Below are 569,345 nucleotides of genomic sequence, written 5' to 3'. Positions count from 1 at the left end.
AATGAATCTATTAAAGGGACAATAAAAAATGTAAATGTATTGTGTACAATAAATAGATAGTAATATGTACAGTCTATAAAATGGTATATGGGATGTAGTGTAAAGTAAGTTTAAAGTTTAAACTGCACCAGTGGTTAGAAGAGGTGGTTGCAGGTAGTGCAGATGGATGCAGATAGTCCAGATAGTCCAGATAGTGCGTGTTTTAAGTTTAAGGTCCTCATAGTTTTCATGTGGGGGGGTCAGCCTTGGTTGTGGAGCCTGATGGCTACCAGCATGAAGGACTGACCCAGACGTTTTGTGTTTTGCCGAGGGGGGATGAGTCTGTGACTGAAGGTGCTCCTCATCTTGACTAGCTCATCATGGAGGGGGTGGGAGGGGTTAACCAGGATAGCGTCCAGCTTCCTCCTCATCCTCCCCTCTGCCACCACCTCCAGATCGTCCAGTTCAGATCCAACCACAGAGCTAGCCTTCCTCACCAGCATGTTCAGTTTGTTGGCATCCCTTGTGTTGGTGTTACGCCCCCAACATACCACAGCAAAAAACGAGTACACTGGCTACTACAGACTGGTAAAACATCTGCAGCAGCCTATTGCACACGTTGAAGGACCTGAGCCTCCTCAGGAAGAAGAGTTTGCTCTGTCCCTTCCTGTAGAGGGCCTCGGTGTTGTCGGTCCAGTCCAGTTTATTGTTCATGTGTACCCCCAGGAACTTGTAGGTGTCCACCACCTCCACTTCCTCCCCTCGGATGGTGATGGGAGTTGGGGGCCTCTTCTTGCTCCGCCGGAAGTCCTCCACCAGCTCCTTGGTCTTTCCAATGTTGAGCTGGAGGTGATTGTTACCACACCACCCTACGAAGTTCTCCACCAGCGCTCAGTACTCCTCCTCGTTGTCATCCCTGATGCAGCTGACGATGGAGGAGTCATCGGAGAAAATCTGTAGGTGGCACATACCCGAGTTGAAGCGGAAGTTGGAGGTGTAGGTGGTGAACAGGAAGGGTGACAGCACGGTTCCTTGACCACTTATCAATATCATACTAATAAGAGCAATCAGAATAAGAGGCAAATAGTAGTAAATACCTCTGTGTCTAAAGTTAACCTTACCCATGGCAAAATTACTTTAACTATCGCCGTTTAATTTGTGTAACGTTAACTGTTAGTTAATCTCCACAACACGTTAACATCTAAAGTAATTTAAGATAGCGTTAAGTTAATGTACTGTTCAGACATGCCATCAGCTTTATTGTTTAGACTTGTGAAGTTATCGTACATTTCATGTGTTAATCACAATATAATGTTAAACCTTACGTAATATCTAACAATAATGAACGGAAGCTAGCTCTCATCTGATTAGCTAAGTTGTGCAAACATTTTAATAATGTTAAAAAAGGATTAAAGAAAGATGTAATATGACAGTACGACTGTTTAATAATTACCTAATAATTGATGGAATCCCACCAGATCGAAGGACAGACTGATGATCCATGACCCGGAAGCAGTGACGTTAACGTATTTAACAGTTTTTCAACAAAATCTTTGAGAAAAGAAAAAAAAATCGTAACGTTAACTTAACGATTCGTTAAAATCAGTTAAGAAATGTAGACGTTTTAGTGCTTCTTATCCAGAAAAACAGAAGCTCCCCCTTTCACTTGTATGCGATTCAACTCTGTCTTTTGATCAGCACATTAAAGACATCACAAAGATCGCTTTCTTTCACCGACGCAACATCGCTAAAATCCGGTCTTAATTATCCATGGCTGATGCAGAGATTCTAATCCACGCCTTTGTATCTTCCAGACTGGATTATTGTAATGTTTTGCTATCAGGCCTGCCCCGTTCTAGTCTTAGTCTTCAAATGGTCCAGAACTCTGCTGCAAGAATTTAAACTAAAACTAGAAAATTTGACCAAATTGAACCAGTGTTAGCTTTATTACATTTGCTCCCGATCCATGTCAGATCAGACTTTAAAGTGCTCCGGATGACTAACAAAATTGTAAATGGACACACCCCTTCTCACCTTTCTGATCTCCTTAAACCTTATAATCCAATCAGGACTCTCCTCTCTCAGAATACAGGGCTCCTGTCTGTCCCCAGAGTGAAAAAGAAGTCAGCAGGCCAAAGGGCCTTTTCTTATCGAGCCCCTTTCCTCTGGAATAACCTCCCATCAGACAGTCTGATTCTGTTGAGGTCTTTAAATCAAAAATCAAAACCCATCTTTTTGCCCTAACTTTCAATTAGTTATCAAGTCTTTTTTTTTTCTTTTTTTTTACTATTATTCAGCTGGCGGGTTGGTCTCTGTCTCGATGTATAATTTAAGCCTAGTTCAATCAGGAGAGACCCCGTATCGAATTAACAATAATTTATTACATGGTGCATGATAAGAAGAATAGTGCAAAGTCTTTAGCGATTAGACTCCATCATGACGTAATATATTAAAGGGGTTAGTGATGCCGTGATGAGATTAGGTATATTACCCCCGGAGTCTAGACACTGGTTGTGGTGGTGAAGGGAGTAGCTGGAGATCCATTGAAGGGATGTGGAGCAGGACTGGGCTCTGAATATGATGAAGACTGGAGGTGACAGGGTGGAGGCGGGTTGCCTCAGTTAGCACTGAAATGAAACTGAAAACAGCAGAGAGGAAAACTGTTTTAAAATTCAATTGCAATGATATGATTGGCTCATGGAGAGCGTGGCAGAATCTGTTTGGTTATCTAAGAGTGAAACACCCACAGTCAGCTGATTGGTTGTGAATGAATGAGAGTGTAAGGAAGGTCTTCCTGATTTATGGAGTTTATGGATTTTTTTTCTCCCTTCCAGACCACAATGCCAATTTGCCCACTGTGCAAACACACTTACAGTGCTTTATACAAGCATTTAAAAAACATACACCTCGTCACAAATGCTGAGGAACGCCGCATCCTGCTGAATCTGGCAGCAGGGAGAGTAAACATGAGAACCTCTTCCTGCCTCATCAGTGGGTGTGATTATATGCTGACGCGCCTGGACAGGCATATCCGGCAGGCCCATACAGAACTGACCATTCAAGAGAGGGCCTCAATGGTAGTGGAGGCCAAGCGCAGGACCTCCATAAAGCTCCTCGCTGATCTCAGGGCGAGCAACCCAAGGCCATCAATGACCAACACGCTCGACCAACAGGAGGAACTGCTGGAAGAAGAGATACTCGATGAGCCTGTGCCCCTCACCCCAGAGACTGATTGTGACAATGAGGAGTGTAAAGAGGCCAAGAGACAATACCAAAAGCAGCTGGCCCAGTTGACGGAGCAGAGGGACCAGCTGCTTTTGTTGTCTTTCTGTTTCTGTCCCCATCTGTCCTTCTGTCTGTCTTTGTGTGTGTCCATTTTTTTTTAATGATTTTCACTTATTTTGATAGAAACATGTGGAGGAGCAGCAGGGACCAGCCCAGAGCCTGGCAAAGAAAAAAGAGACGCGTCAGGCCAACCCTCCAGGGGAACAGGGGGAAATCCCTTCCAATAAAGAACTTGTCATGGTCTGGCTGTGCCAGAGAACTTTGGACTTTTTCTTTTTGTCATAAGTTAAGACTGACTTATGTTCCTCCTTTTGGGTTATTAGTTCTGTTATTGTGATTTTGGTTTGTTTTGGATTTGGGTTCTTTTATATTCATTCATTCCAGTGTTTCCTGTTTTATTTTGAAATTCACTCCTCCTGTGTCTTGTCTGGTTTTACTTCCTACCTTTGTTTGTTTTCCCGCCTTTTTTGATTATCTGCCCTGCCCTGATTTGTTCCACCTGTGTCTAATCACCCTCTTGTATTTAAGCCTGTGTGTTCCTGTCTGTCTTTGTCAGTTCGTTCGTCGCTCCTGCCTTGTCTGCCTGGTCTGTCTAGTCTGTCTAGTCTGCCTGGTCTGTCTAGTCTGCCTGGTCTAGTCTGTCTAGTCTGCCTTGTCCGTCTAGTCTAATTTGTCTGCCTAGTCTGTCTAGTCTGCCTGGTCTGTCTAGTCTGCCTGGTCTGTCTAGTCGGTCTAGTCTGCCTGGTCTAGTCTTCCTAGTCTATCTAGTCTGCCTTGTCCGTCTAGTCTAATTTGTCTGTCTAGTCTGTCTGGTCCGTCTAGTCTGCCTTGTCTGTCTTGTCTCCTGTATTTTCTCTGCCATCCTGCCTGTGATCCTCGTGTTTTCTGGTTTGTAATTTAGTTTTTGTTCTCAGTTTAGTTTTTGGTGTTTTTCCTTTGTACTTTCTTTTATCTCAGCCTGCCCTCTGTTTTTGGTTTTCCTGTAAGATTTGTTTTTTCCACCAGTTTACACTTACGCTTTTTGTTAAACTTATCTGTCTGCCTGGTCACTCTGCATTTGGGTCCATCCTTTAAACTAATACCTTGACAGAACTTATCCCCGTGGAGCACTGGGCGTGGCCGTGGAAACCGGTTGAGGTAAATCACCCTGCCAGAAAGCATAGGTAAAGGACATATTTATAACATGATAAATGCAGTGTCTGTTCAATGCAAGATGTTTTCCATTATAACATGATAAATTACGTGTCGTTACAGGAGAGTACTTCAAGACGTACAAGTCTTTTCAAGAGGGCCACAATCCCTCCATAAAGATGACTGAGAACGCCACGGCCCAAGCCAGCAGGGTCAAGGCATTCCTCTTCTACATGGGCCACAATCACAGCCGGCTCTCTGACTGGCTGTTCCTAAATGACATGGCGAGGGTTCGGGGGTGAGTAACATTGTTATTTCAGTGTTGGTTGTAAATGAAAGATGTATATTTCACTTTAGGCAGCTATCAGTGTCAATAGTGCAATTGGTAATTAATGTATTGTGTGCATTTTCTCAGTTTAATATTCTATAAACTGATTTACAATGTTTTTCCTTACACTCTTCAAACAGATGGTCACGTAGCATGGTGGTCGGTGGAATGGCGGTCACCACAGCTGACCTCAAAAATGCCCTGAATTTTGTCAAGTACATGCAGCAGACAAAACCCACAACCAGTCGGTTGACCGAGGTTCAGCTGACAGCGATCATTAGGGAGCTGCAGATGGGCTTGAATTGCATGCGGCACTAGGTGGTAGTCCACCAGATGGCTATCAAGAGGTCCAAGGCTGGAACACTGCCACCCAGACAGGACCTCAACAGCTGCCTGTTGGCTGCCGACAAAAAAAATGCCAGAGTTGCTGGGTAAGTTGCTTCCACTTTTACAATGATTCTCCACACAACAGGACACAGGGGTTGTTAACAAAGGTTATTGATTGTGAGTGCTAGTTTTTTTTCTCTTTTTGTCAGACCTCCCGGAACAGAAGTTTACAGGCTTCATGTTCTATGGGTACTAGACCACCTACTGGAGGTGCCTCTTCAGGCACAGACCGGGGGTCTTTACCAACATGATTGACCAGGAGGTGGAGGAAGCAAGGATGCATGGCGGCCAGCATGGGTACCTCATCCATGTAAGCACGATTATTTTTGTTTTCTGGTGATGTTCTGGCAGTATTTGCTTTGACATCCGATTTGACTGTTATCAGGCTATTGAATAGCCATTATCAACACACATCTGTCCTAAATGAGTAGGCTAGTAGGGCCCTACCAAACTAATAATAGGTTCAAGAGGCTGTTATCACCTATTTATTTTTAGTGAGCAGTCAGGTCACGTGACGCCCACTAACAAAAAGGAAAACACAGAAGAAGAAGTATAACCAACCAACCACAGAAGAAGACAACCACAATGATTTGGCGCGGGAAACTAAGTACGTCTTTTATTAGCTATTTTGTGGGAAATAACTTTACCTGTCAGCTGTTTTAATATGAAAAGTTGTATGACGCATGCAAAACACGGCGTATCGTCTAATGTTACACGTTAGACGATACGCCGTGTTTTGTAACGTTGCTGTATGTAACCTAGCTTACCGGGAGGTGTTTTAACATGTTAACTATACATTATTGACATACGCTAACAATTAGGTGCGTCTTTTATTAGCTATTTTGTGGGAAATACCTGTCAGCTGTTTTAATATGAAATGTTGTATGACGCATGCAAAACACGGCAGATCGTCTACGTTAGACTGACGTTAGACGATACGCCGTGTTTTGCATGCGTGATAATGTTCAACACAATGCTGAAGTGGACTGAAATGGCATCTCAATTTCCATTGTTCTTTAGGCTATCATTGACATTGATCATGGCTGCACCTAAGGGTAAGGTATAAATCTAAAAATGAGGCAGTAGTTATTAATTAGAAAGCTACGAGAGAAATTTGAGTTCACCCTTACTAATGAAAGACTGGGATTGCTATCTAGTTCTACCATGACCACTTATGTGTTGTTGTAAACAATCAGTTTTGTCTCAAATGCATGGCTGAGCTTGATATCACTGTCATTCACCTAAATTACTAATAATCATGGCATATGGAGCTATGATCTACACTCCTATGACTAACTCCTTTCCTTTTTTCCCCCTTATAACCACACAGAGCGAAGATTAATTGACCCAGGAAACAGAGACGTCTTGAAGTCGTTTTTTGACAGGGGAATGACTCGGGTTGGGTCATCCCTCATCCACGATGCCTGTGCTGCCACAGGCTTAGATACATATGTCATAGAGGTATGGTTTATTTTCTGTTTTTAGCCGTAAACGGAGACCACGAGTTGCATCACCAAATGTAATATTACTTTTCAATATCACAAGCAATATTACTTTTCTATTGTAGTTGACTTTACTAAATTTATCTTACCTTTTATTGTTAGCTTATTGTATTAAGCACTGGGGTTAGCATTTACTTCTTAGCCTATACACTTTGCATTTATTTCCATCAGGAGAGACCCCGTATAGAATGAGCAATACATTTATTACATGATGCAGAATAGTGCAAAGTCTGGCGATCGTGAAGTAGTATATCGACGGGGGGTAGTGATTCCGTGATGAGATTAGGATATATTCCCCCCTGGAGTCTAGACACTGGTGGTGGTGGTGGTGAAGGGAGTAGCTGAAGATCTAATGAAGGGATGTAGAGCAGGCCTGGTACAGAATTCTGTATCCTGATGAAGCCTGGAGGTGACGCGGTGGAGGCGCGTTGCCTCGAGTCACACTGAAATGAAACTGACGCAGCAGAGAGGAGAACAGTTTTAAAATTTGATTGCAACGATGTGATTGGCTCATGGAGAGCGTGATAGAATCTGGCTGTATTCGAAACCGCATACTGCATACTACTGAGGAACGCAGTTTGATTCAGTTGTTTATGTTCTGCTTGTTTACTTTATAAGATACTGCATGTCATGATAGCACTGCCTGTAGGCTAGTGTTTCCTTTTGTTTCCTCTGTTTCCCTGCCCTTTTGTATCTTGTGTGTTTTCCCTGGTTTGTCTAGTTTGTCAGTGTGTCGGGAGGTGTGGCCTTCCTCCTCCCCCTCCTCCTGGGCAGGCAAGGCAGGAGCAGCTGCAATCATTCATCCCAATCACCAGCAGTATATCTACCCCGGTCTTCCTGCAACTCATCGCCAGATCGTACCGTCACCCACAGTGGTATAGTATTCTAAATCAGGCTCCCTTAGATTTTGGCTCTCGTCTTTGCTGTTGCTCTCGTGTTTTGATTCTTGGACTTATCTCGTGTTTTGTTGTTTGCTCTGTGCTCAGGTCTGTTACCTGCCAGCTGTGGCTGCTACCTACCTGCCTGCTCACGCCTGCACTCTGCTCCTGGATCAACCTGGAACCTTTGCTTGTTGCAAAATAAATATTATTTTGTTCACTTTAAAGACTCTCGTTTTGTGTGCTGCACTTGAGTCCACGTTTTGGGAACTAGAACACAACAGAACGATCTGGTCCTACAAGATGGACTCAGCAGAAACAAGTTCGATGCAGAGTGCTGTTTCCAGCCATGATGATTTGTTGTCACACCATCACCAGTTGCTTCAGGGTTTATTGGAGACCCAACAAGCCTTGGGTAACCAGATGTCTCAAATGGGAAAATGTTTGGAGACAATTTCAGGCCAATTAGCACCATTCCCCGCTCTGCCTTCTCTTCCTCCGCCTCAGCCACTCAGAGAATCACCTGTTCCCCCACCTGAACCATATGCCGGTGATTTAGGGAGATGCAAGGGATTCCAGCTCCAATGTTCTCTGGTTTTTTCCCGACAACCAGTCACCTTCACCACAGACCAAGCCAAGGTAGCGTATGTTACGGGACTATTAAGAGGGAGAGCACTGGACTGGGCTGAAGCAATGTTGGGAGGAGGAGGGATAAATTCTGTGTCCTATGATCGTTTCATCAGTGAGATGAAGAAAGTGTTTGATCACCCTGTGTGTATTGGAGATGCTGCTAAACGTTTGCTGAACCTACGACAGAGTCCAAGAAGTGTGGCGGATTATTCTGTGGAGTTCCGGATTCTAGCTGCGGAGGCTGGATGGAATGACAAGGCATTAAAAGGAGTTTTTCTACACGGTTTGTGTGAACAGTTAAAGGATGAACTTGCTGTCCGTGATGATACTAACTCCCTTGATGCTCTTATTGATCTGTCTATAAGACTGGACAACCGTATGCGGGAGAGACGCCGGGAGAAGAACTACAAATCCCACACTCCCGTGAACCCCTTTGCTGCGACTCCTACTCTCGCGAGAGTTGCCTCCGGCCCGTCAGAGACTCACGGCTCCGGTCCCAGCCCCTCTGCTCACTCTGATGAACCCATGCAGGTGGGTCGGGCTAATCTCACTCCCGCTGAACGTCAGAGACGGATCCGAGCGGGTGAGTGTATCTACTGTGGTCAAGTCGGACATTTCCTTGCTGCATGTCCTCTCCGCCCAAAAGAGCGGGCTCACCAGTAGCTGTGGGGATACTGGTGAGTAAGTCTGATGTCCCCATCAACACTAGACCTCGTACTCAAATACATGCTAAACTGTGTATGAGTAACATGTCCTTGCCCTTGTTAGCGTTGATTGATTCCGGTGCCGAGCAGAGTTTTTTAGATGCTGAGTTAGTCTCTCAGGCTGGCATCAGCATTGAACCCCTTGAGTCTCCTGTCAGAGTCTGTGCTTTAGACGGAAAGTCCTTAGCAGTAGTAACTCACCGCACTGAGCCTCTTTCTCTCATTCTGTCTGGAAACCACCGTGAGCTAATACAATTTTTTGTTTTTTCTGCCCCTATGACTCCTCTTGTTCTCGGACACCCGTGGTTAAAGCTACACAACCCCCAGATCGACTGGTCGACCAGTAGGATTATGGGATGGAGTAGTTTTTGTCATTCCTCGTGCCTGCAGTCTGCATTACCACCTGTAGATATCAGTGTTGCCCCTCCGCCCTGTGTTCCTCCTGACTTGTCTGCTGTGCCCCCTGAATATCATGAGGTCGGTGAGGTGTTCAGTAAGGAGAGAGCATTATCCTTACCACCTCATCGTCCGTATGATTGTGCTATTGAGCTGCTACCTGGTACCACTATGCCTTCGAGTCGCCTGTACAACTTGTCACGTCCTGAGAGAGGTGCTATGGAGACCTACATAAATGACTCTCTAGCTGCAGGTCTCATCAGACCTTCCTCTTCGCCTCTAGGGGCAGGATTCTTTTTTGTGAGCAAGAAAGACAAGACTCTCTGCCCGTGTATTGATTTTCGAGGGTTAAACAATATCACGGTGAAGAACAAATACCCGCTGCCATTAATCAGCTCTGCTTTTGTACCTCTACAGGGAGCTACTGTCTTCAGCAAGCTAGATTTGCGGAACGCGTACCACTTGGTACGGATTCGAGAGGGAGATGAATGGAAGACTGCATTCAACACACCACTGGGTCACTTTGAGTATTTAGTGATGCCTTTTGGACTGACTAATGCTCCTGCAGTGTTTCAAGCACTGGTTAATGATGTTTTGAGAGATTTTTTGGACCGGTTTGTGTTTGTCTACCTGGATGACATTTTGATTTTTTTCCTCTGATCTCGCAGAACACCAGCTTCATGTACGCCAAGTGCTCCAGAGACTACTGGAGAACAAACTGTTTGTGAAAGCGGAGAAGTGCGAGTTTCACGTCAGCTCTGTTGGATTCCTCGGTTACATCATTGAGAGTGGGCAGGTGAGGCCGGATCCGGACAAGATCAAGGCGGTGGCAGAGTGGCCTGAACCTTCCTCCAGGAAGCTCTTGCAGCGCTTTCTTGGATTCGCCAACTTCTACCGTCGATTCATCCGAGATTACAGCAGAATTGCTGCTCCACTGACCAAGCTCACATCTCTTGCTGTTCCTTTTCGCTGGACTCCTGAGGCGGATCAGGCGTTTGCCGTATTAAAGGACCGCTTTACGTCCGCACCCATCCTGGTGCAACCTGAATCTTCTCTTCAGTATGTCGTGGAGGTTGATGCCTCGGACATTGGTGTGGGAGCTGTCCTCTCCCAACGCTCCAAGACCGATAAGAAGCTACATCCCTGTGCGTTCTTCTCTCGACGCCTGTCTCCAGCTGAAAGCAACTACGACGTGGGAAATCGTGAGTTGTTGGCAGTGAAGTTGGCTCTGGAGGAATGGAGACACTGGTTGGAGGGTTCGGAGATTCCGTTTATTGTATGGACTGATCACAAGAATCTTGCCTACATCCAGTCAGCCAAACAACTGAATTCCCGCCAGGCTCGGTGGGCGTTATTTTTTGGTCGATTCGACTTCACCCTTACTTACCGTCCTGGTTCCAAGAACATCAAGCCTGACGCGTTATCCCGGCAGTTTTCATCAGAGGAGTCACCAAGTGTTTCAGACACCATTCTGCCGGCAGCCTTGGTGGTGGGGACGTTAACCTGGGAGGTTGAGTCAGCGGTTCGGGAGGCTCAACGTGAAGAACCGGATCCAGGTACTGGCCCCGCTAATCGAATGTTTGTTCCTGTGTCAGTTCGCTCCCAGGTCCTGCAATGGGGACACGTTTCCCGGTTCGCTTGCCATCCTGGGATGAGTAGGACCTTGTCACTCCTCAGACGACACTTCTGGTGGGCCACAATGGAGAGGGACGTCAAGGAATACGTCCTCGCCTGCACAGACTGTGCCCGGGGAAAGACATCTCATCGGCCGCCTGTGGGGTTGCTCCGCCCATTACCCATACCTGGTCGCCCGTGGTCCCACATCGCCTTGGACTTTGTCACCGGTCTCCCACCTTCTAATGGTAAAACAGTGATACTCACCATTGTTGATCGGTTCTCCAAGGCTGTTCATTTCATTGGTCTTCCTAAACTTCCTTCTGCACATGAGACAGCTGAACTCCTGACTAATCATGTTTTTCGTCTGCATGGTATCCCTGTGGACATCGTCTCGGACCGTGGTCCTCAGTTCATCTCTCAGGTTTGGAAGTCTTTTTGTCAAGCCCTTGGAGCCACTGTCAGCCTGTCCTCTGGTTTCCATCCTCAGACGAATGGACAGTCTGAGAGGGCTAATCAGGATTTGGAATCCGCCATACGTTGTGTTGCTGCTACTAATCCCTCTTCTTGGAGTACACAGTTAGTTTGGATTGAATATGCACATAATTCTCTCTTCTGCTGCCACTGGGGTATCTCCGTTTGAGGCCTCATTAGGTTACCAGCCCCCACTGTTTCCAGCACAAGAAGAGGAGTTGGCTGTGCCATCTGTGCAACACCACCTTCAACGCTGCCGCAAGGTTTGGAAGGAGACTATGGCTGCTTTGGTTCGGACAGCTGAGAGGAACAAAAGGATCGCGGATCGTCACAGGACCCCGGCTCCCGTCTACATCCCAGGTCAGAGAGTGTGGTTATCTTCCAAGGATATACCTTTGAAGACTGACTCCAGAAAACTGTCTCCCCGTTTCATTGGACCTTTTGAAATTGAGAAGATTATTAATCCTACCACTGTCAGACTCATCCTGCCTAAGTCTCTTAGGATCCATCCTTCGTTTCATGTTTCTAAGCTAAAACCGGTCCTCACCAGTCCTCTGGTCCCTCCGACCAATCCCCCTCCTCCCGCCCGGATCATTGACGTATACGTATACGGTCAGACGATTACGGGATGTTAGACGGCGAGGCCGCGGCTTTCAGTATCTGGTGGACTGGGAGGGATACGGCCCAGAGGAGCGCTCCTGGGTTCCTCGTTCCCGCATCCTTGATGCGGGGATGGTTAGGGAGTTTCACCAGGCTAATCCTGGGAAACCTTGTAGATCGCCTAGAGGCTCTCATTAAGGGGGGGGTACTGTCATGATAGCACTGCCTGTAGGCTAGTGTTTCCTTTTGTTTCCTCTGTTTCCCTGCCCTTTTGTATCTTGTGTGTTTTCCCTGGTTTGTCTAGTTTGTCAGTGTGTTGGGAGGTGTGGCCTTCCTCCTCCCCCTCCTCCTGGGCAGGCAAGGCAGGAGCAGCTGCAATCATTCATCCCAATCACCAGCAGTATATCTACCCCGGTCTTCCTGCAACTCATCGCCAGATCGTACCGTCACCCACAGTGGTATAGTATTCTAAATCAGGCTCCCTTAGATTTTGGCTCTCGTCTTTGCTGTTGCTCTCGTGTTTTGATTCTTGGACTTATCTCGTGTTTTGTTGTTTGCTCTGTGCTCAGGTCTGTTACCTGCCAGCTGTGGCTGCTACCTACCTGCCTGCTCACGCCTGCACTCTGCTCCTGGATCAACCTGGAACCTTTGCTTGTTGCAAAATAAATATTATTTTGTTCACTTTAAAGACTCTCGTTTTGTGTGCTGCACTTGAGTCCACGTTTTGGGAACTAGAACACAACACTGCAGGTTTAAACTAGTTATTCTAACAGCTCATAATGAAGTGAGAAAAACAGGATCATCAACGAGGGGAGACGGGAAATATAAAACATTGATCCACAACATTTACGTTAATCAAACTGCTTTTTCAGTTCCAGCAACTAAACAGAGGACTGAACTCCCTCCAGATATTAGAGTAATGTTAAAAAGTGTCATGTTGTCTCAGCAGGTATCTCTCTGACCCATCAGAGGCTGCTTTTTCCCTCGCCACTCTGCTGCTCTGTAGCCGGTCTGTGAGCGACTGGCCGGCTCTCCAGCGAGCTATGCCCGCGGGCGATTGTGGAGCTTTTCAACTCCAAAAAGCCAGATGACCACAGGTTCCTGTTAATTTATAATGGACATCTGTGTTGTGATATTTAAACAAACTAACCGTCAACAAGGAAATAAAAGCCTCTGGTCTACAGACCGGTCTCTAGAGAGCTCCAGCAGTTCACAGCGGGGTCTCTGAGTGTGACTACCCAGCTTGCTGGCAGCGACTCCGGCAGACGCTAGCTGGCCGTCACTTGGCATTTTGTGGAGCTTCTAAACTCCAACAACAGTGGAGCAAATGTTCAATTCGCCATCTAACTTCGTAAAACTGCCGATATTAATAATCTACACAGTTGATTTCTCGCCTCAAAAACTCAGAAGTGAATTTAGTGATGAAATGGCTACAAAAAATGTAAATGTTACGTTTTTGGCTGCTGTTGTTGTAGCCTGTAGTGGTCCAGCGCTTTGCATTGTGGGTTTACAGTAGGCGAGGTAGACTGGTCCGATGCATACTGGAGATTTATTCCAAATCAGTACGACATCCAGGTATTTTTGGCATACTGTAGATTTCACTTTTGTTCGCATACTGCATACTACATTTTGGCCAAATCAGTACGTACTACTAATATAGTATGCGGTTTCGAATACAGCCTCTGTTTGGTCATCTAAGAGTGAACCGCCCACAGTCAGCTGATAGAGTAGGAGCCAGTAGAGAGAGAGAGAGACAGAAAGGTTGTGAATGACAGTGTTTAAGGGTCCTCCTGTCTGTACTTTCGCTTTAAGCTTCAGTTCCACATAAAGTGTGATGCTTTATGAATGATGCAAAGTGATAATTGTAGGCTATGACTTCTTGATGTTATACCTATGCAACCGGGAGTTTGCTATATTTTCACGGACCCTTATGAAACAGAGGGAATATACGGCCCATCTCGAATAATAACACTGCTTCAATCTGTTACCTTGTAGACTAATAGAGGCCCACCGCTATTACAGAATTTATGGTAATGGATCCCCGTGAGCAGTGGATGCGCAGAGAGAATGAAACAGTGTTACAGTGTGGACAAGCACCTCGAAAACTAGTTACAAAGCAGCTAGATGATCTACAAGTACTGGATCCGTTTGAGGAAATGGTTTGGATGAAACACGCTGAACATTTATGGGTGTGGATCGATCAGATGACTTTGAATCACGTCGGTTCTTGCCGTGAGGGATTCGATTGCAACGATATCTGAGAGTGAAACACCCACAGTCAGCTGATAGAGTAGGAGCCAGTGAGAGAGAGAGAGAGAGAGAGAGACAGTAAGGTTGTGAATGAATGAGAGTGTAAGGAGGGTCTTCCTGACTGAACTGCCTCATAAGTTTCATTAGTCCTGCCGACAAGAATAATATTAATTTTAAGCTATTGCCTCTCAATAACCTTCTGTTGTTTATGTCCCACAAGCACTGCTGTGTGCCTCTCTATCTTCTTTTACTCAGGCTTCTCTGTGTTGGACCATCAGCCGACCTGGACCTCCGTCCTCCAGGAGATTTAGTTTTTCCTTACCTGATGAGAGGGTCGCACTGTAAAGGACAGAGGGTGTCGTATCCTGTACAGATTGTAAAGCCCCTTGAGGCAAATTTGTGATTTTGGGCTTTACAAATAAAATTGACTTGACTTGACATCATTCAAAGTGTGTCATGGGGTCAACTTTTCACCTATTGGTTGATCGACATCAGAGTGCATAGATTGACTGTATGTTATAGTTTAGTCTAGTATAGTTATCATGTCTTCATTCCAGGCTCCGTGTCCGTTCTCTCCATCTTTCTACTTTCTAACGACTTGTTGTCAAGGATTGTTCGGCCCAAATATTACTTCCTGTCTCACAACTTGGCTAACTAATCTAATAACTTACCCACTTTCTAACAAGTTAATTCATTTGAACTTCCACCTTGGACAGTATTACAGTTTAGCTCCTAGCTTTTCTAGCAATGTATGCATCATATGAATATATGTATATATAATTATATTATATATTAAGCTCTTGGCTTCTTTAGGTCTTGCAGTTCAGCTTTCAACTCTGCCAGTTTTACAATTCAGATTTTTAGGAGTGCAGTGCAATACACTTTAAGATTTCTGTACTTTAAGCAATGCTTTGCAATTCATTTAAACTGTCAGTGTGACAGACAAGTATGTGACAGACACGAATAATTCATTTTCAGGCTTAATTCATTTATTTGGAGAAAAGCTAATTTCTTTGTTGTCTCAGTTATTATTGTATCATTTTCAGGGCATGTAAATACATTTTTGGATGTAAATGTGCACCAATACTGGTCATTGTTGAGACTATGCAGCACACATGCAGTGAAACAGAAAGAGGAGTAATGCAGATAGGTGACGCAGATTCTTGTCTGTGTGGGTTGATCTGTTGGTAATGCCTCGGGGGGCTCCTCCTCCTCACTCGATATAGAGACGAGTGAAGGCAAGAGCTGCGTATGCAATTTCTTTATCCTTCTCTTTCACTATTTCCCCCGTTTAAGGAAAATAACGTTCACAAAGCACGGTACCGTTGTAAAAGCACGTTAAGAATTTGTATTACGTTGTTGTTCATTATAGAACTGTTTGAAAGTTTCTAGCTAACTCTGTCTATATGTAAGCTAGCTGCCGGAGGCCTCGTGGTCCCGTCGTAGAGTCCGTCTGTTCACCTTGTCGTTGGCATTTAAGCAAGGCACTGTTACATTCATATCTGTCTGCAGTTTTATAACTGTTGGAGGTGAATTCATGTGTCGAGTGAGCTTAAAAAGTTAAAATACATTCCATAAGAGAGACTTATATTGTATTGCTGTATTAGAATTGAGAACATTTTGAAACAGTTAAAGGGACTGTTTGTAAGAATGTTTGAGAGTGAGAGCAGTAAGAGTGCTCTACATAGACATGAACGAGCATCGCTCAAAACAGTGAGGCGACACACGTCAGCTAAAAGCACAATATCACTCTATATTTCAGCTGCTTGGCAGTAATGTTAGCTGACAAGACGAAGGTCTCTCCATGAATCAATGCTGATCCTAGTGTTGGCTTTTCCTGCCTCAGCCTCCCGACCGCGGCCGACGATAACGTTTCTCTATGCGGAGCCCCGTCACTTCACAAGACACGGGAAACCTCTGTTGGTCTGGAGGAGCTGCAGCAGTTATTTCTGCACAAACGTCCACTGTACATTCACTAGATATTCTCAGAGCTAAACTAACTCTTCTGCAGTGTGGAGTGTGCGCGCATGCACGTGAGAGTAGAGCGAGAACGAGCGCGGTGTGTGAGTGAAGGCAAGCAGGCAGAGTACAGCAGAGACTCCGGTCCTGGAGACCAAAGCTACGGTCTCCCCCGCGTCCTCCGACCGCGGCCAACACTGTTTAACAGACGGGCTTCACTAGATACACCCAAGAGGTTTTGGTGCTTCCGTGTAGTTTGTGTTGGAGTCTGAGTCTGAACAGCGTAGACACACTCGAGTGCGCATGGGACACCGACCCGGATTGATTAATAGGTGTAAGAAGTTACAAACAGTACCTTTTTAAAAGTGTAATTTAGTCATGATCACGGTGCTCCTGAAACTGAGTTGTGATGTCCAAATGTGTGAGTTTTGTTTACATTGCATTACATTTCAAATGTAACTCAATACAAAGACAGTGAAGGCGAGAGCTGCGTGTGTGATTTCTTCATCCTTCTCTCTCACTATTTCCTGTTTAAGGGCACAACATCAGCATTCACACATATTTTCTGCAGGAAATGCATTTTCTAGTTTCTTGCTCTGACGGAACATTCCTCTCCTTTGTGTAAAGTCCTTTCAACATTATAACCATACCACAACTTTTGTCATTAGAACAAACCAATTTTTTTTTTTTTACAGCTTTAACCAGAAACATTTACCTCCTATACAAGTATAATAATGACAATATGTCATACAACATGAGAAATATCTTGTTATAATATTAAAAGTGTCTTGTTCAAGAGGATTTATGTAATGGTGGCACCTATAATCTTTCAAAATGAGAACTGTTTCAATGGGAAAAAATTAACTCCAATTGCACTGTTATGATGATGAAATAACAGACGTTATACGTTTGAAGAATTTATTGAATTGCATATATACAGTATATATACTGTATATATATTTTACAATATATTTATTCATTTATTCTTTGTTAACTGGAAATAAAAAGTTCGGAAACTTGTGTTTGTTGTATTTTTTCTCTGTTGTTACAATGCTGATTGGTATTGTATTTTACATCGTTGGAAAGCCTGTTTATTTACCTTCACAATGATGTCCAACTTGTAATGATCATGCATTTGTGGGATGAGCAGCACAGCTGATTATGTGGGTAGCGCCCAAGAAAAATTTGCCAAAATGCTCTGCCAATGGTAAACAGTGTATTGTCCTGTTGGAATTGACTCTCGTTTTGAGTTGTTTTGTGGATTGGATGATTGAACTCTCTATCAGTAACAAGGAACAAACAAGACATATTGGCTAGACTACACTTTATTCATTTAATACACCGTCAGGAGCCTCAGTAGCGGTGGAAGATCCATACGCAGCCACAACAGCCTGGCACCTCCTCCTCATGCTGGTCACCAATCTGGTCACACGTTGCTGTGGGATGGCGTTCCATTCCTCAACCAGGATTCGATGCAGGTCAGCCAGCGTGGTTGTGTTGGTCACTCTAACACGTACAGCACGCCCAAGCTGATCCCACAAGTGTTGAATTGGGTAGAGGTCTGGACTCTTGGCAGGCCGTTCCATTCTCTCTACTCCCACATTGTGGAGGTAGTCTGTGATAACCCTGGCTCTGTGGGGGCGAGCGTTGTCATCTTGGAGGATGAAGTTAGGTCCCAGATTGTGGAGATATGGGATCGCCACTGGCTGCAGAATCTCATCCCGATATCTCCCTGCATTGAGATGGCCTTCAATGATGACAAGCCCTGTTTTGCCAGTGAGGGAGATGCCCCCCCCCCCCCCACACCATGACACTGCCCCCACGAAAAGCTGTTCCTCCATCGGTTCAACAATCAGCATAGCGTTCTCCGCGTCGTCTCCATACTTTGACCCTGCCATCCAACTTTCGCAGACAGAACCTGGACTCATCACTGAACATGACATTCCCCCACATGTTCAGGTTCCATTGTCTGTGTTGTCGACACCAGCCCAAATGGGCCTGACGGTGAAGGGCAGTCATTGCAGGCCTTATGAGAATACACTGTTTACCATTGGCAGAGCATTTTGGCAAATTTTTCTTGGGCGCTACCCATATAATCAGCTATGCTGCTCAACCCACAAATGCATGATCCTTACAAGTTGGACATCATTGTGAAGGTAAATAAACAGGCTTTCCAACGATGTAAAATACAATGCCAATTAGCATTGTAACAACAGAGATATAATCCACCAAACACAAGTTTCCGAACTTTTTTTTCCCAGGTTATATTCTTACATTTATTTTCTAATGTCTTTTTTAGTTACTACTGGCCATTTTGGACTTCTATACCTTTAACATAAAGTGTTACCAGTAACCTTACCCCCAGTGAAAAGCATGTATGTCTAATGAACAGTGTAGGTTTATTGGTGTCGCCACAGCAGGGTTTACTTTACACATGCAGAGCCTACTTAATGCCTGGATTAAAGGGCACTCAAACCAACAGCCCCAAGAATTTGTAGTCATGGTGATTTACAGTTCCTTCCAGGGATCACAGCAGTCTCCGCAGCTCTGCAAACATGGCTCTGAAATAGTATGTGTTCAATATATGAATTTGCTATGTAATTTGTAAGTTCAATGTAGATTCATTATCAGTATGGCGAGAAACTGCAGGAGATAAACCACTTTATTTTCACCCCGCTCTCCTCTTCGCCCTCTCACAGATAAACAGACCAGTAGACGACATTGAAGAAGAGGAAGGTGAAGGGGAAGAGGGCTCTTGCATAGAGGTCAATGCGTTTGGCAGCAGCAGGGATGACAGGTTTGGGTGGTGGTGGTTTCTTATTGGCTTTGTTCTGGGACTTGAGGGCCCCCGACACTTCAACCGGTTTACCATAACAGTCAAAGTTTGAAAGTTCAAAGTCTCGAGGTAAAGATCCCACGATGCTGAAGTCGTTGGAGCGAAGGTCCGACTTCGAGGTGCAAACTTTCTTACAGCGAGTTTCTACCACCTGGTAAAAGAGAGAAACTGACTGCATAAAGTCATTTGATATTGTCACTCATGGCATTAGCTGTATAAAGACAGAATCGTTAAATGGTTTAAGTCTTGTCTTACAGCTTTCTGTCCAGGGTCCCCCAGGGGAGCATGCTGGGGCCATTATTCTTTCTATTATACATTAAAGAGACTGTTTGTAAGAATCAGAAATTGCTTGTTAACAGCGACACCTGTGGCCGTTAAGTCAAGTCAACGTCCTGATGCTCGCGCTTGTGCTCGCTCTACATAGACATGAACAAGCATCGATCAAAACAGTGAGGCGACACACGTCAGCTAAAAGCACAATATCACTCTATATTTCAGCTGCTTGGCAGTAATGTTAGCTGACCAGACCAAGGTCTCTCCATGAATCAATGCTGATACTAGTGTTGGCTTTTCCTGCTTCAGCCTCCCGACCGCGGCCGGAGGGAACAGGGGAGACACCGGAGTTTTGGTCGGAGATGATAACGTTTCTCTCTGCGGAGCCCCGTCACTTCACAAGACACGGGAAACCTCTGTTGGTCTGGAGGAGCTGCAGCAGTTATTTCTGCACAAACATCCACTAGATTCACTAGATATTCTCAGAGCTACGAAGTCTTCTGCAGTGTGGAGTGTGCGCGCATGTACGTGAGAGGTGGAGTGAAAGAGCGAGAACGAGCGCGGTGTGTGAGTGAAGGCAAGCAGGCAGAGGAGCAGAGTACAGCAGAGACCCCGGCCCTGGAGACCAAAGCTACAGTCTCCCCCGCGTCCTCCGACCGCGGCCAACACTGTTTAACAGACAAGCTTCAATAGATACAACTTCGCGGTTTTGGTGCTTCCGTGTAGTTTGTATTGGAGTCTGTGTCTGAACAGCGTAGCCACGCGCGAGTGCGCATGGGACACCGACCCGCAATGATTTATACGTGTAAGAAGTTACAAACAGTCCCTTTAAAAATTCCTGCTGGGGCACTAGTTCAATTTAATCCAAACTCATGTTCCTCATCAACTCTCCCCCATTCCCACAACCCTTACCCACTGGACACTGTGTAATAGGCTAATCTTCCAAGGACTCTGCGGTACTTTCTTTATTTTATTGGCACCTTTTATCTAATATATATATTTATTATCATATTAAGATGACTTTGCTTTTAAGTAATCTATATTTATTTGCTAATGAGCTACTGTACACCTGAATTGGGATGAATAAAGTATCTTCTGCCTATCTTTTATGTGATGCCTACTACAATTAATGTATGCGACAGAAATATATTCATGCATCCGAATATATTTGGTCGAGTTTGGCCAAGTTGTGTTTACCTGCAGAGTGTTGACATGTATGGGTGTTCCACCAGTCCCATTCACTGTGTTGTTAGTTTTATTTGAAGCCATCTTTCCTTCTTTCTCTTGCAAAGCTTTCTCCTTCGCGGCCATTTTGGCTTTCTCCTCCTCAATCAGTTTGGGACTGTTCAGCGCCACCTACAGAGAAAGAGGGGAAAACCGACAGAGAGAGAGGTAGAGAGAAAGAGAGAAAAAAAGAGGGAGAGAGTGAGAAATACAGGGCTTGCCTACAGAGAGACTGATAACAGTAGAAAGTTCAGGACACTTGATGTCCAAAAGCTTTTTCTCAAGTTCAAGACTTCTCTTCATTACTCTAGGCCAAATGCACATTTATGATTTGTCTAAAATTGTTGACCATTTGGCAAACAAAATTGCCCTCTTCACACCTCATCAGTACACACACTCAATGAACAGGTAGCTAACAACGCTAGGCCTGCACGATATGAGAAAAATCTGCGATGTCCGATATCATTGTTCAATATTGTACTGTCTGATCAGCTGTTCACTGACTTCACTGTGTGTGTGTGTGTGTGTGTGTGTGTGTGTGTGTGTGTGTGTGTGTGCGCGCGCGCGCGTGAACCAAGCCACCAGGAAGAGCGCCAGTCGTTGATACCATTTTTTTAGGTGAATCAACTCCCCAGTATGAACACTAGAATAGTCCTTATTTAAATCATTAGGTCCTAAAAGGTGTAAAATGCACTAATAGCTGAATCCAGAGTTATTTCCCTTCATCCGTTCATGTGAATGAGACCCAGACTGGAGCGAGGGCTGGGAGGCGGAGTTAGCAAGCTGTGACGACAGCGTAACGGCTGTGACCAAGCGGACGCTACTGCGCCTGCTCTATGGGCCCAATGGATGCGTAAGATCACCGGAAGATCCGAGAACTTTTCAACCCGGAAGTCGAGCCATTTTGGCATTTTTGGCAGCCCCCTCCCTTAAACTGGCAGCCATCAAAGTTTGAGGTTCTTTCTAACTACCGTCCCATTTCAAACCTGCCTTTTTTAGCAAAAGCCCTGGAAAAGGTTGTCATCCTCCAGCTGCATGATCATCTCCACTCCCACTAGCTTTATGAAACCATCCAGTCTGGTTTCAGACCATCCCACAGTACTGACACTGCTCCGGTGAGGGTAGTAAATTACCTCCTAATGGCTGCAGACTCTGGCTCCCCCAGCTTATTCATTTTGCTGGACTTAAGTTCAGTGTTTGATACGGTGGACCATGGCATCCTGCTTCAGCACCTTCGGGAGCTGGGAATTACAGCCACTGGCATGGATTTTTTCCATTCCTACCTCACAGGAAGACAGGAATATGTTGTTCTTGGAAATTTCACCTCCGATATCAGCTGTGTTACCTCTGGCGTCCTCTGCCTTTCTCATCTATATACTGCCCTTGGGAAAAATACTGAGGAGACATAACATCAAATTCCACTCGCAAATGATACAGAATTCTACCTGCAAACTTCACCTGACGAACACCTAGCACTACCCCGGGCTACCAAATGCCTGGATGACATCCATCACTGGATGAGCAACAACTCCCCGCAGCTAAATGGCGGCAAGTCAGAAGCCATTCATTCTCATTGGTACCCCCCATCAGACAAAAAAGGCTGGTATTACCCACATCACCATCAATGGTCATCCCATCCCTCTCTCCTCACTTGTCACAAACCTGTGTGTCAAGCTGGACTCATCACTGTCATTTGATGCACACATCAAATCTGTCTGCCAAACCTCATTCTTCCACCTGAGGAACATTTCACGACTGATACCATCACTGAGCAAACGTAATGCAGAAACACTGGTTCACACCTTCATCAGTTCACGCATTGACTATGCAACTCTCTGCTAGCAGGCCTCCCAAACAAAACTATCCAGAGACTACAATATGTCCAAAACAGTGCCGCCCGGATCCTCACCAGAACTCGTAAAATCACAACACATCACCCCGGTCCTCTACTCCCTTCACTGGCTACCAATAAACTACCGGATCATCTTCAAGATACTCTTCCTGGTGTTCAAGGCCATAAACTGTACCGGTCCCACCTACCTGCAGGAGCTCCTCACCCCTCAATCCTCACCCCGGACACTCATGTCTGGCAACTCCAACCTCCTCACTGTGCCACGGACAAAGCTGACAACCATGGGGGATCGTGCCTTCTCGTCGCTGGGGCCTTGTTTGTTGAACCAGCTCCCAGGAACAATTAATCCTCGGACACGTCAGGAGCGTGTGGTGGCTGCGTTACGTCTGGTTACGTCCGTGTTAACAGGTTAGAGCAGCCACACTGCCCACGTGAGATGCGCGTCTCAGCTGCGTCTCTTCTAGAGAATAGAGGTCTCGCCTATTTTTGACGCGTGCCGCGCGCGTCTCACAGCAACAACAGGCAGTGAAAGTGATCTATTGACTGTATATTTACAACATATCAGCTACATTACTACAGTTTCGATGTCCATCCGTAGAATATGTTACAGAGATTAAAAAAAGTAAAGACTAATTTTTAAATCAACACTGCCTGCTTTCATTTCAAAATAAAAGCCCTCAAGCATTTTTTCTGTGGACAGAATTCCTTCATTTGTTAACACACGGCTTTTATTCTGAAATATGAGCCGTCAGTGCTGTGGAACATGCAGTGACTTGGAGAGGCTTTAGGGCCTCAGACTCACTTGCGGTTTTTAAATCTAATCTTAAAACTCACCTGTTCCTTTTAGCTTTCCCCTAGGGTTTTACAATTACTGTGATTTTATAGTATTTTTAGTTGCTTTTAACTTACGTCAAGAAGTAATTTGTCTATAATTTTATTCATCCTATTTTGATAGTTTTTAATCATATGTTTGTTGTGTAAATTGTCTTAAAGTTGTCTGTGATTCTTTTGCCTTTGTTGTGAGGAATCTTGAAATTTCGCTGTATTTTAAAGTGTGCTATATAAATTGAATTTATTATTATTATTATTATTATTATCCTATGTCCTGGTTCAGACGCAGAGTTTTAAGCCTGTTTGGCTCTGTTTCATCACAGAGAACAACTGCCACATGTATGTAACACTGCTCCACCTGAGCGTCTCTTTTGCTGTGTGATTGACAGTCATCACTCTTATGAGTGTTGACAGGAGGTAACATGTAGATTTGCTGGATTTTTCACCATAAAACTTATTATTCAAAGAGTTTATTCAAAGTGACAGAAACCAGGATATTTGGAGTGATGCAGAGATGGAAAAGTGGCTAATAGTGTGTTAGTGTGCCACTGTGGTGGATGTGACTGTGGGATCGCCATTTACAGATCCCTCGAGTAGTAAGTTGGTCCCTGGGGTGGTATACCGCTTGTGTTCCTCTGCCATATACCGTTTCCTAAGAGCAGGCGCACCGTGGGCCACGACAAGTACTGCCGTGAATGCACGTTTCTTTCTGTTTTTATTGACAATGTAGCGCGACACAGCACCGTAAATAAAGGAATCTATATCATTTCCCTAGGCCGTTCTGTTGTTGTGATATGTGCGATGCTCTTGAAATGACAGTAAAGCAATTTCAGACTTGCCGATGTACCCTGATGAGAGCTAACGTTAGCCTAAACTGACATGGCTTTTGTTAGCCTTAGCCAGTCTGATTAATCGATAACGGAACTCTTGAGCCAACTAACCAAACAGGGTTCTACTTTCATTATTTCCGTCATGTTTCTGGTAGGCCGGTAACACGATCATACATTATATAAACCTCTATGTCGCAAAATATTTACCAGGCATATGTATGGCATATTATTATTAGGGATGCACCGATACCACTTTTTTTCAGACCGAGTACAAGTACAAGTTCTTACATTTGGGTACTTGCCGATACCAAGTACCGATACGAGTACTTCTCTGTGCCAAAAGACCCTCGTTAATAGCCAGCTGGAGGGTGTGAGCGACACACGGCAGGCTGGGGAGTCCCGCATACGAGGCGGTGCGCCGCCACCGGCTCTAGGTCGGCTTGGAAAGGCTCGGGGTGAAGGTGGCCCGAGGCCGCAGCTTTACAACGCTCCCCGCCCGGACCTCAATGCACCGTAGACAAAGGGCTTGCCTCTCCCTCTCTTCCCGCTGGGGGCGGCCCCCTGCTCCCGGTGCAACTGTCGACCGTGGCGGACTGTCCTCAGTGCGCCCCAACCGTGTCGTGCCGCCAGATCGGGGCTCGGCCCACGTAAAAGGCACCAGGGGTCTGTGGCGTTGTCGGCAACCCACCCGACCCGTCTTGAAAGACAGATCAAGGAGTCTAACGCACGCACAAGTCAGAGGGTGCAAGCAAAACCCTGTGGCGCAATGAAAGTGAGGGCCGGCGCGCGCCGGCTGAGGTGGGATCCCGGCCCAGCGGGATCGGGCGCACCACCTTAAAGTGGTATCGGTGCCGTGGTATCAGAGCCGTTTTGCGAGTACGAGTACCCGAGCAGAGTATCAGACCCGATACCCGATACTGGCATCGGTATCGGTGCATCCCTAGTTATTATTCATCATAAATGCTTTGAATGAGTAAACGGTTGCTATACGGATGCCGCTCTATCGGCATGGATATGATAAACGTGGGGGGTATTTTATCACTATGATCTATCTTCGGATACAGTGAAGTGGCAATATGTGTGTGTGATTACCGGAGGTAGAAAATACACTTACACTCAGTAAAATTTGAACACATTTTTACTTTACTTGAGTATTTCCATTCTACTTCTAGTCCACTTGTTACATCTCAGAGGGAAATATTGTACTTTTTACTGCACTACATTTGATACCTTTGCTTACTTTGCAGATTAATAATACAAATATAAACCAACCTAATAAAGATCTGAGTGCCTTTTGATTACACCACCTCATACAGGCTGCTTTTACTGTAAAGTTTGTCTCAGTCTGCAGTGGCAGGTTCCTATATCTGCCAGAAGGGGGCTCTATAGGACTCTTCATAACTTGTTGTTTTCATTCACCCCATTACCAGACACTAATCCCAGTGAGCTTTTACACAGTCTTAATTATTTCATTCAGGAACTGCTGGAAAGTGTGTTATTCTATTGAATTTTTGCACTTAGATTTCATAAAGAGCCAAGATCGATATGATTAGCATAGACGTTGGGGGTGTTTTCCTATGATCTATCTTTGGATAGTCTAAAATGACAATGTATGTATTATTAGTAATTAGTATGTATGTATATTAATTAGTCAACACACTATATTTTTACTTTAAAGTCCATCGTGGCTTGAATCTATTACACATAGCCTCACTTTTAATGTAAATTCCAATTGGCTGGAGTCTAGAGATGGATACAATACAATCTCATTGAGTTAACAGCTCCAGAGCTGTGTGTCTATGTGTGTAACAGTATGTGTTACGGGTCTGCATTGATCTTTCAATGAATGTGGATGACTCCTACAGTATCTGCTGTCCAGAGCTGCTTTATACTGTATGAAAACCTTCTCCTCCATATGATATTTCTTTTTATTTGGTCTTTTTTATCTTTATATTTTTATTACTATGCAACTTTTCATTTATATGCTGCTTTTTTGACAATATGCTTATTCTTTTTATTTATATGATACTTCTTTTTTTGTTTTTTTATTTTGTATCTTTATTTAGATACGCCAGCATGCCCGCTGTGCCTGGCAAGAGGTTCCCTGGAGCACATCCTAAGCTGCTGCCCAAAAGCCCTGGGAGAGGGGAGGTACAAATGGTGCCATGACCTGGTGTTGAAGGCAGTAGCGGACATCCTCTGCACTGGAATCCAACAGAACCGGAGTTTTGTCTAACTTTAATGTTCTGCATGATGTAATGTATTTTGTCCTAACTATTGTTGCTGTCATGATTCAATGATGTTGTCTTGTTATGTGTTGGATGCTGCTATTTGACCCTGTCTTGGCTAGGTCTCAAATGTAAAAGAGGCTTTAATCTCAATGTGACTTCCTAGTTAAATAAAGGTTATACATATATTATAATGTGTGCCATGTTCGCGTATGGCCAAAGCAACCTACGCCACAGGGCTTTGTTGTTTCCATGGTCGTCTTGATTTAATCAGCATCTTATACTCTTTGTACTGTACTTGTTTCTGTGATTGATATCTTATATCTCTCATTAACATTATTATTACTGAGTAAAGTCAACAATGACTTAGCCCAGTTGCTGGTGTACCACTGCTGTTGCTTTCTCCTTCTTCCATAATCCCAGACTCTCTGACCAGGGAGGGTCTAACCCAGTGATGGATATGCAGATGTACTGTATATGTGCAATTGTATGTGTGTGTGTTTGTGTGTAAGAAATTACCTGCACCAAAGCATATTCCACCAGTGATGAAAACCCATAAAGTAGACAGGTAATGAGCCAGATATCAATGGCCTTTACGTAGGAAACCTTTGGTAACTCTGACGCCAAGAGCATACTCTCACTGGACAGAGAGAGTACTGATAAAATACCTAGAAACACACAGATGTTAACACATTAATGTTACCACATGTGAATGATTATTTCCAGATGAGTGACATTTATGTTAAATTAAATCTACTTGAGAGAAAAAGTGGTTGGTTAGTTGGTTGGTTGGTTGGTTGGTTAGTAGCAATCATGTTTAGTGTGATGATGTCAACATTGGTTGTGGGATGGTAGGATAAAGTAAGGTGGCTTGATGAATGGATTGATTAATGGACTAAAAGCACAATAGGATAACTGATAAGGGCAGAATCAAGATAAGTTAAATATTCACAATCATTTCTCGATATTGGAGAGTCTTATAAGTTCAACATTATAATCTGTTGTGAAGACCAGTATCAACAATTTATGTCTATCCTGAGTACATGTAAGGAATTGCTGTACATTTACTGTGGATTAACAACAATGTCTTACAGTATTTTGTAATAATTGTAAGATACTGTTAAATATTTGTCCTTTGCATGCAAATTAACAGTTAATACCGTTGGTTAACTATAGCCGAAACTAACTGTAATTTATCAGCATAATACGGTATTTTCTGTCAAGCGGTGGAAATATCCGCTATCGTCCCTTTACAAGTTCAGTGAGTCACTATCCATCAGCATTGTGCAGATGATTGTAGGCTAATGTTTCTGTTATGAACATTTTTGAATAATCAAACTGCTCATTTTTGAGTGACTGGCTATTCCTGATAGTGATTTAGACAGCACCGCTTCGGCAGTCTACGTCATCATTCTAATGAGAGCAGTCCATGTAGTAACGTTATACTTCTCTCCTGAAATCTGCAGTGTCCAGTATTGTTTCGTCTGCTTGATTATTGTTGACATCTCAGAGAATGTTTCATTAGGTCTGTTTCATTAAGTCAGGTAGCTAAGCTCTTTAACGTTAGCTAGCTCAAGCTCAATTAGCCGTAGTAACGGAAGATACGAAGATGAAGATGTAACGTTAGTGACCTAACTTGTGTTTACTGTGCTATTATGGAGCCGACTGTAGAACCGCAAACAGGAAGGAACGGGAAGATTTTCAAAAGGGAGGGGGGGACCTAGAATCGCAAAAGTGTCTCCCAGACGGAGGGAGAAGTGAGATGGACTTCCCATCCCCAGATGGACCGATGATTCCTTTTGATATGAGCACTGATCCGTGATTGTTGAATGATTCTTGTGATTACATATGACACATACCTTAACATTATTTTGTTTTACTTCACCTTCAGGTGTCTGTCACATACACTAACGTTGAAAGAAGATTCACTCTACCAGCCATAGTGGAGTGGATAGTGGAAAAATCATGCAAATGGTGATACAAGCACCAAATTTGGCATTATGATTCCAGAGGGGACACTTAACAAATATAAACAGTTGGCCACTTGAAAATCCAATTTAGCCACTTGAAAATCCAATTTTCAACAATTTTTAACCGCAATATGTTGGCCAGGGAATCAAGCATCAAGACCCAGCGGTTTCATTTTCCCGCTGAGAAAGTGTGTGTGAAGCTGAAATATCTTGCACGTCCATTGCGACACAAGGAGACGAAGCCATCAGCAACAATAGGAAGTCCCTGGATGCTGTGACCCCATGCTCTCATGAGGAAGCAGGCACTAAACAGACACAAAATGGCCGCCATATTGCAGTTAAAAATTGTTAAAACTATCAAAATTAGATCCAGCATGCTAGAAAACATATAATTTGACACCAAGATCAATCAAATCGACCAAGTAGATAAATTTCTATGAGAGAAACCATTATCGGCAGGTCAATTTGGCGGCCATCTTGGATTTTCAAGTGGCCACTCGTTTATATTGCTTAGTGACCCCTTGGCAATCATCATGCCGAATTTGTTGCTTGCATCCCTTTTTGCACGATCTGACTGAATAATTGATGTAATCCGCTCCACTACCAGTTCTCAGCTCATTTTGCTCGGTATGTATTTAGTTGTACATTTTAAAATAACTTCATTTTATGTTTTATTTCCTGTTTTTGAGAAATATTGCATAATGGTGGAGATATCACTGGAGAAGATATGAAATACTTCCTCTTCACTTCACCTAAATTTAAACTATATTTCAAAGGAAATGAGCCCACGACAAACAGTCACTGGATGATCAGCATTGAGGAGCGTGTGGTCTTTGGATTGGGACTTTCTGCACTGTTGGCTGTGTCATTTTCAACCTCCAGTATCAAGATGGGGCCTCCAAAAAGACAAAGTCATCTGTACAAATGATTGAGGAGTTTTAATAAACTACAGCAATATTGTATTGAATGTATATTCTTGTGTTTTATACTTTTTTTTAATTTGTGAGGAATTAAATGCAAAAGTAGCACATTATATTACCCTTTGTAAATATACAGTAACACGGTGGTTTATACTGTAAAACTACCGTAAACCCAGTTATCCTACTGTCACATACTGTAATTGTGTATACAGTAATATACTGTTAAAATAAATTACAGTAGCTGCACTGTAAAATAACAGTAACCCAGTGACCCAGCTCTGCAGGGTGGCGGGGATCCCTCATGGGATCAGATTGTTTCCTCTGGAGACCCGAGGAAATAGAAGAAAAATTGTGTATATCCTAATTGGACCATGCTCTGTTTAAGACTGGAGTATTTTGCAGGCAAGATTGAATTAGAAAACTCTTGGACTACATCCAAGTTTGAAGAAAGTTCCCTATGTGAGGTCTACCCAGAGGAGATTACAGCAGCCTCCCTCAATTCTTGGATTAAGAAGCAGCTGTGTTTCATGACAAACATTAAAGGGACTGTTTGTAAGAATCAGAAATTGCTTGTTAACAGCGACACCTGTGGCCGTTAAGTCAAGTCAGCGTCCTGTTGATTGCGCTTGTGCTCGCTCTACATAGACATGAACGAGCATCGCTCAAAACAGTGAGGCGACACATGTCAGCTAAAAGCACAATATCACTCTATATTTCAGCTGCTTGGCAGTAATGTTAGCTGACCAGACCAAGGTCTCTCCATGAATCACTGCTGATCCTAGTGTTGGCTTTTCCTGCTTCAGCCTCCCGACCGCGGCCGGAGGGAACAGGGGAGACACCGGAGTTTTGGTCGGAGACGATAACGTTTCTCTCTGCGGAGCCCCGTCACTTCACAAGACACGGGAAACCTCTGTTGGTCTGGAGGAGCTGCAGCAGTTATTTCTGCACAAACGTCCACTGTACATTCACTAGATATTCTCAGAGCTAAACTAACTCTTCTGCAGTGTGGAGTGTGAGGGCATGCACGTGAGAGGTGGAGCGAGAGAGAGAGAACGAGCACGGTGTGTGAGTGAAGGCAGGCAGGCAGAGGAGCAGAGTACAGCAGAGGCTCCGGCCTTGGAGACCAAAGCTACGGTCTCCCCCGCGTCCTCCGACCGCGGCCAACACTGTTTAACAGATGGGCTTCACTAGATACAACCAAGAGGTTTTGGTGCTTCCGTGTAGTTTGTGTTGGAGTCTTGTCTGAACAGCGTAGACACACGCTAGCGCGCATGGGACACCGACCCGCAATGATTTGTACGTGTAAGAAGTTACAAACAGTCCCTTTAAGTATCAGCCCATGGTTGGAAATATCAGTGAACAAGGATAGTGACACTGATATTTGGCAGTCTTAGGACAAAAAAACAAACAAACAAAAAAAAACGAACAAGAAAAATCATGGCAGAATTGTAGCTACTCTGTGTGGTGCACCAACCTTTGAGCGTTGAAGGATGTACGTAACCTCTGTAAATATTTGAATACTTAATACATGAATGTAAATTGTTGCAAATACAGCATGTAACATGTATCTTTGTGATACTCACCTAATGGCACCCTTGCAGCTGAGGCATCAGGGTTGATCCAGAACGATAACCACGACAAAACAACAATCAATAGAGTTGGAGCATAAACTCCCATCAAGTAGAAACCAACCTGCCGACGCAATGTAAAAATCACTTCAACGCAGGTGTAGTATCCTGGAAACAGACAGAGAAGGAGTAATGCAAACAACGATTTTTATTTGTAAAGAATTTAGCTAACTTTGTTTTCACATTAACAATGAAGGCTATTTTTCTGTTGATCAGTGTGAAAAAACACACATATACAAAAATGATTTAGTCAATTTGAAATTTAGGGTGCTTTCACACCTAACTTGTTGTGTTTGGTTCAAATGAACTCTTCTGTTTTCCCGGTTGGTTTTGTTCTTTCAGGCTGGTGTTGGCTGTGGTAATTTTTGGGGGGTTTTTTTAATAAGGAAAATTCACAATCACTAATCATTCAGTATCACCAGACTTATCCTTTAAGGACTTATTGCTCTGACAGTAACTTAGGGTCATTTTAAGCCATCTCCAAAAGAAGTGAAAAATCCAAGCTTCTGTCAAATCGGTAACACCAAATCGAGCTAAATCAGTAACCAATGAACGAAGGACAGGCTCCTCTAATATAGTGCGGTTGTGCTAAATTGATACAACGGCACACTTGTGTGGTTGGTATAGGTGCAATAAACTTTGGGCTATGAGGTGCACTCTTAGAAATAAAGGTTCCAAAGGGGTTCTTCATGAAGGGCTAAGGTTCTACCCGGAACCATTTGCTTCTGAAGAACCCTTATTTGAAGAAAGGGTTCTTCAATAATCCTTTGTAAGACTAACGGTTCTCCAAAGAACCCTTTTTGTAAGAAATAGTTCTTCAAGGATTGTTGAAAGCATGCATGAGTCGTCCCAGCCCACACCCTCAAAAACTGTGATTGTGAACCATGATTGTTGTGGGTTGAGCTGCACCACATCAGCCTTGCTAGACAAGCTACCTATGAAACTAAAAACAATGTTAGGGTGGACTAAGATCTATGGGTAATGTAGTCAATTGTTATAAAACTAGTTTCAGAAATTATAGTTGAAGACTCTGTGGATCCTCGGCTTAGACTGCAAGGATTCATCTTAATTTTACTATATAATATAACTTAACAGTCTGGCAGAATTGAAATCCACTGCACCAATGAAATAGTAAAGGCTGAAGTAGAACTAGTTTAATGAAATCTCCACTCCAAAAAACGTGATTGGGAACTAGGAGTGTTGTGGGTTGCACTGGACCAAATCAGCCTTTAAGGAGCCTCTCAAAGCCAAAGGCTTGAAGTAAAGCCAGGGTTAGGGTGGATGGTTCTAGTTAACACCTTTATTTTGAAGAGTGTAGAGCCTTTGGTGGATTAGCCAAAAGCTAAACTACTAGACGATGGAGGCTGTACAAAAGTAACCTCATATCGCCGCTCTACTACCCACTGAGCCAGTAGCAATCAATATACAGAGACTATAAAACACTTTGTGAGTATGTTGTCATTTGAATTAATCAAAGCTATCTCTCTCTCTCTCTCTATATATATATATATATATATATATATATATACAGTATATATATACTGTATATATGTATATACAGTATATATATACCAAACAACTGAATATACGTTCACTAACAAAATCCACGCCAATATTGATGGGTTCACAATAGTTTATTACATATTGAAGATGGATGGGAGCAATGATGATGAAGGGATGAAGATTGAGGGATGAAGGAATGAGGGGATGAAGGGTCAGGAATGAAGGGATGAAAGGATGAGGGGTGAAGGATTGAGTGTTGTGGTGAGGGGATGAGGAGAGGAATCAGGGTAGTGTATAAATGGATGGAGAGTGACGTTGGACCGGTGTGAGCTGGAGGCAGTGTGAACCGGTGGAGTCGAGACTCTGAGTGGGAGTCTCTTCACAAGCTCTGACTTTTACAGAGCCCTCAAGAGTAAACCTCAGGAGGAAAGGTGTGTGTGAGTGTTTCTGATGTTCAGATCATTGTGGATGTATGAGAGGTGTGCTGGAGAAAACCAGCAGCCAAGAATTGTATTGATGTGGTCCGATGCCTGGATAAGATTTAGATGGTGACGGTATTTTTGGGATGTTAGTGCCCCCAAAGAATGGCTGCTTTGTCAACTGGGTACATTTTGCAGATCGTGGAGGAAGGAGTGAGAGATAAGTACTCAGGGCAGCCTTGCAGCTGAGAACCACCTGCCACTGTATTAGCCGCCGAAGCCGAAGAAAGGATGCATCTGTGAGAAGCTGGATGTCTTCTGGCTTGGTCGTCATAAGAGAACGAGATGCCATTCCGGAGAGGAGAGGAACTGGTGTACGGATTACAATCTACTGCACATGTCCTGCATCGTTTGAAGAGAACTCAGTTACGGTAGTCCTGATTGACCCGAGCAGCACACGACAAAGGCTTTTTTACAAATTCAGTGTTAAGTTAAAATTAACTGAAGCAATTTTTGTTGGCACCCCACACCAGATCCAGTCATCCTCCATAACCAGCATTACCTTCTCTGGTCACGACATTCCCCTCTCCTCACCAGTCACCAACATTGGTGTAAGATTAGACCCTTAACTCACCTTTGAAGCCCATATCAAACACCTCTGCAAGATCTCCTTTCATCATCTCAGAAATATTGCCAAACTCCACTCTACACTCACCTTCAGTGATGCTGAAAAGCTGGTCCTTCCCTTTGTCTCCTCCAGACTGGATTACTGCAATGCACTTCTCATCAAGATCCCTAATAAGAGTCTTCAGAGACTACAGTATGTACAGAACAGCGCTGCAAGGATCCTGATGAAACATGAAAGGCTGAGTTCAATCAAGGTTGCTGGCGGCGTAGGATGGCTGGAGATGGAGAGGACTCTGGGACTTCAGGAGTTTTCAGATCTCCTCCAAACAGATCGCTATCTGAAGGGTTGAGAAAGAGCTCCTGGTCTGCTTGGAAAGGCCCGGGTTGGGAGTTTCACAGCACCCCTCACCCGGACCTCGACGCTTCCCAGGGCCGTGCAGTGCTCGCTGCGCAGTGCACCCTCTCTCCCAACGGGATTCCCAGTCCCCGATTTCGGGACCGACCCGTCTTTAAACACGGACCCCATCTCGTTTACCATTATTATGCTGTGTGACGTTTTGCCATCAGCATTCATATCCATACAACATTTATGATTAAATTGTTTATTCAAGCACAATGTTCTTCTAAGAAAGGAGTCAGCAACCTGCAGCTCCGGAGCCACATGCATCTCTTTAGCTCCTCTCTAGTGGCTCCCCGTGGGTTTTTAAAAATGGAAATGAATAACTGTTTTTTTGTTTAGATTTTTCATTTTTATTTATCATTGTTGTAGGTCACATTGAGGAAAAAAAATCTGAGATTTCGAGAATAAAGTCATAATATTATAAAATAGTAATTTTACGTGTTATTTTCTTTTTTTTCTCATAAAGTTATGACTTTTTTCTCGTAACGTTACGACTTTTTTTCTCGTAAAGTTATGACTTGATTTCTCATAAAGTTATGACTTTATTCTTACAATGTTACAACTTTTTTTCTCGTTACGTTTTTACATTATTCTCGTAATATTATGACTTTTTTTCTCGTAAAGTTATGACTTTATTCTCTTAGACTATAAAGTGTGCTAACTTCATCACAATGCTCAAATGTTTTGCGGCTCCAGACAGATTTCTTTTTTTTTTCTTTGCCTAAAATGGCTCTTTAGATAGTAAAGGTTGCTGACCCCTGTTCTAAGATCTAGCCTCGTAATTTTGCTCTCAACTCAACTTTAAAATGAAATTGTTTTTTCTTCCTGGAGACCCTCTACCCCCGTAGAGAGTCTAGATTCACCCACGATAGTCTTAAAAAATCGTGTGTGAAACACTGTATTAGTCTACATCATCCAAAGCTGCAGGCCTCCCGAATTCAAAACTCATTCCGGCGCCACTGCTATTGACTGCACGTGTTTTACTAGGGTTGATTACATTCATAGGAAGTTACTATATTAACAAGTATCAAAGTATGTTTGTAAAATATAATGTCAAATTTAAAGCAGTAATAGGGTTAACTGTTTGCTTTGTAGTGGTAGTTGTAACTTGATTATTTGCTACATGCATGCTTATGGTAATGGTAGTGTTAATGTTTTTGTTATAATTCTATAATTGCGAAATACTAACCTGTTCCTTGGTAGAACTTTGTGCAGTTTCCATATTTGATGTCCTCTTGTTTGATGTCGAACTGTGGGAGAGCAATCTCATCCATCTGAACTGGGTCAGACTGCCACATGAACACAAGATCACTGGTGGTATAGCCAACTAAAACATAAAAATGTAAGTTAATAATCTATATGTTCAGCATCAACACACCAGACATTAGTTTAAAAACACACACATTATTAAAGATGTTTATGATTTTTTTTTTTTAATTAAAACACTCTTTGTTTTCCCCCTTTCTCAGTTGTTTTCCCCAGTTTTTTTCCCCATTGCTACATATTGGTGACAGACCTTATAACAGATTATTTGTCTTTAACCACTCCAACTTTCACCCCTCCACAACTGACCATAAACCATAAGAAAACGGGCATGCCAATTCAACTGAGCAATCTACTGGAAGTCCTCCAAAACTATGATTTCATTGTGGATATTTGGAGCGTAATGTTATCTGTCTGTATTAATGTCTTTGGGAAGGAAAGAATGGGAGCCCAAGGATGTCCCAAACAAACATCTGGGGTCAGACCCCACCCAACAGGTCCCTGGCACCAACCTGCTAATACAGTGGTCAACCCTCAATAGATTCAGGTCCGGACATGGCCCCTGCTTGGCCAGCCTTCACAAATGGGGCAGCAGCCCAAGCCCATTGTGTGCTTGTGGAGAGTTGCAAACAATTGAACATATCATTGAAGCTTGCCCGCTCCACGGTCTAAAAGGAGGGTTAGTCACCCTCCATACAGCAGACCAGGAAGGAACCACCTAGCTTGAGGTCTTTGTCAAAAGCCATTTCAAGCTTGGACAAGGCACAAGGTGTGATTTTTAAATAAAACTCTTAAATGCCAACAGTAAATGGGAAAGACAGTTCAACACACCTAACTGAGGCCTAATGGAATCCTGCTGAAAGCACCATGCCATCAGAGGCCAAGACAATGATGTATTTTCAGGGTATACTTTCCATGAAATTTTGTATACAACAGTAAAATATTTTAATAATGAAGTAAGTAATATGAAGTAAATTATATTTACTTCAAATTTTGCTCAAATTGTTTATTATGGAAAACTAAAATAAAATAAATGTGCCTTCAACGTTGCACTAATGATATTTAATTTCTGGAGGAGAGTGACTACACAGAAGTTGATAGGGTCTAAATTCTAAATGTATTTTAAAACAAGAAAACGTAGTCTCATGTTTTTGTTGTTTTTGCTATAACTATTGAGTCACAAGCTCTCCAACTATGTTATTATTATTTTTTAAACGAGGAAAGAAGTTTGCATCATCTAGATACCCCAGCGACCATGCCACATTGTTTCTCATTGATTTTAGCTCTGAATAAAAATCCCTCTGCCACTAATCAACTGGATCCACGATTCCTTCAGTGTGGATCATAGGCATTAAAGCTGCACTAATCAATAATTTATTATACTAACAGTGGATCATATGTCTACATGTGATGTGATGTCAGGCTTGCTTATACTGACAGATGAAGAATTATAACCCAACGCTGCAGTTCCCCTCTGCAGTCTTTCAGATTGTTTTGCTTTGATGGCCTGAAACTTGTGGACCAGTAGCTCTATGGAGCAATGTTTTTATGAGTGGTTCGTTATTTTTGTTTGTATGCACATGCATTTGGTGGCCAACAAAGACAGTGAAGACAAAGACAAACACACATGGCCATATAATTCACAGCACTTATTACATTAGCAGCAGCTATTAGGTTTTGCACTTCAGGGTGACCTAAGTTAGGGTGACCATATTTTCAAACCCCCAAACCGGGACACTTGTACCGCACATTCATGCACGCCCGCACAGGCACGCGCTAATTTACATGCACCATAGGCGTTTTCTCAGGAAGGCTAACTTGGTGCACCTGTGGCGCATTTGAACATGGAGTGGGATCAGAAAGAAGGCATTATTATAGCCGGGGGGGCACATTCACTTCTTTCTCTTTCACATTTAATCACAGGACTATCCCCCTCATGACGCACTGACAGTTTGGGAGTCCTGTAGAGAGTTTCCCTCAGAGGAAGTTGTTGTCTGGGCCTACGTACATTATTTTTCATTTTTCAACTTGTTTCGTCTCAGGCTATTATAATTATAACTGTGGAGCTCAGACAACATTTTGTCCAGGATGGAGACACCGGGTGAAAGACGGAACGGACAGTCCTGAAGGAGTTATGAGAGGAGCGAAATGCCTGTTGATGTACAGAAAGAACTGTGTAGAATAATTAATCAAAACGACACGTTCGATGCGCACATAAGCACGGAGGGTTCTGTGGATCAAAACTACACTTAAAGTAACCAGCGGATATCTGTTGCGTCTGTGCGTAATGTTGGCTTGACCGCGCGCAACATCCCTCTCTATAGAAACTGCAGTGGTGTGCTGTGCTGGCTCTCTGTATAGTTATCTCATGCGCACAAATGAATTAATGAGTGGAACATGATAAACGTCTATGGAAGTATAATATTCTTATTTTAATTGTAGTGAAAACCAGGACAATTTCTTAGTGCCTGTTGGAAACCGGGACATTTGAGTGTTTTACAGATATGTGTCGGGACTCGGGACACGTCAGCTTGAAACCGGGACTTTCCCGGACAAACCGGGGCGTCTGGTCACGGTAGCCTAAGTGCTAGTTGTTTTGGGGGGTGGGGCAATGGGTTCAGCAGCCTGTCCACGGCTCTGGGGAAAAACTGTTTCTGAGCCTGTTTGTCCATGTGCATATGGTTCTAAGCCTGCCTGAGGGGAAGGTGGTAAATACAGGGTGTCTGGGGTGTGAGGGGTTTCTCCATAGACTGTATAAAATATGAACGTAGTCTCCGTGACGTCACCCATAGGTTTGTCGCCATCTTGGCAATGACAATTCAAGCTAATCTAAAAAATTGGGAAAAGATATGGAGCGTGGATGGAGCTGAGGCAGGCCGAATGAAGCCTGGTTGCTGAAACACGTCCACCTAGCTCGAAGCTACCAAGCTAGCTAGCTAAGGCTAAGAAGCTAGTCCAGGGGTCAGCAGCCTTTACTATCAAAAGAGACATTTTAGGCAAAAAAATAAATAAAAACTCTGTCTGTAGCCGCAAAACATTTGAGCATTGTGATGAAGGTAACACAGTTTATAGTCTAAGTATATAGTATATAAGTCTAATGCACTGAGGGCCAAAGAGACAATGTACTACGGAGTATTAGGGCCACATTGAGGGGAAAAAACATCTAATATTTTGAGAATAAAGTCATAACTTTACAAGAAAAAAGTCGTAATATTACGAGAATAAAGTCATAACTTTACGAGAAAAGGAAAATAACACAGAAAATTAGTACTTTATAATATTATGACATTATTCTCATAATACTACGACTTTTTTTCTTGAAATCTCAGATTAATTTTATTTCCTCAATGTGGCCCTAATATTCCATCGTACCATACAACAATGATAAATAAAAATGAAAATATACACAAAAAAACAGTTATTAATTTCCACTTTTTAAATCCACAGGGAGCCACTGGAGAGGGGCTAAAGAGCTGCATGTGGCTCCGGAGCCACAGGTTGCAGACTCCTGAGCTAGGCTATATCATGAAAGAGAACTAGCTACAAACACAAGCTTCATGTTACTCTGTGTAGCCGGCTAAAGTTAACCCTGCACTGCATCAATGACAGTTGCCTCCATGCAGATGAACAACCAGTCTCACTCCATGCCTTAGCACACGGCCAACACACATGTTGTGAGCGGGTTAGTGAGGGAGCTCCGTGCGCTGCGGCATGGAGTGAGATCAGGTCCCGAATTTCACACTGCGAAAACACTGGAGCACTGACTTCTTCAAATCAATCAATCGATTGAGCTTTATTCGTCACATAAAATTGTATCAGGTAACGTTACAACTCCAGTGAAATTCAATCCCGTCAGCTCCTTCAATTTGTGCATTAACGTTAACTGTGATTGAATGTTGTGTTAATGACCTGCGTGTCATGCCAGTGATGACAGACACGGATCATACCATCAAGCAGGGAGGGGCGGAGTGCGCGGCGGGGTGCGCGGCGGGGTGCGCGGCGTGCTGACGGTCTAATGGTACAGAGCAGGAGGGGGAGGAGGAGAGAAAGAGAGAGTGCGGTGCGGTGCGCGACTAGCAGACAAGATGAGTGACAGTCGGAAACGGAGCACCATTTGGATTAATCAACTTAATTTAAGTGATATTTGTGCACACATACTAATCATAGGTCAAAACAGCACTAGATTTGACTGAACTATAAAAGGCAGAAGTGGTAAAATGAAGAGTCGATTGGGAGCCGAAAGAGCCGGCTCTTCTTGGTGAGCTGAGCCAAATGATCTGGCTCACTAAAAAGAGCCGGAGTTCCCATCACTAGTATGAGCAAGATTTTGCCACACGTGCGTGCGCCTGCTGTATGTCATCCCAGGCTGCACAGAGAAGCATGTTGCTCATGAACATGTCAGGTTTTTATGGAGCGAAGGATTTATGTCCAAGGATGGTGAGCCTCTGAGCCCACGATTTGCATGTGAAGATTCCTTGGAGCCTCTACCTACACACTGCTAGTGTGGTAGGATTGACAAACCTTTCTGGTATATTAGACACTACTGATTTGGGTTACTGTGTTTTGATGTAAAAGTGTTTTATTTGATTTAACATTTGATATTGGATACTGTGATTCTATATGCCTTGTAAGTCAAAGTTACTAGAATATAGATACAGATACAGATAAAGATACTAAACCCAGGGTGCAACCAGTTAGAATTCAGCCATTAGATCTTCAAGGTTAAGGTGAAGTCCTGTCAAAGGATTAAAGGTTTGAACTTAGTGTAATTCTTTGTTATAAGGTAATTACTACTGTGATACAATGCGTTTGTTTGTTTGTTTCTATTGACCTCATTGTATGTATGTTTATGGTACCATTTATACTACACATCACAATACACATCAACAGTATGTGAAGACTCTACAACAGCTGTCTGGTCCCATTGTTACCCATCAATAATGCTCTAATGACACTGACCTATCTCAACTAGCCTATTTTGAACATGATATGTTTCACTGTTATGGTTCATCAGATCATCACACATAGTAAGTGTTACACAGAACTTTCAGCCTTAAACCTGCAGTAGGCAGAATATTTTTGGCATCATTGGGCAAAAATTCCATAATAACCTTTCAGCATATTGTAATTCAAGTGTTCTGAGAGAAAACTAGACTTCTGCTCCTCCTCATGGCTCTGTTTTCAGACTTTAAAACATCTATCCCGTGGCGGGAGACTTTGACCAATCACAGGTCATTTCAGAGAGAGAAAGAGTGTTCCTATTGAGTCATAGGATCATATTTATATCATATTTGCTCCAATTCTACCTACTGCTGTTTCAATGTAATTTAAACAAACGAATTATAGAAAAATTCACCCCCCGTACAGTTGTCATGAAAGGGGAAATTAGTTCTAGACACCAAAATGTTTTTTGTACCAGGCTGTAAACATGTCTATTTCTGCTGTGAAGTTGGTCATTTTAACATGGAGGTCTATGGGAATTGACTCCCTTTTAGAGCTTCAAGTGGCTTTTTCAACTTTAATTTTTACATCTGAATTTGGCCAATCAAATATCCTGTCTGCAGAGGTGCAACTGGAGTACCAGTCCATACGGTAATATGTCACATACTCTCAGTAGTGCAGTAGAAGTTGATCAGCAGTTTTTGGGGGAGTCTGTTGCGTCTCAGGATCCTCAGAAAAAAACAGACACCGCTGTTCATTTTTGACCAGACAGGAGGTGTTTAAACTCCAGGTCAGGTTCTCAGATATGTGGACTTCCGGGAACTTGAAGTCGCCAGCCGCTTCACCTCCTCCCCGTTGAACAATGCAAAAAACTGACTTATTTTTATTTTTTTTATTGTCTTAGCCAATGTTTTACTAGGAGGGAAATACATTTCACATGTTTGTTAGGCCTCAAGAATGCACACGATGCAAACACCTTTAACTGTTGTGCTTCAGTTTCCCCGCTCTCATCCACTTTGTTTCCAGCAGCAGCAGATGATGGCTGTTTTTAGTGAAAAAGCTCTGATAAACTCACTGTACACAACCTGCCAGCAGCATATAGCAATCTGACAAAGTTAGCATCTAGGGGGTGAACATAGTGGAACAACTGGCTGAACTGCCAGATATTTTTCTCTTGAGTTCCTAAACGGAGTGTGCATATTGGACTTACATTTGTCAGGTGGGCACAAACACGACTCCAAATAAATGTTAACGTTGCTCTGTGTCTATTGGACATGTAAATATGCAACTGTTTGGTAATAATAAGGTAATAATATGTCAGTGTTGTGATTTCTGTTGGGGCCAAAAGAGTGGCCAAAAAATAAATAAATGTTGCTTTATGAAGTAACAATGAACTCTACAACACCATGGTCAGATTAAGCCGCTTGGGGGACTGGCGTGAAGATGAGCTGCTGGTCCCGTTTAACCCTCAGTTCCTCCCACCCTCTGTTCACCGTGTAGGCTAGTGTCTGTTTACGCTGGAATACCTCCCAATCCCAGATTTAATTTGGTTAAACACGTGGATTTACAACGCATTCTCACTCCCAACTTGTCCAATGCAGACCGACGCACCAGGTACCCCTCTTACGTTACTTTTGGACAAACCAGAGGGCGTGACAATAAACGCTCGTTACGTGCATAGTGTCCTTTCAAAATAAACTTCATTTTTCACAGGAAGTTTGGTTTAGACAACACAACCACTTAGGTAGGGTTAGGAAACGGTCGTGGTTGACGTTAACTTCACGTATGACTCACGTGACTACCGAGTAACTAACCGATTATGTGACTAACGGGTCACGTGACTAGTGATCAGGTGACTCAGGGGACTACGTGACAAAATAAGTCACCGGTTATGTTTAGTTTCACACAGGACACAAAGTGGTCTCCTGGGATTAAAGTCCTGTGTTTGTTTGATCCATCCACCACCACCCATCCTGCCTGCCCTGAGCAGACACTCGCGCTATTAATACTACGCCACTCGCTCCCGTCGAGTAACACTGCAGGTAGGTTTACATTGGCGTTAGTTGAAAGCCTGCTACATCGCTACATGGTACATCAGACGCCGAGGGGCACTTACCGTTATTTGACGAGGTAGGAGTGCGAATGGGTTGAAATTTAGGGATATGCAACATTCAAGCACAAAACTGAAATATTGAACATTATATTATGAACAGCATCGGAACATCAGTGACCAAAGGATGGTGGCGCATGTATAGACGGTGGCCAGTAGCTCAAAGACGCAAATTGTAGGTTGTTATTTCACTTTTAGTTTGCTCCAAACTGTTTCTGTAGTATTTTTCAGTTACTGTCTTGATGGACATTTATTTGACACTCTGCTGTGTCTGTGACCCCACTTCTCTCACAGTTTGCAGCATGGTACAAAATGCCCTGTGGCAGCAAAGTGGCAGAATGAAATGAGTGTCTACTGCAACCCCTGCAAAATAAATTGTCATCACGGATATACTGTATGTGTTTTTTCCTTGTTGTTTTTGCTACAAGGAACCTAGAATTGCCGCCTTGCAGTTGTACGCCTCCGCCAACCAGTCAAGTTGCAGTTTACATCCATGTCTGTCCAAAATGTCAAAATAACATTTGTGTGAAATTGTAATAATTACCATATGAATTCTTGAGTAATGGCCAAGAAAATGTTATGCGACGTCACATATCCAAAATCCATTGAGTTTGTTTTTGTTGCAATTAGTGTGAGGTTGACCAACATTTTGGGGTAAAATGCCTGGACCGTTATCCTGACTTTTAGAATGGCAACAGTTGACTTTAAAGGGACTGTTTGTAAGAATCAGAATTGCTTGTTAACAGCAACACCTGTGGCCGTTAAGTCAATGAAAGTCAGCGTCTGGCTCGCGCTTGTGCTCGCTCTACATAGACATGAACGAGCATCGCTCAAAACAGTGAGGCGACACACGTCAGCTAAAACCACAATATCACTCTATATTTCAGCTGCTTTGCAGTAATGTTAGCTGACCAGACGAAGATCTCTCCATGAATCACTGCTGATCCTAGTGTTGGCTTTTCCTGCCTCAGCCTCCCGACCGCGGCCGGAGGGAACAGGGGAGACGCTGGAGTTTTGGTCGGAGACGATAACGTTTCTCTATGCGGAGCCCCGTCACTTCACAAGACACGGGAAACCTCTGTTGGTCTGGAGGAGCTGCAGCAGTTATTTCTCTACAGACGTCCACTGTACATTCACTAGATATTCTCAGAGCTAAACTAACTCTTCTGCAGTGTGGAGTGTGCGCGCATGCAGTTGAGAGTGGATCGAAATAGCGAGAACGAGCGCGGTGTGTGAGTGAAGGCAGGCAGGCAGAGGAGCAAAGTACAGCAGAGACTTCGGCCCTGGAGACCAAAGCTGTGGTCTCCCCCGCGTCCTCTGACCGCGGCCAACACTGTTTAACAGACGGGCTTCACTAGATACAACCAAGAGGTTTTGGTGCTTCCGTGTAGTTTGTGTTGGAGTCTGAGTCTGAACAGCGTAGACACACGTGAGCGCGCATGGGACACCGACCAGCAATGATTTAAACGTGTAAGAAGTTACAAACAGTCCCTTTAAGACTTGTCAAAAGCTGTTTCACTGCCTGTAATTATCCAACATTGTGTGTGTGTGTGTGAGTGTGTGTGTACTCACAGCTCTCCAGCTGCATCTTACACAGTTGTGTATCCATTGGGAAGAGTGTAAGATCCAACGGACAAGACAACGTCACCGACAGCCTACACACAGAGACACACACACACCGGGTTCATTCAAGGGGACGGCTGTGACTGAGGGGATAGAGCAGGTCCTTGTTTTATCACAAGGTTCGCGGTTCGATCCCCGGATCGTACTGTCTGCATGTCAAAGTGTCCTTGAGCGAGAAACTGAACACCAAGTTGCCCTGGGAGCTTCACCGCAGCCCACTGCTGCTAATGCTTACGATGGGTTAAACGCATGAAAATAAAGTTTTCAGTTTCTTTCTTTTTCATCAGGATAACTGCCACCAGTTTGTTTTTTTAATAATAAATAGTATTGAAAGATACTTTTCCACTCCACCCCTCCTTTTCGTAGACCCATTTTTGTCTTTTAAATGTAAATTTTTTTAGAAAGTCAACAGTAGATGTCACATAGAAGTGGTGTACATCATCTGAAAGCTGGGAACATGAAGATTAATTTGAGATACTGCTCAGCACAGTGTGTCAAGTTGTTTTAGTCATAAATAATAAAAAAATTATGAATTATAAATAATACATTTTTATTATAATATAAATTGTGAAAGTGTATAAAGGCTTAGAACATTATGATAGAAGTATATGGTGGTTGTTCCCATGCTCTATTATGTCTCATACAGTAGTGTAAGTTGCTGCATCAATTTTTGGTTTGATACCATTTGTCACACAGATTTGGTTGGACGCCAAGACCTTGGGGAACACTGTAGAAAAAGGCATGCTATAATCTGGTGTCAAAAACTTTTAGAGATTTCTGCAAGGAATTGGATGGCGATTGGATGGCGAGCACTTCTATTGTGTAAACTGCTCAGAAGCCTACTTATTGTCAATCTACCTAGGAAAGCCATCCATCCTCTGAATGCTCTAGGTCTCTAGTTTGATCCATCCATCCTCTGAATGCTCTAGGTCTTTAATTTGATCCATCCATCCTCTGAATGCTCTAGGTCTCTAGTTTGATCCATCCATCCTCTGAATGCTCTAGGTCTCTAGTTTGATCCATCCATCCTCTGAATGCTCTAGGTCTTTAATTTGATCCATCCATCCTCTGAATGCTCTAGGTCTCTAGTTTGATCCATCCATCCTCTGAATGCTCTAGGTCTCTAGTTTGATCCATCCATCCTCTGAATGCTCTAGGTCTTTAGTTTGATCCATCCATCCTCTGAATGCTCTTGGTCGCTAGTTTGATCCATCCATCCTCTGAATGCTCTAGGTCTCTAGTTTGATCCATCCATCCTCTGAATGCTCTAGGTCTCTAGTTGGTGGTTACAATGAAATGGCTACTATGGGGACAAACATCATCACACATGAATACAATTGTAAACATTGGATCCACAAGGCTCAGCTTTACAGTGATACCCAATGTAAGTCATTCCAAGACTGTTCAGTATGCAGAAATAATCAATACACCATTTTAGTATAGGTGAAAATAACACATTTATACTGCATGTTTTTTCCCCAAACTGCATGTGATTATCATAAAGTGGTCATGACTGTAAAGGGGAAACTCGTGGGTACCCATAGAACCCATTTTCATTGACATATCTTGAAGTCAGAGGTCAAGGGACCCTGTGAAATGCAAGTTTTTCCTCACCAAAATTTAGCGCAACTTCGTAGCATTATTTAGTGTTCCCGACATGCAAGCATGACATGGTTACCAATTCACTCCAGCTGTAAAACTGAGCTAGTGCTACAGCCTCTAAAAAAAGTAAAGTTGGATGAGGCTGCTGGTGCCCTCAAGGAGTGGAAGAGGTTAAATAGTAAACAGTAATGTAGTACTGTGATTAAAATCTTCTCTCTCTATACTGTCTTCCTTTTTGGAATCACCAGGGCCGTCTAGGTTCTCAGAGAGACCCAAAGATAATTCAAAATAAAACTTTGTGAAAAGCATTTCTGCTTATTTTATACATTATATTCATATTATTGAAATCATTTACTGTCTTTCACAAGTCTACAGCCACACTAAGCGACTCTAGGAAGCTTTGAGTTAAATGCTAATGTCAACATGCTAACATGTTTACAAAGGCAATGCTTTCATGCTTTACCTGTTAAGTGGTTAAAATGTTTACCATTTTCATCATTTCAGGTTAGCGTGTCATTTCGCAGGTATTTGGCCAAGTACTGGACAACTTGAATTTTTGACATGATGATGGCGCTAGATGAAAAGTTAGAGAGAATGTGTTTGTCAAATTTCATGGCAATCCATCCAATAGTTGTTGTGATATTTTATTCTGGACCCACTGACCGTCAAACCGACATTGACATGTGGAAATTATGAAAGATAACGGTGGTTGGCTCTGTCACTGGGAGTGATTGCTATTTACGTGGAAAGGAATTGGTCATGGGTACTGGAGATTGATACAGAATATGAAACGTGTGTGCATACCTCATACTGATTAAGACGTCTCCGTTCCTGAAGATAAAGAGCAGAATGTTGTCTTGTGTAACATCGTGGAAGTTTGCGTTTTTCTCATTGGCAAAGAAAAGGTCTGGTTTCCACAAACATTGGAACATGTTGGGGTCAATAGTAAGTGCATCACTCTTAAAGTCAGCAGGAAGTCGTAGGCGAGGGTCATTCCATCTCTGACGAAGAAATATGTTCACTCTGTAGTCCTGTTGAAAGAGATACATTGTATTGATAACTGCCTCCATGTCTACTGCTGCTCCTGCTAATTCCTCTGCTGCTACTCCTACTACAGTACTACTCATACAGCTACTGCTATTACTACACTGCTAATATTACCAACATTTATATTACCATGTTATGCTTTGACCGGTGTAAAAGGGTTGGTTCACTCAAATTATGAAAAGACATTATGTCACATACTTTAGTGGAATCTAGAGACAGAAATTCATAATTGTAAACTAAAGAACATTTAAAAAAAAACAACATTGTGTATTTGTGGTGTGTGCGTATGTGTCACCATAGTGGTCTCCTGGATGGACCCAAAGCTGTTAATGAAGATGTTCACCTTGGACTCAACTGGGATACCTAAAACACACATACACACATAAGACAAACTTGAAGCAATATGACACCAGAACATGTAAAACAGAGACATATATTTTCCGATCAGATGCTGATGAGTTGCTGTATATTTGTAGGAAGACACCTTCCCAAATAGGAATTTCCACATGAATGCAGTGAAACAGTGAAGGAGAAGAGGGAGGAAAACCCGAGAGCGGTTAAAACTCACAGTGATCTCCCCCCTCAAGTCAGAACATGTCTTCTGAAATTAAAGTTCAAGGTTAATTTATTGTCATTGTACAACACAGTTGCGTAACGAAATGCAGTTGTAGTCCCTTTATCTTTATGCTACACAAGAAACAAAACAAAAACAGTAGTGTCTCACTGCCCTCAGTGGTCTGACTGGGTGATCGAAAGATGCCGTAGGCAATGATCATCTCATTGTCCGCTGCACACAATCCAATCCCTGCGCTTCTTTCTCTGATGTTGATGAGTGTATCTCTGTCATAGGCCATATGTGCTCCAGAAACAAAGGCAAAAAGACAACAGACATAAATGTAGCAAAGTTTATGGGAGCTATTTTCTGCATGCGCTGCTGTCACCAAAGGAGCTTAGCTTGATCTAGTCCTAAATCTCATCACAATGGTTTCACCTCGTACAGCGGTATACTTTCTACCGGGCTTGGATCATCAATGTGGTTTATTCTGGTTTTGTTTAGAAATAGAAGGAATAAAGTGTATTCAGTTTATAAAGTAAACCAGTCGAATCTGTCGCCTGTACCAAGACAACCTCAAACTCCCCCAAGTTATCCTATTATTTTCAGATCTTTAGCCAACATCGTGACAACACTATTTCAGACACCATTTCGGACCCATGATGTATTGCGGCAGGCAGTTACACTCTGTCTAATGACAGAACACTAAGTTATGAGTTATTAAGTTATAAGTTATTTATATCGAACTCGCTTGGCCCTTACAACCATCTGCCTGTGCAACCACCAGTCCTAGGCAGCTCTTGACACCCCATGGGGCAGACCAATTCGGGCACCCTCCACCTTCCAAGTTACTCACGGCAGTGTAATTCGCCTTCGTTTTTTTCCCCCCATATCGGTATACCATTTGTTCGATCTTCCCGGACTGCAGGGCTGAGCCAGACAGTTACTTATTCACCATCTTGGATTTGTAGACTTAGATTAGTGGATATGTATACCACTATAGACTGCACAGGGCAGTAAAGGGCATAAGTAAACTATGTGCTTGCCGCAAAGGGACTGTTTTGCTAAGTGTTTGCAGTAAAGGACCACTGAGCTGCTATAAATGGTAAATGGACTTGGACTTATATTGCGCTTTTCTAGTCTTCCGACCACTCAAAGCACTTTACACTACATGTCAGTATTCACCCATTCACACACACATTCATACACTGATGACAGAGGCTACTATGGTGCCAACTTTGCCCATCAGGATCTAATCTAGATACTCATTCACACACCGATGGCTATGCCTTCGGGAGCAATTTGGGGTTAAGTGTCTTGCTCAAGGACACATCGACATGTGGCCCGGAGCAGCCGGGGATCGAACCACCGACCTTCCGATTGGTGGACAACCTGCTCTACCTTCTGAGCCACAGCCGCCCAGATAAGCTTGTCATTCCGGCTAAACCTACCAGACGAACGGCAGCAAGCTTTCTTTGCTTCATCATTTCTCCTGTTTTACAGGCATATTATCTGTCTACACGCCCCGTACAGCGGGGCCTGTTATATCACAACTGTACAACATTTCAGTTTTAAACGTAAACATTCTAAATGTGTCCCAGTTTATTTTCAGGTGCAGTGAATGTGAATGACATTAGCCGACAGGAAGTAAACCTGGACCCAAGCCATCGCCTAGAAAAGCAATTCCGTTGCTTCAGATAGAGGATAAATTCAGGCTTTTTCAGGCAGACAGTTAAAATATAGGGTCTTTCATCGCATCTCCTCGCAAATTTCAAACTAACAAGCGTCAGCTTCTCTCCCCGCTCGGACACCTGAATTTCTCCACCCAAACCATCCCTCAAGGTCGATCCTCCCTCCACTGGTTTCTTATTCTTATCCATTCAGACGTCCGTTCCTCCTTCAACATCATAAGTAAAGGTCGCTAACAATTACTAGACCTCATGAAGTTCATCCACAAACTGACCTTAATCCTAGCCCAACACCTATCCCTCATCTATGCCGCTCACATTCCGGGCTACAAAACTCAAGCCCAGACTTCTGCTGTCATTTCAATAATTCAAATTCTTGGCAGCAGACTACGATCCTCATGCGAATACGGTCCATTCGTTTTCAGCCACCATACTATGTAGGCTATCCTCTTCCATCGACTCAACCCACATTCCGAGCCCACGCTGGCCCAGTCCTGTGACGTCACTCCGAGTCTTGACCCCCCGGGTTCAAGACGCTCTAGCCACACCACGACCCCGTTTGTTCTCGTTCATCCCCACGTATCGACCCCTTTTTTTCTTCATCCCTCTTGTGACGGCCCCAGGGCCTCTTCCAGGGCTGGTGTACTGTTTGGTGCTGTGCGGTGCCTGTGTGTTGCAGTGTTCCTGGTCCCTGGCTGGTTGGAGCTGGAGGTGAAGGTGGATCAAGTGATTGGAGACAGCTGGCCACTGTTGCTCTGGTCTATAAGGCCCGCCCATCCTCACAGTCCTTGGACTTCTTTCCCCTGGCACCACTGGGTGCTATGTCAACCTTTCCTTTGTTCATTTCATTTACCATTTCTTAAATTAGTCTGGAAGCATGGTTTCTGTCGGTTTAATTTGTTACGATTTGTATTTTGTGTAATTTTTGTTAACTTAAAGGGATTATTTGTAACTTTTTAAGCGTATAAATGTAGCGGGTCGCCACACATGCGCACTCGCATATGCGCGTTCGCGTGTGGCCGCTGCCTCTCCTCCTCTGCCTGCCTACCTTCACTCAGAGAGCGCGCGCGTTCTCAGAGAGCTCCACCTCTAGACGTGAACGCGCGCTCACTCCACACTGCAGAAGAGTTAGTTTAGCTCTGAGAATATCTAGTGAATGTACAGTGGACGTTTGTGCAGAAATAAATGCTGCAGCTCCTCCAGACCAACAGAGGTTTCCCGTGTCTTGTGAAGTGTCTAGCTCCTTAGCTAGTAACGTTATCGTCTCGTTACCGACCGGGTGCCTGTGTCTCTCTGCTCTCTCCGGCTCATCCTGCGCTGAGGCAGTAAAAGCCAACACTAAGATCAGATCTAAATCATGTTCATGGAGAGACCTTCGTCTGGTCAGCTAACATTACTGCCAAGCAGCTGAAATATAGAGTGATATTGTGGTTTTAGCTGACGTGTGTCGCCTCACTGTTTTGAGTGATGCTCGTTCAGGTATATTGAGAGCGAGCAAGCGCGAGCTCGACGCTGACTTTCGTTGATTTCACGGCCACAGGTGTAGCTGTTAAGAAGCATTTCTGAAAGTTACAAATAGTCCCTTTAATTCAACTTTTGGTAATCTCTTTGTTTGTAGTTACTCCGTTGCTGGTTTGCTATGGTCTCAGAGCCAGGACATAACACTCCCCTCGACCATCCCACCAAACACAACCCTCACCCAATCATCCCACCAAACTTGATCCTTACCTTGATCTCTCAATCCTCGTACTGCACTAATCACACCTTCCTTCCATTACTTCCTCTGTTCCATCTCTCCGTGACCATGGTACATTTGACGAGGCATGCTTCCAGCAGCTATCTTTAGTCTTCATTGTTCTTATCTTTATCTTTACTTACTTTCTGTCAATAACCACATTTCAAGGACAACATGACAATGTTTTACGCGGTGAGTAGCAAAGCGGTAGCAAAGCCAACGGCAACGGTAAAACGACCGTGTTGCTCCGTCCTTCACTCGTTTATTTATACAACAGAACCTTTCACAATAAAAGTCACTTCACAATAAAATTCACCTCCTGTCCCTTTGTCACATGTACACAGGATGAAACTCAAATTCACAGTGGTCAAAATACAGGAATGAATCACACCATATATATTCACAATATTCTCCATCATTAAACTGAAATATATTCCTCTCTGAACTCCAGCAAATAATATCATCCAAACAATAAACATAAACTTGGCACTAGTAAATGGCGCTTATAATGCTAAACATTGGTGACATTGGTCACTCTCGTTCACCAGCCCCCCCAGAAGCAGCTGATGTCTGGCTCCATCTCCACCTCATCTCCACCATACCAGAACAGTGACTCACAGAGCTGCTGTCTGCTCTCATAGCCTCCATCAGCCTGTGCCGACTGCTTCATCAACACTTTTTATTGGTGACTGTAATCAGAAATGTGAGTCAATGGAGCTCATACTCTCCTTTTCCCAGGTGCCACAATAATGAACTCGTACACTTAAATTTCAACTCACTCACCAAAACAATAGAAGACGATACAGCCAGATGGATGAGTCAACCCATATCACTAATAGGGATAATGGCAATCACCAAAATGACAATACTACCCAAAATAAATGACCTTTCTCAATGATCCTAGTATGCCCACCTCCCACAGTTCAGCTCTTTAAATTAAAAAATAACAAAATTTTACTGAAAAAAGAAAGAAAATAAAAAGAATTAAACTGACCACACTAGAAACACCAAAAAATACAGGAGGACTAGGTGCACCAAACGTTTTTTCAATTATTTCCTGGCAAATCAGTTACAAATAATGACAAAATGGATCCATCCCACAGAACAGTCCCACCCATGGTTAAATATAGAACAACAGCAATGCAATGAAATACACATATCAACCCTGTCATTCATCAGCAATATCATAAAACACCATAACTGCTTCAAGAATCCTTCCATTGCCAAAGCCTTAACAGCCTGGTGGAAAGCTCATAAAACCATGCACTCAAAACACACACACACACACACACACACACACACACACACACACACATAACCTGTAAATACAAACCAATATTGAATAACCTGAATCTTCTTCAAAACAAAATAACACTGAATTTCATCTCTTTGACAGACAGAGGTATCTCACAACTTCAACACATAACTCAAAACTCAGCCTTTATCCCCTTCAAAGACCTAACTCAAAGCACAAAATAAACAAATCTTATTTCTAGTATCCACAACTCCAGTCAGTCATAACACATAAGTTTAACTTAAATCAAGAATTCATAAACTTTAGAATTCAAAATGTTGTTAAATCAATTCAATTCAATTCAATTTATTTTTATATAGCGTCAAATCATAACAGAAGTTATCACGAGACGCTTTTTATATAGAGCAGGTCTTAGACCGTACTCTATAGTTTAGAGACCCAACAAGAGATCCCACCAGGAGCATTGCAACACGCTGTGGCCAGGAAAAACTCCCCGTTTAGCGGGTAGAAACCTAGAGCAGAACCGGGCTCTGGGTGGGCGGCCATCTGCCTCGACCGGTTGGGTTGAGAGAGAGAAAGAGTATTATTATGTATGTTTGACGCATTTCACGATTCACTCTTTAAAAACTGTGTTTTTATGCTGATGTATCCTGCCCTGACATGCTGTAATAAATGAAACTGAAACTAAATGGGACCATAATTTACTAAATGAACATCATAGTGTATTGAAGAAGACTTGAAACTAGTGATTGAGACTATAAACTCATGTCACAATGTTTACTGAGGTAATAAATCAAGTGAGAAGAAGGCTCATTTTCTCATAGACTTCTATACAATCCAACTTCTATTTGCAACCAGAGGAGTCGCCCCCTGCCGGCTGTTAGATAGAATGCAAGTTTGAGGCACTTTAGCATTGGCTTCACTTCTCAGACCCAATTGTGTGTCTATTGTGGTGTGTGTGTGTGTGTGTGTGTGAGAGAGAGAGAGAGAAGGAGAGAGAGAGAGATGGGGGGATGGGGGGGGGGGGGGGGGGGAGAGAGAGAGATGAAGGACATCTGGTTGTAGCTTGAAGCTTCACAGAGCAAATCAACCACACACAATCCTCATGTTTTTTCTGTTCTCATCCTGTTTCCTCTTTTGCCTTGCATCTTTTCTCAATCTCTCTCTCTCTCTCTCTCTCTCTCTCTCTCTCACACACATCATCTCTTCTTTTTGTTCAATGTCTACTGTTGAATATTAGCTTTCTTTTCTGTTTGTGTACAATCAACAGGCATAGGTATTGACATGAGTCACAATGGTGTTTTTAATTAATTGAAAAATTATACTACCACGTTCTTTGTCAAATAGCAAATGCAGTGGATCTGTCACAATGACAAGTCACTGCTCCCTGTTTACTTTAAATCATTTGTTGTTTTATTTGTACATTTTTGTTGAAATGTGTCTGTTCGGAATTTGACTTTTGTTGAAGCTAGGACAGCATTTTCCCCCTACATCCTGCACCTGTTTCAGTACTGGGTGCAAATACATGAAATGGATAGTGGTCCTAGAAAGTCCAACAACAGGAAGAATAAACAGTATATGGAGCAGGAGGCCAATCCATAGGCCTATGTCTTATAGCAGAACAGGAAAAGGAACATCCCGTATATTGGTCAACTTTAAAACAGTAAAACCGTAAAACAGTTAACCACACACGGAGAACACTTCAGTAACATTACTATAAGGTCAGACAAAATAATAGGAGAACTACTCAGTATGGAAGTGTCCACCAAAGATCTCTCATCTATCTGAGAGGGACTTGCCAACAATACTGTAGAATCTGCAAAACTCATAAAAATAGTTAGGCCTCAAGATGTATGTATTTTAATTGCATATACAAATTTCCATCTATTTGGATTACACAGTTTTAACAAACAAAATCAATATATTTTTATCATCAATAAATCCAATTTGTTTGAAAGTCATAAGAACCATGTTTATGTATTTTTTTATTTATAACCACATATGTTAAATGCCATTTCCATTCACCCCACACCTACAACAATAACTAACTACAATACATAAAAAAGAACAGTCAGACCACCGTGTTTCGCATTTTAACCATTTACTGTACATTTATAAGTTATTGAACGCTTCTCAAGGCACGTGGAAAGTTTGGGCATTGCAAAAAAATCCCGGCAGCAACACAACATCACACTATACCACTTTCATTCAACAGCACAAATACACTGACATAACAGCACACAAAAATAGGACCTAGTCTTAGGACATACTTGTATACAGAACCAATGCTCGTATACACATGTTGTGTTGTATGAAAAAAAAATAGAAATTGCCCTCATATTTATGTGCACTGTCATTAAGGTTAAAGTGCTCTATTTTTTCTATTTTCAAACAATGCAATGCACTCTTTGATGCAGATTAATTAATCTAATAAATCCAAACATTTCAGAAGGTTAACAGTTAACTCAACCACAGCCTTATGGCAATGTTTTGAGATTGTTAGGGTGGTGGTAAACACATATTTAAAAAAATGGATGTCAGAGATTCCTTGAAATGTTAGTGTTGGGTAAAGCCACGGTCCTACCCTGCAGGGATCAAATGACAAACAGTAGACACCCTGCACACCACAAAGAGAACGTGAACATGTAGGTCTATCATGCCCAAAGGGGGATCATGTGCAACACAGCTGACACACACACACCTTACCCCTTCTCACCAGTCCTGTGTCGTTCTAGCGAGCACAGACCCTGAAAAGGAGCATGTCCAAGAATTAGAACCGTATGAATAGGCAAGGCGTCCACCAGAGTGCACCTATTGTCCCCGCCCCCTGAAACAGAGCCCCCCAGAACAGGGGGATGGTCCAGGGCTGGGCCACCAACATCTGTGTGTCCTTGTCTGTGCTATTCATACAAATTGTGTTCCCAAATGAGCCTATTTTCTGTACATCTCTGGTCTATGAATCTCACTTGCTACACCTTCAAATATGTTTAAAGTATGAATTAAACTACAGTATGGTATATCTCCTGTTTTAGTGTATTTATTCAATAAAATGTTGTGTTTTTGTTAATAACACTATGGAACATATGGTACAAGTTTGTTTATATTGCATGGGAAAGATAACCCTCCATTTTTATGAAAGGATGTTGTAATACCAAGGGATTAAACATTGCTTTCTTTTGCAGTACAGTTTCACTTATACTTACTCTATTAATTGTATGACTTACTTAGTTACGTTGCAAAACATACATGGCACAAGTTTGTATTGATTGCTTTAGAAAGGGATTAATCTATTACAAAAAATATGTTAAGAACATGGTAACATTATGGAAACAAACAAGGCATCCTTTTACTTTCTACTACACTAGAGGAAAATTGTTCCTGCCGAGGTTGTTACCATGTAAGTATTGATGTAGTCTTTCAAATTAAATAAAAACAATTATATAGTTTCTAAGGTAAATCTAATAAAGCCATTATAAGTGGTTGTAGCCATCAATAACTATTCAAGAAAATTATTATTATTATTGGGCTGTTACCAAAATAAACCTTGGATAACTACAATTGTACCTTGAAGTGAGGGGTATAAGGAGGTGTTTCGAAGAATTGGTTGCCTAGTTTCTTGGAAAGTACGCAATTATATCTAAGTTATTACCAACCTTAACCGGTCACAACTACACAGAATTTATTTGAGTTGATCTGTAATGAAGGTTTTTCAGCTGTAGTTATTTGTATTTACCTACTTATTTACCAGTGGTAATTACAGGTTAATACCCAATAATATACTACTATGTAGCCTACCATTTATTTACCGGGTAAATACTTGGTAATTAGGGTACTGTTAAAGGAAGGGTTGCCGAGGAAGGCTTAGCTGGGTAAAGCCTCGGACACACCAGCAGCGCATGGTGGCTGCGTTAGCTGTTGTTTTTTATTTCGGCGTCTGTGTTAACAAGTTAGAGCAGCCACACTGCCCGCGTGAGACGCGCGTCTCAGCTGTGTCTCTTCTAGAGAATAGAGGTCTCGCCTATTTTGACACGTGCCGCGCGCGTTACACAGCAACAAGACAGTGAAAGTGATCTATTGACAGTATATTAACATCATATCAGCTACATTACTACAGTTTCGATGTCTAGACATCTGTAAAATATGTCACAGACAGTGAAGGTGATCTATTGACAGTATATTGACATCATACCAGCAAGATTCCTACAGTTTATGTTACGGAGATGAAAAAAAAGTAAAGACTTATTTTTAAATCAACACTTCCTGCTTCCATTTCAAAATAAAAGCCCTCAAGTGTTTTTTCTGTGGACAGATTTCCTTCATTTGTTAACACGAGGCTTTTATTCTTAAATATGAGCAGTCAGTGCTGTGGAACATACAGTGATTTAGAGAGCTTCATGAATTGATAAAGTATGGGGTTTAAATCAACGCTTCCTGCTTTCATTTTTAAATAAAAGCCCTCAAGCGTTTTTTCTGTAGAGAGAATTCCTTCATTTGTTAATACAAGGCTTTTATTCTGAAATATGTGCCGGACAGTGTTCTAGAACCTGCAGTGACTTGGAGGGCTCCATGAATGAATATAGTACGGAGTTTTAATTGTGGATTATTACTATTATTGACCGATTACCACACGTTTCTTAACCTTTCTCTGTCTAAAATCAATATTAATTATATTTATAATGAAAAGAAATGGCCAGTAAAAGGCAAACTCTATGTAGAAAGGGCTGACAGCAGTAGCTGCAGCAGCAGAAACACAGCAGACAAGCAAGCTGAAACGCAGCTGGTGTGAACACCCACCGCGTGAATCACGCAGTCACCACGCGCTCCTGACGTTCCTGGTGTGTCCCAGGCTTAAGGGGCAGCCCCACTTGTGCATGAGTAGTGACTGACATTGAGAAGAAGACTCCCCTGGCTCTGATTGATTGTTTTCATTTGGTCAAAGTGGAATTTTGCAAATTGGATTACAGCACGGAGTCAGAGAGACATGACTCTTTCACAGAATAATTTACTAATGGATACCTGCCAGGATATAATGCCATTTCAGAAAATTTATTATTTTTATTATATTAATATGTATTAATTAAAGTGATTTTTATAAATGGAACTTTTACAACTTTAAAGGATAGGTTTACGGTTTTCAAATCTGTCTAAAAAAAAAAATATTAGTCAGGTGCCCTGATTTGAAAAACTATAAACCTTTTAATGGAAACATATGTTATGATTCTGGATGAGTACACAAAAACGTACAAGTTGGTCGTATGCGGCCACCGTCTTTCTAAAAAGAAAATGTTTGTCATCACTTACCTGTACAGTTTGTGGCATTACCTTGAAAGTTAGGCCTTATTCTTGCGTCATAGCTGACCATCAGACGGTTCAAGATGTTGGAGGTGGAGTTAGGTGGAACCTGGGCCAAGTCTTCTGGGGACAACTGGCTGTTAAATAGGAATGAAAATAATTAACATCCAAATCTAAAACACTGGAAATATAGGACTTTTTATTTCATCCCAAAAATACATGTGTGAAATTACTGCAAACAAGTGAAAGTAATGACTATAAAATAGGGTCAAGGGTTCTATCACAGTTTGGCTCTGTGGCCAGAGGCCCTTTTGTTAAGACTTTTGGTTCTCTCGAATTATATATATTTTTAGTGGTCTATAATAAGTTCTGATTTGTCTAGAAGAGGATTTTGGTTTCTAGGTTTGGGGGCTTTCTGTTATATTCCTTGTTTCAGGCATTTGTTTAGTGTTTCATGTTTTATTTTGACAACCGCTCACCTCATGTGTCATGTTGTTTTTTATTTCCTGCCTTTCTGTGTTTCCCCGCCTGTTTTGATTGTCCGCCCCGTCCTGATAAGTTTAAATTTTACGTAGAATCCCCTGAATCAGCCTCGTTAGTTCAGCTCCTTTCCTGTTCCCAGTGTTTTCCCCCTGCCGATCGGCTCCCTGCCCATTCTCCTGCCTAATCACCACATTCCCCTCCACCTATCTCCCCACCTGCACTTCATCCTCTCACCAGACTAGTTTGTATAAAAGTCCTGGGTTTCAGATCAGTCTTTGTTGAATCCTTGATTTTGTTATGAGCGTTCAGTTTTGCCTCTCCTGGACCGAATCTTGTATTAAAATTGTTTCCTCCAAGTAAGTTCCTGTTGTCTGTAGTCTCCTGCATTTTGTTCCACCTGCTCCACTCTTCTCTACAGAAGGATCCAACCAATAATGGACCCAGCAGAGCAACGCCTAATCTCAAAAACGTTTTTTGGAGTTTTAGCTGACTGTGACAAATCTATTTGCTGCTCACTTTCTTCAGCATGCTCCACCACTGGAGAAGAAAATGGTTCAGCAGCAATCCCATCACTCTTAGACTCCATCTCACTGGACAGTTCAAGCCGTGCCGAGCTCCATCTCTGGCTCAATCTTCTCGCCAACTGAACTGGGATCACATTCTTTTACGATGATCATCTGACTCACCCACCCGATATTGACCTGTACACCGATGCTTCTCCTTCTGTCGGTTTTGGGGGTTTCTACGACGGAAGAAGGTGAGCAGCAAAATGGCCCGGAGTTGCAAGGGAATACACAGTCACTTCCTCCACACTCTTTGAAATCAATCCCATAATAGTCGCAGCCATCCTGTGGGGTCATGAATGGTGCAACGGTGGATTTCCTGACGAAGCTCCCACAAAATACTTTCAGATACGCGAATGAACCATGACTGTTCATTCATCACTCATTATTCATGTTTTCTCCAATAAATTGTTAAACGCATCTTGTTGATGACATGTGTGGCAATACTGCTACCGTGGGTTCTCCTGGCACAGTCACAGACAGGACAAATTGCTGCAACAGTTTTAATTTATAACTGATCGCACACTAATTTAACACAGATTTACAACTTGGACGTTACACCTCTGACTGCCCGGTCTCCCCAGTGCACGAGGTCCAGCGGCTTCCAACATACAGTTCAAACACAAATCTTTTTCCGCTCTCCAGTCCTGGAGTCAAATCCAGTGTCGTAAGAAAAACGAGCACTCCCTAACCAATCCAGGAGCTCATCGACCCGGGGCATTGGGTAGGCATCAAACTGTGAAACATCATTCATCTTACAACAGAACCTAATTCCTGAGGTCAAGAATGATGGGGCTACACCAGGCACTGTTGGACTTTTCTATTACTCCCATCTGCCTTTAATTCCCATTGAACTATTTTCACCGTCACGCCCGTGCGAGTTTCAATAAAGTGCTGTATGAGAGTTGTGCATCCTGGCAGGGGGGAGAACATATCAGCGTAATGCTGCTGCAACCTGGCAACATCTGCTCTCTGGGACGGTGTTTGACTGTCATCATAAAGGAGCAAGGCGGGATTAGTGGAATTTGGTACCTCAGCCCCCAACTCATCTCTCTCCTTCACCATGGTTACCAGAGAAACAGGCTCTGCCTCTCTCCATGCTTTGAGGACGTTGAGGGTGGTAAACCTGTGTTGCCCCTCCCCTGTCAGAACGCACCACCTCATAATCAACATCGCCCACCCGCCGAGTGACCACAAAGGGACCTTGCTACTTGGCGAGTAATAAGGAGCTGGAAGAAGGGAGTAATACAAGCACTTTATCTCCCAGTGTAAATTGTCACAATCTAGCTCCTCTGTTGTACAGGCATTGTTGACGCTCCTGGGCCTTGGGCAAATTCTCCCGTGATACCTGCCCCAATGTGTGGAGTCTTGCTCTCAGGTCCAGGACGTTCCGAACTTCATTTTTACTTGGGCTCGGACCTTCCTCTCAGCTTTCTTAAACCAGGTCCAGACAGCAGTTCAAAGGGAGAAAATCCCGTGGAGGCCTGGAGTAAATGGTAAATGGACTTGCATTTATACAGTGCTTTTCTTGTCTTCCGACCACTCAAAGCTCTTTACACTACATGTCAGCATTCACCCATTCACACACATTCATACACTGATGGCAGAGGCTGCTATACAAGGTGTCAACTTTGCCTATCAGGATCTAATCTAAATACTCATTCACACACCGATGGCTCAGGAGCAATTTGGGGTTAAGTGTCTTGCTCAAGGACACATCGAAATGTGACCCCGAGCAGCCGGGGATCGTACCACCGACCTTCCGATTGGTGGAGGACCTGCTTTACCCTCTGAGCCACACTGGTTCGAATTGACTTGGTGCCCAATAATCCATAAAGTTCCCGAAGTGTGTATGACATAAACCTTGGTCTGTTAGGATCTCTTTTGGGATCCCAACTCGGGAGATGTCCTGAAAAAAAACACTCTTTGCAGAGATGGTGCGCAGGGGCACTGCTTCAGGATATTGCGTTGCGTAATCCAACAAGATATCCATGTGCACTCCAGTGAAATGGCCCGAAGAGGTCTATGCCAATACGCTCAAACGGAACCTCAATAAGTGGTAATGGGTGCAAAGGCGCTCTCGGGAAGGCCGAATTGTTAACCAACTGGCCTTCAGGGCAAGATGCACACCAGCGGCGTACATCTCCTCGAATACCGGGCAATAGGATCGGGCCATTATCCGGCCTAGTGTTTTATCATACCCCATGTGCCCAGCCATTGGGTTAAAATGAGCCGCCAAGAAAACTGTTTCCCGGTGGCCTTCTGGAACCAACAACTGGGTAATTTCTTCTCCTGTCTGAGTGTAACGCCTCACTCTGTACAACCTGTCCCTAACTAATGAGAAGTGGGGATATGGCTGCACCGCGTCATTGTGCATCATATGACCATCAGTTTTTATTACTTGGTCAAAGGCAAAGCATCGAGCGTATGGCCAGAAGTGGCCACTTTTGGCCCACGTGAAAATCTCATATGTCTATCATAACTGGCCGCCAGTATAAAGGACGCACACCCAAGCCGCCAGGAAGAGCTGACGTGACTGATACTGCACAGCTGTCAATCTTCATCCGTGGAGTGGACTCCAGTTTATGCATTACAGAGGAACATTTGGGAATTAAATCAATGCATGGCACAACCATGGGATAGACATATTTTTATAAGTATCTAAACGTGTCAATGAAATGAAACTGCCCTGTGACAAACTGACAGGACTGACGACAGATGGAGCGCCTGCGATGTGCGGTAAAAAGAACGGATTAGTGGGGAGGATGCAGGATAAGATGCAGCGATAGAAATATGCAGGTGAGCTGACAGTGTGTGACTGCATCATACACCAGGAAAAGCTGTGTGGTAAAGCTCTCAAAATGGAACATGTAATAAGTACCGTAACACAGACTTTAACTTTATAAGAGCTAGAGGCTTAAATCACCGCCAATTTCACTCTTTTCTTGAGGAGATATATTATGAACATGGTGATGTGCCCTATCAGAGGGGCAATGGCTAAGTCGAGGGAAAGTGATGAATAGATTTTTTGAGTTGCATGAGGAAATATGCCAGTTTTTGGAAAGCAAAGGTAAGACACCACAGAGCTCCGGGACGAAAAGTGGCAATGTGAGCTGACCTTTTTGTGCGACATAACGAAGCATCTCACTGCGCTAAACCTCCAGCTTCAGGGGCGGGAACGTGTGATCACAGACATGTATGATGCAGTGAGAGCTTTCAAAGCCAAGCTGCACCTGTGGGAGACTCAGATACAGGAAGGAAACCTGGGTCACTTTCCGTGTTGCCAAACACTGACAAACCATGTCTCCGCCGCTGTCTTCCCGACTGCACATTTTGCTGATAAACGGCACACTTCGCACAGAGTTCACTCGCCGATTTGCCGACTTTGCAGTCGTCTGCAGTTGACGTGGAAAGACTAAGAGCACCTGTGAACATCCAAATGGAGCTGATAGACCTCCAGTGTAATGACACACTCAAGGCAAAATATGACTGTGGGCGCTGCACAATTTCCAAGCTTCATCCCCGAAACGATGCCTCAACTCCGCCTACATGCTGCTCAAATGCTCATGCACATACAGTTACTGTGTGAGCAGCTTTTCTCTGTGATGAAGATGAACAAAAACCCACACAGTCGTCTCACTGATGCACACCGTCACCCCATCTTGAGCGGTTCCACAGCACAGAACCTAACCCCAAACATTAATGAACCGGCAGCCAGGAAAAATGGAAAATGGCCATTAAAGTTCTTCCTCGCCAAAATTTAGCCTAACTTTCTAGCATTATTTAGCCTCCTCCACGACAAGCTAACATGACATGATAGTAATGGTATCATTGCTCAGGTTTTCTAGTTTCATATGAAAGCTATAGCTTCACTACTGAACCTGCTACAGCCTCTGAAAGACAGTAAAGTCTGTCGGGATCGCGGGTCTCAGAGGATTAAATAAAAGACCATAAACAAATGCTTTCTATGTGAAAATGTTCTGTTGTATATCAGCCGCCATCCACTCGAGAGTAACCAAAAAGTTCAGGCCAAATGCACCCGAAGAGCACCTGAGTGGACACCATCCCTTTATCTCTAGCGCCATCTGCCAAAACCCTCCAACATCGCAGCTCCAGTTACACTGCGCATGTGTCATACCCCATAGCTCAAGACCGTGTCCCAGCTTCCATTCATAGCCTCACTTACAGTGGGAACATCCTCCATGCCGTGCAGTGGTCTGTCACCCATACCGGGATCCAGTCCCAGGTGAACAGAGGACAGAAGCTTGTCGGGCCACTGCACGTCACCGTAGTCCCTCCAAAGATCAGCCCGAAGCAGCGAGGACCAAGGCTGCACCAGCAGAACAGAGCTGTTCATCCCCCCTGTCCATCCCCCTTGAAGATGACACTGCTTGCTGTAATTGTTGTGCATATGATGAATAAAGAAACTTGAACTTTAACTTCTTTGATGCACTCAAGCAGGTCTACGGTCCACAACACTCAGGAGCCTCACTTCTCCTGAATGCAGATGGAACAACACAAGAGAAGGACACAATACATGCAAGGTGGCTGAAAACTTCAATGCAGTCCTCAACCAGCCGTCATGCATAAATGATGAGGCAATTGTGAGACTGCCTCAAGTTGAAATAAACCAGTCTCTTGCTGTTCCACCTTCCACTGAGGAATCCAGGAAAGCCATAAGACTCCTTTCATCATCTCCAGGGTCCAATGCCATCCCAGCGGAAATCTATAAGGCTGGAGGGCCTCATTTATTGAGAAACTGACAGACGTCTTCCAGTCCCTGTAAAAACTAGAAGCTGTTCCCCAGGACTTTAAGGATAACTCTATGACAAAAATGTAAAAAAAAAAACTTGATTATAATCGTTATATACATACATACATGAAATTTGACCTCTGCATTTAACCCATCCTAAGCATTAGGAGCAGTAAGCTCCTGTGAAACGCTCGGGGAGCAACTTAGGGTTCAGTGTCTCCCTCAAGGACTCATGCGGAGAGTAGGAGCAGGGGATCGAACCACCAACCTTGTAATTAAAGGACGACCTGCTCTACCCACTGAGCCATAGTCAGCTCCTTTCTACATATCTACTCTAATCAAATCAAATCAAATCAAATCAATTTATTTTTGTATAGCGTCAAATCACAACAGAAGTTATCTTAAGACGCTTTATATATAGAGCAGGTCTATGACCGTACACCATAGTTTAGAGACCCAACAGGATCCACCAAGCGCACTGTGGGCAGGAAAAACTCCCCGATTACTGGGAAGAAACCTGGAGCAGAACCGGGCGCAGGGCGGGCGGCCATCTGCCGAGACCGGCTGGGGGGATAGATAGATAGAGAGAGAGTGAGAGAGAGAGAGAGAGATAGATAGATAGAGAGAGAGAGAGAGAGATAGAGAAGCAGCCACAATAGTAGCCTAGCAGCTGTAATAGCTAATACAAGTAGGACTGATAACACAAAACCAATAGTGGTGGATGGAAAGAGTGATAATACAACTATCGGAAAGCCAGCACTGTCCAGCATCTCTCCTCAGTACGTCCACGTGTATTGGTGTGGGACGTCCCTGCGATTGATGCCCGTGCGTTGGTTCCTGCAGCATCAGCATGCTTGCTGGGAGCTCTTGATGTCTTTGGCAGTGATTGAGAAGTGTTATTCTCCAGGCTGCCACATTGTCACTAGGTGTTGGAAATCCCTCGTTAGCATTGGTAGTCCCTCGTACAGACGTAGTTAATTAGGGATGGTAGCAGTTGGTGTCAAGCAGGCACCGACGCGGCAGCAGATGCAGCCACAATACCGGAGACCACCAAGATCCAGGTGAAACCCTGCTCCAAGTGTACCCCTGCTCCAGGTATAACCTCGCTCCCGGTGTGATCCCGCTCCAGGTATGACCTCGCTCCAGGTGTGACCCCGCTCCACGGTTAGCTGCGAGACAAGGAGGCACAAGGACTCCCGGGAAGGAATGAAGTTAGTAACAACATGGACATGGGACATGAGTATATACAGAAGGAGAGGGGAGCTCAGTGTGTCATAGGAAGTTCCTTATGATAGTGTGTCATAGGAAGTCCCCCGGCAGTCTATGCCTATAGCAGCTTAAGTATAAGCGTTATCAAAGAGGAAAGTCTTTAGCCTACTCTTAAATGTAGAGACGGTGTCTGCCTCCCGGACTGAAACTGGGAGCTGGTTCCAGAGAAGAGGAGCTTGATAGCTGAAGGCTCTTGCTCCCATTCTACTTTTGGAGACTCTAGGAACCTCAAGTAACCCTGCATTCTGTGAGCGCAGTGCTCTAGTGGGGTAGTAGGGTACTATGAGCTCTTTAAGATATGATGGGGCCTGACCGTTTAGCGCTTTGTAGGTGAGGAGGACGATTTTAAAATCTATTCTGGATTTTACAGGCAGCCAGTGCAGAGAAGCTAATACAGGCGTAATATGATCTCTTTTTCTAGTTCTAGTCAGTACACGTGCTGCAGAATTCTGGATCAACTAGAGAGTCTTAAGAGACTTATTGGAGCAGCCTGATAATAAGGAATTGCAGTAATCGAGTCTAGAGGTAACAAATGCATGGACTAATTTTTCTGCATCATTTTGACACAGGATGTGCCTGATCTTCGCAATGTTACGTAGATGAAAGAAGGCAGTCTGTGAGGTTTGTTTTATGTGAGAGTTAAAGGACATATCCTGGTCGAAGACAACTCCCAGATTCCTTACGGTGGTGCTGGAGGCCAGGGCAATGCCATCTAAAGTAACTATATCATTAGATAATTTGTTTCGGAGGTGCTCAGGGCCTAGTACAATAACTTCAGTTTTGTCTGAGTTTAACATCAGGAAATTGCAGGTCATCCAGGTTTTTATGTCCTTAAGGCATGCTTGAAGTTTAGTTAACTGGTTTGTTTCGTCTGGCTTGATCGATAGATATAATTGGGTATCATCTGCATAACAATGAAAGTTTATGAGTGTTTTCTAATAACATTGCCTAAGGGAAGCATATATAAGGTAAATAGAATTGGTCCAAGTACAGAACCCTGTGGAACTCCGTGACTAACTTTGGCGTGCATGGAGGACTCATCGTTGACATGTACAAACTGAGATCGATCTGATAAATAGGACTTAAACCAACTTAGTGCAGTTCCTTTAATGCCAATTAAATGTTCCAGTCTTTGTAATAGGATGTCATGGTCAATGGTGTCGAAAGCAGCACTGAGATCTAGCAAGACAAGTACAGAGACAAGTCCTTTGTCCGATGCCATTAGAAGGTCATTTGTAATTTTCACTAGTGCTGTCTCTGTGCTATGGTGCACTCTAAATCCTGACTGATAATCTTCAAATAAATGATTGTTCTGTAGAAAGTCACACAGCTGACTGGCAACTACTTTCTCGAGTATTTTGGAGGTAAAGGGAAGGTTAGATATAGGTCTATAGTTGGCTAGGACCTCTGGATCAAGAGTGGGCTTTTTAAGAAGAGGTTTAATTACAGCTACTTTAAAAGGACTGTGGTACATAGCCTGTTAGTAAAGACACATTGATCATATCCAGTAAAGAGGTGCTAACTAGAGGTAAAACTTCTTTAAGCAGTCTAGTTGGAATAGGGTCTAGGAGACAGGTAGATGATTTAGATGAGGAGATCAGTGAAGTTAGTTTGTGGAGATCGATAGGAGAAAAGCAGTCTAAATATATATCAGGTTGTACAGCTGTTTCTAAGGTTCCTAAGTTTGAGGATAAATTGGTACCAGTTGACGGTAGGAGGTGATTAATTTTGTCTCTAATAGTTATGATTTTATCATTAAAGAAACTCATGAAGTCACTACTACTGAGGGTTGTAGGAATACATGGCTCAATAGAGCTGTGACTTTCTGTCAGCCTGGCTACAGTGCTGAATAGAAACCTAGGGTTGTTCTTATTTGTCTCTATTAATGATGAGTAATGGGCTGCTCTGGCATCACAGAGAGCCTTCCTATATGTTTTAAGACTATCTTGCCAGACTAAATGAGATTCTTCCTGTTTGGTGGAACACCATATCCTTTCCAGTTTCCTCGATGCTTGCTTTAATTTGCGTGTTTGAGGGTTATACCATGGAGCTGACTTCCTTTGTTTTATTAACTTCTTTTTTAGAGGGGCAACAGAATCAAGTGTGACTCGCAGTGAGTCTGTAGCACTATCTACAAGATGATCAATTTGGGTGGGGCTAAAATTAACATACGAGTCCTCTGTTATATTGAAACATGGTATTGAATTTAATGCTGATGGAATCGCTTCCTTAAATTTAGCTACAACACTATCGGATAGACATCTAGTGTACACACTTTTGTCTGATGGTGTATAGTCTAGTAATAAGAATTCAAAAGTGATTAAATAATGGTCTGATAAAAGAGAGTTCTGTTAATGCATCTCTACAAGAGGAAAGGCAATCGGCAGGCCTGCGACAACCGCAGAAGCATCTCCCTACTATCAATTTCTAGCAAAATCTTGCTAGAAGAATTGTTTTGAACCGTCTAATTGTCTGAATAGACCAGGGTCTGCTGCCTGAGAAACAGTGTGGTTTCAGAAAAGACAGCGTAACCACTGACATGGTATTTACAGCCCAGCAGCTACAGCAGAAATGCCAAGAACAAAATGCTGACCTATAATGCTTCGTTTATCTATAAAACGCATTTGACACAGCCAGCCGGGAGGGCCTATGGAAGATCATGGCCAAGTACGGGTGTCCAGACAAGTTCATCAGCATAGTGCACAAACTCCACGATGGCATGATGGCCAGCGTCAGAGACCAGCAAGAACTCTCTGATCCGTTCCTTAACACAAAAAGGGTGAAACAAGGCGGCATCCTAGCACCAATGCTTTTCAGCTTGGTATTTTTTGCAAAGCTGCAAGACTCATTCCAGAACAACAACACTAAGATAAGCTTCATCTATGGTTTTGCTGGCAAAAAACAAAATGGAAGCAGTCGCTGTTTGCTAACTTTTGTTTGCTGATGACTGTGCTCTTGTTAATGGCTCAAATTAAGAACTACGGGCAATATAGCTTCTTCTCAGCTTACAACAACTTTGGCCTAACAATAAGCACAAAGAAGACTGAAGTACTGTTCCAACCTGCTCCTGGGAAACCCTACACTGAGCACACCATCTTTGTGAATGACCCAAAGTTTACAGCCGCTGACAAGTTTACTTACCTTGGAAGTTCTCTGTTTTGTGCTGTGCACATAGATGATGAAGTTAACATCAGGATTGTCAAGGCCAGTGCAGCCTTTGGACGTCTACGTGACTCTGTATGGGAAAGGACTGGCACCAGGCTGTCGTATTATCAACTCTTCTGTATGGGTGCGAAGCCTGGACAGTCTACCGGCGCCAAGCCAGGAACTTGAACCACTTCCAACTGAGCTGTCTTTTAATGATCAAGTGACAGGACAGAATCCCTGACACTGTAGTCCTCAGCAAGGCCAATATTCTCAGCATCCCCACCCTTTTAGCGAAGGCACAGCTCAGAGGGACTTGCAATGTGACCAGAATGCCCTGTACGAGACTACCAAAACAAGACCACGGCTCAGCAGTAAATTGTGCACAGTCTGTCAGACACTATTGGCTCTGTTAGTCCGTTTATAAACAAATATTATGTTATTCACATGGTCATATTGCTTATTGCTTGTCTTGCTCTCCGTATCGATGGTATTGCCATTGTCATAGTAATGGTAACGTATTGAGAAAGGATGAATTTGGACAATATAGTATATTTACTTACGATGGACAGACGACTTGCTTGCCTTTCTTTCCCTTGCCGTCTTTGCCTATGGTCAGTTGCCAGCAACACGACAGCAACAGCAGCAAGATCACAGGCCTCAATCCAGCAGCCATGGTGCCTAAAACACAGTTAAATACTGGCCTTAATACAGACTATGTATTACATGTAACACATAATTCAACAATAACCATGACAATGTTGCTGTAGCAACTCATATCGTAATAACTGTGCATAACGTAATAACTGTGTATAATGTAATAATTTTATGTAATAAAAGCTCATAATGTAATAAAACCGTGTGCGCATAACGTAATAACAGTTTTGTTCATAATGTAATAAGTTATTACCTTATGAGAACATTATTACATTATAAACTTAGCAAAAACAAAAGTTGAATAATGTAATAAATTCAGCACATAATGTAATAATAATAATTAAAAAAAAGAGTACTCCCCTTGTCTTCTTAAAGCATAGGAACCCTGTACTTTGACATGACACAAGTGGAGTAGTTTATTTAAAGCAACTGGACTTTGTCTGTTTGGTCAAGAGGACATTTTCATCAATCAGGTCCATATTGATGAAGCATCTTTGATGTGATACTACAAGATATCAGTGACCTGTACAAATGAAAACCTTTACAAAGATGATTCTGAATTTAATACACTGGTGATTCTTAGCATGTGAAATAATTGTTTAATACATAATTATTCCAGTTCAGTACTTTTTTTTTTGAGTATGGGAACCCTTCTTACATACGTGATGCAAGAGGCATATTTATTATTAACCCAATGATTATTTTGTACAACAACATTTTACAATTAGAAACACAACAAGAGTCAGTTCTGGGCTACTCTAGAAACATGGCGGCCGGCTCCGTGAAGAGGACCCTCTCCGTATGTAGATAAACCAGGCTCATTGTAAGGTAACGAAAACACAGCAATTCTTTGTTCCAGGTGATTATACACTATAGAAAGCATACTTATTAATATTATATTCCACTTCTGCCAATAGATCCCCCTAAATGCTACACACTGCTCCTTTAAATAAAGTGAAAAAATACCATTAAATCTATGCAAGAACAACACAAAATATTGCAACATTGAGATCAGTGTGAGGTACAGTATTGAGACCAGTGTGAGGGACTGCATTGAGACCAGTGTGAGGGACTGAATTGAGACCAGCGTGAGGGACTGCATTGAGGCCAGTGTGAGGTACAGCATTGGGATCAGTGTGAGTGTTACGACCCAGCTCGCTAGGGTAAAGGGAAGCAACATAAAACCAGATTTTCTTGGTATATTAAGTTATTTCATTTACAAGGAGTTTGGTTTTATATTAACAACAAAAGGTGGTGAGGCAGACAAAAGGAAAAGGGGATAGCGAGTGCTGTAAGAAATCAAGGAAATAAATAGAACAAAAGGAGGACTCCTAAAAATGGGAGCTATGCACTTAAACTTACTACAAAGAACCTGGATGGAAAATAAAACCTCACCAATTAACTTTGCGTTTGGCAACACCACATTGGAGAAACACTTCTGTAGGGTCGGATCCGCTCTACCGGGAGAGTTATGCCGTCAAGTAAGGGGGGTGGCAGAATGCACCAGCTCAGCAACAGCCTCACAAGGAGATACATCAGCAAGCTCCGTCCCTTTATCCTCCTCAGCTTCCTCTGCAAAAGCAGAAACTAGCACACTATCACATAGGGAAACATAATTTTCAGTTTTACGTGTCTGTGCATGCGCGATTACACACATAGGAAATATGTCTGATTATGGCTGTGTTACCATAGATGATTCCTGGCACTGTGGAGAATCCAACACTTCCAGCGTGGGAGTCACTTTACCACCGGCAACCAGTGGCAACGCGGGGCACACAGCAACAGGGAAGAAGCCAGTGATACATTTTGACCGTATATGAACACGGTGTACGGGCCTGGGGATATAACCCATCTTGATGCCACATAGCACCGAACTATAACCACAGGCAGACTGTGCCGAAAACAGCAACGCAGAGGCGATGACTACCGACTGAGAGCCACCGATGTCTCTCAAAATACGCACCGGACGCTGGTCAGCAGACTCACCTGTAAGCGACACTAACCCGTCAAATACAAACGGTTTGAAACAGTCATCAAAATCGTTATCATCGGAATCAATGTTTGTGAACGGTTCAGCTCTAGTCAACCCGATGCCTTTTGGCTGTGACACCCTCCGAAAGGGCTGTAGTTGCTCTTTACGCTTAAGGGTCAGACAGTTGGCAATGACACGCCCAGGTTTTTGACAGTAGAAACATTCCTGTTCCTCTCTATTTGTACTCGCTAACTTTGGCAAACTAGCTGGCAAAACCGGAGCATAGCGATGCTTCTCAGCGGAGACTGATGGGAAAACAGTCTTGTGAGTCAACCCATATTCATCAGCTAAAACAGCAGCTGCACACAGTGAATTTACTTTTTGCTCATTTAAGTAAATTACAATGCGGTCAGGCAAACATTTCTTAAATTCTTCGAGCAATATCAATTCTCTTAGAGACTTGAAGTAATCTGCTTTACATGTAGTGCTCCACCATCAAACATTGTTCCCTTTTCCCTGGCGAACTCAACATAAGTCTGATTTGGGGTCTTTTTGTGATTCTGTTGGTAAGCTTCAGGAACCATAGTCACAGGAGTCATAATTTAAGCTGTCCTCCAAAGGGAGCGCAGCAACAGCTTCTTGGGCCTTACCGTGAATTTTGCACTGTAATAAAAGTGACCAGACTTCAGGCGGCCACTGCAGAGCAGAGGCGATGCGCTCAAAAGCACTAAAATAACAATCTACCTCAGTCTCACAAAATTCTGGCACCAAACTAATGTGCTTACTGATATCAAATATACTACGAAGTGAGGAGGTGGAAAGGGGAGGCATACTTGTAGCACTGGCAGATGTACGATGCGCGTGCACCTGAGCCTCAAGCTCCAGCTGGCGCAGCCTTAAGCCTGGAACACACCAGGAACTGACTGTATATTGACATCATATCAGCTACATTACTACAATTTCAATGTCTAGACATCTGTAGAATATGTCACGGACAGTGAAGGTGATCTATTGACTGTATTTTGACATCATACCAGCTACATTACTACAGTTTTGATGTCTAACTGTAGAATATGTTACGGAGATGAAAAAAAAGTAAAGACTTATTTTTAAATCAACACTTCCTGCTTTAATTTCAAAATAAAAGCCCTCAAGCGTTTTTTTCTGTAGACAGAATTCCTTCATTTGTTAACACGAGGCTTTTATTCTGAAATATGTGCCGGACAGTGTTCTAGAACATGCAGTGACTTGGCGAGCTCCATGAATGAATATAGTACGGAGTTTTAATTGTGGATTATTACTATTATTTACAAATTACCACACGTTTCTTAACCTTTCTCTGACTAAAATAAATATAAATGATATATATAATCAAATGAAATGGCCATTAAAAGGCAAACTCTATGTAGAAAGAAAGGGCTGACAGCAGCAGCTGCAGCAGCAGAAACGCAGCAGACAAGCAGCTGACACGCAGCTGAAACGCAGCTGGTGTGAACACCCGACGCGTGAATCACGCAGCCGCCACGCAGCTGCCACGCGCTCCTGACGTTCCTGGTGTGTCCCAGGCTTTACGGCTTTGTCAGCCTCTCCAGGATCTTGACCTTGAGCTGGTACTGTAACTGTGCTCGTCTGCTCTGTGCTTTTTCTTGGGTTTCCATTTGGAGACGGGCAAGGTGGACTTTAAGTCGGGCCTCGTCTCTGGACCCAGATGAGGGTGGTTCATAGTGAGGCAGCGTGAAAGGCGTTTTCAGCCGCTCACCCACTTCACTATTCACACCTGATGCAGCAAGCGCACCTTGAGCTTCTCCCTCAATCTTTTGGCTACCCGCTCCCTCAGTCAGGGTGTCATTGTCGAGCGCAGCAGGCTCTGATTGCGCCGGCAACACAATAATCTCCCGCTCCACCAGTTTACTTAGTCCAAAAGTAAACAAATATTGAGAAAAGATAGATGTAATCATTTCCAAAATTCACAACATGTTTTTATTTAACGAAATATTCTGCTTCAATCCATATTTATTGCTGTTTAGCCTTTCAAAAACGAAATTTTCACTGAGGTCAAAAACTATTTGATCTCCTACTTGCTGCCGCAAACACACAGGAAGGCTCGCACCTGTTTTCACATACATTTAACACTTCCTCAATAGAAGCTTTGAATGTGAAAAAAATTACATTCGGTAGGGCAACCCTCATTGCTTGGTCGGATGCGCTTTGCTTGTTTCCTATTTACAGAACCAGGGACAAAATGCGGACCGTGAGGAGATCGCTGAATTTGACAAAAAGTGCATTGGATTAGAATCACATACTCCACCTTTAAATAGGCATATGTCTTATTATCATTTAAGCTGAAGTAGGCAAGATTGGAGCAAATATGATTAAAAAAAGTTGTGTTTTCAAAATATCCTGACAGTATTACATGAAACAGGCAACCTGAAAAAAATGATGTGCCTCTGTGTCCTCCGGTGCTCCTAACAGCATCTGCAAGATTTTACAGACCGGAGAAAAACAAGCAGTAGGAGCTGATCTGAGGTCCGCAGTCCAGCTGCCATCTATGAGACCCGGCTGTCAATCACTCACAAACTCCGACCAAACGGGTCAAACTACGCAGCGCTGATCAAATATGAATCAATATTATGTTACGTTAATGCCTATTTCTCTCCTCAAATGTTTTCAGAATCATCTTGTGGTGCACGGTTTAGCTGTAAAATTTGAAAGTTTGTGACGCCGCCGCCATTGTGAAATCTGGTAAAGGAATGCCAAGTTCCGGTCACATGACCGGAGCACAGCCAATAGAAACGCTCTCTCAATGAAATGACCTGTGATTGGTCAAAGTCTCCCGTCACAGGATAGATGTTCTAAAGCCTGAAAACAGAGCCATGAGGAGGAGCAGAAGTCTAGTTTTCTCTCAGAACACTTGAATTACAATATGCTGAAAGGTTATTATGGAATTTTTGCCCAATGATGCCAAAAATATACCGCCTACTAGTCATTCTGACTAGAAAGTCTAACGCAACCACTGACAATCTTGTTTTGAGTAGGCTTAAAAAAAGGAGGAAAAATGTGTTTGTCACTTGGTGCAATTACAAAATGATATCACCCTTACTCTTTAATTGTTTTCTATACGATATTCAGAGCATAATATAGCAGCAAACCACTATTTGTTGCTGCGTCAAGATACAGTTGTGAAGTAAAGTTGTTGTTTCTGTGCTATTTTATGCTTCCATGCTTTGGGGTGGCTATAGCTCAGTGGGTAGAGCGAGTCGTCCTTGTACCAACCCAGTAGCCAGAATTTTTTTTGGCATTGGACATTTTAGCAAACCACGGAAATGTTGACGACATTTCTGAACCAAAAATATGTTTCATAAATACATTTCATATCAGCCTTGTATCACGCGTACAGCCAGTCAAATCTTTGCATAAAGCAGTAAAGTCACATAACATTCACTCACTAATGGCCAGACAGCAGCCTGCTACACAACAGATGACCCACGTTAGCTTTCCTACAAGTCTTGCACACATGAACACACATCTTGTCCTGCACCTTAGTTTGTTGAAGAAGCGTTCAAATTCAAAAATCAAGCGTGCACTGTTAACATTAGTTTGCAGGCTAGATAGCTAATTAGATACAGCACATTAAACAACACATTAACATACCTGAACATGTCACTTTGGTCACTTTCAGCTTGTAAGCTACAGCACAAGTTCGTTTGCTTTGTCTTTTGTTCCCCAGCCGGAGCTCAGCCTGCCAGCTGCTGTCAATCAAACCCCAATACCACCCCACCCAGCTGAGACTAAAAGGTGCATTAAGTGATATTTCCTGAAGGACTTTTTTTCTTCCTTTAATAAATAAATAAATACTATTAAAAATACGTTTACAAAAAACATGTTAATATTATTTTTCACTGCAAAAAGGGATTGCTAAATGTGATTTCAGCTGGCCTTTAAAAATAACATTTCGCAGTCACCGAAGTCCTCATAAATTTCCCTTAGACATTGGGCAATAATGTATCAGTTATTTGATTATCTTGATTGACAGACAAGGAATTTGTGATGAAAAGGGAAAAATTGGGAAATTTTTTCTTGTGAAATAAAACAGACTTAGGAATAATACATTTTGAAATTTAAAAAAAAGTGCTGAAATGACATAACTGACCTACAATAAAATTTTTATTGTGAACAACAATCTGAGTTTTAAACATTTATTGGCCTACGACAATTTAATTATATTACATTTAGTATTTTGTATGTATTTATTAATAATATGATTGTGCATTTCATGTCTTATTTACTTGTTCAATATTAAACTCTTTAATAGATAGAAACTATACTTAATATTACTCAAGTAGTAATTTTAATGAGTACTTTTACTTCTACTTGAGCACTTGTTATTATAAAGTAACACTACTTTTAATTGATTATTGAAGAGGATATGTGGTACAGTTCTTCCACCGTTCATTCAAAGGAATGATTTAAATTGCACTGGAGAGCTTATGTAACTTTGTAATTACACCAATCTAATCATCGCCAACTAACTGGATCCCCTTTTTGAACTACTCTGACTAGCTGATAATTGTCTAATATAGTGTTGAATGTAGAACTAATGTATAACATGTTGGCCTCATTTCTGAATGAGCTCCCAAGTCACTTTTATTTAAAAATCACAGCAATGTAACTAGGTCAAGCCTAGTAACATTTCAGTAACACTTCCAACACAGCACAAGTCTGAATTGAGAGATAATAAATAGACATCTTGTTCCACCTTATTAAAAATGATTTAATATATGTAGAACTTAATCTCTTATCTGGATCCCCAAAACCGAATCTAGTAGTATAATATTATGACAAGACAAGTAACTTATAGAAATGTTTACATCAATGAATAGTGCTGTTAGTTAAAACATAAAAAAATAAGAATTAAAAGAAATATGAAGTTTTAAACCTTTCCTAAAAACCAATCCAATCAGTTGGTTGATAAAGTCATGATGCAGTCATTGATAAAGAGAAAAGGCTTTTTATTTTTTCCTTTACCACCAATCAATTAATAACACAAAATTAAACTGAATTTCTTTTACTTTTCTATTTATTTTTCACTATCTCATTTTATTTTTCAACTCCCTAGTTTACATTCTTTGGGGTCTCGGCACAGATTTAGAAGAAAATGTTGACGTTAGTTTAATCCATACAAAAAACAAAGTATGTACCAGACTAGTACCCAAACCAAGAAATAATGAATGTTTTTTTTTCTAGAAGATTCTTTTTACATCAGATTAGTCTATAAAAAATGTTTTTCCCCTTGCAGTCCAGAGTCTTTGTGATCACCACATCATCAACACATTTGCTGATGTATGATATCACATCCCTAAAGATTGATGTGGTTCTCCTGGGTAGTGGCATCTCTGATCTTGTGCCAGTCTGTGTACTCGAAACAGTCCTGTAGAGCTGCTGTAACTTTAGCTGTCCACACTTGAACTGTTTTTTAGATGGTTTGACTTGTTTAATCAGCTGGAAGTAACGCTCGGGCCAGACTGCCTGTGTGAACAGTGATTGACGGTTACCTCACTGAATTGCTGCGTGTCCCTCGCGTGGGTTGTCCACACCGGCAGCGTTTCTGCAGCTGCTGGGCTGCTAATGCCACCCCTTTCAGAATGGCCATTTCATATTGTTATAAATGTCATTTATATTTATTTGAGACAGAAAAAGGTTAAGAACCGTGCAAGTCACTGCATGTTCTACAACACTGTCCTGCAAATATTTCAGAATAAAAGCCTTGTGTTAACAAATAACGTGATTCTGTCTATAGAAAATAAAACTCTTGAGGGCTTTTATTTTTAAATTAAAGCAGAAAGTGTTGATTTACAAATAAATCTTAACTTTTTATCATGTCCGTGACATGTTCTACAGATACAGACATTGAAACTGTAGTAATGTTGCTGATATGATGTCAATATACAGTCAAAAGATCACCTTCAGTGTATGTTGTTGCTGTGAATGGCTTGCGTTGAAAATAGGCGAGACATGCAGCCAAGCCGCACTGCTCACACGGGCTGTGTGACTGCTCTAACCTGTTAACATGGGCCATCGAAATAAAAAACTACAGGTTCCGCGGCCGCCACGCACTGCTGACATTCCCTGTGTGGACGGGGCGTTAGTAGGTAGGAGAATCAGGGAAATGTGATATGATTGTCCAAAGTGGGAGTGGGGAGGACTTTGTATCTGAAAATAATGTTTGTGTAAACATGGTCCAGGGTATTGTTTCTCCTGGTGGGGGTGTGGACAGTTCTGAGGTCTGTTTGATTAAAATTGCCAGCTACAATAAAAATACCATTCAGTTGTTCTGTCATGTGACTTCTGGTGACCTCACAATTACTGTAGAGCATTTTTTGAGTTTGCATAAGGAGGAATGTAAACAGAAGCAACAAAAACACTAGTGAATTCTCTGGGCAGAAAGCATGGTCGACATCTTAACATTAAGCATTCACCACCAGGGAAACATTGTCCATCAACTTTGACTATGTTTGAGCACCAAGCATCATTGATGTAAACACAGCGTCCACCTCCCCTCATCTTACCTGAGTCTTGCGTTTTGAGGAACATAGCCCGCCCATCAGGTGCAACAAATGGATTCAGGATGTTATGATGGAGCAAGGTCTTAGCCTGAGTTATTTAATCCATTTTATTTTCCTGTTGAATTAACTACAATGTTAACCCATCCGTATCAATATTAAATACACCACATAGAGTGTGGTGACTTGTTAAAGAGCGAAAAAAACCCACAAAGGGCGGGTGGGACGGTGGTGGATGGGTCCAACAAACACAGGGCTTTCATCCAGGAGACCGCCATAGGCGGTCACTTAACAAACATTTTCGCCCAACCATGATGTTTTTTCCTAAACCTAACTAGAATGGTTTTGTTCTCTAAACCTAAGCAAATGTTTTTGTTTGAATGTACAACATTAACCACATGTTCTAGCTCACACAGGCTCTGCCCTCTACTGGACTCTATGGGTAATACTCTCCTCCAATCACATGCATGCAATCGCCCACTGAGTTCTGCATAGAATTAGCCGGCCAATCAGGATGTGCCTACCGAACACGTGCATTACCACTGTTTATAAGGTGGCGTCCAGTATTGCCTGCTATCCATTCCTCTTCTTCAATCGCCGATTGCCCACTGACCGCTACATCTCCACGGATGGAGTCGCCGTCAAGAGTGGACCACGCAGAGGAGGGCGTTCAGCAGCCTCCAGACTGCCTGGCCCGCCGGTTGATTCCCAAGATTGGACACCACCAGAGATGGGATAATTTTCAACACTGCGGAGTGAGACTCCACTGTGATGACAGTGACCCAGGTTCTGATCTCTACACCACCAAGATTCCCGCTCCAGCCTCCGATGCTATGCTGCTGCGTCCGGTCATTCCTGCCGAGACATCGGCTTTGTCTGCTGATGAAGATGATGATGTTTCCTCGGTGTCCACGGTCCACAGAAGCCCGCCTTCAACTTCGATTCGCCAGGACTTTCCACTGGTGATGGCTGCTGTGGCGGAACACGCTGGGCTACGGCGGGACGCGCTGGGCTACAGCTGTATCCCCCCCCCCGCTCCCACCCAAACCTGCTTGCACAATCAGCTGGCTGGTCAGAAAGCAGGAAGCTCCTGCCACTGCTGGTTCGTGACAGGGAAACCTTGGAATATTTTGACAAGATATCGCAACTGGGAGCTCAGCTGGCTGCAGCTGCTAATAATTTAGGAGTGTTGAGCGTTTCGCTGGCATGGCCCCCGCCGTGCTGCCACAGAGGGACATTTTGAACCAGAGCATCGGCCAAGTGAATAACTTGATTCCGGGCGTTGCCACAGCTGCAGGCCATGTGATGACTCTAGCCACAGTCGAGTCCTATCATGTGTGGCTGGGACTCATGGCTCTTCCGTGGAAGGACTGAGATGATCTCCTGGGAGCCCCCATTGTTGCAGAGGGGCCCTTTGGGTCAATTTCATCTGTTACTCAGTGATTCAAAGCCGTCACTTGTCTCGCACTCATTCATGTAAGAAAACAAGGTGGTAAAGAGAGAACGAGGGTCGTTTCAACTTCACGTTATGTCCTGGCCACAGCAACAGTACAGAAATGATTGTCTACGGGAGGGTATATATCGGAGATGGAAACCGTGTTTCCTAGGCCCACTCATGACATGACGATGAGGTTTTCCGCCCCCTCCCTCATTCCTGCTGATGGTGTTTATAAAGCTGTTGCTAATAATGTTGTGTTTGAAAATGTTTTGATTGAAACAAAATACATTTCTCAAAGAGCACATTCCTCCCCTCTCCCCACATTCTCGGCTTCCCATGGCATCTTGTTGAGTTTGGCCAGAACCGAGCATGGCGCATCATAGAGGCCAAGTGTTAGTGCACTTAAAATGCAAAATGGCCCCGCCACCCCACCTCCAGAAATGGAGGCAGTCACGCCTGGCACAATCACACCAACATTAGCGGACAGAGCTGACGGAATAAGGCTGCGCCATATCCATTATGAGGCTGTCAGAAAACACAGCTCATCCAGTGTAGCACTTCTGAATAACGTTTCTGACAAGCTGTCTGACACAAGGCGTTCAAGGACCTCGAAGTCATTTCAGTGTGTTTTACTTGTTACTCCTTGTTTTGGCCGTCATTGCGGCGATTTCACAGATCGACATGCACAAATCTTTCCCCAGCCTGTCTGTGAGAGGTCTGTCGATATTACCTCGAGGAGGTATACTGTTCAGCCCAGTTTGACCCAGGGGGGAGATAGTACTCCCATGTCTGTTTTCCCCTCATCTACACATACATCGGTGAATAGGGAGATGCAGCAAAATGCCACTGTGTCTACGGCTGAGTGCACAGCTGAGCCAGAGATGAGGCATTCATGGACCTCATCCCAGGCTCAGTCATTTCAGTGTTCTTCCTTCTCAGTATCCAGATGAGAAATGGGTTGAATGGAACACAGCGATGTCTTTCATCACAGGCAAAACAGTGACGCGTTCTGAGGCCCCATTACTAGCTCAGCCCTTTCCATGTCTGCGCCCTTGTGGGCTAGTCTTCCGTTTATGGAGAGCCTGGCGGCTGAGAGGGCCGAAATTGGATATCACAGCTTTCTAATGGCTGCGTCACAGATGGTGGTTCACCCAGAAACAGTCTGTGTCTGTCCTCCCCATGCAAGACAGACAGAAGGGGTTTCACTTCACGTACTTCCTGGTTCCCAAGAAGACGGGTGACTTCAGACCCAGTTTGGATCTCCGTGGCCTAAATCAACATATTGCCTGCAAAATGTTCCATATGCTGACCATCAAACAGATAATGGAACTGGTCTTCTTCCTCTTGTCCAGCCATCTTCTATATCACGTCTTTCCAGTGGTTGGCACAGGCGAGCGCAGCGGCATTTGGTTCGGCCAGGTCATCGTTGGTACATTGTGGAACTTGCCTACATCTCATGATGTGTTCCATGATTTGGGATTTGCCACACACACATGCATCGGAAGTTGTTATTTTCCATTTCTTCATGGACACCTTGCAGCATCCTTCGCTGGCCCGCAGGCGGTTCAGTGTTTTCCAGACAGCCCAAGGTTGATTGGGCTGGTAGCGAGGCATTCAGCTGGGTTGATGCCTCTCTCCATCCATTGGGTTGTCTGGGTGCCAAGGCAGTTCCACTGGTTCTGCTATTCAGTAATCCTGGCATCAGTGAGGGTGGTCTCCAGAACTTCAGTGGTGTCCAGGAAACTGCTCCTGGAGCTGAGCCGTTTCTGGGCAGCGGGATGCTCATGAAGTGAATGCTGGTTGTCATTGGCCTGCTTTGTGCGCTCTGCTTTTGTGATGACTGCTCTGCGAATGTCAGGGGGAGCGATGTCACAGAGGGCATAAAGGCAGTGTACGGGGGTTGTTTTGATGCACCCAGTCACTATCCTGCAGGTCTCGTTGAGGATACGGTCTATTTTACGTGCATGGCACGATCTGCTCCATGCTGGGCAGGCATACTCGGCGGTGGAGAAGCACAAGGCTAGTGCCGATGTACGCAATGTACTTGGGTGAGCCCCCAACTTTGAGTTTGTTAGTTGTCGTAGAAGGCTGTTCCTGGTGGAGACCTTGGCTCTCGTCATGGAACTGGTTCAGCCGGGAGATTGGTTCACCACCATCGACTTCAAGGATGCATACTTTCATGTCAAGGTGGCACTGAAACACAAGAAATTCTTGCGTTTCGCCTTCCAGGGTATAGCCTACGAGTACAACAGACTACACTGGCCCTCCACACCTTCAGCAAAGGAGTGAACGCATGTGAAGACAGTGGCATGAGGGTCTACTTTTATCTAGACAACCTCATTGTCATGGCCAAGTCCAAAGAATGGGCGATGTTGCACATAGCCCAATTGATCTTACACCTCACCAAGTTGGGGTTTGTGATCAATTGGAAGAAGAGCTGACCCCTACCACACCAACAGGTGGAGTATCTAGGGATTGATTGATGCATGCAAACTGCAGGCTACTCTGTTGGAACACAGACAGATGGCCCTGCTGCAGGCAGTTGGCAAACTGCGGCGGGCAGTCATGCAGGCGCTGGGGTTCATGGCAGCTGTTCACTCTGTGGTGCCACTGGGGCTGTTGCACATGTGGCACCTACAGAGGTGGTTTGCCAGCCTTCACTTGCATGCCAAGAAGCAAAAACGATGCTTGTGTAAGTGTAAGCCTAGTTCTATAAGCACAGGCGGAGCCCTTACCAAGGGGGCCCTGCCACTCACTGAAGAAGACATGGGATACCAGGCAGCGCTGGACACCGCCTTATATACTGTGGTAACACACATATTCGGTAAGCACGTCCTGATAGGCTATGTTTATGCGGCCAAACGCGTATGTGATTGGAGGAGAGTATTACCCATAGAGTCCAGTCGAGGGCTTTTATTGCGACCATAAAGTGATGCCAAGGGTACCTGACAAAGCGTGAGTATGTGAAGAGTTATGATGAGAATGTATTGGTGGGGCTGTTGGGGCTGTGCTCCCTAAAGCAAGCTATAGTTTGTATTTCCTACTCACCATCCCAGAACTCAGCTAATTTTTGAGTATTTGAGTGTTTTACGGATCTGTTGCGGATAGAGGTGAAGAGTGTAGGGTCTGAAGCGTGCCAGGATGCTTTAGTTGGTGAAGACTATTTTGTTCAGCACCTCAACCGAAGGCTTCAGACTTTGTTGTGGATATGTGTGATGCAGGGATCTGAGCTATTCTGCTTTTGGTTGGTGAAGATAGTTATGAAAGACCAGTGGCACACTATTCAAAGCAGCTAAACAAGTAAAACATCAACAAGCATATTCAACTATTGACAAAGAGGCTTTAGCGTCAGTGTTGGCTGTTAAGCATTTCAAGGTTATTTATTTTTATTTAACCATTATTTAACTAGGTTAGTCCCATTTAGATTAACAACCTCTTTTCCAAGGGAGACCTGGCCAAGACGGTCAGCAGCAAGAACACAAAGTTGCAGACACAGACACAAATAGAGATAAAATACAATTCACAAACACTAAAAGCACTAAAATTGGCATTAAAAGAGAACTATCTAAATACAAATGGGGGGAAGAAAAGGAACTTTTCTGGAAGTCAGCTGTACAACAAGGGAGCTAAAAACATTGGCATGCCATAGAGTCTGCTTCTAAAGCCCTCATTTTAGATTTAAAAATGTTTAATGATACCAGCTCCTTGATTTTCGGGTCATTTTGGAGCAAATTACAGGCTGAGGGTGCAAAATACGCAAAAGCCCTTTCCCCAATTTTTGTCCAAGCTTTTGGGACAGAGAGCACAAATAAGTCCTGTGAACGCAGTGAATACTGTCAACAATTTTTCTGCGTAATAAAAACACAGTATTGTGGGAGCAGACCCAGAATCACCTTATATATAAGGATGTACCAATGGGAGAGCCTACGGGTTGTCAGTGCAGGCCATCCCACCTGTGAGTACAACTCACAGTGGTGAGTCAGAGCTTTACAATTTGTAATGAACCTCAAGGATGCATGGTAAGCTACATCAACCATATGAAGGCATTGAGCAGAGGCGTGCATGTACAAAACATCTCTATAATCTAAAACCGATGAAAATGTTGTAGAAACAAGACGCATTTTTACATAAAAAGAAAAACACAACTTGTTTCGAAAATAAAAACCCAGTTTTAGCCTTTTACAAGGTACAGCACATGTGGTTTAAAAGTAAGGGAGTCATCAATCAAGATGCCAAGGTATTTGTAGGCCTTGCCAGCGTCAATCTCCTTTCCATCCACAATAAGAACCACAGGAACATTTTGTGACCTACGCTCTTCGTTGGAAAAGAACAGTATCTGTATCTTATCTGCATTTAAAACAAGTTTCAGCTCATGCAGTGTACTTTGCACAACAATAAAAGCATTTTGCAGATATTCAAAAGCCTGTATAAGAGATGCCACCCAGCAGTATACAATAGTGTTGTCAGCATAAAAATGGAAAGAGGCATTGGACACATTTTGACCCACATTTTGACACAGATTATTCACATAAATAGGTTAATGGCATGCCAATGCATGAATGTTCAGATATATAATCTTGAGGTCAAGCACATTCCAGGCAAGAACAATGTAGTAGCCAACATTGCAACCAGGTCTCACAGTAAGACTTATAAATAGCACAATACTACAAGGACATTCCACGTGTCATGAGCATTTTAGGCTTTTTGCGTGTCATTTGTACACCATGCAGCAAAACTACGGTAACATCCGCAGTTGGTTTGAGGCAACAAAACCACTCACTTAGGTTTAATTAAAACGTCATGGTTGGGCTTAAGATAAGTATGTAAACTAAGTAAAATACATAGGTAAACAACGTAACATAAGTATGGAAAATACTTCACAATTGTCTCTAAAAAACACGTGACAACGTTTATCAACTACTACCTTTCAAAACAAAACACTCTAACAACTCTAACAACGGCCTGGTTAAAAATCGTGTGTTTTTCTTGGATCCATCTGCCTCTCCACCCGCCTGCCATAAGCACACAGATTTATCATGTCATTCGTATGTTTGGTAATTAGTATTATTGTATAAATATTATTGTAAAACATTTTGCTTATGTTTATGTACTGTTTTAGACACATTTCTATAATTCAAATCCAACATGAAACTGCAAATTCAAACACAAAGATGAAATAAAGAAGGTGTATATATTTTACTAAATTGTTTTGCATACACGTTAACAAGAGAGACAAGTGAGAAGGAGTAAAGAGGGTGAAAGAGAACAAAGAGTAGAGGACGGAGAGAGCAATCAACCCAAAATCAACAACCAACTAAATCAAGCTATTGCTCCCATATTTGGTCAAGATTAGATTTCACTGGTGTCTAGTGTGAATTTCCATTTACTTGAACTTTAAACATTTTCAACATCATTTTCAAATGTTTCGTTTTCCTCTTAGCCTCTTCTGTATTTCCAGATTGTAGTGTGGATTATTCATTGCAACATTTAACTTGATTCTATTACTTGACAGATCAGTCATATGCTACAACCCACTGACATAGTTTTAAAGCTATTGTTATCCCATTTTTGCTCTCCAAACATCTTAAAATGCTCATATTTAAATCAGGGAAATCAAAATTTTATCTCAGTTTTTGGTCCTCTGTATTTCTAAAATCCTGCGTAAGGCACTATCCAAAGATAGAGAGAATTACAGATTAAGGTTGATGTAGGTAAAATAGTGGTAAAACTTACTGGGAATATTTCTTTATACAAATTACCTTGCGTTCATGAGAGTTAGTGTATTTTAGATGTATGTTTCTAAAAAGGAAGAGAGAATAACAGGAGTTAGCTGGTACAGCCATAAGGCTTAGCTGTAATGAATTCCCTTACACCTAACAACAAAATATTTAACTACCTGTGCTGTGACATTAAGAGATGTGCTTTTAATTTTACCATCCTAGACATGGCGTTAACCACATCGCATACGCTTGAGCAAGGGTATGTTCTAAGGCTGGATTTTTTGTAATTTGCGTTATTACATTCAATGTCAATCAGACTTTGAATGAGGTATTTTTACTTTTTTAAAAAAAAACAGGAGTTCTGGTTTCACTGCACGGATTAACACCATAGTGTTTGTCTTTGTGATGCTAGACCCTTCACAGCTGCTGTTCCCTGCTGTTGATATCTGAACATTTGTGTAACAGTAAAAATAATATTTATAATTTAAAAAAAAAAACAAAGAGTCAAAAGAAAATAGTATGAAACGCAAGATTCACCCAACCCCCGCCCCACCATAACGTTTGTACAGCCCATTAGCCTTCAGCTTGCAGATTCCTAGTGAGAGGATCTAGTGGGTTAGGGAGAGGGAAAGAGAGGGGACCATAAAGTGTGTGGGCTGGGTTGAGGAGAGGGGGGGGGGGGGTGGACTGCGGCGTTAGACTACACTGTCAAGATGCGATGACACAGCTCGTTGAAGCTGTTATGGTCACCATACACACACACAGAAATTGTTCTCTATCTGATAGCAGGAAAACTGTAACAAGTCATGTTAATAAAATGTATTCAACACACAGGTACAAACACACATACATGCACACAAGGACAGGACAGCAAAAGCCTAGGCATTGTCCTTCAGTCTGAGGTAGATTTATTACACTCTCTGTACTGCTCTCTTACGCCACCCACACACACACACACACACACTGTGCCCCACGACTGCAACTGCAGAGAATAGAAAGAGCCATTGCATTTTTCTCTGATTCTTACCTCTAGTGTGTTGGATCATCAGTTCTGCTGCATTACAGGGAGTCTGTGGTTAGTCTCTGGGACGCTGTAGCCTGACTGTATGTCCTCTCTCTCTCTCTCTCTCTCTCTCTCTCTCTCTCTCTCTCTCTCTCTCTCTCTCTCTCTCGCTCTCACTCTCTCTCTCTGTCTCTCTCTCTGTGCTGTGCCGTCCTGTGTGTGTTCATTTATCTGCACTGCTCTTGCATCCCAGTCCAAGTTCCTCGCCTGCCTAGGGGAACATAGCACAGTACTGTTATTGACTCTTCTTCCTTCTTAACACAAGTTATGGAATTTCTTCATTAATGAGATGCTTCTTACAGATTAGCTAACCTAGAGGTGCTACTTCAAAAAAATAAAACAATATTACTTTATATTTCGCTCCCAATTAGGGAGACTACAAATGGAGAGATAATTCAGAGAGACTTAATAAAGAGAAATTCATTAAAACTTTAAAATATATTGTGGCATCAGTATAGCCTATGTCACAGAACACATCACTGTAGCACATAAACTGAACTGATAGGCTATTGCAGTCGCTACTGAGGCAAAAGCCTCCAAGGAACATAAAGACCTCAACACATTAAAGAAAGAGGTAAGAAAGCTGAGGAAACATGTCTCAGTTATGTCAGTCAAACAGCAGAGAGCTTCGTCCCAAAGACACTCAAGCGACTTTTTCTGCTACCCTTGTAGTGAGGATGGGCATTTTGCCACTAAGTGTGGTGCCCCAGAAAACTATCAAAAAAGTGATACAGAAACTGATCCGTACTCAGCGACAGCCAAAACCAAGTCAGAGAAAATCAGGGAACACCCATAACGTCAAGCCATCTGCCAGAAGGATTAATAGGGCCACCCTCCACTACCTGTGTAAAAGTTGACTGCAAAACCTGCATCGCTATCCTTGATAGCGGATCACAAGTGACAACAATCTTCGACAGCTGGTATGCCAAGCACTTGTCCCACGTACCCCTACAGCCAGTCAGTGGTCTAGACATTTGGGGTCTTAGTGAATCAGAGAGCAGTTATCCCTACAGAGGCTACATCCAAGTTGAGTTGGAGCTTCCAGAGAAGACACCTGTCAAAGCAGAGTCAGTCCCTGTTTTTGCCTTGGTGTGCCCAGATCTCCGTTGTTCTGACAGCATTCCGGTCCTGGTTGGCGCCAATGTCCACAAGGTCAGACCGTTCATCCCTAACGAGGAAAAGGCAGATAACATCCGGGCAACGAGAGTGTGTGTACCAGAGCAGAAAGCCCAGCCCTTACCTGCCACAAAGCTTTCCAAAGTCAATCCTGATGAGAGCCCTGTAGCTGAAGTGAAGTGGTCTGGCCCTGGCCCCCTCATCATTCCTGCTGGAAGTCAGTATATAGCTTCCTGTAAAGTGAAAGAGAGACAACCTGTGGAAGATAGCGTCCTAATTACAGAGCATGCTCCTTTTCTTGTTCTTCCTCCGAGTGTGCTAGTGCAGCCAACTGTCTTATACTTAAAAATGATGGACAAGAACAAGTTCCTAGTACTGCTGCGTAATGAGTCACTAAAGCCAACCTCCATTTCCAAGGGCACAGTGATTGCACACCTTCATGTGGCTGATATTGTGACTCAAGCTCCCAGTTCCAAGTCAGAGACCCCAAAGATTGATGAGTCACTGACTTTGGAGATCGCCGATTCCAAATGAGTGGAAACAACGATTAAGACAGAAGCTCGCCGGAAGGTCCAATGCGTTCTCCACTGAGGAATGGGATGTCCAATTAGCCAAGGGGGAAGAACATCATATCCGACTAAACAACGACACCCCATTCAGAGAACGGTCTCGCCGCGTAGCTCCTGCTGACCTGGATGACGTCCGACGCCACCTTCAAGGTATTCTGGCAGCAGGGATCATACAAGAATCAAGGAGTCCCTATGCTTCGCCGATCGTACTTTATCGGACGCTGAACCGAAGAAAAGTCCCCGACCAGTACACAGTCCCATGAATTGATGATAGATTAGACAGTTTGTCTGGAAGCAAGTGGTTTTCAGTGTTGGACTTGCGCAGTGGTTACTACCAGATCCCGATGTCAGAACAGGATAAAGAGAAAACCGCCTTCATATGTCCATTGGGATTTTATCAGTTTGAGAGGCTCCTGCAACTTTTCAAAGACTTATGGAGAAGGCGGTAGGAGACATGCACCTGCTTGAGGTCATAGTCTACTTAGATGACCTGATTGTATTCTGGAAAACCCTGGAAGAGCACGAGCAAATTGACCTCAAGGTGATTGACCAACTGGAAGAGGCTGGTTTGAAGTTGTCTCTAGATAAATGTCAGTTCTGTCGTCCACAAGTGACCTATGTGGGACACATTGTGTCAGAGAATGGAATCGCAACAGACCCTGCCAAAGTGGAAGCAGTATCCCAATGGAAGCAGCCCACTGATCTTCCATCCTTGCAGTCCTTCTTAGGATTCTGTGGGTACTACCATCACATCATAAAGAATTACTCCATCATAGTCAGACCGCTTACAGAACTCTGCAAGGGCTACCCCCCGACCCAGAAGAAGAGAAAAGCAGCCAAGATACCAGACAAGCCCTACTACAAGTAGTAAAGGAAAGTAAAGTAAAGGAACCCTTCGGGGACAGGTGGCACGACAAAGCCCTTTGTGTTACACATAGATGCCAGCCTTGAGGGCTTAGGGGCAGTTCTCAATCAAGAGCACCCAGAAGGGTTGAGACCAGTTGCCTTTGCAAGCCGGAAGCTCAGTTTCTCTGAGAGGAACTATCTAGTGCATCAGCTCGAATTCCTGGCCCGTAAGTGGGCGGTGGTCGACAAATTTCATGATTACTTGTACGGAGCAAGTTTTATTGTGAGGACCGATAACAACCCCCTAACGTATATCCTCACAACCGCCAAGTTAAGCGCAAGCGGTCACCGTTGGCTTGCTGCCCTCTCGACGTACAACTTCACTCTTCAGTACCGACCAGGAAGTAGCAACATCGATGCCGACTCCTTGTCACGCAACCCCCTTCCAAACAATGATTTGCAAAACCTTCCGCCTGATAGTGTTAAAGCTCTGTGTAAACAAGTCAGATGTGGAAAGCGAGTTGCACAGCCCCCAGCTGTGCAGAGTCCTAAGAGGGTTTCTCCTGAGGTCATCTCTGAGTGTGATGTGTTTCCAACACGTTTGGATGTTGGTTGTCTCACGCAGATAAGCCAGAAGGACCTAATCAAAGCTCAAAATGCTGACCCAGTAATTGCTCCGGTCAAGCAAGCAGTTAAAGAAGGGCACTCTTTCCACTCAGTTAAGGGCGAGGACCCCAGAGTCACACTGTTGCTGGCAAAAAGTTGCTGATATCTGATGACCTGCTTTACAGAGTGACAGAAAGATCACCTGTTACAGTGGTACACCAACTCGTCCTTCCCTGCAAGTGTAGCGGAGTTAATGATTACACTTGCCATTACTAACTCTGTCTTAATATGTTTAAATGTATGTACTCTGAATTTAATGTATTATTTGTCATCTGTTTCAATATCATGTTATTTACTTTATTATTTACTTTATTATTTAATTATTATTATTATTTTATATATTATCTACTTTATTATTTAATTGTTATTATTCATTTTATATATTATTTACTCTGATATCTGATTATAATGGAGGTTGCCATGGAGACTGTTGTGTGTACATAGCATTAGCGCCCTCTACTGCGCCACTGCAGACTTGACAGGTGCACCCCGCATCTCGTCAACAGTCTGCATATGCCGTCTCCGTGGTAGGTTGACTTTGAATTAGCTCCGTAAATATAGAGATCATAAGCCTTCTTTGTATGAGTAAAAGTGTGTTTTCTGTAAATTGTATGTTGAGCTAAGCTTCCAAGTACTAGAGAAAATGCTGAATGTTGATATTAGTTGCCTCTTTGATTGTGTGGAGCACTTTGTTGAACACGCCACGTTGTCGGTGACTCTGCTAGCTTAGTTAAAGCTAGCTGGCTAATCAACAGCAACTTCAACTGATTTAATTTTGTTTTAGCATCTTTGAGAAGCTTTGTCGCTGTGAGACTGACTGTGGGAGATCTAACATCATTTCTGTATTACCAGGTACATGTTGTATATTTTTATATTTGTATTAATGTTAGCTTGTATGTAATTATCTTGTCAACAGTCTGCATATATGCCGTCTCCGTGCATCTTTGAGAAGCTTTGTCGCTGTGAGACTGACTGTGGGAGATCTAACATCATCTCTGTATTACCAGAATAAATGGCGAGTTGGAGCCAAAAGTGACGGTGTGTGTACATCATTAATAACACAACGCAAGAGAGAGTACACAACTGCTACAATGGTGCCGTGACCCGTTCTTCTCCTTGGTGTTGCTGCGGACTCGACGTCAAGACCGGAGTTTCATCTGCTCCGCCTGTTGCGCAATCAGCTTTCCATGGTGCCATGAGTCGCAAATGTGATTGGAAATCTGATGCGTGTTACTTTCTATGGACTATATTTTGTGATTAGCGGATTTGAGTGACTTAAAAGAAAATAACTTTACATGTAGTGATGTTAATGGGATTCACTGTGTACATGTTATTGGTTTATTGCTATCTATAATTGTGAAATGTGGGGGTAAAAAAAATAAAAAATATTCTGCTAGGATTTTATTTTATTATTTTTTTTCCTTCCTCTTCCATGAGTCGAAGCAATTTGTGTGTGGTTTGGGCATTATATATATATATATATATATTTTTTCTTCCTGTATGGGGGACAAAGTGTAAGTTTTAAGTTTTTTTTCTTTTCACTGAAAATGGATGGGCCTAATGTGTCGGGTATTGGCAGGGGTACGAGTATGTGGTTTAGTCCACTTTCAAATGTGGACCGTGGACGAACTAGGAAAAAACCTGTGACATCTACCCCTCATATTGCCAAGGTAAATAATGTGGGGTGTGATAGTACTTATGGCACTGCTGATGTAGGAGCAGAGGGGCAGTCAACACCTTCTGATCAAGAGGTTGAACATGTCCCAGTTACTGCTCTGAGTGACTTAGTGAAACAGATTGGGGCCAGTATTGGTGAAAACATTGTCTCCTGTCTTAAGTCCATTCCAGCCAATGATGTTAGTGTGCCTCATTCGTCCACTGCTGATCTTTCTAAGGTTAACCTGACAGTTAGCCATGAGAGCTATGAACCCCGCCCTTTCAGGGGAGACAACACTGACAGACTTACAGTCTCTGAGTGGGAGGAATCTGTCAGGATTTATCTGAGTAGGAGGGGCATTGAGCTGTGTGACCAAGTAGAAGAAGTGCTCAATAAGCTACAAGGGAAAGCACGGGATGTTGTGAAGGTTGGGCTACGCAGCAAACCCTCGTTAGACTTGATGTCAGGCCCACAACCTGTGTTTGACATACTCAGACAGCACTTCAGTGAATCTGTGGTCTCTTTTATGCCTCTTGCTGACTTTTACGACACAAAGCCTTGCCCCACTGAGACTGCTGTTGACTACTGGATTCGGCTTAACAAAGCCATTGACATTGCTGTGGATGGACTAAAGAGACAAGGCAAGACTCTTGACAACCCCGCTCGTGAAGTGACAGTCATGTTCATCACTCATTGTCCCGATCCTGAACTGTGTTTAATCTTCAGCTGTAAGCCACTGGAGGAATGGACTGCCACTGATGTTCAGGTGCGGCTGGACGAGCATCACCGTAAACGGCGTCTCCAGCAGCGTCAATCTGCAAGCCCAGCTGATCGCTTGCAGCCCGCCCAGGCTGAAGAGGTTATTCGCAGCCATGTTCAGACTACAGAGAGCCCTTCTACCCCGCAACCGCATACAGCCGGTAGACCATTTCCAAATGAGAGTCAGTCTCTTGAGCATGTCATCTCTCTTCTGGAGCGCTTGCTGCAGCGTGAGTCCTCTCAGCGTTCCAGGCCTCCTCGATCAGGGAATGGCAGCCGCACAAGGTCGCGGGGGCAATGTGCTGTTTGTGGGAATGATAATCATGACACTGTAGGAGTGAACGTCTTTGCTTCCGCTGCCATGCTGCTGGACATCAAGCGATGACTTGTCCTGTCTCCCCTGTTCCTGCCTCGTCTGCTGCTCAGCCTGGCAGTCCAAGTCAGCAGGAAAACTAACTGGCCCACATGAGCAGGGGACTAGTAGAGGGCCAGTTAACATGTCCCCACAACAACAGGAGGATGTTGATCTTGAATCTGTTTACTCACAGTTCTGTGCCTCAACAGATGATGACACTACGGTGATATTTCAAAACACGCAGAGGCTTTCTGCTACCGATAACCTTTTCTACACTGATGTGCTGGTCCAGGATGCAGTGAAGCTGCGAGCCATGCTGGACAGTGGCTCGATGGCCTGTTCCTTGAGCTCTCGCATGCTTCCCCTTTTGGAACAAGCTAATGTTGTTTCTCCGGGCTCTGTCTCTCCTACATCAGTTGTTCTCATTGGATGCGGGGGTTTGCGGACAACTCCTGTGGGAGTATGTGAGCTTCAGATGAAAGTACTTGATAATCGCATCTCAGTCCCCACACTCATTGTGGAGGGTCAGAGTGATGATCTCATTCTTGGCAGCAATGTCATCAAACATCTCATTCGGGTGCTGAAGCATTCTGAGGATTTCTGGGAGAAAGTGTCTCTTTCGGATCAAGGTTCCAAGGAGGAGGAAACGCTGCTGCAGCTGTTGACCACTGTGGAGAAATGGAGAGGAGATGAGTGTTCTGACAAGGTGGGCACTGTTAAACTCAAACATGCTGTGACCTTGGAGCCCATGAAGGAACACTTGGTTTGGGGCCGCCTGCCTAGCCATAAATGTCTCTCCGCTGGCAGCACGGTCATTGTAGAGCCAAGTGAGTCTCGCACAGTGCCACGGACAGTTATGGTGGGTCGTATTGTGACACCGCTGTGGGGCGACGGTTGGGTCCCGGTGAGAGTCACCAACCCCTCCACTAAACCACTGACTCTGAAACGCAACTGTAAAATTGCTGACGTGTCCACATGTGTGGCACTGGAAGACTTTGACACTGACTACCTGTATGCAAATGACTCACCTGTTGATGCGAAATGCACAGTGACCAAGACAGCTGACAAGTCTGACACAGCCAGTGGGAAGAGCTTGACTGTTGACTCTGAGTGCCCTGCACACCGACCTTGCAATCCGACACTCCGTAACTTAGGACTGCAAGACATTGACATTGATTCGAGTCATCTGTCTCCTTTTTGGAAAGCAAAGCTTGTTGATCTGTTGGCCAAGTATGAGTCCATTTTCTCCCGCCACAGGCTGGACTGTGGAAGAGCGAAAGACTTTGTCCACCGCATCCGACTGAGTGACAGCAAACCCTTCAGACTCCCTTATCGCCGTCTGTCTCCATCACACTACGAGAAGCTGAGAGTGGCCTTGAATGAAATGGAGGAACGTGACATCATAAGGAAGTCTACCAGCGAGTATGCCTCACCTCTTGTCCTCGTCTGGAAAAAGAATGGAGACTTGCGGCTCTGCACTGATTTTCGTTGGCTGAACGCGCAAACTGTCAGAGACGCGCATCCCTTGCCTCACCAGGCTGACGCCTTGGCTGCCCTCGGAGGGAATGCGTTCTTCTCGACCATGGACCTGACCTCTGGTTATTACAACGTGGAGGTCCATGAGGAGGACAAGAAGTTCACTGCGTTCGCCTCTCCATTCGGTCTGCACGAGTACAACAGGCTCCCACAGGGCCTATGCAACAGCCCTGCCACGTTCATGAGGATGATGATGGCTATCTTCGGTGATCAAAACTTCTTGAGCCTCTTGTGTTACCTGGAAGACATACTGGTATTTGCTCCTGATGAACAGCTGGCGCTGCAGAGGTTGGAGATGGTGTTTGAGAGGTTACAGGCGCACAACCTGAAACTAGCTCCTAAAAAGTGCCACTTCATGAGACCCTCTGTGAAGTTTCTTGGACATGTGGTGAGGAAGGATGGCATCTACACTGACCCTGAGAAAGTCAAAGCCATGGTTGACTTAGATGACAGAGATTTGATGGAGGAGGGCACTGGCACCCCCTCTCCTACCAAGATCAGATCCTTCCTTGGAATGGTTGGCATTTATCAGCAGTTCTTTGAGGGATACTCTTGCATCAGCAAACCGCTGTTTGCACTGACGTCTGGGGTGAGGAAGCCTCGTCATGCCAAGAACAAAAGGAGCCCACCTGTGATCAGGAGGCTCACCTCTGCTGACTGGACACCTGAATGCAGTGAGGCTTTCGAAAAGCTGAAACAGGCATTACTGGATAATGCAACCCTTGCTCATCCCGACTTTGGCAAACCTTTCTTGCTCTCGGTTGATGCCTCTTCCAATGGCCTCGGGGCTGTATTGTCTCAAGTGGTTGAGGGTTATGATGTTGCACGACCCGTGGCATTTGCCAGCAAATCGCTCAACTATGCCCAGTCACGCTATCCAGCTCACAGGCTGGAATTCCTCGCACTCAAGTGGGCTGTTTGTGACAAATTCAGCCATTGGCTGAGAGGCCAAAAATTCACTGTATGGACAGACAACAACCCGCTCACGTACATTCTCAGTAAGCCGAAACTGGATGCCTGTGAACTGGCCCCATACGACTTTGACATCAGGTACATTCCTGGCCCTAAGAATGTAGTGGCGGATGCCCTCAGCCGTGAGCCATTTGTGCAACCGAGTGTTCTTCATCGCCTCACAACAGTCCCATACGGTGCACTCCTGGAGGAAGCAAATGCTTTGGACCTTGACTGTGTGCAGGATGCTTTCCTTCCTGTCTTGTGATCCGTTGAGCCGGCTACATGTGCTTCATCCCTTGACAGTGGCTTCCAACACTGCAGTGGCTGTGCCCCTACATCCATCTATCTCCTCGCATGCAGTGTCTGCTGTTCTGGAGAATTCTTTGGATCAAGAGTGCCTGCCCCCTCATGCTTTCCTCTTGCCTCAGCTAACTCAGTCCATTCAACCACCAGAGCTGTCTGAATTCCACCCTCTGACGCGAACGCACACATGAGCCTGTTGATGCTCTGCGGCTCCTCCGACGCTGGGACCAGCTCACCATCCACTCAGGTGTCCTGTATCGCACCTCTAAGGACGCTGTCACAAAGAGAAAAACCTACCGGTACGTTGTGCCCTCTGCCTTGAAAGAGAAAGTTCTCAGAGGGGTACATGACGAGGCGGGTCACCAGGGGCAGAGACGGACACTCTACCTGACGAGACAGCGGTTCTATTGGCATGGGATGGAGGAGAATGTCAAGGAGTATGTGCGGCGCTGTCACCGTTGTGTGGTCAGTAAGTCTCCTGAACCAGAAGCCAGGGCGCCACTCGAGAGTGTTAAGACATCCAGACCTCTTGAGTTGGTTTGCATTGACTTTTGGTCTGCGGAAGACTCCTCCAACAAGTCCCTTGATGTTCTCGTAGTAACCGACCATTTCACTAAGCTGGCTCAGGCCTATCTCTGTCCCAATCAGTCAGCCAAGGCTGTCGCTCATCAGCTCTGGAACAATTTCTTCTGCGTCTATGGCTTCCCTGAACGGGTGCACTCAGATCAGGGTGCGAACTTTGAGAGCAGTCTGATCGCAGAGATGCTCCAGGTGGCTGGTGTCGAGAAATCTCATACAACGCCCTACCACCCCATGGGCAACGGAGCGGTTGAGAGGTTCAGTCGCACCCTTGGAAATATGATCAGAGCCTTTCCGCCGAAAGCCAAGCACAAATGGCCCCAGCACCTACGATCTCTCACCTTCTCCTATAATGCCACAGTTCACGAAACCACAGGCTTTGCTCCCTTTCAACTGATGTTCGGCAGAACGCCCAGGCTGCCTGTGGACATGATGTTTGAGTCTGTGCTTATGGATGACCAGGTGATGGATTATGATGCCTATGTACAGTGTCTCAGACGTGACTTGGCAGAGGCTATCAGGATTGCCCAGGCCTCAGCCACTAAGCAACAGGGGAGGCAGGCTGATCTGTACAACCGCAAGCTGAGAGGTGCACCTGTGGATGTTGGGGACAGGGTCATTTTGGCTAACAAGGGGGAACGCGGACGGAGGAAGCTGGCTGATCGCTGGGAGAGCCACCTCTATACTGTCGTGGAGAAACATGAGAACACTCACACTTTCAGACTCAGGAACTCTGCAACAGACCGAGAGAAAGTGGTCCATAGGAATCTGATTATGCCTGTTTCAACTGAGCATGAGGACTGTTCTTCAGTCAGTGGCCTGACCGATGCTGATGTGGATGAGTCTGTGTTGGATGCAAATGAGAGGGGCTCTGTCTTGCTGCCTGAATGTGGACCTGAGGACAGGACTGTCACATGGATCTCTCAGCTCCCGGCCTCCACGGGAGATCAGTCAACTACTGCAGAGGATGTTCCTGCTGCTAATGACTCAGTGGAAGCCGTGGACGAACCTGACCTGACTATACCTGACGATCCAAACTTGACTAGAGAGAACAGACCACACCAGTCTGGTCTTTGTGACCCAGCTGTGAACACTGACTATTCTGTGGACTTTGCTGACTCTCGACCTGCTGTTGTTTCGCTGCCTCCTGATGCAGGTTCTGTAGTTCTGTCAGGGGCAGACCAAACCCTTTCCAGTGATAACACACGGAGAATGACGAGATATGGGAGGGTTGTTAGACCTGTTGTAAGGCTTATTCAGCACATGAGCCAGAAAATTCTTGCCGGTCGTTAATAGTTATGATGTGTAGTTGCATTTGTACATGAGTGAATGTATTGCTTCTTCTGCTTTGTGGGAGATTATTATTATTTTTTTATTTTTTCTCTCAGAATATGACACCTGTAAGTGAGTATAGGTAATGTGTATGTTCAGGTGGTTCATGATTGTACTCTTAATGATGCAATATTTGAGTAGCCTAACGTGTAGATGGGCATGTTTTCCTATGGGTGTTGGTAGGCTTTGCAACCCTTTCACATTCTAATTCTTAAGGAATAGTCTTTATGACTGGAATACTTGATATTTGTGATCTGAACAGTACTGTACACAGACAATTTTTTTTTCTTATCTTCTGTATATTGTTAGTACCTGGTATGTTCTGTTCTATGGTGATCTGGCAGCTCAGTCTCACTTGTTCATTTTGGTTTGGCTTGAATGGGCAAGTGAAAATCAAAAGGGGGGAATGTAGCGGAGTTAATGATTACACTTGCCATTACTAACTCTGTCTTAATATGTTTAAATGTATGTACTCTGAATTTAATGTATTATTTGTCATCTGTTTCAATATCATGTTATTTACTTTATTATTTACTTTATTATCTAATTATTATTATTAATTTTATATATTATCTACTTTATTATTTAATTATTATTATTCATTTTATATATTATTTACTCTGATATCTGATTATAATGGAGGTTGCCATGGAGACCGTTGTGTGTACATAGCATTAGCGCCCTCTACTGAGCCCCTGCAGACTTGACAGGTGCACCCAGCATCTCGTCAACAGTCTGCATATGCCGTCTCCGTGGTAGGTTGACTTTGAATTAGCTCCGTAAATATAGAGATCATAAGCCTTCTTTGTATGAGTAAAAGTGTGTTTTCTGTAAATTGTATGTCGAGCTAAGCCTCCAAGTACTAGAGAAAATGCTGAATGTTGATATTAGTTGCCTCTTTGATTGTGTGGAGCACTTTGTTGAACATGCCACGTTGTCAGTGACTTAGATGACAGAGCTTAGTTAAAGCTAGCTGGCTAATCAACAGCAACTTCAACTGATTTCATTTTGTTTTAGCATCTTTGAGAAGCTTTGTCGCTGTGAGACTGACTGTGGGAGATCTAACATCATCTCTGTATTACCAGAATAAATGGCGAGTTGGAGCCAAAAGTGACGGTGTGTGTACATCATTAATAACACAACGCAAGAGAGAGTACACAACTGCTACACAAGTATGTCTCACTTGTACTCAGATCTCTCCACAATGAGTCTGGGCATCTGGGAGTGGAAAAAACAGTTGAACTTGTGACCTAAGATGGGAACAGAGGTGGCACAGTACATCAAAAACTGTGGCAGATGCATTGCACGAAAGACACCACCTCAGAGAGTTGCACCTTTAAACCAGATAACCAGTAAAGGTCCACTCAATGTGGTGTGCATTGATTTTTCTATCTCTTGAACCTGATTCCCAGGGATTTCCAAATATCCTTGTTGTGACTGATTATTTTATTGTGACAAAAGGAATAAATAGAAACAGGGCATCTAACAAAATACGCACGCTGCGCAGCGCTTCGTCTCTCGCGGCCAATTAGTTAATTCTAATAGAAAACAATGCAATCAAACTGATTTTGTGACTGACGCTGGCTCGCGTTAATTAAAGATATTCCACGTCGTCTTTCACATTCAGAAGCCAGGCTATGGCTGTATTCGAAACCGCATACTATACTAGTAGTACGTACTGATTTGGCCAAAATGTAGTATGTAGTATGCAGTATGCGAACAAAAGCAAAATCTACAGTATGTCAAAAATACCCGGATGACGTACTGATTTGGAAAAATTCTCCAGTATGCATCGGACCAGTCTATCTCGCCTACTGTATCCCACAATGCAAAGCGCCGGAACAGCACAGGCTACGGGTACAAAAACAGCAGCCAAAAGCTGCTCGTTTTTTACGGTTTTTGTAGCCATTTCAACACTAAATTCACTTCTGAAAGTTTTTGAGGCGAGAAATCAACTGTGTAGATTATTAATATCGGCAGTTTTACGAAGTTAGATGGCGAATTGAACATTTGTTCCACCGTTGTCGGAGTTTAGAAGCTCCACAGAATACCGTGACAGCCAGCTAGTGCCTGCCCGGGTCGCTGCCAGCAAGCCGGGTAGTCACGCTCAGAGACCGCTATGAGCTGCTGGAGCTCACTCCGGTCTCGTAGACAAGAGGCTTTTATTTCCTTGTTGACGGATAGTTTGTTTAAATATCACAACACAGATGTCCATTATAAATTAACAGGAATCTGTGTTTATTTGCCTTTTTTCGAGTTAAAAAGCTCCACAATCGCCCGCGGGCGTAGCTCGCTGGAGAGCCGGCCAGTGACGCTCACAGAGCGGCTGCAGAGCAGCAGAGTGGCGAGGGAAAGAGCAGCTTCTGACGGGGCAGAGAGATTACTGCTGAGACAACATGACACATTTCTCTAATATCTGGAGGGAGATCAGTCCTTTTGCTGTAACTGAAAAAGCAGTTTGAGTAAAGTAAATGTTGTGGATGAATGTTTTATATTTCCCATCTCTCCTCGTTGATGATCCTGTTTGTCGGACTTCTTTATGAGCTGTCAGAATACATAGTTTAAACCTGCAGTATCTTATAAAGTAAACAAGCACAACATAAACAACAAAATCAAAGTTGTATTTCTTGATAATATTGTAATAGTGGTACAAGTTAGTTTTTTTGTCCTGTGCTTCAAGAGCTGGTTTGAAGGCTTAAGCCTCGTCTAGCATACTGCTAAATACATCACTTTAACTGTCACATAATGCATACTACTGAGGAACACAGTATGCAGTATGTACTGCATACTGCATACTGCGCTCCTCAGTAGTATGCAGTATGCGGTTTCGAATACAGCCTATTAGTTGTCTCCTTAGACTCTTCTTTCATAGCTTAAAGGTCACCTATTATGCAAAATGCACTTTTCCATGTCTTTTAAACATCAATATCTGTCCCCAGTGTGTCTACAGGCCACCATAGTATCATAAAAGACCATCCTCTCTCTTTTTCTCCTCCTCCGTTTGTCCGGAAATGGGTGCAGAAAAAAAAATCGCTTTTTTTCCTTCTCTTCTGACGTCATTAGAGAAATGCAAGCCATGTAAGGGTTTCCTGGTCGAACCAGAGAGAACCTTCAGTAGCTGACCCCGCCCCACAGCGCGTCACTGTCTCTCCTCCTCAACCTAACTTGAGCAAAGTCTGCAAGAACCAGCAGAACAGGCTTCATGTACTCCCATCATCTAAATATAACATGTTCTTTCACAAAGGCTTTATGTAATTACACTGTTTAAACAGATGATATTTATATATTATATATATTTGATGTCATGCATGTAGCAGAATACAGGTAGTAAATAGTGACTTGTAAGCAACACAACACATTTCTGTTTCACAGTCAAACTTTATTTGAGTTGACAGATGACAATATTAATTATTCACAGCATTTGTAATCATCTCACCTGCAGTTAAGTTAACATGGTACAGGAGAAAGTCTTCAGCTCTGGTAAACTATGGTAAGCTAAGCTCCGGTGGTCTGTAGTCATGGTAACACAGAGACAGCTACTATTGTAAATAATATACCATTACTCTGATCTTCCATACATTTATCTTTTAGCAGAAATAATGAACTGACTACTGTTTCACATCTTCTATTTTCCACCCTGATGGTCGCTGTGTTTACACACCGTCTCATAGCGGTAGCATGTAGCTAACCCGTTAGCATGTAGCTACATGCTAACGGGTTAGCTCTGTATCTCCCATCTGCTTTCAGCTATCTGCTCTCCTCTGGGATGATTCTGTCGGTCATTTCTCACAGATGGATCTGTAAAGACAGACGTAAAACAGAGTGTATGTTTACGGTTTACAGAGTTGATGCATGAGGTAAACACTGAGTTAACTAACAGAGCTATAAATAGTATTATTTACCTGAGAGAAACCGTCAGGAAAACCTGGAATCTGGACCGCAGATGTTCATCATGTGTCGCCGATTTCTGATCAGATTCCTCCGGTCACGTGCGCTGGGTGAAGTTTCTGGTTTATAAACTTTAAAGTGGTTTATAAGCTCTATTCTAGCTCCTCTCTCTCCACTCCTCTCTCTCTCCAGAGCTTCTCCGGGAGGGAGGGGGAGATAGTGACGCTGTTGTTGTTGAGGAAGTTTGATTGACAGAAAACGCTGACCAATCAGAGCAGAGTGGGAGGAGACAGGCTGTGAATCAGTGGTTTTCAGACAGAGGCTGAATTAGGCTCTGAGGCAGGCAGACTCAGGCTGCAGTATGAGAAGAATAAAGGTTTTTTTGAACATTGCAGCATGTAAACATGTTCTAGTGCAACATTAAAATACATCTATGAACCTGGAAATGAGCATAATATGTGACCTTTAAGACTGTAGTTCCATCAGCTCATATGAGGGAATGTCGCCACCGTCTGGTGGAGCTAGTAAATGCACCTCTTACTTACAGATTGTTTCTATAGATCTGCTGTGGTACCTATTGGACAAAATTAAGTAAACAAACAGGAGGGAAGTTGCAAATGTCACGTGGCCCATAAATAAGATAAGATAAGATAAGATGAACCTTTATTAATCCCCAGAGGGAAATTCAGGTGTCAAAGCAGCAACATCATCAAACAGAGTGAATCACAGGAGAGGTAAAGGTATACAAAAATTATAAAAACAATAATAGAGATATAAAAGATACAAAGTGAATGGGTGAACATAGTGTATGCAGTTCATCAATAAATAAATGTAGTATGTACATATGTGCAGTCTATAAAGTGGTATATAGGATGTATAGTGTAAGTAAGTGTAAAGTTCGCCAGTGGTTAGAGTCCAAGATGGTTGCAGATAGTGCATGTTAAAAGGTAGATAGTGCATGTTTAAAGGCAGGTAGTGCATGTTTAAAGGCAGATAGTGATGTTTAAACTTCTTAAAGTCCTAATAGTTCTCATATGGGGGTCATCCTTGGTTGTGGAGCCTGATGTCTACCAGCATGAAGGACTGACCCAGGCGCTTTGTGTTGTGCCGAGGGGGGATGAGTCTGTGGCTGAAGGTACTCCTCATCTTGACTAGCTCATCATGGAGGGGGTGGGAGGGGTTATCCAGGATGGCGTCCAGCTTCCTCCTCATCCTCCCCTCTGTTACAGGCCTCTGCCTCCTGACAACAGGCTTGTATGTTGGTACACTGCCGAGGGGGGGGGACAGTGGCACTGTATGCCTCCTTAATGTTGGCATACAGCAGGTCCAGGCTCTTATTGTGTCTTGTGTTACAGGTCACATACTGGGTGAAGTTCGACAGGGTTTTGGAGACCTTGACATGGTTAAAATCACCGTTTACGATGATGAAGACGCTGGGGTGCCTCATCTGTAATCCGGCAACGGTGGAGTGGATGACGTCACTTGCCTGCGCCGCAACAGCACTCGGTTGAATGTAAACAGTAACTATGATGGCTTGTGAGAACTCTCGAGGCAGATAATATAGCCTCAAACTCACAGCCAGCAGCTCAATGTCTGGAGGACAGATGCACTCCTTTACAGTGATGTGTCTGGGATTACACCATCTGGAGTTAACAAAGACAGCAAGCCCTCCGCCTTTCTTCTTACCGCTCTGTTTGTCTCTGTCGGCTCGCACCACCATGAAGCCGTCCGATTCCACTAAGCAGTCCGGTATAATCCCATTCAGCCATGTCTCCGTATTCCCATTGGTCTTTCACCAGGGCTGATAGCTCGTCCGTCTTGTTGGCCAGAGATCGCACATTCCCCATGATCACTGTCTGTGTGGCCGTATCTCGGCAGATAAATCCTTCGGTGGAGCTACTACTCGGTCCCGAAGGGCGAGGAGCGCTTCGAACGAATACACTGTCCGTTGGCCGCCGATCATGGCCGTTGGTCAGGCTAACTAAATATAATAACTAAATAAGACGGCTGTGAAAAATGCACAGGAAGTGATCTGCAAATGCGCATATATCGTTCCACGTGTAGAAATGGATGCATAAAGAACACAACAGACTCAAGACTCTCCCTCCAACATCTGTTGAAGTGTCAGAAAATATATAAAATTATTCTATTTTAAATTATGTTCATGTTACAATGGGTTTGAATTGAAATGATTCCAGCAGAAATTACTAACATCAGAGTAAGGAATGCTTCCACCGTCCCAGAGGTTTGATGTCAAACAACATAAATTGTGACGGTTTTGGGAAAATGACCGTTAACATGACCTCAGAAGTTGCGCTGAGACGAAACATCTAAACAGTCACCGTCTGGTTGATGTGACTCCATTCAAGATCTTCCATTGTAAAATCTGTAAAGCGTCATATTTGTCTCAGTCATCATCACTGTATGAAGAGATTCTCATTAAGATTTAGCTGTAAGTTGGTTCAGTCATTGATCTCTCTGTGCTCCAATCAGCTGTTATCAATCATCTCATGTCCTCTGATGGAGATTGTTACAATGCACTGCCTTACATGTAAAGTTCATTTTTGTAAATAAATCCTTATTTATGTGAGAAGTTGTTATGAAGCTATTTTGTATATTAATAAAGTTTGAACTAAATCTAAAATGTAAACATCTGACATCTCTCCAGCTACCAGTACTCTCCATTCCTGGTCCATGCTGGACTTGATTGATCCAAGATGGCGCTAACTACGGCTGCCTCTGCGAATTGGTGCGCTCTGTTTTTCTTGTTTTTTTGTATTTCTTTTGTTTTTTGTGAAAGTTCACGGATTGTTTTCTCTAGAGAAGACATCCTGAACCTCAGGGAATCCACCCCAGCAGCTCTTTTTCCCACATTTCTGGCTCCTTCAGCGGATTTAATGCACATTTTGCTGGGAGCTGTGGCCCTCGGCCGAGCCATTAAGCGCAGGAGAGGAAAGCGCTCTGGAGTGCTGAATCGCTTCAGACAGAGAGGACTGAAAACTCCGCTGCCTGCGATATTCCTCTCCAACGTGCGCTCACTGTGCAACAAAGTGGACGAGTTGCTGCTGATGGTGAGAAACAACAGAGACTTTTCCCTCTCTTCAGTCTTGTGTTTTACTGAGTCGTGGTTGTGTGGAACTATACCGGACTCTGCGCTGCAGCTGCCCGGCTTCCAGCTGTTCCGAGCCGACCGCGACCCGGAGCTATCACACAAGTCAAAAGGAGGGGGAATATGTTTCTATGTTAACGACGGCTGGTGCAAGGACGTGACAGTGCTTCTGCGGACATGTTCTCCGGATCTGGAATCCTTTTTTATCAATTGCAAACCATTTTATTCCCCCCGTGAATTCTCCTCCTTCATTCTGGTCGGTGTTTATATCCCGCCTCAGGCTCACGTGGAGCTCGCGCAGTGGCTGCTTGCCGACCAGATACGGGAGGTGGAGAGGAAAAACCCGGACTCTCTTGTTATCGTTCTTGGGGACTTTAACAAGGGGAACTTATCACAGGAGCTCCCAAAATACAAACAGTTTATTAAATGTCCGACCAGAGAGGAGAACACGCTGGACAAGTGCTACTGCAACATCAGTAAGGCATATCACGCCGTTCCCCGCGCTGCGCTGGGAAACTCCGACCACGTCTTGGTCCACCTCATCCCCTCTTACAGGCAGAGGGTCAAACTGGCTAGACTGGTTGTGAGGACGACCAAGAAGTGGAGCAGCGAGGCGGTGGAGGATCTGCGTGAGTGCCTGGACTGCACGGACTGGGAGATGTTTAGGACCGCCACTGACAGTCTGGACGAGTATGCAGAGGCTGTGACGTCGTATATCAGCTTCTGTGAGGACAGCTGTATACCGACGCGTACCAGGGTTCACTATAACAACGAGAAGCCCTGGTTCACAGCCAAACTCAAACAGCTTCGTTTGGTTAAGGAAGAGGCATTTAGGAGTGGTGACAGGGAGGGCTTTAAAGAGGCTAAATACGCGTTTGGCAAGGCGGTGAGGGAGGCCAAACGGCAGTATTCAGAGAAACTACAAGAGCAGTTCTCAGCCAGTGACTCTGCCTCAGTCTGGAAAGGGCTGAGGCAGATCACAAACTATAAGCCCAAACCGTCCCACTCCACGAATGACCTCCGACTGGCAAATGAGCTGAATGAGTTCTACTGCAGATTCGACAGACAAAGTGCCAGTCCTGACTACATCTCCTCTCCCCCCAGCCATCAGCCATCAGCAGTTAACACTGTTAACACCAGCACCCCCCAGCTTTCTCCACAAGCACCGAGCCTGTGCACACCCCTCCCCCCCTTCACACCTCTGTCCATCAAAGAGGGGGAGGTCAACAGGCTCTTCAAAGGACAAAACCCCCGCAAGGCAGCCGGCCCAGACGCTGTCTCACCTGCAACCCTGAAACACTGTGCAGACCAGTTGTCACCAGTGTTTACAGGGATTTTCAACACCTCCCTGGAAAACTGCAGGGTGCCGGCCTGCTTCAAAGCCTCCACCATCATCCCGGTCCCCAAGAAGCCAAGGATCACAGGTCTTCAGGACTACAGACCCGTCGCCCTGACCTCCGTTATAATGAAGACCTTTGAACGCCTTGTGCTCCACCACCTAAAGACTATCACCAACCCCCTGCTGGACCCACTGCAGTTCGCCTACAGAGCCAACAGGTCTGTAGACGACGCAGTAAATTTAGCCCTTCATTACATTCTCCAGCACCTGGACTCCCCTGGCTCCTATGCCAGGATCCTGTTTGTGGACTTCAGCTCCGCATTCAACACCATCAGCCCAGCTCTGCTACAGGACAAGCTTTCCCTGCTGAGCGTGCCTGACTCCACCTGCAGGTGGATCACAGACTTTCTAACAGACAGGAGTCAGCACGTAAGGCTGGGGAAGCAAGTCTCCGACACCCAGACCATCAGCACCGGTGCCCCCCAAGGCTGCGTTCTCTCCCCACTGCTTTTCTCTCTGTACACCAACGGCTGCACCTCCAGACACCAATCTGTCAGGCTCCTTAAGTTTGCAGACGACACCACCCTCATCGGCCTCATCTCCGAGGGTGACGAGTCTGCCTACAGATGGGAGGTTGACCATCTGGCATCCTGGTGCAGCCAGAATCACATGGAGCTGAACGCTCTGAAGACAGTGGAGATGGCAGTGGACTTCAGGAGGAACTCAGCCCCGCTCCCCCCCCTCATCCTGCGCGGCTCCCCAGTTAACACGGTGGAGTCGTTCCGTTTCCTGGGCACGACCATCGCCCAGGACCTCAAGTGGGAGCTGAACATCAGCTCCCTCATCAGTAAGGCCCAGCAGAGGATGTACTTCCTGAGGCAGTTGAAGAAATTCAACCTGCCACAGACCATGATGGTGCACTTCTACTCGGCCATCATCGAGTCCATCCTCACCTCCTCCATCACCGTCTGGTTTGCCGCTGCCACCGCCAGAGACAAGGCCAGGCTGCAGCGGGTCATCCGTGCTGCAGAGAGGGCGATTGGCTGCAACCTTCCCTCCCTCCAGGAGCTGTACACCTCCAGGACCTTAAGGAGGGCAGGGAAGATTGTGGCCGACCCCTCCCATCCTGGACACCATCTCTTTCAGACTTTACCATCTGGCAGGAGGTTAAGGTCCATCAGGACCAAAACCTCACGCCACAAAAACAGTTTTTTCCCCATGGCAGTAGGGCTCTGCAACAGCCCATCCGCCCCCCTGTGACTGTCTCCCCCTCACACACACACTACGGCCCGCCCCCCACCCACCTACCCCGACACTGACTCTCCCCCTCTCTCATACACTCTCAATACCACCCCCTACAGTATCCCTCTCTCTCCCTCTCTCTCTCTCTGATACCTGATTGTTTTGTTTGCACACCGACAATATTTGCACTATCTGTTTATACCATGTTTATTTTTATAGCTTATTTTGTAAATTGTACATTTTTATTCTTATTTTATTCTAACGTTTTATCTATTCTTTGTTATTATACTGTTTGTCTCGCACCAAAAAGCCAAAGAAAATTCCTCGTGTATACCCCTTACACCTGGCAATAAACACCTTTCTGATTCTGATTCTGATTCTGATTCTGATTGAACCGGCCACCCTCCGGTCCCCCAAGTCCCCACGGACTTCAAAGTAATGTACTGCCCCCTGTGAGTTTATGTAATACATCTACTGAGGTACTAATATACTGTAGGCCAGCTATTCTCAACCAGTGGGCCGGGGCCCACTGATGGGCCTCGGAGAGCCACCCAGTGGGCTGCGAAGGTGCTGCCTAATGTTTAGATTAACCGCTATTCTGTATTTCAGAGGTTATAGCGGGCTCACTTTTAAAGCTAGAGTGAAGATACTGGCATCATATGAAACTAGAAAAACCTAATGAATCCATTGTTACCAACCATGTCATACTAGCTTGTCGGAAAGGAGGCTAAATAACGCTCCAAAATTACGCTAAATTTTGGTGAGGAAAAACTGCCATGGCCATTTTCAAAGGGGTCCCTTGACCTCTAACCTCAAGATACAGTATGTGAATGAAAAAAGTTCTATGGGTACCCACGAGTCTCCCCTTTACAGATATATATGTCACAGATGCGGTGACACAAAATTTAGCATTTTTGAAACCAGTAAAAGTGTGTGGTGAGGAAATATGACCCTGAATACTTTGGAATCATAATGGCAGGCAGTGATGGGTGAGGGTAAGCTGAATATCTATGTGGGTCATTACACCTGACAGTGGCATAACACATATTTACAGGCCAGTTTGTTATTTATTTGGGAAGGTGGTCCTCGGAAATTTTTTAACAATCGGAAGTGGGCCTCGAGGTACAAAAGGTTGAGAACCCCTGCTGTAGGCCAACCAGTGTAGCCAACATTAATACTCCTGCATTACTGCTACAGACCAGCAGATGGAGCTCTTTACTGGAAGTCAAGTGGTCTTGTTTAGAAATGCTCATGTGTCTGCAGGTTACAGCTGGGAGGTTTTAGGTAATATAGCCGACTTTTTATTTTAATTCTCATCTGAAATCTGCCTCACATGAACTCTGACTACAGAATTTGTGTTGAGTTGAGTTTGAAGTGTGAAGGACACAAAGAACAGCTGCTGTCTGGTTACCTGCTGGACTTTATTCTGATTGGAGGAAAACAGCTTTTTCAGTCACACAATACATTCACTTCATAAAAAATACATAACAAGGTATATTTACACATAATAAAACAATAGTCACATTTTGATGTTTCAAACAAAGCTAGAAAGTGATTCACAGAGTCTAGCTTGGTTTTAGAAACTATTTAAATAGCAGAAATAACAACAAAAAAAGACCAGAAGGAGGTGCAAAACGAGTACAAAAAGATGCAAAAATACTAAAAATAGATTCAAAACATCTAAAAAAAATGCAAAACCATTAAAGAGATATAAAATCACTAAAAATAGATGCAAATAGACTAAAAAAAGATGCAATACGACTATAAAAAGATGCAGAACGACTATAAAAAGTTGCAAAATGACTAAATATAGATTCAAAACGACTAAAAATAGATGCAAAACAGTCACAGAGATGTAAAACGACTACAAAAGATGCAAAACTAATACAAAATGACTAAAAATTAATTCAAAACTACTTCAAAAAGTTGCAAAAAGACTAAAAATAGATTCAAAACGACTAAATTAAAATATTAATGAAATGTTTAGATATTTTGCAAAACCACTACAAAACGACTAAAAATAAATTCAAAGCTACTTCATATCTTTTATTTCCCCTCAGGTATAACTCTTTAATCTTCACCGTTATAAACTTATTTTTATCTAGTCAGCTTCCCATTAATACCAAATAAACACCACATGCACATCAACGGTGTGATCATGTGTAGAAACTGTTGTTCATGTTGATGATATTCAGGTTCAAACAGAGAAGAACCAAACAGGGTTGTTTGTGGGAGTTTAGGGGTTAAACGTTGACTAGTTCTACTTGATGCTCGTTTAAGGCTGATTCTGCTAATTTATAGACTCAATGTGTCTGTTGGAGACAACAAAGTCATGACATTAAACATTAATAACAACATTTCATGTTATTTATAGGAAGAATAGTGGTGTTTAAACGTCATCTCTCTTCACTTCACAGTTTCAGGATCCATAAACACTTTAGTAGTCTGTGTTGATCCAGATAAACAACACTAGGATGTATTGATGACACTGATACCATGGTTCAAATACTGAACATGTTCCTTATTTGAACCTTTGCAGACTTTAAGGGATACATCGCTGATGAAGCTGCATTTCCTGGTTGTCAAGAGACTTCCTCTTTCTCTGTGAACACACTTGAAAACAAACTAACTTCACCATCATCCAAACTAACGTCGACGAAGAAGCGTTCAAACAAAGTGAAAACTTGACATTTCTTTTCTCTCTGCTGCTGATGAAATCATAGACATACATCCGCATACATCTGTACTGGATGTCTATGGCTGTTTTCGAAACAGCCTATGGCTATGGCTGTTTTCGAAACAGCCTATGTCTATGGATGAAATGGCCTGTCGCGTTCATCAGGACGGTGCTTTTATTTTGAAGTCAGATAGCAGGATATACAGTACCTGAACCACGAGAGGTACAGTTTAGTTTGACTTCGTGTCGCAGCTCCTTCTTCTTCTTCTTCTTCTTCTTCTCTAAAAAGGTTTGTAAACGACTCTTTTTCTGTTGGATTCGTTACCGAATAACACCCAGTGCGCGTGCATATTAGTGTTTGGAACAAACGGCCGTGTCAGGTGTTCTGCAGTTGAATATGAAGCGTGTGTCCAGTAGTTAACGGTCACTTTTGACTCCTAAATAAAAATATAAAATAAAATTCTATGAATTTAAACTTTAACCATCAGATTATGAACATACACACAGAATCAGACACACACAATCACATCTAGTGGTTAAGATTTTAATCTGTAACATGTTTATTTTTTTATAGTTTTCATCACAACATCACTATAATGTTAATTTTTATACATTTTGCTTTTTTAAACTTTTATAACAAATAAAGGATTTTGTGATTTTCTTTACACCCTGTACAAGTAAGACCATACTTGACTGTTTTGAAATAATTACTGACGATCTGAATGAACCAGTTTCCTCTTTAATCTTCATGTTGACACATAATTGTGGGGGTCCACCTTTAAAACGACTCTAAATTCAATCGTTTTACTACAAAAACGAGCCATACGTATTATTAATAAAGCTGGTTACTGTGATCACACTAATCCACTGTTTATAAGTTCCCATGTTATGATATTTAATGATTCGGTAAATTATAGAATAATGCAAATAATTTTCAGAGCCAAATCAAAGTCACTCCCAGACGGTGCACAGAAGTTTTTTTCATTCACTACGGGAGTGCAAATATGATCTGAGAGGTATTTGTAAGTTTACTGTACTAAAAGCTAAAACAGGTATTAAAAGGAGATGAATTTCTATTGTTGGGGTCAAATTATGGAACAATGCTAATATATATTTAAGAATGTGTAATTCGCTTTTGGTTTTCAAAAGAATGGTTTACAAAGCTATTTCTGAGGGTTACAAGTGTGAATGATTTTTTATTTAATGTGGGTTATGCAGCATTTTTGGAATAATAATTGACTAGTTCACAGTGATTTTTGAATAGTATTTTTGCTTGGAATGCACATCCATATTGTTAATGTCATTTCTTAGATATGACTGTGCAGCTCAAAGTGCCAACAACATGGGAACAGTCCCATGAGTGTATTTAGTATTGAGGTGAATGAGCGCTGTGTGTTAGTCATGATGAAGAGGATTAATGTGTGAGCTCTCCCAGCAGCTTGTTGGCTTCATGTGAAGGCTCTGCTATGAGTCAGTGTGAGGACAAAGAGGAGGGAGTCCCTCCCTCTAAAACCACTCTGTGTGGGGATCATGACAGCCAGACCAGAGCTCAGAGGTGAGTTGACCATCTCTAACTGTCCACGACTCTTCTCCATGTCACAAAGTCTTTGATTCACTGACAATGTTTCTTAATATGTGAGCTTTAATGGATTTCTTTCTATCAGGATCCATCAGGAACCAGACAGTCCTGAACCTGAACCCAGCTGTGTGTCCATGAAGAGTGACTGGTCTATGGATCGTCCTCCAGCCTTCAAAGATGGACGCCACTCTGATGAACAAAGGTGAGGATTTCAAACTGATAATGGAAACAAAAAGATGATGATATCAGACATTAGGGAAGTTAAATATAAAGATGGACACTGGGGGGACAGTATGTATTGCAATCTTTTTTTCACGATTTTGAAATAAATTTTTTAATGCCAGAATCGATATATTTATTTCATTGGAGTCTATGTGGAGGTAGAAGGAAGTTACCGCTTTTATTGTTGTAGTCTGAGTAACGTGACGTCACATCCGTTCCGTATCCGTCAACCAAAACAAACTGAACAAAATTAATTTTATTAGACTGTCAGTTGTGAGATCTCTTTTTTCAGTCAACCACATTCACACTGGGAGCTGCCAAGTACAACCAATCTGACACTGAGCAGCTCCACTGGAGCTGCTGGAGGTTCTATCCGCTAGCTATTTATCTATCGTCAAATTGCTAGCAGCTAGCTAGCGCTAGCCTTAGCTATTTATAGATAGCAATTTGACGATAGATAAATAGCTAGCTTTAGCTATCTAGCCTGAGTTAGCTGCTAGCTAGCTAGAGAGTGGAAAACCGGTGCTTTAGTTTGAGCATTGTGGCATGCAGTGACAACTCCTAAATTTCCATGCCATTTTGGACTGAAAGCGACTAAAAAAGTCTGCTTAAAAGTGCCGTACAAAAGTAAAACAAAATTATTTCTATTCTACCAAAATGGCCTTTGTTATACAATTAAAAAAAAATGTAATAAGCGTTTGTATCTTAAGTCCAAAATGGCGAAGAAAACTCTGAAGTTTTGTCTCCATGCTTCTATACTCTTTGCTTTGTCCACCCGGCATCTATCTGGCAGTAAGAGTTTACAGAAAGACTGTCGACACAATGTCATGCTTTTGTATGCTGACCGGCCGGTGTACTGATATGCCTCTGTACTTTTGTAGCACCTCATAGCAGAGCAATCTAAACCAGGAGACACTACAAATGTCCTCATTATGTGATTTCAGGCCATTTTTGTACGTTGTCCTTCCACTCAACGATGGCTGATGGATGTGGTATTGTAAAACCGTCTCTGGTAAAACCGTCTTTGGTAAAACCATCTGATCACCGCAGTGTAGCTGCTTAATAACACTGCTGGCACTAAACTGGAAGAAGAAACACAACTGCGTTCAAGCCGGAAGTGAAAAAATGTGCGGGGCAGCATAAGGTGAATATAGAGGGGTTGGTGAGAGCTGTTGGGACTAAACCAAACTGCCTGAAGAAAACAGTGAGCTGAAAGCTACAAACAGCTGCAGACTGAGCTGTTGAGTCTCAGTGGGATCAGCAGGACTAGTAAACATTTAACACTACAGGGAGTCATCTGATTCACTGTTGACATCCAAATATCACTTCATGGACCTTTACCTGGTGTCTGTCTCTGTGTGGACAGACATAATGTGAGCTCATTCTTCATGATTCCTCCACAGAGTGGATCAGGAGAGCTCGGAGGTTCCCATTTTTCAGTCTGCCCAGCAGCATCAAACACACCTGGACTCCATATTTATGGTCTGTACATGTACAACAACTACTTTTACGTCTATTCTGTTCACAGTCATCTCCATGCTGCGTTTATTAGACCAGTGGGATGTCTTTCTGTCCAACATGGATCTAATGTTTGGTTCTATGATTTTAGTTTGATCGTGTCATTCATATAATATTCTGTTCCAGCTGCTGGAGGAGAACATCGTCACTTTTGTGAAGAACGAGCTGAAGAAGATCCAGAAGGTTATAAATTCAGATTACCCAGAATGCCTAGAGAGTGAGAGGGAGGATGAGGAGGTGTTGGACGGTGAGGATGAAGAGAAGAGGAGGAGCAGAGAGGAATTTCTGAAGATCACACTGCACTTCCTGAGGAGAATGAAGCAGGAGGAGCTGGCTGACTGTCTGCAGAGCAGTAAGAGGATTTCTCTAAAGATTTAACATGTTGGATGAATGGGACGTTTACTAATGTCTCAAGAGATGGACCCAAATATAGACCCTTTGTGTGTCGACGTCATGATTACATCAAAGTGTTGGCTGGACCCTAAACAAAGGAAAGACTGGAGGCTAACACTAGCAGTGGGCTAAAATTACACATCTAAAATGTCATCTTGCTGAGTTGTTGGGTGCCAGAATCCAGATATCACAGACATTAGCCTCCATGACAAACCAGGGGTCATTCCAGGACGCAGAGCTGTAGTCTTACACACTTCTCTGCGCTTCCATTAGAGCAGTTACCCACCTATAGCTTAACCCCAAACCTAACTGAGACTGTGTCTGCCCCACCTAAATTAATTAAATCAAAAGTAAACAGAAGAGGAGTTAAACATAATAATCTAATAAAATCTAACACTAGCACTGCAATAAAGCAACAAAACAGGAGAATTAAATGTGGACTCTTAAATATCAGATCTCTGTCATCTAAAGCTCTACTAGTAAATGATTTAATATCAGATAATCACATTGATTTATTTTGTCTTACTGAAACCTGGCTGTGTCAGGAAGAATATGTCAGCCTAAACGAATCCACTCCCCCGAGTCATATTAATACTCACATTCCTCGAGACACCGGCCGAGGAGGTGGAGTTGCAGCCATCTTCGACTCAAGCCTATTAATAAACCCTAAAACTAAACTAAATTATAACTCATTTGAAAGCCTTGTTCTTAGTCTTTCACACCCAACCTGGAAAGCACTACAGCCAATTTTATTTGTTATAGTGTACCGCGCTCCAGGCCCATATTCTGAATTTCTATCTGAATTCTCAGAGTTTCTATCAAGCTTAGTCCTGAAAACAGATAAAGTCATTATAGTAGGTGATTTTAATATTCATGTGGACGTTGATAATGATAGCCTCAGTACTGCGTTTATCTCTTTATTAGATTCAATTGGTTTCTCGCAGAACGTGCATAAACCCACTCACCGCTTTAACCACACCCTCGACCTTGTTATGTCATATGGCGTTGAAATTGAACATTTAATTGTTTTTCCACAGAACTCTCTTTTATCAGACCATTATTTAATCACTTTTGAATTCTTATTACTAGACTATACACCATCAGATAAAAGTGTGTACACTAGATGTCTATCCGATAGTGTTGTAGCTAAATTTAAGGAAGTGATTCCATCAGCATTAAATTCAATACCATGTCTCAATATAACAGAGGACTCGTATGTTAATTTTAGCCCTACCCAAATTGATCATCTTGTAGATAGTGCTACAGACTCACTGCGAGTCACACTTGATTCTGTTGCCCCTCTAAAAAAGAAGTTAGTAAAACAAAGGAAGTCAGCTCCATGGTATAACCCTCAAACACGCAAATTAAAGCAAGCATCGAGGAAACTGGAAAGAATATGGCGTTCCACCAAACAGGAAGAATCTCATTTAGTCTGGCAAGATAGTCTTAAAACATATAGGAAGGCTCTCTGTGATGCCAGAGCAGCCCATTACTCATCATTAATAGAGAAAAATAAGAACAACCCTAGGTTTCTATTCAGCACTGTAGCCAGGCTGACAGAAAGTCACAGCTCTATTGAGCCATGTATTCCTACAACCCTCAGTAGTAGTGACTTCATGAGTTTCTTTAATGATAAAATCATAACTATTAGAGACAAAATTAATCACCTCCTACCGTCAACTGGTACCAATTTATCCTCAAACTTAGGAACCTTAGAAACAGCTGTACAACCTGATATATATTTAGACTGCTTTTCTCCTATCGATCTCCACAGATTAACCTCACTGATCTCCTCATCTAAATCATCTACCTGTCTCCTAGACCCTATTCCAACTAGACTGCTTAAAGAAGTTTTACCTCTAGTTAGCACCTCTTTACTGGATATGATCAATGTGTCTTTACTAACAGGCTATGTACCACAGTCCTTTAAAGTAGCTGTAATTAAACCTCTTCTTAAAAAGCCCACTCTTGATCCAGAGGTCCTAGCCAACTATAGACCTATATCTAACCTTCCCTTTACCTCCAAAATACTCGAGAAAGTAGTTGCCAGTCAGCTGTGTGACTTTCTACAGAACAATCATTTATTCGAAGATTATCAGTCAGGATTTAGAGTGCACCATAGCACAGAGACAGCACTAGTGAAAATTACAAATGACCTTCTAATGGCATCGGACAAAGGACTTGTCTCTGTACTTGTCTTGCTAGATCTCAGTGCTGCTTTCGACACCATTGACCATGACATCCTATTACAAAGACTGGAACATTTAATTGGCATTAAAGGAACTGCACTAAGTTGGTTTAAATCCTATTTATCAAATCGATCTCAGTTTGTACATGTCAACGATGAGTCCTCCATGTACGCCAAAGTTAGTCACGGAGTTCCACAGGGTTCTGTACTTGGACCAATTCTATTTACCTTATATATGCTTCCCTTAGGCAATGTTATTAGAAAACACTCCATAAACTTCCATTGTTATGCAGATGATACCCAATTATATCTATCAATCAAGCCAGACGAAACAAACCAGTTAACTAAACTTCAAGCATGCCTTAAGGACATAAAAACCTGGATGACCTGCAATTTCCTGATGTTAAACTCAGACAAAACTGAAGTTATTGTACTAGGCCCTGAGCACCTCCGAAACAAATTATCTAATGATATAGTTACTTTAGATGGCATTGCCCTGGCCTCCAGCACCACCGTAAGGAATCTGGGAGTTGTCTTCGACCAGGATATGTCCTTTAACTCTCACATAAAACAAACCTCACAGACTGCCTTCTTTCATCTACGTAACATTGCGAAGATCAGGCACATCCTGTGTCAAAATGATGCAGAAAAATTAGTCCATGCATTTGTTACCTCTAGACTCGATTACTGCAATTCCTTATTATCAGGCTGCTCCAATAAGTCTCTTAAGACTCTCCAGTTGATCCAGAATGCTGCAGCACGTGTACTGACTAGAACTAGAAAAAGAGATCATATTACGCCTGTGTTAGCTTCTCTGCACTGGCTGCCTGTAAAATCCAGAATAGATTTTAAAATCGTCCTCCTCACCTACAAAGCGCTAAACGGTCAGGCCCCATCATATCTTAAAGAGCTCATAGTACCCTACTACCCCACTAGAGCACTGCGCTCACAGAATGCAGGGTTACTTGAGGTTCCTAGAGTCTCCAAAAGTAGAATGGGAGCAAGAGCCTTCAGCTATCAAGCTCCTCTTCTCTGGAACCAGCTCCCAATTTCAGTCCGGGAGGCAGACACCGTCTCTACATTTAAGAGTAGGCTAAAGACTTTCCTCTTTGATAGCGCTTATACTTAAGCTGCTATAGGCATAGACTGCCGGGGGACTTCCTATGACACACTGTCATAAGGAACTTCCTATGACACACTGAGCTCCCCTCTCCTTCTGTATATACTCATGTCCCATGTCCATGTTGTTACTAACTTCATTCCTTCCCGGGAGTCCTTGTGCCTCCTTGTCTCGCAGCTAACCGTGGAGCGGGGTCACACCTGGAGCGAGGTCATACCTGGAGCGGGATCACACCGGGAGCGAGGTTATACCTGGAGCATGGGTACACTTGGAGCAGGGTTTCACCTGGATCTTGGTGGTCTCCGGTATTGTGGCTGCATCTGCTGCCGCGTCGGTGCCTGCTTGACACCAACTGCTACCATCCCTAATTAACTACGTCTGTACGAGGGACTACCAATGCTAACGAGGGATTTCCAACACCTAGTGACAATGTGGCAGCCTGGAGAATAACACTTCTCAATCACTGCCAAAGACATCAAGAGCTCCCAGCAAGCATGCTGATGCTGCGGGAACCAACGCACGGGCATCAATCGCAGGGACGTCCCACACCAACACACTTGGACATACTGAGGAGAGATGCTGGACAGTGCTGGCTTTCCGATAGTTGTATTATCACTCTTTCCATCCACCACTATTGGTTTTGTGTTATCAGTCCTACTTATATTAGCTATTACAGCTGCTAGACTTCTATTGTGGCTGCTTCTCTATCTCTCTCTCTCTATCTATCTCTCTCTCTCTCTCTCTCTCTCTCTCTCTCTCTCTCTCTCTCACTCTCTCTCTATCTATCTATCCCCCCCAGCCGGTCTCGGCAGATGGCCGCCCACCCTGCGCCCGGTTCTGCTCCAGGTTTCTTCCCAGTAATCGGGGAGTTTTTCCTGGCCACAGCGCGCTTGGTGGATCCTGTTGGGTCTCTAAACTATGGTGTACGGTCATAGACCTGCTCTATATATAAAGCGTCTTGAGATAACTTCTGTTGTGATTTGACGCTATACAAAAATAAATTGATTTGATTTGATTTGATTTGATTAGAGATGACAAACTGTGATTTGAGGCTCTAGCGAGCTACAATATTGACTTCACGTTTCAGAGATGGAGGGTAAATGCTGCTAATATTTAGCCTTCTGCTAACAGCAACTGTGAGCCGTTGGCTGCTGTTAGCAGAAGGCTAAGCTATTAGTGACCCTTTCTCTCCATCTCTGAAACGCTTCGGCGATATTGTCCGACTCTCTTTCTGACTGACTTTACTGAAGGATAGTTAACTATAGACATCCAAAGATTTATACGCCCTCAATTTATCTTTACAGCGCTGACGTTGGCCACCAGGCTGGTGGCCAACGTCAGCGCTGGTCGGACAGCTGGCTACTTAGCTAGCTTAGCTCGCTAAATCCACCATGCTGCCACGCAACACAGAAAATGAGCCGAACAAAGTTGTCACTCATCTAGTGATAGCACTGTGCTTTCCTATGCTGTGACAAGAGTGTGTGGATGAAGCATTAAAATGTTAAATTTTACTCAATTTGTGACTGGCTAGTTAGCTAGCTACCTTGCTAATTCCACCATGCTACAGGAAATGAGCCCAACAGCGGACAGCGCTGGGTCACGGTCCCTCTGCCTCACTCCTCAACGCTAGGAGACTACTTCACCGGGAGGAGAGCAGGCGATAGCTAGCTAGCTTGTCAGTCTCTGGACAATCTAGCTAGCTAACTAGCCAGTTCTGGAGACAGACAATCTGGCTTGCTAATAACCAGCCATTTACTCCTCCTGAAGTAGTCTCCCAGCGGCATAGGGGTCGGCTAATCTGGTCCCATTGGTTAATGTTAACTTTCTCAAACAGAAAAGAGGTCTATACATCAGACCGGCAATACGTCATCCAGAGTATGCTCTCATGACCACACCCAGCATCTTTGAGTTCCTGAAAAGCGTTATATAAGTCAAATTTATTATTATTATTATTGTTATTTTTTGGGGGAAACGATCCTGTGTCCCTCGTAGACGGTAACAGAGTAAACAGAAGAGGTTGAAACGTCTCCAAACTTCTAGTTCAAACAAACCGCTAACAGTAATAACGCTATGCTGAAGAGTTGCTGTGAAATTGGTTGCACCAACAATAAATCCAAAATGATGATCTCCCCCTGCCGTATCCTAAAAAAGATATAATAGATGGGCTTTATGGCTCCAAGCTATAGACCAGACCAGCAGGGCTTTATGTCTCCAAGCTATAGACCAGACCAGCATGCCGTCCTCTCCGAGGCTGCGCTCCCTTTTGGGGGAAAGAAACTCGCTGTCATAGTAGAGAAAATAATGAAAAACTGTTGTGTAGCGGGTTAACGAGGCTTTCACACTGAGATCTGAGGCTCATACGATACGTGAATATTCACTGTCAGTGTGCTAAATGGCTAAATGATGCTGGTGATAGTGACTAGCATGGCTAGCTAACGTTAGCTTGAGTGTGAGGCTGCTGCAGTGATACAGTCATACATTAACGTTATAGCAGCATCAGACTGTCGTCTCCAGCCTATAGATCAAACAGTTGGTTATTAACACGTTGGTTATTTACAGACAACACTTAGCCTAACGGGATTCAGTCAGATATGTAGAGATGTCTGGATCAGCAATATTTGGCCACTGTGTTGGACAGGGGAAGACTGAAGGGACATGGCGGCGATGAACCTTCATTTATCAAGGTATCATGAGCGCTCAGGTTCAGGCAAGTTCGCAAAATAATTATTAGACATGTGTATTAAACAAACGTTTGTATAACAAGAGATGAATGCATACGAATTTGTCAAAATTACATTACATTACATTATTGAGGAAATGTTGAAATATATTCTTTGACTTATTGATCTTGTGTTCATTCAGGAACTGTTGCTGCAGTTTGTCAGTGTGAACTCAAATCTAACCTGAAGAAGAAGTTCCAGTGTGTGTTTGAGGGGATCGCTAAAGCAGGAAACCCAACCCTTCTGAATCAGGTCTACACAGAGCTCCACATCACAGAGGGAGGGACTGCAGAGGTCAATGATGAACATGAGGTCAGACAGATTGAAACAGCATCCAGGAAACCAGACAGACCAGAGACAACAATCAGACAAGAAGACATCTTTAAAGCCTCACCTGGAAGAGATGAACCAATCAGAACAGTGATGACGAAGGGAGTGGCTGGTATCGGGAAAACAGTCTTAACACAGAAGTTCACTCTGGACTGGGCTGAAGACAAAGCCAACCAGGACATACAGTTCACATTTCCATTCACTTTCAGAGAGCTGAATGTGCTGAGAGAGAAAAAGTACAGCTTGGTGGAACTTGTTCATGACTTCTTTACTGAAACCAAAGAGGCAGGAATCTGCAGGTTTGAAGAGTTCCAGGTTGTGTTCATCTTTGACGGTCTGGATGAGTGTCGACTTCCTCTGGACTTCCACAACAATGAGATCCTGACTGATGTTACAGAGTCCACCTCAGTGGATGTGCTGCTGACAAACCTCATCAGGGGGAACCTGCTTCCCTCTGCTCACATCTGGATAACCACACGACCTGCAGCAGCCAATCAGGTCCCTCCTGAGTGTGTTGACATGGTGACAGAGGTCAGAGGTTTCACCGACCCACAGAAGGAGGAGTACTTCAGGAAGAGATCCAGAGACAAGGAGCAGACCAGAACAATCATCTCCCACATCAAGACATCCCGAAGCCTCCACATCATGTGCCACATCCCGGTCTTCTGCTGGATCACGTCTACAGTTCTGGAGGAGGTGTTGAAGACCAGAGAGGGAGGAGAGCTGCCCAAGACCCTGACTGAGATGTACATCTACTTCCTGGTGGTTCAGTCCAAAGTGAAGAACATCAAGTATGATGGAGGAGCTGAGACAGATTCACACTGGAGTCCAGAGAGCAGGAAGATTATCCAGTCTCTGGGAAAACTGGCTTTTGATCAGCTGCAGAAAGGCAACCTGATCTTCTATGAATCCGACTTGACAGAGTGTGGCATCGATATCAAAGCGGCCTCAGTCTACTCAGGAGTGTTCACATAGATCTTTAAAGAGGAGAGAGGACTGTACCAAGACAAGGTGTTCTGCTTCGTCCATCTGAGCGTTCAGGAGTTTCTGGCTGCTCTTCATGTCCATCTGACGTTCATCAACTCTGGAGTCAATCTGATGGCAGAAGAAGAAACAACCTCCCTGAAGTCTGAGACACACTTCTACCAGAGTGCTGTGGACAAGGCCTTGCAGAGTCCAAATGGACACCTGGACTTGTTCCTCCGCTTCCTCCTGGGTCTTTCGCTGCAGACCAATCAGACTGTCCTACGAGGCCTGCTGACACAGACAGGAAGTAGCTCACAGACGAATCAGGAAACAGTCCAGTACATCAGGAAGAAGCTTGATGAGGATGTCTCTGCAGAGAAAAGCATCAATCTGTTCCACTGTCTGAATGAACTGAATAATCATTCTCTGGTGGAGGAGATCCAACAGTACCTGAGTTCAGGACTTCTCTTTCAATATAAACTGTCTCCTGCTCAGTGGTCAGCTGTGGTCTTCATCTTACTGTCATCGAGAGAAGATCTGGACGTGTTTGACCTAAAGAAATACTCTGCTTCAGAGGAGGCTCTTCTGAGGCTGCTGCCAGTGGTCAAAGCCTCCAACAAAGCTCTGTAAGTACAGAGATAGTTGGATTCATATATCAGAACTTAAATACTCTATCTTTTCAACTTGTTTTTTTTTCATTATTGTCTCTTCAGACTGAGTGGCTGTAACCTCTCAGAGAGAAGCTGTAAAGCTCTGTCCTCAGTCCTCAGCTCCCAGTCCTCTAGTCTGAGAGAGCTGAACCTGAGTAACAACAACCTGCAGGATTCAGAAGTGAAGCTGTTTTCTGCTGGACTGGAGAGTCCACACTGTACTCTGGAAACCCTCAGGTCAGGATTCATCAATATGTCCCATTAAATTCTGATTTACATAAACGGATACACTCGTAACCTGCATCTGTCTCTGATAATATGGTTTCAAACCAGTTGAATTTAATTAGTTTCAATCAAGCACATTGTATGTTGTGTTTTTTCTCTCTGTTAAAATTGTGAATTGAAATATCCGAGAGGAATCAGAGAGCTGCCAGTAATGTTGTCAGAATGTTGATGGACATTAGTGGTGTTTGTTGGTGACTAGAGAAATATGTGACGTGTGTTATGTGTGTTTGCAGGCTGTCAGGCTGTCTGATCACAGAGGAAGGCTGTTCTTCTCTGGCCTCAGCTCTGAGCTCCAACCCCTCCCATCTGAGAGCGCTGGACTTGAGCTACAACCATCCAGGAGATTCTGGAGGGAAGTTGCTGTCTTCTGGACTGGAGGATCCACACTGGAAACTGGACACTCTCAGGTATAAAGAGGCCTGCTGCAGTATAGTAGTACAGTACACTGTATACCTCCTGTTCAGGCACAGGCACACTATACACCACCTGTTCAGGTACACTGTACACTACCTGTTTAGATACATCGTACACTACCTGTTCAGGTACACCGTACACCACCTGCTCAGGTACACCATACACCACCTGCTCAGGTACACCTTACATCACCAGTTCAGGTACACCATACACTACGTGTTCAGGTACACCGTACACCACCTGCTCAGATACACCGTACACTACCTGTTCAGGTACACTGTACACCACCTGTTCATGCACACCGTACACCACCTGTTCAGGTACACCGTACACCACCTGCTCAGGTACACCATACACCACCTGCTCAGGTACACCTTACATCACCAGTTCAGGTACACCATACACTACGTGTTCAGGTACACCGTACACCACCTGCTCAGGTACACCGTACACCACATGCTCAGGTACACCGTACACGACCTGTTCAGATACACCGTACACTACCTGTTCAGATACACCATACACCACCTGTTCAGGTACACTGTACACCACCTGTTCAGGTACACCGTACACCACCTGATCAGGTACACCGTACACCACCTGCTTAGGTACACTGTACACTACTTGCTGTTCACTGTACACTACCTGTTCAGGTACACGTACACTACCTGTTCAGGTACACCGTACACTACCTGTTCAGGTACTCTGTACACTACCTGATCAGGTACACCGTACGCTACCTGTTCAGGTAAACCGTCGTTACCTGATCAGGTACACCGTACACTACCTGTTCAGGTACACCGTAAATGGATGTGGAAGCAGCTGGTTTATATCATGTTAGACACAACTACTTTGGGCTGGTCCTCGATCAGAAGGACTCAGGTTTCATTTCCCCAATCTGCCCTTCGGACGGCGATTCGGCCCTGGGCTCTTCCCTCTTCGCTCGCCGCTACTGAGGAATCCTGAAAGGCTGCACCTTCCCCGCTTGTGGGTGTGGTTTCAGCCATGGATGTATTAAGAGAGGTTTCAGGTTTCAGCGCCTTCAGCGACACGCCCCCAGCATCTCAGAGCAGAGAAAACTGCTGATTTTTCCATGATTTTGAAAGCTAATTTTATATACTTGCCGATCATTCAGATTTGGCTGGGTGAGTGAGCGGGGGTATGTGAGCCATTTTTTGCCTTGTTTATAAGAAGTGCTCCATGTGAACATGTAAGTACATTGGTAGAGGATAACAAAGCTGTGCGTATTTATTTATTTATTTATTTAAAAAGGATCCCCATTAGCTGATACCAATAGCACCAGCTAGTCTTCCTGGGGTCCGAAATCATGTACATTAATTTATCACATACATACTATATACAACATCACATTTGTGTTACACTAATAACACTCAAATTTTCAAACATATATACATTTCAAATTTCAAATTCATACACAAATCTTCCACAATTTTTTTTTTTTTTTTTAGCCTCAAGGCCCATCATCAGGGAAAAAGGAACAAAGAAAACCATACATGACCAACACTGGACTATCGATCAGCTGTTTAAGTAATGTATTCGTAGATGGTATTTGAATGTGGATTTGTTAGAGGATTGACGGATGTGAAGAGGGCAGCTATTCCAGTGAGTGATGGCGCGGTAAATGACCGTCTTTTTTAAGGCATTCGATTTTGGGTGAGGTAACATGATTTGGCCATCACCTGCTGTTCTAGTGAAATGACTGTGAACGTCCCTGCATCTGGTAATTTGACTGTATAAAAACTCGGGTTTAGTAGAATAAATGCTGTTACTAAAGAATGTCGCTGTGCTTACGGCAAGTCTTTTCTCTACTGGTAACCATGACAGTTTATGATGCATGCTGTCTGTGTTCGTTCTCATGGGGCAGTGTAACACAAGTCTTGCAGCTCTGTTTTGTGCAATTTTTAGTTTCCGCAGTATGCTTTTCGGTGCAGAAGACCATACAGGTGAGCAATAGTCCAGGTGGCTTAAACTTAAAGATTTAACTACTTGTCCCAGAACGTGTGCTGGAACATACGGAAGGCATTTTTTTGCCATGGAGATACCATTTCCCATTTTCCTGACAATTGTTTCTATGTGCTCGACCCATGACAGTTGATTGTCTATGGTTAGTCCCAGTAATGTGACCTTATCCACCTGCTGTATAGGTTCACTGTCCAAGTAGAGATTCATTGTGGGCATCGATGACAGCTTATGACTAGATCCAAAAATAATGGATTTGGTTTTTGAGATATTTAGTACCAACTTATTTTGTTTTATCCAATCGTAGACCAAGTTTAGGTCTGAAGATAGAACTTGGTCTAGTTCGCCACTTGTATTTGCTGCGTAATACAGTGTGGAATCATCGGCGTACATTTGTATACTGGCTTTATGCAATACAGATGGCAAGTCATTTGTGAAGATGGAGTACAGGAGAGGTCCAAGACAGCTGCCCTGCGGCAGGCCACAGTTAAGCCCTTTACTGTTAGACATGCTGCCATTGTAATACACCCTTTGTGTTCTGCATAAAAGATAATTCTTCATAAATGTGATTGCACTTGATCTAAATCCATAACGTTGTAGTTTATTAATTAAAAGTTCATGATCTATGACATCAAATGCCGCGCTGAAATCCAGTAACACTGCACCTGTTATCCTAGAATTATCTATCTCTTTTAGCCAGTCGTCTGTCATTTGCGTTAGTGCAGAACAAGTGGAGTAGTGATGTCTGTAAGCATGTTGAAATCTAGTGTACAGGCCATTACAGTCAAAGTAATCTTGTATTTGTGAATGGACTATTCTCTCCATCAGTTTGCTTAGTACAGGGAGAATACTGATGGGTCTGCTGTTCTGCCCAGTAAATGTTAATCTGCCATCTTTAGGTAAGGGAATTATTTTACCTTCTTTCCAAATACTAGGATATATACCTTCCATTAGACATTTATTTAATATGTGACATATGGGACCAGAAATGTAATCGGCTGAGAGACAAAGTACCTTACTGTCCAGCATATCAGTGCCTACGGAGCCATAATCAGGAAGGGCTTATAACAACTTCCTTACTTCACTCTCATCCACACTGTTAAACTGAAATGAACAACTTTTGTTAATCATTATATTGTTACTTATAAGGTTGAGAGTATTGGAATCCATGCTGCTCATATTCTTCCTTAGTGCATCGACCTTATTCACAAAGTAATCATTAAAATAATTGGCTATGTCAAATGGTTTAGTCAAAAACCTGCCATCCGACTGAACAAAAGAAGGGCTCCCAGTTTTATTTCTCCCCATTATTTCATTTAAGGTTCTCCAGAGTTCTTTACCATCTAGTTTCACTGCATTTATTTTATTTTTATAATATTCCTTTTTCATGCTTTTATTCCGTTTTGTCACTCGGTTTCTCAATTGACAATATTTTAGTCTGTCTTCCACAGATCCTGACTTTGCTAATGTGGATTTGGCTTTGTCTCTCTGTTTCATAAGGTCTTTCAAAGACTCATTCAACCATGGAGCTGGTCTGGATTTGGCAGTATACTTCTTCATGGGAGCATGGTTGTCGACAATCCTCATAAAGATGTTCATAAAAATATGTAAAGAAGCCTCAGGCTCCTGTGTAGCATACACATCGGCCCAGTTTACATTCCTGACATCCTCCAAAAAACGTTCTGAGATGAATTTCTTATACATTCTCTTATTAATAATTTTGACACCACATTTAGGAATTTTGGTTCTCCTGGTAATAGCTATAATGTTATGGTCACTGAACCCTACAGGTAGAGAGACTGGTTTAGTGCAGCGCTCAGGAGCATTTGTGTAAATATGGTCGATGCAAGTGGCAGATGTATGACCAGCACTGTTAGTAAAGACTCTGGTCGGTTGAGAAATCATCTGTGATAGATTACAAGCACTGACTAGTGACACCATCTTCTTTTTCATCGGGCATTGACTTGCAAGCCAGTCAATATTCATGTCCCCTAATATGAAAATTTCACCATTCACATCTGCAGCTCTGTCAATTAGTTCACATAAGTCATTCAGATAATGAGTATCAGTTCCTGGAGGCCTGTAGCAACAGCCTATCAAGATTGGTTTTAGGTGAGGAAGATGTACTCTAACCCATAAGGATTCTAAGTTATTTGGCATGAGCTCAGCACACAGTGTATGACAGCGATGTGATGTCCATGTTTCCATGCTGAGAGAGGAAGTGCTGCTCTGACCCCCCTCCTCCTTTCAGGGTGGAGCCTGCTGGAGTCCGATGGTTGACACCCGGTCTGAGGAAGTGTAAGTGTGTTTTTAATTTGATTCATAAAAACAAAGCGATAACCATCTTCAGACTGTGACATCACTCATTCAAATCTCGGATGTCATCATCAGAGACTATAGATTAATAACTGCAGCTGTATTGTGTCTTGTTCTCTCCATCAGATTCCTGTGAACTCACACTCGACACAAACACAGTGAACAGAAAGCTCAAACTGTCTGACAACAACAGGAAGGTGACATATATGTGGAGGAGGTTCAGTCGTACCCTGATCATCCAGACAGATTTGACCCGTGGCCTCAGCTGCTTTGTAGAACTGGTCTGACTGGTCGCTGTTACTGGGAGGTCGAGTGCAGAGGAAGAGTTTCTATATCAGTGAGTTATAGAGGAATCAGCAGGAGAGGAGACGGTAAAGACTGTGTGTTTGGAAGGAATAATCAGTCCTGGTGTCTGTGCTGCTATGGTGGTCGTCATTACTTTGTCTGCCACAATGATAGCAAAACACCCATCACCATCACCACCACCTACTTCTCCTCCTCTGATAGAGTAGCAGTGTATGTAGACTGTCCTGCTGGCACTCTGTCCTTCTACAGAGTCTCCTTTGGCACACTGATCCACCTCCACACCTTCAACACCACATTCACTGAACCTCTTTATCCTGGGTTTGGGTTTGGGTTTGGGTTTGGGTCTGGGTTTGGATCTAGTTCTGACTCTTCAGTGTCTCTGTGTTCTCCTCACTGATCTCTCAGTGATTGTAAATGCAGTTGGAGCAGGTGAAGGTTACCTGAGCTGGGCTGAACTTTGAGGGACTGAGAGCTCTCTGGGAAGACGGTGATGTCTTGCCGGCCTCAGCCAACCCGTGACAACCCCCCTTCTCCCCCTCAAACAAGCGTGTGTTGCGAGACTCAACTCTGTGCACACTATTGGTGCCTTCAAATGAAACTGGTGAGCTGGTGTATACAACATGGGAAGTCGTGTACATGATATGCTTGGCTTTCAAGTGGTTAAGTCGTGAGAACACCGCTGCTAAGCAACGGCAATATTAACGTTACTGTCGGTGTCTAGAAGCCACAGAGGCTAACAATTTAGCACGCTAGCAAGCGGGTAATGCAGGAAATGCAAAGACAAAAAATTAGGCTGTTGGGAATATCAACATTCTCCTCAGACTTATAACATTACGAAGAAAAACAATATACCACTAAAATTACAATATATTAACTTATTATGCAACGAAAATGTAACTTCCAAGGCCTCTGCCCTTTCTGACAATGTCAGCAAACACGTCACAACTCGTGAACCCGGAGTTTTCAGAAACTTTGCACTTACGAGGTCATGAATACCACAAGAGGGGGGATGTTCATATGGACTCTTCTGGTGAACACGGTAAACACCACCACATTTGAAGGCACCTTATGGTACAAACGGCGGCGGCGTGACGAGGTGCTGAGCGTCTACTCTGCACTGAGCGCCGCACGTTTTTTTTTTTTTTCTGGTCCTCAAGTTGTTAAATGTGAGGAGAAATAAATACACACAGAGTGGCTGGTCCGTCCTCTCTCCCTACGTGCTCCGGCCTTCCCTTCATGCAGTACTCTACCTTGTGCCGACATTTTAATATTCTGTATCATAACAACCAGACGCAACCAAAGTGCGGCTGTATAAAACGCTGGGCCTCATTGCCCTTCTTTGTTTTGCATTTAACAATAAACGTAAAACATATACACACGTAGGCAAAATTGTTGCTACCCTTCCGTTAAAGAAAGAAAAACCCACAATGGTCACTGAAATAACTTGAAACTGACAAAAGTAATAATAAATAAAAATTTACTGAAAATTAACTAATGAAAATCAGACATTGCTTTTGAATTATGGTTCAACAGAATCATTTTAAAAAACAAACTAATGAAACTGGCCTGGACAAAAATGATGGTACCCCTAGAAAAGATTGAAAATAATTTGACCATAGGGACATGTTAAACTAAGGTGTGTCCTGTAATTAGCATCACAGATATCTTCAAACTTGTAATCAGTCAGTCTACCTATTTAAAGGGTGAAAAGTAGTCACTGTGCTGTTTGGTATCATGGTGTGTACCATACTGAACATGGACCACAGAAAGCTAAGGAGAGAGTTGTCTCAGGAGATTAGAAAGAACATTATAGAAAAGCATGTTAAAGGTAAAGGCTATAAGACCATCTCCAAGCAGCTTGATGTTCCTGTGACTACAGTTGCACATATTATTAAGAAGTTTAAGGTCCATGGGACTGTAGCCAACCTCCCTGGACGTGGCCGCAAGAGGAAAATTGATGACAAATTGAAGAGACGGATAATACGAATGGTAAGCAAAGAGCCCAGAACAACTTCCAAAGAGACTAGAGGTGAACTCCAAGGTCAAGGTACATCAGTGTCAGATCGCACCATCCGTCACTGTTTAAGCCAAAGTGGACTTAATGGAAGACAACCGAGGAGGACACCAAATCATAAAGAAGCGAGACTGGATGCATATAAATGCATATTGACAAGCCACAAAGCTTCTGGGAGAATGTCCTTTGGACAGATGAGACAAAACTGGAGCTTTTTGGCAAGTCACATCAGCTCTATGTTCACAGACGCAAAAATGAAGCATACAAAGAAAAGAACACTATATCTAATGTGAAACATGGAGGAGGCTCGGTTATGTTATGGGGCTGCTTTGCTGCATCTGGCACAGGGTGTCTTGAATCTGTGCAGGGTACAATGAAATCTCAAGACTATCAAGGCATTCTGGAGCGAAATGTGCTGCCCAGTGTCAGAAAGCTTGGTCTCAGTCGCAGGTCATGGGTCCTCAAACAGGATAATGACCCAAAACACAGCTAAAAACACCCAAGAATGGCTAAGAACAAAACATTGTACTATTCTGAAGTGGCCTTCTATGAGCCCTGATCTAAATCCTATTGAACATCTGTGGAAGGAGCTGAAACATGCAGTCTGGAGAAGGCACCCTTCAAACCTGAGAAAGCTGGAGCAGTTTGCTCAAGAGGAGTGGGCCAACATACCTGCAAAAAAGTCTCATTGAGAGTTACAGAAATCGCTTGATTGCAGTGATTGCCTCAAAAGGTTGTGCAACAAAATATTAAGTTAAGGGTACCATCATTTTTGTCCAGGCCAGTTTCATTAGTTTGTTTTTTAAAATGATTCTGTTGAACCATAATTCAAAAACAATGTCTGATTTTCATTAGTTAATTTTCAGTACATTTTTATTTATTATTACTTTTGTCAGTTTCAAGTTATTTCAGTGACCATTGTGGGCTTTTCTTTCTTTAACGGAAGGGTACCAACAATTTTGCCTACGTGTGTATATAAAAGTATTTACTTCATTTTAAAGCTGTCATCTTTGTCATTTAAAAAGCAACAATATTCCTAATAACAGCTTAACAATAAAGCTTATTTATACAGAACTAAAATCAGGATACATAAAGTAATTTTCAAAAAAGGAAAAAGTTGCAATGTTAAGACAATCATTATCACCGCTACAGCCCTAAAGCCAACATTTGCTGATTTTGCTGCTTCATAGTAAAAGCTTTTAAACAACAAAATAACAAGGGACTTTTATTGTGAAGAATTGATAGGAAATGAAACAGAGAGGAAGAGCAGCAAAAATAGAGAGGCGAAGTCAATAGATGCATTTCTAGGGGGTTCAGTGAGCCCCTGAACCAACGTAAGTAAACTGTGCCTGTGAGGATCATTTAGTTTAGTGTGAAAGCGCTCAGTGAGCTACATCTCTCGTCTCACACAACATATGTCACCCACACCAGCTCGCTAGCTAACGTAGCTATGTTCCAGCGTTATCTGACCTGATGTGTTTTATCCAGAGACTCCTGGTCTTTATATCAGCCAGGAGGAGAAAGAAGGATCAGACCCGTTGGGGGTGTGACTTCATCCCAGTAGGAAACACTCAGACATCGTAGCTTCAGAGAGAGACGTCACTACACGATTCTCACGTCTTTCTAATGACCCATTTTCACAGTCTGAGACTTTCTTGACTTGCAAAATTATGTTTTAAATTGACAAACATCATCTGTATGACTGCAATTCAAACGGGATCAAAAACATATTTGTCTCTCTCCGTTGACTATCATTCATATTTTTTTCGTAAATAAGGTCCCATGGTGGTCACAGGAAGGGGCGGGACTTCGCTTCTCTATAACGGGGGACTTGTGGTGTTGCAGATGGATCAGATTGCAGATTATCTATCTATATCTATCTATCTATCTGTCTGTCTGTCTGTCTGTCTGTCTGTCTGTCTGTCTGTCTGTCTGTCTGTCTGTCTATCTATCTATCTATCTATCTATCTATCTACCTATATCTGTCTGTCTGTCTGTCTGTCTGTCTGTCTGTCTATCTATCTATTCCATACATCACTGACTGTATGGTATTTTGGGGAAACTCAACAAATCAGATTTTTAGATTTCCAAAGGGAGACGTAAGAAGTTTGGACCAAACTACTGCTCAACAACCTACTCATCTGTTTATTAAATAAAAGGCTTTAAATTGTTGGTGGGTTTTCAAACAGCACAGATGTGATGGAAAGTGAGAAACTAATGACGACCTTAAAGAGTGCCAATGATTGGAGTGGACTCTGCAGCTTTAAAGACATGTAGTTAAACACAGCTCTTGTTGTTGAACATAGTGTCAGATTATATTTACCGGTTGTCAACCGTACGTAATGTTATTGACGTTGAATCTTGCTAGCATAACGTTAGCTTTCCGGCTCATAGCTGAGCTAAAGGGTCCTATGAGCTGAGCGGACTAGAATAAATTATATAAATTAATGGTCTTCATTTTTTTTCTCTGGCAAGTGACTATGGTATAAGCAGGATAATGCCCGACAAGGTGTCCATTATGTAAGGGATAACGTACGGCGAGGCCGGTCATTGTTGTGAAATAAACCCTGAATCATCAGCATCACCCTGAAGGGGTTTTAATTCACAACAATGACCCGCTGGCTATACATTATTCCGCTTATTACACGGCTACTTACTGAAGAAATCAATAATTTGACACAAAAACGGTCCGCCAGAGTCCGACATCAGAACTACGCCCATAGCAACGGTCTGTTATACATAGCAACAGTCTCTTATACATAGCAACGGTTTGCTATACATAGCAACGGTCTGCTATACATAGCAACGGTTTGCTATACATAGCAACAGTCTGTTATACATAGCAACGGTCTGCTATACATAGCAATGGTCTTTTATACATAGCAATGGTCTGCTATAAACAAATAACACACCGTAGAATGCCGTGAGTATTCAACACAGCCGTGTAATAACAGGAGTTAATGGACAACGTGGAGGCCAGAGTAGAATTAACATTAAAATGCAGTTTTCCTGGCTTTAAAAGCCAGATTGAACTACTTCTCCAGAATGTTTATACTGGAAATAATGTTGGAATAAAAACTTTAAAACGTTCATGCTGCTGCTTTACTGTAGGAGATTCTACTACATGACTCTCTTGGTGATAATCATACATTTTCAGCACATAGTATTTATTTTAGACTTAAAAGTTTGGGTGACTGGAGGTCATTCATATCAGAGTTAACATAGTCCTGAAAGGCAGACACTTTCCTCTAAATAAAATGGTGTATGGAACAGTTTTTTTAGAGTTAGTTTTTACTTTCTTTTCGAGGAAAAGTGTTATAGGTTGACCTTATTCAGTCATTCCTGTAAACACCCGCTCAGCCGCTCCTCTTCCTGGAAAAAATTGAAAACCCAGATAACCCCTCCCTCGACTTCCTGCTCGGAAACACAGCCAGTCCCATTCAGTCCAGGAGCCTCCTGCACAGATCTGCCAGCGTACAGATAGGTCTAACCAGCAGGCTGTTAAGAGAGAGAGAGCTCACAATCCACATTCAGTGCAGATCAGCAAGCACATGAAGGAAATGAACTCAGAAGACAGGAAGCCAAGCTGCTTCAAGAACTACAGGAGAGTCTTAATGAGGAGATGTTACCAACTGACACTTTACAACCAGAAGAAGAAGAGCCCAAAACCAGGACTGACTTCTTAAAATACTCCTGTGAAATAACACTGGATCCAAACACAGCAAACGCACATCTGATGTTGTCTGAGGGGAACCGAAAAGCAACAAACATGGAAGAAGATCAGGTATATCCCAGTCAGCCGGACCGATTCGAGAGGAGATGGAGGAGGAGAGAGGAGATGGAGAAGGAGAGAGGAGTTGGAGGAGGAGAGAGGAGATGGAGGCGGAGAGAGGAGATGGAAGGAGGAGAGAGGAGATGAGGCGGAGAGAGGAGATGGAGGAGGAGAGAGGAGATGGAGGCGGAGAGAGGAGATAGAGGCGGAGAGAGAAGATGGAGGGAGGAGAGAGGAGATGGAGGGAGGAGAGAGGAGATGGAGGGAGGATTTGGAGGGAGGAGAGAGGAGATGGAGGGAGGAGTTGGAGGAAGGAGAGAGGAGTTGGAGGGAGGAGAGAGGAGATGGAGGGAGGAGAGAGGAGATGGAGGAGGAAAGAGGAGATGGAGGCAGGAGAGAGGAGACCCCAAAGATCGGCTGAGCCGGGTCGAATACGTGCATCTTTAGCGGGACAGCCGCGAGGTCCTGGACATGAAGATCTCCTGGTACCTCAGGAGGTTTGGAAAAGACTCAAATATCGTCCTCAGATGAACATTTTTCAATCAAATTACTGGTGCCAGTACCAGGTGCCATGTACCTGAGAAGCTGACAATTTTAGATGTTAAATGTATGTTAAATTATGTAGAATACAGGTATTAGCAATTTGATTGGTTAATGTTGCTCTGATTGTAATCCAAATTGTTTTTGACATTATAACCAAGACTTGATGCTGTAGATAATCACATCTTCTCCTCTGTCTGCTCTCACAGGGAGAAGATGATCTGCAGCATCCTGCTGCTCATCAGCCTTATCTCCTGTGTCTCTGGTTAGTTCACTTTTGTATCTTTAAATACGATAATACGATAATACGATAATACTTTATTGTCAGACAGGTCTGAAAATTGTTTTGCGTAACAGCAGCTCCATTTGCAACATCACAAAAAGGACAAAGACAAGAAACAAGGATACATACATTTAAACATTACAATAACAGAAGACAATATTCAAGGCCTTTCAACGTACATTTGATCTGGGATTAGGCTCCATATTTAGTTTTAGGATTGACTGTTGTTAAAAAGAGTGCTTCAGTCTAACCTTATTAAATCGTGGAACCCTGTATCTCCAATTTGATGGTAACAATTGATATTCACTCTTCAAAACATGGTTGGGGTCAGAGACGATGGTGTTAGCCAGCCTTGATATGTTATTATGATAGGCTGATTCATAGAATTTCTCAAGGGGTTGACCTACAATCTTTGAGCAGATTTTCATTTGGTGAAGCAGTTTTGACTTTAAAGTAGTTGACAAACTCTTGTACCATGTCGTATAACAATACTGTAGAACACTCGTAATAACAGAAGTAAAAAACAAAAGAAGAATTTGTTTACTCGCTCCAAAAGACCTGAGGCGGCGGAGAAAGTAAATTCTTTGTTTTGTCTTTTTACAGACAAATTCAAAGATAACAGATGATCAATCATTACTCCCAAATATTTATATGAAAATACCTGCTGGATTTTTTCGTTATGAATAACAATAGGAACTTTATGAGAGTCAGATGGTGACCCAAATACAATTTCTTCCGTTTTCTTTGTGTTAATCTGAAGAGCATTACTGTCACTCCACTCGACCATTTTGTTCACGCCATGTTGGTGCAGCCCAGGGTTGTCCGAGTGACTTAACAGAGATATTATAGCTGTATCATCTGAATACTTTAGAATGTATTGATTTGGTGTATTTGTACGGCAGTCGTCGGTGTAAAAGGTGAAAAGCATTGCTGAACTCACGCAACCCTGGGGGGCCCCGACATTGGTCATGATGGCAGTGGAAAGAGTTTTATTCACTTTTACAATTTGAACTCTGTTAGTAAGAAAAGAGGCATACCAGTGAATCAAATAGGGATTCAGTTACCGCTGGACCATTTTTGACACCAAGATGTCTGTCTGTATTGTGTTGAAGGCTGACGAAAAATCTAAGGGCTCTTGCATAGGTATTTGGTTTGTCTAAATGTTTCGTAATAATATGAACCACAACCCTCCTTTTATGCAAATTGATATGGATCGAGTTTGTCTTTTGTTGTACTGACAAGATATTGGAGCAGAATTCTTTCTAGAGATTTCATAATCACTGAGGTAAGGGCTATTGGTCTAAAATCCTTGTGTTCTTTAGGACATGTAATTTTGGGTAACGGTTTTATGTGCACAGTTGTCCATGACAGAGGTACAGTGTGTGTGTCTACGAAAGCCTGAAAAATTGGTTGCCACACTGGTGCCAGCTCGGTTGGAAAGTTCTTCAGAAGGAAAGCGCTGCATTCATCCTGTCCAGCAGCTTTCTTGGAATTTGTACACCGATATGTTTTCCTAAAATCTTCGACAGTGATGACAATTCTGTCTGAGGTAGTCGGTATAATAGTTTTAAGTATTTCAGTGCACTTATCAGAATTAATGCACTTAACAGCACTGAGACCATGATCACTAAACTCTCCACAGAAACATCTCTAGATGGAGTTTGACATGTTGAATTTGTCAGTTTGTCTCTGTCTCCTCAACAGGATCATTTGTAGTGAATGTGACACAGACCCCCTATCAGGCAGAGGAGTACCACAACATCACACTGGAGTGGATGTTCACAACCAGAACTCACAGTTCCCCCAACTCACTTTTTATCTACTGTGAACTGTTAGCTGATCTCAGACCCTCAGTCCTGTTTCATCTCCATGAAGGTGTTGAGGTTCCAGAGTCTCAGGATGAACAGTTTGCAGGACGAGTCCAGTGTGACGAAGATGTCCTCAGAGAAGGACGACTCAGACTTCATGTGTCCAGACTCAGGACTAATGACCCGGGTCTGTACTGGTGTGAAGTGCTCACAGGTTATGGGAGGTACTCTGGGAAATGCTGGCTCAATGTCACTGGTAAGTTGACAGCAGCTCCTGATGAGCCCAGACCTTATGGAAGTTTTTATTGGACTTTATTAGTTGTAATCTACAGAAGACATTCCACAAATGTGTACCATGATTTCCAAATGTTTCACTATCCACAAACATGTATTTTTGTATTTGTGTTGTGTAAAGTCACATCCACAAAAATAAAAGGCTATTTGCTAATACGCATACCTTACTCTGTAAATACGTATTTTAAGGTTTACATGTAAAGTGATACATACGCATTTGTGCATCTATTTCTACACGTGGAATGATATATGCGCATTTGCAGATCGCTTCCTGTGGATTTATAGGCCACATGACATTTGTAACTTCCCTCCTGTTTGTTTACGGAATTTTGTCCGATTCGTACCGCAGCAGATCTGTAGATAATAGTTGTAATCCACAGAAGACAATTCACAAATATATACCATGATCTACAAATATTTCACTACCCACAAACGTATTTTTGTATTTGTGTTGTGTAAAGTCACATCCACAAAAATACAGGGCGATTTGCAAATACACATAACTTACTCTGTAAATACGTACTTTAATTCCACATAAAAATATTATAGGTTTACATGTAAATGATATACAGTATACGCATTTGTGCATCTATTTCTACACGTGGAATGATATATGCGCATTTGCAGATCGCTTCCTGTGCATTTATGGGCCACGTGACATTTGCAATTTCCCTCCTGTTTGTTTACGTTATTTTGTCCAATTGGTACTGCAGCAGATCTATAGAAACAATCTGTAAGTAAGAGGTGCATTTACTAGCTCCACTAGGAGCGGGCGACATTCCCTCACATGAGCTGACGGACCTACAGTCTAAAGCTATAGAAGTAGAGTCTAAGGAGATAACTGACAGCCTGGCTTCTGGAGGTGAAAGACGACCTGGAATATCTTTATTTAACGCGAGCCAGCGTCAGTGACAAAATCAGTTTGATTGCATTGTTTTCTATTAGAATGTACTAACTGGCCGCGAGAGATGAAGCGCTGCGCAGCGTTCGTGTTTTGTCAGACGCCCTGTTTCTATTTATTTCTTATTCCAAAAGATGAGGAACAGCTGATTGGTGAAATTGAAATGATATAAATATATATAAATTATGTTATCTGATATGATACCTCCTCATTTCACTACAAACACCTAAATAAGGTGACAGCTGGCTGGAGGGAGATCACCTGAAAGTTTACTGAGGCTATTGTTCTCTGTATTGTATTGCCATTTACAGAAAATATCGCAGTATAAAACCTGTGCTTTCTGTTTAAAAGAAATACAAAGTTGGAAGAGAGTATGTAGTACTCTTTATTTTTTAAGTGGTTACGTCTCTAGTCTTGACCGCACAGCTGATAGGTACGTGGTTTGTGTACATGGCGTAACAGAAGTGCATATTTAACGGTGTGGAGACAGAGCGTCCGATGTTATTAGGCTATAAGTAAATAGCCTAATAACATCAGACGCTCTGTATATTTATATCATTTCAATTTCACCAATCAGCCGTTCCTCAAGAGTCTTTGTGGAGTCTTCAAAACAGCTCTAAGTGTTGCTGATGAAGGACTTTATGGATTTTTCAAAGATAGTCAGAAAATTGTTTGCTTATCTCTGTGACTTGAGTTTAAAGGTAAGACATGAGAGGCACAAACTGTAGCTACTGGGACTGTAATGTATACTAGAATATACTCCTGCACTTATTGTAACGTGAACATGCAGTTTTCTGTCCCTGCTGATGAACACTGTCAACTTTTATTTATCGTGTGAGGTTCTGTCAAAGACAGTTGTTGAATATTAATATGGCAAAATACCTGCAGTCTCATCTTTACTACAATGATGAGTTCACTGTCCAGTGCAGTAACAGATATTGTTCATCTTAATTACAAATCCAGTTTCCATCATTTTAAATCAAGTTTAACTACATTATGATGACACTTACAAAACCAAGTCAGTCAGAAAGAAAGCATTCACATCATCAGTTCAGTGTTCACTGCATCCATTCAGATAAACTTCCTTTGGGGTAAAACAGAGGGACCGGTGACATCTACTGGCAGAAAGCAGCTCCAGCAGGAACAACAGAACATGAACGATGGTGAGAACGACCGCTTCAACACTGATTTCTGAGGGGAAGAAGCTCCACGGGCGACTTTATGTGTCTGTGTTCAGTCATGTAACGTAAAAACTAGCAGTCACACAGAAAACTGGAATTTTCCTGTACGTACATGATTAGTGAATATAAAATCTAGAGTACGCGTGTTAATCAGTTCTGATTGTTTATTTTACATCAAACATTATATAAAATATGAAGGTGCTGACAAAAATCCTGATATAATCTGTTTGTAGTCAGTTGAGAAACTGAAGTGAAGCCCTAACTGAATTCAGATTTTATCTAATTCTTTCTATTTGTTACAAGCAAATATTTATCTTCTATAATATGAGAAATGGCTGGTATTGGTTTTAATCATGGATGTATAAAGATTGCCGAGTGATGAAGTAACCGGATCATCCTGTGATCTTCCTCATCCATTGGGCCGATAGAGCAGGAGCAGTAGTGTTTACTTTAACTCCTCCTCCCAGCCCTCGCTCCTTTAACTCCTCCTCCCAGCCCTCGCTCTTTAACTCCTCCTCCCAGCCCTCGCTCCTTTAACTCCTCCTACCAGCCCTCGCTCTTTAACTCCTCCTCACAGCCCTCGCTCCAGGCTCGGTCTGGGTCTCATTCACATGAACGGAGGAAGGGAAATAACTCTGGAATCAGCTGAAAAAAAATTATCCTCTGAGTAACAGACGTCTCTTTCCCAATGTAAGTCTATGGGAAAAAGTATTTTTGGGCCCAATGGCATCACGTGACAGACACTGAAGTTGTAGTACCGCCGTTTTGCCACTATGTAAAATGGGCATCAAAGCCCGGCGCTCTTCCTGACGACTTGGTTTTAATAGGGTAACTTTATTAACTTCCACTGTTAATTAGAAATATGTGGAAATAAACAGCAAAACTCCATCGTTCCACAGATTGGAGCTGCAACACAAAGCAGAGCTTTTTAAATGTGTTAATCTACAGTTGTGTTGTCATAAACTGAACTATTCTGCAGAGGCACTTTGGGGTTCAGAATATATGAATGAATACAAAAAAAAAGACAAAATAAGATGCAGGTCCAGGTGGTGAACCTCTGTGGATCATCAGGACACGGCTGATCCTCTCAACACATCCACTTTTCTGATCACTCACTCTGACAGTGATCACTTCAATCTGATGAGAGAAGAAGAGAACAGAAGTCATGAATCAGTGTTTACAGAGACTCCCTTCATCAGCTGTCAGTCAGTGATGCAGCACACAGTTCATTTATAAAACTATCATTAGCAAAACCAACCTCCATATCTCCGCTCACTACTCAATATCTCCAACAGTAACCGCAACTTATGTTCTAGCAAATTCATTAGTCTGGTTGTTCCTTAAGTCTGCAACTCCTCTGGTTGTCACTCATTCCAGTGTGCTGCTCCTAGTGACTGGAACGAGTTACAAAAGACGCTAAAACTCCACACCCTCATCCCGTTACCCTCCTTTAATAACTCATTACAAGAGAGTTTTTGACCACTGCACCTGATTCTGAATTTGTCTCTCTGGAACACACCACATACAGTATATATATATATATATATAAGGTTGTTTTATATACTGTATATTATGTGATGTTTTAATTTTGCCTTATGTTTTATTGTCTTTATCGTATTTATGTTCTATGATCTAATATCTTGTATCACCTTGCCTTCTATCGCTGCCTCTTGGCCAGGTCGACATTGTAAATGAGAATTGGTTCTCAGTTGACTTATCTGGTTAAATAAAGGTAAAATAGAAATAAAACATCCAGTATAAAGAGCAGCAGGGACTGCAGTCTGTGCAGCATAGCCAGTTTCCTTTCAGCTCTCATGTTAACGTATTGGAGTGAACACACTGAGCCCAGCACTAACAGACCTGCAGTCTGTAGACTTCACTGAAGTACACAGAGAAAAAAAACTGCTGAGAGTCCTGAACGCATCATTACTACATATTCACTGCTCACTTTAATGATGGATTTACTGCTGTTAGGGTTCAAAGATGTTAAAAAACAGTGTCTCAGTTACATTTGAATTACAAATGATTACTGGACTTCAGCAGAGGTTCAGAGGCCTGTACTACAAAGCAGGATTTGTGGTTATCGAGGTAACTTCAGGGTTAACCCTGGGTTTTCGGTACTACGTAGCTGGTTTACTTCTTACCGGGGTAAATCTCCATGGTAACTTATAATGAACGGCTAACCTGCTCCGGAGCAGGTTATGTTCCAGATAAGAGATCAACTCTTATGAAAGCACCTCCTACTGACCAATCAGAGCTCAGTGCGGTGATTGTATGATAATATTACACACATATGAAGAAGTTTAAGTCATAATTCAGGCTAAAAACAACACAGTTTAAACTGACAAATGCAAGAAAGACAGTTGGATTTATGCTGTGTGTGTTTACCGCTTTGAATTATATTTTTATATTTATTTATTTTTACTTCCTCTTGAGTCCGTTTCACACCGCCAGAGAGGGGGAAAGCAGGTGAAAGGAGGTTTAAGTAGTCATAGACGCCAAATTGTACATGCAGGGTTAAAATAGGTGTAATCCATTCATTTATTACACTCTTTAAAGCTATTTATATTTAGACGACTATATCGGACTTTTGAGTGTTCCGTTAAATTAATAAGTCTGTTAATTTACGCATTCACACATCGGGAGTTTTTTCTTTTCCCAGCTGTTCTTCCTGCATTTCGCAGCTTCAACTGTGTTACTTTTAGTCTGGATTATGTGTTTAACTTCTTCATATTTGTCTAATATAGTTTACTCTTTGTTAAATGTGCCACTCTGCCTGTCAGTAGACTTGTCCATGTCTGTGATTGGTCAGATGCTGCAAACACCTCCTCGTTCATGTGAACGCGCTCATATCCAGACTGAGAAACCCTGGGTTGACTTACCGAGTTGATAACCAGCTTCGTAGTACAGTTTAGCGAGATCTCGTTTGTTAGGTTAAGTGAAGCCAGATAACGAGAAGATACCTGGTGTAGGGGTTCTACTGTAGTAGGTTTTGGTTATTAGCAAAATAATTAATAAATAATAATAGAATTATTAATATTAATAAAGATTATCAATAAACATCAATAATAAACGGGGCACCACCCTGGAATCAGGGACCAATGACCAAAACGTTAATATAGTCTCATTATATATGCTAAACTATCAATTTGGAACGTTGATTAATAATTAAATGAATAACTATAACCAAAATAGATAGTAAAGGTTGAAGGATATCGGAGTTCTTGACATAGCAGAGGTTGGCATTATTCACTCTTGTGCAACATTAAAGAGACCAGCATGTATATTCCACAATCATTTATTTACAAGATAATAAAGGTTCAAAACACAATATTAATCTAACTAAATAACTAAACTAAACAACCAAACACTCTGTGTGTGTGTGTGTGTGTGTGTGTGTGTGCGTGCGTGTGCGTGTGCGTGTGTGTGTGTGTGTGTGAGAGAGAGAGAGAGAGGGGGGGGGAAACAAGATGGCGTCTTGTTTCAAAATGTCTGTATTGCCTACAAACAAAATGGTGAGCACTGTAAAACTACAAAGATGGCGGAATCAAAGATGGCCATCAGCATGTCATCACATGACCACTTTGTTCTTCTGAGAAGAAGGACAGAGAGGGGGGGGGTGATGTGGGGTTAAGATTATCTGAAGCTGTATGTTCATGTTTAACTAATTCACAGTTTCTGTATGTGATCTTTATGTGTGTTAGATATGCAGTGGGTTAGAAAAGATGGTTAGTTTGCATGCAAGACCTTGTCTATGTGAAGCATAAACTAAACACATCAGATGTGGCAAAGCCAGTTACCCAAAAATCAAATACAGATAAATCAACACAGTCAAACTCAATGAATAACATTAAACCAAATCAATACAAGTACTTTCTAGAAATCAAAGTTGGACAGTCTTGCTCAGCCCTGTGCGATTGCTAATGCTAAGGCCCAGTACGTTACCAATCCATGGAAGAAAAGGGTTTGTGATTCCATGTGTTGAAGTTGTGGTTCCAAGTCAAAGAGGTCGTCTTTGCTGTTAGTTTGGTGCTAACTTCTTTGCTTGATAGCTTGAAGTTAGCTGGTGGAAAGGGCAGAGCACTCGCGTCGTCTGCCGTTTGGTTCCTTGGTTGCAATGGCTGTTTCCTAACAGGCCATTGATCAGAACCAGAACTGTTTTGCAAGTTCTGGACTTGAGAGCCGTTCACCTCAATCAGGTCAGCCTGGGTTGAGGAGATGAAGAGCAGAGAGAGCGCTGCAGCTCACCTCTGGCACGTCAGGAGAGTTGAGCAGATGAGAAGAAAGAAAAGGAACAAAGGACATTCCTCTGGTTTTGTTCTGTGTGATTTTCACACCTCTGGGTGAAATGTTACTGTAGCCAATGAGGACTGAGCTGAGTCCTGTGGTCAAGGAGAGCATACCTCCAGGATTCTGGGAGACAGTTCACTGTGTCTGCCACCCGAAATGGCAGGTCCCTACACTGGGGTATGTTGAACTCGCATCGTAGTACAGGCCTCTGGTCTGTATAAAGACCACATCATGGTTACTAAATGTAACCATGGTTCTATAAAATAAAAGCCAGTGATTTGAGGCTTCAGTCAGACTGATCTCAGAGCTGTGACAGAGATGAACTGATCAATTAGAGAACAAAGACTTTCTGATCAGATTTGATGGTACGACAATTTGATGGATGAGGACCACTGTCTCTATACATGTTGTGATGCTGTCAACTGTAATCCAGTTTTATATCCTGGAGACATGAACACAACAACAACATCTTCTTTACCTCAACTCTAACACATGATCACAACAAGCTTCTGGCTGATCTGATTGGCTGACTGTTCTCTCTCTCTGTGTGTCACCGTTCTCCTCTCACAGCTTAACTGAGGAAACACATCACAACAATACTGCTGAAACCAGCATGGACCGACTCCGACCCTCTACTGACCTCAGAGTCTCCAGTCTACAGTTTGGACTCTTCACAAGATCAGACAGCAGCTTCAGTCCTGAATCCTGCAGGTTGTTGTAGCCAAGCTCCAGCTCTCTCAGATGGGAGGGGTTGGACTTCAGAGCTGAGGCCAGAGAAGCACAGCTGATCTGTGATAACCTGCAGCGCCTCAATCTGAATAAAGAATAAATGATGAAGATAAAAATCACTTTATAATCCAATCAGATGTGTTCAGGTTTTAAATGTAACTCAACATTACTATGTCCTAATCAATGATCTTTTCCCTAAAATGAGGAGAGTGACTTTGTCATTGTGTTATTGTGGATCATCATAATGTCAGCCTTCTACAGACATCATCCAAATGTCACCACAATATTCATACAGCTATTCATGTCAACACACATCAATAACGTGCTGCTGATCTCTGGATGACATCAGGAAAGACTGCACCGGTAGTGGGCGGCTAATCACCTATCCCACTAGTCTCTTGACCAGGAGACAGCCACAATCTGACTACGAAGACAAATAAGAAAGGACAACCCGAAGGCCCTCCGAGAGGCGGGATGAAAGAAGGGCCTAACCGGACAGACAACACGGAAACAACTGGAACAAACATGGACAACGAGATAAAGATCCTCCGGTAATGCAGGTGTGGTTGGGAGAAAGTGACCACGTACAGGGGGTTACGAATTCCCCAGGGAAGAGTTAAGTGTTTTGGGAATGGCCAGCAGCAACCTTGCACTGTTCAGTCAGGTCAGACAAGAGGGACCATAAGCCAGGTTGAAAACCCCAGAGCAGAAGGACCCAGCGTTGCTGAAGGCGGGCAGTTGGCAGTCGTAGAAGGCCCAGTAGTGGACTGTAATCCCCCTGTACCTGTTCATCCAAGGAGCACACCTAGCAATTCACCAACGGTGGAGCCGTGCCAGCAAGTTCAGGGAACAAGCTCAACTGGCCAAAAGCAAACATGGCTACGGATGGGCAGACGCTGGACAAAGAGCTCAGCACAATACTTGAGCACTCACTACGTGGCCAAGTAAACACCAAGCTCAACGCATTTGGGGACGTCTTGTATGAGGAGTGCAGAGACAGGTTTTGGGAACTCACCAACAAGTGTGTCACAGCACCAAGAGGAGTGGGAAGATGGGAGAAGGACATAGAGCAAAATGTGCAAAAACGGAGACAGCTCCGGAGGAAGTGGAGGAAAGCACCTCATGAGGAGAAGGTGGGTCTGAAGGTGCTGTGGAATGAGGTGAAGAAAAAGCTGGCCAGCCTACGGGGGGCAGAGCGCATCCGCAAGTGGAGGAGAAGAAAGGAGACAGAAAGAAGCAGCTTCTTCAAAAATCCTTACAAACATGCTCGATAGCTACTGGAGGACAAAAAGAGCAGAAAGCTGGAAACCACCAAGGAGGAGCTGGAGCGGCACAGTGGGGTCCAGTACAGCTACTCATCCAAGAACACCAAGCAGCCAACACATACATCCGGAAATGGCTTGGGTTGTTTCGATGCCTCTCCCACACTGGCCTCTTTGGGAGGAAAGCACTGCAGCTCCCGCTCCAGTCCATCAGCCTGGGTTACAAACAGGAAAAGGCAAGATTGGTCCTGGAGCTAAGGCAGTCTACCGACCCGCTGGTGAGAAGTGCGAATGCCCCCATCCGTACAGGACGGAAATGGAGAGCCCAGGCAGAAGTCGACCAGGTGATCAGCAGGCTGCAACACCAAGAGATCGTTGGCAGTATCCAGACTGATCGCGCAGGACTAGGTGGGGGAGATGCACCTCGCTTCTGGTCCAAGGCCACCAGGAAGGAGAGGAAAGCGATGGTTGTGGCGGAGGTAACGAGGACAGAGCATGAGCGCTTAAGATCAAGGCTTTGTCGCAGGGTCGCCAGGGAGTCTGGACAATGTCAGAGCACCATCGACAGGTCAATCAGTTGGGCAGATCTTTGGAAGATTCCACAATCCAGGCTCAGTTTTCTCATCCGTGTAACATATGACACTCGGCCCTGCACTCGAAACCTCCGGCAACGAGGAGAGCTGCTTCCTGTGCAGTACCATCAATGCAAGCCTACAACACATTGTGTCTGCACTGAGCCAAGGGCGCTACAGATGGCGGCATGACCAGGTCCTGAGGAAGCTGGTCGAGATTCTGGAAACCTGCAGGCAGGAGGCAAACACCATACAGCCTCCTGCAGGGAAACAGATCGTCCAGTTCGTCAGGCCTAGAGGGGGCTCCGAAAACACCTGCCAGGCTTCTCTCACCTGGCAAGGACTGGAGCATGAGAGTCGACCTTGGAGCATAGCTTCAGTTCCCCAGGGAATTAACATCCACATCTCTCCGCCCCTTCATTGTCATATGGTCCAAGGCTTCCAAGTCTGCCATCCTCATTGAGCTCACCGTTCCATGGGAGAAAGGAGCTGAGGCTGCCTACGAAAGGAAGAGGATAAATCTACTCAGATCTGGCTGCTGAGTGCAGGGAGGCGGGCTGGAGGACTCCCATCTACCCCGTGGAGGTGGGGTGCCGGGGCTTTGTCAGCACATCAACATCAACCTCACGGCTACTCCGCGATATGGGAGTAACAGGGGCGAAACTCCGGTGGGCATTAAAAGAACTGGCAGAGGAGGCAGAGAAGGAATGTTTTTGGCTGTGGCTGAGGAGGAAGGATAGGAGTTGGCATACTGGTTAACCCAAAGACCAGTTTCAGGGAGTGGGAGGGAGACGTCCTTCCACTGCTCCGCCACCAAGAGACGTACCGAGTGTAAAGGAGCGAAAACGTCGATGATTGGTGGTTCCCCGGCTGATGACCCTGCAGCTGGTCCAAGGGCACCGTTGGAGGTGCGGCAGGCAGTAATGCAAGAGACTTTATTTGATCAGACATTATTTGTGGAATACGTTGAAATTAACAGAAACCAGAGAAATATTTCTACTTCATTAAAGGGACTATTTGTTACCTTCAGAATTGCTTGTTAATAGCAACACCTGTGGCCGTGAAGTCAACGAAAGTCAGCATCGGGCTCGCGCTTGCTCGCTCTAAATACACATGAACGAGCATCGCTCAAAACAGAGAGACGATAAACGTCAGCTAAAACCACAATATCACTCTATATTTCAGCTGCTGGCAGCAATGTTAGCTGACCAGACGAAGGTCTCTCCATGAATCAATGCTGATCCTAATGTTGGCTTTTCCTGCCTCAGCGCAGGCTGAGGCAGCAGGGCTCCGCAGCAAGTTACGTTATTGTCTCCGCCCGCAGCCGGAGAGAACAGGGAGACACCGACACCTGGTCGGTAACGAGACGACAACGTTTCTCTCTGCGGAGCCCTGTCACTTCACAAGACACGGGCGCGCACTGTGTCAGTGAAGGCAAGCAGGCAGAGGAGGAGAGACAGCGGTTACAAACAGTCCCTTTCCAATCCTGCAGCTTGTTGTCACCCAGCTCCAGCTCTCTCAGATGGGAGGGGTTGGACTTCAGAGCTGAGGCCAGAGAAGCACAGCTGATCTCTGACAAACTGCAGCTCCACAATCTGAATATCAAATAAATGATGTAAGTTAAGAAGACAACGTTCCTGCATGAAATCATTCAATGTTTAATAATCTGTTCAGAGCTGAAGGAGGTTTAGAACGTAGAAGTTTAGAAAATGTAAACTCCAAACACCTGAAGCCAACAGGATGCAGGTTAAAAACTGTAAAATATAAACAGTGAAACAGAGCTCTCATTAATATTAATGACAACGTGCTGCTACTTCAATAAAGACGTAGTGACTTCACCTCTTGGATCCATCTATATACGAACTCATGTTGCGCAGCCAAACACAAATAAAAACCACAGAAAGAATCAACTCAAGATCTCAAAGTTTCCAAAAATGGCAAATATGTCAGGATGGATATTGGGGAAATGTGAACAAAAGATATATAAGATAAGACATCTATAATATATATTTTAGGAATAGTTGAGTCATAAAATCAAAGCATCTTCAGTTTAAAATATTCAGTCAGTATAAGCATCATATAGCTTCATAAAATTTATAGAAAAAGCAAATAGTGAATATATTTGTTATTGTCTGATAGCTGAAATAGAGCTTATTTATTTATTCTTTATATTTATTTATTACACTGCTGTGTGGAATACTCAATTCTGATTGGTTTATCATGGCATTCTGTGGTCTGCTATTTCTTTATAGGAGACCATTGCTATGTACAGCAGACTGTTGCTATGTACAGCAGACCGTTGCTATGGGCGTCGTTCTGATGTCGAACTCTGGCGGACCGTTTTTGTGTCAAAATATGGATTTTCCTCAGTAAGTAGCCGTGTAATAAGTGGGATAATGTGCAGCGAGCGGGTCGTTGTTGTGAAATAATCCCCTTCAGCACAACCACTACGCTCTGTGTTGGGGTGCAGCAATGCCTTGGCGGGGATTCTTTCACAACAATGACAGGCTCGATGTACATTATCCATTACGTATTTTTTATTATCATTTCTGTGAAAAAAGAGACATGATGAAAGTCAAGTGTTGTGATATATTAAGGTTATAAATGTGTAGCTCAACATTGCTCTGCCACAGTCAATGGACTAAACCACTGAAGAAGAATATGTACTTTAGCATTAAGATACTCAGTGTGGATCAATATAAAATCAGCCTTATGTCTGCAGTTTAATGTCACCACAACTTTCACATCATATTAATCTCAGTACACAAGTAAAGAATGGTGTCTGACCTCAGAGTTTCCAGTCTACAGTGTGGACTCTCCAGAAAACCACACAGGAGCTTAACTCCTGAATCCTGCAGGTCATTGTTACTCAGTTCCAGCTCTCTCAGACGGGAGGGGTTGGATTTCAGAGCTGAGGCCAGAGAAGCACAGCTTATCTCTGACAACCTGCAGCCATACAATCTGAATAAAGAATAAATGATGAAGATAAAAATCACTTTATAATCCAATCAGATATGTTCAGGTTTTAAATGTGTAGCTCAACATTACTATGTCCTAACCAATGATCTTTTCCCTAAAATGAGTAGAGTGAATTTGTCATTGTGTTATTGTGGATCATCATAATGTCAGCCTTCTACAGACATCCAAATGTCACCACAACATTCATACACCTATTCATGTCAACACACATCAATAACATGCTGCTGATCTCTGTCAAGTCTGGAATTAGAGGATCAATATCAAATCAGACTTGTTGGACTTCATTATTTCATTTATTACATGGCCTTCTTCTTACTGTATCTGGTAGCTTAGCAGGTTTATGTCATTTATAGGAAAGGTCCACATTTGTTCAAGTGTGTCTTAAACAACAGCCATATATATATATACATATATGTACATTTAAAGAGTTATTGGTGGCAGTAATCATTCCTCCTGTGAAGTGGTCCCTTCATAAGTTCAACTGAAACTAATATGAAGATTCAGCCGTGTGAGTCCGACAAATTGAGTGGGTGTTTACTAGGGCTGGGACGATTCAACTGTCTCACGATTCAATATGTATGGTGATTTTTAAGTATTGCGATTCTATAAGTGATTCGATTTTTGCTAACATTTTTAACACTAGACCATGGGAAAAAGTTGAATCGTACACTTCTAGGGACATTTACTTTGGAAAATATGTAAATTAATACAGTAAGAATGTTTGATTTTCTTCATGTATGTAGTCAGAGATGTGCTGAAGTCAAATATATCAGTCACTTTCAGGAATTATTCATTACATATTTTCCAGCAACCCAAAAATCAAAGAATAAAGACATTTCCCTCACAAATTAGTGGTATTGTTTTTTTTAATTTATAAGGGACATGTAATGTTTTATACTTCTGGTGAATATAATCAATCAATCTTATTTCTATATATGTATTTTGTATATACAGTTCCCTTTTTTAACACCTTATTTTGAAAACCGGACGTAGTCACACGTGTCTACTTCCGCTAACTTCTCCAAGGTGGTCTCTAGCTCTTCCGTCAGCTCTGTTCTCTTTATACATCCATGGTCAGCTCCATCGGGGCCGTTTGAATGCATTTAACATAAATGTCAGTATACGGGTGCTATACAGTTGTAGTGTCGGCCCATTTGACCACGGAGATGAGAGTGACAGCCGACTCGACCGCACGTTACCGCGATACGATAACATTTCCTGTCCATGACAGAGTTAGCATGCAGCTTTAGCCGTGATGTCTAGCTCTGCTTTTCCTGCAATGTGTGAAACCCAAAGTGTTCCATACTTTACTGGATGTGTATTGTTTACCACCGCTGTTTTCTTCTTTCTTGTTCGGCTTTCTTGTTTTGGTTGGAACGGATATGACGTCACGTTACTCAGACTACAACAATAAAAGCGGTAACTTCCTTCTACCTCCACATAGACTCAAATGGAGCAATTATATCGATTCTGGCATTAAAAAATCTATTTAAAAATCGTAAAAACATAATTGCGATACAAAGGTGAATCTATTTTTTTTCCCACCCCTAGTGTTTACCAAAGTTACAGACTGTTTAGTACCACATTCCCTCTTTGTGTTACTAATCCTCCTCAAATATTAGACAAAGTCGACATGAAAACAGAGCACAGTTAGATCTGCTGTCAAAAAGAACGTGGGAATAACTTGAATACATAGAAAGCTCTAATTAGATGGTGTCGTTCATTATCATCACTTATGTGCCTTTAAGTTGGTGCAATACGTGTTTGTGAGAGTGCTGCACCTTTAAACATGTTCAAATAGAGAGCTACAGGAATGACTCCTAAAACTCAGAAATGATTAGCATTTTAGAACTTCCTGTTCCCTCGTCTGGAAGTCAATGGGTTTAGAAAATAAGGTCTGTGGTTAAAGGTCCATAGTGTAGGATCTGGCGGTATCTAGCGGTGAGGTGAGGAGATTGCAACCAACTGAAGCCTCTCCTGTGTGCAAAGCGTGTTGGAGAGCTATGGTGGCCGACGCAAAAACACAAAAGTCCCTCTCTAGAGCCATCTGGAGCAGAGCCAGTGCATAGAGAGTGTGTGTACAAACTACATAAGCTACAGTCAGTGAACTGACCTGAGAGTCTCCAGTCTACAGTTTGGACTCTCCAGTCCAACAGACAGCGGCTTCACTCCTGAATCCTGCAGGTCGTAGTTGTGACTCAGGTTCAGCTCTCTCACATGGGAGGGATTGGACTTCAGAGCTGAGGCCACAACTTCACAGTGAGTATCTGAGATCCGACAGTCAGAAAGCCTGTCATGATACAAAAATTACAAAATCTGTTATTATGAAAGAGGACAGTTTATATTTACTTCATGCATTTGATGACTAAACGGTTTGATATACACTTATTTGATTAACATTTGCTCATCACATCAGTAGTTCAGCTAATCTTATCTCACCGTTTGACATGAAACAATAATTCTCATCACTCTCTCTAAAACCTGCATACTTCATTTTTCTACATCTTTGTTTTTCTTTAATCTTGCAGATGAAGAGAGAGAAAATGTAGTTACATTGAGGCTTCCATAATTTCCAGTCTGTCAGTGTGATCTGATCCCAAGTCTGTCTCCACAAAGTTAGCATGAGGCCTTCTTGATTAGAAAAGCATTTTTAAAACTCAGTGAATAAGTAATAATAATTCAGTTGATAAAGTTGACCTCTCTTTGCTAGCTACCTACCGCTGTGAGGTTCACGTCCATAAATGGGAAAATTCAGTGACTGCTGCCAAACGGTGGAGAAATGAAACAAATCACGTAATAATATTAGACCTGTACATAATTAAACATTCATATAGTTAGATATTTTGATGACTGCATGGCGTTTTGTCATTATCACTCTTTTCTGAGCATCAAACGTATTCAGATCACAAACACAATTAACGAACCAATAAGGTTACATTATTTTCAACATAATGTCACCAGAAAGATGTTATCATTGTATCAGCATTAAAAAACAACATTGATCTTTGGTGTGTATAAGATCTCTTATGTTGTGTAATTTCTGATACACAAGGTAACTCAATAGGAAGGAAGAGGCCCCGGAGCTGTTGATGTCTTACACAGAAGGTTTATTGAAGCTTGATCAAGGAGCAATTGTCAGGTCTCCACCATAGATGTGTTCTCTCCGTGAAAGAGAGTGCACAATTGTTATCATTTCTAAATATACAAAAAAATACAATTACTATGCTCTCCTTAAGCCACCAGACTATTGACAGAAACAGTAATTTTGCCCACTGATCATTATAACTGCACTTTTTCAAACTGACAGAAAAAATATAAAAATTCATCAAAACTGTCTTGGTCAGTCTTGCAACGATTACCATCACTGGTTGCTTTCTACAGAATCCTGGCTTTCGTAGTTTTAAGTATGTATTATAAGCTGCTTAGAGCTACTGTTAAACAGCCCTCTGTATTATCCATTTTATATCGCTGTGAACACATCTCCTTCAAACAACTGGATTTCTTCACGTTTCTTCACCAAAACTACATTTTACAAGATTATATTTGAACACATCATCATAACGTTATAATTCACCTTCGCCTAATAACCTATTGGCCCACCAAAATTAGTAAATGAGTTAGCTGAATTAGCCATCCTTCAGCCACTCCCCCTTACTCTGGACACAAAACCTGCAGGCTGTAGGTGTGTGTGTTTGTGTCAATGTCTTGGTGTGTTTCTTGACCCCGCCCCTCTGGGTGGATCATTGTTGCTCTGCTGCCTCCTTGAAGGGCGGCTACTTCTGCTCCTCTCTGTCTCTCTCCCTTTCAACTGCAGCAGTGATCAAAAACATCAACTCTTCTGTCTGCTTTTTTACTAACTCTGCCTCTGAAGCTTCTGCCTTATCATTATCTTTGGGTAAAGTGAAACAGTGAATTTGTTAAATTCAATTCAATTGCTCTGAAATTGGGAATTTAGCTTCAGTCAACACACTCAACAAACACTGAGGGGATGGAGTTTTACCTTGACATTTAATCCTATCATACGTCATCGCCTTTGCACATTTTTTCACCGTCTGATTCTCACTATCTCAGCCGCTTTTGTCTGCAATATGATCTTTAACAATGGCATGTGACATGTTGCAATCAATGGTACGCATTCATCCACCATTTTTCTGAAGTCATCCGAAACCCCATTCACAGCCATTCTCACTCACTATCCCACCACAGCTTTGAAGAGCGGTGAATTTCTTCCATACCAGCCCACACTTTCTCATAAATGCAAAAACCCAGCCTGGATTTCCAATATAGTCATTAGGGTTAGCATTGTTTTTCTCAATGACAGGTTGACCTTTTTTATTCCTGGTTTTAGGAACGGTTATATGTGTAAAAATACTCTGGTTTCTTCGCTGCTTTGGACTTTTGGGCACCCATTTTATTCAGTACTTATTTTCACACTTATTCAGCAAATTCAGCAGCATAAGCCCGCAAAGCACTTGCACATCAGTAAACAAGCAGCAGCCAAAATTCAACAACATAGACACACAAAAAGGGCACATGCACATCAATAACACTTATCAGCATCAACAGCTTCTCCTAATTTCTTCCCTTCCCCTTCCAGCACCGGTGTTGGTTCTTGATTCTTTTAAAGACGGGGCCCCTAAAGCTCTTCACCTCGTGTACACAAACAATAAACGGCATCTCACTCTTTTCCTTCTGGACACAGAAGGAGATTAGTCGCCAATCTTGGTCTAGCCGAGGTAGTTCTTTTTCATACTACCCTGGAACTGTCTTTCCCACTGGACCAGACCTCATGGGAGTCTCCCCCTGGTCGGGTCTAGCCCGAAGCTGACCCGGAAACTCAACCACCCCTGTGGTGGTGATGTGGTAGTCCCAATTGACCAAAAACACACAGACTTTTATCTTCAACACCACCCACCCTGCTGGAAGTGTAATATTACCTTTTTTAATATTACCATTTTACCATGAACACAGTTTAACTTTAATTTCATTCCCCGATTATCCATTAAATTGTCATTTTCAAATTTCAGAAATTACTCAGCCATGTTATTACTGTACTCCCTTAAGATTGGAGTGTTACTCTGTAGCTAAAATTTTGAAATTTCCAGATTCTTTCAGATCTCGTCAAACACAGACATGGCAAAAACTGATAATAAACTGATAATTTGCACTTACCATTTCTGTTGTTTTGTTGAGATCCTGTTCGTGATGCCACTTTGTTGTGGAATTTCTGATACACAAGTTAATTCAATAGGAAGGAAGAGGCCCTGCAGCTGTTGATTTCTTACACTCAAGGTTTATTGAAGCTTGATCAAGGATCAATTGTCAGGTCTCCACCATAGATGTGTTCTTTCTGTGAAGGCCTCACAACTCTGCCCTTCCTCCCTGGTGCTCAGTGTTTTACCCTTATCATGTTTTGACTTACTTGGCTCCTCTGGCATTTATGACCCTGGTTGCCCCAGCGACTGGCTCTATGGTCCCTACTACAGACACAGCTGTACAGATAACGGTGTTATACTACGTTGTCTCTCATCCCTTCATCTACCGCTTTGTCCATTCTGACCGCGGACGGCCAGCAGCTTCCGCACACACATCCACACACGTATCTCTCTGCTCTCAGAAGGAGGCGGGGTCATGTGTCATCAACGCGTCATCAGTTACACTGCGCATGTGTTATACCCTGTGGCCTTAATGCTCAGGCTGATCAGAATCCTTAAAAATATTTCTGAATCCGGATCATGACCCGAGTCACCACCAAAATCTAATGGATTGTTCATTGTGCCACATCTCCCCTCCTCCAAAAAAGTCATTCAAATCCATTGCGGACTTTTGGAGTAATCCTGCTAACAGACCGACAGACCAACACCGGCGAAAAACAATACACTGTTTAGCATTGCTGCTCATCCCACAAATGCATGCTTCTTGCAAGTTGGACATCATTGTGAAGGTAAATTAACAGGCTTTCCAACTATGCCAATTAGCATTGTAACAACAGAGAAATAATCGACCAAACACAAATTTCCAAACTTTTTTTCAGAGTTTATAAGAATATTAAATTTTTAAGAATAATTTTATAGTGTGTATATTTAAAGAACTGAACAACTAATCTACACTGATCTATAAAGTTAATCACATCTGGACTTACACAGCTTTTCTGCAGTTCCTCACAGCTGGAATCAGTCTCAGTCGTCCCTGGTCTGTTGTGTTATACTTCTTCAGGTCCAACTCATCCAGAACCTCCTCTGACATCTGCAGCATGTAGGCCAGAGCTGAGCAGTGGATCTCTGAGAGTTTCTTCTTTGATCTGTTCTTTGACTTCAGGAACTTTTGGATCTCCTCTTTTATTGAGTGGTCGTTCATCTCCATCAGACAGTGGAAGATGTTGATGCTTCTGTCAGGAGAGATATTCTCTCTGTTCATCTCCTTCAGGTTGTTTATGACTCTCTGGATGCTTCCTGAACTGCTCTTTGTCTGACCCAGCAGACCTCCTAAGAGCCTCTGGTTGGACTTCAGAGAGAGGCCGTGAAGGAAGCGAACAAACAGGTCCAGGTGGCCATTTTTACTTTCAAGGGATTTCTCCATTGCTCTCTTCAGGAAGAAATCCAGAGATGGGCCACGACTAGCATGGTTTCCAAAATGCTTAGAGATGTTCGTGAGAAAAGACTTTGGGTTTGACTCTGTGTTGCTGTTTGTGTAACAGTGGAAAATGTAGACTGCAGCCAGAAACTCCTGAATGCTCAGGTGCACAAAGCAGTAGACTGTTTTCTGGAAGATCACACTCTCTCTTTTGAAGATCTCTGTACAAACTCCTGAGTACACCAAGGCCTCTGTGACATCAAGACCACACCGCTCCAGGTCTTCTTGGTAGAACATAATGTTTCCTTTCTCCAGATGTTCAAACGCCAGCCTCCCCAGCTTCAGAAGAACTTCCCTGTCAGCCTCCGTCAGCTCCTGTGGACTCGTCTCACGTCCCTCACCATACTTCTGCTTCTTCCTCTTTGTCTGAACCAACAGGAAGTGTGAGTACATGTCAGTCAGGGTCTTGGGCAGCTCTCCTCTGTGGTCTGTAGTCAACATGTGGTCCAGAACTGTAGCAGTGATCCAGCAGAAGACTGGGATTAGACACATGATGTGGAGGCTCCTGAATGTCTTGATGTGTGAGATGATTCTGCTGGACAGCTCTTCATCACTGACTCTCCTCCTGAAGTACTCCTCCTTTTGGGCATCAGTGAAGCCTCGTACTTCTGTTACCCTGTCAACACATGCAGGAGGGATCTGATGGGCCGCTGCAGGTCGGGAAGTTATCCAGACAAGAGCTGAGGGAAGCAGATTCCCCTGGATGAGGTTTGTCAACAGCACGTTGACTGATGACTTCTGGGTGACATCAGACACAACCTCATTGTTCTTGAAATCCAGTGAAAGTCTGCTTTCATCCAGGCCGTCAAAGATGAACAGAACTTTACAGACAGCGAGCTTCTCTGCTGTGACCTTCTGTAATGTTGGATGGAAAACATGGAGCAGCATGAGAAGACTGTACTGCTCATCTCTGATCAAGTTCAGCTCCCTGAACGAAAGCGGAACCACCAGACTGACATCTTGGTTTTCCAAGCCCTCTGCCCAGTCCAGAGTGAACTTCTTCACTGAGAAGGTTTTTCCAATGCCAGCGACGCCATTCGTCAGAACGACTCTGATGTGTCCCTGTTGGTCAGGTAAGGCTTTAAAGATGTCGTGGCACTTGATTGGAGCGCCATGGAGGGTCTTCTTCTTGGAAGCTGTCTCAAGCTGCCTCACCTCATGTTGGGTATTAACCTCTTCACTCTGTCCCTCTGTGATGTAGAGCTCAGTGTAGATCCTGTTGAGGAGGGTTCCACTTCCTGTTTCATCAATTCCTTCAATCACACATTCACATCTCCTCCTCAGACTGATCTTATGTTCATCTAATACCTCCTGCAGACCTGTATCTGCTGAAAGAGAGAAAAAAAGACAAAACAAAGAAAACGTATTATTTTCATTGCCAATATGAAAATCATCAATATAACAACCTAGAAAAAAATAAAGGTTATAAAGTCATCATCCCTGACGTGTGTTTGTAAGTCAGAGAAGGAGACTGTAGCAGGAACGCTAATGCTGTTCAAAGTCTGTGGCTGCTGTTTAGTTCAGTTCAATTCAATCCACTTCAATTCATTTTCATAATAGCGTCAAATCAGAATCAGAACAGAACAGAAGTTATCTCAAGACGCTTTTCATATAGAGCAGGTCTAGACTGTACTCTATAGTTTAGAGACCCAACAAGAGATCCCCCATGAGCATGTATTGTTATACGACAATGGCAAGAAAAAACTCCCCTTTCGTCAGTGTGTCTGTCTGTCTGTGATAGAACAGTGATGTTGTTGCTTTACAGAGATTAATAGTTCTCCATCTTCATCTATGCAGATGGAAAACAAACATCATTCTGATTTTCACCTTTTTTAAGTGTTTTAGTACGTGGGAATGTACAGTATGTGTATATTGTCTTATTATGATGAGATGTTGTTGTTGTTTGCTACTGCAGCAAAACCAATTGCCCCTCGGGTACAAATAAAGGTCTTGAACTTGAACTGATTGGTTAATACAAAGATGGAGTGCTATCATAAAAACAAACATACAAATATTAAATTATTTCTTTTGGGTTCAGATTTTCTCTCAAAGGAGAACAAAGTACAAGTGATGCAGAGCGGATATGAATGGTGGAGAAGATCTTAAACAGTAGTCATTGTATTAACACAACAAGTCCTGTTTTCAGACATGAAGACATCAGACCGATCTACAGTCTTACTTTGTACAGTTCTGGTCTGACTGGCTGTCTGAGGTCCAGGTCTTGTTCTGGATCTGGACATCAGCTCTTCCACAGAAGCATGACTCCTCTTCTTCTCTCTGTGGAGACAATACTTTATTACTAAAATCATTTGTTGATTGTTGGTGAAGAATATCCAGACTTGGCCGACACTGAAGCTCAGATGGTCACAGAGAAGAGTTAAAGTGTTGGTACTGAATTCAGCATTCAGTCTGTGATGAAAATGTTCCTTTATTTTAACTCTCCTGCTTTAATAAACAAGAATTAGCTGTTTTTCCTGTCTGACTGTCTTATTGAACATTTAGTGATCTGGCTGAAGTTTGTTTATTAAAGGGGAACAACGAACATTTTTAAAACATTGATATTATTCTATTCTAACAAGGAACACCAGTGTTTTATGATGTGTGTCTTAGACTGCTGGTCTACCGCAATATTTAGACCACTTGTAACCTCAGTTCAAACCTAACTAAGTCAAACTAAACTGCCCAAAGTGACTGTGAATCAGTAAAGGACCTAATCAGCTCTCTTTGGCCACTTTTAAAACATTGATATTATTCTGGAGGCTATACAACATGATGGGAAAAAACTGCAACTTGCTCATGGATGTGCATATTGCGAAGGCACGCCAGGAAACCAAAAGGTGGCAGTGGCCCATTTCTCTCCTCTACAATCCACGGGGAGAAAACTGACTCAGACACTTTGGCAGTAAAGTAATAAAATGTTGGATTAACACTTACCCTGCCTCAGTCTTCAGTTTTTGCTCTGTATACTCAAAATGGAGTCTGAGCTGACTTTCAGGGTTCCCTCAATGTTCTCATGTACCTGGATCCCCTGGTCAGTGTGGCTCCTCCCCTCTCCATTTACAGGAAATCTTTGACCTTAGAGTTTATCTATGAGGGCGTGTGTGTGTGTTGCTCACACAAATCAGCTTTTTAACACGGTGTGTTTATGAGAATCTCTTCTGGCTTGAACAGGTTGAATTAAAATGAGTTTTGGCCAAATGTTATCTCATTTTATGTTTAAATCAATGTGATTAAAAACTAATGTGCTTATTCTGTAATATTTCTGTTTTTTTCAGACTTATATGACTAAGATTCTTTTCAACATCTGAAACATAGATGGTAGCCAGAAATGACACTTCTTCTTGCTCAGTTAGAACAACATGAAGCTGCATTTTGAGGAATATAAATCTTTTAGCATAACTTTTTGTCTTCATCCTCAATGCATCATCATCCACCAGGTCAGCTTACAGTAAAAACAGTCTCTTACTTTGACTCTGAGGGTCCAGGTTCATTACTGAAGTCTTCAAGAACACCTTTGGACCAGTCACTCTTCATATACAGACAGCTGGGTACTGGAGACTCTGCTCTTTCTCTGGACTGAACTCTGCAAACACCAAGATGATTGAAGTCATATCACTTGAATCCTTGATAAAGTATCTGATGTTAAAGCCATCTAATTAGCTCAGTTTGTAGCCGTCCTATTTGATCACATTACAGCTTTTCTAGGTGACTGATGGCTGTCACAGATACTACGAGGAAGATGGCACAAATGATTTAGCCTTGTCTGTGTCACAAAAAGTTTGTTTAATTTAGTTAGCAAATAAACTTCAGTAGAAACTTCAACATACAAAAAATCAACAGAAAAACATTGGCGGAGATGCTGAAAAATGAGTCATGTAAATGAGTTAGTAGCAGCTCTTACTTTGTGGCTGAGGGTCCAGGTTCATTACTGAAGTCCAGAATATCATATTTGGACCGGTTACTCTTCATAGACAGACAGCTGGGTACTGGAAACTCTGATCTCGGTCTGTACTGAACTCTGCAAACACCAAGATGATTTAATTCATATTGCTTGAATCCTTGATAAATTCTCTTTTTAGGTCATTAAGGCAGCTCTAAACACACAAACTACTGCTACTGTCGACAATAAGGAGGTTTGAAAGCTTGTTTTCTTAGATTAGATTACATCTTTTCTAGGTGACTGACAGCTGTCACAGATACTGAGAGGAAGAGTTTATTTGACAAAGTCTGTTAAATTTTAGTTGGCAAATACATTTGTGTAGAAATTGTAATATAGCAGCTCTCTTACTTTGTGTCTGAGGGTGCAGGCTCATTACTGAAGTGTAGAAGAATATCTTTAGATATTGCTAAACCAAGCCCCCAGGAGGAGCGCCGGGATTTGAAGCAAAGTTTTCGCAGTGGGTAAAAGGAGCGTTTCAGGCAGGCGGTATGAAAAATAATGTAGCATTGTCAGAGTAAACATAGGGTGGTTCCCCTGAACGTTTAACCAGCACAACATATTTGCAAGTCCTGCCAGCAAGCTGTTTGTGACTGAGTGGACAGATGGACCGATACCACAGGAACATGTCAGAGTCTTCATGTTTTTCGTAGGTCTCGCGCTGAGTAGCCACCAGTGTGTGTGGAGGAGGAGCTGAGCCTCGCTCTCGATGAAACACCAACACAGAGAGCAGAGGACAGAAGCAGCGAGCCCATAAAGGACACCAAAACACAGCAGCATAGTTTTTTTTCTGTTCAGTTGGCTCAGACGCTGTGAAGGAACACTTATGACTATTCCACATTTTACAGTTTATTCCATTTTTATTATCAAATTCAAATCACAGGTCCTACAGAGCTCGTTATTTACATGTTAGCAGAATCCCCTTTGTTCACGTTTGTTTATGTGCTAAAAGTGTGATTAAGGGTTCTTTCACACCTGTAGTTGGGTTTGTTTGGTCCGGACCAAGTGAAAAAAATTACACATTGTTGTAGTTTAGTTCTGGTCCGGTTCCTGTTCACACTGACTTTTTACAAATGAACCAGAGGAAACCAGAGAGAAAACAGGAAGTTAAAGAGACTGACCGGTAACAGATTGTCATCCTTCAACATCAGGACCCACGTGGGGAAATCTAATCCTGGTAACTGACAGAAGTTTATGCAGCAAATTAATGCTTCTGATGTGTATAGTGTTCTTTGATAAATAAATGCTACTAATAAACATTGCTAGTATTATTAGACTACAAATCGGCCACGTTATGATGAATAATAGTAGAGACAGGACAGTACTAAAGCCCCTTTGCACGCTTTCAGATGACTGGTGCGAACGCATAGTGTGAACGTCAGGGAGCGCATGGATACGTGAATGAGGTGTATTACTGTGGGATCGCTGTCACACACTTTTTAATGGAGTTCATGAACTGACAAAGTACAAAGAGTCGGATACAAGCAGAGCAGTTTTAACATCGTGCTTCTGTACATGATCTAAAATACAGATCAATAAGATCACTTCCTGAGCAGATTTCACCATCAGCAGATGGATTTATTAGTAGTTTAGCTTTTGAAATCATGCTAAACTCACATATCTTCTGGTGGATGGTTCGCTTGCTTTCACACCAGAAATGAACCGCATCAGAGTTCACTTGGAAGCAGACCGAGACCGAACTTTTAATGTGGATCAGAGATTGGTTGTTTGGTCTTCACCAGAGTTTGAATGAGTTTTCACACCGGCCCAAACAAAGCGTACTAATTGGGCAAACAGACCTGAGTTTGTTTTAACCAAGCAGAATGGTATATGAGTGAAAGCAACCTTAGCGACCTGTTTCGCTAGCAAGGGAGTAAATAGAGAGAGAGAGAATAAACAGTGCCCCGATATTTACATCTTTTCATTACATATAAACCTACGTCTGTGCCAAATCTGTTGCTTCTATCTCAAAATGCACAATTGTTACAAATATTTCAGCTTTGCTGCCCCACCCTGCCTCAGTCTACAGTTTTCATCCTTCTGCTCTGTTATTCATTTACAGGAAAACTTTGACCTCAGAGTTTACCTATGAGGGCGTGTGTGTGTTCTCACACAAATCAGCTTTTTAACACGGTGTGTTCATGAGAATCTCTTCTGGCTTGAACAGGTTGAATTAAAATGAGTTTTGGTCAAATGTTATCTCATTTTTATGTTTAAATCAATGTGATTAAAAACTAATGTGCTTTTTATGTAATATTTCAGTTTTTTCAGACTTATATGACTAAGATTCTTCTCAACATCTGGAAGAAAAAAACTATTGTCTGTTGATTAATAAAAAATAATATAAGCCATTCTCCTGAGTTGTAACTCTTTTTCATAATCCAAACATAGATGGTAGCCACAGATGACACTTCTCCTTGCTCAATTAGTACAACATGATGCTGCATTTTGAGGGATATAAATCTTTTAGCAGAACGTTTTGTCTTCATCCTCAATGCATCATCGTCCACCAGGTCAGCTTACAGTAGAAAAGTCTCTTACTTTGACTCTGAGGGTCCAGGTTCACTACTGAAGTGTAGAGGACAACCTAGAGACTCTGCTCTGTCCTCCTCTTCCTCCGCACAATCACTCATCTTCTGATCTGAAGTCAGTCTGAGAGGTAAAACAGGAACACTGACTGTGAGCTCAGAACATTTAAAGGAAACAAGTTTGTTCAAGAGTCACAGGCAAGACTGAGAGATCAGGAATTAACGCACATAGAGTATAATAAAAAAAACAGCACTCCACCTGCTCAGTTCTCTTTAAACCTCTGCTTGTTTTCTTGGGTTACAGCAGGTTTAATGAGGATTATTCAGCGAGCCATGACTTTGTGTTCACAGATGAATCAAACTGTTGAGTTCATTCTAACATTTCTCTCCTCTACAGTCCACAGGAAGGAAACTGACTCAGAGAGTTTGACAGTGAAGTAATAAAATGTTGGATTAACACTCACCCTGCTTCAGTCTTCAGTCTTCATCCTTCTGCTCTGTTGACTCTAAATGGAGTCTTTGAACACTTAAGAGACAGGCTTCCCTTCCTGTTCATGTACCTGGATCACCTGCTAAGTGTTGCTCCTCCCCTCTCCATTTACAGAAAGTCAAGTGAGTTCATCTGAGTGTGTGTGTGTGTGTGTGTGTGTGTGTGTGTGTGTGTGTGTGTGTGTGTGTGTGTGTGTGTGTGTGAGTGTGTGTGTGTGTGTGTGTGTGTGTGTGTGTGTTTGTATGTGTGCGTGTGCGTGTGTACTAGTTTTCATGACAAATGAGGACAATTTTATGATAACACACCTTCAATATCAGGAAAAATGATGACATTTTTGGCGTCCTCATTTTTCCAAGCTCACCACAGTGTTCTAGAGTGTCCGTAGGGTTAAAATCAGCCCGCCCAAAATATAACAGATGGATGTATTCGTAGAAGCATGGCTGGGAAATACTTTGATTCCCAGGTCTCTAGGACCTTGGGAATGGCACGTCCCCATTTGTCACGTTTTTTTCAAAAGTCCTGATATTGTCTATAAACACGTATGTGTGTGTGTGTGTGTGTGTGTGTGTGTGTGTGTGTGTGTGTGTGAGAGAGAGAGAGAGAGGGGAAGAGAGAGAGAGACACACAAACACACGCACACACACACAATGGTGACTGAGGCCACATGGCCTTCAAAACACATTATTTTTTTTAACATGACTGTTCCACCTAGTCCCGCCCTACTGCGATCACTGTGCTGTGATTGGCTAGTATGCATTGCCTCAACACGCTTTTTTGATTGGATGTTTTTTCTCTTGCTGTTCGTGGCCTGGAAGAGGAGCCACTGCTGCCGGGTGCAGAGCTCTCCACCTCCCGCTGGAGCAGGTTGAAGGCGGCAGCGAGGCCGGATCTGGATCTGTATTAACCCATCCTAAGCATTTGGAGCAGTGAGCGCCCGGGGTGCAACTTGGGGTTCAGTGTCTCGCTCACGGACTATTTCTATACAGTTATTCCTAATGCTTGTCAGCAGCGGCTCCTCCTCCGGGCCAGGAGCAGAGCTTCACCTCGCTGCTCCAACAGCAAGAGAAAAACATCCATTATGCGTACCAACCAATCATAGCACTTAACAATATGGTCATAACTATTCCATAAGCACCTTACAAATGTAAAATATATCAGCCAACTCAGATCTCGAATCAAATTCCTCTCAATATCTCATCAGCGCTGTCTCCCCATCACGTTCCCTCCACCCCCGGAGCTCAGAGGAGATTGGGCCGGACTACCGACACTTGCAGTCAGCTGTGGAGCAGCTGTTGAAATCATCATCATCGGTTGAAGAAATCCAAGATTATATCAAATAGCATTAAAGAATGGCAGAACAGAGCGCCAATAGTTTTAATGATATCTTCTAATAGTGTGCAGATATCACCAAGTACGCTATTAGTTTTCATAAAGTTGTTGTGTAAAATCGCTGCAGTGAACATGACATGACTTATTCATGTATTTATGGCTTATTTGATAGGGACAGATACAGTATGCATAGACAAAATTAAAACAGCTATCTGATGCAACTATCAGACTGTCTCCAATACGCAACCGCGGTGCGCCACTATGTCACCTCCACCCAGCACATCTTCACCAGTATGGATGGTGTAAATTAGCAAAGTGTGTAAATAAAGCCAGTGACAGCTCTCCCACAATCGTTACTCTCCATATCCTCATTATCATTATCAGTCCTAATCATAATGCAGGACAAGTTAACCATAAAAACTTAAATAAATAAATATATTGTGTTCACCTATCAAACTTCCTTTTTCTAATGATATCCAGGTGGGGGGTTTTACTGATTGTCTTGATCATTTTGGCAAGTTGTGAATCGATCAGTCTGATTGCTGTAAACATATAAACACAGCGGTGAGACTCATAACATGCTGCATGGTGGATATACATTTATATATATATATATGAAACGTGAATGACAGAATTAAGAGGGAACGAGTGTTCAGAGACCTCCTCACCTACAAGCTCCTCGATCTCTGTGTCAGAAAAACTCCTTTTCTTGGTCTTCCTCTCGGTAGTCGCCGTGATTCACCGTAAAGATCCACTGATCAACAACAGGCTCATTCATATGCAGTGCTTTGCATCGACCATTTATGGCTGAATGTGGGCGTGTCGAAGGCGGGATATGAGGCAGATTCACGTGCGCACATTTCCAGCTGGACTGTGATTTATAAAGGGAACATTGCCTGCAAGTGTACGTATGCACAGTTTTATAAATCAGATTTTTTTTCAGCTTTTGTGCGCACGTACATTTTTAGTATGGATCCTACGCACTGCTTTATAAATGAGACCCCAGGTGCATCTGCTGGGTTGGTGAGGTGGATCCTTATGAAGGTGGTGGGCTGTTGAGTGGCTCTGCTGATGATGTGGTGTGCTTTAGTTGTGGAGATGCCTTGTTTTTCCAGTTTCTTCTTTTATTTCTTCGGTGTTTATGTCGGTGCGGATACCCTTGATAATAAGCTGCTTGTTGCTTTTCTTGCTGGGCGGTATGTGATCTTTGAGTGTTGAAATGAGTGTTGGTGCCAGGGGGAGAGAAGGGAGTTTATGGTGTGTATGTCGTGTGTGAATATGAGAATTTCCTCATGCGGACTAACTTTTTGATTGTGATGTCAGGTTTGCATCGGATGAGTTCTTCGTAGATGGATTTGTTGGTGGTAGAGATGCCGTGGTTGATGTTATCGATGACTACTGGTATGAGTGAGGGGCTTTGGGATGAATCTGTGTCTTCTTGTTCTCCTCTTGGGGTTGGTGCTGAAGTGTTCGCTGTATTTGTCCTTGTTTTGGTTGACGGTCTCTGCAAAGATGGCTGGATAGGGGGGTGCAGGGGTGGGGGGTGTGGGTGTAGGTTTTGTGTGTGGGTTGTGCTCATGAGGCCGATGGTGTTTTGGAGTTGTGGGATGAAGGGGGCAAGTGGAGTTGATATGATGTTCTTATTGAGTTCGGTGAATAGTTGTTGGATTTTGTCCAGTAGTGCTGCCAGGACCTGGGTTTCAGTGGAGGTGTTGGGTTGGGGGGGTTACTGTTTCATTATTGTTGGTGGTGGGAATGGTGAGGGTGGAGTGCAGTGCTGGTGTTTCCTTTGGTGTTTTGGTGTCTTGTGGTTTGTGACTGGTAGTTTGTGGTGTAGTGGCTCCCCCTGGTGGTGTGATGGGCTGTAGTGAATCCAGTTCCTTGAGGGTTTCTTTGATGAAGCTGTCCACTGAGAGTGATTGGTTTTGGATGGTTTTTGATTTGTTGGCAAACTGCTTGCGGTGGTATAGGCGTGGGTCTTTGGGGGGTTGTGCAAGTGGACGTTGGGGCTGTCTGGGTTTCTGCTGGTTGTCTTGTTCCTGTGATGGTTTGGTCCTGTTGTGGTCTTTTTGTTGGTGTGTTTCAGTTTTGGGGGGATGGAGTGTTTTTGTGGTGGGTGTAGGCTTTTTCCTTCTATTGAGAGTTTCTTTTTTTGTTTTTCTGGTGCAAATGTTCTGCATGTCTTCCTTTAATCGGGGTCCAGTTGCCATGTTAGTGGGTGGTGTCCGAGTGTTTAGTGTGTGTGAGTATGAGTATGGGAAAATAGAATCGATTTAGATGGGGTGGCTGTGGCTCAGAGGGTAGAGCAGGTTGTCCACCAATCGGAAAGTCGGTGGTTCGATCCCCGGCTGCTCCAAATCACATGGCGATGTCCAACTTGTAAGGATCATGCATTTGTGGGATGAGCAGCACAGCTGATTATGTGGGTAGAGCCCAAGAAAAAATTGCCAAAATGCTCTGCCAATGGTAAACAGTGTATTCTCCTGTTGGTATTGACTCTTGTTTTGAGTTGTTTGGTGGATTAGATGATTGAACTCTCTATCAGTAACAAGGAACAAACAAGACATATTGACAATTTTACACTTTATTCATTTAATACACCGTCAGGAGCCTCAGTAGCGGTGGAAGATCCATATGCAGCCACAACAGCCTGACACCTCCTCCTCATGCTGGTCACCAACCTGGTCACACGTTGCTGTGGGATAGCGTTCCATTCCTCAACCAGGATTGGTTGCAGGTCAGCCAGCGTGGTTGTGTTGGTCACTCTAACACGTACAGCACGCCCAAGCTGATCCCTCAAGTGTTGAATTGGGTTGAGGTGTGGACTCTTGGCAGGCCGTTCCATTCTCTCTACTCCCACATTGTGGAGGTAGTCTGTGATAACCCTGGCTCTGTGGGGGCGAGCGTTGTCATCTTGGAGGATGAAGTTAGGTCCCAGATTGTGGAGAAATGGGATTGCCACTGGCTGCAGAATCTCATCCCGATATCTCACTGCATTGAGATGGCCTTCAATGATGACAAGCCTTGTTTTGCCAGTGACATCATTGAGGGAACACACAACCACTCATCCCACAAATGCATGATCCTTACAAGTTGGACATCATTGTGAAGGTAAATAAACAGGCTTTCCAACGATGTAAAGTACAATGCCAATTAGCATTGTAACAACAGTTCCTCTCCGGGAACCATCACCTTAACATGGTGGAGAGGTTTGTGTGTCCCTATGACCCTGAGGGCTGTGTTGTCTGGAGCCTCGTGCTCCTGGTAGGGTCTCCCATGGCAAATTGGTCTTAGGTGAGGGGCCGGACTAAGAATGGTTCACAAAAACCCCAATGACGACACGAGGCAGAGGAGGAGTTACCCGGCCCGGAGGAAGCCCGGGGCCCACGTCTGGAGCCAGGCCCAGACGGAGGGCCCGTCAACGAGCGTCTGGTGCCACGGAGCCCGGCCGGGAATACCCCGAAGAAGGAACGTGGCACCCCTCTCCTCTCCATCCTGTGGGCTCACCACCTGCAGGAAGAACCGCTTGGGTCGGGTGCGCTGCCACACGGGTGGCAGTGAAGGCCAGGGACCTCGACGGACTGGACCCGGGCGGCAGAGGCTGGCTCTGGGGATGTGGAACGTCCCCTCTCTGTGGGGGAAGGAGCAGGAGCTTGTGCGGGAGGTGGAGCGCTATCAGTTGGATCTGGTAGGGCTTACCTCTACGCACAGCCTCGGTTCTGGAACCGTACTCTTGGATAGGGGTTGGACTCTATTCTTCTCTGGAGTTGCCCATGGTGTGAGGCGCCGGGCGGGTGTGGGGATACTCACAAATCCCCGGCTGAGTGCCGCTATGTTGGAGTTTACCCCGGTGGACGAGAGGGTCGCCTCCCTACGCCTTCGGGTTATGGGGGGGAAAACTCTGACTGTTGTTTGCACCAAACGCACCAAACAGCAGTTCGGAGTATTCGGCCTTCTTGGAGACCCTGAATGGAGTCCTGTATGGGGCTCCAGTAGGGGACTCCATAGTTCTCCTGGGAGACTTCAACGCGCACGTGGGCAACGATGGAGACACCTGGAGTGGCGTGATTGGGAGGAACGGCCTCCCTGATCTAAACCCGAGTGGTCGTTTGTTGTTGGACTTCTGTGCTAGTCATGGATTGTCCATAACGAACACCATGTTCGAACATAAGGATGCTCATAAGTGTACGTGGTACCAGAGCACCCTAGGCCGAAGGTCGATGATCGATTTTGTAATCGTATCATCTGATCTGAGGCCGCATGTTTTGGACACTCGGGTGAAGAGAGGGGCGGAGCTGTCAACTGATCACCATCTGGTGGTGAGTTGGGTCAGAGGGTGGGGGAAGACTCTGGACAGACCTGGTAAGCCCAAACGCGTAGTGAGGGTGAACTGGGAACGTCTGGAGGAGGCCCCTGTCCGAGAGATCTTCAACTCACACCTCCGGCGGAGCTTTTCTGGCATCCCTGTGGAGGTTGGGGGCATTGAACCCGAGTGGACGATGTTCAAAGCTTCCATTGCTGAAGCTGCGGCGGTGAGCTGTGGTTTTAAGGTCTTAGGTGCCTCAAGGGGCGGCAACCCTCAAACACCGTGGTGGACACCGGTGGTCAGGGAAGCCGTCCGACTGAAGAAGGAGGCCTTCCGGGATATGTTATCTCGGAGGTCTCCGGAGGCAGTTGCAGGGTACCGACGGGCCCGAAGAGCAGCAGCCACTGCCGTGACGGAGGCAAAGCAGCGGGTGTGGGAGGAGTTCGGAGCAGCCATGGAGAAGGACTTTCGGTCGGCACCAAAGTGCTTCTGGAAAACCATCCGGCACCTTAGGAGGGGGAAACGGGGAACCATCCAAGCTGTGTACAGTAAGGATGGGACACTGTTGACCTCAACTGAGGAGGTAATCGGGCGGTGGAAGGAGCACTTTGAGGAACTTCTGAATCCGACCAATACGCCCTCTATGGTAGAGGCAGAGCTGGAAGCTGATGGGGGACCATCATCAATTACCCTGGTGGAAGTCACTGAGGTAGTCAAACAACTCCACAGTGGCAAAGCCCCGGGGGTTGATGAGATCCGCCCAGAAATGCTGAAGACTCTGGGTGGGGAGGGGCTGTCTTGGATGACACGTCTCTTCAACACCGCGTGGACAGTGCCTAAGGAGTGGCAGACCAGGGTGGTGGTTCCCCTTTTCAAAAAGGGGGACCAGAGAGTGTGTGCCAATTACAGGGGTATCACACTGCTCAGCCTCCCTGGTAAAGTCTACTCCAAGGTGCTGGAAAGGAGGGTTCGGCCGATAGTCGAACCTCAGATCGAAGAGGAACAATGCGGATTCCGTCCTGGCCGTGGAACAACGGACCAGCTCTTCACTCTCGCGAGGATCCTGGAGGGGGCCTGGGAGTATGCCCATCCAGTCTACATGTGTTTTGTGGACTTGGAGAAGGCATATGACCGGGTCCCCCGGGAGATACTGTGGGGGGTGCTGCGGGAGTATGGGGTGAGGGCTATCCAATCCCTGTACGCCCAAAGCGAGAGCTGTGTTCGGATCCTCGGCAATAAGTCGGACTCGTTTCCGGTGGGGGTTGGCCTCCGCCAGGGCTGCGCTTTGTCACCAATCCTGTTCGTGATATTCATGGACAGGATATCGAGGCGTAGTCGGGTGGAGGAGGGTTTTGCAGATCGGTGTGCTGAGGATCTCATCGCTGCTTTTTGCAGATGATGTGGTCCTGTTGGCATCATCGGTCTGCGACCTCCAGCACTCACTGGATCGGTTCGCAGCCGAGTGTGACGCAGTCGGGATGAGAATCAGCACCTCTAAATCTGAGGCCATGGTTCTCAGCAGGAAACCGGTGGATTACCTACTCCGGGTAGGGAATGAGTCCTTACCCCAAGTGAAGGAGTTTAAGTATCTCGGGGTCTTGTTCGCGAGTGAGGGGACGATGGAACGTGAGATTGGTCGGAGAATCGGAGCAGCAGGGGCGGTATTGCATTCGCTTTACCGCACCGTTGTGACGAAAAGAGAGCTGAGCCGGAAGGCAAAGCTCTCGATCTACCGTTCAATCTTCGTTCCTACTCTCACCTATGGTCATGAGGGTTGGGTCATGACCGAAAGAACGAGGTCGCGGGTGCAAGCGGCCGAAATGGGTTTCCTCAGGAGGGTGGCTGGCGTCTCCCTTAGAGATAGGGTAAGAAGCTCAGTCATCCGTGAGGGACTCGGAGTAGAGTCCTTGCTCCTTTGCGTCGAAAGGAGCCAGTTGAGGTGGTTCGGGCATCTAGCACGGATGCCTCCTGGGCGCCTCCCTTGGGAGGTGTTCCAGGCACGACCAGCTGGGAGGAGACCACGGGGAAGACCCAGGACTAGGTGGAGAGATTATATCTCTACTCTGGCCTGGGAACGCCTCGGGATCCCCCAGTCAGAGCTGGTTAATGTGGCCCGGGAAAGGGAAGTTTGGGGTCCCCTGCTGGAGCTGTTGCCCCCGCGACCCGATCCCGGATAAGCGGTTGAAGATGGATGGATGGATGGACAACAGAGAAATAATCCACCAAACACAAGTTTCCAAACTTTTTTTTCCCAGTTTATATGTATATGTGGTATGCAGTGTGAGCATGTAGTGCAATATGCAGTGTGTGTATATATATATATGTAAAAACTGGAAAAACAAAGTTTGGAAACTTGTGTTTGGTGGATTATTTCTCTGTTGTTACAATGCTAATGGTCATTGTATTTTACATCGTTGGAAAGCCTGTTTATTTACCTTCGCAATGATGTCCAACTTGTAAGGATCATGCATTTGTGGGATGAGCAGCACAGCTGATTATGTGGGTAGCGCCCAAGAAAAACTTGCCAAAATGCTCCATCAATGGTAAACAGTGTATTCTCCTGTTGGTGTTGACTCTGGTTTTGAGTTGTTTGGTGGATTGGATGATTGAACTCTCTATCAGTAACAAGGAACAAACAAGACATATTGGCAATTTTACACTTTATTCATTTAATACACCGTCAGGAGCCTCAGTAGCGGTGGAAGATCCATACGCAGCCACAACAGCCTGGCACCTCCTCCTCATGCTGGTCACCAACCTGGTCACACGTTGCTGTGGGATGGCGTTCCATTCCTCAACCAGGATTGGTTGCAGGTCAGCCAGCGTGGTTGTGTTGGTCACTCTAACACGTACAGCACACCCAAGCTGATCCCACAAGTGTTGAAATGGGTTAAGGTCTGGACTCTTGGCAGGCCGTTCCATTCTCTCCACTCCCACATTGTGGAGGTAGTCTGTGATAACCCTGGCTCTGTGGGGGCGAGCGTTGTCATCTTGGAGGATGAAGTTAGGTCCCAGATTGTGGAGATATGGGATCACCACTGGCTGCAGAATCTCATCGTGATATCTCACTGCATTGAGATGGCCTTCAATGATGACGAAGCTTGTTTTACCAGTGAGGGAGATGCCGCCCCACACCATGACACTGCCCCCACCAAAAGCTGTTACTCCATCGGTGCACAATCAGCATAGCGTTCTCCGCGTCGTCTCCATACTTTGACCCTGCCATCCAACTTTGGCAGACAGAACCTGGACTCATCACTGAACATGACATTCCCCCACATGTTCAGGTTCCATTGTCTGTGTTGTCGACACCAGCGCCAACGGGCCTGAAGGTGAAGGGCAGTCATTGCAGGCTTCCTGGTAGCCTTATGAGAATTCACTGTTTACCATTGGCAGAGCATTTTGGCAAATTTTTCTTGGGCGCTACCCACATAATCAGCTGTGCTGCTCATCCCACAAATGCATGATCCTTACAAGTTGGACATCATTGCGAAGGTAAATAAACAGGCTTTCCAACGATGTAAAATACAATGATAATTAACATTGTAACAACAGAGAAATAATCCACCAAACACAAGTTTCCAAACTTTGTTTTTCCAGTATATATATATATATGTGTATATATATATATATACACATATATATATATGTGTATGTATGTGTGTATGTATGAATTGCATTAGCATATTGTATATTATAAATTGTATATTGTAAATAATAATATGCGCATATAAGAAAAGATAACTAGTCAATATGATTAGGTTAAATATGTAAGTAATGAATTGGTATTGTGATAGTTATATTATAAGTAATGAAGTGGTATTATGGATTGATAACAAATTTATAGTTTGATAAGGATAATTATTATATAAGTAATTAATTTATATATCAGTATGACAGAGATAAAAGGTTATAATTATAGTTAGACAAATTTAGTAAAATTTAATTAGAGTATATGTATGGTTCAATAAGGAAGCTGGTTGATTATTAATGAATGACTTATGGAGAAGGAGTGGGATTAATTAAGTTTGCACTTCTCACTCCTTTTCGAATACGTAAATCAAGGCATTAAGTGTTTGACAATTAATTTTTTTCTTATGCTTTTCATTGTATGTAAATACTACTTCTTTCTGGCTGTCCACTTGTTGGTATGATTATTCTTTTTCTTTATTTTTTATTTGATTTTTTTGTATTCTACATGTTCAAAATACATTTTTAAATGAAAATGAACAAAATATATACTATAAACCTGACTACCACACGTTGTCACGGGGGTATAAAAAGTCATAATATAGTATGCCATAAAACATTTCATGTAAAAAGTCATAGTACAGTATAATGCAACATAATAGCATCTTTTTGTGAGACCCTCCTTGTCTTATAAATACCCACATATTCCAAACTCAACGCTTCCAGTCTGTAACACAGACTCTGTCATAAACGTGAAGTCTCAAAGACCAAGCTGAGACAACCCTGATGACAACAAGGTCATTTTCAGACTTGACTACTCTAGAGCCAAAGAAATGATTTTACAACTGTTTTCACTGGCAGAGTAGTGTAACTTTATGTGTAATGTCCAATAATACAATAACAGTAAAATAAGTACTACTTATTAGTAAAACACCACAGTGTTGGAGGCCAAGTTGAGCAAAATCTTTATTGGCCAAGAAGAGCAATCACAAATGATGATAGAATGAATATACAACCCCACCAGCATGCCAGCGTTTTCATAGAAACTGTACAATGTGAAGGAATGTATGGAGCAGGAATACATAGTTATTATCTGAAGAAACAAAAAAGAAAAGTTTTACATCCATATGTTCTGGTACAGTACAAGTCGATTTCAACGAAATGTTTCTGGTCAGTGTTTGGAAACCCTCCTCTGTCATTAAATATTGAGTGTGTTTCTCTGGTTAGTGTCACCTGACCCTTCGTTTCACTGCTTTCTTTCTGAGAGGGTCACTGGGTCAAAAAGCTGGTCAGTTTTCTCTCTTCACTACCAGCGTCTGACTGTGGGTGAAACCAGACACCGCCGAGGTCTCCGGCAGCAGCAGACGGTGCCTGGCTTAGCCTCCTCCTGTGCTTTCTCTGCTACTACTCCTCCATACCTGGGATCTCCTGACTGCAGGTTACGAGTTATGATGCAATCTGAACTAGGGATGCTCATTTTGAAAAAATGTCTTAACTGATAACCGATTATTAACCGTTAACCGACAAGATTTGTGCCTCGTACCAGCTGCAGGAGCACAACAGATATTGGTTGATGGGAGTCCCCAGTTCACCGTCCGGGAGCGTTAACTTAGCAGCTACGATGCTGCGTGTAGTGTCGCGGACATGCAGTCACTTTCCCAGTAAAAGTCTCCACCGCACATTTAGTTTAGTTTAGCAGGTTGTCAGCTGTGTGTCTGCCCGGCGTAACTTTACTGAGTGTCCAACAGTGTGTGTATTTGTGCTACGTTAGCAGCTCTAGCATTGCCGGAGGCTTCGTGCTCGCCGCCGCACACGTAGTCTGCGTAACTTAAGCGAGTTTCCAACAAACCGTGTGTGTGTGTTGGTGGTGAGTGTGAGGTTGTTGGTGGAGTTCTAGTTGTGATCGTAGGTGTAGCAGTGTGTGTTCAGTTTATTTGTCGGTGAATAAATGCTACTAAACTACAACTCCTCCACTCCGCTCAAGTGAGCAAGAGACCGGAGCCGACTTCCTGTATCCTGCAACTCCGGCTCCGCCTCTTAAGGTGGGCTGTTAAGGTGGACCAGCTTTTCTCCTTAAAGAGACGAGCCGCTCCTCTGAGCCGCTCAGCTTTTGAGTTCATTATTAATATTTCTTTTGACCGTTTTAACCGATAGCGTTAATCGGTTGAAATGCTTAATGTCGGTTAACGGTTAAACGGTTAATTATGGACATCCCTAATTTGAACGAGCGAGGGGGGGGCTTTTTAGGGGGAATGATATACATTAAGGCAAAAGGGAAACAAAAAATATAAAAAGGCTAAATTAGAAATGTTTTTAGTGTTTCTCCACATGATCATAGTGCTAAGGCCTCATGGCTAAAAACGAACAAGAGTGCCGAGATTCATCAATACTGATTTTCGCTGGGTTCGGTGTCTTTTCTCCAATTCTTTAACATTCAGTCCCCTCCAATTACAGGTTCAGTGTATTTTGCAGAGCCTGTATCTGACTAACCTGTATAAACAGTCTCTACTACAACAGGGCTACAGATGGTTATTGGTTGGTAGCGAGAGTAAGCCCTTCATATACAGACTATCTGATAGCAAGCATGCTAAATAGACATTAATAGGTTTAGACATTAGTCGATACATAAGGCAGCTTATTCTTTTTTTTTACCCATATACATTTTTTTTACCCAGTTGTTCACTTTGGCCCCAGTCCCCATTTGAAGGAGAGTGGGTGAATACATTTAGGGGAGAGGGAGAGAGGCGCCGTAGAGCAACTCTGAATGAATTGTTATTACAAGGCAGGTATTGGTAATTATATCAAAAGACAGCAAGCAAAGGAAAGCTGTAGGGCGAGGGGGGGGGGGCAGGTGGATGTGGTGGGGCCTGCTATGGACACAACAGCCGATTAACAGTGATATGAATACAGTCACATTACACAACCTTTGATACAATTATATAAAAAAAAGGCAAACAAAAGTTGATTGTACAGTTGCTTTTCCACATGTACTTCATACTGAGAGAGGATGGAAGACACCATTCTGGAGAGCTGGAAGGCAGGGGTTAATCTCTTCAAGCAGCAAACATCCGGGACAAAAGAAAAACAGGGCTGAGGGTGTGAGGAAGTAAGGTGCTACATGGCACAGCTCAGTGGGGGGTGGAGGGAGTGAGGATGGCAGGTTGGTGAATAGAAGTGGCTCGTGCGCAACCAATGGGGTAGATAGGGAGGTGCTGGATGGATGGACGGAAGTGGGGGGGGGGGCGGGGGGGGGACTGCTGCTACGGATAGTGCTACGGATGCTCACAGAGAGGTGGAAAGGATGCTGGGGGGTTAAGACAGCAAGGCAGTAACTAAGGCATGGAATGCACAACTAAGTCAAAACAAAGAAGGCAGAAATGGTGGACACAGGTTGGGGGTGGGGGGGGGGGGAGCGGGCTGTGGGATTTTTGATTCCCTTCCCCCCAAACACAAAGGCCTCTTTTTAGTCTTTCCAGTCTTTCTTGATGTTGAGGTTCCACTCCCAGGACAGGTGGTCGTGCTTGTCGTCGTCAGTAAACTTGGATTTGATGACGTAGTTGCCGCGGGCCAGCAAGCCTTTAGGAGCCTCCTCCATCGTGGTCAGGAAGTCAAATTCAGTGGCACGAGGCCCGTAGCTGCCCACCATGTAGTCCGTTTTGTCAACTGTTAACAGATGAGAATGGACATTATGGTTAGAGAAAAAAAGGGACTGTATTTGTTTAATTATGTCCTTATATAGACACAATTTCTTCATCATCCTTTTGTCTTTTTTATATTTTTGTTCATTGAAGAATTCTGACATAATTTGTTAAAAGGGACTGTTTGTGAGAATCAGAAATGTCTTGTTAACAGCGACGCCTGTGGCCGTTAAGTCAACGAAAGTCAGCGTCCTGTTGCTCGTGCTTGTGCTCGCTCTACATAGACATGAACAGGCATCGCTCAAAACAGTGAGGAGACACACGTCAGCTAAAAGCACAATATCACTCTACATTTCAGCTGCTTGGCAGTAATGTTAGCTGACCAGACGACGGTCTCTCCATGAATCAATGCTGATCCTAGTGTTGGCTTTTCCTGCCTCAGCCTCCCGACCAGAGGGAACAGGGGAGACACCGGAGTTTTGGTCGGAGATGATAACGTTTCTGTAACGTAACATTCACTAGATATTCTCAGAGCTAAACTAACTCTTCTGCAGTGTGGAGTGTGCATGCACGTAAGAGTGGAGCGAAATAGTGAGAACGAGCGCAGTGTGTGAGTGTAGGAAGGCAGAGGAGCAGAGTACATCAGAGACTCCGGCCCTGGAGACCAAAGCTACGGTCTCCCCCGCGTCCTCCGACCGCGGCCAACACTGTTTAACAGACGGGCTTCACTAGATACAGCCAAGACGTTTTCGTGCTTCCGTGTAGTTTGTGTTGGAGTCTGAGTCTGAACAGCGTAGCCACACGCGAGCGTGCATGGGACACCGACCCGCAATGATTTATACGTGTAAGAAGTTACAAAAAGTCCCTTTAAACTTTTAGCTATATTCCAGACACCTACAGGAGACCTGAGAGGCTAGTGAGAAAAAAAAAATTCTGTTGATCTGAAGTCTGATCTAAATTGTTTTTGCTCCTGTTTAGGACTTAAGAACAGTTAAAAAAAAAGGTTTTGCCAGGATCTTTCTAAGTTCCTTCATTTTTTTTTTAATCTGTGAAACGGGTGGAAAAAAAGTTTTGCCAGGATAATGTTTTGTCCTATCTGTGAAAAACGTTTTGGCGTTGACATTTTTTTTTTCTCAGAAACATTTTCCAAAGTGTTTCTTGTTGTACTTCTTATTTCGACCCATTTTTTTCACCTGCCAAAAACTCTTGATGCTGGCAAAAGTTTTTTTCCCACCTGTCAAAACTTTATCCGCGCCTGTTTCAGAATGATGAAAAAACATGTAGGAACTTAGTTGAAAAAAAAAGTTTTTGCTGGGGTAATTGTTCTAAGTCAAAAACACAGGAGAGAAAACTATATAGATCAGACTTAGAAAATGGGTCAACAGATTTTTTTTTCCACATTTGCTTCTCGGGGATTCCTTAGTCATCGCTGGAAACACGTGTAATTACTTGTTAAATACAGTGTTTAAATGAAGTACTGGTGTTTTTGTGGACAAAATTTCAAAACAGGTCACCAGAAATTGTTCACTCACTCCTAATTCCTTTCCTGAATGTCTGCTGCACATACTTCAGGCCCGAAACAATCTCCTTGTTCACCTGAAACAAACATTAACAAACATTAGAAATGAACAAAGACATGTGGCCAGGTGTCCCTGAAACTTTATAAAATGTCAAAGGATGGGGAAAATGCAGTGTCCTGTTTTGCATCTAACCTGTTTATTTCATTGAGATATCAGAAGATAACTCATGACTGTCGCTCTTTTTACAACTAATGTCCTGCTCCAGATACATGTGTCCTCTGAGCACAGCTAGATATACACTGATCAGCCATAACATTAAGACCACTGTCAGGTGAAGTGAATAACATTGATTATCTGGTTACCATGGCACCCGGTAGTGGGGGGGGGGATATATTAGACAGCAAGTGAACATTTTGAACTTTGAGTTGGAAGCAGAAAAAATGGGCCAGTGTAAGGATGTGAGCGACTTTGACGAGGGCCAAATAGTGCTGGTTAGACGACTGGGTCAGAGCATCTCCAGAACTGCAGCTCTTGTGGGATGTTCCCGGTCTGCAGTGGTCAGGACCGACCAAAAGTGGTCCAAGGAAGGAGAACCGGTGAACCGGCGACAGGGTCAGACCCGAGGCTCATTGATGCACGTGGAGAGCGAAGGCTGGCCCGTGTTGTCTGATCCAATAGAAGAGCTACTGGAGCTCAAACTGCTGGAAAAGTTAATGTTGGTTCTGATAGAAAGGTGTCAGAACACACAGTGAGGAGCAGTTTGTTGTGTATGGGGACCGGTCAGGGTGCCCGTGCTGACCCGTTTCCACCGCCCAAGAGTGCCTACAACGGGGACGTGAGCATCAGAACTGGACCACAGAGCGATGGAAGAAGGTGGCCCGGTCTGATGAATCACGTTTTCTTTTACATCATGTGAATTGGAGGTGTTGACTCGGCCTCCAAGTTCTCCAGATCTTAATCCAATGGAGCATCTGTGGGATGTGCTGGACAAACAAGTCCGATCCACGGAGGCCCCACCTCGCAACTTATACAGGACTTAAAGGATCTGCTACTGACGGCTTGGTGCCAGATACAGCAGACCTTCAGAGGTCTAGTGAAGTCCATGCCTCCACAGGTCAGGGCTGTTTAGACGGCAAAAGGGCGACCTACTCAATATTAGGCAGGTGGTCATAATGTTATGGCTGATTGGTGTATACTAAATCACTATCAGGACATGAGACTGAATATTTCCTGTTTTTTTTCTACAGAATATGATGCAGCTTAAATGTCTTTTCCTGGCCTTAAAATCCCTGTCTTTTGCCATTTCACATGTTTTTTTCTCAGAGCCCATACTCTGCTTTAGTTAACTGTAAGATATATTGACATAATATGAATATCAAAGTGTGCAGTCTTGTGCTTCCAACATTAAACTGGAAGCTGTGTCTTCACTGATAAAGATGCATAATGACTAACTTGTGTTCAACAACCCAAATATCAGAGATTTTCAAACATTATTGGTGACAAACTGAATCAACTCTGATGTATTAGCACAATCGCATTTTCATAACGGCAGTGAATAACAAGGACGGATACACTCATATTCCATAGAGACAGACTAGGACCATTTCTCCTGGATATCAGTGCATCTACCACAGCTCTCACCTTAAAGCTGATCTTTATTTTGTATTCGACGCCCTCCATCAGAATAAAGCCCTCATTCTTCAATTCTTCCAGGTCTCCTGTTACAAACCAGAAGAGAAAAAAAGCACATGCATTTACATTTTCTTCATAATCATCACAGTGACTATGTTTACATGAACACTAATATTCTGAATATGACAACATTCAGAATATGATACGGGTCGTGTAAACAGTATATCTAGTTGACTTTTCATTAGGCCTTAATTAGCTATTGGCAGTTCTTGTTTGCAGTGCACACATGGGAGTGCACACAACTATCACTGCATTACTTTGATTAGGGATGCACCACTTTTTTTCAGACTGAGTACAAGTACAAGTACTTACATTTGGGTACTCGCCGATACCGAGTACCGATTCGAGTACTTCTCTGTACCAAAAGACCCTCGTTAATAGAAAGCTGGAGGGTGTGAGCCACACACGGCAGGCTGGGGAGTCCCGCATACGAGGCGGTGCGCCGCGACCGGCTCTAGGTCGGCTTGGAAAGGCTCGGGGTGAAGGTGGCTCGCGGCCGCAGCTTTAAAGCGCTCCCCGCCCAGACCTTGCCGCACCGGGGACAAAGGGCTCGCTGCGACCAACCACGTTGTGCCGCCAGATCGGGGTGGCACAAGGCGCCACATGGGTCTGTGGCGATGTCTGCAACCCACCCGACCCGTCTTGAAACACGGACCAAGGAGTCTAACGCACGCGTGAGTCAGAGGGTGCAAGCAAAACCATGCGGCGCATTGAAAGTGAGGGCCGGCGCGCGCCGGCTGAGGTGGGATCCCGGCTTAGCAGGGTCGGGCGCACAACCGTAAAGTGGTATCGGAGCCGTTTTGCGAGTACGAGTACATGAGCACAGTATCGGACCCGATACTGGTATCGGTATCGGTGCATCCCTAACATTGATATTGAAGAAACTTCTCAGCTGCAGTTCTAAAGGTTGGTCTTCCTTTCTAGGATTTCCAAGCGGATTTGTGGACGTTAATTTGTGATGGACATAGATAATGATATGTAAGATAGTGTAAGTCTCAAGTGCATCCTGTCTGTGTGTTCACATTTGACTGAGTAATTAGTTTGAAAATTAGTGTTTTTTTTAGTGTTTCAAAGTACCTTGATTGCATCCATGAGCTGTGTGTCACCCCCTCTGCTGCTGCTGGAACTGCTGACCGCATTGAGAAGCAGGCCAAATCAGAGGGAAAAGCTACAACTACGGCCAAGTGTTGGAGTTTCCTCATTGGCCATTACTCTTTCAAAATAAAAAGGCGAGGAACAGTCCTTTACGTAAATGAGCCCGTCCAGCGCGACGCGTCCGGCTCATGAAACTTGGACCAAGCTGTGAAACTAGGCGATCTAGTTCTAAAATGAAACCAGATTCAGCAGTGGCATCATCGCCTATTTCTTACTTAAAATGTTTTCAGAAGCAGGTTTTGGTGGATTGTTTAGACGGAATAACAGAACGTTTACGAGCAGACCGCCATGTTGTTTCCTGTTTGAAACGGCGAGCAGAAAACCAGCGACCAATCAGGTGCGTTGCACATCACCGCTTCAACAGCCAGTCGAGTGGAGCAGCATGTCCCTTAGTTTCCTCGCAGGACCTGGTGGACATGTACCGCTGGATTTACCATTATAGACATGACCACTGACTATTTGTGTAACCACTTAGCCACTAATTCACAGACTGACCGTACACAGTCCAGACATTTACTCGGTTTGGACCTGACCTTGACTTGTTTTTAGAAGACCGTCATGTGAAGTCATATCATACACTGGTACCGCAGCTTCAAGGCCACAATAATCCAACATCAAATAAGGATTGTCATATAGAAGCTGCCTCGACTCCTTTACTGGTAGTGATCCGACTCACTGACTAAGTCTGGTAAAAACAAAAGTTTTTGTTGATAGTGTCTGAGGAGTACCTGTTCCTCTCGTCTATGGAAATGGGGGTGGACAGAACATATAGAATTATATACTCTGTTAGTACATATACAATATAAAATATACTGCAGTGCAAACTAGCCACAGAAAGGTCTGTGAATTCTAACCTGAACAAACCTGGGTTAAACCAAAACTATCTGCGTGGCTAGGTGCTACTAGGCCTGTTGCAATTATTATATGATCGCCCGATCGCAATCATCCAAAATGACCGCGACCATTTTGTACAATCGCTAGATTCCACAAACAAGGGAATTTTAAGTCAATGTTAGCTCCATTTCCATCAGCTGGGTTGTCGCAAATAAACTGTCTACCTGAGCATGAGGTTCCAATGTCAGTAAAAAAAAAAAACAGAGCTCGGCTGTCCGCACTTTACTGCTGTTGGACAGGTTCTTTTGTTTCAGCTTTCTGCAGCAAGATGATGACAGAGAGGTGCCAACAATGGGTCTCTTTATTTATAATGGAGTCTCCACTACAGGTGACAGCACTGGGGAAAGTTATGCTGGAGATAATTTACAGTCCTTTGCTGCTTCATTTCAGTATGTGTAGAATTGTTATGCAAATTAATCAAATTTAACAGTTGATCTGTCCTGTAATATTATATACTTAATTCAAAAAACGCGTTTCAAACGCCAATTTGTTGCATAATCTCTTTATGGACAAAAGGAAATAAAATACCTTGAGCGAGTGTAAAACCTTTTTAGCAATATTGTGGATGTTTTGTTAAATTTTCCATAATTAGGTAGGCCTATACAACAGATTTCAGAAAGAGCTATCAAAAATAAATCTATGTGCAGCAGAGCGAGAGGTTTATTTGAAGCAGGCTCATATTCGAGACATGCCTTTATTTCTAATTCACTGTTTGATAGGTATATATATTTATTTATTATATGGCTTAGGTCTTGAGGAGTTGTAGCATTTATTCACCAACAAATAAACTGTACACGCACTGCACTGCTGTATTCACAGCTATAACATAACTTCATATTCACCGTCGTCACACACACGCTAGGTGGAGACTTTTACAGGGAAAGTGGCTGCATGTGTCCATGACAATGCACGTAGCATTGTGGCTGCTAACTCTCCCAGTTGGGTGAACTGGGGACTCAGTTGTCTGTTTTGCGCATACACTGCAGCTGGCGATAAATTATGGATTTAACCTGTTTGTGCATCGGCTTATCGTTGCAGCTGACCGGCTTGTTAGGCATTAAAACCACAGCACCCCTGAATGCAAGGCACTAACCTTTCGGTTAACGATGAGTTAATGAGTGTCAGCTATCGGTTAGAGAAAGAAAACAAATTTGCATCCCTAGTCTAGAGCCATACTATACAATATTTTTGGGACATGAAAATGGTCCAATTTAAAGAGCTGAATATCAACATCACTGTAATATTAAGCTAAGATTACTGGCAAGGACTTTCAAAAACCCACAGTCAGACAAACTCTGAATTGTTTCAATTCTATTTACAGAGTGGACAGTCATTCATTTAGCTGAGAAAGCAGGAGAATCAAGACTGATGCAGGGAAAGGTAGGCACGGGACAGAATGTTCTGGATGGACTATCAGAAGTACATTTCTACAGTCATCTGCCAAACAGATAAAAAGAATCCAATCTATGTACCTCATCTATGCCTCTCTACCTCTGTAGGCAGACGATTCAAACCTTCACAGATGGATCTGTAAGTACAGTAATAGTACAGTACAGTAGTGGATGAAAATGAAAATGAAAATGAAAATAGACAGTCAGTGCTGGGGTCAATAGTGATGCTATATTGACTGGTAAGAATATAGTTGCGACGAGAAAGATACGGAAGAAAACATCTATGTTGAGATGTTGTGTTGAGTTGATGTGTTATATCTGTTGAAATTCTCATAAAATCCTGACAGCAATCAATAAATTAAATGCGCCAACAAAAAAAAGGAAAACATCTGGTATCTGTGCCTGTTGCCCAATTCAAATGCAAAATGATTAGCGATGCATCTCAATTTATCGCATCCTCAGTTTTCCATATTACTGCACAGCAGCAGTCAGATCATTGTGAACTCTCTTTTTATTAATTTAGAAAGTGTTCAGACTACAACAGTCTATAATATAAAAAGCTGCATCTTTTCAATACCAGTATCTGTGTGACCCATCACATAATCATTACAGAAACAAAACAGAATCCTTCTGCAGTGCATTAAGTATGCAGTAATCTACAAAAAAAAAAATGTTCACATAGCAGCTCAAAGACAGGGCACTTCCTGAATGCCTATGGAATTTTAAGCTGTACAAAGCTCCACCCTCTGTGACACACAGTGATCAGAGGCGAGAAGAAGAGGATAGAGGAGAGAAACGTGACAGTAAATGACAGCAAAACGCAGAAAAGACTCGACCCCGGCTTTAAGGCAAACATTTAATTTATCAAGTCCATTTTTGTTTCATAAACCAGCCTGAACAGGGACTTACTTTGTAGATCCAGCACCAGGGGGTTTGGGGCACTTTCACAGATCAGAGACATCCGGGTCACTTGGACATTGGGAACACTGGTATCTGAAACAGAATTTAAGAAACAGGTCGGTTCAATAAAGACACATATTTGAAACACTGTACACACTTTACAGCTCATTTTGACTGTGCAGAGTAATCACTACCATCATTCACTAACAATGCCATTACTTTGTTCATACTATGCAGATTTTTGTTCAATTCCTATTAACCAGAGAAATCATAACATCAGGTTGTCAAGTAAGACACCAAAAAACAGTGTTAGTGTGTACAATTAAAGGTTCACTGTGTAACTTGCAAAAATCCTTGTTATTAATGACACTAGTGGCTGTTAAGTGAACAGCAGTCAGCATCCTGCTGCTCATGCTGGCTTGCGAGCATTGGCCAAAGCAGTGAAGTGACACACGAGACAGAACGTGACTGACCGGCATCATGTTGATAGAATGCTGCAAAATAGATTCCACTCATTTTTAGAATATCGTTACTGTCTGTAATCCTATATTTTATTTGGATCACTGGCTCCATGAACGATCGGCACCGACCACAACACACACAAAATATATTGTGATATTGTGGTTTTAGCTGGCTAATGATAGCTAAGGTTTGCTTGCTTGCTACCCGTAGCAAAATATAGTTTTAAGTTGATTGATGTCAGCTAATTCATCCAGACTCCCGGGGCTCATTCTGGCTGGTAAATTGGCTAGCTTTCCATTTATCAGCAAATGTTACAAAGCAACCGACGCCAGATCCATGCAGCTGAGCTAAGTTACAGCCAGCTGGCTAACTTTAGCTTGGGTTACGGTTAGCTAGTTGGCCTCTTTACTTTGTACCGTTAACATTATTTATTGTTGGCTAAAATCAACACCATTGTTGTACCTCTGCAAAATATGACAGATGTAGTTGGAAAGTAGCAGTATGGGGCACAGAATTTGATGAACTTACTGTTTATCAGAGCAAAAATGAGACAAGAATGAGTTAGCAAGCTAGCGCACCCTACGGTCCCTCCGCCTCACTTCCTAGCGCTTAGAAATCAGTCCACAGGCTGTTATAGGCAACTGAGACAGTCGGGAAATGTCTTGTTTTTTAAGTTACCTTACAATCCGTTCGCCCATTGGCAATAAAAAACAATCAGTACATGTAAAAAGTTACACATACAACCTTTAATGTACAGGTATTTCTTTGTGACAACTCCTGTCTGAACCCAACTCAGACCAGGCTCCAATCAAAAGGCCTGCACATGATGCGTGTCCAGTAAAAAGCAGCTGTCTAAGTGAGCGGGCTCAGGGGAAGTGAAATCAGGACAGCTCTGCTGTAGTTAAGACAGCCTCTGCAATAATTAGACTTTAGTTTATTCTTAGTCCCACTGAAGCAACCGCTTCTCTTCACTGAGCACACAGCATACAGATTTATCAGGAGTTCAACAAGCTAGGTCACAGATTGCCATGAATGCATGCATACTGACTACACACAAGTCCCTCTGGCTGTCTGATTTAGCTTACAGGATGTGAAAATCTGGAAAGACAACCAATACTGCATCTTAGACCTCTGTCAATCCCCGTCAAAGTTGAAATAAAATCTCTGAGATGACCTACATCAAATCTTATGGTATAATAATTTGTCCTTAGTCCTGACAATTGTGCTACTAGTCTTTAGTGTATAAAGTTGGCGGTTTGCGGGTCGGATGGTTGATTAATGCATATTTTTGCAGGTTGGGCAGTGGGCAGGTCTGCGCAAATAGGCTTCAAGTGTGAACATAGCAGAATTGGCATATTTCAATATGTTTGGTCTAATAAATAACCTAATCCTTTTGTTTGTTTATAACTACAGGCGCAGACAGCTTCGACAGCTCATTCTTTTTCCGGAAATCATATGAACACGGGCAAGGGCACGCTGGTCGGCTTTGAGTCCGTTATTATCAATTAAGTATTAATAATTAGGTTAAAAATAATAAAATATGCTTAAAATATGCTGCAAATAGTTTTTTGTGTTGTATTTATAATTTGTATAGGCTACCAGATAACATGCTCATTGTTTTTCCCCATCGACCAATTGATGGTTGAAGAATAGGTAGAATTTCGACCGAGAATTTTCTTTGGTTGACTACTGCCCTACACCAATTTAAGTTTAATTTTGAATATTATTGAGTAATATTAAGTATAAGACTACTGCCCAATCTACACCACTATATTAGCCAAAAAGGTAGCATCCTTCCTGACTCATTAGCAAAGCAGAGAGGATGTTCTACACACACACACACACACATAACCACAATGCATTACCAGCGTCAGCGGCCACCGAGCCAAGCAGGGCTTCCTTATATTTTCGTAGGCTCTCATCATCCTTATCCAGCTCCTGGATCTCTTTCAACGACTTTTGGGCTGGTGGCTTGTAGTTCACCGCCTCTGGTTCTTCGTTTTCGGCGGCAATGGCTGCTAGCTGCTCCTTAGTCACGTCATCCTCGGCCATGTCTGGAGACAGAGTGGGTGCAGGGGGAGGAAAATAAAGCAGGTAGGGTTGAGAAAAATAATGGGAAGAAAAACTAGGACTTTCAAATGCACAGCATGGAAGGAGTTCCTCCTGTATTCCTAATGAACACTTGCCTCTTGGGGAAGGGGTTGTAAATCACTGGACAAACAGATTACCACAACAATAATGCAAGTGAGGAATGCTGTTGGAAAGTGTTCAGCCTACTGGAACTGTGGCTGCTCCGGTGTGCGACTGTGACGTTGACCTGAGAAGGCGGCTGCAACAGCGTTTCTTCTCACACTACTGCTGCTGCTGATGACCTAACTCTGGCTGCAGTGTGATATCACCTCAACACATTTCTCTGAAATAACATCACCACCACTAGGAGGGTCATGAATGAGGCGTCATGCATCACATGATACAAAGCTTCTCCATGGGAGGGTATGGCCACTCACAGACCCAGATATTATATAGGTCAAACCAAAAGGACTGTGTTCCTTTGGCATGAGGAAAATTAGCCTGCAGGGATGTTTAAGAAAATATTGACCAATCAAACCGTCAGGTTTCTCACTTCTTGTGCTACTTCCATACATTAGGATCACAACAGTGTCCAACAAGTTGCTTTAAAACTCGGGCAATGCAGTACATTTCTTTTTTGTTTTTGTTATTCAGCTCCATGTCTGATTTTTTTTTGTCTGCATAGAAAATATCATTTTGTAAAGAACAATCTGAAGTACAAGCACAAGTTTACTCTTGGGCACATAAAACACAGGGTGATCCCTTGCTAAGGAGGTTAGTGTTGGAAAAAATCCCTCTGCTGAAACATAACAAGTCACAAAAGCAGGAAGAGCTTTGTTTATGCCAAAAGTCTTGATATTCACATAAAGGCCATTCCACCTGCAGAGCTACACAGGCCTTGAGTCCTTTGTTAAGCAATGCAGTGTAGACATTTGAATCATTGTGATTACTGCCCATTTGTGTTACATTCTCCTACAAACAAGACAATTGATGACATCACTAAGGGCTTTAGTAAATTGTGGTGACGAATGAACTGACTATTTTTTAAACCACACAATTAATCGAGAAATTAATCAGAAGATTATTTGATAATGAAAATATCTGTCAGTTGAAGCCATAAGATAACACTATTTTGACAATATATTAATCTTTACGTCATTGTCAGCATTTGCTGTTTTTCTTAGTCCTTAAAGTTTTAGACTGTTGATTGGATGAATCAAGCAAAAATGATGGGGATAGGGATGTGAAGAGAATCGATACTTCCGTACAAAGTTGATGCTAAAATTCTTAAAATGTGAAGGTTCTCTGTCAGGGCCTGAGACTAACGTCGTCCCGATGACAATACGGAATGTGTTCGGCACACAATTAACTCACTATCGACGCATCCAGGGGACACACGCTGTTTTTTCCCTGATAATATTACATTGTGAACTACAAATCTGTGTTGAAATTGGCAGGACGAGAGCTAGCTGTTTGTAGCTGGTAAGCAGCACAAAGCTAGTAGCTAATGTTAACAGGAGATGCCATTAAGATACGTTCAGACTCTATTCAGTAAAATGAGTGTTGGGCGAAGGTAAATTCTAATGTTATAAAGATGTGTTCAAATGTAATCTTGAAAAATGTAGCTTTTGGTGAGACACTTGAATAAATCCAGTTGTTTGAAGGAGATGTTTTCACAACAATATAAAATAGATAATAGAGAGGGAATTATGACCTGTTTAACTTCCTAATAAAAACCAGTGTGCAAACGATTATAAAAAAGTGTATGCTGAAGTACATGGGATTTATTGTTTTACTTTTATTTTTTACCATGGTATTGAATTGATATCGAGAATTGTGGAATTTCATTGGCATTAGTATCAACTACCTAATTTCTGGTATCATGACAACCCTACTGATTAATCAAGAAAATTGTTGTTAGTTGCAGACATGCATTCAACTATAAAGAAACATACGTGTGAGCTAATTTTACCTTCATCTCCCCCAAACAATTCTAAGCCAGTAATAACATTTTAATACCACGTTGACATCAGTTTACACAATGCTAAGTAATGTGTTGAAGTGACTGAGAAAGTTTTAGGACATGATAGTAGGGCTGCACAACCAACTGTACATTGCAAATAAAATTTACATTATTGTTGGTCATTGCAAATTTGGAATGAGGAAGCAAAAACAGCTGTGAAGAATTTTAAATGTTGAGTTACCATAACTAATATTCACAATAATCCTGTCAACATATGTAAAGGCAGAGGTGATTATCACTATATAGATTACTCCTTCTGGTTTGAAGAGAGAATCTCTGAGCACCCATCTTCCCGACTCTCTCCTCTGACCTGCCCAAACTAGCAGCCGTCAGAGGAATGTCTGCAAGCAGTAAAGGAACCAACTCTGCCAACTGAGGAGCTTTAGTCTGCAGTCACATAGACATGCCTGAGCAGGGTCCAAAAAACAGCTCAAACATTTCCTTTGCTCTTCTTTACTACTCCACCACCATACACACAAATGATGGCACCTGAAGCAACCAATAACTGACTAACTCAAAGAAGCATCTGTAAAATATTCTTCTTCTCAGATTTAACCTCAACTGGTTGCACAGATTTTCTATGAGCAAATCTCCCTTTATATAAGATAAAACATGTATCAAATGTTTTATTCTGTTTGGTTGAGGCAAGTATCATAATATCATTCAACTTTTATGGAAATGACTGAGTAGATCCAGCAGAGAATGGGCCATAAACAAAACACTGCAGCAAAGGAGTCCAGACTTGTTTTTATAATATGGTTTTCCCCTTGATCTCAAAATGCACTCCACTGTTTTGCAGAACTACATTTGATATCCACATGAGACAAAAGGCTGTTTTAATGACAGGAGAGGTGCTGGTGGGGGAGGGTGCTTCAGAGTGAATGCATTATGTAACTGCTGGTATTAAACTCTGTCACCCTGGTGAAAAATCAGGTCCTCTCCCCTTCTCTTTAGGTGCTTTGTTTCTACAGTTCAAATGGGTTCAAATGGACAAGAATTAAGGAGTGGACCAAAACTGATATAAGAGGCCTCGTCAAGCGCTGTCATGCAAAACATCAACATTAAGACATTTCAGGCTTGCATTGGAATCCAATGTGACAGGCCCACCCCACCCAACCAGGGAGGAAGAAGCAGCCTTTAGCAGCAAGTCATTTCAAATCCACATATATAGTGTACAGAGGAGATGCATGGGAGGCTGACTGACGGGTATCTCTTGTGTCTGGCCTGGGCTTCAAGGACTAAATCTATTCTAGTATTAAAGTAGAACAGACTGCAGGGCAACAGCATTAGCTCCTCGGTCTCTTTCCATCCCTGCTGGCCTGATACAAAGAATACATATCAAATAATACGGAATTATATAAAAAAAAAGTGTAAACGAAAGAAATATCCTTTGTGTTAGGTACGTTGTTTTTACTGGTACAGCAATGTTACAAAGCACAGCTTTTAGAAATCACTATAATAAGAATAAAACAATGTTTCCCGGAAAGAAGTTAACTGTGATAACACAATGATGGTCCTCTGCCAGCCAGAGCTGCTGAATTAAACTGTCTACCACAGATGTCAAGTGAAGATGCTGTGAAGAGGCTAACCGCAGATCCCACAGCGAGACACCGGTACCTGACATACCATGACTGTGCTAGCTAACGGTACCTGGGATCTAACAGACCTCTGCTGACAGCAGACCAGGGAGCGGCTCACACTGCAGGCTGCACTACAGTGATCTAACGGGAGTGATGGAAGGATTTATACTCAACAACGGTGCTACACTTGTCTTCCCGTGCAGGGTGGGACTGAAGACAGGGACAAGCGGCTAGCTGCTCAGCTGCTTCCCTAGGAACAATCAGCCCAGCGAACCAGAGCCTTTTGCTAACATTAGCAGCCTGACTAGCTGTCCTTAGTTACCGGAGAGTAGGATGAAGTCAGCCCGGCTGTAGTGATGTGAGCCGGGTAGAATGTTCTAGAACATGTCTGTCTTATTGGCTGCCCTTTCAAACTTCGGACACTTACCGTTTGATGTAATGCAGCAGTGATATCAGGTGCCTCTGCAGTAAGTGCTTTGCTTGCTCTGCGCTGCGCTCCTCTGCCAGTATGGCGAACAAGAGAGGAACAAGAGACGAACCAGAGCCCGGCGCCGCCCATGGCACCGCCCCGTGCGCCCTGCGCCCGCGCCGCGCGCGCAACACGGTTCCGGGAACATGTCCGCGCACGCTGCACGGAAATGACGAGCAGTGCGGTGGCGCGCCCAACCAACAATCACGTTTAATGAGTTTTTGCCCATAGTTTAGTTTACCAACACAGTGACGTCATTTCAAACAGAACCTTCCCTCTATGAATACTGTAACAGTATTAGTAGAGTACTGGATTCTCTTTTTATTCTTAGTCAACTGTTCTCACCAACATTAGGCTACTTATGACTAAAGGATCAATATGTAATATATTTACAGTAATAAATCATAAAATGACCATGATATGTCATCAGAGATTAAAGCAGCAGTAGGTGGAATTGGAGGAAATATGATTTAAAGTATTTTTTTATAAAAATGTCACTATATCCTGACAGTAGTGCATAAGACAGGTAATTTGAAAAAAATCATGTTCCTCTGTGTCATCCGGTGCTCCTAATGGCATCCACAACAGAAAGGTCACTGTCTTGGTGGTATTTGGATGATCCTGATTTAATGCTTGACAGTGATGAAACTGAATCACTACAGATGAGTATTTTACTCTCTTATATCCTCCAGCCACTCCAATGCTAACAGAATTGCAACTAGTTCAACCGCATACACTCAAGTAATCTGATGTTCTCCTATTAAAACTGAAGTAGGCAAGATTGGAGCAAATATGATTTTAAAAAGTTATTTCTATAAAACGGTCACTATATCGTGACAGTAGTGCATGAAACAGGTAACCTGAAAAAAATCAAGTTCCTCTGTGTCATCCGGTGCTCCTAATGGCATCCGCAACAGAACGGAGGAAATCAACCAATCAGAGCCAAGCTGGAGCCTGTCGTCTCTGAACAGCCGTCAATCACTCATGACCTCCGGTCAAACTAGGCAGCGCTGATCAAATATGAATAAATATTCTGTTACTGAACTGTTCCAATGTTTGGAATTTGGACTGCTGTACCCAGTTTTAAAACGCTAGCCGTCAGTACTACATATTGTTCCTTTAATGCCTATAATAAAGACTCCTAAATAATGATCAGGCATCCATTTAACAACATGAGAATGAGACTATACATTTTAAAAGTAGTAAAGTAATAAAATCCTCCTGTCACAGATGAAAATCTGCTACAGCTACTTGGTCTGGTATGACCGGTGACTAATGTAAGCAAACTGAAAGAAAGCTGTGTAACTAAAATTAGGCTACTCCTCTGTACTTGTGCCACACTGTTCAATTTGCATAATTTACCATTATCCTATGATTGTCACTTGTTGCCACATACAGCAAAATGGTCTCACTTTAAACTGGGCTTTAGTAGCACATTTTGTCCCTACTTAAGACATCTGAATAGCTAAAGCTGACCTGACTGAAATAAAAAAATATACAGAATAGATCAAATTTAACAATTCTGTTTTCATTTGATCACATTTCATTCATTTTTTAAAGCGGATACTATCACAGTGAAGAGCAACTGCCCTTTGTTCCAAGAAGAGAAACTCTAAATAAACAAACAGCAGAAAGACGATTTAATATAATTATTTATGTACAAAACCCTTTGAAATATGTCCATATGTCAAGTATACAGTACCAAATGACAGAACTGGTGTACATTAACATCTTTAACATTACATTAAACAGTCTGTGTCAAACCACTGAATTGTGTTTGTGATTTAAGAAAAAAAAATTCATGTTGCAAGTTTACGGCATTTGGAAAAGAGCAGAGGGGTTGTTGGCCTAGGAGAAAAATCCTCAAAACATAAAACTGCCCCAGAAAATATAGCTTAAAAAAAAGAGAAATATTAAAACCGAAAAACGAAATTTAATGGTCCATACATTAAAATGGCTTAAAAACACAACAAAAAGTGTAATAAGGTCCAATCCATATCAGATCAACAAGATTTAACAAAAAAAAGGAGAAAAGAATATGGAGCAGCATCGTTTTTGAGCGCTTCTAACTGGTGTCCATCTGAAACATAAACATGAGAAACGTGATTATTATTATTATTTTAAACGTTCACAGTACGATCAAAATATGGAATAAAAACAATTTCATGGAGTCCAAGTACACACCTTAGCATTGTAAGCATCCAACTGGGCATCCAGCTCCTCTGCAGAAAGCTGGGGTTTGTTTCCTCTTCCTCGACCTCTGAAACCTCCACCGCCGCCGCCACGACCACCGCCACCACCGCCACCACCACCTTGCCTCCTTTCGCTCCTTTCGCTCCTTTCGCTCCATTCACTTCTTTCGGCCCTTTCGACCTTGGGCTGTCCAAGCCTGCTGCGGTCAAATCCTCTGTTTGAACTGCAATAAAGATCAGGTATTTTTAGACACGACCATACCTTAACAGTAACTTAACATTTTCCAATCACTGATACATACATGTAGTGGCTGCATTATGTCGGATACAAACTACACAAGAATCAAGACGATTTTGGGCTTGATTCCCCCCTTCTGATAATTATCAGCAAAGCCCTGATTTTCTGATGATTCTAAAGATGATCTTTCCAGATATTCCTATGGTGTGAGGTATGTTAAGAGTGTTTTTACATCCCACGATCGGCTCAGAAGTCCTTCCCGGCCGCACCGATCTCAAATCTTAAATATTAAACATGTTCAATATTTACGATGGGATATCCTGTTGTGTGCGGGGAACCCGGATGACGCAGTCACAGGGGAAAGAACGATAGCCAATTGAGAGCCAAGCTGACTGAAGCGGAAGGACAAGCACCGCTGTAATGGCGGCCACGGCCAAAATACAAAGCATAAAGTAGTAGGATGGAGCTCAGAAATGGAGGACCAACTTGTTGATTTGTGGCAACACCACAAGTGTTTATTTAATGTGTCTCCATGACTTCATCCATTACTTTTATTTCAGTACAAAGTAGTGCAAAAACTAACGTCGCTAATTCTTCCTGCCCGTTGTCCGCCATGTCTGTTTACACTAAAGTCACATTTGATCGCAAGAGATTTACGTTTTTTAGTCGTGACTCTTGTTGTTCATGAATGGAATCTGTTAGTGGTGGCTGTTTTGGTCAACTCGTTGCTCACCACACACTACAGGAACAAAACTATTCAATTTAACATAACATGTCGTCGTGTGGGGTCGCTCACATTTTAAAAATCTTCAGCCTTTAGTAGAGAAGTTCAGTTTATAAATGTTTGCCCCTTGTCTTCTCATAATTCCCAATCACTGATCTTCCCAAACTGCATGGCCATTTTCACACGACTTACCTCTGTGTGGATTGTCTACTCTCTGTGTCAACTTCTGAAGTCACTTGCTGGATTTTCATGGGACGGCCTAAAAAACAAAAACAAAAGATGTTAGAGACCATTTTCCTGAAGTACTTCTGAACAAGTAACCACAGTAGAACAATGCTATTGTAGCATGAGAACAAATCCTCACCATCAAGTGGAACACCGTTATAGTGCTTCATGGCTTTGAGTGCATCTGCCTTGCCCTCAAAGTGAACATCTGCCGTTCCTTTACTGCGACCGGACCGGTCGTAGTGCACAGATGCTTTCTGTAAAGTCCCAAACTCTGCAAACAACTCCTGGGGAGCAATGTAGAAACGTCAGTTATGTTCACAACACGTTGATGCTAGCCAAGTGGATTAATCAGGTTTAGTAAATTACCTTGATATCCGAGTCGGAGACGCCAAAGTCCAGATTGGAAACCAGCAGCTTTCCGTTACTTTCTACGCTTCTTTCTGCTCCAGCACTTTGTCCTCTGCGTCCACCAGTGTGTTCCTCAAACATGTCATGCTGCCACTTGTCTGGCAACTCTCTGGGCTGTGAAGAGCAACAAAAGAGAACAATGTCTTCAGGTTCCACGTGTTCTGGCAATTTTTTTTTTACAAAGGATGGAATGGTGATTAGAGAAATATTAGTTGAGTTGACCACCAATTCCAACATAGGTGAGTGATGAACAGAGCGATTCAAAGCAAGCAAATGTGACCCAAATCCAACAGATAGATAGATCCCTAAAAAAATCTTGGGAGTCAGTAGCCCGTGACGGGAGACTTTGGCCAATCATAGGTCATTTCAGAAAGAGAGCGTTCCCATCGGCTGTTCAATCACTCGCAAATCTTGCGAATGAGAAAGTGTGCTCCAACTGGTGGGCGGTGCTTGTTATTTCCTCAATTGATCTCAACATGGCTGCCGGGTCACAAAACTTTCTAATTTTTTTTACAGCTAAACAGCTCAGCTCTGATTGGTTGTTTCCTCCGGCCTGGAGAGACCAGAGGAAACCGGGCACATATTTTTTTTAGATTACCTGTCTCATGCACTACTGCCAGGATATAGTTACCGTTTTAATCATATTTGCTCCAATTCTACCCACTGCTGCTTTAAATCCTTAGAAATCTAATAGATTTGTTAAAGAAATAGCATTTCCACCCTGTGGCCATTTTTGAGATTCAAGTTCTTCCAACTATTCTTCCAACTCCCATTGTAAAAAATAGTATAAAAATAAGGATATTAAAAAAAAGGGGGGGAAAAAAGAAGCTGAATAATTAGACCAACAGCTGATCCTCATCACCTGACAATTGAAACTTCAGACACAAAGCAGCCATGTTGAGATAAGATCCATCACAACTAGTCCAACATGGGGACATTTATTAATCAGGCTGACTTCATTCATCTATTGTTTCTGAACACAGATGAAGTTAAGAGCACCGACACAAATCTAAATGTAGAAGTAATTCACGCGGGGCATGGTAAAGGTCTTTCATGTAATTGAGGATTTCTAGCTTCTCCCCTGTAAGTTAGCTGCTGAACACACTAGTCAGTAGTCAGGGGAAGTCCATTGTCATGTAACGCTCAACAATGGCCGATAAGCCTCGACGAACGCATTAGGAAACACCTCGCTACGCTACTTTCATTTCACTAATCCGCTTCGTTTTACCGCCTCCTCTCTCTCTTACCCGGGTGATTCTCTCTGTCTTACACGGGTGTACTCTGTCTCTTACCCGGGTGTACGGCGTGGATCTGTTGGTTCTCTCCCGGTTGAAGTTATTCTGTCGACTCCTCGCTGGCCTCGACGCTCCGCCGGCCCGACCTGAACTTCCAGCCTGGCCGCCGGACGAGCGTCCTCCGCGGCCGCTGCCTCCTTTCTTGTTGAGCTTGATGATGTCGTCTAGAGACATACTCATCTTATCTGCCATCATGGTGCCGGAGCTGGTCGCTAACGCTGAGTGGGGACGAACAAAGAAGTTTGGTCTGGAGACGCGCTTGTTTATCAGCTCCTCTCTCTGGTGGCGCGGTGTGAAAACGAGCGGAAATGACGTAAATGCTTTTGCAGAAGTGACGATATACCTTAAATCCCGCCCCTTTACTTTTTTTTCTAAAAACTTTATTGAAAGTTTAGAACAGTAGAGTAAAAGTGTTTTTTTCCATACTTTATTTCCGAAGTTGAATAAAGTAGTTACACAAACATGTTCAGATTTTTTATTACAAAAAATGCAGCAAATAATATTTCAAAGTATAAAATAATATAAAAATAAAATAAATGATGCAACAAATCAAATCTAAGGAAAGGAAAAGATTAATAAAAACAAAAAAAGAATGAAACAATCAGGGTCTGTTAAACAGTTGGAATACATTTGAAATGTCTCAATAATCAAATAGTGTTTGTCAATTTCGAATTTTTGACTTTCAAGCTTTAGAAGAGATGAAATTCCGTGATAATAATCATCACTTGCAACTTTATAATAGCCATCCAAATGATGTTTACAGATGGTTTACAAACCAAATATTAAAGATAGGGTCGACGATGTTGGAAAGCTAGCATAATTTGAAAGTAGCATTGCCTCAGGAGCTCCATCTACCCCCCCCCCCTCCCCCCCTCTCGGGGCTCCTCCCAAGGCAACGCCCCCCCACACACACATGCACGAGCACCGCCGCATCGTAACTACTTCACAGACACAGTGCGGAGAGAGGACCTCAACTCAACAACGCTACCTCATGACAAGTAACCGCGGCAGTGCTAGTGCAGGGCTGACTTTTCTCTTCCATTCTCCAGGAAACGTGCGGCGGCAACACGCTTTGAGTTCAGGCTGGTGCACGCCAAGGGTAGAGTACGAGCAGGGAGGCAGGGAGGCATCTGATTGGTTCTTTCCAAGCAGACCTCGAGGCAGTGATTGGTAGATGCTTTTACAGGATTACAGCAGCTACAGATGACGGCTCTTTTCCGGTTCCTTTTTCAGAGCTCATCAGTAATGGATCGCTGTTGTGGGGGGAAAGACCATTTCAACCAATATAACAAATAGTGAAGACTGGAGAACATCGTCAACCCTGCCTTTAACTATTAACGAAGTGTTACAAATATCTATCTATGTTTATAGATGTTTTACAAACTATTTCTTTAAGGTTTAGAAATAATATCTTAATCATTAACAAATACTTATATATATAGTATATAACATGTTATAATGTCTGCAACAATAAACTATTAAATTGACAGAAATTATAGCATAATAATTAGTAAACATTGTTAATTATCATTTTGTTGTTTGTTGACAGTAAAATAACTAATTTTAATTAACTATAAATTTACCATTTATAAATGATGGTTATTATAAACTGTTACCGGTTATTTCTCTTTTAAAATGTTGTTTTCTTGGGGGAAAAAATAATATCTCTGTTATTTGCAGCATTTCACCTCCCAGCATATGGACGGACGGAATTTCAATAGAAGAAGAAGGAATTTATATATATATAAATTTACAAAACCACAATACACTACAAATATAATAACAATAAATATATAACAATAAAATACACATCATACAATACACATATTTTCCTTTTTTTACAGACTAAGGTAAACTAGATCTCGTTCTATCTATCCCAATCGACATACTTGGAACGTATAGTTAGTGAGAGGTTTATGTATTTTTTGGAAAAGAGGGGCTTGGTGGGTGTAGAAGAAGCAGGAGCACAATGGATCCGTTGTGTGTTTAGAGGATGAGGTCAGAAAAGTCCAGGTTGATAAAGGGTCAGTCGCGGCAGCGTTTTTTAATGTGGAAAAAGACGTATGATATGCTATGGAGAGAAGGGTTGTTGATCAAGCTACATCAAATGGGAATTGAGGGAAACATGTTTAATTGGATTATGGATTTTTTAGGTGGAAGAGCCATCCAGGTTAAGATAGGCTCAGAGCTTTCAGAAAGCCATGTTGTAGAACATGGTACGCCCCAGGGGAGTGTTAAAGGTCCTACATTATTCTCAATTATGATAAGCGATATATTTAGAGGTGTTCCGGCAGAGATGGGAAGGTCTCTGTTTGCGGATGATGGGGCTTTGTGGAAGAGGGGAAGGAATATACCAGAGCACCTTCAGCCATAGACTGAAACCACGAGGTGCACCACAGAACGCCACAGGAGGTCTTTCCTACCAGCGGCCATCAGACTATATAACTCCTCCACCTTCTGCAGGAAGGACAGCTGAAAACACCGGACACTGACAACAAATATAATATCAATATCATGTGCAATACTACTTTTTCCATTCTCATGTGCGATATCACTGTTCATTGTGTGCAATATTAATGTCCAACATGTGCAATATTACTTATTTTTCAGTTTTTTTAGCTTACTTTACCTTTCTTATTTTACTTATCTTATTTAATCATTTTACTAAATGTATCTTACTTAATTGTTATTCCTTTAGGCACTGGTGCTAGAAATAGTACTTTTTATTTTATACACTTGAACTTGTTGTAATTTTGTTGTAATTTTGAGCAATCTCTGGCACAAGAATTTCCTTCAGGATTAATAAAGTTCTATCTTGTCTTATCTTATCTTAATATGGGGCATATAGTTAAGAAACTACAAGAAGGAATAAAACAAGTGGAAAGATGGGGAACAGAATGGGTTTTACATTTTCAGTGGAAAAAACTAAAGCCATGTTCTTTACAAACAAAAAGTAAAGGAAGGAATGAATCTGAGTTTATATGGAAGTTAGTTAGAGAGAGTAAAATGCTTTCGGTTTTTGGGGGTTCATTTTTTGACCCCAGGTTAACATGGAGAGAGCATATAATGAGTATAGTGAACAAAAGTAAGAAAGTATTTAATGTTATGAGGTGTCTGGCAGGGCTGGAATGGGGAGCAGATGTTGCATCGTTGAGATATAGATATATAATTTATATCTATATATATATAGATGTAGCATTAATCCAAACGAGAATTGATTATTGGTGTGTTGTGTATGGGTCAGCAGCAAAGTCTGTGCTCTCAGACCTGGATGCTATTCAAGCCCGGGCGCTGAGGATGTGCCTATAAGCGCAGTGAAAACTGCACCTGTGTGTGCTCTTCAAGTTGAGGCAGGAGAGATGCCACTGTGGCTCCGTAGGAAGCAGCTGATGGCCAATTATTGATTAAATCTGAGGGGACACAATGGATGTCATCCAACTAAGAGGGTCTTGGAGGCTTGTTGGGAGAGAGGAAAGGCAAAGAAAACAAGTTTTGGATGGATATGGGAGGGCATAGCAGAACAAATGAAAATTCAAGGATTGAATTCTTTCCAATTGTGTTGTGGCCTGAGAGACTGGATGCTGCAAAATGCTAATGTAGACATGGAAATACTGAATATTAAACACAGAAATAAGACAGCAGATCTAGTAAAGGAGTATTACAATCACAGGGATAGGAAGTACAGTGATCATGTACAGATTTTTACAGATGGACCAAAGAATCCACAGACAGAGGCAACAGGGGCACCAGTTATGATACCCAGCCACCAGATGGGGTTTAAAGTGGCAGTAGGCAGTATATTTTTGGCATCATTGGGAAAAAAATCCATAATAACCTTTCAGCATATTATAATTCAAGTGTTCTGAGAGAAAACTAGACTTCTGCTCCTCCTCATGGCTCTGTTTTCAGGCTTTAGAACATCTAGCCCGTGACGGGAGACTTTGACCAATCACAGGTCACAAACTTTTTCATTTTACAGCTAAACCGTGCACTACAAAGTGAAATCTGAGAACATTTGAGGAGAGAAATAGGCATTAACTTAACAGAAAATGTATTAATATTTGATCAGCGCTGCCTAGTATGACTGTTTGATCGGAGTTCATGAGTGATTGACAGCCGGCTCTCATAAAGGCAGATGGACAGCGGACCTCAGATCAGCTCTTACTGCTTGTTTTCCTTCGGTCTGTGAAATCTTGCAGATGCCGTTAGGAGCACCGGAGGACACAGAGGCACATGCTTTTTTTCAGGTTACCTGTTTCATGTACTACTGTCACGATATAGCGACAGTTTTATAGAAATAACTTTTTAAAATCATATTTGCTCCAATCTCGCCTACATCAGGTTTAATAGGAGAACATCAGATTACTTGAGTGTGTCTGCGGTTGAACTAGTTGCAATTCTGTTAGCATTACTCATGTGGGTACCAGCACACTCACGGATCCCAGGAAACCAGAAGGTAGATAAATTAGCAAAGGAGGCGACGATGAAAGAGCAGGTCATAGCAGAAGTACAAAACTTTCAAAATCAGAGGGAAAAAGCATCGTCTGGAGTAGGGATGCTCATTTTGAAAAATGTTCTTAACCGATAACCAACCCTCGTTAACCCATTATTAACCGTTAACAGACAAGATTTGTGCCTCGCATGCAGTGGTGCACCAGCTGCAGGAGCACGACAGATATTCGTTGACGGGAGTCCCCAGTTAACCGTCCAGGAGCGCTAACTTAGCAGCTATCATGATACCAGATATAATGTTCTGATGGATTGTACCAGATATCATGTTCTGATGGACTGATCCAGATATCATGTTCTGATGGACTGTATCAGATATAATGTTCTGATGGACTGATCCAGATATCATGTTCTGATGGACTGATCCAGATATCATGTTCTGATGGACTGATCCAGATATCATGTTGTGATGGACTGATCCAGATATCATGTTGTGATGGACTGTATCAGATATCATGTTGTGATGGACTGTACCAGATATCATGTTCTGATGGACTGTACCAGATATCATGTTGTGATGGACTGTATCAGATATCATGTTGTGATGGACTGTACCAGATATCATGTTCTGATGGACTGTACCAGATATCATGTTCTGATGGACTGATCCAGATATCATGTTCTGATGGACTGTATCAGATATAATGTTCTGATGGACTGATCCAGATATCATGTTCTGATGGACTGTACCAGATATCATGTTCTGATGGACTGATCCAGATATCATGTTCTGATGGACTGATCCAGATATCATGTTCTGATGGACTGATCCAGATATCATGTTGTGATGGACTGTATCAGATATCATGTTCTGATGGACTGTACCAGATATCATGTTCTGATGGACTGTATCAGATATCATGTTCTGATGGACTGTATCAGATATCATGTTCTGATGGACTGTACCAGATATCATGTTCTGATGGACTGATCCAGATATCATGTTCTGATGGACTGTATCAGATATCATGTTCTGATGGACTGTACCAGATATCATGTTCTGATGGACTGATCCAGATATCATGTTCTGATGGACTGTACCAGATATCATGTTCTGATGGACTGATCCAGATATCATGTTCTGATGGACTGATCCAGATATACCACTTCTCGGTCACTGCCAAAGACATCAAGAACTCCCAGCAAGCATGCTGAGGCTGCGGGAACCAACGCACGGGCATCAATCACAGGGACGTCCCACACCAACACACATGGACGTACTGAGGAGAGATGCTGGACAGTGCTGGCGAGCTAGCCAGATGTATGGTCGACTGAGACAGCTGGAAGCTCCACTTGAAAGCCCGTCTGAGGACGACCCAATGACATCAATTCCGATAGTTGTATTATCACTCTTTCCATCCACCACTATTGGTTTTGTGTTATCAGTCCTACTTGTATTAGCTATTACAGCTGCTAGGCTACTATTGTGGCTGCTTCTCTCTCTCTCTCTCTCTCTCTCTCTCTCTCTCTCTCTCTCTCTCTCTCTCTCTCTATCTCTATCTCTATATCTCTATCTTTATCTCTATCTCTATCTCTATCTATCTATCTATCTATTTATCCCCCCATCCAGTCTCGGCAGATGGCCGCCCGCCCAGAGCCCGGTTCTGCTCCAGGTTTCTTCCCAGTAATCGGGGAGTTTTTCCTGGCCACAGTGCGCTTGGTGGATCCTGTTGGGTCTCTAAACTATGGTGTACGGTCATAGACCTGCTCTATATATAAAGCGTCTTGAGATAACTTCTGTTGTGATTTGACGCTATACAAAAATAAATTGAAAAATTGAATTGAATTGAATTGAATTGAATTGAATTGAATTGAATTGAATTGATATCATGTTGTGATGGACTGATCCAGATATTATGTTGTGATGGACTGTACCAGATATCATGTTCTGATGGACTGTACCAGATATCATGTTCTGATAGACTGATCCAGATATCATGTTCTGATGGACTGATCCAGATATCATGTTCTGATGGACTGATCCAGATATCATGTTGTGATGGACTGTACCAGATATCATGTTCTGATGGACTGTACCAGATATCATGTTCTGATAGACTGATCCAGATATCATGTTCTGATGGACTGATCCAGATATCATGTTCTGATGGACTGTATCAGATATCATGTTGTGATGGACTGTATCAGATATCATGTTGTGATGGACTGATCCAGATATCATGTTCTGATGGACTGATCCAGATATCATGTTCTGATGGACTGTACCAGATATCATGTTCTGATGGACTGTACCAGATATCATGTTGTGATGGACTGATCCAGATATCATGTTCTGATGGACTGATCCAGATATCATGTTCTGATGGACTGTACCAGATATCATGTTCTGATGGACTGTACCAGATATCCTGCAGAAAGAAGCCTCATGCCGTCAGAAACTGTCGTCACAGACCACTCGTTAAAATCAATGCTCAGTACGGAGAACAGCGAAACAACAAAGACTGTAATCGACTATCTTCATCTCTCAGGACTTTACATGAGGATTTAATCCAGTAAATGGAGATCTACAAATGACCTGTGGAGGGCAGCAACACGCCTCTGATGCGTCTAGTCTGCCGCAAATTACAAGAGAAGAAGAAGAGTAGGGGTAGCGGTTCTTTTAATCCATCCATGTAGTGGACGGGTCAAACCAGAAGGAGGCAGCAATGCAACACTAAGGATGCCAGCTGTCGTAAAACCCCAAAGAAGAAGAAGAAGAAGAATGTACATACTCCGAGACGGTAGGTGGCGGTCATGGTGGCGGACTGCACCTTCAAGCTGCAATTCTCCAAACAACGTAAAGAAGAAGCAGACATGTTCCCGGGCTGCTGATGTTCTAGCTGCATGATGTTGACCAGCATCACACTGACCACAACATGACTTCTAGTGAGCAAAGAAACATTCTATCTTCCCTCGTGTTGGATCTCTGAAGGAGACGTCGGACGCTGCTCAGTACGTTAGTTAATATACGTTAGCTGAGATCAGCAACAACAGCTTCACCAGTCATCTGTCAACAGCAGCCTGCATGCTAACGTTAGCTGCTAGCTGCTAGCTGCTGTGGCTCCTATGGGAGTGTGTCATTGAGTGTTTCTGTGTTTCAGCAGACACAGGGAGGATGAAGGTGAAGATCCGTCAGTGGAACGGAGTGGCCTCCTGGCTGTGGGTGGCTAATGATGAGAACTGTGGCATCTGCAGGATGCCCTTCAATGGCTGCTGCCCAGACTGTGAGTAACCAAGCTGCCGTGATGCTCTGGCTGTCAGAGATGAGCACTAAAAGGATCTGCTGCTTGAAATGTCCACAACTTTCAACGTGACATCTTTTAACGTGACTGCTACAACACTTTGACTTCTTCAGTACATTTTGTATTTAAATACAATTACCAACACAGTAGCAACTAGGTTACATACGTTCATAACAGAGAGAAATAAATACAAATAGGAAACCATTATTATTATTGTGGTAAAAAAAACCAACTTTCATATTAAAGGGACTGTTTGTAAGAATCAGAAATGTCTTGTTAACAGCAACACCTGTGGCCGTTAAATCAACAAAAGTCAGCGTCCTGTTGCTCGTGCTTGTGCTCGCTCTACATAGACATGAACGAGCATCGGTCAAAACAGTGAGGAGACACACGTCAGCTAAAAGCACAATATCACTCTATATTTCAGCTGCTTGGCAGTAATGTTAGCTGACCAGACGAAGGTCTCTCCATGAATCAATGCTGATCCTAGTGTTGGCTTTTCCTGCCTTAGCCTCCCGACCGCAGCCGGAGGGAACAGGGGAGACACCGGAGTTTTGGTCGGAGACGATAACGTTTCTCTCTGCAGAGCCCCGTCACTTCACAAGATACGGGAAACCTCTGTTGGTCTGGAGGAGCTGCAGCAGTTATTTCTGCACAAACTTCCACTGTACATTCACTAGATATTCTCAGAGCTAAACTAACTCTTCTGCAGTGTGGAGTGTGCGCGCATGCACGTGAGAGGTGGAGCGAGCTGAGCGAGAACGTGCGCGGTGTGTGAGTGAAGGCAGGCAGAGGAGCAGAGTACAGCAGAGACTCCGGTCCTGGAGACCAAAGCTACGGTCTCCCCCGCGTCCTCCGACCGTGGCCAACACTGTTTAACAGACGGGCTTCACTAGATACAACCAAGAGGTTTTGGTGCTTCCGTGTAGTTTGTGTTGGAGTCTGAGTCTGAACAGCATAGCTACAAGCAAGCGCGCATATGCGAGCGCGCATGGGAAACCGACCCGGGTGATTTATACGTAAGAAGTTACAAACAGTCCCTTTAAAATTAAATAATCATTTCTGTCATCATTTGTGTTTTTTAGGGATAAAGAGTTTTAATTTGAAGTAGGCTTTATGCTATAGAATGCTTCTAAGTTTGGCCTCAAGTTTATCATAACATCACAATATTGCATATGTGTAATGACATCATTTTAATCATTGTTGCATTTTAAAATAAATTGGTCATGAATATCAAATGATACTGGCAAATAGTAACATTCTCATTAAAAGTATGCAGTGGTCATTTCCTCATAGGTTATACAAAGCAGTGAAACTAAGTGGTAGTATTTTAAATGATGTAGAAAAGATAATGAAGTGTATGTGTCTAGACCAGTGGTTCCCTCAGGGGAGCCCTGTTCTATCATTGAGTAAACTGATGACCCCCAATTAAGTGACATATTTTATGGATATTTCATATTATATAAAATGCATAACAGTACAGAACGATTGATAAACTGTACAATTAACCCAAATAGTGAACGCAATAACTACATGATGTTTGTGTAAAACGAGCGATTTGGATGAATTTGTATTAGATTCTATCCAGTCAGATTCTATCCTGCCTCAGAGATGAGTTTTCCTGCTATTTTTAGGGACTTTTAATACAATTCTTCATATTACGTATTTTTTTAACAATCATTCAGACTTAGAAGGCCTCTTTCTGATAAATTCAGTCTCCTTCTTGTTTTAACTGTTTTTTTAAATATTCCAATGCAGGACGAGGCTGTTAAGCAGAGAGGGAAGGCTCTGTGAACATAACTTGTGTTCAGGTCTTCAACCTGCCCTTATTCTATGAGATTTGTTTTCATTTATATTTTAAATAATAATCCAAACTTTAAATACAGTTTAACAATTTCATTTTGTTTCATTCACAGAAATGAAAGAAATGAAGAGATATAAGCCAACTGTACATCTTTAAAAAAAAAAAAAGGTTGTCTTACACCCCTTAAAATCTAGAAGGCCTCGCGACCTCTAGTGGTTCTAGTGGGAACCAGTGCTCTCGACTAGCTCTAAGATATAGTAATAATTTACTGCTAGAAAGTACTTACTATTAATCTCAAATGTATACCACTGTAACAGACACTCAACACATTACAACATTTAGACAGTAATCAAACAGTATGGTGAAGTAATTAGCAATTCAGGGTAATATTGATAAAACAAAGAGAAATGATTGGCTGTTTTCTGAGAACTGAGCAGGTGATTTAGTGTTTTGTATATTGTATGTGTGGAAAGAATTTAGCAAATTGTGAAAACTGAGCCAAAGCAATCATAAGCCCCATTTCCACCGCAGGAACTTTCCCCCCGGAACTAAGAACCTTTTGAAGAACTCATTGCGTTTCAACCACAGTGACCAGGCTCTAAATTAAGTTCTGGGGCCTTTTTACCCCCCAAAAAGATTTTCTTTTTCTTTTTCATACGTCAACGGACTAATTAGCCTAATCTTCTCAGGTCTTTGGACCGCGGTGGAAACGCAGACAACAGTGGGCTGAAGGAACCTTTTGGTTCCTTGAAAAGTAGTTTGAGGAACTAATATTATCAGGAACTTTTGGTGGAAACCCGGCTATAATGTACTGCAACTGCTATTCCAGCAGTTAGTTATAGGTGCACGCTTGTTTAGCATGTATTTTAGAAACAAAATCAATCAAGATCTTTGTATAGTTAGTTACAGTCGGTTGGAAAAGTACTGCAGAACATAAATAAGATCATGTATATTATGTAGTAATAATAGGTGATCCAATTTTCCATTCCTCTAAAGATCATATATGATAAGTAGCTGTCTTTTCATTACAGTTAATACATTGAGCTGTAATAATTCAACCTAATATACTGTATATTCAGTTCTGAGTATTGCTAGTCAACATTCTTTTCTCACTATTGTAACTGAATTGTAATATTACTATGACTTATTTTGCAGGTAAAGTGCCTGGGGATGACTGCCCGCTGGTCTGGGGTCAGTGCTCCCACTGTTTCCACATGCACTGCATCTTGAAATGGCTGAACTCGCAGCAGGTCCAGCAGCAGTGCCCCATGTGCCGACAGGAGTGGAAGTTCAAAGAATGAACCTGCAGAGACTCATAGAGAGAGAGAGAGAGAGTGAGAGAGAGAGAGAGACCCTCATAGAGGCCTGTTTTCATTTTTATATCAACTGTAAATATCTACGTTTTTGTATTCCTCCATCTGATGTAATGCAACGGACAATTGGAACCTATTGTATTCTGTTGGCAGATTTAGTATGATTAAATAAAAAACACAACATCACATGCACTGTATGCCTGTTGCTTTGCACAGTACATGTGAGTGACACAGTGTTTCATCAGTATGGTTGATTGCCCCCCCCAACAAGCCCCTGGCAGCGGTTTTGAAGCATATGACCTGAATGTGAGCGTGCTGCTGCTGATTGATCCTGACTTTAATCCCTCTTGATGAGATTAACCAGATTGTTCTGTGTTTCCAGTAATGGGTCTCAAGATGCTCTCAATAAGCAGTTTGTATCAGAGTTCCTTTGAAATGGAACTGGAGATTTTTTATATATTTGATCATTTTGATTCATGTATCCATTCAGACTAACTTTTGTATCCTTAAAGCTGCAATAGTGGAGTTTCTCTTGGCCACTTGGGGGCAGTGGAGCAAGCTGAAACACAACAGTGATGGCAAACAGTTGTCTATTTAGCCGGGATTCTACCAACCGACTTTTAGTCAGACTTTGGGTCTGCGTTTCCACTGTAGTCTAAATACCTGTGAAGATTGTGCTAATTAGTCTGCTGACGTATGAAAAAGCAACATGACGTGTGACGAGGGCTGCTGGTGGTCTCAGCAGTTCAGTGTGCCCGCCTGTTTCATCTAAAAAACACATTGGGAAGAAAAAAATGTTAGGTTAAAAAGTTCTGTTTTGTCCCACTGCAACAGCAATATTCTATATTTACTGCTGCACATTGGATGTAATGAATGAAATGCAGACAAGGGGAATGAAACTAAGAGCGTCTGTCTCAACAGTAAATCATCTGTTGTGTGTTTGATGACAATTTTTTTGTGCTTTCGAACGTTAAAGGGACTGTTTGTAACTTCTTCCACGTATAAATCATTGTGGGTCGGTGTCCCATGCGCGCTCGCGTGTGGCTACGCTGTTCAGACTCAGACTCCAACACAAACTACAGTGAAGCACCAAAACCTCTTGGTTGTATCTAGTGAAGCCCGTCTGTTAAACAGTGTTGGCCGCGGGGGAGACCGTAGCTTTGGTCTCCAGGGCCGGAGTCTGCTGTACTCTGCTCCTCTGCTCCTCTGCCTGCCTTCACTCACACACCGCGCTCGTTCTCACTCTTTCGCTCCAATTTCACGTGAATGCGTGCACACTACACACTGCAGAAGAGTTAGTTTGAAAGCCAACACTAGGATCAGCATTGATTCATGGAGAGACCTTCGTCTGATCAGCTAACATTACTGCCAAGCAGCTGAAATATAGAGTGATATTGTGCTTTTAGCTGACGTGTGTCGCCTCACTGTGTTGAGCGATGCTCGATCATGTCTATGTAGAGCGAGCACAAGCATGAGCAACAGGACGCTGACTTTCGTTGACTTAACAGCCACAGGTGTTGCTGTTAACAAGACATTTCTGATTCTTATAAACAGTCCCTTTAACGCTGTGAAACAATCATAAACTAATTCTCTCATTCACAGCACCACTGGGATGTCTCCCTCTTCCAACGTTAGCGCTCGCCCTCACACTCTCTTTTTTCTCTCCTTTTTTTATTTGAATGAGTCAGGAAGCCGACAGCAGAGCCCAACTTTACTATTAATGTTATCAAACAAAGAGAAATGCTCTCCCCTCGTCCTGAAATGGCACTAAATCGATACTAGAGTACTTCCTTGTTTATAGATGAAGCGGTACACAAGTTGAAGCAGCAGCACTGTGTGTGTGTTTGACCAGGGCTGGACTGGGACAAAAAATCGGCCCTGGAATTTTGTCCCTGACCGGCCCCGTCACCGGCCATTTGTGCTGTGTGTGTACCACGTTTTGTTGAAGGCTCTGTTTGAGGAAATACCTTCAAATGTGGTTGTTTTGCATACTTGCCAACCTTAAGACCTCAAGCATAGGGGGGATTTAAAAACCAAAGCGGGGGGGTATAGGTGTGTCCCCCCGCCCCCAGAAAAATTTGAGTTTTAGAGATGTTGTTTCCTGAATTCTGGTGACTTTAAAACAATGAAAATAACAAAATAATAAGTACACAATGCAACAGCATGTTTATGTCAAACTTCTAATTTTACCTTTAAATCTCAGGAAAGAAAACTCTTTTTTTTGCCCCTGCTGTCCTTTTTTAGGATTCTACATGCTGTACAGAGCCAGAAACAGGCTAAAAAAAGTAAATTTGACATAAATTGGGAGAAATAGGAATGGTGACCCAGGGAGGAAACCGGGAGAGGGCAATGAAAAACGGGAGTCTCACGAGAAAATCGGGAGGCTTGGCAAGTATGCTGTTCTGGCCAATCTGCCAGATACTGGGATATGTCTGGGAGGGATAAAACTATGAGTGATACATGGTGGTTAATTTATAACTTACCGTGCATTAAGTCACAATATCAATGATGCTGAATTCCTTATTAAAAAATGTTGTGAACTTCAGATGGGTCTCATACAGTATATCAGTAATACATTAGATCATCATTAATGTTTGTTGAGTCTTATCGGACCTATCACATTCTGACTCTGATGGGGGGGGCAGTGCCCTCACTTTGGCCCCACCCCTGGCAGACACACATAAGACAGATATAAGTAGACAGACAGACAGACACAGAGACACAGAGAGAGAGATGGATAGTAAACAGCAGAGGATCAGAAGAAGCAGAGAAATGCGTTTCTGATGTGAACAGCCAGGCTTCAGCTTGTGTGGAGATTAATAGCGCGGCCCTTCCGTTCACTACGGGAACCCACGCAGCGCAAATACTCTGGCTCTGCTCCGTTATGTATCACCATTATGAATCTCCCAGTGAACCTGATATGGAGAGGGCAGAGGAGAGTACCGGCAGCTTGTGAGAAGCTCCGGTAAGCATGAAAACGTCATGGTACCCCAAGGAGTAAAAGGAGTAAAATACTGCGTACTGCTACATAGCGGCCCACTTCGATCACTGCTCATCTCTCATGACATGTTGAGCCAGGCAGCTAGACCAGAACTGCTTACCGCAAACTCTACACTCCCTCCCTCATCTCCCTCCCGCTCCTCCTCACTGGGGCCGCCTGGCACAGAGCCATTGGGCCCAGTGTCAATTAAGGAAAAGAAATGGGCCGATTGACCTGTTTTATGGGCCAAAAAAAAGAAGAAAAAAAGACACATGTTGGCCCAAAAGGACGTCGGCCCATCGGGAAAACGCCCAGTATGCCAGATGGCCAGTTCAACCCTGTGTTGGACCAATCAGTGACAGTCATCCATGCAAACTCCACCCTGAAAGTTTTGGTACTTTCACAAAGTACTACCCCCGACCAGGGCTTTTTGGGGGGTAAAAAGGCCCCGGAAAATGTCCCCAGAACTTAATTTAGACCCTGCTCCCTGCGGTCGAAATGCAATGAGTTCCTCAAAAGGTTCTTAGTTCCCGGGGGGAAGTTTCTGCGATGGAAACAGGGCTAATTCTATTTATCCATCCGTCAGGCGCAGAGCAACATTAGCATTCATATTGTTGTGTTTCTGGCAACCTGATGAATGGAAGTCCAATATTCACTCTCAGCACTGTTTTGGACTCCGACTGAGAAAACTAAAAAGTTGATTTTTCGCTGCAAAATGCTCCACGATGTTCATCAGTAAGTTGCTAACTGTCTGCTGTTTGGTGCTAAGCAGGAAGTGTAGAGTGGGTTTATCAGAGAAGGAGGTTGATGAGAGCGGTGTTTGTGGGTAGAAAAATGATGAGGTGATCTGCAGAGTGAGTGAGTTAAGACAAGGGATCTCAAACTCGTTGGGGACAACACGGGTCAACACGGGTCAACATTTTCCACGGTACCCCTCAATCATAATAGGGATTAAGCATAATGCTTACTAACATTTGTACTCTAAGATGCCATTGGAACTATTTGTTTTTCTAACATTTTTCAACTTAAATACTTCAGACCTGTTTGATAGTGATAAACAGAAACACATTTCAGTTTGAATCATGTTAACACCACTGTGTTTAGCTCTGATATTCTGGGTGCTTTGTAATCAGATGTCACTTTAGCTTGGCCGGCCCTGTGGCTTCGTTCACACCTGAAGACACATTTAGGTCTCCCGTCGATGTCAATCGATATAACTGCTGTCATATTTTGTCAATTTAGCTCGTTTGGGCTTAGCATCACTTGACGATGTGGACTGATTCAAATATTTCTCCATGCTCGCCAGCTAGCTAGCTGGCTAATAAGCTAAGCTAAGCAGCAGCAGGAACGGTTTGTTGCGTCCTGAGTGAAGTGACAGATTCATGACATGTTGTTGTGATGTGTCACAATCATATCAGAGTTTCTATTGGCCCAAAGCTAACATTGGTGGGAGTAATGGACACTATATGCTTGTTTTATTGGCGCAAATGGTCCCCATATGTAGATATGTACGTTTTAATGACACAACACAATTTTATCATTTATAGCTAATTACTTTGTGGACCCCCTGACAGAGTGCCATGGACCCCTGGGGGTCCCCGGATCCCACTTTGAGAATCACTGGGTAAAGATGGCCGCCCTATCACATGCACCTTGTTAGTAGATGAAGTTGTGCCCGAATCCTTCAAGTATGTTTACTTTGAACTGAAAGAGATAGATACAGCTTTATTGATCCCCGTGGGGAAATTCGATTGCCACCAAGTCAGACAACAACAAACAAAAACACAGTATTCTCAATGCACCAAGATATGATAAGATAAGATATTCCTTTATTAGTCCCACAGTGGGGGAATGTGCAGTGTACAGCAGCAAAGGGGATAGTGCAAAAAACAAGATGCATCAGCTAACACAGTAATAAAAGAGCTAAACAAAGTGTAACAAAATATGAACCATTTAATTAGAAGGAAGTATAAAAATAGGAGCAGTAGATACAGTATTGACAATAAACAGACTAATAACAAATTGCACAAGTGGAAATTATATTGCACAGTGAGAATGAATGAATGAATGAATGAATGAATGAATGAATGAATGAATGAATGGATGGATGGATGGATGGATGGATGAATGGATGAATGAGATGAAATTCCACCTGAAAATATCCGGTTATTGTCTTGTTTTTGGTGTGTAAGTGGTCTACCAGTGCTCATTCAGGTGTTCATGGCACTGCTTCGATCAGGGACTGAAAGGAAATGGCAAATAAACTGAAAATGTTTGATGAACTTTATTTTTAAAAAGTATAAAAAGTCATATACTGTACAAACAACGACTATTGAGTACAAGTCTAAAAGTGATCAGAAGGCAAGAATAATAAAAAAAGCATCACTAATTTGATAGTAAGGCAGTCAACAGAAGCTGATGGTAGCTTTCAGAGAGGTGTTAGCTGACAGTGAAACAACAGTTCCACAACATTCAGTGACATGCCAAATAAACTAAAAATCAAAATGACTCATTCAGTTCATTACAGTATAAACGGTTCAGAAGCTCTTACAGGATACAGTCAATCTGTACGGCTGGAGATCGGGGGAGCAGCCCGTACCAGCAAAAGATCAGTCAGGAGGCAGCCAACAGGCTATCAGCCCTCCTTCCACCAGACATCCACAGTCTCTGACCTGCAGAGCTGAGGCAGCTCACTAAATCAGGATGCTGGACTGAAGTGGCCTTTTCTGTCCGTCCCTGCAGCAGCAGTCTGGTGACCGTGCGCTCCATTTCAGATGAGATAGTGGCTTCAAAAGCGACATGTTCTCAGTCATTGACCACCAGCCCAAAGAGCTCCAGCAGCTCCTTGTTGTCCAGGTCGATGAGGACAGTCGGCTTCTCCCCGCAGTCATTCTCCAGCTCGCGGTCGGCACCGAGCGAGAGAAGGTAGCTGGAAGAGACACAGTGTGACCTGCTTACTCTTGCTCATTTGCCACATTGGCAGTCAATGCGAGTTTCTGCCATACTTTAGTGTCAGGAGGGTCAATGGGGTGCAAGAATGCAGCACATCCTCCAGCTTCTCTTACCTCTGGCATTGGAGAGCTGTGTGTGTGTGTGTGTGTGTGCGTGTGCGTGTGCGTGTGCGTGTGCGTGTGTGTTGGTATGTCCTTGCAAATGTGCAAACATGTAATGTCAGCTGCGTCCTACTGGGTACATTTTGGGAAGAACACCTTTGTTTCCCAAAAGTGTAGGCTTCAAAGGGTGACTACACAACTTTTGACAGAAGTAATAACACATTATTTCTTGTACAAATAGGCAGAATATTTTTGGCATCAGTGGGCCAAAATTCCATAATAACCTTTCAGCATATTGTAATTCAAGTGTTCTGAGAGAAAACTAGACTTCTGCTCCTCCTCATGGCTCTGTTTTCAGGCTTGGCCAATCACAGGTCATTTCAGAGAGAGAGCGTTCCTATTGGCTGTGCTCTGGCTGGTGGGCGGTGCTTGGTATTTCCTCAACAGATCTGCTCTATAATGTACACAACTAAGCCACTTTACTGATTCTCCTCACTCTATGTTTTACCATAATCTTTTAATTAGTTATAACAGCGGCTACTGTTCAACAACAGCTACACAGTCTTGATTTAAACTGAAATCGAGATTTGATTGTCTCTTGCTTGTGTAATATAAAAAGATGCTAACCGTGCAATGTGTGGGAAGCCGTCGCTGCAGGCCATGTGCAGTGGGGTCCACCCGTCCTCGTCCCTCTGGTGGATATCTGCTCCGTGGTGGACCAGCAGCTTCACACACTCCAGGTTCCCAGACAGGACGGCCTCGTGGATGGCGGCCATGCCTGCACAGAGGGCGGCGAGAAATAACTAGTAATCAGTTCATCATGGAATCATGCCGTGGTTTAAAGGAACAGTCTTTAACATTTCGGGGGATCTATTAGCAAACAGGAATATAATATACATACTGTAACTATCTTTTCATTAGTTATAATCACCTGAAACTAAGAATCATTGTGATTTTGTTATCTTAGAATGAGTCCCTCATATCTCCATAGGGAGCGGGTCCTCTTCACCGAGTCCTCCATGTTGCACTGCCATGTTTCTACAGTAGCCCAGAACGCTGGCTCCAGAGAGAGCACTCGGCGGCTCACACTAGCGCAGTCTTGTAAAGGGAGGAGTGAGCAGAGGACTACTCAGTTGGTTTTGCATCTGCAACCACACCGTTAGATGTCGCAAAATCCTACACACTGTCCCTTCCTAAGCCAGATTTGTAACAGCGTAAGCATTTACTAGATCAGGGTGATGTACATGTTTCACAGGCTCTCACCAGAGTTGTAGATGGTGTCCAGGCTGACTCTTCTGGCTCGGATGAAAAGTCCGATCCTCTCCAGCTCGCCGTGTCGTATATAGTCCTGGAAAAGGATGTCATTGGGGAAGTGCACGCTGCGCATTGACTTCAGAGCAGCAGAGCTCTTGCAGTTGACAGGGACGCCACAGTCCTGGGTGTAAACCTCGATTCCCATGGTCTGGGACACGGGGCACTGGTAGTACTTCATCCTGGTCGCAATTTCTGAAAAACTGGTCGAATCCAGCGGACGCCTTTACAAATATTAAGTTTGATTTCCAGAGCAGATCTTCTTTCCTGCAGGAAGATCGAGCAGTGCTTCTCAGTGTGGCTCTCTTGCGTTCTAGTGTCCCCCCTGTGTATCAGCAGTTCCTCTCTGTGTGGGTCTCTTTATACTCTCTGTCGGGCTATTTAAGGACGCGACACCTCACAGATCCAGTGGCGAGATTTGGAAGATGAGCAGCCCTCTGGTCAGACCCCTCCTACTAGTCACAAGCCCCTGATACAACTCCCATCTCCATGACAGCAAGTAACCTCTGCCTCTGTTGTAACCCCGACATACCCAGATACTGCTCACTTAAAGGTAGTGGTGACATCCCAAGAGCTGGGGGGGGGGGGCTTCTCGTAAACACACACCAGGCAGGATAAAAGTGGTTTATGCTGTTTACTGTGCCGGAGCCAGCTGCAGGGGCATGGAGGGGTCAATGTGGAGGCTGTTGACCGTTAACTGCACCGACATAAACAGTCTTCCGAGTCATATTCTATCTTAACTGTTGATGTGCGACACAGAATGACTGAATCATTTGCAACATCCTCTTTATTACTGATTGGGAATCAGTAATGGAACATCAAAAAAAAATATTAAAGTAGTTCAGGCTTTTCAGATGTGAATAAATAGAAGAAGAAGAAGAAGAAGAAGAAGAAGTCGTTGCCGTTGTTGTTTTTTGGTTTCAGAGGAAGACATTTTGATGCACTTTACTAGAAAAAAGAAATAACCATTTGAAGAGTCAGAAGTGTTCTTTGTTTTTGTGGTGTCAACAGTAGTGAGGTCAGTAAGATTTGGTTAGACCTGAACTATGGAATATTAAATCATCCATCTTTGCCCACTACGTCTTAGCCTTTCTTACCCTCAGGTATGCATAAACTACAGGATATGAACGTCTTTTTAAAACACAAAAATTTTTAAATTATCCAACACATTCTCATCCCAACTCGTTTCATACCGCCGTTTTGTCACGCCCCTTGGCGTCACTTTATTTTTGGCATCAAAACCACTATAGTTAAGTGATTTCAAGATTCTTTCGTACACCAGAAATAGTGGCTAAAATGGGCCCTACACACTCGAATAAATGTTGGAGAAATTGTGGTACACATATTGGCAACCATATTCACATATTTTGGACATGCTCCAAATTAAAAAACATTTTGGGAAGAGGTATTTCGAGCACTCAAAGATGTATTCGACCAAAATTTCACCAAAGATCCAAAAATGGCACTGCTGGGAGCAATACCGGAAGGCATTGATGGAAGAGCCAAAAAATATCTCTTACAAATATTGCTTACAGCAGCAATTAAATGTATCACAATTAAGTGGCTAAAACCTGAGCCCCCAACATATAATTTATGGATTGAGAAGGTATGGGAAATTTACCACATGGAACAAATAACCTATTCCCTAAGACTCATATTTATTAAAAGGTGGAGCCTTGCCATGATTATACTAATACAGTGATTGATGATCTGAATGTTCTTATATATCCTGGATCATACTTGTATCTTTGTCTTCCTGACCCAGGTCATCTCTCTAAGCACATACACAGATACCCCCTCCCTGACCTCCGACCCCTTACCACATTTATTTTTTATTTACATTTATTTATTTATTTGACTTTATTTTATTTTAATTATTTGGATTGTTTAAGTCTGTGTCCTCCCTTTCTCTTTGAATCCAATTGAAATTACATTTTAAGATGAAGTCTTGTTTTGTTCTTTGTGTTTTCTCTCTCCCCCCTTGTTTTAAGTTGTAAGATTACGTGTAAAAACAAAGAGACAGCTATAAAATGAAAATACAGTGGTAAAGAATGTAATGATGATTGTATAAGTTGCTGAAACTGCAATAAAAACTAAGTTGAAAAAAAAAAACCCCACTATAGTTAAGTTTAGGAAACTACATGGAACTACATGTTTGGGCCTAAAACTACAACGTCTGTACAGTGAAAATTAAAGTGAACGTTGTGATCAGTGGACATGAACAGCGGTCTCCTGGATGAAAGCCTTGTGTTTGTTGGACCCGTCCACCTCCACTCCCGCCCGCTCTGAGCATGTCCTTTCGCTCTTTAAACTATGTCACCACACTCCCGGCACGCTTTCTCTGAACGTTCACTGTTGCCGTGGACGGGTTTACATTACAGTTAATGGAACATTGGGTGGAGTTGGACTCATGACTTTAGTATTTCTAAAATCCTGCCTACGGCCCTGAATGTAGAACAAACCAGATTCTCCAGCCATGCTCAGTGAGGCTGTATGGAGGCACAGCAGTGCTTTGAGCTAATTGCTAATGTCAGCATGCTGACATACTGATATTTAGCTGGTATGATATTTACCGTGTTCACATCTTAGTTTAGTGTTTTAGCCATTTAGCGCTTAACACCAAGTAAAGCTATTAACCACAAGGCCCTCGAAAACCGGCTCCCCCGACCTCCTCCACCATCACGCCCTCTACCGATGCCTCTGGTCTGCTGAGGCCTCTCAGTGAAACTCAATACCAAACCACATCGAACATGCCCCCACATTGTCATTCAAATGAAGGGGCATTTGGACTTTGTTATGTTATACACTAAAAAAATGAAGGAGCGTCAGTTCTAACCCTGCAGCTCATCAGTTCAGAATGGTTTCGATATTTAGACGTTATAGTCGTCTCCAACTAGTGCTGCATGGATTCACCATTACAGCACACACAGCAGTTGTCTAACTGTCCGTCCTTATCAAATCTAAATAGCAATGGAGTGTAATGACAATTTCCCTTCCAAGCTTCATGTGTGGAATAATAGAGTGCTCCAGGGATGATGTATTTTTGTAGGCCAACCAGGAAGTTAGCATCGTCCTGGTTCCCTCAACAAAAAGCCAACAGGATATTTCCATTTGGTTTTGGATTATTGCAGAAGATAAGCTCTGTGGCAAACACACGTTTATGATACTTACATGTTTTGTTCAGCAAGATAATCTCCACAAATTAACACCACTTTTATGATTTTTGAAGTGTAAATGCAATCGCCAGAAGTAAAAAGCTAACGTTAGGCTATAAACCAACGACACCAGTCACATGAGCGTGAGTATACACAACGAGGATGTAAAGGAGGACGAGTCGGCGTTTTGATGTTTAGTAGTTACCTTTAGCCACTTGTTAGCAACCGCCTTTTTTAAGACACAATCAAGGCTTCAAAATTCACGAGTGGGATATCTTCTGACGTATTTTATTTCGTAGAACAAAATGTTAAAATCTCTTCAGCTTGTGTTAACCACAGACCTGATCTCAGGCATGGAACTAAAAACCCATTCAATAAACCCGTTGACTTCCAGACGAGGGAACTGAAGTGCTAAAATGCTAACTCATTTCTGTGTTTTAGTGCTCATCCCTGTAGCACTCTATTCAGTTGTATATCTGGAAAAAACTAAAAGAAATGAAGACAAATGTATTTTTTTCCAATTTTTTTGTTTATTGGCCACCATTTTCATGTTTTCCACATCAATTTGGATATGATGGAATGCTTTGTTAAGTTTCCCCCACCACTGTAGCTGTTAAACCCATCACCTTGCTCTACTCAAGCCTCCCCTCCCTGCCAAACAACACTCACACACACAGTACATTCATTCTCCTGTTCATGGACGACCAGAAAATATGAACTAGCCATTCAACTCGCACAATTTATACACCGTGCATTTCCCCTCTCTCTCTCACACACACGCACACGCACACGCACACGCACACGCACACACTGCTGTGGCAACGAGGGTGTTGGGTAGAGCCAAAAGGGATGCAGGGGGTACAGTACGGGTGAGGGGTGGGGCTGTGCAATTGTTCCCTCCCACTTCAGATATAACAGACACTTCTCTCAGACCAACCTGACCAGTAGACTGTACCAATCTGTCTTCTTTAGTAACCACAGTGAATCTCTGACTAGGCATGAATGCAGTGCGACCTATCAGAACTGGCTCCAAAAAACCATCCCAGGTCTGAGAGTGTGTCCGAGGGCCAACTCTGCCCCAACAGGGCCAGCTGGCTACAGCTGGGCACGATGGTACATCATTAAAAATGACAAGTCCTAAATTAAAAAACAAAAACAAAAAAAAACCTCATAGTGAAAGCAATTAAATAAAATAGGATTTCCCCCCCCTGAAAAGTTAACCGTTGTTCCTTTTAGAAAATAGTCAGTAGCCGCGCTAAAATGAGGAGACTGAACCGAGAAATTATCTGGGAATGAAAAATGAAAACAAGTAGACTTCCCCCCCCCCCCACAAGAAAACAGTTGGTCTCAGCTACAGATGGGGTGGGTCCTTTGTGCTACACTGGACAAGCTCTGTGGGGTTTATTTTAGTGAAGACTTTGCAAAATAAACACATCTATAGGATGGCCCCTTGTCCCCTGAGAGATCAGTCCTTACAAAACCACCACACAACTCTGGTCCTCTGGATTTCCATCAGAGGGAAAAGAACATTGGCAGCCCCCCCTTACCTAATGAATACAGGTTACAACACTCATTAAGCTCATACCCACAGGAGGGGAGCAAATTCAACAGGAAAAACAAAAAAACGAACATTTTGAAAACTGGATTTCAATGCCATTTTTACATTTGGTTTAAAATATACAAGGCAAACAGCTGATGTGGAGCTTTGTAGAGAAGGCATTGAGGTCTCCCATAGAGGTGGTGCGCTGTTCCACAGAGTCCCCCCCCGGGTGGGACAAGACGAGTCTGGCCAAAAGTTGTGAGGTTGGAGATGTGGCTGGCAAAAAGGCCCTGCCACGCCACTGATGGACTGACTGACTAACTGGCGGGCGGGCCAGCAGGCTGGCTGACTGACTGACTGACTGACTGAGAGGCAGTTAAAGGGGAAGTATTAATGTTCACAGGACAGGGAAGGTCCGCGGGGAAGTGAAGGTGGTGATGGTGACTGGTTGGAAGGGTTGGGGCAGGACTCGTCTCCTCTCTCTTTCTCTCCTCCGCCAGCTCTTACAACTCGTCGTGTCCATCGTCCTCACCGTCAGAGTCCCCTTCCTGTCCTTCATCCACCTCATCCATATCCTGGAGAGCAGAGGAGGAGAGTGTCGTTGATTAAGACAGAATCTCTCAAAATCTGACAAGCATGCAGGTCTACTTCATAGTGAATGCACATTAGGGGTTTCACAGAATAGTTGACTATCAAAACCACAGTAGTTCATCTGTGGTCTGCTGTATTAAAACAGTGGCAATGCCTCCCGCTCTCCCTGCAAGAAAGCAGTCACTACAGGCAAACAGTATCTCCTGCTCAGTCAAAAGCCGGGTTTCCACTAAAAGTTCCTGGGACTTTTTAGTCCCTAGAACTACTTTTTAAGGAACTAAAAGGTTCCCTCAGCCCACTGTTGTCTGCGTTTCCACTGCGGTCTAAAGACCTGAGAAGATCAGGCTAATTAGTCCGCTGACGTATGAAAAAGCAACATGACATGAGACGACGGCAGCTGGTGGTCACAGCGGTAAACACACTCTGCAGCCTGCAGCTCAGTATGTCGCCTGTTTCAACTAAAAAACACTCACTGTGACCATATTCACTGCTGCATAGATTTACTGCTGCACGTTGGATGTAATGAATGAAATGCAGAGGAGGATTTACTTGTGCTTTAGATTGTTGATTGAACACTGAAACAATCAGAAAACAACATTTCTTTTGCTCATTCACAGCATCGCTACGCTACGTCTCTCTTCTACCGCTCGCCCGATCTCTCTCTTTTTTAAAATGAGTCAGGAAGCCGACAGCAGAGCCCAACTTTACTTTTAATGTGATCAAACAAAGAGAAATGCTCTCCCCTCATTTTGTAATGGTCCTAAATCAACTAGAGTACTTCCTTGTTGTATGAACAAAGCGGTACATTTGAAGGAGTGTGTGTTTCCCCAATCAGCGACGTTGAATGAAATGCAGACGAGGAGAATGAAACTAAGAGCGTCTGTCTCCACAGTAAATCATCTGTCGAGTGTTTGAGGATTATTTATTTGTGCTTTAGAACGTAACTGCTGTGAAACAATCAGAAAATAATTCACAGCACCGCCCCGTCTCCCTCTTCTAACGTCTCCACTTGCCCTCTCGCACAATCTCTTTTTCTCTGCTCCTTTTTTTTAACGAGTCAGGAAGCCGACAGCAAGGCCTAACTTTACTTTTAAGGATATCAAACAAAGAATCATGTTCTCCCCTCGTCCAAAATCGACAATAGAGCATTTCCTTTATGAATGAAGCAGTACACAAGTTAAAGACATTGAAGCAGCGGTGGTGCGTGTGTGTTTCACCAATCAGTTACGGTCATCCCTGCAAACCTCACCTCCAAAGTTGCGGTACTTTCAGAAAGTACTACCCCGCGACCAGGGCCTTTTTCGGGGGTAAAAGGTTCCCGGAAAATATTCCCGGTACATAATTTATATACATATATATCTTGCAATTAATCAACTAATTTTAGTAGTCGATGATGATACTAAAATGCAGCAGTTGTGAATTTCCTAATGCACACTAAACTAGACCTGCAGGCTGTACAAGATGTTTAATTAAGAAAATGTAAACCTCCACCAGCATTCTCAGACAAACTCTCTTAGGCTACAATACTGGCTGCATTACACTGTTGTTAATGGCAGCATGGGGCCATCGTGAGGTCCCAACAAATCAAATCAGTCATCACTCAGCAGAACGTGTAATCAACACCGTCACAGCCACAGCTCGGCATATAGATGCCGACTTCCGTTTTGCGCGGCCATTCCTTCATGTCTAGTCTTGAGGACAGGCAGGTGAGGAGATAAGTCAGATACAGGAAGGCTAACCCTAATGTTGACCACAGTGCTACATGTGCCGCTTTTATCAGATCTCCAGGCACAGCCCAGTAAAAAGCTGGGACAGCTGCAGAAGGCATTAGCGCATAGCATTCAGCTGGGCTGCAATTAGACTTCTGAGAAGGAGGCGTAGTGGCAATAGTGGAGTGGAAAGCTGCTAGGAAGGAGGATACCCCCTTATGTAAGGCTGGATGCAGCGGAGTTGTAGCACACAGGAAGGTGCTGTGGACTGAACTGCCACAATGGGTTAATGCAAGTTTTCTGAGGGCTGGCTTGACGGTTGACTATAAAGCCTGGTTGGCTGGAAAAGAAAGCTAGATGCAAACTTTGTGTAAAATCGTCTGAGATCTCAAACACGGGTAAGGCGGCAATTGTTAGCCATATGCCAGGGGAAAAAGCACCGTAGACTTGTCACAATGTTTTGGCCCAACCCAACGAGAGACCAAGACTGACCACGACAAGTAATGAACCAGCCAACACACCCAATGATGAACAATGAGAATTTCAGCTGGTCAGTCTAGCCTTCAAAAGGTCTATTGGCTTCCTATATAGAGTCAGTGAGTAGGCTACATGGCACAGTTTGCAACAATAGAAGTAGTCATAGTCAAATCAGCCGCTTCTGCAATGGCTGGCAGGATGTAACATACATGTTAGCAGTTGGATTTTAAAACCATTTATGTACACAATAAACATCTAGCTATTCATTCTAGGACGTCAAATATGGTCTGAAAAATCTAGAGTCTGGAAATTTGAGTCTGGAAAAGTAGGGAATTTTTGAAATGGAATATGTGTAGGAACCCTGATTATTGTACACAAAGTAAATAAGTCACCAGTTTGAGTAATAAAACTGGTCCCTAAACACTGAATTCAAGAAACAACTCTAGAAGAGGATGAGAACAATCAGCCTCTAAATCCTCACACTGCAATTACTCTTTAAGTGCAGCAGCTGTTGTTCTTGTTTTAGTCACTGTCATCTCCAGTTTCCCTCATTTATGGCTACCTCCTCAATATGAATATGTCTCCACTGGTGTTAGGTATCAGTACACAAAGTAAACAACTAAACAAAGCCATAGGGAGTATACATACATACATATTTGTCCACATGTTCCAGTACCATTTTTGTCCTTCCTGATAAAATTCTAATACCTGAACTTATACCTGAATTCTAAGTACCGAGCCAACATCGGAGCGTTAAAAGCAAAAATATATATATATTTTTTTAACTGTATACTCCTAACCCGTTATGGATGTGATATGATTGCTATCTTTGTTGTAAGGCCTGGCTCAGGTTAAACCCTTTAAAACATGAACAAATACATACAGAGAATGAATGCCATAGAGCTTTCTTTCATTATCTAGTGTGACAGATTTTTGAGTGTAAAATATTGCCAAGTTGCTGAAGTTTTGCTTCTGTTACACTCTCTGGCTAGCTTGATTGGTGCTGCGCATGAGCAGCTCTCAACAGAGATGAGAAAGAAGTGAGACAGCTCACTTGTCCGCTACTTCTATCATCGATTTGGGATGCAGCGATCGTTTCTTCCAGAACTTAAGCTGGAAGTTTCTAACAAGTGAGCCATCTCACTTCTTTCTCACCTCTGTTGAGAGTTGCACATGCGCAGTACCAAATCCGGCAGGATGTACGGATCGGGCAGCGAGTGGTACGTGCTATTGTTGTTCCTGTGTAGCGTAAATGAGCTTATAAATGATATGATAACATGAATCGGTGCATAGACTCGTGTACCCGCTGATTCCCCGATCCAGCATTTTAGGCTGCATCGGAGGTATTTTTACGATACTGGTATCGGAACAACTCCAACAGTCATTACACAGTCCAACTGAGCACTGCATACAAAGTTAGATTTTTGTGAGAGAATACAGCTTCTTTTATGTGGTCTCAAAAGGAAAATACAAGAGGAGCCAAGACATCAAGATGACCTGAACTAGCTACACTCATTGAAGCTCAGACAGCTTCTTCTTAAAAGGCTACAGCTGTGCTGTGAAGGCACCGCTTCCTACAAAATGTGTTGAGATGATCTTACCTCTGCGTCCAGATCGTCGTCGTCGTCTCCTGCGGGGGCGCCGCCCTCCTTACCGCCGCTCTCCAGGAACTTGGTGAAGCCATCCAGTGTTCTCTCCCCATTGTAATCAATCACCTGTTGATCAGACGTCATTTATGATAAACACCCCAAAAAAAGTCTAGAAAATGCAAACATGACTGGATGCATTTAATTGCAAAAACAAAAAATATCACTGAGCCTTTAACACCCGACTGGACCATTTAAAAGCAGCAGATAAACTTTGGCACTCTGTCTTCAAATGGTGCTAATAAGTTGTCTGGGGGTGATCTATGAGCAGTGGCACAGCGACACGCCGGTGCGATAAATCCTATAATAAGGTTGTACATGAAAAGGACAATCAAAGGACATCTGCAATTTTCGTTTTTAGCCATTTAATGACCTGCTACATAGCACCTCATGGCTGCCACCGCAGCTCCATCCTTTCTTAGCCTTCTCCTGGTTCTTCTGCATGCTTCAGCTAAGTAGGGTCATGGGCTAATCCTTAGACTTACTATGGGGTGGCCCCAGTCTATACCACCCATTTAAGATCACTAAACTGACGGCTGGCACGTGAATGCCTGGAAAATAAAGGAGTGTTATGGAGAGAGGCAGGTGCGGGCTCAGCGGAGAGTCTCAATGTGAGTGAAGTCATCGAGCAGGAATCTATAAGAACCAAAACACCAACATAATGGCGAAGAAACTCACGAGGTAGGCGAGCTCAGGTTGCTGCACATGGTTAACGCAGCTAAATCAAGAGCCACTAATGATACTTGGGAATGATTTTAACTCACAACTGCAAAGGCATGTAATGAATTAAGAGGACAAAGCCCTTCATTACGGGTGGAAAGGAGATAGGAGAAGGATTATAGATCAGTTAACACAAATGGAGAGGCTTAACCTGAAGAGAAGAGAGATGATGCCGATTCAATATTTCACCTCTCTCTCCGCTTATGGATCAAATGAAAAGAAAACATTGTAGTTAGGAACACTCGCCTTGCGCTCGTCTCCTGCAGGGAAGAACTTGAGAGTGGGGAAGCTGTGGACTTTGACTGACTCGATCTCATTGGCTGTGGAGTCCATCTTAGCCACGATGATGTCAGCGCTGTCCTTGTATTTCTCTCCCAGCTTCTCCCAGATGGGAGTCAGCTGTTTGCAGTGTCCACACCAAGGTGCATCTGGAATACCATTCAAAAAAAGTAGTCTAGTGTTAAACAGTATCAGACAAAATATACAGTACTGGCCTTAGCTCATTTACATATTGACCAGTGAACACATTTGAAAAAAATTGGCGTTGTTAAAACAAATTTGCGTGAACGCGTTAACTTTGACAGCCCTCGTTCATATTGATCTTTGGAGGGAGGCCTGAAGGGACGGGTGACTTTCTCTCTAGATTTAGGGACTTTTGGAGCTAGTGCTGCTAGCTACTTTCATTGGAAAAGAGTTGGCAACACTGGGCTCAGTTTTTCATATGATGCTTTCAAAATCTAGCTTATTCTTGCTGGTATCTCTAATATAACCTACCATAGCTTTAAATTAAGCTCTGGTCAATAGGGTGTCTGGATGTTTGATTTCAGACAGGTCTGTACATCCTGCTGCAATGCATAGCTTGAAGCAGGTAAACACACGCACACAATATGTGCCATGCAGCCTCAGCTTCCTGCTCCCTGCTCCCCTTTAACTGGCTAGGAACTCCCAACCCCCTCCTCTCCTGTCAGTGAATACGGGCCTACCACGGGCCAACCAGCCAGTGACGGAAAATTCCTCCAAAAATAGTGCAAATTTGGATGTGGATCGCTGTAAAAAATAATCCAGCAGCTATATTTAACCGCATCTTTTCAACTTGAGTGTCTGGTAACAAATTAATTCGCAGAGAGTGGGCTGAGAGGGCGAGTGAGCCCCTAGCATCAACGCTTGGTATTTGGAAGAGGGCTTAGCACAAGGCAAAGTAAGGAAGGGCAAGATTCAAGTTTCAGTCACTGAAGCTAGAGGCTTTGCCAAATCTCTCACCTATGAGCAACTGAGCTTTGACTGCAATGTGCCCCTTTAAAAAACAGGTGAACCCCTTTACCACCTCAAGAAGATTATTCATAAATATATTTCAATGCTGTTAAAATAGAGGCTCTTACAGAATTCCACAAAGACGTTCAAAGAGGGATTGAAGGCGATCTCCTCGAAGTTCTTGCCAACCAAAACTTGCACTGGGGTTTTTTCCCCGTCTTCAGGGATGTCCTGACTCATGAGGTGGGGCTGTGAGAGAAGAATTAACTCAACATTAATCACGTACATCCATAACATCCATGTGCTGCCATAACTAACCGCTCCTCTCTCTCTCTCTCTCTCTCTCTCTCTCGCTCACCTTGAGTTTGCCCTCCGTGAAGAGTTTGCAGAAACCGATGATGCTCTCTGCTGTGATGGCCTCGTTCTCGGGCTTGTACTTGGTCATCTCGTCCTCCAGGGTGATGAGGCGGATGGCAGGGCACTCCTCTTTCTTCAGGCCGAAGAACTCCAGGATGCGCTGGTTGTCTTCCACGTCGCTGTCGATGAAAATGAACAGGATCTGGACGGAGGAGACAGAAGAAAACTAAATTTAGAACGAAATTGAATTCTGTCTTCACAAGTCATTCAAAATATCCTGTCTGAGCAAAGTTTTACATTTAAAAGATGTCTGATGAGCATTCTGTATACATTACTCACATTGGTTAGAGCTAGAACACAAGTTAAAGCTGAAGCCGGTAACTTTGAGCAATAAGATAAAAAAAAAAGTTTAAAAAAGAAGAAGAAAGTCTTTCACTCTATCCTGACAGTAGTGCGTGAGACAGATATCACTGAAAAATAAAATCATGTTCCTCTGTGTCCTCATAGTGCTCCTAATGACATTTGCAAGATCTCACAGTGCTGAAAGGCAGCTATCAATCACTGCTCGCGAAACTCATGAACTGCGACCAAACTGTCAAACTAGGAAGCGCTGATCATTTGGGAGTTTGCTCCGGCCGGTGGGCGGCACATGGTTTTGGCTTGATTGTTTTAAACATGGCTGCCGGGTCACAAACTTTCAGATTTTACTGCTAAACAGTACATTAAATCTTTTTCCGAAAACATTTGAGGTGAGAAATAGGTATTACAGTAACAGAATTCTGATTCATATTGGATCAGCGCTGCCTAGTTTGATCAGTTTGCGAGCAGTGATTGAAAGCTGTCTAGAAACTGCAGACAGTGGGTTTTTTTTTGCGTCTCATGCACTACTGTCAGGATATAGTGACCGTTTTATAAAAAAATAACTCGACTACAGCTTTAAAGACAAGGCAAGTGCGTTCACCTACCCGACCCTTGAATCCCTCTGCAGCTTTCTTAAACTCGTCCATTTTGTCCTGGAAGTCTGATGCAGTTTTGGGCAGAAACATGAGGATGTGGGACTTGATTTCTCCACCGAAGATTTTAGGGGCGGTCTGCAGAAAACAGAAATATACAAGTTTGACATGTGAGGATAACACTTGGATTTCTTATTTTTGTGGAAGGCAGTGGGGAGTGGGGAAAAGCCCCGGTCCTTACCTGCTCTGTGAACTCGATGACCAGAGGCAGCTGGTTGGCCTTGACGAAAGCCAGGAGGTTTTCTTTGGTCAGCTCTCCATCGAAGGTATTGCGCCCTTCGTCAAACTGTAAAGGAAACATGGAAACATTTAGATACAAATATCATCCGCCCACGTAGTCTGCCTGTGAACACCAAACATAGATTTACCAGACAAACCACTTTAAAATCCCCTGGAAACCCCCAGCTGACGAAAGCCCCAATGGGCCTGTATTAAGTGTTAAGAATAGCAGTGGTACAGCTGTGCCAAGCAACCCTTACTGGCAAACAATAGGAAAAAGGACATTAGGCCGGTTGGAGTGCTGCCAGCCTTACGGGCACTGACCAAGGCTATGAAACTTAAACCTCCTACCCTGTTGCAATAAAGTGAAAGACCCCAGCTGTTTATTGAGACTGACCCCTGCTTGGGGAGGGTTTGCCTAACTGTAGGCAACAAGCCGGCAAGTCAACAGTGTTTGTATCAGGGTAAAGTTACCAACATGGATCGGAAGCCAGACAATGACGGTGAGAGGACTGAGCCTTGGTTCATGTGCCAAAATGAAAGGAGATCATCCATAGCGCGAGATACTTAGAGTTTGTTGTTTCTTGTTGAAGCAGCTGGAGCTGCATGAAATCATTACTTCATTACTGAACTACCGAAAAACTACAACATGTCACAAACTATGATGCCCATCACGAGGAACCAGAACAAAAAGTGATAAGCCATGACTGTTAAATATAACTGTATACACCATATATAAAATCAATCTGTGTGAAACAATTGGAACAAGACTCGGTCAAAACCAAGTATATGTCTGGACCGTGTATGATCTGTGAATCTGTGGCTAAATTGTTCCACAAATAGTCAGTGGTCATATGTATAATGTTAAATCCAACGGTACATGTCCACCAGGTCTGGCGAGGACACTAGGAGACGCACTGCTCCACTCGACTGGTCGTTCAAGCGGTGACATATCCTATCGTGGAATGCACCTGATTGGTCCCTGGTTTTCTGCTCGCCGTTTCAAGCGGGAAACAACATGGCGGTCTGTTCGTAAACCTTCTGTTATTCCGTCTAAACAATCCACCAAAATCTACTTGAAAAAACATTTTAAGTGAGAAATTGGCAAGATGCCACAGCTGAATCTAGTTTCATTTTAGATCTAAATCGCCTAGTTTGACAGCTTGGCCTGAGTTTCGTGAGCCGAACGTGTTGCGCTGGACATTATGCAAATACAGACCCGTACTTTTTACGGTGAGTGAGTTTCAATTCATGTTAACAACTACTTGTTATCTTTATCCTGATATAGCCGACATGTTACCATTATTTTTGTTTGAGACAGCTGGCGGAGAGAGAGAGAGAGAGAGAGAGAGAGAGAGAGAGAGAGTGTGAGAGTGTGAGTGTGTGTGTGTGTGTGTGTGTGTGTGCAGCCTCTGCTGTTTTCCTACAGTGATTGAGGTATACCTGAGGAATAAAGTCTCATCATTTGACTTTTTTTTTTTTTTTTTTTTAACCGTAGTATCGAATTGGGTATCAAGAATCGTGAGAATTCACTGGTTCACTAACCAAGACGGTTTTGGTTAGTTTTATTTTGTTTCTGTCGAATTTCAGTGAAGTGAGTTTTAAGATGCTCCACCGCTAGAACAATTGATCTCCCAACTGAAACTACAGGGGTGTGCGCGTGTGTGTTACATTTTTTTAATTGTTGTATTTTGTCAAATGCAAAAAAAGAAAAGAAAAAGAAAATACATGATATCAGCATTGTATATTAGCAATCGGACACCCTGCTCTCTAAATATCGGCATTGGCCATTGAAAAACCCACATCGGTCGACTAGGGATGTTAATTATTAATCGTTTAACTGTTAACCCACATTAAGAATTTTGACCTATTAATGCTATCGGTTAAACGGTTAAAAGATATATTAAAAAAACAGCTAAAAAGCTGAGCAAAACGCAAAGGAGTGGCGTGTCACTTAAGGAGAAAAGCTGGTCCACCTTAACAGCCTACCTTAAGTGAGTCTGAGCCGGTGTTACAGGATACAGGAAGTTGGCTTGGAGGAGTTGTAGCATTTATTCACCGACAAATAAACTGTACACACACGGCTACAGCTACATTCACAGTTATAACGCCACCGACAACCCCACACTCACCGCTGCAACACACACGGTCTGTCGGACACTCGCTATTGTTACGCCGGCCAGACACACAGCTGACAACCCTGCAGCTAAACTAAAATGATGCGGTGGAGTCTTACTGGGACGACACACGCAGCGTCATGGCTGCTACAGTGACTCTCCTGACGGGTGAACTGGGGACTCAGTTGTCTGTTGTGCTCATACACTGCAGCTAGTGATAATTGATGGATTTAACCTGTTTGTGCATCGGCTTTTCATTTCAGCTGGGTGGCTTGTTAAGCACTAAAAATAGTGCCGCTGCATGCAACGCACTAATCTTGTCAATTAACGGTTAATAATTGGTTAACAGCGGTTGGTTATTATTTGCTTAGTTTTTATAGACGGACATACTGGACCTTGACCCAATTTGACAAATCGACATGCCGACTGAGATACTGTTGTGCTGAAGTAAGCTAAATGATTTTCTAACCTATTCTGCAAGGAATAGTTGTAGTCAATAACTGGGATACAAGACAAGCTTTACCTCGGTTTGAAAAAAAAAACAAGAAAAAAAAACATCTTGTGTAAGTTTCAATGAGCTACAACATGGGAAGAAGGAAAGCTAGCCTATTTGGGCTAGACAGGGAGCACCCAGCTGCCAGTCGTTCATCCTCTGTTCATAGCCAATGGGGCTAGCTGAAAGACGCACCATCCCCTAATACAGCTCGTCACCATTCATCACCATTACCTCAACATGCTGAGGTCGAGCAACGGGCCCGAAGGCAGACGCACGTCTAAAACGTTGGATGCACCTCAGACGAGCCGAGATTAGCAACGGAGAGTGGATACTGTGTGGTCGACAGCATCGCATTACCAGAGTGTAGATCATAAACACTGGGGTGTCTTCAGCAGCTTGTCTGTAAACGCTTACACATGTGAGAGTGTGTTTCACAAGGTTATGCAAGGCCACTAATAACCTAGTTACAACATAATATGACTACAACCAGGGCAGTGAGTAAACACTTAAAATAGTCACGAGTTAACCAATTAGGATATCTGCATCTTATGAGACATCCTATAACCATAGTTTGTCCATATGTTTGAATACACATCGATGTCATATTTGTGTGCATTATGCACCCTATGCGTCACCAACCAATTACATTTAAATTAATTAAATGGAACGGTGAAGAAATAAACTTAAGAACTTGAAGGCACCTTCTTGAAGAGGACAACGCTGTCCTTGGACACCTCAAACTTGGAATAAACAGCATCGTCGGCGGTCAAAGCGTAAGGAACGTCATCTGTGGCTTCAGCTGCTTTTTCGAAGGCCTTGGCACCATCAGAGTTAGCGTCCTACAGACGCATAAAAAAAAAAAATTGGTTTAAAGCACTGTGCAAGTTATCCCTAATGATTAAAACTTTCTTGTAAACATTTAAACTGCAGTATTTTTCTTGAAAGCAACAAAGCAAAATAACAAAGACTATGCCAGGAAAATTATATTTAAATAATGAAGATATTGAATAGCCTAAAATGTATTAATTGTGCCTTTGAGATTATCATTGCTTGATGTTGAAACAATAAACTGAGTAATGCATTTTGAGATATCATACTGTACGCATATGGGACACTAAAAAGTGTGTATACAGTATAATCAAAAGGAAGGAGCTTTATCACTAAAATGCCTCTTATTTAAATCTGAACTTGTTATATTCAGACCTTGAGAGATCAGAATCATACCTTAAAGAATCCGATGACTGCCACCTCGTTGTCAGCGATCAGAGACTCCGCCTCGGTGACTCCGGCCAGGGTGGCGACGGCCGGGCCCGTGCGCTTCTTTAGCCAGCCGACGATGTCATCTGCCTGCCTGCCAGCTGCAACACAACAGAACACAATAACTCAAGCACTTCTGTATGTGCAGACATCACGGGACTGATCATTAACGACTGAAATAAATATGCACACTGTGATCAGCTTCATGCATATCAAGGAAGGAGAGAACATCTTTCTCAGTAGTTGAGCAGACCAAAGAGATAGATCGTACGGTGGCCCTGAGGGTCAAAACACCACGACATTTCACGAAACACTACGACATTTCACGAAACACCGCGACATTTCACAAAACACCACAGCATTTCACAAAAAATCATGACATTTCACAAATCTCATTTCCTGAAATGTCGGCGCCTTTCCTGAAATGTCGTCGCGTTTTCTGAAATGTTGTTGTGTTTTGACCCTCAATGCCACCATAAGGTCGGGACATACCTGACCTCAACTTAAATACTTCAGAGCCTCAGGGGTGTGGATGTTTAAGTGAATTTCCACTGTCTCTACTCAGGTTAAACTGAATATACGCAGGCACAGACACACGCTTCCCACATTTTATGGTGTGAAAGTTTAGGTGAAAATAGGTCAACAGCAAAACAGACCACTTCTCCATCTCTGAAACCTCAGCTGGCTAACAGCTCTTACAACTTCAAATGGCAACGCACAACACTGCTCATTTGTTTTCACTTCCAAATCCAAGCACAATCAGTGAATTATAAAAAAAGTAAAAATCATTATGCCAACTTTGTGAGGCTGCAAAAACATGTGTACCTTTCTTTGGAGTAAGACTGTTGCAATTAAACTGGACTTAATCTAGACCTGCCTGTCAGACTGAACCGTTGATGCAACATAGCAGCAATTTCACAGAGAAGCATGTTGATGAAGTCATGCATCATGTAGTGTTGGAGCGGTGCTGTGAGGTTATGTGATCGTCATTTCCACAAGACTTCCCAACCTACTCTCCCCCCTCCTTTGTAAACCGAGCCTGGCCCAGGCCAGCAGAGAAGAGGCAACGTGAAGAACTGCACATCTCTCTACTGGCTCAGAGTCAGCATGAGAGGAACGTGCAGGGAAGACCCAACCCACATTTTGTCTCAGTCCTGTTGCTCAAAGCCGATTGGCTGGCTTACAGTTTACTGCTGCGCAGATCATATTACCAGGATAAAGAAAGTCAATAGGGCTTGCCTTTAGTTGTCAGAAAGGAGTCTTTATGCTATCTATGAAGCCTTCAGGAGATTATATTATGAAATAATATTCAGTCACTTTCCTATGGCAGGAGTTACTCAAGATTACATCACTTTGTGAAAAGAATCTCCCATTCATTAAGGTGCAATGAGTAGGGAAAACTAAGTTGCACGGTGGGAGAAAAATATATATATATATATATTTTTTTTTAAATAGGCGTATGACTAAATTCAAATACAGGTAATATGATGCAGTTTGAGAGAAAAAGAACATTATAAACACCAAATCTTAATCCAACATGAGTATAGAAAACACATCAACAGATGAATAAAGACATCCCAATAATACTCACCAGAATACTCTTTGGGTGACTCCTTCTCTCCGCCCTTAAAGAACTTGATGGTGGGGTACCCTCGGACACCGAAGTCTTGGGCCAGTTCGGTCTCCTCTGTGGCGTCCACCTTACCCAGGCGGACATCTGAACCCTCAGCCTTCAGCATGCCAGCGGCCTTGGCGTACTCTGGAACCAGGGCCTTGCAGTGACCACACCATGGGGCATCTGCAGGAGTGTAAATAGGACATTCAGTAGGGCACATATACATTTACATTGTTGATGATAAGAAAACCTGAGCTAGAGGGTAGATCATTTTTGGCATAAAATACATCCTTAGGGATGAATTAAGTTCTTATCTCATGATATTGTTGGAACACAACAGGTTTATTAAAAAATGCAATATGGCAACTATGGAACACAAATAAGCAATCATTAATGATCATCAAACTGAACGACTTTTCTGATGATCACTCACACAAAAACATAAATAACTTGATGACTGTCTTAGCTCTCGACCACTGTCCTGCTTATACAGAGCAGAATACAGTGGTGGAAACGATTAGTTGATTAATCGATCGGTCAATGGACTAAAGTGATTACCAACTGTTTTGATAAATGATTACCCGTTCACCAATAGTCACTCTTTTCAGCTAAACTACTTCAATGCAAGGATTTTCTAGGGAAGCACTGATCTGACCCTTCAGTCCAGATACCGATACCTGGGCTTTGGGTATCAGCCGATACAGAGTGACAATCCAATACCAGTGTTTAATTAATAAGCTGTATGCCACACTGTGTGGAAGTGAATGGGATCATTCTTTTATGTGAACGACAACATCAGAGCTGATTTAAACCTTGCTTTCCTAACTTTGTAAAACAAAATGTGACAAATAAATACATGGATATTAATGTACTGAATTGTTATTTATTGTTAAAATAATAAATCGTACATCAACAACTTATTTAACAGGAATCAATTCAGGCGAAAACCTTTTTATTGCAGCAGCAAATTGGTCAAAACTTAAACAAGAATTAAAATTATTTTATACTATTTTCTGATATTTTATAAACTAAACTTTATATTGGCCTATGCTATGATCAACAGATTAATTGATGATGAAAATAACCAAGTAGCAGCCCTATACTGATGTGTTTCTGGACAACTTTTGGTGAAGTTAGTTTGGGACCTTTTTTTAAAGGTTTGAAATAAGAACTCCTTTGAGGATTATTGACGGGAGCAAACTGCCATAAAAAGCGAGATAATTGAATTGCTACTGTGGTTTACATGTTAAATCATTTGTAAGCCATGGTGTCCAATTGTACATGTAAACGTCTTTTGACACAAACTCCAAACAGAAAATCACCTTATCAGAAGTGACACGTCAAATTAAATGACCTGCATTGCATCACCTTAAAGTCATGACAAAGAACAGAACTTCCTTGTACCAGGCCAGCCAATATTAACGCACAGATGAACTTTTGTTAAGTACACGTCAACCTAGCTCCACATCCCACTGAGATCCCGCCCAGCTGACAAATACGTGGGCAAGAAAAATAACCCTTCCTCCCTCCCATCCGGAGCTCATTGGAGAGTCTTCCCCACGGCAGTCCCTGACTGGTCCACGGATCTGTCCCATCATATGAGAGCAGGTCAACAATCTGACTAGAGTGGAGCGGGATGGGCCTGCGGGCTGTGAAGAAGTGGCTCCATAAAGCCCGTGTGTGCTGTGACACGCAAACTAATCCTACTATGATGGAAAAGAAGCCAAGAAGTGCATGAAAACGACAGTAAATGAGACGTAAACAGTGAAACTTACAGTATGAAACCACAGCAGCCAATCGAAACGTTACAGCCCCGCACTGTGCTCATTCACACAACCTTACTCTTTAATGGCTCATTTATTACAGCTTTATTAGTTTATTACAGCATGATCCCGGCGGCACGGTGATAGTGCACAGTGCACGCCCTGACCGAGTACTCCTAATACAACATGGTGCGCTGCTACTAGCTCTCCATCTATACTATTCTGGAACTATAGCTCAGTTAAAGCAACCATATGGCTACACACAAGTTGCAATATGAATAACGTTAGCACTAAAAACTAGTGAGGGATTAGTGCGTTTAGTATCAATACCAGAAACCGGTCACACTCTGAGGATATGTGAGGATCCTCTCTGTGCTAGTTAGTCACATTTAATGGAAACTAGTGTGACAGAGGAAACGCAGTGTGATAAACAATGACCCAGGTTTTACTCAGTCTGAACTACGGTGACACAGCTGGTGGTTAATGCTACATTAAAGCCAACATCAGTCAGTGAGCCATTAACGGCGGAACTAAAGTTGAATGCTAACATGAACTAACAGTAACATGAACACAGGCTGAGTGCAGCTAGCTAGCTAGCCGGGCTACCTGGAGACAGCTATAGCGCTAGCTGGTAGCTGGAGAGACATGTTGTGTAGCTGCGGATACTCACAGAACTCAACCAGGAGGTTCGGGTGAGCTTTCAGAGCCTCGTCGAAGTTACTTTTCTTCAGCACCAGGACATCTTCTTCCTCAGCGATCTCAGCTCTGCTGGCCAAAGCCAGCGAGCAGACGAGCAGCAACTTCAGCATAGTGTCCGTCGAGTCGAGTCTTCTTCTGGACTGAGAGGAGAGAGAGAGAGACGAAAGAGCTGCAGACACGGTGGGTGACGGTTCAGCTGTGAGACTGTTCTGCTCTGTTTCCTTGTTTCAGGTTGTTGCAGGTTGTCTCAGGTTGGGAGAGGAGCTGCTGTTTTGTGTCTACCGCTACTAACGTGGCACCGCACGCAGAAACCGGAGGGGTCAACCGTAGTGCGCATGCGCATTTATCAGGCCGAAAGCAGTTCGTGTTGAATTGTGACTGGACCGCAGCGCGCGGCACCTGGAAGTGAATGATAGGCGCTCCCTGCATCTGCTGCCTGCCTCCACACTCCATGCTCCATGCTCCCTGCTCCCTACTCCCTGTTCCCTAGTCCCTGCTCCCTAGTCCATACTCCATGCCTCCATGCCTCCACATCATGCTCCACATCAGCCCTGAGTGAGAACACACAGGGAGCATGGACAACTAGAGGAAAAACATCATTTTTAAGCACATATACTTTTTAAACGGACAAAGTGATCTATATTTCAGCACCGTTTCAATGATATTGCTGTTGCTGTATGTTACTATGTTGTATTTGTTCAGGTCTTGAAATATCTGTCCCTAAGATATCTGCTGCTAACCCCAAATACTCTAGAGATGGATTTTTTTTAGTACTCAGGAAAAAACTGTGATGATAATATTTTTACTGACTTGTTACTTTTTTAGTAAAATCAAAAGAGTCAAGGAAGTCAAAGCCATAACTAAAAAAACACAACTTGCTACTTAGATGAAGATAAAGAGAAGCCAGTTGAATCAAACAATGGGGTCTGGTCAATGTGTTAAGAAGGGGACATTAAGTGACCTAGTGAAGTCCGGTTATGATCCCAGGTTTTATTGCATAGCTGGTGTGATGACATATGATGTACAATATCAAATTAATGAGGACACTGAGAAGCAGTTCAGCAGGTACAGTCAGTGCTCACATCCAGAAATATGCAGATCAGGTTCAACAGGTTAAGGAAACTGTAACTAAAACGACAAATAACTAATGCACTACTCCGGTGTCCTCCGGTGCTCCTAACGGCGAACTCTTCTTGGTGAGCTGAGCCAAATCATCTGGCTCACTAAAAAGAGCTGGAGTTCCCGTCACTAATCTGCAAGATTTCACAGACCGAAGGAAAACAACCAATCAGAGCCGAGCTGGAGCCTTGCCGTCTCTGAGCAGCTGTCAATCTGAAGGTGCTTATCATACACAACTATTGATATCATTATTGGTTCACCTAAATGACGGGGGAAAAATATTTTCTCACTTATCTCTGGTGGTGTCAGATAGTTTTTGTTTTATTTGTTTTTTACTGACTTGACCGTCAAAGGAGTCAAGGAAGTCAAAGCCATAAACTAAAAAACACAACTTGCTACTTTGATGAAGATAAAGAGAAGCCAGTTGAATCATACAATGGAGTCTGGTCAATGTGTTAAGAAGGGGACATTAAGTGACCTAGTGAAGTCCGGTTATGATCCCAGGTTTAAGGACATAGCTGATGTGATGACACATGATGTACAGTATCAAATGAATGAGGACACTGAGAAGCAGTTCACCAGGTACAGTCAGTGCTCACATCCAGAAATATGCAGATCAGGTTCAACAGGTTAAAGAAACTGTAATTAAAATGACAAAATAACTAATGCACTACTCCGGTGTCCTCCTAACGGCATCTGCAAGATTTCACAGACCGGAGGAAAACAACCAATCAGAGCTGAGCTGGAGCCTTACCATCTCTGAGCAGCTGTCAATCACTCGCGAACTCCGTTCAGACAGTTAAACTAAGCAGCGATCATCAAATATGAATCAATTCTTGCGTAAATAAATTTCAGAAAAATTTTGTAGTGTACTGTTGAGCTGTAAAATTAGAAAGTGTGTGACCCGGCCGCCATGTTGAGATCAGTTGAGGAAATACCAAGCACCGCCCACCAGCCGGAGCAAACCTTCTCATTTTACAGCTAAACAGTACACCACTACAAGATGATTCTGAAAACATGTTTTCATGAAAACATTGGGCACAAATTCCATAATAACCTTTCAGCATATTGTAATTCAGGTGTTCTGAGAGAAAACTTGAGTTCTGCTCCTCCTCATGGCTCTGTTTTCAGGCTTTAGAAAATCAATCCTTTGACCAATCACAGGTCATTTCAGAGAGAGAGAGTGTTCCTATTGGCTGTTCATTCAACGGAGGCAGCTTTCAATCACTCACAAATTCTGATCAAACGGTCAAACTAGGCAGCGCTGATCAAATATGAATCAATGAAGATTTATGAAGATTCTGTTACTGTAATGCCTATTTTGCATAAAATGTTTCCAGAATCATCTTGTAGTGTACTGTTCAGATGTCAAATGAGAAAGTTTGTTTACCGGCCGCCATGTTGAGATCAGTTGAGGAAATACAAAAGACTCCAGCTCAGCTCTGAATGGTTGTTTTCCTCCGGTCTGTGAAATCTTGCAGATGCCGTTTGGAGCACCGGAGGACACAGAGGCACATTAATTTTTTCAGATTACCTGTCTCATGCACTGCTGTCAGGATATAGCGACCGTTTTATAAACTTAAAGGGACTGTTTGTAACTTTTTACAGGTATAAATCTACCGGGTCGGGATCCCATGTGCGCTTGCCTATGCGTGCTCGCGTGTGGCTATGCTGTTCAGACCGCTCATCCTGCTTGTCTTCACTCACACAACGCGCTCGTTCTCCACCTCACGTTCATGCGCGCACACTACACACTGCAGAAGAGTTAGTTTAGCTCTGAGAATATCTAGTGAATGTTTGTGCAGAAATAACTGCTGCAGCTCCTCCAGACCAACAGAGGTTTTCCGTGTCTTGTGAAGTGACGGGGCTCCGCAACGAGAAACGTTATCGTCTCCGACCGGGTGCCGATGTCTCCCTGCGGGCGCGGTCGGAAGACAATAACGTTTCTTTTCCTATTTCAGCCCCGCTGCTTCAGCCCCGGAGGCTGAAGCAGCGGGGCTGAAGCAGGAAAAGCCAACACTAGGATCAGCAGTGATTCATGGAGAGACCTTCGTCTGGTCAGCTAACATTACTGCCAAGCAGCTGAAATATAGAGTGATATTGTGCTTTTAGCTGACGTGTGTCTCCTCACTGTTTTCAGCGATGCTCGTTCATGTCTATGTAGAGCGAGCACAAGCGTGAGCCCAACGCTGACTTTCATTGACTTAACGGCCACAGGTGTTGCTGTTAACAAGCATTTCTGAAAGTTACAAATAGTTCCTTTAACGTTTTTTTAATCACATTTGCTCCATTTTTACCCTCTGCAGCTTTAAGTCAGGATACTAGATGAACTTACTCACACCCAACTAAATACTGTAAGGCAGTCAAATTCAATAACAATGCTGATTAAATCTGACAATGTTAATCATCAAATCAAGCTTTCAAAAGACTTTGTGCTGCCACAGGCCATGTGTTCATGTGTTTGAGTACTGTATGATTACTCAGGGGACTCCTCTTTCAAACAGCAGTTATGTGCATGCAGCCAGTGCCAGCTCTCTGTTTTCTCTTCAGCCTTTAACGGATGATGCTGTACTAAAGTACTCACAAGATGTTACAAACTTTATATATATTCAATATTTACATTGCATATAACATTGTCTCCAGTATTTGGAAACTGGCTCACGTTATCCGACTGCATAAAGGTGGAAACTGACTGTACTGATTGTAATAATTGCCGCCTCTTGAGTTCAGTACTCCAGGATGATTCCTGTGTTAATGCAATTAACTGCAATTTAAGAGATTGTTTATAAATGATGGACATCTCATTTTGGAATCAAACTCTTTGGCTGTGACACAAAGGCAATCTTTGGTCAGATTTTCTGCATATGGAATGCAAAGTGAGATTGACGATCGAAAGTTGGTTCAGTTTCCTGGCAACAAGCTTTTCTGAATGAGGCAACAATGTTAAAGCAAATTAGCATTCATCCATAGCTCCCTTAATTCTTCATCTCCGACTTTGGAGCCGTTATGAGATGTGATATGATACGGTTGCCATAGAATCATATGGATAGCTTATTATAGTTTACAGACAGTCTTTGTACACAAGGTGTTCAGGAAATGACTGCAGTACTCTGTGGACTGGTGTTTACTTTGCTTTAACTAGATTCTGTCAATATTTCACAGAGGATATCAGATTTGGTGCGGGCTTATATGCAGTTATAGTGCTTGTTAAACAAACATTGTGTATGCTGTAGCACCTTAATGTCTCAGGGTCAGCTTTATATTTTCTTTCTAGCAAGGACCAAAAGACAAATGGCCTCCCTCTCCTGGCTAAATAGAAAGCATACGTGTCATGAACGCCTGACACATTTCAGTTTTCTGTGAGCTGATTGGTTGAAATAATTTAACAGTTTGACACTTTTACACTTGGTCTGACCACATCCCCCCAATCTGTCACAGAAGAGAAACCAAAATAACTTCAAGGCAAAATACTTCTATCATATATCATTTATAAGATAATTTAAAGTCGATATTATGAAGCCAACAGAATTTGTAAGGTAAGGTAATCCTGGTGAAAGTTCTTTTCACTCACAGCACAGTACAGCACAGTAGTAGTGATCACTGTGTGTGATCTCCATACACCTCTTTGCAGCTGCACCTTTCATGTTTCACAGTTTTTCTGCAAGACATGAAACAATTAAGTCTGTTAAAGGGAGAGGCTATCTGTTTATTTTATCAAGGGCGTTTTTTAAATGCAAATATTGCCCTCCCTAACAGCAGTTCAGCAAATTTCATCTCCTTTTTTATTATTTGTTTAACTTTTATGCAATCAGGCAGGTCAACCCTGGACCGCCTGCAGTGTGTAATGATGGGAGATAACAGAAAATTATATATCAGTATGCTTTTTCATGAGTAGACTTGCAGGGTGCATGGAGTTGGGAAAGTGTTTTCAAGGGGTCAATACTCCGGCATTGGTTGTAGCATGAAGACCAACCTCAAGGCTGGCCCACACTAAAAGACTTTTCAAATCTTAACAGATTTTGAAAATATGTGAGAGAAGCCCACACATAACGACATGTTATGTTGAAGTTTGGTTTCCTATAGTGTGTGGTAAGCAACCATTTGGCCAAAACAGCACACCACACAGATTCATTCATGAATTAGAATGGCACTCGGAGAGCGCAGACCTCTGCCCCCCCCCCCCTCCGTTCAGCTTGCGCCATCATCCACGTGTATTTTTGTTGATGTTGAGATCAGCTGTACGTAGCGGAGCATCGTAAAAAAATTCATTCAAACTGGACAGAAACAAAATAAAGCTCACCTAAACCGTCGTCGTTACTCTTTCCAACAATCACCAAGTGTGCTTTGGTCCAACTCAACTATAATTTCACAGAGTTTAATGTGAAAAAAACGCTGAATCTACAGTTGTTCCCCCCAGCCCCCAACCCCCTCTCTCTCTCTGTCTCTCTGTCTCTCTCTGTGAAGGAAAGAGGTGGGGTCGCGCGTCATCAACATGTCATCAACACGTCATCAGTTACACTGCGCATGTGTTATACCGAGGGGTCTTAATGTTCTGGCTGATCGGAATCCTTAAAAAAATTCCTGAATCCGGACCATGGTCCCGATTGCCACCAAAATCGAATGGATTGTTCATTGTGCCACAACCCACCCCTCAAAAACATGGATTCAAATCCATTATGGACTTTTGGAGTAATCCTGCTAACAGACAAACCAACAAACAAACCAACAAACCAACGCCGGTGAAACAAAACCTCCTTCCTAGGCCTTCGGCCTTGGCGGAGGTAGCAACAAGAGTCCAGACTGAAAAAACAGGAAATCTCGCAAAATCTCTCACGGTCAACCGTGACTTTAGTGTAAACAAACATGACGGACGATAGGCAGGAAACATTAGCGATGTTATTTTTTGCACAATGGATGGATGAAGGCATGGAGACCTGTTGCCACAAATTAACAAGATAGTCCTCCATTTCTGAGGTTCATCTCACTACGACTTTATTACCTCATTGCATTAGCCCATTCATTGGCCGTGGCCACCATGACGGCGGTGCTTGTCCTTCCTCTTCAGTCAGCTTGGTTCTCAGTTGGCTATCGTTCTGTCCCATGTGACTGCGTCATGTGACTGCGTGACTGCGTCACATGGGACAGAACGGACTTCCGAGCCAATCAGGGGATGTAAAAACACTCTTAACATACCTCACACCACAGGAATATTTGGAAAGATAATCTTTAGAACCATCAAAATTGTGGCATCGCTGCCGATCATCAGGAGGGAGGATATCGGGCCCAAAATCTGCTTTATTTTTGTGCAGAGTGTACCCGGCACACACCTGATGAAGGCCACAGGCCAAAACGCTTCACTCACAATAAAGATCAGTAATCAGATCACATGAATAGTAAATCAATTAAAAGTAACAATAACACAGTATGAAGATACTATAATACAGGTAAAAATCTTGCATTCAGCAGAAACAAGCTATGAACACAACACTGCCATTATTGGTGAACTTCACATTTTGAGTGCAATATTCACTCTCTTTTAGCTCTGTTTTGGTCTCTACCAACTCCTGTGAAAAATATCTGGCTCATTAGCTACTAAATGCTCCACTGTGTTCCCCAGTTAGTTGCTAACTGTGTTTGTCTGCTGTTTGGAGCTGAAAGGGTAGTGTACAGTGAGTTTTTAGAGCTTTCTTGCAGCCGTCTGCGGCCAAAGACGGCGCTCTGAGTGCGGTGAGACTGAACCAAAACACTTGTACATGTCCTAATATGATCAATCTAATATCAAAATATTGATCATAGCCACTTTCAGTAAAAGTATAGAAGTGTCACCAGCAAAACGTATCAAAAGTAAAAGTACACTTTATGCAAAATGATATACAGTATATGCGATAATAACGCGTTAACGCAAATTCGTTTTAACGCCACTAATTTCTTTAACGTATTAACGCAATTGATCTTTCTTGAGTTGTAGTGGGCTCAGTTTTAAAGCGTAGACTGAAGATACTGGCATCACATGAAACTAGAAAACCAAAGGAATTTGATACCAACCATGTCATACTAACTTGTAGTGAAGGAGGCTAAATAACGATCCAAACTTACGCTTAATTTTGGCGAGGAAAAACTGTCATGGCCATTTTCAAAAGGGTCCGTTGACCTCTGACCTCCAGATATGTGAATGTAAATGGGTTCTATGGGTACCCACGAGTCTCCCCTTTACAGACATGCCCACTTTATGATAATCACATGCAGTTTGGGGCAAGTCATAGTCAAGTCAGCACACTGACACACTGACAGCTGTTGTTGCCTGTTGGGCTGCAGTTTGCCATGTTATGATTTGAGTATATTGTTTTATGCTAAATGCAGTACCTGTGAGGGTTTCTGGACAATATCTGTCATTGTTTTGTGTTAATTGATTTCCAATAATAAATATATACATACATTTGCATAAAGCAGCATATTTGTCCACTCCCATGTTGATAAGAGTATTAAATACTTGACAAATCTCCCTTTAAGGTTCATTTTGAACATATAAAAAAATTATGAAAAATGTGATTAATTTGCGATTAACTATGGACAATCATGCGATTAATTAAACAATTTGGTCGATTGACAGCCCTGATATATATATCATAATGTAGCTAATAACGCTAGAAGTATTTATTTAGTATTTCAGTGTTGGTATTTATAAATGAACAACACATCTCTGTGAATTGAAAAGATTGATCAGCTCTGTGTTTTGTTCTCACTAGGGATGAACAACAAGAGATTCTGAGCTGCACTGAACCAGAAGGACGTAAGAGGAAATTTAGTTGTTCATATGAATGACTGCACCAGGAAATTCAGTGATAAGCAGGATGAATTTAGGGCAGGAAGACAGAATGAAAGATGAGGACACGCTGATTGACGCACACAGCGCTTTAGCTCATGTTTTGACCAAAATGGATGACTTCAGGTCATTAAAGCTTAATGGGATTTTAATAGGGATTTTGGCAGAGAGAGACAGGGAGGAGAGAGAGAGAAAGAAAAAAATTAACCTTTAAATACATTTATTCAAAAAAAAGTGCAGTTGCCATGCCAACGCTACCAGTGCCGGTCCCTGGAGTCCTTGAGGTTATTGGAGGCAGGACATTCAATTACAGGGAACTCTGAATATGACGCGGGTTTAGAATAAACAATGCGCACACTGATGTCATAGTTGAAATTATATAATTAAATTCATAATGTGCACCATGTGAGAGGATGCCATTGAAATGTATCTTTAAAAAGAACATAAAAACTGTTTAAAAATAATACAATTTAGCACATTTGTGAATGTTTCTGACAGCACACTATTTTCATCAACATGAGGTTTTGAACATACACTGTGTTGGAAAGTATCACATGTGTGTTCACAAATTAGACATAGGGTTGAGTGTAGCCTACTATAGGTACATACTCTTGCAGTGTCATTAGAGTCATAAGAACCACGACTCATTACCAAAGACATCCTGCAGATTACTGATGCGGAGTGCCTCTTCTGCTTTTTGCTCTATGTTTGCTCAATGATAGTGACACGACACCGTTGATTGGGGTTAGATCCTCTACTAAGGACAATTGTAGATAAATAGGAAACATTACCATCCAATGTATGCGATTAAATGAATGTTTGCAGCTTGCCACAGAGAAAGGCGCTTCCAATAATGAAGTATTTGCACATATTCTGATCTTAGATACTAAACTCAGAAAAAAAAGTTTACAACAATTTTACAATACAATTTGACACTTTATTCATTTAATAAACCGTCAGGAGCCTCAGTAGTGGGTGGAAGATCCATACGCAGCCACAACAGCCTGGCACCCCCTCCTCATGCTGGTCACCAAACTGGTCACACGTTGCTGTGGGATGGCGTTTCATTCCTCAACCAGGATTCGTTGCAGGTCAGCCAGCGTGGTTGTGTTGGTCACCTTAACACGTACAGCACACCCAAGCTGATCCCACAAGTGTTGAATTGGGTTGAGGTCTGGACTCTTGGCAGGCCGTTCCATTCTCTCTACTCCCACATTGTGGAGGTAGTCTGTGATAACCCTGGCTCTGTGGGGGCGAGCGTTGTCATCTTGGAGGATGAAGTTAGGTCCCAGATTGTGGAGATATGGGATCACCACTGGCTGCAGAATCTCATCCCGATATCTCACTGCATTGAGATGGCCTTCAATGATGACAAGCCTTGTTTTGCCGGTGACATCATTGAGGGAACACACAACCACACTGGCTGACCTACAATGAATCCTGGTTGAGGAATGGAACGCCATCCCACAGCAACGTGTTACCAGGTTGGTGACCAGCATGAGGAGGAGGTGCCAGGCTGTTGTGGCTGCGTATGGACCTTCCACCGCTACTGAGGCTCCTGACGGTGTATTCAATGAATAAAGTGTAAAATAGCCAATATGTCTTGTTTGTTCCTTGTTACTGATAGAGAGTTCAATCATCCAATCCACCAAACAACTCAAAACAAGAGTCAATTCCAACAGGAGAATACACTGTTTAGCATCGGCAAAGAATTTTGGCAAATTTTTCTTGGGCGCTACCCACATAATCAGCTGTGCTGCTCATCCCACAAATGCATGATCCTAACAAGTTGGACATCATTGTGAAGGTAAATGAACAGGCTTTCCAACGATGTAAAATACAATGCCAATTAGCATTGTAACAACAGAGAAATAATCAACCAAACACAAATTTCCAAACTTTTTTTTCCAAGTTTATGTTCAGGTAGGGTAGGACAACCAAATTCTGTATAAGTCATACCTTAACGGGATAGTTTGGGTGTTTTGAAGTGGGGTTGTATGAGCTACTTATCCATAGTCAGTGTATTACCTACAGTAGGAGATGGTCGGCACGCCCCCAGCTTGGAGAAACAGACAGGGGTACCAGCACGGAAGATAGGTTCCTGTTTTTGTCGATGGAGTCAGGCTGCTTTGAAGAGAGATCATTTTTACTTTTAGTTCCCTGTCCCAAAGGACTATGTCTGTTATCTGTCTGATGGCAAGATAACACGGTGTTTTGCTGCTGCCCCCGTCCACAGCAGGGTATTGCTTTGCTACCGTGCCGGTGCTCCTGCATGTTTTTCTAAAGAGGGGGCATGCCGACCACCATCTACTGTAGGTAATACACATAGACTGTATATAAGAAGTGGACGTAGCCACCGTGACATCACCCATTCATTTGTGGACTGCCGTTTTGAAACCTTCGGTATTTTGGCCGTTGCCATCTTGGTTATTTGCAACCAGAAGTGACATGAGAGGGTGGAATACAACCGAACACTGAATTGAACATTGAAGACATTTTTAGGCGACCAAAATGTTACAATTAACTTTCATGAAGTGAAAACACACTGTGAAAGGGTTACACGGACAACTCCCAGACCGGACAACGTCGAGGTAGCGACCTGTCAATCACAAGGTAGCCCCGCCCTGAAGCATCCCCTGCTTTATGGTCTATTTGACTCTAAATGGGACCATCATTTACTAAATGATTGATCATCATTTACTGTGTTGAAGAAGACTTGAAACTAGTGATTGAGATCATAAACTCATGTTTACAATGTTTACTGAGGTAATAAATCAAAGTGAGAAGTAGGCTCATTTTCTCAGAGACTTCTATACAATCAGATATCTTTTATCAACCAGAGGAGTCGCCCCCTGCTGGCTGTTAGAGAGAATGCATGTTTAAAGGCTTCTCAGACCAGTCAGAGTTGCCCACTGGTAATATACTGACTATGGATAAGTACCTCATACAACCCCACTTCAAACACCCGGACTATCCCTTTAAGGCTGCAGTGATAGATGTTTTGGCCACTCCATGGCACCAGAACAATAAGACAACACAATGCAGTAGTGTTGTAGTCAAGACCACCCAAACCGAGACCAAGTCATGACCAAGACCAGAGTGTATCGGGGTTGAGACCAAGTTAAGACCAGGGCAGGGCGAGACCGAGTCGAGACTAAGACCAGACCAGTGCGAGTCCCACATCGCATGACACGCTTGCTATAAAATGTGGATCATGCAAACCAGAGGCACCCCTCAAATTGATCTGAAAGATCCACATTAAAAAAAACACCCACAGAAACCAAATAAAGATTCCTCTTTGTTCATCTCTTTTATTGGGAGGGGTGACAACTGTTAACCGTAAAACAACATTTTTAAATTAGACATGAGTCATGTTATTGGTTGCATTTGAAGCATAAAGTTTACATCCAATCACAGTAATGATAGTGAGAAATAAATCAGACAATGCACAGGTAACTCAGTGATATCCCTGCAGTTGTTTTCTTGAAGTAAAATTCAGAGTCTTTCTTTGTCTGAGACCGAGACAAGACCAAGTAAAAATGTGGTCGATTCCGAGACGAGACCTTCAAAAAGTGGTCTGGAGACCGGTCTCAAGACCACTCAAGTTTCTCTAGAGAGACGAGTTTCTCAAATATGAGAAATTTACCAAGTCATCACCAACCATCATCACAAGTTAAAAACGGTTATTAATGACATTGAATAATGAAGGGTTAAAGTTTAAATGAAATTAAAAAAAGTCCCCATGATCATTTTATTTGTTTGTTTATTTATTTAAGGTTAAAGGAATACATACACATACTTGTAAAGGGACATACAGACAGCAGCAACAACATATATAAAAAAAAAGAAAAAAAAAAAGAAGAGCTACCCGTTGTAATAGTGCAATGTCAAGAGGTCAGTTCATATTCAAATACATACAACCAACCTCATATATAGATACATATACATACAGTATATACATATGTCTATATCTACACACGCATCCATATACATATCCACTTAGACACATTCGCTTACGCAATTATCTATTCTATTAGACAGACAAAAAAGGACATATTTACATCCCTTTATTTGACCTTTATCAAAATTATTCATTTATTAATTTTTGTTTAACTCCAATCTTTACCCTGACTCAAAGTATCCCACCCACGCTCAAAAATGATATTCTGTTCTTTATTTCTATTAACATCTTTCCCAAGAACCCACTGATGCTTCAAAAACATTTTGAAACGTTCAGTGTTTAATTGCTGTCTTTTTATAGCTTTATATATATATATATATATATATATATGCTTTCCCCATCATCATAATGATGATGTTGTTCAGGTAGTTTCCTTCTTCATCATCCCTTAAATCACCAAACATAATAGGTAAAGGACAACTATAAAATTTGATTTGCAAACTGAGATCCACTTCTCAACTTTAATCCAAAATAATGCAACTTCCTTACAATACCAAAATAAATGAATGTCTGACTCCTCTTCCTCCTCACACAATCTACAGAAGTCACATTGTTGGATGCCCTATTTTTTTTAGCATTCTCTTAGTAGGCAAGAAATTGTAGATTAGTTGTAGTTGTAAAATTCTAATGGAGACATCAGAAGAAGTAAATACATGCACATACTTTCCTCCATGGGATACATTTATCTAACAAATCTTCCCATTTAGACTGAATAGCTACTGGTGCAGCAGACATGTTTTTGAGACTTGCATGTATAGCTGATATATTTTCTTGTTTATTTTCATCTTATTCATCCATGCTGTGTCCTTAATGTAGGGACAACATGCCATTTGTTTTGTACATAATGATAGCTTCCTTTTTCAGATCTGAGGTATAGCTGCACGGAGTTGATTAAATGTAAAAAGGACACAAACATTACCGTATACTATTCATAGTAGTCCCCATGATAATAATAACAGCTTTTGTGGTTATTGTGGTACGTGTTTTTTCTGCTCTATATGTTACTGTCAAGTAATCAAAAATGTGTCCTGGACTTACTTTAGCATGACATTTTTCATCTTCTTTGGTATTCATTTCATTCTAATTGCAATCATCGCCTCATTTTCAATGTTAACTTCTTGTAATATCATGAGAAGTGATTCTATCTAATATCCTGGAGTGAACTTCAATGTTCTGCCACAACATGGATCAATATGCCACCAACACACACTGACAACTGTTGATGGAAGGTATTAAGAACTTGCTGAATATGATTGATGCCATGGCGCCCTATAGTGGTGAATAGTAGGGAAATCTCTTTTCTCCCTGATGCTTGGCAATTGTTCTATTAGCTCTTTGGTTGTTGTTTCGGCTCCGGCCGTATATTGAAATGTATTTGTATTTGTGTCAGAGTGAGTGTCTCTCCATCTTGTGAGGATCTTTGTGTGACTGTGTTCTGTGTGAGAGTGAATGTCTTTGTGTGGTGAGGATCTTTGATTTCCTATTTAGGTGCTCGATCTCTGATTGGCTGGAGGTGTGGGTTCGGTCTGGGTTGTGTCGGCTGCTGATTGGTCCCTCCATCATCTGGGCAGTTTAAACTGCTCTGGTGCCCAACAGTCTGACAGCAGTCATGTGACAGCTAACTGACAGCAGCCTCATTCTGGCCTCGACCTCCAAAGCTTTGCGGTTAAACTTGTTACTTAGTGTGGATTTAACAGCCTTATTGCTCTAGTAGTTTCTGTGAGATTGTATGACTTGTAGGAGTCTTTTTCTTTGTTTCAAAACTAGTAAATTGTTTGGTAGGGTGAAGTGCCGTTTTTCTTTTATTAACTTTTTCTCCTGTGTATCTGCTGTATCCTAGGGAGCCAGATTTAGTAACTGTACTTTTGTTTGTTTGATTAGTTTGTTTAAGGTTAGTCAGGGTGTTCAAAAGATAGATTTAGTTTGTTGTTTTGGCCTTAGTTCACCCTGAGTTAGATTGTTTCATTGTAATGTTAAATTGAGTTTAGTAATACATTTTTATTACTTAACTCAAAATCTAGTCCTGAGATTGTGGTTTGGGGACCGGGGAGGGAATATCCTTTATATTTTTATGTTGCGCTCCGACCCCCCCTAGACAGGGGCGTAACAGTTGTTTTAACTGCGTACTATTCTAATGCAGGATGAGGCTGCTTGTCATATACCCCTTAAAATCAAGAAGGGCTCATGACCCCCTGTGAAGCTCTGGCGACCCCTAGTGGGGTTGGGAGCCAGTGCTGTACATAATGGTATATATATATTTCTATTTTTGTACTTTATTTAACCCTTATTTTATTTTCCTCTTCTGCTTTTCTGCCTGCAAGAATCCCAGTGTGCCAATGGGAAATAAAGTCACTTGAACAGAAGTTGAGAAAGAAGCACTTGTGTTACTGTGAGGAACAAACACTACAGACATGATGTTACTGGTGACGGTGAGAGCAGTTATTTTCTGCTTATCAAATCTCTTTGCAGCTGTTCTCACACACAAGAAAAACACACCAACAAACATAGTAAGGATACAGTACGTGACATTATGCCTTTATTGATATTAAACAATATTTACAGCTAATTTAGCAGTCACAGATTGGAGGATGTACTTGGCAGAGATGAAAAAAAGGGGTGGATAAGAGATGGGAGTGAGAACAGAGCGGGTGTGTTAAGAAAAGAAGGTGATAATCCACTAATCCACCGGCACCGGCAGGTCCTGGTGGTTGTTGACCTCTGGACGGTGGTGATTGATCTCAGGTTGTTCACTGTTGAGCTCAGCGTACTCTACTGAACCCTGCTGACACACAAAGCAGAGCCATTAAACACTGCCACGTCTGATTCCTTTATCACCCTGATCCATAAACACTGGCACACCTATACAGAGCAGTCAAGACTAAAGCACACATTGTACTAATTAAAACAAACACAGGCTTCGGTTATAAAATCCCTTTTTGCTAATCCTCATTTTTACTGGAGCAAAACCTAATAACACACTCCCGGAGGATGCTTTGTTCTCCCATAATACAAACTCAAATTGTCTACTGAACATCAGTTTCCTGAGGAGCAGACAAACCATAATAAGACTACTGTCAGGCCAAACCGCATAATCTGCCATCAAGAAGATACACTGATGAAAGAATCCACCGTTTTTAGCTCATGATGTCACATCCTAAGCTTATTATTTCACATTCCTCTAACACCATGTAGGGGCAAACAGTGCACTAAGGAGGAGCAGTGCTGATTAAGGCGTGCTGGGGGACAGTACGCTGGCTGCGATGGGCTTCGAGGTAATTTGACTGGGCCACAGCGCTGATCTGATCGGCCGATAGGGAAGGAAGCCCCAGCCCAAAATGCCTTTGTTCTTGTCTGGAAACTTTGACGGCCGTTTCCATCTCTGACTGCAAAGGATCCCTGTGACCAGGAGGCGGCGGGCAGGGACACGTGGACAGTTTTAGTCATTTAGTATACAAGTATATCAAAGAACCTTATTTGAGTCTTAATTTGAAGCACAAATTTATATATTTGCAGGAATTTAGTACAAAATGGAAGTGAAAGCAGTTTGTTAATTTACATGAGTAATGCTACTGTATAAAACTCCTTATTTAAGTCATTGTGCAAGTTAATGGGGAACAATTGTGTCACAACTTTACATGTTTGGTCAAAAGGCTTCTCATATTGTGGACCATTTCCTCTGAATAACACAAATCCAAAAATGTAACTTGTGACAAGAGAAAGTGTTAAGATTGAACCAGTGGAGCATTTCCTGTAGAAAATGCATGTGTGCGATTGCACATTTTTTTTTTTTCATGAGTTTACAATTATGTAAAAACTCATTGACCTTAAAGGAAAACTTCACCAACAGAATGACCATTTTAAAATAGCCAACAATGCACACTGATTAACTGTGAATAATATACCGTGATGCTTTAAAGCCTAATATGAAAGTGTTTTATAGCCTCCATTCACTCTCATTACATCTATAACTCAGCTAATACATTAAAGGAGTACTTCACCAACAAAATATCTGGTTCACTGATTAACTGTGATTGTGTTCAAATAACACCGGAAGAGGTGTAACTTAAGGACAGAAGTTACGTGATAAAAGCTACTTACTTAGCTTTAGGAATTTGGGCTAAAAATACTCTGGAAGTGCTGTAAGTTAAGCACAGAAATTATGTGACAAATAAATCAACATTGACTTGTTTTTTCGCCACTCTCTGTACGTCCCGGTTCACAATTACGTGGTTTACATACAAATTGATTTTGTGTTGACCGTCATGAAAAGAATTTGCAATTCGTGTCAATGTACACGAAACAATACATTCAATTTCATGACAATTTTATGAACTGCTGTGCGACTGGGCTGATTCGACATATGAATTGTTTTAACAGCATTACACTGTAGGAGGAGATGCAAATCAAGTATCTTGAAAAAAAACCTGTTTATTAGGGACATCAAATTAAATATGTCAACTTGTGAATTTTTTTTCCTGAAAATGCAGAAAACTGCTTATAATTACGCATATACTATATTATGAAAATGTTTTTGTGTAAATGGTTTTTAAGTTACAGGAAAGCAAAAAAAGGCACAGAAGTCTAATGCTAATAAGGAGCAAGAAGATCATGAGTGTGATTGTGCAGATAATTACTCACATAGTCATGAAGGTCAGCAGCACCTAAAGGAAAAAGCATCACAGGTTAAACGTGTGTTGTATCCTGCTCCCTCACTGGCTCACCTCACACTTATTCATTAGTCATCTGACAGTTATGACGACGTGGCGGAGCTCGCTGACTCACTTGTTCTTCCTCTGCAGAGGCCTGTGTTTCAGTCATTAACTTCTGTCCCTGTTGCCTGAATAAATATTCAGAATATTTCCTCTTACTCTTACAGATGCTTCTCTCAACTCAGGATTCTTTTGTCACTGTTGAACAGGAAACATTAGGACTCCGATGGACTGCTTGATAGACACATCCAGTGTCCGGCTGCTGTTTTAATAACAGGAAGTTCCTGCCAGCAGTAACAGGATGTGGTCACAGTTCTGTAGCTGGCCTGGGTAAACTGTCTATCCAAATACCTGGCTCTCTATGTGCCAGGTATGTATGTTCCACACTACTACTTTGTGGGCAGGTAGTGTCCGGTGGGTCTGTAGGCTACCTGGCTGGAATCGAGGCTGATGAGGGCGGTGAGAGTGGACCAACACAGTAAAATTATGGGCTGGAAAACCAAAACAATGAGCTGAGGGGAATTGCAGAATTCAGTGATAATTTGGGGTTGTCACTATGAGAAACCCCTTTCACAATTCCACAGAGTCATTTAATCCAGTGTTAATATAAAACCAGCCATCGGTGCAGCTTTAAAGATGTGAAACTCACCGTGTGGAGAGTTCTGCAGCTCGCTGTACACCGTGTCTGTGCCTTTTCTCAGTGGGACTGTTAATGTAAAAAGCAACACATTAGCACATCATTTGAACATCAAAAGACAAAGTTTGGTAGATAACTGGCTGTTTGATTTATCATGAGCAGAAATCTAAACGTACAGTAGGTGGGTCGTGTCACATTCTGTAATCTTCAGCCCGTCGGGACCATAACGAAGACGGGGCCATTATCAGAAACCAGCCCGGCAATTAGCTCAACCCTTCCTGTTTATAACGTCTGCTATGGTTTTAGAAACCCCAGCAGTTATCCACGCACTTACAAAAACTTGGATATGTATTAATTATGGGTAATTATACCCCTCCCAGGAAGTGTTGGTCTGTATTATCAACCGTAAAGGAATGTGGGCAAAGCAGAGAAACAGGTTTCTTTTATAATGGAGGGAAGAGAATTTGCAGAATGGTTAAAAAATAGAGGGACAAAAAGTATGAAAGGGAGATGGATTGAAAACTATTTTTTTTTTGTTCACCTCTGGCAGGATCTACTGGCCGGGGATGCACCACCTCAGTGTACTCCACATCAGGCTCGTTGGACACCACGCTGCTCTCCTCGTCGTTGGCTGCACCCAAACACATGAACAAGATTCTCTGTTTAACACGCTCAAAGGCATGCAGAGGGCATGACTTCATATTATTTTAATAAGGCTACTGATTTCTTCAGCATGAAAGTTCATTCTTGACCTTGGAAATAGAATTTTGATGAAACAATCCCAACTTGAGGTCCACTTGCTAGTCTTCTCCGGAGCTTTCAACCATATGACAACTGTACGTGCTACAGACCTTTACTTATGTTAGTTTTACTTTAGGTATAGTGACCCTTCATACTTAACATGGACATGGACTAGAAGTCTATAATAGAGCTACAGTATGTGTTACAGCTGTTGGGATGACAGCTACTGGCATCTGAAAGCTCTGGAAAAAGCTAGTAAGTGGACCTTGAGTCGTTTTTTTTGTGAAAAGATTATTTTCTCGTCTTTTCTTTCTTTATCTACATTTTGAATGGTGAAGTACAGTTTACCTCCCTCAGCTGGTTTATTACACTTGAAGTGAGACTATGCAACTTTTGAAAGAAGAAGCCTAGCATTACTTGGTCTGACCAGTGGCTAATGTTAGCAGACTTTAGGTAGATAGTGCTGCTAGATTTTTCAGACCATATTTGACTTTGAGACTTGGGGAAGATGCTGTGATAAGATTTTACACAAAGTTTGGATCCAGCTCTCTTTTCTCATTTGGAATTGTTAACCAACCAGGCTTTGTGTTTGGGATCCTAAAGCCAGCCCTCAGAGAACTTGCATTAACCCATTGTGGTCATTCAGTCCACAGCCCTACGCAGAAAAGTTGGACAATGTTCCACCGTCAAACGCCTTGCATCTAGGGGCAAAGCTGTCTTGCAGGCTGTGCCCAGGCCCGGCACATGCACTTCAGGTGAAAAGCAATTATGCTGCCCCTCTATTAGCAACAGGGAGACAGACGGGGACAGAAATCCATACTGGGACTTCGAGATGGAGAGGCCTTTTATGCGAGCGCCTGTAGGGCGCCAGCCAAAGAATTTTGGGCAATAATTTTAACACTAAGACAGTTTTTGTGGTATAAAGAGAATCTGATGATGTTGAAGACCTTCATAAAACTTTATAGAGGATGACACCCCCCCCCCCAAAATGAAATATTAGATGGCCCAGTTTGACAGGCAGCATTCCGCTCTGTGCTGTCTGCCTGTATTTACTGCTATTGGTTACTTTTTAGTGTCATTATTTTGCTCATGATGAAAAGTTGGCCCACATTTCATTTGCCGCCCTAGGCAATTGCCTAGTTGGCCTATATGGACGTGCCAGCTCTGGCTGTGACGTACAGCCGCAGAGGCAGCTCTGCGTAGGAGTGTGTGTACAGTTGCACGCCGTAGTCTACTTCTCGCCTTGCTTTCGACGACATCAAGCTCGCCCTGGTACACAGTGGTAAACATTCTGGCTGCGCTGGCTGGTCCAAACGCCATGAAATACACTTGTATGATAAATTTACTTTTAGAAACACTGTATTTCATATATTAGAAAACAGAATGATGGCATCGCCCTGGAAACAGAAATATTTTTCCATACTCTCTTCACAAGCGGCCGAAATGGGTTTCCTCAGGATGGTGGCTGGGGTCTCCCTTAGAGATAGGGTGAGAAGCTCAGTCATCCGTGAGGGACTCGGAGTAGAGCCTTGCGTTGAAAGGAGCCAGCTGAGGTGGTTCGGGCATCTAGTACGGATGCCCCCTGGGCGCCTCCCTTGGGAGGTGTTCCAGGCACGACCAGCTGGGAGGAGACCGCGGGGAAGACCCAGGACTAGGTGGAGAGATTATATCTCCACACTGGCCTGGGAACGCCTCGGGATCCCCCAGTCAGAGCTGATTAATGTGGCCTGGGAAAGGGAAGTTTGGGGTCCCCTGCTGGAGCTGTTGCCCCCGCGACCCGACCCCGGATAAGAGGTTGAAGATGGATGGATGGACTCTCTTCTCTTTTTTCCATACTTATCCGGACCTGGAAATGACTAAAATCAAATTCCATACTTTTTCATACTGCGTAGGAACCCTGTATTTGTGCAACTGACATTAATGAATCAGTTTACCAACTTTATGACTCTACTCTACTCGTCCACTTTACGCTACAATTCACGTTATTCCAGCTTTTACCAAAGCCCATGAATGTTGCCACAGTGGCCGCTGTTCAGCAACAGTTACATACGTTTGCTTTAAGGAAGAAAAGTTAAAGCTGTCTGTGCTCAATTGTCAATAGGTCCACCCATATTAAATATTTACATTTCAGTAAAAGCATTAATATCAAGGTACATATTTACAAGCCCAGCTCACCTGCTTCAGGGGGTCGCTCGCTCCACACACTGACGTCAGCTCTGTCCACCCTCACTGTGAAACACAGAGAGACAAACATCAGGTCAGAAGTCGGGCTGCCCAACCCACACGTTGATCACATTGTAAGAATTCTGCACCCATTAGAATAAAGACATATACCTTAATAGGTAGGAAGCAGAAAAATGAATCCTTACTGAGCCACATGTCTGAATATCACCTGATCTCTAGGTGATGTGTGTTTGAGTCCTTCTTAAAGGAACTTTTTAGGTAACCCACATATGTGCTTTCTTGCTAGGAGTTGTATGGTGAGAACGATACCACTCTTAAGTCTATCTGCTAAATATGAAGCTATGGCCAGCAACCAGTTAGCTTAGCTTAGCTTAGCATAAAGACTGGAAACAGAGAGCAGCTCTGTCCAAAAGTTAAAAGAAATTGCCAGTCTCTGAACCTGCCAGTACTGATCCTTGCTAATTAACATGTTTTATCTTGTTTGTTTAATCCATACAAAAAAACGTCAGACATCAGTGCCCCCCTTCCAGTCTTTATGCTAAACTATGCTAAACTAAGCTAAACTAAGCTAAGCTAAGCATCTCCTGGCTGTAGCGTCATTCAACAGTCACATCAGATTGGTATCAGTCTTCTCATCTAACTCTCGGCAAGCAAGTGAAAAACCATATTTTCCAAAATGTCTATTACTATAACTATTTTTACATGACCAAAAGTCAGAAGGTGATATTCTGTAAGCAGTAACGGAGAGATGAGAGACACGTTTTTTGTGGCACATCTCTACAATTTGGCCTTCAGTGGATGATTTATTACTCTTAAAATAAAACCAGTAACAAAGGAGCAGATTTCAAGTGTTGGTCTGGTAGGCTACACACAGAAACCTCCCGCTGCATTGTGCACAATAGGCTGTTAATTCAGCAGTGGCTGGACAATAAGTTCGAGCTAAAACAACTTCCCAGTTGGTAATGTAATCTCACACACAACTCAAGCAAGGCTCATATGATTCATTTCCTCCACCTGCTGCATGCATTCAAACTTGCCTGGCCTGAAACAAAATGAGCCCCACCCTCTCCAACGCCACCAGCGTTATCTGCTCTGTGCCAACATGGGAATTTTTTTTGCAGACTCTATTGTTTCAACTTTTCAAGGAAGTCTCTGTTCCTTTTTAGGAAATGAATCAACTTCATGTTATGTTGGTATTCTCGGTATTGATCTGTACTTAGGATGGTAGCACCATCCAGCACACACTTTAATGGAAGATTAAAGCTGCAGTAGGCACAATGTTTTTGGCATAATTTGGCCAAAATTCCATAATAACCTTTCAGCATATTGTAATTCAAGTGTTCTGAGAGATAACTAGACTTCTGCTCCTCCTCATGGCTCTGTTTTCAGGCTTTAGAACATCTAGCCCGTGACGGAAGACTTTGGCCAATCACAGGTCATTTCAGAGAGAGAGCGTTCCTATTGGCTGTTCATTCAATGGAGGCAGCTGTCAATCACTCGCAAAATCAAACGGTCAAACTAAGGAGCGTTGATCAAATATTAATCAATATTCTGTTACTGTAATGCCTATTTCCCTTCTCAAATGTTGTCAGAAACTTCTTGTAGTGTACTGTTTAGCTGTAAAATGAGAAAGTTTGCTCCGGCTGGTGGGCGGTGCTTGGTATTTCCTCAACTGATCTCAACATGGCTGCCGGGTCATAAACTTTCTGAGAGAAATATGCATTACAGGAACATAATATTGATTCATATTTGATAAGCGCTGCCTAGTTTGACGGTTTGATCGGAGTTTGCCTGTGATTGACCGCTGCTTAGAGACGGCGAGGCTCCAGCTCGGCTCTGACTGGTTGTTTTCCTCCGGTCTGTGAAATCTTGCAGATGCCGTTAGGAGCACCGGAGGACATCGGAGGACACCAGAGGCACATGATTTTTTTCAGATTACCTGTCTCATGTACTATTGTCAGGATATGGTGACCGTTTTATAAAAAATAACTTTTTTGATCATATTTCCTCCAATTCTTCCCATTCAATACAGTCATGATAATAATCATGTTCTTGGACTGCATTTTGTGCAGTGTAAAAGTTTTTAGCCTTAGATACAATAGCTGGAGCAAAATGAATGGTACTGACACACTTCTAAATAAAAGCAACATCTTTATTCTAAAAGTGTCTCTTCCAACCAGTCAAGGGATCAACCAAAAATATATACACACATTTCCTGTGATGGTGATAAAAATGTACATACAAATTAATCTGTCACCAAGGCCATTTAAACATGCACATCAGACAAATAGAGCAGTTGCAACAATAAAGGACATGAAATCACACGGACACGGTGATTGAAGAAACAAAGGACAAAGACAGTAATGTTAAAGGAGCAGTGTGTAGGATTTAGTGACATCTAGTGGTAGGTCGTAGATTGCAACCAATTGAATACCTCTCCACTCACCCCTCCCTTTCCAAGAGTGTCGGAGAACCACGGTAGCCTTCAGGTAACGTAAAAACGTATAAAAAAGGATCTCTAGAGCCGGTGTTTGGTTTGTCTGTTCTGGGCTACTGTAGTAACATGGCTGTGCAACATGGCGGACTAAAGCCTCCAGGAAGAGCGCCAGTCGTTGATGCCAATTTTCGTAGTGGCCAAACGACGGTACTACAACTTCCGTGTCCGTCACGTGATATCATTGGGCCCAAAAATACTTTTCCCCATAGACTTACATTGGGAAAGAGACGTCTGTAACTCTGCAGATAATTTTTTTTGAGGTGAATCAACTCCCCAGTACGAACACTTGAATAGTCCTTATTTAAATCATTAGGTCCTAAAAGTTGTAAAATGCACTAATAGCTGAATCCAGAGTTATTTCCCTTCCTCCGTTCATATTTATGAGACCCAGACCGAGGCTGGAGCGAGGGTTGGGAGGAGGAGTTTGCAAGCCGTGACGACAACTTGACGGTTGTGACCCCGTGACCAAACCATGTGACCGAGCGGACACTACTGCGCCTGCTCCATGGGCCCAATGGATGCGTAAGATCACCGGAAGATCCGGGTACTTCTCAACTCAGCAGTCGAGCCATTTTGGCTTCATGCTCCACTGAGCAACTCTCATAGGAATGAACGGGAGCCTCCAACGCCGTATCCAGTTCTCTTAATACATACATGGGAGGACTCCATGAAGAGGACCTGCTCCCTACGTAGATATGAAGGGCTCATTCTGCTCATTCTGAGCTAACGAAAACTCAACGATTAGTTTCAGGTGATTATACACTAATGAAAACATAGTTAGGAATATTATATTGCATTTCTGTTAAGAGATCCCCTAAATCCTACACATTGGCCCTTTAAGTATTAAGTCAAAGGCCATCTAGATTGCAGTAGGAGAGGAGAGGGAACAACGGGCCCTGGTTTATATTCATAACACACCCCTCCTTTTCACTGAGAAAACATCAGTGAAGAAAGTGTCCAAATCCTACAACGCTTGGCATCACAAACAGGATTATGGCCTCTTGCGTTCCATTCAGTCCTTTCTTAGAACTTCCTTTTCTTTGAAGGTTTTTTTTAAACATTGAATTCAAGTCCCGCCCATTGTGGGGCATCTCTATACTGTGGCTGGGATACTGCAGCTGCTCCTGTTGCTGATGTCAACGGGAAGCGACGCCACGCTATCTCGCGCCCCATTGGTCACTCTCCCCTCCGTGCCATCATAGAGTGGCGCTGCGTCTGGAAGAAGATGATAATGGGCGCTCTAAGCAGTTTGCAACAATTGACAATCAATGTCATGTACTATGATTTGACTACTTGAGCAGCTTCTTCCTGCGTAAACACAACTTGTACCTCGGAGAGTTTTACTTCCTACAGCAACTGTATTCTAACAACATCCTACTTTCCCTGCCTCTGCAAACACATACTTAGACATAAACACAATGTACATGCAAAAAAGACAGAGACAGACAATACGCTCAAACATACACATGTCGTGCGTGCACATAAACTTGAACAGGATGTCTACAACTGGAAAGCAACATGGACATAAACAGGGGTCGCCAGGTCACTGCAACATGGGCCCTGCATGCATATGCACACAGTCTCACAGCAGTTCCGGAAATAGCCATGAAATGAATTAATTTGATTCGTGTACATTGACACAAATTTCTCTTTTTTTTCATGACGCTCAGCACGACTTTCAACAACATATTTTTTGTGCGTTTTCTACGAATGTCCAACAACACGTGACGCACCTGCCAGTTTAAGCTCCAGTCTTTTCAAAATAAAACTACTTAGGTTTAGGAATAGATCTAGTTGGTTAGGCTTAGGCAACAAACTACTTAGTTAGCTTTAGGAAAAGATTGTGGGGTTAAAATAACACCGGAAATACGGTAACTAAAGTACGGAAGATATATGACAAAAACTACTTAGTTATAGGAAAAGATCGTGTTTTGGGTTAAAATAACTCCAGAAGTGCCGTAACTTAAGTACGGAAGTTACGTGACAAATGAATCAACTTTGACCTGTGGTTTCACACGGGACGGCTAAAGTGCTGTGTTTTTTGACCCACACATCCACCCCGACCTCCTCCCTACGTGGCGTTCACCGCTCTCTATACTTCCTGGTTCCCAATTACGTGGATTACATATGAATTGATTTTGTGTTGACCATCACAAAAAAATTTGAAATTCGTGTCTATGTACGCGAATCCACACATTAACTTTAGTGACTATTTCAGAACTGCTGTGCGACTGGGCTGGCATATTAGAACATGGATGATGGGATGGAGATGGGAAACATGCTATGACTGTCGAGATGAGAGAAATGACTCATGGCTGTTAAGATGATGGTACACAGGAGAATAGTAAAACCAAGCTACCTGTGGCTGCGTTATAAACCTCTGTGTCGTGGGTTAGATTCACTGTTAAAGTGTCATCTGATTTAGGGCTCGAAGGCTTTCTGAGAGATGGTGAAAATAAAGTCAGCTCAGGCGGCAGTGATGTCAAAGAAAAATCTACTAAATGCCAAAAAGATCTAAAGCATGAAAACTCTATGTTATAAATTCTAACTCAAACTAATAATGCAGTCAAATAACCATACTGGTGGACTTTAAGATCGGAAGTTTTTACACTTTTTTGTGTTTTCCGCAATTTCATTCTGCCAAGCAACTATTTTTTATTTAGTACATTCCTCTACCAGTGAGTATACATAATAACCAGCATTTATAAATGGTCAATTGAAAGTTAATTAAACTTGGTTAATAGTTATTTTACTGTTAACGCAACAATGAAATGATAATTAATATTGTTTCCTAATTATTAGTAATGCTATGATTTGCTGTTGTATAATATATAATTATGTAAATATAAGTATATGTAATTATGTTATTTTAATAGTTTATTGTTGCACACATTATAACATTTTATATACTATATATATGTATTTGTTAATGATTACAAATTATCTGTAAACCTAAAAGTAATTGTTGGTAAAACATCTATAAACTTTACATAGATAGATGGACCAGATATTTATAACACTTAATGGTTAATAATTGATCTGTAAACCGTCTATAAACATTATTCGATGGCTTTTATGAAGTTGCAACTGATGGTTATAATACCTTGTTAAATGGTTAATAAATACTGTGTAACGCATCGATAAACATTATTTACATAGATAGTTAATACTTTGTCAATGGTTAATAATTGGTTTCTGGTCCATCTATCTACGTAATGTTTATTTATGATTTATCATGTCTTTTAGTGATTTATTGATTAATTTGGCTACTGTAACACTGCAATGTCCCCTAGGGATTAATACAGTACATTTATTATGTATTTATAATAATACAGCCTGTTATCATTCCCAGGGCGTTACATAGCGAGGCTTTGTCACGGTCGTCGGCGCTCAGTACCGCCGCACACAGCGCCCTTTTAGAGCCGGTATGAAACACATACAGGAGTTCCATTAACTACAATGTAAACCCATCCGCATTACATCCAACAGTCAAGGCTCAGAGAGTGTGCCGGGAGTGTGGCGATATAGTTTAAAGAGCGAGAGAGACACACCGGGCAGGTTGGAGGGGAGGTGGATGGGTCCAACAAACACATGGCTTTCATACAGGAGACCACGTTACAATCAGCTGTTCGTTTGTGTCCCATGTTCACAACGTTCAGTGTCGTTCTCACTGTAAAAACGTAATACTTTTAAGCCAAACATTGTGGTTCGTTCCTAAACCTAACTATAGTGGTTTCGTTGCTAATCCTAAAGTGATGCCAAGGGTAACTGTAGTGGTTTTGATATGAAAATAAAGTGATGGCGAGGGGCGTGGGGATGAGAATGTGTTGAATAACTAATATGCTTATTTGATTTCTCGCTGAGTTAGAAGAGCAGATCGTCCACGCTCTCGTGTGCGTACGCTAAAGGTGAAGCTGGAATCAGGAAACAGGGCTCTGTCACAAGGTAACAAAACCTGCAAACCAGCACCTATAAAGCTCACGAATTAACAGGTGATATAGTGTTTGTTTAAGCCGTACAAAAACCAAAGTGAAATAAAATCATAATTTGTGGTTTTAAGGAGGGTCACGTGACTATTTCTTGGCCGGGTTTACAGTACAAACATGTAAAACAACCAGTATGGTTCTGTGAAGGCATAGAGAACAGAAACACTCAGACCCTCATCTGAGCTAGCTCATAAAAACTAGATACACTAACTTCTACAGTATCTGTCACATTCAGAGGAAGCAAGTAGTCGAGCCAACTCACACTGACAACTCAGCCGCTGCTTCTCTTTTACCTACAATAAGAGAGGAGAGGTGAGAAGAAGAGCAGGAGGAAGGAGGTGGAGGAAGGTTGGTTTTCATACATAGTTAGATATAAGAGGCCTGAGTTGCTGGAGGACTGTAGGTCTCTCTACCTCTCTTGGATCTGAAGCACAGTACACACACCACCACCAACACAGACAGCGCCAGCAGACAGAACCCCCCGATCATCGCTTTCTTCCACAATGCCAGGCGCACTATGGAGAGAGAGAGAGAGAGAGAGAGAGAGAGAGAGAGAGAGAGAGAGAGAGAGAGAGAGAGAGAGAAGAGAAAGTCAGTGACAAACAAGACCACAAGGTGGAAGAAGAGGGGAGAATAAAATGGGACGGGATGGCGAAGGTTGTTCACGGAAGAGAGAGGAAGAGAAGACTATAAAAGGTTTGAAAAGAGTAGGGCTGTCAAAGTTAAAGGGACTGTTTGTAACTTCCTACACGTATAAATCATTGCGGGTCGGTGTCCCATGCGCGCTCCCGTGTGGCTACGCTGTTCAGACTCAGACTCCAACACAAACTACAGTGAAGCACCAAAACCTCTTGGTTGTATCTATTGAAGCCCGTCTGTTAAACAGTTCTGGCCGCGGTCGGAGGACGCGGGGGAGACCGTAGCTTTGGTCTCCAGGACCGGAGTCTCTGCTGTACTCTGCTCCTCTGCTTGCCTTCACTCACACACTGCGCTCGTTCTAGTGCTTTTGCTCCACCTCTCACGTGCATTCGCGCACACTCGTGCACACTGCAGAAGAGTTAGTAGCTCTGAGAATATCTAGTGAATGTACAGTGGATGTTTGTGCAGAAATAACTGCTGCAGCTCCTCCAGACCAACAGAGGTTTCCCGTGTCTTGTGAAGTGACGGGGCTCCGCAGCAAGAAACGTTATCGTCTCCGACCAAAACCCCGGTGTCTCCCCTGTTCCCTCCGGCCGCGGTCGGGAGGCTGAGGCAGGAAAAGCCAACACTAGGATCAGCATTGATTCATGGAGAGACCTTCATCTGGTCAGCTAACATTACTGCCAAGCAGCTGAAATATAGAGTGATATTGTGCTTTTAGCTGACGTGTGTCGTCTCACTGTGTTGAGCGATGCTCGTTCATGTCTATGTAGAGCGAGCACAAGCGCGATCAACAGGACGCTGACTTTCGTTGACTTAACGGCCACAGGTGTTGCTGTTAACAAGACATTTCTGATTCGTACAAACAGTCCCTTTAACACAATAATAACACATTAATGCAACTTGGGATTTTTAGGTTGTAGCGGGCTCAGTTTTAAAGCTAGCTAGTGACGATACTGTCATCATATGAAACTAGAAAACCTAATTAAACTGCTGGGAGTGTCTGACTATAGCCTCCATCATGGTTAAGGTAAGGATAGCCTATTGTTGAGGGCATAGGAAGAGCATGTGCATCCTTTCTAGCATCAGCCCCCTGACATCCATGTGTATATTTCAGGTCAATGTTTGTGGGTGTAACAATGGAGTGAAAAAAAGGAATATCCCCAAGAGGGATTAATAAAGTAGTTCTTCTTCTATATCATAGGGAGGAAAAGCATTGAAGCACTGACCTCTGTAGGTTGAGAGGGATTGAGATTGTGGGTATGTTAAAAAAATTCCTTAAAAATGTCATTCCTCTCCCTGAATTCTTAGCTATTGTTTTGTGTACAGAACAAAAGCCTCACCATTTCCACAAAGGATTATGCTAATTAGCCCACAAAGTGCCTGGACCTTAGCTATGTTTCTTTACTTTTTGTTAGATTTCAGTCCCTGAAGGAAAAGTCTTTTTTTTTGCATGGCCCATAGGTCTGGAGCAGGTGTGGTCCCTACTGAGTCTAAATACCCATCAGTCTCACCCTCTATGGTGACCCGGTCACTGCGGACGACATTGTTGGCACGGTTGTGAGCCTCGCAGTAGTACGTGCCGCTGTGCTCTTTGGACAACCCGGGGACCTGGTAGTCCATGCTGCTCCTCTCGGAGGTGTTGGTGTACAGCGGCTGGTCAGTGCCAACACGCCACCACTTAAAGGTGACTGGCGGAGTGCCTTTAACACCACAGATGAGGTAGAGGTCATCTCCCTCGGAGATCTCTGGTAGATGGGGGATGACGGTCAGAGTCGGGAGTGTCAGAGGCACTGGGAGAGGAAAGAGGTGAGATTAGTCAACACTGAGGTTTTATTGGGTCATGAAAACATAACAAGAGCTAATCACACATCCTCATTACATTCAGCATTTTCATCAAAGGAATGGTTTGTTATTTTCTTACCTAGAGTTGGATGAGAAGATCAATATCACTCATATTTGTATGATAAATATGAAGCTACCACAAGCGACCGGTTAGCTTAGCTTACAATAACCACCTGTAAAATGTCAATTGTGGTTTTTACACCACTGTTTATGTACAGATTAAACAAACTAGACAGAACATATTACTTGGTGAGCTTCAGAGGTGCTGGTAGGTGGATTTGGTTACCTTTGGACATAGCCAGGCTAGCTGTTTCCCCGTAAGCTAAGTTAACCGTATGCTTGCGATAGTTTAATATACCTGACAGACATGAGAGCGGTATCAATCCATCTAACTCTCGGTAAGAAAGCGACCAAACTTATTTCCCAAAATGTAGGACTGTGTCCTTAAACCAGTTATATCATAATGTGTTACAGGGGAATGGGGGAATTTTTGTATTAATTAAATTAATAGGGCTGTCAATCGATTCAAATATTTAATTGCAATTAAGAAATCCATTAGTACCAACCATGTCATACTAGTTTGTTGAGAAGGAGTTTACATAACGCTCCGAACTTAACGCTACATTTTGGCGAGGAAAAACTGTCATGTCCATTTTCAAAGGGGTCCCTTGACCTCTGACCTCCAGATGTGTGAATGTAAATGGGTTCTATGGGTACCCACGAGTCTCCCCTTTACAGACATGCCCACTTTATGATAATCACATGCAGTTTGGGGCAAGTCATAGTCAAGTCAGCACACTGACACACTGACAGCTGTTGTTGCCTGTTGGGCTGCAGTTTGCCATGTTATGATTTGAGCATATTGTTTTATGCTAAATGCAGTACCTGTGAAGGTTTCTGGACAATATCTGTCATTGTTTTGGGTTGTTAATTGATTTACAAATAAATATATATACAGTATACATTTGCATACAGTAAGCATATTTGTCCACTCCCATGTTGATTAGAGGATTAAATACTTGACAAATCTCCCTGTAAGGTAAACTTTGAAAAGATAAAGGATTTATTGAGCAGTGTAGATGAGGCAAATTAAGAATATACTAACTCTGTAAAAATGGATAAACATACAATGTTTTGAATATTTACCTATAACAGTAGCGTTGAGTCTTTTACTGAGTGGGGCTGCCTTGGGCCGATTCTGTGCCTCACACATGTACTTGCTTATTTCATCAGGCTTGGTGATGGCGGCTGTGAAGAAAGCTTGTTGAACGAGCTGCTTGACAGTGATTGTGCTCACTTGGTCGTAGCCCTTCCACAGGGTGTAGTTTATCGGCAGGCTGCCGAAATCCGACTGACAGAGGATCTTGAAGGGCTGTCCTAGGATTGCTCTACCAACCACAGAGATCTTTGGAGTGGAGACAGCAACTAAAGAGGAGAAAGAGAGAAAATAAAGCATTCCTGTGGACAAATCCTATACAAACGAAAACAAAAGCCCTGTTCACACATGGGATATGTAACCTAGCTAGCTTTTTGCTTTTTGTCATTCGGACATGTGGGATTTCTATGTAAATGCTTAATTCAGTTACTGTTAACAGAGAGAACCACAATACTCGCACAATATTTGGCACCTGGTACACAAGAGAAGCAGTGTCACAGCACAGTACAGTACAGTGATATAAAGGAAGAACAGTGTTTTCTGTTCCAGCCCAGTCATACAGCAGTTTGTGAAATAGTCACAAAATTGAATGTATTGATTTGTGTACATAGACACATATTTAAAATTGTTTTCGTGATGGTCAGCATGTAATGGATTTGTAATTGCGAACAGCGTGTAGTGAGGAGGTTGGGTTGGTTGGGTGGGTAAAAAAACACAGGACTTTCGCCCAGCAGACCGGTGTTGGTGTCCAATGTGAAACCAAGTCCTATTGAAAGAAGCTGGGATACGGGTCTGGAGCTATGGGGTACGACACGTGCACAGTTTAACTGGAGCTGTTGTCCTGCGTTGCTATTGGCTCAATTCCGGCGAGTAAAGATCAGATTTTACTGCGCATGTGTTGTACCTCAAAGATATGACACGTTGATGATGCGTGACATCTCCTCTTTTCACCCTCATGTGTGAAACCAAAACAGTCAAAGTAACTTCCGTACTTAAGTTACGCCCCTTCTGGTGTTATTTTAACCCAAACCAAGTCGATCTTTTCCTAAAGCTAACTAAGTCGTTTTGTTGCCTAAACTTAACCAAATCAATCTTTTCCTAAATCTAACTAAGTAATTTTATTTTGAAAAGACTGGAGTGGAAATTGACAAGTGCATCACGTGTTGCTGGACATTCATAGGAAAACGCACAAAAAATACGTTATGCGATAAAAGTCGTGTCTATGTACACGAATTAAATCGATTAAATTCCGGGACTATTTCACGAACTGCTGTGAGACTGTGTTGTGTTCTCTCACAGGTTGCATCAGTGACATTCAGTCAATACATCCATGCAGTTTGCATGAATAACAACAGAAAATATAGAGAGGTGGTTTGATTATTTTTCCTTATTATTATGTTTACCTCTTTCTTTCTTTTACAGCACTCTTGATAAGGCAGAGAAAAGTTAGACGAGAAAATCAGCACCAGAGTGGTATCTTCACATCTAACTTTAGAAGTTTTACAGCAGAAATGTTATTAGGTCTGACCTACAAAGAGTGCCATTGAGACTTTTGCTTAAAAGTGACTATTCAGACACGAGTCCAACATGTAAAACATTTACATAATGAGGTACATGGCCTAAAGGGGCTTGAAGGGTATCTTCAGGTATTTTTCCCATGTTTTTGTGTATAACTGACTAAGAGGAACAACAATTTCTGAAATCGGTCTAGTATTGAGGGAGAACGCTGTAAACGGTTGCTGCTCACGGGCTGCAATATGGTGCTATTGGGGCAAGCTGGCAAGCAAAAGTGCTTCTTTTTACCATGACAGACTCCAATTGTTGTTACATGCGTCTGACAATATTATGGAAAGAGTCTCGCTCAAGGAGAAGTCTCATTGTGAAATCTGGTGAAATCTGGTGAAATCTGGTGTGTTGGAGTACAGAAAGCATAGCTTAGTGTTACTTAATATATTTTTAATGTCATGGCTGAATATTAAGATGATTTCCACAATGTAGATGAGGTCTTTGGATTCGACGGCTGCCCGTATTTATTTGAGCCAGAGTATATGGATATTCAGATTTCACAACGAGACTCCTCCTTGAGTGGGACTTGGACACAATAACAAACAGACCAGATCAAGAGAAAGGTAAGACGCAAAAACAAGCACTTTTACTGGACCTAATGTTGCATTGAAGCTGCTCACTTGCCCTTGCAGCTTGGTTACTGCGTTCCCCCTCAATACTGGCCCAATTTTGTAGAATTTTCTATTTTTCTACACGATTGGTCGGCCGAGTGTTGGAGTTTCCTCATTGGCCGCTACTCTTTCATAATGAAACGGCGGGAACAGTCCTTTATTCAAATGGGCCCGTCCAGCACGACGCGTCCGGCTCATGAAACTTGGACCAAGCTGTGAAACTAGGCGATCTAGTTCTAAAATGAAACCAGATTCAGCAGTGGCATCGCCTATTTCTCACTTAAAATGTGTTCAGAAGTAGATTTTGCTGGATTGTTTATTCGGAATAACCGAAAGTTTACGAGCAGGCCGCCATGTTCTTTCCTGTTTGAAACGGCGAGCAGAAAAACCAGCGACCAATCAGATGCATTCCACTATAGGGTATGTCACCGTTTGAACGGCCAGTTGAGTGGAGCAGCGCGTCCCCTAGTGTCCTCGCCGGACCTGGTGGACATGTAGCGCTGGATTTAACATTATAGACATGACCACTGACTATTTGTGTTACAATTTAGCCACAAATTCACAGACTGACCGTACACGGTCCAGACATAGACTCGTTTTGACCGGCTCTTGTTTCCCTTTTTTGTTATTGTTTGTTTTTCCTCTCACGTTGAGGGGGGGGGTTTCCCGTTGTCTAAATGTCCCGTAGGTGTGAATGTGAGTGTGAATGGTTGTCTGTCTCTGTGTGTCAGCCCTGTGATAGTCTGGAGACCTGTCCAGGGTGTACCCCGCCTTCACCCAATGTCAGCTGGGATCGGCTCCAGCACCCCCCCGACCATGAATAGGATAAGCTGTTACAGATAATGGATGGATGGATGGATGGATGGATGGATGGATTGATGGGTGTCCATATTAGTCACTTAAACACAAAAAAATAGGGTCCGGGTTGAAAAATCCCTAAATTACCCTTTAAATCCACTCTTAATCTGTGTATTAAGATTTGCATCTGAAAGAGGCATTAAGTAAGCTTACCTTTCGGACGTACAGTCAGGGTTTCGCTGTGTTTCACGATGCCCTTGGCTTTAGCTACGCAGGTATAGTTGAAATCATACAGGAGGGCATTGCCAGAAAATACTCCAACGCCCTTGCGGTACAGCGGGCTATCGGGGGGATCAAGAGTGTAAGTCAACTCTTCCCTGCCAAGTCTTTCAGAGGCAGAGATCTCACTTTTGCAGGTTAGCGTCATTCGTTCATTTTGAAAGACTTCAACAGGAGACGTGGTGAGAGTGGGCACTGAAAACAGCTCTGTGGAAAGATTTCAAAAACACGGCAAGTTATCATCTGCAATGATATCACTTGATAGTGTTAATGCTGATATGTATGTAGCTTAAAACCAACTAAATGTAGTCAAAGTATGGAGTCAGATCAGTGTCAATATTAATAAATGCACTCAGAAGGATTCACAAATATGTGTATTTAAAAGTATTTGTAATTTTCATCAAAAACACATTTGGATGTTGTTCAGATGGATCAGATGTCTCCCTCCTTTTCAGCCAATCACATGAGCATAACCCCACGAGGGTATGATTTACATCATGCTCAGGGTGAGCACGGAAATTAGTCAGACAGCCAGCATTGGCGAAGTGGTCCAAACATTTGACATTTGGATTCTTTTGGTGAACTGTAAATATCAGGTAAAACTGTGAGTGTAAAATAAATAAAAAGCGTTTAGTTAGTTGATAAATACAAATGTTATTCATTTGAAATACTTATAGATGGGTAAGCGTTCATTGTCACAATGTCATGATAGCTTATATATGGACATTTTCACTATTTAGAGATAAAGTAACTTTTTTTTAGAGGTGAATATGGGGTTCAGCCCATTCGCATGAAAAGACGTATAAATGCCACGATAATGCGCCAGGCGTTTAGAGTGCAATAAATACGCCTTTCTTGATTTCCGTGTCATTTGTACACCATGTATCCTGTACTGACTGCAATGTAAACGCATCCGCGTACAAATGCTACGGTAAGAGTTAGTGACGTAGTATAAAAAGCAAGAAAGACCACTTATGGTGGGTGGGTGGTTGAGGTGGTAAATGGGTCCAACAAACACCAGACTTTTAACCAGGAGACCCGTGTTAAGCCCAATCATGACGTTTTTTCTTGCCTGAACCTAATTGCGGATGTTTGTGTGGCGTTCAAATGACACGCAAAAAGGCTAAAAAGTGACATGTAGAATGTCTGTGTAATGTCGTGGTATTTATATGCCGTCCCATGAGATCGGGTTCGTTCTTTCCTTTCCCAAACTTTTTTTTTTTTAACTACAAAAAAGGAAAGGAGAGAATAAGTCCCTCAACCCGTTAACAAAGTTAGCTCCCTTTGTATATAAGGATCTAAGGAACTTCATTTTAATTAACTATTTTCATTTATTGATGTTTTCAGTTATATTTTTGACTTGTCTGATACGATCATTCATTTGGGCAGCATGAAATGATTGGACGGGCTTATTACACCAGATACCAGATTTTTCTCTTTTCTTTGTTAGAGCATTTGATTTATTGATTGCTGTCGGGATGTAATGAGAATTCCAACAAATATAACAAAAAATGTTTTTGTAAAAGATTACCAACCCTACAGTCATGGATACTTTTAAGATGAAAAACATATCAGTAGTTAGGACACAGATTTAGATGTCCTTACCAGTCACTGAAACCATCTCTGAGTTGATTTTCACTACATCTCCCATCTCTAATCTGCACTCAAACTCCCCAGGGTCCTTTGCCAGTGCAATCATGCTGTGGTTGACTTTGTTGTCTCCGCTGCTGAGAAGCTGGTTCCCCTGGCTCAGGTAGAGGTGGACACCTTCAAAACTGTTCAGAACGTCTCTGACAGTGCACAAGATGTCAAGTTGGTCTCCTTCATAGATCTTAGACTTGGGGAAAATCTCCAAAACTGCTGTGATGGGAAGCTCTGAGGAGACAAAACCAATGAAGAAAAAGATCTGTGAAGACTCTAATGCTTTGAAAAGAACTGAAATTTCAAAATGCTACTTACCTTTGACTGAAACAGTAACAGTGTTGCTTTCCTCGGACTTGAAGGAGTCTGGCGTTACGAGGACAGTATAGGCACAGTGGATTTTGTGGATGCCAATGCTGCTGAAGCGAAGCTTGGCCTCTGCCTGGTTGGAGATGACCTGCTTCTCCAGGATCTCTTTGGAGTCCTCGTAGAAGTAGAAGAAAATGGAGCCCGTCTCGCCAGGCGCCGTACACTTAGCCGTTATCTCCTCCCCTTCACTGACCACACCCTTGTTAAGGTGGAGAACTGGTTTTGACAGGCCTGGAAACCCGTTATGCGAGAAATGCTTAGATTCAATCCAACCGTGTTTGAAAACAGTAAACACAAATGAAGAAGCTTCTGCCAATGTTGAAGAAATTCTCTCACGCTCACTGTTGTAAATAAACTAGGGCTGTCAACGTTATCACGATAACAACGCGTTAACGCAAATTCATTTTAACACCGCTAATTTCTTTAATGCATTAACGCAACGTGCGATTTTTAGGTTGTAGCGGGCTCAGTTTTAAAGCTAGAGTAAAGATACTGGTATCATATGAAATTAGAAAAACATAATGAATCCATCGGTACCAACCATGTCATACTAGCTTGTCGACAAGGAGGCTAAATAACGCACCAAACTTGCGCTAAATGTTGGCGAGGAAAAACTGTCATGTCCATTTTCAAAGGGGTTCCTTGACCTCTGACCTCCAGATCAGTGAATGTAAATGGGTTCTATGGGTACCCACGAGTCTCCCCTTTACAGACATGCCCACTCTATGATAATCACATGCAGTTTGGGGCAAGTCATAGTCAAGTCAGCACACTGACACACTGACAGCTGTTGTTGCCTGTTGGGCTGCAGTTTGCCATGTTATGATTTGAGCATATTGTTTTATGCTAAATGCAGTACCTGTGAGGGTTTCTGGACAATATCTGTCATTGTTTGTGTTGATTTCCAATAATAAACACATTTGCATAAAGCAGCATATTTGTCCACTCCCATGTTGATAAGAGGATTAAATACTTGACAAATTTCTCTTTTAGTTGCATTTTGAACAGATAAATAATGTGCGATTAATCGCGATTAAATATTTTAATCGATTGACAGCCCTAAAATGCACACAGTTGTTCCACCAGATTACAGTCAAATTGTAGACATTTTTAGAAGAATCCTGTCAACAGGTGTTTAACTTAACCACACTTGCACAAACTGTTGTAGTAACTTATGAAATTAAAACTATTAACTTTATCTGAACACATTCAAATCGATCCTAACTTCTCAAACCCCAACAGAAAATACCGCATCTATAATAACAAACCAACCTGTTACTGTGAGTTTCTTGGCTCCGCTGGTCTTGTCTGTCCCATCAATGTTGATCTTGCACTTATATTTGCCAGTGTTGGAGACTCTGACCTCGGGCAGAGGGTACAGGAGATCCTCCGAGGTGCTGGAGGTCTTGGTGTAGACTCTGTTGCTGTCCTTGTATATAGTGTACTCACGACTCAGTATCTCCTGGCCAGAACTGCTGACATTGGCCCAGCATCTCAGAGTCACATTGGTGTCCCGAGTCACATCAGTGCTGGGCTCGATGGACAGGGTGATGTCTCTTAATGCGAATGCTAGGGAGTGAATTTAAAAAAATAATAATTAGACTTAATGTACAAGCTAATCTACTGCACAGAAAGACTGGGCAGTGGACTTTGAAGCCTTCTGTCTGAGCTTTTACATTTGACCTTTAGACCATTTTTATAAAGGTTTTGCTTTATTGTGAGTTCATTCTACATACAGTATTTACTCTAAGGGCAATGGTAAAATACATCCTTATCTTTCTACTTTGTTTTAAAGTTTTGTATGTGACATTAATGTATGTTACATTGACAGGGAAATAATGTAGCCTACCTAATGTGAAGCAGAATTGAATTAAAAGTTAAAGATGTTTGCAAAGTTATGGCATATTCAGGTACGCTACCATTAGCTGTAGTTTGATCTTTTCCCTGAAGAGAAGAGGCTTTGGTCATGGGATTTAGGTGAGGCTGAAGATGAATTCCATTCCATTTTATTTTATCATTTTCAAAGAACAGTTTCTTAAATTTGGTGGGTTTTTTTGCTAGATGAGAAGTTTAACACCGCTCTGATGCCTGTGTTAACTACGGAGCTCTGTGAGTTGATTAGCTGAGGTTAACACCAAGAGAGTTCAGCACCTAACTCCCTGTCTAACTAAAATGTGTCGTTACACTTTGGTTACATATATGGCTTTATCTAGGAGAGTTATGTTAATTAGTGAGCTTTAGAGGTGCTGGTCTTTATGCTAAGCCCAGTCGCACAGCAGTTTGTGAAATAGTCACGAAATTTAGTGTATTGACACGAATTTAAATTTTTATTGTGGTCAGCACAAAATCAATTTGTATGTAATCCACATTAATGGGAACCAGGAAGTATAGAGAGTGGCGAACGCCGCATAGGGAGGTGGACGGGTCAAAAAACACAGGACATCCACCCAGGAGACCAGTGTTCGTGTCTCGTTTTAAACTACAAGTCAAAGTTGATTTATTTGTTACGTAACATCCGTACTTAAGTTACGGCACTTCCGGTGTTATTTCAACTCAAACCGCGATCTATTCCTAAACCTAACTAAGTAGTTTTATTTTGAAAAGACTAGTGCAGAATTTGACACATGTGTCACGTGTTGCTGGACATTTGTAGGAAAAAGCACGAAAAATATGTTGTTGAAAGTCGTGCTGAGCGTCACAAAAAAAAGGAAAGTCGTGTCTATGTACATCATTAATAGATTAAATTTCGTGACTATTTCACGAGCTGCTGTGAGACTGTGTTGAACAGCAGGTATATCTCCGGCTTAAGTGAATTTGCCAAAATGTTGAGGGTTATAACTTTTAGTAAAATGTCTGACGGCTTCTTCTGGTTGGATGATTACAAAAAAATTGTGGCCTGAGAAGGGAGCCAAAGTTCATTGTTTGCAACGCAATGTCATTCGTAAGATTTTAAATAACTTCTAACGTTACTACTATACGGGCCTAAATATTTTCTCTTTGTACTCTAGATTTATTCATAGACATTTACTTAATGGATATACAGTATATTTATAATGCATTTCATTCTTTTTCTAGTGAACCTTATATGTAGAATGGGTAACTTGGAGATATACATTTTTACTGTATATTGTATATTGAAGACATTACTCTATTTGAATGTAAGCATCTAGATGACTGTCATTTTTCAGTTTGTTTTACTCTATTTTGCTGGCTCTTAGACTGCTGTATTTTGCTGTTGGAGTCCTTTCTTTAACTCTCTGTGGAGTATGTTCCTATGTTCCTGATTCCTTGACACATGTCCTATACACTATACATGTCTGTCAGACAGGGTCGGCTCTAGCCCTTATGGTGCAATAGGTGAAATTTGGATTTGGGGTCCCAATGATTTTAAGACAAAACATAAATACCTTTATATATTAAAATATAAATAAACAGTTGGTCCCTGATATTGTTGGTTTAAAAGTGTTTAGTCAGTTTCACTACAATTTACACTTTTATAAACAAATAAGTGCAGCCAGGCAGATAAAAAGTGTGAGAAAGAGAGTTACAGGGGTGAAAAGTGTATTCTTTCTTTCTTTATTTGTTAATTTGTTACCTCAATTCAGAAAACAAGGAAGGGCGCCCACCAGCATTTTTTTTTTTAAATGATTACAATGATTATCAGTATTATTTTTTTGGAGGGCGCCACCTTCTGGGGGGCGACCGCCTATATGGCCTATGCCTTAAACCGGCACATCCCTCAGATGATTACAGTTTTTTATCCTGAAGAAGGCAAGTGCCTAAAAGTGCCCAAATGTTGATATACAGAAAGACTATTGGAGTCATGAGTGAGCAGCTTTCCTCTCCTTCCTTTGAGCTTTTACACTCACACTTTGTTATGTGCAGATTTCTCAGTCACAGTTTGCAGTAAAGTGGATTGAATAGAATTTCCTTTTAATCACTTCCTTTTCCCATTCAAAACAGCACTCCCGAATGGCCATTTTGCTGGCATATCTGAAATGACTACCGGTGAAATTTCTAGAACAGGTGCCATACAAATGAGTGATGGCTTGGCAGTCAGGAAGCTGGTGTGTTACCATTGAATTTCATCATACCGGAAACACCATCCCATCTGGCTATGAGAGTCACATAAGAACTCGACTGTAGAATGAACTGGTAGTCATCTGACGCTAAAACAACAACAATGCTAGAAGATAGAAGTAGATAAGGAAGAGCACCTTCCATTTATCTATCTATATGAAAAATGCATGCTTTTTTGGAGCTATTATAAACATTATAAACTTGTTTGGAGATGAGAGGTAAAGAGTGCTTGGTGAATTTCATTAGGCCTCAGTGTTTGGCATCCTCGAACCACCTCACTAAGGGTCTTGACATCAATGGGCCAATGTGAGATATGAGATGGCCTGTTCAGCTGGCAAAGACAAGAAAGGACAGCCAACCCTGTTGCTTTTTTACAGAACAGCTACAGAAATTTTGACTTGCTAACACAACTTAAAGTCGGTTCTTTTATTCCTGGATCCAGCCTCACCAGTCGCTCATTTAACTTTTTCAATCTCTTCCTGGTTATCAATGATGGTTTATTTTCAGGACACTTTTTAATTCTCAGCCTCATTGTCTCTGGATGGATTACAGCAGCCAAAGTGCACCATTTACACGGCCACATGTGAACGCTTTGATAATCACCTGAACTGATCCCAAAGCCATGAATCACTTCAAATCCTCATGTGGTTCACAGGCACGAACAGGTGGAAAGAGATGAATGATCAACCCAGAAAAAATGTTGGCATTGTACATTTCTGTAAACCACGGATACGCTGAATGTCAGTGTTTCTGTTTCTGTTTCTGTGTTTCATATCAGCCTCGTATCACGCTTGTAGAAACGCACAATGCCACATGGTTACCATCGATTGGTCAATTTTAGACAACAACGCTACTTGGTAAAGGTTAGAAAAACATAATGTTTTGTGTTCTAATAATAACGTAACATAACGTAATGTAACGTAACGTAACGTAACAACCGCACTTTCTTAGGTAACGTTACGTAACACACGTAAAGTCAACATTAATGTTTACTGACATTTTTCCCTGGCGACTGGGCCGTGAATGATCCATACTGTAGGAGATATTTGTTGTCAAGTTCATGAATTTAGATGCGACTCCCCAAGACTGGGAACAACATTTTGTCTTTTAGGAAACACTAAGAAGTAACTTTTAAAAGTGACATCAGTTAAGTGTTCCGCAGTGTGACCAGACAGAAAGCATCTGTACACGTACGTCAAGCCTCCCCACCAGATCACCCATATGGTCGAGTATTAGAGACAACAGGCTGCTGTTGTGACTCAGACGAGGGTGTTGTGAGGGAGTAAACAAACCTGAAAAGCACTTTGTCAGACAAACAGGCCACCCGGGGGACCTATCACCATTTCAGAGCCTGCTGTATCTGGCCCACACCCAGCATCATTCAGCAGGACCTGGCAGGGCTGATGATGAGAAAAATCAGGCGTGCAGGGCAGAGATTTGCTATGGGCTCTTGATACGCTGTGTGAGTTATGGCAGGCAAGTACATGCTGAGCCAGTGGTGGAAAGTAACTAAGTACATTTACTCAAGTACTGTACTTAAGTACAATTTGAAGCTACTTGTATTTCCATTTTATGCTACTTTATAATTCTACTCTACATTTCAGATGCAAATATTACGTTTTACTCAACTACATTTATATAACAGCTATAATTAATTTTCAGATCAAGATTTTACATAAAAAAAAACATTTGATAAGTTTATAAAATACAACACATTATCAAAGTGTAACTTCACCCCCAGGTCTGAGCCTAGCTCCACCCACTGTATAATTTGATGGCTGACAGGGGGGTGGCATGGATGTGTGAATCAGGAGCATAGCTGTAGCATGGGCAGGAGTTGCTCAGTGACATCCTCATTTTCGTGCTCATTTTCAGGTTCATATTTGTATTTTGTGTTTCTACTAGAACATGTTTACAAGCTGTAATGTTAAAAAAAAACTCTATCTTCCTCATACTGTCAGCTTGAATATGCTTGTATTCACCCTCTGTCTGAAACGCCCCGTTTTAGTGCATTTTGACGGAATTGCAAGAGAATTGCGTTGCTAGGCAACAGCTTGGGTCCATGTTCACTTCCTGTCATCTGATGACATTCACATCCACTGCAAACAGGAATAAACTTTAGAATGTTTATGTTTAAATCTGTGTAAAGGGTCTAAATATTGTATATTCGTGACATCACGAATGGACAGAAATCCTGACATCTTGTTTCAAATGCAGAGTTTCTGAATACGGGCTGTGTGTATTTCCCTGTGGATTGAGTGTTTCGATACTTTCACAGTATTTATATAGGACTTAAGCCTGCTTTATAATACAAAAAAACATGAAAATCTCACTTTTTTATAATATGGGACCTTTAATGGCAACTTTCCGTCATACATCACGTCCTTATTAAATTGGTCCTATAGTCATTATTCGACTTGTTAAAGTGACTGGCTAAAGCTTGAAGTCCCGCGTGCTAACACTAAATTTGGAGAAACTGCTTTTGGTGTCTCTGCTGTAAAAACTTGGAACAGTTTACAAAACACATTAAAACTAAACACAATTGTACCTATAGGTGATTTTAAATGCATGATTACAAACTACTCCCCTCCTGAATAGAACTGTTTTTCACAGTGTTCTTTTGTTGTCTGGCTGATTGCTTCTTGTTAATTTGTTAATTATGTTCTGTGTGTATTTATTCTGTTTTATTGTACTCTTGACATCATTGAAAATGAGGGCATGCCCTCAATGATTCCTCTGGATTTAAATAAAGGTTGAATGAATGAAAAATAAAAAAAATAAACTGATGTGTTTCACCACAGTTCAGTCATATTATTTAGTTTAAAACTCAAAAAACATGTTTTAAGTGTGCAGTACCTCTTTAAAGATGAAACCAGTTGTTCTCTTACAATGAAGCAGTGTCATTTCAACCAAAGAGGGATTTCATCTCTAAACTTTTCAGATGTTTCATTAAAATAACTGTTGGAGGCCAAGAGGTTGAATTATCCAATATTTCATGGATGTATGTAGCAGACTGTTGTTTCCTTCTCTCCTCTCCCATTAATCATCTCACGACCCCTCGGATTTATCTTGTGACCCTTTGGAGGGGCCTCACCCCTATGTTGGAAACCACTGGACTAAACTACCGAACTGTAAAATGAGCTCCACCAGCTACAACTATAGACGAAATACAGTAATTAACCAAGTCGCCATTACTGCGGTGGCATCTCCCTACAATACGCACACGTTTGTATGCTAGCTAAGAAGTGTACAATTTTCTACTTTTACTTTCTATTTAACATTACTTTTGATGATGTCTAGGAGTTCAGGAAGAACCTTAGTGGGCTAAGACACTGTCTAGGGGCTTCGGTGGTCCTGCAGAATAAATGAACTCAATCAACTAACTGTGGCGTTATTGTGAAATATAAAGTTGCTCTAAGGCAACCTAATGAGCACAAAGCAAACATCTTTAAGCGGTCGGCATCACAAACACAACACGCACAAAGTGTCTGCTAACCGTGTTAACTGGTGACTCTCAGCCGAATGCTTCGTGGTTGCTCGTAGCGACCGCAGCTGTTGAAAACACGAACAGAACATGTAGATGTCCTTGTGAAAGCCTTCAATTTGACTTTAAAGCTGCAGTAGGAAAAAAAAATTTGGGCAAAAAATTCCATAATAAATGGATTTGCAATTATATAGCGCTTTTCTAATCTTCCGACCACTCAAAGCACTTTACACTACATGTCAGCATTCACCCATTCAAACACACACATTCACACACTGATGACAGAGAGGTGCTAACTTTGCCCATCAGGATCTAATCTAAATACTCATTCACACACCGATGGCTATGCCTTCGGGAGCAATTTGGGGTTAAGTGTCTTGCTCAAAGGACACATCGACATGTGACCCGGAGCAGCCGGGGATCGAACCACCGATCTTCCGATTTGTGGACAACCTGCTCTACCCTCTGAGCCACAGCCGCCCCCAATTCTTCCATTAAAAATAAGAATACTTTTTCTATACATTTTTTAATATGTTTTCAGGAAAACACAATCAATCAATCTGGACCTTAGACACTACCTCCATCTCTACTACAACCAATCCGGACTTACTCATGCCTTCCATCACCAACCAACTCAAGAGGACAGGGAGGCGTGTGACACTGCTCACCAACATGTTCCCAACGCTTCCTACCACAGATTTTCCACCGTACCAGACACCAGAAATCAGAAAGCTCTGATAACAAACAGGACTGTTTCCACTGGCCGACCATGTGTCTCTCTTAAGCCCAATAACTTTGTCCATATGGAAAGTAAAGCAACGATGCTCCATAAACAATGGGTCTTTTTTTAAACTACACCTTCTGCTCCAACCAATGACAATTCTGTGGAAGATATTCAGTAAACTATTTCTATGCAAAGTGTCATTTATCTTAGATTATACTTACATCGCCGTGCGTCCACCCCTCTCCCTGGATGGAAGTCTTGGAGCAAGTTAAGAAAGTAAAGCACCATGTTAGAGACAAATCTATCAATCACCTCCACAAAAAGAAGTTCAACGTGATCCTAAAGAGGAAGATAGAAGGTCAGTATCCTTACAGCTGGACAGGAGCGTGGAGGTGAGCAGTAGTAGGAGGCCCATCCTGTCTGAGGAACGCTGAGGCTCCCAACGCTGCTGGCTGTCCTGGTGGTTAACACACTTGTGACTATGCTGGCTGACGGGTGGTGTGTGGGGTGCAGATCTGATTCTGGTGGGCGGGAGCGGACACTAAGGTGGTGCTCTACCTCGGCCACTCAGTGGTCAGCCAGCGGTGGCGGTTATCAACCCGAGCAGCCGTCGGCTTGGCTTAATTTGCCAGGAAGTGAGTGTTGTTTCCTCAGGATGTTCGTGCCGCCCGGCTCTTTGCTGTTGTGGAATGTTCCCCTCTGGTCTCCTTCATGTATGTGTGTTTGTGTGCGTGTGAAATGGTAGCCACAATAATGTTGTATTGCTTGGGTCAGGTCAGGCCTTTGACCTCTGACCTTGGCTGGCAGAGCTGTGGCAGGTAGAGAGATGAACAAGACAGGGAAAACAGTCTTTGTGTAGCAAAGCCCATTTCCTGAAGGGAAGATAATGGTTAAGCTTAGCTACTGAGAAGTGTTTTCACAGACATAAATCTCAGCCTGACTCCTACAGGACACAGGTAGGTGGAGCTATTGTCACTGGTACGCATACTTCCCATCATGACTGGCCCAGGCGGAGGCCTACCCCTGGTCAACTACTGAGAGCAGTCACTTTGGACTTCAGTGGTTGGTCAAAGACTTGATCCAATCCAAGATGTGAATTGAATAAAATGATCTCTATCTGAACAAAATGAAGCCCCAACATGTTCAATATCAAATAAATAAATATGACATTACCAGATACAGAATCATGAATACATAAACTAAAAAATGTATGGTTCAAATGTTCTTTTTCAAAAGTCGTTTTTTATCTCATAATGGTATTTTCCCCAATTGCACAATTATTTCATAATGTCACTTTTTTTATGACAAAGGAGTTGTCACCAGTTCATGGCCCCCTCACCTCTCAGCCAATCACATGGCCCCTCAGCCATCCAGCAGGCTAACCAACTGCTAGCACGTTAGCTAGATCCAGCTAATACAGCCAAACAGACGTACTCTGTTTTCGCTCTTCACTCGTGTCTTTCTGAATTACCTAGCTAGCTGCTACTGCTAACACTGGCTCTTCACCGTACAAAGGTTCTCTATAGAGAGGCGAAGTCCCGCCCCTTCAGGTGGACACCATGGGACCTTATTCCGGAAATAAATATGAACGGTAGTCAACGGCGCGAGACAAATATTTTACAAAACACTGACAGTTTGTGAATCCTGTAGAGAGTTTTCCTCAGAGGAAACGTATTGTTGTCTTGGACTACGGAAATTATTTTTCAACTTTAGTTTTAAATCTGAACAATCTCTATCACATCATGTTGCTCGCCACAGCCACAGGCCATTATAATTAAAACTGTGGAGCTCAGACGACATTTTGGTCAGGATGGAGACACCATTGTTTCTATTCCTTTTGTAGTCGTCCCTTCACTCACTGATCTTTTGTATTTTGTTTATTTTTATTGATCTGAAGTATTATTATTATAATTATTATTGTTGTTAATTTTTAAATTTTAAATTTTTTAATTTATTTATTCATTTATTTTATTTATACATTTTTTATTTCAAGTTGTTTGCATTTTATCGTCGCCATAATATCATACTAATTAATACGTAATATCAATCTAATAATAATATCATTCCTTAAGGACAACGGTAGCAGTTTTGACACTTGAGGATGTCGGGGTCGTGCCCTGCCCGGTCCCTGGCGGCGGGGGCTCTGCTCGGGGCACTAGGACGGTTCACTCTGGAGCGGGCGGCAGGGGGAAGGAAGGCTGGGTCAACTTATCCCTCCTTTTCACATCCAAATCACATGACTGTCCATCCTCGATCAACAACCATTGGGTCAGGGAGCTGTTTTTTTTTTTAAAGGGATCATGCCCACAATGGGCCAGCCCTCTCCTATAAGGGTCTGAGGCGGCCCAATGCTGGGTCATTCAGTCAAAAATACATAAAGAAAGAAAAAATAAATAAAATAGAATAGATGCACAAATACAACTTCAAATCAATAAGTACAATATGAAACAATAACCTGATTGACCCTGCCGAACTGACCCTGCTGACGGTGCCCTGTTGTGCCTCGCTGCCGGTGGACGGGGCTGCGCCACCCCTGACTCTATCGTTGTTATAACGGTTATTATTAGTCTAATTATTATTAGAATGAATTATGTTCCTTTCTCATTTATTTAGTTATTTCCTTCCCTATGCTTCCCCTTAGTTAACAACTTACTATTTTTTTGTTAATTTGTGTATTTATTTATGTATATGCTGTAAATATATATATATATATATATATATATATATATGATATAATATATATATATATATATGTATGTGTGTGTATATATATATCATTATTATTACTATATTTTTAACCTCTCTTCTCTCCATATATCCACACTATAGACCCCAACCCAAAGCACATGCTCGTACACACGCACGCTCACGTATGTACGTACGTACGTACACACACACACACACACACACACACCATTTGGTTCTCTCATCCTATGGCAGGAATCTGTTAACTGGCCTGTATTCACTGTTCTTGTCGTCCTCTTGTTGTCTTTTGTCTTGCAATAAAGAAAAATAAAAATTACAGCCGCAAGCGGCAGTTCACGGGTTATAGCCTTTTTCGCTCCAGGCGCCCCCCTAGTGGCCGATTTGAATGAAACTTTCAGCGGATGTTTCAGCTACTCTTGTGAACATATGCTGCAAGTTTGGAGATGATGGGCCAAAGGCTTGTGAAGTTAGGTCTATTGATGTGCTGAGGCACGCCTCTTAAAAATGTATTGGTCAATATCTTCACAACGCAATAACATATCAACAAGCTTAATGCAACTTTTGATGAGCCTGGTCCAATAATGATTCGCAGAAAATATGCCAGCAATCGGACCTACGGCTTAGGAGGAGATGTCAAAAATGTGTTTTTCAAAAAATCCAATATGGCGGAAAATATTTCTAGGCGAACTTTGGAGGTCCAAGAGGCTTTATTGTAGATCACACGGAGTTGCACATATGTGTCACATTTCAAGTCAATCGGACTTACGGTTTGAGGGGCGTGGCCTTTCCAAAATCGCATGTTTGGGCGTTAATTACAGCGCCACCATGTGGCCGATTTGAATGAAACTTTCAGTGGATGTTTCAGCTACTCTTGTGAACATATGCTGCAAGTTTGGAGATGATGGGCCAAAGGCTTGTGAAGTTAGGTCTATTGATGTGCTGAGCCCGCCCCTTAAAAATGAATTGGTCAATATCTTCACAACACAATAACATATCAACAAGCTTAATCCAACTTTTGATGAGCCTGGTCCAATAATGATTCGCAGAAAATATGACAATCAGACCTACGGTTTAGGAGGAGATGTCAAAAATGTGTTTTTCAAAAAATTCAACATGGCGGAAATTCTAGTCAGTGGACTTTCGTGGTCCAAGAGACTTTTTTGTAGAGCACAATCAGCAGCACATGTCTGTCAAATTTCAAATTGATGGGACTTATGGTGTGAGGGGGCTGGCCTTGAAAATTGTTATAGCGCCACCATGTGGCCAATTGTTTTCATATTTTATGTGAAGCATTATGACATCATGTACAGTTATGGTACCAAGTTTCATGTTTCTAGCTCGTTCCAGCTCACAGCAAATTGAGCCAAGGCATAATTTAGCATAAAATGCTAAATAGGCCACGCCCACATGCACCGATCAATATGACACTTCAGATCTTGGTTAATACTTGCCCCCAGAGTATGTGCACCAAATTTGATAAAATTCTGTCCACCGGATCTTGCGATATAAGTGTTTGACAGTTTTGGCGCCCCCTATGGGTCAAGCGGAAAATGCTTTAGTACGCCTATTCCCAAACACGTATTGAAGATATCTACCAAGATTTATGATGATTGGATTAATGGTCCATGAATTATGGCCAATTTCCTGCTAAGCTCCTCCCATTGAAAAGTTTGTTGGTCAACAGCTTCAAAACGCGATGAGCTATCAATGAGTTTAATGCAACATTAGATGACATTAGTCCAATAATGATCCTCAGAAAATATGCCAGCAATCAGACCTACGGCTTAGGAGGAGATGTCAAAAATGGGTTTTTGAAAAAATCCAATATGGCGGAAAATGTTTCCAGGCGGACTTTAGCGGTCCCAGAGGCTTTATTGTAGATCACACGGAGCTGTACATGTGTGTCAAATTTCAAGTCATTCGGACTTACGGTGTGAGGGGCGTAGCCTTTCCAAAATCGCGTGTTTGGGCATTAATTACAGCGCCCCCCTAGTGGCCGATTTGAATGAAACTTTCAGCAGATGTTTCAGCTACTCTTGTGAACATATGCTGCAAGTTTGGAGATGATGGGCCAAAGGCTTGTGAAGTTAGGTCTATTGATGTGCTGAGCCCGCCCCTTAAAAATGAATTGGTCAATATCTTCACAACACAACAACATATCAACAAGCTTTATGCAACCTTTGATTAGCCTGGTCCAATAATGATTCGCAGAAAATATTCCAGCAATCAGACCTACGGTTTAGGAGGAGATGTCAAAAATGTGTTTTTCAAAAAATTCAACATGGCGGAAAATCTAGTCAGTGGACTTTCGTGGTCCAAGAGACTTTTTTGTAGAGCACAATCAGCAGCACATGTCTGTCAAATTTCAAATTGATGGGACTTATGGTGTGAGGGGGCTGGCCTTGAAAATTGTTATAGCGCCACCATGTGGCCAATTGTTTTCATATTTTATGTGAAGCATTATGACATCATGTACAGTTATGGTACCAAGTTTCATGTCTCTAGCTCATTCCAGCTCAGAGCAAATTGAGCAAAGGCATAATTTAGCATAAAATACTAAATAGGCCACGCCCACATGCACCGATCATTATGACACTATAGATCTTGGTTAATACTTGCCCTCAGAGTATGTGCACCAAATTTGATAAAATTCTGTCCACCGGATCTTGCGATACAAGTTTCTGATATTTGTGGCGCCCCCTATGGGTCAAGCGGAAAATGCTTTGGTACGTTCGGGGCTATAACCCTAATAATAATAATAAACCGGCACAAACTCAATAGGGTTATAGGTCTGGGTATCATCGGATAATCCGTTATTCCTTTTGAATTCAGAAAGGAACATTTTTTTTTTTTTTTTTTCGTTTTAAACCAAAAACGAGAAAACGGCCGTTTTCTCGTTTTTGGTTTCTGACTCAAAAAATGAAAAACGAACCCAAACCGGGCCGTTTTTTGTTTTTGCGAATTCCTTTTCTCATTATTCGTTTTTAATTGAAGAACGGAAGTCACGTGGGTTTTTCGTTTTTTCGTTTTAAACCACAAACGAAAAATGGAATCACGTGGTGCTCTGTTTGTTTTTTGTTTCCAAACGAAAAACGAAAAAAACAAATTAAAAAAAAGATCCGATTTTAGTTTCTTCAAGTTTCTTTCTGTCATTTTCTGTTTTGAATCGAAGAGCGGAGAACGGCAGTCACGTGACCAGGAAGTGAAGGCAAACATGTCAAAATAAAAGCCAAGAAGATAGTTTGGTCATTCTATAAAAGTGTAACATTATTTAAGCACAGGATCAAAGTAACAGTAGAAGATAAATAGACTAAATAAATACACAAATAAATACATACATAGATATTTTTTTGTTTTGTTCTTTTCATTAACACATGAATGTCTTTTATCCAAAAAGTGTGTGATAAATTACAGGGAGGGTCTCTACAGATGTTATACAGAACTCTCACATAATTGACAATTTTCTCTCTCACACTCTTACTATGGGCTGTTTCTCTATGTCGGCAGGTGAGAAGCACTATGTGGCTACTCCTTTCAACACACATGACACTTCCACCTGATCCCTTCACTTCACTAGGACGGCTGTAGCCGAGTAGTTCTACATCATGATAATGCTGATAAAGCGATTATGACATTAATGCCAGCTAGACAGAATAAAGCTCTGTCTGTCATGACAATAGTACTGTACTGAAGGCCACTTCATCAAAATCATGGAAATTCACAATAATTAGGCCTGTGCTAAAAAAGTCGACGCAAGTAAGCCAAGTGATCTGTGGCCTATCGCAATAACCTCCATATTGTGTAAAACCATGGAATGAGTTCTTGCCAGCTACCTGACCAGCACAGTGGCTACTAAGCTAGATCTGCTCCAGTTCGCTTAAATAAGAGCAACAGAGGCCCAGACGACGCTGTGCTGACTCTGCTTAACACAGTCACAAAACACCTTATGCATCCTAAAGGTTATGCCAGAGCTTTATTCGCGGATTTTAGCTCAGCTTTTAACTCGCATATTCTCCTGAAAAGGCTCATTGATCTCAACATCAACACAGGGTTAGTTCTGTGGATCAGAGGGTCTGTGTTAGGGAGAACATATCAGACGTGCTGCCCACAAGGCTGTGTTCTTTCCCCTGTGCTATTCTCTCTTTTTACTAATGAATTTATGATCAATGAGAAACATTTTAGACTGTTTAAGTATGCGGATGACATGGCCTTAGTTGGCCTTTTACAGGAAACAGGTCCACTAGGTGAAGCTGCCTATCTGGCCCACACTACAGCCCTTCAGACATGGTGTCACACTAGCCAGCTAGAAATCAATGTGGCCGAGACGAAATAATTAATCATGTGCTGCACAAAACAACATTTGATCACAGAGCCAGTTTCACTTGATGGCCAACATGTTGAAACTGTGGGACACTTTAAATACCTCGGTACAGTCCTGGACACCCAGGTGAGCTTCTCTGTAAATACAGAGTATATTTTCAAGAGATGCTCACAGTGACCTTTATCATCTAAGGAAACTCAGTGGCCTCGGTGTCAGCCGGCAGATTTTAGAATTAGTGTACAAAACTATTGTTGAGAGTGTTTTAACCTTTAACCTTCCTGCCTGGTATGGTCACCTACACTGTAGATAGAAGAATAAACTGTTTAGGATTGTGTCAATGGCAGGCAAAATAGTTGGTAAACCCCAAAAGCCCTTGACTCAACTTTTTACAGAAAGGACGAGGAAGAAGGCGAGGAGTATCCTGGCAGATAGCTCCCATCCTCTCTGCAGCCAGTCGGGAGGCGCTATAGAGCCCCTCTGGCAACTAAACATGTGTTTAAAAAGTCTTTCATCACAAATGCCATCAATATTCTTACCTCAACACAGTGACTGAGCAGATCTGAGCCACAGACGCTGACATGAACTGTTTTTAATGTGTAACATAACCTGTCTCTGTTTTTTACTAACTGCTGTCTGGTTTTTAATGTCTGTTGTTTTCTGTGTTTTGTGAGCTGAAGACAAATTTCCAGCCTGGTGGACAATAAAGTTTGATTGTATTGTATTGATCAGTTCATATTGAGGGGCCGTCAGCTTTACAATTTAGTTTGGAGGGAGATTCGCTATCAGTGAAGTCAGTGCATTTTATGAGTAGGCCTTCTGTGACGTTACCCACCACAGGGGTCAGAGGTCACCACTCCTCAATCCCCAAGGATTTTCTTTTCAGTCAAATTTTCAATTTTGACGCATTTATAGATGAAAAGTCAAGTCAATAATCATGGTCAATGATAGATAAGTATGGTTGATCAGCATGTTTGCCAACCTTCAGACATCATAGTCTAATATGAGGATTAATCAGCCTGAGTTCATTAAAAAACTGAAATCACTAACTTTCTGTATTCTGTTTGGTGGTTTATGATGCTTTTCAATCATTTCTAGTCTATTTGGTAGTATATGTAATTTAACTTAATTTGTTCGACATCATGATAATGCAGATTTTTCAACCAGTGGTTATGACATTAATGCCAGCTAGACAGAATAAAGCTCTGTCTGTCATGACAGTAGAACTGTACTGAAGGCCTTTCCTTTACTTGGGTGACTCTTTACAGCCACCTGAAGACAGCAGGTATCTGTTAAATCTACAGTATCTGGAGTGATGAAGTGGCCTTCAGTACAGTACTATTGTCATAACAGACAGAGCTTTATTCTGTCTAGCTGGCATTAATGTCATAATCGCTTGTTGAAAAATTAGCATTATCATGATGTCGAACTACTCGGCTACAGCCTTCCTAATGGAGTGAAGGGATCAGGTGGAAGTGTCAGGTGTGTTGAAAGGAGTAGCCACATAGTGCTTCTCACCTGCCGACATAAAGAAACAGCCCATAGTGAGGGTGTGATTGAGAAAAGTGTCAATTATGTGAGAGTTCTGTATAACATCTGTAGAGACCCTCCCTGTAATTTATCACACACTTTTTGGATAAAAGACATTCATGTGTTAATGAAAAGAACAAAAAAAAAAATATCTATGTATGTATTTATTTGTGTATTTATTTAGCCTATTTATCTTCTACTGTTACCTCGATCCTGTGCTTAAATAATGTTACACTTTTATAGAATGACCAAACTATCTTCTTGGCTTTTATTTTGACATGTTTGCCTTCACTTCCTGGTCACGTGACTGCCGTTCTCCGCTCTTCGATTCAAAACAGAAAATGACAGAAAGAAACTTGAAGAAACTAAAATCGGATCGTTTTTTTAATTTGTTTTTTTCGTTTTTCGTTTGGAAACAAAAAACAAACAGAGCACCACGTGATTCCATTTTTCGTTTGTGGTTTAAAACGAAAAAACGAAAAAACCACGTGACTTCCGTTCTTCAATTAAAAACGAATAATGAGAAAAGGAATTCGCAAAAACAAAAAAACGGCCCGGTTTGGATCGGTTTTTCGTGTTTGGTTTGAAACGAAAAAATAAAAAATCGTTTTTTCGTTTTTGAATTCAAAAGGAATAACGGATTATCCGATGATACCCAGACCGTTATAGCCCTTTGGGCTACAACCCTAATAAAGGATGGAACGGGTGAAAGACGGAACGGACAGTCTTGAGGGAGTTGTGAGAGGAGGGAAATGCCTGTTGATGTACAGAAAGAACTGTGTAGAATAATTCATCAAAACGACACGTTTGATGCGCACATAAGCACGGAGGGTTCTGTGGATCAAAACTACACTTAATGTAACCAGCGGATATCTGTTGCGTCTGTGCGTAATGTTGGCTTGACCGCGCGCAACATCCCTCTCTATAGAGACTGCAGCGGTGTGCCGTGCTGGCTCTCTGTATACTTATCTCATGCGCACAAATTAATTAATGAGTGGAACATGATAAACGTCTATGTAAGTATGATATTATTATTTTCGTTGTGGTAAAAACTGGGAAAATTTTTTAGTGCCTGTTGGAAACCTGGACATTTGTGTGTTTTACAGATATGTGTCGGGACTCGAGACACGTCAGCCGGGGCGTCTGGTCACCATAACTACAAGGCATGTGTGGCTGGACCGGCTACGTCAACAAAGCACAGAGAAGCTAAAATGTTACAGGTAGACATTTCTCTACTATATCTTTACATAGAAATAGTTGTTTGTTGCTATATTAAAGCTCTGAATCCTGTTTATAGAAGCTTTATGCTGAGTAATAAATCCAAGCTAACAACCTAACCCAGCTAGTTAGCTGGCTAGTGAGGTAGCATGTGTAGTATTGTTAAGATTGAATAAAAGGAGAGATCAATTTCTGTTTCCTTACACAGCAGCTAGCTGGTTGATTCAGACACTGAACTGAACACCGATTCAACACTTTGACAGTGTTGTTGCTTTGAGTAAAAAGAGCTAGCTGGCTGAATTTAGGTAACAGTTGGTGAGCCTGCTGGGGGCACATGATTGGCTGAAAAGTGTGTTGACACCTTCACTGTCATCGTTTTGGGTCAAATGCTATTATAAAAGAAAATCAAACTTCTTGAAAGTACATATTGAAATATAACTGTCTAACTATAATTCGTTGAAATGAAATTAGAATGAGTTTACTTTTCATAGTAGTGAATTGAAATAATTTTACTTCACAAGTATATATTTAACTCTTAATTACTTCTAATTTTTTTATTAAATATTGAAAACAAATTGTGACATTTCATCATCAACAATTTTGGGAGGGGATATTTGAAAAGTAATAGGTTGAACAGCAAGTAACATGACTCAGACCCAATTATTAGACTATAAGTGTTCATGTAGAGTGCACTTATTGTACAAACAGCATATTACAATTTCGGAGTCCTTTTCAGTCATCCTAATCCATATGCAGTCATGTGCAGTTGTATAATGTCTTCTGTTGCTCTGGATGAGTGTTTTTGTCGAGTCTGAAAAAAGAAAACCCTGACATCATCAGGGTTTTGGGGTTATCCCCCAGGACTTTTGGCCTCTACTGCATGGAAGTGCAATACTAAACCCTTTAACATTTGTTCTTGTCTTAAAGGTCCCATATCGTGCTCATTTTCAGGTTCATACTTGTATTTTGCGTTTCTACTAGAACATGTTTACCTGCTGTAATGTTAAAAAAACACTTTATTTTCCTCGTACTGTCTGCCTGAATATACCTGTATTTACCCTGTCTGAAACGCTCCGTTTTAGTGCTTTTCAATGGAATTGCAACGGAATTGCGTTACTAGGCAACGGCTTGGGTCCACGTTTACTTCCTGTCAGCTGATGTTATTCGCATACACTGCAAACGGGAAATAAACTGAGACACATTTAGAATATTTATGTTTAAAACTATATAATGGTCTAAATAATGTATATTTGTGACATCACAAATGGACAGAAATTGGCTTGTTTCAAACGCACAATTTCTGAATACGGGCTGTGTGTATTTCTCCGTATATTGAGCGTTTTGATAGTTTAACAGTATTTATACAGCACTTAAACCTGCTTTATAATATAAAAGACCTGAAACTTTTTTCACTTTTTACAATATGGGACCTTTAATCAAAACCAACACTAATTTAAAATAACCAGTTAAATTCCTTGTCATTATTTGATAGATATTTAAATTAAATATTTAAATATATTAAATAAGGTGTACTTAAAAGAACAGTGTGTAGCATTTAAGGGATCTATTGGCAGAAATTGAATAAAATAAGTGTGTTTTCGTTAGTGTATAATCACCTGAAAACGAGAATCATTGTGTTTTTGTTAGCTTAAAATGAGCTGTTTATATCTACATACGTAGCAGGTCATCTTCACGTAGCTGAACGCCATGTTTCTACAGTAGCCCAGAACGGACAAACCAAACACTGGCTCTAGATAGGGACATTCATGGCCACCGTAGTTCTCTTACACACTTGGCACACGGGAGAAGTTGGTTGCATCTGCAACCTCACCGCTAGATGCCGCCAGATCCTACACACCGCACCTTTAATTGTTCCCAACAGAGGCTTCAAGGCTGCATCGAATGCAGTGCTGCTTTTTTTAAAGAAGAATTTACCTTAGTGCTTTGATGCAGATATGAGCTCCAAAACTGATCAAGATTAAGATGTTTATAATGTAGACCAAATATATTAAAGGACCATTGTCTCAAATGTCAGAAACAGACAAAATCAAGTGTTGTATTTGGTTTATTTCATCTTCTGTCTTATAAACCACAGTCAGCAAAGCAGTCTAAAGTCACAGAGACAACCCTGATTGTTTTCAGTTTTCCTTTACTACTTTGTTAAAGTCTCTTCTTTTTCTCCAGATCTAAAATCTTAAAACTCAAAGCAGGATACTTAGAGATGAATGTGATTCTGAGCAAATGGCCCGACGCCAAAATACACTATTTTGGTTGAGCCGGCGAAGCAGGTGAGGCCTGCTGAACCACGCAGAGCGCTGAAGAGCTCAGTGACGGGGTGATGGTGGGGACTAATGTGGCGACTGCGACTGCAGCCGCTTAAATGCAGACTGTATGGTGTGGGTTCCCAGTTCGCTCCCAGTCCACGAGTCCATTCCTTCTTCAGGGAAAAGCAAAGCTCGGGACAACTGATGCGGAGGGGTGAGGTGAGTGTGGCAGGAAAAAAGGAAGGGGCGGCTGTTGGCGATGAAAGGTGAGCATGAAAGAAAGACTGAAGTGCAGTGAGTGTGTGTGTGTGTGTGTGTGTGTGTGTGTGTGTGTGTGTGTGTGTGTGTGTGTGTGTGTGAGGGTAAGGCTGTCTCCACTTTTTCCCCTCCACCTCACTGAGGCTAAGGCAAACAAAATGCCAGCAGAATTAAAAACATAAAATTACAAAACAGAAAGAGGAAAAAAAAGATTTAAAAAAAGCTAATTAAGCAAAGCTGCAGCCCCGGAAAGAGGCACGTCGATGGTGATACTGCACAAAAAGAACAAAGAAACTCAGAGCCCTCCTTCTCATAAGAGGCGTCTTTACCAAACAGCACCACAATGACATTTACTTCAACAACGTCCATGATCTCTGGAGTGACAACGCACCCGGTCATGTGACTGACCGCACCTGTCCATCATGCTGCAGACACTGGGGAGGCTGGCAGTTGCTTGACATTGGTTTGGCTCATGAAGTACCTGAGCGAGATTTAGGACAGGGACTGAAACTTGACACGGTGAGCACGTACGTACGTAAAGAGTGTCTCAGATGCAACCAATTAACATGCAACTCATTTAACGCCTCAGACAAAATCAAAACCAAACAAACCTGGCAGTAAAATCTAAATCATAACCCAAAGACGGGGGGGAAAAAAAACCTTACAGGAGGTTTTATCAAAATGAAAGATGGTCCAAACAGAGTGGCGGGCAGGTGATCCCTGGTGTGATGAGTCACATAAGCTAAACCTACAGTGCCGTGTGCTCAGAGGTTGTCGTGACTGCTTAGAAATAAGAAAGCTGCCCCTCATTGTGGTTAGATAAGCAACCAGGATCAACTTCTATTTTTGAAGCCATAAAAAGATGGCATGGCGCGCAAGGGACAAAATAAACAAAAGGTGGGCTTTTGAGACCGGCGCACTCACGGCGTCTGAAGCAGGTCGAAAAAGGGCTACTTTTGCCATCTTTTGATTCCACACGGGAGCAGAACGTTTAGTCAATCACAGGAAAATCTATTTGATATCTTTCCTGTCACTGTTGTGAGTAGATGGTAACGCACCCATCTGCTACTCTAAGTATATAAAAAGAAAGTCGGACCTGGAAATGGTTTGTATTGCTATACTGTGGCACCTTTGGATGCTGTAGGTCGGGTTCTGGGCAGATGCTGCTATCACCTCCAAACTGAAGCACTATTTTCTATCAGAAACGTCAGGGGAGGAGCTTGAGGCTGAATCATGTGAGGTTTTTATTGCTTTGCAGGGCAGGTGGGCGGGTACCGCAGGCTCCCTGGAGGACTCCTCTCGCTGTGCTAGATATAAGGGTATGTATCATCCTAGGGGCAATGGAGGTTTTCCCTTTTTACAGGTTAAAAAACAACAACAAATAAACCAACAACAACAACAACAACAACAAAGGGGCTTGCATGAAAAATGTGATTATGTTTGGCACGCTGGGGTCAGGGAAGCAAGGAGGAGAGTTCTAGCATGGGAGCAGGCATCTTTTTTTGGGGTTCAATTAACTCCAAGGCTGTGACGGCCCACCGTGGGGCACATCTGTGCTATGATCCACTTTAACACACACGCACGCACGCACAAACACTCATCCCGTCTGCCTGGTCGACGTGTCAGAATGAGCCTCTGTCTCTGGGTCCGTCTTGCCAGCGGTGCCGCAAAGTAGCCAAACTCTGCGTCCTCTGGCTACGAGATGGCCATTAAAATGAATAGATAAACACACACCGGGGTCCAGCGGAGGGCAAGTCTGTGTTTCCTGCACCAGTGAATGTGTTTTAACAGTGTCCTCTGGGCAACTACCCACCCTCCCCCCTCGCCATTTTTAGGGTTCGCTGGGGTCACAGTTCATTCAGGTAGTGATGCTCGCTGTGCGGCGAGGAGGAGCCCCAGCGATCGGTGGGTACCACTTCTTTAAAATAGAACCTCTATTCTTCTGTATACGCTATTTAAATATACACACTCCTCAGCACAGCCAAGTCTACAATCATTAGCTTCATAATAAGAATAGGAATAAACAGTGAGAATAATAATAATATATATATATATCGTCGTTCGTAGCACAAGTTTTTGTCAGCAGCCATCACTAGAACATTCAGGGTGGTAATTGCATATGTACAACAAAAACGTCATTTACATCCCGGAGCTGGAGGCTCAGGGTCAGAAGTCATATTGGGGGGCCGGGTGGGGTGGTGAATGCTGGTGTGTTATCTGAGCCTCTTCTCTGCTGAATAGATGGACATGTAGTAGTCGTTGCTGCCTACCGCCAAGTGGGGCTGGAGGGAGACAAAGAGGGAAGGCAGATTAGACAGTCTGGTTTATTACAGGTGGGATGATGTGTGTGAGCAGAGGGTAAATGATGTGTGTGAGCAGAGGGTAAAGTGTGTACTGTAGCAAACCGACACAGTCTCATGGCTCTTTGTGAAATAGTCATGAAATTTAATTTATTTGATTCGTGTACATAGACAAGAATTTCCCTTTTTTTTCGTGACGCTCGGCACGACTTCCAACAACATATTTTTTGTGCGTTTTCCTACGAATGTCCAGCAACATGTGATGCACATGTCAATTTCCGCCCCAGTCATTTCAAAATAAAACTACTTAGTTAGGTTTTAAGAATAGATCGACTTTGGTTAACTAATTCGTAAGCTTTAGGAAAAGATCGTGGTTTGGGTTAAAATAACTCCGTAATTGCTGTATCTTAAATACTGAAGTCACGTGATGACAAAAACGACTTAGTTAGGTTTAGGAAAAGATCGTGGTTTGGGTTAAAATAACTCCGAAAGTGCTAACTTAAATAACTTAAATACGTAAGTAACGTGACAAATAAAAGCACTTTGACTTGTGGTTTCACATGGGACATGAACACCTGTCCACCCCAACCTCCTCCGTAAGCGCCGTTCACATCTATACTTCCCGGTTCACAATTACGTGGATTACATACGAATTGATTGTGTGCTGACCATCACAAAAAAAAAGTGCAATTCGTGTCGATGTACACGAATCAATACATTCAATTTCGTGATTATTACACAAATTGCTGTGGGACTGGGCTGAGCAAACACAATATGTTGAATTGACTATTTAGAATACAGTCAGAATGACCTTCACAAATGCAGTGGTAATCTAATAAAGCTTAAACGCCTGCTAATGCAGCAATATAAAGTTAGCTAATGCTAGCTTCAGTGCCAATGAGCTAAAGTAAAAGACAAGAGTTCCCTGAGCAGAAAACTAATGTGTTTGGTACATGGAGTGCCAGGAAAAAAGTAGGTAGTTCATATCAAACTTTAAAATACATCTGCATGTGCAGTTAGTGCTGAAACTAAAAAAAGCATACAACCAGGACCTGTAGTTATCAACCTAAAGTATCAAAACAGTTCTAACTGGGCAAACAACTGCATCTTAACATATCCATACAAACAATATTAGCATGTATTTGGAGTCGTGTTTCTTTATACACTCTAATTTTAGCTCTGTTTTGGTCTCCAACACCGCCTGAGAAAAAAGTGTGGTTCTTTAGCTGATAAATGCTCCACTATATACCAGCTAGTTGCTAATGTTGTCTATTTCTGGTTTGGTGCTGGGCAGGTAGTGTACAGGGGGTTCTGCTCAGCTTTTTTCACTGAAAACAGACTGAAGGTACCAAAAGAATGAGCTAAAAGAGGCTAAAAAGCTGTGCAGAGTCGGGTGATAATTCTCTGTGGATTCATCACTACAAGGGACCCCTTCACATTACACATAGTGGTTTGTTCCATTGTTTATACATATTATGGACAAGTGCAGCTTTAAATGCTAAGTATTTCAATGTCATGCTTCCTTGTACTTCTTCTGCTCGACATTTCAGAAGGAACTATTGTACTATTTACCCCACTACATTTATATGACAGCTATACTGTAGTTACTTTAAGATTTTCAACACATACCATCAATTAGCAAAATATCCTGCATTAGTATTGATTAAACTACCAAAACTCCACAGAAGTCATTCTGAAATGTTTGATAACTACTGGCCCAGACGTGCGACTGCATGAATACTGCTGTGGCCGTGTCATTGTTAGTTTACCCAGTGAGGATGGAAGGCTAAACAGCTGATGGCTCCAATCCTTTGTCCCATGAAGCCGTCATAGTACTTTATGTTGCTGATCACATCGCCGTTAGAGTTGTAGACCGCTATGAACTGGTTCATCGAACCACTGGAGAGCAGAGGATAAAAGAAAGAGAGAGAGAGAGAGAGAGAGAGAGAGAGAGAGAGAGAGAGAGAGAGAGAGAGAGAGAGAGAGAAAGAGAGAGAGAGAGAGAGATAGCATCATATCAATCATACGCTGTGTGTACTGCATTGATTTCTTTTGTGGTGATATGTGACCTTCTCGATGGATGTCAGGTGAATCGTCCAGTTAAATTTGTTTTGTTGGCCAAGCCAAGTAAATACATGAAGAATGATATGTTACTCTGCTCATTTAGAAAAAAATGGAACAAAGTAAGGACTACGGAAGCCCAGAGAGGCAAGTGAGAAAAAAAATCTGGTGAACCATTTTCTAAATCTGATCTAAATAGTTTTCTCTCCTGTGTTTATAACTTCAGAACTGGATCATCTTTTCCTGATTTTTTTCCTATCTAGAATATAGAATAGAATAGAAAGCTTTATTGTCATCGTATTAAATACAACGAGATTCACATTGTGAAACAGGTGAAAAAAGAGAGTTTTTCCAGGTGAAATTGGTTTACCTACATAACTTGCTGACACATAATATATGTAGCTTGTGTTTAGAGTGCATGGAGAAATTAAAACTCACCTGGAAGAAAACATGAATGCTTTTAGTCCTACTTAGAACATGGTGTAGTGGTGCACTTCAGCCTCTTGTGGCCAAAATGATTATTACAACAACAAACACTTAATTTTTCCTGACTAAAAAAAAATGGTAACACTTTATAATAACCATCATTTATAAATGGTAAATTGATTAGTTAATAATTATCTTACTGTTAACAAACAATGAAAAGATAATTAATGATGTTTACTTATTATTAGTAATGCTATAATTTCTTATTTTATCATTAGTTTGTGTAATATGAAATTATTAGTTTATAAATTATATATTGTATCATAGCTGATTCGGAGACAATAACAATGACATTCCGATGACATTAGTAAACTATTTATTAACCATTTATTGTTGTACACATTATAAGATTTTATATACTATATTAAGTATTTGTTAATAATTACCAAATGATTTGTAAACCTTTTAGATGGACCAGAACCCAATTATTAACCATTGACCAAGTGTTAACTATCTAAATAATGTTTATAGATGCTTTGCAAAGTATTTATTAACCATTTAACAAGTTATTATAATCATCATTTGCAACTTTATAATAGCGATCCATATAATGTTCAAAGACGGTTTACAAACCTGTTATTGACACTTAACAAAAGTGTAACAAATATGTAATGTTTATAGATATTTTACATACAATTTCTTAAAGGTTTACAACAAAATTTGGAATCATTAACAAATACTTATATATATAGTATATAAAATGTTATAATATGTGCAACAATAAACTGTTAAAATATAAATGTTTCACAGATGAAAAAAATGAAGGAACTTTTTTTAAAGATTATGCTGGCAAAACCTTTTTTCCACCTGTTCTTAAGTCATAAACACAGGAGAGATAACTATTTAGATCAGACTAAGAAAATAGATCAACATAATTTTTTTTTTTCTCACTTGCCTCTCAGGGCTTCCGTACAAGGCAGAAAAGGAAGAATGAAGGATCTGACCTTAACATCGTGGACACTTGATGAGCTTATGCATCTACACAAACAAACTCACCAGGCGAACAAGTTGGCCTGCGGGTGGATGTCCAGGGCTGTTAACCCCTTCACTGTCTGCAGCACATTGATGGAGTCTGGTGTCCGCGGTTCAAAGAATCGAACGTCTCCGTTAACACTGGCGGGGAAACCTCAAAGTCAGTACAGGTAAAAAAAATAAAATAAAAAAAGGTTTGCATGAATCTTAACAAAGAAAGAGTATACCTGACACTGATGATATGTCCGTCTGTCTCCTTCTGTAAGTGAGCTTTGACCACCCAGGCTCCGTGCTCCCTGTAGGTCATCACCCTGCTGCAGAAACACACAGCAGACAGATGCTGTCAGATGTCAGCTAAGGCAACGTTTAGCTGTGTGTTTCTTCACTAACAGGAAACACGGGGAAATAACACCAGAGCTGTGAGACTGTGAACATCATCAGCTCCAGTGTGCTCAAAGTCTAAAAAACTGTTATACAACAATTATAAAGCCAAAGGATGTATCATAAACTCACCCACTGGTGTTCAATAAGTGAGTGAAAAAACACCACTAATTTCTTCAATGCATCTTGTTTTTTTAGGTAGTAGCTGGCTAAGTTTAAAGCTAGAGCTAACATACTGACATCATATGAAACCATAAAACCTGATGAATCCATCGGTACCAACCATGTCATACTAGCTTGTCAACAAGGAAGTTAAATAACGCTCCAAACGTATGCTAAATTTTAGTGAGGAAAAACTGTCATGGCCATTATCAAAGGGGACCATTGACCTCTGACCTCCAGATATGTGAATGTAAATGGGTTCTATGGGTACCCACGAGTCTCCCCTTTACAGACATGCCCACTTTATGATAATCACATGCAGTTTGGGGCAAGTCATAGTCAAGTCAGCACACTGACAGCTGTTGTTTTGAATGGATTTGAACCATGTTGGAACTTGTGTGTATGTGCTGATGCCCTTCCTCCTGTGTGGCATGCAGAGCAGGGGATTACCTTCTTACCAAATAACTTAAAAAAGCTCCAGCAAACAAAAAACAGCAGTATAAACATACAACAGCATATCTCTTTCTGCTGTAACATGTAATAAAGATGAAAAACCACTGGGTGGCATCATGGGATCATGACTGGAAAAAAGAAACACCTATCTCCTGGACAGTGGCCTCACAGCTGAACATGAAAAACCCTACAACCATACTTTTAGAACAGAGCTTGTACCTGAATACCCACTACCCATAATGCACTCTGTTAAACTTGGTCATATACATCCTGACTACAGGTGTGATAGGTAGTGCATTTGAGCTCCCTAAATGTCAATGAAAAACACTTAAAGGGACTGTATGTAACTTTTTACACATAGAAATCGTTTTTATTGCCAATGTGTGAACAGGTTGTGAACGTCATGCGCTCGTGAGTGCCCCGATGTAAGTAACATTCGGTTAGAAATGGGAGTCCGCTAACGCCAACAAACGACCAGCCCCACCACAACTCAGACTGCAACACAAACTCTACGGAAGCACAAAAAAACAAAGTTATATCTAGTGAAGCCCGTCTTGCAAAACAGGAATGTGACCGACATCGGGGGAGAACTAGTGTTGTGGGAGAATAGCTGAGCCAGTGCGAAGAGTGTGTGTGCACGTGAGAAGTGAGTGGTGAAGCTAGAGAGAGGGAGCGGCGGCGTGTGTGTGAGGAAACGAGTTAGTTAGTTTAGCTTTGAGAATATCAAGTGAAGGTTCTTTGGAAGTTGCAGTTTGTGCAGAAATAAATGCTGCAGCTCCTCCAGACCATCAGAGGTTTCCTGTGTCTTGTTTCCCTGCTGCAGAGTGAAGTGACGGGGGGTTAACTCCGGAGCGAGTAACGTTATTGACCAAAACTCCGGTGTCTCCCCTGTTCCTTCTGACCATGGTCGGGAGGCTGAAGCAGGAAAAATTAACGCAAGGATCAACATCGACCGGGCCTTCGATTCATGGAGGGACCTTCGGTTGGTAAACTAACATTACTGCAAAGCACGTGAAATATAGAGTGATATTGTGGTTTTAGCTGCTAATGTTGCTAACGTTAATTAACATGATCAATCCCATTCAGTCTCGTGTGTGTCAGTAGTGTGAGCACGAGCGCGAGCAACAGGACGCTGACTGTCGCTGACTCTACAGCCACAGGTGTCGCTGTTTAGACTGTAAGACACAGTTTGTAAACTGCTGTATACGCGAGTCATGCAAAACATTAGATGAAGGGGATTCCTAACGTGATGACCTGTGTGTGCCTGTCTACTGGTCCTGGACTAATCTCAGGGGGAGCAACATAGTTGCTGAACGGTGTAACTCCATGCCTGAGGGGAACTGTTAAATTAGCTTTACTTAAAGATTAATGGGCCACTTCATGGTTTAACTGCTTTGTTTTTTCCCCCTTCGGGACTGAAATTAAAATAATGTAATGTTTAACCAACTGGTGGGGATAGGGCGCCACCTGGGTCCATTAAAAGTGGTGGCAGCCCAAAGGCAGATTTACAGCACACTATATATAATAAGTATAGATTAGAGGAGTGAATAATGTAGGACTGTGTAGGAGTTAATGCCCACAGAAACTGCTGTGTGTGTGTTCTTCAGTGTATTTAAATAAGGGGGAGACAGTAGAAGAAAAAAAGAGGTGGTAAATTAAACTGTAAATTAATAATCAGTTTAACCTTCTCTGTGATGAGACAATGATGAGGTCAGATGGAAGAGAGAGAGAGTGGGAGTTTTACCATTCATTTGGACCCATCCTCCTATCGAACACGCGTACAGATCCGTCACCCAGACCGGCGACGATGAGCGAACGCTGGGAGTCACAGGAGAGGCTGGTCACACAGCTGTCTGCTCCTGTTGGGATGTCCTGGTGGACACACACAAACACAAAAGCCCACATTAAAGGCTTGTAAAGCAAACTACCAAGGCGTCAATACAACACTTATTTCACATGAAACCTTCTTTGAAATCATCAGTCATGAGCTCTGTTGAGTGTTGGCTTATGCAAAGTTGGACCCAGCATCAAGATGCAGCCACAGGCGAGGCTAGGCCATTTGTATTTGTATTAACTCCATCCATCAAGACAATGATTAGTACACTAAGGACCATTAGATGTGTAAAAACAAAGAAAACTACACTAATGGTTCTGGCTCTGCTACAGACTTCCATTAGTTCACTAAAACAGACAACAGCATGAGTACACTGTGCACTCTGCACATTAAATCACAATGTGAAGAGCTACAAATCAGACAAGATTTCTATATGTTTTAGTATTGATTATTAGTATTAGTATTTATTATATTATTTATTTTCCATAGTTTTGATGAAAACTCTGATTTTCAAATAGCTTGGTCAAGACAAGTTTACTTTTATGTATGACCACCTTTCATGCAGAAATACATCGATTCAGGATGCTCCTCCATCTTCAGTCTGATGTTAAACTGCATGGAGGAATGATATCTAAGGTTGCTTTCACACCTAACCTGTTTGGTTCAGTTAAAACCAACTCAGGTTAGGATGGTTCGTCTGGGCTGCTGTGAAAGCTCATTAGAACTCTGGTGCGGACCAAACAATGAACCCCTGAAAAGGAGGGTCTTGGTTTGCTTCCAGTTGGACTCTGGTGCGGTTCGTTTGTGGTGTGAAAGCAAACAAACCAACTACAGGATTTTAGTGAAAGCACCTACACTAACACTTATGTCAAATTGAGCATGTTCACTTGTTAATGTTAGCATGTTAGCATTAAGCTCAAATTCTACTCAAAGTCATTAGCTCAGAGAAGTATTGTGTCAAAACGTGTCGACCAAGAGAACATTTGAAGCTGCTGGAGGCGCTAAATTAAGTCCATGGACCTTCAAAGTCATCGTCTGGGGATAGACTGAAGGACAAACACAACCATGATTCAAGCCAAGGCAGTAGAAGGGTTAAGAATTCAGTCAAAACTTCACCATATACCTCAACTTAGAAAGGTTCACCTGTTTTAACAACAGCATTATTGGCTCTCATAGATCTCACTGAGCTTTGGAAACAGAACCAAGATGTAATCCCAAACTCCAGAAATAATGACAACCCTTTTAGGAGTAGTGTAGGTGCTTCTATGTGGACCCCTCCTTTAAACAGAACACCATCACAATGTTCTTTACAGACTACAAAACACATCAAACTGAATGAAAGACTAGAAGGAAGGTAGACACTTCTCCAACTTCGCAGACTGCTCAACAATGTGTGAATCCGTTCATTTTATAGGATTGATTCATCAAAAAATAAGAAGGGGCGATCTTCTTCTCTAACAGACCTGCAAGGTCTGAATGCCAAGTTTCTCACCAGCTGACAAAAAAGTTACTAAATGTAATCCTTGCACCAAATTTCAGCTGTATTCCTATTATTTGTATATATATTTGTGAGCTTTTGGAGAAAAACAGAAATACAACCAGATGCAGTGAGTGCAATACCTGGACCTTCATCTCTCTGTCGGTGTCCCAGATCCTGACGACTCGGACATCTCCGGACGTCATAAGGAGACCCGTCTCCTGCTCCCAGTCGACGACCATGCCTGCACCTACATCATAGGATAACACAGCTGTTAGACTTTAGACTTAGACTTTAGACTTTATTGTCCTACAAGGGGAAATTATTCTTCACAGCACTGTACTTCTCAGACACCAATACATACAACAGCACACAGTAACACAGCAACAGCAATACCACAGTGACAACAACAGAAAATGACGGACAGCAGCACACACTCAGGCCCGTTTAGCGACGCCTGTTGTTTAAGGTGGCTATGACTGCCGGTATCAGGCTTTTCCCAAAGCGAGCCCTATTGCACCTCAGTGTTCTGTACCAGTCACATCTTTCAATTAAAACAAAACAGAAAGTGGCTTTTAAAAAAAACAAATCCCAATACTGAAAAAAAGTTTCAAAAGGTGCCAAAAACCTGACATCTGAGTAGGCTATAAAATATTTAATTACTGAGAATAATTTGTACACAATATGTGAACTGCAGTTTTAATTTACGGTTGTTGAGTTAATTTCATTTCTAAGTGAACCCTCACGCACATAAACCCACACAGACACAGCTGTTAAACACACCAAGCATGTGTTGATCCCGTTAATACACAACATGCACAATCTGTTGGAGGTTTCAGAAGGCTCTAGCTGCCACATGTAGCAAGTCAAATGACAGATTAGTGCAACAGCTTCCTGCACCACTGTGTCACTAATAAATCCAACACAAAGCAAAAACAGAAACAGCTTTCTGCAGAGACAGCAGGTGCATCAGCAAGAACTTTTTATGTCGATTTATAAAGTTATATATCACACATTGTCACAGAGTCTGGGTTTTTGATGAAAGTTCCACATTTCTTAGTGTATAAACGTGTACGTCATGCAGATGGAAGCATTGTTTAGCGTTTTGCATCCTTCCCGTCAAGGCGAGCACTGGGAGATGCAGACACTGACCCTGGGACGGAGCCTGTCAGCACATTCTGGCTTAGATGAGTCAAATGGCACTCGAGTGAGAAAGTGAGGAGGGAGGAAGCTGAAGAAAGCGAGACTTTTCGCGTGTTGGCAGTCACAGCAGGAATCAAGCGAGCGCTGCCATGTCACTTTCTGGCTCAGTGATGCCTGGCGGAGGCCTGTGGCTACAGCCTAAAGGCGTCCATACGCTTCAAATGAAGTGTTTGGCGGATCCTAGATCAGTGTCTGAAATGCTCTCCCACCACAACTTATACATGTTGGAATCGGGGGGGCCTGGGGGGTAACTTTGCTGTAACTTCCCGAAAAGAAAGTTGACAACCTGTACGTGCCAATGAAGGCCACTTCATGCAGCAGGCAGGTGTGTAAAGGTGAGAATGTAAGCAGGGTTTGAACTTAAAGTGGCAACGGCAAGTCTTTTGCTTTAACTTATCATTATGAAGCACATGTTGATTGGACAATGTATTGGCTGTAGAATAACAACACCATTGGTGTTTAGGTCGGTTCCCTATAAGCCTCGCTTTCACTATGCAATTCTGTCTGTCCCCAGGTATGATATCCTGGGAAATTAAGGCTCGATTTGCGGCACGGATGTATAAGGAGAGCTGGATACAGCGTTGGAGGCTCCCGTTCATTCCTATGAGTGTCTCAGTGGTGCATGAAGCCAAAATGGCTCGACTGCCGAGTGATAAAGTACCCGGATTATCCGGCGATCTCCCGCAACCATCGGGCCCATAGAGCAGGAGCACTAGGGTTTCCTTTATCTCCTCCTCCCAGCCCTCGCTCCAGCCTTGGTCTGGGTTTCATTCACATGAACGGAGGAAGGGAAATAACTCTGGATTCAGCTATTAGTGCATTTAACAACTTTTAGGTCCTAATGATTTAAATAAAGACTATTCATGTGTTCGTACTGGGAAGTTGATTTACCAAAAAAATAATTATCCGCTGAGTTACAGACGTCTCTTTCCCAATGTAAGTCTATGGGAAAAAGTCTTTTTGGGCCCAATGCATCACGTGACGGACACAGAAGTTGTAGTACCACCGTTTGGCCACTACGAAAATTTGCTTCAAAGGATGTTGCAGGTCATGGTTGAAACCTTCGAGGACTGTTGTAAGCTTTGGAAAAAGTAACTAAGTAGAGCTCGAGTTAAAATAATTTGAAAATGTAAGTTGTTCGGATCCTGGTGGCTACACAGTTGTGGAAACAATGCACATGAAAACAATCTCCGTCTTTCTCTCACAAGGATGCTTTTACCTCTGTCGCTACTAAAACTTCGCTACTCATCACGCCATGCTTAATTTCCTCCATGTTGTCTTCATTGTCGTCCTCCTCCTCCTCCCTTAGTCACTTCCTCCTTCTGTTTTTTTCACAATCAATAACCATCTCCAGCTCACCCGCCTGTGTCATCACCTCGCTTTATATATCACTTCATTCTTTAAGCCAGCGTCTCTTCATCCTAATTGCTCCTTTCACACTACCTTGATGTGGAGAGAGAAGGATAAGGACTCCATTACTTTGCTCTTCTCTGGCATCGCAGAACAATAGTGAATCGGAGCATCATTTGTGACCCTCTCCCACCGCCCATCTCCTCCGTGTTTCTCCTTTATGAGTCGTGACTTATAGCTTAACTTTCTTCCACTGAGCCCTCTGTGACGGGGCTTTCTACTGCTCTACTTGGCTTGGGTCGTCAGGAAAACCCCCAATCCCCCAATGGGGCGGCTTCACATCCTCCAATGTGACGTCATCCTGCCCGCTCAGGCGTCACAACGTCACGCTGCCGGTAGCGTGGGCACATGGTGGGGGGGATAGCACGGGGGGAAAACCACTTCACAGGACTGCGCTCAGTCAGTGACACGTTCACAGTCGCACGCTTGATGCTGGCTCATTTCAGAGGCTGTGAGGAGAGAGGAGGCATTCCCTTTGAAGCTGGCAGCTCTGTGATGAGGAAAATCTGGGTTACAATGAGAGAGGGCTGGAGAACGGAAGATTCCCCAACACAAAAGCGTGTGCATGTATTCCCTCTAAAATAAGCAGCACACATGCCACCAAACCTTTATAAGATTTAGATTCAGTTTCTCTATGCCTCATTATCTTTCCCTGTGTCCTCCCATGATGAGAAATCAATGGTGCATTAAATATAAAGTGCATGAGCGAAGATCCCCACAAGACTAAGCACTGCTAATGGTCTAATTGTCTCTGTGTTTTGTTTCCTATTTTAAGCATTGCCAGATCGACCTGCTAGGGGGCCCTGGAGCAAAAGGTAAGATGCTGGGCCCCTATAGACGCCCTGTTCCTTTCCACTCTGTGCTGGAACTCTACCCGGCCCCATGTTTGCAGTGTGGTACTTTTGATTAAACAAATTAAATAATGAAGGTCTTAACTAGACTTTGATAAAGTGGCCCTCGAGACAGGGCATCAAAGTGAAGGATTATGCCGGTATATTAGAACTTGGATCGTATTTTTGTGGGTCTAGCTATTGTTTCTATCAGTGATAATAGTTTACTAAAGTAACTGCTGAGATGTTGGAACTCTGAACACTGTTAAAAAGAAAGCAGACGGGACAAAAAATAGGCGCAGTTAGACGAACATAGAATATGTAAACAAACCCCCAGGTCTACTTATGTGGAAGAGAAAACAAAGGCAAAAGGTCCATTTTTCAATATAACATCATACCGAGGCAGATGGCCGCCCACCCAGAGCCCGGTTCTGAAGAACGTATTCTCATTGGGGATCTCTTGTTGTTTCTCTAGATTATAGAGTACGGTCTAGACCTGCTCGTCATGAAAAGTGTCTTGAGATAACTTCTGTTATGATCTCACACTATCAAAATAAAGTGAATTGAAAACCCTTCACGCAAACATAACTTCTAATTAATCCCATTTTTGAAAACTACATTTAATCCCTTATATATACTTAACTTTCTGTGTTACAATTCTATTGCAGCACAGTTTTCCCTCCAATTCCTTAATGTGTGTCTCTCAGCAAAAGAATTCCACCAACTCTGTTCAGAATGAAGAACCGCTAGTGGTAGTGCTACCTTGGCTACCCCCGTCGGTCACGCAACCCTCGCCTTGCAGGTCGTAGTGGTCCGTCCAATGTTCAACTTTAATCTATTTTACTCACTATAGTTGTGCAATCAGAAATTATCAACAGCATTTTTTGTGTTCACTTTCGATAATCTAGCTAAACTGTTTACTGTCCGATTGTGTTTCTTGCCTCCTTATTGTAGCGATGTTTTCAGATATCAGTAATTACTTTAATGCAAAAAATGTTTTTAAAACCGGTAGAAAAGATGGGCAAAACTAACTAAAGGAGATCCAAGTTGTAATGAATTACAATTATCCTTTGGGTAATATAACAGGACCCACCATAAGGCCCCACAGTTTTCGCCGTGTATTACAAGCCCTGCGGCAAGCTAGGCCTAAGTTGACTCCCCACCGGGCCGAAGCATCCGGGGGTTGTCTTTTTGATGTTTTTGGCTGGACTGTAGAGGGCCAGCCCTACAATCACAATAGTCTGTCACTGACTGACTGACTGATGAAGTTACACGATTGGTCTGCCGAGTAGGCGATCTAGTTCTAAAATGAAACCAGATTCAGCAGCGACATCATCGCCTATTACTCTCTTAAAATGCTTTCAGGAGCAGATTTTGCTGGATTGTTTCCTGTTTGAAACGGCGAGCAGAAAAACCAGCGACCAATCAGGTGCATTCCATGTTAGGGTACGTCACCGCTTGAACGGCCAGTTGAGTGGAGCAGCGCGTCCTCTAGTGTCCTCGCTCGACTTGGTGGACATGTAGCGCTGGATTTAACATTATAGACATGACCGCTGACTATATATGTGTAACATTTAGCCAGAAATTCACAGACTGACCGTACACAACCCAGACATAGACTCGGTTTACATAGTCTTGTTTAAACTAAAATGTGGAATAAGGAATAACTGGGTGCGTAGGTTGTGTGCGTAACGTTAGCAAGTTTCATTGTGCAGTAGAGATAGAGAGAGAGAGAGAGAGAGAGAGAGAGAGAGAGAGAGAGAGAGAGAGAGAGAGAGAGAGAGAGAGAGAGAGAGAGTTTGACGGTCAGTATGAAGTTAGCAGTAACGTTATAGCTGTGAACATAGCAGTGCAGTGTGTGAACATTTTAGGCTGTTTGTCAGTGAATAAATGCTACAACTCCTCAAGACCCAAGCCAAGTCCCTGTGTCTTGCTTGCCACTTGCAGATTAAAGTGAAGGGAGTTAGCCCCGAAGTCAGCCACAACTTCAGCTCAGGCTCACTTAAGGTGGCTGACCTTTATGGTGGATCAGCTATTCTCATTTTAATGACAAGTCGCTCCTCCGAGCTTTGCTCAGCACAAAAAAAGACACTTGGCTTTGGCGGGGCTAACAACTATTCTGGCTGAAACCCTGCGGTTGATACTGTGCTTTAATGGTGCATAACAAATGGTCCATTAAATTAGCACAAACCAGTTGACACACAGTGAACCTGGAGCTTTGGGACCCGTGGAGTTCTGGGGGCCAGAGCAGTTGCTCCCTTAGCCCAGTTCAGCCTTTCCGTGTCTCTCTGGCTCTCCATCCAACCACGCACTTCCTCTCACCCCAAACTCACTTCACTCCAACTTTTTCCCTCATTATCCTCTCCTCTTTCCTTCTCCACTTCAGGCGACCAGATGCTCCCTGACTCCAATCAAAAACAGTTTGCTGGGAGTTCAGGGGGTCACAGCTCACAGATCTGCTGCCTTAAACCCGACCCTTCAGTTTGTCTCACACGGTCAACACTCAGCTGTTCAAAACGGGATACAATCCTGCCTCAGAGGGAACCTTTGTGGGCCTGAGCGGGTCTTAGTTACCCACACACAAATCAATACGGACATGGAGAATAGAGATGTGAGAAGGATGGGCAGGAGCAAAGGAGTGTGGGCAATGTTTCCTCAGCTGTAAATCTTACCACCTTACAGAGGTGGAGGTATAGATAGCTTCAATGTTCTCTCTTTAAGCCTCATCTCTTTCCCTTACTTCCTGAGATCAAAAGTTCTCCCCCAACAACAATATCAAGAACAGTAATGATATTTTTCACAGAATGGCTTTCCCCACGTTGAATCTTCGACCGGGGGAAAAAGCTACTTTTAACACCACTAACAGCCGGACCGCCGGCAGTTAGTGGTAGATCATCTTGTTCCCGTGCCAGTGTGCAGAGATAATCAAACCTCATTTGTGATATATATATTTATTCCTTTGCATAGATATCTTTGTTTCACTCCTCTTTTCTCTCTGGAGAAGACGCCGTCCCGTGCATTCTTATTCTGCGCTATTATCTCCGGTGATGGACTGGCTCTCCCACACACTGCAGCTCATTAAACCAGTGCTGCGGCCTTCCTGGTTCTTTCCCCCCCTCAGTGTTTTCCTCTCTCTTCGCTTCATCGTGTTTGCTTTGAAAAGGTCCTCCAGGACTCCGGTAATAAAGCGTCTCCAGGATTACTGGGGACCTGCCTGGCGTGCAGAGAAGATGACGTTATCTATGGGAGCGCTCTGACTGGCGGGGACACTTCCCTGCTTTAGCATTTCTCTAACCTTTGAGGGCCAAGGCCTGACATTTAGGGAGGTAAAAAGCTTTGACCTGCCTGGTTGACAAAGACCTTGTGAAAGGAGGCATAACCTAAATTACATTAGTACTTGATGACCTGATTATTGTGGACAGGAGACCAACACTAAGTTCTTACATCATTTTAGATAATTCACAACAAGGGAGATCCCCAACAGTTGGAACTTAATGCCAGGTATGACACAGGGACTACATGAGAATCAAGCCCGATTCCCCCCTCCCGACAATCGTCAGTAAAGCCCGGATTTTTTTGATGGTTCTAAAGATGATCTTTCCAGATATTCTTGTGGTGTGAGATATGTTAAGATTGTTTTTTACATCCCCGATCTGCTCGGAAGTCCATCCTGGCCACACTGATTTCAAATTGTAAATATTAAACATGTCCAATACAGAGGACAGCCGATGACGCAGTCACATGGGAAAGAACGATAGCCAGTTGAGAACCAAGCTGACTGAAGAGGAAGGACAAGCACCGCCGTGATGGCGGCCACGGCTAACGTATGAGCTAATGTAAAACGTGAAGACTAAAGTAGTAATAGTAAGATCTCAGAAATGGAGGACCAACTTGTTAATTTGTGGCAACAACACAGGTGTTTATTTACCGTGTCTCCATGACTTCACCCATTATTTTTATATTTTTTCTTAGTGAATTTTCAGTACAGAAGGGCAAAATTGACATCAACATTCTTCCTGCCCGTCATCCCCCATGTTTGTTCACGTTTGATCGCGAGAGATTTTGCGAGATTTCATTTTTTTTAGTCAGGACTCTTGTTGTTCATGAATGAATCTGTTAGTGTGTGGTGGCTGTTTTGGCCAAATCGTTGCTCACCACACACTACAGGAACAAAACTGTTAAATTGAACATAACATGTCGTTGTGTGTGGGCTCTCTCTGAAAAAATCTTTTAGTGTGGGCCAGGCTTATGATTCAAACGACCTTATGAAACCCATCAAATCACATTGCAACTTTGTGATGGAGGAGTCAAATATGGAGGAATATCTCGACTCAAATATAGAACTCTACTATCTAATATTAAAAGGCATTGTGCACCTCTGTATGTCCCTTATGTAAGGGGTTTCTTTCATCTTAGGTTTAAAGGTCCACAATCTGCAACTGGTGTCGAGTTCTGCCCGGGCCTAAACTGGCCTGGTACTGACGAATTGAGACCCAAACGCGACCCAAGAACCAAGGCTATATTTTTGTTATTTCTTTTCTTATCAAGAGACATTTGAAAATAATCCAACCTAAAGCTTTTCACAGTAAAACGCCCTGACCCGACACACAAACAGGTTGCTGAACAATAAACTGGCTCTGATACCTCTTTCACACCAATGACCAGGGTCGGACCGGGGTTATCTGACACATGTTCAACCCTTCTTTTATCAGTTCAAACCAAGCTAGTCAACACGGGTTAATCCCTGGTCATGACAGTTCAACTACGGCCTAGGTCATAACCCAGGAGTTTAGGTGCTAGAAATGGGCGGCGGGGGGTTTACAGGTCTGGAGGATTACAGAAGAGGGGATGGTGGCATCATTGGTGTGTGAAAACGTAAAATGTCACAGAATGATGCATGTTTCTGGGGATAATATGGTGTAAATATAGTACATCTTATATGTTACGTGGAGCTGTAATGTAATGCAAAAACATACAGACAACATACAGATTTACAGCATCTGTATTTTGTAGTATCAATCAACACTCATTAACCTTTTTTCCTTTGTCTATCTACAGTACCCATTTATTTTCTATTAGACTACGTTGTGCTATTTAATATGATAATATAGGCTACATTTACAAAAGGATTACAGAAACATGGAGACTGAAATGTATATTTCACTCACTCCACCATCCCAGCAAAGATTTACTAAGTGGTTAGTTTACTACATGTGGCAACTGTTGGATAATGAACTTGTCCAGATGTAATAAAATTACTTTATACTGTATTTCATTTAGTTTGCTAATTGCTTGATAATGTAATGAACTGGGACTGGGTTTGTTACTTTATAACAGAGAGAACAGGTGACAGGATCTTTTTTTTTTTAAGTTTAAAAAGGTAACGTTACAAATAGAAAACGTGCAAACATGCTTTAAAAACAGATGTGCTCACAGCTGGCGGTACCGTGAGGTGTTTCTGTGTGCGGTGGACGCCTCTCTCATTCAGCAGCCTTGTTATGTTCACATACACTACGTTGTCCCTCACCGCAGACAGCCAGGAGCTCCCGCCCCTCAAGGTCTTACCACATATCTATGATGTTCACCTCTAATGCATCTGAAAACATTCCTGCTGCCGTCGCCCCGTTTGTTTGACCTACGGCGACCTGTGACAGTTGCGTCACGGACTGTGCGCCCCCATTTGTAGGCAAATAGATCTGTCCCGCCCCAGTTGATGGCGAACCTGGTGTGTGCCGTTCCCATTGAAATCGACCTTGGTCCGACCCCGGTCTGACCTACCTCTCGACCAGGGTCGCGAAGCCGACTCAGTCAACGCGGGTTAACCCTTTCATACACACAATCAATGCTGGTTCAACCCTGGTTGAGTCCTCGGTTTGAAAGGGGTATGACAAATGACCAAATGGTTTTAGATTTCCAGCCTTCCTGCTATAGTTGCACTTCTCCAACAACATATATGGGAGAGTAAGTTTCTGTCACTTGTCTACTTGGTGTTTTTTTTCTTGACCTACAGTATTCTGAAACCCCTCGCTTTGCATCCCAGTAAAGGCTGCAGACAAAAGAAGTGGGTCTGCCTCGAGGCTTTTTGTCTCATTTTCCTGAAATGTGCCTCTCTCCAGCTTCATACAGAGTCCCTGCCTCCCCGCTTCTGGATTTAGAAAGTTCCCAGAGCCTCGATGTTAACAAGGCACCATGCGGTGCAGCCAAATGTAGAACGGGACACAGCTTCTGCCTCCCAAAAGCCAAAGAGGAGAGGGCTGCTCTACTTTCACTTATGCAGCCAAAAGAAAAGGGACAAAGAGAAAGAAGAGAACAGGTAAAATACCCCCTGAGTATCTGCAAGGGGAGGGATGAGCAGAGGGAGGGGACGGAGGTAAATGAAGAAGGGGAAAAAACAAGTTGAAACATTATTAACAGTACGTGGATCAGAACTTAATTAGACTGACTAAATGTAATCTGTAGAGATGTGAAGTCTGTGTGCTGTGCTTTGCTGTAGCCCCAGGAATAGTTTCTCCAGTCTGTGCCAGCCACGGTTCACTAATTTCACTGGTTCCCCTGGAGTTTAACAGGCTAATCCCTCCGGCGGGACGGACTGGGTGGCTCTATGCTATTAAAGTCACACAGTACCGACACGCTCCCAATTAAACACTGACACCTTTGGGACCAGCTTAAATGGGAGTATTTTTTTTTTATACATGAGAGAAGCCATTTTGAGGTGAATATGAGTCATGGGTGCAGTGCCTGTTTGAAGAGAGACCACAGCCTCACTGAAGGCAAAAGCTATTTTCTCGTTCTTTAAATAAGCATCTATTTGAATGGAATTTTGTATGTGGATAAAAGCCAAATTGCCAATTACCTCCTTCAAGGCCAAGGAAGGTTATGTTTGTTTGTTTGTCTGTTTATTAGCAGGATTACTCCAAAAGTCTGCGATGGATTTGAATAAAATTTTTTGGAGGGGTGGGGTGTGGCACAATGAACAATCCATTCGATTTTGCTGACAATCTGGATCATGATCCGGATTCAGGCATTGTTTTTTAAGAATTCCGATCAGCATGAGCATTAAAACCACAGGGTATAACACATGCGCAGTGTAACTGATGACGCATTGATGACGCATGACCCCGCCTTCTTCCTTATTCGAGCAGAGAGATACGAGTGTGGATGTGTGGCGAGACTCCGAGGTGCGGCGGGAGCTGCTGTCCGTCCGCGGTGAGAAATAAAAAAGCAGTAGATGACGGGATGAGACACAACGTAGTGTAACATTATACAGACATAACAAGGCTGCTGAATGAGAGGCATCCGCCGATACGTTACACGTTGCCTGAGCAACAATAAAAAAAGCTCAGTTGACGACCTCCACATCTGCTGAAATAGCGTTACGTTTGCTGAGGACATTGGCTAGTCCTCAAAGCCTTTTTTTCTTGTAATATTAATAGGGCTGTCAAAGTTAACGTGATAATAACGTGTTAATGGCTCAGTTGTAAAGCTAGATGGAAGATATTGGCATCATATGAAACTAGAAAACCTAAAGAATTCATCGGTACCAACCATGTCATACATGCTGTCGCAAAGGAGGTTAAATAACGCTGCAAACTTACGCTAAATGTTGGTGAGGAAAAACTGGCATGGCCATTTTCAAAGGGGCCCCTTGACCTCTGACCTCCAGATATGTGAATGTAAATGGGCTTTATGGGTACCCACGAATGGTAAAAGAATGGTAAATGGACTTGCATTTATATAGCGCTTTACTAGTCTTCCGACCACTCAGAGCGCTTTACACTACATGTCAGCATTCACCCATTCACACACACATTCATATACTGATGGCAAAAGCTGCCATGCAAGGTGCCAACTTTGCCCATCAGGATCTGATCTAAATACTCATTCACACACCGATGGCTCAGCCTTCGGGAGCAATTTGGGGTTAAGTGTCTTGCTCAAGGACACATCGACATGTGACCCGGAGCTACCGGGGATCGAACCACCGACCTTCCGATTGGTGGACGACCTGCTCTACCCTCTTAGCCACAGCCGCCTGAGTCTCCTCTTCACAGACATGCCCACTTTATGATGATCACATGCAGTTTGGGGCAAGTCATAGTCAAGTCAGCACACTGACACACTGACAGCTGTTGTTGTCTGTTGGGCTGCAGTGGGCCATGCTATGATGAAACCTGTGAGGGTTTCTGGACAATATCTGTCATTGTTTTGTGTTGTTAATTGATTTCCAATAATAAATATATACATACATTTGCATAAAGCAGCATATTCGCCCACTCCCATGATGATAAGAGTTTTAAATACCTGACAAATCTCCCTTTAAGGTACATTTAGAATGGATAAAAAATGTGCGATTAATTTGGGACTAAATCGCGATTACATATTTTAATCGATTGACAGCCCTAAATATTAAACATACAGTTTGAAAAATACAAAGTATGTGAGGTTGTGACGAATGTAATCAAGGAGCCATTGTTTCAAATATTTCTGTGCCCACATTATCATTTAAACTGCATACAGTATGTACAGTATGTATTGTGCTAGAATTGAAGGCTGGACAGGCATAACAATAGTATCTAACGGGAGCAGGGCTGAGCATCCTATTAGTTTTAAGAACAGAGTGTCCAACTTGTTGAACAGGGCATGTTAGCACCTGTAGAAACACATCACGCCTACTTTCATCTTTTGGGATGACTGCCAGGGATGAAGTGATGGAGCATCACCGGACAGATGGAGGGATGGGGGATGGGGGGTGGCGGTGAGGGGGGGATAAAGGAAAACAAACAAAAAAGGCACGCTGCCGGCTGTTTAGAGCAACACCTTTGCTCTTGGAGTGAGGGAGTAGAGAAAAGAATGGGGACACTCACCTCCTTGCTTACTCCTGTCAAGATAGATGGAGACCCTTCTGGCCAGACCTGCGAGCAGGGGGAGGGAGTAAATGGAAGGGGGGAGGGGCAGGGAGGAAGGAGAGCGGGAGCGCAACAAAGCAAGCAACACATTAGCAAGGACCCCCCTCCAGTGCATGCGGACCAACACTATCGCACACACACTTAAAAGTATGACTTTGTGAGTATATTCCACATGCAGTCAAACAGCAGAGGGATGAACAAGGCTATGGAGGGCGGAACCTGCCAAACAAATAGATAAATGAATAAACAAATAAATGAGTCGATAACTAAATACTAAAAACATACATTTTGAAATAAATATAAAATAAATACAAAAATAAAGAAATAAATATAAAATAAATGCAAAAATAAAGAAATGTTAAAACATAATAAAAAATAAATAGAAGGGAAAATTAAACAGAAGAGTAAATAAATAAGGGAATTAATAGATAAATAAGATAAGTAGATAAAGATAAATAAATAAAGAAGCAAATTAAAACAGAAATATCAATTTCTGTCACATTTATCAATGAATTAATGGCTACATTTATTTTGTATATTATTTTTGCTACATTTAATGACACATTTATTTATCAAGTCATTTATTTATTCATTTATTTTTGATTTTGGCAGGTTCCGTCCTCCATACAAGGCTGCCGTTTCCCTGAGCGGCGTCTCCCGAATGACTTGCAGCGATGTGCAGGGATCAAAGGCTGGGAGAGAGGCAGGAGCTGAGCTGCTGCCTCTGCATTACAAACAGGGGCTGTGGAGGCTGCACAGGGACCCCAACCTCCAAGCCTGCAGGACACAGAATCTCAAATCTCTTCACCACAGGGCATAAAGCAGGCAGGGTGGAGTCGCTGCTCCACTAGAGCAGACTCTACTTGTGTGTATGTGCAAAGGACATACTGAAATAATTCAACTGGGTTGAAGGTGTTTGTGATCAAATAAATCCATTATCATCGTCATTCGGGAAAACTGCTCGCTGCCTTGTTCAGCCTCTCTCGAGACGAGGGGGAAAACACAAAACAATGTCAAAGAACCAGCAAAGTAACAACAAGCCAGACAAACACAGAGTCTACAGAGATGGTTCACTGATGAAGAACAGTACAAAAGCCTGTAGTTGGACGATGGGGACGGGATGAGTGAGGACAGGTTGTGTGTGAGAGTGTGTGTTAGAGTGTATGTGTGTCTAACAGCGTCAACCTGAGAAATGTTCACAGTCTTGTAGAAACAACCTATTGAGGTAGGGCCGGTTATTGGGCAGCGCAAACAGGGCTTGTGTAATATTTCATCGGGTTTTACATTATTAATGCCACTGAGGCAACGCTAAAAATAAAAAAAAAACAACCATATAATTATTGTACTCTATCTACAAGACGTTCCATATGGAGGACGGAACTTGCCACAATTCAAAATAAAAAAGAAACGAATAAATAAATGAATAAATAAATAAATGCAAAAATAACTTTTAAAACGAATACAAATAAATAATACATAAATAAATAAAAAGGAAAATTAAAGAAGATTAAATAAATAAGGGAATTGATAAAAAGATAAATAAATAAAACCAGAAATATCAATTTATGTCACATTTTATCTAGAAGACGTTCCTTATGGAGGACGGAACCTGCCAAAATCCAAAAAATCTAAAATAAATAAATAAAAAATAAAATAAAAATGTATAAATTAATAAAAACTAAATGCAAAAACAAATAAATAAATTTAAAAATTAATAAAAAAAATAGGGAATTAATGCAAAGAAAAATACGTAAAAAAAGAAATATCAATTTATGTAACATTTTATCAATTAATTAATGGCTACATTTATTTGAATATTATTTTGCTACATATAATGACATATGTATTTATTTATTGAGTCATTTATGTATTTATTTATTCATTTATTCTTTATTTTGGCAGGTTCCGTCCTCCATAGTTCCAAGCAATGGTTATAACTTTAATGATTATTGGGGAGGTAGTGTGTGAATGCAATTGGGGAAACTTTTTGTGTGTGAGAGAGAGAGATTGCAGATGTTTTTGTAGTTTCTTGCCAAACATTTGAACACCACAAGTTGAAGCTGGACTCTTCAGTAAAACTTTTCCAGGAAAGATCTCAGTGGAGTGGCTCTTTATATTAAAAGTGATGCCTCCACTGTGGTCTGAATGCAGAGCCGACACGGCGACTGTCACTAACGACACATCCAGGATAACAAGCACACCATTAAATGTTAAAGTCGGAGTGAAAACAAGGCTGTGTGGCTCGCTGTGGGAGAGTCCTCCGCGGGGGAAGAGCCTCTCAGGGCGATTTGTGTCGTGAGAGTCAGACAGACAGTGATGCTAGTTAAGTGTGTCGCCTCTCTGTAGGTCCCCACGGAGCTCTGGTGACTCTGTAATGATGGAGACACATATGTGCAAGCCGTGTGTGGTCCACGCCTCTGCATAGATATCCAGTCAGCCAGTGAGCTCGTCCTGACGGCTCTGCTCTCGTTGCTGCTAATTAGCTAAATATGTGTCTTTTTCTATACGAGACATGCTCTAAAAGAGCAATCTGTTTACCTCGCACAATACTGTCATCACATGCTAAAACACGGGGTCACAGGTCATTTAAAAACTTTTTTTCAAAATATGAATTTACCGAAGAGGGTATCAAGGATTCAGAGGAACATACAATCATTCCTACAGCTGTCACAGTTTCCTTAAAAACCTCTGTGACAAAGAATCGACGGCTGAGAAACGCTCGAGGCAGAAAAATGTGGAGCAGTGGAGAGAGAGAGAGAGAGAGAGTAACCTGGCGCGTCACACAAGTGGCTGGATGTCTCTGACAAGTGTGTCCTGTGGGTGTCAGGCCTGGTTCAAATATTTGCGAATAACTGCCTCATGAATTATGGAAGTGTGTCAACACAGAAGGTAAACATGGCAGCGAGTCCACCAACGTCTTCAGTCTGAGTAAAACCATCTATTAAATTCATGCAACACAGAGAACCCTCTGAGCAAAGAATGATGAATAATCTATGATTTAGGATTAATTTTGTGTTCTTAAACAAACTTTGAATGTAAATTTTCCCTCAAACTTAGACAGATATGACAGACATATGATGGATATGTGACAGGGTGAGACAGGTGAGGCTGACAACAGCTTTAAGTTTGAGTTACATTAGACTGATGGGACCGACTCCTGACTCACAATCTGAAACCTGCAGCCAGTGTAACACAAACTATTTACAACAGTGTGGGAGCAGAGTTGAACTCTGGATCCATACATCATTGCACCTGGTCAAATCAGTAAAGACCATCTGTGACACACTCTCCTGGATTTGACTGTATGACAACCCACTGTGCTGTTTCAGAATGAAAATGTGTTACTTTTTTAAAAGTACGCATGTATGGTAATCACGACATATGCTGTGCTACTGCAGTGGGCGTTATACTTTGGCTGGGTTTGATGGATAACTTCATGGTTACTGTGCTATGTGTTGAAGTTTGTGCCATTCAAACTCTCATTAGTGTCATCTTTTACTCAAGAGAGTGCATTCTGTGTTTAAAAACACCTAATCTCTATAAACAGATATCTTCTGAATTTGAATGCAGAATCTGTCGGCAACATGACAAGATTTGGGTATCTGAAGTGCTCTGGTTTCCATTTGTAATCCGTTTTGTAGTCCGAGTAGTATTGACCAATCACGTTTGAGCGGGCTTTGGTTGAATGCAGGTAAACTGTCCGTGCATTGGCCGAGATGCAATCTTGGAACCCATCTGCTTTTTATTTATCTGTGATAAATAAATATTTGTCAAAAAATATTTGGCAGGTGATTGGATGAACCATCCGTCAATCAAACTAACTAACTGAAAACATCGCCTTCAGTGCCGTTTTTTGCTCTTCTTTCAATGAAGAAATACTCTTTGTGTCCTCTCACGCTATAGTCTCACCAGGTCTCACACACCTAAGCCACGCTCGTAGCTGCCAGTAGCTCCTTACTGATTGGTCCGGCTGCCGTGCAAGGTTACCGAAAGGCTACTGCAGTAAAAGCTGTAGGACTGAAAGCTGGTACTACCTGGCTGCTCTGTGGGTGGGGAGGTGTGGAAATGTGACTGGGAGGGGTGGACAGTGGGGCAGTCGGCAAGTTACTACAGGAAGTACTGTGGGAGTATGGGTGGGTGGATGGATGGGGGGAGGTGGAGAGTAAAATAGAGCGTTGATCTTTACTGTGAGCGCTGCTGGTGGGCTGACCTCTGGTAGTGGGCAGCATGTCGGAGAGGCCCTGCCACGCCGTCACCATCTCCGGGTTCTTCTGGTCAGCAAAGTTCTTCCAGATACGTAACGCTCCATCGTCTGGAGAGAGGGGAGGGATGGGGGGGTAGAAAACAGAAAGAGAGAGGGGAGTAAAGTGTGACAGCTAGGAGAGGAAATATGGATAAAGCGATGCAGTGAGGAGCAAAGGCTGAGGCCAGAAGGATGTGCAGCACAACACTCGTTTCTACTCTTAGTGGATTTAGAAGTGCATGTTGAACTCGTGCAGGAGATTTGATGAAAACCTTGAAGGCTCTTTCAAAGCATGCAACACACGACATGACCTGAACACATACACACACACACCTCTCAAAAGAATCAATAGAGAATGTAGAGCAGCATCTTTAAAGGCTCTTTGCCTGAAAGTGTCTCGTCAGTGCATCCCGTCTCCTAACAATGAAGTTCCCATATAACTAAACTGCTTTCTCAATTACAGAGAGTTAGGGAGGATTTTGTCGCGAATTTCGTTTGTCTTTTACGTATTACAAATACCCCTTTAAGTCTGCAGGTGGCAGCGAGTGACGTAGTACAATGAGTGACGCGCAGAGCAGGTGACGTAGTGTATCGAGCCACCGTTAATGAAAAAACGTTGAATAAAAATGATATTGAATAACAGAGTGCTACAGGAATGAGTCCTAAAACCTAGAACTGAGTTAGCATTTTAGCACTTCCGGTTCCCTCGTCAGGAAGTCAATTGGTTTTTAGTTAGATGCCTGAAATAAGGTCTGTGGTTAACACAAGCTGAAGAGATTTAAAGTTTTGTTCTACAACATAAAATACATCAATAAATACCCCACTCTTGAATTTTGAAGTCTTTACGTGTCTTAAAAAAGGCGGTTGCTAACAAGTGGCTAAATGAGACTACTAAACGTCATCACGCCGACTCGTTCAGCCTCGTTGTGTATACTCGCGCTCATGCGACCGTGGTGTCGTTGAGTTATAGCCTAACGTTAGCTTTTTACTTCTGCTGATTGCATTCACACTTCAAAAATTATAAAAGTGGTGTTCATTTGTGGAGATTATCTTGCTGAACAAAACGTGTAAGTATCATAAATGTTTGTTTGCCACAGAACTTATCTTCTGCAATAATCCAAAACCAAATGGAAAAATCCCGTTGGCTTTTTGTCGACGGAGCCAGGGCGATGCTGATTTCCTGGTTGACCTATAAAAATAGGTCATCCCTGGAGCACTCTATAACGGGTAAAACAAGTGAGAAAGTCCACTACTGGCGGGCGAGAGGGGAGGTGGATTGGTCCAACAGACACTGGACTTTCCCCCAAAAGACCGGTGTAATTTAAGCCAAACAATTATGTTTTTTATTCAGCCTAACCCAATAGTTTTGTTGCCTAAACCTAACTAAGTAGTTTTGTTGCATTTTTGTTTTGTTTTGTTAATCACGCGTTTAAAGCTTCAGTAGGCATCACATTTTTGGCACCATTGGGCAAAACTTCAATAATAACCTTTCAGCATATTGTAATTCAAGTGTTCTGAGAGATAACTAGACTTCTGCTCCTCCTCATGGCTCTGTTTTCAGACTTTAGAACATCTAGCCCGTGACGGGAGACTGTGACCAATCACAGGTCATTTCAGAGAGAGAGAGCGTTCCTATTGGCTGTGCATTGTATTTCCTCAAGAGATCTCAACATGGCTACCGGGTCACAAACTTTCTCATTTTACATTACTTGCATTGCAGAAACAGAATATTGATTCATATTTGATCGGAGTTCATGAGTGACTGCCTCGCGACTCTCATAGACGGCAGCTGGACGGCAGACTCCAGGTCAGCTCTGATTGGTTGTTTTCCTCCGGTCATTGAAATGTTGCAGATGCCGTTAGGAGCACCGGAGGACACCGGAGGACACCGAGGCACATGATTTTTTTTCAGATCACCTGTCTCATGCACTACTATCAGGATACAGTGACCGTTTTATAAAAATAACTTTATTTAATCACATTTGCTCCATTTCTACCCCCTGCTGCTTTAAGCCAAACCAGGATGTTTTTTTACTAAACCTAACGAAGTAGCTTTGTCGCATTTTCGTTTTGTTTTGTTTCCATTTACAACGTTAATCACGTGTTTAAACCTGCGACCATAATCCAAAAGAAGATACGTTTCACAGTGTAGTTGTATGGGAACGTCATTTTGTGGGTTTGGTCAGTGTGAAACAAAGTGAGGAAGGAGTCTCTAACCCTAAAAAGCTCTCTGAAACACAGCTACAGTAAGACACAGAGCCAAACATAAAACACGTCCATGCACTCTTATGAGAGAGCTATTACAACTCATAAAAGCCTCCACTTGATTTACATTCCGCGATTTACTTTTTTAACGCTGTATATTTTTTATAACTAATGTCCTCCCTGATATCCTTCGCAGCGTGACTGATGGAGAGAAGCTGAATAAGTGCACATTACATTTTGATGAGATCTAAATGTATTAATCCCCAATCAAGCTTGCAGGAAGGTGTGCGATGAAATACAGCATTCACTCTCAGTTTTATGTTGCACTGTTAAGACAAAACAAAATAAATGTGTGTGTTTTAATGTCGGGTTGTTTTCTACAGTTCCTCTGGGTGATGAAGATAAAAGCCATGGGGGGGTAATTGCTTTGTTCTGTTGATGAATGATGATGAATACACGAGTGCTGCTCTGTGCGTGTGTGTTTGTGGGGCTAAGAGTCAAGTGTTTAAGGCTCGTTGCTGCTACAAATGAGTCTCTTTGCGATTTCCACTGTGCTGGTGGGTGTGAACGTTTGAGCTGCTCGCTCGAGGAATATGTATCTAATTTGGACTCTGTGCAGCGCTGCGAGTCTTCTGTGTGAGGGTGTCGTACATGTGTGTGTTTCAAACCTGTTGCGGTGAGCAGTAATGAGCAGTCGTGTCCGTTCAGGTACTCCATGGCTGTGATACGAGTGTAACGAGGGTTTCCGTTGTAGAAGTAGTCCAGCCTCTCGCCCTTCTCCCAGTCCCAGAAACTACGGCAAACACACATGCACTCTAATTAATGATTTGATCTGTTTTACATTCAAACTTGCAGTAGGCAGAATGTTTTTAGCATCATTGGACAACAATTCCATAATAACCTTTCAGCATATTGTAATTCAAGTGTGAATCAATATTCTGTTACTGTAACGCCTATTTCTCTCCTCAGATGTTCTCAGAATCATCTTGTAGTGTACTGTTTAGCTGTAAAATGAGAAAGTGTCCTCCAGCTGGTGGGCGGTGCATGGTATTTCCTCAACTGATCACAACATGGCTGCCGGGTCACAAACTTTCTCATTTTACAGCTAAACAGTACACTACAAGATGATTCTGAAAACATTTTATGCGAGAAATAGGCATTACAGTAACAGAATATTGATTGATATTTGATCTGCTCAGAGATGACAAAGCTCCAGCTCGGCTCTGATTGGTTGTTTTCCTCCGGTCTGTGAAATCTTGCAGATGCTGTTAGGAGCACCGGAGGACACAGAGGAACATGATTCTTCTCAGATTACCTGTCTCATGCACTACTGTCAGGATACATTACCCGTTTGGTAAAAATAACTTTTTTGAATCATATTTGCTCCATTTCTACCGACTGCTGCTTTAAAGAGGACCTATTATGCTTATTTGCAGGTGGATACTTGTATTTGGGGTTTCTAATAGAACATATTTGCTTGCCTTAATGTTCAAAAGCGCTTTATTTTTCTCATACTGGCTGTGTATTGCAGCACCTTCTTTTCACCCCAGTCTGAAACGGTCTGTTTGCGCTCCTGCCCCGCCCCCCTCCCGAAAAGCCCAGTCTGCTCTGATTGGTCAGCTGGCCCACTGTTGTGACTGGTCAACCAAACCAAACTCTTCGGACTCCGCTCCAGCTCTGCTCTAACTAGCTTTGTTTGAGGGTGTGCCAATATGCAAATGTGTTACTCGGTGACATCACCACGTTACGGAAGAAAAGGCGGGACTTCAAAGCGAGGCGTTTCAGGCAGTTCAGGAGCAGTGTTTCCGTGGGGGAGAGGAACTCCCTTTGGTGTGTAGGCTTTGTAACTTTGCAGAGCTTTTACAAATGCACAAAAAACTATATAGCACAATAAAGGAAAGGGGAAAAAGCACAAAATTATAATAGGTCCCCTTTAAAACCATCAAGTATGAAACTGAATAATCTGCATAACGGCCTTGGAGCTGATTTGGCTTTTCATTCTGTGTTTTCTGTCTCTCACCATATGCTGTCTTTGTCGGCCACAGCGATGCAGGTGTTGAAGGGGTGGAACTTCACAACAGATGGTACTCCAGGGTTGCGGTTGATGAATATTTGATCATCCAGACGGGAAACACCTGTAATGGGGTATGGGGGGTGGGGGGTGGGGGCAAGCCAGAATGGGAACAAGTGTAAAAATATTTTCTTGAAACTGGAAATTCACAGTTTTCTTTCCCGCTGAGAATTAAAGAAATCAATCCTTCTTGAGTTCGGTATGTACCAGGCCTGTACTTGTGGGTACTACTTCCAGGAAATAGCCACAACCTCGCACTCTGAATCCAACACTGAAAAAAAATCTCTCACATCTCCTGCTTACTCTGCCCTTGTATATTACCAAGCTATCTACACTTAGCCCAAGTGTTCCTACTGAAGATGTAAATCTATAAATATATAGTTTCCTTTTTAACAGTAAAATAACTAATAACTAAGTTTAATTAACTCAGTTTACCATTTATAAATGATTGTTATTATAAAGTGTTACCACCTATTGAGTGTCTACAACATAGGGAGTAGTGAGTGAGTGAACAAGGGAGTGAATTAGGACACAGCAACAGTCTGTACGTGTATGTGTGCTAACTTCAGACTGATATTTTAAGAATCACATTCTTTAAATTTAAGGATGCTCTGAGTGTTTGTCGTTCTATATATTCTCAAATTAAGATGAAACTTTGATAATGCTGGTGGGGAAATGGAGTACTGGCAGCTGCAAATAGGACAGGACAGAACAGAGGAGAAACAGAAGAGAAGTAAATAGCAACCAGGCCTTTATAACCAGAACATACTGGAATGAATGGGGGTGTACAGGAAAAAAAAGACTTAACAGTAGGGTGCAAAATAGCAGGACTTGAGGCGAAGCAAGAAAAACAAACAAAAAATCTATGGTAGGTGGAGAAAAAAGTCTGGTAGTGTACCCCTTTGGCAGATTTTAATGGAGTATAACACGGTGCCAACGCACAGATACAACTGATAAGTGTACTGCCTCGCTGTATGTTGTCATGGCAACAACACATGCCATTCCACAGGCCTGTCCTTCGCTACCTGAGCGAACTCTTGAGAGCGCCGTAATGAGATGGAAAAAGAAGGAGGAAAAATCCATCACGGATTCATCAAAGCTGAGGCCTTTGGTTAAAAGATGAGCAAGATGGTCACCATCGATTGGCTCCTGTTTGTGCCGTGTGACGGCACATTCGATATGGAACTACTGTAAGATCTGAAAGTCCCCCGAGGACTGTATGGTGATGGGTGTACATTTTGCATCAGCAATGACCAAATCAGGTTTACAAGCCAACGTATTTCTCCAGAACATTTTTCTTCCCTTATTTCTAGCTTTCCTGCCTCCATCTCACCTCATCCGTCCCCAGTCTTCCTCGCCCTCCTTCCCTCCCTCCTCCTCCTCCTCTCCTCTCATCTTGTTTCTCTGTAGAGTGAACAGACTGAATGAGGGCAACCCTACTACTTCTCTCTCTTTCAAAAAAAACAACCTGTGAGTATAGAGGGGAATTCAGTGATTTAGCTAGCAGTGAGAGAGAGAGAGAGAGAGGGGAGAGACACGTGCGTGAGCGAGCCTCTGCTCTGACGCCAATGTCCTCGTGACTCTGTGTGTGCGTTAGTATGTGAGGAAGGGGGCTGCCGATGACGTTGGGGGTATTTGCTATTCTGTTTGAGGAAGCTCTGACTTCACTTGGGGAGTCTGTGTGTATGCTGGGCTCTATAATGTGTGAGTTTGAGTGTGTGTGTGTGTGTGTGTGTGTGTGTGAAGGGAGTCCTGTGACTCATTTAAAGGGGCTGTTTCTGACTATGGATTGATTTCACTCAATCCTCTCTCATCACTGCGAATCATCTGCTCTGCTCACTCGCTCACATGTCTGAAACAAAGCTGCGCCTTCTACACCCGCCGTGTGTCAGTCTGTCCTTTTTTGGTTAGTTAAGCTGGATTTCATCCAGATTCTCCCCTCATCAAGGCTCCAAAAACGTTCAATTGAACGTGATTCTGGCAAAATCTGCTCTGTGATCTTAGCACTGTAGTTGACACTGCTGGCCACAGAGCTACTAATCAGAAAGGACTGTTCGAAAATGGTAAGAATCCTATCCTGTAAGAACAGGGGTTCTCAAACAGTTTTGGGCCAGGGAACCCTTACAGCATCCCAATACTCCCGTCACAAAGTAAAACTTATCTACAAAGGAAACACCAGAGACAATATCGACTTAATGTTACCTGTGTTCTCCTCCAACTAGCCAACTAAGAGACTAACTATCTAACTCGGTTATATTCTGAGCGGTGTGGACGGGCCGGGGGGGGGGGGTGTCCGTCGGCTTGGGAGTATAACCGAGTGAGTTAGTTGGTTCATTTGTTAGTTGGAGGAGAACACAGGTTACATTAGGCAGATGATGTCTCTAGTGTTTGCTTTGGAGATAGGTTTTGCTTTGTGACGGAAGTTTTAGGATGCTAATGTTGAGCCGGTAGCTATCTAACTAGCTAGCAGAAGCTACCGCAAGTTACGCAAACAAACACTATAACGTGGGCTTCAGAATAAAGTAGTGCTTTGGGCGTTTGTTTTCTTCGCGAGCCTGTCTTTGAACGATGTGAATGAGACAGCAGAGGAGTAGAGACAGGTGATCAGAGAGAGGAGAGGACGGGAGATGGGGAGACAGTCAGCTGCAGCTGGACTCAGTGCCTGTCAGTGGGCTCTTTCAGTGCCACTAGCCAGCGCTGCACTAACTTACTGATCTCCATTTCAGCGTCAGTTTATGAAACAGACTGTTGTGTCCTTGGTTTTAACATTGTAAAACTCATCTTTACATCCAGGACCAATACAATAGTGTCCCCTCTTTTGTTTTCTTCTGTCCCGTGTCTCCTCAGTCTCTACCGTTGTATCTGTGTAACTCAGCCAAGCCAACCAACCTCATGACGTCACGGGCTAGTGTACTGTAACATGGCCGCGCTGTTGTCACAAAAAGATGAAACAAATCCTTTTTTTTCTTTTAAATGCTGACACTTGTCACATTTGTTATAAAATAAACCAGCTTAACCTGGTTGAATCTTCATTTCCACTTGAAGTTCCCCTCAGTAAGCAGTGATGCAGCCTATATTGTCTAGGGCTTTTATTGTGAAAGGTAAGAATAAACGGCCGTTGTGGATGTGGGGCAATGAGCGTACTTTCCCAAATTAATAAATACAAAGTACTTTGTGGCTGTTTGTGGCTGTTTGTGTTGTGATGCGCTGCTCTGCTCATATTAAATACATTATTTTCATGCCACAACTCATGGATTTGCTCTTTCCTCTCGTCCGTCTGCCATTTTTTCTTTCAGTGCAATGCATGATGGTATATAGTGCTTGGTTAGTGACCGACATACGAATAAATTTTTTTTCTCCTGAACTATTTTTCCACCTTCTTTTGAAAATACAACCAATATTTTACTTGTTCCATATTTTTGTGTATTTTATTATTTGTATTATTTTATTTTCTCATGCTTGGCTGACTTTGTAATCTCTGCGATTTTGATGCTCTGTGCACATAAACCGTAAGCCTTGCCTTTCATGACCGGTGTCATGAAAGGCATGTCGTGCAATGCGATTAATTTAATCAAATGTCATTAAAACCTGGGTTGACATTTTGATAATTGATTTAATCTAATTTCAAGTAATATCTTTGCAAATGAGCTCTGCATTTAAAGTGCAGTCCAGGGTTCCTTTAGCTGTAAATAAGTAAGAAGACTCTTCCTGCCAGACACAGCTGTTAAATAGAAGAGTTCCAGCTTGGGTTTTATTTGTGTTTTTTGGTCTAAAATAACTAAATACTAATAAAACAATAATACTAAATACAATTTCAGTCTACTATTCCAATAAAATGCTGTGAGACTGAATAATAAAAGGTATTGATGATGAATATCTGCCTAAATATTGTCTATCGGTAGCGTTATTATAATAAGCCTATGGTATTCCAAAAATAAAATTAGTTAAGCCCCAATGTGCCTTTGTGTGTGTGTGTGTGTGTGTGTGTGTGTGTGTGTGTGTGTGTGTGTGTGTGTGTGACTAACCCCTTTGTGTGATGCCTCGGCTCTGCCTTCTCACACGAGTGTTTCTCAAGAACCTCCACTGCCGCTCCATCCTCACTTGACTCTCCAGGTCATGCTCCTCTGGGATCTGAAAGAGTGCGATAAAAAAAGGACACCTGATGACTCCCATTGGAACATTTCTAGAAAAGAACATGTGGTTTAAATGCATCGCACCCTCCGTGAAATACAGAAATACAGTGGAAGCATAAAATAAATACTTCAGACATCAATTGTTTCTAGAGGCGTCAAGTATCTCTGTCTCGGCTCCAAACCTGGTCAAAATTTAGAAGTCAAACAGACTGAGACCCACATAGAACCGTTTTTGTTTTTTGTAGGGTTGTTGTTAACAGTAGATGTCACATAGAAGTGGTGTTCATCATCTGAAAGCTGGGAACATGAAGATTAATTTGAGATGCAGCTCAGCACAGTGTGTCAAGGTGTTCTAGTCATTAATCAGAAATAAACATGAATTAATTAATCAAGCAATTGGATGGCGAGGACTTCTGTTGTGTAAACTGCTCAGAAACCCCCTTATTGTCAATCTAGCTAGGAAAGCCATCCATCCTCTGAATGCTCTAGGTCTCTAGTTTGATCCATCCATCCTCTGAATGCTCTAGGTCTCTAGTTTGATCCATCCATCCTCTGAATGCTCTAGGTCTCTAGTCTGATCCATCCATCCTCTGAATGCTCTAGGTCTCTAGTCTGATCCATCCATCCTCTGAATGCTCTAGGTCTCTAGTCTGATCCATCCTGTGGCTGAAACCCTCATCCACGCTTTCATCACCTCCCGTTTGGACTACTGCAATGGAGTTCTGTCCGGGGTTCCCAGCAAAGCCCTGGACAGGCTCCAGTATGTGCAAAACTCGGCTGCCAGGGTTCTCACCCGCACCAAGCCCTGGCAGCACATCACCCCCACCCTCATCCACCTCCACTGGCTCCCGGTCAAGTCCCGCATCACCTACAAAATCCTCCTCCTCACCTACAAATCCCTCAACGCCCTGGCTCCTCAGTATTTATCTGACCTCCTCCACCCTTACACACAGCCCCGGAACCTTAGATCCTCAGGCACGGGTCAGCTCTCCATCCCTCACACAAGAATGAGAACTTTTGGGGACAGAGCCTTCAGTGTGACAGCCCCCACACTTTGGAACTCTCTCCCCATAGAGCTCCGCAACGCACCATCTCTGGACACCTTCAAAAGACTCCTCAAAACCCACCTATTCACCAAGGCCTATGGCCTCTAGCTACTGTTACATTTGTTGTGTTTATTTATGTCTTTGTTAAGCGTCCTTGGGTTTCATGAAAGGCGCTATATAAATCCAAGCTATTATTATTATTATTATTATCCATCCTCTCAATGCTCTAGGTCTCTAGTCTGATCCATCCATCCTCTGAATGCTCTAGGTCTCTAGTCTGATCCATCCATCCTCTGAATGCTCTAGGTCTCTAGTTTGATCCATCCATCCTCTGAATGCTCTAGGTCTCTAGTTTGATCCATCCATCCTCTGAATGCTCTAGGTCTCTAGTTTGATCCATCCATCCTCTGAATGCTCTAGGTCTCTAGTTTGATCCATCCTTCCTCTAAATGCTCTAGGTCTCTAGTTTGATCCATCCATCCTCTGAATGCTCTAGGTCTCTAGTCTGATCCATCCATCCTGTGAATGCTCTAGGTCTCTAGTTTGATCCATCCATCCTGTGAATGCTCTAGGTCTCTAGTTTGATCCATCCATCCTCTGAATGCTCTAGGTCTCTAGTTTGATCCATCCATCCTCTGAATGCTCTAGGTCTCTAGTCTGATCCATCCATCCTCTGAATGCTCTAGGTCTCTAGTTTGATCCATCCATCCTCTGAATGCTCTAGGTCTCTAGTTTGATCCATCCATCCTCTGAATGCTCTAGGTCTCTAGTCTGATCCATCCATCCTCTGAATGCTCTAGGTCTCTAGTCTGATCCATCCATCCTCTGAATGCTCTAGGTCTCTAGTCTGATCCATCCATCCTCTGAATGCTCTAGGTCTCTAGTCTGATCCATCCATCCTCTGAATGCTCTAGGTCTCTAGTTTGATCCATCCATCCTCTGAATGCTCTAGGTCTCTAGTTTGATCCATCCATCCTCTGAATGCTCTAGGTCTCTAGTTTGTGGCTGTAAAGTTTCATGAGGCTGTGATTATCCTAGAGGTCACCACAGGTCATTTAATACAGGGAGGTCAAGTTTCAAAAAATGTTCTCACTACAATGAAATGTCTCCTATGGGGACTAACATCATCACACATGAATACAGTTGGACTCATTGGATCCACAAGAGTCTCAGCTTTACAGTGATACCCAATTTATGGAATTCCAAGACTGTTTAGGGACCCCAATATGCAGAAATATTCAAACATAATTTTTAGAATAGGCAAAAAATAACACATTTATACTGCATTCAAGAAACTGCATGTGATTATCATAAAGTGGGCATGTCTGTAAAGGGGAGACTCGTGGGTACCCATAGAACCCATTTACATTAACATATCTGGAGGTCAGAGGTCAAGGGACCCCTTTGAAAATAGCCATGCCAGTTTTTTTTGCCAAAATTTAACCTAACTTTGGAGTGCTATTTAGCGTTCTTCCCGACATGCTATCATGACATAGTTGTTACCACAGAGGTCATCAGGAGCAAAATGTACCAATAAATAAGACCAATAAAACATAACACAATACATACAAATGTTTAATGCGTTTAATCTTTCAAAAACAACATTCACTGTGGTCAAAAACTGTTTTCTCCCCAGCACGCACTTGTATTAACGGAGCGGTCGAGCAGCAATCCAACAGCACCAAGAACAACAAGAACAGGCAGATACGGAGACACTGTGAGTGTCAGATATCCGTTCGGTTCTGTTCTCTTATTGTAGAGTTACATTTAGTGGCTTTTGAGCGTTTTTCTTATGAAACTAGGTGGAGATGTTAGGGGAGATTATTTTCATGAGCACACTCTGCATGTAATCCATCCATCTGCAACCGCTTATCCCGTTAGGGGTCGCGGGGGGGCTGGAGCCGATCCCAGCCGACATTGGGCGAAGGCAGGGTACACCCTGGACAGGTCGCCAGTCCATCGCAGGGCTGACATATAGACAGACAACCATTCACGCTCACACTCACACCTACGGGCAATTTAGAGTCCACAATTAACCTAACCTGCATGTCTTTGGACTGTGGGAGGAAACCGGAGTACCCGGAGAAAACCCACGCTAACACGGGGAGAACATGCAAACTCCACACAGAAGGGTCCCAAGCCGGATTCGAACCTGCAACCCTCTAGCTGTGAGGCGCCAGTGCTAACCACTGCACCACCGTGCATACTCTGCATGTAATCTGATATTAAATTATATTGTGTGTTTAATATATCTAGGCCTCTATCTTTATATGTTTCATAGGCTATGAATGCTGTCAGAGAATATGCAATATGTTGCGATAAGAATAAGGCTTTGAATGAGGAAAAAATGGATTTGGTACACGCACAATTTATATGTTATTTTTATAATGATTAATCGATTGTTTGATCGTTAGTGTTACCAATGGTTGATTAAGGAAAGTGCGAGATACGAGATGTTAATTAGTGAGTATAGAGGTGTTGGTAGCCGTTTTTCCCACTTTGGACAAAGCATGTTAGCACTTTTCTCTACTTCTAGTCTTTATGCTAAGCTAGGCTAACTACATGCAGACTCCAGCTGAACACTAAACACACAGACACAAGATTGATACTGATTTTCTCATTTCATTCTCTGAAGGAAAGCATGTAAGCGTATTCCTAGAAATGTTGACCTATTCCAGGGCTCAGTAACCTTTACTATCAAAAGAGACATTTTTGGCAAAAAAACAAAAAAAAATCTGTCTGGATCCACAAAACATTTGAGCATTGTGATGAAGGTACCACAGTTTATAGTCTAAGTATAAAGTATATAAGTCTAATGCATTGAGGGCCAAAGTGCAAATGTACTACAGAGTATTAGGGCCACATTGAGGGAAAAACATCTGAGATTTCCAGAATAAAGTCATAATATTAAGAGAAAAAAGTAGTAACATTACAAGAATAAAGTCCTAACTTTAGGAGAAAAAAAGTCGTAATATTACGAGAATAAAGTCATAATATTAAGAGAAAAAAAGTCGTAATATTACGAGAATAAAGTCATAACTTTACGAGAAAAAAGTTGTAATATTAGGAGAATAAATTCATAACTTAATGAGAAAAAAGAAAATAACACGTAAAATGACTACAACATAATATTATGACTTTATTCTCACAATATTACAACTTTTTTTCTCGTTAAGTTATGACTTTATTCTCGTAATATTACGACTTTTCTTCCCGTAAACCTATGACTTTATTCTCATAATATTATGACTTTATTCTCGAAATCTCAGATTTATTTTTTTCCTCAATGTGGCCCTAATACTCCGTCGTACCGTCGTACCATAGACCTACAACAATGATAAATAAAATTGAAAATGTAAACAAAAATCAGTTATTCATTTCCATTTTTTTTAAATCCACAGGGAGCCACTGGAGAGGAGCTGAAGAGCCGCATGTGACTCCGGAGCCGCAGGTTGCTGACCCCTGACCTATTCCTTTAAGACTTAGACTTGGAGGTTGGCAGGTCACAGCGTGTTCTCAGACTGCACCATCGGGTCCATTGATAACACAAACGTTAGCTACTTGTCCAAACACATTAAAGGCCTGATTACTTTGCTAGCTACGATGTTAAGTGAAGCTCATGCGGCTACTCAGATAATGAGTCAAGTCATTGAGTTCACATCTGTTGAGCAGAGGGACAATATGAAAAGTATGAACTTTATTAAGTCTTATGTAACAAAATGGCCTCCACAGATTTAGTCCCAGCTTTATTTTAATGACTCCCTTTTTAACATGACATTCAATATGCAGAATGTAATATAAAGCTGATATATGTCATTTCTCAGTTCAAAGTATTAAAATCTTAAATTCAAAAGTTGCTATTATTATGCATATTTGATAGATGAATAAATAAACAACAGAGAAAAAGTAATAGTGTGTATGTGTGTGTTTTTAAATGCTGGTTGCCAGTGTGTGCTTATTAAGCACATTTCTACAGCCAGGCCTCCCATGCTCACTGAATGCTAAACAGCTTGACACGCACGCACGCACGCACGCACGCACGCACGCACGCACGCACGCACGCACGCACGCACGCACGCACGCACGCACGCAGCTACAGTATCATGTGACTTCACTACTACTGTGTGTAATCAATATTCCTGGAATGTCCTCACTCTGCGCACGTTGCTTTAAGGGAAACACACGTTTGAACCCCTCTGAGTAAAGATGGTGAATACGTATATTTGTGTATGAGATGTTGTATGTACAGAGTGTGTTTCTGTGACTGTGCTGTCAAGTCAGGTTTATCTGTGTATCATATACAGTATCTCTATTTAGGTTGACGTATTCCCACTGCAGAGAGAGAGATGAAGTGTGTGTGTGTGTGTGTGTGTGTGTGTGTGTGTGTGTGTGTGTGTCAAGGTAACAGCCAGCTGATACTGTGGTTTCCAGAGTGGTGGTCCTGCCCTGTGTCAGCTGCTAATGGAACGTATAATGAGACCCTGAGGTAAAACAAAAAAAAATGTGTGTGAAAAAGAGAGAGAATCTTGCATATATTCTCTACAGATCTCAAGACACTGTGGATATACAGTAAAATCCCTGGTACGGTATATAGCCAAAATATGGAAGCCCTGAGAGGCAAGTGAGAAAAAAGAAAAAGTGGTGATCCATTTTCTAAGTCTGATCTAAATTGTTTTCTCTCCTGTGCTTATGACTTAAGAACAGGTGAAAAAAAGGTTTTGCCAGCATAATTCTTCACTTGCAAAATTATGTTTTAAACTGACAAACGTTATATGTGTGATTGCTGTCGCAATTCAAACGGGATCAAAACAATATTTGTCTCTCGTCCTTGACTACTGTTCATATTGTTTCCAAAATAAGGTCCCAAGGGGTCCGCCGGAAGGGGCGGTACTTCACCTCTCTATACTGTTCATGTTTTCTGATGTAGCCGCCATACTACACAGTTCATTTCCTTTTGCACAGTTTGTTAACCCATGTCTAGAAAAGCTTTGTTTCCTTTGTCTTTTTGAAATGTGGTGCACATTCTTGAAACTGTTTTTATAGAATCATGTATCTGAAGTGGAAGCGATACCCACTCTGCTAGTGGAGTGGAGCAGTAAATAAAACAAATGTACTTGGCTCTGGCCTGGTTGTCAGCAGTGGGCAACTCCAAGGTCTGAGAAGTGAAGCCAACAGACCGAATTCATTCATTTGTAAACACAATGCTTTTATTCTGAAATATTTACAGGACAGTGTTGTAGAAAATGCAGTGACTTGCACGGCTCCATGAATGAATAAAGTACCGGGGTTTGATTGTGTATTATTACTATTATTTACAAATGAGTTTCAAGTCTTCTTCAATACAGCATGATGTTCATTTAGTAAATGATGGTCCCATTTAGACCATAAAGCAGGGGATGCTTTAGGGCGGGGCTACCTTGTGATTGACAGGTCTCTACCACAGTGTTGTCTGTGTTTTTGTCTTACAACTTTAACCCTTTCATAGTGTGTTTTTACTTCATGAAAGTTTTAACCATTTTGGTCACTTCAAATGTCTTAGTCAGCGTTCGGTTGTACTTAGCTCCACCCTCTCAGGGTTGTCCACATACTTCTGGTCAACTGTGTTTGCTCTCTCTCTCTCTTTCTTTTTTTCAGACACACTGCCTCGCTCTCATGTGAAGAGAGACTTCACTGTCCTTGCTCTTTACACCCCCTAAAGCAGTAGGTGTGGATACACTCTCTGAAACACACACATTTAGCTCTCATGCTGCTGACACAGTGATATGATAACCCGTGTGCAGACTTTGAGGTGTACTCACACACACACACACACACACACACACACACACACACACACACACACACACACACACACACACACACACACACAGCTTTGTAATGGAGTGGAGTTTTATGGCAGCACTCAAAATTTTGCCAACACAGCATTCTCATTCGTGCTACGGCAAAAACCCCTCTCCTCCTCTCCCGTCTGCTCTTTCACTCACTCTCCAGTCTTCCCATCCAATCATCCCTCTCCTTTTTATCACCTTTTGTTGCCACTCTGGCTCCACGCTCCTTTCATCCTGCCACGCTCTTTATACGCAGTTTTACTTTGAACACCTCGGTTTCTCCTCTTCTCCCACACTCTCCTTCCACCTCAATGTATTCTCTCCTTTTTAAGTATTTAATTTTCATCATCTGTAACTTCTCTCTATCTCTTTCACTCCTCTTCTTGCCCCGTATGTCTTTGTTTTGTAAATGTTTTATTTTACTACCATTCTAGTCTCTCTCTTTCTGTATTAGCCACCTTTTCTCTCATACACACATTCATTTATTACTTATTTTCCTTCCTCTACTCCCAAAACTTTAGTATTTTCTCCTCTATTTGACCCTCACGCTTGACTCTTTTTAAAAATAATTCCCTCCTTCTTTGTTTAACCTTGACGAAATGTGCTGACACCATTTGCTCTGGCTCTTTTTTTCCAGCGAGGATGGCATGTTGAGGTTGTTTAAACAGACGGAAGCTTGATTTAATATCACACAATTCGGCACCAACTACTGTGCACGGTGAGAAGCACTTCTTTTAATCTTAACTTTCACTCGGGAGGATGTTAAGTTATGGAGCTCAGTGAGCTCAATTATTCAGCAAAGCCACGTTGTACAAGCAGCAGGTACTATCTCACACTGTGATTGGTCCCCGGCCGGCTGCTTTCCATACCACTTTCTAAAATACGCTTGCACGGTTCATGTCCTCAGATGGCTCTTGAAGCCATTGTGAAATGCATGACAAACGTGCACCTATGACACCACTTCATATAAATATTTATGTGAAAAATTAAATTACCTGTCATAGTACTTCTTTGTTGCTTAGCAACCACTCTAAGATGCTGTTCAAGAATTGGATTGCTTGGCAGAGGAAGAATAAGAAAATATTGGTTTTAAATTATCGGTTAAGGAAAGATGAATTTGCTCGTTTTCTTTTTTAAATAAATATTGTGTAAGAATGTCCGCATTTCATCAAAGCAAAAGGTCAACTAACATGTTACCATAAACCTGTGTGAAGCCACAGTGAAGCACAACATTGTGGCTTATCGTTAAATAGAACTAGAATTACCGCCTCACGGTTGTACGCCTCCGCCAACCAGCCATGTCATCACTTCATCATTTTATCCTGTTAGACAATTGTGTGAAATTGTCATAATTAGCTAATTAATTATTGAGTTTTGGCCCAAAATATTTTGTGAGGTCACAGTGACCTTTGACCTTTGAACACCAAAATCTAATCAGATCATCCTTGAGTCCAAGTGGACATTTGTGCCGTATTTGAAGAAATTCATGTTCATGAGAATGGGATGGATGTACAATCCCAAAACACAAAAAACGCACGCACGCACGCACACACACACACACACACACACACAGGTGAAGACCCAAGACGGTAAAAAGGAACGATGGATTGAAAACAGGAGAGACAGTGACACTACCTTCATGACAGGCTGGGCGAAATACTTGGCGCTCCAATCACACAGGCCCGTCTGGAGGGCGGCGCTGATGTAGTTCCTGTGACCACCCGGCTCGTCCCCGTCCTCAGCTGCCTGGAAACACACACACACACAAAAATGTCAGCGATTCACAGACTTAAACTAAACATACTAGAATTACCGCCTTGCGGTTGTATTCCTCTGCAAACCAAGTTGCAGTTTACATCCATGTCTGTCCAAAATGTCCTCACTTCAGCATTTTGTCCTGTTAGACATTTGTGAGAAATTTTCACAATTAGCATATGAATTCTTGAGTTATGGCCAAAAACGTGTTTTGTGAGGTCACAGTGATCTTTGACCACAGAAATCTAACTGGTTCATCCTTGAGTTGTGCCAAATTAGAGGAAATTCCCTCCAGGTGTTCCTGAGATATCAATCACCAGAACGGACCGGACGGACATACAATATGAAACTTTTACTCGAGCCCATTTCAAGTTAAAAACGTTGCAGCTGCTAATAACTATTCATTCGACACACACAACGCCTGAGTGACACACATAAACTCATACAGTAGAGGTGCTCCTCAACAGAAAAGGTCTAAAACATTGTATCTGTGTATCACCATGTTGGAATGTATGGAAACATTTTGTATGAATAAATTCAAATATGTGTAAAAACGTTTTGATCAAATGAAATCAAATATTTGAACTGCAAACCTTTGTGCAAATCGCTTTCATGCACTCACATATTGGCAATGATTTGTGCAAATATTTTCATTTGTTAACAAAATGTCATGTACAGCTAGAGATCACACTACGGATTCAAAAATGAAATCTAGGGCGCCTGGGTTAGCTCAGTTGGTAGAGCGGGCGTCCATGTATTAAGGCTTGGTCCTGACCGCGGCGGCCTGGGTTCGAATCCGGCCTGTGGCCCTTTCCGCATCCACTCTCTCTCTCCCCCCTTTCAAGACTCTATCCACTGTCCTGTCATAAAAATGGAAAATGCCCCCAAAAACATAACTTTAAAAAAAACAAAAAACAAAAATGAAATCTAGTTGTTTATATTAGGGCTGTCAAAGTTAACGCATTCTATCGACACTCATTTCTTTAACGCAATTAGATTTTTAGGTTGTAGCAGGCTCAGCTGAAGATAGAGTGAAGATACTTGAAACTAGAAAACCTAATGAATCCATGAGTACCATGACAACCATGTCATACTAGCTTGTTGTGAAGGAGGCTAAATAACGCTCCAAACTTGAGCTGTGAGGAAAAATTGTCATGTCCATTTTCAAAGGGGTCCCTTGACCTCTGACCTCCAGATCAGTGAATGTAAATGGGTTCTATGGGTACCCACGAGTCTCCCCTTTACAGACATGCCCACTTTATGATAATCACATGCAGTTTGGGGCAAGTCATAGTCAAGTCAGCACACTGACACACTGACAGCTGTTGTTGCCTGTTGGGCTGCAGTTTGCCATGTTATGATTTGAGCATATTGTTTTATGCTAAATGCAGTACCTGTGAGGGTTTCTGGACAATACTTGTCATTGTTTTGTGTTGTTAATTGATTTCCAATAGTAAATATATACATATATTTGCACAAAGCAGCATATTTGCCCACTCCCATGTTGATACGAGTATTAAATACTTGACAAATCTCCATTAAAGGTACAATTTGACAGATAAACAGATAGAAATGATAAAATATGAAAACGATTCATTTGCGATTAACTATGGACAATCATGTGATTAATCGCGATTAAATATTTTAATTGACTGATAGGCCTAATAAAAATGTTTTTTACACATTGACAGATTTGAGTGTATTCATACACATTCACAGATATGGTGATACACATCTATGATACTTTTGATCCTATTGTGTTTCCATAGTCCTCTACCTGCTCAGGTCCCTTGTCAAACATCTTGCGAGTGCGGGGGAACTGGTGGGAGTGGGGCGCCTGTCCTCCCAGTGTGGGGGTGTAGGGAGGTCGTGTGGCTGACTGCTCTCTGGCGGGGGGTTTGGGCACCTCGTTGGTCAGACTGGAGCTGCTGGTGCTGGGCATTGGAGGAGAACCGCTGGAGGAACAGAGGTTTGAACATGAGGACAGGAAACAGTGGCAGAACTTAGACATTGTCTGCTTTTCCTTTTCATTCTCTTAGCGTCCACAGAAACAAGTAAAGGAAACAAGTTGGTTTTATAGTTCATATTCATCCTATATCATAAAATATGTATTTTTACATCCAGGATTTAGCGAGATCAATTTGTCATCACTTTAATAACTTGAAGTTTGTCTTTTCTGCTCATTATTTTCTCTGTGGTTTATTATATGTTACAATATGTTATGAAATGTAATCAGGGCTCCAGACTAACTTTTTCATTTAGGTGCACCCTAAATACAATATGTCCTGTTAGACATTTGTGAGAAATTTTCACAATTAGCATATGAATTCTTGAGTTATGGCCAAAAACTCAAGAACCGTTGGTGGCTGGTCATGTAAGCCACTCTGAGGTCCTCGTTCTATTGAAGAACCGACGATGTACCGGACAGGTGTAACGGGCACCGCAGCATTTTTCTTGACGAAAAACAATCACTAGTTCTTTTGATTTTGAATTAGCGGTATGTTTTATGGTGGTGCTCGAGGAGGAGTCCAGGGCACGGTTTGACACACACGCAGAGAGAGAAAGACCTTTAGGCGCACCGGTGCGACCAATGAAAATATTTAGTCGCACTCGAAAGATTTTTGGTCTCATATGTGACCAAAATGGTCGCACTCTGGAGCCCTGGTAATGTATTCTGTCCGTCAGCTACGTAGTAACATTTGTCAGAACCCTCTTGAAAACAAATTCAGGCATTTTAAAAGGTTGACCCTTTTCTAAGAGTTAACAATTAATTCATTCTTAATTCTTTAACTGCTTAGTTCATTAAATCAAATGGTGTCTACGTCTTGTTAGAAGGAAGGCTGCTGCCTACATGATGCATATGTTTCCAGACTTTACTGTAATGACTTTTCTGTATATGTGGATGTTCATTTGTGTGTGAGATGTTCCCTCACCCAGCCTGGTGGATGTGGGTTCCTTTGCTGGTCGGGCTGGCTGGGGCCGACTGGGTGAGAGATCCGGAGTCCAGGATCCTCTGGGGCCGAGCGTTCATCGTTGCCTGTCCACGTAAAAACAAACTGCGGGTTAATTATCCGTGCTTTAATCAAGTTATCCAACTGGATATGTGAAGTTAGAGATTAAAAAGGGAGGAGGGGTCAGGAAGACACACCTGAGATCAGGTTTAGAAACAATACAGAAAATCTGGAAACTCTTCTCGCTGTAACAGTGAAGCACTTTACAAAGTTTGCCAAAATTCCCCGAACTTTATCTCATTAGACGGAGCTGCTAATATAACCTCTTCATTGTGAGTTGTCTAATGGCTGCTCACAAGGGAGGGGTAAACTTAATAAAGACAATAGAGGCAGAGCATCATTGATAAATAGCAGAGTTGTTGTTTACTCAAGCCAGGTGGAGAGAAAACGGTGTGCAGCGTAAATCTATTTAACGCAGGCAAACACATTTTACTACCTTCCATTTGATTTCTATGCTAATTACAAAATTGCAGCGAGCATTTTTTTGTTTGTGTGTGTGTCTAAAAGGCTGAGAGGGAGGGGGGAAGTTTTCAATGCAAAGTTTACACACATTCAATCCACTTCAGTTGCTAGGGGTTAGCTGTTAGCGCTTCATTAAGAGGCAATTGGAAATGAAAGAAAACAGCAATAAAAGTGGCTGAAAGGGTTATTATGGAAATAGCTCGGTCACTAATCGAAGTACCTTTCTACTCAAGCACAAGATCAATATGATGAGAAGGACGTAAAAAAGGAAAAGCAAATAAACAACTTATGGATATGCTGATGTTTTGTCAAAAAGACGATGGGTAGCAGAGTGTGTGTGTGTGAAGGCAGCAGTGCACGGCAGACATGCAAAGAAACTAAAGCGGAGCTCCACACAGCAGCATTAATCCTCCTGGAGCTCTTTTGAGAGTTAGAAAGAGGTTGCAGCAAAGTGCAGCTGTACACAAGTAAAAGCTCAACAAAAGGATCTTTAAAAAAAAGAAAAGAAAAGAGGCAGCAGGGAAGATGAGTGCTAATCATCCTGTCAGGAATTAAAGGTTACAGCTTTTTATTCCCTCAACAATCACTGTGCATCCATTAACAACCTTGTATTTTGTCCAAGTGTTGCAAGTCACCAAATTTTCACCAATTATGTATTTCTAGTAAGGCGTTTAATTCAGCCTGTCATTAAAAAATGTAATTACGACTAATCGCATGATCGTCCATAGTTAATCACGATTAATCGCAAATTGTGTGTTCATACCATAAAGTATTTAATCCTCTTATCAACATGGAAGTGGGCAAATATGCTGCTATATGCAAATGTATGTATATATTTGTTATTGATAATCAATTAACAACACAAAACAATGACAGATATTGTCCAGAAACCCTCACAGGTACTGCATTTAGCATAAAACAATATGCTCCAATCATAACATGGCAAACTGCAGCCCAACAGGCAACAACAGCTGTCAGTGTGTCAGTGTGTCAGTGTGCTGACTTGACTATGACTTGCCCCAAACTGCATGTGATTATCATAAAGTGGGCATGTCTGTAAAGGGGAGACTCGTGGGTACCCATAGAACCCATTTACATTCACTGATCTGGAATTCAGAGGTCAAGGGACCCCTTTGAAAATGGCCATGACAGTTTTTCCTCGCCAAAATTTAGCATACGTTTGGAGCGTTATTTAACCTCCTTGGCGACAAGCTAGTATGACATGGTTGGTACCGATGGATTCACAAGTTTCATATAGTAAATATTGCGTTAACGCGATATTATCACGTCAACTTTAACAGCCCTAATTTCAAGCCATAAAGGGACAGTTCACACCAAAATCAAAACTACATATTTTCCTCCTACCTGTAGTGTATCTAGATTGCTTTGGTCTGAGTTGCCGAGTGTACGAGGTATCGGCCTTAGATGTCTGCCTTCTCTCCAATATAATGGTGCTGGATGATGCTCGGCTTGTGGTGCTCCAAGCACCAAAAAGATATATTTGAAAAACTCCAGATAATCCACAGACCTTGTTGTGAGTAGTTTCATGTAGGAATCATTTTCATTCTACTGAACTACACCCACCAACAGTATCACCGCGCAGAATTAGGATGGACGAATGCAGACTTTTTAAATTGACACTTTTTGTGATGATACCGATCCCGATCATTTCTTAAATGGGTATGTGATTTTTTAAAATCATGGTCATTTTTAGAAAAAAAAAGATATTACACTCAAAGGCAAGTCACATGACACATACTGGTAATTAATAACACATTTATTAGAAAAGCAAATATAAGTATAAGTTTGTGCTACTAAGTGTAAAAAAATTGTTCAGTATTTTACAGAAATAATATGATTAAATTATGAGCCTCATAACTGTCAGGGTGTGTTGTTTTTAAGTACATGTATATGAAGAAGAACTTGCATTGCTGTGTGGCACTTTATTGTCACAAATAGTGCATCTTGATGTATTTTTATCTAAGTAGCACCGCACCACAATACCTTTCATTTCCTTCCCTTCCTTTCCTTTCTGCAATTCTCTCACATGTTTGATGTGGAAGTGTGCGACTGTGCGCCGCTGTGCGCTAGGTTCTGATGTCACATGGTTTCCATAGTCATGTGACACGGGTCAGCTAGATATGTCGGGGCTGTTTTGGCATAAGCATTATACAAAAGTGGTGAAAACGTTTGGAAGTGATGGAGCCACCCATATTTGTATTTATATAATTTTATTCATATTATTTTTAAAGTAATCGATATGAAATGAGTAGCTCGTGAGTAGCTTGTGAGTATCAAAGTATCGATACCACAGTATCAATCCGCAGAAGGAAGCGTGCATTTACTCATGGACGAGAGGTTTGTACTCATGACAGCGTCACATGTAATAATAATAATAATAATAATACCTTTTATTTAGTGGCGCCTTTCTGGACACCCAAGGACACCTTACAAAAATCAGTTAAAACGTTGACAGATAAAATAATCTAAAAACAACAGGACATGACAGAAACATATTTGTACAGACACATATGATGGGTGATGATGAGTGCTAGAGAGAGCAGGCCAGTTTAAACAGGTGGGTTTTCAGGAGGGATTTGAATGATGTGATATTGTCAGACTGCCGGATGTGTGGGGGGAGTGAGTTCCATAACCTGGGAGCAGAGCAGCTGAATGCCCTGGCTCCCATGGTGCTGAGGCGTGAGGTGGGGGTGGTCAGAAGTCCGGCTGATGATGAGCGGAGGGAACGGGAGGGAGTGTACTCCTGGAGGAGGTCTGTGAGGTAGGTGGGGGCGAGGTTATGGAGAGCTTTGTAGGTGAGCAGAAGGTTTTTGTAATCGATCCGGGATTTAACAGGGAGCCAGTGCAGCTGGATGAGGATGGGGGTGATGTGGTCGGAGGACTTGGTGCGAGTGATGATCCGGGCGGCAGAGTTCTGAATGATTTGGAGTCTGTTGAGTAATTTGATGGGAATGCCAGAGAGGACAGCGTTGCAATAGTCGATCCGGGATGTAAACGTTAATGGCGTCCTCCTCGGCTGAGCTGTAACGTTAGCTAGCTCAGTCGTGCTAGATGAGCTAGCTTTGAGCACCACAAGCTGAGTGCAATCTATTTCCATTATATTGTAGAGAAGGCAGACATCTCTATGGCTGATATCTCCAACACTCTTCAACTCATACCAAAACTATCTAGATTAATAAATAATACTACAGGTAAGAGGAAAAATATTTGGATTTTGGGGTGAACTGTCCCTTTAAGGAAAGAGAATATCATACCAGATACCTTTCACCAGATGCTGGTATGAATGTGAAGTTGCAAGCTCATCAGTTAAAACATCTCAATTATGCAACATGTTCATGGATTATTCATCAACATTTGCGGATCATCAACATGTGGTAAACAAACATCATGCTAACGCAGGAGGCCACACGCCTTATCTGCTGACAAGCTTTCCGGAAAATGTGATATGCAAAACTCCCACATTAGCAGGAAACTGGGGTAATCGGTTCTACCAGTTGCTTCTCTCCACGCTGGGAAACAGCTTGCTCTCCTGTTTCAACCCGCTTCCTCCGTCATTAATTGGCTGGAAAGTAAGTCAACTGAGCAAAAAAAATTAGTGCGTGTACACATACCACGCTATTAGCAAGAGCTCTGGTAGGATGCAGGCGGGAAAGCTGATGACGGCTCAGAAAAACCTGAATGTTCCTGTTTAATTATTGAAGGAAACACCGGCTTGATGTATGTGGTGACGTTGAGAGGGGATTGGTCAAGGCAGAGACGGTGGGATGATGGAGGGAAGGTGTGGCTGGTGGAGGTGAGTGTGTAAGAAGAGGTATCTGCTGTGTCAGGCGAGGGCAATAAGAAGATAAGAAGACACTCTTTTCTTGTCAAGTTAACACATTATGGAAAAATAAAGTGAGTAGGAGAATATAGTCTCCCCAAGGTCCATTCAAACATTTATGGACTTTATGGTAGTGTTTTTTTTAATTGCACCTTATTGTCAAGTAAAAATAATCAGACTTAAATTTAAAAAAAAAGTATATAATTCTTCTTTTCTCTACCAATGTTACGAGTCAAACTTGCAGACAAAAGAACAGGCCACGAAGATAAAAAAAAAACCCAGGGCTTTCACCCCAGCATCATGCAGCTAGACGGGGCTATTAAAAAACATTTAGTGCTTTCATCATCTGAGAACAAGTACATTTTAATTAGCTGCTGACCTTGTTCTCTTTGTTACAAATCAATAACATTTGACATTTAAAATCCTAATTAAAAGAGCTGGATTCCCAGTTAGGCTAATGTTAACACTTGTGAACTTGGGATGGATGTTCTCTGATTACGCTGTCTCTGATGAGCTCTCTGCCAGAAAAAAAATTTATGTGGGCTCCATCTATGATAACTCATTAACTTCAGAAAATAAGGCATTTAAATGTGTTAATTGTATGTCATTCTTTTTTTAAATGTCAAACTGTTCTTCCTCTTTTTTTTCAGGTATACAGATAAGACAGGCAGAGCTTCAATCCCTCACCCCTGTTTTGTCATTGATGTCATGATGGTATGTATGATATGAATGACACTAGTGCCACATGGTGTATCACATACTAATTGGTTGGATTCATTGCGAGCTAGACTGTGATGTAGGTTTATAACCAGAGCTAAAGAGGAGTGTTTGATCTCATCCCAGTCAGATTACTTCACTCAAAATCAGCTCAAGTCACATCTGAATTTAATTGAAACAATTTCAAGTCAAGTCTCAAATCAATCAAGACAAGTGCGAGTCAAAGCGATCAAGACATGTGCGAGTCAAATCAATCAAAACTAGTCCGAGTCAAATCAGCCAAGACAAATCTGAGTCAATCAATCAAGACAAGTGCGAGTCAAATCAATCAGGACATGTCTGAGTCAAATCTTTCAAGACAAGTCAGAGTCAAGTCAATCAAGACAAGTCAGAGTCACATCGATCAAGACAAGTCCGAGTCAAGTCAATCAAGACAAGTCCGAGTCACATCGATCAAGACAAGTCCGAGTCAAGTCAATCAAGACAAGTCCGAGTCACATCAATCAAGACAAGTACGAGTCACATCAATCAAGACAAGTCCGAGTCACATCAATCAAGACAAGTACGAGTCACATCAATCAAGACAAGTCCGAGTCACAGCAATCAAGACAAGTACGAGTCACATCAATCAAGACAAGTCAGAGTCAAATCAATCAAGACATGTCTGAGTCAAATCAATCAAGACAAGTCCGACAAGAGTGTGGATGAGGCATTAACTTGTTAAATTTGACTAATTTAGCGGATGGCTAGTTAGCTAGCTAGCGTTCTAATTCCACCATGCTTTCATGCTACAGTTACAGAACATTAAAAGCACCACTTGAACTGCTGGGTCTACGTTACTTTAACATTTAGTGGGACTTAACTGTTTTTAATTTACCATTCATGATACTTAATCAGTGTTACGATTAAGAGGGGATCCTTGGAAAATGTTCTCCCTGGCCATAAAAAGTGGTTAGGTCTATGCTAGCGATTAACATAAGCAATATACTGTATACACACTGATCAGCCATAACATTAGGTCAGCACGGGCACACTGACCGGTCCCCATATGCAACAAACTGCTCCTCACTGTGTGTTCTGACACCTTCCTATCAGAACCTTCATTAACTTTTTCAGCAGTTTGAGCTCCAGTAGCTCTTCTATTGGATCAGACAACACGGGCCAGCCTTCGCTCCCCACGTGCATCAATGAGCCTCGGGTCTGAGCCTGTCGCCGGTTTTCCTTCCTTGGACCACTTTTGGTAGGTCCTGACCACTGCAGACCGGGAACATCCCACAAGAGCTGCAGTTCTGGAGATGCTCTGATCCGGTCGTCTAGCCAGCACTATCTGGCCCTTGTCAAAGTCGCTCACATCCTTCGCTGGCCCATTTTTTCTGCTTCCAACACAAAGTTCAAAGTTCGAAATGTTCACTTGCTGTCTAATATATCCCCCCCCCCACTGCCAGGTGCCATGGTAACCAGATAATCCATGTTATTCACTTCACCTGTCAGTGGTCTGAATGTTATGGCTGATCAGTGTATATACAGACGTAGGCAAAGTTGTTGGTAACGTTCCGTTAAAGAGAGAAAAACCCACAATGGTCACTGAAATAACTTGAAACTGACAAAAATAATAATAAATAAAAATTTACTGAAAATTAACTAATGAAAATCAGCTGTTGCTTTTGAATTGTGGTTCAACAGAATCATTTTAAAAAACAAACTGATGAAACTGGCCTAGACAAAAATGATGGTAGCCCTAGAAAAGATTGAAAATAATTTGACCATAGGGACATATTAAACTAAGGTGTGTCCTGTAATTAGCATCACAGGTGTCTTCAAACTTGTAATCAGTCAGTCTGCCTATTTAAAGGGTGAAAAGTAGTCACTGTGCTGTTTGGTGTCATGGTGTGTACCACACTGAACATGGACCACAGAAAGCTAAGGAGAGAGTTGTCTCAGGAGATCAGAAAGAACATTATAGACCTTCATGTTAAAGGTAAAGGCTATAAGACCATCTCCAAGCAGCTTGACGTTCCTGTGACTACAGCTGCACATATTATTCAGAAGTTTAAGGTCCATGGGACTGTAGCCTACCTCCCTGGACGTGGCCGCAAGAGGAAAATTGATGACATATTGAAGAGACGGATAATACGAATGGTAACCAAAGAGCCCAGAACAACTTCCAAAGAGATTTGAGGTGAACTCCAAGGTCAAGGTACATCAGTGTCAGATCGCACCATCCGTCACTGTTTGAGCCAAAGTGGACTTAATGGAAGACAACCGAGGAGGACACCAAATCATAAAAAAGCGAGACTGGAATTTTCCAAAATGCATATTGACAAGCCACAAAGCTTCTGGGAGAATGTCCTTTGGACAGATGAGACAAAACTGGAGCTTTTTGGCAAGTCACATCAGCTCTATGTTCACAGACGCAAAAATGAAGCATCCAAAGAAAAGAACACTGTACCTAATGTGAAACATGGAGGAGGCTCGGTTATGTTATGGGGCTGCTTTGTTGCATCTGGCACAGGGTGTCTTGAATCTGTGCAGGGTGCAATGAAATCTCAAGACTATCAAGGCATTCTGGAGCGAAATGTGCTGCCCAGTGTCAGAAAGCTTGGTCTCAGTTGCAGGTCATGGGTCCTCAAACAGGATAATGACCCAAAACACAGCTAAAAACACCCAAGAATGGCTAAGAACAAAACATTGGACTATTCTGAAGTGGCCTTCTATGAGCCCGGATCTAAATCCTATTGAACATCTGTGGAAGGAGCTGAAACATGCTGTCTGGAGAAGGCACCCTTCAAACCTGAGACAGCTGGAGCAGTTTGCTCACGAGGAGTGGGCCAACATACCTGTCGACAGGTGCAGAAGTCTCATTGAGAGTTACAGAAATCACTTGATTGCAGTGATTGCCTCAAAAGGTTGTGCAACAAAATATTAAGTTAAGGGTACCATCATTTTTGTCTAGGCCAGTTTCATTAGTTTGTTTTTTTAAATGATTCTGCTGAACCACAATTCAAGAACAATATCTGATTTTCATTAGTTAATTTTCAGTGAATTTTTATTTATTATTACTTTTGTCAGTTTCAAGTTATTTCAGTGACCATTGTGGGTTTTTCTCTCTTTAACGGAACGTTACCAACAACTTTGCCTACGTCTGTACTCCTCTCTCTCCACAGTCTGCACAGGTCAAAACTTGAGTATTTAATGTTTGTGCCTTCAGGTTTTCAGTCTTGAGGCAGTGAAAGCTCAAGTCAAGTCCTCATTTTTATCAATCAAGTCTGACCTGCTTCACGTCTAAAGCCTAAAATCGACAGCTCTTACAATGAACAGATCCGTGAAAATGACACAGAAGATGTGGGGCGGGTGCAGTGCACGTGGAATTGTGTCTTTTTCAGGTCCAATCATCTCCACTCGGATTACAGAATTGTTGAAAATATGTTTGTTCCCATATGTTGGCTGTCAGAGTGGTAATTTTCATAAATATGACACTATACTGCTTGCTCAGTTGATTTCAGGTCTGCAGGTACAAACAACTAGGACAGAAGTGTGTTGTGGTGCCACACAGACAGAACGATGCATCAGCTGGTAGAAGAGAACTCGATGGCGTTGTATTGTAAATCAAGTCCTGCTGCTTTTTATTGCACTCCAGGAGGGAGTCTCATTGCAGAGATGGTGCTCTTCTGAAGGTAACTGGGGGGACAATTGGTGTTGGTGGTAGAAAACACAAGAAATGTAGCCTGAGGGTTAGGATGGGTGGTGGACTATAGTGGTTATTATGGCTCCTTAAGTTACGGCAGCCTCTTTGCTCTGCTCTGCTCTGCCAAGCCTGGGGGAGTCATTGGCCCTTAATTGCATTTGCACAAAAGTAATGGCCTTTTGGAGGAAGGGAAATGCCAGCGGAAGGGGGGAGGCGCGTATGTGCTGGAAACAGATCCTTTTCACGGCATAACCATGCGGTGAAAAGAACTGCCATACAGATAAAGAGACAAAGAGTCAATTATTGCACCCCCATCATGTTACACTCTACAAAATGCTGATCCTCATCTTCAGGATTACCTCTGATGAGTACGGCAGTGAAAAAGCCTCAGATCTTGGATCCAACATGTGAGAGACCAAAACAGCACACCACATACACTAACAGATTCCATTCATGAACAACAAGAGTCCCGACTCAGAAAACCTCAGAAATCTTGCAAAATCTCTCGCGACCAAACATGTAAAGAGACATGGTGGACGAAGGCAGGAAGAATTACAGATGTTAGCTTTTACTTTGTACTGAAAACTCAGGAAGGATGGATGAAGTCATGGAGACACGTTAAATAAACACTTGTGTTGTTGCCACAAATTAACAAGTTAGTCCTCCATTTCTGAGATCTTACTACTACTTTATGCTTCACGTTTTACATTAGCTCATGCAGAAGGACAAGCAACAAGACGTACCTTGTATGCTATGCTGTTGAGGACCTTCATGGCCAGATCTGATACTTCAGGAAACGGGTCTGCAGCGAGATGTAGCAGCACTCTCCAGATCTGAGTGTAAACGCTGTTGAAGGACACACCTGGAAAAAAACGCACAAAGCAAATAAACAAGTTCAACATATTTGAATTTCAAATATAATTCTGTTGGCGGGCAAAGTGTTAGACAATACACACAAATCATACAGTGGATGAATACACACTGTACATCTGGTGTGACCCTCATCACGCCCATCCATGTTCATTAACACAGCACAGCTAACAGCCTGAGCGGTAATGCACCATCATCTCATTAGCATCATGCTACCCACCCCGAGACAATTCACTCTCCTTCAGTTGTTGGATGTGTTGAGGTGGCTGAGGGAAAATGACCTCCAGTGTCAGGTAATGTATATCATTAATCAACACGCACGCGCGCACGCACGCGCACACGCAGCTGGCTCTCCTCATCCACTGGAGCTTCATTGCTGTCAAGTGTCGCTGTTATCATGAATGCAAATGAACTCTCTCTCATTGTGTGGTGGTTTCGTTCGTCTGTAGTAATTCTAATCTTCACTATCTGTTTCACAGTAAAGGGTGACAATTTTCCCAATTTCGCTCAGTTTGTTTTTCGAACTTGTCATTTTTATTAGGGCTGTCAAAGTTAACGTGATGATAACGTGTTAACGCAAATTTTGATTTAACGCCACTAATTTCTTTAACACATTAATACAAGGTTAGGTTCTAGTGATAAAATCTGTTTTAAAGCTAGACTGAAGAGTCTGGTATCATAATCCATCGGTACCAACCATGTCACACTAGTTTGTCACAAAGGAGGTTAAATAACGCTCCAAATTGTGCAAAATTTCAGCGAGGAAAAACTGTCATTGCCATTTTCAAAGGGGTCCCTTGACCTCTGACCTCCAGATATGTGAATGTAAATGGGTTAATAATAATCACACGTGCTTGAGTTTGCCATGTTGTGATTTGAGAATATTTTTTATGCTAACTGTAGTATCTGTGAGTTTTTTTTGACAATATCTGTCATTGTTTTGTGTTAATTGATTTCCAATAATAAATATATATACATAAATTTTTGCATAAAGCAGCATATTTTTCCACTCCCATGTTGATAAGAGTATTAAATACTTGACAAATCTCCCTTTAAGGTACATTTTGAACAGATAAAAAAAAATGTGCGATTAATTTGTGATTAAAGCTGCAGTAGGCAGAATATTTCTAGCATCATTGGTCAAACATTTGATAATAACCTTTCAGCATATTGTAATTCAAGTGTTCTGAGAGAAAACTAGACTTCTGCTCCTCCTCATGGCTCTGTTTTCAGGCTTTAGAACATCTAGCCGGTGACGGGAGACTTTGACCAATCACAGGTCATTTCATTGAGAGAGCGTTCCTATTGGCTGTGCTCCGGTCATGTGACCAGAACTTCAACAGATTTTATCTGAAAATCTGAGGAGAGAAATAGACATTACAGTAACAGAATATTGATTCATATTTGATCAGCGCTGCCTAGTTTGACCGTTTGATCAGAGTTCGTGAGTGATTGACAGCTGGCTCTCATAGACGGCAGCTGGACAGCAGACCTCAGATCAGCTCTGACTGCTTGTTTTCCTCCGGTCTGTGAAATCTTGCAGATGCCGTTAGGAGCACCGGAGGACACCGAGGAACATGATGTTTTTCAGGTTACCTGTTTCATGTAATACCGTCACGATATAACGACCGCTTTATAAAAATAACTATTTACTAGTTAGCTTTAACTATTTTAATCGATTGACAGCCCTGATATTTAAGTAACCTCTGACTGCTTGTTTGCCCATTTGCCATCTTCTCCAGCCCTCTCGTCATCGGTTTGTTCAGGGCCTCAACCTGCCAGTCGAGCATCTCTTTGTGTTAGCAACAACCCCCTTCTTTTCCACACACCCTCCCTAATTTTGGGCTTTTACTTTCTTTAGCACGTTGTCTCTGCAGTGCACTGAGCCTCCTTCCCTGTTGCTGTGTCTTTTTCTGCTTTGTCCCTTTGTCTGTCAGCTTCAATCTGTCCTCTTTCTCTCCTCCCTGGAGGGGTAATAGTCTCCAACTGTTGCCGTTTCTCATTTCGACCCCACTTTTCTGTGTCCTCCTCTCTCTCCTTCTCCTCCACAGATCTTCCCAACCATGCAGGTGGTCCTGTGAATTTGAACTGTGAGGATGACCGCTCTTATCTCATTTCCTTTTATCACCTCCCTGCTGCCCTGTCCTCACTTTTACATTAGGCACACAGGCCGAGCCCCGGAGCTGCAAACTCCTTAGGGTGCTGTGGCAAAGTGGGACCGACTGAAGCCTGGGCCCTCTTACAGCTCTTCTCCAGAGAGCGCCAAGAGGGTTCAATGGTCCCAAGCTTCAAAGACGGGAGACACCGGAGGGGGAGGAGGATGGAGATGGAGGGCTACAGCTGGGGGATACAGAAGGATACAATAAGCACAAGGAGAAATCTGGAAGAGGTAAGGAGCAGAGAGGCCAGAAGGAGTAAAGATGGAGGGAAAAAAGGGAACAGGGAGGGATGAGATATTTCAGACGCCTGTGTGAGATACGACAGAGATGAGTCAGAAAGGCAAAGAAAAATGGAGAAAGAGGAGAGAATGAGAAGAATGAAGAGGAAAGAGATGAAAAGGTGAGTGAGAGGGTGAGTAAAAGAGGTGATTAGGCTGTAGCCTGAGGGGCAGCATGTGATTAGCGGTGGCTAGCCAGCGCGCTACCTGCTGCAGTAAACAGCCAGTTGATAAATGTGAAATATGGTCCCATTCCCACCTAACTGCCGCGCTACATTACGAGTGCACACAAATTACCGCTGCAGCGCCTCTACATAGTCCACATGAGAGGACGTGACGGCTGACATTACTCACTGGCTGAGCGCTGCACCAGTGACTTGTCCTGACTTGACACAAGGACTCGCTCACAGTGGAATGGATGTACAGTAGTAAAGATGTTAATTATCGGCTAAATGAACCACTGCATCACTGTTTTATGGCCTCCTCAATTCTGGCAGATGACATAAAATACTTTTAACACAGCATAGCGATTTTTGGAGCTGTAAATGTTTGAGGCATAAAAAATGCATCAGAACATTTGAAAGCAGGAGGAGAAACTCCTCAGTGAGGCAGATTTTAACCATATTTCACAGGGAGATGGAAGCAGTGCAAGCAGCACCAAATCACATCTGTGATGCTCTTTGAATGGGAGTGTGCCTGGAATACACTGACACAGGTAGGAGTAAATCCAAGCCCTTGATGTGACAAAATGTAAATGTCAACGCAGATACAGGAAATGTTAAGCATAGTGTTACTTTAGACGTCTTTATCAGGCATTTAATGGAGCTATATGGCGCTTTTGTCCAAAGCGCTTTACAATTCTGCCTCTCATTCATCCATTCACACATCGATGGCAGCGAGATAGCATGGAAGTTGCTGGCCTGACCATCCATTGGGGTTGACACATCGCCTTGTAGACAGGAGCTGGGGATCAAATCGCCAACCCTGTGATTAGTTCAGGGATGACCTGCTTTACCTCCTGAACCAGAGCTGGCCTTATACCAGAATGAGATACCTCGACTATTGGATGAATTGCCATGACATTTTGTTAAGCAACACAGTCTCAAAGCAGTTTGTGAAATAGTAACGAAATGTAATCTATTTGATTCGTGTACATAGACACGAATTTCCCTTTTTTTTTTCGTGACACTCAGCACGACTTTCAACAACGTATTTTTTGTGCGTTTCCATACGAATGTCCAGCAACACGTGACGCATGTGTCAATTTCCGCTCCAGGCTTTTCAAATAGAACTACTTAGTTAGCTTTCGGAAAAGATCGTGGTTTGGGTTTAAATAACACCGGAAGTGGCGTAACTTAAGTACGGAAGTTACGTGACAAATAAATTGACTTTGACAGGACACAAACTCCGGTCTGCTGGGCGCTGCAGTAATCGCGGCTATTTATTGGCTCCAGCTCCAATCGACAGTGATGGAAACATGACAGCCAGATGGACGCGCTAATTTTTGCCCCTTTTCCAGCCCGATGCTCTGCATGTTGAGTGAATATATATTAGGGCTGTCAAAGTTAACGTGATAATAATGTGTTAGCGCAAATTAATTTTAGTGTCACTAATTTCTTTAACACATTAATGCAACGTACAATTTCTAGGTTGTAGTGGACTCAGTTTAAAAGCTGGAGTGAAGATACTGGCATCACATGCACTACAAAATCTAAAGAATCCATCTGTACCAACCATGTCATACTAGCTTGTCACAAAGGAGGGATTTGGGCGAGGAAAAACTGTCTTGGTCATTTTCAAAGGGGTCCCTTGACCTCTGACCTCCAGATATGTGAATGTAAATAGGTTTTATGGGTACCCACGAGTCTCCCCTTTACAGACATGCCCACTTTATGATAATCACATGCAGTTTTTTTCATGCAGTATAAATGTGTTATTGTCTCCTATTCTAAAATAATGTATTTGAATATTTCTGCATACTGGGGTCCCTAAACAGTCTTGAATCACATAAATTGGGTATCACTGTAAAGATGACTCTTGTGGGTCCAATGAGCCCATCTGTATTCATGTGTGATGATGTTAGTCCCCATAGGAGACATTTCATCGTAGTGAGACCATATTCTGAAACCTGACCTCATTGATAAAATGACCTGTCGTGACCTCTAGGATAATCACAGCCTCATGAAACTCTACAGCCACAAACTAGAGACCTAGAGCATTCAGAGGATGGATGGATCAAACTAGAGACCTAGAGCATTCAGAGGATGGATGGATCAGACTAGAGACCTAGAGCATTCAGAGGATGGATGGATCAGACTAGAGAGCATTCAGAGGATGGATGGATCAAACTAGAGACCTAGAGCATTCAGAGGATGGATGGATCAGACTAGAGACCTAGAGCATTCAGAGGATGGATGGATCAGACTAGAGAGCATTCAGAGGATGGATGGATCAAACTAGAGACCTAGAGCATTCAGAGGATGGATGGATCAGACTAGAGACCTAGAGCATTCAGAGGATGGATGGATCAAACTAGAGACCTAGAGCATTCAGAGGATGGATGGATCAGACTAGAGACCTAGAGCATTCAGAGGATGGATGGCTTTCCTAGCTAGACTGACAATAGGGGGGTTTCTGAGCAGTTTACACAACACAAGTGCTCGCCATCCAATCGCCAAAAAATGCAATTCTTGCAGAAATCTGTGGGTATGACCATCATATACTGTGATCATAATGTTCTCAACACTTACACACATTTATCATTCATTTTAAATGATTAATTAATTCATGTTTATTCCTGATTTATGACTAGAACAACTCAACACACAGTGGTCCAGGTTCCCAGCTTTCAGATGATGTACACCACGTCTATGTGACATGTACTGTTGACCTGCTGTCTCCCCTAAAGACCCCCTAAAAAAGACAAAAACGGGTCTATTGTGGTTCTAAGAGGGTTAAGGTATATTTTGAACTGATAAAAAAATGTGTGATTAATTTGCGATTAATCGCAATTATTGCCCTACAAATACCCACAAGACTAACGCCTTAACCTTAGCTGTAATATTTATTGCTAATTAGCAAATGTTAGAATGCTAACATGTCAAACTAAAGGTTTGTTCATACTTGTACATGATGGTGAACGTGGTTTACATTCTACCTGCTAGACATCAGCATGTCACTGGGAGCATGTTAGCATACCAATCACTACACTTTACTGTTACTTCGGATCAAAAACAAACTCTGAACATCAACTTTTACTCATCGGACAATTTGGATTTCTTTTCCATCAGAGCCTCCCAGAGATCCTGTTACAATGAAGTAGAATTTGTATGAATTATAGTAAGAAGGCAAAGACAAACAAAGAAACAAAATGAATGTGTAAGATGTAAATCAGTACTGCAGCTCTGCCCTGACTCCCACACAGTTTTGTTATCCTGCTGCTTTTCTGCAGGCCAGTGTCCAGCAGCTGCTGCATTTAGCATTTATGGTTTCAATTTGTTTTGGACGCTATAATACACAAGCCACTTTACCTCTCAACTTTCCCTCCTGTTTGTTTGCAGTGTTAAAACATAGATATGATAAAACTGAGAATGTATGCTGCTGTATACCAAAAAAAGAGAGAAGCGAGTTCATGAATTTTTCAGGCGAGATGAAACACAAAGCCCCGAGGGTCTTATGAAGAAAACTTCAAACCAAACAAAGAGATAGCAGCAAATGAGAAAACAAGAAAAAAAGTCAAAATGACGAGTGAAGTGTCGGCTGAGTTAGATAACTGAATGTAAGTGACAACAGGAGCGTCAATGTAAACAGAACATGGAATTCGACACTCAAATATATGATTCAGCCATTTCTTTATGCTCCTACCAACATCCGTTCATCTGCTCTGCCCTGCTTGTTTATACATGCTGCACACTGCGAGGTGGGAGTTAGAAACAAGCGCGCTGGGAGGCTGGGACTCCGTTCAGCCGTGGCGGGGGCGCAGCTTAGTGGGCGAGGGGCCAATATGTCTTTTAACCTGTTTACACGGGGACCTCGCGCCGGCATTAAGGGCCCACAAGCAGCTTGAAAAAGGTTTAACTGGACATCCGATGCTAAATTTGTCGGAAAAAAGGGTAATGAGAGCAAGCGCTGTGCCAGGCTGGTTTTATTGTTGTTGTTTTTTCATCAAACATTAACTCCCAAGCTTTGGTATCCCATGATACCTTTACATTAAAAAGAAACGCTAGACAAGGCAGAATTTAGGTTTAGGTTGGATGTAGGGCTGTCAATCAATTCAAATATTTAATCCTAATTAATCACGAATGTCCATAGTTAATCACCATTAATCGCAAATTCATTGCACATTTTTTATCAGTTCAAAATGTACCTTAAAGGAAGATCCGTCAAGTATTTAAAACTCTTATTAACATGGGAGTGGGCTAACAGGCTTGCTTTGTTATGCAAATGTATGTATGAATGTTTTGCTGAAGGCCTGAACACCTAAGCTTTTGTTTCTTCCCAGCATTCAAATTAACTTATGCAATGGAACCTGAGCCGACCAGAAATTTATGGGGAATTCCCATTTTTTTGCTTTTGAGAAGGAGTGACAGGACATATGGGATGGGGAGAAATAGAGCAGCATGACGTGACAAAGGTCCCTGACCTAACTTGAACACGGGACTTAAAGGTGAAATATGTATTATTTCTGCTTTGAAATGTCTAAAAAACAACTAAACCTATGTTATATATTTTGTTTAGTTGTGTACTTACTCGCGTGATAATCCATGATTAATTGCAAATTAATCGCACATTAATTATCTCTTCAAAATTAACCTTAAAGGGAGATTGGTCAACTATTTAATACTCATTTCAACATGGGAGTGGGTAAATATGCTGCTTTATGCAAATGTATGTATATATTTATTATTGGAAATCAGTAAACAACACAAAGCAATGACAGATATTGTCCAGAAACCCTCACAGGTACTGCATTTAGCATAAAACAATATGCTCCAATCATAACATGGCAAACTGCAGCCCAACAGGCAACAACAGCTGTCGGTGTGTCAGTGTGCTGACTTGACTATGACTTGCCCCAAACTGCATGTGATTATCATAAAGTGGGTATGTCTGTAAAGGGGAGACTCCTGGGTACCCATAGAACCCATTTACATTCACATATCTTGAGGTCAGAGGTCAAGGGACCGCTTTGAAAACTGCCAGTTTTTCCTCGCCAAAATTTTGCGTACGTTTGGAGCGTTATTTAACCTCCTTTGCGACAAGCTAATATGACACGATTGGTACCGATGGAATCTTTAGGTTTTCTAGTTTCATATAATGCCGGTATCTTGTACTAGCTTTAAAAGCCCGCTAAAACCTAAAAAGTGTAAGTTGCATTGATGCGTTAAAGAAATTAGTGGCATTAAAACTAATTTGCGTGAAAGCGTTATTATGGCGGTAACTTGGACAGTCCTAGTGGGATTGAATCTGAATTAGTTGATAAATCCCTGAGTAGAAGATGACCTGATGTATCTTCCCAAAGAGGAAAAAGAGCAGATCAATTATCTGATAACCTTTACTTCGTCTGTGTGTGAGAGAGAAAAATGTGCATGTGACTTAAAAACGAAATATGCACATGTGTATGAGTGTAAATCCCTTTAGCAGCAGATTGTGTTAAAGTTGATCTCAAGAGCAGAAGAAGTCTAAGGACCGATATGAAGCTGAGCTGAACCTCAAATAAGGTGCCATTCATTTCAGCAACAAGTCAAAGAAAACATGCTGGAAAGGGAATTTCATTATAGTCCCTGAATCTACTTTCATGCCAAGTCAAATTCACTGTTCTCCAGAGCTCAATTTACTTTTCCATTCCATTTTCCATTTCGACTCAATTTCCATTGTGCCGTGCAAAAGTCCCACACTGGGACGTGACGGGGAGGCTGGGACATTACAAGGTTTATAACTTTAAATCAACAATGAGAAAGAGAGATGGGGGGGGGGAATCCCCAGTTTCACTTTCCCCATTCCTGAGGGGGTGGGAATGAGTTAATGGTTTTCCTGCTCGCACACAAACTGGCTGTCAGGACGCATGGTGGAGCCCGCCAATCACCTGAGAACAGGGGTAAGTGAGCGGGTTAGAGTTCAGTGTACGAGGAAAAGCACTTTAATGGCCTCAAGTGGCTCACGGCGTCTAACCCCCCCCCTCGCTACTGTCCTTTACACATCTGCAAATCTTTTTTACACTTGTTCTATTCTTGGACTTGGAGCTTTGGTCCCTGTCACCTTCCTCGTTTGAGGGCTTTCGCCCTGTCAAGGGGCAGCCTGAGGCCTTCCTCTCTGGTGCCGTCACATTCTCCTGGTCATTTATTTCCCCCTACGGTTTTTTCTCTCAAGCTTAGTCCTCATGGAAGTGTCATGGGATGGCAGTTTCTGTGTGTCAAACCATGCCACACTGTCCCAGCTACTGTCTGCAGCCTGCTGTAATGATCCAACGGAATACATCACTGATGCTGCCATCAGTCTCTAGATGCACAACTGACATACTGTACACAGGGGAAATACAGTATGGAAAATGGATATCATGATGATAGGATAAATACTAGGGCTGTCAATCCATTAAAATATTTTCAACCACCATTAATCACACATATTTTATCTGTTCAAAATGTACCTTAAAGAGGGTTTTGTCAAGTATTTAATCCTCTTATCAACATGGGAGTGTGCAAATATACTTGCTTTATGCAAATGTATGTATATATTTATGATTAGAAATTAATTAACAACACAAAACAATGACAATATTGTCCAGAAACCCTCACAGGTACTGCATTTAGCAACAGCTGTTGTTGCCTGTTGGAGTTGAGTTTGCTGGGTTATGATTTGAGCATATTTTGTATGTTAAATGCAGTTTTTAATTAATTGCGATTAAATATTTTAATCGATTGACAGCCCTATTAGTAAGTTGACTTTTACGTGAAAAAATAAAAACGATGAACGAACAGCAATGATGTGTTTTGAATAAAAGCCATACTGTAGGCAGCCATATAAACCTCCCACCTCGCCCTGCCTGAAGTCTAGCAGCTGTGCTAATGCTAACACCACAGGTAGTAGAGATGCAATACTACTGGTGAGTTGTTACCTATGAGAGAGTTTAGTGAAGAATAGGAGGACACCCGTCTCATCTTGTCGATGGTCTCAAAGGACAGGATGTACTCGTCATTGTCGGGGCTCCCCAGGGTGCTGCTGGCGCTGCTGCTGGTGCTCAGGTTACCAGGAGAGAAGGCTGCTGGTCCACCTGAATGAAGGACAACACACAGAACTGTTACCCTCAAATCCAATCAGCAAAAAAAACATGAGCATCATAAATGTAATGCGAGTGCGCGAGGAAGAAGAAGAGGCTCTTATTTTGTCTAGAAAGCACTTTGGCTGCTGTAAAAGTGCTGTATAAATAAAGTTTATTATGGTTATTATTGTTGTAAAAAAGCCAATAGCCAAATCAACATCCAATAAGGTGTGAGCGGTCCTTGTACTTGGAGGCTACATGCCGACACAAGAACTTGCTCATAATTTAATTTCAGCCGTCAGGCTCGGTCAGCTCCTGCTGTAACTCTCCTTATGACCAAACATTACTCCGACTCATACAAACCTAAAGGCCATGCATCCTCTAAACTGACTGCAGGCTGAAATGTGGAAATGGAGATTGGTGGAGAGTGGAAATACACTCTGCTCTGTGCTTATTGATGATAAACACCGCTGCATATTGGAATAAGCACTGAGAATGTGTGAATTAGAAACGGTGTCAGCAGTGGGTTACGCGCTTCACCAAGTGCCAGTGATTTAACTCCACTCAGGGCTTATGCATTACTCAGTCTGGCAGTGGTAGACAGCTAGCTTTAGCTGTCTGAGTCACAGCAGCGACACAAACAGGAGGCTGAGAGCTCAGAAGTGACAGCAGGTCATTTGGTCACCAAGCTGTGGACATAGATGTTAGGGTGATACGACTGCGCCTTAAATTATTACATGATTATCATGCTTAGCATTAGGACTATCTATCATAATTATGTTGTCATTTTTTTCAGGAACAAAATACTTTTACTGCTATAAATTGACAGTTAAAACTTCCTAATTTTCCACATTATTAGACGTAATACTTTCAAAAGTGCAGATCTTTAACTCAAACAATGCATGCACAAATTAAAACCAAGAACACTTGGAGCAAGTGCTCATTGTTTTGGAGGTGTAATGCATCCTTAGGGAAACCCCATAATCCCACAGCTCAGTGAGCTTGCTATCTATCAGTATCCATGGGGATGGATGTTTCCTTCTCATGGTTGAGAGCAGTGAGTACGTCCCACAGTGTTTACCCTGCCCCTGTTTGAGCTCCTCTCAACAAGCCTACAGTTAGTCCAGCACCATGGACAGCTCCCAGTCCCCACTGGTGATCAGACAGGCTTAGTGAGGTCTGCACACGCGCTGGACTGATCTGGGCTGAGCCGAGACAAAGGAGCACAGCTCCATGTTTGTTGTCCCCGTTTGCTCCCTCCTTCTTTTTTGGTAAATATGTGAATAAGGATAAACCCGCAAGAATGCCTGCTTCCTGAATCTGCATCTGATCGGTGCCAACAGCTGGGATTGAAATGATGAAATTATAAAATTCCCAATGTGCCACTGAGTTTGTCACTGCGGCAGATATCTGTGGGACCATGGCGAGGCAACAAGATAGAAGAAAGAAGATTAGTAGCAGAGCAACAACTATTAAACCTATGTCCGATATCAATGAGGAGCTTGATAAAGCAGAACCCAATTTGGATATGTTGGAGGAATATTGGGAAGAGTTGCTTCATAAACAACGTATCCTACAGCCGTGGTTCTCCACCAGGGGTCCTTGAAGGAGATCCAGGTGGTCACCAGAAAAATGGGGAATAGTTTATTTTCCCTATTTAAAGCAGTAGTGGGTAGAATTGGAGCAAATATGATTAAAAAAAGGTATTTCTGTAAAACAGTCATCCTGACAGTAGTGCATGAGACAGGTAAACTGAAAAAAATCCTGTTCCTCTGTGTCCTCCGGTGCTCCTAACGGCATCTGCAAGATTTCACAGACCTGAGGAAAACAACCAATCAGAGCTGAGCTGGAGCCTTCCGTCTCTGAGCAGCTGTCAATCACTCACTTACTCTGATCAAACTGTCAAACTAGCAGAGCTGATCAAATATGAATCAATATTGTGTTACTGTAATGCCTATTTCTCTCCTCAGATGTTCTCAGAATCATCTTGTAGTGTACCGTTTAGCTGTAAAATGAGAAAGTTTGTGACCCGGCAGCCATGTTGAGATCAGTTGAGGAAATACAAAGCTCCGCCCAGTAGCCAGAGCACAGCCAATAGGAACGCTCTCTCTCTGAAATGACCTGTGATTGGTCAAAGTCTCCCGTCACAGGCTAGATGTTCTAAAGTCTGAAAACAGAGCCATGAGGAGGAGTAGAAGTCTAGTTTTCTCTCAGAACACTTGAATTACAATATGCTGAAAGGTTATTATGGAATTTTTGTGCAATGATGCCAAAAACATTCTGCCTACTGCAGCTTTAATTCAGTGAGTCATTGACTATTCTGATCAAAGGTTTCACTTCCTCCATGGTTATCTCCTCAGCTGTTGTTGATAACTATAGAGTTCTGGTCTTCATCATAACAACCAACATCTTTTTTCGATGGAGGTCCCTGAAATAAAATATTATCAAATGGGGTTCTGTGACCTCGTGTGTATCAATTTAGGGGTCCTTGACATGAAAAGGGTTGAGAACCACTGCTCTACAGGACTATGATAAAGAGATTGGGGAGAAAACTGGGATTCACTAATGCCTAAATCAGAGTCAGGGCAATTTGAACCCTACCATTAAACTGCTAAAATTTTGTAATTGAAAAATTCCCAGGAGACATTAGCCAATTAAAAAGGTCTTTGGAGTCTGAAGCAGTAATTGACTGACCTTAATTAAAGAAAAGCTGACATGTTTAACTTCTTTAAATCCCTTTTGTTGGGTACTGCTGCTTGATCCCTGAATGTAGAGTCCTCCTTAGCTGCAAGTGTTACTTTATGTGGAGTGACCATAGACTGTATATAAGAAGTGGATGTAGTCACCGCGATGTCGCCCTTTGGTTTGTGGACTAAAGTTTTGAAGCCTTGAGTTCGGCATTTTGGCAGTTGCCATCTTGGTTTTTGGCTGCAGCCATCTTTTTTGCAACCAGAAGTGACACGAGAGGGTGGAGCTAAGTACAACCGAACACTGAACAAAAGCCTTTGCACACCAAGTCCTTATTTTTTTTGTCGATAGCTTCTTGCCAATGTCATTCATTCATTAGCCCCGTTTGGGACTAGTACTGTCCATCGCACCCACGTAATTATTCAGTTTTGTCTTGTACTGCTTACGGAAAAAAAACAGACTTGGTGTGCAAAGACCTTAAACATTTTTTAGGCGACCAAAAAAGTTATAATTAACTTTCAGGCAGTGAGAACACACTGTGAAAGAGTTAAAATTCTAAGACGAAAACACGGACAACTCCCAGACCGGACAACGCCTTGGTAGCAACCTGTCAATCACAAGGTAGCCCCGCCCTAAAGCATCCCCTGCTTTATGGTCTATCTGACTCTAAATGGGACCATCATTTACTAAATGAACATCATGCTGTATTGAAGAAGACTTGAAACTAGTGACTGAGACCATAAACTCATGTTTACAATTTTTACTGAGGGAATAAATCAAGTGAGAAGTAGGGTCATTTTCTCAAAGACTTCTATACAATCAGACTTCTTTTAGCAACCAGAGGAATCGCCCCCTGCTGGCTTTTAGAAAGAATGCAGGTTTAAGGCACTTCAGCATTGGCTTCACTTCTCAGCTGCCTGGGAGTAACACTATAGCAGATTGGGACTGCTTTGGGAAAGGGCCTAAGTTCACCACTGAAGAGGGAGCATTATTTTGGAATCCAAAATCTTGATCAAGTTTACTACACAACTAAATTGTGCAGTTACAATAAATGGCCCATGTGTGTTCTGGCATTTATCCACAACACACATTTATAAGACATGGAAGAGGAGCAGTTTCCAGTTTCTACCAGTTACTGCACTTGAGAGCTGGACTGGAATAAATAACACACCACAAACTGGTCACAACCTCTCTGCTGGTTGTAAAAGCTCTTCTTAATGCTCACTGAGTCCGTCTCATGAATGGAAATGATAGAATGAAGAAGTAGAAGAAGTAAGCCTGAGGACTCTTACGTCCACGGTCCAAAGCCAAAAACCTAATGAAATGTGCTAATGGTCTCTCCTTGGATTCATTTCTGTCATTCGGCTGACTAAATCTTCTTCTTTGTCTTCATTCAGTCCTCCTACAGATTCATCTAAATTCCGGCTTCATCTTATTTATCTCTCTCCCATCTGCCTTATTTTCGCTCTCGCTCCATTTCCCAGCACTCCCCCCCTCCTACCCTCTTCATTGAGGTTGAGGTTCTGCAGGCTCTTGTTCAGGTTGCGGGCAGTGGTAGCAGCTCGAATGTTGGTGTAGGAGTTGACCGATCGCAGGCGTGGGATGGCCGGGCTGTCCCTCACTGGAGTCAGGTTACCGGGCTCTGGACGTAAACACAGGAGGACATCAATCAGGTCAGAACCAGGACAATAGTGTACGGTTAGAATAAGTAACACTTCATTATCAGACTAGATTCTTACTGATCAGACTGGATTAGTTCAAGGGAGGCACTGTTTTTTCAATACCTGGAAAAGCATTTGACCAGGTGGAGTGGAGTTTCCTTTGAATTTTCAAATTTCTAAACTTAATTTCTTTGGTGAAACTGTTGTACACACGTCCTTTGGCGTGTACAATTCAGGTATTTCCTTCTTCGGAAAGGGACAAAACGGGGTCTTGGAGGAAGGACCCCCTTCCTCTATTACTTTTCGATCTGGTAATTAACTCTCTTGCTATTTCATTACGATACAGCCCTCTAGCCCTTTTGGTGCCCTTGGCGAAATTTGGATTTGGAGCCCCCCACTGCTGCCTCTATAGCGCTTTTCTAGTCTTCAGACCACTCAAAGCGCTTTACACTACATGTCAGTATTCACCCATTCACACACCCATTCATACACTGATGGCAGAGGCTGCTAAGGTGCCAACTTTGCCCATCAGGATCTAATCTAAATACTCATTCACACACCGATGGCTATTCCTTCGGGAGCAATTTGGGGTTAAGTGTCTTGCTCAAGGACACATCGACATGTGACCCGGAGCAGCCGGGGATCGAACCACCGACCTTCCGATTGATGGACAACCTGCTCTACCCTCTGAGCCACAGCCGCCCTGCATATGGCAGCGATACCGCTCTAGCGTTAGGGTTCAGCCCCCCAGAACCCTAACCCTAGCCCCATAAACCGCAACACACATCAGACATCACAGTGGATCTAAGACAAAAATTAAGATTTGTATTTTCATAATAAACTGTATTTATTATAATTTAAATAAACAGTTGGTCCCTGATATTGTAGTCTTAAAAGTGTTTAGTCAGTTTCACTACAATTTACACTTTTATTAACAAATAAGTGGCCGGGCAGATGAAAAAGTGTGAGAAAGACAGTTACAGGAGTGAAAAGTGTATTTCTTTCTTTCTTTATTTGTTACCTCAATGCAGAAAATGATGAAAGGTGGCATTTATCTATTTATTTTTTTAGATGGCGACCAGCGCCACTCAGAAGGTGGCGCCCTAGGCAACCGCCTGTATGTCCTATGTCTTAAACCGTCCATGCATTTGAAGGTATAACTTTCACTGTAGAGTAGCGTTATATGCAGATGACCTTCTCCTATTTGTCAGAAACCCCGTATCTTCAGCTCCTTACGTTCTGGCTAAACTGGATCAATTTGAAAAATTGTCTGACTTTAAACTAAATTAAGGGAAAAGTGAATTATATCAACCCAGCTGCACAAAAAAATAGGAGAATTAGTTCTCACTTGGCATAGTGGTCCCTACTGTAGATCCTATGACCTCCTCATTAGATCTAATCTAACCCTTTTCACGTTCTAGTATTCTCTGCCTTGAAAATCGTTATTGATAGCCCAGCCACCAGTCCTGTCGTATGCAGTATGTTTAAAATATGTTCACGATTTAGGAATTACTATGGCCTACAAAGTCCTTTGATTACTATTTTTTTACCTGAGCACTGACAGATCTGGCATTTTGTGCCTGGCATGGAAATGGGATTCAACTTATTAATGTGTATATAAATGGAGTTTTTGCATCTTCTGAACAATTTGCAATAAAATAAAATGTACCACACACCCACTTTCATCAATATTTACAACTGATGAGTTTCATCAAAAAGCAGTTCAGCACATTTATACTACTTCAACACTTTGTCATCATTTCATGCGGAAACCAAGGGTATGATCTCTCCGATTTACAAATTCATTGGTGAGTTGAATCCCCAGTCTATGGATATATTAGAAGTGCAATGGGAACCTTTCAGGGAATATGGAGGTATGCTTGAAAAAAAAAAAAAAAATCCACTTCTATAGCTTTCTTCAAATGGTCTGCATTCTTGCTCTAAAATCCAGTCAGTTTGCAAATATGAACTGTGTGTGTGTGTGTGTGTGTGTGTGTCTACAGTACCTGTGGTGTTGGCTGGTGACGGCACCGTGTAGTTCTTCTCCTCTTCTATAAATTGGAGTGCGACTGTACAGAAGTTGCTTTCATATTGGACCACCAGGTGACTCAGTGCTACTACCAGCTCCTGTCAAACGGGAAACAATGGGACACATAATGATGACCCTGTTCCACTGATTAGGATTTTCTTTTCTTGATATCTTCAAGCCAAGCAGGATTTTTCCAGCTATAATGGTGACAAGAGTATTAAACCTCAAACATAAATATTATATTACAGTGGAAACCGCCTCCAGTGATCACTGTTACAGTAGAAATCGCTTATAGTGATAAAAAGATATAATGCTGTTTGAATAATGAAGTAATCAAGAAATCCACTTGCAGTGTTAATTTAGGGTCTTTTTAAACATAACATATGTAAAAATAATATATATATATTTTATATTCTATTTTCATATCATAGTTTCCACTCGCATCAGGCATTTTACTTGATTGTCTCACTATCACATGCATGTGATACTCTAATAAACTGTGTGTATTTTGTGTGTGTTATTGTGCTGCAGTGACCTTGCGGACCACGGGGCTGCCATCGTTGATGAGCTGGGCCAGCATCATGGCCACGTTGTGGTCGATGGTGGTGGAGTGGTCCGTCCTCTCAGCAGAGTTTCCCACAAACGTCCCCAGAGCAAAGACGGCCGCACACCTCACCTGCAAGCGGCACAACAAACACAACAACACTTTCAACTTCATTTCCCCTTAGTTCAATAAATAATAAACAAACACAAGGTTGAAGCCATTTTTGATGCGGTTGGATGTTGTGTCAATCGGATCTCCCTTTATTGAAGCACAGCTCTGCCTTTTTTAACTGTTTGAAGTCCTGAACCTTAACCCACCAAAATCTAATCCGCTCATCCGAAAATCCAAGTGTACCCTTTGTGACAAATCTGAAGAAATTCTCTCCAGGTGTTCCTGAGAATGGGATGGACGTCAGGTCACAGTGACCTTGACCTTTGACCACCAAAATCTAATCAGTTCATCCTTGAGTGGACGTTTATGCCAAATTTGAAGAAATTTTCTCCAGGTGTACCTGAGATATCACGTTCACAAAAATGGACCGTACAAACTCCGGCCATGGCTGTCGCCGGCCCGGAGGCATACAAATTTTGGGTTTTAAAGTCATTTTGGTTCAATTTTCTCTCAATGTATCACTATGAAATGCACTGGAGATGATCAGTGCTGTGTGCTCCAGTGAGCTGCCTTTTGTCACTAAAACTCATTACTTTCTCTGCCCGCTTCATTGGATGTTTAATCCAAACTTGCCATCGCACAGAAGGAATTTTCTATGAGGGGACTGGATTCACAAACTGCCCAAATATTCATTCTTGTGCTGTAATTTGGTTCATATTGTTTGTTGTGGTGACAGAAAACATGTTTGTTGTTGTCGCAGGCATGAAGATGCATCATCATCATAACAGCTACTTTCTAATCTTGTGATGCAGCTGCACACAGATGTTGCTTTGATATGGCTTGCTCCGCTCCAATTAAAATGATCAGCTGAAACATGTCGGTTGAACATATTGTAATGTTCTTTCTAAGACCTGGAATAAAAGAAAGTCATAAAAGCACTGTAACTTAAAACCAAATGAAAACACAAGACGATAATACTGGAAAGCATCTTAATGGGCCAACTTCACTCAGGCAGACAGCCTTCAGCTAGTTCTACCATCTACACTGAGATGTGTTGATTTACATCCATGCTGTTTTTGGAAGCCATAGTAAGTGATGTTGTTATATTACATAGCCTTATATTATAAACAATATTTAATACAAATTACTGAGCAGCAGTAACTCTGGTTGCATTTGTGTTTTGTTTTGTTGAAACATATTTGTCTTATGATTGGTGTGTAGAGGGGTAGAGGGGTTCCATACAATATGAGTACCGGAACCCCCCGACACCGCCCAGCAGAATGACCTGAATACTTTTGGGACATGTCAACTTTCTGACGTGTAAAAACCTTTTTTTTAGGGCTAATAACACATTAACGCAAATTCGTTGACACTAATTTATTTAACGCATTAATGCAATTTGCGCTTCTTAGGTTTTAGCTTTTAAAGCTAGAACAAGATACTGGCATCACATGAAACTAGAAAACCTAAAGATTCCAACGGTACCAAATGTCATACTTGCATGTCGTAAAGGAGGTTAAACAACGCTCCAAAGTTACACTAAATGTTGGAAAAACTGGCAGTTTCAAAGGGGTTCCTTGACCTCTGACCTCCAGATATGTTAATGTAAATGGGTTCTATGGGTACCCACGAGTCTCCCCTTTACAGACACGCCCACTTTATGATAATCACATGCAGTTTGGGGCAAGTCATAAAGTCAGCACACTGACACACTGACAGCTGTTGTTGCCTGTTGGGCTACAGTTTGCCATGTTATGATTGGAGCATATTTTTTATGCTAAATGTAGTACCTGTGAGGGTTTCTGGACAATATCTGTCATTGTTTTGTGTTGTTCATTGATTTACAATAATAAATATATACATACATTTGCTAAAGCAAGCTAATTTGCCAAACAAATCTCCCTTTAAAAGGGACTGTTTGTATCTTCTTATACGTATAAATCATTGCGGGTCGGTGTCCCATGCGCGCTCGCGTGTGGCTACGCTGTTCAGACTCAGACTCCAACACAAACTACATGGAAGCACCAAAACTACAAAGTTGTATCTCGTGAAGCCCGTCTGTTAAACAGTGTTGGCCGCGGTCGGAGGACGCGGGGGAGACCGTAGCTTTGGTCTCCAGGACCGGAGTCTCTGCTGTACTCTGCTCCTCTGCCTGCTTGCCTTCACTCACACACCGCGCTCGTTCTCGCTATTTCACTTCACTCTCACGTGCATGCACGCACACTCCACACTGCAGAAGAGTTAGTTTAGCTCTGAGAATATCTAGTGAATGTACAGTGGACGTTTGTGCAGAAATAACTGCTGCAGCTCCTCCAGACCAACAGAGGTTTCCCATGTCTTGTGAAGTGACGGGGCTCCGCAGAGAGAAACGTTATCGTCTCCGACCAAAACTCCGGTGTCTCCCCTGTTCCCTCCGGCCGCGGTCGGGAGACTGAGGCAGGAAAAGCCAACACTAGGATCAGCATTGATTCACGGAGAGACCTTCGTCTGGTCAGCTAACATTACTGCCAAGCAGCTGAAATGTAGAGTGATATTGTGCTTTTAGGTGACGTGTGTCTCCTCACTGTGTTGAGTGATGCTCATTCATGTCTATGTAGAGCGAGCACAAGCGCAAGCAACAGGACGCTGACTTTAGTTGACTTTCTGTTAACAAGCATTTCTGATTCTTACAAACAGTCCCTTTAAGGTACATTTTGAACAGCTAAAAAATGTGTGATTAATTGTGATCAATCGCGGTTCACTATGGACAATCACGCGATTAAAACTTGTAATCAATTGACAGCCCTAAATATGAGTGCTCTATATGTGTGTGTTTGTGCTGTAGTGACTTGCAAACTATGACTAAACAACAGTGTCATCTCAGCTGTGTCCCTTCACACTTTTCTTTAAACTTAATTAAACTCTCTGCTTGGTCACAGATCTCTGCTCCCCCTTTCTCTTTCTGTCACCCTTCAACTACTCATCACCTTCTCCACTCATTTCCACGAGGATCTGTGGGAACACATGCACACACCCACACACACCCCCACACACACACACCCACACAGACTGATAGAGATACTGCAGCATGGGAAGAGTCTCAATCTAACACCTGAGGAGAATCTTAAGAGTCTCCAGTGGCCTTAAATATAAACACACTCTAAATTCTTAAAGTAAAATACATGAACAACCTGGAAATGCAGCTGGGAAAGTATAAGTACTTAGTGCATGTGTGGATGTGTGTGCAAACCTCAGTTTCAACCCTACTGCCAGAGCAGCTGTCTGTCCACGGGAATGAGGAAGTAACTGCTGGAAACAGATGTTCCTTGTGTGTGCATGTGTGTGTGTGTGTGTGTGTGCATGTGTTTGTGTGCTTGTGTGTGTGCTTGTGTGTGTGTGTGTGTGTGCATGTGTGTGTGTGCTTGTGTGTGTGTGTGTGTGTGTGTGTGTGTGTGTGTGTGTGTGTGTGTGTGTGTGTGTGTGCGCGTGTATGTGTGTGTGTGTGTGTGTGTGTGTGTGTTTGTGGGTGTGTGAATGCATGCAAATATGTGCAGTGTGTGAGTGAGGGCACCAAGTGTCTGGGTGAACTTCAGGGCAAACTCTGCCTCGCTGTCCCTCTGGTCCACACACGAGCCAGCTGACCGTCCTGTTTGAATATGATTGGTCCAAACTGTTTGGGCCTGTGTATGTTTACTTTCTTTCACAAAACTGACTCTTATTAGTCGGTATTAATAGATTAGACTTGCAGAACATCTGTGTATACCAGAGAATTCCTTGACACTTTTCCATTGTCTGTAATTTGCCGTCTTGTTTTGAATACAAGATCAGATTTTGTTCTGTGTTAAGTAGGGCTATCAAAGTAACGCAAATTTGGTTTAACGCCATTCATTTCTTAAACGCATTAATGCAACTTGCGCTTTTTAGGTTTTAGCTTTTCAAGCTAGAACAAGATACTGGCATCACATGAAACTAGAAAACCTAAAGAATCCATCAGTACCAAATGTCATACTTGCATGTCGTGAAGGAGGTTAAACAACGCTCCAAAGTTACACTAAATGTTGGCAAGGAAAAACTGGCAGTTTCAAAGGGGTCCCTTGACCTCTGACCTCCAGATATGTGAATGTAAATGGGTTCTATGGGTACCCACGAGTCTCCCCTTTACAGACATGCCCACTTTATGATAATCACATGCAGTTTGGGGCAAGTCATAGTCAAGTCAGCACACTGACACACTGACAGCTGTTGTTGCCTGTTGGGCTGCAGTTTGACATGTTATGATTTCAGCATATTTTTTATGTTAAATGCATAACATTTTGTGTCGTTAATTGATTTCAAATAATAAATATATATATTTGCATAAAGTAAGCATGGTATTAAATACTTGACAAATCTCCTCTTAAGGTACATTTTGAACAGATAAAGAATGTGTAATTAATCACGATTAACTACGAACAATCATGGGATTAATCTGGATTCAATATTTTCATGGACTGACAGCCCTAGTGTTAACACTTATGAGCCCTGTTTTCATGGCAGTACAACGACCAGTGCATATCCCACGTCACCCAGCCCTTTTGCACTTTGCATTGCTGCACATACATGAACCAAAAGAGGTGTGCTTGGAGCTGCTCATGCTGTCCGTGCGCCTTAGATCTACCAGTTTGCATTGCTCGTACGGCTTCTTCCTGTATTTCCCTTTTTGCAGTGCGGAACTTGGAAAATGATCAAAAACATCTCCTCGTATTTTTTTCAAACGTAGCTGAACTCTGGTATGAACCTCCATCTCACCTCAGGGATGGGATCCGACAGCAGGGTGTAGAGTTTCTCGTGGGCGCTGTCCCGAACCCCGCACCAGCGCGCTGGGTCAAAGTTCTGCCAGATACGGCCCAGGCAAATGGCCACCCACTGGCGAAGCAGGGGATGGGGGTCCGACAGCTGCTCCAGGCAGTTGGCTATTAGGTTGCCCTGCAGACAGGCCTCCTGGTGGGGGAGAGGAGATGGAGTGATGCAGAATGAAGAATGTGAGATGTTTTACATTGAGGTTTTAACCCTCTGAGACCCACAATAGACTCATTTTAGTCTTTTTTAGGGGGTTACGGGGGTTCTTTAGGGAGGTACAGGGTACGGGGGTTCTTTAGGGGGAGATAGCAGGTCAACAGTAGATGCCACATATAAGTGGTGTACATCATCTGAAAGCTGGAAACCTGAAGATTAATTTGAGATGCAGCTCAAACTTAAATTAGCTAAAACTAGAAACTAGACCTCCGCCAAGGTGCCTGACTCTAAAAACAGATCCCAGCTCACAGCTGGCGGTACTGTGAGGTTGGTCGGCTTATTGTTAACACGGTGTGTTTCTGTGTAACGTATCGACGGCTGCCTCTCTCATTCAGCAGCCTTCAGCACCTCGGAGTCTCGCCACACATCCACACACGTATCTCTCTGCTCGCAGAAGGAAGAAGGTGGGGTCACACGTCATCAACGCGTCATCAGCTACACTGCGCATGTGTTATACCCTGTGGTCTTAATGCTCAGGCTGATCAGAATTCTTAAAAAAAAATCCTGAATCCAGATCATGATCCGGATCGCCACCAAAATTGAATGGATTGTTCATTGTGCCACACACCACCCCTCCAAAACATTTCATTCAAATCCATCACAGACTTTTGGAGTAATCTTGCTAACAGACAAACAGACAGACCAACGAGGCCTTTGGCCTTGGCGGACGTAATAAATGTTGAAAGTGTATATGGTCTAAAAACATGATGATAGAAGTATATGATGGTCATCCCCATGCTCTATTATGTCTCATTAGCTGTTGCAGCAATTTTTGGGTTGATACCATTTGTTACACAGATTTGGTGCTAAATTTAACCATTTTTTACCACTGGAGAATTGATAAAACTGATCAATAATCCATCCAAAATACCACATTAAGACACCAAGTCCTTGAGGAACACCATAGAAAAAGCCATGCTGTGATTTGGAATCAAAAACTTTTGACATTTGGAGATTTCTGCAAGAATTACATTTTTCGGCAATTGGATGGCGAGCACTTCTGTTGCGTAAACTACTCAGAAACCCCCTTATTGTCAATGTAGCTAGGCAAGCCATCCATCCTCTGAATGCTCTAGGTCTCTAGTCTGATTCATCCATCCTCTGAATGCTCTAGGTCTCTAGTCTGATCCATCCATCCTCTGAATGCTCTAGGTCTCTAGTCTGATCCATCCATCCTCTGAATGCTCTAGGTCTCTAGTTTGATCCATCCATCCTCTGAATGCTCTAGGTCTCTAGTCTGATCCATCCATCCTCTGAATGCTCTAGGTCTCTAGTCTGATCCATCCATCCTCTGAATGTTCTAGGTCTCTAGTTTGATCCATCCATCCTCTGAATGCTCTAGGTCTCTAGTCTGATCCATCCATCCTCTGAATGCTCTAGATCTCTAGTCTGATCCATCCATCCTCTGAATGCTCTAGGTCTCTAGTCTGATCCATCCATCCTCTGAATGCTCTAGGTCTCTAGTTTGATCCATCCATCCTCTGAATGCTCTAGGTCTCTAGTTTGATCCATCCATCCTCTGAATGCTCTAGGTCTCTAGTTTGATCCATCCATCCTCTGAATGTTCTAGGTCTCTAGTTTGTGGCTGTAAAGTTTCATGAGGCTGTGATATCCTAGAGGTCACCACAGGTCATTTTATACAGTGAAGTGAAATTTTAAAAAATGGTCTCACTACAATGAAATGTCTCCTATGGGGACTAACATCATCACACATGAATACAGTTGGACTCATTGAATCCACAAGAGTCTCAGCTTTACAGTGATACACAATTTATGGAATTCTAAGACTTTTTAGGGACCCCAGTATGCAGAAATATTCAGATACACCATTTTTAGAAAAGGCGTGGTAGGGATACCTACTGTACATACATTAAAGAAGATGTAAGAGGATTTTAAGGACTGTGAGGTATGAAGTAATAATGGTGGCGAGGCCATTTGTGTAAGATATAATTTCCCATGAGTCACCACCTATTAAAAACACTCTGGTCTTGAAAGTGTGGTAGTCAACACTGACCTGCTAGCATTTCATTTTTAATAAAAATGACAATATGTGCATTATACATCAGCCTTAATCCTCCTGAGCAGCACAGAGGCTCCGGGCTGAGAGCACATTTGTACATCATTAGTCCGTTAATCACCACTAACCTGTAACCTCAAATTGTGATGGACAAAAAGATTATGAGGTGTGTAGCAGTATGACTTTATTCCTTTGAACCCCTTCAGCCCTCCTCACATCTCTTTTTTGTTAACAAAAGGTAATTGGTCCATCAAGGTTTGAGGCAGTCTGAAGTCCTCTATTCAAAATCCTTTTCAAACTTTCTTTTTGATTGAATCAATTTGTGCAGAGTATTAACAAGTACTCTCCTTTTCTTCTTTTTAGTTGCCTTCAGGTTTCTTCTTTTCATGAGGTACCACAAATGCAGTGCGTTGGTTGACTGTAAAGGATGCTGAACTTCGTGAAAAGTAAGAAAATGTGTGTGTCAACCATTACAGAAATACAGGCCCAGTTGGAACTACCTGTACCACAATGACTTCCATGGTAAGTCAACGTAATGGATATTTCAACAGCATTAATTCCATCGAACTATGAACAAAGAACGTATATTGATAAGAAGTCAATTGTTCGTTCCATTGCAACATCAGCGCCCAGCAGCAGAGCTACGCTTCCGCCATTTTGGACTGAAAGCGACTACCGGACGCCAGTAAAACGTCCACCTACCAAGTGACGTACAAAAGTTAAACAATATTTTTTCTATTCTCTTGTCATATATTTAATATCGCTACCAAAATGGCCTGCATTGAACAATAAGAATATTATAAATATGCATACTGTTAAGGAATTATTCCTTATATTGAAACCATTTGCTGGGTACCCCAGGTCACTGGTCAGTCTCTAGCCGTGTCCCACTACCCCCCAGTACATGTTGAAGGCCTCTGATAATTGGCCAGCCTGTTTTTTTATGTACCTCCCAATGTCAGCGCAAAGGGGGTGTCTCACACAACAGTGGCAGACATGCACACATTCCTGACTCACTGATATCCATGTGTTGTTTTGTAGACATTTACCATGTTTGGGTAATCTTGCCTGTTTGTGTCTTAGGAGAGGCTCCTCAGAATTGAGTTAACTGCACACTTGTTGACTTGTTGACTTGTATTTGCTGACTCAATTCTCCTTGAATTCAAGTCATAAATAAACCTCCAGTATAAGTCATTCCTGATCTCCGGTCCACTTTTTCAGTCTCCAATTAATTGCTCTAAAAAATTCCTCCACACATCCTATTAAAGCTTCACTAGGCAGTATATTTTTGGCATCATTGGGCAAAAATCCCATAATACCCTTTCTATATATAAAAAATCCCATAATAACCTGAGAGCAGCTCAAGCAGCTGTGGTTGACAAGAGCCCCGGTTGAAACCCTTCTGCAGGTGAAGGCTAATGTAGTCTCCACTGCCCCACTCAGGTGAAGCGTACAGGCTAAGGGGCGAAACGCTTGTGACCCTGAGATACCTGCTGAAGATGCAGAAGGGTTCCCAACAATGTGAATGCTCTGACCACCCTGCCACCAATGAATACTATTTAGAGGAGGAACTTGCAACACCATGTCCTAAGTTGCTCCTGCAGTTTCTGCTTGTAGCAAAGCATCTCTGATGTTTATTTCACCTTCAGCATATTGTAATTCAAGTGTTCTGAGAGATAACTAGACTTCTGCTCCTCCTCATGGCTCTGTTTACAGGCTTTAGAACATCTAGCCCGTGATGGGAGACTTTGACCAATCACAGGTCATTTCAGAGAGAGAGCGTTTCAATTGGCTGTGCTCTGGTCATGTGACCAGAACTTGGTGTTCCTTCAACAGATTTCAAAATGGCGGTGGCATCAAAAACATTCTCATTTTACAGCTAAACAGTACACTACAAGATGATTCTGAGAACATTTGATGAGGGAAATAGACATTACAGTAACAGAATATTGATTCATATTTGATCAGCGCTGCCTAGTTTGACCGTTTAGTCGGAGTTTGCGAGTGATTGACAGCCGGCTCTCATAGACGGCAGCTGGACAGCAGACCTCAGATCAGCTCTTGCTGCTTGTTTTCCTCCGGTCTGTGAAATCTTGCAGATGCCGTTAGGAGCACAGGACACCGGAGGAACATGATTTTCTTTCAGGTTACCTGTTTCATGAACTACTGTCACGATATAGCGACTGTTTTTATAAAAATAACTTTTTTTAATCATATTTACTCCAATCTCGCCTACTTCAGCTTTAACCATTTACTTACTTATTTATTTATTTAACTTTTTTGCCCGGCTGCTTCCCAGAGGAGCAGAAAGTGAGCGATGGACGATAAATGGAAGTTAGAAAAATCCAACACACAGATTTTGAGAGCAATCTCACATTTTTTCATGTCATGTCTCCAAAATGGAGTCCAATAGACCACAGACCATGGATCTATAAGAGACTGTGCTCTGTACTTTTGTCCTGCGTGTTAGTAAATAGCCTACAACTACAATAAATCCTGTTGATGAAATGCTACTAGCACTACTAGCTACTGGCCGATAGCCGGTTGTTTGGGAACAGAGACGTTAATACATCCACCACGATACAGGCTGACAGCATACAGCCCATGGGTGTATTAGAAGATAATAAAAGTGATGAATTACAGCCAATATATCCATTATTACAGCCGCATACAGCTAGCAAGACGCTGGCAGAACCAGATATGTCATATGAGCGCGCAGGGCGGTGCAGTCCCGTGGGTCTGATGACCGTTCATTATGGTGAGGAAAATAACTCTGGATTCAGCTGTTAGTTTATTTTTACAACTTTTAGGACATAATGATTTAAATGAGGGATATTTAAGTGTTCCTACTGAGAAGTTGATTTACCCCCAAAAATGTATCCTCTGATTTACAGACGTCCCTTTATACAGTACATCCATTGCCACAGTCCAAAATGGCGGCAGTGCTACAGCACCATCTAGCAGCTGTTGTCAAAAAGGCACCAGAGTTTCATCTCTTTTCTTCTAGATTATTTGCTATGAAGCACGGAATCTCTGTCTGTGAGTTATTAACATATCTCAAGAACCGCTCAGCCGGTCAAATTTGGTGCAATTTGGACACGTTCAATATTAACAATCTTTGAATAAACAAGAGACCAGCGTCGTATGGAGAAGCGGGGCGGGGCTTCAGGGCTCTGCAGTGGGCACACCGCGGCTCATTGACTGCAGTTCACAGCAGTTCGCTGCTGTATCTTGGATATAGCCAGCTAACGCAACATGGATGCTGGATAACGTTACACCTAGGGGTGCAAGAAAATATATCGCGATATTATGTTTTGGGATACTGTATCCATTCTCTGAAACACTGTATCAAATCTTAATTAACCTCTGCTATTATGTCTTTAGGAGCCTCAACTTTAAAGCTACAGTGAATCTAATGGTATTGTATAAAACTAGAAGGAATCCATCGGTAGCAACCATGTCATATTTTTATGTTGCTAAATAACGCTGCAAAGTTAGGCTAAATTTTGGTGAGGAAAAACTGGCATGGCCATTTTCAAAGGGGTCCCTTGACCTCTGACACCCAGATATGTAAATGGGTTCTATGGGTACCCACGAGTCTCCCCTTTACAGACATGTCCACTTTATGATAATCACATGCAGCTTTTTGAATGCAGTACAAATGTGTTATTTTCGCCTATTCTAAAATAATGTATTTGAATATTTCTGCATCCTGGGGTCCCTAAACAGTCTTGGAATTACATACATTGGGTATCTCTGTAAAGCTGAGACTCTTGTAGATCCAATGAGCCCAACTGTATTCATGTGTGATGATGTTAGTCCCCATAGGAGACATTTCATTGTAGTGAGACCATTTAGTGAAACTTGACCTCACTGTATAAATGACCTGTGGTGACCTCTAGGATAATCACAGCCTCATGAAACTTTATAGCCACAAACTAGAGACCTAGAGCATTCAGAGGATGGATGGATCAGACTAGAGACTTAGAGCATTCAGAGGATGGATGGATCAAACTAGAGATCTAGAGCATTCAGAGGATGGATGGATCAAACTAGAGACCTAGAGCATTCAGAGGATGGATGGATCAAACTAGAGATCTAGAGCATTCAGAGGATGGATGGATCAAACTAGAGATCTAGAGCATTCAGAGGATGGATGGATCAAACTAGAGACCTAGAACATTCAGAGGATGGATGGATCAAACTAGAGACCTAGAGCATTCAGAGGATGGATGGATCAAACTAGAGACCTAGAGCATTCAGAGGATGGATGGATCAAACTAGAGACCTAGAGCATTCAGAGGATGGATGGATCAAACTAGAGACCTAGAGCATTCAGAGGATGGATGAATCAGACTAGAGACCTAGAGCATTCAGAGGATGGATGGATCAAACTAGAGACCTAGAGCATTCAGAGGATGGATGGATCAAACTAGAGACCTAGAGCATTCAGAGGATGGATGAATCAGACTAGAGACCTAGAGCATTCAGAGGATGGATGAATCAGACTAGAGACCTAGAGCATTCAGAGGATGGATGGATCCGACTAGAGACCTAGAGCATTCGGAGGATGGATGGCTTTCCTAGCTACATTGACAATAAGTGCTGCCCATCCAATCGCCAAAAAAAATAATTCTTGTAGAAATCTCCAAATGTCAAAAGTTTTTGATCCTGAATCACAGCATGACTTTTTCTATGGTGTTCCTCAAGGACTTGGTGTCTTAATGTGGTATTTTGGATGGATTATTGATCATTTTTATCAATTCTCCAGTGGTAAGAAAATGGTTAAATTTAGCACTAAATCTGTGTAACAAATGGTATCAACCCAAAAATTGCTGCAACAACTTATGAGACATAATAGAGCATGGGGATGACCATCATATACTTTTATCACATTGTTCCAAACCCTTATACACTTTTACAATTTATTTTAATTAATAATTCAATAATTTCTGTTTATTTTCTTATTAATGACTAGAACACCTTGACACACTGTGCTGAACAGCATCTCAATTTAATCTTCAGGTTTCAGCTTTCAGATGATGTACACCACTTCTGTGTGACATCTACTTTTGACCTGCTGTCTCTCCCTAAAGAACCCCCTAAAAAAGACACAAAACGGGTCTATTGTGGGTCTCATAGGGTTAAGGTACATTTTGAACAGATCAAAAATTAGCAATGTATTTGTGATTAATTGCGATTAACTATGGACAATCATGCGATTCAATATTTGAATCCATTGACAGCCCTAAAATAAATACAAAATATATTTAAAAACTGAAAATTAGGAATAAAGACCCGTCGGCGTGGTTTCTTCTGCAGTTGACGTGAATAAAGGCATTCGTGGTTATTAAGAAGTTGTTATGGTAAACGTCATTTTTGTGTGACAACAGTTGATGTTCCTGGCGACCATTAAAGCCTTTAACTCAACACCTCACACCCACATGAACATACCCTCATATCCTTCATACCCTCATCTTACAGATTGAGGCGTTGTGACAAAAATCTTTCATCAGCAGCAGTGACACGATGTGACATCCCCCCCCCCCCAACTTTCTTCATGTGCCTCAGATCACTAGTGCATCGCTCCTTGAGCTCTGATCGAGCCTCCCAGCTAAACCCCAAGAGCTGGAATACGAAGACGCCGGTGCTAGGCGACATGTTTGCAACGGCGTTACCGCAGTAATGAACGCTGTTGTTGAAAGTAAGAGGGATAAATAATGGAGATGTGGAGCAGGCAGAGAGTCTCTCTGTAATGTTGGGGAGCATCTATTATTTACAGGCCTGTGAGAGAGGTAGGAGCATTTAGGAACAGTGGTATGGATGAAGAATGGCTGTTTGTGAGCTTGAGAGCACATATAGCTTTTCTGATTTGTCACATATATGGAATGTTGAGAGAGAGAGAAGTACTGTAATGTAATGAAGAGAAAATATGTCAAGTAGCATTCAGAACTAGACAGAAAAATAACTGCAGGAGAGAGGAAGCACAGGGGAGTGATGGTGGAATATGTCTTTGTGGAAGAGTGTGTGTGTACTCCATGAAATGACAAGCTACATCATCCCAACGTCGCACCCTTGGATGTTTGATCAGCATCAGGCACAAAAGGCTTCTGGGATTGAACACTTGGGGCCAGGAACAGGCCGAAGTGACACTTGCGGTGATAAAGTGTCACCGTGGAGGTGGCTGGGACGGGGACGGAGATTATAGAGGTGACTGTTGGTGACAAAACTGTCACATAACCAATATCTCCCGGAAATACACAGTGGACGATGGAATAATCTCTCTAAGTGACGGCCGGCCCCGACAGAACCCGCCGAGGTTCTGGTGAGGGAAGTAAATGAATGACTCGGTACGTTCTCCCTTTGGGCTTCTAGCAGGCAAACGCAGACTGACACTCGTACCTGTCCTGTGTTGTAGCTGTTGACGATAACAGCCAATATGAAGACAGCCATGGTTCGATGCTCTGCCTGAAACAAAGATAGGAACCGTGAGATCTTATCTTATATGAGCAGATCTACTTTCACACTACTGACTGAAGCTTTTCTGTTCAACTCCTTTCAATAAAGTAATGTGTCGTAAAAGGAGAGATATATCCCTTTATGTTAAACTCACTGGCATGTAACTGTCGGCCAACACCGACAGGAAGTACTTGTGTCCGTTGTCTTTCACCAGGTCAGCTTGACATGACTGCAGAGACAGACAGAGAGATAGAGAGACAGAGAGAGACACAGAGGAGGTTTCACTTCATCGCAGATGTTGCTTAAGGTCATTTTCCACTCATACAGCATGCCATAGGGACTATTTGTTCTTTTCTCCCATGGCGGCGCCTCCAAACTATGAATGCATACTGATGGAACACTGTTGAGTGTTTTTATTGAAAATTTCCTAAAATAGGCATTTGGGAAAATACCTACCTTAAAGAGATAGTTTGGGTGTTTTGAAGTTTGGTTGTATGAGGGACTTATCCACAGTCAGTGTCAGTGTACTGTCATGGGAGCAAAGCAATGTACTGCTGTGGACGGGGGGGGGGCAGCAAAAATGGGTTTTAACCGGCTAAAAAAAATCAATGTACGCTATATTTTGAATATTTTCACCGCTTTACCTTGCAGTCAGACAGATCTTTCTGACGAGGAACTGAAGCTGTTACCTATGCTCTCTTCAGAGCCACCTGACTCCTTTGACAAAAACAGTCATTTGACCTGGCAGAACACAGGGGTCGCTGGTCTACCGCTGCCTCCATTGGTTAGTTTGTTTGTGTTATTGTGTGACTTTGGTGTTTTAAAGGGGTTAGTTTGGATTCACCAGCTTCAGTCCCCCGTCGGAAAGGACCGTCTGACGGCAAGGTAAAGCGGTGAAAATATTCTGTCATAACATAAAGACACACCATAATACAGCATGTAGAACATCTGAGCAAAAAAAGTCACTGATATCAATTTGTTTTAGGTGTCCACAGCAGCACATTGTTTTGCTCCCATGCTGGTACTCCTGTCTGTTTCTCCAAACTGGGGGCGTGTGGACCGTCATCCACTGTAGTAAAACCTCATACAACCCCACTTAAAAACACCTGAACTATCTCTTTAAGGTTAACATTGCCATTTGAAACATATTACTGACAGTCTTTTGCAAAAATGAAGTAATATTTCACTCCGCAGAAAAACAAAAACATTGACAAATTGTAGCAGCTTTACCAATTTCAGATTTGATTTCTGAATCAAACAGACCAACCAAGAATCAACATCGAATTGTTAATTTGCCAAACTGTCTGACCCCAATTATATTGCTTTATTAAAAGCATGCAGTGACATAAAATAAATCTACTATGTGCTTGAGCGTACCTGCTCTTTCAGTCATTGCAAAGTCACCAGTGCAAATATATATATATATATATATTTCTGCCCATAACATCATTGTGCACGCATTCACACCAAATGACACTGAAACACCTTTTTTCTTAAGTATTATTTTTCTTTCATTCCTGGCGTTAGTCATTACGTGTAGCAGACAATAAACCTGTGACGTAAAAAACCTGATAAACAAAAACCTAACGTCAATACGGGTTTGGAAATGATGAGGCGGCATGATTTTAATGTTTGTGAGTATTTTACATAACTTACACTGTCCACGGCGAGGATTTTAGCCCAGATGAAAACCAGCAGGGGACGCAGCTCTCTGGCTGAGCTCTGGAGCAGCTTTAATACGTAGGGGAAGATCCCCACAGAAAGGGCCTGGAAACACACACACAGAGTACTGGTGTTTATAGAACAGTATTGATATTGCAGTTATGATCCAGGCCTTGCCGCTGAATGTGTTTGTCTGTTTGACCACCAAGACACACCTGTGGTCTGAAATGTAAACGTGTACACAGGGATGTGATCTAACGGAGCAGGAGCTGGGAGGAGGATCGCAATTTTGACTTGAGTTCAAATGTCTGTCCTTTGTTACAGTAAGATGAGCCTTTTGGAGCATTCAGTATGCTACCAACTTGGACTGAGAGTGACGGCTTATGTCAAATTTAATAAGTTATACAATGTTGTAAGAACAGTATTACTGTGTATATTTCAAGAAATGCAAATAAGTGAATTAGCAGTATTATTCTGGCTTGCCCGGTTCTTTTTTTTTTTCTTCTCATTTTAAGACAGGACTTTGCAGTCTGTTTAACAAGCAACTGATTTTCTGTTCAACATACTAGTAGGGCTGAAGAATTGGGCGATACAATAGGTATCATGATACAGGGGCTATGATTCAATATATTGCGATGCAGTAAACAAGGCGAGATATTGCCAGTTTTTAAAAATCTAGTTTTAGGAAAAGTGTCATAACATAAAGACACACCATGTAGAAAATCTGAGCAAAAAAAGTCACTATGAAAAATGTCTACTATGGGGACTAACATCATTACACATAAATACAACTGGACTTCCACAAGAGTCTCAGCTTTACAGTCATACCCAATTGATGTAATTCCAAGGCTGTTTAGAGACCCCGGTATGCAGAAATATTCAAATACACCATTTTAGAATAGGAGATTATACTGCATACAAATCTGCATGTGATTATCATGAAGAGGGCGTGTCTGTAAAGCGGAGACTCGTGGGTAGTACCTATATTGAACCCATTTTCATTCACATATCTGGAGGTCAGAGGTCAAAGAACCCCTATGAAAATGGCCATGCCAGTTTTCTTTTCGACAAAAGTTTGTGCAACTTTGGAGCGTTTTTTAGCCTCCTTCACAACATGCAAGTATGACATGGTTGGTACCAAAGGATCGCTGAATCCTTTTAAAATGACCATTATTTTAAAGCATTTCAAACAGGCACACTATCTTAACGTACCAGACTGACGGCCCAGGGACCCAGATCCAGGAACCGTCCAAGCAGGTCTAGAGCTCGTAGCCTGTGCACCTGACTGAGGAGGACCTGGAGGAGAGCAGAGGTCAGAGGTCAACAGTGCTGCCTCCAAATCAAGAGGAAGCCTGGGATTAAAGGAGGAAGAGGAGGAGGGAGGAAGGACAGCGGGAGAAACGGCAGAGAGGGTGAGGAGGTGGAGTGAAACAGGTGGCTCTCGCACCACTACCGCTAACACTCTGGCATCAGGTCGTGCTTGTTTACTCAGTGCGTGTGCACAAGCATGCATATGTGGGCGATTGGGTGCGTCCTCTTGGCTGCAATTTCACTTGATACAGGTTTAGGACAATACCTGTGTGTGTGTGTGTGTGTGTGTGTGTGTGTGTGTGTGTGTGTGTGTGTGTGTGTGTGTGTGTACCTGTATGGCCAAATGGGATCACGATGTAGCAGTTTTGGCCAAGAACTATTTTAAGGAGGCATATGGTACGTGCTAAAAATGTATATGTGTGTGTAGTTTATGCAGTATTAAGCTCAGTGCAGCACACAGTGTGTGTGTGAGGACTGGACCCCGGTCCACACCCATGTGACTGTCCCACTGTGTGTGTGGGAACAAGCATATGGAGGAACCCAGGTCCACACACACTCATACACTTCCACCAACACATTATGTATTATTAGCGCACTCCGTGACTTTATCCTGGTGAGCGTGACCACACTAACAGAAGGAAGCCGGGGGAAGACCGGCCCAGGGTTACCTCCAGCTCCAAGGAAGAGCGTGGGAACACGGACATTTGTGTGTAGGTGCGTGACGTAGGTGTGTGCTCTGTGAGAATAAGAAAGGCAACAAGCAAGGATACAATCTAAACCTCTTCTGATCCAAGCTTGAAAAAAATCTCTTTTTCTTTTTGTTGCATCTTTTCAAACTGATTGTACGGAAGCCCCTCAGCGCAAGTGAGAGAAAAAAATTCTGGTGATCCATATTTGAAGTCTGATCTGGAGAGGTGGTCTCAGACCTTTTCCAAGCGAATCCTAGAGCAGTTTGATTGCAGTGAGAACAGAATCCACCCAACTGCACAGGTGAGGTAAAAGGCAGGTTAATGTGAGTGGGAGAGGACTGACTGACTTGGAATTCTGCAGAAGTCCTATGTTTACTTGACATCTGGGCCGAAGAGAACATACAGAATATGCTAAATAAAGTCCACAAAAATTGTGACGTTTATAAAGTAATCCGAGATAATCTGGAGGAGAAGGGATTCATGCGCACAGTAAGTCAGTGCCCAATCAAAGTGGACAAACTTCGGCCCTTCTCCTTCGTACACGCCCCTCAGCAAATTGATTTTTTTTATTTGGTCTGCTTTAATTTGTTCACTGTGAAACTAAACCAGACTAAATAGAAAACAAACCATGTTTTCTTCCAGGTGAGTTTTTATTTCTCCATGCACTCTAAACACAAGCTACATATATTATGTGTCAGCAAGTTATGTCAATTAAAACTGACCTGAAAAATGTTCTGTCAAAAAAACAGAAACACTTAATAATAATAATCGTCATTTATGAGTGGTAAATTGATAGTTCATAGTTTATTAACTTTATTAATCTTACTGTTAACTGCAATGATAATTAATGTTTACTAATAATTAGCAATGTCATAATTTATGTTATTTTATCATTAGTTTGTGAAATACTAAATACTTAGTTTATAAATTCTATATTGTATCATAGCTGATAAGAGACAATAACAATGACATTCTGATTACATTAGTAAACTATTTATTAACATTTATTGTTGTACACATAACATTTTATATGTTATATCAAGTTTTTCTTAATAATTACCAAATGATTTGTAAACATTTAAGATAATGTTTGTAAAACATCTATAAATACAACGTAAATAGATGGACCAGAAACCAATTATTAATCATTGACAAAGTATTAACTATCTATGTAAATAATGTTTAGTGACGTTTTACAAAGTATTTATTAACCATTTAACAAGGTATTACAATCATCAGTTGCAACTAGTCATCAAAATATTGTTTATCAACGGTTTACAAACCAGCTACTAATTATTAACAAAATGTTACAAATATCCGTCTATGTAATGTTTATAGATGCTTTACAAACAATTTCTTAAAGGTTTATGAATCATTTGGTATTCATTAACAACTACTTATATATATAGTATATAAAATGTTATGTGTGCAACAATTAACTGTTAAAATAACAAATTATAGCATTACTACTAATAGGTAAAGATTATTAATTATCTTTTCATGGTCTGTTAACAGTAAAATAACTATTAACTACATTTTAATTAACCATCACTTTACCATTTATAAATGGTGGTTATTATAAAGTGTTACTAAAAAAAACACCTGCCAATACTTTTGTCATAGGTGAAAAAAATTTACTTAGATAAATGATGCTGGCAAAACCTTTTTCCACCTGTTCATAAGTCATAAACACAGGAGAGAAAACTATTTAGATCAGACTTAGAAAATGGATCAACATCATTTTTTTTCTGACTTGCCTCTCAGGGCTTCCGTAAATTTGGCCGAGACAGTGAATATTTTCTACCCAGTCACAGACACATAAGCATATTTTATGCACATGATTAAAACGCATCAACATAAATGTACATTTGATCAAAGCAAGGATAAAAATCCCTGAGCAATGCTGCTATATTAAAATGTGTGAGAATGTGTGTGTGTGCATATTTGTCTCTATTCCTTATTTGCGTAACACCTTGACTGCAATCTCCTTTAGTGCGATGAGTAAGCACTTTGCATCATCATGCTGTGAGACATGCGGCGTGTTGTTATTATATGATGCACATGCATACCTTAATCTCGTCACTGAGGCCTAATGCCAAATGTGTGTGAGTGTGCTGCCGTTACCGTAACATGAACATTTGTGAGACCTTGTAATCCCTTTGCAAATTCTGTTAATCCTTCTAGGATGAAATGGCTGTTGTCAAGACAACGCCGCACCGTATCTCTCATCCCTGAGCTTTGTTGTTCTCCCTTTGCTCATTACATTAAAAAGCATTATTGATGGAGTGCTCTCCGTTGCCCGTTTCTTGTTGCTCATTGCATCTTTCAAATGGAGCCAGATTATATATTTTGGCAATAAATCCTCCAAGAATACGCTCATCTTTTAACTTCATTCTTATGCAACTGTGTGCTTAAAAGGGTATTAAACCTGTTTATGTGTCCATCCGTTACATCAGAGAGCGTGAAGGAGCCTTGAGATTACTCTGCCCTCGCGGCGTAAAGCTGCATAATGTTGCGTAATCTTAAAGGCTATTGCTGCTTTTACTTCCTCTCTTTTTAAGACCACATCAACAGCACACACACACACACACACACACACACACACACACACACACACACACACACACACACACACACACACACACACACACACACACACACACACACACACACACACACACACACACACACACACACACACACACACACACACACACACACACACACACACACACACACACACACACACACGCTCGCTCGCACACACGCATCCCTTCACACACCATCCAGCGCTCCCCAATCAGTCTGCCTTTTCCTTGGCTTTTAACGGCTCCCGACAGAACTGCTGTATGGACGGGCTGCGGTTCGCAGTGTGCTGAGTCAGCAGGAAATTACCATCCAACACGGACACCACCACTACGCTGTGATATAATACAACACCACGACTGTACAACCCCGCGGGATGGAGGTGGTGGTGGGAGGAGGAGGAGGAGAGAAGAAACTAACATCCAACTGCTGTAACTCAACAGCTGACGCACACAGCGAGGTTTTAGCAAGACTTCACCCCAATTAAAGCATCCCCAACAAATGTAACACCACTACAGGGAACACGGCAGCCACTGGCCTTGTCACAGGCTTTGTTGCAGGGTTGTAATGAAGAAAACTGGCCTGCAAATGCTGAGCTCAAATTACATCAAGGAATTTGCAGCGCATATCTCACTTTTCTGCTGGCAGACCTAAAGTGGCGGCCTGGAGGTGTCTGGTATAAAGGAGGAGGGGGATGAAGATAAATAAAGGGAGTGGCGAGAGGTAACAGCATAAAAAGTATTGCTGTAATGGTAATATTCTAAGCTAACGGTGGACTCGTGGCAGGTGATGTGTGTGTTTAATCAAAATGCTCTTGCAGCGGTTTTGCTCGTGCATAATGGAGAATGAAGCCCTTTGCAAACATGGAATCTGCAGCATCGGTGGATTCAACTATCTGTTAAAGAACATTTCAGCATTCAAGCATAGGTCTCAGCTACATAAATGATTGATTTGCGACGTGAGCGAGGTAAGGCTACCGACAGAGCGCTTCGTTTCAAATCTGTACATGAACAGAATAAAGAGAGAATATTGGAGTGTGAATACTGCTGTCCAGAGAAACTTAAAGGGGACTTATCATGCTCATTTTCAGGTGCATACTTGTATTTTGGGTTTCTACTAAAACATGTGTGCATGCTTTAATGTTCAAAAATTACCTCATACCTGCTGTGCTGCAGCACCTCTTTCACCTTCTGTCTCTGTTTGAGCTCCTGGCCCCACCCTCTAGGAAAGCTAGAGGCTGCTCTGATTGGTCAGTTGGCCCACTGTTATGATTGGTCAACCCAACCAAACTCTTTGGACTCCGCTCCAGCTCTACTCTAACTAGCTTTGCTTGAGGGCGTGTCAAACTAGGGTCATTGTAGGTAAAATATATAAGAATTACGGAGCCGACTGAGGGGGGGGGGGGGTAATATTGAGAGAAAACAACCGATTAAAGTAGTAAATAAGTAGTACATTTACGAGAAAAAAACTCAGTATCAGTATGTTGTTTTCTTCTGAATAGGCCTGATTCACGGCAATGTCTCTTCAAAGTCCAGATGCTAGTAGTATTTCCATATTGCTAAATCCAATTGCAAAGTATAATTTGATTAGTTCATACACTGCAGGCATAACACACGGCAAGCGGTGGCATCTGTGGTGTGTGAGGTTAATCCAACCTTGAAAAGTGAAGCGAAGTGTTTCCTTGACATAAAATATATTTGTATTTCTTTTCTATTCAATTTGTGAGATTTTTCTCGCAAATTTACGACTTTGTAACCTCGAAGAATATTCAGATTTTTTTTCTCGTAAATTTCTGAGTGTTTTTCTCTGAATAGGTTTAAGTGATATATAACTACTTGAAAGTATCAAAACACTCAATCCACAGATAAATACACACAGCCCGTATTCAGAAACTGAGCATTTAAAACAAGCCGTTAGGATTTCTGTCCATTTGTGATGTCACAAATCTACAATATTTAGACAATTTCAGTTTTAAATGTAAACATTCTAAATGTGTTCCAGTTTATTTCCTATTGCAGTGTATGTGAATGACATCAGCTGACAGAATGTAAACATGGACCCAAGCTGTTGCCTAGCAACGCAATTCCGTTGCCATTCTGTTAAAATGAGCTAAAACGGAGTGTTTCAGACAGAGGGTGAATACAGGTATATTAAGACAGACAGTATGAGAAAAATAATGTGTTTTTTGAACATTAAAGCATGTAAACATGTTCTAGTAGAAATCCAAAATACATGCATGAACCTGAAAATGAGCATAATATGTCCCCTTTAATGTCCACTGTTCAGAATTATTTCTTAAGGAATCACTCTATTAAAATCACACTTGATTTTTGACTTCGTCCACTAGTTCTCTTTGTATGCTTTGTCATGCTAATGAACCAAACTGAAACTGAAACACTGAAATCAAAAGAGAGAAAGAGACTGGAAGTGTGTGTGTGTGTGTGTGTGTGTGTGTGTGTGTGTGTGTGTGTGTGTGTGTGTGTGTGTGTGTGTGTGTGTGTGTGTGTGTGAGTGTGTACCTGCAGTACGATTGGGAGCTGCTCAGGAGGGTTTCTGTTTTCCACTCCCATCGTCAACCACACCTGGAACGCTGTCAGCTGCTCTGCAAAGAAAGGACTGTGCTGTGGACACAAAACACACATACGTTTATCAACATTTGAAAGAATTCATTGTGCTTACTCATTCCCTCTCTCTCACGAGGTAATGAGCCAGTCTGCAGTGACTAGCTTATCATTTCAGAAGAGCCCTGACACAATGAGCTCAGAAGTGACACTGCACTGCAGTAACCACATAAATCCTGATCTATCATGATCACCTCCCTCTGTCTCTCTCTCTCCTCGCTGCCATGGCAGTTTGCCTGATTGATTGGCTGCTGGCCGCAGAGTTTTTGATCACGCCGAGTGTTAATATTGCAACAGGAATTATAACAGCGTTGTGTAGACTGTTGATGGATGTGGAGAGGGAAAACATCAACGCTTCGCGGCTGGATTGCTAAATTAATTTATGCATAATCAAAGCTACACACTCATACTCACCGATACACCAAAACAGTGGTGTGTGGTGGTTAAAGGCCGAGGTTAGAGATTGAGCTCCTGTTTTTAGAACATCTGAAATAGTGGCTATAATGTTGTATTTTAGGGCAGGAACTAGGGCTGTGTATTGGCAAGAATCTGGCGGTACGATAGGTACGATACGGTACGATACGGTACAATACGGTACGGTACGGTACGGTACGGTACGGTACGGTACGGTACGGTGCGGTACGGTGCGATACGATGCTATGCGATACGATGCTATGTGATACAATGCTATGCAATATGATACAGTATAGTAGGGTGCGATAAAATACGATACGGTAAAATTTTGCGTAACTTTGGAGCGTTATTTAGCCTCCTTCGAGACAAGCTAGTATGACATGGTTGGTACCGATGGATTCATCAGGTTTTATAGTTTACTATGTTGCCGGTATCTTCACTCTAGCTTTAAAACTGATCCTGCTAGAACCGCAAAATCGCAAGTTGCGTTAAAGCGTTAAAGAAATTTGTAACGTTAAAACAAATTTGCACTAACATGTAATTATTGTATTAACTTTGACAGCCCTAGTTTTTTTAACTATTCATACTGCACACAAAAACAAATACAAATGTTCATGGTGAGGGGGTAGTATGGGGTGCAGTATTGCCACTACTCAATAATTGTCAAGAGTAGAACATAAAACTGAATTTGTAAAATCTACTATGCACTATATTTTTACTGCATCTCTAAATTCAACTGTGACAGAGACCAAGAAAATGAGGTAAACAGTTGAAGCACATCAGAGAAGGATTAAAGGCTCCTGAAAGAGGGAGCGAGACAGAGAGGGAAGATATCCTTTAGTAGTCCTCAGAGGCTCAATTACGGAGCCGGTAAGTGTTTTCGGCCCCAGTGCAGGAGAGAGGGGAGGGGGATCGAAGGATGGAAAACTGTCCCTGGGGGAGCGATGGAGAAGACGCCCACCTCCGAGAGGCCAGGTGGAGGAGAGGAAAGGCCCAGATAAAAGTGCTAACATCGGGGAAAGCTGCTCCGGTCCCACTTTCTCTGTTGTCAGAGTTTTCTGATTACAAAGCACATGTTGCTGCTCTCTGGTCTGGTGAGTGTCTGCTCACACTCTCACACAAAAATGCCAAGTGTTGACCTAGATATCTTCAGTCATCATCTGTTCAATCAGCCGCTTGCAGCGTGTTTCCATTACACTCAGCATCTCCATCACAGTCCCCTGTCATGTCAGTAAATATCAATAGAAACTGGCTCAAAGTGCAGGGGCCAGTGGTTTCAGCAACTATTTTTTATTTGACACTCGCGCTTGAATTATTAGACCTGACGTTTCACAATGTTGTCCACTGGGAACGACTGAGTGTGTGTGTGTGTGTGTGTGTGTGTGTGTGTTTAGATGAATAGAGACGCTGGTGGTGGAGAACTTGCAGTGCAAACAAGAACTGTTGATATTCACAGGCGTTGAGTGGTGGACAGATCCGAGATGAGAGCCATCCATCAACGCTAGATAACCAGTAACTACTGACCGATACAAATGGAGCATCTTTCCACCTTTCAAGCTGAAGCTGAAAAAAGGTTTGTTTTTCTCTCACACACACTTACTCTGAAGGCGGTGCCCTCCTCAATGATGGTAGGCAGCTGAGAGAGGCAGATGTCCACGGCCAGGTCCCACGCTTGCCTGTAGGGAGGTGACAAACACACACCACAGTAGAATTAGGCGTGGGCGTCATACCCGTGGGTGTTGCGACACCCGCACTTTCACAGAAACATGATTTCACACCCCCGCACTTTTTCCTGAGATGAAACAAAACTAAAATCTGTAAAAAACAGTGTTTCAGAGAATGAGTTTTCTATACAGGAAAGGCTATTGGTCAAGTTAGATTGATTGAACGATCATTCAGCCAATCACAGCCACTTTCCCAACCCACCAGAGGCCTTTACTATGAAGTGAGTTCATCATAGTCATGGTATCTTCTCCATATCCATATCTAACAAACGCAGTCCCGCTAAGTGTCCTACGACGGTGGTTATCAACTCGGCAAGTCAACTCAGGGTTTCTCTATCTGGCTACGAGCGCGAACATGTAAAAGGGGCGGAGTTTGCAGCATCTGACCAATCACAAACATGGACAAGTCTACTGTCAGCAGAGCGGCATATTTTACAAACAAAGAGCAAACTATAAACTATAAACACAAAGAAGTTAAACACATAATCCAGACTAATAGTAACACAGTTTTTACTCGCCAAGATTTTGCATACGTTTGGAGCGTTATTTAACCTCCTCTAAGACAAGCTAGTATGACATGGTTTGTATCGATGGATGCATCAGGTTTTCTAGTTTCATATGATACCAGTATCTTCACTCCGGCTTTAAAACTGAGCTCACTACAACCTCAGAAATATCGATTGCATTAATGCGTTTAAGAAATTAGTGATGTTAAAACAAATTTGCGTTAACGCGTTATTATGGCGTTAACTTCAACAGCCCTAGCTTATTTAATTTAATGAGGAGAAAATTGATGACAAACTGTAATCTGTAAAGTAACTAAAGCTGTCAGACAAATGTGGTGGTATAGAAAGTCCAATATTGGCCTCTGAGATGAAGGAGAGTAGAAGTATAAAGCTGCATGAAATGGAAATGCTTAAGTAAGGTACAAATACCTGAAAGTTATACCTAAGTACAGTATAACACTAGTTACATTCCACCACTGTAGCTGTCATTATTTAGCAGTAAATGTAGAAATGCATGGCATTCATTTTGATTTGGCATGTAACACAGACTGGAACGGGGGCTGCAGGCGGGGGGGTTGCGGTGCTCACGTCCTACCTCTAGAACACCCACACTTCTCAAATGACTGCTCCACCCCTGGAATTATGTAATAAGGAGTAGCCCGAAAACAGCACACATTTGTTGCAATTCAAAAAGAATCTCATTACAAAGGCGTTTCAGCACTAAGACCCTTGGTCACTGCTTTCCCTTCCGCACTCTCATTCTCCTCAGCTCACGTTTTAAATTCCCAGCCCGAGGTCCTGGAGAGGGCAGCATGGAGCCTTTAATCTCTTTCTAAACACCAGCATTCTCTCGTGGTCATCATATCTAATTCATGGGGTTATGAAACTCCTTCCATACCTTATCGCAGCTTCTCTAGTCTTTCTGTCTGTCTCTCTTTCCCGCTCCTTTTTTCTTGCAGCAAATTGAGCTCAGGGCCTTGATGGGGCTTTTCCCTCTCAGTTAGCATGAGTTAAGGGTTGAGTCACGTTCCCAGAGTAGATGCACTGCGATGTAATGTGATGCTGAGTGACTGACGCGGAGCTCACTCTGTCTGACAATCTCTCTGCTGCTTAAACAGCTTTCCCCAGAAGTTGGGAGCAATATAATAGAGTGGCACTTTCAGTCACCTGCACAGTGTTAAAGGGTCACTTTGGTATTTTTCAACCTGGACCCTCTTTTCCCATGTTTTTGTGTCTAAGGGCGTTTTCACAAGCCAAAGTCTGTTTGGCTAGACCGAAGCAGAGTGAAATTGATACTTTTGGTTCATTTTCTGTTTAGTGTGGTTCGTTTTCACAGGGCACAATTTTAAGTGGACCAAATTAAAAAAAAAAAAATTTCAGAGGGGCGTGTACGAAGGAGCGACTATCATTTTTGTCTTGAGAGCTGCCACTTCTGTGGGAATCACAGACTTCTCTGGTTTACCTGCAATGACATAAACGTCCCTATTTTTGTGGACTTTATTTAGCATGTTCTGTATTCAGCTCAGATGTCGAGCAAACATTAGACTTCTGCAGAAGCCCAGGTCAATCCTTTCCCACTCAGCCCGTAATCCCCTGCGGTTTGGTTCACTTCCTGCCATTGGGTGGGATTACGTTCTCACTGCGATGAAGAGCACTAGTGTTCGCTTGTAAATGGTTTGAGGCCACCTCTCGCAAGCAGTCTCAGACCAGTTGTTTTGGTCTGCACCAGAGTATGATTACTGCTTTCACAACGGCCCAAACGAGCCGCACCAGAGTTTGATTAAAGCGGACTGTTTCGTTTTAATCAAACTCTGGTGCGGCTCGTTTGGGCAGGCTTGTAAAACTGCCCAAGTGACTAATGGGGACAACTATTTCTGAAATTGGTCCGGTATTGAGGGAGAGCACTGCAGATGGCAGCCGCTAAACAGGCTGTAATGTAATAATATCGGGCAATTCCGCACCATCCATGTACGTCCTCCTCTAAAAGTGGTTGTTCTTGCCACTGAGAGGCTCAGATTGTTATAAGAAGTGTCTGACAACATGCTGGAAAGGACCCTACAGAGAAATACAATGTTTTTCTCTACCTTTCACTTGACCTGGTCTGTTTGGTATTGTGTCATGTGACTTGTTGCCGTAAGACAATGGTGGAAACGTGAGTGAAAGTTGGAGAGAGGCGTGCCGGTGTTGTCAGAGTTTGTTGTGTTGGACTACAGAAAGCGTAGCTTAGTGCTATCGAAAAGATTTTCAATGTCACGGCTGAATATTTGAACCACTTTTAAATTGTTCTAAAAGTCAACAAACAGGCAATTTATTTCAGCATTCATGTCAGCTGGTACAAGTTCAGGCTAAATGGGAGAAAATAGAAAGTCAGCAGGCCTTCCAGCTAAAAACTGTCAACAGTGCAATACAGACATTACTGCATTATTAAGAACAGGTGTTAACATTTGTCCAAGGTTTTTGCTGCCATATAAAGGTCTGACTTTAGAGATATTACTTACTGGTTGAACCACAGATTTTCCAACAGATTTGAAGAAAATACCTCTGCTTGTATTTGTATGTATGTTGTATTTCCATTACATTAAACTATAAACCACTAAAAAGATACACATGTCAGTGTAGCATTTTGTGAATTAGTTTTGTTCCATTTAACTTATTTGCTGAGCATCTGCTACAGTAACTGCTTGTTTACAACATTGCTTCAAAATGACTAACATACCAGTTTACTGGAGTCCAAATGGTAGTTATTACTTGAGAGGTAAAGTCATTTACAGACTGGAACCAGTAACCCTTTGGTAGGTTTATTGTGTGTGAACAAAATATGCAAGGCTATGGTGGTTATACTTTTCCAATCAAGGCTGATAAGCAAAAGTTACACAGTGTCAGAATAAAATGTCTCAGCTATTGTCCGTGACGGTGCCCACATCATATTGTCTTATCTGGATTGACTGCTGCTAAGCAAATGATTTCCACTCAATGGAAACCTCATTCTCTCTCCATCACACTTGACTTTAGTTTTTTTTCAGAATGTCATCTACTTGGAGCTTTCTACGTGATGAAGTAGTGGTGCCACTGAATGTGCTATTAACTCGTATGGCTGCTGATTCTTTGGTAAAATGCCTGTGTAAAGTCGGAATAATGCGTTCTTACTCATCTGGATTTGATTTGATAAGCTCCTTTCTTCCCTTTAGGGACTCCGTATACTTTGTTCCTTTGGTTTTGCTCAGTATCTGTTTGTTCTGTTTTTGTTATGTGTTGTATGTTTTTTTACAACCCTGTCTCCTAAAAATAACGTTCCCATACAAGGGAACTGCATTATCAATTACGTTTTGATGGAAACATATTTTTCCCGGATTACGGTCAACATTTCAAACACGGGGTTAATGTTGTGAATTGAAAGGAAACTACTCGGTTAGATTTAGTAAAAGATTATGGTTTGGGTTCAAATAAGTAAGATTGTTTCATAACTTAAGTTAGGTACGTAAGTTAAAGTATGTTACATACCTGATGGAAGTCAAGTTACATATGTAAGTTTTGGTTTCACACAGGACACGAACAGCGGTCTCCTGGTTGAAAGTCCCATGATTGTTTGACCCATCCATCCACCCCGACCTCCTCGCTACGCGGACTTATGCGGACTATGATTAAAAACGTATCTTTGATGCGTCAATAACAAACATAATCCAGGAGAAAATAGATTTCCCAATTAACGTCATTTTTAGCAGACCAGGCTGTTTTTTAATATGCAATAAAAAGTTGATCGGAAAATGACATTCTAAGAGATTTAAAGGTCTTATTGATAAAGTTTTCATTTAGACACATTTAAAAAAAAAAAATACATCCACAGAGCCATTAGAAAGGTGCCAAATAAAAGTATGACTTTTCCTGAAAGAAAATATTATGATTGTGAAAGAATCAATTTAAAAGTTTTGGCGGGTCCCAAATGAATGTTTTGTTTATCTCTGTGGGAGATATCCGACGTTCGGTTCCCACTTCTATCAGGGCTTCTGAGCCAATAGTAACAACGTTGGTATCACGTGGTATCTCTGAGTCATCATTTAGTGTGGAAAACATGGATAAAGGGCTGAGACTGATGGTAAGTGTCTGGCAACGACTTGTGTTGAAGTAAATGCAATGGAATGGGAGGAGGGAGAATGAGACATCTAGTGGTGTTATCAATAGCACCTTTAACAGTTGAGGGCAGAGCTGGGTGTCGGAGAATGATTTCATCTTTTTCTTATTTTGTACCATGTTGAATGTTTCCAGTAGGTTATCTGCAAGTATCCACACATATAAGAAAGCACTGAAACAAGGAAATCTTGCAATACGCCTTTACATTTTCCTGTAATTAAAGTGGTAGTAGGCAGAATGTTTTTGGCATCATTTGGCAAAAATGCCATAATAACCTTTCAGCATATCGTAATTCAAGTTGTAGGGACCCAGCATCTGGCTGGTTTCAAGTGACCTCATGAACTCAGTAACCTGATCCTTGACCACAGGACTCATCTCAGTCCTCATTGGCTACAGTAACATTTCACCCAGAGGTGTGAAAATCACACAGAACAAAACCAGAGGAATGTTCTTTGTTCCTTCTCTTTCGACTCTTTCTTCTCATCTGCTCATCTCTCCTGACGTGTGAGAGGTGAGCTGCTGCGCTCTCTCTGCTCTTCATCTCCTCAACCCAGGCTGACCTGGTTGAGGTGAACGGCTCTCAAGTCCAGAACTTGCAAAACAGTTCTGGTTCTGATCAATGGCCTGTTAGGAAACAGCCATTGCAACCAAGGAACCAAACGGCAGACGACGCGAGTGCTCTGCCCTTTCCACCAGCTAACTTCAAGCTATCAAGCAAAGAAGTTAGCACCAAACTAACAGCAAAGACGACCTCTTTGACTTGGAACCACAACTTCAACACATGGAATCACAAACCCTTTTCTTCCATGGATTGGTAACGTACTGGGCCTTAGCATTAGCAATCGCACAGGGCTGAGCAAGACTGTCCAACTTTGATTTCTAGAAAGTACTTGTATTGATTTGGTTTAATGTTATTCATTGAGTTTGACTGTGTTGATTTATCTGTATTTGATTTTTGGGTAACTGGCTTCGCCACATCTGATGTGTTTAGTTTATGCTTCACATAGACAAGGTCTTGCATGCAAACTAACCATCTTTTCTAACCCACTGCATATCTAACACACATAAAGATCACATACAGAAACTGTGAATTAGTTAAACATGAACATACAGCTTCAGATAATCTTAACCCCACATCACCCCCCCCCTCTCTGTCCTTCTTCTCAGAAGAACAAAGAGGTCATGTGGTGACATGCTGATGGCCATCTTTGATTCCGCCATCTTTGATTCAGCCATCTTTGTAGTTTTACAGTGCCCGCCATTTTGTTTGTAGGCCATACAGACATTTTGAGACAAGAACCCATCTTGTTTCCCCCCCCTCTCTCTCTCTCTCACACACACACACACACACACACACACACACACACACACACACACACACACACACACACACACACACACACACACACACACACACTGTGTTTGGTTTGTTTAGTTTAGTTATTTAGTTAGATTAATATTGTGTTTTGAACCTTTATTATCTTGTAAATAAATGTTTGTGGAATATACATGCTGGTCTCTTTAATGTTGCACAAGAGTGAATAATGCCAACCTCTGCTATGTCAAGAACTCCGATATCCTTCAACCTGTACTTTCTATTTTGGTTATAGTTATTAATTTAATTATTAATCAACGTTCCAAATTGATAGTTTAGCATATATAATGAGACTATATTAACGTTTTGGTCATTGGTCCCTGATTCCAGGGTGGTGCCCCGTTTATTATTAATGTTTATTGATAATCTTTATTAATATTAATAATTATATTATTATTTATTAATTAATTTGCTAATAACCAAAACCTACCAAAGTAGAACCCCTACAAAGTGTTCTGAGAGAAAACTAGACTTCTGCTCCTCTTCATGGCTCTGTTTTCAGGCTTTAGAACATCTAGCCCGTGACGGGAGACTTTGGCCGGGTTATTTCAGAGAGAGAGCGTTCATTCAATATCATTCATTCATTTAATATTCTGTAACTGTAATGTCTATTTTACGCAAGAAATAGTCATTACAGTAACAGAATATTGATTCATATTTGATCAGCGCTGCCTAGTTTGACCGTTTGGACTCCAGCTCAGCTCTGAATGGTTGTTTTCCTGCGGTCTGTGAAATCTTGCAGATGCCATTAGGAGCACCGGAGGACACTGGAGGACACAGAGGAACATGATTTTTCAGATCACCAGTCTCATGCACTGAAGTCAGGATATAGTGACCCTTTTAAAAAAATAACTTTTTTAAAATCATATTTGCTCCATTTCTACCCCCTGCTGCTTTAATGTAAGTATTTGAGAGGCAAATAAACATTTTGGTCCTAACGTCCTTACAGACAAAATCAAGATGACACAATTAAAGGTCACTCATAAAATAACCAGCTCCAAACTAAATGTGCTTTCCTTCAACAAGAAAGTATCATAAAGGCATTTTTAGGTGCCATAACTGTACTGGGATTGGAATCTGTGTAGAAATTTTGCAAACAAATATCCATCCCCGCTGCTGTTTATGTAATCCAATGGTGAGGAAACAAGCAGATAGAGCGGTCTAATCAGCGACGACAGGGAGGAGGCTGCTGCACCGTTTAAGATGACAGCATTAACTCGGATGATGCCTGCCAATACGAATGAGTAACTCATCACCAAAACCTGTCTCTGTCTCTGTGTGTGTGTGTGTGTGTGTGTGTGTGTGTGTGTGTGTGTGTGTGTGTGTGTGTGTGTGTGTGTGCGTGTGCGTGTGTGTGCATGGTGTGCAAGATGAAGGGACGGCTGACAACAGAGGAGTGTAGGGAACCAGTTGCCGGCTGACTAAGCTCTTTTTCCTATCGCCTGCAGAGAGTGGTGCAGCAACGCGCACTCACAAACACACATACAAAGTAGACACACACCCACACTTTAACTGCCCACGAGGGAGTAATCAGCCTCGGGTTTATCTGCTCTCCCCTATTCTGCTCCATTTGAATAACAATTGCTGTTTGTGTACGAGCACTAGCATCGATCAACAAGCCCCCAAATTGCTTAATACCCCCTCTCCATCGTCCTCAGCCCCCCCCCCCACGCCCCCATCCATGCTGATCCAAACCTTTATTTTTCTACTCGCCTTTTATCTCTGGCACTAACATTTTTTATTGTTCTTTCAGTCTTGTTTCCTACACCTCTCTGTCGTTATTCTGTCCTCCTTAATACTGCATGTGCTGCTGGGAAACAAAGTGCAACTCCCAATTTCTTTGGCGGTAAACAGTGCAATATACCCACAATCTAAAATAATGGGTACAAGCGAGAAAGAAAGACTATTGCTTGCTCAAGGAACAAGGAGCAGCGTTCTTTAGAACAAGTGATGCCAGGGTGTTACACAACAAGTCGCTCCTCGAGGCAATGAGACTGAGAGAGCTTTCTCTTTTTCTTTTTTTTTTTTTTTTTACACGAGCCAGATAATGAGTGGGAGAGATGGAGGGAGGCATTTATAGAAGACCAAGAAGAGATACAATAGAGAGTGGGAGAAGTATTTGTGTAACTAAAGGCAGATAGATGATGGGATCATGTTTCTTACACAGTGTGGAGGAGCATGTAAAGTCAATGTCTTTTCAGCACCTCTGTGTTATGGCCGTCACAGTTAACGCCATAATAACGCGTTATGGCATTTTTTTTTAACGTGACTAACTTCTTTAACACATTAACGCAATTTTTCATTTTTAGGCTGTAGCTAGAGTGAAGATACTCACATCGTATGAAACTATAAAAACTAATGAATCCATCGGTACCAACCATGTCATACTAGCTTGTCGCGAGGGAGGTTAAAAAACGCTCAAAGTTACGCTAAGTTTTGGCGAGGAAATGTCCATTTTCAAAGGGGTCCCTTGACCTCTGACCTCCAGATCAGTGAATGTAAATGGGTTCTATGGGTACCCACGAGTCCCCCCTTTACAGACATGCCCACTTTAAGATAAGCACATGCAGTTTGGGGCAAGTCATAGTCAAGCCAGCACACTGACACACTGACAGCTGTTGTTGCCTGTTGGGCTGCAGTTTGCCATGATATGATTTGAGCAATATATAATATAATATATAATAAATATATACATATATTTGCATAAAGCAGCATATTTGACCACTCCCATGTTGATGAGTGTTAAATACTTGACAAATCTCCCGTTAAGGTACATTTTGAACAGATAAAAAAATGTGCGATTAATTTGCAATTAATCACAATTAACTATGGACGATCATGCAATTAATCGCAGTTTAATATTTGAATCGATTGACTGCCCTAGTCTGTATACAATTCTAGTAATAAGAATACAGATGATGATGATGAAAATTGTAAAATACTGCAAGAACTTCTACGGAAGCCCCGAGAGGCCGGTGAGAAAAGTGTCAAAAGTGTGATCTATTTTCTGGGTCCTATCTTACATCCCGGCACAAAGCAGCACAAAGCAGCACACAGCGCAGCGCAACTGTGTTTGCTAGTTTCAGACCGACATTTTCACGCCCAGCGCCCGCGTTGTCTAAGTAGCAAATACTATGTACTTGTGCCCATCTGTGCACCCATAGGTGTGTTGTTCTTAAAATGAGGTGTGGTCAGGCGCTTTGTGGCTCATTACTATCTTGAGGCAGCAGATTGCACCACTGACCAACAAAAACCTGCTCTAAAGTTAACAGCCTTTTTTATTAGTAGTAGTAGTAGTCATATTTCTATTATTATTACTGCTATTTCTATTATCACTCTATTACATTACTTGCTATTGATTATTGTTATTATTCCTATTTGTATGATATACTTATATGTTATTGTGGATGCTCTCTCTCTCTCTATTAAAGGGCGCATTATTCAGACAATGCGTCAGCTTCACAGCGTGCGTACACTCTGCTTGTTACAGAGGAGCGCAGCAGCTCTTCTCCTCCTCAGTAAAATACAGTGTTGGTGCTAGAACGTTTTGATTTATTTTAAGATAAACACAAAATTGACGGCAGGTGACAATTCAGAATATAATAGAATAGAATGAAGTAAGGCTCTCAGGCGTTCTGTGTCGCTCAACCTGCGAGATTACGGGGCACACACGCCTCTGTGGCGTCTCCTCTCATCATCCCTCTGTGTGTGCTAGCGTAGACGTAGGCTACTTCAAAGTTTGCGAGCCTTCTCCTCCTAAACGGTGGCGTTTTGAGGCTGATGAAGCCCATGCATAAAGCAGCTGCGGAGGATTTAGCTCAGCTGGTTCGAGCCCCCTGTGGGTTGCATCGGAAAGCAATACAGTTTTTATCACTTATCAATACATGTTTATCATATTTTGCATAGTGATTATTATCATATAATTAATTTTGTTTTACAGATGACGTTTTTTAAAAGGAACTTCTCCTTTTTTCACCTTTTCTTAAGTCATAAACAGAGGAGAGAAAACAATTTAGATCAGACTAAGAAGACTAACTTATTTTGTTCCTCACTTGCCTCTCAGGGCTTCCGTAAACTTCTGTCTCAAGCTGTCTGAGTAAAAGGGACAACAATCTTAAACTCTTAGATTTGTGTTGTTTAATAATAAAAGAAGAAAAATATTTTTGTAGACTGGTACAGTTTTATTTTTTGTTGTACCACTGCTTTTAACCTCAATCTGCCATGTCTACCACGGTTAGAGATGTCCAACATGCCTCACAGAGTCCTTAATATCCCCAGAGAACAGGTGTCATCTTGTAGTTTTCAGTCAAAGGTGGACATGTTCGGCTGCGGGTTGTGCGTGCGTGGGCGGTTGAAGCAACAGCAATGCCCTTATTCTGTATGCAACTTGTCTTGTGTCTGTCTGCGCGGCATTCAGGTGGACTGAGGCTGCTGTCAATGAAGACACTGCGATATCTGCCTCTGCTATGAAGCAGAGAGCAACACATGCTGCAACGCTAGAAATAGTCAACATACAGAAATAACTGAGATACAAAATTATGGAAATTGTACTGAGCACGAAGGAGGTGTATGCATATGCTCTACAGAAGCAAATAAAACACCTACATGTTTTGGCTCACACTTCCTCATCAACATATATTTTGAGAAGTTGTGAGAGTAATTAAAGCATTTCATTTAATTTTTCTGTTTAGTGTGATAAATGTGGCTTGAAATATGGGGAAACAATTTTAACTTAATATACTGACTTGTGTCTAAATGGCTGATGGGCCACTTTTGTCCTCGTTTTGCATGAATCAATTGGTGTAAATGGGAAATGATGCTCTACATCCGAGGTCTGACTATGATGCTCCAGGCAATAATATTGTGTATTCAAGTGCAGTGAAATCAATCCTATGAGCATGATGCTTACTTCCTGTTAGCACCGTCCAGTAGCAGGTGGCAACAGTGTCATACTAACAACCTGTGCAGAAACAAACCAGGCCTCCTAACTTTGATGTTTGTCTCTGATACAAATGATCTTTTTATTACCACTTTCTAGTATGTACCCACAAGCACAAATACAGTACATGGTGCCTTCAAATGAAAATCGGAAGCTCGTGTTTACAACATGGGAAGTCGTGTACACAATATGCTTGGCGTTCAAGTGGTTAAGTTGTGAGAACACCGCTGCTAAGCAACGGCAACATTAACGTTACTGTCGGTGTCTTGAAGCCACAGAGGCTAACGATTTAGTAAGCTAGCAAGTGGGTAATGCAAAGGCATAATGACAGAGGAGAAAGATGAGGCTGTTGGGAATATCAACATTTTCCTCAGACCTATTATAAAATTACGAAGAAAAACATTATACGACTAAAATTACAGTATACTAACTTTTTATGCACCAAAAGATTAACCTCCAAGGCCTCCGCCATTTCTGACAATGTAAACACGTCCCAACTTGTGAACTCTGAGCTTTCACAAACTTTCCACTGATTAGGTCGTGAATACCACAAGAGGTTCATCGGGACTCTTCTCATGAACATGGTAAACACGACCCCATTTAAAGGCCCCAATATATACGTAGATGCCGCATTGGCTTTGGATTATACGCCTACGCCGCTGCCATAGTGGAGCAGTCAGGACTGGCCTGTAAACACATACAAGTTAAATGGACTATTTGTAACTTTCAGAAATGCTTCTTAACAGCGACACCTGTGGCCGTGAAATCAACGAAAGTCAGCGTCGGGCTCGCGCTTGCTCGCTCTCAATATACCTGAACGAGCATCACTCAAAACAGTGAGGCGACACACGTCAGCTAAAACCGCAATATCACTATATTTCAGCTGCTTGGCAGTAATGTTAGCTGACCAGACGAAGGTCTCTCCATGAACATGATGTAGATCTGATCCTAGTGTTGGCTTTTCCTGCCTAAGTGCAGGCTGAGGCAGCGGGGCTCTCCAGCATGTCTCCCTGCTCTCTCCGCCCACAGCCGGAGAGAGCAGAGGAGACACCGGCACCCGGTCGGTAACGAGAAGACAACGTAAATCTCCTCTAGAGCTCTGTCACTTCACAAGACACGGGAAACCTCTGTTGGTCTGGAGGAGCTGCAGCAGTTATTTCTGCACAAATGTCCCCTGTACATTCACTAGATATTCTCAGAGCTAAACTAACTCTTCTGCAGTGTGGAGTGAACGCGCGTTCACGTCTAGAGGTGGAGCGAGCTGAGCTGTCTGAGTGAAGGCGAGCAGGCAGAGGAGGAGGGTACAGCGGCTACACGCGAACGCGCATATGCGAGCGCGCATGTGTGACGACCCGCTACATTTGGGAAGTCGTGTACGGGATATGCTTGGCTTTCGAGTGGTTACACCTCTGCAAAGCAACGGCAATATTAACGTTAATGTCGGCGTCTAGAAGCCACAGAGGCTAATGATTTAACAAGCTAATAAGCAGGTAACATAATGCAGGAAATGCAAAGGCATAATGACAGAGGAGAAAGATGAGGACGTTGGGAATATCAACATTTTCCTCAGACCTATTATAAAATTATAAAGAATTACAATATACAACTAAAATTACAATATATTAACTTATTATATATTAACTTCCATGGCCTCCGCCATTTCTGACAACCTCAACAAATGTCACAACTCGTGAACTCTGAGCTTTCCACTTAGGAGGTCGTGAATACCATATGAGGGCGTTCTTATGGAATCTTCCCGTTACCACGGTAAACACCCCCCTCCCCCCATTTGAAGGCACCATTTCTCTGTTCCATTCTCACACTATTTTCAACCACAGTTGTGCCTCCATCAGGAAAACTCATCCATTTTGTTTGTTGAGAGGATGAATGTCGATGTCATCCCTGTTAATTAATTCAAGAGAGAGATTGATCCAGGATGTTTAGCCTTGCTTAACCTAACAACCGGACGCAAGGAACAAAATGACATCTTTCACCTGTCAGAACTGCTCTGTTTTGTTATGTTGGAATTGGTTACCGAGCCAGCTAGCCACCAAAACATCCAAGACTCACCTGGGTTTTGTTGAGAGTGAGGAAAGAGTGTGAAGCCAGTCGGCTAACAGGACGGGGAGGGAGAGGTGTTGTGTGCCGTCACCAACCCCGGCTGTTGTTGCGCAGTAATTAGCTCCGATGGGTAAGCTAGCTCCTTGTTAAACCACTGTCTTGTTTTCTATTTCGACCCATGCTCCATCCACAATCCACAATGTTTACAGTGGAAGATACAATAGAGCACCTTTGGAGTAGTTGGAAGGCACTTTGGATGAAACCAGCTAGCCATTAGCCCTGCTTCCAGAAGTCTGGGTCTTTGTGCTAAGCTAGGCTAAACATGTCTTAGACCCAAACCTTTGCTCAAAGCAGAAAGCCTGGTAACACTTTCAAATAACCAGCATTTGTAAAAGGTAAAATGATTGTTAACTATAAAATAACTTTAAACAAACAATTAATGATAATTCATGTTTACTAATTATTAGTGATGTTATAATTTCTGTTATTTTATCAGCAGTTTGTGTAATATGAAAAAAAACGTTTGTAAATTCTATTCTAAGAGACAATAACAATGACATTCTGATTACATTAGTAATTACGGTTTATTGTTGCACACATTATAACATTTTGTATACTAAAAGAAGTATTTGCTAATAATTACCAAATGATCTGTAAAACGTTTTGATATTGTTTGTAAAACATCTATAAACATTATGTAGACAGGTGGACCACAAACCAATTATTAACCATTAACAAAGTATTAACTATCTATCTAAATAATGTTTATACATACGTTACAAAGTATTTATTGACCATTTAACAAGGTATTATAATCATCAGTTGCAACTGTATTATAGTCATCCAAATAATGTTTATAGACGGTTTACAAACCAGCTATTAACCATTGACAAGGTGTTACAACTATCTGCTCCATCTAGCTCTGCAATGTTTATGGATGTTTTACAACTGATTTCTTAAAAGGTTTATAAATAATTTGGTGATCATTAACACATACTTGAGATAACATATAAAATGTAATAATGTGTGCAACAATAAACATTATTCATTATCATTTCATTGTTTGTTAACAGTAAAACAACGATTAACTAAGTTTAATTAACTATCAATTGACCATTTATAAATTATGGTCATTATAAAGTGTTACCGAAAGTGGATATTAATATCAATCTTCACTCTGTGAGTATGAGTATCTATCTTAGCTTTGTAAAGCAGAGCAGCAAGCACTGCTAAGAATATCTTACTTTGGCAACACATGGTCTGTTTTTCCAATTACCAACGGTAATAAGACAAGTTACAAATTCATGCTAAATGGACACAGAAACACAACGTGCATTGTTAATTGTTTTCACAGTAGAAAACTATTTTAGAGAGGAGTTTTCATTCAATAAACGAGCCCTTAACTTTTGGGCAGATCTGCTATTTGTGCATAAGTGACCAAGTTCACCTGTTTTTTTAATCTCTCAATGGCTGTTCAAAAGTAGCCGTTTAGATCTAAATCCCATACCACAAACAACACAACACTGTCTGTCTCTTGTCTCATAAAAGAAGTTATCTGTTAGGAAGTCTGTTCATCCTTTAACTTCAGTGTGTGTAAACAAATAGCAAAGCCTTATGAACGACTGCTTTCTCTTCCTCTTGCCTTCTGCTATACAAAGCCACGGGCATCTGTGTGTCTGTGTGCATGAAATCAAGCCCCGAGCTCAGTTTGTGTGTCTTACCACATGGCGTGCATGTATGTAGGGGGCAGCCGGGGACTGCTGACCGGTGTGCAGTTGTACGACCTCATTATCCTCTCCGCCAACAGGAAATTGCGGAACAAGCTCGCCACCAGCAGGTCCTGGCGAAACAACTTCTGGAACAAATCTAAAGATAGAATAGAAATGACCCATCACGTCAGAGACAGACAAGGGGCACTGAATGAATAAAAGGCGGGATTGCAAGTGAGGAAAATGGGGCACGGAGTGAGTGAATGGAAATCAAACTGGAGTAAAAGAAAGAAGTTTAAATAGAGCAAAGTGGCCACTATGGAGAAAAAGTAGCGTGTAAGTATGCTTAGAGAATATAGAGGACAGTGATATTCAGATTAAAGCGATGGGTCGTGGTCACATCCTCTTCAGCTCATTAGCGTATTCACTAATTCACTTTAATGAGGCCATGCCAATCCCATGCCGATCTCTGGCGTATGATTGTGACCCCCCCGTTTGTGTGAGAGAGTGAATAAGTGTGTGTGTGCGTGTGTGTGTGTGTGTGTGTGTGTGTGTGTGTGTGTGTGTGTGTGTGTGTGTGTGTGTGTGTGTGTGTGTGTGTACTTGTACAGCTATCTTTGTGAGGACCAATTTGAGTTTTAGACCTTCAGAGTGAGGACATTTTTGGAAAGTGAGTGGCCGGTCCTCACCTTCAGACAGACCTTCAAAGGCCTGTTTGAGGGTTCAGACTTGGTTTTAAGGTTCAGGTTAGGATAATGGTACGTGTCCACAGCCGCCGTCCTTTCCATGCTTCCCATTCATTGCCTATGTAAGCAGCCATGCAATGCATTCTGGTAACCTGGCAGTGCGATTCGAGAGATGGACCGTCACATCACCCGCTACTCATTTGAATAAAGTTGAGGTCTTGTCTACTTTAGGCAAATCAGGGGTGTCCGGCGCAACTCGCCACGTCTGGAAACTCCCGAGAAACTTTTAATTTTAAAGTAAACGTTGTCGATCTAAAATAAAGACTGATTTAGCAACTCTATGGCTTATTTCTAGATGAGTATTATAAAATGTTTTCAGAAACACATTTTGTTGAACTATTTCCCAAAATTTCCAAACAAGCCACCATGTTGGTTCCAGTTTTAAAGCTGGGAGCAGCAGCCCACGAGGAAAAGCGTTCGTCCAATCAGGTGCCAATCGCCTCGTGTCAAGTGGCAGCTCATCAAGCATCCAATGCTGGGAAGCGAGGCGATCCCTCGCGATAAAAAACGCCCCTGTGGACACGTACCATTTGGGTTGGGGTCAGGCATTTAGTTGTGATGGTTAAGGTTAGGGTAAGGGGCTCAAGAATGCATTATGTCAATGGGTGTCCTCACAAGAAGAAGCACACGGCTGTGTGTGTGTCTGTGTGTGTGTGTGTGTGTGTATCTTGCGGATATTATATGAGAGACAGTGTCTGACAACTCCTGTGCCTGCTGTTAGTGTTCCACTGTTTAAATGTTGAAGTGTTTGTGCTACTGTGTGTCTGTGTGTTTGTGTGTTTGTGTGTGTGTGTGTGTGTGTGTGTGTGTGTGGATTAAGTGTGCAGTGCCTTCATTACAGGGATTCTCTGTGATGTGGGCTGCTTCATTAACAGCAGAGCCCCGGGGGTTTAAAAGGCTTTGGCAGCCATCAGCATTGTCACATTTCTATTCTAGCAGGGATACAGTTTGTCTCAGGGGAGTCTGAGAGAGTGAGAGAGTGTGTCTGTGTGTTTGTGTGTGTGTGTGTGTGTGTGTGTGTGTGTGTGTGTGTGTGGTAATGTGCTGCATACAAGAGACAGGTATACGTGCTGCATGCAAAAGATATCTGCTGTCAAAAAAGAAGAGTGTGTGAGTATTTTTATCTGAGCCTGTGGGTAATGGTTATTGTGAGTATGCATGTGTTGTCACCACCACGCAGAGTTTTGTTAGAGTGTGTATGTGTGTGCGAGCGCCAAATTACTGTTAAAATGATATCCCCTATTACTGTGCTCGACACTCTAAACACAATTAATCTCCATTTGAGGAGGCAACCTGCACTTGCTGCACTTCTGGCTTTTTATATCAACACCTTCCCTGTGTTCAACCACTAGGGATCTTCTCAAAGTTTCACTTTTGCTGATGCTCCACTACTGTTTTTACAAGGTGCCCTAATTTGGGCTCCCTGTGAGCTGAAACATGCCGGTCATTTAATTTTTCATCAAAGGCTGGACATGTTGAAATAACGAGTTTCAAAACTTTAGTGTGTCTTTCCAAGTGTGTCTTTCCTTCACCTTCAACACCAATAACACTAGTACTTGGGTTTTATTTTCATAGTTTCTATCAGTTATGATAACATTGTACTCAAGCAGCGGTGGATGAAGTACCTGAAAGCTACACTTGAGTAACAGTTCAGATATCTAACCAGAAAATTATTTTAGTAGAAGTCACCTGTTAGAATATAACTTGATTAAAAGCATTAAAGTGTCTGATATTTACTCTACTTAAAGCTGCAGTAGGCAGAATGTTTTTGGCATCATTTGGCAAAAATTCCATAATAACCTTTCAGCATATTGTAATTCAAGTGTTCTGAGAGAAAACTAGACTTCTGCTCCTCCTCATGGCTCTGTTTTCAGGCTTTAGAAAATCTAGCCCTTGACGGGAGACTTTGACCAATCACATGTCATTTCATAGAGAGAGCGTTCCTATTGGCTGCAAATTCAACGGAGGCACCTGTCAATCACTCGCGAACTCCGATCAAACGGTCAAACTAGGCAGCGCTGATCATATATGAATCAATATTCTGTTACTGTAATGACTATTTCTTGCATAAAATGTTTCCAGAATCATCTTGTAGTGTACTGTTTAGCTGTAAAATGAGAAGGTTTGCTCCGGCTGGTGGACGGGGCTTGGCTCAACTGATCTCAACACGGGTCACAAACTTTCTCAACTTTATCTAAAAACGGGGACCTGCAGAAAAAGGTTTGGGCACCAATGCCCTAACCCTAGAACCGTTGGTAAGCTAAGATTGTACAATCATTGTTGGGGGGGTGGGGGAGGATTCAATGAATGCTCAATTGGCTGACCATTCCTGTTTCTTGACTTTTTCTTGAATTTCTTTTGAGCGACGTCAGTGTTCCGAATTTCATCAATTACTTTGGTGAGTACAATGTTATTGTAGCTGATGGAATTGATGGCCAAAATTACAAAAATAAGACCAAAGTTGTAGTAAACTGGCAGTATTCTGTCAGATTGGAAAATAAAATTGATATTTGATTAAACAAGTTTTGTCTGTGTATGTAAAGCCTCACCTCTAGGCAGCACGTTCCAAGCGATTGTGTCGGTGATGGCTGTGAAGATCCAGTTGAGCTCTCCGAGGGGAGTGCGTCTGTCGTTGAGCCTGCCGGGGATCCTGCACCACACACAACATAACACAGATGGCAGTGTGTCAGCCGCGCTCACTGGATGTCCCATAGTTGACTAAGAGCACAACGTGGCAAGTATTATCACAACACATCTGAAGACATTTACATTGACAGGCACTTAGGCTCTTACCAGAGAGACTAACAATGAGTGCATGTTTGAATATTCATGCGTGTTTATTTGTGCGATTTTCATGATACTTGGTGGACAGGTGCAGTATCGGCCAAGGAAGCACCCATTACACTTTGGAGCAGATCCGAATCACTGGTCAGATACACGCATTATTTTTCATATATGGAAATTAGGGGTTAACTTGATTCACCTATGTATTGCAATTTTTTTGTAATGATTTGGAAAAAAAATGTTAATGCCAGAATTGATATATTTGCGGAGGCAGAAGGAAGTTACCGCCTTTATTGTTGTAGTCTGAGTAACGTGATGTCTGATTGTCCCGTAGCCTTAAACCAAAACAAACCGCAGCGAGCCGAAATGACACAGCAGAAAATGGCGGAGGGTCAGCATGGATACGACCTGCACCCTCCCATGTTAAGTCCAGCGTGGTAAACACTACACATCCAGTAAAGGATGGAAACACTTTGGGTTTCACACATTGACAGGAAAAGCAGAGCTAGACATCACGGCTAAAGCTGCATGCTAACTCTGTCACGGACAGGAAACGTTATCGTATCGCGGTAACTTGCGGTAAAGCCGGCCGTCACTCTCATCTCCGTGGTCAAATGGGCCGACACTACAACTGTAGAGCACCCAGATACTGACATTTATGTTCTCTGCATTCAAACGGCCCCGATAGAGCTGACCATGGATGGATAAAGAGAACGGAGCTGACGGGAGAGCTAGCGAAAGACTTGGCGAAGTTAGCAGAAGTATACACGTGTGACTACGTCTGGTTTTCAAAATAAGGTGTTAACAAATGAAACTATATATACAAAATACATCTATGGAAATAAGATTGATTGGATTATATTCAGCAGAAGTATAAAACATTACATATCCCTTATAAATTAAAAAGAAATGACCACTAACTTGTGAGGGAAATGTCTTTATTCTTTGACTTTTGGGTTGCTGGAAAACTTTTAATAAATGATTCTTTTCAATGGCTATATATCTGACTTCAGGACATCTCTGATTACATACATGCTGAAAATCAAACATTTTTACTCTATTAATTTAGAGATTATCCAAAGTAAATGTCCCTAGAAGTGTATGATTCAACATTTCCCCATTGTCTAGTGTTAAAAAAGTGAACAAAAATCACAATAAATTGTTATTTTGAATTACAATACTTGTAGAATGGCAATACTTAAAAATCGCAATACATATCGAATCGGTACCCAAGAATCGTGATAGTATGGAATCGGGAGATATGCGTATCTTCCCAGCCCTAATGGAAATGGAAATGGCCTTGGTGGAGGTCTTCGCTCTCCGAGTGCCCTTCTAATTCCTCATGTAATGTGTCAATACTGTATTATTATTTGTCACCACTACCCATGTCAGATTTGTATACTCACCATACTGATAGAGCAGTAGTGTATTAAACGTGATTTAACTATATTTTGTCCGAGGATAAATTGTTTTCTTGACTGTAGTGAAGGAACATAAGTGATTGAAATCTCATTACAGAAATGTAACATTCAGCAGTTGGCTGAGGATATCAGAAGTATTGAAAGACTCCTGAGTCTTAAGTGGCCATGACTGCAGTACAGTATGCACACAGCTGTGTAGCTACAATGTGTGTTAGAGGAACATGAACCCAGGCACCAAACATCCATTTTTATAGAACCCCTCCCGCTCACAGTCTGGCACTTCACATCAGACTAGTAATTCCGTGACCGGAGAGTGGGAGCACCACGGAAATGAGAGCAGAGAAATCTCTTTCAGACAGAGCCCAAGACGACATGGCAGTAATCACTGTAGCAAAGCCCAGAAAATCACCTTTACTACACCTAGGCGTCTGCCTCTAAAGGAACACTATGTAAAGCTGTGAGAGTAGACGGGAGGATGAGGGCAAAACAATAACGCTTGCTCATGTGAACAACTGGATCATTTGTGTCTGAGTAAAGAAAACAGGAGGATATGCTTTAACTTAATGAACAAATGTAGAGAATGTATTTGTGTATATTTGAGTATTAAATACTTGACAAATCTCCCTTTTAGGTACATTTTGAACGGATAAAAAATGTGCAATTAATTTGCAATCAATCCCCCCCTCCCGAAAAGCCCAGTATGCTCTGATTGGTCAGCTGGCCCAACGCTTTGATTGGTCAACCAAATCAAGCAAGGCCTTTCAGCAGCAGTGTTACTGTGGGGGAGGGTATCTCCCTTTGGCCTGGACTTTGGCCTTTGTAACTTTGCAGACCTTTTACATGAACAAAAAACTATATAACACACTAAAGGAAAAGCAAAAAGCACAAAAGCATAATAGGTCCTCTTTGAGCATGTTTTTTGCGAGCCAAAACTAGCATCCCATTTAATATTACAGTGAACCTGAATCATGGATGCACTTTGCTAACCAAGCTAGCTAGCAAGCGCTATCGCTGGCTGGTAACTTAGCGTTTGCTATGCTAACAGTGCTTGGCCCCGCAGGGCCTCGCTCTTCCCCAGCTCCACCCTCTCATCCAAATATGGTCACTGCTGTCTCCAAAAAAAGAAGATGGTGACGGCCAAAAGCCTCTTCACTTATGTACTAAGATCAGGGCTTCTGACAGATGTGTGGGGGATGGGGGGATTACTTAGCAAACTCTGAGGAGCGGCTTGTCATTATGAAAATAGCGCTGGTCCACCTTAACAGCCCACCTTAAGCGAGTCTGAGCTGAAGTTGTGGCTAACTTTGGGGTAACCCCCTCTGTAAACAGACTGTGGCAAGCAAGACACAGGAACTTGGCTTGTGTCTTGAGGAGTTGTAGGACTTCTTCACCAACTGCCTAAACCGTACACACACTGCACTGCTACGCTCACAGCTATACTGTTATCTTCATAACAACGACACTAGCTAATGTTATTCCTTAAAAGGAGTTTTGCTAATTGTAAAACACATTTTAGTTTAAAAATATATCTTAAAAATACATAATTCCCTGAGGTTTTGTCCCGGCCAGAAAGTCAATTCCGGCCCGGCAGGCCACCAGGCTTACAATACAGTGGCGGAAACCCTGAAAATAATAGGGGCTTGGTATGATTGGGTCTGTTACATTCATTGCACAACATTGACATGCTGAAGTGTTTTCTTCCCGGTTCTCTCCCCATCCCAGAAATGTCATCACCCACTGTCACTGCCAAACATTTTGTTTCCACTGTGGTTTTATTATCATTAGTTGGTGCACTGGAGCACTGCCAAGAGCATGTCTTTGTCTTGAGATAGAAGCATTAAATATAGTTATATACATATCTAATAATAACTGACTATGCTAATACTATATAATATTACATAACTTGCTTAATGTTAATCAATTAGAAAAGACTTTTACAACCTATAAGTAGCACCACAGTCTGGCAGCTGGCACGTAAAGTCGATCAGCAGCCCAATAAATGACATAACTATACACAGAGAGTCTGACCTTTCCCTGCCCTAAACCTCCCATTTCCATTTTTAAGTGACAAATAATAGCAAGCAGTGAAGCTCCTGGCAGGTACAAGCCTACTGTATAACCATGAGGGCTGGCCAGCTCCTGAGCACTTTGAGTGCTTGCCAAAAGGTGTTTGGCAAGTCAGCAGTAAGGATGAACACTCAGCAGTTCATATCCTTGCTCAGTATCCAGTGGAATATGTTTGAAGACGGAAAAGGATGGTGTCTTGGTGAGTGGATGGACAGATGCTGTTGATGGATGAATTTTTCAACAGGCTGGAAAAATGCCCTCAGAGGTGCTCAAGCTTGTGTCATCCATCAAAATACTTGCAATTTGTAATAACTTCTATGGTTTTAACCATTTTAGTTGTGCTACATTACTGTATACAGTATATTTACAGTGATACTTATTTAAAGCATCTTACTATTTTATAAAGCACCTCCTTATACTAATTTGAGAAGTGCTATCTATATGTAGCTTTGTTATTAGTTACTACTATTGATCTATTAACCAATGGAACGGGCGGTTGCTGAGACACTAAAACTCACACTCATGTTACTGAACTCTCCAAGTCACTATAGGCATAAAGTAGAAAGGTCAGACATAGGCCCCGTTCACACTACCTAATATTAGAAGTGTTCAGATCGAGAAGAGACTAGAATTACCGCCTCATGGTTGTACGCCTCCGCCAACCAGTCAAATTGCTGTTTACATCCATGTCTGTCGAAAATGTTATCATTTTATCCTAATAGACTTTTGTGTGAAATTGTCATAATAAGGATATGAATTCTTGAGTTATGGCAAAAACGTATTTTATGAGGTCACAGTGACCTTCACCTTTGATAACCAAAATCGAATCAGCGGAGCCCCGTCACTTCACAAGACACGAGAAACCTCTGTTGGTCTGGAGGAGCTGCAGCAGTTATTTCTGCACAAACGTCCACTGTACATTCACTAGATATTCTCAGAGCTAAACTAACTCTTCTGCAGTGTGGAGTGTGAGGGCATGCACGTGAGAGGTGGAGATAGAGAGTGAGAACGAGCACGGTGTGTGAGTGAAGGCAAGCAGAGGAGCAGAGTACAGCAGAGACTCCGGTCCTGGAGACCAAAGCTACGGTCTCCCCCGCGTCCTCCGATCGCGGCCAACACTGTTTAACAGACGGGCTTCACTAGATACAACCAAGAGGTTTTGGTGCTTCCGTGTAGTTTGTATTGGAGTCTGAGTCTGAACAGCGTAGCCACAAGCGAGCGCGCATGGGACACCGACCCGCAATGATTTATACGTGTAAGAAGTTACAAACAGTCCCTTTAAAGTGTAAAAAAAAAATTTATTCTTAAAGAGCACATTTACATAGTCAATAGGACCTATTGATACCATGGATACTGACGGGGCAGAAATATAAAAAGGTGCCTTATGGCGCCCAATGCCTCACGCCCAAGTCTAACCTCAGCTGGATCAATAAACAATCTGAATATGTCTAGATACAAGAACAAGGTCACAAAGTCCTCTATAAAAGGGATAAGCTGTTGCTCTTATCTAGAGCAAAGAGCCAAATGTCGACCACCTCGAGGGTTGCTGCTGTATAGCAGACTCTTCTGGTGGACGTCTCTGTGGAGCGAGGACATAAAGTCTCTCATCACGGGATCAATAAAGGATCTCCTCGGCATTATTATTAACGCTGAGATGCCATCACAGTGATAAGACTCCTTAAATAATGGAGTATAAGTCTAGATACCACCCGTTGAGTCAAGCACAATGTCAGACACCACAGGGTCGACCCCGCCCACAGGGGGCTGGGGACTCACTGTGAAAGTCTCAGAGGGAGGCTGTGAATAAGGATCAACCCACCACACTTGTGTCAGCCCTGTGAGAGATGAAAAAGAAGGGATGTGAAGAAAAGACTGTGTGCACTTGAATGTGAGGGACACAGTGAGAGATGCTGTAGCTTGAGAGAGATCCAAGTGTATTGTAAGCAGCTGAAATCCACACGCTGCTAAGCGTCGTGACTCTCTCATCTAAAAGGCTTTTGTGATTGAATATGGCCAGAATGTGTGTTGGATGTATGTGGGAAGCGGAGACAGAAGGGTGCACAGATGGAGGAGAGACAAAGGAATAATCAAATTAATAAACAAATCAACAGCACACAACTACTCAATGCTGGCATTATGCTGAATACATTTTGCAACAAATGTTTGTAATATTTCCAGGGCGATGAGTGTTGGATACAAGCTTTCCAACTGTGTGTGACCTTTAAAGGTGTACCACGTGCCCAATGAGTGGTCAGTGAGTGTAATGCCGAGTAGCTGTTTGCTCATGCTCATGTCCACGTGTAGAATTTGGACACAGCAAAATGATGACAAAGGAAAAAAAAGCTGCTTTGAATACTATTTGAGGCCGATCACCTCCCCACACATTTTAAAGGCCGAAGAATAACTCTTGTTAGCAAAATGACCAAAATGCATCCCCCCTTAGCAACTAGAAAGGATTAATGCCGATCTCATCCCTAAAGGTAGCTCCTCATTACAACTTCTCCAATCAGACGTTCCTTGTCCACTGCGGCGCTTTCAAAGCAAGCAACAGGAATAGATAGAAACAGGGCGTTAGACAAAAGTTCAGTCGTGCTGTGCAGTGCTGCAGCGCTCGCGGCCAGTCAGAACACTCCAATAGAAAATGATGCAATCAAACAGATTTTGTCGCTGACGCTCGCTCACGTCACCTTCGACATACAGTTTATGGTTAGGACATGGACACCGTCATCTCATTGAGAGACACAATAAAACCTGGTGACCACAGGGTCCACCTACAGGGGAGATTTGGTAGCCACATAGTCATTTTTTGTAGCAACGGCCATCGGGCCACGATTAATGTCCAAATCTGGGTTGCACCAATTCTCCAGTTAGAAAACCATTATACCAGTGCAGAAGAAGAAGGCACATCAAGATGATGTGATTAAAAGAGTGCCAGTCGAATTGTATTCGCTAAATCGGTTTCCATTGTACTTTGCCACATTTTACTTTTATCGATACACCAACTGTTCCACCTTAGCCAAGCGTAAAAACTTTTTGCCGATATTTCAAGATCTTTTCGAAGTTTCAGCACTATTGTTTTTTACAAGCACAAATTGAAAATGTGCATAAAAGCAGGTGGAAGGAAGCTTGTGTTTCACGCTTCAGAAGCCGCTCTCACTGTGCTGTGTATTGATAGATCCATGGCACTGTCCGTGGTGCTGAAGTAGCAGAGGGATACGGAACTGTGACTTTTTCTCTGAGTCCTGCCTGTTTGAGGTGAAATGGTTCCTTAGTGCAGATACTAAATAGGTGCTACTTTTTAACCAAAAAAACTAGATATACTAGAAATATTCTGGATTACGTGAATCAACATTTATACATATGGTGTTAAAGTTATAGTTAAAGCTGTAGTCATTGATATTTTTTTTTTGCCACTTCAGGGAAGCAGACTATGATCATTGACTAGGGATGCTAATAATTCAATGTTTAACCGACATTAAGCATTTTAACCGATTAACGCTATCAGTTAAAACGGTTAAAAGAAATGTTAATAATAAATCAATCTGAGAAAAACTCGTCACTTTAAGGAGAAAAGTTGGTCCACCTTAAGAGAGTCTTAGCCAGGGTTACAGATACAGGAATTATCATGAGCAGAGCGAGTTGTAGCCTTGTAGCATTTATTCACCGACAAATAAGCTGTACACACCACCGACAAAACCCACATTCACCGTCGCCACACACACGGTCTGTCGGACAATCGCTATCGTTATTCCGGGCAGACAGAGTGTCGTTACGCCGGGCAGACACACAGCTGACAACCTACTAAACTAAACTAAATGTGTGGTGGAGACTTTTACTGGGAAAGTGGCTGCATGTCCTCGACACAACATGCAGCATCGTAGCTGCTAAGTTAACGCTCCCGAACGGTGAACTGTAGACAGTGAACGCAGCACCGTGGCTGCTAACGCTCCCGAACGGTGAACCGGAGACAGTGAACGCAGCACCGTGGCTGCTAACGCTCCCGGACGGTGAACCGGAGACAGTGAACGCAGCACCGTGGCTGCTAACGCTCCCGGACGGTTAACCGGAGACAGTGAACGCAGCACCGTGGCTGCTAACGCTCCCGGACGGTGAACCGGAGACAGTGAACGCAGCACCGTGGCTGCTAACGCTCCCGGACGGTGAACCGGAGACAGTGAACGCAGCACCGTGGCTGCTAACGCTCCCGGACGGTGAACCGGAGACAGTGAACGCAGCACCGTGGCTGCTAACGCTCCCGGACGGTAAACCGGAGACAGTGAACGCAGCACCGTGGCTGCTAACGCTCCTGAACGGTGAACCGGAGACAGTGAACGCAGCACCGTGGCTGCTACAGTAGCTCAGTTGTCTGTTGTGCTCATACACTGCAGCTGGCGCACCGCTGCATGTGAGACACAAATGTTGTCGGTTAACGAGGGTCAGTTATTGGTTAAGAAGATTTTTCAAAATTAGCATCCCTAACATTGACATCATCAACATTGATCAAATCTTTTTTAAAGCTGTTATGCTGTTAGCAAACAGATTTGCTTATTTGCAGTAGACGACTTTTTAGTTTTCACCTAAGTAATGTTACTATTCATCTGACAAATGTCCAATATTCAATCTGTTTTAAATTTGCTCTGTTGGGTCATTTAATTGATTGTTATTATAAAACAAATATTGCTTAGTGCAGCTTTAATGCCATCAGAATGGAATCCCTGTTGAAACTGCTGTTTCTGTGATATTTCCTGATGGGATGAAAAAAAGTTTGACTTTAGTTCGAATAGGCCCAGCTTCATAGAGCAGAGGTTAGATGGGTTTGCTTCCATTTTTCTTTCATGAGCTCTGAGCCAATCCATTATTTAACGCTGCGGGACATCAGCTGAGTCAACATTTAGCCCTCTGGACAACATGCAATGAACCAAAACCGCAACTTAAGCATCATGGACCTGACCAACACCACTGATTAAAAACTAAAAGCCCTTCTTCATTCATGTTCAGGGCTGCTGGAACATCCAGAGAAGTAAAGCCGTGTTCTCTCACCACCTAACTGGGGCATTTTAGTGAATTAAATTTTTTTCTATTTCACTATTTTATTTAAACATTCATTTTATCACATATTTTGGACATTTGTAATCTTGTATTTTCTGTTTTTTTCCAAAATATAAAGTCCAGACTTTAATATTTCCATGCTTGCACTTCAATTCAAGGTCATCTATCTCATGAACTCAACATTTGATTAGTTTTTCAGTATTGTTTGGAATGGACCTCATCTCAAATCTAATTCCAGCGGAACATACAGACTGATACGAAACAGGTCAGCACTTTTCTGGCACAAATCTTTGTCTTAACCTTACTGGCCTGGTATTAGTATACAACCCTGCTGTGTCTGAAGCAGACAGCTGACATGATGAGCAGAGTACGAGATCTTATAAACACAGCAGAACGGCCCTCGAGGGATTTTAGTGAAACTGCTTTGTGTTTGTTGTGGAAGCGTATACTGAGTAGGGATGGGCACTTCATGCAAAAACACTATTCAATATTCATGGGGAAGTATTCGACCATTCTTTGAAGATCGAAACCCCCACCTCCCCCCGCACGTACGCATGCACACACTTCTGCTGGGTGCTTCGCTTTCAAATGACTGCACATAGTTGTTGTAGACTTGTAATATGTTAACTTTACTTGGCTATTTTTTGTATATTTTTTTTGAGTACTTCCAAACAGAACGTGTTAATGGCCGTAGCAGTCTGCATGTTTCTCCTGTTTGTACAATAGCATCTAGCCCCGTCTACTGTTTTCATTCAGAAAAGAGCCGGACCTTGTTTTTACCAGCAGGCGGCGGTAAAAACTAGGGAGAATATATTTGTTTAGGCTACATCCACACTAATACGTTTTTATTTTAAAACGCATAACTTTTACTACATTTATGTCTGTAAAACTACTACAGCATTTTCGAGGCCCTAAAACGGAGACGTATGAAAGTGCTGCTGACCCCATTTTAGTTTTAAAACTCCACGGTTGCGTTTTTCTCTGGATAAACACAAAACAGAGACCTTTAAGAACCATGACACAGACACCCACGTTCGCTTCTTGATGGGGTCTTGACGTGACATGACGTGTCATGCCAATGTATGTATACATTTAGTATTGGAAATCAATTAACACAAAACAATGACAGATACTGTCCAGAAACCCTCACAGGTACTGCATTTAGCATAAAACATCATAACATGGCAAACTGCAGCCCAACAGGCAACAACAGCTGTCAGTGTGCTGACTTGACTATGACTTGCCCCAAACTGCATGTGATTATCATAAAGTGGGCATGTCTGTAAAGGGGAGACTCATGGGTACCCATAGAACCCATTTACATTCACTGATCTGGAGGTCAGAGGTCAAGGGACCCCTTTGAAAATGGCCATGACAGTTTTTCCTCGCCAAAATTTAACCTCCCTCGCGACAAGCTAGTATAACATGGTTGGTACCGATGGATTCTTTAGTTTTTATAGTTTCATACGATGTGAGTAGCTTCACTCTAGCTACAACCTAAAAATGACAACTTGCGTTAATGTGTTAAAGAAATTAGTGACGTTAAAACAAATTTGCCATAACGCGTTATTATGGCGTTAACTGTGACAGCCATAACACAGACACACAGAGGTGCTGAAAAGACATTGACTTTACATGTTCCTCCACACTGTGTAAGAAACATGATCCCATCATCTATCTCCCTTTAGTTACACAAATACTTCTCCCACTCTCTCGTGGGAGAATCGTGGGTACCCATAGAACCCATTTACATTCACATATCTGAAGGTCAGAGGTCAAGGGACGCCTTTTGAAAATGGCCAGAGCCCACTACAACCTAAAAATCACAAGTTGCATCAAGGGAACTGTTTGTAACTTCTTATACGTATAAATCATTGCGGGTTGCTGTCCCATGCGTGGCTACGCTGTTCAGACAAGACTCCAACAAACTACAGTGAAGCACCAAAACCTCTTGGTTGTATCTAGTGAAGCCCGTCTGTTAAACAGTGTTGGCCGCGGTCGGAGGACGCGGGGGAGACCGTAGCTTTGGTCTCCAGGAGCAGAGTCTCTGTACTCTGCTCCTCTGCCTGCCTTCACTCAGCTCACTCCACCTCACGTGCATGCACGCACACTCCACATTGCAGAAGAGTTAGTTTAGCTCTGAGAATATCTAGTGAATGTTCAGTGGACGTTTGTGCAGAAATAACTGCTGCAGCTCCTCCAGACCAACAGAGGTTTCCCGTGTCTTGTGAAGTGACGGGGCTCCGCAGAGAGAAACGTTATCGTCTCCGACCAAAACTCCGGTGTCTCCCCTGTTCCCTCCGGCCGCGGTCGGGAGGCTGAGGCAGGAAAAGCCAACACTAGGATCAGCATTGATTCATGGAGAGACCTTCGTCTGGTCAGCTAACATTACAATCAATTTCTGATTCTTACAAATACTCCCTTTAGTGCTTTAAAGAAATTAGTGGCGTTAAAATGAATTTGCATTGACACGTTATTCTCACGTTAAATCGGACTGCACTAGTTATTTTATAATTTAACGACTATTGGAAAACCACGGCCCATCCCTAACTCTGAGAGTCCGTTACAGGAATCAAACCAACAATAACTGTATTGAGTGGATGTTTTTAGCATGTTCGTTTAGAGCTGACTTCATTCAGATCACAGTTGGTTTGTCCTAGATACAACACATTTTGAATTTCATTTTGAGATGGAAGACTAACTCCAAAACACCTGCTAAACTGTCACGTCTCTGATGTTTCTATTCAGTGTTTACTCATGCCTAACGGATGAATGAAATCTGGGGAGCGTGCTTTCCCCAGCGCCGTCTCTGACGTCAACTAGTGTGACGTTTGTGGGTGCTGAAACTCTCCTGACAGCAAGCGGCTCATAAATTACTTTTCCCCCCCTCTCCACAGAAGCCCGTTCTTTATTCTGGCGAGACAAATGATAAAAGATGAAGAGGACATGAGAACTTGTACATGAATGGAGAGCTTCAATGTTGTCAAACCCACCGACTGATGTCGGCGAAGCCGAGGCGTTCTGAGAAGACGGAATGTAGGAAAAAACTGTTTCTTCAAAGGCGTTCGTCATCGCTCTAGTGGTTTCCCATCCTGCAGCAGCTATACGTACAGTACTACGGCATTTCCTGTGTAATGCTTATCCATTGGAGAGAAGTGGTGTTTGACAGAGGAGGGAAAGGAATAGGCGGAATGAGGTGGGAAAAAAAATCTAAGAAAAACTGAAAGCAAGTAAAAAAGATTGATTGTTAAGGATAATTAAACGGTATAAGGACGAAAAGTGACAAATAAGACGTGGAGAGGTGAGAAACGTGTTCACATGATGGATGATCCTCATTAATCTTGTGGAAACAGAATGAGAGTAAACATGTAAACTTTCCACAAATGATCCACTTACTCACTGGACCAATGAGTGTGATTTTGAAAAGGCTTTAATCACAATAAGGAGATATATTACTTCTTCAATAAGTGGTTTCAAACCATAAGAAAACCATAAACCAAATTTGAACTGCCAACTCCCAAACTGCATGTGATTATCATAAAGTGGGCATGTCTGTAAAGGGGAGACTCGTGGGTACCCATAGAACCCAATTCACATATCTGGAGGTCAGAGGTCAACGGACCCCTTTGAAAATGGCCATGCCAGTTTTTCCTCGTCAAAATTTAGCGCAAGTTTGGAGCGTTATTTAGCCTCCTTCATGACAACCTAGTATGACATGGTTGGTACCGATGGATTCATCAGGTTTTATAGTTTCTATCTTTAAAACTGAGCGGCTCCAATTTAAAAATAGTAAATAGTAAATTGAAAAAGATGACAAAAAACCTGCCCATTTTTCAGTAAATGGTGGTATTCAAATAATGGACAAGTCTCATGTAATAGTCATGTCTAGAATGAGCGCATGAAAGCTAGTCCCTGATAAAGGACAGGTTAAAAACATTGCAGGGAGAAAATGTATTGTACTGTGATGACTTTCATGGTTCCACGAAAATTGAGTTATTTCACATTGCTAGAAATTCTATAGTCATTCACTAATCACTTCTACTTTGCGTTTTCTTTTTCTTTTTTTTTTAATCCTTGAAAAGGTAAAATCAATAAATCTCAACACTTCCTACAGATATTTCAAAATAAAAGCCTACCAGGAAAGAGAGGGATTATGTCCTTTGAGCCTGCGGAAGGGTGTTAATGTAAAACATCTGTGCATATAGTGTTACGTTTCGCTGTCGGTAGCTCTACACACAACGATACAAACGGCAAAGTAGAAGTGATGGAATTGGCTGGTGAGTGAAAACAATACTTAGTTTACTTAGTTAAGAATTTACATAGTTGAATCTGATTGGTCAAGTCTTGCCTATTGTCATCAATTGATGCAGTTTGTTGTGTGTGTGTGTGTGTGTGTGTGTGAGGGGGTTGGGGTGGGGGGTGTAGATGTGGCATTGACAAAAATAATGAAACAGAGCGGAGGAGATCGACAGAACACGGTTTATAAGGGGCCGTACACATGCCGCATTCTTTGCACCCTGAAATCCATTGTTGTCAATGTAGACGCGCCTCAACGCGCAAACGTTTTCTGGGCGCAACGGCCTGTAGATATCTTTTCTTTCTTCTGTAAATACCAGTCTTCGGTAAACATACGGAGGATAAGTTAATGACTTTAGTGCAGGGCCACCCAGAGCTTTATGATCTGTCCCACAGACTTTACTGCCTTCACCCTTTCCGTCCAAGGATGTCACAATGGTAAATGGACTTGCATTTATATAGCGCTTTTCTAGTCTTCTGACCACTCAAAGCGCTTTACACTACATTTCAGCACTCACCCATTCACACACACATACAGTGATGGCAGAAGCTGCTAAGGTGCCAACTTTGCCCATCAGGATCTAATGTAAATACTCATTCACACACCGATGGCTATGCCTTCAGGAGCAATTTGGGGTTAAGGGTCTTGCTCAAGGACACATCGACATGTGACCCGGAGCAGCCGGGGATCGAACCGCCGACCTTCCGATTGGTGGACGACCTGCTCTAACCTCTGAGCCACAGCCGCCACAACATCGGGATGAAAGGTCAGCCAGACTGATACACAGAAATCGAGCAGTAAAGTTACTGTGAGAGATTTACGGTGCATTTATCTTTGTTTTCACTCAGTGCAGCTTTTACTACTAACTACCGCAACTTCATCATTGTCATTGCAGCGCATAGGTTTTGGTTGCTTAGTAACGGCAGGTGCAACAGGAATGCAACCTCCCAAGCACCTTGAATAAAAGGATGAAAGCGGCACAGCTAACGTTTTCCATGCGTTCTAAGACACGGCTTTTCGTGGTTGTAAATAAAACTTTCGGCCATAATTCCATTTTCCCCATCGTAATGATCCACAGACAGAAGGGAAACAACAGGGAGGGGAAGGGACAGTCAACGTGCGATAGAGAGGGAAGTAAACTACTGTTTCTGCCTCCCCTTGCTGATTCTGACAGAGAATCGTTCATAACATTAAAATATACAGTATTTATATATATATATATATATATATATATATATAGTGTTTGGCTAGCGCTACGTGTGAGTGCTCTGATTAATAAATGTATTCTATGATTTTGAAACAGTAGCCTTATGTTGTTGTTATTTAGCCTTCTGAGGCTATCGCCAAGATGCGGCTCCGATTGGCCGCAAATCTGGATAGTGCCAAGCAATTCTATGCAAGATCAGACCCTCTATATAGCCAGGATGGAATGATCCTTTGTTTCTTAACCAATTTTCTCCTTAAATGGAATCGTCAAATAGTGGACTATTCAGGGTCAGCCCTCATGCTTAGTGTTGATAAGGGAAACCCAGACCAGCCGACTGGTGGGTAGGACATGACTCTCTAATGTTGTACTATGGAGTTAATGCTGTGAGAATGTACATTATAATGAATTAATCAAGATAATGGATAAAAAATGTTGAGCTTGCATTAACAGCAAACAACAAGCAACTACAGAAAATTTAAATGGAAGCAGATAAAAAAAAACGGGGGAGGATTCTTACTAAAATAGGATAAGATAAATAAAATCAATAAAGAAATGTCTGGCACCATTTGAAATAAAGGACCGTCTGTAATAAAAGCCTGGTTCAAAAAATGGCGATGCTTGAGGTAAATATAGGCTACTATCTGAGAATGTGTACAGCTCTTGAGGAAAGGACAGGAGGGAAAAGCAAAGAAGCGCACGGTGTCTATGTACAAACCCTCAGCCAAAACTAATTAACGTCTAGTGGAAGGTACAGTTGTGTAGGTACAGATGTGCAGGTACTGTGTGTGCATGTGTGTGTACATGCATTCAGACTGTGTCTGGCTGTCTGTGGCACACTGAAGTCAGAGTTTGAGCATGTGAAGAAAAACGATTATTCACCTTTAAGCGTCATTAAGAGACTGCTGAGACACTTGGAGTTTAGCGCATCACGGTGCTTTCCAAAAGATACGACAGAGACACGACAGTCTGCTTTTAAGTAACTCACTGCTTCTAAAACCTCCTCAACCCACTTAGTTTATGGGTGTCATTTTAGTCTCCCACTCACATTAAGGGTGGGGAAAAAGAAAAGAAAAGCCACCACGATGGTTCTGTGAAACTACAGAAACTTTGGATATGACATCCATATTCAGCGCTAATATCACTCAGCGTGTGTGCCTAAGAGCAAGAGATGTTCCGCGCTCAGCCGCTCGGCACCCGGAGGTTTATTGAAGAAACGCGGAGCTTTAAATCTGCCAAACTACTGCCGCTTTGGCTGTGAGGGGGGAAACAAAGGCAGAGAACTATACCTGCAGGATGGAAAACAACAGAGAGCGGAGGAGACAGACAGGAAGAGAGACAGAGAGAGACAGACAGAAGGAAAACAGGATAATGATCTCTAGACTGCACCCTCCTGAGGTAGACGGAGAGGAAGAGTTGGATTATTTTTGTTTATTTCAGAGGGCGATGGAGTGCCACTTACTTCTCGATGAGGTCCAACGTCACCCCTGGCACCAACTTGGCACTCTTCTGCATGCAAAACCTGGGGGGAAAAAACAGACAGGGAGAAGCGGCAGATGTGAGTTGGATAGAAAACAAGAGGTGCTCACGGACCAGACAAAGCAATAAAAAGGTTTGGCCTCTACAGTACAGATTTTACGACCTACGAGAGAGACAATCAACGGAGAAAACACTCAAATGAAAAACAAGAGCTTCAAAGATTACAACCACTGAGCACTTTGATAAGTGTATTTAGGCTGAGTTACAGTCAAAGGGGAGGGGGCGGGCAGCGGGAAACTCACAGTCATATTTCTGAAACGTCTGGCATTGGGGTTATTGTTTACTGTGCGTGGTTAGCTCTGACAGGTCGGGCCAGCTGTAAGTCACAGCAGGTTCCCGTTCGGGGCCTCGGCTGACATGCAGCGCGGCGTCGGAGCTCGCTGCGAGTCATCGCACACCTGGAGGAGAGCAGGTGTGTGTCTGTGTGTGTGTGTGTGTGTGTGTGTGTGTGCACGTACGCAAACATCAGTCACACATCAACTGCAGAGAACACTGAATTAAAAAAGCATTGGAGATACACTGTAAGAAAAAAGTTACCTGACTTTAACTTAACATATGAGTTACCGGGCTGCCTAAGACAACTTCACCGCACTTAAAGGAGCAGGGCAATTAGGGGATTTATTGGCAGGAATGGAATATAATGTGCATATATATATATATATATATATATATATATATATATTTACATACACACACTATATATACACACACTATATATATATATATATATATATATATATATATATATGCATATATATATATATATATATACACACTATATATATATATATATATATACATATATATATACAGACGTGGACAAAATTGTTGGTACCCTTCAGTTAAAGAAAGAAAAACCCACAATGGTCACTGAAATAACTTGAAACTGACAAAAGTAATAATAAATAAAAAATTACTGAAAATTAACTAATGAAAATCAGACATTGCTTTTGAATTGTGGTTGAACAGACTCATTTTAAAAAACAAACTAATGAAACTGGCCTGGACAAAAATGATGGTACCCTTAACTTAATATTTAATTGTACAACCTTTTGAGGCAATCACTTCAATCGAGTGATTTCTGTAACTCTCAATGAGACTTCTGCACCTGTCGACAGGTATTTTGGCCCACTCCTCGTGAGCAAACTGCTCCAGCTGTCTCAGGTTTGAAGGGTGCCTTCTCCGAATGCATGTTTCAGCTCCTTCCACAGATGTTCAATAGGATTTAGATCAGGGCTCATAGAAGGCCACTTCAGAATAGTCCAATGTTTTGTTCTTAGCCATTCTTGGGTGTTTTTAGCTGTGTTTTATTATCCTGTTGGAGGACCCATGACCTGCAACTGAGACCAAGCTTTCTGACACTGGGCAGCACATTTCGCTCCAGAATGCCTTGATAGTCTTGAGCTTTCATTGTACCCTGCACAGATTCAAGACACCCTGTGTCAGATGCAGCAAAGCAGCCCCAGAACATAACCGAGCCTCTCAAGCTGCTTGGAGATGGTCTTATAGCCTTTACCTTTAACATGCTTGTCTATAATGTTCTTTCTGATCTCCTGAGACAACTCTCTCCTTAGCTTTCTGTGGTCCATGTTCAGTGTGGTACACACCATGATACCAAACAGCACAGTGACTTCTTTTGACCCTTTAAATAGGCAGACTGACTGATTACAAGTTTGAAGACACCTGTGATGCTAATTACAGGACACACCTTAGTTTAACATGTCCCTATGGTCAAATTATTTTACATCTTTTCTAGGGGTACCATAATTTTTGTCCAGGCCAGTTTCATTAGTTTGTTTTTTTAAATTATTCTGATGAACCACAATTCAAAAGCAATGTCTGATTTTCATTAGTTAATTTTCAGTAAATTGTTGTCAGTTTCAAGTTATTTCAGTGACCATTGTGGTTTTTTCTTTCTTTAACGGAAGGGTACCAACAATTTTGTCCACGTCTGTATATATATATATATATATAAATATATATATATATATATATATATATATATATTTATATATATATTTATATATTTATATATATATATTTATATATATATATATATATATTTATATATATAAACTGGAAAAACAAAGTTTGGAAACTTGTGTTTGGTGGATTATTTCTCTGTTGTTACAATGCTAATGGTCATTGTATTTTACATCGTTGGAAAGCCTGTTTATTTACCTTCACAATGATGTCCAACTTGTAAGGATCATGCATTTGTGGGATGAGCAGCACAGCTGATTATGTGGGTAGCGCCCAAGAAAAATTTGCCAAAATGCTCTGCCAATGGTAAACAGTGAATTCTCATAAGGCTACCAGGAAGCCTGCAATGACTGCCCTTCACCGTCAGGCCCGTTTGGGCTGGTGTCGACAACACAGACAATGGAACGTGAACATGTGGGGGAATGTCATGTTCAGTGATGAGTCCAGGTTCTGTCTGCCAAAGTTGGACGGCAGGGTCAAAGTATGGAGACGACGCGGAGAACGCTATGCTGATTGTTGCACCGATGGAGTAACAGCTTTCTAGTGGGGGCAGTGTCATGGTGTGGGGGGGGCATCTCCCTCACTGGCAAAACAAGGCTTGTCATCATTGAAGGCCATCTCAATGCAGGGAGATATCGGGATGAGATTCTGCAGCCAGTGGCGATCCCATATCTCCACAATCTGGCACCTAACTTCATCTTCCAAGAAACAACGCTCGCCCCCACAGAGCCAGGGTTATCACAGACTACCTCCACAATGTGGGAGTAGAGAGAATGGAACGGCCTGCCAAGAGTCCACACCTCAACCCAATTCAACACTTGTGGGATCAGGTTGGGCGTGCTGTACGTGTTAGAGTGACCAACACAACCACGCTGGCTGACCTGCAACCAATCCTGGTTGAGGAATGGAACGCCATCCCACAGCAACGTGTGACCAGGTTGGTGACCAGCATGAGGAGGTGGTGCCAGGCTGTTGTGGCTGCGTATAGATCTTCCACCGCTACTGAGGCTCCTGACGGTGTATTAAATGAATAAAGTGTAAAATTGCCAATATGTCTTGTTTGTTCCTTGTTACTGATAGAGAGTTCAATCATCCAATCCACCAAACAACTCAAAACAAGAGTCAGTACCAACAGGAGAATACACTGTTTACCATTGGCAGAGCATTTTGGCAAATGTTTCTTGGGAGCTACCCACATAATCAGCTGTGCTGCTCATCCCACAAATGCATGGTCCTTACAAGTGGGACATCATTGCGAGGGTAAATAAACAGGCTTTCCAACGATGTAAAATACAATGACCATTAGTATTGTAACAACAGAGAAATAATCCACCAAACACAAGTTTCCGAACTTTTTTTCCCCAGTATATATATACACACACTGTATATATAGGGCTGTCCAAACTCAAATTCGTTTTAACGCCACTAATTTCTTTAACGCATTAACACAATCGATCTTTCGGAGGTTGTAGCGGCTCAGTTTTAAAGCTAGACTGAAGATACTGGCATCATATGAAACTAGAAAAACATAAGGAATCTGTTGTCATCCATGATTCCATGTCATACTAGCTTGTCACAGAGGAGGCTAAATAACACTCCAAACTTACACTAAATTATGGTGAGGAAAAACTGGCTTGACCTCCAGATCAGTGAATGTAAATGGGTTCTATGGGTACCCACGAGTCTCCCCTTTACAGACGTGCCCACTTTATGATATCACATGCAGCTTGGGGCAAGTCATAGTCAAGTCAGCACACTGACACACTGACAGCTCTGGTTGCCTGTTGGGCTTCTGTCATTGTCATTGTTTTGTGTTGTGAATTGATTTCCAATGATAAATATATACATACATTTGCACAAAGCAGCATATTTGTCCACTCCCATTTTGATAAGAGTATTAAATACTTGACAAATCTCCCTTTAAGGTTAATTTTGAACAGATAAAAAATGTGTGATTTATTTGTGATTAATCACGATTAACTATTCTAATCGATTGAGAGCCCTAGTTAGAAAATATTTGTTCAAGTCTGAACCTTCAGGTGCCCCACTGCCTAATGAGTACAGCTTTTGCTGTACTATTAGCAGGCGGATTCAAACCAGGATCAGTGCTGATCCCCATCCGAGAGAGGACCCTGTGACTAATCTTACACAGACACATAACAGGCCTTCAAATATGTTTGGCCAACAAAAACTGATCGCCGTCATTCTGAATTAATGATTAGCCATGTGCTTCTGTTTGCTGCACGAAGAATGTGTATTTCCGGAACAATGGGCGTTTGTCTTCGGTATAACAGACTGTCTGACATCCTGTCCTGTTGCGAGTGTGAGCAACAGGACGCTGACTTTCGTTGACTTAACAGCCACAGGTGTCGCTGTTAACAAGACATTTCTGATTCGTACATAGACCATTTAAATTGGTTGACCATTTAAATTGGTTGAAATTTTAAACAAATAAAATGTATGTACAAATAAAACCGCAAGGTCAAAGCTATTCTTTCCCATTGACACATGCTTCCACATTCAACCAGTCACATATGGTTCTAAAGTTTAAGTGATTCAGCTTTCTCCTCCAACAACCGAAGCCACCATCATGCCTGGAAGAGAATTTAAGTTCCAAAAGGAAAGAAGTCATGCATGGATTGGGAATTTTATCCAACAACTGATCCACCCTGACTTTAATCTATGGCACTCAAATTCAAAGGTTATTTCCGATGCTGGAGAATAATGAGATCCCACATGACACCAGAGTGACTTACAGTCTTTTTAAAGAACAGCACGGGCCCTGAGTGTGCCCGGCACTCAAGGAACAAAGAGGATGGAGCATGTAACCAGGACAACTTGTTCTAAAGTCTTAAAGCTGCAGTAGGCAGTATGTTTTTAGCATCAAAAATTCCATAATAACCTTTCAGCATATTATAATTCAAGTGTTCTGAGAGAAAACTAGACTTCTACTCCTCCTCATGTCTCTGTTTTCAGGCTTTAGAACATCTAGCCCGTGACGGGAGACTTTGACCAATCACAGGTCATTTCAGAGAGAGAGCGTTCCTATTGGCTGTGCTCCGGTCATGTGACTGGTGCTTGCCGTTCCTTCAAGAGGTCTCAACATGGCTGCCGGGCCACAAACTTTACAGCTAAACCATGCACTACAAGATGATTCTGGACACATCTGAGGAGAGAAATAGACATTACAGTAATAGAATATTGATTCATATTTGATCAGCGCTGCCTAGTTTGACCGTTTAGTCGGGGTTTGCGAGTGATTGACAGCCGGCTCTCATAGACAGCAGTTGGACAGCAGACCCCAGATCAGTTCTGACTGCTCGTTTTCCTCCAGTCTGTGAAATCTTGTAGATGCCGTTAGGAGCACCGGAGGACACCAGAAGACACAGAGGAACATGATTTTTTTTCAGATTACCTGTTTCATGTACTGCTGTCACGATATAGTGACCGTTTTATAAAAATAACTTTTTTAATCATATTTATTCCAATCTCGCCTACTGCTGCTTTAATGATCAGAAACATTTTGAATGAAAGCCATGATGCGCAAAACCTGCATTGGTACTACGTGGCAGTACTTTGCTGTTTGTCGGGAACGCGGGTATAACATCGTTTCCCCAATACAACACAAACCAAGGTTGTTTGCTTTTGAATTTCATTTGAACCAGAGATTAAATATCTTGTTTATGTTTTTGACTGCAAAAGGGATAGGGTGAATTCCCCCAACAGAAACAGGGATGATTAACTAAGAATGGAGTCTGGCAGGAACAGACAGACAGGCCAGAGTAAACAGAGCACAGACCAAGCAGGAGGTTGCATCAGTGAGAGCGTGTTTCAACCCAGCCCCTGTGCAGGGAGATGTGAAGACCCTCCGGTTTGGAGGATAGGAGGAGGGAGCAGTAAGAAAAGGAAGAGAAGGAGAAAAGGGAGGAGCATTTGATCACACCCAATCTTGGAACCCATCGGCTATTGGTCTGTTGCAAGCCCCCAGGAAGTGCGGCGGTCGTCGATCCTGACTTTCGTAGTGGCCAAACAGCGGTACTGCAACTTCCGTGTCCGTCAAGTGATGCCATTGGGCCCAAAAATACTTTTTCCCATAGACTTACATTGTGAAAGACACGTCGGTAACTCAACAGATATTTATTTTTGAGGTGAATCAACTTCCCAGTACGAACACTCTAATAGTCTTTATTTAACTAATTAAGTTATTAAAGTTGTAAAATGCACTAATAGCTGAATCCAGTTATTTCCCTTCCTCCGTTCATGTGAGTGAGACCCAGACCAGGACGACGGCGTGACGTTGGGACCCTGTGACCGAGTCATGTGACCGAGCGGACACTACTCCGCCAATCACCTCAGTTCACTCCTACAGGATAAATCCGGGTACTTTTCCAGACGGAAGTCGAGCCATTTAGGCTTCATGCGCCAATGAGCAACTCTCATAGGAATGAACGGGGCCCCGCCTCCAACGCTGTAGCCAGTTCTTTTAATACATCCATGGTCTGTTGACGATTTAGCCTCTGGGGGCAAGGGCCAGTATTTCTGGTGTTCCGGCGTAGCCAGCGGACATCCTGATAACAGATACCCGGGCCAAGACTTCCTCTTCCGTGCGACGGTCATTGTTACAGTCAGATTAGCAACTTGAGACGCGAAAATGTAGTTGGAGTTGAGAGACGACGTCTACAACCGGATTGTTTCAAGTAACCAGTTTACAGTTTATGTTTTTGTTAGTAAGAAGCTAAATCATTGTCAGATGATAGCCCATGGGTTCCGAGATTGCATCTCGTCCAATGCCTTCCGCCTCTTTTGCTCTCCACATGGACCGTTTACCTGCGTGCAACCAAAGCCCGCTCAAACCAGATTGGTCAATACTACTCGGACTACAAACGGAAACCAGAATGCAGACAGCATTCACGTGCAGAATCTGTTTTAAAAGATTAGGTCCCACCAGTATCTATAGTCATTTTCATCCACAACCTGCCTTAGAAGAAGCCATGTATGTTTTTTCTCATCATCATTCTAATGACGCAGGCTAGAAGAAGTGATTATGTGGGAGGACTTATAATCATACTATGCAAACATAAACCTTAAATTAATTATTTTCCTGGCTTGCTTATTTTTTCTACTACCAAAACTATGAACTAGGGCTTTAAATCCATTAAAAAAATATTTAATTGGGATTAATCGCATGACCGTCCATAGCAAATCACGACTAATCACAAATTAATCACACATTTTTTATCTGTTCAAAATGTACCTTAAAGGGAGATTTGTCAAGTATTTAATCCTCTTATCATCATAAGAGTGGACAAATATGCTGCTTTATGCAAATGTATGTATATATTTATTACTGAAAATCAATGAACAACACAAAACAATGACAGATATTGTCCAGAAACCCTCACAGGTACTGCATTTAGCATAAAACAATATGCTCCAATCATAATATGGCAAACTGCAGCCCAACAGGCAACAACAGCTGTCAGTGTGTCAGTGTGCTGACTTGACTATGACTTGCCCCAAACTGCATGTGATTATCATAAAGTGGGCATGTCTGTAAAGGGGAGACTCGTGGGTACCCACAGAACCCATTTACATTCACTGATCTGGAGGTCAAAGGTCAAGGGACCCCTTTGAAAATGGCCATGCCAGTTTTTCCTTTGGAGTGAAGTTTGGAGCGTTATTTAACCTCCTTCGTAACAAGCTAGTATGACGTGGTTGGTACCGATGGATTCCTTAGGTGTGGTAGTTTCATACAATGCCAGTATCTTCACTCTAGCTCTGAAGTTGCGTCAAAGAAATTTGTGGCGGTAAAACAAATTTGCGTTATCAGCCCTAATTTTTTGAATACCAAAACTATGAATCAACCCCAACAAGTGCATAGGTTTACTGCTTAGCAATGAGACAAAGGTACCAAAAGTGAATATGTTAAATAAAAATGCATTGTCCAGTGATTGATACTGCTGTAAGAATATGATATGCTAATGGTGTATAAAATATATATTAATGCAGCTAGCAGCTAAACTTCCTCCTTGTGACGACCTCAAGAGGGGAATCAGACAGGGATGCAGACGTACGAATGACCTCAGTTCACTCCTACAGGATAAAAGTACATCTTTATTCTACACAACAAAGCAGGAGTAAACACTGTGTTATACAAGCTGAAACCAGACCATACGTCACATTGAGGCTGAATGGCTTGAATGAGTGCTGAGGTCAATGGAGAGAGCTTTTATCAAGGCTTGTGCAGTATCTTTGGTCTGGTCTCACATAAAACCCACTGGTCTTTGTCAAATATCTGCTGAAAGCTCTTCAGCCAGATGACACTTTCACTTCAGCGGTTGTTTAACTAAAAGTAGGACACTGTCAAACATTAAAAAAAAAAACATTTGTCTCAAACATGAGTCAAGCTTTGAAAATAATTCTAAAAAGCATCAGTCTGCCAGGTGTGATGGGGACTCAAGACTCAAGAAGCAGCTGGACATCAATTTCAAGGCTTTTCTCTTCAACCACTAATTCAATGCATGTAGCAGATGATTTAAATGATCTATAAATACTGAGTGAGCAGCAGTGAGATCTGTTTCAGTGATCAGTTTTGCCAAACAGGAAATTGTTTGGCTAATTGTTCATCTCTCTTCCCTGTCAGTCACACGTTTGCAAATACGTAGAGCCCTATTTTAATCGTGTAAGCTCAACTATAAGTGCAAAGCGGTAGCTCTCGGTTCACAGACATGTTTCATGTATGTGCGGCAGCGCAAAGTGCAAAAGGGCCGAAGTGGAATATAGATTGGAGGGTGAGGTGATTAATAACGTGCTCTGAGCCGGTCACATCACAGGTCTTATCTCTCTGAAACAGCTGACCCAATCACAGAGCACGACAACAATACATCAGACTGGCAATATGGCCTCCAGAGTCGGCTCGCATGACCACGCCCCCTTTTAGGGGAAACCAATCCTGTGTCCCTCATAGACGGTAACAGAGTAAACAGAAGAAGTTGAAACATGTCTCCAAACTACCGGTAATAGTAATAACGCTATGCCCAAGAGTTGCTGTGTAGTTGGTTGCACCAACAATAAATCAAAAAGCTCTAATCTCTGATTGGTTCCTCTGCTATGTCCTAAAAAAGATATGATTGAGGGGCTTTATGGCTCCAAGAAAAATTACAAATACAGACCTGTGGAAACAAACAAACCAGGAGCAAATCAACAAAGAAATCAAAAGGAGAAAGTGGAGATGGATCGGGCATACACTCAGAAAACAAGAAACAAACATAACAAGACAATCTCTGGACTACAACCCACAAGGAAAGAGGAAGCCAGGGAGACCAAAAAACAACTGGAGACGGTCTATGCTTGACGAGTTAAACAAGATCGGGACCTCCTGGCAAGAAGCAAAGACCACTGCACAGAAGAGAGTGAGGTGGAGATCCATGGTGGACGCCCTATGCTCCCAAGGGGGCCAAGAGGACTAAGAAGAAGAAGAATGGCTCCAAGCTATAGACCCATGTATAGTAGTTTATATGATCGCAACAATCTGGCCCTTTTCAGTCAGAGTTCTACCGTATTTCACGTTGCAAATGAACATCATGCTGTATTGAAGAACACTTGAAACTAGTGATTGAGACCATGAACTCATGTTTACAATGTTTACTGAGGTAATAAATCAAGTAAGAAGTAGGCTCATTTTCTCATAGACTTCTACACAACCAGACTTCTTTTAGCAGCCAGAGGAGTCGCCCCCTGCTGGCTGTTAGAAAGAATGCAGGTTTAAGGCACTTCAGCATTGGCTTCACTTTTCAGAAAAGGAGGTTCCCGCCTGATTGAAACCAATACGAAGCTGATATAAGGATGGAAGAGGTGAGACTAGGGGTGGGCGAAACATCGAATATAGTCGATGTATCGTGGCTTGTCCCACGTGCGGTGTATAAAATGACTATATCGTGAACATCGACTACAAATTGTCATGAAATGATTTTAAGCCACCCTGCCGGCATGAGACTCGCTTTGGCATTTCCTCCTCTCCCTCTCTCCTCCAGCTCCCTCTCACAGACACACACACATACAGTACATCACAGACTCCGCGCCCATCGGCCCATCCAGACCTCTCTCCTGGGCGAGTGTGTGTGACGTATGCGGCCGGCATGTTTTTGTATTAGGAGGGAAGCAGTGGAGAGGGAAGGAGCCCGGAGAAAGCGAAAGAACTGAAGCAGCAAAGCGAGTACGGCAGCGAGAACACGACCAAAGCAGCCAGAACCAGCCCTGAAGCAAATGACTCTGGCTTCCTCGCTTTCCAAAGCAATCCCATATGACAAAAAAGTGCAAAATGGAAAGAAATCACGGCTTCTGTAAACACCTACATCGCAACGCCGGTTAGCGTAGTTGAAAAGCCCGGATTCAAAAGCATCATTAAGACATTTGATCCAAAATATGAACTGCCTGGTCGCAATTTCTTTGCGGAGAAAGCTCTACTGGAGCTCTACATTTCCGTGAGAGAAAAGTTGGCCAACCAGCTAACAGAGGTGACCCACTTCTCCACAACTACCGATCTGTGGTCCAGCTAAAAGAACCAAAGCTGTCAGCCTGAACAAGTGGACCAGACTGCAGGTTTGGCCATACAGTAGGCTACACCTCACGATTGGTGAGTCTTTCTACACTGCTGGGAAAATAATACTTTTTATTATCAGCAATGTTATAATAGCTCACTGGTAAACATAACAATAAGATACTTTACACTTATTACCCACCATTAAAAACTGTGCGTGTGTGTGTGTGTGTGTGTGTGTGTGTGTGTGTGTATTTTTATCAAAATATATAAAGCATGTATTGCCAGAAAACTATTTGGTTAAAGTGAATACTGTTAGATACTGTTTTGTTAAATCAAATTTGTGTGTTAGATACTGTTTTGTTAAATCGAATTTGTGATTTCTCCCTTTTTACATGCAAGATTAAAATAGTTCCAAAACTAGTTCCGAAACCACTAATGAATATAAACAAGAAGGTTTTAATGCAGACATATGCTGCAGGGACTACAAGAATCATCATATTGGTGTGATTGTATGCATCAAAGGGTTAAATCAAGTATTTATGAAGTGCTTAGAGGATATTTGAAATTATCGCTATATTGCCTAAAAATACCGCAATTTTATTTTTAGGCCTTATTGCCCAGTCCTAGGTGAGACATACAGTACTAGAACTTTCAGTGTGGACCATCTCACCTCTAACTGGTCTGACATTAACTACGTTTTATTGTGACTGCTGGTAAAATTTTGGGATGCACCAACAACTGTGGCTGGTGAACTAAACGTTTCTGAAAGAAGACAACCCGGACAGATAAGCTGACGGAAGTACAGAAGGGCTGGAGTCCAGACATGAAGCGGAAATTGAGGGATTAGCACGCACAGCAAAGTGGCCAGACTCTAATTGGATCGGTGAATAAGAGAAAGCGAGTGTGTGGGTGCAGAGAGAGAGAAGAGCGGCATGTACATATTAAAGTTTGATGAGGGAAATGAAGTGGATCTTGTGTAGGGAAACTACTGTACTGCTCCCAGGATGGGTGGAGGAGGAGGAACAGGAGGAGCTTAGTGTCTCCTCTGGTCCCCGCGGAGACGGCTGTCTTCTACAGCTCATTACTCCTTCAATCAGCCTTCCTGTCCCAAGTCACCGTCTCCATCAGTCATGGGCTGGAGGGAGTGCTGGGTGATCTCAATTTGAATCTGCTCCGTCACTGACCTACAATATGCATGGCACATATCACACCGAGTACTGCATGTTCTATGAAATATAAATATGACATTTATTTGCTGTAACCTTGCTGATATGTTTTACTATTCCTTCATTTTCCACATGTGTTTTCATCATTTTGAGCCATCTGTGGCTCGGAAAAGTTTGTAGCTGTCGTCAACTTTCTCAGTATGGAGGTTCCTCTCCTCTTTTCTTTCATCCTCTCTCTCCTTTCTTCACCCAAGGACTTTTAGTCAGATGGCTTCTGTTGATTCTTCATCCAGATGTCTCTAAAGCAGGTCCTCCAGGAGACTCACTGTTCTAATATCATGTGCTGTCTACAGGTCATTTATTCATCCTCTCTTAGCATCATCTCTCGTCTCTTCTCCCCTGTGAGAACGGTATCCTGCGTCCCGACTCCTCCGGAACCTGTGCCGCCTCCGGGGAGAGGAAAGGACGTATCCTCCTGATGTTGTGGAGAATGAATCTGAAGGAGTGGGTTGTCACGGCAATGTTGCCAGCGAAGGACAGCTGGTCACATCCAGATCCCTTGCAGTCCGAGCCGGGAACACCATATTATGTTATTATGCTCCCTCAACCTCATGTTAATGTTGGTGATTGTTGTTGATCTGTTTTGCTAGCCTCTAACCAAACTGGCACGTCTTATATTCACCACAGTTGACACAAAAGCTGTGGTAGCGGTTGTTTGCGGCTCTGCAGGTCAACTTATACTTAGAAGTTGTACAGCAAAAATAAATAAATAAATAAACTTAATAATAAATATTCAATCACAATTAATCGTATGATTGTCCATAGTTAATCGTGATTAATCTAAACATAAAAGGGAGTATTTGACACTGAAAATATGTTCAGTAGATTGTTCCTTTAATATTCTAAATTCTTGCAGCTAATGAGCACAACACAATGTCTGTACTTCCAAATGGTACATGGTCAGTATGTGTAAAATCCATTTTGTAGTAGCATATAAGTATAACCCCAAGACAACAAAAGGACATTTGCATTTCCACTGCTTCATAGCACATTTCTCATTGTTACATAAGCTTAGAACAAGCTGCTCATTAAGTGGCAGCGGGCTCCTAAGCTCCGGTTCAACCGCTCTGGTTTCAAAGCATCATTTCTAATGATAATACATTATGATTAATGTGCTCTGTTTGATCATGAATAAGACAAATGTGAGGATGGAGAGGGTCCTGCCTGAGCAGCATAGAAACACGCTTCATTACCATTACCACTTTAAACTAACATCAAAGAGCGGTGGACACATTATGCTAACTAAAAGACATTTCCTGAACATACAGGGCCGTTGACCTAGCCTACAGCACAATTCAGTTTAAAGGAACAATCCACATTTCCTCACATCACGCAGCGCCGTTTGAATTTGTGAATTTTAACAAGATTTTCTCCCAGCTGAACAGCACAGAGACAGACTGTGGTGATGAGGTCACCGAGAGACGAATCGTGGAGCGGCTGCGACGCTGAATCACGGAACAACTGTTGAGACTCTGTGACAGCAGCTGTGTGATTTCACCGGGACAGGAGCTGATTTTCTGAACTCACAGCTGGAAGCCTGACATTCTAATGAAGCTCATTTGAATAAACAGTAATCAGCAGCTAATGACATCATCAGGTATATTTAGGTAGAGACTGATTCAACTGTCCAAAATAACCTGAATATGTTGAGGTGATATAACGAGGTAGACATTTAGTGGCTGGATATCATTTATATATACAGACGGGATACACATTAAAGGAAAAACCTGAATAAATATGAAAAAACTCACATGTTCCAAACAGGGTCACTGAATGGTTGATGGAAATATGCATTAGTCCATTATTCCTTGCAAGGCAGACTCTATCAAGCACAACAACATTGAGGTGGGGGGGTGGGGGGGTGGGAGAGAGAGAGAGAGAGAGAGAGAGAGAGAGAGAGAGAGAGAGAGAGAGAGAGAGAGAGAGAGAGAGAGAGAGAGAGAGAGAGAGAGAGAGATTCCAATTGTCAGGTGTTTCAGTGAAGTAACTAGACTGCAGACTGAAGTGTGTACTAACAGAGACAAACAGAGTGACAGCTGACGCACATGAACGGGTCCAGCGCAGGATGAATGCCCGTCGGCGAGTCCGGGTTGTATACAGTACGCCATCTCACTCCCTCTTCCTCTCATTGCATTTCTCGCACTCATACAACTAGAGTTCCTGTTTTTGCCATGGCGGCCCAAACCGCGTTCGGAGATAACTTTAGCAGCACCGCTGTGCTGAATCTGAGCCTGAGACCAAGACAAGTCCGAGTCCAACGAGGCACAAGTCCAAGACAAGTGCAAGACTTCAAAAAGGTGGACTCGAGACTGAGACCAGACTCAAGTACTACAATCCTGCTCCAGACCTCCACCTAGTTTAACACCTATGGAAGATTCTTGAGTGACATTAGACTGTTCTCTAAACCACCATCATCAAACCATTGTTGGTTTTACCATTCGTACATCACACATCTGTCTGTTTTCAACTTGTTACAAAAATAAAAATGATGCACCACCAGTTGCTGGTGCATAATTTTTTTCTATCTTTATCACTCTATGGAGCATCATGGATGATTCACAATATCAAAGTCTTTGACCTCAGCTGGACAAATTTGCGTTGACGCGTTATCACCTTAACTTTGACAGCCCTAATCCTTACACGATAAAGAATGATCCCTGTCACTTCCACACAGTGAGGCATACAGTAAATTAATTAAACACTCGTATTGGATTGGTACTCCATATCGGCCAATACCCAAAGCCCAGGTATAGCTATCTGTATCGGGACTGTAAAAGTCAGATCAATGCATCTCTTCAATTAATCAAATTTTTATCAAAATCGCAATATGGCCTACTTAAGTTTCCAAATCGCAGGAGACACAATGTTTGTTAAAAGTGAAATGTGCGTCAAAATACCATTTTAAATGAATTACTGTCGTACTGTAGAGATTTCCTGACCTTTACATCATATCCTACAGACTTAAGAAAACATCTTTGTTTGGTACAGATCCCCGCAAAAAAATCTATATCAAATATTTATTAGTAAAAATGAGAATAATGATGTAAAAATATCATTCCATCTATTATCAAAAATAATTTTGTAATTGCAACATCAGTCGCAATTAATCACAATTACATATTTTCTCAAAATTGCACAGCCCTCCTTTAAAAACCGGCGCTATGAGACACACTTCTGATCCGGCCATAGAAACTATTTTAACTCACTCCAAAAATATGGTGTGAAGTCAGCAAACAGCCAAGCCTTTAGAACGGGACAGAGCCCACGTATCCCACGTTTCTGTCAGCATGTATGTATGATTACGTTCCCTTGCTGCACTCTTCAGATCCACAGAGATAAGGCATATGCAGTGTTATGTAAGACAGACAAGAGGGGAGTGTTTCATTTTCCTTGTTCCACCTATAGGAGCTAAAACGGGATGACAGAGAAGCAGCCACGTTTGCTCTCAATGAACATAATGAGGCTGCTGCTGTGGTGTATGTGTGTGTGTGTGTGTGTGTGTGTGTGTGTGTGTCAGGGGAGCGCCCACTGAATGAAAGGAATACAACATGTGGTCATGTGAGCCCTTGCTTCTGCATTTCCATTCCAATCTCATCTGCGTTCCTGCTCTTGACTTGCTCACATACGGTTCACAGCACACACATGGAGATAATGAGATGCTACTGTACTTGAGGTTAGCATGGTCGAAAGGCTTGCACATCATCATTCGCATTAACAGCAGGTATATGTGTGTGTGTAAGTGCATGGAAACCAGGGTTAAGCATGTGGAGGTGGGGGTATTGGCAGAAACAGACACTAACTGAGGGGTTGGCCCAGGCTAAATTACAGAAGTACTCTGCTGTACACAGCAGTGCTTTGATTGAAATGATAATGCTAATGCATCATATTACCATGGTCGTCATCTTAGTTCTACCAGGGCTGCCGCAATAACTGCAATATTGACAAGCCAACCACAGGGGATGGCAAACAACCGCTATGTTCACGGTTTCTTTTTCTTTTTTTAAATTCTTTGCAATGGGAGTGCCGCGACCTGTCCAGGGTGTACCCCGCCTTCGCCCAATGTCAGCTGGGATCGGCTCCAGCCCCCCGCAACCCTGAATAGGATAAAAGCCTACAGATAATGGATAGATGGATCGATGGATGGGTGCGCCACATTTTTACACTTCGCTACAAACAGCAGCAGCGTGACGAGGTGCTGAGCGCCTATGGTCTTACGAATGGTGTTTTTTTTCTGGTTCAACTTTGGGTAAAACTCCAGAAAGACCAACCATCACATCCTACATGTAGCTACAAGTGCTGGACAACAACAACAACAACTATGGAGGAGTAATGAATACACATAGACCGGCGGGTCCATCCTCTCTCCCTACGTCCTTCAGCCTTCCCTTCATCCAGAGCAAGTACGATATTCCGTATCATAGCAACCAGATGCATCCAAAGCTGAAAAAACACTGTGCCTCATTCTTTTTTTCTGCATTTAACAATAAAGAAGTAATTAATTTGTTTTAAAACTATCATCTTTGTCATTTAAAAAGCAACAATATACCTAATAATAGCCTAACATAAAGCTTATTTATATAGCACTAAAATCAGGATAAATTAAGTAATTTGCAAAAAAAAAAGGTTGCAATAATACTGCTTATTACAAGGCTGTTGAATACTCAATTCTGATTGGTCAATCACGGCGTTCTGCTGTCTGTAATTTCTCTATAACAGACTGTTGCTATGTATAACAGACCATTACTATGTATAGCAGACCGTTGCTATGTATAGCAGCTCTGACTTTGGACTCTGGCTGATAGTTTTTGTGTCAAAATATTGATTTCTTCAGTAAGTAGCCATGTCATAAGCGGGATAACGTACAGCTGACGGGTCATTGTTGTGTTAGAATCCCCTTCATGGCGATGCCGCACCCCGATGCGAAAGGGAGGGGTCTCTTATCACCCTGAAGTGGATTCTTTCACAACAATGACCTGCTAGCTGTACGTTATCCCTTACATCTAGCACTGTTGAGCCAATCATTATCACCTCAGGGGATATTCCTCCACCGTGACAGCCCTAAGTTCAACGTGTTCTACTATTTGCTGATTACAACAAACCACAAAGTGCAGCTAAGGCTAACAGGAATGTAGTTCTGCAGGTATTTTGGACATGAACCGCAGTATTGGAGAAAGTGAAATTTGACCTGATGACGGTGCTAGATGAAAAGTCAGGGGATCCCCAAAGTCATTACAGTTCATTCTGAGGGGAACTGTATATCCAATAGGGGAGACAGTCACATTGTCTGGGAACCATGAATGTCCGTATGAAATAGGGCTGACACTTTTTATCCAAAATCCCAACTACTGCTTGAATGTGGAAAAATATTCAATTCAATCAGTCTTGACTGGTTTGAAATAAAAAATTCATAGGCACAACAGGCCATGCCTTGTAAATCCAGTGGGAAGCGGTTGTAAAATGCTTTATCACTCTATTTCTGATCCGCATCCCTTCAAATTTAACAAAGCAAATGTTCTGCCAATTTGTCATGTCATGTGTCATGTCATGTCATTTGTCATGTCATGTCATTTCATGCCAATTTTTCCTCAAAAGTTTTTCCGCAAAATTTTGCGCAAGTTTGGAGCGTTATTTAGCCTCCTTCGTGACAAGCTAGTATGACTAGTAGTATGGATTCTTTAGGTTGCTTTTTAGTTTCATATGATACCAGTATCTTCACTCTAGCTTTAAAGGGGACATATTATGCTCATTTTCAGGTTCATACTTCTATTTTGGGTTTCTAGTAGAACATGTTTACATGCTTTAATGTTCAAAAGACACAATATTTCTATCATACTGTCTGAATACGCTTGTATTCACGATCTGTCTGAAACGCTCCGTTTTAGTGCATTTCAACGGAATGGCAATGGAACTGCGTTGCTAGGTAACAGCTTGGGGTCCATGTTTACTTCCTGTCAGCTGCGGTCATTCACATACACTTAAACAGGAAATAAACTGGGACACATTTAGTATGTTTACGTTTAAAACTGTAAAATGGTCTAAATATTGTAGATTTGTGACATCACAAATGGACAGAAATCTTAACAGCTTGTTTCAAGCGCACAGTTTCTGAATACGGGCTGTGTGTATTTATCCGTGGATTGAGTGTTTTGATACTTTCACAGTATCTATATATCACTTAAACATGCTTTATAATATAAAAGACATGAAAATATCACTTTTTACAATATGGGACCTTTAAAACTGAGCCCGCTACAACCTTCGAAGGACAGAAAAGCATCCGTCGGATTAATAACAATTTGGAAGTACCTCCGCGGCTCACTAGATAGTGCTCTGAGGCCCACCATTGGGCCCGGGCCCTGTGGTTGAGAATAGCTGGCGTAGTGATCTACTGCGCATGTGTGGAATGCATCCTCCGAGCCGACAGTATAAACATAACTACTACGCGTCTATGGTGTCTGCAGCTGTCCATATGATCGTATGAGCGCAGTGCAGAGCGGCGGCCGTGAGCCAGCCAGTGGGGCACGCTCAAATGCACACAACAAGCACTAAATGCACAATAGTGGTTGTGATTAGGGCTGTCAAAGCTAACAGGATAATAGTGAGGTAACACAAATTGGTTTTCAATTTAATTCAATTCAATTTATTTTTGTATAGCGTCAAATCACAACAGAAGTTATCTCAAGACGCTTTATATATAGAGCAGGTCTTAGACCGTACACCATAGTTTAGAGACCCAACAAGAACCACCAAGCGCACTGTGGCCAGCATTTTAACTCCATTCATTTCTTTAACGCATTAATTCAAGTTGCAGTTTGTTATGTTGTAGCGGGCTTAAAGTTAGAGTGAAGATACTGCTATCATATGAAACTGAAAAAGCCTAAGGAATCCATTGGTACCAACCATGTCATACTACCTTGTCGTGAAGGAGGCTAAATAATGCTCCAAAGTTACGCCAAATTTTGGCGAGGAAAAACTGTCATGGCCATTTTCCATGACTATTTATTGGGGCTGTCAAAGGTATAAAAGTGATAATAACGTGTTAATGCAAGAAAACATAATGAATCCATCGGTACAAACCATGTCATACTAGCTTGTCGCGAAAGACGCTAAATAACACTCCAAACTTGTGCAACTTGTGATTTTTAGGTTGTAGTGGGCTCTGGCCATTTTCCCTTGACCTCTGACCTCCAGATCAGTGAATGTAAATGGGTTCTATGGGTACCCACGAGTCTCCCCTTTACAGACATGCCCACTTTATGATAATCACATGCAGTTTGGGGCAAGTCATAGTCAAGTCAGCACACTGACACACTGACAGCTGTTGTTGCCTGTTGGGCTGCAGTTTGCCATGTTATGATTGGAGCATATTGTTTGATGTTAAATGCAGTACCTGTGAGGGTTTCTAATATCTGTCATTGTTTTGTGTTGTTAATTGATTTACAATAATAAATATATACATACATTTGCATAAAGCAGCATATTTGTCCACTCCCATGTTGATAAGAGTATTAAATACTTGACAAACCTCCCTTTAATGTACATTTTGAACGGATAACAAAATGTGTGATCCATTTGTGATTAATCACCATTAACTATGTACAATCATGCAATTGAATATTTTAATCGATTGATAACCCTGGTTATATTTCACTCTGGACCAAAGTGCTGAATCAGCTGACAGACCAACTGTACCGTCAGTCTGACTGACATGGCTGACTTTAGAGGCCCGTTTCTGGCATGGCTAAAATACGCACCCTGCACTTTTCTCCCCCTGGTGTCTCTCTATTTTCAGATGCTCACCTCCTCCACCATCCCCTCCCATCCATCGCAGCTGTGGGGAAATCCCTTGAAGATGGCACTCCATCAGTAATGATTTTCTGCTCAGCTGAGCAATGAAAGGTACACATGCACTCACTCTGCCTTGCTCTCCCCAACTCTCTCTCTCTCTCTCCCTCTGTAAACCCCATCATCCATCCCTCAGTGCATCTCATTAAAGTTTTAAAGCCAAGGTAAGCCAGCACATCAGTGAATCCCTCCATCCGCCCACTCCAACCCTGCCAAACTCCACCCCATCCCTTCCTCATTTTCTCTCCACGTCTCACTCTGGGGCTGTGTAAAATTAAGGAGAAGACAGCTCGGCATGTCTTTATTTAGAAAATAATAAGCGAACAGGAGAGATGGTAACAAACAAAGGGAGGATCTGAGGGGAGGGAGGAGCAGGGAGCTGCAGCGTCTTTGGAGACTTTTGAAGAGTTCCAGGTCTCAGCAAAAGCTGGAGGGCAAGTAGATGTAGATGCAGGCCACAGCTGGTGTGTTTGCACACTTCTCTACAAAACCGGGCAGGAGGCAATTGTATACTATGGCTGTATTCAAAACCGCCTATAACATACTACTGACGAATGCAGTACGCAGTATAGAGTACTTACTGTGTTCCTCAGTATGCAGTACATACTGCGTTCCTCAGTATGCAGTACATACTGCGTTCCTCAGTATACAGTACATACTGCGTTCCTCAGTTTACAGTACATACTGCGTTCCTCAGTATACAGTACTTACTGCGTTCCTCAGTTTACAGTACATACTGCGTTCCTCAGTATACAGTACTTACTGCGTTCCTCAGTAGTATGCAGTATGAAACAGTTAAAGCGATGCCAGACAGTTTTACTTCCTGTTTTTTGGGCAACGTTCTTTCTCAAACAGAGATGGGGGTGTGGTTAATAGTCAGACGCAATTCATTACCGTGGCAACCAGATTGCATTGTTTTTCAACACAGTTTAGATGAATTTACTGTTTATCAGAACACAATTAGGACAATAATTAGCGCAACACACCGACTCTCTATCACTCTGGTTTTCTTCTTCACCGTCTCCTCCTGGCGAGGTGGCCGTCTGGCTGCTGGAGCCGCACCGCCGCAGGCCGGCCACAGCGCACCGGAGGACGGTTAGATATGTTGCCGTGGTCCACTGTTTAATATGGAGTTTCGGCACGTTCTGGAGGTGCACCGTCGACTGGTACCGGCCGCTCTCGCCTCCGACACCGCAGCGGGCTGCACTGTGATTCATTTATTTCTCTAACGGAGCTTTTCTCTTGTTTTCTTTTGGGCTGAAAGTTCTGCTCATCCTGTTAGACCCGTTAGAGTCCAGCAAACCTCAGAAACGGCATCGTCTGCTTTCCGTTAATTTATCTCCTGGAGGAGGAGACGGTAAAGACGAGAGTGAGTGAGAGAGACAGTCAGTGTGTCGTCCTAATTTTGCGGGCGGAATTTGGTGTAATCTACTGCATACGTCACATTATCCCATTTACCTACAACCCTTTTTTTCTTTTTCTTTTTCTTTTTTTTTACTTTGAGCACAAAAGTAAGTTATTTGTCCAAAGAATTTTGACAAACCGTGTGGCTAATCAACATAGTCTGGAAATGACTCCAATAAATATGAAATGTCATAGAAATGGCAAAATACATAAAACACTGGACAAAAAAACAAACTGGTCTTGGTCAGACTGGTCCGATGCATACTGGAGATTTTTCCGAATCAGTATGACATCCGGGTATTTTTGGCATACTGTAGATTTTGCGCTGGCTCGCATTCTGCATACTACATACTACATACATTTGGCTAAATTAGTACGTACTACTAATTTAGTATGCCGTTTTGAATACAGCCTATTTCTGATGATAGTAATCTCTGTCCCAGAAGCACACAGTTCTGCATCCTACAGGGAAAACTGATTGGATTTGCTTCTTTATAGAAAAACAACTGCAGATATAGTTTTGTTGTTCTTTCCAATGAATCTGTATTTATTCTTTTTTTTATCATGTTTTTTCAATGTGTAATTAAAGGCTGAATGAAATAATGAATAAATGAGTCTGAATATTCTCTTTGGAAGCGTTGGTGTTCATGTAACATTAATGCTAAAGGAGCTTATAAAACTCAACCATGTGAGCGATGTGAGGAAAATTCATATATAATGCATACATGCAGTAATACATGACTAAATTTCCCCTGATTCATTGCCGAACAACAAGTTAAATTCATTAATACTGAAGCCTGACGTTTCCCCTGCAAGCCACTTTTTGTAGGCAGCAGAGAGTATTAAGGAATAGTTCAGTCAATATTATCCAGCAGGCTTTTAGCAACTTGTTCTCCGAAATGGAATGTTGGAAAGGGATATCAATATTAATGGCATAATACTGAGACCTCATTATGCTGAAGGTCACGACTGGGTGTGGATTTAGCGCGGAGGAAGATAAACGAAACTCTTCAACATTTCTGGCAGAGAGGAAACATTGGGCTAGCTGTAGGACACATCCTGAAGGCAACCTGTCATTCTCACTTCAACACTTTCAAAAAAGTTATCCCCCTCTTTCAAATTTGTAGTTGAAAATTTCTTAAATCATCCCCGTGACTTTTTGGTATTTGCAAAGAGAATTCAGTCATTAAAATTCACAGAAAAACTTTGCGGATAGGTCCTGATTTATGGCACCACAGGGACTGCAGATAGAGACAGTATCAAGGCAGGTAGAGGTAGTGCGTGATGACTGGAAGTGCTGAAAGGGTCTTTCTCACATTTTTATTTTTTATTTTGCCATCACACTCTCCATCTCTCACTCTCCATCTCTCTCTCTCCATCTCCCTCTCCATCCCTCTATGTATTAGAAGGCATGTTACTATGTTGCGTGTTAAAGCAAGGGCTGTCAATCGATTCAAATAGTTAATTAATCACGATTAATAGCATGATTGTCCATAGTTAATCACCATTAATCGTGAATGAATCACACATTATTTTATCTGTTCAAAATGTACCTTAAAGGGAAATTTGTCAAGTATTTAATAATCTTATCAACATGGGAGTGGACAAATATGCTGCTTTATGCAAATACTGTCGCCATCTTGGTTTTTGGCGGTCGCCATCTTGGTTATTTGCAACCAGAAGTGACACGTACAACCGAACGCTGAATAAGATGTTTTCAGGTGACCAAAAAGGTTATAATTATGGATGCACCCATCCAACTTTTTCAGTCCCGTTACAGATAGCGATACCTGGGCTTTGGTATCAGCTGATACCGAGTACCGCTCTGATACCAGTCTTTATTAATAATCTGTATGCCTCAGTGTGTGGAAGTGATTGGGATCATTCTTGTAAGGCAACATCAGGCTTGACTTAAACATTACTTTCTTAACTTTGTAAAAAATAAAAAATTTAACCAATAAATAGATATAAATATACTTAAGTATTTATTATTAAAATAATAAATCATACACTAGCAACTTGGTAAAAAATCTTCAAAATTAACAGGAATTACAATTCAAGTAAACAAATTGGTCAAAACTTCAACAGGAATTAGAATTCCAGTATATAATGTATATAGTATATACACATAGAATTGAATTGAATAGATCAACGCCAATGTCACCGCTACCCGATCCAGCTATTTGAGTCAGTATTGGCTCGATATCCAATATTGGAATTGGTATCGGTGCATAATAAACTTTCATGAACAGAAAACACACTGCAAAAAGGTTAAAGTTGTAAGACGAAAACAACTCCTAGACCGGACAACGCTGTAGTAGCGACCTGTCAATCATAAGATAGCCCCGCCCTAAAGCATCCCCTGCTTTATGGTCTATCTGACTCTAAATGGGACCATCATTTACTAAATGAACATCATGCTGTATTGAAGAAGACTTGAAACTAGAGATTGAGACCATAAACTCATGTTTACAATGTTTACTGAGGTAATAAATCAAGAGAGAAGTAGGCTCATTTTCTTATAGACTTCTATACAATCAGACTTCTTTATGCAACCAGAGGAGTCGCCCCCTGCTGGCTGTTAGAAAGAATGCAGGTTTAAGGCACTTCAGCATTGGCTTCACTTCTCAGACCCTGGAGTTGCCCACTAGGTGCTACCTGGGTTACAGTACTCACACCAGGTGAAATATTTTCCAATACTTAAGTTTGAAGAACATAAACATTTAAAAACTAAAATCTTTAAAGAAAATATGACAAATTCTTCAAACTTGAAGGGACTTTTTGTAAGAATCAGAAATGCTTGTTAACAGCGACACCTGTGGCCGTTAAGTCAACAAAAGTCAGCGTCCTGTTGCTCACGCTTGTGCTCGCTCTACATAGACATGAACGAGCATCGCTCAAAACAGTGAGGAGACACACGTCAGCTAAAAGCACAATATCACTCTATATTTCAGCTGCTTGGCAGTAATGTTAGCTGACCAGACGAAGGTCTCTCCATGAATCAATGCTGATCCTAGTGTTGGCTTTTCCTGCCTCAGCCTCCCGACCGCGGCCGGAGGGAACAGGGGAGACGCCGGAGTGTTGGTCGGAGACGATAACGTTTCTCTCTGCGGAGCCCCGTCACTTCACAAGACACGGGAAACCTCTGTTGGTCTGGAGGAGCTGCAGCAGTTATTTCTGCACAAACGTCCACTAGATATTCTCAGAGCTAAACTAACTCTTCTGCAGTGTGGAGTGTGCGCGCATGCACGTGAGAGGCGGAGCAAGAGAGTGAGAACGTGCGCGGTGTGTGAGTGAAGGCAAGCAGAGGAGCAGAGTACAGCAGAGACTCCGGTCCTGGAGACCAAAGCTACGGTCTCCCCCGCGTCCTCCGACCGCGGCCAACACTGTTTAACAGACGGGCTTCACTAGATACAACCAAGAGGTTTTGGTGCTTCACTGTAGTTTGTGTTGGAGTCTGAGTCTGAGCAGGGACACCGACCCAGATTGATTTATACGTGTAAGAAGTTACAAACAGTCCCTTTAACCTGTGAAATACAGTCTACAACTAGCAAGAATAAGTAAAGACTAAGAATCTGACCTGAGCATTGGAAGCCAAATTTTTATACTTTTGACACTTTTTGATATTTGTTGCAACTGACAAATTGTCCTACATACAGGATGTGGAGTTACAGCACATGTGTATTTTGAACATGAATGACATATCTATGTGTGTGTGTGTGTGTGTGTGTGTGTTGACAGGGGATCGGGGATGATGAAATCACCTTTGCCTGGGTGTGCAAGCCCCACACAGCTGACTGACTGATGCAATCGGCGTGCTCCCGTCGTGGTTTAGCTTGAAGCTCCATCAGTACAGTCCTCTGAATGATGCATCATGCCGCATTTACGTCAGGCCGCTGTATCAGCCGAGTCTGAGCACATTTCGCCTGAATATCTTTCACCTATTTCACTGAAGCGTCCTCTGCGGGGATCATCATCCTTGCATTGCTGCGTGGATGATGTCGGTTTACATTTTTCATCATAGCGGAATATTTCTCATCATAACTGAATACTGAGCAGGGTCGGAGCTCGGAGGAAGATTTGGGGGGGGGGGGGGTGTGTCAAAGATAGATGAAAAGTCAGCAGTAGATGTCACATAGAAGTGGTGTTCATCATCTGAAAGCTGGAACCTGAAGATTAATTTGAGATGCAGCTCAGCACTGTGTGTCAAGTTGTTCTAGTCTTAAATAAGAAATAAACATGAATTAATTATAAAAATATATTGTGAAAGTGTATAATAGCATAAGACATGATATAGTAAGTTTGTGATGACCAATCCAATGATCTATTAGAAGTTGTTGCAGCAATTTTTGGGTTGATACCATTCGTTACACAGATTTGGTGCTAAATTTAACCATTTTTTTACCGATAGAGAATTGATAAAATGATCAATAATCCCTCCAAAATACCACATTAAGACACCAAGACCTTGAGGAACACCACAGAAAAAGCCATGCTGTGATTTGGTTTAAAAAACATTTTGACATTTGGAGATTTCTGCAAGAATTGCATTTTTCGCAGATTGGATGGCGAGCACTTCTGTTGTGTAAATTGCTCAGAAACCCCCTTATTGTCAGTCTAGCTAGGAAACCCATCCATCCTCTGAATGCTCTAGATCTCTAGTTTGATCCATCCATCCTCTGAATGCTCTAGGTCTCTAGTTTGATCCATCCATCCTCTGAATGCTCCAGGTCTCTAGTCTGATCCATCCATCCTCTGAATGCTCCAGGTCTCTAGTCTGATCCATCCATCCTCTGAATGCTCTAGGTCTCTAGTCTGATCCATCCATCCTCTGAATGCTCTAGGTCTCTAGTTTGATCCATCCATCCTCTGAATGCTCTAGGTCTCTACTTTGATCCATCCATCCTCTGAATGCTCTAGGTCTCTACTTTGATCCGTCCATCCTCTGAATGCTCTAGGTCTCTAGTTTGATCCATCCATCCTCTGAATGCTCTAGGTCTCTAGTTTGATCCATCCATCCTCTGAATGCTCTAGGTCTCTAGTTTGATCCATCCATCCTCTGAATGCTCTAGGTTTCTAGTCTGATCCATCATCCTCTGAATGCTCTAGGTCTCTAGTTTGTGGCTGTAAAGTTTCATGAGGCTGTGATTATCCTAGAGGTCACCACAGGTCATTTTATACAGTGAGGTCAAGTTTCAGAATATGGTCTCACTACAATGAAATGTCTCCTATGGGGACTAACATCATCACACATGAATACAGTTGGACTCATTGGATCCAACAGAGTCTCAGCTTTACAGTGATACACAATTGATGGAATTCCAAGACTGTTTAGGGACCCCAGGATGCAGAAATATTCAAACATTATTTTAGAATAGGCGAAAATAACACATTTATTCTGCCTTCAAAAAACTGCATGTGATTATCATAAAGTGGGCATGTCTGTAAAGGGGAGACTCGTGGGTACCCATAGAACCTATTTTCATTCACATATCTGGAGGTCAAAGGTCAAGGGACCCCTTTGAAAATGGCCATGCCAGTTTTTTGAGCATTATTAAGCATTCTTCCCAACTACTTAGCCATGGTACCAGTGGATTCCTCAGGCTTTCTTGTTTCTAATGATACCAGTATCGCCACTCTAGCTTGAAAACTGAGCTGCTATAACCTCTGAAAGACCCGCCAGCAGGCCGTCAGAGTTTTAGAGACATTTACGCTGGATAGGAAAGCCACAGCAAAAACGGAGCTAATCATGAGCAGAAAAGTTATTCAAATTCTTCCAGAGTAGAAACTTGCCTTTAAATTTTCTCACCTGCTGAGAAAGACCATAACCACACAGCCCCTGTGTATGAATTCAAAGTCTCTCCTCCTGCTGTTAAAAGCCTGTCTGGGCTCATTATTGGAAAACACTGCTTAAAAGTTAATAGTTAGTGACAAAAATCCCAGCTACCCCTTACTTCAGCATAAATGTAGGCCATATCCTGAATGCACCATCTGGAATGTTTAAGACCTTTAATGTTTAGCAAGAAACCGTGTGGAGGAGAGAAGGGAAATAAAAGTGCGAGAGAAACCTTACCATCGGAGGGCGATCTTGATGGGCGTGGTGAGGCAGGAGGTGAAGAGGTCGGCCGGGAGGTCGGGGTTCATGGGCAGCAGCTCGCTGGCCTCACAGGCGGCCAGCTGGATGCAGTTCTTCATGGAGGGCGGCAGCGGCATCTGGGCGAGCGGGTGGCTGGGGTTGATGGCTGCCACCTGAACACACAAAACATGAGTGTTTGTTCACATTCACTTGCCACTGCAACGACCACCTGAGCCACATCTAGAAATATGTCAACTAGAGCTGTCAAAGTTAACGCCATGATAACGCGTTAACCTAAATTTGTTTTAAAGCCACTAATTTCTTTAACGCATTAACGCAACTTGCAATTCTTAGGTTGTAGTGGGCTCAGTTTTAAAGTGAAGATACTAACCCATCACATGGAGCTAGAAAACCTAAGAAATCCATCAGTACCAACCATGTCATACTAGCATGTCGGGAAGGAGGCTAAATAACGCTACAAACTTGCGCTAAATGTTAGCGAGGAAAAACTGTCATGGTCATTTTCAAAGGGGTCCCTTGACCTCTGACCTCTAGATCAGTGAATGTAAATGGGTTCTATGGGTACCCACGAGTCTCCCCTTTACAGACATGCCCACTTTATGATAATCACATGCAGTTTGGGGCAAGTCATAGTCAAGTCAGCACACTGACACACTGAAAGCTGTTGTTGCCTGTTGGGCTGCAGTTTGCCATGTTATGATTGGAGCATATTGTTTGATGCTAAATGCAGTACCTGTGAGGGTTTCTGGACAATATCTGTCATTGTTTTGTGTTGTGAATTGATTTCCAATAATAAATATATACATACATTTGCATAAAGCAGCATATTTGTCCACTCCCATGTTGATAAGAGGATTAAATACTTGACAAATCTCCCTTTAAGGTACATTTTGAACAGATAAAAAATGTGCGATTGATTTGTGATTAATGGTGATTAACTATTTGAATGGACTGACAGCCCTAATCAGGAGATATTTTACAGCTGCAGCAACAACAGAAAGTGATCTCAATATCAATCAGGGTTTCAGACCCCAAACATCAAATTATTGAAACCTGACCTATATTGCCTGGGGAAATGAACAACAGAGGGACAGAAAGAGAAAAGGAGCTGGGTGACAGACGATCTGATCGGACTTTAAAGAGGTGACGTAGCAGATACAGACGTGGAGAGCCTCGCTTTGTGACAGCCCCATCTGTTGACACACATTCAAAGACAAATATGTTTGAGCAAAGCCGTTTCAAAGTGTTTCCCTTCGACGGTGCTGGCTGCTTTTTCTTGTTTGCTCTGATATTTTGCTATAAATTAGCATCGTCACAGAGGCATAATCCTGGTACTGTGGCGGTACTAGAGGGAGTTTGAGTTTAGACACAGCAATAGGAGCAAGGTGAGAGGAAGACAGCAGCAGACAGGATTAGGAATGTACCGATATCGGACCAGATATCAGGCAGATACTGACTCAAATAGATGGATCTGTTATTGGTGACAATGGGGCCGATCTATTCAATTCAATTCAATGTTTATATACTGCATACATTAAATACTGGAATTTGAATTCCTGTTTAAATTTTGACCAATCTGTTGCTGCATTAAAAAGGTTGAACTTTGAAGATGTTTTACCAAGTCGCTGGTGTACCATTTATTATTTTAATGATGAATAACAGTTCAGTAAATTTACATCTATGTATTTATTTGTTACATTTTCCTGGCTCTGACTACCGTTACCTCCACACTCTCCACTAGCACCACCCTGTTGCGTTTCGCTATCGTCACGTCACAAACTACCTGCAACCAGTTATTCTTCGCTGCTCTAAAACAGTAGTTGCCAGTGGCAGCCATGAGACCTCCAGGGTGACCGCACAGTGAAGGCGACTGGTTTGGAGCGGCGAAGAGGAAGAATTGATTTCTGGTTAAACAAGTTGATTTTTTTCTGGGTTAATAAATGATGATATCGGATCGGTGCGTAGACTAGCGTACTTGCTGATATCGTTACCAAATTTTGGGCAGTATCGGACACATTTCCAATACTGGTATTGGTATCGGAACAACTCTGGTTTAAGTCCAGCCTGATGTTGTCTTACACATAACAGAAGGATCCCAGTCACTTCCACACAGTGAGGCATACAGCTGATTCATTAAGTAAGGGATAATGTAAAGTGAGCCAGTCGGGGTTCATTTTGCAATAACGACCAGATCACTGTCCAATATCCCGCTTATTACATGGCTACGTACTAAAGAACTCAATCATTTGACACAAAATATTAATTAAAAAATAAGATAAGATTAGTTTACTCGTTAGCTAGAATTCTTGTCGGAGAAGATGCATAAAATGACCACAGCGTCTGATTGAGGTTTTCTACCCTGTAACTTTTCTTTTGGATTAGCCAGTCTTTAAACACTGCCATGACCCAGACTGTATTCCGTTTAAGTGTTAACTTCATCTGTCTTCTTCAGTTTCGTTGATTTCTCTGTCGTCTAGCTCTTTGTGTCTTTTAACCCCTCTCGCTTTCTCTGCGCTGTTTTCTCTCTTTCTTTTTCTTCACTGGGGACTCTTCTGCCGTTAGCCATGAATCTAAAGTTTCATGCACTCCAAATATATTAAAATGAATATCATATAAATACTCCATGGTGTTTTCTGATGGAGTAACGTCTATTTTTTGCCATAGCTGACGTTGTTAAGTTTACCGGACTTCTTTCCGCGCATTGATATGATCGGACGTGGTCCTCCAGAGTCTATGATCGGAGCGTCTGTAGCAATGGTCTGTTATAAAGAAATAACAGAGTGTAGAACGCTGTGATTGACCAATCAGAATGGAGTATTCAACAAAGCCGTGTAATAAACACTGGTATCGGATCAATACTCGGGATCGGCCAACACCCAAAGCCCAGGTATCGGGACTGAAGAAGTGGGATGGGTGCATCCCTAGACAGGATGATGAACTTGAGCTGAAGACCAGATAAGACATGAAATGAAAGGTCAGAGACAGATTAAAGAGCAGCAGCTCCAGACTGATAGAAAAAGATATGTAGTGAAGAAAGGAGGACAAAATACAAAGCAGAAGGAGACCTATTTGGTACCTCCATACTTGAAGAACAAACAAGTTACAAAACCAAAACTGAAGTCTCAGTGTGAGTTGGTGCAAATGTCCAGGTGAAGGCATTAGCACCCTGCTAGCACCGACACGAGCCTGTTCTCACTGTGTTTGCAGGCTGTTTGTGCTCCTCAGATTTGGCACCCAGAAAACGTTTCTACAAAGGCAAATCTGCTCTTCATTTGATCACTTGTCAACTTACAGCAACAGACCAGAGATTCCTCCATCTCTCATTTAAAAGTATTGTGTTTATTATCTGCTGAGCCTCGTCCATCATAGAGATGTTTTTTAATCTTCATAAGCTGCTGTGGTGTGTGTACTACATTGCAAATTCAAAAAAAATAAAAATAAATCTCACTAAAAAAGTGAAGCAGACTGAGTTCATCTTTCTGTTTCTGTTATGGACAGCATGGGACTAGCAATAAAAGTTGTTTTGTTTTCTCTCTGGTGCACAACAACAGGAGGAGAATGTGATTGCAGAAGATACAAATCAGTGCTTTTTGCAGCTTTGCCACCCGACACTTCCAGACAAAACATTACCACTGACGCACTGCCTGAAACATTTTGAGAACGTAATGATAATGTGATAGTTTATCGATCCCTGCGAGGAAATTTTCCTCTTGCCTGCCCCCTTAGCGGGCGGTCTTTAGTGGTAAACAATCCCCTCGTCTATTCTACAAACAGAATTAGCGTGTTATTTCCACACGCTGGGCCGGCTCAGTCAATACTCGCAAACGTGAAAAATGGAGGAGGCGTGCATATGATGTGAAACTTTAATTATATTTGTAGCTCTTGACTATTTATGCTCTCGTTTCGCTGTTGTACTGCTGATTTGTTTTCTGGGAGTTCAATATGGTTTGTGTCTTTTGCTGAGTCGACTTTAATGAGTTTAACGGAGGCAGCAGTCCAAGACTTCCCTTTAACATCACAGACTGCTCTCATTGTGCAGCTCTGCCCGATTTTAGGAAGAAATTAAGGAGGGAGATTATTATATTATTATTGTTATCGTTCTGCAAAACACAAAGTCTCTATTATTCCAGGAAACACTGCATCATGTTGCTCATCCATTTTTAATTGACTCTGAAGTTGTTTTTTTCCACTGACAGCGGCAACGTGTGACTTTCACATTGATGAAGGAGTATAACAGGGTTTTAATTGGAATCCCTTGTTGTTGGTCTTAAATCGTAGCTCACATGTACCTTGAACATCACATCATCTCACTGTCAGGCCGATATGGGCTTATTTGAACCCTCTGAGACCTGCAGGATCACGAGGAATGCCAACTGACTTACCTGTGTCAGGTTCAGTTTTAAAGCTAGAGTGAAAATATCAGATGAAACTAGAAAACCACCAGGTACCCACCAGGTCATGCTAGCTTGTTAGCAAGGAGGCTAAATAACGCTCCAAATTTATCTAAATTCTCTAAGACTCTTGAGGATCCAATGAGTCCAACTGTATTCATGTGTGATGATGTTAGTCCCCGTAGGAGACATTTCATTGTAGTGAGACCATTTTTTTAAAATTTCACTTCACTGTATAAAATGACCTGTGGTGACCTCTAGGATATCACAGCCTCATGGAACGTTACAGCCACAAACTAGAGACCTAGAGTATTCAGAGGATGGATGGATCAAACTAGAGACCTAGAGCATTCAGAGGATGGATGGATCAAACTACAGACCTAGAGCATTCAGAGGATGGATGGATCAGACTAGAGACCTAGAGCATTCAGAGGATGGATGGATCAAACTAGAGACCTAGAGCATTCAGAGGATGGACGGATCAAACTAGAGACCTAGAGCATTCAGAGGATGGACGGATCAAAGTAGAGACCTAGAGCATTCAGAGGATGGATGGATCAAACTAGAGACCTAGAGCATTCAGAGGATGGATGGATCAAACTAGAGACCTAGAGCATTCAGAGGATGGATGGATCAAACTAGAGACAGAGCATTCAGAGGATGGATCAAACAGAGGGATGATGAGAGGAAACGACACAGAGTGGTGTGCACCGTGATCTCTCTGGTCACGGCGCTCACGCCAGTGACCGGAGGAGCGCTGAGAGCGCTGCAGGTTGAGCAATACAGAACGCCCGAGAGCCTTACTTCATTATATTCCATTATATTCTGAACGGTCACCTGCCGCCTGAATTTAGTGTTTTCCTTAAAATAAATAAAAACGTTCTAGAGCCGACACTGTATTTAACTGAGGAAGAGGAGAACTGCTGCGCCCCTGTGTGTGTAACAAGCAGAGTGTACACGTGTATTGAACCTTCCTATAGACGCATCTTACTATCCAAATAATCCATCCATCCATCCGTTATCTGTAACCGCTTATCCTATTCAGGGTCACAGTGGGGCTGGAGCTGATCACCAGACTATCACAGGGCTGACACATAGAGACAGACAACCACTCACACTCACATTCACACCTACGGGACATTTAGAGAGAGTCAACAACTAACCTAACCTGCATGTCTTTGGACTGTGGGAGTGGGAGGCGGAGAAAACCCACACTAACACGGGGAGAACATGCAAACTCCACACAGAAGGGTCCTAAGCTGAATTCGAACTTGCGACCCTCTTGCTGTGAGACGACAGTGCTAACAACGGCACCACCGTGCCGCCCCTATCCCGATAATGTGCCCTTTAAATAGCAGGAAAATACTGCGTCAGACTTTAGAACAGGTTTTTGTTGGTCAATGGCGCGATCGCTTTCTGCTGCTTCAAGATAGTAATGCGCCAACAAAGTGCCTGACCACACCTCATTTTATGAACAACACACCCATGGGGGCACAGGTGGGCACAATTTGCTACTTACACAATTTGTAAGTACAACTGAGTCGGTCTGAAATATAGCAATTACAGTTGCGCTGCGCTGTGCGCCATTTTGCGCCGGGTGTAAGATAGGACCCATAGTGTAATAACATGTACACCCACCAAACAACTTATACACAACCACAAAGCAGAGCTCCTGAACAGAAACTCCTTCTTGAGCCTCCCAGCTTGCTGTGTGCTGCAGCTCAGCATCTGACGCAAGTAAGGGTAAACCCACGCTACCCGAGGCGAGCACCGAGGGGACGCCCTCGTCTTTCTGCACCCAGAGGGTGAGTCGAGTCAAATAGCGGATGAGACAAGAAAACAAATTTGACAAATGATCCAGGAGGCTTCCCGGGAAACAAAACAGCAACATTCGCAATTCAGAAATTCACTTGGAAAAAAGCGAAAGAAAAGCATCAGTATTTTATTCATAAAAGTGATGTGACCTGATTCAAATGTTCAATCTGGTTTCCAGTTAAGCTAATCAAACTGGCTTGTGATGAGGCACTGTAGATATATGTAATGCCTCCCTACTCCTGTATATACTGCACAGCTCCCTGCTCTCTGCTAGTCCAATAACTCATTAGCTGACTCTATAATAAGTGGTGCAAAAAAAAGGCGGCAGCAGCTGAAGCTCAGATCTCAGTGTGAGACACTATGTATTTACAGAAGCGCTCTATAAGAAGCTCTGCAAACACATGAATAAATCATGATATTAAAAATACAGAAGAATAGTCATAATTAATGGGGGGTGGGGGGGTAACGTGTGTAACTGTATGTGTATTTTTTCAACATGCATATTTCATTTCTCTTTGAAATACTCGCAGGCGTGAGTGGGCGCCCGATTGTTGCCGTGCCGATGGATCTGTGCCAATCTCCTTGGAACATAATCTTCTCTCCCTCTCTAATGAGGAAGATGTCGGCTCGCTCGCCGAGGCAGACATCACAAACAAAGCGGCGTGCGTTTCTAAAGCCTCTCATTGTGTCGACCTGAGAAGAACATCGTCTCCCTGAAAGAAATCTGTGACGGCGCGCCGCAGTAATCCGAACGGTAAATACGACGACAACGCCAGCAGAGGCTGATTAATGCCAAACATCCACTGTAATTATCCCATTAGCATACTGTAATCTCGCAAATTACCATGAAAATCACCGTGACAGCTTTCTTTTCTCTCGCTGCCACTGGGGATATCTGGGTGCAACTTAAAGCTGGAGTAAGCAGATTGGAGCAAATATGATTTAAAAAAGAGGGTCATTACTAAACTGCATGTGATTATCATAAAGGGGAGACTCGTGGGTACCCATAGAACCCAGTTTTTATTCACATATCTGGAAGTCAGAGGTCAAATGACCCCTTTGAAAATGGCCATGATAGTTTTTCCTCGCCAAAATTTAGCGTAAGTTTGGAGCGTTATCTAGTATGACATGGTTGGTACCGATGGATTCTTTAGGTTTTCTAGTTTGATATGATACCAGTACCTAGCTTTAAAACTGAGCCTGCTAAGACCTAAAAATCGCAAGTAGCGTTAATGCATTAAAGAAATTAGTGGTATTACAATGTATTTGCGTTAACATGTTATTGCGTCAACTTTGACAGCCCTAATTTCTAGCCTTAAAGGGAAAGTTCACCCCAAAATCAGAACTACATATTTTTCCACCTACCTGTAGTGCTATCAATCTCGATTGTTTTGGTCTGAGTTGCTGTGTGTACGAGGTATCGGCCTTAGAGATGTCTGCCTTCTCTCCAATATAATGGTGCTAGATGATGCTCGGCTTGTGGTGGTCAAAACGGCAAAAAGAAAAAACTCCAGATAATCCACAGACCTTGTTGTGAGTAGTTTCATCTAGGTACTGTTTTCCTTCTACCACATAACCGTTTTTTATACGATACCTATACTTTTTGTTACGATTTTACTGATACCGATACTGATCATTTCTTAAAGCTGCAGGATTGGAGCAAATATAATTCAAAAAAGTTATTTTTATAAAACGGTCACATTATCATGACATGATGGTAATCTGAAAAAAATCCTGTTCCTCTGTGTCCTCCGGTGCTCCTAATGGCATCTGCAAGTTTTCACAGACCGGAGGAAAACGACCAATCAGAGCCGAGCTGGAGCCTTGCCCTCTCTGAGCAGCTGTCAATCACTCGCGACCTCCAATCAAACGGTCAAACTAGGCAGCGCTGATCAAACATGAATTAATATTCTGTTACTGTAATGCCTATTTCTTACGTAAACATTTTTCAAAAACATCTTATAGTGTACTGTTTAGCTGTAAAATAAGAAGCTATGGCAGCCATGTTGAGATCAGCTGAGGAAATACCAAGCACCGCCCACCAGCTGGAGCAAACGTTCTCATTTCACAGCTAAACAGTACACTACAAGATGAGAACATCATAGGAGAGAAATAGTCATTACAGTAACAGAATATTGATTCATATTTGATCAGCGCTGCCTAGTTTGACCATTCGACCGTTTGCGAGTGAATGACAGCTGCCTCTGTTGAATGAACAGCCAATAGGAATGCTCTCTCTCTGAAATGACCTGTGATTGGTCAAAGTCTCCCATCACAGACTAGATGTTCTAAAGTCTGAAAACAGAGCCATGAGGAGGAGCAGAAGTCTAGTTTTCTCTCAGAACACTTGAATTACAATATGCAGAAAGGTTATTATGGGATTTTTGCCCGATGATGCTAAAAACATTCTGCCTACTGCAGGTTTAAGTGCTGAGAATTCCTTCTTTTTATAAATTGACAGTAATTGATAAGACTAGTCCTACAGGGGGGGATTTCAGATGTAAAAACACGATCACAGAACGTCATGTACGTGCACACACGGCCCACCAACTCTAGTCGAGCAATACATTTTACAGCCGTGAATTAATAATTCATTAAAATGATAGAAGGAGCCGGTGGAGGCCTAATGTGAGCATCCTGGAAACGCCGGCAACACAATCATCTAACCCACAACATACACACACACAAGCTCTCTGGGTCCACTGTGTCCTAGCAGTGAGTGCTGCAGGGTACAGTACACACACACACACACACACACACACACACACACACACACACACACACACACACACACACACACACACACACACACACACACACACACACACACACACACACACACACACACACACACACACACACACACACACACACACACACACACATATCTTTCCGCCCTGCAGCTAATGCAGTGAGCATGTTTGCTGAGTGCACACAGGAAGTGATGAGATATTTAAAAGGAAGCAGGTGGCCTTATAATAGAGCACTCAGAGCAGACACCCACCCACACACACACACACACACACACACACACACACACACACTGACTGGACTGAAGGAGGAGGTTGATATGGTGCTGCGGAGGAGTGATAAAACACCTCCTCCTCCTTTCATATCATCCCTTCAGCCGTCTCCCCCATGCTCCGGTCTTCATCTGCATCGCTGCATCTCCAAATAATAGTCCCTGGTGAGATCAGGCCTGTCGTGCTATGGGAATCGTGTGCACCGTGCATGTGGGTCTATTTAACAATGGCTGACAAAGCGTGTGTGTGTCGTGTCGCGACAGAGGGATGCGGGTGCAGGAGGGCGTGGGCGAGGTGGGGGACTCCCCGCTTGGATCATCTCCTGCATGATTAAAAAGTCTCTGGAAGTCATCGACTCTCTCTCTGTCTTCCATTACCTCCCCCCATTATACGCTTCCTGTGTGGGGGGGGGGAGAAGAAGGGCGAGCACTCAGGTGGAAAAGTGAAATTGCTTATGGATGTTATGCAACTTCCCCTGCATTTAACCGGGGGACTTCCTCTGTTTATTTCCCTGCCAAAATGGTCCTACCTTTAAAGCTACTGGGAGGAACTTTTAACTGGTTATGAAAGAGTCTCATTTTAACACTGATGCCTCTATATGACCTACACCAGCAAACAAGACCATCAGTGAGAAGATTGGCTATTTCTATATAGTAGGGCTGTCAATGTTAACGCGATAATAACACGTTGACGCAAGTTCGTTTTAACAGCACTTATTTCTTTAACGCATTAACGCAACTTGTGATTTTTAGGCTGTAGCAGGTTCAATTTGGTGGAAAAATTCTACACTTACAGGCCTATGTTAACCACTATAAAGATACACTATAAGGAACCTCTGTACAATATACTGGCCTTGAAGGGTTAATGGCAAAACACTAGATAGACCGACTAGATAGTGAAGGAACAGCCATCGTGACACGAGACGTTGATCCTGTAATGCAATGAGATATCATGTTGTTTATTTGTATTAGACCAGAACAGGCCAGACTTATGTGAAACTGTTAGAGGGGCGTTAATCACTGCACTGATTGAGGTAGCCAACGGGGACAGTCATTCGGGTTACGATGTTTTTGATATAGCAATGTACCCGGAAATACAAACCACTTTGTTGAGCCTCTGCAGAGCTGCAAACTCAGATCTTTATGCAAATAAAGGGTCTTCTGCATCTACAACAGTTTTCTTCTCCTAAGTCTTGTATTTCACCCACACATCCTCCGCCATTTTAACCTGGACTTCCACTGCTATGCCGACGACACTCAGATTTACCTCAGCACAACCCACCCCTCTCCCACATCAACTCCTGCCTCTCTGCAATTAAGATCTGGATGCAACAGAATTTTCCTAAACTAAACAGTGACAAAACAGAACTCCTCCTCATCGGCTCCAAATCCACCCTCAGCAAAACCAGCAACCTCACTCACCATCGATGGCACCTCTGTTTCCCCCTCCCCCATGCACGCAACCTTGGCGTGATTCTTGACCCCACCCTCTCCCTCGAGCCCCACATCCGCCAACTTGTCAAAATATCCTTCTACCACCTACGCAACATTGCAAAGATCCGACCCTCATTTACACCCCCTGCTGCCGAGAAGCTCATCCACGCCTTCATCTCCTCCCGCCTTGATTACTGCAACTCTCTCCTCTACGGCATCAGCAACACCTCCATCAATAAACTCCAACTGGTCCAGAATGCAGCTGCCCGACTCCTCACCCACACCTAATCATGGCATCATATCACCCCAGTCCTCAAAGACCTCCACTGGCTCCCTGTCTCCCACCGGATCTCCTACAAAATCCTGACTCTCACCTACAAAGCCCTCCACCAACTTGCCCCCCCCCTACCTCTCTGACCTCCTCTCTCCCTACCAACCCAAACGGTCCCTCAGATCCACCTCAGCTGGTCTACTTTCCACCCCCAAGTCCAACCTCCGCAGCTTTGGGGACAGAGCATTCTCCAGGGCAGCTTCCAAGCTTTGGAACTCCCTCCCACAACTCATTAGACAGTCTGATTCCCTCCCCCTATTCCAGTCCCGCCTCAAAACCCACCTGTTCTCCTCTGCCTACTCCTAGCCCCCCCTCCCCGTACCCATTTGTCTGTGTGTATGAATGAGAGTGTGCCTGTGTGTGTCGTCTGTCTCTTGTTTGTCTCACACCGTTTCCCCCAATAATGTAAAGCGTCTTTGAGTTCTTTAAAAGCGCTATATAAGTTGAATTTATTGTTATTATTATTAGAAAAAAATGTGTGATTAATTACCATGCTGTCATGATTGGTTTAAGAAAGACCCAACAATCTTGGTTTCTGTGTGTCGGCTCCTGAGCGGTTCATAAGCCTACATGCCTCTCCGACCTGATTGTGGGATCATTTCTCTTCACTGTTATTTTCTTTAGGCCCACTATCCTCACTGCACAGCAGAAAAAAAAAGACTTGAACCAATCAGTCAGGTATCATATTCACCCCCTTTGGGCCATAAAAAATGTCCCTATGTCCGTTATTACTAGTAAATATTAGTAGATATATAACAAAAAGCATTGTCCAGGGTCTTTATTCTACATCATTTTACATCTCCATCATTGAGCACGGTATTAACTACAAATGTTCCAACTAATCGTCTCTGAACGTTGTCCTCTGACTGTCCAGCCAACCATTATCCACATCAGAGAAGAGAGGATTTGATTCTGAGTTTCCTTCAATATTACCATACACTAGGTGCAATGAGTTTAACAAGCAGTACCAAGCCGTAAGATGCCCTGGGTGTTGCCTCTCAGGCTACATGTAGTCTGCTCTACTTTATAGAGCGGTGCAGGGATGATGTGTTTTTGTAGGCTAACCAGGAAGTTAGCATCACCCTGTTTCCCTCGACAAACTCCCAATGGAATTTTTCCATTGGGTTTACTGCAGAAAATAAGCTCTGTGGTAAACAAACGTTTATGATACTTACACGTTTATGATACTTACACTTTTTCTTCCGTAACAAAATCTTCACAAATGAACACCACTTTTATGGTTTTAAGTGTACAATTGACAAATCTCCCTTTAAGATGTATTTTGAACAGATAAAAAATGTACGATTAATTTGCAATTAAATATTTTAATTGATTGACAGCCCTACAGTCAATATTACTGAATACAAAATGTGACTATGTAGCTGATCTACTTTGACAAATAACTAATAACTGAACAAACTCAAACTATATGGTGCAAAGGAACAATTAAAATAAGAGCAATGATTTTAGCCCTGACGGTGTGTCCCTGACGTGACCTCTGCAAACAGAAAAGAGAGAGACACTTGTGACGAGCTCTGTCAACCATTGCAGCAACTCAGCAGTTTAGCTGCTGCCTTCACCTTTCCTTTAACAGGTAGCACAGCAGCTCTTCTTTACTCTCGCTCTACCTCCCGTCTCTGCTCAGTACAGTTCATCCTGTACCTCTGTCTCTCTCTCTCTCACTCGTTTTCCAGCTAATCTACAGCCTGGCTGAAACTTCTCCATGAATAATTGAGATGAATGACAGCGCCATCTCATTAGGGATTCACATAACATGCCATAGCCGGGAGGGAGAAAGGGAGAGAAAACGTCATAAAAAGATGAAGCGGAGAAAGGGAGTGGGGCTGGTAGTGGTGTGTGTGTGTGTGTGTGTGTGTGTGTGTGTGTGTGTGTGTGTGTGTGTGTGTGTGTGTGTGTGTGTGTACTCCCGAGACTAAACCAAAACTCAATGATTTAGAGCCAGCTGCCCATTTGATTGGCTGAATCACAGCACTGAAGACATCCTGGAGTTTTTCAGAGAGGATTCCAGCGGAGAATCATGACACTAAATACAGTATATATGAGTGTGTGTGTGTGTGTGTGCGTGTGTGCGCAAATGACAAATCTCCCACTTTTCCATTAATAAATCATAGATACCAGCGGTTCATTTCACCCTGTGTGTTTGTATGACTCATCTAATCTTTTGGAAGTGTTTTTTTTCCCCAATTACAACCCTTCTAATAATCCATGGCTGCTGTGTTGTGACATCCCATAAAGCGGGAGTGTGTGTGTGTTTGTCAGTGCGGCTGCCCACCTCCAGCTCCTGCTCTCTCTGCAGGGCGAACTGTTTAAACGACTTGACGATGATTCCCGCGTTGGAGCAGTCGTAGACGAAAATGGACGGGCTCCCCATCCACGTCTGCAGGTCGTAGATGGACAGCGGGATGTACTGGGTGTAGTTCTGAAAGAGAAAAAGAGAGACGGGGCATCGTGTTATTGCTGAAAACTCACTTTTTATGGATTGTGTTTAATTATTAACTAGTCATCTGTTTGATGAAGTGTGCGAGGAGGAGAGGGGGAGAGAAACAGTTGAAAAGATAAAATTATAATGAGGGAGAGTGAGAGAGGATGAAACGGGAGGATGATGGGAACACAGAAAGAGGCAATGAGGAATAAATCCATAAAGTAGGGGTGGGGAAAAAAAATCGATTCACATGTGTCGCGATCTTTTTTTTATAATTTTGAAATCAATTTTGTTAATGCCAGAATTGATATATTTGCTTCATTTGAGTCTATGAGGAGGTAGAAGGAAGTGACCGCTTTTATTGTTGTAGTCTGAGTAACGTGACGTCAAAGCTGTTCCGTATCCGTCAACCAAAACAAACCGCAGCGTGCCGTAACGACAAAGCAGGAAACAGCGGAGGGTCCGCTTGGATACGACCTGCACCCTCCCATGTTAAATCCAGCGTGGTAAACACTACACATCCAGTAAAGGATGGAAACACTTTGGGTTTCACACATTGCAGGAAAAGCAGAGCTAGACATCACGGCTAAAGCTGCATGCTAACTCTGTACAGACAGGAAACGTTGTCGTATTGCGGTAACGTGCGGTCGAGCCGACTGCGCTCTCGTCTCCGTGGTCAAATGGGCCAATGCTACAACTGTAGAGCGCCCATATACTGACATTTATGTTCTCTGCATTCAAACGGCCCCGATGGAGCTGACCATGGATGGATAAAGAGAACGGAGCTGACGGGAGAGCTAGAGACCACCTTGGAGAAGTTAGAGGAAGTAGACACGTGGGACTACCACAGTGGTTAGCTAGCTAGCTAGCTAGCTAGCTATAGCATACTCATCGAGGACTTTAAGTGCTGCAGCAATTTCTGTCCACTTCTTTCTCAATGATTTTTGTTGTTAATTTCCACCAGGAGCAGGATGTGACATCATCTCAAAAGGAATCTAGTTGTAGTCTTGTAAATAGTGACCCTGCAAGATCCCCAGTCTTTGCAAAATATTATAGTCTGTCTTCAGTCTTTTAAAAGTCTTTTATAAGTCTCCTAGTGTATGGTAAGCATTGCTTTATTTGCATTTCACCTGCAAGTCCAATAGGATGGGTTTAATGTAAAGAAGTAATAATACTTTGTTTCAGTACTTAAGTATCTGTACTTTACTTTTTATATTTCTGTCAACTTCCACTTTTAGTCCAATACATTTCCTAAATAAAATGTCTTCTTTTACTCACATACGATACATTTCCGCTAAGCATCTTTGTTACTTGTTACTATTACAACCAAGCAGATTTGGTGAATCAGTGGTCCTAGTTACATCATTCACGTGATGGGCAAGTGCAAACACAGTGCTCTCAAAGTCCTAGTTAAGTTTCGATTTCTGCTCAAGTCCAGGCAGGCTGCATGTCAGATCATGCTACATGCTACATGCGACTACGAGGGAAGGAAAAACTGGATTTTGTTCTTTAAATCCTTTAAGTTGGGAAGACCTTATTTTTTTTCAAGTATAATGTAGCCTCCATTTTTAAGGTGGAGTACATGTTAAGAGGAATAAACTTCAATATATATAAAAAAAACAATTCTGACTTGCTTGCTTTTTTATTAAAAGCATTTACTTGTACTTGTACACTTGATTACATTTAATATCAGAACATTACTTTTGATACTTAAAGCTGCAGTAGGCAGAATATTTTTGGCATCATTGGGCAAAAATTCCATAATAACCTTTCAGCATATTGTAATTCAAGTGTTTTGAGAGATAACTAGACTTCTGCTCCTCCTCATGGCTCTGTTTTCAGGCTTTAGAACATCTAGCAGACGGGAGACTTTGACCAATCACAGGTCATTTCAGAGAGAGAGCATTCCTATTGGCTGTTCATTAAATGGAGGCAGCTGTCAATCACTCGTGAACTCCGATCAAACGGCCAAACTAGGCAGCGCTGATCAAATATGAATCAATATTCTGTTGCTGTAATGACTATTTCTCTCCTCAGATGTCAGAATCATCTTGTAGTGTACTTTTTAGCTGTAAAATTAGAAAGTTTGCTCCGGCTGGTCGGCGGTGCTTGGTATTACCTCAACTGATCTCAACATGGCTGCCAGGTCACAAACTTTCTCATTTTACAGCTAAACAGTACACTACAAGATGATTCTGAGAACATTTTATGTGAGAAATAGGCATTACAGTAACAGAATATTAATTCATATTTGATCTTGCAGATCCCGTTAGGAGCACCGGAGGACACCGGTAATTTTTCAGATTACCTGTCTCATGTACTACTGTCAGGATATAGTGACAATAGTGATAATAATAACTCTTTTGAATCATATTTTCTCCAATCCTACCTACTGCTGCATTAAGTTCAGTGAATATCAGATACTTAAAGACTTTTACTTAAGTAATAATCTAATAGGTGACTTTATTCAGAATTTCTTTTCTCACTTGCCTCTCAGGGCTTCAGTAGAGTTTATTCATTCACTGTGTGTGTGTGTGTGTGCGTGCGTGCGTGCGTGCGTGCGTGCGTGCGTGCGTGCGTGCGTGCGTGCGTGCGTGTTACCTTATTAAAGACCCAGATCTCTCCGTTGACGGTTGGCCGTGGCACCCCATGGCCGTTGTAGTGGAAGAGGACTCGCTCCTCTTTGGCGTTGCGTCTCAGTGACGTGCACAGCTTCTTCACCTCGTCCACCGTGGGGTCCAGACTCTGTTTGTAACGCGCCTGAAAAAGACAGGAAGGAAGATCGGAAGGTGTCAGCATGATCATTTTACATCTAAAACTAAACTTTACGGACACGTGACTACATGTGACGTAGTGTTCTCCATTCATCAACAACAATCGGACATTTTGCTCAAATAACATCTTGAAAATATGTATTGCAGATGGGGTTTAATAAAAACAAATCACACAACACATTAACACCTTCACCACTTATTATGCCTGCAAATAAGAGAAGAGGAGACAGAGCGTTACATCCCTGCTCATCATGTTAAATAATGTTTAAATGAATGGAACATATAGCAAAGCCTGCCATTGGGAAAGAGAGACGCGTGTCAGAACACATGAATGTTGTACATCTATGAGACACTAGGCTCATGGGGGGGGGGTCATCTCATGGTTTCTTTATGTTGCATTTGTCATAAGGCTTTGTATGAGAGAGGAACAGTTAGTGTGATCCAACAGTGTCTTACATAAACATGCTGCTTCATTTAATTACCTACATTTCTCTGGTCAACAACTAGAGAACAGGCAGGAGGGCAACGAAACACTCATGTCATGGTTTATACTTTAACAAAGAAAGCAGATTGGATTTTTCACATTATTTATACATTATCAAGTTGAAACTTACAGAATGACGTTAATGCTGGTGAAGTCAAAGCGTGAATTTTTCAGATATTTTGAACAAGATTAACATCTTCTTTGCCTGCATGTCGAGCTGTTTCCCTCACTCACCACTTTACCAAAGAACGCATATTGATAAGATGAGGAAGTCAGTTGTTCGTACCATTGCAACGTCAGCGCCCTGCAGCAGAGCTACGCTTCTGACAATTTGGACTGAGCGATCGACGTGAATAGAAATTAGAAAAATCCAGCGCAGATTTTGAGAGCAATCTCAAAATTGTTCATGTCATGTCTCCAAAATGGAGTCCAATAGACCCCAGACCATGGATCTATAAGAGGTTGTGTCCTGTGCTTTTGCTTTTGCGTGTTAGTAAATAGCCTACAGCTACATTCAATTCTGTTGATGTTACTAGCACTACTAGCTACTGGCCGATAACCGGATCAGAGACGTTAAAACATCCACCACGGTACAGGCTTACAGCATACAGCCCATGGATGTATTAGCAGATATTATTACACGGTTGTATTGAATACTTGATTCTGATTGGTCAATCACGGTGTTCTGCGGTCTGTAATTTCTTTATAGCAGACCGTTGCTATGGGCGTAGTTCTGATGTCGGACTCTGGCGGACCATTATGTGTCAAATTATTGATTTCTTCAGTAAGCCGTAGCCGTGTAATAAGCGTGATAATGTACAGCTAGCGGGTCATTGGTGTGAAAGAATCTCCTTCAGGTTCGATGAGTTTATCTCCAGCAGCGCCCTGTCGGGGATTCTTTCACAACAATGACTGGCTCGCTGTACATTATCCATTACATAAAAGTGATAAATTACAGCCAATATATTGATTAGTACAGCCGCATACAGCTAGCAGGAAGCTGGCAGAGCCGGATATGTCATATGAGCGTGCAGGGTGGTGCAGTCCTGTGGGTCTGATGCACGTTCATTATGGCGAGGAAAAAAACGCTGGATTCGACTGTTAGTTAATTTCACAACTTTTAGGACATCATTATTTAAATGAGGGATATTTAAGTGTTCCTAATGGGAAGTTGATTTACCTAAAAAAAAATGATCCTCTGATTTACAGACGTCTCGCTATGCATCCATGGCCACAGACTTATTGGTGTTTTCAGTCCAAAATGGCGGAAGCACTACCGCAGTGCCATCTAGCAGCTGTTGTCAAAAAGCACCGGATTTTCATCTCTTTGCTTATAGACTCTTTGCCTACGGTACTGTAGAAAAACGAGTATCGGCATAATTTCTGAATTTTGGCATGGACTTGGTACATGTATCGGTTCTGGTGACATCCCATAGTACTGTCTTTTCACCTGTAATCAGGGAAAGATGGTATAACAGGGCCTCATCAAAAAGCACTCTGAACAGGCCTACATCCCTTCTTCAGATGAGTGAAGAAGGGACGCAGATGCTTCTCTACAGGCAATTAACAACCCACCGTGCTCTGTGTCGTGTACAAAAAGAAGTGAGCGGGCCGAGTTGACCTCGACTTTGGATCAAGATGACAATAGAAAAGATCTAAGCCACTTTATCCTTCAATGAAACAGTTCTGACTGAAGTGGTCTTCCAGGACGGCACTGCCCCCATTCACAGGGCATGAAGGCTCACTAGATGGTTTGGTGAGTATGAAAATTATTTGAATTATGGATGCACCGATACAAGTATCGGGTATCGGGTCCGATACAGTGCTCATGTACTCGTACTCGCAAAACGGCTCCGATTCAACGGCATAACACTTTACGGCAGCGCGACGTTTACCTCTTATCACCATCTTTCAGGTCTTCACTTTTGGATGCCTCCCCGATGGCGCGGGCGAGATGGGCCGGTGGTGCGCCCAGCCCCGCTGGTCCGGGATCCAACCTCAGCCGGCGCTCGCGACCCTCACTTTCATTGCGCCACAGGGTTTTGCTTGCAACCTCGGCCTCGCGTGTGCGTTAGACTCCCTGGTCCATGTTTCAAGACGGGTCGGGTGGGTTGCCGACAATGCCACAGACCTCTGGCGCCTTTTACGTGGGCCGCGGCACAACACTGTTGGGGCGCACTGAGAACAGTCCGCCCCGGACGACAGTCGCACCGGGAGCAGGGAGCCCCATCACGGTGCGGCGAGGTCCGGGCAGGGAGCACTGTAAAGCTGCGGTCACGAGCCGCCTCCGCCCCGAGCCTTTCCACGCTGACCTACAGCCGGTGGCGGCGCACCGCCTCGTATGCGGGCTCCCCAGCCTGCCGTGTGTCGCTCACACCCTCCAGCTGGCTGTTAACGAAGGTCTTTCGGCACAGAGAAGTACTCGTATCGGTACTCGGTATCGGCGAGTACTTGCACTTGTACTCGGTCTGAAAAAGTGGTATCGGTGCATCCCTAATGTGAATCATTTCTTTGTCTTGACATATTGCATATTGCATAATTATAAATTTGATACTTATTCCACATGTAGCTCTTGATTCCTTAAACCCCTCCATTCCCGTACCTCCCAATCTCAGTTTAGTATATTCTATTCTGGTATCAGTGTCACTGCTAGATACCACCAAATCCTACACACTGTTCCTTTAAGAGGTTAATGTTACTGGTCTAGTATTTAACATGTCGTCTTGATTTAGACTCGGTTGTAATATAAATAAAACTGAACTTCGTGGCAAAATTGTCTGTATCTTGCCAGCCATTTGCAAATACATTTCTTCTTGTTACTACATTGCACAAAGTAAAACCACCTCTCTCCTTTTCTTTTCTCAACATGGGGCTATCACGTTTGAATAAAACTTTGTTGGAATTGTGAATGGACGAAACCAATAGAGGGTTCCATGTTCATGTTCAGTGCGAGCTTCCATGTTGTGACCAGTCGATCAATTTCATAAAGCGTGAGCATTAAAATTGTATGTTGTTGCCGTGCAGAGAGAGCGGTGAAAATGTACAGTGTGAGTTAAGAGAACATAGAACATCAATAAAAATGTGAAGTGTCTCCCCAGCTTTGGATAGCGCTCTACACCACCATCAGAAGATTGCTGTTCATCCCTCCAGTACAGTTCTTCAGATTGAAGAATATATGACAAGCATTGTTGGTTTTTCCATGAATTTGCCCCCAATATGTACAGTACACTGATCAGCCATAACACTAGGACAGCATGGGCACGCTGACCGGTCCCCATACGCAACAACCTGCTCCTCACTGTGTGTTCTGACACCTTTCTATCAGAACCAGCATTAACTTTTCCAGCAGTTTGAGCTCCAGTAGCTCTTCTATTGGATCAGACAACACGGGCCAGCCTTCGCTCCCCACGTGCATCAATGAGCCTCGGGTCTGACATCGCAGGTTCACCGGTTCTCCTTCCTTGGACCACTTTTGGTAGGTCCTGACCACTGCAGACCGGGAACATCCCACAAGAGCTGCAGTTCTGGAGATGCTCTGATCCAGTCGTCTATCCAGCACTATTTGGCCCTCGTCAAAGTCGCTCACATCCTTACGCTGGCCCATTTTTTCTGCTTCCAACACAGAGTTCAAAATGTTCACTTGATGTCTAATATAAATAAAATAAATACATTTTGGTGAGGAAAAACTGTAATGGTCTTTTTCAAAGGGGTCCCTTGACCTCTGACCTCCAGATATGTGAATGAAAATGTATAAATATCACATGCAGTTTGGGGCAAGTCATAGGCCCTGTTCAGACCTGGTATTAACATGCGTCACTGGACAGCTTTAAGTACAGGTGTGAACACACTCAAGATGCATTGAGGACACATTGAGATCCGATCGCTCAGACCACATTCAGAGGTGGCCACATTATTTTAGCAGTGTGCTTGTAAACGACTTCTGTGCTCTACTGTACTTTGCTGGCACAACTGTATGTTATTAAATTGTATCTTATCGACTTTCTGAAGCTCTGTACACCACTGTTGTCTGGCAAAGGCAGTGGTGTCGGAGGCACGGAGGTTCCCAGGGACCGCTAGTACAACCTTTTATTTTAATGTTAATGAAATGTATTCATATTCACGACTATGTAGAATATTACTGCTGACATTCATGTAATATTACGTCACAACGTCTTCTGTGTTAGCCTTGTGTTTACTGCGTGTTTATTTGCATATAGAGCGCGGAAGTGAGATCCGATCAAGTTTTCATTTGAGACGCATATGGAGACGCATTCTAATGCCAGGTGTGAACAGACATACTTAAAGCTGTCCACTTGTGTTGGGATCACTGAGGACCGATGTTAATACCAGGTGTGAACAGGGACATAGTCAAGTCAGCACACTGACACACTGACAGCTGTTGTTGCCTGTTGGGCTGCAGTTTACCATATTAAGATTTGAGCATATTTTGTATGCTAAATGCAGTACCTGTGAGGGTTTCTGGACAATATCTGTCATTGTTTTATGTTTATAATTGATTTATGATAATAAATAAATACATACATTTGCATAAAGCAGCATATTTGTCCATTCCCAGGTTGATAAGAGTATTAAATACTTGATAAATCTCCCTTTAAGGTACATTTTGAACAGATAAAAAATTTGCAATTAATGCGATTAACTATGGACAATCATACGATTAATCGCGATTAAATATTTGAATTGATTGACAGGCATAGTTACAATATAGTTGTAAGCTGTTGTGCATTCTGTTTTGAGGAGCCCAAAAATAAGAATGTGACTCAGTTCTGAAGTGACTAACAGGAGCTGGCAGAGCTGATAAAGAGACATTTTGTTTGCAATGATCCAATATTACACTGACTCAAACAAAGACGTTGTGTTTTGAAAGATGTCAAACCCTCACGTGTTTGAACACTAATGATTTTAGCTGAAAAACTTCAGGCATCAAACCACGGGGCCGATAGCGTTTATATGATAGTTGCTCTTCACTAGGAAATACACGAATGCAACAAAAGAAAGTGGAATTTGCTGGTAAACAAGGACGCTTTTACACTTCCAAGTGTGAACTTTAAACAAGCTGTTGATAGTAGGAAGAATATACAATATGACACAATGTAGTAGCGCTTCTGCAAACCTCTTGTATAACGCTGTTTTACAGATCAGGCAGAGCAGTGCTTTTTTAGTGCCGATTTGAAGCACATATTCTACACATAAACAAACACAAAACGCCAGTTTGAGGTGGTGCTACTGTTGCTTTACTGCTGTCAACTTGTTTTCTCTGCCACCTGCTGCTTCTTTAGATCACACTTCACCAGGCTCAGTGGTTTTATAAGAGTGAAGTCAGTGTGATACTGGTGGCTGTACCCGTGAGTGTGTGTGGAAAAGCTGCTCGAAAAATGTAAAGGAGTAACAGTAGGAGACGTGTGCATCGTTTGTGCTCCTTCACTTCATTAAATAGCGTGCGTGCGTGCGTGCGTGCGTGCGTGCGTGCGTGCGTGCGTGCGTGCGTGCGTGCGTGCGTGCGTGCGTGCGTGCGTGCGTGCGGATGGAAGGGACACAGAGGTGTCAACTAGTTACGCAACAGAAAAGCGGCCGGTTAGACCAGTCTGAATCATTCTCACACTCACCAAGGCCCTTCTGTTACATAACTAACATGCCTTTTACCAAACAGCCTGCCTCCTGTCAAATGGCTTTTAATCACAGGAGAAGCCATATTTCAACCCAAACTTGTTGCAAAACTTCAAACCAAAACAGGCGACAAACAACGAGTCAAAGACAAAGCCTCGAATGTGGACATTGTTGAGAGAAGCGTTTACCCATTAAAACATAACACAAACCTTTAGAAAACTAGAACAAAAACATCCCTCTTTATTTATCTGGAATGCATGAAGACGATTTGTAATTGAAAAGCTCACATATGAGACAGGTCTGTATTCTTAATTCCCCTGTTTTATAACATAAGGATAAAATGGTATAGTATATTTTATTAGAGGTCTGAATCTTTCGATATCTCACGATTTGATTTGGATTGTTGGGGTCACGATTAGATTAAAAAACGAGTCCTGATTAAAAATGGATTCTATATTCAGTGCATAGGAGTGCTATTCAAGGATCTCCTCCAGTCTGCTGTGTGCTAATAAAGGCTTTGTGGCAAAATATGGCATGAAAGCAGAGTAAAGACTATGCAGTTTTTATATTTGAAAAAGTTATATCAACTGATTGCAATAATATAACACACAAAGGCAAAAGGTCGTCTAACATTTATTCATGCTAAACACACACAAATAATCCCTTTTTACTAAAACGTTTCTAGTATTTCTCAATTCTCAGTGACTTCAAGAATAACAAGTTCAAGTTATACAAAAAAATTAAAATGATACCTGTTACATATACAAAAATTGGTTGAATTTATTTCTGAGAACTTGCCAATTTCAAAAGTTAAAGGGACTTTTTGTAACTTTTTAAGCGTATAAATGTAGCGGGTCGGGACACAAGCGCACTCGCATATGCGCATTCGCGTGTAGCCGCTGTCTCTCCTCCTCTGCCTGCTCGCCTTCACTCAGACAGCGCGCGCGTTCTCGCTCAGCTCGCTCCACCTCTAGACGTGAACGCGCGCTCACTCCACACTGCAGAAGAGTTAGTTTAGCTCTGAGAATATCTAGTAAATGTACAGTGGATGTTTGCGCAGAAATAACTGCTGCAGCTCCTCCAGACCAACAGAGGTTTCCCGTGTCTTGTGAAGTGACGGAGCTCTGCACAGAGACACGTTATCGTCTTGTTACCGACCGGGTGCCAGTGTCTCCTCTGCTCTCTCCGGCTGCGGGCGGAGAGAGCAGGGAGACACGCTGCAGAGCCCCGCTGCATCAGCCTGCGCTGAGGCAGGAAAAGCCAACACTAGGATCAGATCTAAATCATGTTCATGGAGAGACCTTCGTCTGGTCAGCTAACATTACTGCCAAGCAGCTGAAATATAGAGTGATATTGTGCTTTTAGCTGACGTGTGTCGCCTCATTGTTTTGATCGATGCTCGTTCATGTCTATGTAGAGCGAGCAAGCACGAGCCCGCCGCTGACTTTCGTTGATTTCACGGCCACAGGTGTTGCTGTTAACAAGCATCTCTGAAAGTTACAAATAGTCCCTTTAATTGTAACAAAACAACCTGTAAAACTGCTATTTGGTGTGATTTTTTCCACACACATTATGTCCATGACACCAGGTCCTAACTGGCCGCAGAACTTTTGTGTTTTTATTTATTCCTATCGATCACTTTGAAAGCGCTGAAAGTCGTGAATCAATTCAGAATCTTAGAAGATCATAATCACAATTCTTATATGAATATCATATCATATATTCTTATCATATTTAGTAAGAAGATTCTGATTGGACCCGATTTAAAAAAAAAAAAAAATCCTAAAGGTTTGCATCTCGTCTTGATGAATTCAATATAATGTACGTTTTTACACCCTGATTTCTTCAGTACAACAGTCATGTCATACTCATCACTCTGCTGCTTTGACTTTCTCTTTAACAGAAATACTTCAGTCATTAAATGTTTTCAGTCGTTTCCATTTCTTCATTTCTTTCGATAGCTGTTGATCTACCGTCAATTCAACTTTCCACTTCATGCACTGGTGCGTCACATTCAAATCCTTCCATCATCTCTCTTTCTCTTTTTCGATAATTTTATTAATTTACTCATCTTTTCCAGACAAGTTTATTAACCGGTGGGAAAATGTCCTCACTGTAACATCCCTAATCGCAAGATTATCTCTAGTTTGACATTATTTGAGACTTTTAATACGGACTTTTGAGAATTTACAGTATACAATTTATACCAATAACAACCCTACTTTTAAGAATCAGTCTTCCCTGTGTCCTATGTACAGAATTCATATAACAACAGATTTGTACCCATCGACATGATGGTAATGATGATGATAATGTTATATGAATAGCTGTATTTATGACTCTTTGAGCTATACAGTAATTTATGATCCTTGCTGTTTAAACGCTACAGCTGTGTGATCATTATTTAAATGATGCTAGAATCCAATTAAGAATCATGATTCGTAGTCCTCATTTGCAGAATAAAATTCTCACTTGCTCGTTGTTCTTCATGCACATCGCACACATCCTACAGAGGCCAAACTGAACAGACCTTGATCAAAGACGCCACATTTCAGCTTCCCGTATCTGGATGAGTTTGAATCGCAGCATGATAGCAGAGCCGACAGGCTGATTCAATTTGGGCATAATCAGATCGGGGCGTCTGAATGCCAAGAGACGCAGCGCTCATCCCGGCGATATCAAGTGGTATCTGAATGGCATAATGGTGTTAGCGAGGGACCTGCAGTGATGGAGGTATAGCATTTGAAATCAGAGCTCGTATTGGAGAGTGGGGTGGGTGGGGGGGAGGTATCATTTTGTAAAGAGAGAACGAGAGGGAAACAGACAGGTGGGACAAGTGTTTACACCAACTGCTTATAGCAGTTATTTCAGACAAATCCCAATGGCCGATGCTTTAGCAAAGCTCTTCATTTACATTCATGACAGTGGGGCATATTAAATTCAAGTGCCATAGAGAGATTAAGACAGATTCATATGTATGAGGAAGACACTTAGGAGAGTCCATTTAAATATACCAATCACAATTTTGTAGGAGAAGGAGGTTTGAGAGTGTGTGTGTTTGTGACTTGACTCATGTCCTAACACTAACCACCTCGACCTGAAGGGGGAGCTCCGGCCTCTTGCGGGGGAGGTTGATGCAAACTGCAGCTGTCTGCCTGTCGCTCCGTTACCTCACACCACCTCTGTAAAACACCTCCATTATAGCCATCAAGGCCACAGGAAACAAACTCTTTCTAAAGGTGTGTTCTCTGCTCGCTCCGTCGCCATTTATCATGGTGTCACATCCTGAGAACTGGCGACCTTTTCAAAGTACCGTAAGCATTCAGGATGCAATTAAAATACAGACTGTTAAGCTGTAAGGTGCATTCAGAGCCTCTCTGGCTGTCACACACATCACGCTACATTTTAGACAACAAAAAAGGCAATGACTGTGGTGACGGCAAACAACTAGAATCAGGATGCAAGTTAGAAAGTCCAGCAAGATTTCAAGTTACCGTAGTGATAGAGCCCTTATTATTAATAAATATAAAAACAGCCTGTTTACATATATTTAATCTCTCTTCTTCACAGTGGAGACTCCCATGGAGAACTAACACTCCGACAGAAACATTAACTACCAAATATGTTCATCAGCATGATGTACCAACTAGGGCTGTCAAAGTTAACGCCATAATAAAGTATTGATGCAAATTCGTTTTAACGCAACAAATTTCTTTAACGCATAAACGCCACTTGCCATTTTTAGGTTGTAGCAGGCTCAATTTTAAAGATGCTGGCATTATATGAAACTACAAAACATAATGAATCCATCAGTACCAACCATGTCATACTAGCTTGTTGCAAAGAAGGCTAAATAACGCTCAAGACTTATGCTTAATTTTGGTGAGGAAAACTTGGCTTGGCCATTTTCAAACGGGTCCGTGTGACCTCTGACCTCCAGATCAGTGAATGTAAATGGGTTCTATGGGTACCCACGAGTCTCCCCTTTACAGACATGCCCACTTTATGATAACCACATGCAGTTTGGGGCAAGTCATAGTCAAGTCAGCACACTGACACACTTGACAGCTGTTGTTGCCTGTTGGGCTGCAGTTTGACATGTTATGATTTGAGCAAAAATTGTTTCTGCTAAATACTAAGGGTGTGACGATTCACTCAGCTCACGCTACGATACACGATGTTGGGTTCACAATCTCGATTTGTCTCAGTTTACCAGTGAGATACATGACAAACTAACCTAAACAGTTGGACTACACAGCCTACTGCCAGCTTTAGTTTCAGTCTTGTGTAGCCGAGGGTTACGCTGCTCCTATACTTTATGAAGATAATTAATCAATAACACGGAGCCTCCGTAGTCTGCAGCCTCGTCAATAACAGCACATCACCGCTTCACGTCTTCCGTTCCTCCCTTCACGATAAACTCCTCGGACACATTCACTGAAACACGGCTTACTAGAGGAACTAAAGTCATTCACAACTCAACTGAATAACTAACACGTGTTTACAGTTAGCTGTTAGCCGCCGAGCTAACGCGCTCTGCTTGTGTGAACAGCAGGGGAGGATGAGAGACTGCAGACAGAGCAGATTGAAATGTTACTTTCCTCCATGTTTCACCGTTTCATCGTGTTTCTGCTTGAACCGGTGTAATAACGTATCTTGGCTTTACACTTGCAAAGTTTTATTGCACTAACTTACAGCAACGAGCATAGCGTCAACTCGTCTCCTGCTGCCTCTCTGATCAGCTGTTCACTGACTGCGCTGTGTGTGTTGATGTGTGTGGAGCTCCGACACAGAGCAGCAAGGCCTATAGAAGGAGGCTGGGTCACGGGCGGACATGGCTCTGGGGGTATGACACATGTGTTGTACCCCAAAGATATGACGCGTACTCAGCCTCCTTCCATAGGCCTCACAGAGCAGCAGGAAGAGGCTGCAGCTTTAGCCCCAGAGCCCGTATGTACGTACTTTATGTATATAGTACCTATTAAGCCCTGATATTGCGATTCAGTTTTGCGTCACGACGATGCATATCGTTAGGTTTTTATATAGCGATATTTCGTGGCACAATATTTCGTCACACAGTACCTGTGAGGGTTTCTGGACAATATTGGTCATTGTTTTGTGTTGTTAATTGATTTCCAAAAAAATATATATATATAAAAAATATATATATAAATATATTTATTATATACATTTGTATAAAGCAAGAATATTTACCAACTCCTATGTTGATAAGAGTATTAAATACTTGACAAATCTCCCTTTAAAGGTCACCTATTATGCAAAATGCACTTTTCCATGTCTTTTAAACATCAATATCTGTCCCCAGTGTGTCTACAAGTCACCATAGTATCATAAAAGACCATCCTCTCTCTTTTTCTCCTGCTCCGTTTGTCCGGAAATGGGTGTCGAAAAACGCTGCGCAGCTTTTCCTTCTCTTCTGACGTCGTTTGAGAAATGCAAGCCACGTGAGGGTTTCCTGGTCGAACCAGAGCAGAACCTTCAGTAGCTGACCCCGCCCCACAGCGCGTCACTGTCTCTCCTCCTCAACCGAACTTGAGCAAAGTAGCTCCTACTGTTAGTCTGCAAGAACCAGCAGAACAGGCTTCATGTACTCCCATCATCTAAATATAACATGTTCTTTCACAAAGGCTTTATGTAATTAAACTGTTTAAACAGGTGATATTTATATATTATATATATTTGATGTCATGCATGTAGAAGAGTACAGGTAGTAAATAGTGACTTGTAAGCAACACAACACATTTCTGTTTCACAGTCAAACTTTATTTGAGTTGACAGATGACAATATTAATTATTCACAGCATTTGTAATCATCTCACCTGCAGTTAAGTTAACATGGTACAGGAGAAAGTCTTCAGCTCTGGTAAACTATGGTAAGCTAAGCTCCGGTGGTCTGTAGTCATGGTAACACAGAGACAGCTACTACTGTAAATAATATACCATTACTCTGATCTTCCATACATTTATCTTTTAGCAGAAATAATGAACTGACTACTGTTTCACATCTTCTATTTTCCACCCTGATGGTCGCTGTGTTTACACACCGTGTCATAGCGGTAGCATGTAGCTAACCCGTTAGCATGTAACTACATGCTAACGGGTTAGCTCTGTATCTCCCATCTGCTCTCAGCTGTCTGCTTTCAGCTGTCTGCTCTCCTCTGGGATGATTCTGTCGGTCATTTCTCACAGATGGATCTGTAAAGACAAACGTAAAACAGAGTGTATGTTTACGGTTTACAGAGTTGATGCATAAGGTAAACACTGAGCTAACTAACAGAGCTATAAATAGCATTATTTACCTGAGAGAAACCGTCAGGAAAACCTGGAATCTGGACCGCAGATGTTCATCATGTGTCGCCGATTTCTGATCAGATTCCTCCGGTCACGTGCGCTGGGTGAAGTTTCTGGTTTATAAACTTTAAAGTGGTTTATAAACTTTATTCTAGCTCCTCTCTCTCCAGAGCTTCTCCGGGAGGGAGGGGGAGAGTGTGACGCTGTGTTGTTGAGGACGTTTGATTGACAGAAAACGCTGACCAATCAGAGCAGAGTGGGAGGAGACAGGCTGTGAATCAGGGGTTTTCAGACAGAGGCTGAATTAGGCTCTGAGGCAGGCAGACTCAGGCTGCAGTATGAGAAGAATAAAGGGTTTTTTGAACATTGCAGCATGTAAAAATGTTCTAGTGCAACATTAAAATACATCTATGAACCTGGAAATGAGCATAATAGGTGACCTTTAAGGTACATGAAGAACAGATAAAAAACGTGTGATTAATTTGCGATTAACTATGGACAAACATCCGATTAATTGCGATTAACTATTTGAATGGATTGACAGCCCTAGTATCAACATTTATGACGGTGAATGTTTTAATAACCTTCAAGTATGCAATGTAATAACTAGGAAAGCAGCTTAATGGAATGCAAGCAATCTTTTTCAGGTTGAAGGTTAAAAACAACTTAAAGGACATGTTAACTTGGATGACAGCGACAGAAGCAAGCCACTTGATGTCAAAGAGAGGAAATGAGTAAAGTCTGGCCTCTCAACCACCAATCAACATGAGACACTGGGGTTCTTTTAGGTGTGAAGTACACCAAGGGAACAGAGAGAAAAATGGAGGACATGGAAGAAGAAACATAGAAAAGAGAAGGAAGTGTTTCAAAATCCTTTTGTTCCAGTATGTCTCTACCTGATCTTACTGAGCTCATCTAATTCATGTGAATCCATTCACAAATGCCAAAAAATGATTTTTATGTCATTAATAACATTGTTACAAAATTTAAAAAGACAGAACCCACGACAGGACAGTGCAACACGCACACACTTCAATTATTTGTAGTTCACCTTTAAAAGGCAAGGGTTAGGCAACATTTGAGATAACTTAATAATTACCTTTGTAAGACAAAGGTGAAGTACAAATACTTTGTAGGCCATCACCGAGAGACTAATATCAGCATGCACTTCAGTGGTGGATAAGCCTGAAAGTGGTGCCCCTGTTTCTTTTTGTTCAACTGAGAATTGATTTAGAGTTGAGAGTCGATTCTGAATCAAACCGTGACATCAAGAATCGGAATCAAATCATGACATTCCCAAACATTCCCATCCCACACTGAGTCCTATGCGTTATATTATTCTCTTTGTTGCGAAAATTCGCCATATGAGACACAACTGATTTAATTACGTGGGTGCGATGGATAGCACGATTCCAAAACGGGGCTAATGAATGAATGACATTAGCAAGAAGATATTGTTTTTGGCGGATGCAAAAAAACATAGAAAATTGAATATGTTCTGAAACCTTTAATGTCTGACGAAAGTTTCGGAGTCGGTGTGAAAACGTGATGGGCAAAACGTGAGGTTGTATTTATTTTTAAACGTGCGACAATTTTGGACGAAAAATACAGACAACAGGCCTTTCCAGTGGAGGTAAGGTTGGGTTCTGATAGTCAGTTCCATTTTGGATCTGGTTCCTGATTGGCAAAAAAACAAGATTCAATAACCTCAGACAGTTATGAATATGTTATCCAACATTTTATCTCTCCTCGCTTTCTTTATTAGAAATGTAAAAAACATTTAGGTAATGCATTTCAGCCAGGAATGACCTTTGCTTTTGCCAGTTTGAACAACAAATGTCAGCGCTAAGGCTAATTAACGTTTCTGTGATGGTTACATTTGTTCTATTGAAGCTGGTGCTGGCCAAAGAAATATCACTCTGTATCACCACCCTACGACCGGTGTATTTTTGTAGTCCAACAAGACAAACAGAGTGGTGACTCTTCTCTATATTGTGTAGGTAAGCTCCACTCATTACGTCTATGTGACTGACTCAATGATGGCAACAATCACTGGACAATTTCAGTCACTGATCCTTCAACATTAGCCCTACCTTACCACAGGGGGGGAATCTAAACTATATTAAGTTGATTCTGGTAGCTGACAGTAAATCATTGCGATTGAAGGATATATTTATCTTGTGTGGTGGTCATGAGAAGCTCAGGCAGATATTCAAGTCTGTAACTGGACTTCATTTGTCATAAATAACGATGGACATCTTAGAATCAGAGTGAAGGAGAAAATGCATCCTGCCCTGCAACATGATGTGGGAAATGGTTGCCATGATCAGCAGACAAACGGGATAGATTTGTTTCGTTTCACATATGTGTTATACAATATATCAATGTCACACAATGCTGTGGTTCATCTCTGTTGTGATGTCACCACACAAAAACACACCAGAGTTTGCTTGGAAGAGGACCGAGACCCAGCCTTTGAGGCAATCTGGGTGCACGTGGTTGGGCTGTCCCAGAGCTTGAATGACAGCATTTTGATCATCGGGACGAAATGTGGTTTTAAGGTGTAAGCCTCACCTAAATTAACTTCTGTATTTTGTTCATGGTATGGAAGAGGAGGTGATACGCTGATGACGGCTTATAGCTGAAACGCGTTCGTTTGATTGCCCAGAATAAACCAAAAAAAGACTTTATCTGTGAGTGCCGCTGATTTGTTTCCTCTGTTCTTACCACTACCTGGCACCCGATACTGTTCAAGATTTGGAGACGTGCTCGCCGCTATTTTCAGTGGAAGAGGAGGTATCAGAGGAGGCTGTCCAAATTCTGGCCAACAGGGTTGGGCAATATGACAATATACAGACGTAGGCAAAATTGTTGGTACCCTTCCGTTAAAGAAAGAAAAACCAACAATGGTCACTGAAATAACTTGAAACTGACAAAAGTAATAATAAATAAAAATTCACTGAAAATTAACTAATGAAAATCAGATATTGTTTTTGAATTATGGTTCAGCAGAATCATTTAAAAAAAAAAAAACTAATGAAACTGGCCTAGACAAAAATGATGGTACCCTTAACTTAATATTTTGTTGCACAACCTTTTGAGGCAATCACTGCAATCAAGTGATTTCTGTAACTCTCAATGAGACTTCTGCACCTGTCGACAGGTATTTTGGCCCACTCCTCGTGAGCAAACTGCTCCAGCTGTCTCAGGTTTGAAGGGTGCCTTCTCCAGACTGCATGTTTCAGCTCCTTCCACAGATGTTCAATAGGATTTAGATCAGGGCTCATAGAAGGCCACTTCAGAATAGTCCAATGTTTTGTTCTTAGCCATTCTTGTGTGTTTTTAGCTGTGTTTTGGGTCATTATCCTGTTTGAGGACCCATGACCTGCAACTGAGACCAAGCTTTCTGACACTGGGCAGCACATTTCGCTCCAGAATGCCTTGATTTCATTGCACTCTGCACAGATTCAAGACACCCTGTGCCAGATGCAACAAAGCAGCCCCATAACATAACCGAGCCTCCTCCATGTTTCACATTAGGTACAGTGTTCTTTTCTTTGGATGCTTCATTTTTGCGTCTGTGAACATAGAGCTGATGTGACTTGCCAAAAAGCTCCAGTTTTGTCTCATCTGTCCAAAGGACATTCTCCCAGAAGCTTTGTGGCTTGTCAATATGCATTTTGGAAAATTCCAGTCTCGCTTTTTTATGATTTGGTGTCCTCCTCGGTTGTCTTCCATTAAGTCCACTTTGGCTCAAACAGTGACGGATGGTGCGATCTGACACTGATGTACCTTGACCTTGGAGTTCACCTCAAATCTCTTTGGAAGTTGTTCTGGGCTCTTTGGTTACCATTCGTATTATCCGTCTCTTCAATATGTCATCAATTTTCCTCTTGCGGCCACGTCCAGGGAGGTTGGCTACATTCCCGTGGACCTTAAACTTCTGAATAATATGTGCAGCTGTAGTCACAGGAACATCAAGCTGCTTGGAGATGGTCTTATAGCCTTTACCTTTAACATGCTTTTCTATAATGTTCTTTCTGATCTCCTGAGACAACTCTCTCCTTAGCTTTCTGTGGTCCATGTTCAGTGTGGTACACACCATGATACCAACCAGCACAGTGACTACTTTTCACCCTTTAAATAGGCAGACTGACTGATTACAAGTTTGAAGATACCTGTGATGCTATTTACAGGACACACCTTAGTTTAACATGTCCCTATGGTCAAACTATTTTACATCTTTTCTAGGGGTACCATCATTTTTGTCCAGGCCAGTTTCATTAGTTTGTTTTTTAAAATGATTCTGTTGAACCACAATTCAAAAACAATAGCTGATTTTCATTAGTTAATTTTCAGTAAATTTTTATTTGTTATTACTTTTGTCAGTTTCAAGTTATTTCAGTGACCATTGTGGGTTTTTCTTTCTTTAACGGAAGGGTACCAACAATTTTGCCTACGTCTGTATACTGTGATATGTTAGAAATGAATCAACTGCCAGATATTTTGCTATACCGTGATACTTATCTCTTCAATATCACTGGCTGTATGAAACAATGATAGGCAATAATGCAATGAGGACTCCTGTAGGACAATATTGGATGTACAGGATTTCCCAGCAATGTGATGAAGTATCTTGACTCTTCTCTCCACAGATATTGTACAAAAGCTATAGGAAACCACAGGAGACCTTTTCAAGGAAATAGCAGTCACTTCAACCCTATAGGACACTGACAAATGACAAAGTAAGTTCAATTACCCACCATACTTAATGAATGGGGGTTAGAGTGTAGAAATCTTACATAAGACACCTTTAACTCTCAGGACTTCTTGCCTAATGTTAGCACCAACATTGAACCTGCTACACTTACGAGTAAGAACTACTGAATACGACCATCAACACACCTCAGGTACTGTAACAACATGGTAAATGGACTTGCATTTATATAGCGCCTTTATAGAGAGCTTTACACTACACGTCAGCATTCATCTATTCACACACATTCATACGCTGATGGCAGAAGCTGCCAGGAGACAACCTGCCCATCAGGATCTAATCTAAATATTCATTCACACACCGATGACACAGCCTTTGGGAGCAATTTGGGGTTCAGTATCTTGCTCAAAGTCACTTCGACATGTGGACTGGAGGAGTTGGGGATCAAACCGCCAAACTTCCGATTAGTGGGCGATGACATTGTATGAGTCACAGTCTCGTCTATGTCAAGGGAAAGAGTCTCTTCAACAGCAGACAACAGATGATGACAATGACAACAGGACATGGAGAGATGACTTCCCATAACATCTTTGCTCTTCGTTTATATAGCACATCCTGGTCGCAGAACAGTGGACCAGCTGTTTACCCTCACAAGGATCCTGGAGGGGTCATGCGAGTTTGCCCATCCAATCTACATGTGCTTTGTGTACTTGAGATATCGTGTTTGGGAGAGTGTGGGGTACTGGGAACCAATAATCCTTGTGGAACCAAGAATCCTTGTAGAACCAAAGTCAGAGCTGTGTCCGCATTCTCGGCAAAAAGTCAAGTGCATTGTCAGTGGGTGTTGGGCTCCGACAGGCTTGTACCTGGTCACAGACTCTGTTTGTGATTTACATGGACAGAATCTTGAGAGGAAGCCGAGGAGTGGTGAGGTTTCATTATGGGGGCCTACGGATGGCATCTCTGCTTTTTGTGGATGATGTGGTTCTGCTGGTTTTGGGGTGTGAGGCAGCCGGGTTGAGGGTCAGCACCTACAAACAACCAAGTCTTAGGCCATGGTACTCTGCCGTAAAACGGTGGATTGAACCCTATAGGTTGGGAGTGAGTAGCTGCCCCAAGTGAAAGATTTCAAGTATCTTGGGGACTTGTTCATGAGAGAGGGTAAGAGGGAGCATATGACTGACAGACAGAATGGTGCGGCATCAGCAGTAATGCGGATTCATACCAGACTTTTGTGGTGACGATTGTTTGATTGGTCGATTGATTGGTCAATCTACATTCCAACCCTCACCCATGGTCATGACTTTCGGGTAAAGTCCAAAAGAATGAAATCGCAGATACAAGCATCCAAAAGAGTTTCCTATACAGGGTGCCTGGGTTCACCCATGAAAATAAGGTGAGGAGTTCAGACATCTGGAAGGAGCTTAGAGTATACCTGCTAGTCAAGTCAGCTGAGATGGTTCAGGCATCTGTTTACGATGTCCCCTCGATGCATCCCTGTGGAGGTGTTCTGGCATAACCAACTGGGAGGAGACCATAGGGTAGATGCACAACACGCTGGAGGGAATACATATCCAATCTAGCCTGGGAACACCTCTGGATGCCCCAAGAAGAGCTGGAGATTGTATCTAGAGAGGATGATGCATGGGCCTTGCTTTAGCGTGCTGCCATCATGACCCAGAACCCGGATAAGCAGTAGAAAATGTATGAATGAATGAATGGAAGAATGGATGTTTAAGTGCTAGCTTGTGACCCAGTTAACTCAGATGATGTTGACGATCTCCTTTTGTTTTCAACCTTCTTATTATTTCAATTACACTGTTTTCATGTCAATAACGTGATTATGAAAATAGATCTAAATAGAGTTTGGTCAACTTGGACATGGAGATGCTCTCTCTACATTTGTTCAATATCACTTTAAAAAGGTTGGGGATTTTTGATTGCATAAAAAGAGAAACTCAAACTCGACAGATTCTAACAATACTGATCTACAGTCCGCTATGCAATCTGACCTGGAAAGGGGGCCAGCATCCCTATAGGGATCAATAAAGTATACTTATTCAAATTTAACTGAGAAAGTAATGTCAGTTTGATAAATTGCAGGCCTCTGTGGCAGTAGTCATTTCCCCAGTGACAGCAGTCCTGCTGGGGCCAGTGTGCCCAGGCTGAGTCAGTTCACAGCAGGTCGGATGGAGCAGAGGGAGATATGACATGTCTCCTTCCTTCTGCCAGCATGCACCTCCTGTCAAGAGAACGTAACCCATTCAGCCATTTCTCAGACCCACAACTGTGGCTTTGGAGGTGTGGATGATTGCACTTTTGAGGAGTTGTAGTCAAAAACACCATAGAGACATTTTAAAAAGTGAAAGTATGTTGTCAAGAACAGAATAAAATGACCTCCTAGTACTTATAACTTTTCAAAGACATTACATGTTCCAAATGGCAGATATATAATAGTACAGAAACTAAGGATTTTTTTACTTCTTCATCTGTTCTTGTGTTTAAGACGAGTCTGATGCTGGAAGCGAGCAGCAGGAGTCGGAACACTGCTGCCGCAGCTGACTAAGTGACATGGGTTATGTAACTGGCAGAAGGTCCAGATACACTAACTGCTTGTGTACTGTACGTTAAACAGGATGAAATCATACAAAAAGATTTCAAATACAAATTGCTTCAAACACAAGTGAACAAACTTTCATATGACTTTTCGAAAACTATTGAAACACACTCTTCCTCTTCTATCTTCTTCAGCGCTCAGACTTCTAGGTTTGTCTCGAACATGAGCTGGGAGACCAATGAGGCTTTCTCACTTCTGACCGTAACAAACCTCACTTCCCCAAACCTTTTATTTCTTGCTTTCACACCAACTTCACCTTCATCTAGTGACATTTTTCTTGACATTTCATTGCGGAAATAATACATATTATACCTTTAAGTCCTGATTTCAAGTCAGATCAGGGACCTTTGTCACGTCATGCCGCTCTATTTCTCCCCATACCATATGTCCTGTCACTCCTCCTTCACAAAAGCAAAACATTGGGAATTCCCAATAAAGTTCTGGTCAGCCCCAGTTCCATTGCATAAGTTAATTTGAAAGCTGTGAAGCATACGTGACTGACTCAGTATTATTAGATTAAAAGCTCTGTGAACATGTCATGTGCGTTTGTTTGTTTGTGTGTAGTGTACACGTGTGTGATAGAGAAGGGGCAGAGAGACCTCTAAAGCACCAGTCCAATTAAAAGCTGAGTTCTGGAAAGCTCTCGGAGGTCTTTGTGTGGTTTATGTTGTTTTTCTGTGTGTGTCTGTGTGTGTGTGTGTGTGTGTGTGTGTGTGTGTGTGTGTGTGTGTGTGTGTGTGTGTGCATGTGTGTGTGTGTGTGTGTGCATGTGTGTGTGCATGTGCGTGTGTGTGTGCGTGCGTGTGTGTGCGTGCGTGCGTGAACGTGCGCGCAATCTATTGGCACCTTATGTGAGGGGCATGAGGAAAACTGAAACCTCTAGCTTTAAGCTCTCAAACTCTAAGCAAGCCATTTAGAAGAACACAATAGATCTTTGACACTTTATCTATTGTTTTAGCTGTGGCACATTAGATTTAAAATAAAACAATAGCTAGGTTTCCATACAAATGTAGCACTATTTTAACCAAATTCCCAGAAAATCTGCAAAAGAAAATCTGCTACGGTTATGCGAATATTAGGAATTGAGCGCATCAAGCTGGTGGCGCTAATTCTCCAGTCGAGTGTCATTAAACAATTGCAGAAGAAGAGATGAAACAGCGTAAGTCGAACCTCAAACAAGTGCGGTGGTCTGTTCTTCGCTCCACGCAGGTCTGATGTTTTCGTCTTCGGTGGAGCGGAAGCTGGAGTAGTTACCGTTTTTATTGTTGTAGTCTGAGTAACGTCATATTCGTTCCGTAGACGTCATCCAAAACAAATCGCAGCCGGCTGCAGCGAGCCAAAACGACAAAGTAGAAAACGGAGGAGGGTGTGCATGGATACGACCTGCACCGTCCCATTTTCAATCCAGCGTGGTAAACACTACACATCCAGTAAAGGATGGAAACACTTTGGGTTTCACACATTGACAGGAAAAGCAGAGCTAGACATCACGGCTAAAGCTGCATGCTAACTCTGTCATGGACAGGAAACGTTATCGTATTGCGGTAACGTGGTTGTCAAGCCGGCCGTCACTCTCATCTCCGTGGTCAAATGGGCCGACGCTACGACTGTAGAGCACCCATATACTGACATTTATGTTAAATGCATTCAAACGGCCCCGATGGAGCTGACCATGGATGGATAAAGAGAACGGAGCTGACGGGAGAGCTAGAGACGGACTTGGTGAAATTAGCGTAAGTATACACGTGTGACTACGTCCGGTTTTCAAAATAAGCTGTTGACAAAGGGAACTGGATATATCAAATACATATATAGGAATAAGATTGATTGATTATATTCACCAGAAGTATAAAACATTACATGTCCCTTATAAATGAAAAAGAAAATACCACTAATCTGTGAGGGAAAGTTTTGGGTTGCTTACTTTGCTCCCAAAGTAAAAGTCCCTAGAAGTGTATGATTCAACTTTTTCCCACGGTCTAGTGTTAAAGAAGTTTAAACAAATCGCAATAAATCATAATTTGAATCACAATATTTAAATATATATATATATAATACATGTCGAATCCGCACCCAAGTATCGTGTGAGGGAAATGTCTTTATTTCGGGTTTTTGGGGTTGCTGGACAAAATGTAATAAATAATGCTTGAGAATGGCTGATATATCTGACTTCAGGACATCTCTGACTACATACATGCTGAAAATCAAACATTTTTACTGGATTAATTTAGAGATTTTCCAAAATAGTAGTCCTTACAAGTGTATGATTCAACTTTTCCCCGTGGTCTAGTGTTAAAAAAGTTAACAAAAATCGCAATAAATCGTTATATTGAATAATATTACTTATTATATTAATATTTAATCGCAATACTTAAAAATTGCAATACATATCGAATTGGTACCCAAGTATCGTGATACATTTTGCTTTTATCAAAAAAAATATTCATATATGTAACCAGAAAGTCACAGGCTTGATTCCTTCCAACAATGACCATGTTTTCTGTCACAAGTGTCCTGGTCACACAGGGTCATCTTAAGATCCACAATACACAGTACACACCTGTAATAATTTGTGAATTTCCACACTATTATACCTGTAAAGCTGTATAACGGAGGCCAAACATTAGATGTTTAATTTGTGTTGAAGTGCTGGTGGATACACTGAGAGCATCAGTAAGTCACAGTAACCTGTGGTCCGACTGATGCACTGAAGCAGCTATTCTTGTCCCGAGCAGCCGGCTGCCTATTACGGCGCTCTCCTCTGCTCTAATCAACTGCTGCCCTCATTTCCAGCCACCTGCAGGGAGAGTAACACCAGTTGGTGATTGAGGAGGAATTGGAGCGGGCAAGAGTGCCACAAACCATTAGCCTGGAGACAGCTTAGGGACTGCTGCTGTCTCTGACTCTGTGTGATGTCGTGACAGTGTGTGTCTGTGTACTTCTAGTCAGGAACCACCTGACTACCCAGTCAAATTCAAGTTTTATTAAAAACCTTTTCATTATCACCCAGAGTCCTGATTTCAAATGGTTCATCCTACAGGGGCCTGTACCTGATATACATAATAAAGTGACTACTTCCTGAAAGAATAAATAAGCTAAGCAGTGATTCACTGAAACAATAATGAATAGGTCAAATGTAATAATGCAGAATGCAGATCAAAAAAACATTTATTCATATGTTTTTATGGCTCAGAAATAATTTGTCTTGTGACGCAGGATGCTTGCTCACAGCCGCGTCATCAGATTAATGTATAATGAGTTATTAATATTGATCAAGAGCCCAAACAAACCCACACGGACATATTACGATCATTTGTGCTGAGGGACATCCTGCTTAAAGCCTCTTTGACAACAGCTAAAGTAAAGAAACGAAAATCAACAAATGCACATTTTTACTAAAATGCAGCCAATGTCATTTCTATATATTTATTACACGGCGTTGTTGAATACTCGATTCTGATTGGTTAATCACAGCGTTCCGTGTTCTGTTATTTCTTTATAGCAGACCGTGTTATGTATAGCAGACCGTTGTTATGTATAACAGACCGTTGTTATGTATAACAGACCGTTGCTATGTATAACAGACCGTTGTTATGTATAACAGACCATTGCTATGTATAACAGACCGTTGTTATGTATAAAAGACCGTTGTTATGTATAACAGACCGTTATGTATAACAGACCGTTGTTATGTATAGCAGACCGTTGCTATGTATAGCAGACCGTTGTTATGTATAGCAGACCGTTGCTATGTATAGCAGACCGTTGATATCTATAGCAGACCGTTGATATGTATAGCAGACCGTTGATATGTATAGCAGACCGTTGCTATGGGCGCAGATCTGATGTCGGACTCTGACGGACCGTTTTGTGTCAAATGATTGATTTCTTCAGTAAGTAGCCGTGTAACAAGCGGGATAATGTTCAGCTAGCGGGTCATTGTTGTCAAAGAACACGGCATCGCCCTGTCTGGTTTTCTTTCACAACAATGACCGGCTCGCTGTACATTATTCCTTACGTATCATCTTACTGTGACTTCTTCGTAGAGTATATAAAAGGACATATCTGGTTAAATGCAGGAGGAGACAAAAAGGTGTGCAAAGGCCAAGGCTCAGGCAATGGATGAGATGGAAGGGTGTAGAGAAGAAAAAGATCTCCTGGAAAGAGCTGTGGGAAATGGAGAAATTCAGAGCGAGATTTACCATGAAGGCTGCTTACGATGTCTTGCCATCTCCCAAGAATCTAAGCCAGTGGTACGGAGAAGACCCCACGTGCTCCCTTTGCCCTACACCAGCAACACTAAAACACATCTTAGTGGGCTGTGAGACCGGCCTCATTCGAGGCCGGTACACCTGGTGTCAGAACCAGGTGCTACTGTGTCTTGCAGCATTGCTGGAAAGTCGGCGGACAAGTATCAGCTCACTTCCTCTCTCTTCATCCCGCTGTCTGACAACAGCATTTGTCCGGGAAGGTGAGGGTCAAGCCAGAGTCGTCGGATCAAAGCCAGATACTGGGCAGCAGGGCGGGGCTCACGACTGGAAGATGGTGGCAGACTTAGTTGGGAAGCAGAGCCTCCAGTCTGAGATCGCATCAGCCAACCTCAGACAAAACCATGTGCTTTTGGTCAGCCTCACTCCATCTCATCAAGCTTACCGTGCCTTGGGAGGAAGAAGTGGCGGAGGCATAAGAGTGCAAGAAACCAAGGTACGCTGAGCTTGTAGCCAACGCTCAACAACGTGGCTGGAAACCAGGACCAGTTGAGGTAGGCTGCAGAGGGTTCATAGCCACATCAGCATCAAGGCTACTCCGGGAGATGGGAGTCCAAGGCAAGGCCCACTGGCAAGCAGTCAAAGACCTCGCCAGAGCTGCTGAAAAAGGCAGTCAATGGCTCTGGATGAAGAGGAAAGACTCCATCTGGGCCCCCAGGTGAGCGGTGGCATCCAGGGGGTGATCCTGGGACGCCAGGAATCACTGCTGAACTCTCTGGAGACGTCGTGGGCTTATCAGCGAAACATTGAGGGAAAGAGGGCATCTAATTGAAAACCCAGAAGATGCCATCATTCACTTGATCACCCTACTTAGTCTAGGCAGCCTGCCTAAGGTGTGCAATTTAAGGGATACCAACAACTAGTCATATAGAACAAATTCAAAATGCATTCACTCAGCTGTAATGTAAAAAGAAAGCAAACTATGCTTTGAAATGTTTTAGGTGGTTCTGTGTTAAAGGGGAACTCTCCAGAGGGAGCTGTGTGAAATCTGATAAATTGCCTTAAGCGATGTCACCTGAGTCAGCGTCGGTTGGGTCTGTGGACTACAAGTTTGAAAATGAAAGAAATCTGAGGGTTTGAAGTTAGGAAAAAATGAGCTGACAGACCTCTGTAACCCGCTCCTCATCTCTGCTTGAGGCCGGAGGCTTCAGGCTACATTAGCTGCTACTAGCATAACACAAGGCGGCCACCTCTGGGTCTGAAAAGTGAAGCCAATTCTGAAGTTCCTTAAACTTGCATTCTTTCTACCAGCCAGCAGGGGGCAACTCCTCTGGTTGCAAAAATAAGTCTGATTGTGTAGAAGTCTATGAGAGAATGAGCCTACTTCTCTCTTGATTTATTACCTCAGTAAACATGAGTTTATGGTCTCAATCTCTAGTTTCAAGTCTTCTTCAATACAGCATGATGTTCATTTAATAAATGATGGTCCCATTTAGAGTCAGATAGACCATAAAGCAGGGGATGCTTTAGGGCGTGGTTAAGTTGTGATTGACATGCCGCAGCCACAGCGTTGTCCATGTTTTAACCCTTTCACAGTGTGTTTTCAGTTCATGAAAGTTAATCATAACCTTTTTGGTCGCCTAAAAATGTCTCATTCAGCGTTTGGTTGGACTTAGCTCTACCCTCTCCTGTCACTTCTGCTTCCAAAAAAAACAAGATGGCAACTGCCGAACTCGAGGCTTCAAAATGGCAATCCAGAAACCAATGGGCGACGTCACAGTGACTACTTTCCACTTCTTATAATGTCTATGCATAATACACAGAATCTCTGACTGAACTGTGGGCATTTTTAGGTCTGCCTTATTTTAATATCGTATTCATTGTACTTTCAGAGTCTTTTCTTGAATGGTCTAGTACAGGAGCTCAAAGATTTGTGTTTCCGCAAGATCACATTAGAACTCAAATGATTATTTCACTGATTGATTAGCTAATGAGCAGGAAATGAATCAACAGGAAGGAATTTCAGCTGATTGTTTAGGTTATTTATCAAGAAACAACAAAAAAACACACGCTGGTTCAATTCTTTAAATGTGTGTTTTTCTATCACTGTAAATTAAATATCTTTGGGCTTTGGACAAAACAAGCTATTTGAAGACACATTGGTCTTTAAGAAATATTATCTATCAGCTCAAAACAATGAATAAACAGATGAATCACTGATGAAAACAATCATTAGTTCCAGCCCTACACTGTGGTAAAAATTAAAGTCTATCTACCCAAATGACAGTAAGTGAGGAGAGAGCAAGAGAGTGAGGTGTGCGTTTCGGGGTTAATTTGAAGATGTGGAGCAGTGGAGCAATAAGGGAATAACACAAGCAGAGCCCAGGGTAGGATGTAATCAATCCACGTCACTTCAGATGGTAATGCTGTGCACAGCACCGGGGATCCAACCGGACATTACACACACAAACATTCATGTTATTTGAGGCACACAGAGGATGTCTGTCAGGTCCATGCTCCAGTAAAGGATGTGTTTTTCTCAATCCCAGCGGTCATCTGGAGTGGGGTAGGGTTTCTGTGACTGACGCACACACAGAAACGTACACACACACACACACAACTGCGGAATGAAACCAGCAACAACACACAACAGAGCTCCTCTCTCCTCATTTCCAAGTCTGTACCGGCCGCCTTAGTTTCTTATAATAACTCAGCAGGATCGCCGAGGGGTTTCACAAGACATATTTATAACTGGATCAATGGATCGATATCTACACCTGAGCTGGACTTGAAATATTACCTCTGTGTGTTTCAAAATGGATGTGTATCTGTGCCCGTTTGTGTGTATTTGTTCATTTTTTCTTTACTGTGCAATCTGTGCATGCACACTTTTGCATGTGTGGTTCCCCGGCGTCCTCATTAGCGCTCCCACTCACAGGGTCAATGTCTCAACATGCATCATAACCTCACATAAAGGACCTGGACACTATAGTCAATAAAACATCTTTCTTGTGCATCTATTTGCCTACATTTAAATTTAATCGGATAAGAAATCCTAATCTTATATTTAGGGCTGTCAATCAATTCAAATATTTAAAAGGGATTAATCGCAAATTGGCCACTTGAATGCATAAAACATAATGTTAAGTGTGCTACAGTTGTAGCATCGGCCCATTTGACCACAAAGATGCGAGTGACGGCTGACAGACTGAAATGAAGCAAATATATCGATTCTGGCATTAAAAAATCTAATTTAAAATCATGAAAAACAAAAAAATCAATACATTTTTTCCCACCCCTTTATTTATTTAGCGAATGCAAAGTCCTTGAGCCATGCAGTTGCCTCCTGGTCTGCTGTATGGAGGGTGTCTAACCCTCCTTTTAGACTGTGGAGCGGGCAAGCTTCAATGATGGGTTCCATTGTTTGCACCTCTCCACAGGCACACAATGGGCTTGGGCTGCTGCCCCATTTGTGAAGGCTGGCCAAGCAGGGGCCATGTCCGGACCTGAATCTATTAAGAGTTGACCACTGTATCCTTGGCAGGTTGGTGCCAGGGACCTGTTGGGTGGGGGCTGACACCAGATGTTTGTTTGGGACATCCTTGGACTCCCATTCCTTTTCCCAAGCTGATTGGATGGTGAAGTCGGCTGGTGGGGTATTCTTCCATATCGGTCGTCTAGATGGAAGACGGGCAGTGGGTGGGTTGAAGATGTCTGCATGGATTGGTAGATGGGGAAAGTCTTCGACCTTTTGAAGCATCCTTTGAGTAGATGCTACTCGCCGGATACGTGGGGGGGTTATATTGGATAGGACAGGGAGCCAGGGGAGTGGTGTTGAACGAATAGTCCCGCTTATGATTCGCATGGTTGTGTTGAGCTGGGTGTCCACATGGTGTGTATGGGGTGACCTGGACCAAACAGGGGCACAGTATTCTGCTGCAGAGTAAGCAAGGGCCAGTGCCGAGGTGCGCAATGTGGGGGCTGCTGCCCCCCATTTGAGCCAGCGAGCTTACAGAGCAGGTTGTTTCTAGTCTTCACCTTAGCTGCCGTTCCTTTCAGGTGTTCCTTGAAGGATAGGGTCCTGTCAAGTGTCACTCCCAGGTAAGTTGGGTTGAGGGCGTGCTTCAGCTTAAGTCCGCTGAGTTGGATATTTAGCTCTGAAGCAGCTTTTGCGTTGTTGAGGTGGAATACACTGGAGACTGTTTTAGCGGGGCTTGGTTTTAGGCGCCAGGTTTTGCAGTACTGGTCCAGCTTTGCGAGGTCTTCCGTGAGCACCTGTTCCAGAGAGTCAAAAGTCTGGTGCTTGGGTTGCCAGACAGATGTCATCAGCGTAGATGAATTTACGGGATTTAGTGGTGGGTAGATCATTTGTGTAAAGGTTAAACAGGGTTGGGGCGAGGACTGACCCTTGTGGGAGCCCGTTTGACTGTTTTCTCCATGCACTCTTATTCTGTCCAAGGTGAACTCTGAACCTCCGGTTAGTTAGCAGAGTTTTAATTGTTGCTGTTGCCCAGGCAGGGAGTGCTTTTGTGAGTTTTAGCAGGAGGCCTTTGTGCCAAACAGTATCGTAGGCAGCTGTGAGGTCGAGGAATACTGTTCCTGTCTTCAGTTTGCGCTCGAAACCATTTTCGATGAAGGTGGTTAGGGCCAGTACTTGTTCTCCTGTGCTGCGGCCCTTGCGGAAACCGGCCTGGTCTACGCAAAGAATCTCTTCTACTCCTGGAGATATGCGTTGTAATATAAGGCGTTCTAGGATTTTGAAAGGGACGCAGAGTAGAGAGATTGGGCGGTAGCTTGCTGGTAGTTTGTGGTCTTTACCAGGTTTTGGTATGGCAATTACTTTTGCTGACCGCCATTTCTTTGGGATTGAGTTTGACTGTATTATCCTGGTATAGAATTGGGTCAGCCAGGTTAGAGCTCGGGGGCCCAGATGTTTCATGAACTCTGGAGAGATGTTATCATATCCTGCTGCCTTTCCACATTTCAGGGCCTGCAGGACTTTCTCCAGTTCAGCGACCTCAAAAGGCTCAGGGTTGCTTTCCTCTCTGAGCTTTTTTCTGTGTGCCTTTAGCTCAGTTGTAATTGATCTTCTGGTGTTTTTGTCTTGGGCTGCTTTTGCAATAGTCAGTAGGTGGGACGCAACTTGATTGGGTGTGACAGGTGGTCGGCTTTGGGTAGGTGGTTTCTGTGCAGCTCCAAGGCGGCGGATGAGGCTCCAGCATTTTCTGCTTGAGCGGGTGAAATTCAGGTCTGCTACAGTCTCCTCCCATTTTTTCCGCCGAGCTGTAGATAGTGATTCAATGAGATGGTCTGCCATCTCGGGGTCCCCTGATGTTTTGTAGGCTTGTAGGAGGGCAGCACTTTCTCCGTCCAGGCATGGGACATAGAGGGGTCGGTAGCCTCGTGGAATTGCTGTGTGGGTAGCTTTGTAGATGGCGCTGCAAAAGCGATTGTATGCTTCATCTACAGTGATGGTTTGGAGTGGGATGGTGACGATACTCCGGTCCAGAGTTTCACTGAATTTCGTCCAGTTGGCTTTTCGGAAGTTCCAACGCATCTTCTTTGGGCTGTTTATGATTGGGAGTTGTAGGCCAATGTGTATAAGTGAGGGCCGGTGTTGGCTGTGTGGAAAGTCGTCAAGGATGAGGGTCTGTGCAGGATAGGGGGTTCCATTCAAAGAGCTGACCCAGCACAGGTCAGGGGAGTAGTCCTTATTCCACCTGGCTGAGTGGAATGTTCCTCTTTGTTTGGGGTCATGAATCAGAACAAGGTCGTTTCTGGATGCCCAGGCTGAAAGTGCCTCACCATCACCATCTACTGCTGGGTATCCCCAGTCAGGGTGGTGGCAGTTAAAATCCCCCACATAGATGGCAGGGTGGGGGAAAGTGGGTAGGACTTGCTGATCCCAGTTGGCACTCGGGGGCTTGTATACATTAACGATGTGAAAACCGCCAATGGTTATGGTTTCAGAGAAATTGATTGTTGTCAAATGGTTAGCTTCAACTATGTCAGAGCGCACATAGGTGGCAAGTCCGTGTTTGGTATGGGGCGTGTAGCACAGAAGATCAAAGCCATTGATGGAGTAGCGGCCTGCTTCCTCTGTGCCAACGTGAGTCTCTTGGAGGCAGATAACGTCAATGGAATGTTGGGAAGCGAGGACTTCGATGAGGCTCCGCTTGGCTGCAGACAGGCCTTCAACATTAAGTTGAAGTATTCGGAGGGCAGGTCCAACCGCTAGGTGCTCTTGGGGCTGTTTGTGGTTACTGCTTTCGGCTTGGGGACTGTGACTAAGATTCTTCGATTTGGCTCTCAGGCGTTGTCTCTTGGAATTTAGTCTGCTGGTAGGATCATTGGCTTCCCCAGGTGGGCCTGGGTACTGACGGGGGGCGCGACCTGAACGCTGATCCATTGCCATCCCTAAAGCATCCATATGATTTTTTTTTTACTTCATTTTGAACACATTTTCAAGGCTGCAGTTAGTGGTTTACATTGATAAAATCAATGTCCTGGAATATATTTATACCCTGTTGTGGTACATTTTCAGGGTGTTTTTATAAAAGTATAACCTAAGACATATATATCATATTTAGCTAATTTTTAATTTTACATAATCAAAATATTGTTTGATGCATCATTTAAGCAAAAATATAACGGCTTCTGATATAATGCTGCACTTGGAGAGAGGGTTGATGAATGGTTGTCGAAGTGTATACACGGCATGCTGGCTTACCGCATGCTTTGTCATTCTTATGTAATGTTATCCAAAATTAAATTACCAAAAAACACAGAGTAAAGCACGAAGGATGATACACACATGACAATAGTGTGGACATTTGATCATAGGAAGACAGAAAGTGTACAAAGATAGTGGTGTAATGATGGCAATGATGGCAAGTTAAGGACTTTATAAATAAATAGAAACCAGTGCCCGTCACATCTTACTGTTACACACGTAGGCAAAATTGTTGGTACCCTTCCGTTAAAGAAAGAAAAACCCACAATGGTCACTGAAATAACTTGAAACTGACAAAAGTAATAATAAATAAAAATTTACTGAAAATTAACTAATGAAAATCAGATATTGTTTTTGAATTGTGGTTCAACAGAATCATTTTAAAAAAACAAACTAATGAAACTGGCCTAGACAAAAATGATGGTACCCTTAACTTAATATTTAGTTGTACAACCTTTTGAGGCAATCACTGCAATCAAGTGATTTCTGTAACTCTCAATGAAACTTCTGCACCTGTCGACAGGTATTTTGGCCCACTCCTCGTGAGCAAACTGCTCCAGCTGTCTCAGGTTTGAAGGTTGCCTTCTCCGAATGCATGTTTCAGCTCCTTCCACAGATGTTCAATAGGATTTAGATCAGGGCTCATAGAAGGCCACTTCAGAATAGTCCAATGTTTTGTTCTTAGCCATTCTTGGGTGTTTTTAGCTGTGTTTTGGGTCATTATCCTGTTTGAGGACCCATGACCTGCGACTGAGACCAAGCTTTCTGACACTGGGCAGCACATTTCGCTCCAGAATGCCTTGATTGTGTTCAGATTTCATTGTACCCTGCACAGATTCAAGACACCCTGTGCCAGATGCAGCAAAGCAGCCCCATAACATAACTGAGCCTCCTCCATGTTTCACATTAGGTACAGTGTTCTTTTCTTTGTATGCTTCATTTTTGCGTCTGTGAACATAGAGCTGATGTGACTTGCAAAAAGCTCCAGTTTTGTCTCATCTGTCCAAAGGACATTCTCCCAGAAGCTTTGTGGCTTGTCAATATGCATTTTGGAAAATTCCAGTCTCGCTTTTTTATGATTTGCGTCCTCCTCGGTTGTCTTCCATTAAGTCTACTTTGGCTCAAACAGCGACGGATGGTGCAATCTGACACTGATGTACCTTGACCTTGGAGTTCACCTCTAGTCTCTTTGGAAGTTGTTCTGGGCTCTTTGGTTACCATTCGTATTATCCGTCTCTTCAATATGTCATCAATTTTCCTCTTGCGGCCACGTCCAGGGAGGTTGGCTACAGTCCCGTGGACCTTAAACTTCTGAATAATATGTGCAGCTGTAGTCACAGGAACATCAAGCTGCTTGGAGATGGTCTTATAGCCTTTACCTTTAACATGAAGGTCTATAATGTTCTTTCTAATCTCCTGAGACAACTCTCTCCTTAGCTTTCTGTGGTCCATGTTCAGTGTGGTACACACCATGATACCAAACAGCAGATTTTCATTAGTTAATTTTCAGTGAATTTTTATTTATTATTACTTTTGTCAGTTTCAAGTTATTTCAGTGACCATTGTGGGTTTTTCTTTCTTTAACGGAAGGGTACCAACAATTTTGCCTACGTGTGTAGAGAGGCCCAGCGTAATGGAATGTTACGGAGCTGCATATAAGGCCTGTGTTAATCCATACAGACACTGCCTAGATGGGGTACAGTTATCAGAGTTGAATAGTCACTTCTATTGCAATCACATATTTAGTCCTAGTAATCACAGGTTATGGAGTAGCCTGGGTTATGGGAAGAACAGGGAGCAACTCTGCTCTCTGCACCACAATCTACTGCTACTCAATTGAGACTCAAATTTAAATTTTGCTAGTTACAATTATTTACAAACTTTATACAATTTTAGGGAAATATTGTTTATTTATTTATTAACATTATCATTTAACTTTGTCAGAAGCTGGGAGCTTCCTGCCCTTTTTTGGTTTTAAGATATTGTTGAAAGTTCTCTTTTAATGCTGTCCGGAGTACAGTTAAAACTGAATAAATACACACCAAAAACAATTTACAAGAAAACAAACAGACAAAATCAGAACACAGTTATAATCAGTTACATTAAAGAGTATAGTTGGTTAACATGGTTTAATTTGACCCGGTTCTGTTGTGTTATAATAAAAGTAATATGTAATGTGATGTATGATGGCAAGTTACGGGCTTTATAAATAAATAGAAAGCAGTACCGGTCACATCTTGCTGTTAGAGAGGCCCAGTGTAATGGAATGTAATGGAATGGAATGGAATGGAGCTGCATATAAGGCCTGTGTACTAATCATTGGTCATGAAGTATTCTAGTTTATGGGAGGAACAGAAGCCGTCTTACTGGAGAACAGGCTGAGCAACTCTGCTTTCTGCACCAAAATCTGCTGAATTGAGCCTCAAATTTAAGTTTTGTTAGTTTTATCTATTTTTACACTTTATAACACTTCAGAGAGATATTGTTTATTTATTTATAAAAATGTTCAGTTAAAGGGACTGTTTGTAAGAATCTGAAATGTCTTGTTAACAGCGACACCTGTGGCCGTTAAGTCAACTAAAGTCAGCGTCCTGTTGCTGGCGCTTGTGCTCGCTCTACATAGACATGAAGGAGCATCGATCAAAACAGTGAGGAGACACACGTCAGCTAAAAGCACAATATCACTCTATATTTCAGCTGCTTGGCAGTAATGTTAGCTGACCAGACGAAGGTCTCTCCATGAATCAATGCTGATCCTAGTGTTGGCTTTTCCTGCCTCAGCCTCCCGACCGCGGCCGGAGGGAACAGGGGAGACGCCGGAGTTTTGGTCGGAGACGATAACGTTTCTCTCTGCGGAGCCCCGTCACTTCACAAGACACGGGAAACCTCTGTTGGTCTGGAGGAGCTGCAGCAGTTATTTCTGCACAAACGTCCACTAGATATTCTCAGAGCTAAACTAACTCTTCTGCAGTGTGGAGTGTGCGCGCATGAACGTGAGGTGGTGCGAGCTGAGCGAGTGAGAAGGAGCGTGGTGTGTGAGTGAAGGCAGGCAGAGGAGCAGAGTACAGCAGAGACTCCGGTCCTGGAGACCAAAGCTACGGTCTCCTCCGCGTCCTCCGACCGCGGCCAACACTGTTGAACAGACGGGCTTCACTAGATACAACCAAGAGGTTTTGGTGCTTCCATGTAGTTTGTATTGGAGTCTGAGTCTGAACAGTGTATCCACACGTGAGCGCGCTTGGGACACCGACCCGCAATGATTTATACGTGTAAGAAGTTACAAACAGTCCCTTTAACTTTATAAGAAGCTGGGAGTTCCCGGCCCATTTATTTTAAGCTAATGTTGAAAAGTTCTCTTTTAATTAAACATATGCTTTAATGCATTTCAATGACGTTTTGTGTTATTCCCATTTTTGACACCAAGATTAAAATTTTTACTGCAAATGTATATCGTTTCAAAATATTGGTTATCGTCTCCTTGATTACTAATAATCGGTATCGGTCCTGAAATACCATATCGGTCGATCTCTACAACATGCACTATCTCAGAGGTTACCGTTTGCTTGTGATTGTTTTGCTATATTTTCCTCTAATGTTTAAGAGATGATAATAGTGTCAAACCTCCTCCTCCTGTCTTTAAACCAGCAGAATTCCTTCCTTTAGACTCACAAGCAAAGCAACAGAAAATAACCTTGAACAAATTTCCTTTGACATCTTACCAGAAAAGAAAATGCCACCTTTCTGCACATGCTCAGTAAGCGTGATATTAGGCGTGTGTGTGTGTAAGGCACCTCTGAAAGGCCACAGTAAGTACGTATTCAGTGGGGGTTTAAATAACATCTCTAATTGTGGTGCCCTCGTGCCTGCTTAGCGAGTAATATACGAGTGTGTGTATACGAGAAAGAGAGATGTAAGCATGTGGATGTCGGGTGAGCCCTCGTTGCTGTGATTAATGAACTAGCTGTGTGTGTGTGTGTGTGTGTGTGTGTGTGTGTGTGTGTGTGTGTGTGTGTGTGTGTGTGTGTGTGTGTGTGTGTGTGTGTGTGTGTGTGTGTGTGCGCGAGTGTGTTGCTACTCCAGCCCTCGGGGTGTTAAAGCCCATTGAGTATGCATGGAAACGACCTTCTTCCAGTGTGTGTGTATAGGCTACATGATCCTAAAGACTAAACACACCTCCACCCACTCCTCCCCTCCGGCCTACCACACTGTGAAATGGACATTGGAGTGGATTTCCTGCCCTCCTGCCTCATTCCTGGAAAACTCAGGGAGGCATCTGTCACTAAAAATAGCTCCCACGTCATATAATCTAATAGCCTTTTTGGATGTAGCGATGGTGTTTTTAGCTATGAGCACGAGAGCATCTCTCTCTAATGATAGGAGGAATGGTTGCACAAGAAGCTCCATTCATAGCGCATTAAGCGTAATGGCATAGAGCAAAAGGCTCGAGACGGATTAATTGGATTGGCACTGTGTTATGTCCGGAAAAGACAGGGTAGCCGAAACGCATTCACAGGAAATTGCACTTCCAAGAAGTCTGTTTAGAAAACTTTTGTGGTATTTGATGTTATCCAGCTCCAAGGAAGCTGAGTTACCAATGGGAGACATCAAAAACAACAAAGGCAATGTACCAGCATCAGCAAAAATCACTTACAGGTGCAGTGTGTAGGATGTGTTGGCATCTGGCATTATGGTGTACGGTCTAAGGCCTGCTCTATATATAAAGCGCCTCCAGATAACTTCTGTTATGATTTGATGCTATATAAAAATAAATTGAATTGAATTAAATCTAACAGTGAGGTTGCAGATTGCAACCAACTGAAACTACTCCTGTGTGCCAAGTCTGTAAGAGAACAGTGGACGACGCAAAAACGTGAATGTCCCTCTCTGGAGCCAGTGTTTGGTTTGTCCGTTCTGGGCTACTGTAGACACATGGACCCGCTACCTATTTAGATATAAACATACGCATGGGATAATCACATAGAGTTTGGGGCAAGTCATAGTCAAGTCAGCACACTGACACACTGACAGCTGTTGTTGCCTGTTGGGCTGCAGTTTGACATGTTATGATTGGAGCATATTGTTTTATGCTAAATGCAGTACCTGTGAGGGTTTATGGACAATATCTGTCATTGTTTTGTGTTGTTAATTGATTTCCAATTATAAATATATACATATATTTCCATAAAGCAGCATATTTGCCCATGTCCATGCTAATAAGAGCATTAAATACTTGGCCAATCTCCCTTTAAGGTACATTTTGAACAGATAAAAAATGCACGATTAATCGCAATTAAATATTTTAATCGATTGACAGCCCTGCTATTTATTATTTATCTTACCCAAAGGGAAGAAAGAGGTATTTTCCCTGCTTCCCCCCCCCTCAAAGAGGTCTGAGTAGAGGGTCACCACCTTCAGCCGTTGAGAAATTAAGCGTCTCGCCGAACTCCATTGCCCGCACTGAGACGATGGATTCCTGCCAACTCAGAAGGCACTATTGTGTACCTGACCCTGACCTCTGACCTCTCTGTGAATGGCCAAAATAGCAATTCCTCGTGTCTGTCAATACAGTATCACATGACACCAAGGACATTCAGAAATTAGAAAGATGGTCCTGTAAGTCGTGCTCTGTGACCCTTTCTAACATCTTTCCGCCGTGTCAAGGCTGCCGGCTTTTCTTTTGTGCTGATCTCAGCACTCACTCCAGCGTTGGTGCAGGGGCTTAAATGTTTTAGATATACAGCTGCTGCTTTTATTCAGAGCAAGTTACAGTGAATACATTGGGTGAATAAGCCAATCAGTGGTAAGGACTGTGATGGTGATGGCTTTAGTGCTCTGACAGTGATCATTTGACCTCAACGTTATCCTGGGAGAGAGCGACGCTCTGAAGAGGAATCTAACTGTAAAGCAAAGAATGTCTGCAGCTCCACAGCTCAGTGACTGAAGTAACGTTACAATCAAACCCATTATGCATTATTAACATACGTATAATGTGTTATAATCCGCTTATAGCACTGTATAATCATTGTTATAAGCCTTAATAATGCTTCCTAACAATATTCACAACACATAAAGCATTTCATAATAACTTACAAGGTCAGGTATCATAACACTTCATAATTAACGGTCACTTACTGATATTGTTTTATGTGTTTTAGAAGGAAACATAATTCCTATTGTTGTAATACATTACAATCTGTTTATAAATGCATTATAATCACCGTTATAATGCATTATAATGTGATTATAAGTTAATCTAACATTGATGATAATGCATTATAAAAAAAGATTATAATGTATTACAACTATGGGAATTATAATACACTATGATCCTTGCAAAAACAATGTCAGTGAGTGACCGGCAACTATGAAGTGTAATGATACTTGACCTTATAAGTCATTATAAAATGCTTTAAAATGTGTTGTGATTATTTGTATTAATAGTGCTTATAACAATGATTATCAAGAGCTATAAGCAGATTACAACGCATAATAAGTATGTTTATACAGTGGAAACTGCTTATAGTGATCAAACAGCTGGGGACAGAATCATTCCTACAAATGTTGTTTAGATAATCTGCTTCTAATCAAGTAGTCCGCTCACAGTGTTCATCTTGGCTCTTTTCAAACATGATAACATATGGAAAACATTTCAGAACTACGTTAGACTAATGTTAATAGAATTTTTGTTTTGTTTTTTACTTTGCTCCCGTGATACTTCGCTGATTTGACGGGAAAAAGAAAGTAATTTTCTCTGAATGAAAAATTAATGCGCACGGGGAAAACACCTGTGGTTGAAGCTGAAGCCGCCCTCGTCAAGTGGATTGATAAGTCCTGGTCAAGTAATCATCAACCAGCTCTGCGGCAGCACGAGCAGCCCGGCGCCCGTCTCCCTCCACGCCGCTACCGAGTGAAAGAACAACTGAGCCCGGGCAAAGGGGCGCCTTTCTGCATGCACGCTTACGCTGCAGAGCCGGCCAAAAATGGCAAGAACTCACCCTTGGTGAGGGCAAAGGCAGAAGAACTGACAGCAAGCCAGTAAATAGCAAAGAGATCCGTTCCATTACTTTTTATTTGTGTAATAAATATACAAATGTCAATTAGATGGGGATCTGCATGAGAAATGATGCATAACAAAAAAAAATCATCTGCTTATAGTGATCAATTTGACCCGGACAGATGTAATGCATTATATTCATGGGCGTTATAGAAAGTGTTACCAAACTCTTCTTCACTTCCCTGAAGTCAACGAGCAACGAGCTGTTCCGAACGGCAACGCGTTCAGAACGGCCGCGGGCCCAGACAATGCTGCAAGTAGCAATACCGGAAGCCGAGCAATCAGCCCTCTCCGAACAGACACACCCCGAACGGACACTGCACTAGTAAAACAAGATGAAAGAAAAGACGTAGAAGGGATTCTTATGAAAGCTGATGTGAAGTTTGTCTTGAAACCGGAGTTTTCTGCAGGAGATGAAGGACTATTTCTGCTCCTCTGACTGAAGCGACAAGGTTATCCCGCCACTGGGAGAGAAGAACTAGACCTGGTGTCACACTTCAGCCTAATTAGGGTGTTCACCCAGTCGCTAAATGCCCCAGATCAATCTCCTAACATGTGCCCAGTGTGTTCCTAATGGAGGGACTGCTTAATATAGAGATAACGCTTCTCGTGTTGACAGCTACAGCCTCCATCTGTCTTCATTATCCTGGCTGCGCTCGTGGAATGGCTGTGATAAATGGCTTCCTATGTACTCTCTCTTTTTCCTGTGCGTACCTCCTTTTTTCTGTTCTCTTTCATTTTTGTGAACACAACCCCACTGCTTCTATGACAATCAAACAGAGGTGTCTATATTGACAACTTTGAGACTTTTATTGGGGGCCTTTTGATCACCTTGCTGACAGATGAAATCAGTTTAGTGTGATTAACACTCTTTAGACACTGGTCTCATTTTCTTTACAAAATACATTTTATAAATAATGTTGCCAGGCATATAACATTCTTTTAAACACCCCTGACTATAAGGCCAAACCGCCACTATAACTTTATTTTCACCTGAAGCCTGTAATTTACACCTCGACACCAAAACAGAAGGTACAATGGAAGAGCTGTTAGGACACGCACATTGGTGGCATGCATGAGATGTGGTTAGTTTTCAGTTACACACCAAAGATCATGTATCTTTTGATTCAGCTGCGATCTCATGTGTGATCTCAACTCTATTTATCTTTGGGTTTATATTTAGGGCACACACACACTGCTGACAGACACTGCACAGTTTCAGTTTCTGGCCAGGGTGACACGGTCGACGAGGCATCTTGCAGATGCCAAGCATGTTTGACAAACGAGACTTGCTGGAGTCACGGCTGCACAGCTTGGGAAGAGCTGGGGCTGAAACTCTCACAGAAGTGTAGCAACACTGCCAATTATGTATTGTGACAGTCTGACTTCAGCCCATCTCAAATCTGACAAGAGTAACTGCAGTCTGTGAATGGATATCCAACCCTAAAGCATGGCAAAGCGCATTAACACAATCCATCTTCCAGAAGTTGTCCCAGGATCGGTTTTAAAGCTAGAGTGGAGATCCTGACATCATGTGAAACTAGAACAACCTAAGGAATCCATCGGTACCAACTATGTCATATTAGCTTGTCATGAACAAGGTTAAATAACGCTCCAAACTTGTGCCAGGTTTTGGTAAGGAAGGAGTTTCAAAGGGGTCCCTCGACCTCTGACCTCTGACTAGGGGTGTGACGATTCACTCAGCTCACGATACGATAAACGATATTGGGTTCACGATCTCGAAACAAAATTATAACAATAATTTTAACAAAACTTGAATGATGAAAATATATGACTGAAAAAGTAGCCTTTTATTCAAAAGACACAAAATGCAAAACAATGCTGTTGTTTGCCCTATAGTTCCATTTGTGATGAAACTGTAACGTGTTATAACTAGTAACATGGTATAAACTGTAACGTGTTATAACTAGTAACATGGTATAAACTGTAACGTGTTATAACTAGTAACATGGTATAAACTAACGTGTTATAACTAGTAACATGGTATAGCCTAATCATCTTGTAATACAATGTGTCAATTCTGTGATTAAATATTTTTATCGATTGACAGCCCTAAGAATTTCATAATTTAGAATTTAAACATAAAAATAGTTTATTCATAATTTTCATGAAAATGCCTCATATACTTATTGTAATAACATAAAAGCATGGTATACCGTGAGGTGTGATGTCTACTGGAATATTATACTGCCTCGTCCTGGCAGTGTGTCATCCCCCTCATTTGTGTTCAGTGATGCTGCTGCCACTGACCAGCTATGCCTTTGTTCTGTCATGGCCCTGAGACAACATGAGATATCTGAAGTGTCTCTTACAAAACACATACACAATCCCACCGCCACACTTAAGTGCTGCTTACCCAGTCAAGTGACTCATGTCTGCCCTGGTAACACTTCAAAACGTCCATGTCTGGTTCACCAACTGAAACCAGGGGCATGAATATATCTTTGTGTGGCCGTTTGTGTGACAGATTTGTATTTGCTTATATAAAGATGAAGCAAGAGGTAAGGGAAGACTGAAGGCAAGGGTAAGAGTGATGATCCCTCTTGCAGCTTCACTGGGCCTCTTTGATGTGATGCCAGCTCAAGGTCCAGATTGCCCACATATGTCAGGTCACAATGGGAGTTCTGGGAGGCATCAATTAGCTGCTTCATAGGCAGAAAGCTTGGGTCAAAGATCCCACTCAGGTGAGATGAAGGAGAGGAATAAGGGGGCGCGTGGGGGCGGGGGGGTGAGAAAGAAAGTTGTGCTAGCAGATTGTTTTTAGGACTACTTGGAGAGTTGTGTGTGAGGATGGTGGTGGGAAGGATGGGGATTGGTGGAGAGAGGAGCAGTAATGACTGGCCCACTTGCTCTCAAGTTGTCTGGAAGAGTTGTTTTTCATGATTTATAGAGGTGGTTCCAATGAGATGTCCTTGATAATACGATCAATCGATTAAAATCGAAAAGCCGTCTACCCTCATTGCATGCTGTAGTAGAAGGGGTTTAGCGTCCTGGATAGTGCGCACCACTGCAAGGGGTAGCCCTAACCTTTCCAAGCACTCCCACTCAGCGGCCAGGCCCATAACCATTGGCCTATCTCCGGGAGGTGGAGGATCGCACCGTCCAGCTGTGACTGTGCATCTCTGCGCAATGGGAGCTACCCTCCTTCCCCGCCAGCAGCTGCAACATGACGCGCTTGTGCGTTCTGCTGCCAACAGAATGACTGTTAGATTTTATCCTGAATGCACGCTAAAAGGCGAGGATTCAAAGGGACTGGCGGAAATGCGTAAAGGACAGCCCTGTTCAAGGAGAACCACAGTGCGCATTATGTATTCTCTCGTGAGGCGAGAATCACCGGGACGCATACATTTCAACATATACTGTATGTCTGATTGTCAGCATGTGAAAAAGCAACTTCTTAATGTACCTGTTGAACAGAGACTGCCTGTTTTCTTTGGTGACAGAAAATAGCAAAAATAGAAGGCCTTGTTCTCCTCTCTTGGAGGGATGTGGGAAACTGGAGTGTGTAGCTTCTTCTTCTTAGTTTGTAGTTTCCTCACCCTCTCATCTTCCTCAGCTACAGATGAGACATGGCTCTCTGCCAGCAGCTCCCGTCTGATTAGGGTGGGGAAGCTGCGACATGTGGAGCCAGATGTTACGCTGCATCATCATCTGCCATGCCATAATTCTGGATACCGCCACCGTAGAAGCCGGGGTAAGGGTCAGGACAGCCATCATAGCCTGCCCGATGTCCATGGCTAGCCCAGGGGAGAGAGCCGTGGGGTTAGTGGCCATGGCAGTGACAGCAGAGCACAGCAACAAGATGTTATTTTGCGCTGCGAGAGGTCGTTTAGGCTAGTATAAACGATGTGGATCTGAGGTAGCAGAGAACTCACAAACCAATTAAGATTCCCAAGGTCACAAACATCATGACACATGTCATCAGGATTGTGGTCATTTCACAAAAAAGGCAAAACCAAGTGAGAAAAGTGATTGGACAAATGGTTATGTTGATAAATAAAATATGAGAAGTGGTTAAGTCACCTGTTATAATGCTAAACATGTACTGTTTTGATGCTTCTGTTAATTTGAAACACATGAATAAACAATCCCACTCATCACTGTCTCTTTGTTATCTTGATGTGATAAACCAAACTGGTCTTATTGAGTGCAATTGGGTCAAACCAAATACTGTCACCTGCGCATGAAGTTGTCTCATGAGGTCTCTTCGTTTTTCTTCTTTTACACATGTACATTTGCCCTCTGAGATGTTTTAGCTTTATGTATTGCTTTGCGAATTATTCTTATTAAAGCACTGTCCCTGTTCCGCAGAGAGGAAAAAAGATGGTACAGTAAGTAAAGATGAGAAAAGGAGAGAGGGGAGGGGAAAGTGGAGCAGTGGAGTGCAGAGAAGATGTATAATGATCAATTGTCCACAGCCAGTGGCAGTCTACAAACCCCTCTAATCCTGAAAAGACTCTCCCTCCCTTTTAATGATGCCCAGGGACAGGGAAGAAGAAAGAAACCCTGTCAAACTCCGCATGGCTGGGCTTCATGGTTTTGGGAGGATTTTCCTGACTCTCTTATGTTAGAACAAGCCATAATACGGTTCACAGACTTTATGTGTTCAGCAGGGTGCTGTTCTTTTACGCGACTAACACTTTTGACAGAAGGCGTTTTGGTGTGAACACGTTTAATTCTGTACAAAATCAGCATAATATCCAAGACAGGCATAACTTGCACGCAACCATGAAGAGACTGTCGAGGCAGAGGCTAAAGTCGGGCTCAAACTACAGGAGTTTGGGGCCCATTTATCCAATTCACCCCTGCCGACAATCGAAAGAGAAATCTGGTCTGGGACCTTGGTCGGTACCGATGTTCTGTCCAGATGATCTGGCAATGTGAGGGGTTTACAGATCCAGTCTTAAACCTTCCGAACTATTCGCAGACTCATCAGGGCCGCCCCAATAATATCCAACATGATTGATATTTACGAGTTAAAATCTGGATGATTATGTCGGTAGTTTCCGAGCAGGACTACGATGGCCAATGAGAGAGACGAGCTGGAGCAGCTGACAGGCTCGCCAACAAACCGTAGACATTCTGGCCCTCGAGGCTAACGTTAGCTAGCATTCTACCGTTGACAGATAATAAAACGTATTATTTCAAAATAAGTTAAAATCTCACCTCCATTTCTTGCTGAAGAAAAGAAAAGCTTGTGTTGACCGCATTTCCTCAACCGTTTTCTCATCTGGACTCGTTTAGCCTTCTTTTGTTTGTTCTCACTGCAAAGCATTACCACAGCAAGTTGTTTCACCACATCAGTCTCCGCCTCGTTTACATCTGCTTCCCCGTGAAATCAAGTAAGGTGGTGCATTGCTCCCTCTGATACAATATTCGTTAAAGATGCATCAATTTATTGACTGAACATCGGTAGCGTCCGATATTCGCCTTGTTGACTGGCATCGGCCTATCTGCAAATGAGATGACATTCGCCAACGGCAGTAACCGATATTTATCTGCTGTGTTGCATCAATTTTGCGCCGGCTAAATGTTGTGTTGTTTATTTGCGGTTGGTCTCAGACAACAGTAACCAGCTGCTGATTTAGAGAAGAAGCCACTGGCTGGGTACCAGTCTGACAGGAGGTGCCGTGCACACGTGCGGTTTGTTTACAAATTAAAGTGAAAGGAAAAGTCGGCCGTGTGGGAGTATTACACTGTCTCGATGAAAGATCAGCGATAACAACGTTATGTTCACTGATAAATAAACCAAATTAAACCAATCGCAACGCACGGCCGTAGCCTCAGTTACATTGTGCATGTGTCATACCCCGAGAGCCATGTCCGCCCGTGACCCAACCTCCTTTCATCGACCCACACACACAGCGCAGTCAGTGAACAGCTGATCAGAGAGGCCGCGGACACCAGAGGACTCAGAGGCACATGATTTTTTTCAGGTTACCTGTCTCATGTACTACTGTCACGATATAGCGACCGTTTTATAAAAATAACTTTTTTTGAATCATTTTTGCTCCAATCTGGCCTACTGCAGCTTTAAACAACAGCTTTCAAGAGTTCTTAAAAACTGTCACTGTCTGGATGAATCAACTTCATGTGTGCGTAATGTCTCACTAGGAGCCCGTCAGTCCAATGGGGGAGTGACGCAGCGCCCAGTACGTAACAGAGGGAACATCTTCCATGCCGTGCAGCGGTCCGTCCCCCGTACCGAGACCCACTCCTGGATGAGCAAATTGCAGCAGCACGTCAGGCCGCCACATTGTAGACCCGTGTCTCTGCCGTGGGTCCGTCCAGCCCAGACAGCTGAGGCAGTGAAGCCCGAGCTACTAATTCACTAGGCGGTTGGAGAATCAAGGCCATGCAGGACAGTATTACAGAAGGAACAAAGACTCAAGAACAGCTTTTCACCACTGTATTTCATTCAGTCAATGGAGTCAGAGCCTATTCAACATTTCAATTGTTCATCTGCAGTGGTTTTTCTTCTCTATCCACCTTAATGAAAATGGGTTTGCTTATTTCAAAGAGAAAGCAATAGCACTAAAAAGAACCTTGGATATCAAACTGCAATATTACAGAATCACAATACATATTGAATTGGCACCTTAACAATCAATGCAAAACTGAATGTTATCAGGAAGGCCTTGTTAATTAAATTCCATAGATTGTGTAACCAGAGAAATGTAGATCTTTTTAGCTATGGGAACTTAATGATCTGGAACTTAAGAGTCCTGTAAAGTTTTCCTACACATCCGCTGTTTCTCAACAAAACACTTTGTGTGTATCCTTCAGGTCTAATAATGGTGTTGAGTCCATCCTCCCTTTTGCCAAGACGATATTTTAATATTTGACATTGTGATTCGTTTACATCCAGAATTGCAGAATTGTATGAAACGGATGGCAGGAATTGGTACTGTCACGTTATATTCAAAAATTGAACTTTTGTTCGAACGTGGGACAAAATTCAATATTTGAACTGTAATTACCAGTTAAAAATCATAATATCCAGTCTAAAATCTTTCTTTCTTGGAGCTTCTAAAATAAGTTGGTTTTTATTTATCATGGTTGCGATGTGTTCCTAAGAGGTTGACACTTTGTCCCTCAAATAAGTGATGGTGGAAAATAGAAAAAAGTCTTTCTAAAGGCCCACACACACCAAGCCGACATCAAAGAACTAGCGGCGACGAAGGCCACCGGTACAATCACCTCGCGTCGCCTTTGTCTTGGCCAAAAAGTTGCACTCGATCACACCGCAAAGACTGCAGCCCACAGCCAACTACCACGTACGTTCTACGCCTGTGTGAGAGGAAATAACTCTCCACACCAGTAGGTGGCCGTAGTCTGTATTTGTCATTCAAAAAGAGAAACCGGAAGAGCGAGGACGGCGGATATACAAGCCGTTGTTATGATTCGTACATGAAACAAAGAAGCGTATGCCGACCATTTTCCCACCACTCTCACTCACCACTTAGCTTCATTCCAGATGTTCATGTTGCTGTGAAGATAGCCGTGTGTTGGAACGATCAGATGAGAAGAAGATGAAAAATGAGAAGAGCCTTCTGTGTGTGTCCTCTTGACTTTACTCGTTGGTTTGCTTTCCTCACGTCCGTTTCTCTTCTTGTGCACTGATTCGTTTAAGCTGAACAGCCAATCAGAGTGATTTCTCTCACCGACGAGCTCCGCCTTATGGCCGAAAAGCCTCTGACAAGGGCAGACTAGAGCAGACTAGAGCCAACAGTGTTGGATACATCGACAAAAACTAGGCCGACAGATGCTCACCGACGGCCCCAAATAGTCCGATGGCCGACCATCAGCTTGGTGTGTCGGAGCCTTAAAATCCTTTATAGAGGGACTACATGAGGTTGGAAGATGCCTCGCTGAATTGGAAGACTATGAGCTGGATTACTGAGCTGGATCACTGAGCTGGATCATTTACGTGAACCTGAACCTAAATGTTTCACTCGACAATTTACAATTTGGATCATCCAGAAGTTATCTTACTGCAATTTCACAAATATTAGCTCTTTCCTTAGCTCTTTCCTCCAAGTATACAGACGAGGAGAACCCACGTAAGATCTCCCTTAAATCCACATCAAATCCCTTTAGAATAAAAAAGGACCGGCATCAAAGATGTTCATTTATTCCAGCGTGGTGCTGGTGAAATAAAACTGAAAAACAAACAGACTTCGAGCGTCAGCACCACACAAGCTGACTTGTCATTTAATTCATTTCCTAGATGTGTGTTTGGTTACCCTCATTGAAAAGGTAATGAAATCTTCCTCACATCATATTTGGATCCTCCTAACAAGAAGTGGCTACCTGCCATTTCATTTGATTTATTATTATTATTTCAGGGTTAAGTGCAATTACATTTAAAGATGGACAGTGAGACAGAAATCATGTAATAGAATGAGCCTAATAAAAGGCCACTGCTGGTCAGGTCTCTGATACAGATATCCCACACTGACTTAGGAGAGAAAGCGTGAGAGGAGAACAGGCCATTAGAGAGAGAAGGGGGGACAGGGGATACATTAGTTGAAGACTGAGGGGGACACTAATGATCTATACAGACAGCTGCCCTACTAATTAGTGCAGAGTGAGCGGTGCAGGTCCCCGCCATCACTAGCAATCAGGGCCAAAGTGAAGGACAGTGGAGTTGACTGACAAAGGGAGAGAATTTGGAGTGAAGGATGCTGGGTAGCAGCTGACCGAGCAGCTACGTCTCAGTGTTGTGACATAAAGACTTTCTATTCTGCACTAACGAGAGCAGGGGACGTGAAGACTGATATCACAATCTGCCGAGTACATAATTGGAGGAAGTCACTCTTTAATTGAAGCCACTTTAGGCTTTTTAAAATAAAGACTTAATAATTATGAGACTGTGCAGACAAATCATTTTAACTGCCGTTATCAGAACAAGGAGCCCTCGGCACATTTGCTGTATCGACAGCAAATATTGTTTACAGGAATGAAGAACGGCGCATCTACATCAAGCTCACTGACTAAACAGCTCATTACTTACAATTCATCAGTCACCCTATTCAGAAGCAGCAAAAGCTACTGCTCAATTCTTTCTCATATCAAAACAGGAATAATTGTGACTAACATCCCACTCTCCACTACATACAGTACACTCAGTGGCAACTTCTCAGAATGAAGGATGCCACTAGGGCTGTCAAAGTTAACGTGAAAATAACGCATTAACACAACTTGCGATTTTTAGGTTGTAGATGGCTCAGATTTAAAGCTGAAAGATACTGATATCATATGAAACTAGAAAACCTGAGGAATCCATCGGTACCAATCATGTCATACTAGCTTGTCCGGAAGGAGGCTAAATAACGCTCGAAATTTACACTAAATTTTGGCGAGGAAAAACTGTCATGGCCATTTTCAAAGGGGTCCCTTGACCTCTGACCTCCAGATCAGTGAATGTAAATGGGTTCTATGGGTACCCACGAGTCTCCCCTTTACAGACATGCCCACTTTATGATAATCACATGCAGTTTGGGGCAAGTCATAGTCAAGTCAGCACACTGACAGCTGTTGTTGCCTGTTGGGCTGCAGTTTGCCATGTTATGATTGGAGCATATTGTTTTATGCTAAATGTAGTACCTGTGAGGGTTTCTGGACAATATCTGTCATTGTTTTGTGTTGATAAATTATTTCCAATAATAAATATTTACATACATTTGCATAAAGCAGCACATTTGCCCACTCCCATGTTGATAAGAGTATTAAATACTTGACAAATCTCCCTTTACGGTACATTTAGAACAGATAAAAAAATTGAGATTAATTATGGACAATCATGCAATTAATTCCTCCGGGGACTGGACAGTTCTGAGAGACATTTGAACTCACAGAACAGAAGAAAAGAGCATTTGAATGTCAAATTTCAGCTGCGGCTGGCTGAGTAGAGCCGTGTTAATAATAAAGAATAGAAACATGCAGACCATAAGCTCTGGATGATCAGTGCATAGAGGGAAAAGCAGGGTGACGGGGAGTGAAGTGACTCACAAAGACACAAAAATGTCTTCAGGGACGGGCGATTTTTGTCATGGAGAACACCCTGCTCCTCCGCAGTTTGAATTCAGAAAGTCAGATTCTGATTAGATCCGCCTCCAATTTGCACCATTGTCCTTCAACACGCCAATGCACCGGTGCCCACACTCTGCTCAACTGGAAGCTTGCTGGATTGGCGTGTACATGCAGTCACACAGCCACACACATTTTTACACACCACTAGAATAAAACATGGCTAAATGAATAGTGGGTGGTGTATCTTTAATCTCTGTCCGCTGAGTCACATCCTGGCCTCCTGTGTTGTCCTCTCCTGCTCTGCATCCTCTCCACAAGGTCCGTACCAACACATGCACACGCGTATAATAAAGTCTTCGACACACGCGCACAGCGTCGGGATATAATAATAATAGACACACACTGGCCATTAGTCTCTGAGCACAGCAGACACTTTAGCTCAAAGGATGCAGACACAGAGAGGTGAGTCATGGCGGACACAGCAGCAGCATGGCAAAGAGACGCTCATTACACTGCTTCATGCACATAGCAAGGCCCTGGAAGTGGCTCACCTAAAGACAATAGAGTCCTTATTAAAGTTCTCAGTTACACCTGTGTACCTTGGCCTGTTTGCATGTTCTGCATTCCTGCCAGATTCTTTTCATTTTCCTCACCGATAGGGCAGTCGCGCTGAAGGAATTTCCTCTGCGGTGATAATGATTGGCTCAACAGCGCAATATGCAGTATTATTGCAAATTACTTAATTTATCCTGATTTTAGTGCTATAAAAATAAGTTTTATTGTTAGGCTATTAGCTATATTGTTGCTTTTTAAATGATAAAGATGATAGTTTTAAAACAAATTAAACACTTCTTTATTGTTAAATGCAAAACAAAGAATGAGGCACAGTGTTTTTTCAGCTTTGGTTGCATCTGGTTGCTATGATACGGAATATCAAAATGTCGCCACAAGGTAGAGTACTTGCTCTGGATGAAGGGAAGGCTGAAGGACGTAGGGAGAGAGGATGGACCCGCCGGTCTATGTGTATTCATTTCTCCTCCATAGTTGTTGTTGTTGTCCAGCACTTGTAGCTACATGTAGGATGTGATGGTTGGTCTTTGTAGAGTTTTATCCAAAGTCGAACATTTTTCAACTCTTGGCGACCAGAAAAAAACATCATAAGTAACTCCATAGATGCTCAGCAACTCGTCACGCTGCTGCTGTCTGTAGCAAAGTGTAAAAATGCGGCGCACCCATCCATCCATCCATCCATCCATCCATCCATCATCTGTAACCGCTTATCCTATTCAGCGTCGCGGGGGGGCTGGAGCAAATCCCAGCTGACATTGGGCGAAGGCAAGGTACACCCTGGACAGGTCACCAGACTATTTCAGCACTCCCATTACAAGAATGTTAAAAAAGAAAAAAACATCTACAAAAAACATGTACATAGCGGTTGTGGCGGTTGTGGCGGTTGTGGCGGTTGTGGCGGTTGTGGCGGTTGTGGCGGTTGTGGCGGTTGCTTGCGACAGCCCTACTCACCAGTGTTATTTCCATTCAGCCAGTAGATTACAACACACTTTGTAATATTTGTTTAAAGCTGTAATAATCAATATTTGTATGTCAACAATTGATCAAATGACTTTATATAATGGGAAACGGGTTACTCGTAGTAATGGATTCACAAAGATTCTATCAGTTATTTTAGCATCTTTCAGCTCATTGCTTTGGTTTTTGTTTTTTTTGGGCGACTTTTGTTATTTTACTTTGATAATTTAAAGGATAACTTTGTTATTTTTCAACTTGGACCTTATTTTCTCACGTTTTTGTGTCTAAGTGACTAATGGGGATAACACTTTTTGAAATTGGTCCAGTATTGAGGGAGAACGTTGCAGCCGCCAGCCGTTAAACAAGCTGTAATGTAGTCATTTGGGGCAACCTTTCAGTTTACATCCTCTAAAAGTGCTTGTTTTTGCCACAGTCTCACATCACATAGTCTACCAATGACACGTTTTAATCGAAAGTCAAATCGGATCGTGGATTTGGAGAATCGTGACACCCCTAATATTTCACATCTAACTTAGTGAATTAAGGGTATATTTCGACCTTTTTATTGATTGTTGGAACAGTGGAAAGACTAACCAAGACGGTTTTGGTGAGTTTTATTTTTTAATACTAAGTGGGAAAAATAAATCCACACAGCTTTAGGTCATCTCAAAGCTGTCTCTTTCCCTTCATCAGAAGAGGATGGAGAAACCCTGCTTCAACTGAACACGGCTAACAGCTAACAAAAGCATACGCCACTTCAAAAAGAATGAGAGATTACATCTCTCAATGATTAATGAAACACATTACTGCCCCAATTGCCACAAACCTGAAGCTCATTTGGGGTTCCAACCCCGAGCTTAGCAGAGCATAAACCTCTACTACAGTTGTGATAACCATACTTCATCAGCTCAACATCAACACAAACTGGACTTAATCTCCATCCGACCATCAACACAAGATGGCTTGAGGTCTCCATACTATAGTTTAGTGGGATATTTACGAGGTGATCAGCAGCAGTGAGAGGGCTGATCAATAAGCTCAGCTGTGACCTGTAGCCCTCCTCAAAGCCTCATTGTTTATAGATGTATTGGTGGGATGTCCATAAGTCTTCCAGTGGGCTAATGGTTTTCTCTATGGCTCCTATTGGACTGAGTGCATGATGAGCGGCGATGGGAGACCATTAAGACGGTTTCCGCATCGCGTTATTCACTCGGCAGCTTCCCGCACACGGCCGGTCATCAATTAAACTCAAATGGGATTCAAGTGATTTGGCAGCTGGGAGGGGTCCCCCGAGGGAATAATGCAGTGGGTGGTGTGGTGTTGGTTATTGAGTTGGAAGTGTGATGCTCTATAACCGCCAAAGCCAGGAAAGGATCAATGTGTTTTTACTGAATCAGCCAAGGTACTTTTTATTTTTTCAAAATGAATACCAGAGATAAGAATGTGTGAAAATTATCCACATCTATTTGCCAATCTTCTTCGCGTTTTTACTCAATTTGATGACAGTGTGTGCCAATCACTCCTACTCTGAGTTTGCATGCTTTGTCAGCACACATTGGCACACTAGATGTGACCAAACCACATTTCCCTATTACTAGCCACGCGACAGCTGCACAAGATCACACATTGTTATCCTCACATGATTTGGGTTGTTGTGATGGTCCTCACATGATTTTCTCATCTGATTTAGACTTCAACCAGTGATCATTACCTCCGTCATCGAGTGCAGGCATGGGAAACTCTACTGTTGTGAAACTGTTACATCTCACGAAATGATAACCCAAAACACCAAACGTGAGTTTTACAAATTACAATACTAATGTCATAATTGCTACAATATCTATTAAAAATACCATTTTTACAATCTTACAATTATTACAAGTAGCTATTACGCAGTGTGTAAGGGATCCTTCCTTTTTGCCACACTTTCATCTACACCCACTTAATTACTGGATCCATTGTCCAAGTTGGGAAATAAAGGGTCATTACACAATTCGCAACTGCACTTAGCCCTAGCCGTTATTTAGCCTCTTTCGAGACATGCAAGTATGACACTGATACCATAGGATTCCTCAGGTTTTCTAGTTTCATATGATGCCAGTACCTTCACTCTAGCTTTTAAACTACCTTCGAAAGACAGAATAGTGGCTTGGTCCGGCAGATTTTTAAGAGGTAATTAAAAAGCGATACAGTGTTTCGGAGAAACGATGCAGTAACACAAACATAATATTGCGATACTCCTGTGTATCGAGATTTTTTGTGAAAAGTGTTGTCATGGCCTCTCAGTATCCTGGTGCATGACAAAAATGTCACATTACCCAAGCTTAAAACATGCGTTGCATTGTTACCCACTACACAGAAATACCCCACTCATGCTCGTCCTCCGCTGTGCAGTTTGGTGTTTCCAGGGTGATAAGAGAAAAACTCAAAGCTAATCAGGAGCAAAGTGTTTGAGCTGCAGCTCACTGATACATAATGCAGAGACAGTTAGTGAAGTGGACAGCAGGGGTTCACAGGCTGCAGCCAGGCAGGAGAGCTAGATACAGAGACTCAGAGAGAGATGGAGGACGCCACAAAGACACAGAAAAAGACAGACCAAAGGAGAAATGACTGTTATGCTTTCCAGAGATGTGGTGTAAAACTGTCTGGCAGCTGTAACATGTTCAGCAAGTACTGCGTGACTTTGAAAAGACCATTTGACAAGACCAGCGCATCGCTTTTCATCTCACTGACGACCAAACACCGAGCAGGTCAAGAGGGTGCAATTTCAAACTAGATTCCCAAACATATAACAGAGGGCAGAAAGAAAAAGAGACAAAGAAGAGGGTGACATGCAGAGAGAAAACTAAAGAGAACAAGTGAAGCTTGAAAGAGAATTGGAGAGCAGAGGAGGCATGTTGAGACGGGAAGCTCAAAGAGAAACTGAAAGGTATCTCAATAACTTCTAGTCTAGTGATACAGACGTAGGCAAAATCGTTGGTACCCTTCCGTTAAAGAAAGAAAAACCCACAATGGTCACTGAAATAACTTGAAACTGACAAAAGTAATAATTTTCAGTGAATTTTTATTTATTAACTAATGAAAATCAGATATTGTTTTTGAATTATGGTTCAGCAGAATCATTTAAAAAAACAAACTAATGAAACTGGCCTATACAAAAATGATAGTACCCTTAACTTAATATTTTGTTGCACAACCTTTTGAGGCAATCACTGCAATCAAGTGATTTCTGTAACTCTCAATGAGACTTCTGCACCTGTCGACAGGTATTTTGGCCCACTCCTCGTGAGCAAACTGCTCCAGCTGTCTCAGGTTTGAAGGGTGCCTTCTCCAGACTGCATGTTTCAGCTCCTTCCACAGATGTTCAATAGGATTTAGATCAGGGCTCATAGAAGGCCACTTCAGAATAGTCCAATGTTTTGTTCTTAGCCATTCTTGTGTGTTTTTAGCTGTGTTTTGGGTCATTATCCTGTTTGAGGACCCATGACCTGCAACTGAGACCAAGCTTTCTGACACTGGGCAGCACATTTCGCTCCAGAATGCCTTGATAGTCTTGAAATTTCATTGCACCCTGCACAGATTCAAGACACCCTGTGCCAGATGCAACAAAGCAGCCCCATAACATAACCGAGCCTCCTCCATGTTTCACATTAGGTACAGTGTTCTTTTCTTTGGATGCTTCATTTTTGCGTCTGTGAACATAGAGCTGATGTGACTTGCCAAAAAGCTCCAGTTTTGTCTCATCTGTCCAAAGGACATTCTCCCAGAAGCTTTGTGGCTTGTCAATATGCATTTTGGCAAATTCCAGTCTCGCTTTTTTATGATTTGGTGTCCTCCTCGGTTGTCTTCCATTAAGTCCACTTTGGCTCAAACAGTGACGGATGGTGCAATCTGACACTGATGTACCTTGACCTTGGAGTTCACCTCTAATCTCTTTGGAAGTTGTTCTGGGCTCTTTGGTTACCATTCGTATTATCCGTCTCTTCAATATGTCATCAATTTTCCTCTTGCGGCCACGTCCAGGGAGGTTGGCTACATTCCCGTGGACCTTAAACTTCTGAATAATATGTGCAGCTGTAGTCACAGGAACATCAGGCTGCTTGGAGATGGTCTTATAGCCTTTACCTTTAACATGCTTTTCTATAATGTTCTTTCTGATCTCCTGAGACAACTCTCTCCTTAGCTTTCTGTGGTCCATGTTCAGTGTGGTACACACCATGATACCAAACAGCACAGTGACTACTTTTCACCCTTTAAATAGGCAGACTGACTGATTACAAGTTTGAAGATACCTGTGATGCTATTTACAGGACACACCTTAGTTTAACATGTCCCTATGGTCAAATTATTTTACATCTTTTCTAGGGATACCATCATTTTTTGTCCAGGTGTGTTTCATTAGTTTGTTTTTTAAAATGATTCTGTTGAACCACAATTCAAAAACAATGTCTGATTTTCATTAGTTCATTTTCAGTAAATTTTTATTTATTATTACTTTTGTCAGTTTCAAGTTATTTCAGTGACCATTGTGGGTTTTTCTCTCTTTAACGGAAGGGTACCAACAACTTTGCCTACGTCTGTATGTCTGTGTGAAACAAAAGCAGTCCTCAGTTGAATCCAGTCTGGGCTCTAATAGAACACCATACAGACACACTCAATAAAAGCACAGACAGCGGAGAGAAGACCGTCTTTAGGTGAAGCAACAACAAAGACGGCTGACAAATAAACTGATGATGGTGAGGAATACACACACTGAAGGTATTGTACAACAGAAGGAACTGAACAAGTGTGACAGACTAGGGATGCTCATTTTCAAAAATGTTCTTAACCGATAACCGACCCTCGTTAACCCATTATTAACCGTTAACAGACAAGATTTGTGCCTCGCATGCAGCGGTGTACCAGTTGCAGGAGCACAACAGATATTGGTTGACGGGAGTCTCCAGTTCACCGTCCGGGAGCGTTAACTTAGCAGCTACGATGCTGCGTGTAGTGTCGCGGACATGCAGCCACTTTCCCAGTAAAAGTCTCCACCGCATATTTAGTTTAGTTTAGCAGGTTGTCAGCTGTGTGTCTGCCTGGCGTAACTTTAGCGAGTGTCCAACAAACCGTGTGTGTGTGTTGGTGGTGAGTGTGAGGTTGTTGGTGGCGTTCTAGCTGTGAACGTAGGTGTAGCAGTGTGTGTTCAGTTTATTTGTCGGTGAATAAATGCTACCAAACTACAACTCCTCCGCTCCGCTCAAGCGAGCCAGAGACCGGAGCTGACTTCCTGTATCCTGTAACTCCGGCTCCGCCTCTTAAGGTGGGCTGTTAAGGTGGACCAGCTTTTTCTCCTAAAAGTGACAACCGCTTCTCTGAGCCGCTCAGCTTTAGAGTTAATTATTAACATTTCTTTTAACCGTTCTAACCGATAGCGTTAATCGGTTAAAATGCTTAAAGGAACTATTTGTAACTTTTTAAGCGTATAAATGTAGCAGGTCGGCACACATGCGCGTTCGCATATGCGCGCTCGCGTGTGGCTGGAGCCTCAGACAGAGCGCGCGTCCTCGTTGTCTTGCTCCACCTCTAGACGTGAACGCGCGCTCACTACACACTGCAGAAGAGTTAGTTTAGCTCTGAGAATATCTAGTGAATGCACAGGGGACGTTTGTGCAGAAATAAATGCTGCAGCTCCTCCAGACCAACAGAGGTTTCCCGTGTCTTGTGAAGTGACGGAGCTCTTCAGAGAGTACGTTGTCTTCTCGTTACCGACCGGGTGCCGGTGTCTCCTCTGCTCTCTCCGGCTGCGGGCGGAGAGAGCAGAGGAGACACGCTGCAGAGCCCCGCTGCTTCAGCCTGCACTTAGGCAGGAAAAGCCAACACTAGGATCAGCATTGATTCATGGAGAGACCTTCGTCTGGTCAGCTAACATTACTGCCAAGCAGCTGAAATATAGAGTGATATTGTGGTTTTAGCTGACATGTGTCGCCTCACTGTTTTGAGCGATGCTCGTTCAGGTATATTTAGAGCGAGTAAGCGCGAGCCCGACGCTGACTTTTGTTGATTTCACGGCCACAGGTGTCGCTGTTAACAAGCATTTCTGAAAGTTACAAATAGTCCCTTTAATGACGGTTAACGGTTAAACGGTTAATTATGGACATCCCTATGAGAGACACTACAAAAGCCGAGAGTTTGTAAGTAAGATAAGAACACAAAAAATGCAGTTCGTTCAATATGAATGGAAGACGGAGCAAAGTCTTAATCACACATTTAAAAATGCAATGCTTACACAAATGAGGGGATTAGTGTTGGTTGTTCTGTTGTCAGAACCAGTTTGGCCAGTTTTTTTTATGTTGGACCTGAACCACATGTAACCATCAGAGCAATCACATGTTTATGTACCACAAGATCATTCATTTGTAGCCACATCTTGCAGACTCAAATGCATCCATACACACATCACTACAACTAAAATGGAATATTGGAATACATGCTGGAAAACAAGTCCAGACCCGCTCCAGCTTAAACTGTCCATGAGGTAAAAAGATCCACGAGGAGACAACACACGCTAAAGTTGAAAACCAATGATATTAGGGTATATTTAGGAAAAATCTATAAACTAGAATTACCGCCTCGTGGTTGTACGCCTCCACCAACCAGTCAAGTTGCAGTTTACATCCATGTCTGTCCCAAATGTCATCACTTCATCATTTTATCCTGTTAGACATTTGTCTGAAATTCTCACAATTCGTAAAAATTGCTGCTAAATGCAGAATCTGTGAGGGTTTCTGGACAATATCTGTCATTGTTTTGTGTTGATAATTGATTTCCACTAATAAATATATACATACATTTGCATAAAGCATCATATTTATATATCCCATGTTGATAAGAGTATTAAATACTTGACACATCTCCCTTTAAGGTACAATTTGAACTGATACCATTTTTTGGCTTAATCACGATTAACTATGGACAATCATGCGATTAATCGCTATTTAATATTTGAATCGATTGGCAGCCCTAATTAATAAATACAATATTAATATTGATTAATTAACATATTCTTGAGTTGTGGCCAAAATCGCGTTTTGTGAGGTCACAGTGACCTTTGACCTCCAAAATCGAATGAGTTCATCTTTGAGTTCAAGTGGACGTTTGTGCCAAATTTGAAGAAATTCCCTCGTGGTGTTCCTGAGATATTCCGTTGACGAGAATGGACCGGACGGACGTACATAATCTGTCAAAACCTGTATACAAGTCTGGAGCTTCTGGTGTTCTGTAGATGTGCCGTCTGGTTCACTGAGGTCGGGTCTCATCACTGAGGCTGCTGGACAGTATGTCGGATAATCTGCATCTACTGTGAGAGCTCTCAGCTCCGAGCCAACAAGAGGCAGAAAAGGCTTCATAACATCCCTCTGGTGCAATCACGAGCAAACAACAAATCCACAGGCAAAGAATATTGGTACAAACATGAAGACTGGAGGTAAAGTAAGGATGGACATGAGAGAACTGATTGAAAGAAATATCACTTTGATGTGGAGTGGAAAACGATGATGAAAAAAGGTCAGAGAGCTTTTCTTTTTTTTGAAGCGCAATGTAGTGTTGGTGGAGAAAGTGAGTGGGCAGCAGCCGAGACTGTGTTTGCCTTTCTCTCTCTGTGCTTTCTGGCCACGACAGCTAATGTAAGAGAACAGAAATGGATTCGTGACGGCAGGTTGGCAGAGCTAAACTATCTGGACAGCTCAACTGCATACCACACATGAGAACAGTGACAAAATGGATTTCAGATTTGCTCTTAGATCTGATTTGTTTACCAACTCCACCCATCCGGAACTAACTTATTACAAGATTTCTCGCCACCGTGACAAAGCAGGTAAATAGCTGCGGTGTAATTGATTGCTTTGTCATCAATTTATGTAAGGTGTGTTGGCGAACGCTGCTCTGCGGTGTGGTGCTGCGGAGCTGTGAATCCTCAGGCTGAAAGAAAGGAACAGCTTTCTCACCCTCCCACTCCTCTCACCATTTGCTGCTGACCTCCAGGGTCAACCGAGCCCGAGCCTACATTCCTTTAGCTGCTCTCTCTCCAGGGACGTCTCTTTCTCCACCTCCTCTTACCTCATGTTTGACTTCTTTACTATCTTACCAAACAGCTACAGATCAGTATATACAGTGTTTGGGTTACCGTTGCAGCTGGGCGGCACTTCAACCACAGCAGCCCTGCATGCATGGCACTAATCTCGTCTGTTAACGTCATGTTACCGTAAAGTGGTATCGTGCGGTTGTATCGGAGTAGTTTTAAGAGTACATGATCACAGGATCAGACATGATACCCAATACTGGTATCGGTGCATCCCTAGAGACAACTCACCAGCTACTAATGCCCTACATGTTGTCCTCAGACAGACAGATGAAATCAGACTTTTTCACAATCTAATACCAAACACATTTTGTTACAAATAAGTCTCAACAGAAACAGAAGAAGAAAAGAAATGATCAAATCCAATCCTTTCTGACCGGATTTAAAACATATTCCCAAGGTGGTTTGAAATGCTATTCAAATCCAATATCTGCAAATGCAACACAGCCCGACCGCTCCGATCAGATTTCAAACATTTGCTTTTTCCCTTCACTCCTCCCAGGACGCATATTTGACATAGCAAGAAGAGTAGGTAAAAAGATATGGTTGAGAGTCAAAATGTCAGCCCAGGACCGGCCAACGTGCTATACGTACATGTACACCACCGCGCAGTGTCGTCAACTTAAACCACAAATATTCTGCACCCAAACTTCAAAATGCTTACTTTAAATGAAGTAAGAGATTCTTTACAAGGCATTTATATGTACTGGTACTTTGAGTATTTATTAAAAGTCATTTCACTTCTACTTGGGCCTTTTTTTTTTATCTCAAGTATTGTGCATCGCTACATTTCAAGTTGCATTACAGAGTAAGACCAAAAGTCACATGAAAAAGTCCTTATAAAGCAGAAGAAAGGACAGAAATCAGCAGCTGCAGCAGAGAAGAAGCTGCTGGTGTGTCTGCGGCCAGGGGAGGGCAGTACAAAAAAGTAACAAAATGAAGGATGACGTCATTATAGCTCATGTTTAGGATTTAGATCATTGTTTCTTGGCGCGGACTAAATAACAAACATATTGCATCTATTTACCTTAAGCACTGATTTAATGTAATAACCGGTGAGTAAGTGACCCAAATAAAACACACCTTTTCTTGCTGCGTGAACAAAGGCCTTTCCCATTCCTGAGTTTGTACCTCCTTCATTCCTTTCCTCGATTCCTTTCCTCGACTCCTCTCCTCGCGTATTAGTCCCATTTGATTTATGTAGCCTAACACTATTGCACCCACCACAGTGTCGCATCTGTTAAATACAACAGACGAGTGATGGACGTCTAAAACGCTTCAAAAAATGCTGGCCGTGGTAAAAACCCTGTATGCCCTCAATGTTGTGTCAATGTTCATATTTGATTGAATTTCGATATTTTTCAAAGTATTGTATCGAAGTTTGAAATTCCAGTATCATGACAACACTAGCTGGCGGTGTAGAGATTACCCTTTAGTCAGCATGCACCATTAAAAATGACATATCATAATGAAAGTTAATGACAGAGTGCTGTCTGAACACTGACCACTCAGATCAGGTTTCCTCTTCCTCGTTCCCTGCTCTTTGATCTGTCAAAGCGTTGTGTGAGGTTTCAGAACCCAACTCCTACCTAGACACACAGTATTTTACAAGTATTTTTAGGAAAGGGGGGTTGGGGGGGGTACTGTCCATGCCATCTGCCCCAGCACCGAGGCTCTAATGCTGGGAGGCCCGAGGGAGCCTCTGGGAAAAAACACTGAGCTGGTTTACAGCTAGGAGCCGAGGAGGACGGCCTCTGTATGTACACACACAAACTTATAACAGCTGAATTTACAAGAACACATGATGCATGTGTTTAAAATAAAAACGATGAATCACTGTCAAGAGCATGTGGGTGTTTCGTTGGCACAGCGCATACAGGAAGTCTATTAGAGCTGACACGACAGGATATCTCTAATAAATCCATTCACATTATTACCCATTCAAATGATCACTAAATGTAAACACACTGATTTAGGAGCCACAGAGTTACCATGGCAGCTGCAGTAACTGTCTTTTCATTCTCACATACATCATATTGTTTGCCTGCCAAGTTCTCGCAGCATTACGTAGGATTGATCTGCACAGGAATTGTGTTTGTCGCACTTGAACACATCACAGAGTAGAAACTGATGTCTTTAAAGGAGGGCTGTCAAAGTCACACGATAATAATGCATTGTAGCGGGCTCAGTTTTAAAGTTACAGTGAAGATACTGGTATCATGAAACTAGAAAACCTCAGGAATCCATCGGTACCAACCATATCATACAGTACGAGCTCGTCTTGGAGGTTAAATAACTCCAAACTTACGCTAAATTTTGGCGAGGAAAAACTGTCATGGCCATTTTCAAAGGAGTCCCTTGACCTCTGACCTCAAGATATGTGAATGTAAATGGGTTCTATGGGTACCCACGAGTCTCCCCTTTACAGACATGCCCACTTTATGATAATCACATGCAGTTTGGGGCAAGTCCTAGTCAAGTCAGCACACTGGCACACAGTTGCAGTTTGCCATGTTATGATTTAAGTATATTGTTTTATGCTAAATGCATTACCTGTGAGGGTTTCTGGACAATATCTGTCATTGTTTTGTGTTGTTAATTGATTTACAATTATATATTTACATAAAGGAGAATATCTGCCCCATGTTGATAAGAGTATTAAATACTTGATAAATCTCCTTTTAAGGTACATTTTGAACGGATAAAAAAATGGGTGATTAATCGCGATTAACTATTTTTTTGGATTGACAGCCCTACTTTAAGGTGATACCCAAAGAAAACCTGGTTACAGTAGATGCCGTTGTGTTAGAAGCCCTTTCTGATATAGCACTGGGAGGGGTGACTAACATTAGTAAGGTTCACAGAGCCAGCAAAAAACTAGAAAAACACTCTGAATAGTCTGCCAACATCTATAAAACAATTTCTGAAACATCTTTGAAAAAAAACCATGAGAATAGCCAAATGGATGCCAAAAGCCGATCTGTATTAATATGATATGACCAAGGTCAAGTCTGGGAGTGCCTACGATTCATTTGATTTAATTTCTAAGCGTTTTATTGGACGCCTTATATGATTCAACTCTGTATGTGTCATATAGTGGTGTGAATTAGTTAGCATATGTGGTCAGTATCATTATAAGCACATGCGAGAAAAGGAGGGAGGCTGGTTCATGTGAGCCCACTCACCCTAGGTTGCCAGTTTTCATACTGCTTCTGCAGATTGGCCCCGATGGTCTCCAGGGCTTTCTGTGGACTCATCGAAAGAGGATCTGGCAAGAGAACACACACTGCCGTCACACACATAGAACACAACGATTGTAGCAGAGCAGAACCACACACACTCAATCTGGAGCTGACAAACCAACCGGAATTACATCATTCACCACACACATTTACATTGCTGTCAATCTTATTCAATCAAATGATCCAAACAAGCAGGCTAACATGATTTAACATTTGGACAAAAGACACTTCCATGCCATGATAACAGACGTCAGGTTTAGTTTGATTTCAGCATCAAAGGATTTTTTTCTTGTTAAATAAAAAACAAGGTTTGGAAAAAACCTCAGGTTGAAATATTGATGAGAGTAAATCAATATGGCATGAAGAATAGCAGAATATAGATTGGGGACGGATCAAATTGCGCTCAGCAGGCAGAGAAGAATGTATTGGCAAGTTTGCGGAAGATACTGATATGACATATGCTGGAAATTAAACCACTGCCCTTATGATGAATGAGGCCTTTTTAAAATGCATCATCACAACAAAAGAAACATCAACAAGATGCATTTATGACTTCTGGTTTATTTCATTTCATTATCAAGGAAAATATAACTCACTAGCTATTTGAACTATTTCAACTTCAAATACTAAATAATAACTTTTTATAGAAGAATTATCTAGAATCTGTGCAGATATTTTTCACAGACCGGATATGGACACACGATACAGTCATGTCCTCTAAGTAGCCTTTCATGGTAAAAATACATATTGCAACATAGTGGTGGACAATATGGCCAAAATCTTCTATCACGATATATGAAATTATATATCACAGTAACAGTATATATCAATTCACTAAATGTTTATCTACTGTATGTATTTATTTACAAAGTATTTACACAGTACTGTACTGTACTTTGCTATTGTCATTTATAGTGGTTGTTTGCATAAAAACACAATTCAAATGATTATGATTATTTAAATATTTGCTTTGATTAAAAAAAATCTTGGTAAGTTGTTATGAAGTTGAACAGGTCATAATTCTCTCTATTATTTATTTCATATTGATGTGAAAACATCTTCTTCAAACAACTGGATTTATTCAAGTTTCTCACCAAAAACTTAATTTTACTCGATTGCATTTGAACGCATCATGATAACGTTGTAATTTACCTTCACCCAATAGTAATTTTGCTGAGCAGACGATGAACGCCTCATAATAATAACTGAATGGCACCTCCATTAATGTTAGTAGCTCCATTTTTTAACCAATCAGGACTGTGCTGCCCACCGGCTGCTAACAGCTATCATTACAAACACTCATGCTGCTGATTTCAACACAGATTTATCAGGGAAAAATAGGGTGCGTCCCCTCAGGTTTAGTAGCGCCACGCTGTTGAGCAATTTTTTTCTCTCCGCCGTGGCTCCAGTCCCAATCAAACTGAAACATGATACGGCGTGCGTATGCGTCATTGTGCAGCGTAACTGTCGGAGCATCAATAAGAGGATCGATAGTCACGGAAGCTTGAGATGCCAAGAAAGCAGACAACTACTGTTCTCTATTCCACTAGTAATTTCCCTGCCTGCCAAAATGGCGGGTGTCCTGATGATTTCACCCGCCACTGCCAACAATTTACCCACATTTGGCGGGTAGCGGGTGCTGACCCTGACTATCGATATCTGGACTGAAAAACTTAATTGGTGCATCCCTAAAAATAATGATAATCGCATATAACTTAATCTCATTTGATTATATTCTTCTTTTATTTGTAACTTTGATACAAACAAAAACAATTGCCTTACATGGAAAAACACTTTTAAAATTCTTTAAAAATGGAAGCTTAAAGGTACCTTAGAACAATCATTTCAAGTGTTACAGGTTCAAAGCTTAACAGGTGAAAATACATAACTTCAGACAATGCAATATACAAATAACACATATCTGTATTTTAGAGTAAACCAAAAGAAAAAAATCCTGCAAGTTTTGCTCATCGTTCATTTGAAAAAGCTGACAAAACAAAATGAGCTTTACTGTGTAAATGTCTGGTAATCATGGAACCAGAGTTCTTCTTCATCTTGGGTTGGTTGGGATGCCTCCTCCTGCTCTGTATTTACAAATTCACTCTCCTCAATGTCTGCCCAAATCACGTTACCTTGAGAGGCAGCTGCATCACGCGAGAACTGCTACTGCCAAATCTCTACCAGTGGACACATTTCTACCGTCGCACGATATATACGGTCATATTGCCTAACCCTTTGCAATAGTGAGGTCTGTGCCTACATATGGTGTGATCAGCTTACACCATTTGTCAAACACACCACACAGACCACGGCCAATGACAAGCAGATGTAAGCCCCTCTATTAGCATCAGGGAATGAAATTAGCACCTACTAAATACTGGATAAATGTTGGTGGTGGCAGGTAAAAATTCCAGGTCAACTGACACCATGGCAGATATATTAAGAAATATTATTTGTAAAAAAACAATTCCTAAATCAAAAAAAATAGTTGGGGATTAAGGTTAACGTACACTAACTAGACTGGGGAAAAAAAAGTTAGTAAACTTGTGTTTGGTGGATTATTTCTCTGTTGTCACAATGCTAATTGGCATTGTATTTTAAATGGTTGGAACGCCTGTTTATTTACCTTCACAATGATGTCCAACTTGTAAGGATCATGCATTTGTGGGATGAGCAGCACAGCTGATTATGTGGGTAGCGCCCAAGAAAAATTTGCCAAAATGCTCTGCCAATGGTAAACAGTGTATTCTCCTGTTGGTGTTGACTCTTGTTTTGAGTTGTTTGGTGGATTGGATGATTGAACTCTCTATCAGTAACAAGGAACAAACAAGACATATTGGCTATTTTACACTTTATTCATTTAATACACCGTCAGGAGTAAGGCTGGGGGCGATTCGTCGACGTAGTCGATTACGTAAATACATTGATTTACGTAACGTGCGTCGACACATCGGATGAGGTAATGAAAATGCGCTGCGTCCGGTCCGAGCATGGATTCTGATTCCCCCAGAGAGCAAAGAGCGTCAAAAAAAAACTCTCCCACGTTCATCAAAGGTGTGGGAATACTTCAAACAGAGACCCAACAATGCGGTGCTCTGTAAGTTGTGCAGAATGGAGATGGCGTACTACAGCAGTACAAGTGCAATGCACCATCACCTGACAAGAAGGCATCCCGGAGCGCTGCGTGAAGAAGACAGCAACAAGACACCGCTGTAAGTCCTGTTTACTTTTTCATCACCCAGGCATGACATATTAAGATTGTAAAAGCGCGGACGTGTTTCTGTTAACAGTAGTCATTTAAAGTTTGTTTTTAAAATGTTTCTTCATCACCACCATGTTAAAAGTATTTTATGGACCACTGTTATAGTAACGTAACGTAACGTTACACCACGCGTCATCTAATGTTGTTATTCGGCCTTTTATTTTTTCTGTTTACTTTAACGGCGATGTATGAGTGAGAAAATGGCTTAAAGTAACGTTACATATTGTTCTAGTCTGTGACTGTTAGTCTGTAAATAGTTTCAATTATTTCTCTCTTGCTCCACACTGATGCAAAAGTACATTTCCTAGTGTTTATCTTAACTGCATATTATTACAGTGATTAAATAAATCCATGTCTAAACCATTTTAAGTTTTAAGTTAAGTACTTCAGTAAAAATACTGATGATAATTATTATTATTATTATTATTAGCCTAATGTCATAACACAACAGTGCTGTGGAAATTAGACCTGTTTTAAATGTGCCACTATTATCATTATTCTAATGGCTTTCTGTGTCTCTTTTTCCACAAAAAGAACATTGCACTTTATTCCTTTTACATGAATTTACAATACAAGCTCTTGTTTTAATTTTATTTTGGAGAAGTTTTATGTTGGACTGAAAACAGATTACCAGTAAAGACTGGGATATTTTTTGTTGTGAAATAATGCCATAATAATATTCTTGTTTTATGTATATGTTTATAAGAGAAGATATTTGATTAAAGTATTGAAATAATAATGAGTCAAGTTTTTGATATTTATTTATAAAAAAAAATATTTCTAATAATTGATGAATTAGTCGTTAGATTAATCAACTAATCGAAAAAATAATCGTTAGATTAATCGTTAAAAAAATAATCGTTAGGTGCAGCCCTAGTCAGGAGCCTCAGTAGTGGTGGAAGATCCATACGCAGCCACAACAGCCTGGCACCTTCTCCTCATGCTGGTCACCAACCTTGTCACACGTTGCTGTGGGATGGCGTTCCATTCCTCAACCAGGATTCGTTGCAGGTCAGCCAACGAGGTTGTGTGTTCCCTCAATGATGTCACTGGCAAAACAAGGCTTGTCATCATTGAAGGCCATCTCAATGCAGGGAGATATCGGGATGAGATTCTGCAGCCAGTGGCGATCCCATATCTCCACAATCTGGGACTTAACTTCATCCTCCAAGAAACAACGCGCCCCCCCCCCCACAGAGCCAGGGTTATCACAGACTACCTCCACAATGTGGGAGTAGACAGAATGGAACGGCCTGCCAAGAGTCCACACCTCAACCCAATTCAACACTTGAGGGATCAGCTTGGGCGTGCTGTACGTGTTAGATTGACCAACACAACCACGCTGGCTGACCTGCAACCAATCCTGGTTGAGGAATGGATCGCCATCCCACAGCAACGTGTAACCAGGTTGGTGACCAGCATGAGGAGGAGGTGTCAGGCTGTTGTGGCTGCGTATGGATCTTCCACCGCTACTGAGGCTCCTGACGGTTTATTGAATGAATAAAGTGTAAAATTGCCAATATGTCTCGTTTGTTCCTTGTTACTGATAGAGTTCAATCATCCAATCCACCAAACAACTCAAAACAAGAGTCAGTACCAACAGGAGAATACACTGTTTACCATTGGCAGAGCATTTTGGAATTTTTTTCTTGGGCGCTACCCACATAATCAGCTGTGCTGCTCATCCCACAAATGCATGATCCTTACAAGTTGGACATCATTGTGAAGGTAATTAAACAGGCTTTCCAACAATGTAAAATACAATGACAATTAGCATTGTAACAACAGAGAAATAATCCATCAAACACAAGTTTCCGAACTTCTTTTTCCCAGTTTATATACCGTACACTAACAATGTTCCATACGGATGACATTTTTTCGGCGATCACTGAATAAATACTTCCAGGTCGTGCATAAAATGTACATGTGTCTTCAGTTCGCCCTCTTTCATTCCCAACCAAGCAAGAGACCTCCACGTCATTTGTTCCTGTGTGTGTTTCCAGTAAATTTGTGAGGTGCGCCCACAGCGACTGGAGGGGAAGCTCCATTCCCGACTGCAGCTTGAGAGGGGACATGACTAGTAGGGCTGTGTATTGGCAAGAATCTGGCGATACGATACATATCATAATACAGGGGTTACGATTCAATATACTGCAATACAGTAAGCAAGGTGAAATATTACGATTTTTTTTTTTTTTTTTTAATCTAATTTTAGGAAAACTGTTATAGTATAAATAACACATCACCATATGCATCAAATCTGAGTAAAAGAAAATTACTTTTTTTATGCAAATAGAACAGTGGGATCTGCATTTGCATTTATCACAGTCCCTGTAACACCTAACATCACAGCACTACTTTGAGAGGGCACGTACAATGAGAGGGCGCATCTCTTTGCAAATGAAATAAACTATTGACTGAGGGTTTTGCATGTACTTCATCAATTTTTAATTGATAGTGTTTTTGAGAAGTAAAGTATCACAAAACATAATATCGCGATATTTGATATTTTCTTACACCCCTAATGACTAGAGCAGCAAAAATGTACATTTAGACTTAATTTATTCTTCTCAAAGTACCATAGTCTGTATGAAATGATTATTACGCTATCAGACGTTGTTAAATATATCACCCTCTGTTGAATAAATGCTTTTAAACATCAATGTTGTGCACTGACTACTTGGCACTGCAGCAGCGAGTCTGTCAACACAGACGCTGTTTGCACATAATCGTGTGCGACATCATTTTGATGTTACAGCAGTGTTATTTAATAAAAGGTCAATAAAGTTAACGTTTATTTCAACAATCGATATTTTGACATTTTAAATTTTCATTAATCGCCGTTGAAATCATTTTCTGTGCTCTGTACGGAACACCGTTAAGCTTAATGATCTTCCTACACAGGTGGAGATGTTACTTTCCCCCACTTTTCTCTGTTGGTCAAAAAGACATCAGTCAAAGTGTAGACTGTCTAATGGATAATCCCCCGGAGAATGAGCACACAAACATGCTTGTCTGGCTCTTAACAAAAGAGGAGTGCTGCCTGGCGTGGCGTTGAAGGGCGAAAAGTGTACAGAACATCGTTCTACGTTACGTGATATATTCCATATTTCTACTGTCTGTGTCTGGTACAACTGACTCAATGTTTACAAGTCTAAAGTATTCTACATAGATTTCAGAAGTGGCAGAAAAAAAAAAGTGGGTGGCGGGTAGAAATGTACGGTGAGGGAAAAAAATAAATTCAGACCCTGATTTGCATATAGCTGTTTCATCATGTGTCATACAATTAAACAACATGGTGCATTTAAGGACATCCCCTCTGCTTTTACCCCTTAGTCCCAAACGCCGTCTCAAAAACCAAGTTTGGCAGGTCTGCACAATGTCTGCGTCCTCAGCTGAGAAAGTTTCAGAAACTTTAAGAGCTGTGTTCCCTCTTTAATGTGTTTTCCACACTCCAAACAAGTCAAGCAGTCCCAGGGGAGCTAAACACTGGTTTAGAGGCTCCCATTCAATGGAGATGTTCCTTTTGTTTTTGTTCTGTGTCATGTTGGGTGGTTCTGGTGGGTGGGGGCAGACTGCTTCATCCTTAGTTGACAGAGGCCTTATGAATTGAGCTCCCATGAGAATGAGAGAGAATGTCCCTAATGCCACAAAGTAAAATCTAAATTTTGACTGTCAACTTTAAGTTGACACTATGGCTTACCACTTCTTAATAACCCTTTGAAACGGAGGCTGTTCTGCTCATCCACTGGTACCAACCATGTCATACTAGTTCCATGCAAAGAATATTTTGGTGAGGAAAAACTGGCATGTCCATTTTCAAAGGGGTCCCTTGACCTCTGACCTCCAGATCAGTGAATGTAAATGGGTTCTATGGGTACCTACGAGTCTCCCCTTTACAGACATGCCCACTTTATGATAATCACATGCAGTTTGGGGCAAGTCATAGTCAAGTCAGCACATTGACACACTGACAGCTGTTGTTGCCTGTTGGGCTGCAGTTTGCCATGTTATGATTGGAGCATATTGTTTTATGTTAAATGCAGTACCTGTGAGGGTTTCTGGACAATATCTGTCATTGCTTTGTGTTGTTAATTGATTTCCAATATTAAATATATACATATATTTGCATAAAGCAGCATATTAGCCCACTACCATGTTGATAAGAGTATTAAATATTTGACAAATCTCCCTTTCAGGTACATTTTGAAAAGATAAACAGATTAATTTGCGATTAATCATGATTAAATATTTTGATCGATTGACAGCCCTAGGATATACACTTCATATTTAAGAAGAACCCACTTTATCATATCCCACACTTTGTGTTTCCTTTGAGTGCTTGTCTATGTTGCATTCATGTTGATGGGAGTCTGTGTGGACTCACCTATCCAGCACTCCAGTCGGGCGCAGGGGGAGGTCTTGACCACATCAGGAGGGTCGACTCCCACGTTGAGACACAACACCAGCGCTACACTCACGGTCTTCATCTGCGGGACAAGGCACAGAACACAACATCATCCTCACATCGCTCATCAATGCTCAAATCGAGACTCGTTCTTAATACCACATTAAATCATCCGAGAAACTGGACCATGCACACATGCTTGTATTCAGTAAAGCACATTCTGCTGCTGCTGGCCACTGAAGCTCCGGTGGAGCGGCGAAGGTTAAGTGTCTCGCCCAGGGGACACTCAACAGTAGTTTCTGAGAAAGGACTTATTCTCTTCCCTTACACATTTTCTCAATCTGTTCCAGAGATCCCATTATGTGTAATATTGAGACTGGTGCCACTCCATCAAGGAACCTCACCTGCAGTCTCAAAGGTTTGTCACTGCACAGGTCAGGTTGCAAGCATAAATCTGTGTGATTGTATGAATTTAACACAATAAGATGTAGATTACGGGTGTGACGGTGAGGACATTTCTCTGGTTACTAAACTTGTGACAACATCCTCTAAGCACTTCATGAATATTCGATTTAACCCTTTGATGCATACAATCACGCCAATATAATGATTCTTGTAGTCCCTGCAGCACACTGTATGTCTGCATTAAAACCTTCTTATTTATATTCATTAGTGGTTTCTGTTGAAACAATTTCAATCTTGCATGCAAAAAGGGGGAAATCACAAGTTCAATTTAACAAAACAGTATCCAACAGTATTCACTTTAACCAAATAGTTATCTGGCAATACATGCTTTATATATTTTGATAAATACATAACACACACACACACCGTTTTTAATACGTGTAATAAGTGTAAAGTATCTTATTGTTATGTTTACCAGTGAGCTGTTATAACACTGCTGATAATAAAAAATATTATTTTCCCACTAGTGTAGAAAGACTCACCAGTCGTGAGGTGTAGCCTGCTGTATGGCCAAAGCAGTCTTGTCCACTAACTCAGGCTCACAGCTTTGGTTCTGTTAGCTGGACGTTCATATTTTGGATCAAGTGTCTTAATGAGTCTTTTGAATCGGGGCTTTTCAACTACGCTGACCAGCGTTGTGATGTAGTTTATAGCGGCTGTGATTTCTTTGCATTTTGCACTTTTTTGTCATATGGGATTGCTTTGGAAAGCGTGACCCAGGTTGTATCTGAATTGTCATGACCAGGGATTAACCCATGTTGACTGGTTTGGTTTTAATTGACAGAAGAAGGGTTGAAGAACCCTGGTCCAACCCTGGTAATTGGTGTGAAAGAGGTATTTGAGAATCAAAGTCCTATAGCGTTTACTCTGGGACAGATGGCGCTTGAACTTCACGAGGCCCTGCATGCCCTCTTGGCTCCAATTAGCCGCAGGTCAGCTACATGCTTTCTTGCAGCTCCCTTGTTACAGTTTTGCTGAAATCAGGTCAAATCAAGGAATCTGGAATATAAAAAAAGGCTCCAGGCAACAAATTGAATTGCTATAACAGTAATAAAATATAACTGTTAAGAAAAGCTAAACAGAGAAATGATTCTGCTGAAAGATTCAGGAATAGGTTCATTATTGTAAGAAACACAAGGGCACAAAACAATGCAATGCAACCTAAAATGAGGGGGAAGCCCCACAGACACAATTTGACAACAAGACTAAAGGTCTTTGCACACCAAGTCTGTGTAAAAATACATACAACCTCACGTTGTGTCAATCATGTTCACACACGGACTCCAAAGCTTTCGTCAGTCATTAAAGTTTTGGGAATAGGTACGATTTTCTGCTTTTTTTTTCCGCAACTGTCAAAAGGCAAAAGCGGGTTGTTTGACCACTCAGAGCCACCGACCGTGCAAACGTCGTCATCATCCAGAATGGCATGATTTGCACAAACCCTACAATACAGAATACAGAGATGCGGAATTTAAAGATAGATTGTGGCAGGTGATTGCAGAACCGCTTGGAATCGGGGATGGTTGCAAAACAAAAGATGTAGGAAAGATTAGACAGTAGTGATTGTGCTGAAATATTTCACAGGATAAGTGAAATATAAGAAGGCACGAGAGGCAAAGTCAGGGGATCACCAAAGTTGGTTGGAATCATGCTCTATACATTCATGTCCATACAAATTTCAAAGGCAATCCATCCAATAGTTTTTGAGGTGTGTTGGTGGACCAAGCGACAGACCAACATAGCCATCCCTAGAGCCACGCTGCCAACATGGCTGAAAATTCAAACGGATATATTCTCTGTCCATAAATCAAGGCTGGATGATCTCAATACTGGGTTTCAGAAATGAAAACAACTGTATATGCACTACAGCTGCACATTTAATCAAATGCCTACTGCAATCTTCAAATCGCTGGATGAGGAGAAAATCTAAATTTTTGTTGAAGGTGAAATGTGTGTCAAAATACCATTTTAAATTAAATATTGTCATGCTACACATCATATTCTATAAACTTAACAAAACATCTTTGTTCGGTACAGATCCCCGCAAAAATCCCACCATAATCATTTGAATATGTTTTCAGTGACATGATAATAATGATACCCTATCATACCCTCTAGTATCGCAAATTATATCACAATTGCAAAATCAGCCAAAATAATCGCAATTACATATTTTTTCAAGACCTTGCAGCCCTAATACTGACAGTTTGTACCTTTCACAGGTAATGTCATGTTAGATACTGTCTCTTCGTGTAATGTAGACCTATAGAGCATACATCCAGTGGGTTTCGTGATCCTATGGCTGAGCAATGCCAGGAAGGCTGTTGTTGTGAAGGTAATTAAGGTGCCCTCTGCTTTCCTACCGACAGAGTAAAAGGTCAGTGTGCTAGTGGGACTCGGTAGGACAGGACGAGACATGCACATAGATCTGCACATACACTGCATCGCATCGCGTCATTCGTCATTTTCTCCTGACCTCTTCACCCCTCGCTGCTCTTTTCCCACCTGCATGGTGTACATCATGAACTCATCCTAATAAATGGGAACTGCACAAGTTCTCTGCTTGGGTACACAACTACTGCCCTGGTTACTGTGCAGAAGGAAACTAAGGTGACAGCTCCATCACAGAGCTCACATTGCTTACAGCGGCGCGATATTCCCAAACAACGCTAACAGTCTACTGTCATGCTAGCAGCTCTGTGAGGCTGTACTTAGTGGGCGGACAAAATAGCTCAGACAGCTGATGAAAAGTGATGAAAACGATTTTCAAGCAGTTGTTGATTTGCAATAGCTGTATGTACTTTAACAAAGGCCTGAGAATCCCTGCTTATACATCTGAAGCCAGGTAGATAGGTCAAAGATGTTTTGCCAAAAATAGACCAAGAAGCCAGTGAGAGGCATTTATCGTTGAGGTGGAATAAAGAAACCAATGAGGGCCAACGCAAGTCATGCACCTGCAAAGCAAGTGAACTGGACCAATGAGCAATATAAATATGTCTTATGGCCATATAATCAATTCAACCCTCACATCAAGGCAAAGCAAGAGGATGCCTCAGATACATGTGTCTGCTGCCAACTTCTGGATCTTTAAATCCAATGATTGCTCAAGAGTTGTTTCATGAACACTAGAAAGAGGCTAAAGGCCAACATTGGCCTGCCCAGTCACCACATCTAAAACTCAGCGAGGTTTCATGTGACATACTATAAAGATTTTCACTTCCTTTATCCTAAGAATGATCTAATGTCCTCTGAACCACAGCTCAGGAACTCAGTGACAGAAAATCCAATGTAGACTCAAGTTGTTTGGAAGTCAAAGGGTGGCCCTACTACTTATTAAGCACTTGATAAAATACATATAAGGGCTGGTCAATCCATTAAAGTATTTAATCACGATTAATTCCATTTTTCATTTGTTCTAAATGTACCTTAAAAGGGAAATTTGTCATGTTTTTAAAACTCTTATCAACATGGGAGTGGACAAATATGCTGCTTTATGTAAATATATGTATATATTTATTATTGGAAATCAGTTACCAACTCAAAACAATGACAGATATTGTCCAGAAACCCTCACAGGTACTGCATTTAGCATAACAATATATGCTCAAATCATAACATGGCAAACTGCAGCCCAACAGGCATCAACAGCTCTCAGTGTGTCAGTGTGCTGACTAAAAATCACAATTTCCGTTAATGAAACTAAACTTACATTAATGAAATGCATAAAGAAAGTAGTGGCGTTAAAACACATTTTTGCATTAACACATTGTTATTACGTTAACTTTGACAGCCCTAATTTATTAATTTCTCCATCTCACTTGTTAAAGTTAGATCCAATGACTACACCTTATTGCAAGGAATATGTTCCATCTTAGTTCAAGGCAGACGTGTGAGCTCCTTACACAATACACAAGTGTATCTGCCATTTGAATAAATACGCAATGTGCTTGTAAGTGTGCCTGTTCTCTGTAAGCTCTGTAGGGGCTTCAAAATATCTACTCCAACATCCTGGGAAAAAGACATTTATATCTAAAAGATATACTATAAAGACACAGACTTGAGTGGGAAGAACGAACCAGGGCAGGTTTGCCCTTTAAAATACAACAGCTGAAATGACAGCACACTTTGGAGACGCATTAAACCAAAGACCAGAGGAAAGACGTTACTGTTATGACAGGTAAAATGTCAAAGAAAACTGTTGACTCTCTAGAGGAGATGGTAAGCTATCATATCTTTTTTTTTTTTTTAAGTCAATATTTTTTACTTAAAATACACAAAAGCTACAGAAAGATATCGTGAGACTTGTGACCTGAGGTAGTGAGGAAAAGAGACTACACTCATGGCACCACAGTGGTGTCATGTTGGTGTTGAGCGTGATTACAATTAAGTGGCTCAAGATGGCAGGGCAATTAACATCCCAATATAAACAGCCCTGATGAAATTATTTGTTTCCGTCCGGCATCCAACGAAAGCAATTTAGAATCCATTTGATATTCATTTGCATGAGAATAATGCAGATGGATGAGGGACAGTGTTTTTCTGTTCCAGCTCATCATCGCGGTGCATCGTGGCATTCGAGTGTGACGGCACACAGATGTGGGCCACATTATTCTCATTGATTTATCTGCTTGTTTAACACACACACCAAAAACAGGGAAAACAAAAACAAGTACTTCATTTATCACCAGGTTTGGAAACTGCTGGCTGGCTACGAGGTGGTAAATAACAATGTGCATGGCCTACAGCAATGAATTAGTTCCTACCCTGGGGGAAACTGTCAGACCTTAGACCTTGTTCATATGGCTGTGTGTAGTTCCCATTAAAGTCAAATAAACATTATTGAAAGGAGGCGGCACTGGACTGGTCCATGTAAACTGCTCTTTAAAACCAGGGGTTTTGCTGCATAGAAAATTACGAGGCGGCGGCCGCCATCCATCAAATCCCATCTCCACAGAACTCTGACAGGTGTCTTCATCAAAAACAGTATTTTCTACCAAGCGTTGCACTTAGTGGATTTCTGTCATTTGTAACTGCAATTGCGATATTATGCCGCCTAGAGGGTCTGAGGTCCAATTAAGACAGTCTCATAAAATCCTGGATGGTACCACCAGGAAAAATCCTGTTTAAAGCTTCTATGATGAACTTTCATTTTGTCTATTGTTTTGGGCGGTCCCTGTGGACAAAAGCAGTAGTGATTCCAAGCACCAGAGGCTCTTTGGAAAACCATCCATTTTACAGCAGGGTCTGACAGTCTGCCCCGCGCAGTCTTAATTCTGGTTCTCCCACCAGCAGAGGGGAATCGGACCCAATGACAAGCATTAAGAATAACTATATAGAAATAGCCAATCTTCTCGCTGATGGTCTTGTTTGCTGATGTAGGTCATATAGAGGCATCAGTGTTAAATTGAGACTGTTCCATAACCAGTTAAGAGTTCCTTGTAGTAACTTTAACTGTGAGATCAGCTGGCCAATGTGGCAACTAGGGTTGTCAAAGGTAACGCGTCAACACAAATTTGTTTTAACGCCACTCATTTCTAAACCCATTAACGCAACTGATCATTCAGAGGTTGTAGCTGGCTCACTTTTAAAGCTAGAAAGGAATCCATCGGTACCAACCATGCCATACTAGCTTGTTGTGAAGGAGGTCACATAAATCTCCAAACTTACGCTAAATTTTGGCGAGGAAAAACTTTCATGGCCATTTTCAAAAGGGTCCCTTGACCTCTGACCTCCAGATATGTGAATGTAAATGGGTTCTATGGGTACCCACGAGTCTCCCCTTTACAGACATGCCCTCTTTATGATAATCACATGCAGTTTGGGGCAAGTCATAGTCAAGTCAACACACTGACACACTGACAGCTGTTGTTGCCTGTTGGGCTGCAGTTTGCCATGTTATGATTTGAGCATATTGTTTTATGCCAAATGCAGTACCTGTGAGGGTTTCTGGACAATATCTGTCATTGTTTTGTTAATTGATTTTTAATAATAAATATATACATACATTTGCACAAAGCTGCATATTTGCCCGCACCCATGTTGATAAGAGTATCAAATATTTGACAAATCTCACTTTAAGATACATTTTAAATAGATTAATTTGCGAGTAATCACGATTAACTACGGACAATCATAAGATTAATCCCGATTCAATATTTGAATCAATTAGTTGATAGATTAATCAGCAATGAAATGATCAATTGCAGCCCTAGAAAAGGCCCACAGAGACGATAGGACTGTAATCAAAAGTAAGAGGAATGTTAAAGACAGTGATAAGAAGAGGGAGTAGAAGGAGAGCAAAGCCAGGGTTCCCACTGTGAACAAAGCACCTTTTGACCCCCGTGTCTATTAATCAAATGGGCTGTTAGCATTACTCTGAGAGGAAAGCCTAAACAAAATTTGATTTTAAAACAGCTCTGCTGGATTTCCAATAATCAATTAATCTGTGTGAGGAGAAGAAAGAAGGTAGAGGAGGAGGAGAGCAAAAGGAGAGCATTAGAAGAATGAAGGAGTATGTGCTTTAACAACACTTTGCTCTTTCACACAGTCGGTCCCTTTGCTGTGATAACAAAAAGTAATGGAACTGAAAGAGAGAATGAGACGGACTGGGGACAAGGAGGTAGACATGTATGTATGTGTGCGTGTGCGTGTGCGTGCGTGTGTGTGTGCGTGTGTGTGTGCGTGTGTGCATGTCTTCCTGTTTGAGCCTGTGCATATAATTGGTCGCCATCCTCCACTCATTAATAACTGCACGGGACTCCGGGGGACTTTTCAGACTTTTCCCTCAACGCCCTTTTAAGACTCCCATAGTGCCCCCAGAACCGCTCGCTGCCTCGATCAATAGCCCCTGATTATTCCATTTGTTAGGCCCGCAATAAATGAAGGTTATTAAAATGGTGGAGAGCATCGATTTCCTCTGGGCGTGTCGTAGGTAGCTGGCAGCAACAGGTCAGGTATTGGACGCTCCGGCTGACAGAAACAACCTGAAAGAGTGGTTTTTGCATATCTAAAAAAAAAAATGGTAATTGGAATATTTTGCCAAAGAGGATGAATGCAAGTTCCAGAGTCATCAGCAGGAGTTTAATGAAGGGTTCAGTGTGCTCAACGAGGGTGCTGTAATTTATCGGTACAATGTTAACGTCCTTTTTGTAAAATAATTAGGGAACTGGTCGTCATAACTTTCTTTAGTTGTGAACAAATATGATTAATTAATAAATGAATAAATGTAATTAATAATTCAGATGTACTTCGCTTTGGAAAAAAGCATGTGTAAATAATAATAGTCATTTAACTAGTAATCATAATGGTCCAAAAATTTTTAAATTGCCTAGTTTTAAGTTAAAAACCTTTACATTTTCTTGGAGGAGGATCCAAACACAATATCTCCTACAGTAGTATCTTCACTGCTCCTAAAACCTGAATGAAGCTCACACACCTCAGCTCTGCATACCTGCCTGTCTGTCCGTCTGTCTGCTGTTGATTCCTGGCTCTAGACATCCTATAATATATCATAGAGAGATACTACACATAACACAGGAAAGCTCTTTAGGTATTAACACTATATACAAACACACCACCTTAACCCTATAGTGTTCCAGTGTGAATATTATTGGAGTATTATAGGCCTACTAGAGAAGATCATACTTGCCAACCCTCCCGTTTTTCATCGCTCTCTCTCGGTTTCCTCCCGGGTCACAATTCTCCCGCATTTCTCCCGATTTAAGGCAATTTTTCACACCTTTTTTTCGTTTTCGTTATCTCAACCTTTTTCTGGCACTGTACAGCGTCTGTAAACTCTACTGTTTCCACCCGGACGACAATACAGCTATACCGAATGTCACTTCCCGGTGGATGCTCACGACAACAGTTTGAGCTGCGCTCGCCGCACATCACATCAGTGTGCAGCGCCTGAAGTTGGGCTTTGCTTGATGCAGCGAACAGCCGTCAAAGGGTTCGGAGCGCAGTGGTGCTGTTGTCTCGTTGTGTCTGAAAGGGCCTTCAGTGAGTGAGAGACAGAGAGAGAAATGGAGAGTACGAAATGAAATGAAGAGAAAGAAATACTCTAGCAGGGGCAAAAAATGAATGAATGGAAACTGATGAATATTAGTTTATAGCAGAGATTCACACAAGTTCACGCCAGAGGGGCGAATTATTCAGTTTTCTTTCCTGGGAATTAAAAGTCAAATTAAAAGTAAGCCTTTTTAACATAAAAATGCTGCTACTGTGTACTTATTATTTTGTTATTTTCATTCTTTAAAAGTCACCAGTATGATGGAAACCAAGTCTCTGAAACTCTCACTTTTATGGGGGGGACCCCCAGCCCCCTCGCTTTGGTTTTGAAATCCTCCCTATTTTTTGTATCTATTAGGTCTCAATGATGGCAGTTATTATAATTGGGCTATGCATCTACTACATACTTGATGTAGATGCATGGCCCAAGTATAATAATAGCAATAAATCCACAGCTGATTATGACTGACACAGTATAACATGCTTAAAGAATGAATAAATAAATAGGAATAAGATATCGGTACTGATAACATGTGAATAAAGGGAGTACAGTCACTTATTTTTTTCCACATTAAGCACCGGTCCTTGTAATACACACAATGAATCGTACAAATGGGGACACTTTCAGAAAGTCTGTCCTGTCAAAGGCTTCCATGTGTTGTACAAAAGCGAGAATAAATTGTGTGAAGAATGAAAAAAAAGAGAGCTTAAGAAAGAAGTTCAAACTTTCTCACTTCCGCACTCTCTACCAATCGCTACGTAGAGTGGGTGTGATTGTCACATTATCGGTTTTGAAGTTACAGAAATTGTCAAACAACGCCTCCCACTGACGGAAAGGGAGCTTTGAAAAGTCGACAAGCACTTTGTTTGAAGCATACTGAGGCCATTAGCTGAATAGGTATTTGCAGATGTAAAAGAACAGAAAAAGAAGAAAATTCCGACTGTTGTCACGTTCCCACGAAAAGCACCAATGGATGTGTGTGTGTGTGTGTGTGTGTGTGTGTGTGTGTGTGTGTGTGTGTGTGTGTGTGTGTGTGTGTGTGTGTGTGTCTTAAACATAAGTGTACAAGTAGACACTAAGGCTATACTGTAGATATACTGCACACTTACTGTACTAGTTTAATTCAGTCTGAACAAGCATTTTAACTGGGGATGTCCATAATTAACCATTTAACCGCTAACCGACATTAAGCATTTTAACTGATTAACGCTATCAGTTAAAACAGTTAAAAGAAATGTTAATAATGAACTCAAAAGCTGAGCGGCTCAGAGGAGCGGCTCGTCTCTTTAAGGAGAAAAAGCTGGTCCACCTTAACAGCCCACCTTAAGAGACGGAGACGGATTTGCAGGATACAGGAAGTCGTCTCTGGTCTCTTGCTCGCTTGAGCGGAGCGGAGGAGTTGTAGTTTCGTAGCATTTATTCACCGACAAATAAAGTGTACACACACTGCTACACCTACGTTCACAGCTAGAACGCCACCAACAACCTCACACTCACCACCAACACACACACACGGTCTGTTGGAAACTCGTTAAAGTTACACAGACTACGTGTGCGGCGGAGAGCACGAAGCCTCCGGCAATGCTAGAGCTGCTAACGTAGCACAAATACACACACTGTTTGTTGGACACTCAGTAAAGTTATGCCGGGCAGACAAAGTATCGTTCTGCCGGGCAAACACACAGCTGACAACCTGCTACACTAAACTAAATGTGCGGTGGAGACTTTTACTGGGAAAGTGACTGCATGTCCGTGACACTACACGCAGCATCGTAGCTGCTAAGTTAACACTCGCAGACGGTGAACTGGAGACTCCCGTCAACCAATATCTGTTGTGCTCCTGCAGCTGGCGCGAGGCACAAATCTTGTCGGTTAACGAGTAATAATCGGTTAACGAGGGTCGGTTATCGGTTTAGAAAATGTTTCAAAATGAGCTTCCCTAATTTTAACCTTTATTTATACAAGGAGGGACAACTGCTTCTCAGGCACCACACTACTGCTTTCTCACACATTAAAATTCATAATGATATCACCTCCAAAACCTTTGCAAATGAGCAACACGTTCACTGTGATTGCTCCGTCAGAGATGTTTAAGATGCTTTGAGATGATTGAAGATGATGATGATTTAAGAGCATCTTAAACATCTTCCCTGTGCTCGCGGCAACTTTTCTCATCGAATCTAAAAACGAAGCCTGGTGGAAAGAAATCAAGTGATGGATTAAAGGTGACAAACTTACTGTATGTGCTAGTTCTGTTCACCTTGGCCATGAAGAAATAGAACTGTATTTAAAAAAAAGCTCCAAAAAAGGCCTCAACTAGGACAATGTCTAAAATGAAAATGTACAATAAAAGCATCAGAGTGTGATACAAGTGGTTTGACACTTTCTACGAGCCAGAGAGTAGACACTGTTCACTCACCAAAGTCTCCACATCCATCTCTACTAGAGGACACAGAGTGCTACTGAACATTAATCTTCATTCTCAATAAAAAAACATCCGCATTATCCTTCCCCTAATTACGCTGATACAAAGAGGGAATGAGAGATGATACAAACTCAGCCATTTCCATGCAACTAATGGCCTCTAAAAAAAAACACGTTCTTTACTCGGATACATGACATTCTTAAACATCCAGAAATCCCACATGAGTACAAAAATATGTTAAAAGCACATTAACACATTGAGCCTCCCATTTGCACACAGGTCAAGGCCAGACTTCCGCAAGGTGAGAGCTTGCTAACCGGTGGTCTGTAAACTGGAGCTTTTGGTTTAAAGGAGCCGTGTGTAGCATCTGGTGACATCTAGTGGTGAGGTTCAGATTGTAACCAGCTGATTCTCCCATGTACCCAGCGTGTAGAAGAACTACGGTGACCGCCGTGAAAACATGAAAACATGAATGGCCCTCTTTAGAGCCAGTGTTTGGTTTGTCCGTTCTGGGCTACTGTAGAAACATGGCTGCAGGCTCCGTGGAAAGGAACTCGAGCCTCCAGGAAGAGCGCCAGGCTTTGATGCCGATTTTTGTAGTGGCCAAACAGCGGTACTACAACTTATGTGACCGTCACGTGATGCATTGGGCCCAAAATGACTTTTTCCCATAGACTCTGGGAAAGAGATGTCTGTAACTCAGCGGATAATTTTTTTGGAGTTAAAATCAAATTACCAGTACGAACACTTGAATAATCCTTATTTAAATCATTAGGTCCTAAAAGTTGTAAAAATGCACTAATAGCTGAATCCAGAGTTATTTCCCTTCCTCTGTTCATGTGAATGAGACCCAGACCGAGCCTGGACTGAGGGCTGGGAGGTGGAGGTGGAGTTAAATGAAACGCTACTGCTCCTGCTCCATGGGCCCGATAGATACAGAAGATCGCCGGATGAGCCAGGTACTTTATCACTCAACAGTCGAGCCATTTTGGCTTCATGCACCACTGAGATACTCTCATAGGAGTGAACGGGAGCCTCCGACGCTGTAAACAGATCTCTTTATACATCCATGGCGGAACCGCTCCCTATGTAGATATAAATGGCTCATTATAAGGTAACGAAAACAACGATTCTTATTTTCAGGTGATTATACACTAAAGAAAACATACTTAATAATTAGGGGTGTCACGATTTAGATTTTAAATCGTGACACCCCTATTAATAATATTATATTCCATTTCTGCCAATCCATCCGCTTAATGCTACACATTGTTGCTTTAAACAAACACATTTTGTTTTCATGCCTCTGTGGCTGAAAGTCTATATTCTGCCTGATGAACTGTGTACATTGATTGAATTCAACTAATGATGCAGACAATAAAGCTGCACAGACCGCCTGTCTCATTTCCACATTATTACAATGGGCTTGGATATTGATGAGTTATTGATTTAATTATTCCTAAGTCGAAAATCCCGGCAGGCAACGCATGTGTGCAATTTACAGGTCATCTGGCTACCATCGCCAGCCACAGTGGTCTGCTCCGACTCCAATAATATATAGTATGATGTCCACCTGATAATAAACAATAAGTCAAGTTACATTCAATATTTGAATAGAGTTAAAATCCCAGCTGTCCTCGTAACAATAAAAGACCAAAGCTAGACTGCCTTTGAGCCATTTGTAAATCCAAAAGGAAGTTCACATAAATGGCAAATGACCGGATATGTACAATTTTAAAATCTCAGGAAAGAACATTGTTCTACAAACACCCACAGGCCATTTTCACACAGCTACAAGCTGCTTTAACTATTCAACATTCTGCTGTAACTAAGTGTTTCAACAACAATGTGCTGTCACTGTGTTAATTACAACAGTGCTGTGGGCATCGGGGAAGATAAAAGCAACAACTAGGCCACTGATGAGAAACAACATATTGTGACATAGTTTAAGTGAAGCTTTGTTGTGTGTCTGATAGAGAAAAAAGGAACACTCCACTGCCAGTAAGAACGTATATAAATAGACTAGGGCTGTCAAAGTTAACGCCATAATAACGTGTGAAACGCAAATTCGTTTCAACGCCACTAAATTCTTTAACGCAACTTGCAATTTTTAGGTTGTAGCGAGCTCAGTTTTAAAGTAAGATTGAACATACTGGCATCAAAGAAAACCTAAGGATTCCATTGGAAATAACCATGTCAAGAGGTTAAATAACGCTCCAAAGTTACGCTTAATTTTGGCGAGGAAAAACTATCATGTCCATTTTCAAAGGGGTCCCTTGACCTCTGACCTCCAGATCAGTGAATGTAAATGGGTTCTATGGGTACCCACGAGTCTCCCCTTTACAGACATGCCCACTTTATGATAATCACATGCAGTTTGGGGCAAGTCATAGTCAAGTCAGCACACTGACACACTGACAGCTGTTGTTGCCTGTTGGGCTGCAGTTTGCCATGTTATGATGTGAGCATATTGTTTTATGCTAAATGCAGTACCTGTGAGGACAATAATTGTCAGTGTTTTGTGTTAATTGATTTCCAATAATAAATATATACAAACATTTACATAAAGCAGCATATTTGCCCACTTCCATGTTGATAAGTAGGGATGGGACAATTCATCTCCCGATCGATACTATCAAGATACTTGGGTGCCGATTGGATATGTATTGCGATTCAATATTGTGATTTATTGCTTTTTTTGTTAACTTTTTTAACACCATGGGAAAAAGTTGAATTATACACTTCTAGGGGCTTTTACTTTGGAAAATATGTAAATTAATACCGTAAAAATGTTGGATTTTCAGCATGTATGTAGTCAGAGATGTCCTGAAGTCAAATATATCAGTCATTGTCAGGCATTATTTATTAAAAGACATTTCCCTCACAATGTCAATCCAATCCAATCAATCTTATTTCCATAGATGTATTTTGTATATACAGTTCTCTTTGTTAACACCTTATTTTGAAAACCGGACATAGTCCCACATGTCTACTTCCTCTAACTTCTCCAAGGTGGTCTCTAGCTCTCCCGTCAGCTCCGTTCGCTTTATCCATCCATGGTCAGCTCCATCGGGGCCGTTTGAATGCAGAGAACATAAATGTCAGTATATGGGTGCTCTACAGTTGTAGCGTCGGCTGGTTTCACCATGGAGATGAGAGCGACGACTGGCTTGACCGCATGTTACCGCAATACGATAACGTTTCCTGTCCATGACAGAGTTAGGAAACACGGCTACTGTTGCCCACGGCTTAGCCCAGCACGAGTGAAATTGAATGTTGTCCACTCAGTCCGGCTTCAGAACATCTTATATCATATCCAATTAAAGAAAAAAGCTATACATGAATTGAGAAAGATTTAAAAACAATTATCATTATTTATTTTTATTATCAGAATGTTTCTAGTGTCTATATGTTTTAGCTTATTTAGACTATCTGAGATACGTATTTTTATTGGCAATTTCTTTGTAAGATAAGCTTTCATTTGCCACAGTGGTTTTATCTGCATGCTCTTTGTTTTGAGAGGAGAGGACTCTTAATTAAAGGCAGGAGCACTGGAGAGGTGAGTGACCCTACACCATGTATGTCAGTATACTGTCTGTTAAGACTAATTACATCAAACATGCTAAAAAACAGGGTGTTTAAAACCTCTTCACTGGTAGTGTTAGTTAGACAAACCTCCCGCTGCCACTCAGATCAGACTGTACTGTACGTCCTTCTGCCTGTTGCTCATGCTCACATGTTTATTCTATTCTCTGAGCATCCTCCCCTGTCCTATAACACATCACCCTGTCTCCAAAAAATAGCAACAAGGGAATATTCCTTTCCATTTGCTATTGGCAAGTAAAATCAATTCTGATCCACCTTCACGCTCAACAAGCTGAACAGCTCCCATAGTCCTAAAAACAAGCCTGGATGACGTCCTTTCTATGTCTGGCAGGATATCGGGCCGGGACAAATGGGTCATTGGAGGGAGACAGGACACTGGCAGGGTTTATGAAGAGACTACAGAGTTAGAAATAAAGAGTTTGCGTCAAGCCACTCTGACGTCATACAGCAGGTCCAACAGCTCCACAGGGGAATGTGACGGATAATAGGTAGGGAGAGAAAAGTTCATGTGCATGCAAGGTAGGTCAACATCCAGCTTTGAGGCAGATCTGTTATTCTAAATAATGATTAAACTAGGGCTGTCAAAGTTAATGCCATAACGCGTTAACGCAAATCTGTTTTAAAGCTACTAATTTCTTCAGCGCATTAACACAACTTGCGATTTTTAGTTTGTAGTTTTAAAGCTACAGTAATGATACTGGTATCAAAAGCTAATGAATCCATCGGTACCAACCATGTCATACTAGCTTGTTGTGAAGGAGGCCTAATAACGCTCCAAACTTGTGCCAAATTTTGGTGAGGAAAAACTGTCACGGCCATTTTCAAAGGGGTCCCTTGACCTTTGACCTCCAGATATGTGAATGTAAATGGGTTCTATGGGTACCCACGAGTCTCCCCTTTACAGACATGCCCACTTTATGATAATCACATGCAGTTTGGGGCAAGTCATAGTCAAGTCAGCACACTGACACACTGACAGCTGTTGTTGCCTGTTGGGCTGCAGTTTGCCATGTTATGATTTGAGCATATTGTTTTATGCTAAATGCAGTACCTGTGAGGGTTTCTGGACAATATCTGTCATTGTTTTGTGTTGTTAACTGATCAGAGGCCTGTACTACGAAGAGAGTTCAACATACCCAGGTATCTTCTCGTTATCTGGTTTAACTAACCCTAACAACCGAGATCCCGCTAAACGGTCCTACGACGCTGGTTATCAACTCGGTAAATCAACCTAGGGTTTCTCCGTCTGGCTGTGAGCGCGTTCACATGAACGGGGCGGGGTTTGCAGCATCTGACCAATCACAGCCATGGACAAGTCCACAGATTTGCAGACAGACAGGCAGAGCAGCAGATTTTGCAAAAGAAGAATAAACTATATTAGACAAATACGAAGAAGTTAAACACTTAATCAGACTAAAAGTAACACAGCTGAAGCTGCCAAATGCAGGAAGAACAGCTGGCAAAAGAAAAAAACTCCCGATATATGAACGCGTAAATTAACAGATTTATTAATTTAACAGAACACTCAAAAGTCAGATATAGTCGTCTAGATTTAAATAGGTATAAGAAATATTATGGATGGATGGGTTACACCTCATGATGCCCATTATGAAGCATAAGGCGTGTATGACTATTTCAACCTTCTTTCAGGTGCGTCCCTGCCTCCGGCGGTGTGAAACGGACTTGTGAACAAGTAAAAAAATAAATATTAAAACATAATTCAAAGCGGTAAACACCCACAGCACACAGCCAGCTGCCCTTCCTGCATCTGTCAGTTTAAACTGTGATGTTTTTAGTCTGATTATGACGGTAACTTCTTCATATTTGTGTAATATTATCATACGATCACCGCACAGAGCTTTGATTGGTCAGTAGGCGGGGATTTTATATGAGTTGATCTCTTAACTGGAACATAACCTGCTCCGGAGCAGGTTAGCTGTTCAGCATCAGTTACCATGGTGATCTACCCCGGTAAGAAGTGATCCACCTTCGTAGGATGGAAAACCCTGAAGGATTAACCCTGAAGTTACCTCGCTAACACCAAATCCTGCTTCGTAGTATAGGCCTCTGTTGTTTTGCATGCTAGCTCACTGTGGTGGCTTACTGGGACACTTGAATAGAACTTTGTCATCATTAATGTTATTAGTAATACTCTTGGAATGACAAAGCAAAATGTCTGCTATGAAAAATGTCTACTTTTGCCCATTTTAGACGTTTTCTATAAAAGTCGACACGAGTTATTCATTTTATCATTAATTAAAATTAAAAACAAAAAGCACGCTTTGTTGCCACCGACGTCAACATAAAGAAACACAGGTTGATTTTTCCTATTCCAACTTTTGACTTTGTTGCAACCTACAATGTCAGTTGATGTTTGTGAGCTACTGCACTGAAAACCAGTGGACCACCTGTGGATCAATAATGGTCAGAGCCTGTGCGGCAACCATTATCTTATCAGGTCGAGGTTCATGTTGGTTTACTATCAACATACAGGCATCGTGTTCTACGTTCACTGTGAGTTTGAAAATGACAATAAGCCTAAAATCAAGAGATTACCTCCGATCTGTTGACCGAATGTGTCATTTTTTAGTTTCTTGATGGGAACCAAATGAAAACCATGCCAGATCAATGCAAACCTAATCCCACTCATTCACTCCCTGTCAAGCTGACCACTTTCATTTCACGCTGCCGGTTTGACAGCTCAATAAAGGAAACATAATAATTAGAGATCTTAATTTATTTTACTGCCAGAAACAATACTCCATGAACTCTTGACAGACTTTTACTCCTTAAAGGAGCCGCTTGTCATCTGAAGGTAGCCCTGACCTTCCTGTACAACACTGATAGCTATTCATGCAGTTTATCGGAAAACTGCTATCATGATTCGACTTGGCAGGTGCAGCAAGGGTACACACAATCCTGCTGCACTCAGAGTGGGACAAACAAACAGCGTACTTTTCTCACTCAAGGTTAGAACAACAATTAATAACCCACAGGTAACTCTTTTCAACAGGGTAAAACATCATGGCACACAACAATCTGTGACACATAAACAATTTGTAATACTAATAATTGTGCATAAGTTCATGCTGGTTTTACAGCTGCTAGCTAGCCAGGTAGCATAAGGGTCTGTTACCAGCTGGGAGAGGCTCCGTCGCTGCTGAAAGATGGAGGACGAAGACATGCACCAGAGGAACTTGTGCCCAAGAGGGGAGCTGTCTGCTTTCTGGAAGTTTTTTGGTTTTAAAAAGGAGCATATCTATTCCCTCCGCAATACATTGTTTTACTATGTTGCAATTTGCACAATAAAAAGTTGTTTACATTCTGCAACTGTGTCATGCATTCTGATTCCTTCATAGATTGTATAATGTTGTGTAGGGATGCTCATTTTGAAAAATGTTCTTAACCAATAACCGACCCTCATTAACCCATTATTAACCGTTAACAGACAAGATTTGTGCCTCGCATGCAGCGGTGTACCAGCTGCAGGAGCACAACAGATATTGGTTGACGGGAGTCTCGAGTTCACCGTCTGGGAGCGTTAACTTAGCAGATGTGCAGCCACTTTCCCAGTAAAAGTCTCCACCGCACATTTAGTTTAGTTTAGCAGGTTGTCAGCTGTGTGTCTGCCCGGAGGAACAATACTTTGTCTGCCCGGCGTAACTTTAGCAAGTGTCCAACAAACAGTGTGTGTATTTGTGCTCCGTTAGCAGCTCTAGCATTGCCGGAGGCTTCGTGCTCTCCGCCGCACACGTTTTGTAACTTTAGCGAGTTTCGAGTGTGAGGTTGTTAGTGGCGTTCTAGTTGTGAACATAGGCGTAGCAGTGTGTGTTCAGTTTATTTGTCGGTGAATAAATGCTACGAAACTACAACTCCTCCGCTCCGCTCAAGCGAGCCAGAGACCGGAACCGACTTCCTGTATCCTGCAACTCCGGCTCCGCCTCTTAAGGTGGGCTGTTAAGGTGGACCAGCTTTTTCTCCTTAAAGAAACGAGCCGCTCCTCTGAGCCGCTCAGCTTTTGAATTGATTATTAACATTTCTTTTAACCGTTTTAACCGATAGTGTTAATCGGTTAAAATGCTTAATGTCAGTTAACGGTTAAACGGTTAATTATTGACATCCCTAATGTTGTGGGAAAAAGCAAACCCAATAGTAATCAAAGCCTTCAGTATATACATGATGACATTAACATGTTTTAATATTCTATATACTGCTGACAGTAGAAAAAGCCACTAAAGGCCCAGTCATACAAAAATAATAATACCGTGATACAGATTTTTAGTCATACTGCCCAGCACTACAATGGGCCTTGGAATTGTACAGCTTCCCTCTCTCCTCCGGTGTTCATTCAGAGACAACTCGAAGTGAGTGAGTGAGTGAGTGAGTGAGTGAGTGGGAAACCAGAGGGCTTGCTCTTGTACACTCACAGTGCAAGACATAATTTACAGGCCGCTCATAAGCCTCGCGCTGCACGCTTCTCTCACCAGGATTAGCTGTTCGCATACCAACTCGCTCTATATCCTAACTGCGAAAGACGCCGTGCTCATCGCCTTAAATCATCCAAAGCAGTTATGTGATCATCACCCATGAGCAAAGAAAATGTACGAAGTTGCAGAGTAACATTCTGGGCCCTATTTCTGTGGCGACGCAACAACCAGTGCAAACCAGCGCTCCAACCGTTTTCGTATTTTCTTGACCTTGAAATTCGCTTCTGCCCGTCTGTGTGGTGATGTTGCGCGGTGCACAGGTGGGAGGTCCATTCAAATGAGGTGGCGAAAAGCAAGTTGTTGGTATATCAGTGGAAAATGGGTCTTGGGTGCTGACAACAGACGTCTCAGAACCATGTGTGTTTCTGGAGCAACATCAATCTGCTGCCAACCTGATGATTTAGTCTACAAATGTGAATATGAGTAAGGCTGTGTGTTGGCAATAATCTGGTGATACGATGCGTATCATGATACAGGGGCAACCATTCATTATATTGCGATATATTGCGATACAGTAAGCAAAGCGATTTTTTAAAATCAAATTTGAGGAAAACTGTCATTATATAAAGAACACAGTCGTTATGTGGGAGACATCAGATTATTGGAGCTCATTTATCCTGTGTGTCGAAGCCTCTTTTCCAACGTAAAACAAAACATTCGGAGGTTCAAGTTTCATTCTTGAAATACGTTATGAAACACAAATGCTGCTGTATCACATTTGAAGATATATTACCCTTTACAAACTGAAATACAGGAGAATTGTGACTGAAAAAGTGTCAGATTGTTGCGATCATACAAACAGCTTCACCATACAATTGTTTTCATTATTTGGTTCTATCCATAGACTGTATATGGATATGTATACTGTATATGTATAAGAAGACGTAGTCACCCATTGGTTTGTATACTGCTAGAAGTGACACAAGAGGGTGAAGCTAAGTACAACCGAACACTGAATACGATATTTTTAGAAAACAAATCTTGCCAGTAAACAGTTAATAATCGGTTAACGAGGGTCGGTTATCGGTTAAGAACATTTTTCAAAATGAGCATCCCTAATTTGTGTTTAAATAATAATGTAACAACAGACCAACGTAACGTAACTGGTAACCCTAACAACCGTAACAAAACCACTATAGTTAGGTTTAGGAAAGAACTACATAGTTGGGCTTAAAACTGCTACAGTTGTAAAGTGAAAATGACCCTGAACGTTGTGAACAGGACACCAACAAACAGCTGACTGTAATGTGACGCACAGGATGCAAACAGCAGCCTCCTGGATGAAAGCCCTGTGTGACCCATCCACCTCCCGCCCGTCCGATGTGTCTCTTTTCACTCTTTAAACCACGTCACTTGCTCTGACTGAATGCAAAAACGTTGTCATTCAACGTATCCCTGGTTTGCAGAAACGTCCAATGCCAACATTTATTCTAGCGACTAGGCTGAAACATGTTCTAATAGAAACCCAAAATACAAGTACGATCCTGAAAATAAACATATGTCCCCTTTAAATCACCAAACCCTACGACCTATATTCCACTTCACCCAGACCTTTTGCACCTTGAGCTGCTGCACATGCATGAACCAAAATAGCAGGTGAGCTAGGGAGACGCTCATACGCGACTGTGTGATTAAAATACAGCCCTCTGTATGCCGTGAGATTATGTTTTTAATCGAGGACGCTCTAGTATCAGGACTCCATTAACCTTTTGTCATAGAAAATATGACAACACAACTGAATGCTGAACTACTCACAAGAATCACCCTGAATTTTCTTACTTTGCACTAAAAGAAAACAACAACAACAACAACAACAAGCTAGTTCTGTATCCATGGCCAGTCATACTATTATCATCCAGCAAAAGATAACTTTTGAAAATATTGTTTTCAAATCTGTCATTTTGCAATTACTGCCTTCTTAAAAGATGGATTTAACCCCAAGCCAGAGTTACATTCAAAGCCAAATTCTTCCTTCATAAAATGCAAAAAGCTCTCTTTAGTCACAGCTCTCAGAGCACAGAAATGTGAGGACACATTCTTCTTACAAGTGTACAAATGAGGGTCTATGGCCTGAAAATGCTCTGAGCAATGAAAAATTTTACAAAATTGATTTAGCATGACTTTCTGATAGAAATGCCCATTTCAGCCAGCTCCTATTACCTCTTTTAAATCAATACCAGAGTCACATTTAATGATGCCGTCTTATTAAACATTTCCCTGAAGCTTGAGGCTGGCGGGCACTGCGGTGTAATTCCACTGATGTCCTAACTGCAGCGAGGTGTTCAATTTTCATTTGGGTGGATTTCTACAATAGGTGTAGAGTTTGTGAGGGTTATGTATGACAATGTAGCATTTGCCATCATTATAATGGCTCTGTAGCCATGAGGCAATGAAAGAATGGTTGGTAGAACTGCAGTGGATCAAACGGCAGCTTTATGAGAGCTGAAACACACTGTGGCCATTCATGAGGCAAAGCTTTGAGGTTCCCCTGTCAGAGCGTAGCATGGGTAGCCCCCAGCAGAATGAAATGAATTGGCACGATAATAAAAATGAGGGGAGCCAGTGATTTGCCGCTGTGTCCTGGCTGTTTAAAGACTGATGTCCCCTCGAAGCACAGCGTGTAGTATTGATGCATTTAATGGATTGAAATTTTGAGAAGTGGCTTTGTGGGTGGCCAATTAAACAATCTTGAATCACTTAATTATAATCAACTGTCCCAGATTACCTGTTCCACTAGTTCCACTAGGGATGTCCATAATTAACCGTTTAACCGCTAACCGACATAAAGCAATTTAACAGATTAACGCTATCGGTTAAAAGAAATGTTAATAATGAACTCAAAAGCTGAGCGGCTCAGAGGAGCGGCTCGTCTCTTTAAGGAGAAAAGCTGGTCCACCTTAACAGCCCACCTTAAGAGACGGAGCCGGAGTTGCAAGATACAGGAAGTCAGCTCTGGTCTCTGGCTCGCTTGAGCGGAGCGGAGGAGTTGTAGTTTGGTAGCATTTATTCACCGACAAATAAGCTGTACACACACTGCTACACCTACGTTCACAGCTAGAACGCCACAAAGAACCGCCAACACACACACATGGTCTGTTGGAAACTCGCTAAAGTTACACAGACTACGTGTGCGGCGGCGAGCACGAAGCCTCCGGCAATGCTAGAGCTGCTAACGTAGCACAAATACACACACTGTTTGTTGGTCACTCACTAAAGTTCCACCGGGCAGACACACAGCTGACAACCTGCTAAACTAAACTAAATGTGTGGTGGAGACTTTTACTGGGAAAGTGGCTGCATGTCCGCGACACTACACGCAGCATCATAGCTGCTAAGTTAACGCTCCCGGACGGTGAACTGGAGACTCCCGTCAATCAATATCTGTTGTGCTCCTGCAGCTGGTACGAGGCACTAATCTTGTCGGTTAACGGTTAGTAAATCGGTTAACGAGGGTCGGTTATCGGTTAAGAATATTTTTCAAAATGAGCATCCCTGAGTTCCACCTATGAAAATTAACATGGTCCCCTCAGAGACATTTGAAAATATAAATGCAACTATTACACAAGTCTGCATGAGTTTATTCCCTCAACAAGTCTGCGTGCAGTCTGTTGACAGAGCTACAGGAGAAAGAGCCTCTACGAACTCAACCAACAGCTCAGCACAGGGAGCATCCTTAACCTGCTGAAGTAATCCAGACATAGATGAAAAAAGAAATGTTACCCTGTCCTTCATCCTCCAGCTCTGCGCTAAAGCCTTGGAGCCCTCAATCTTCTCCGAGTGCCGTTTCTTCATGAAGGCCAGGGGAAGCTTCCAGTCATTCATGTCGGCCTCCTCTTCCTCCGCGAGGCCCACGGCCGGCGAATGAAGCAAATCCGAGTCCATTTTCATCAGGGCCCTGTAGGGGAGAGCTCTGGTTAGTAACACACATTTGATGAATTTCTGTCGCTTAATGCTGTGCAGTTGTGGTGGGAAACTAACAAACATCAAGATCATTTTAACTGCAGCTGGCACTCTACTCTCACGACAGTGAAAATGGCTAACATATTAGTCACTTACCACTTAACATAACCCTTAAAATAAAACATTTCAGAAAAGCAACATCTCTTGGATCTCTTGTCACCTGAGAAGCATGTTTATGCTAAAACCAAACCATCAGGCAAGAGGAAGACATTGCGTAATATTGGCAGACCCAAAGAGTCTGTTTAGCCACGCTACAGGGACCCACTGACAAGAGACACAAATACAGTCACTTAAATGAAGTGGTGGGTCAAACTTAAAATGTTAGAGAGTAAAAACACAACATGAGGGCTGGGTATCACATCTCAATACTTTTTTGGTACCAACCAAAATCTCTGAAATGAAATAAAACAATATCAAGAACCTACAGTACCTGGTCAGGTTACTGTGGTAGTCTTGTTTAATTTTTCTTTAATCCGATAGTTCCCAATTTAAATCAACATTTTGCCAATAGGCTAGTTTATGTGGGCAACGTTCTGCTTGTGTCTAGACGACGTATAGCATTTCACAAATTAGGCTTCTTGTCTTAAAGGGACTAGATGTAACTTTTTAAACGTAGAAATATTTTTTTATTGACAACGTTTGAACAGGTTGTAACCTAACCTAAAAAATTAGACCTTCTGCAACTTTCTGGGTTTCCTCCATCAGCCTGTAGACTTCTTTTAATGTGAAGAACCCGAAAATGCATCGGATGTGACGTCATGCACACTCGCGAATGCCTTTGCCGTAGCTAAGGTTTGGTTAGAAATGGAGTTCGCTAACCGCTAACAAACTACCAACCCCATCACAACTCAGACTCCAACACAAACTCCACGGAAGCACAAAAAAAACAAAGATATATCTAGTGAAGCCCGTCTTGAAAACAGGAATGTGACCAACGTCGGAGGAGAACTAGTGTTGTGGGAGTGTGTGTGTGCTTGTGGGAAGTGAGTGGTGAAGTAAGAGAAAGAGAGAGCGGCAGCGAGTGTGTGAGAAAACGAGCGAGCAGTGGAGCAGAAGAGTTAGTTTAGTTTTGAGAATATCAAGTGAATGTACATAGTAATTTGAAGTTTGTGCAGAAATGTGTCTTGTCTCCCTGCTGACGGCGGTTGACTCCGGCCCAGGAGACCAAAACTATGGTGTCTCCCCTCTTCCTTCTGACCACGGTCGGGAGGCTGAAGCAGGAAAAGTTAACACTAGGATCAACATCGACCGGGCCTTTGATTCATGGAGGGACCTTTGTTTGGTAAACTAACATTACTGCCAAGCAGGAGAAATATAGAGTGATTGTGGTTTTAGCTGCGAATGTTGCTAACGTTAATCAACATGATGCCTGTCGATCACGTTCAGTCTTCTGTGTCGCCTCACTGTTTTGACCGATGCTCGCTCTCATCTACGTAGTGCGAGCACAACTGTGAGCAACAGGACACTGACTGTCGTTGACTTAACTGCCACAGGTGTCACTGTTAACAAGCAATTTCTGATTAATCGAGTCCCTTTAATGAAAAAAATAATTTATCATTAAAATGTAGGTATCGCATTGGCACGTAACTTCTATCCCAACTTTTTGTGCAGTCGTGATGTTTCAAGCTGCTGAAGAAAATCGCTTGAGTGCAGTTCAGATGTTTGCTATGGTGGTGTGAGTTTAATGAAGCATGCCGGCCGGCACACTGGTGAACTTACAGACACAGAGCAGTAAACCTAAGCAGTGATTAGGCAGTATGTAAATAGCAGTGATCAAATGATCAGATCAGAATGTAATTACAAATGGAAACAACAGGGAAGGAAGAGGGGGGGGGGGGAATTTGCATTCTGACCTGCAGGAAGGACACACAGTTGGCATATGACAAGATCAAGGGGTCGAGAAAGTAGGGGAAGCTGCTCCCTGACGTGACTAGATTGGCAATCTGTACTGCCCAAATGTGTAATTCTTCATCAAAGCATACAACTGTGAACTTTGAAATCCTTCCACCTAATAACGTGTACAGATAACGTAATTGCAGTGATGTGCTTACTTAGCAGCTGTAAGAATAAAAAGATGCCAGTCGGCAAGTTGGTGTCGAATTCAATACATTTTTGACACCGATACTGAAATTTGAAAAACCACACTGGCTGTGGAGTTTTCCCGTTCATGACCTTAAGCCAAAAGAGTTGCCTCAGTTCATATGATGATGGTTATGAGTCGTGTTTAATGCACTGCTGTGATCTCCTGCTTGAATGAAAATCACAACAACTGAAACCAAACACACATCTGGAGCGGCCGCACTCTGAATTCATTGAATGAGCCCTCACGTGCAATATGATGACTGTTTTTCGAGGGCAAACCTACTGGATCTTGTGCAATAATTGCAGGTCTTCTAGTGCAATAATTGCATTCATACTTGTGCTATATTTACATTAATTCTACATGTAATCTGGTGCAGTAATTACTTGCATACTAGATATTACATTTATTCTAGTGCAATAACTAGCTGGATTCTGGTGCAATAATTACATTTATTCTAGTGCTCATAGTTTCGCTGTATTCTGTACAATAACACTGAAGGCTTCCCGTTTCCACTGCTGCAGTGTATCCAGGTTACCATCCCACTGTCTACTACTGGCACAGAGAGAGGAGCACCTGGATGATGTCATGATGGGGCTCAAGCTAGCCACGTGAACGCTGCTCGAGCCACTGATGAGGGGCTAGTTGGGCTATGTGTTGATGTTGATACACGTTAACACGGCCCGGCTCGGCCCGGCTGGGTTTAGCTTCACTTCACAGCTAGCGAGCAGCCGGCGGGACAGTTAGCAGATACACCGGCCAGCTAGCTCAGTGCTAGCTCAGTGCTAGCTAAAGCTGGCTCTGCCTCCCAGTCAGCTGTCAGCTGTCAGCCTGCAGGAGGGACTAGAACTATTTAAAGAGAACCAACACGAGCAGGGAGATGAGTGAAAGAGAGCAGATGAGCAGACATGGCGCTAGTGGTGGCAGAGAAGAGCAGATGATCAGACCTTGGAGCGGTGGGATGCTGGTGATCCCGGGCTGGTGAAGCTCTCCGTCTCCGGACGAGCACAGACACGGTGGCACAGACTATCCGGGTCACGAAGTGGTAGGGCAGCGTCCACAGCCGGTAGAGGATGTCGAACCCGTGGAAGCCGAGGTGCACGGGTGCGTGTTTGCAGGAGAAAGTGCGGCTGCGGCTCGTCTCCCCGCGGCTCCTCGCTACGGGAAGCGGCTCGAGACGAGGCCCATCTTCACGCGGACAGTCTGCCACAGCCACGCGGAGCAGCGGACACACGGAGCGAGGACTGGGATCGTGAGCTCTTCTTCTACCAACCAGCGAGCCGGGAGCTGATTCGGTGAGATGCTTTTCACGGAAATCACAAACAATCCCGACAATCTCTCCGAGAGGCTTCTTCAGCACTACTGCAAGGGCGCAGCCATCTTGGGTTGCACCCACAATGCACTGTTGGGGCGACCAGGCTGTCATGTGACGTCACCGCCGTGTTCCGGTCACACACCAACATATACACTCACATGCTGCTAACTCTACTGAAACTACTCATCAACACTGACATCATACAACTGTCAAACTGTACAGCGAACCCTTTAAAGAAGAATAACATATTTATTTCCTTTTTATAATTTTATATTATTGAAAGTTTAATTATCCCAATCCTTTTTTCTTTTATTATTTTTATTTATTTAAAGGGACTATTTGTAACTTTGTACGCGCATAAATGTAGCGGGTCGTCACACATGCGCGCTCGCATATGCGCGTTCGCGTGTAGCCGCTGTACCCTCCTCCTCTGCCTGCTCGCCTTCACTCAGACAGCTCAGCTCACTCCACACTGCAGAATAGTTAGTTTAGCTCTGAGAATATCTAGTGAATGTACAGTGGACGTTTGTGCAGAAATAACTGCTGCAGCTCCTCCAGACCAACAGAGGTTTCCCGTGTCTTGTGAAGTGACAGAGCTCTACAGAGATTTACGTTGTCTTCTCGTTACCGACCGGGTGCCGGTGTCTCCTCTGCTCTCTCCGGCTGCGGGCGGAGAGAGCAGGGAGACACGCTGGAGAGCCCCGCTGCCTCAGCCTGCACTTCGGCAGGAAAAGCCAACACTAGAATCAGATCTAAATCATGTTCATGGAGAGACCTTCGTCTGGTCAGCTAACATTACTGCCAAGCAGCTGAAATATAGAGTGATATTGTGGTTTTAGCTGACTTGTGTCTCCTCACTGTTTTGAGTGATGCTCGTTCAGGTATATTGAGAGTGAGCAAGCGCGAGCCCGACGCTGACTTTCGTTGATTTCACGGCCACAGGTGTCGCTGTTAAGAAGCATTTCTGAAAGTTACAAATAGCCCCTTTAAATTCACATTATATATCTTGTTTCTCTTATGTTGAGTACATGTGTGCAATGTTTGTGTAATTGTTGCCAGTATGTTGCTACATAATTTGTATAATTTGTTTACTTCTTCTAAACATTCTTTCATTCGGTAAATGTAGTAGGGCTTTTATTTTGAAGGCTCAGCTAAATTACCTGAGAATCTCGTTAGGCTGCTCTGGCGTGAGTAGGACTCAGTAGCAGCAGCACCGATAAGCCGCAGCTCCGGCAAGCAAGCAAGCAGTAAGCACGGACAATTGTGCACTGGTTAAGAGTTAAGTGCTTGTCACAACGGACTTTAAGTGGACGTGAACCTCTGAAGATTAAAGATTATTCCCTTTTGCATGCAGCCAACAAGGTATTTTGTTTGGTTTGTCTGTATTTTACTTTGTTAAATGTTATTTCACATGCTATGCATGCTATTTTTAGTTAACACGGTCTAACTTTTATTTTCTTGACAATGTGTGTTTAGTTTTCATGGTTGATTTGAAGAGGAAGCTTCAAATAAACTAGTAGCAAGAAAGCCACTTGTGTCTGCCTGTGCTTCGAGGGAATTACAGTGAAAACTTGCACTGTTCATCGACGGGAGTGGGCATCAATTAACAACGCGGCAACCTCAGAGGACTGGCAGGGACATGAGGCACGTTGGAGATGAACTGCGCCTCGTCTGGAAAGTAGACGAGATCAGGCGGCAGCAGCAGCGCGTGGTGACAAGAAGCTGCGGTCAAGTCGGACAGTTTTCAGAAGCCTTCACTGAATTTACAGGAAGTCACAGAAAAAGTGACTTCCTGTTAGAGCCGATCTGTAGGCTACTTGTAGTTTTCAGACCACGTTGGGGTTTATTTATATTTGTTTGTAAATCTGTGTGGAAATATGCGTGTGTCTGGCGTTAGATTCTGTCCTTTATTATTTTCATGTCTGCCTTGTAAAGCACATAATGAGCACACGTTTTGATAAGTGCTTATAAATAACCTTCATTATTATAAGAATTATTATCAACCACACAAGATATGTTTGTTAACAGATGAAACCTTCATTGCACAACATGAGACTTATACAATCTAGCGTTAAATATTACAATTACACAGAAAGTTGTCACTTTCTACAACACGTGGTGTTTGCTGTCAAAACTGAGAGCCAATCAGCTCTTTGATCAGGCGAGAGCCAGGCATTTCCCATAATGCCGTGGGTCTTGCAGTCGGTAGAGAGCAACTGCGGCGCCTGGCTCTAAAAACTGTGGCCGCCTCGATCTCGTGAGGTTATCGTTGCCCACATGTGCATGACGTCGGAGCAAGTCAGTATTAAGTCGGACACAAATCTAACCAGCATGCATTGTGCGGCAATCGCCAGTGATCGATTCTGCGCAGGCCTGGCTCATCTAGAACGACCCTATGTTCACGGTTTACAGAGCAGCAGAGGGCCGCAGATGGGCCGAAAACATAAACTATACGCCACGTTAAGAAGTAAGAAAAGACCGTTTTAAGGAGCAACATCTTCAAGATAGAGCCGTAAAGAGCTTGGACACTAATAAGTGAAGAGTGATCTAAGATGAAGAGGGCTTTGTAAAGGTTTGCTCAAAGATTTTGCTGTGCTTACTGTGGTGTGTGGTAAAAGTTCTGACTTATTTGCTCAAGTAATTTAATCGAAGCTTGCTATTTATAGACACGTCTAAGTTGCCAAATTTAAAGGGTCAATATGTTTTTTCATTCTAAGTGCCAAACTTAAAGGATACATACGCTTTTTCATTGAACCTTTGATATTCCAAATTCAAAGTGTGTTTGTGGAAATAATAAGTGAAGGCTATTTGCCATTTGATACTGAGGTTTTTATACATATTGAGTGTATCTTGATGATAATATTTGGAGTTGAATTAAGCCATTTTCTGCACATTTTCAGTTTTCTAAGTGCATTTTGACCTCTTTTGAAATACTGTTATTGAAAATCATAACATTTTATTTGGTTTAATCTTAAAGGTATTTACATTTAAGTGACATTTACATTTGAGTTGGTGTTAAAAGTTAATGTAGAGGTTTCATACAGTATATTTTCTATTTCTAAAACTTGGTCAATTTAAAGCAGAGATTTGAACATGTCAGCTAAGTGAGCCTACAAGTCAGGTAAGGGACAGTGAAAGGGATATCGAAAGTTCCCAAGATCAACCTGAAGAAAGCCAAGTGGGTGGTGCTGATGTCCGACCAGAAGGAGTGCAGAAACCCAGACGAAGTCAAAGACCCAGAACTCTAACCGAGAAGGGCAAAGAAATGCAAGAAAGAATAATTAAAGCGCTTCAACAAGGGTTCAACTATATTTACAACAAATGGAGAATACATGCTAAATCTGTGAAGCAGCCATTATCACAGTCAATGGAGCCCTTATCTGAGGATCTGCTTAATGATGTCATTGGTGATGTCACAAGTCTTTCTGCAAATGTCCAGCGTGTTTATGACGAAATATGCAAAGTCTCAACTCCAGACCAGAAAATACTTCGAAGAGTAGATCTGTGTGTAGAGATGTCTAGGTTCATTGTGTCCAGAGCATCATGTCGACTGGATGGAAAGATTCCAGAAGGAGAAGAGGAAGATTGGCCGGAAGTAGGCTCTCTCTTCAACTCAAGCGCCTGTAAGACAGTTTCTGTCACTTCTATGTTGAAAGGCGCCTCAGAGCATTCAAGCAGGTCTTCTGTCAAATAACAAGAAGCTGCTGCTGCAAGCAAAGCTCTTCTGGAAGTGTTAAAGGAACAACAAAAGGAACAATTGGAAATACAGCACCTAGAAGCAGAAGCTAAAAGGAAGTTAGCTGATCAAGAGGCAGCAGCCGTGAAGCGTCGGTTGGAACGAGAAGAGAGAGGAAGAGGAAGCTAAAATTAAAGCTCAACTGGAAAAAGAGCATACAGCTCTACAAATGACTTTGGAGGAAAAAAGGAGAAAGATACACCAGTTGGAGGCATTGAAAGATCTCAACACAGCATGAGCAAGAATGCAGGTCTACAATCAGGTGAAGATAGAAGAAGAAGACATACAAGAACATGAGATAGTAGCAGATAAAGTGCCTGCTCCTACAAGTCCTCTACCCCATATGTCTCCCGTACCATAAACTGTGACCACTGTGAAGATATATTACCTCCGCAGATATGTAAGTGGACAAGCTAAGAAAGCACTTGAAACCAGGGAAATGCGTGTAGTATTTGACTGTTCTGCCAAGTTTCAAGAAACCTCCCCTAACGACCATCTCCTCACCGGCCCTGACTTGACAAAAACATTGGTGGGTGTTCTATACCGTTTTCCAAAAGGTTCCGTTGCCGTCATGTTGAATGATTGTTCCACCAGTTTCACGTAAAGAAGGAAGATCAAGATTATTTAAGATTCCTATGGTGGGAGAACTTGGAAGCCACACCATTAATCTACAGAATGAAGGACAACTTGTTTCGAGCGGCCTCGTCTCCTGGCTGTGCCAACTTCGGCCTAAAACATCTGGCAGCACAAAGGCAAGGTCAGTTCAGCGAAGACGCCATACGATTCATTCAAAGAATTTTTTACGTAGACAACGGTCTGGCAAGCGTCCAAACTGGGAAGGAAGCCATTTAACTTGTGAGAGAATCAAGAAAACTTTGCTGTACTGGCAAGTTAAGACTGCACAAGTTTGTTTCAAACTGTGAGAACGTGATGGCAACCATCCCAGAAGAGGAATGCGCTGCAGTCAAGGATCTAGACATGGCCTTGAGTTTACCGCATATGGAGAGAGCTCTTGGAGTAGAGTGGTGCATCATATCTGACTCATTCAAATTCAAAGTTGAAGTAAAATCCAATCCACTAACAAGAAGAGGTGTGCTCTCTACTGTAGCCTTTGTGTATGATCCCTTGGGGTTCATGGCACCCTTCATCCTTTTTTTGGAAAACAGATACTCCAGCAAATGAGCAGAGAGAAGATCGGCTGGGATGAGGAACTTCCGGAAAACCTAAGACCTCAGTGGGAATCCTGGATCAGAGACCTACCCAAGCTAGCCGAAATGCAAATCAAACGAGTCCTCTTACCATCAAGTTTTGGCAACGTCAAAAGGTATGAGCTTCACAGTTTCGCTGATGCAAATGTCTCCGGATACGGTGAATGTGCTTACCTTCGAACCATTAATGAGTCAAACAAAGGCCATTGCTGTCTGGTAATGGGAAAGTCAAGAGTTTCTCTTACCAAAGTCACAACTATACCGCGACTTGAACTCTCTGTGGCAGTTGTTGCAGTTTGAACCAGCAACATTCTCTGGAATGAACTGGAAATCCAAAATCTGCAAAAGTTCTTTTGGACGGATTCCACAGTTGTTCTTGGCTACATGAACAATGACGCCAGAAGGTTTCAGGTGTTTGTAGCCAACTGCATACAGAGAATCAAGTCAAGGTCAAAGCCTGAACAATGGGCTTATGTTGCCTCTAATGTGAATCTGGCAGATCATGCCTCTCGGGGTTTGACTTCAGAGCAACTGAAGACTTCAAACTGGTTCAAAGGACCAACGTTTCTGTGGCAAAAGGAGACAGAGAATGTAAGGTGGGAGAAATCAAGAAAGATGCTCCTGAACTTCGCAAGGCTCTTGTGTGTAACACTAAGGCAAAGGAAGACCGATCATTATTGGATCGCCTACAGAAATTCTCTGATTGGTCGAGGGTAGTAAAAGCAGTTGCCAGATTGAAACGACTAGTCAAAGAATACAAAGGTGTGAAGCAAAGAACCAACGAAAGTACAAGTCTAGAAGAAAGGTTTAAACGGTGCACAACCAAGTCACTTACTGGCACTAAAACTTAAAACCAGCGAAAGACTAGCAAATATAACTTCTATTAAATCCGCCACTGGTAAATTGTGTACAGACCCAATAGAAATCAATGATAACTTTAAGGCCTTCTACTCATCTTTATATACATCACAGATAAATTACGACAGTCGATCCTGCGCTAGCTTTTTAAACCCACTGCAGCTTCCGCAGTTTTCTCAGGAGGATCGTGTTGTTCTTGATGCCCCTTTATCTTTACCTGAACTCCATAAAGCTCTCCTGTCAATGAACAAAGGCAAGTCACCAGGCTTAGACGGGTTACCTCCAGAATTCTATTTAGCCTTCTGGCCCCAAGTAGGACCTCTCTTACGGGATATGATTCTTTCTGCAATTTCTAAGGGTTCCTTTTGCAAAAATAATAACATAGCCATTATCTCTTTACTTTTAAAAAAAGGCAAGGATCCACAGGATTGCTCAAATTATCGACCACTATCACTACTGAATACTGATATCAAGCTATATGCCAAAGCACTAGCCTCTCGATTGGAACCGCATATGAATTATCTCATTCATGAGGATCAGACAGGCTTTATCAAAAACCGCCTTGCCTCAGACAATCTACGCCGTCTTCTTCATATCATTGAGTTTTCTAATAACACTGACTGTTCAACAGCTATCCTTTCTCTCGATGCGGAGAAGGCTTTTGATCGCCTTGAGTGGCATTTTCTATGGTCAGTGCTACGCCGCATGGGCTTTGGTAATCATTTTATTACTATGATTCAAGTTCTTTACTCAAATCCCACTGCTATGGTATTGACGGGGAACATCTTTTCTAAACAATTCCTTGTATCTCGTAGCTCCCGCCAGGGCTGCCCTCTTTCTCCTTTGTTATTTGCCCTCTCTCTGGAACCTGTGGCCCAGGCTGTCCGACAATCAGTTAGCCATGAACCTATCAATATGCATAAAACCAAGCACTTTATTTCCCTATATGCTGATGATATATTACTATTTATTCAGGATGTCTCTCGGTCTCTTACCCATCTGCTAAATATATTCAATAGTTTTAGCCAGATCTCGGGATATAAAGTTAACTGGGCTAAATCTGCTTTACTCCCACTCAATGCTTCAGCAAGACAGTTGACCTCCATATCCAATATTCCGGTGGTTCAGAACATCAAATACTTAGGAGTGTCAATCTTCCCTTCAATTGCAAACATTATAAAAATCAACTACAACGTACTTGTGACAGAGATTGAAGCAGATTTACAAAGATGGAAAACCCTCCCATTATCATTCCATTCTCGCATCTCCACTATTAAAATGAATGTCCTCCCAAGAATCAACTTTCTCAGCTCAATGGTACCTTTACAACCACCTAAAGACCACTGGAAAAAAATTCATTCTTTAATGTTGAGGTTTATATGGGGGAATAAAAAGTCAAGACTGAAACTATTAACTCTCCAAAGGCCAAAAGATGAAGGGGGCCTCGGTGTACCTAACTTCCAGTGGTATCATTGGTCGTTCGTACTGCATCCTGTCTCCAAATGGTTAAATCCTGCTTCTCGGGTGTCTTAGAGGCCAATGGAAGAGAACATGGTGCACCCTCACAGGTTACAAGACCTGATATACTCCAACATTCCACTCAAACAATCAAAAGAGAAATTTGGCTCAATTATAACCGAAGTAATCTCTACCTGGCGTCTTGCCGAAAAGCACTGTAAAATTTTGTCTAACTGGTATCTTCACTCTCCCATTTTTAATAATGTTGACCTCCGTTTGGGTAGCCAACCAATTTTGTTTTCTCAATGGAGCAGTAAAGGGGTGCACACTCTTGGTGACATCTATGGTCCTCAGGGCCTACAAGCATTCCAAGACATCCAGAAACATTTTAATTTACCTGGCTCATCATTCTTTTTCTATCTTCAACTCCGCACAGCGATGCGCACTTATGGTGTGCCTTGGAACATATCTCTTCCCATACATGCATTTCACACAGCTCTTACCAGCCCTAGTGGACTGGTCTCGAAAATATACTCTATCTTACATAAGGCCTCCTGTAAGCCACTAACTATTGACAGACTGTGGAAGACGGACCTCTCTCCAAATAACTCCAACCTAAATTGGAAACTAATCTGGCAGAACATCCAACTATCTTCCAGGAACCCCAACCATCAAGTTATACATTTCAATTTCATACACAGAACATATTTCACCCCCCACATATTGCATAAACTTAAAGCTTTACCATCACCAAACTGCACCTTATGCAATCAAAATGCATTAGGTACTTTTTTCCATATGGTTTGGGGGTGTCCAAGGGTTGCAGAGTTCTGGAAAAAGGTTGCAGAGATGCTATCAAACATATTGTCAAATACAATTCCTTATTCACCTGAAGTCCTGTTACTTAATGACAGCTCCAACCTGGAACTCTGTGTTAAGCAGAGACGTCTCTGGTTAGCTGGCCTTACAGCTGCAAAACGACTAATAGCTTGCAGATGGAAAGCTCCACATTCTGTCAATATACAAAGATGGCTTCTTGACTTCTTAGATATATCAGGTATGGAACACTGGGCTGCAAACATGCATTTGGCAAAAAGAGAAAATATATCACATTGGAAACAAGCAATCACTACAATTAAATCCTTCATATAATTGTTCTCCGTGTCCCAAAGATCTAGGGTGGGTGGGATGGGAGGGAACCAAAAGGGAGGGATTTGGGGGTGTGGGGAGGGGGGCGCAGAAGTTTTTATTTAAATGACTTTTTGTTGTTGTTTGTTTGTTGTTATTTTCCTTCTTCCTGTTTGTTTGTTTTTTTTTTCATTTTTTTTTTCATTTTCTTTTTTCTGTAGCTGCTTGCCAATTCTGTATTGATTAGTACATGGACATTTGTGATTATATATATATATTTTTTACTCTATTGGTGATCTATCAATTTGTAACCCCACCCTATATAATTTTTCTTAAATACCAATAAAAAATTGATCACAAAAAAAAAAAAAAAAAGTCTAGAAGAAAGGAGGTTTCCCGTGTCTTGTGAAGTAACGGGGCTCTGGAGCAAGTAACGTTATCGTCTCTGACCAAAACTCCGGTGTCTCCCCTGTTCCTTCCGACCGCAGTCGGGAGGCTGAAGCAGGAAAAGTTTACACTAGGATCAGCATCGATTCATGGAGAGACTTTCGTCTGGTCAGCTAACATTACTGCCAAGCAGCTGAAATATAGAGTGATATTGTGGTTTAGCTGACGTGTGTCGCCTCACTGTCTATGTACAGTAGAGTGAGCGCAAGCAACGGGACGCTGACTGTCGTTGACTTAACGGCCACAGGTGTCGCTGTTAACAAGCAATTTCTGATTCTAACATAGAGACCCTTTAAGAGGCATGCTCCTCCCTCGCCACTCATCATCCCTTCTTGCCGGATTGTGCCCCAAGAAGCGCACCCAGTGTTGTTCTCTCCTTAGTATGCAAATTATATGTAAATCACGCTCTCCATGCCCCCTCCCCTCAAATCCCACCCCTGTCAACATAAAAAGAAATGAAAAAGAGTGACATGAAGGAAAAATTAGAAGATTGTCAACAAAAAACACAGCAGAAGGCAGAAAATATCCAAATAAAATTGAAGCATTTTTAATGCCCGTGTTTTATTTTTTGACAATACGAGTTTTTCCAACACAAGTTTTTCAATGCCAATGTTTCCTTTTTCAGTACAGGTCATGTTTTCAATGCCAAATTTTATTTTCCATGCCAAAGTTTACTGTCACTGCTCTAACTCCATAAGAATGTGTCCAGAAGTACAGTATAGTATGAAGGAAAAGAAAATTACATTAAATATTGCTCTAATCTTACACAGTATATAGAATGTATTCCACCCTTGTCATTTCATTATTGCTGCTAATCATGGAATAGCAGTATCATTAGTGCCAAGTGTATGGAGTTTGGCTGATTTAATAGCCAAGTGGAGACGTGTATGATGTCTCACCTCTGTGTGGTGTGTTGGATCCTGAGCCGGTTCATCTGATAGCTGCATCCATCAGAAAATAGCCGGGGAGCAGCTGTTCTAAAATCCCTCACTGCATGTGGGAGTGTTTTAAAAGTAGCCTGTGTTGTATTTAAGACGCAGATGTGCTCTCATAATGGTGACTCAGTTGCACCAAAGATGCCAACTGTGCAGGCTGTAAGTAACAGAGGGTAAACGTTGGCCCAAATTTTAGGAATTTTGACATTTTCATAATTTTAAAACAATACACTGTTCATTTTAGCCATTGTTATACACTTAGGATTCCCTTTATTACACTGTTATTAAACCTATATGCAGGGGAAACAAGCTGTTCACACAACCTGACATAGTTGATACATTTCTTAGCAAATGGTTGCCTATTAAGAAATCCATCAAATACAGAGCAGCATTACAGCATATTATCACTCTTTTACATCCACTGCTATTGATTTTTGTTATTAGTCCTACTTGTATTAGTTATTACAGCTGCTGTGCTATTATTGTGGTTGCTGTGCTCTCTCTCTCTCTCTCTCTCTCTCTCTCTCTCTCTCTCGCTCTCTCTCTCTCTCTCTCTCTCTCTCTCTCTCTCTCTCTCTCTCTCTCTCCCCAATCCGTCTCGGCAGATGGCCGCCCACCCAGAGCCCAGTTCTGCTTCAGGTTTCTTCCCGCTAAACGGGTGGGATCTCTCTTGTTGGGTCTCTAAACTATGGTATACGGTCTAAGATCTGCTCTATATATAAAGCGTCAAACTGTCTGATGTTCATAGGGAGGATATTCCCTCACTGCACCGCATAACCTTTAGGGAGGTTATTATGAACATCAGGCAGTCTTTGACTTTGATTCTTTGAGGGAAATATGTGTCTCTTTAGCTGCTAAATGCTCCTTTTTGTTCAACAGTTGTTAACTTTGTTTGCCATTTGGTTCTGGGCAGGTAGCGTACAGTCGTTTTTCAGCCTTGCTAGCGGCATACCAGGAATCGGAAAACTAAGACTATATGCTAAAAGTTGCTATAAAGCTCTGTAGAGCTGAGAAACTGCAGTTGACAATTCTCTGTGGCTTCATCACTACGAGTGACACCTTTCACATACAAGTAGGCATGTGATTTATTGTTACTAAAAAAATTTTGATGGCTATTTTGAACCTGCAATAACTGCATTTTCTGTTCAGTTGCAAATTTCTGGCTCTTTAGTTTCTAAAAGCTCCACTATGTTCACCAGTTAGCCTGTCTGCCGCTGGGGGGCTGAGCAGGTAGTCTGCAGTGGGTTTTTGGAGCTTTTTGTCCCAGAAAACGACACTATGAGAGCGGTGAGAGTGAACCAAAACAGTAAAGTTGTTGGCCAGCACCCTGGTCTCCTAAAAATTATGTTCCCATTAGGGCTGTCAATCGTTTAAAATATTGAATCACAATTAATCGCATGATTGTCCATGATTAATCACGATTAATCGCAAATTAATCACACTTGTTTTATCTGTTCAAAATGTACCTTAAAGGGAGATTTGTCAAGTATTTAATACTCTTATCAACATGGGAGTGGGTAAATATGCTGCTTTCTGCAAATGTTTGTATACTGTATATCTATTATTGGAAATCAATTAGAAGCACAAAACAATGACAGATATTGTCCAGAAACCCTCACAGGTACTGCATTTACCATAAAAAATATGCTCAAATCATAACATGGCAAACTGCAGCCCAACAGGCAACAACAGCTGTCAGTGTGTCAGTGTGCTGACTTGACTCTGACTTGCCCCAAACTGACTGATTATCATAACTGATTATCATAAAGTGGGCATGTCTGTAAAGGGGAGACTCGTGGGTACCCATAGAGCCCATTTACATTCACATATCTGGAGGTCAAAGGTCAAGGGACCCCTTTGAAAATGGACAAGCCAGTGTTTCCTCGCCAAAATGTAGCGCAAGTTTGGAGCGTTATTTAGCCTCCTTCACGTCAAGCTAGTATGACATCTGGGATTTTACGTAAATGCGTTATTAACGCGTTAACTTTGACAGCCCTAGTTCCAATACAACGAAACTGCATTGTCGAAGGAAACATATTTCTACTGGATTATATTGTTTTTTGATGTATCACAAATGCGTTTTCTAATCATAGTCCAGTCACTCAGTCCACAGAAGTCGGCGTAGGGAGGAGGTTGGGGTGGATGGATGGGTCAACATAGGACTTTAACCCAGGAGGTCAATGTTTGTGTCCCGTTTTAAACCAAAAGTCAACGTTGCCTTGTTTTAATTTACATCTATAACTTAAATAGCATTGTTTTGTTTCAATTTACAATGTTAACCATGTGTTTAAAACTGCGACCGTAATCCAGGAGAAAATACATTTCCCTCGAAACATAATTGAGAATGCAGTTTAGTTGCATGGGAACATCATTTGTAGGAGACACGGTTGGGGCCAGACAGCTAAATACTGCAGGAACTCTTCATAAAGCTCGGTAAAGTCGAGGGGAGCTGCAGATTCAGGTGATAATTCTCTGTGCGTCACTATGAGTGACCCCTCATTTTGTCACATTGTTTTCACATTGTTATTTGATTTTGTTATTATAATAAATATTGATACTACACTTAAAGTGTATCTTTAAAACAAAACAACAAAATTATAAATGGAAGACGGCTACTTGGAATAATATGAGTTTCACATGTCCAACAATATGGTGACGTTGGCTGTGTACAGCCTTGCTTTTCTTAGCACTTGCATGAGTCAAGTGTATTAACAAGAGATTTGTCCTCAACATCCTTTGCTGTCTGGCTTCACACTCATTTCTCAAACAGCAGGAGCTAAAGGTTTGTTTTTGAAAGAGGAGTCACAGAGAGAAAAAGCTGTCCCATCTGTCCCCGAGTCAAAATCTAACAGCAGTCTGCGTGTCCTCATGCAGGCAGTCGGCCGTGACATTACTGAGAGCCGTTTAATTGGGAGAGTACAATCAACATGTTTACCAGTTTGTTCTTGGTCAACAAAGAGATTTGCTCTATAGGGCCTTTATGACTTAAATCAAGCACAACTCAGTCAGCCTTTGGCACGAAGAGCAATGCTGTGCTGAGATGATTGACAGCTTTCTTCGGGCTGTCAGCTCGTCAGAAAACATGAAAATGCAACACCAGATGGATGGAGCATGAAAATATCCCTCTCAGTGCAGACTGGTCTCCTAAAAATGACATTCCCATTAGGGCTGTCAAAGTTAACGCGTTAACGCAAATTCAATATAACGCCACTAATTTCTTTAACGCATTAACACAACTTGCAATTTTTTATTAAACTCGTAAAAAGCCGACGGGCCTCCGATCTTTCGGAGGTTGTAGCTAGTGACGTAAGTGGCATCATATGAAACTAGAAAACCTGATGAATCCATCGGTACCAACCATGTCATACTAGCTTGTTACGAATTAGGTTAAATAACGCTCCAATCTTACACTAAATTTTGGCGAGGAAAAACTGTCAGGCTATTTTCAAAGGGGTCCCTTGACCTCTAACCTCCAAATATGAAAATGGGTTCTATGGGTACCCACGAGTCTCCCCTTTACAGACATGCCCACTTTATGATAATCACATGCAGTTTGGGGTAAGTTGTTAATTGATTTCCAATGATAAATAAATACATACATTTGCATAAAGCAGCATATTTGTCCACTCCCATGTTGATAAGAGTATTAAATACTTGACAAATCTCCCTTTGAGATACATTTTGAACAGATAAAAAATGTGTGATTAATTGCGATTAACTATTTGAATCGATTGACAGCCCTACTCGAAACGTAATTGGGAAAACTGTTTAGCTATATGGGAGTGTAATTTTGTATGAGACAGGGTTGCTCAGTGCATCCACCAGCGCAGCAATCATCGCTGTGGCCTATTGGCTTGCTGCACTCACAGCGCTGGAGCAATCTGGTGTGTAAGAAACTCAGGTACATCTGACTAAATTTGTTCCTCTCGCCTCCCAGTCCCAGTGTCCACTAGAGGGGGGAAACCAATCCAATTTCCTGGGAGTGATCGAGGTTGGGACCCTGGGATTGCTGATGGCTAACAAGGGAGGGAGGACAAGAAAGGGATTAGTCTACTTTTTCCTCCTTGTCCACCCTTCCGTTATGTAGGGAACAGGGTGACATGATCAACTGGGCTGGATCCTGGAAGCTGGAGCCGCTCCCAGAGTTAAATCACACATCAAAATCCTGTTTCTATGGATTGATTGCAACAAAGCAAGAGAAGGAGTGAGAGAGAGACTGATGGATGGATGGATTCAAGGAAGTGAGTGTTTCACGAGAGGAAGCTTCGCTATCATGTGATCCTCCAGTAGGACGCCGGTAGACCTCTCAAGAAGGAAACCGGAGACACATGGGCTGTGAAGGAGCATTAATCCTCTTCTCCTGTGCTCTCATTTTTCATCCAGATACATGTTTTACGGGAACTTTCTCACTCAGCAACTTATTTTCACTCACCACTGTCA

At 42.4% G+C, this 569,345-nt stretch overlaps 9 protein-coding genes, 3 long non-coding RNA genes and 1 pseudogene across 33 annotated transcripts; 3 read left to right on the top strand and 10 right to left on the bottom strand.

The window, feature by feature from the left end:
- Window positions 1–16,026: 16,026 nt before the first annotated feature.
- Window positions 16,027–84,507, bottom strand: LOC141765132 (glycine receptor subunit beta-like). 3 transcript variants are annotated; one of them, XM_074631103.1, is made up of 11 exons: window positions 84,354–84,507; window positions 67,543–67,660; window positions 56,798–56,904; window positions 46,540–46,607; window positions 46,002–46,228; window positions 43,545–43,627; window positions 34,848–34,985; window positions 30,665–30,817; window positions 26,711–26,859; window positions 20,424–20,582; window positions 16,027–19,104 (listed from the first exon to the last, which is right to left on the bottom strand). In XM_074631103.1, exons 1-11 carry the CDS (start codon window positions 84,370–84,372, stop codon window positions 18,811–18,813), a joined length of 1,515 nt encoding a protein of 504 aa, XP_074487204.1. In that variant the 5' UTR covers window positions 84,373–84,507; the 3' UTR covers window positions 16,027–18,810. The 3 variants fall into 3 exon arrangements, with proteins under 3 accessions (XP_074487204.1, XP_074487205.1, XP_074487206.1); XM_074631104.1 differs by lacking the exon at window positions 84,354–84,507 and adding an exon at window positions 69,032–69,203; XM_074631105.1 differs by lacking the exon at window positions 67,543–67,660 and having other exon boundaries at window positions 84,354–84,462.
- Window positions 84,508–108,551: 24,044 nt separating this feature from the next.
- LOC141765110 (NLR family CARD domain-containing protein 3-like) lies at window positions 108,552–125,364 on the top strand (annotated as a pseudogene).
- Window positions 125,365–130,435: 5,071 nt separating this feature from the next.
- On the top strand, window positions 130,436–133,530 carry LOC141765255 (uncharacterized). The gene is made up of 3 exons (XR_012593423.1): window positions 130,436–130,586; window positions 130,839–130,894; window positions 132,617–133,530. It is a non-coding gene; the product is annotated as an uncharacterized LOC141765255 (long non-coding RNA).
- A 1,490-nt stretch (window positions 133,531–135,020) lies between these two features.
- On the bottom strand, window positions 135,021–158,170 carry LOC141765155 (NLR family CARD domain-containing protein 3-like). The gene is made up of 8 exons (XM_074631149.1): window positions 158,040–158,170; window positions 155,028–155,144; window positions 153,741–153,838; window positions 151,071–152,889; window positions 147,042–147,218; window positions 144,737–144,910; window positions 140,027–140,200; window positions 135,021–136,233 (listed from the first exon to the last, which is right to left on the bottom strand). Exons 1-8 carry the CDS (start codon window positions 158,129–158,131, stop codon window positions 136,224–136,226), a joined length of 2,661 nt encoding a protein of 886 aa, XP_074487250.1. The 5' UTR covers window positions 158,132–158,170; the 3' UTR covers window positions 135,021–136,223.
- A 10,624-nt stretch (window positions 158,171–168,794) lies between these two features.
- On the bottom strand, window positions 168,795–185,762 carry LOC141765149 (rho GDP-dissociation inhibitor 1-like). The gene is made up of 6 exons (XM_074631142.1): window positions 185,594–185,762; window positions 181,359–181,547; window positions 179,041–179,124; window positions 174,641–174,717; window positions 173,012–173,075; window positions 168,795–171,504 (listed from the first exon to the last, which is right to left on the bottom strand). The coding sequence occupies exons 2-6, from the start codon at window positions 181,543–181,545 to the stop codon at window positions 171,305–171,307; spliced, it is 612 nt and encodes a 203-aa protein (XP_074487243.1). The 5' UTR covers window positions 181,546–181,547; window positions 185,594–185,762; the 3' UTR covers window positions 168,795–171,304.
- A 1,490-nt stretch (window positions 185,763–187,252) lies between these two features.
- On the bottom strand, window positions 187,253–191,048 carry LOC141765141 (THO complex subunit 4-like). The gene is made up of 6 exons (XM_074631126.1): window positions 190,718–191,048; window positions 189,384–189,539; window positions 189,154–189,301; window positions 188,982–189,048; window positions 187,820–188,051; window positions 187,253–187,715 (listed from the first exon to the last, which is right to left on the bottom strand). Exons 1-6 carry the CDS (start codon window positions 190,913–190,915, stop codon window positions 187,701–187,703), a joined length of 816 nt encoding a protein of 271 aa, XP_074487227.1. The 5' UTR covers window positions 190,916–191,048; the 3' UTR covers window positions 187,253–187,700.
- A 6,927-nt stretch (window positions 191,049–197,975) lies between these two features.
- anapc11 (APC11 anaphase promoting complex subunit 11 homolog (yeast)) lies at window positions 197,976–201,779 on the top strand. 2 transcript variants are annotated; one of them, XM_074627814.1, is made up of 3 exons: window positions 197,976–198,181; window positions 198,334–198,453; window positions 201,431–201,779. In XM_074627814.1, exons 2-3 carry the CDS (start codon window positions 198,345–198,347, stop codon window positions 201,574–201,576), a joined length of 255 nt encoding a protein of 84 aa, XP_074483915.1. In that variant the 5' UTR covers window positions 197,976–198,181; window positions 198,334–198,344; the 3' UTR covers window positions 201,577–201,779. The 2 variants fall into 2 exon arrangements, with proteins under 2 accessions (XP_074483915.1, XP_074483907.1); XM_074627806.1 differs by having other exon boundaries at window positions 197,978–198,181; window positions 198,331–198,453.
- Window positions 201,780–206,278: 4,499 nt separating this feature from the next.
- On the bottom strand, window positions 206,279–209,263 carry ppp1r27b (protein phosphatase 1, regulatory subunit 27b). Its single transcript, XM_074627792.1, has 3 exons — window positions 208,885–209,263; window positions 208,249–208,399; window positions 206,279–207,497 (listed from the first exon to the last, which is right to left on the bottom strand). Exons 1-3 carry the CDS (start codon window positions 209,111–209,113, stop codon window positions 207,374–207,376), a joined length of 504 nt encoding a protein of 167 aa, XP_074483893.1. The 5' UTR covers window positions 209,114–209,263; the 3' UTR covers window positions 206,279–207,373.
- Window positions 209,264–212,597: 3,334 nt separating this feature from the next.
- On the bottom strand, window positions 212,598–229,894 carry p4hb (prolyl 4-hydroxylase, beta polypeptide). Its single transcript, XM_074627776.1, has 11 exons — window positions 229,529–229,894; window positions 227,072–227,278; window positions 225,448–225,581; window positions 224,925–225,062; window positions 221,573–221,677; window positions 221,344–221,469; window positions 220,380–220,580; window positions 220,150–220,270; window positions 219,017–219,198; window positions 218,006–218,119; window positions 212,598–214,202 (listed from the first exon to the last, which is right to left on the bottom strand). The coding sequence occupies exons 1-11, from the start codon at window positions 229,665–229,667 to the stop codon at window positions 214,131–214,133; spliced, it is 1,539 nt and encodes a 512-aa protein (XP_074483877.1). The 5' UTR covers window positions 229,668–229,894; the 3' UTR covers window positions 212,598–214,130.
- Window positions 229,895–243,974: 14,080 nt separating this feature from the next.
- pecam1b (platelet and endothelial cell adhesion molecule 1b) lies at window positions 243,975–273,986 on the bottom strand. 12 transcript variants are annotated; one of them, XM_074631054.1, is made up of 16 exons: window positions 273,779–273,986; window positions 273,628–273,663; window positions 266,391–266,687; window positions 265,068–265,349; window positions 264,714–264,983; window positions 263,043–263,315; window positions 259,845–260,123; window positions 258,368–258,646; window positions 256,628–256,729; window positions 256,477–256,507; window positions 254,588–254,667; window positions 249,723–249,776; window positions 247,348–247,437; window positions 246,819–246,875; window positions 246,099–246,121; window positions 243,975–244,242 (listed from the first exon to the last, which is right to left on the bottom strand). In XM_074631054.1, the coding sequence occupies exons 1-16, from the start codon at window positions 273,819–273,821 to the stop codon at window positions 244,138–244,140; spliced, it is 2,301 nt and encodes a 766-aa protein (XP_074487155.1). In that variant the 5' UTR covers window positions 273,822–273,986; the 3' UTR covers window positions 243,975–244,137. The 12 variants fall into 12 exon arrangements, 10 of the variants coding, with proteins under 10 accessions (XP_074487155.1, XP_074487156.1, XP_074487158.1 ...); XM_074631055.1 differs by having other exon boundaries at window positions 243,975–244,239; window positions 273,779–273,985; XM_074631057.1 differs by lacking the exons at window positions 254,588–254,667; window positions 256,477–256,507.
- An 11,239-nt stretch (window positions 273,987–285,225) lies between these two features.
- Window positions 285,226–555,238, bottom strand: rptor (regulatory associated protein of MTOR, complex 1). 8 transcript variants are annotated; one of them, XM_074631008.1, is made up of 37 exons: window positions 554,768–555,238; window positions 551,501–551,675; window positions 528,766–528,868; window positions 521,060–521,142; window positions 460,247–460,405; window positions 457,496–457,642; window positions 444,186–444,361; window positions 417,036–417,095; window positions 401,301–401,401; window positions 398,018–398,162; window positions 383,164–383,239; window positions 381,048–381,149; window positions 375,155–375,238; window positions 373,937–374,047; window positions 372,435–372,509; window positions 372,224–372,289; window positions 363,538–363,729; window positions 358,651–358,791; window positions 358,093–358,213; window positions 357,637–357,666; window positions 355,927–356,067; window positions 351,594–351,749; window positions 341,916–342,034; window positions 332,390–332,493; window positions 331,234–331,411; window positions 329,337–329,447; window positions 320,720–320,825; window positions 316,644–316,758; window positions 315,292–315,416; window positions 312,362–312,487; window positions 308,134–308,181; window positions 295,970–296,076; window positions 294,260–294,387; window positions 291,747–291,833; window positions 291,544–291,660; window positions 289,770–289,899; window positions 285,226–287,982 (listed from the first exon to the last, which is right to left on the bottom strand). In XM_074631008.1, the coding sequence occupies exons 2-37, from the start codon at window positions 551,666–551,668 to the stop codon at window positions 287,914–287,916; spliced, it is 4,107 nt and encodes a 1,368-aa protein (XP_074487109.1). In that variant the 5' UTR covers window positions 551,669–551,675; window positions 554,768–555,238; the 3' UTR covers window positions 285,226–287,913. The 8 variants fall into 8 exon arrangements, with proteins under 8 accessions (XP_074487109.1, XP_074487110.1, XP_074487112.1 ...); XM_074631009.1 differs by having other exon boundaries at window positions 312,386–312,487; XM_074631011.1 differs by lacking the exon at window positions 308,134–308,181.
- Window positions 298,000–307,508, bottom strand: LOC141765158 (uncharacterized). The gene is made up of 2 exons (XR_012593394.1): window positions 307,016–307,508; window positions 298,000–306,547 (listed from the first exon to the last, which is right to left on the bottom strand). It is a non-coding gene; the product is annotated as an uncharacterized LOC141765158 (long non-coding RNA).
- LOC141765159 (uncharacterized) lies at window positions 389,198–395,529 on the bottom strand. Its single transcript, XR_012593395.1, has 2 exons — window positions 389,287–395,529; window positions 389,198–389,239 (listed from the first exon to the last, which is right to left on the bottom strand). It is a non-coding gene; the product is annotated as an uncharacterized LOC141765159 (long non-coding RNA).
- Window positions 555,239–569,345: the final 14,107 nt, after the last annotated feature.

This window comes from Sebastes fasciatus, chromosome 3 (assembly GCF_043250625.1).
Source record: "Sebastes fasciatus isolate fSebFas1 chromosome 3, fSebFas1.pri, whole genome shotgun sequence".
Classification (NCBI taxonomy): domain Eukaryota; kingdom Metazoa; phylum Chordata; class Actinopteri; order Perciformes; family Sebastidae; genus Sebastes; species Sebastes fasciatus.
This window is presented reverse-complemented; position numbering and strand designations above follow the sequence as displayed.

Bases quoted from the DNA above. Each gene is read 5' to 3' on its own strand.
- pecam1b (XM_074631054.1), bottom strand. From the start codon at position 273,821: ATGGGCCTCCTACTACTGCTCACCTCCACGCTCCTGTCCAGCT. The intron at 263,316-264,713 runs GTAAGGACATCT...ATCTTTCCACAG, and splicing joins AGAGATGGTTTCAGTGACTG to AGCTGTTTTCAGTGCCCACT. The intron at 256,508-256,627 runs GTAGAGAGACCT...CTCTTATTGTAG, and splicing joins GTGCTTCAGATCCAAGAGAG to GTAAAAGAGAAGCAGCGGCT.
- LOC141765132 (XM_074631103.1), bottom strand. The intron at 46,608-56,797 runs GTAATGCCACAA...TGTGTGTTTTAG, and splicing joins AATAAGGCCTAACTTTCAAG to GTATCCCAGTTGAGTCCAAG. The intron at 43,628-46,001 runs GTATGCACACAC...CTCTGTGTGTAG, and splicing joins GACGTCTTAATCAGTATGAG to GCTGTCGGTGACGTTGTCTT.
- anapc11 (XM_074627814.1), top strand. From the start codon at position 198,345: ATGAAGGTGAAGATCCGTCAGTGGAACGGAGTGGCCTCCTGGCTGTGG. The intron at 198,454-201,430 runs GTGAGTAACCAA...CTTATTTTGCAG, and splicing joins CAATGGCTGCTGCCCAGACT to GTAAAGTGCCTGGGGATGAC.
- LOC141765155 (XM_074631149.1), bottom strand. From the start codon at position 158,131: ATGAGTGATTGTGCGGAGGAAGAGGAGGACAGAGCAGAGTCTCTAGGT. The intron at 152,890-153,740 runs GTAAGACTGTAG...TCTCTCTTTCAG, and splicing joins TCAGACCAGAACTGTACAAA to CAGATACAGGTCTGCAGGAG. The intron at 147,219-151,070 runs GTAAGTCCAGAT...GTATCATGACAG, and splicing joins AGGAACTGCAGAAAAGCTGT to GCTTTCTGACTGTCGGATCT.
- ppp1r27b (XM_074627792.1), bottom strand. From the start codon at position 209,113: ATGAAGTACTACCAGTGCCCCGTGTCCCAGACCATGGGAATCGAGGTT. The intron at 208,400-208,884 runs GTGAGAGCCTGT...CCCTCTGTGCAG, and splicing joins GGACACCATCTACAACTCTG to GCATGGCCGCCATCCACGAG. The intron at 207,498-208,248 runs GTTAGCATCTTT...TGTCTCTTCCAG, and splicing joins GGCTTCCCACACATTGCACG to CTACCTTCTCTCGCTCGGTG.
- p4hb (XM_074627776.1), bottom strand. From the start codon at position 229,667: ATGCTGAAGTTGCTGCTCGTCTGCTCGCTGGCTTTGGCCAGCAGAGCT. The intron at 227,279-229,528 runs GTGAGTATCCGC...ACACTCCTGCAG, and splicing joins GAACCTCCTGGTTGAGTTCT to ATGCCCCATGGTGTGGTCAC. The intron at 225,063-225,447 runs GTATGATTCTGA...ATGCGTCTGTAG, and splicing joins CAGTCATCGGATTCTTTAAG to GACGCTAACTCTGATGGTGC.
- rptor (XM_074631008.1), bottom strand. From the start codon at position 551,668: ATGAAAATGGACTCGGATTTGCTTCATTCGCCGGCCGTGGGCCTCGCG. The intron at 374,048-375,154 runs GTACGTTAAGAT...GTGTGTTTCCAG, and splicing joins GTCCCTGGGCCGTCAGTCTG to GCCCTTTCTGTGGGGATCTT. The intron at 357,667-358,092 runs GTACTGTAGACA...TTTCCATGCCAG, and splicing joins GTCACCAGCCAACACCACAG to GCACAAAATGCCAGATCTGT.
- LOC141765149 (XM_074631142.1), bottom strand. From the start codon at position 181,545: ATGGCCGAGGATGACGTGACTAAGGAGCAGCTAGCAGCCATTGCCGCC. The intron at 174,718-179,040 runs GTAAGTCCCTGT...GGTTTGTAACAG, and splicing joins CCTGGTGCTGGATCTACAAA to GAGACCTGGAAGAATTGAAG. The intron at 171,505-173,011 runs GTGAGTGAACAA...ATCTGTTAACAG, and splicing joins ATTCAGGAAAGGAATTAGGA to TTGACAAAACGGACTACATG.
- LOC141765141 (XM_074631126.1), bottom strand. From the start codon at position 190,915: ATGATGGCAGATAAGATGAGTATGTCTCTAGACGACATCATCAAGCTC. The intron at 189,302-189,383 runs GTAATTTACTAA...ATTGCTCCCCAG, and splicing joins TCTCCGACTCGGATATCAAG to GAGTTGTTTGCAGAGTTTGG. The intron at 188,052-188,981 runs GTAAGTCGTGTG...TCTTTATTGCAG, and splicing joins AGTAGACAATCCACACAGAG to TTCAAACAGAGGATTTGACC.